The sequence below is a fragment of the Panthera uncia genome, chromosome B1 (genome assembly GCF_023721935.1).
Source record: "Panthera uncia isolate 11264 chromosome B1, Puncia_PCG_1.0, whole genome shotgun sequence".
Lineage (NCBI taxonomy): Eukaryota > Metazoa > Chordata > Mammalia > Carnivora > Felidae > Panthera > Panthera uncia.
In genome coordinates, this window is record NC_064811.1 from 142,904,059 (window position 1) to 143,480,774 (window position 576,716).

Here is a 576,716-nt window from a genome sequence, read left to right on the forward strand (position 1 = left end):
TCCCCAGTTCAGAATGTGTCCCCAAATGGGTATGTGACCTAGGCTGGAACTGAGAGTCCTTGTCTTGGAGATTATATAGGAGCATTTCAAAGAAACCACTCTTTCCTCCTCTAGAACTGCTGAGCAGGGATGATACTTTCCTTGAAGCAAAAGGCAGAGTGTACCCAACATAGAGGTTTCTTTCTCAACTCAGTCCATCAAAGATGTGGTTTCCCAGGTTTGGGCACACAGCTTTCAGTCGACAGTGCTGCCCGCCTAGGTCTCCCAGGGCTCTCTTCGAGCAACTGAATTGCAAAGCAAGGAAGGATGAATGGGGTGCTGTTCGTTGGCAATAGGGACAATGTGGAAACATCTAGGCAGGTACGTTTGACGGTGTGTTGGGGACTGGGGGCGGACCAGAGCCTTGGCAAGGAGGATGGTGGCCGGAGGCAGCTGGGAGGCAAAGATCCCAGTGAAGGGTGCTAAACCGAGGAAAGGAGTGGGTGGTAGCAGGGACGAGCTTCAACAGCCTGATGACTTTGCCTCCAGCCTGCCCTGACCAGCTTAGGCTTGTTAACTAAAACATTCTCCCTGTTCCCTTCTCGGCCCAGTTTTGAATGATGACAGGATTGTTGATAGGATGCATTTACAACATTTAGCCACAAATGGCACCAATTAGTCATTTCATAAAGTTCAACATGCAGCGATACAGTTGCTTATCTCCGCTCCCTGGGGCTGGGGGTGGGGTGGGGAGCCAGGAGTGGAATACACTGCCTCTTGCCTGAAGAAAAGTTGTCAACAAATCAGCTCTTCATCTAATTTGAGGTGACAAGGACGGATGATACATTCTAACTAAAGCACTCTTGACTTTGTATGACTTTGTAAAGATAATAAAACTGGCTCCTGTTCATCTGTTCGTCAACATCTCCTATCCTTGACTCAGCAGATTTTTGAAAGCAAAAATTTCCCTCTTCTTCACTCCTCTTTACTAACTGATGAAAATATAAAATGTTATACTAAATCAATCTCTTTAAAGATCATCTGCTTCTTTGACAAATAACGTTCACATAGTTTTAGAGAACTGTAGGGGGAGCGGAGAGAATTAAATTAGGCATTTATTGAGGGTGGGGACAGAGCTAACGTGATACTCACAGCCTAGTTGCAGAAGATCTAAGAATAATATCTATCAATAACTGTGAAGATGCTGAGAATTAACCTATATCCAAACTAACAAATTAACCTGCCAGTTTCCTGGATGCTGACAGAACATATGAAATGCCGGGACTGGGGACAGCTGACAATTTATTCCTCACAGTAACAGCAGTAACCAAAGTATCAGCATCTTGCACCAGCCCCCAGACTCCAACTCCCACAGGTGACACGAAGCAGCCAGGTGACACCTGAACACACAGTGGATTGCATCACAGGGGAGAAAGCCTGAGTTTAGGAACCCACGTTTTTCTATAAGGGCCAAATCACACCTGCCCTGTGCACTGAAGGGAGACACTAACTCTTTCTTCCAAGGCTATTCCTTAAAAAGAGAATCCAGAACAAAGAGCAGTCAGTGCCTTCCTTGCAAGATATACAGAAAAAAGAGATACTTACAGAAAAGTTTCTTCCAACAATATCCAACTCTCATTTCAACACAGCTGTATTAGTTTCCTGAGAGTACCCTAACAAATTGCCACAAAATGGGTGACTTAAAACAACATAAATGTATTCTTGTGCAGAGGCCAAAATCAAGCTGTTCGCACAGCCAGATTTCCTCCAAAGGCTCAAATCCTTCCTAGCCTCTTCCAGCTTCTGGTGGCCCCAGGTATACCTTAGCTGTAGATGTGTCACTCCAACATTGGCTTCCATCTTTACACAGCCTCCTCCTTTTAATGTCCTGTGTCTCTCCTCTGTGTGTCTCTTTTAAGGACACTTGACATTATATTTCGAGCCCATCTGGACAATCCAGGATGATTTCATCTCAACATCCTTAACCTAGTTAATCTGCAAAGACCCTTTTTCTAAAAAAGGTCACATCTACAGGTTCTAGGGGTTAAGACATAAAGATACTTTTTGGGGGGCCACAATTCAACCCAATTATATGAGTTTCTGGTATGTTTTTCCATGAATATGCCACTCCATCAGCTATACTCATCAATCTGACAGAGAATAAGACCAAATCCATTCAAGTTGTCTCATACAACATTTAGTTAAAGTTACTATTAACAGGACTCCAAGCACCAGGATGAGGCCAATTTAAAGTATCAATCTGAAGCATATTCCCCCAGAATCCGAGGCCCAAGTTGAACAAATCCTATAAACCATCAGGGTCTACCTCGGAAATGCAGGTGGCTTGCTCTTTCTGTTTTGACCTTTCCACCTGGCTGAAGGCACTACTCCAAGTACAGCAGTATGTATTACCAATTGCAAAAGAGGAAGTCTTGGACAATTCTGTGATCCATAACAATCATGGCCAGTGAGTTGACATTAACTAAATATCTTCAGGACTTTAGTTTTCTGTAAACACTTGAAGACCTTTCATGACTACTTCTGATGTGCAAGTCAGTATATTTCCAGGAGGGAGACAAGTTAATGCCTGGGTTCCACAGAAGAATTATAGTCTTTGGAATTCACATGATGGCCTAGAAAGAATTTATAATTATTGGTGCCACTCAAATGGGATCTACATCAGCCGGGGACCATGATCGACCATGCCTCAAACACGATCTCCTGGCTGGAGAGGCTTTTCTGGGCAGTAGACTAATTTAATCTAATCCTTTTTTTTTTTTTTTTTTTGAGAGAGACTGCCTTATAGCAGCCAGTTCAACCTGTCCTTTTGTCCACATCACCAGTTGAGTGGCAATGTTTGCTCCATGGAATAATTGAGTAACGCCTATGAGTGTGTGAAGACATCCAGAAGTGTTGACCAGTATGTTGCAAGAACTGGGGCTACCCCCTTACTGTTTCTGTTCAACTTTTTGGTAGGGTTAAAAAGGAGTGAGGTCAAATCCTGGTCTGAGTTGTCTGCAAGGGGATAGCAGACCCAGCAGCCAGTTAAAAGAAAGACAGTTAATGTTCTAGGGCACTTTTCTTTTGTGGGGAAGCTTCTGGGTGATTCTGAAAGATAAAGATCACTAGTATCCTTCCCTCCTTCATATTTTTACTTTTCAGGGTCTACAGTATTCATTTCCCAGTTTCCACCAATGCAAAATCAGTGTATCCATTCTGGTAGTTTTAACTTTTTTCTAATCATCTCCTACATGCACCCAGACTTTTTGCTTAGAAAGGTTGGGTACAAGAGGAACACATGCATTTTTATAAAACTTACAGAGACCCACTATATCCTCCGCTTTGGCCCATGTGAGCTACTGTAGGAAGATTCAATGAGCAGTGTACTTAACTGAGTAGTCATTATCCTGATGATCTAGGTCATGTCCATCCAACAAGAGAACCCAGGTATCTGAACAAGAATTAAGTTGGAATTCCCAAGGCCTCATTTTGGACAGGCTATCACCCAGAGAATGTACACATCAGGCCAGCCTAGGGTTTCTGTTAGGGGAGAGAAAGATGTACCATACCCAAGAATTGTCAGAGCAGAATCCTGAATTTCCAAAAAAGATCTCTCCACCATTTTTATCATGAAAGCAGCCAAGAGAAGAGGATCACTTTCTGGAGACAGACAATTCAGTTACCAAACTACTTAGACAAGTGTAGGAACTTGGATGAGTTAAGACAGGTTGAGTCAGAAATCTTTTTGAGTTACGTGTTGAGGAGGCCATTCCAGTGGTCAGTAATATCAGATGCCTGTGGGTTGTGGGGAGCATGGAAGGTCCATTGACTATCTTGACTATTATTACTCTACTGAACAGTTTTTGTGATAGAAAGTACATTATCATCAGACTTTAATCATCCAGAAAGCCAAATGTTGCCACAGATAAATTCCAAGGGCCACAGTGGTGTGGGTAGAATCAGCTGTTCAGACTATAAGAGCAATACTATTACCTAAAAAAGTGTCAGTAATGCTGAGGCATCACCAATAGCCCTTAGAAGGATCAACAGTTCAACTTCTTCTATCTGCCAGGAGTTTACGGAGGTAATGCAGAGTGGCCTTCCTCAACATAAGATAAATGGATCGACTTAGGGCAGAAATCCCAGGCCTGGCATGTAATGGTGGCCTCTGCATCAGGCACAGAATCCTCTGCTTTGTACCGAATGGTGGATGGGCTGCCATGTCCAATATGATGATGGATCCAGCAGCAATGGTGGCAGTCTGGGGAGTGCAGGCTAACTCGGCAGCTTGATTCCAGCTAGTCTCATCAGAGAATGGGCCCCTAGTGTTAGTACCTATGTGACTGACCCACACAGTTTAATCAAGAGCCATAATTTGTTTCCACAGTTCACAGCCACAAAGACAGGTGTCTTTAATCTGACAGGCTGTAGTTTTTAAAGCGGCATCCAGCCCAAGAGTCAGTAAAAATATAACTAGCTTCATCAAGATGAGTACTGGCCTAAGTTAGGAAAATGCTCTTGATTTCTGCCCCCCTAGTAGAACAACCACATCTGCCTCCGTTTCTGTAAAGCTGATGTGCTAAAATCGAACACACGCAGCAACCCAGTGGACGCTTTCAAGTATTGGCTTGGCTAAACCATCAGCGAGCCAGGCCCAGGCACTTAAAGGAAACCCTGTGAGTGAAAGACTCCACTGAGCCAGCAGCTGGCTTCAGGTGGTAGGATGAGGATAAAGTTTCCCCCAAAGAAATAGCTGCCACTCTTTCATGTAAAGCCAATATGTCATGAGAGCTGGGCCAGCTTGCCTTTGTATGTACCACTGCCACTTGACCAGTGAGGTGCATTGGACCCTTCCCACCTTGTTAGACATTGGGTCAAAGTTGATCCAACCCAAAATAGGAATACAGGATGGAGAGTCACAAGGCCTCCATGGGCCAGGCGTTCAGTTTCCAACAAGAACCCAGTAGCAAGCTAAGAGCTATTTTTCAAAATGGGTGTACCTGATCATCACGTCATGCAGATGACAAGTCTAAAACCCTAATGACTGATGGGATAAAGCCTTCTTCCCTTTGCCAGAGGCTGTGATCAGCATAATAACCAGTCGCAGGGACTTATAGCTCTAAGACTTATACCCCAAAGTAGAGAGTGTGTCAGTTTGCTGGGTAGCTTCTAATGCAGTCTGTTCGTTGGGGCCCCCAAAGTATCCTGATACAAAGGAACAAGTTGAGGGACACCTGGGTGGCTCAGTTAGTTAAGTGTTGGACTATTGATTGCAGGTCAGGTTACGATCTCACAGGTTGTGGGATTGAGCCCCACATCCAGCGCTGCACTGACAGCGTGGGGCCTGCTTGGGAGTCTGTCTCTCCCTCTCTGTCTCTCTTCCTCTGCCCCTCTCCCACTTGCTCTCTCTCTCTCTCTCTCAAAATAAATAAACATTAAATAAGCAAATGAATGGAACACTTTGAATTCCCAGTGAAGCGCATACTTTCTCCAGTACTTACAGAGTCCATGAAGGATCTGGGCATCTTTCGATGGTGGTGGTGGGAGAGCTGAAGACAGCCGTTTTTCCCTAAGTGCCGGGGTGGCTGAGCATTGCAAATCTGCCCACATAGTCTTAAGGCACTTGGTGAGCTGGCTCCTGAATTTTGTCAAGGTTTATCAGCTTCACCCGCTGCCAGAGATATAATAATACCACAGTTAAAGCCATTGCGACTGACGCGTCTTACTTGCCAACCGATAGGACATCATCCATGTAATGAAAACTCTGGACACCCTGGTGGAAACAATTGCACTAAACTCTGACATACCCACTAGTGGAAAGTGGCAGGGAAATTTAGGTACTGCTGAAGGAAGACTGCAAATGTATACTGGAGGCCCTGCAATGGGAATGGGAACTATTCTTGATTCGGAGGTGCCAGTGGTATGGCAAAGAAGGCACTAGCAATGTCCAAGACTGTGTGCCAAGTGCCACTGGTCTGTGCAATGGATTCAGTTACAGTCACAATGTTTGCAACAGCTGGGACTATGGGATCAACAACTGAATTCAGTTGGCAGTAATCTATTGTAAGCCTCCAGCTCCTGATAGTTTTTCTCAGTGGCAGCACTATTACATTGAGATACTGCATCTTTTATAATCACCGTTGCCTTTAAATTCTTTAGCCATGGCTGTTGTCTCCTGGAATTTTACACTCTTTCTGCTGAACCACCCAGGAGGGTCAGGGAGGTGGAGTGAGAAGCAATGTATATGCTCCACTAGTACTTCTGTAAATGTGGCTCTTTTCTATCAGCCGATTCCCCTCTGGACTTGATGAACATGTACAATACGAGTATGTAAAACATCAATAACAGGGATACATCTGGCAGTGGATCCACAGCAGCGCTATGCTGAATCGGCCCCAAGGACCCTAGCACAAGACCACTTTAGCTTCCCTTCCCCACTGCCCAGATTCCATCGGTTGAATTGGAGCCCCCTCCTTGCACAGGACCAGATAGGATATTAACTTGGACACCCATATCCAAGAGCCATAGCAATTTAAGTTCCTCCCTTTCCCCAAATCCCCAAATGGACTGGAGTGCATGGCCTCTTCTTTAATTTTATTAAAATATAGTTGACATACAATATTATATTAGTTTCAGGTGTACAACATAGTGGTTCAACAATCTATACATTACTCAGTGCTCATCACGATAAGCTACCGTCTGTCACATACAATGTTATTACAATACCATTGACTAAGTTCCCTATGCTGCAGTTATCACCTATGTGACTTATTTCTTTCATAACTAGACGTCTGTACCTCTTTTTTTTTTTAGTTTATTTATTTTGAGAGAGACAGAGAGCGAGTTGGAGGGGGGCAGAGAGAGAATATCAAGCAGGTTCTGCACTGCCAGTGCAAAGCCTAGTGTGGGCCCGAACCCATGAAGCCGTGAGATCGTGATCTGAGGTGAAATCAAGTCAGACGCCTATGCAACTGAGCCCCCCAGGCACCCCTAGAAGTTTCTACCTCTTGATCCCCTTCACTCATTTTGCCCATCTTCCCCACTTCCCACTTACAACCACCAGTTCATTCTCTGAATTTATGAGTCTGCTTTTGTATTTTCGTTCATTCGTTTGTTTTGGTTTTTAGATTCCACACAGAAGTGAAATATTTGTCTTTCTCTGTCTGACTTAATTCGCTAAGCGTAATACCCTGTAGGCCCGTCCATGTTGTTGTGAATGGCAAGATCTCATTCTTTTTTACGGCTGAGTAATATTCCATTATATGTAAATACAACTGCCACCTCTAGTTGTTTCTCTTCTTAAGGTGATTGAAGTGAAGGTACAGGAGGAAAAATCAGGGGGCATGCAGGTAGAGAGTGGCTATGATAGACTTAATGTTTGTGTCCCACCCACCCTGAAATTCTTAGCCTGAATTTCCAGTGTGAAGATATTTGGAAATAGGGCCTTTGGCAGGTGTTTAGATTTAGATGAAGTCATGAAGGACGAGCCCCCATGACAGCATTAGCGTCCTGAGAAGAAGAGGAAGAGAAACCAGAGCTCTGTTTCTTTCTCTGCCATGTAAGGACACAGTGAAAAAGCAATCATCTGCAAGTCAAGAAGAGAGCTCTTACCAGGAACCAAATGAGCCTTCACCTTGATCTTGGACTTCCCAGCCTCTGGAATTGTGAGAAATAAAATTTCTGATGTTTAAGCCACACAGTCTATGGCATTTTGTAATGCCAGCCCGAGCAGACGAATACAGTGGCTCCGTACATTAAACAAGGCTTTTCATTTACTTGTATTTTCAAACAATGTGGCAGTGTCTCATTGCTCAATTCAATGAACTTCATTGCTTTTGGCTTTCACAGTGCTCTATATTAGGTCGTGATACCCTCATGGCTGGTATCATTTATGACAGCCTTGGGAACCCTGGACTCTGTAGCCACAGCCACAACCACATTGCTTTCTGGATCATGGGGTTTGTATCCTCTTATTTTATTTTAATTTTATTTTGAGAAAGAGAGAGAGAGAGCAGCTGCTCAAGCAGGGGAGAGGAGCAGAGGGAGAGAGAGAAAATCCCAAGCAGGCTCCACACTCAGCACAGAGCCTGAGGTAGGGCTTGATCCCATGACCCTGGGATCATGACCTGAGCTGAAATCAAGAGTTGGAGGCTCAAATAATTGAGCCACCCAGGCACTCCTCGTATCCTCTTTTGACTTGAGCATAGCTCAAGGTCACACAACTGTGACCTTCTTTAAGGAGCTCACCTTAATCTGGGACAACCATTACCCCATTACTAAGACCACATCTCATGTTCTCGTTTTGTACTATGCCTCATTGCCTGATTAGCAAGGGAATCCCCCATCTGGAGGAGACTTAGCAACAAACAGGGCACTATTTGGGCAGCTGTCTTTGAACCTCTTATCTATAAGCCCCTTCCCAATTTCCCCTCATTATCAGGAAATAAAGTGGAAGATCACTCATTATTTTGTTGACCATAAAATTTAATCAGCATGCTTCCTGTCAATTCCTATGGGCTTTCTTCAAATCCCATTAACTAGTTACAAGGCCCTTATCATTCTTATTCCAGAAAGTCACATCTCTCAGTATCCCATCCTCATCACCAAAACTGTCAAGAACTCTTAAGGGTCTGAAATTTTAGCCTATTTGCAATCTAACAAGTTAACCTGGTACAGTTTCGTGGGTGCTGGCAGAAGACATGAAACTCTTGGATCAGAGGCAAAGGACAATGTATTACTTAGAGTAACCAAACATCCTGAGTGTTAGAATTTTTGCACTAGTTCCCTGAGCCCCAATTCCTACAAAGTGACACCAAGAGGCCCCCATGATACCCACTTACACAGTGGGCTGTGTACTGAGAGGAACTCTGAGCTTAAGGAACCTACATATTTTTTAAGGGGCAATAAGCATGCTTGTCCTTTGCACTGAAGGGAGACATTCTATCTGCCAAGGGTGTTCACTAAACAAACTTCCTTGAAGAAATCATCCAGAACAAAAACAATCAGTGCCTCGCTCATAAGACATGCAGAAACACAAGAGACCCATGGAGAGCTGGCTCTCAATAATACATGTTCTCTTTTGACAGAATATTTTTCCAGTTGTTCACAGTTATTTGAAAATGTATTTCTGTGGCCTAAAGTATTAAAAGACAATGAAACAAAAAATTTTATCATGAAAATCATGAGGAGATGATATAAAATATTCACTTCCAGAATGACTCTGAGAAGACTAATAATGATGAAGCTTTTTTGCCTTTAATGCATCTAAGATATAGTAGAGTAATACCTTTTAGGGACTTTTTAAAATTAAACTTTTAATTTTGAGATAGTTGTAGACTTACATGCAGCTGTAGCACATAATGCAGACAGATCTTGCATATCCTTATTCAATTTTCCTAATGATAACATCTTGCAAAAGTATTGTTCAATATCACAACTGGGATACTGACATGGATACAGTGAAGACAGAACATTTCCATCATCACAAGATCCCCCATGTTGCCTATTTTATAGCCAGAAGTATCTTTTTACCCTTCTCAGTTTTCTTGAAATATACTTAGCTAATTAATTCCTTCATTTTATCTGCGAAAAAATAGGATTTTAACTAACCCATCTCTTTGGTTTTAAGGTAAATTAGTGCTTTATCTAATTAGACTGTTTGCCACAGACCAAAGGGATAAGATGGTTTTCACTTAGCAAGAAAATATATGTTTTTAAAATGTTTTCTAACATTTATTTATTTTTGAGAGACAGAGAGAGACAGAGAATGAGGGGGGAGGGGCAGGGAGAGAGAGAGAGAGGGAGACACAGAATCAGAAGCAGGCTCCAGGTTCCAAGCTGTCAGCACAGAGCCTGACGCGGGGCTTGAACACATGGACCATGAGATCATGACCTGAGCTGAAGTCAGAAGTTTAACCAACTGAGTCACCCAGCCACCCCAACAGGAAAATATTTCATAGTTTATTTTTGTAAATATAAATAAAATAGCTCATCATGGAACATTTAGAAAGCACAGTAACAAAGAAGTGGGAAAAAACCATTTACGGCCCAGAGACAAAAAAGTGCTTACCAACTCACTGTATTTACTTTCAACCTTTTTTCGTTGTTGAGAGAGGGACAGACAGACACACACACAGTTGAGAGAGAGAGAGAGAAAGAGAGAGAGAGAGAGGACTATTGTTTATCTACATATTCATATATCTATGTATAAATACATTTTGTTATATTTGGAAATGAGTTATATCAGTGAAAGAGACAATTCTTATGCCCTTTTACTCTCACCTTTTCTACAGAAAGACAAGGAAGTGGGGTGGCTTCTTATGGGTAGTTTGTCAAATCTCCAAGACTAGGACCCACTACAGTTACCCTACACAGCAGGCCCAGGGACTGTCTATCAGCCAGGGGCTTCTGAAGGGGCTGAAAGAGGAAGAAGAAGCTCACTAGTTTTTGTGTTTGGCCAGAAATTGGAAGGGGACTGGAAAGCTGAGAAAGTGGTTGCCTGCCCAAAGTGGGCAATAATCATTAGGCTTATTTCAACAATCATTAGGCTTATGATTTTAGAAGATGTGAGGACAAATAGTGTGAAATATGTGACTGTCTCCTCTGAGATCAGGACTAGAGTCACTGTGAATTACACAGTCAAGGGTGGCCCTTTTTTGTGCACTCACTGCCCCCCATCAACCAAGGGTATTGTTCCCTTGTACCCCTCCCCACTTCGATGAGGGCCCTGGCCAGGATGGAGTGGTGAGAGGGGAATTCTGCCAACAGGATTCCAAATGCCAATGGGCTGATAGGTCAATGCTGACTCAGACAAGCCTTCCCAGTGAAACTATAATTACCTCCCACTCTCAGAACAGGATTTACAAATGCAGTTATTTATGTATGATATTTTTACCCATGATCTCATGCATTTTACTCATGTAATCCAATATTTCCCATTAGATTTATGTGTCTTATGAGATTTTCCTATAAGAAAAATCCTCTATGGATGTCATTACAAATAAATTATTGGCATTAAAAAGAAAAAACCTTGTTAGCCACACATCATGAGGGTAAAAGTGTTTATCCCTTCATACAATAGTACATTTCTTTTTTTAATTTTAAGAACATGCTTTTTTTCACTTAATTCATGAGTGAGGCTGGGAATCAATTAAGTTTTAAGTACTGAGACAAGGGACATCATTTCTAATAATAAAATAAAGTGAATGTACTTTAGAGGTAATTATAATAGGATTTTATTCAAGAGCTCTCATAGAGCCTAATATAACTCTGTGGGCTTATGAACATCTATTTGAACACCAATTTCATCATCTATAAAATGGGGGTAATTCATGCCCACCTCATAGAGATCTTGATCCAATAATGGAGGCTTGTTGTGTGTGTCCTTCCAGGAGCCCCAAGGGCAAGAGACTTCCCAGTGTCCTGACAGTCTCAAGGAGCACTCCTGGTGAAAATCTCAGGCTCTCTCACTGGCTGTGCTTCTTAGTCGGGAACACAGGGCTAAATTGAAGTTGTAAACTAACCATCATAACCGGCTGCTGATGAGCAAGTCTTCAACTCTCCATGTCTCACTTTATCTACAAAATGAACTCAGAGCTGGGGAGTAGTCAGACTACATCAGAGGTTCTTGGCTCCCCCCTGGTATATTAGGATCACCTGGGGATATTTTTCAACTCCTAAAGCCCAGGTCACACCTGGGACCAATCACATCAGAATCTGTGGGGTTGAAGAAGCATCCGTGATTTCTGAAGCTCCTCAGGTAATTCCACTATGTAGCCAAGATTGAGAATCACTAGCTAGTTGTCTAAGTCACCATTCAACTCAAAAGTTCAATAATTCTATTTTTTTAATGGTTATTTATGAGAGAGAGAGAGGGCATGAGCAGGGGAGGGGCAGAGAGAGAGGGAAAGAGAGAATCCCAAGCAGGTTCTGCGCTCTCAGCACAGAGCCCGATGCAGCGCTTAAACCCATGAACCGGGAGATCATGACCCAAGCTGAAACCAAGAGTCATCAAGAGTTGGACGCTTAACCAACTGAGCCACCCAGGCATCCCAGAAATTTGATGATTCTAAATGAAATATTTGATAATATTCTGAAAAACAAGATACTATCATTGTTATTGTTGTGGGCCCATAAAATTTTAATCCAAGGACCACAGTATTCTCTATTGGGTGGGGATGCCAAAAATGGGGGCTAGAGAATCTATGAGAGGAAGAAATTCATTGTAGAGGGATTGTGCCTCACATAGTCCTCAAACCCGCTTCAACCATTATCGTCTCCGACAAAGATTTCAACTGGAACTTCTCATAAATTCTGTAAGTAATGATGTCGAAGGTAGAGTGTGACCTTGGGAAATGAATCTTATCTTATTTGCCCTCATTCTCTTCTGTTACAGGAATGTGTTCAGATTATGTATCTCTGTGGTTTACTCCAGCTTTCACCTTTAAGGATTCCAGGGCACTGATTATTTACAGTAAGGAACTGAATATCTGTGACAGTAATAGTGCTCTAGAAGAAGACATAAAAATGTGTCTGGTAATTCTGGTGTTTTAAAAGGAAGTCAGCCCTATGCTAGTCAATTCTGGAGAGAATTTTTAAGAAGAAACTTTACTGTGCATACTTAGAAAGGAACGTTGACTATTTTATTCCAAGTAGGCAGACACCCTGGAGATCGATGTCATATATGTGGCTTTTATACTTTAAGCAGTTATTTATGGGATTTAGCCACAGCTTTTATGCTTCATTTTGAACCCCTGTGATGCTGGAAGTCCTGCTTTTTGAAATCTTGTATGCAAAATAAGCAACTATATAATTAAATCATCTACAAGAATAATGAGCTCATAAATCCCAATAAACATAACATTTTAACAACAGCAAACTACAGCTCTGAATTATGTTTCTGTTGGTAAGTTATAACCATATTTGAGTTATTACTCAAATATTAAACAGGAAATGAACAGTTTTGAAGTCTGTTTCTTTGTGTGTAAATTTTAAGAGAATACAAATATTCTATATTGATTAAAATTTATCCAGCTTCCTTGATAGTTTTTCTGTACAAAATGTACAGAAAATAGTACTACCTTTTTTTTTTACTAAATAAATATATGTTCATATTTTGTAGTTAAGTGGAAAGTTTCTTTCTCCCTTTTCTACATTGTTTTATATAGTGTGTGCCATTATTAGTGAAACTTAAATAGTTTAGACTATTGGGACAAGGTTGTGCCCAAACTAGAGGAGAATGAAGCTTTTTGTAGCGACTGATAAGGCTTTGGATACATTTTTTTCTGTGTCTCCTATTCTTTTCCCAGGATTTAAAACAGCATATAAAAAAATATGTAATATACCAAGATCACATTAATTAAATGTAATTAAAAATATGTTGCAAGGGAAAAAATTGATAGAGATATAAAATAGGAATGAAGTTAATGCAAGAATATACCCCATGAATTTCTATATACTTGCTAAATCTAAGCAACAAATTGGATTCTAAGCTTTCTTCTAGCCCACAGAGAGAAATTTGATCAATTACACAATTCGTAGTCAAGAAAAACACAAACTAGTTGCTTGTGAGAAATGTATCTATTTCTAATATTAATACTGAACCAGAAATTTCTCCAAGGGTCTTTAACTAGTAGGGTATATTGTAATGAGCATAAATCTCAACAACAAGTGGCTGTAGGGTATTTTTATTTGATATTTTATTTTTGAGCGTACTTTTAGTACAGTAAGTAGCTATATTTGGGGTGCCTGAGTTAGTGTTCTATTCTGCAACCATGTCACATGCACAATGGGAGTATTCAAGACACAATTTGAAAGGAGAAAAGAGGAAACTTAAATATATTGGGTTCTCACTGTGGGCCAGACACATTTTATAAGTCATTTCTTTTAAACTCAACAAGGTAGAGCACCTGGGTGGCTCAGTTGTTTAAGGGTCTGACTTCAGTTCACATCATGAGCTCGTGGTTCATGGGTTTGAACCCCGTGTCAGGCTCTGTGCTGACAGCTCAGAGCCTGGAGCCTGCTTCAGATTCTGTGTCTCTCTCTTTCTCTCTGCCCCTACCCGCGCCCCTCTCAAAAATAAATAAACATTACAAAAAAATTATAAACTCAACAAGGGATTTTACATGTTATTTCATTTAACCTCAATAACACTTCAAGGCAGTCCTATTTTACAGATGTGGAAACTGAGAGGTAACTTGAACTGTGTTACCATGCTAGAAATCACTTCTTTTGGGAGCAAATTTCATCAAGTCTGAGTCACTTCCTCAGAGTATATTACTATTTTGTGTAAAAGTCTGTAACCTAAAAAGGCCTCTTATTTGTATGAACTGCCTCAAGAATATTAATAAAACTTCAATTCAACAAATTTCTGAAGCTCCTTGTTGGACTCTCTTAGGCAAACCAGAGGGAACTTAATATAGTCCCTTTTCCAAATATGGAGCTCAACCTTAGTGAGTTATTCCTTGTGACATTTTGATTAGGTGAGTACATATTTCAAATAAATGTGAGAATTCTGTTACAAAGTTCTGTGCCCATAGTTCAAGGCTTTATTCTGTGTTTTATTCCTCACTTTAAAGACTATATTGTATTTTGTAATAGCCTTTGGCTAAAATCATGAATTAGTTGACCCTTTTTAAATGTTAAATCTCCAAAATTAGAAGTTCTGCATTGTAAATTCCTTCCCAGAAAAAGGAATGGGCAAGGAAATAAGATCTAAAATACTTATGCTGTGGGGCACCTTGGTGGCTCAGTCGGTTTGGCATTCGACTCTTAGTTTCAGCTCAGATCATGATCTCACGGTCCATGAGTTCAAGCCCCATGTCTGGCTCGGTGCTGACAGTGTAGGGCCTGCTTGGGATTCTCTCTCACCCTCTCTCTCCGCCCCTCCCTGCTTGCTCTCTCTCTCTTTCTCAAAATAAATAAATAAAATAATAAAATAAAATACTTATGCTATAATTCAGGGACCCCTTCTGAACAAATCTCCCCTCTTCTATGATGCTTCCCTTCTAGTCCGCAGTAGGGCATAAAATCCACACAGAATTTCCTCTTTGAGCAATTTTATTTTTTTATTTTTATTTTTACTTTTTTCAAGTAGGCTCCACGCCCAATGTGGGGCTTGAATTCAGGACCCTGAGATCAAGAGTCAGGTGATCTACCGACTGAGCCAGCCAGGCGCCCCTTCTTTGAGCAATTTTAATCTGAAAAGATTAAAAGGTTGACCATTCAGAGATTTACATAGATATAAGTGACAGATTACAAGCTGACTAAATATTTCCTTGGGAAACAAAGGCATAGTCTCCAGAAATAGAAAACAGGACGTGCAAGACCTGTGGATGGAGGGAGCAAGGGCTTGAGCAGGCAAGCAGCAGGGTGAATGTGCTGTCTATTCAGAGAAAAATGTTGAAGAGATGTAAGTCCAGGAGCCTAGAAGACAGATTCCAAGTCTGTGAGAAGAGGTAGTAAGTGATGTATGGAAGAATAGGAGATGTACGGTTGGCCATTAAACAACATGGGTTTGAACTGTGCAAGTCCACTTACATGTGGATTTTAAAAAATTTTTTTTCAATGTTTATTTTTTTTTGAGAGAGAGAGAGAGAGAGAGAGAGAGAGAGACAGAGCATGAGCGGGGGAGGGGCACACACACACACACACACACACACAGAATCTGAAGCAGGCTCCAAGCTCTGAGCTGTCAGCACAGGGCCAGACGAGGGGCTCGAACCCATGGACTGTGATATCATGACCCGAGCCTAAGTTGGACACTCAACTGACTGAGCCACCCAGGTGCCCTTTACATGTGGATTGTTAAAAATAAATAGAGGGGCGCCTGGGTGGCTCAGTCGGTTGAGTGGCTGACTTCGGCTCAGGTCATGATCTCGCGGTCCGTGAGTTCGAGCTCCACGTCGGGCTCTGTGCTGATAGCTCAGAGCCTGGAGCCTGCTTCAGATTCTGTGTCTCCTTCTCTCTCTGACCCTCCCCTGTTCATGCTCTGTCTCTCCCTGTCTCAAAAATAAATAAAATGTTAAAAAAAAATTTTTTTTAAATAAAGACAGTAGAATACTGTAAGTATGTTTACTCTTGCTTATGATTTTATTAATAACATTCTCTTTTCTCTAGCTTACTTTATTGTGAGAATACAGTATATAATACATATCACATACAAATTATGTGTTAATCAACTGTTTCTGTTATTGGTAAGCTCCTAGTCAACAGCAGACCAGTAGTAGTTAAGTTTTGGGGTAATCAAAAGTTATACATAGATTTTTTAACTAGAGTTGATGTCCCTAACTCCTACATTGTTCAGGGGTCAACGGTATTGTTGAAGGATGGGAGTTGACGAGGAAGAAGCTAAACTCTGAGAAACAGACATTTTTTTCCATGTCTGATCTGGAGTAAAATCCAAGAGTATTCATCCTATCCAACCAAATTTTTCTGCTCTCCTGAATATCTATAGGTCACCTTTAATCAGATACATTCCATTATAATTGTCCTAAGTTTCAGTGTTCTAAGAAGCATTTTTATGCTGTCAAGAAAAAAAAAATCAACTCGTTTTTTAAAAATCATTGTGATTCCATCAACTACACTGCTCCGAGTTTGGAAGCAATAATGGCGACCAGCTTAGTCAGCTAATTAGCTGATGACCTCTTCCAGAGTGACGTCAAGGAAGGGCATGACCAGCTACAAATACCGCATTTGGCAGTGCAAGGAGCCGTGACTGCCAAAAGGTGCAATTTGTTGAAGCGTGAAACCAAACCAGGGCAAGATAAAAGAAGCTTAGTCCTTATAGAAATAGTATTGTTTTTCATTAATGAGCTCTTTTTAATCAAGTGCTCTTAATCAAGAATGCTTTTCTCAACTGAAGTTTTAAGTTTCCATTTTCAGGTAAGAACCTTTCTGCACCAAATGTAAAAGTTATCTGATGAGGCTCAATAACTTTTATTGGCATGCTAGTGGTAGTTTATAATTTTAATTGCTTTTGTCTAATTAATACAAGAAACAAACCTTATACTGAGGATAAAATTTATTTTCTAGAGTTTCCACAGGCTATAAAGGATTTCTTTATTCATCCACTCAGCAAACATTTACTGAATACCTACAGTAAGCCAGGCATGGAGCCAGACATTAGAAATGCAAAGATGAGTAAGACATAGTCATTGCTCTAAGAACCTCACAAAGTCTTTAGGGAAGGAATATTAAATCAATAGTTTTTGTGCAATATAGGAAGTGCAAAATTTTCTGGTAATCATAGCGTTGAGGCATTGACAGAGGTAAGGAGAATTAGCATTGTCTTAGGAAAGTAAGAGGGCATGGAAAAAGTCAGAGAAGACTGAAGTGGCCACCACTGAGTGGAAAGTCAACTCCTGAATGTATCATATAAGTGAAAACAGGCAAGCCAGCCTATGCAACACTGCAGTCATCTTTATGCTGATCTAACAAATTTTAATTTATGTATCATTTATGCCACTATTTACTTGACATTATTCTTGCAAATGGCTCACTTTGAAAAATTAAATTCAGAGGTGCCTGGGTGCCTCAGTTGGTTAAGCATCCAACTTCGGCTTACATCATGATCTCGTTATTATTGAGTTCAAGCCCTGCATCAGGCCCAATGCTGCCAGTTCAAAGCCTAGAGCCTGCTTTGGATTCCGTGTCTCCCTCTTTCTCTGCCCTTCCCCTGCTTGTGCTCTGTCTCTGTCTCTGTCTCTGTCTCTCAAAAATAAAACAAAACATTTTAAAAAATTAAATTCAATTTTTGGGGTGCCTGGTTGGCTCAGTCGGTGGAGCATGCAGCTCTTTTTTTTTTTTAACAGAATTTTTTTTTTAAATATAATTTATTGTCAAGTTAGCTAACATACAGTGTATACAGTATGCTCCTGGCTTCTGGAGCAGATTCCCATGATTCGTTGCTTACATACAACACCCAGTGCTCATCCCAACAAGTGCCTTCCTCGATGCCAATCACCCATTTTACCCTCCTCCCTACCCCCCATCAACCCTCAGTTTGTTCTCTGTATTTAAGAGTTTCTTATGGTTTGATTCCCTCTCTGAAACTACTTTTTCCCCTTCCCTTCCCCCATGGTCTTCTGTTAAGTTTCTCAAATTCCACATATGAGTAAAAGATATGATATCTGTCTTTCTCTGACTTATTTCACTTAGCATAATACCCTCCAGCACTATCAACAATAGCCAAATTATGGAAAGAGCCCAAATGTCCATCAACTGATGAATGGATAAAGATGTGGTTTATACATACAATGGAATACTATTTGGCAATGAGAAAGAATGAAATTTTGCCATTTGCAACAACGGGGATGGAACTGGAGGGTATTACAGAATTTTTAAAAAATTAATTAATTTAATTTTTAAATTAAATTAAAGCACAGAGCTGGACATGGGGCTCAAATCCATGAACTGTGAGATCCAGATCCACTTTTCCCACACGTGCAGAGCCCCACTACCAGGGAATTGCCATCCCAGGGGTGTCATTCAACCAATGCCTGAGAGGTATGGGAGTATGAATGCTCTGTTTCCTTCCCTTGGATCTGGCAGTTTGTCAGAGTTCCCTGGGAGATCAGGTTGAAGCCACCCTTTGCAAAACTGCCTTAAACTATACCCTTGCCTGTCCTAACCCACCTTCCTTAGTACTAGCCTCCCACAGGGCCACTTCCTTAATAAATCTCCTGTACACAAATCCTTGTCTCAGGATAATGCTTCTGACAAACTTGATTTAAGACAATATGAACTCCTCTTCCCACAAAAAAGGAAAAGTGTTCATCCTTGTACCTAGAAAACATCTTGTCTACCTATCTCAGTGACATACACACCTCTTGAAACACTAATCTGACCCTGTTAACGTGTTAAATTCAGTTAAACAGAAAACTCAGGTAGTTGCGTGGCAGCTACTTTATATCCTTCTCCAAGAACAGGCTATTTAATGACCCTGATTCTCTTATTAGAAAAGTCCTGCTTTTTAGCTTTCTAAACTCTATTCATTTGCATATCCTTCAACTACCTGTTTCTGCCTTCTGATAGCCCTCTGTCCAGAGGTCCCGTCTGGTTCAGGCCACATCTTTTTGATTCTTGACACCACACACTGAATCCCATTTGCACATATTGACTGTCTTTAAATTGGAAAATGAATTCCCTTCTTAAAAATTCCCTTTCTCAAACTTTAATAATTCTTGTGAATTATAATTTATTCCTTGTCATTTTTAATGATACAGGTATCCCAAATCAGTAACATACATATTTGTATCTGTTTGCTCATTCTCTGTTGCCCTGAGCTCTAAAGGGTGGACTTTGCTAACCTTAATAGTTCTATGTCCCAATACCTAAAACAGGGCCCAGCACTTTTAAAAAGCATTAAGCTGAGTAAATTGTGTTGAATTTTTCAACGACATAATTCCAAATTAAATTCTCTGTTCTAAGTCCTTCTGTGTTCAGTGAATACACCAATATATGTCTATCGTGTTTGTGTAGGCTCCTGTGATCTTCCTTTAAATAAAAAATATGAGGAGGTAGACCACTCCTAATCCATCTTGGTCATCTCTGAGGATATAACATTTTTGGCAAATCAGCATTATACTCAAAATAGTTACTATCAATAATAGATCAGACCGTAGAATCAAGCTTGTCTGTACTACTAGCACAGATGATTTTTCTTTAGTGCATTGATATGAGTAGTCAGAGAGAGAAATAGAAAGTGCAGAGGATGACCTTACAAAAAAACTGAGTCTAGCTTTGCCTTGGTCTTGTGCACAGCACAGATGCACCGAGCATCACTTTCCTCTTTTATAAAATGAGGATAGTAATAAACTCCTTCAGTCTCATGGAATTGTTATAAACATTAAACCTGAAAATTTATGTAAAAATCAGTAGTGTAAGTTGTTAGGTATTATGCAATTATAAATAATTATGGTTTTTCCCCCTAAAATTTCAAATACAACCTACACACAAACTCTCTACTCATAGTTCATACACATCCTTAAACTTCCAAACGTATTTGAAACTGAAACTAAAATTAAAAACTATTTGCAACAGGGACACCTGGGTGGCTCAGTTGGTTAAGCGTCCAATTCTTCACTTTGGCTCAAGTGATGATCTCACAGCTTGTGGGTTCGATCCCTGCATCTGGCTCTGTGCTGACAGCCCAGAACCTGGAGCCTGCTTTGGATTCTCTGTCTCCCTTTCTCTCTGCCCCTCCCTGCCCACACTCTGTCTCTCTCTGTTCTTCAAAAATAATAAACGTTAAAAAAAATTTTTTTAAACTATTTGCCACCAAGATTTGGCAGGGATATGGATCAATCGGAATACATACAGTGATCTAGGAACTATGAATTGGTACAACCATTTTGGAAAACTGTTTATGCCTGTCTACTAAAACTGAACATATGCATATCTTATGACTCAAAATTTCCATTCCTAGGTATATAGTCAACAGAAATTCATATATATTTAACCAAAAGATATGTAGACAGATTGGCACTATAGTTCTTTTCTAGTCCATCGCCTTAACCACTCGGCCACGACTATTTTATAGTTCTATTCTAAATATCCAAACAGAAGAACAAATTAAAAAAATGTGGAATATTTTAATAGCAGAATACACCAATGGGAATGAACAAAGTCAACATGTGCAACAACACGGATGAGTTTTACAAACATAATGTTGGGCAAAGGTAAGGCCCAGAAGAGTAGTATATACCATAAGCCTCCATTTATATACAGTTCAAAAACATATTTGTGATGTTGGAAGAAAAGATAGAGGTTACCTGTGAAGGATAATAATAGAATGGAAATTCTGGGGTACTAGAAATGTTCTTTCTTTATCCACATGCAGGCTACAAGAGTAGATTCTATTTTTGAAATGTAATGGAGCTGAACAATTGTGACTGGGAACATTTCTATATGTATGTTTATATTTCAATAACAAGTTTACTTAAAGGAGAACAAATTCAATTTTTTAATGTTTAATTATTTATTTTGAGAGAGAGGGAGAGAGAGCACACACACATGTGAGCAGGGGCAGGGCAGAGAGAGAGAGAGAGGGAGAGAGAGAATCCCAAGCAGGCTCTGTGATGTCAGTGCAGAGCCCGACACAGTACTAGAACTCACAAACTGTGAGATCATGACCTGAGCTGAAATCAAGGGTTGGACACTTAACTAACTGAGCCACCCAGGTGCCCCTTAATGGAAGTTTTAAAGAGTAGATTAGACTCAATGGTATACTAAAATACTGGCACATATAATTTGTCATATCTGCCTATTTTATGGTGTAAACACTCTTACCATGTTTGATTTCAGATTATCAATGTTTTAACAACCAGCTCATAAAGGTCCTAAGTATTTAACAATCAGATCTCACAGGTTGGAATAAGCCATTCTAACACACCAAGGAGATCACACTGATGAGAGAATTGACTCTAGGAATGCTTTCTACTTTACAGTTAACTAATGTTCTTTAACTCTAAGCATGCTTTTGCCTTATAAGTCCCCAAAAGAAAATTATTATATTATCATAAAAGATTTGATTTATAAGAATGATATGTGCTGAGAAGATCAAAATATACAAAGCAAAATTAACAAAACTACAAGAAGAAATGCACAAAACTATCATCATAATAGGATATTTTAACACATCTTTCTCAGTAATTGATAGAAAATCAGTAAAAACCAATAGATAATAACAGATAAGTAAAACTGAATTAACAGTTCACCCACTGGGTATACAGAATGGATCTCACCTCTGCAGAATGCACATTCTTTTAGGCAAAAGTACATCTCAACAAATTTCAACTAATTGGCATCATATAGAAAAAAACTCAGTAAACTATGCTCTGTCAGCCAAATCCAGCCTACCACCTGCTTTTGTAAATAAAGTTTTATTGGAACAAGTCATGCTCATTTGTTTATGTCTGGCTGTTTGTGCACTACAGTGTCAGAGTTTAATTTTGCCAACTCCTGACAGACCTCATATTCTCTGACCATAATACAACAAAATAAAATATGCAAAAAAGTTTAGAAATTTAAAAACACAATTCTAAATAACTCATGGGTCAAAAAATAACTCATAAGTGGGGCCCCTAGGTGGCTTAGTCGGTTGGGTGTCCGACTTCGGCTCAGGTCATGATCTCATGGTTTGTGAGTTCAAGCCCCACATCGGGCTCTGTGCTGACAGCTCAGAGCCTGGAGCCTGCTTCAGATTCTGTGTCTCCCTTTCTCCGCCCCTCCCATGCTCATGCTCTGTCTCTCTCTGTCTCTTAATAATAAATAAAACGTTAAAAATTCAAAAATAAAAATAAAAAAAAATAACTCATAAGTGAAAATAATAGAAGTTGAACAATAGCAACAATAATATAAAAAGCAACTGAAGAAGTACTTGGAAATAAAAATAAAACAGGTTCATTTTATATTTTATGAAAAAGGGATCAAGTTATTAAGAGGATATAACGATCTTTAAATGTTTATGTACCTAACAATAGAACTTCAAGATACATGAAATTAAACCTGGTAAAACAACAGGGATAAACAGATGAATAGACAAATACTCAAATATGGTGTACTACCTTTTTATTGCTGCATAGCAAACTACTACAAATTTAGCAACTTGAAACGAAATCCATTTATTATCTCATAGATCTTCATGTCAGAAGTCTGGCATAGCATGACTGATTTTTCAGGTTAGGGTCTCCCAAGGCTGAAATCAAAGTGTTGGTACAACTGAGCTCCTATCTGGGGCCACTTCAAGTTCATTCAGGTTGTGGGCAGAATTCAATTCTTTGTACTTGAAAGTACTTTGTACTTGTACTTGAGGGAGTGAGGTCCCTATTTGCTTGTTGGCTGTCAGGTGGCACCACTTTCAACTTCTGAAGCCCACCAATATTTCTCTTCACATGGCTCTTTTCATCTTCAAGCACATCAAATCCTTCTCACTTGGGGTGCCTCAGTGGTTCACTTCTTTAAGGGTCCAACTTCAGCTCAGGTCATGATCTCACAGTTCATGAGTTCAAGCCCCACATCGGGCTCTGTGCTGTCATCTCAGAGCCTGGAGCCTGCTTCGGATTCTGTGTCTCTCTCTCACCATTCCCTGCTTGTTCTCTGTTTCTCTCTCTCAAAAATAAATAAACATTAAGGGTCCCTGGGTGGCTGAGTTGGTTGGGTGACCAACTTCTGCTCAGGTCATGATCTCACGGTTTGTGGGTTTGGGCCCCACCTTGGGCTCTGTGCTGACAGCTCAGAACCTGGAGCCTGCTTCTGATTCTGTGTCTCCCTCTCTCTCTGCTCCTCCCCCGCTCATGTTCTGTCTCTCAAAAGTAAATAAGCATCAAAAAAAAATTAAAATAAATAAACATTTAAAAAATCCTTCTCATGCTTTGAATCTCTGTGACTTCCTTTTCTGTGACCAAAGAAAACTGCTTTTAAAAGGCTCATACGATTAGATTAACCCTGCCTGGATAATCTCTCTTTTGCCATATAAGCTAAAATAACCATGAGAGTACTATTTCTTTATAGTCACAAGTTCTACCCATGCTCAAAGAGGAGGGGATTATATAAGGGTGAGATTTGTTCAGGGTCATTTTTAGAAGTCTGCCTACCATAGTCTGGCTCCCGATAATCCACCTCCATTCCACGTGTAAAATACACTAACTCCTATCGCAAGGTCCCCAAAATCCCATCCCATTATAGCAACAGCTCAAAAATCCAGTATCTTATCACCTAAATCATCTAAGTCAGATGTGGACGAAGCTCTGGGTATGTTCTGTTATGTATGATTCTTGGGACATAATTCCTCTCTCTGTGTGTGCACCCATGAAACTGAAGAGACAGGTTATCTGCTCCCAACACTCCCAACATGTAATGGTGTAACAAGCACAGGATATAGTTATATACTTTCCAGTTTGAAAGGGGGAGATTTCAAGGTTAAAAGGAGCTACAGGTCAAATGTAGTTTTGAAATTCAGGTGGGTAAATTCCACCTGATATTCCCCGCTTAGACTACAAAGACTAGGAATAATCTTCCATGTTGCTCAGCCCTGCCATCTGAGCTCTCAGCTCCCACCTCTGCACTCTTGGTCCCACTTTGAGTCTTTTTTTTATTCGCCAGATGAGTAGTTTTACAAGCCTGCTTTCCACCTGTAGAATTTTCAGGATCTACAGCCTTCTTTCATTTTGTACACATCTGCCTTTCAGTACAAGCTGAAAGTGTTTCTGCTGATACAAAATTCTTTTTTTATTATTATTATTTTTTAGTCTTTATTGTTGAGAGAGAGAGAGAGAGAGAGAGAGCAAGCAGAGGAGCAACAGAGAGAGAAGGAAACACAGGATCTGAGGCAGGCTCCAGGCTGTGAGCTGTTAGCGCAGAGCCCAATGTAGGGCTCAAACTCACCATCCATGAGTTCATGACCTGAGCCGAAGTCAGATGCTCTACCAACTGAGCCACCCAGGCGCCCCTGCTGATACAAAATTCTTAAGAACCCTGTGGATCTTGAGTAGATTCACAACACTGACAGAACTACATTCACAGATTTTTTTGAGATAATGCCTTCTCTGAAATTGGTTTCTATTAAGATGACTGAGAGACAATGCTCTTAAGCTTCCAAGAGGTACTCTGGCTTCACGGAGAAGACCTAGGAAGCACATCCTTAATCTCTTGTGAGTTAGTGCTCTGTACCTTTGATCATAATTTTTGTTGTTGTTGTTGTTGTTGTTGTTGTGCCACGCTTTCAGTAGCCATCTCTGAATTTTAGCATCCTTTGCCATCTAGATAGGATGAAAACTTCCTAAGCCAAGTCCTATACCCTTTTTCGCTCAATGATTTTTACCTAATTTGGTCTCTTTTTTCTGACATTTTACTATAAGCAGAAAGAAGAAGCCAGGAAACACCTTCAACACTTTGCTTGGAAATCTTCTCAGCTAAATACCCAAGTTCATTTCTCACGAGTTCTGTTTTTCACATCACTGTAAGACACAATTTTGCCAAATTTCGCTACTATGTTACATGGGCCTTTCTTCATCCAATTTCCAATAATATACACCTGGCCTTTTTGTCTGAACTGACACCAACAACATTCTTAACGTCCATATTTCTATTGTTTGTTCATGGTGATTTAGGCTCTTTCTCTAAAGCAATTTAGGATTTCTCTGTAAAGCTCCTCATTTCCTTCTGAATTCTCAGCAGTAGCATCTTTAACATCAATATTTCCATAAACAGTCTTTTCAAAGCATTGTAGCCTTTGCCACCATGCCCCTCAAAATTCTTTCAGCCTCTGTTCACTGCCTGATTTCAAATCACTCTCACATTTTTAGATATTTATTACGGTAGCACCCAACTTCCAGGTACTAAAATCTATACTAGGATCTTGGATTTTTTGTTTTTTGTTTGTTTGTTTGTTTGTTTTACGATGTAAAAGATTACCACAAAATTAGTGGCCCAAAACAACACTCATTTCATATCTCACAGTCATGCAGGTGAGAGATCTGAAATGGACTGGTCAGGGTGGGGGGCACCTAGGTGGCTCAGTAATTTCAGGTCTTGATTTCAGGGTTGTGAGTTCAAGCCCTGCATTAGGTTCCACACTGGACATGAAGCCTACTTAAAAAAAAAAAAATGGACTAGTAGGTCTGCACATAGGGGCCCTTTTATTGCCTTTTTCAGCTTCTGGAAGTTGCCACATTCCTTAGCTTTTGGCTCTGAATTGAATTAGATAATCATCTGGCAAAAAAACACCTTACTATAATAGACTTGTATATAGAAATGCAAATAAATATATAATATCTACAATAAAATAAAACAAAATCTTTAAAAAGTAAAATTAAGATAATCATCTGGCTTTTCTTTTCTTTATTGCTTTAAATTTTTTTATGTTTATTTATTTTTGAGAGAGAGAGAGGGAGAGACAGCATGAGCAGGGGAGGGGCAAAGAGAGAGGGAGACACAGAATTAGAAGCAGGCTCCAGGCTCTGAGCTGTCAGCACAGGGCCTGACGGCAGGGCTCAAACTCATGAACTGGGAGATCATAACCTGAGTAGACGTCAGATGCTTAACTGATTGAGCCACCCAGGTGCCCCCCCCCCTTTTTTTTGATTAAGATGGTTTATTATCATTTTTATATATTGCTGGATTTGATTTACAAAATAATATAAAAATAAAGTTTGTATTTCTATGGTGTCAGTTGTTACTTCTCTTTGATTTCTGATCCTGTTTATTTGAATTCTCTCTTTTTTCTTCATGAGGTCAGCTACATGTTTATCAATTTTATCTTTTCAAAGAAATAGCCTTTGGTTTCATTGATCTTTCCTATTGTTTGTCCATCTCTATTTCATTTATCCCCACTCTGATCTTTCTTATTTCCTACTTTCTGCTAACTTTGGGCTGTTTTTCTTTTCTAGTTGCTTTAAGTGTAAGATTAGATTGTTTATTTGAGATTTTTTTTGTTTCTTGACACAGGTCTGTATTGCTATAAACTTCCCTCATAGAACTGCTTTTGCTGCATCTCAAAGATTTTGGAGCATTGTGTTTTCATTTTTATTTGTCTCTGTGTATTTTTTATTTTCTCTTTGATTTCTTCATTGACCCATTGGTTGTTTAGGAGCATGTGGTTTTTGTGTTTTTTCCAGTTTTCTTCCTGTAGTTAGTTTCTAGTTTCATATTGTTGCGTTCATAAAAGATGCTTGAGATGATTTCAATCTTTTTAAATTTTCTGAGACTTATTTTGTGGCCTATTGCGATCTGTCCTGGAAAATGTTATATGTGTACTTGAAAATATGTGTATTCTACTGTTTTTGGATGGAATGTCTGAATATATTTAAGTCCATCTGGTCTAATGTATTATCCAAAGTCACTGTTTCCTTAGTGATTTTCTGTTGATGCCCTATCCATTGATATAAGTGAACTGTTAAAATCCCGTACTATCATTCTATTACTGTCAATTTTTCTCTTTATGTCTATTAATATTTATGTATGTAGGTGGCCCTATGTTGGTTGCATAGATATTTACAATTGTTGTATTCTCTTGTTGGATTGATCCCTTTATTATTATGTAATACCACTCTTTGTCTCTTGTTACCGTCTTTGTTTCATTCTTTTAAAGTTTTTATTTATTGGGGCGCCTGGGTGGCTTAGTCAGTTAAGCATCCAACTTCGGTTCAGGTCATGATCTCACAGTTCGTGGGTTCAAGACCCGCATTGGGCTCTGTGCTGACAGCTCAGAGCCTGGAGCCTGTTTCAGATTCCTGTGTCTCCCTCTCTCTCTGCCCCTCCCCTGCTCATGCTCTGTCTCTGTCTCAAAAATAAATAAACATTAAAAAAATTATTTTTAAGTTTTTATTTATTTATTTTAAGAGACAGAAAGAGAGAGAGAGCAAGCGGGAGAGGGGCAGAGAGAGTGAGAGAGAGAATCCCAAACAGGATCCACACTGTCAGCACAAAGTCCAACATGGGGCTCAATATCATGAACTATGAGATCATGACCTGAGCCCAAATCAGGAGTTGGACATTTAACCTACTGAGCCACACAGGCTCTCCACAGTCTTTGTTTCAAAGTCTATTTTGCTTGATATAAGTATTGCTACCCTGGATTTTTTTCCACTTCCATTTGCTTGGAATATCTTTTTCCAATCTTTCACTCTCAATTTGTAGTTGTCTTTATAGTCTTTATAGTCTTTTGTAGGCAGCATATGGATGGGTCTTATTTTTCTTGATCCATTCAACCACTTTCTTTTGATTGGGGCATTTAGACCACTTACATTTGGAAATTATTGATAGTTATGTGTTTATTGCCATTTTGTTAATTGTTTTCTGGGGTTTGTTATTGTGTTTTTTGTTTTTGTTTGTTTTTGTAGTTCTCTTCTGTTCCTTTCTTCTTCTCTTGCTCTCTTCCCTTATGATTGGTGACACTCTTCAGTGCTTGGATTACTTTCTCTTTATTTTTTGTGTATCTATTATAGGTTTTGGGTTTGCATTTGCCATGAGGTTCATACATAAAATCCTAAATACAGTTTATATTAAGTTGATGGTTGCTTAAGTTTGAACACATTATAAAAGCACTACATTTTTACTCCTCCTTCATGTTTCATGTATATGTCATGTTTTACATTTTTTATTTTGTAAGTCCCTTAATTAGTCCCTTAATTTTTTTAGATATAATTGATTATACTACTTTTGTCTTTTAACTTTCATAATAATTTTATACGTTATCGATATACTATCTGTATTATATGTTTGCTTTTACTTGTGAAATTTTTCCTTTCATATTTTTCTTTCTTGTAATATGACCTTTTCTTCTCTAAGAAGTCTTTTTAATATTTCTTGTTTAGTGGTGATAAACTTTTTAATCTTTTGTCTGGAAAACTCTTTATCTCTCCTTCAATGCTGAAATATATCCTTGCTGGGTAGATATTTTTGATTGTATGGGTTTTTTTCCTTTTTGATACTCTGATTATATCCTGCCACTCTCTTCTGGCCTGCACAGTTGCTGCTGAAAAATTAGCTGACAGCCTTAATAAGCTTCCCTGGCACCTTATTGGTTGCTTTTCTCTTGATGGCTTTAGGATTTTCTCTTTCTCTTAATCTTTGACATTTTAATTGTTATGTCTCTTGGTGTAGACATTTTTTGGATCAACTTGTTTGGAACTATCTGTGCTTCCTGGACCTAGAGGTCTGTTTGCTTACCCAGGATAGGGAAATTTTCAGGTATTTCTTTAAATAAGTTGTCTGTAACTTTATTTCTCTCTTCTCCTCCTGGGACTCCCATAATGCAAATGTTAGTAATCTTGATGTTATCCTAGATCCCTTAACCTATCCTCATATTTTTTAAATTCTTTTTCTTTTTTTATATTCACTTTGAGTGCTTTCTATTACCCTGTCTTCCAGATCATTTTTCTATTCTTCTGCATCCTTTATCCTGCTATTGATTTCCTCTAGTTGTATTTTTCATTTATGTTATTGTGTTCTTCAACTATGATTGGTTCTTTTTAAAATTTTCTCTTTGTTAAAGTTCTCACCGAGTTCATCTACTCTTCTTGTGAGTATGGTCAGTATCTTTATGGTTTACTCGAACTCTTTATTGTATAGATTGCTTGTGTTTCTTTCATTTAGTTCTTTTATTATTCTTTCATTTAGAGACTATTACTCTGTCTCATTTTATTTCATTTTCTGTGTTTGTTTTTTTGAGTTAGATAGAACTGCTATCTGTTCCAGTCTTGGAGACTAGGAAAGTTCCATGTGTTCCATTGCATGTGCCTAACAGCTTTGGTTGGCTTGCTGGAGATGTGGCAGGCATGAGAGTCCCAGAAAGACAGGATATGGCAGGGAAAAAAGTGGTAGAAAAAAGAAACAATGGCCAAAAATTTCAGACTGGGTAGACTGACAATAGTATTGATCATGTGGTGCAATAGGAAGTCATACCACTGGTAAATGTATGAATTCATATGAACACTTTGGAATGCAATGTAAACATTACCTTGTAAGTGTGAGTCATTCTGGGAACTCAGTAACTCTATTCCTATGGAACAGGAATTCTTGATACATGTATGTATCAGGAGACATGCATAAGAGCACCATTGCTTGTAATAGAAGGAAAAACTGGAAATATTCCAAATATCCATTGATAGAAAACTGAAAAATAAAATTGATATATTACATTTGGATACTTTTTAGCAGGTAAAATGGATCAACTTCAACCACTTTCATCAACATGGATGAATCTCATGAATACAATGTTAAAATTTAAAAGTAAATTATAGGGTAATATTACAATATGACATTATTTATATAACATTCAAAATAAGCAAAATTATATAATATATATTTTAGGTATTAGCATATAAGCAGCAAATCTGAAAGATGATAACACTCAGGAGGACGGTTATCTCTGGAGGAGAGATAGGCAATGTGAGGAGGGAAGGACAAAGTGGGTTTAATTATAATGACATAATTTGTTTCTGAAGCTGAGTATATAGGTGTTTATTTCATCTTTATGCTTTACAAATTATGTAAATTATATTTAGTCCTTATTTTTGAGTTATTTCATAAATTTTTAAAAGTTGAAGAAGGAAGGAAGAAAAAGAAATTGAAGGAGGAAGGAGGAGAAAGAAGGCAATCACAAGAAAAGAGAGAAGAAAATTGGGACCAATCAAAACATGAAATTAGGTCAAGAGTTGATCAGAGGAAATATATGTACCCTAGAAATCCCAGAAAGTGCATATTGGATTTCCCACAGTGCTTGGAATGAGGATTCAACCCATTTTTATTTAAGTATGAAAAGACAGGATTTATTGAGTACCTGTATATCTAAGTCCTATTCTCAATGTTAGCCTTTAAAAAAGTTTTTTTAGGGGAGCCTGGGTGGCTCAGTCGGTTAAGCATCCGACTTCAGCTCAGGTCATGATGTCATGGCTTATGTGTTCAAGCCCCGCATCAGGCTCTGTGCTGACAGCTCGGAGCCTGGAGGCTGGAGACTGGAGGCTGGAGCCTGCTTCTGATTCTGTCTATCTCTCTGCTCCTCCCCTGTTCATGATCTGTCTCTCCCTCTCTCTCAGAAATAAACATTAAAAAAAATTAAAAAAAATTTTTTTAATGTTTATTTGAGAGAGACAGACAGAGTGTGGGTGGGAAGGAGGACAGAAAGAGAGACCGACAGGGAGACACAGAATCTGAAACAGCCTCCAGGCTCTGAGCTGTCAGCACAGAGCCCGAGGGGTGCTGGAACTCGGGAATGGCAAGATCATGACCTAGGCCAAAGACAGATGCTTAACTGACTGAGCCACCCAGGTGCCCCTGTTTGCCTTTTTAAATATCAGTTCTACTTCAAAAATTATGTTACTGATTCCTATTAACTTATACATCCCTATTAATCTGTTTCTGATTTCACTTTAAAGACATGGTAATGATGAGAAGAGCAGAAACTTATCCTCTTGAAATACTGTGCCAGTGTGCAAATAAATAGATGATGATACCATTCTGTGTAAAACCATTTTGGATAGTACAGATCGGTAAAACACCAAATAGGAGAATTAACATCCATGAGGAGGTCCACATGTAACCTTAGAAAACAGGTTGTCCATCTCAGTTCTCTCCTGCCTGACATAAGTAAGAATGATAGGTAGGTTTATATTTACAGTTCACATCTCTTAAATGTGGAGTTCTACAAGTCTAATTTATTTGATATTGGTCTGGAGCCACAGATACCAGATGTGTCCATATTAGCAAGAAAATGCAATTATTTATCTGAAAGTAATATTGGTAATGGTTGTGAAATTTGAATGTTTAAAGCCATCTGGAAAATGGAAGATGATCTCCCTTCTAAATGAAATAAACTATTCCATGAGGGTCCTGCATTCCTTTCAAATGAGAAAAAAAATTCTAGTGCTAATTGTGAGGCTTTGATAAATGAAAGACTGTGTTGCTTGCTCTGCCTCTGTACATATTCAAGTTTAGAATTTCTACAAGAAACCAAGTGCGAAAGCAAATTTACCTTGAAAGCTAAGATATTCCATAATCTTGCCTAGAGTCATGATTCAGCACACAAAATCAACATTTTTTTGTTAATTCCCTAAAATGATTTCTTTTGAATAATTTACAAAATTACTATAATTATCAGAAAAAGCAACCCCATTATGCTAGATTTCCTTTCTAATTACTGGGGACCCTGATTTAAGTATAATTAAATAATTATAACTGAGTGTTTTTGACCCATTAAATATACATTTCAAAATCTTGATAGAATATCAGACACAATTTTAAGAAACTGTGTTTTGCACTAAATTTATTTTTACCAGGGAAATATAATCTATAATTTTTTCTTCTGGAGATAGAATCGTACATTTTTAAAACTCCGCACTTAAAAGGTGCAGTAAATCCTTCAATGTGTATGTCTTACCGTGTAACACTAATTTCTAACAGAATGTTTTTTGAAAGACAGTATTCCTCATCGCTCCTGGCTGACGGTAATGTTTCTCTAACTCCTCAAAATCTTGGTTTTATACTTAGAAAACAAAAGTTCAAATGGGAACAAAGCAAAGGTCTTTAGTGAATTTAAACAATTTTTTTATTTTTTAATGTTTATTTTGAGAGAGAGTGCGTGCGCGCGCGCGCGCACACACACGCACACACACATGTAAGTGGGGAAGGGGCAGAGAGAGGGAGAGAGAAAATCCCAAGCAGGCTTCACCCTGTCAGCCAGAGTCTGACACAGGGCTGTCTCATGAACTGTGAGATCATGACCCGAGGTGAAATCAAGAGCTGGGTGCTTAACTGACTGAGCCACCCAGGCGCCCCTAAACAATTTTTTTTAAGAGAGAGAAATTTGTTTGCTAACATTTTCACTGAGCTATAGCTTATGAAACATTCCACAGTTATTTTCTCTTTTGATAAAATCATCCTGGGACTCATTTGCAGTTGAGAACTCTGAATCCTAACCACTGGACCACCAGGGAGCATCTCAATTGGCACTTGAATAACAGAGTTAGGTCAACTGAGTTAATCAAGTGGCTGAAACAAGCCTGGGATTCAGGTCTTCTCACTACATGCCCAGCAAGAAAACATAATTAGCATATACAACCATTCATTTTCCATTTTGGTACATTATATTCCCAAGCATAAATATGTATACCCAAATCTGGTAGCCTGAACATGATTAATACTGTTGATTAAAGCAAGTTTTTGGTCCTAATTCTGTAATTTGCTTCTCTAGAGTCAGTTTATGTGATCATACACTTACATGTGACTGTCCCTGTAATCCTTTGAAAAAACCCAAGACCTAGGCTCACATTCAAGGCAGATTCCTATATATCTAACCACCAATATGACAATTTCACCTGGCTTTTTCAAATTTAATAAGCCAAAAATTGAACTTATGAGCTTGTTTATTTGGGTTTTTTTTTTTTTTTGAAAACCTGCTTTTACTAAAAATGTCTTTGTGAATCTGCTTTATCTCTTCTCTACTCACCCCTCTCCCCCAACCCTGTAATCCAACTGTCCCTGGCCATTGCCTCTGCAAATTATGTATGGCCATGTTATATTCCATATAATATAGCATTTCCTCATCATAGTTGCTTAGACAGGGATGGATACTATATCTAGGGCCACAGGATAGTATTCAACATCTTATACTTCTAGGCTCAAGGCCAATCTGATTCTTCCCGAGACAGAGTGAGTAGCAGTTGTTTGTGGGAAATAAAACTGAAGATCATGTAAAATTAGTCTAAGACAGCCTTTTTAGGGCCTATGGGTTACATTTGATGCCAGGGTCTCAGAAGCACCCAGATCCATCTAGGAAAGTTCTCAATGACATTGGAAGTGAGGTGCTACATATCAGGAGATGCCAAGAGACCACAAGAAGATCACTAGATAAGACTTCTGAGGCCAGATATCTCTGAAATTGGCATGTTTACTTTTCTTGTTTTTCTGACACAAGAATGTGACTTTATTGTTTTTCAAGGGAAATGGGTTGTTACAACAATAGTTAGGCCTATGGGCAGAGAGTATGTAACATTTTAATGAAATGGAATTATAAAAATACTGCAAAATGAGGTATTTTTAAACTAGTATAAAATAGGGTCAAAAGTCCTTTTCAGAGTAGAGTTTAGGATATTGCATTGCTTGCAGGAAGTCAATCAAGTTTCCCTACTATTTTGCAAACCAAACTTCTCTACAGGACTCTGGCAGGCCCATGGAAAATATATCTGGCAGGGACTATCGTCCTGCAAATGATAAGAAGTGTATAAAACTGCACTAATGTTGATAGGTACTGGCTTTTGTTAACACTCATGTAAACATCAGAATATTTATTTCAAGTTATCTTGAATTCTTTAGATATCTACTTATGTATACTAATTATCTAGGAGGATCATCTCAACAATCTTTATTGGTTAACAGTTTTTACCTTGTTTGGTTAATGGGATATACTTGGGTCCAAGACATTTTCTAAAGGTCTTATTATGACTCTCCCACTGTGAATGAATAATATTATAATATAAAATTGAGTAGAATTCTCTTTATAAAACGCTTTCTTCCAAAAAGTGCAGAAAACATATCTGTAAAACCGTATCTAATGGTTTTGAAGGAAATATCTGTCATCACCTCCTAGGCCACTTGCTTAGAACAGTTGAGGCAAGCAGGAACTATCACTCCATCACCGGCTCTGTGTCTCCTAATTGTAACACCTCTCCCCTTTTATGATAATTTATTTTCTTATTTTTCTCTATGATTTTACCCTTTATGATTGCATCCTTAAGCCTGTTTAAAACTTTATTTTTTCAAGTTTTATTTATTTATTTTGAAAGAAAAAGAGAGAGAGAGAGAGAGCATGAGCCAGGGAGTGGCAAACAGAGGGAGAGAGAGAGAAAGAATCCCAAGCAGGCTCTGCACTGTCAGTGCAGAGCCCAATGTGGGGCTCGAACTCACGAACTGTGTGTGAGATCATGACCTGAGCCGAAATCAGTAGTCGGCCAACTGAGCCACCCAGGCACCCCTAAAACTTTAAAGAAATTAAATCCTATTGGGTACATTCTTTGTTACTTTGCTTAATTCACTCAAAGCTCTTGACATAAGATTCATTCACATTTTTTACTGTTGTGTAATATTGCTTCATATGAACACAGTATAATTGAGCCATCCATTTTAATGTTGATGGATATTTGGGCTGCTTCCAACTTGGGGCTCCTAAGAACAATGATGAAATGAACATCCTTGGGCATGAATCCCAGTAAAAGTGTGCACACATTTCTGTGGTTATATTACCTAGGACTGGAATACTGGTCATAAGATATGCGTATCCTCAACATTCTTCAAGATAATGTCAAATTGTTTTTCAAAATGATTGTACCAATTTACATTCCTATCACAACATATAAGAATTTATTTTTCCCCCCCAAATTGCCAAGAATTGTATTTATCTAATTTTTGCTAATCTTATGGGTGATAGCTTTGCAATGTGGTTAATTTGCATTTCTTTGTTTACCATGAGATTGACCATCTTCATATCTCTATTGGTTATAAAGGAGCTTTTTATGTATTCTAAATGCCAGTCAAAAATCATTATGGCTTGTTTTTTCACTTCCATTATGGTATCTTTTGAAAAATGAAAATTCTCAATTTTGATATACTTGAATTTATCAATCTTTTCTTTATGATTAATGGTTTTGGACTTAAGAAATTCTGTACCCTGAGGTCCAGAAGATATTCACTTCTAAAAGTTTTAGTTTTAATCTAAATTAAATTAAGTCTAAATTAAATTAAATCTAAATTAAATTTAAATTCTATACCTAAAACTAAAGAAAAATTTTTTAATTAAAAAAATAAAATCTTTATTTTTATTTGTTACATTAATTTTTACCTGGAATTGATCTTTGCATGGAGTGAGTCTAGTGTTTCCTCCCTTCCTTCCCTCTCACTTTTCCTCTTCTTTTCTTTCTTTTGTCTTTATAGATACTCCATTGTCCCAGCACCATTTAAGAGCCTGTACTTCTCCACAGTCCAGAAGTGCTACTTCTGAGCCATATCAAGTATCTGTATATAGATTGAATCTGTTTCTGGGCTCTCTGCACTGTTCTATTGGTTGACTCATTTTCCTCTGCACTAATATCTCATATCTTTATCACTATAGTTTTATAATAATTCTTAATATCTGATACAGCAAACCCATCTACCCTTTTATTTCCAAAAGTGTCTTTGCTATATCTGGCCTTTTCTATTTTCATATAAATTTAAGAATGAGCTTAAGATTTAGATTGTGATTGCACTGAATCAATGTATCAATTTGGTAGAAACTGACATTTTTATAATGTTGAATCTTCTAATTCATGAATATGGTACTCCATTAACTTATGGTTTCTTTAATGGCTCAATAATATTTTACAATTTTCCTTTGTAGGTTTGAGCATATTTTGTTCCTTGATATTTTTGATGCTATTATAAATGGGACCATTCATTTTCTATGATCCTTGTTGATATACAAAAATACACTTGTTTATGCACTTGTGATGAGCACCAGGTATTGTATGGAAGTGTTGAATCACTATAAGGTACACCTGAAACTAATCTTACACTATATTTTGTTTGTTTGTTTGTTTGTTCATTTGTTTTTAAGTAAGCTTCACACCCAGCATGAAGCCCAACACAGAGCTTGAACTCAAGACCCTGAGATCAAGATCTGAGCTGAGATCAAGAATCGGATCCTCCACCAACTGAGCCACCCAGGTGCTCCTACACTGTATTTTAAATAAGGAATTTGAATAAAAACTTTATATGTAATTTGTTCTTGTATCCAGGAAACTGACTAAAATAATTTATTTATTCTAAAAATATATTTGAGATGTTTTGGGTTTTCTGTGCATAAGATGATTTTATCTGTGAATAATAATGATTTTATTCCTTTTCAAAACATAATTTTCTTACATTATTTCATCAAGACCTCCAGTACGATGTTGAGTAGAAATGAGAATAGTCTTCAGTGACAGTTTATATATTTGTTTAGGTCTTTTGAAATTTCTTTCAGCAACACTTTTTACTTTTCAGTGTATATTGTTGTTTCATATATCTTGTCAGACGTATCCTAAGTACTTCAAATAATTTATGCAATTTAAGTGGAAATTTAAAAAAATTCATTTCTGATTGTTGCTATAATGTAGGAATAGAGTTAATTTTTATATATTACCTTTTATCCTGCAACCTTTTAAAATTCATTTATTAATTCTAGGAACTATTCTGTAGATTCTGTCATGTTTTTTACATAGATAATCACCTTATCTTTTAAAAAAATTTTTTAGCGTTTATTTATTTTTGAGAGAGAGAGAGAGACAGAGTGCAAGCAGGGGAGGGCCAGAGAGAGAGAGGGAGACAAAGAATCTGAAGCAGGCTGCAGGCTCTGACCTGTCAGCATGGAGCCTGACGTGGGGCTTGAACCCATGAACCACGAGATCATCACCTGAGCTGAAGTCAGACACAACCGGCTGAGCCACCCAGGCACCCTGATAATCATGTTATCTTAAATAAAGACAGTTTTAGTTCTTCCTTCCAAACGGGATGAGTTCTATTTTCTTTCCTTTCTTAATTGTACTAAGTAGAACCTCCAGTACAATGTCAAAAGGGAAGAAATATTGAAATTTTCGTCAAATATAGTATTAGCTGTCGGGTTTTTCATAGATGTCTTTTTTTTTTTTTTTTTAACGTTTATTTATTTTTGAGACAGAGAGAGACAGAGCATGAACAGGGGAGGGGCAGAGAGAGAGGGAGACACAGAATCTGAAACAGGCTCCAGGCTCTGAGCTGTCAGCACAGAGCCCGATGCGGGGCTCGAACTCATGGGCTGTGAGATCATGACCTGAGCCGAAGTCGGACGCTTAACCGACCAAGCCGCCCAGGCGCCCCATAGATGTCTTTTATCAAGTTGAGAAAATTCCCTTGTATTCTTATTTGCTTAGAGTTTTTATTAGGAATTGGTGATGTATTTTCTCAAATGCTTTTTCTGTGATTATTCAATCATTTAATATTTCTTTTTTAGATTTTTGCCTTTATATGTGAGGAGCTTTCTTACAGGCAGCATATAGTTTTTATTACTTTTTTATCCAATCTGACAATCTCTGCTTTTAAATGGGGTATTTAGCTAATTTACCTTTAATGTTTTTTTAGTTTATTTCTTTATTTTGAGAGACACAGAGAGAGAGAACAAGCAGGGGAGGTGCAGAGAGAGAGGGAGAGAGAAAATCCCAAGCAGGCTCCCTGTGACAGGGCAGAGCCAAATACAGCGCTTGAACTCACAAATTGTGCGATCATGACCTGAACTGAAATCAAGAGTGAGATGCTTAACTGACTGAGTCACCCATGTGCCCCTTAGGTAATTTACATTTACTTTATTATTAGTATAGTTAGATTTAAAAATATCATCTTGTTATTAATTTTTATTTCTCTTAGGTGTTCTTTGGTCCCTTTATTTCTTTTAAAATTTTTTTCTAACTTCTTGTGGATTGAGTGCTTTTATGATTCCATTTACTGGCTGAGCAGCTAGAAATTACTTTTGTTATTTTAGTGGCTTCTCTAGAGTTTATATGTATATATTTAAATGTTTATTTACTTATTTTGAGAGAGAGAAAGAGAAAGAACAGGGGAGGAGCAGAGAGAGAGGGAGAGAATCCCAAGCAGGCTCCATGCTGTCAGCAAAGAGACAGATGCATGGCTCCATCTCAGCACCCATGAAATCATGGCCTGAGCTGAAATCAAGAATCAGACACTTAACCAACTGAGCCACCCTGGTGTCCCTAGAGTTTATATTACATACCATTAATTTATCATTGTCTACTTCAAGTGATATTCTCCCACTTGACATACAAGATGCTTACAGATCCTTATAATATTTTACTTCCATTTTCCCCCTTCCAAACATTTGTGTTATTGTGGGGTTTTGTTTTTTTTTTGCAGTTTCGTTTTTATTTAAATTTCAGTTAGTTAACATGCAGTGTAATATTAGTTTCAGACTAGATTTGAGTGATTCATCACTTACAAACACCTAGTGCTCATCATAAGTGTCCTCCCTAATACCCATTACCCATTTAACTCATTCCCTCACCCTCCTCCCTGCCATCAACCCTCAGTTTCTTCTCTATAGTTAAGAGTGTGTTTCATGGTTTGCCTCTTTCTTTTTTTCCCCTATGTTCATCTGTTAAATTTCTTAAATTATACATATGAGTAAAATCATAAGGTATTTGTCTTTCTCTGACTTATTTCACTTAGCATAATACTCTCTAGCTCCATGTTGTTGCAAATGGCAAGATTTTATTCTTTTTCATCACTAACCAATATCACATTGTATAAATATACCTTCTCTTTGTTACCCATTCATCAGCTGATGGACATTTGGGCTCTTTCCATAATTTGGCTATTGTTGATAATGCTGCTTTGATAGCATCAGGGTGCATGTATACTTTTGAATCAGTATTTTTGTACCCTTTGGGTAAATACCTAGTAGTACAATTGCTGGATCACGGGGTTGTTTTATTTTTAACTTTCTAGGGAACCTCCATAATGCTTTCCAGAGTGGCTGCACCAATTTGCATTCCTATCACCAGTATATGAGTGTTCCCTTTCTCCACATCCTTGTCAACATCCATTGTTTCCTGTACTGTTAATTTTAGCCATTCTGAAAATTGTGAGGTGATATCTCATTATAATTATGATTTGAATTTCCCTGATGATGAGTGATGTTGAGCATCTTTTCATGTGTCAGTTAGCCATCTGAATGTCTTCTTTGGAAAAACATCTATTCATGTCTTCTGCCCATTTCTTAATTGGATTATTTTGGTTTTTTGGTGTTGAGTTGTATAAAGTCTTTTTTTTATTTTTTAAAAATGTTTATTCATTTTTGAGAGAGAGAGTGAGCAGAGGAGGGGCATAGAGAGAAGGACACACAGAATCTGAAGGAGGCTTTAGGCTCTGAGCTGTCAGCACAGATCCCTACGTGGGGCTCCAACTCACAAATCGTGAGATCATGACCTGAGCTGAAGTCATATGCTTAACTGACTGAACCACCCAGGTGCCCCTTTCTTTTCTTTTTGATAAGTCTGACTAGGAGTTTACCAATTTTATTAATTTTTCAAAGAAACATCTCCTAGTTTCATTGATCTGTTCTACTGCAGGGTTTTTTTCTGTATCATTTATTTCTGCCCTAATTGTTACTATTTGCCTTCTTCTGCTGGCTTTAGCTTCATTGGTTGTTATTTTTCTAGCTCCTTTAGGTGTGAGGTCAGGTTGCATATTTGAGATTTTTCTTGCTTCTTGAGTAGGCCTGTATTGCTTTATACTTCCTATGTATGATTTCTTTTGCTGCATCCCAAGGGTTTTGGACTGTTGTATTTTCATTTTCATTTGTCTCCATGTATTTTTTATTGCTTCTTTAATTTCTTGGTTGACCCAATCATTCTTTAGAAGGATATTCTTTAACCTCTATGTTTTGGGGTTTTGCCAAACTTTTTCTTGTGGTCGACGTCAAGTTTCATAGTGTTGTGGTCTGAAAATATGCATGGTATGATCTCAATCTTTTTGTACTGGTTGAGGGCTGATTTGTGACCCAGTATGTGATCTATTCTGGAGAATGTCACATGTGCAATTGAGAAGAATGCATACTCTACTGCTTTAGGATGAAACGTTCTGAATGTATCTGTTAAGTCCATCTGGTCCAGTGTGTCATTCAAAGCCATTGTTTCCTTGTTGATTTTCTGCTTAGATGATGTGTCCATTGTTGTAAGTGGGGTGTTAAGTCCTGTACTGTTATTGTATTATTATCAATGGGTTCACGTTTGTGATTCATTGTTTTATGTATCTGGATGCTTTCAAGTTGGGGGCATAAATATTTATAATCATTCGATTTTCTGGTTGGATAAACCCCTTTATTATGATATAGTGTCCTTCTTCATCTTTTGTTACAATCTTTGGTTTTAAATCTAGTTTGTCTTGGGTTCCTGGCTGGTTCAGTCAGTTAAGCATCTGACTCTTGATTTCAGCTGTGATCCCAGGGTTGTGATCCCAGGGTCATGGAATTGAACTCTCTCTCCCCCTGCTCTTCTCCCCCACTGGCACATGCTCTCTTGCTGTCACACTCTCTCCTCTCTCTCTAAAAGCAAACAAAAATCAACCAGGCAGATTTTAAAAAATAAAATAAAATCTAGTTTGTCTGATATAAGTATTGCTACTCTGGCTTTCTTTTGATGTCCATTTGCATGAACCCCTCACGTTCAATGCAGGTGTCTTTAGGTCTAAAATGAGTCTCTTGTAGGGAACATATAGATGGGTCTTGATTTTTTAATCCATTCTGACACTTTATGTGTTTGATTGGAGCACTTAGTCCTTTTACATTCAGAGTACTTATTGATAGATATGAATTTAGTGCTATTTTGTTACTTGTCATTGTTTCTCGAGATTTTCTCCATTCCTTTCTAGGAATGTTGCATTTGTTGCTTTTGGTCTTTATCTCCCACTCAAAGAATACCCTTTAATATTTCTTGCAAGGCTGGTTTAGTGGTCACGAACTCCTTTAGTTTTTTTTTTTTTTTTTTCTGGAAAACTCTATGTCTATTCTAAATGATTGCCTTGCTGGATAGAGTATTCTTAGCTGCAGATTTTTGCCATTCAGCAAGTTGAATATATCTGACCCAGCAAATTTCTGTGGAGTGATTTGCTACTAACCTTATTGGTTTTCCCTTCTAAGTTAGGGACTTCTTTTGTCTTGCTTTTTAGGATTTTTTCTTTATCTCCATATTTTGCAAATTTAACTACAATATGTCTTAGTGTTGGCCTGCTTTGGTTGGTTTTGATGGGAGTTCCCTGTGCTTCCTGGATTTGGATGACTGCTTCCTCCCAAATTAAGGAAGTTTTCAGCTATAATATTCTTGAGTAAACCTTCTGCCCTCTTTGCCCTCTCTTCTTCTTCTGGACTATGATAGGAATGTCATTATGCCTTATGGAATAACTGAGTTCCCTAAGTCTACTTTCATGATCTAAGATTTTTCTTTCCCTCTTTTGTTCAGCTTCATTATTTTCCATAATTTTATCTTCTGTATCACTTATTCATTCCTCTGCTTGTTCCATCCTTGTGGTCACTACATCCAGTTAGTTTCAAATCTTGATTATTGCATTTTTCATTTCAGCCTGATTTTTAGCTCTTTTATCTCTATGGTAAGGGCCTCCCTCATGTCTTCTATGCTTTTCTCAAGCCCAGCTAGTATCCTTATGAGTTTTACTTTAAATTCTGGATCAGGCATATTACTTATATCTGTTTTGATGAGATGCCTGGTTGTGACGTTTTCTTATTCTTTCTTTTGGGATGAATACCTCTGTCGTGGCATTTTGTCTAGGTCTCTAACTTCTGTGTGTTAGGAAATCCAGTTATGTTTCCTGCTCCTGAGAGTAATAGCTTTATGCAGAAGAGGTCATATACTGTCCAGGGCTTAGTGCTTCAGGAAGTATCTCTGGCATATGCTGAGTGCACTCTGCTGCTGCGTTATGGCTGCTCTATCCTTCAGATTAGGCCTCTTCAGAGTTTCTCCTTGCCTGTAGTGGAAAGTGTTCGGACTTTGGCCAGAGTGTGGGGAGTTTCAACTAGGTGTGCTCTGGCATGCTTGTTAAGAGACTTGATACTATTTCCACTAGAGCTGAAGTGTTGCAGAACTCTGTGGCCAGAAGTGGCGTGTGCAGGATTTTATGCTGGTCTTCTTGGGGAGGGGCCCACTGCTCTGGTTCTCAGGCCTACTTGCCTGAGAAAAGCAGTACCAGCAAAGCACAGGGTGGTGGGACTTGGTGTAAGCAGTTTAGGTAGCCAGTGTTGGCACTGTGCTCTTTGGAGTTAGATTATGCTGAAGGGTAGGGGAGGAAAATGGTACCAGCCAGCTCCTTTGTGCCTAGAGAGGGGAGTTTGTATCAGTGCTGTCAGGGAAGCCCTCCCAGAAGAGCAAATCATTTCCCCTTGTGTGTCCTAGGTGATTTTCAGGTTGCTATTTTCACAGTCTGTGTCTGGGTTGCTTGCTTGGAGCTGTGCAGTGCACTTTAGGTTCTATCCCAGCTAGGTCAGCTGAGTTTTAAAACCCCAAACTTTAGGGACATGGTGTAGCAGGGACCTGCACTGGTCTTCTGGGAAGGGTCTTGCTGCACTGGGATTGAGTCAGGTTTGACCTAGAAAGGCAGTTACACCAGAGTGCAGAAGTATGAGATTTGGGGCAAAGCACACTAAATGGCCAGTGTCTGGGTTAGCCATCCTCAGCAGGTGAATATGTGTCTATGCTGGAGGGGTAGAGGAGGGAAATTGTGCCTACTGGCTCCTTTGTGCCCAGAGAAACAATGCCACCTCTCTCAGATGTGCTCCAAGAAAAGGGAGCCATCTCTCCCAGTGTTTCGCAGGCGATCCACAGATCGCACTGTCTGCCTCTGGGTTACCTACTTGTCTTCTCTACAGGATCACTGCAGTGCCCTCTGGACTCCACACCTGCCATGCCACAAACCTTTAAAACCCTAGTCTTTGAGCCCCGAGGGTTGCAAAACTAACAAAAATCAGCCCCTCTCATTTTGTCAGTGGCTTTGGGGAAAGTGTTTTCTTTGTGTGATCCCATATGCATTCTTCTCTCTCTTGCCTCTCTCTGTGACCAGAGCTCCCTCCCCTCCACAGCACTCATGATCCATTTCTTCCCCAAAATGTCTCTGCACTCCCTACCTTCCATGGTGTGATCTCTTCTCTCCCTCTAGTTGTGCAGTTTGTTCTGTCAGTGTTCAGATTTTCTTGGGTATTCAGAATGATTTGATATTTATCTAGCTGTGTTCAAGGGATGAGGCAAACCTAGGGTCCTCCTACTACACCACATCTTAACTACTCCCTGCTGTGTTATATTTTTAATGTATTTTCCTTTTACATGTGTTACAAACACAACAGAACATTGCTATTATTTTTGTGTAAATAATGTCTTTTATATGTGTGTGTGTGTATATATATATATATATATACACACACACACACACACATCACTATATATATATGTAGCAATGAATTTACCATATGTGGTGCTTTTTATTAATTTGTGCAGACCAATATTTCAATTTAGTATCCTTTTCCTTCTTCCTAATGGAATTCCTTTAACGCTTCTTTTAATATGTCTTCTAGTGATGAATTCTTTTAGCTTTTGTGTGTCTTAAATATTTTCATTTCACTTTTGCTTTGAGTATATTTTCATTACATAGAGAATCTTGGTTGATAGTTTGTTTTTTCAGTACTTCAAAAATGTTGCTTTACTATCTTCTTGATAATTTATTTCCAATAAGAACTCCCCAGTTACCATTATCTTTGTTCCTTTAGGCTCTTTACAGCTTTTGGCTACTACAAATAAAGCTGCTATCAACACTTCCGTACAGGTTTTTGTAACAATCTAAGTTTTGGGGGCACATGGATGGCTCAGTTGGTGAAGTGGGCCACACTGGGCTCTCCCATGCTGGCATGGACCCTGCTTGGGACTCTCTCTCTCCCTCTCTCTCTCTGCCTTTTCCCCACTCATGTGCCCTTTCTCAAAAAATAAACTTTTGAAAATGTAAGTTTTAATGGCTTTCTTGATAAATACATGAGATATTTGGGTAATATGTTAAGTTTTATAAGAATCTGACAAACTGTTTTCCAAAGTGTCTAACATTCTACATTCCCATCAACAATGTATGAGCAATCTAGTTTCTCTGAACCCTCATTAGTATTTGGTGTTCTTTTTTTAAATTTTAGCTATTCTGAAAGGTGTGTAGGGATATCTCATTACGGTTTTAATTTGCATTTCCCTGATGGCTAAAGATTTTAAACACATTTTAATGTGCATATTTGCTATCTGTACATTCTCTCTGGTGAAATATCTGTTCAGGTTTTTCACCAATTTCTAATTAGATTGACTTAATTTTTTTTTAATGTTTATTTATTTTTGAGAAAGACACAGCATGAGTGGGGAAGGGGCAGAGAGAGAGGGAGACAGAATTTGAAGCATGCACCAGGCTCTGAGCTGTCAGCACAGAGCCTGATGTAGGTTTTGAACTCATGAACCCTGAGACCATGACCTAAGCCAGTCAGCCGCTTAACCGACTGAGCCACCCAGGCGCTTCACATTGACTTTTTTTTAATGTTTGTTTTGAGAGAGAGAGAGAGAACACCACACAGGAGTGAGAAGGGGCAGACAGAGAGGGAGACAGAGGATCCAAAGCAGGTTGCGTGCTGATGGCAGACAGCCCAATGCAGGGCTCAAACCCATGAGCCGTGAGATGATGATCTGAGCTGAAGTTGGATGCTTAACCCACTGAGCTACCCAGGTGTCCCCAGTTTGACTTTTATGTTGAGTTTGAGAGTTCTTTATATATTATAGGTATTAATCCATTGTTGGATATATGGTTTGTAAATATTTTCCCCAGTCCCTGTCTTTTCATCCACTTCACATGGTATTTACAAAGCAAGATCAGTTTCAAGTCATTACATTTTTCTTTTATGGATCATTCTTTTGGAGTCAAGGCTAAGAACTATTTGCTTACACCTAAATTCCAAAGATTTTCTTTTGTTTTGTTCTAAAAGTTCTATAGTTTCATATTTTACATTTAAGTCCACAGTCCGTTTGAGTTAATTTTTTTTATAAGTTGTCAAGTTTAGGTTAAGTTTCATTATTTTCCCCTATAGATTTCCATTTTCTCCAGCATTTGTTGAAAGGCTATCCTTCCCCTATTGAATTGCTGTTGCATCTTTGTCAAAAATCAGTTGGACATTTACATGTGGCTCCAATCCTGGCTTCTCTGTTCTGTTTCATTGATCTATGTGTCTATCCCTTCATCAATACTACATTGTCTTAATTACTGTAGCTATATAGTAAACCTTCACTTGGGTAGACTTAATCCTCCCACTTTATTCTTGTCAAGATTGTATTAGCTATTCTAGGGCTGTGCTTTTCTATATAAACTTTATAATGAGCTCATCTGTCTCCAAAAATCCTTAGAGAGATTTTGATAAAAATCTCATTAAGCCTATAGATCCACTTAAGGAAAAATGACATAATCACCATTATATCTTTAAATCCACAAGATCAGTATGATTCTCCATTTATCCAAGTTTTCTTTGATTTCTATCATACACATTTTATAATTTTCATTATAGAAATGTCAATCCTGTATGTGGTTTGGGAAGTATTTAATTCACATTGGAGTGATCATAAATGGAATTATGCTTCTTCTACCTTTAGTTTCTGCAGGTTCATTGATCTATAGAAATGAGATTAATTTTTGTGTATTGATAGTGTATACTGCTTGTGTGCCAAACTCACTTATTAGTTACGGGAGTTTTGTTTCTGCATTTCTTCCTTTCCAATATTCATGCCTTTATTTTTTATTGTCTTATTCTAGTGGCTAGAATTTTCAGTTCTATGTTAAATAAGATTACTGAGAGCCTTATTCCAGATCTTAGAATAAAACCTGTAGTGGCTCACCATTAAGCATGATGTTAGTTGTAGGATTTTTGTAGATGTAGATTTTTGTAGGTGTAGGATTTTTTTTAGATTTTATCAAGATGAGGTAACTTGCTAAGAGGTTTTGTCATGAATGGGTAGTTTTCTTAGCCTGTTGACACTGATTTTTGAATTGTTGAACCAGCTTTGCATACCTGGAATAAATCCCATCTGGTCATGGTGTATAACTTTTTATACAGTGTTGGATTTGATATGCTAAAATCTTGTTAAGGATTTTTGCATCTAAGCTCATGAGACACATTGGTCTGTTGTTTTGTTTTCCTTTCTCCCTCCCTCCCTTCTTTTCAGTCTTTTTCTTTCTTCCTTTCCTCTCCACCTCTTTCCCACCCCACTGTTTGTCCGACTTTGGTGTCAGGGTAATATAGTCATAAAATAAGTTGGAAACCTATATCTGTAAAAATTTTATGCTTTTTCACTAGTTCCAATTGGATTTTCCTTCAAACCCTTGAACATATGTGTAATAACTGCTTTAGAGCCCTTGTTTCCCAATTGCATTTATCTAAAAAAATTGTTTACTATGGCCTTTTAAGCACAAGTTGCATTTTTGTGTTTTTTAGCATGTCAAATATATTTTCAAAAATCAACTTTTTTTAATTTTTAAGTAGGCTCCATGCCCAATGCAGAGTCCAATGCAGAGCTTGAACTCATGACCCTGAAACCAAGACCTGAACTGAGATCAAGAGATGGACACTTAACTGACTGAGCCACCCAGGCACCCAACTTGGCAGAGGTTTATTTACATATAAGGGAATAAGCCCATATAAGAATATAGTATAATAAATTTTGACAAATGTAAACATTTGTGTAACCAAATTCACAACAAAAACATAGAACACACCCAATACCCCCAAAAGTTCTATTTTATCTCTTCTCATTTATTCCTTACCCTACTTAGTCCCATGCAACAATTGGTCTGCTTCCTATCACTGAAGATCAGTCTATTCTAATTTCAAATCAATGGAATCATACAGTATGTGCTGTTTTTATTCTTTTACGCAGCCCATTTTTGTGATTCAAATATACTGTATCCATAGCTTATTCACTTTCATTGCCAAGTAGTATTCCATTTTGTAGACATGTCACAGTTTATACATTTATTGACTGTTGATTGGTATCTGGGTTTTTTACAGTTATTATTATGAATAAATTTGGTATGAACATTCACATACTTGGTTTTTCCAAAGTGATTATATTTTATATACCCACAGCAGTGTATGAATTCTGCTGCATGACATTCTCAACAATCTAATTTTAATCATTTTAGAGCATAGAGTGGCATCACATTGTGGTTTTCATTTGTATTTCCCTAATGAATAATGGTAACATCTCTTCATGAGCTTGTCATCTATTTGTCTTCTTTGATTGTGTCCAACTGGATTGTCTTATTGTTGAGTTATATGTGTCCTTTATATATTATAGATAGGATATTTTCAATAGATGTGCTTGGCAAACATCTCTGTGGCTAGCCTTTTCGTTTTCTTTTAATTTTTTTTAATATGAAATTTATTGTCAAATTGGTTTCCATACAACACCCAGTGCTCATCCCAACAGATGCCCTGCTCAATACCCACCTTCCCCTCCCTCCCACCCCCCATCAACCCTCAGTTTGTTCTCAGATTTTAAGAGTCTCCTATGGTTTGGCTCCCTCCCTAACCTTTTTTTTTTTTTCCTTCCCCTCCTCCATGGTCTTCTGTTAAGTTTCTCAGGATCCACATAAGAGTGAAAACATACAGTATCTGTCTTCCTCTATATGACTTATTTCACTTAGTGTAACACTCTCCAGTTCCATCCACGTTGCTACAAAAGGCCATATTTCATTCTTTCTCACTGCCACGTAGTATTCCATTGTGTATATAAACCACAATTTCTGCCTTTTCATTTTCTTAACAATGTCCTTTGAAAAGTAAAAGTTCATAATTTTAATGAAGTCAAATTTATTTTTTATTTTATAGTTAATATTTTAAAAGTCTGTTTAATGAACTTTTGCTAAACCCAAAGTAACTAAGGTTTCTCCTGTTTTCCTCTCCTCAATAATATTGCATTTTTTGATCCATGAACATGTTATATTTGCCCACTTAGGTCATCTTTAATTTTTCTCAGCAATGTTTTGTAGTTTCAGTGCACAGATCTTGCACATTTTTTAGTCCAATTTATCCTAAGTACTTCATAATTTTTAATGCTATTAAAAATGGTATCTTAGAATTTTCTATTTCTGATTGTTCGTTAGTAAAAATAATTGATTTTTAACATTGACCCTTGTAGCTTGCAATCTTGCTTAACCTTTTAGTTCCTGTAGCATTTGTGTGGCTTTCTTAGGATTTTACAATCACATCATTTGTGAACAAAGGCAGTTTTTACTTCTTTCTTTTCAATCTGTAGACATGTTTTGACTGCATTACTGCAATGGCTAGAACCTCCAGCACAAAATAAAATAGAAGTGATGACAGCAGAAATACTTGCTCTTTTTCCATTTAGGGAGAAAATTTTGTTTTCACAAGTTTGTTTAAGATAACCTTGATCAGATTGAGGCATTTCCCTTTTATTTCTAGTTTGTTGAGAACTTTTATGACAAATGGATGTTGAATTTTCTCAAATATTTTTTCTGCATCTACTGAGGTGAACATATAATTATTCTTTTTTAGTGTGATAATAAAATGAGTTAACACTGAGTTTTCAATGTTAAACCAGTCTTGCATTTCTGGCATATACTCCTCTGGTTATGATGCATTGTCCTTTTTAGATATTGTTTGGTTTGACTTGATAAAAATTTTAAGAATTTTTTCACCCATGTTCTCGAGGTTTAGGAGTATGTAGTTTTCATGTAATTCCTTTCCTATTTTGTTTTGAGATAAGGTAATGCTGTGCTCTTAGAATAAGTGGGATGTTATTCTACTCTATTGCTACATTTTGCAACAGCTTGTGTAGAACAAGTACTATTTCTTCCAGAAATGTTAGGTAGAATTCACCAATAAAGCCACCTAGGCCCGAAGTTCTGTTTGTGGGAAAATTTCAAGCTAAAATTAAATTTTATCATTAGATATAGTGCTATTCAGATTTTCATCTCTGCTTTCGCCTCTCTAAATTCTCTCTCCTCAATTTAAGAATACTGGGTTTTGTATGGGTTTCCTGGCTCACATGTTATTTCTATGCAGTAAGTTTGGGCAATCACAGGGCTTACCTCATTGTTTCTCTTCTTTCATGGACCTTTGTTGTCTGTTGCCCGCTCTCTGAAAAGTACTGGTCATTGTATGTTACCCAGTGTTTGAGTTGTTAAAAGTTGGAAGGCAAATCTCCTCTACTTCTTCATGGCCAGTTGTGGGAGTCAGAATTCATTTTTATTCATTCATGAAACATGTTTTTTGCTACATATATAATTCTGAATGATTATTATTTTCTCTGGCCAATGAAGATACTATCCCACTGTTCCATTACCTCTGTTGAAAAGACACTTGTTAAACTTTAACATTCCTTTGAAAGTAGTATGTTTTTAACTTCCAATTCTTTTAAGATTTTCTTTTTCTTTGATTTCTATAGTTTTACTCTGAAGACACTAAACTAATTTCTTTTACTTTACCTTGCTTGAAATTCACTGGGCTTCTTCAATCTGTGGATTGGTATCTTCCAATAGGTCAGAAAAATTCTCACCCTTTATCTCTCCAATTAACTTTAGCCCATTCTTCCTTTTTCTCTAGGACTCCAAAGATATATCAGACATTCTCATTGAATCTTACCTTCTTCTGTATTTTCCACAATTTTTTTCTCTGTGCTATATCATGGAAAATTTATTTTTTATTTCTTCCAAATTTTTATTTAAATTCTAGTTAGTTAACATATAGTACAATATTGGTTTCAGGAGTCGAATTTAGTGATTCATCACTTACATATAACACTCAGTGCTCATCATGACAAGTGCCCATTTTATCCCCATCAGCCATTCCCCCTCCCCACTACCTCTCCTCCCATAACCCTCAGTTTGTTCTCTATAGTTAAGAGTTTCTTATGGTTTGCTTCTCTTTTTCCCCCTTCCCAAATGTTCATCTGTTTTCTTTCCTAAATTCCACACAGGAGTGAAATCGCTTATCAAAGATAATTTCTTCCACTTCTTTCTCTTTTCTGCTATGCATAGTTAACTGCCAAACATGTCCACTGAGTTTTAAAACTTTGCTTGCTGTATTTTTCATGTAACTCTATTTAGTTCTTCAAATCTGTACCACTTTTTAGTTTTTCTTTCCCTGTAGGTATTTTCCAGTTTGTTGATCATTTTTTAAACCCCGTAAGTAAGTAGAGTGGTTTTTTTGAGTAATCTCTACACTCAATGTGGGACTAGAACTCACAACCTGAGATCAAGAGCCACATGCTCCACCAACTGAGCCAGCCAGGCACCCCCCAAACCCGTGTTTCCTTTTTTTTTTAAAGTAGGCTCCACACTCAATGTGGGGCTTGAATGCATGACCCTGAGATAAAAAATCATATGCTCTACTGATTGAGCCAGCAAGGTGAACCTCTTAAACCCAGTAAGTATAAAAACACATCTCTGATAATTTTTTTAAGTTTATATATTTTGAGGGGGCAGAGGGCAGAGCGAGAGGGAGAGAAAGAATCCCAAGCAGGCTCCATGCTGGACACAGGGCCTGACCTCACAACCATGAGATAGGACCTGAGCTAAAATCAAGAGCTGGACACCTAACTGACTGAGCCACGCAGACACCCCTGATAAATCCAAATCTAAAGTCTGTGCAAATTTTGTCCCTATCCCCCAACTTGTATTACCTTGTTTACTTTTTATCTTTGACTCTGTGTCCATGATTGCGCTTCAAAATTTACTTTTGGTGCTTTTCAAGACCCAAAATAAATGTCTTCCTTCAGAGAAGTATTGGGATGGCTTCTGCATGGTTCATGGGGGGAACTTCCAGTTGGGAACCACCTCAAATTATATTTGAGTGTAAAGTTACCTGGCTCACTCAGATTCTGGTGCTTTAGGTACAAAATCAGTTTAAGTCCTGTTTGAGGTCACAACTTCCTAAAAATTTTTTTGTCCTTTTCTTTTTCTATAGTCCCTGAATTTGGGGCTGGGTTTAGTTCTAGTTCTCTGTTATTGTGAAGATGTAAACTTTTGGAGTCCACCTTAATGTAGGATTTCCTATAAGATTCTCCAACCTGAATGGGCACTTGTCTTTGCCTTTTACCTCCTTTGCTCCATGAGCCACTGTATCAAAGTGGGAGGTGTCAGGCACTTTCAGGTCAAAACTGCCTGTTTCTCTCCATGTTCGCTCAGCTCTGGGTTAAGGTTTTCCACGAAAGTTTGGCCTTGCAATTCATCTTCTGTATTTTCAGATGTATATTAAAGACATGCACATGTAATCTTTCAAGATCCATCGGCAATGCAGTGATAAAAGGTAGAGTATTTTTTAACTTATGAGAAAAAAAACCCTTTATTTAGCAGTAAAAAATTTTCAGCAGGGAGGTTAATTATAATGGTGTGTGATATTCCTAAGAACAGGAAATCTCTGCCAAATTCTTAATGCATTAATGCTAAATATACTTTTCCTAATTGAATCTGTTCTTTTTCACTCTCCGGAGGAAATAAATTTTTAAAAGCCCAATGTGCTGCTAATAGCACAGTTTTAGGCCTGGAACTAATTTGACCCTGGCCTTTTATGCAAGTGACTTCATTCATGTTACAACTCAATGTCTTTGCCTGTTAAATGGAGATAATACTAAATTATCTTCATTGCTCTTTCTAGTTCTAAAATTTTTATGAATCTATAGATGCTTCCACATTTCACCTCAACACCTATAATAGACCTTATGAAACAATAATAGTCCTCTTCCCACTGGCACAATCCTTCCATAATAACAACCCAGAGCCACTTGCTACCAATTGACTGGAGATGGCACAAATCCTATTTGTCATCTCTGTTCTTATCTTCTGAAATATGGTTAGACAACATTTCTACTGTGTTATATCCTTAGTAGCTTTTCTAATAGTTCTAATAGGCAAAGAATTAGAAAACAACTCCCTAAAAGATCATTCTCATTTTTGGGGATTGTAGAAAATTCAAGTGTAGAATTCAAATTCTTCTTTGGAAAAAAAAAATAATGGAAATCATCAGGTAAACCAACACACAGAAGTATTCTCAGGTCATTATAAAAGCATTCTATTAAGTGCAAATAAGCATAAGACAACTGATAGTGTACTTCAGGTAGAGAATATAAATTTTAATAGTAATATCATAAAATAAACAAACATATAAAAATCAAGTATTTAGTTTTGGATGTTAGAAATAATATACATAATAAACTCAGCACAGTCCTGATAGTGCTGCAAGATAAGATTTTACTGTTCAAATTACAGATTATGCCAATTGGGCTGCTCTGTACTCTGGGTTTCAAAAATTATGCTTTTATTACTAAAAGCATCTGGACTTAAGACATCTCTAATGAAACCTGGCATATTGCAGTCGAAACTGTGTGACCATCATTTTAATGACCATAATGGAAATAAAATAGGCAAACATTTCCCCCCTTTGGAATATTAGTTACCCAAACTGTCACAGTATCAAAATAAAAATGATTCTTTTCTCCTTTTTCTGTACTGCCTTGGAAGCATATACACGAGAGGAAGTTAAAGCAAAAAGGGCAACTTTATGATATATGCTATGTCGATGTTAAAATTCACAGACTGATTTTTAGATATAATATTCCTGATTCTGGTCCTTAAAAAGAAACAAGTAATTAACCAACTTTTTTCAATATCAGGAAATAAAATTTTGCTATTTTTCCATAATCAAATTTTTCAATGATTTCTAAGACCATTTCTATAGCCTGTTCCACTGAACTAGTTCAGGAGACACACTGGTTGAAAAAGGACTGAGAATATAAACTTTAAGGCTAAAAATTCCATCTTTAAAATGTAAAAATTTAAATAGAGCCCTTGACAAGGTTATTATAATAACACCAAATTGCTGGCTATGAAAACATGTAGACAGAAAAAAAGGTCATGCTTAAATATTTAAATGAAAAACCAGAGGCAAGTCTTTCATAACTTAAGTAATTCTTTCAACCTAAACACACTTGCTGAAATTGAAAGTTACCTTACTGCACTGGTAAATCTTTTTCAAAACCATTAAGTCCAGTTCTGGATCAATGTCTCTTATGCTTTGGTTGGATAATTTAATAAATATTCTGTAAGAGGTAACTATAGAACTTAATGAACAAAATAAAATAGATAAAATACTAGAATCTTAATTGAAAAATGGCATGTTTCTCCATCTTTTTCATGCAGTCAGCATGCCCACCTTAAATCTGATATTTGTATAAAATTGCTATATTTCCCACTGCAGCTTGTTTTCCTGATGAGCCAAATGTAAATGCTTTCATACAGTTGAGGATTAAAGAATTTTCCAATAATTATTCATCATTATCTGTAGAAAAGAAAAAAAAACTAGTTCACTTCATTGCAAATCAAACAGTATAAATCTTCTTAGCAAAAAACTCATTCTTTTTCATGTTAAAAGAGCTTTAATGTTTAAATGTAGCTTTTATTTAATATCACTTAATATTATTTAATATCACATACTCAGTGTAAAATATGCAAACAATACAATGAAGAATAAAGTGGGAAATAAAAATCACCTATAAGACAGATAACCAATGTTAGTAATTCTATGTAAATCTTGTTATATTTCCTCCTTAAAGCACATAATGGATGGATGAATGGATAAGTAAGTGCTAAAGCAAGATTATAAAATGTTAAGGGCAGAATTTAGGTGTTAGATATGTGGGTGATAAATGTAAACTTTCAACTTTTATATATGATGAAAATTTAAAATATGTTGAGAAGGAATAAATCATGGATATACTCCATGTCAGTTTCAGTGTGTGCATATTATTTTATTTTATGGATAAGGCATAATTAAATTAGCCATTTCTACTTATAAACACTTTGGTTGCTTCCAATTTTTCTTTATTCTAAAAAAACACTGTTGAATGAATTAAACAGACTGCTTGGTTTAATCCTACACAATAATCACTATGTTCCACACTCTAGCAAAGGTGATCTTTTGTTAAAATCCAAGCATCAACTCAAATCGCTGCACTGCTTAAATCCCTTCACCAACTCCCCACCACCCCAGCATAGAACCCATGTTCCTTATGTGGATTGCAAAACCCTTCATGATATGACCTTTTAAATATTTCCAGCCTTATCTACTTTCATCACCCATCTTCTCCAATTGTCCATAGAATATATACTTTAGTAACACTGACTTGGTAATAGTTCCCCTAATAAATTTTGCATGGCTCTATGTGTAAGTACACATACTGATTTGGGGGTAAATTCCCATTCATATTTCAAAATCCAAATCTGATATCCTCTCCTCTAGGAGAACATTTATTCCAATGTTGCTGGATCATTACTTCAGGCAACACATGTTATTGCTTCCAATGGTATACTTATCACTCTGTACTATAATTTACTTTTTACCCTTTCAAAAGGTTTCAAATAGAAAATTACAGAGAGAAAATTAAGGAACACACATGTACATAATACCTAGAATTAATAAAATTTAATTTGGGGCCATATTGGTTTGGATTATTTATTAAGAAAAACAAATTACATACAGATAGAGAGTACCCTTTTCCAATCTTCTTGACCTTTCTTCTTGGCCAAGGTCATTATCAGTATCCCCAAAGTGATGTGTATCTTTTCCTCCCATGGTTTTTTACTTTTATTGCATATATGCACAGCTAAATAAAATTGCTTTTAAACATTATATAAATGGTACCCTTTCCTACGTATTTCATTCATCACATTTGTGGGGTTTACCCATACTGATAAAAACTTATTTCATTTGTTTTAACTGATATATAGAGCTTCATTACATCAACACAGCACAATATTCTAGCTAAAATGAATGTGGAAGAAAGGTATGTGTTTCCTTTTTAAGAAACTATATGCTCTGACTGCCAAGATTGATATTCTACATGAGGAGCTGGTGGCCTCTGCCCTTCTATGGCTGGCCACAGTTATACTCCCTTCCTTCTTACAGGAATTTTTTAGGAATAATATAAAATAGTTAACACATTTTACTAGTTCTATTAGACTTCTGACTCTGGATAGTACTTAGCAATGGCCTAAACAGCACTGATTTTACCAATAGTGGCAGATGTAGACGTTTACCAAACCTATACTCTAATAGTTTCAGGCAGCTGAAGACAGGCCATCTTTTGAGGACTCAGATCATTTCCGATGAAATAAAACAGAAATGTTTCAGACAATCTTCTTTTTAACTTATTTCTTAATGACACTGATACCACTTTTGGGTGAACTAGATATAATTTACCTATCCTCTCCCTTCATTAATCTCCCTCTCTCCTAAAACAGAAAATAAAAGTGTGTAAGCACCATATGCAGATGACACAATTTAATTACTATTTTCAAACTTTTTTTTAATGTTTATTTATTTTTGAGACAGAAAGACAGAGCTTGAGTGGGGGAGGGGCAGAGAGAGAGAGGGAGACACAGAATCTGAAGCAGGCTCCAGGCTCTGAGCTGTCAGCACAGAGCCTGACACGGGGCTCAAACACACGAACTGTGAGATCATGACCGGAGCCGAAGTCGGACGCTTAACTGACTGAGCCACCCAGGTGCCCCTAATTATTGTTTTCTAATGTGGCCTAAAAGAACAACTACATCGAGGGTCTAAGTATTTCCAATAAGAATGACTCTGAAATAGTTATTCTAAATCCATTTACTGCCTTTTAACTGTTTAATGATTAACAAAACAAAATAGCAAGTTAATTTATTCATATAGTTCCATATAATTTTATAACCAGCTTAGTGAGTTCATATATTAATAAGTTGTAATGTTTTAGGGGCTTCAGTAAGATATTTTTAGAAAGGTTTCCAGGGTAGGCATCTGACTTTATCTGCTTTATACTTTTTCTAAGCTAAAGGAATTACTGACAGGCTTTATGATACAGAACTTCAGGGTCCTCATTCCCTTTTCAACTGTGTAATACAGAAATTCTGAAATTGTTTCTTTTTCTTTTTTTAGATTGAAGACTAACTGATACACAACACTGTATTAATAGCAAGTGTACGACATACTGATTTGGTATTTATATATGCTGCAAAATGGTCACCACAATAAGTCTAGTTACCATCTGTCACCATATAAAGATGCTATAGTATTATTAACTATATTCCCTATGCTGTACATTATATCCCTTGTCATCTTTAATAACCGGAAGACTGTCCCTCTTAATCTGTTCACTTATTCCATCCATCCTCGCATCTTCCCACTCCTCCAGCAACCATATGTTTGTTCTCTGTATCTATGAGTCTGTTTTTGCTAGGATTTGTTTCTTTTGTTTCTCAGATTCCACAGGTAAATAAAGTCATATGGTATTTGTCTTTCTCTGATTTATTCCATACAGCACAATATGCACCCATGTTGTTGCAAATGGCAATAATTCACTCTTTCTATGGCTGAGCAGTATTCTACTGTGTACACCTGCCACATCTTCTTTATCCATTTATCTATGGACATTTACATTGCTTCCATATTTGGGCTCCTGTAAATATCACTGCAAAAACATATGAATGCATGTCTTATTAAATTAGCATTTTCCTTTTCTTTGGATAAATACCTGGAAATGGAATTGCTGGATTGTATGGTAGTTCAATTTTTAATATTTTGAGGAATGTCCTGATTTCCATAATGGCTGAACCAATTTATTCACACCAACAGTGCATGAGAGTTCCCTTTTCACTACTTCCTTGTCAACACTTGGTATTTCCTATCTTTTTGATAACACCCATTCTGACAGGCATAAGGTGGTATCTTATTGTGGTTTTGATTTGTATTTTGCTGATGATTAGTGATGTGGAGCATCTTTATGGGTGCCTGTTGGCTATCTTTACATCTTCTTTGGAAAAGTGGCCGTACAGTTTCTCAGTCTTGTTTTAATCTATTTTTTTCCATACTGATTTTTATGAAGAAAATATATAATTTAAAAAATATATAATTCTTTATATGTTTCAGATATTAATCCCTTATTGCATACATCCTTTGTGACTATCTTCTCCCATTCAGTAAGCTGCCTTTTCATTTTGTTGATTCATTTTGTTTTCTTCACTGTGCAAAAGCTTTTTAGTTTATGTGAAGCCACTTGTACATTTTTGCTTTTGTTGTCCTTGCCAGAGGAGACAGATCCAAAAACTACCTATGTTTTATTATTGCAGTTTTATGGTTTGAGGTATTATTTTGTCTTTAATCCATTTCTTAAAATTAAAAAAAAAATTAATGCCCATGTGGGAGGGGCAGAGAGAGAGAGGGAGACACAGCATCCAAAGCAGTCTCTGCACTGACAGCAGAGAGTCTGATGTGGGGCTTGAACTCATGAACCGCAAGATCATTAATGACATAGCCAAAGTTGGGGCTTAACCAAATGAGCCACCCAGGTGCCCCAGTCTTTAATCCATTTTAAGTATATTTTTATATATGGTATAAGAAAGTGGTCCATTCTCATTCTTTTACATGTACCTGTCCAGCCTTCCCAATTTCACTTATTTTTAAAAAATTTTTTTAAATGTTTATTTATTTTTGAGAGAGAGAGGATACAAGCAGGGGAGGAGCAGAGAAAGAGAGGGAGACACAGAATCCGAAGCAGTCTCCAGGCTCTGAGCTGTAGTACAGAGCCTGTCATGGTGCTTGAACCAATGCATCGTGAGATCATGACCTGAGCTGAAGTCAGATGCTCAACTGACTGAACCACCCAGGTGCCCTACCCAATTTCACTTATTGAAGAGATGGTCTTTGCCCTGTTAATTTCTTGCCTCTTTTGTTGTATGTTAATTGAAGATACAAGCATATAAGCATGGGTTCATTTCTGGGCTCTCTATTCTGTTCCACTGATATTTGTGTCTGTTTTTGTGCGAGTTTTGGTTACTACTGCTCTGTAGAATAGTTTAACATCAGGCAGTTTGATATTTTCAGGTCTGTTCTTCCCCCCCCCCCCCCCCATTTGCAAGCAATATCTTTTATATCCCTTAACTTTCAGCCTGTGTGCATTTTAAGATCTGAAGTGAGTTTCTGGACTTTTTCCTCTTTTTATTTTGTTTATTTATTTATTGAGAGACAGAGCATGAACAGAGAAAGGGGAGAGAGAGAAAAATTCCAAGCAGGCTCTGCACTGCCCCAATATGAGGCTCAAACTCATGAACCTGTGAGATCATGACCTCAGCTGAAATCAAGAGCTGGATGCTTAATTGAATGAGCCACCCAGGCATCCCACTTTTTCTTCTTTTTATATACATACCTATATATACATAGCCTATATATACATTATATATACATAGCCTACCTATGCCTTCTGATTGGAGCATTTAGGCTACTTACACTTAAAGCAATTATACGTAAGTATATATTTATTGTCATTCTGTTGTTTTCTGGCTGTTTCTGTAGTTCTTCTCTGTTCCTTTTTCTCTTGCTCTCTTCTTCATGATTTGATAATTTTCTTTAGAGTTAAGTTTGGATGCCTTTCTCTTTATTTTTTTGTGCATGCATCATTGGTTTTTGGTTTGTGGTTACTGTGAGGTTCATATATAACAACTCATTTTTACTTCCCCCACGTCATGTTGAAGTTTTTGATGTCATATTTTATTTTACATCTTTTTCTTTACTATCTCATAAGTAATTATTGTAAATTTAGTTGAGTGTTTTTGTCTTTAACCCTCATATTAGCTTTATAAGTCACTGATTCACTACCTTTTCTATATGTTTGCCTCAACTATTAAGATTTTTTTCTTTTACATAATTTTTTATTCCTAGTTATGGCCTTTTTTTTCCTGTTTAAATAAAGCCCTTTAATATTTCTCTTTGTAAAGCTGATTTAGTAGTGATGAATCCTTGTAGTTTTTGTCTGGGAAACTGTATCACCCCTTCAATTCTGAATGCTAACCTTGGCAGGGAGACTATTCCTGTTTGTTTGTTTGTTTGTTTGTTTTTTCCAACTCTCTTCTGGCCTTCGGAATTTCTGCTGAAAAATCAGCTGATAGTCTATAAGGGTTCCCTTACATGTAACTTTTTCTCTTGATGCTTTTAAGATTTTATCTTTAATTTTTGACATTTTAATTATTATGTGTCTTGCCGTGGATCTCTCTGGGTTCATCTTGTTTGGGACTCTCTGTGCTTCCTAGATCTGGATGTGTCTCCTTCTCTAGGCTACGGGAAGTTTTCAGCTATTATTTCTTCAAATAAATTTTTGACCCTTTCTCTCTCTCTTCTCCTATTGAGTCACCTATAATGGCCAATGTTAGTACGCTTGATGTTATTGTAGAGGTTCCTTAAAGGATCCTACTTTTCTTATTTCGTTCTGTTGTTCAGTTTGGGTGATTTCTAATATCTGTTTACAGTTCATTGATCTATTCTTCTGCATCATCTAATCTATTTATTCTCTCTAGTGTGTTTAGCATTTCTGTTAAAGTATTCTTCCTCTCTGATTGGTATTTTATTTTCTATCTCTGTTGAAATTCTCATTGTGTTCATCCATTCTCCTGAGTTTGGTCAGCATTTTCATGACCATTATGCTGTACTCTTTATCAGGTAGATTGCTTTTCTTCATTTTCTTTAGTTCTTTTTCTATGGTTTTGCCTTGTTCTTTTGTTGGCACATATCCCTCCAACTTCTCATTTTGCCTAACTCTCTGTATCTGTTTCTATGTATTAAGTGGATCAGATACATCTCTTGGTCTTGAAGTAGGGCCTATGTAGATGTCCTGTGGGGCCCAGAAGCATGATCTCACCCCCACCCCCGGCCACTAGAGCCAGGTGCTTCAGGGAGCACCTTTGAGGGCTGCATATGTCCTCCTGTTGTGGGATCTTCACTGCTGTGGATACACTGGTGGGTGGGGCTTGTCTCTGGTCCAGATGGCAGTGAAGCCCAGCCAAGAAACAGGGTTCTACAGAACTCTGAGTGGTGCATGGCCCCTGGCATTAGCTGTCCACAGGAAGGATTCCATAATGGCTCCTGCCAGTGCTGGCATTAGCATGGCAGAATAAGTAAAAATGGCTGCTGTGCGTGTCTGTTCCTGGAGAGAATCCAGCAATTGCTCTGAGATTAGTTAAGTATTCTCCTTCAATTGTGGTCTATGTGCTTTTTTATCTGGTGTTTTGTGTTGGTTTCCAGGTCTAATGAGTCTGCACTCAACACCTGTAAGACTGGGTTTTCCTTTCTGTATAGCTTTACGTTGATTTCCAAAGGCAGATGTTTTGGGGGCTTGTCTCTCTTATGCAGAATCTAAGGGCTGAGGTGCCTGATGTTGAGAATCACTCCTCATGAAAAAGTTCTTTACCTGTGAGATCCCTCCTGACCATGGAGTCCTGCAACTAGAGTGTGGTTTTTTTTCTGTAGTGAGACCCTATCTCTCCCTCTTCTATACATCTCAGTGCTGTCCCTTGTTGTGGAGGCTCCATTCTTCCACTTTCTAAGTCCCCTTCATCAGAGGGAATTATTTCAGAGTTGTGGATTTGTTGTGCCTGTGGGAGGAGGTGAGTTCAGGATCCTCATATGCTGCCACGTTGAACTCTCTCCCTGATAATCACTTCTTGAAAAGAGTATAAGCCTATCCTGATTTCTGGTGTTTTGCAGGAGAGACAGCCTTCTGTGTAGGCATATATCCTTTTGAAGCCACTCAATTATCCAACAACAACAAAAAAAGTGTCAATTTTACCTTGTGGCTTAGTCCACAGTTATAGTTCTCCACTTAAGGAGCAATACAAATAGGGGTGCCTGAGTGGCTTAGTCGGTTGGGTTTCCGACACTTAATTTCAGCTCAGGTCATGATCCCATGGGATTGGGATTCTCTTTCTCCCTTTCCCTCTGCCCCTCTTGTGCACACACTGTCTCTCAAGATAAATACTAAAAAAAAAAAACAAAGAAAAATTTTCCAAATATTTATCAAGCAAAGTTGAACCCCAAGTACATTGTTGATTACCTAAAAAAAGCAGTACTGAAATAATACCTATAGAGAACTGACCAAAGGATAAACAGTCTGAATATAACTAGTTTGGTACTATTCACAGATTTGCATAAATGGAGTCATTCTCTGGCTTATACCATGTCCCACTAAGAGAAAGAGGCCCATGAAATCCAAACATTGTAAAAATTACTGAAGATAACTTTTAGTTTATTATAGTACTATTTTATAAAATAGGGTCCAAGATCTCAATAAAATCAGAAATCTTCAAGTTCCAGATGTTTAATTTTTATATGTTAATTTTGATAGCAAAAATATTATTTCAATATTTAGAGGAAAATCATATTTTACAGTAATAACTATCAACTGACACATATTTGAAAGACTAACACTTGAGTTTTTCACTGAGGTCTATGGACTTAGATTCTTGAAGAAATTTTCCCCTTTAAAGGAATTCACAAGTTATTAAACTTTGAGGAACACTACTGTTGTGCCTTTTTTTCAAGAATCATGGGAAAATTGTTACTTTAATACCAAAAATAGCTGTCCTCTGAGTGACATGTTTTGTCTCAAGAATACTGTGACTCATGTAATTAACTAGGTTTCCTGCTTTGTGAGAAAGATAAGCACCAAATTTATGACATAGTCTCCACTAAATGTGGAGAACCTCTGAACATTAAGTTTGTATTCTCACCTCATTCTTGGCTTAATATTCATTGCTTATGCTAATTTGCCTGATAGGCTTTCCCAAGCATTTTTTAAAATTAATTTTATCTTGTACTGTATATATTTTTAAGTGGAGTGTTAAATTTTTTGAGACAAGATAGAATACAAATAAAACTTAGGAAAATCTATATTGTTAAAAATTAAGCATGAACATTTTAAACATTCTTTAAATCCTCATATCATTTTAGCATATAAAAATATCTTTAAAATAACAGGATTAACAGTAACAGATATTCTAGAATGGAATTCTTATTCAGAATACTCAGAATCAGTTAACAAATTCACTTAAAATATTAGGCTCGTTACTTCCTGATGAGATACCTAAAAACCAAAGACCACAAATTATTTATCTTGATCACCCACTTCAGTCACTAAACTTGGTTTCAGAAACTTTAAACTTCTTACAAAAAAAAAAAATGTGCCCAGAATAAAGATTCATACAAAAAAGTCAAAAGAACCCAGTAGATAAGCTGTCAGTGAAATTCCAGAACTATCAAGATATTTTGTGTCATAGAGCATCTTCATTAGATAAGTCTATACCTCTACTTTGAAGAAACTATTATTTATTTGGCTATCTAAATTTGGACACCCTCCCCCCCCAAACACACACACTCAAGGAGGAGAAAAGAATCAACAGTAGATTAGCAGATGCAGAACCCAGTGGCAATCTGGAAGACAGGGTAATAGAAAGCACCCAGGCTAAATAGCAAAAAGAGAAAAGGATTTTTAAAAATGAGGACAGGTTAAGGGATCTCTTGGACAACATCAAGTGAATAAACATTCATATTGTAGGGGTCCAAGAAGAAGAAGACAAAGGGGTAGAGAATTTATTTGAGGACATAACAGCTGAAAAATTCCCTAACCTGGGGAAGGAAGTAGAGATCCAGGTCCAAGAAGCACAGGGAACTCCATGGAGGTCTACACCAGGACACATAATAATTAAAATGTCAAACGTTAAGGATGAAGAGAGAATATTAAAGGCAACAAGAGAGAAACAATAAGTTACCTATATGGGAAAACCAAAACTACTAGCTAATTTATCAGCAGAAAATTTGCAAGCCAGAAGGGAGTAGCATAATATATTCAAAGTTCTGAATGGAAAAAAAAACCTATGAAAAAAGAATACTCTACTTGGCAATATTATCGTTTATATTTGAAGGAAAGAGTTTCCCAGACAAACAAAAAATAAAGGAATTTATTACTACTAAACCAGCCTTACAAGAAATGTTAAAGGGAATTCATTAAGCTGAAAAGAAATAGCTATAATTAGACATAAGAAAATCATGAGGGAGAAAAAAATAAGTTTTTTAAGAATGTATTTGGGGGCTTTTGGGTTGGTTAAGCATCCGACTCTTGCTTTTGGCTCAGGTCATGACCTCATAGTTTATGAGATCAAGCCACATATTGACAGCACAGAGCCTGCTTGGGATTCTCTCTCTCACCTCTCTCTCTGCCTCTACTCTCACATGCACATTGTCTTTAAACAAACAAACAAACAAACAAACATTAAAAAAAAATACTGGCTCTGCTCCAATCGCTTTTTAAAAAATAGGTAGACTAGTATGTGGACCCTGAGTTTGTCTTGTCCCTGAACCGCAGCTAGATCAGCATCAAACCATTTCAGACACCCAGGAAATTGATCTGAGGATTAACACAACAATCTGCATCATTAGAGCCAGAGAACTTAGCAGGTATGCAGAGAGATGAACTGAGGGAGAGAAAAGCCACAGGGGTAGGGAGCTGTTTTGAGAGAGAGAGGACAGAGAGAGAAAGAGAAAGGGGGAGAGTGCAGCACATTGGGATTGTGCAGAAAAGCACTCCCCCCGAAAGTACCTGGAGAGAAAGGGTGAAAACACTTGCAGGGGACTACACAAGAAATCTGTTTCCCAAAACCATTGATGGGGAGAAAGGAGAGATTTCAGTACCACCAGGATTCTATAAATGGTGGAGCAGAGTCTGAAGTTCCGGAGTTCAGTGTCTGGTGGTGTTCCAGTGAAGAAGCAGAGTGAATCCCTAGGAGCAGGCAGCAGGGTCTGAGGGATCCATGTGCCACATGGGGAGAAGCGGTTTCTCTGCTTGGAATGCATTTGGTAGAGGTCATATAGCTCCCTGCAGGCAAAAGTCCTGGCAGAATCCAGAGAGCTGCCATGTTCAGGGATACTGGAACAAAGATGCCAGAATGCAGCAAAATCTGGTACTGGCTATGTGCTGTGATTTACCATAAACTCCGAGCCTCTGCTGCTGCATGATCACATAAACGTTTTCTGGGACAAGCTGGCACCTGGCCATTACTCGGGGACAGCAAACCCTCCCCCAGAGAAACAGTGTGTGTCCAAGCCAAGGGGGTCTCTAAAGTGTTGGGTTTTAAAACACAGTCCCTCCTGAGATAAAACTCTGGAGGCACCACCTGGAAGGCAGCTTGGAGACATACAGGATAAAGGCAAGAAGCAGACAGAAGCCAGAGACAAAGAAAGGGTGCTTGACTGCATGTCAGTGAGAGAATATAATTACTGGGCCAGAAACTAGAGAGCCAGGTGAAGCCATGTTCACTTTCAGAGCAGGCCAACACGGATCAACCCCAGTGAACTAAACAGTGCCACCAAGTAGAGAACAGAGCTGTTACACCAAGCCCCACCCACCTGCACCCCTGGAAGACCAGCACAAATCCCTTCCATCCGCTTAGTCATTGACTACAGTGTGCTACAAAGTTTCAGTTATAGGGGAAACTGAATGTAACTTCATTCAAGTTTCATTCTGTTTGCTGGTGTATTTGTTCATTTTCTTTGCTTCTGCTTTTGTTTGTGTTTTCTTCTTTTTCTCTTTGATACAAAAGAACAAATTTTTTTATTCTATTGTATTTTATTTTATTCAATTTCATTATTTAAAAAATTTTTTAAAAATTTTAACGTTTATTTATTTTTGAGACAGAGAGAGACTGTGAGTGGGGAATCGGAAGAAAGAGAGGGAAGCACAGAATCGGAAGCAGGCTCCAGGCTCTGAGCTGTCAGCACAGAGGCTGACATGGGGCTCAAACTCACAAACCATGAGATCATGACCTGAGCCAAATTTGGACGCTTAACCAACTGAGCCACCCAGTTGCCCCTATTTAAACTTTTTTTAACTTTTTTTTTTCCTTTCTCTTTTTTCTCTTTTATATCAAGCTTCTCCCAACAAGAAGACTGAAAAACACCTAGGATCTAGCTTCCTTTATCTGATATTTTTTGTTTTGTTTTTATGTTTTTAATTTAATTATTTAATTAATTTTTTTCTTCCCCCAAAATTACAAGATGGAGGAATTCACCCCAAAAGAAAGAATAGGAAGAAATGATGGCCAGGGATTTAATCAACACATTTATAAGTAGGATATCTGAACTAGAATTTAAACCATTATTAATCAGGGCCCCTGGGTGGCTCAGTCACAGTTAAGCATCTGACTCTTGGTTTCAGCTCAGGTCATGATCTCATGGTTTGTGGGTTTGAGCTCCACACCAGGCTCCATGCTGTCAGTTAGGAGCCTGCTTGGGATTTGCTCTCTCTCCTTCTCTCTCGGGTCCTCCCCTGCTTGTACTCTCTCTCTCAAAATAAGTAAATAAACTTTAAAGCCATGATTACAGGGGCGCCTGGGTGGCTCAGTCGGTTGAGCGGCCGACTTCGGCTCAGGTCATGATCTCGCGGTCCGTGAGTTCAAGCCCCGCGTCGGGCTCTGTGCTGACAGCTCAGAGCCTGGAGCCTGTTTCAGATTCTGTGTCTCCCTCTCTCTGACCTTCCCCCGTTCATGCTCTGTCTCTCTCTGTCTCAAAAATAAATAAACATTAAAAAAAATTAAAAAAAAAAACATGATTACTAGAATACTAGCTGGGGTTGAAAAAAGCATAGAAGACACCAGAGAATCCCTTTGTACAGAAATAAAAGAATCTAGTCAGGATGAAATTAAAAATGCTATAACTGAGATGCAATTGCGAATGCAGGCCGTGACAGCAAGGATAGATGAAGCAGAGCAGTGAATCAGTCAAATAGAAGATAAAATTATGGAAAATAATGTAGCACAAAAAAAGAGGGAAAGAAAGACAAAAGAGCACGATACAAGACTTAGAGGACTCAGCGACTTATTAAAGAGGAATAACGTTTATATCATAGGAGTCCCAGAAGATAAAGAGAGAGAAAAAGGCACAGAAGGTTTATGTGAACAAAGTATAGCTGAAAACTTTCCTAACCTAGGGAAGGACACAGACATCAAAATCCAAGAAGCACAGAGAACTACCATTAGATTCAACAAAACCAACTATCATCAAGGTATATTATAGTCAAATTCACAAAATACACAGACAAGGAAACAATTATGAAAGCAGCAAGGGGGAAAAAAAAAGTCCTTAACCTATAAGGGAAAACAGATCAGGTTTGCAGCAGATCTGTTCACAGAAACTTGGCAGGTCACAAAGAAGTGGCAGGACATATTCAACGTGATGAATTGGAAAAATATGCAGCCAAGAATGTTTTATCCAGCAAGACCATCATTCAGAATAAAAAGAGAGATAAAGAGTTTCCTAGACAAACAAAAACTAAAGGAATTCATGACCACTAAACCAGCCCTGCAAGAAATTTTAAGGGGGACTCTTCAAGTGAAGAAAACAAAACAAAACAAAACAGAAAAGACCCACAGCAACAAAGACTAGAAAGGACCAGAGAACATCACCAGAAACATCAACTCTACAGGAAACACAATGGCACTAAATTCCTATCTTTCAATAATCATTCTAAATGTAAGTGGACTAAATGCTCCAATCAAAAGACATATGTATGGATTAAAAAACAAGACCCACCTATATGCTGCCTACAAGAGACTCATTAAGACCAAAAGACACCTGAAGAATGAAAATAAGGGGATGGAGAACCATCGATCATGCTAATGAATGTCAAAAGAAAGCCAGAGGCACCTGGTGGCTTAGTCTTTGAGCGTCTGACTTTGGCTCAGTTCATGACCTTGCGGTTCCCGAGTTAGAGCTCCACATCGGGCTTGCTGCTGTGAGCCTGTCAGCACAGAGCCCACTTTCCTTTCTCTGTCTCTCTCTTTGCTCCACCCCCACTTGTGCTCTCCTCCCCAAAAAGAGAAAGCCAGAATAGCCATACTTATATCAGACAAATTAGACTTTAAAACAAAGACTGTAACAGGAGATGAAGGGAATTATATCATAATTAAGGGGTCTATCTACCAAGAAGACCTAACAATTATAAATATTTATGCCCCCATCTTGAAAGCACCCAAATATATAAAACAATTAATTACAAACATAAAGAAACTCATTCATAATAATACAATAATAGTAGGGGACTTTAACACCCCACTTACAACAATGGACAGATCTAAGCAGAAAATCAACAAGAAAACAATGGCTTTGAATAACACACTGGACTGGATGGACTTAACAGATATAATCAGAACATTTCATCCTAAAGCAGCAGAGTATACATCTGTCTTGAGTGCGCATGGGACATTCTCCAGAATAGATCGTAGTCTGGGTTACAAATCAGCTCTCAACATGTACAAAAAGATTAAGATCATACCATGCACATTTTCAGACCACAACGCTATGAAACATGAAATCAACCACAAGAAAAAAATTTGGAAAGACCACAAATACTTGGAGATTAAAAAACATCCTACTAAAGAATGAATGGGTGAACCAAGAGGAAATTTAAAAGTACATGGAAATGAAAACAAGACAGTCCGAAATCTCTGGGATGCAGCAAAGGTGGTCATAAGAGGGAAGTATATCCAGGCCTTCTTAGAGAAGGAAGAAAGCTCTCAAATATACAACCCAACCTTACAACTAAAGAAGCTGGGAAAAGAACATCAAATGAAGCCCAAAACCAGCAGAGAAAGGGAAATAATAAAGATTAGAGCAGAAATCGGTAGAAACAGTAGAAACAGATCAATAAGACCAGGAACTAGTTCTTTGAAAGAATTAACAAAATGGATAAACGCATAGCCAACGTTATTTAAAAGGAAAGGACTGAAATACATAAAATCACAAATGAGAAAGGAGAGATGACAACCAACACTGCAGAAACACCAATAATAATAAGAGGATATTATGACAATTATATACTAACAAATTGGGCAATCTGGAAGAAATGGGCAAATTCCTAGAAACATATAAACTATCCAAAATGAAACAGGAGGAAATAGAAAATTTGAATAGACACAAAACCAGTAAAGAAATTGTATCAGTAATAAAAAAAATGTCCCAACAAGAGTCCAGGATCAGATGGCTTCCCAGGGGAATTCTACCAAACATTTAAAGAAGAGTTAATACCTGTTCTTTTGAAGATGTTAATTTAAAAAAAACAAAAAACAAAAAACAAAAAACAGAAATGGAAGGAAAACTTCCAAACTCACTCTGTGAAGCCAGCATTACCTTGATTCCAAAACCAGATAAAGAATTCACTAAAAAGGAGAATTACAGACCAATTTACCTGATGAACATGGATGCAAAAATTCTCAACAAGATACTAGAAAATCGAATCCAACAATACACTAAAAGAATTATTCCCCACAATCAAGTGTGATTTTTTTTCTGGGCTGCAGGAGTGGTTCAATGTCTGAAAATCAATCAACATGATACATCACATTAATAAAAGAAAGGATAAGAACCAAGATCCTCTCAACAAATGCAGAAAAAGCATTTGATGAAATACAGCATTCTTTCTTGACAAAAGCCCTCAAGAAAATAGGGATACAAGGATCACACCTCAAGATGATAAAGGTCATATACAAAAGACCCACAGCTAATATCACCCTGAATGGGGAAAAACTGAGAGCTTTCCCCCTAAGGTCAGGAACACAACAGGGATGTGTACTTTTATTATTGTTGTTCAACACAGTACTGGAAGTCCAAGCCTCAACAATCAAACAACAAAAAGAAATAAAAGGCATCCAAATTGGCAAGGAAAAAGTCAAACTTTCGCTCTTCGCAAATGCCACGATACTGTATGTGGAAAACCTGAAAGACTCCACCAAAAACTGCTAGAACTGGTACATGAACTCAGCAAAGTTGCAGGATATACAATCATGTACAGAAATCTGTGTCATTTCTATACACCAATAATGAAGCAGCAGAAAGAGAAATCAATGAAGTGATCCCATTTACAATTGCACCCAAAACCATAAAACACCTAGGAATAAACCCAACCAAAGAGGCAAAAGATCTGTATGCTGAAAACTATAGAAAGCTTATTGAAGAAGATGCAAGGAAATGGAAAAACACTCCATGCTCATGGACTGAAAGAACAAATCCTGTTAAAATGTCCACAGTACCTTTGGGGCACCTGGGTCGCTCAGTTAAGCATCTGACTTCAGCTCAGGTCATGATCTCACGGTTTGTGAGTTTGAGCCCCGCCTCGGGCTCTGTGCTACAGCTCAGAGACTGGAGCCTGCTTAGGATTCTGTGCTTCCCCTTCTCTCTGCCCCTCCCCTGCTCATGCTCTGTCTCTTTCTCTCAAAAAAAAAAAAAAAACTTTAACAAAAGTAAAAAGAAATGTCTACACTACCCAAAACAGTCTACAAATTCAATGCAATCCCTATCAAAATAACACCAGCATTCTTCACAGAGCTAGAACAAACAATTCTAGAATTCATATGGAACCAGAAAAGACCCAGAATAGCCAAAATAATCTTGAAAAAGCAAAGCAAAGCTGGAGGCATCACAATTCTGGATTTAAGCTGTATTACAAAGCTGTAATCAACAAGACAGACTGGTACTGAAACAAAAATAGACACAGACCAATGGAACAGAATAGAGAACCCAGAAATAAATCCACAAATGTATAGACAACTAACCTTTGACAAAGCAAGAAAGAACATTCAATAGGATATTCTTCAGCAAGTGGTGTTGGGAAAACTGGACAGCGACATGCACAAGAATGAACCTGGACCACTTTCTTACTCCATACACAAAAATAAATTCAAAAGGGATGAAAGACCTAAATGTAAGACAGGAAACCATCAAAATCCTAGAGGAGAACACAGGCAGCAACCTCTTTGACCTCAGCCACAGCAACTTCTTACTAGATGTGTCTCCTGAGGCAAGGGAAACAAAACAAAAACGAAGCACCAGGATCTCATGAAGACAAGAAGCTTCTGCACAGAGAAAGTAACTGTCAACAAAACTAAAAGGTAACCAATGGAATGGGAGAAGATATTTACAAATGACATATCAGACAGAAGGTTAGTATTCAAAATCTATAAAAAACTTATCAAACTGAATACCCAAAAAACAAATAATGCAATGAAAAAATGGGCAGAAGACATGAACAGACACTTTTCCATGCCTAATAGACACATGAAAAGATGCTCAGCATCACTCATTATCAGGGAAATACATATTGAACATAACAGACACCACCTCACAGCTGTTGGAATAAAATTAACAGCTCAGGAAACAACAAATGTTGGCAAGGATGTAGAGAAAGGGAAACATTTTTGCATTGTTGGTGGGAATGCAAACTGTTGCAGCCACTCTGGAAAACAGTATGGAGTTTCCTCCAAAAGTTAAAATAGAGTTACCCTATGACCCATCAATTACACTACTAAGTATTTACCCAAAGGATACAAAAATACAGATTCAAAGGGGTACATGCACCGCAATGTTTATAGTAATATTATTAACACTAGCCATACTAAGGAAAGAACCCAGATGTCCATCAACTGAAGAATGGACAAAGAAAATATGGTATACATATACAATGGAATATTACTCAGCAATCCAAAAGAATGAAAAATCTTGCCATTTGCAACAACATGGAAGGAACTAGAATGTATTATGCTAAGTGGAGTCAGTCATAGAAAGAGAAATATCATATAATTTCACTCATATATGGAATTTAAGAAATACAACAGACGAACATATGGGAAAAGAAAGAAAAATAAGATAAAAACAGAGTGAGGGAAACCAAAATGCACTCTTAAATACAGAGAAGAAACTGACGGTTGCTGGAGGAATGTTGGGTTGGGGGACAGACTAAATGGGTGATGGGCAAATGGAGGGCACTTATTGAGATGAGCACTGAGTGTGACATGTCAGTGATTAATCACTAAATTCTATTCCTAAAACCATTATTACACTATATGTTAACTAACTTGGATTTAAATAAAAATAAAAAATAAAAGATGTAGTACCTTAAAAAAATAAAAATAAAAGAATGTGTTTGAATTTAAATGATCATCAAATTAGTATAGACTGCTATACACTTAGATGTTATATATGATCCTCATATAACTACAAGCCCAAAACCTGTAACAGATTTACAGAAAATAAAGACCAAAAAAAAAAAAAAAAGCCAAACATAATACTACAGAAACTCATCAATCACAAAGAAAGAGAGCAGGGGCACCTGGGTGGTTCAGTCGGTTAAGTGTCCAACTTTGGCTCAGGTCATGCTCACAGTTGGTGAGTTCCAGCCCCACATGGGGCTTGCTGCTATCAGCACAGAGCCTGCTTCAAATCCTCTGTCCCCCTCTCTCTGCCCTCTCCTGCTCACATTCTCTCTCAAAAATAAACATTAAAAAAATAAAAATAAAATAAAAAACAAAGAGAGCAAGAGAAGAAGAAAGTAACAGAGAACTACAAAAATAATCAGAAAACAACGGAATGGCAATAAGTACGTATCTGTCAAATGATTACTTTAAATGGTCCAATCAAAGACATAAGGTGATGGAATGGATAGAAAACCAACGACCCATCTACATGCTGCTGACAAGAGATTCACTGCAGACCTAAAGACACATATAGACTAAAATTGAAGGGATGGAAAATCACTTACCAAGCAAATGGAAGTGGAAAAAAAAAAAAAAAAGGCCATGGTAGCAATACTTATATTAGACAAAACACACTTTAAAACAAAGACTGTTAACAAGAAACAAAAAGGGGATTACATAACGATAAAGGGATAAATCCAACAAGAGGCTATAACAATAGTAAACATCCATGCACCGAACACTGGAGCACCCTAAATACATAAAGCAAACATTAATGGAGAAATTAATGGTAATATAACAATGGTAAGAGACTTTAACACTCCACTTACATCAATAGCTAGATCACCCAGGCAGGAAACCAAAAGGAAAGAGCATCTTTGAAGGGCATTAAACCAAATGGACATAAAGATATATATAGAACATTTCATCCTAAAACAACAGAATACACATTCTTTTCAAATGCACATGGAACATTCTCCAGAATAGATTACATGTTTGGCCACAAAACAACCCTTAATAAATTTAAGAAAACTGAAATTATACCATGCATTTTTTCTGACCACAACAGTATGAAACTAGAAATAAATCAAAGATAAAAACTGGAAAAAAACCCAAACATGTGAAGGCTAATCACCATGATAGTAAAGAAACCAATGGGTTAAGGAAACAAAGAAACAAAAAAATACATGGAGACAAATGAAATGAAATGAAAATGAAAACACAATGGCCCAAAATCTCTGGGACACACAACCAAAGCAGTTCAAAGAAGAAAATAAACCAACAGAGGCCTACATCAAGAAACAAGAAAAAGCTTAAATAAACAATGTAACCTTGCCCCTAAAGGAATCAGAAAAAGAACAAATCCCAAGGTGAGCAGACAGAATGAAGATAATAAATTCAGAGCAGAAATAAATGACATGGAGACTAAAAAAACAATAGAAAAAAAATCAATAAAACCAAGAGCTGGTTCTTTGAAAAGATAAAGGAAATTGATCAACCCTTAACAAGACTCCTCAAGACAAAAAAAGAGAAAAGACCCAAATTCATAAAATCAGGTATGAGAGAGAAGTAACCCATGACACCATAGAAACACAAAGGATTATAAGAAAGCTACAAAAAATTATATGCCAACAAATTGGACAACTAGAACAAATGGATACATTCCTAGAAACATACCATCTTCCAAAATTGAATAAGAAATAGAAAATCTGAAGACAGATCATTGTTAATAAACTGAATTGATAATCAAAAAAATAGAAGTCCAGAATTAGATGGATTCACAGGTGAATTCTACCAAACATTTAAAGAAGAATTAATACCTATTCTCCTCAAACTATTCCAAAAATAGAAGGAGGAAAGCTTCCAAGTACATTCTGCAAAGCCAGCATTACTCTGACACCAAAACCAGACAAACACACCACAAAAAGAGAAAAGTACAGGTCAATATCCCTGATGAACACAGATGCAAAAATCATCAATAAAATATTAACAAACTGCATTCATCAATACATTGAAAGGATCATTTACCACAATCAAGTGGGATTTATCCTGGGGATGTAAGGATGGTTTGATATTCACAAGTCAATCAGTGTGATATACTACATTAACAAAACAAAGGATAAAAATCATATGATCATCAATAGATGGAGAAAATCATTTGATAAAATTCAATACCCATTTAAGATAAAAACTCCTAACAAAGTAGGTTTAGATGGAATATACCTCAACATAATAAAGAACATATATTAAAAACCCATAGCTACTATCATACTCAATGGTGAAAAACTGAGAGCCTTCTAATATCAGGAACAAGACAAGTTATGTCCATTCTTGCCTCTACTATTCAACATAATACTCAAAGTCCTAGCCACAACAATCAGATGAGAAAAAGAAGTAACAGGCATCCAAACTGGTGAAGAAGTTAGACTGTCACTATTTGCAGATGACATGATAGTATACACGGAAAATACACCAAACAACTACTAGATGAAATAAATAATTCAGTAAAGTTTCAGGATACAAAATTAATACCCAGAAATCAGTAGCATTTCTATACACCAAAAATGAGGTAGTAGAAAGGGAATTTAAGAAAATAATTTTCATTTACAATTGCACCAAAAATAATAAAATATCTAGGAATAAACCAAAGAAGTGAAAACTATAAAACACCAATGAAATAAATTGAAGATGACACAAGTGGAAAGATATTCCATGCTCATGGATTAGAAGAATTAATAATGCCAAAAGCTCTGTATTACCCAAAGCAATCTACATATTCAATGTAATCAATCCCTATCAAAATACCAACAGCATTTTCCGTAAAACTAGAATACTCAAATATGCAAACACAAAAGACCCCTTATAGCCAAAACAATCTTAAGAAAGAAAAGCAGAGCTGCAGGTATCATAATTCCAGATTTTAAGATATACTATAAAGTTGTAGTAATCAGAACAGTATGGTATTGGCACAAAAATAGACATAAAGATTAATAGAAGAATATAGAAAGTCTACAAATAAACCTATAATTATATGGTCAATTAATCTATGACAAAGGAGGCAAGAATATACAGTGGGAAAAAGACAGTTTCTTCAATAAATGGTGGAAAAATTAGAGAGCTACATATATGTAAATGAATGAAACTGGACCCATTCTAACATCATACACAAAAATAAATTCAAAATAGATTAAAGCCCTAACATGAGACCAGAAACCATAAAAATCCTTGAAGAGAACACCGAAAGGAATTACCCTGACATCAGCCATAGTAACATTTTTCTAGATGTGTCTCCTCAGGCAAGGGAAACAGAAGCAAAAATAAACTATTAGGACCACATCAAAATAACAAACTTTTGCATAGTAAACAACACAATCACCTAAACAAAAAGGCAACCTAATGAATAGAAGATATTTGCAAATGACATTTCTGTCATATGTTAACAACATATACGACCCCACATGAAAAAATCAAACAATCCAATTAAAAAATAGGCAAAGGACCTGAATGGACATTTTCCGAGGAAGACATACAGATGGCTGACAGGCACATGAAAAGATGCGCACCATCACTAGTCATCAGAGAAATGCAAATGAGAACCACAATGAGATATTACTTTACATACATCAGAATAGCTAGTATCAAAAAGAGAGGAAATAATAAGTGTTGGTGAGGGTATGGAGCAAAAGGAACCCTCATACATTGTTGGTGGAAAGTAAACTGGCATAGCTACTGTGGAAAACCATAATGGAGATTCCTCAAAAACTCACAAATAGAAATACCACACGATCCAGTAACTCCACTAATAGGTTTTATCCAAAGAAAAAGAATACACTAATTTGAAAATATATATGCACCACTATGTTTATTGCAGTATTATTACCAATAGCCAAGATACGGAAGCAACCTAAGTGTCTTTTGACATATGAATAGATAAGGAAGATGTGTGTATACATGAGTGCACACACATACACACACACTGGAATATCACATTGTCATAAAAAAGGATGAGATTGTACCCTCTGTGACAACATAGATGGACCTACAGGTATTCTGCTAAGTAAAATAAGTTAGACTGAGAAAAAGGAATACCATATGATTTCACTCATATGTAGAATCTAAAAAAAATGAATAAACAAAAAGCAGAAGCAGATTTATAAATATAGACAACTGATCATTGCCAGAGAAGGGGATGGGGTTGGGAGGATAGGCAAAAGGGTTAACGAGGAGTGGGAAATACAGGCTTCCAGTCATTAAATGAATAAATCATAGGAAGAAGGCACAGTATAAGGAATACAATCAATGATATTGCAGTAGTGTTGCCTGGTGACCAACGGTAGCTATACTTGAGGTAAGCACAGCATAAAGTATAAACTTGTCAAATAGTTACGTTGTACACCTGAAACTAATATGACCATGTGTGTGAACTATACTCAAGTAAAAAAAAAATTTGAAAAGAAAGGAGCTCCTTTAAGTTTCTATTGATAGATTTCATTGCACCACCACAAATAGGACGCATTGCTTTGTTTTTGCCTGTTTGTGATTATTAAGGGGGCTAAAGAAAATCATATTGAAGAATATATGCAGCACTATCTACCGGCTTATATTCAATCCATTACTTGTTGCTAATGGCCCTAACATTTTCTTGACAGTTATTATTTTGTTAAGAATACTAATGAAGACACAGTGGTTTCTGAAGCTATATGGTAAGAGTACTCACTGTACCTTAAGATTTTCTAGTTTTGATTTAATGATAACTATTATAATTTTTAAAAGATTTTTATTTAAAAAAAATTTTTTTTAATGTTTATTTATTTTTGAGACAGAGAGAGATAGAGCATGGACGGGGGAGGGTCAGAGAGAGAGGGAGACACAGAATCGGAAGCAGGCTCCAGGCTCTGAGCTGTCAGCACAGAGCCCGATGTGGGGCTCTAAATCACAGACCGTGAGATCATGACCTGAGCTGAAGTCAGACGCTTAACTGACTGAGCCACCCTGGCGCCCCTAAAAGATTTTTATTTTTATTAACAAATTTAAAAAACCATTTTTTTTTTTGGCTGAGCTTTTTGGTCAATATAAATAAGTTTATACCTTAAATAAGTGAAGCTGCTCCCAAAATAAAAAAAAATTCTTGAATTTGATTTTAGGAAACTAAAATATGAAATATTTTTATTAAAAGCCTGATTCTGAAATATCTGAGCTGAATATTGATGCTCCATTCCTATGAACACTAAATCCAGGTATTCACCCTCCCATGCCCAAACACATCTACAGTTTCAAAAAAGATCTTATTTGCAATCTCAGTACTCTCCAAGATATCCAGAATACTGCTGCTAGATTGAACTTTACAAAACATCTTCACTTTGTCAGTTTACAAATCTTCACTGATTTCCTCTATGTATTTTAAACATTTCATAGTATCTAATCACAAAGACTACTTTGGGTTTTTTTTAGTTTTTATTTAAATTTTAGTTAATATGCAGTGTAATATTAGTTTCAGATGTACAATATAGTGATTCAACACTTCCCTACAACAAAGACTATTTACAACAAGAAGCTTCTGATAGGGTGATTTCAACTCTAATACACATCAATTTGTTTTCACTCTGTTTTTTGACAAGTATGGCTCTACATTTCTTTCCATTTTTCACAATCCAAGCTTCCCTTCTCTAATTCCTACCGCACTGAAAAGTACTTTAGAATATGCATTTTTACATATAGTCTTACACTTTCATATACTTAGGTTTCATCTCCCAAGGGAACTGTAAACAACATGTAAATAAAACACTATGTCGTTTAATGTCAATTAGTAATAAAGTGCTAGGTTACAAGAAGCACTTAATAAGTATTTTGAAAACAGTTCACAGTACATTAGAATAGTGATCATCTTTTTATAGCAATGGAAACTGAAATTTCAAAGAAATTACTTAATGTCACATTACTAGCTTGTCACAGAGTTAGGACTATACTACTGGTCTTGTTCCATGTCTAAATTGACTAAATTTAAGGGGCAACACCATTTTTAACTTTAATAATTTTCCATAAAATTCAAATATATTTTGTGTCATTCTGTAGGTAAATATTTTCCAAACAGAAAAATGGTTTACATATAAACCACTATAAATGAACTCCACTTACTGTGAATGGAAGAGATTACATTTGGTATTAGGAGAAACTGTACATACTGCTGAAGCATGTATGTCTAAAACTTTACTAAAGCATTCTGATTTCTAGAACTGACCAATAAGGAGTCTTTCTAAAAAATCTCATTCAAATGTTACTTACAAATTAAGTAAAAACATGGACCTAAAGGACTTAAGTCAATGAAAATATGGTAGAATCAGTAACAGTATATGACATGGTTAATTTTATAATTGCTCATAAGTACTGGATATGATTCCAATATAGATTTCACCAAAATGCATGTGATAAAAGCTCAGTAATTTACATCCTGTTTTTTGCACATTTACTTAAAATAGACTGAGGAAATCTTACCTTCTTGATAGGCTCCATCTGCCATGACTAAATGAAGAATCTTGGCATAAAGATGTTCATGTTCATTTCCTAAAATATTCTGAACTATTGTTGAACAAATCTCAATATTTTCATCTTCATCTTCATGAATAGCCTATACCAAATTTCCAAATATAAATTAATGCTTGAATATTAACTTTCTCTAATTGGAAACTTTATTATTTATGATAAATCTATTGACCTATAAATATCACTGACATTTCACTAGTAATCCAAAAAGAGCATATTTCAAAGTTAAATTTTTTCTTAAATAGGCTCCATGCCCAACATGGGGCTTGCACTCATGACCCTGAGGTCAAGAGTCAGATGCTCTATCAACTGAGCCAGCCAGGTGACCCAAAGTTAAATGTTTTAATTGACATTTTACTTACCTTTATCTTCTCATAAACCTCAAAGAATTTTTCAAAGCCTATTTCCTGCTCCAGGTGAAGTCTCAGTTCCTCTAAATGATTAAAGACGCTATCATATTCACATTCACTAGTAATCTCACCATCACTGTTATCTAAAATGCAGAAATAAAAAGAAGATATTTTAAGACTAAAAAGAATGAATAAAATAATTCTTACCCTAACAGACTAAAATGCTTTTTCACAACTGAGTGAGGTCACTGAAACAGACTACTTGTACTTTCACTATAAAGATTTTATCATTATAATTATTGCCATTTATATAGGAAATCAGTGTATTTGTAAATCTGTCTTAACAAGAATGTTACTTTGGGTTGGGGCACCTGGGTGGCTCAGTCAGTCAGAGGTCCACTCTTGATCTCGACTCAGGTCATGATCTCACAGTTGGTACAATTGAGCCCTGCATCGAGCCTTGCACTGGGCTCTGTGCTGACAGCGTGGAGACTACTGGAGATTCCTTCTCTCCTTCTCTATCTGCCCCCTCCCCTGCTGGTGTGCACACATGGTCTCTCTCTCTCTCAAAAATAAATAAAAACAAACTTAAAAAAAAAAAAGGAATGTTACTTTGGGAATCTTTTATAGACATAAACAGTAAACTAGAATAAAAGCATTCTAATTGAGTAAAAAATGAAAAAAGCATACCCATATGTTCTGTACTGAGGCAACCAACCCTAACTACTGTTTTTAAAAAGTTGATATTAAACATGGGCCAAAGCATGAAAAAGCACACAGGAGGCAGATGACTTATGCTACATATCATAAAACTTTAGTAAAGCACTTAGAAAATACAAATGCTATCTATGTTTTATGTCATGTATATGTCCAAGACACTTGGAAAAGTCTAGTAAAAGACAAAATTACTGAAGAATTGTTCCTTTTCACATTAGCTCTTCTTCCCAAATAAACATAATATAGTTCTTGATTACACAGATTTTCTATGTATCTTGGGGGTAATGCTATCAACAAACAACAATTTAAAAAAAAAGTGTCAACGTTTTAAAAACTGTTTTTAGTATTAACCTTGCTGGTTAACCACTGTATGTGGAAGCTCTTTGTAAAATATAAAGTGCTAGGAAAACTAGGCTATTATCTTTAGTACTAGAAAAATAAGGAAGATAAGAAAACAATGAAAATCCTTCAAAAGCATTTCTTCTCTTTTAAAATTTATTTATTTTGAGAGAGACAAGAGAGTGCAAGCTGGGAAGAGGCAGAGAGAGGGAGAGACAAAATCCCAAGCAGGCTCTGCACCGTCAGCACAGAGCCCGATGTGGGGCTCGAACTCACGAACCCATGAGATCATGACCTGAGCCTAGATCAAGAGTCACACACTTAACCAACTGAGCCACCCAGGCACCCTGCTTCAAAAGCATTTCTAAAATTTAACGGGAAAGAAATGGAACAAATGTATATGGACATTTGTGTGAGAAGAAAAGGCATGAATAAAGTCAGAGACACAGAAGCATACTTCAGTTTTATTCAAAGTTGGAAATGGTTCGTATCAGATAACAGAAAAATATATTCTACTTGAAATAATTGTATACAATGAAAAAGAAAGGTCCATGATCATGACCACGTACCTGAATGCCATTCTTCATTTAGGGCACTTTCACTGCTGGGATTGTCATCCTCATCTGCTACATCTGTCCCATTTGCAGTCTGCTCTATGTCACTGTTTTTTAAGATGGATTCTTCCTCCTCACTGTATTCTTCTCCAGGTTGTTCCCTAAGTAACTGTTCCATAGAGGCCTGAAGCTCTTGTAAATCTGTGTCAGTTTCTTCAAATACACTGAAATTTTGAAAGATTAAAGTAAACGTTACCAAAATGTTACCTTATTTTGAAATTTTACTTCAATATACATGTGCTCCTTTCTACTTAAAAGTACTAATAGTGGATAAAAAGAAATCTGAAAAAACCTACATAGGTAAAAGTAAATGAGGACTGATACAATTATAAAATACAGCATATGGTACATATTCTGGAATACATAAGCCCGAAGATGACTTGTGTGATCTTGAGTGCCGAAAGAGAATTATAAAACAATCAATGCTATTCACTGCTTAAATTTTGAAAGAATGTTTCAGTGTTTTAAAAGGCCAGACTAAAGAGATTTTTCACTTGCTTTCAAAAAAAATACTTAATATTCAAATATTTTTCTTCTATGTAATTTTGAAAATTCAGCAGAATATTCACGTGGATATATAATGGTAGCATCCTATATGAAAGGCTTTTCATATAAACATTCATTGGGCATTTGAACTTTTAGAAATGAAAATACTTATGGAATTTTACATTCAGGTTCACAGGATGATCTAGTGAATAAAAATAGTCACCAGAAATCTTATCTTTACATGTTTATCCTTGAAAACATTTCTAAAATACATAGCAAATAAACTTTACCACATAATTAGAATATATTAACCATAATAATCTTTGCTAGATTATCTTATTTCCAAGGCATTGCTCAGGATATTAATTTTATTTTCATGGGATTAAAGATGCTGGAACTAATTAATTTAGGCCAATAATACCTTACATTTATATAGTACTTTAGTTTATTCTATTTAGTTTATTTATTCATTTTTATTCAATTACTAAAATTTTACCTACATATAACTCACTTTAGAGACATGGAAACTGAATCAAAGTGTTTATATGTCTTGCACAAGGCTATACACTCAATTGCACAGTCAATAAATAGCACAGAAAGGATTGAAATCTCACCACTTCTATAATACCCCCAAAACATACTCAATGACTTTATTTCTCTTATGATTTGCCTCTTAGATATATGAGATCTTCTGAAAGAGGTTATGTACCCACGCTGAGGATTTCATCCACTAGAAAAGCTGATTTAAGTTTAGATTCCAATCAAATAAACAAGTATTTACTGAAGAGCTAAAATATAAATGGTATTATGCAAGATCTTAAATAAATTTTCCATTAAAGGAAAAAGAAAATAATCTTTTAATGTAGAAATATCTTTAGTTTTTATTTATGTGTACAAACTTCTACACTTTGTAGCAGGTATAGAAAAGCATAGCACCTCATTAGAACGAGAAAGAGAGTATATCTAATCTTTTGGTTCATCCTACTATTAGCATTTAACTTAGTATTTAATTAAAAGACTAACATAGCATGCACATCCACTATGTACCATTGTAACAATGAGTAAACATTAATCTGTTGATTAAATCTTCTAGTGGCCAGCCTGGAGGAATTAGTGCCCTCCACAGATGGTATTAAAAGTCAGTGGGGCTGCTAAGTCTGCCATTATAAGAAAAGTATAAGACTAACATCTTTTTTGGAAGAAGCATTCAAAAATTTGTCTTATACATATTTTTAAATGTGGCCCTGAATTCACTTTTTAGATTTTCTTATTATATGACCTTGAGTGAAGTTTGAATAACAACAAAAAGAAATGTTTTTTTCCCAAGGAAAACATTAAGTGAAATTTCCTGGTATGCACTAACCTACTTTTAAAAATAGCTTAGTTCAGCACTCTCAACAATAGTCAAATTATGGAAACAGCCTAAATGTTCATCAACTGATGAATGGATAAAGAAATTGTGGTTTATATACACAATGGAGTACTACGTGGCAATGAGAAAGAATGAAATATGGCCCTTTGTAGCAACATGGATGGAACTGGAGAGTGTTACACTAAGTGAAATAATCCATACAGAGAAAGACAGATACCAGATGGTTTCACTCTTATGTGGATCCTGAGAAACTTAACAGAAACCCATGGGGGAGGGGAAGGAAAAAAAAAAAAAAAGAGGTTAGAGTGGAAGCGAGCCAAAGCATAAGAGACTCTTAAAAACTGAGAACAAACTGAGGGTTGATGGGGGGTGGGAGGGTGGGTGATGGGTATTGAGGAGGGCACCTTTTGGGATGAGCACTGGGTGTTGTATGGAAACCAATTTGACAATAAACTTCATATATTTAAAATAAATAAATAAATAAATAAATAAATAAATAAATAAATAAATATCTTAAATAAAAATAGCTTAGTTTTCAATTTTTTATTTTATTTTTTTAACTTGGTTTTCAAAATTTTAAATTAATATTAAAAGCTTCTAACTTAAATTTTAAAATTCTGTCATCAACTAGTAGTTAAAAGAACACAAGTCACAAACAAGCTATTGTGGCAGTCAGATTAAAACAATGGTGATTTTAGAGACACCTAGGTGGTTCAGTTGGTTGGGCAACCGACTCTTGGTTTCTGCTCAGGTCATATCATTCATGGTTTTTGAGATCAAGTCCTGCATCAAGCTCTGCGCTGACAGTGCAGAGTAACATAGGAGGGCTTACTTGTTGCAAAGAGGGTGGAAAAAGATTACTGTCTAAGGGGCTATCACTTCCCATAGTTCTCAGAAGTGTTGGTTAAATTTCTCTCGGATTCTAGATTCCCTGTGGATCATGAAGAAAGGAATTTTGGGAAAGCAATTAAATGTATGTTCACATACATATGCAAATAAAACAACTGGTCTACCTGCTAACTCTCCACTGCCATAGTTTTGAAATCATACATGGCAGGAGAGAGATATAGAGGCTTTCTGGTCTTTTCCCTGGTGAACTGTAGAATAGTACATATTTCACAATTTCCCACTTCAATCCCTGTATCATGTGGCATTAAACTGTTAAATAATCATCACCCTAATATTCATTCATTTAAGCAAAATTTATTACACATGTACCCCATGGCCAAGTCAAGGTCCTACATGTTCAGTAGTGAATAAGAGAGCACACATAGAAATCATTTTCTTATATTCTTCAAAGTGAGAGTAAGTCATTATATTACTTAGAGGCAACTATACATGTCAAAACTTGCATGACTGTACTTTAAAAATGCTGTATAAAGGTAAAGAAGTAGTGAAAAAATCAGTTATAGATCATTTTTTAAAACTGCCTAGGTGAGTCACATCTCTAGAACTCCTATAAACTCAAAAATTCTGTTAGTGCTAGTATTTGTTAATGACATCATGCTCACATGTCTTCAGAATCAGAAGGTCCTTCTTTAATATGCTCATCTTCAATTTCATCTATTTCAAGATTGTCTTGACAAACATCTCCTACAGTGGGAACATCCATCAGTGTTCTGAACAATTTTGAGAGATCTGGAAGTGAACATGTCCTCAACATCTAAAAAAGTTAACAGACTTCTTAGTAGGAGTGAGATCATTAGAAAATAAAAACGAGATAAAAAAATTAGAAAGTTAGAGCTAATACTAATTTTTTATTTTTATATCATATATTTAGAGCTAGAAGCTCCAGAGGTGACTTGTCCAAGGTTAGAACCTAATTCTCTTGAATTTCAGCTCTGTATTTTTTGCAGTGAGGAAACTAAATTTTCAAGTTATGCCTGGGTTTCAAGACACAAGGATTCACTTAAGTCATCGTTCAAAGGCAGGGAGAGGTGCTTACTTGGGGTATGCCCAGGGAATGGAATTAGAAATCTGTCAGAAATCAGGCAGTGCCAGAAACTGCTAATTTGCTCCTTCTCATTCAGGACCTATACTGTCACTCTTTTACTGTATCTCTGCTAACTCTTCCCCTCAAACTTTCCTATGGTCAATCCTCCCCGTATATCTTTCCCAAATCCTGGACTGAGTTAGTCTGAAGCTTGGCAAAGCACCATAACACATAAATTGGTGGCCCTTTGTATCATTTATCCTAGGAGCTGTTATCTGGGTCACATTGGTTAAGCAAGGAACTTCATATTAGTGCAAAACAAACAAACAAACAAAAAACAAAACAAACAAAAACCTAATATGGCTTCCCTGAACAATGCACTGTAAATAGAGCCTTTCCTACAAGAAGGCAAGGCTAGAAAGACAGGTACTTGATGTTCATACTGAAAATCATGTGAGATCAGGTGAGAAGAAACTGACTTAAGAAAAAATGCACAGTTGAGGTATTTAAAATTTGAACTTGTTTGCATAAGACCAGAAATAATAGAAATAGCCTCTGGCCACTAACCTAACAGCAGTTAGAATATGATGGATAGACAGAGCAATGAAACAAATATCTAAATATATAAGTCTCAGAGTTGGGTTAATAACCCTAAAGGAGTCTGTGAGATTTGAAACATAACTCCTAAGGCCCTGGTAAGAATCTACACCAGATTGGAGGCTGTGAAGAAAACACAATGTTTAGCATATTAATGAAAATTTATATTCGTCGCCAATTTTATTGGTACAATCTGTTTTTGAGAATAAAAAAAGGATAGATTTCCATTACTTGAACATAATTTACATATTACAGCACTTGAAAAAAATGGTTATGAACTACAAGATGGTAAGATACGTTGCTTGTCAAAGCACTTAATAATGGTACTGAAAGTATTTTTTTCTGAATCTCTCACTGTCAGCAGAATTTATGCTTGACTTGTTTATTATTTTAATGGTTTGAACCCTGTATATTATAAACCAGCAGTATGCAAAATATGCATACAGTAACAGTTTCTCTAGATAGATACAGCATATATGCATTATATATCTAAATTCAAGGGGACTCGACATAAAGATGCAGTATTTTTTAGGCTGAGATAAATTTTAACTCTGGTAAAATAGTCTCAATTCTAGTTTATTCCTTTCACTAGTTAAAATAATTTTCCTAATATGGGAGCCTGGGCGGCTCAATTGTTTAAGCATCTGACTTCAGCTCAGGTCATGATCTCCTGGTTCACAGGTTTGAGCCCCGCATCCAGCATTGTGCTGAAAGTTAAGAGCCCAGGGGCGCCTGGGTGGCTCAGTCGGTTAAGCCTCCGACTTCAGCTCAGGTCACGCTCTCACGGTCCATGAGTTCGAGCCCCATGTCGGCCTCTGTGCTGACAGTTCAGAGCCTGGAGCCTGTTTCAGATTCTGTGTCTCCCTCTGTCTCTGCCCCTCCCCCGTTCATGCTCTGTCTCTCTCTGTCTCAAAAATAAATAAACGTTAAAAAATTAAAAAAAAAAAAAAAGAAAGAAAGAAAGTTCAGAGACTGAAGCCTGCTTCGGATTCTGTGTCTCCCTCTCTCTGCCCCTCCCCCGTTCACACTGTCTCTCTCTCTCTCTCTCTCAAAAATAAACATTAAAAAAATAATTTTCCTAACTTAATGTAACATAGTACAGTTAGAAATTTTAAGAGGTATGTAATTTCACAACTTTCCTCCTGGAATAGATCTATGTACCCTCAATCCAACAGCTTATCTATCCTATATTGAAAACCCTTTATGTTCACAGTCTTCTTTGACCGATTTTTTTAGATGTTTTTGTTTGTTGGTTAAGTTCTTTTTCTCAAAAATGAAGAGAACCACATAAGATAGTGAATAAATTAAGTAGTAAGTATACTAATAATAGAACTCCACATATAACTCTACTTAAAAGAATTCTGTCAACTCACAGTTTCATCTGTAGTATTTTTCAAATAAAATTATGAATTAGCAATACTCTGGTTATAGTACAGAATGGATTATAATGAACATATTTAACTTCTGCTTACTAAAATTAAACTGTAACACTGTTTCTTAAAAATAGCTTCTACAAATATATCCTCACTTCAACCCATAAACCAGGTGAAAAGTGGATCTAAAACATTAAAAAAATTATGAACATTTAGCAAAGGCAAAAATTATAGACATTATATAATAATTGATATTTTAGCCAATTAAAACAAGACATTTAAGACATATATGCTATTGGTTAATTACACATCAATATCCTCCCCCCCACTCTCCATTTGCTATAATGAGTAAAGAAATTCTTAATATTTTTATAGAGATTAGTTTTCCACTCTACTCCGCAGATCAGAAAACTATTGGTGGAACACATCTGGTCTCTCTCCGCCCTGTATTCGCCATCCTCTAAAATGAGGGAGGTCTAAAGGGAAGGACAAGTAACTATTCTGTTTGGTAACCTAGACTGTGTTCTTATATAAGTGATAGCATGAGAAGATCACATCTTGAGATGATTTCATTTTGAACTATTACAAATTTACCTTACCTTACTTAATAAATCAAGTCACTCTATTACTACTACCTTATGAAAGCTACATAATTTACAGTGTTTGTTGTCAGAAATAATACAACTCAGACGATAATATAATTCTAGACCTACTAGAAATAGCTTTTCAAAATGAAAGTGTAACAAAAAGGTTTTTAAATAAACAAAAAGGAAAAAAAAGTCATCACCAACAGGGCTGCACAAGAATGTTAAAGGAAATTCTTAAAAGGTGCAGAAGTGATAGATACCAGATAGAAACCTGAATTCTACACAAAGTAATGAAGAATGTCCAAAATGGTAAATATATAGACTCTCAATTTTTACTTTCTGTAAAAGATAATGTTTAAAGCAAAAATGATAAAAATTTATTGTGGTGTTTATAACATATGGACATAATATATACGACAACAATACCAAAAGGACAGACAAGAGAGTGGAAATGGAAGTATATTGTTAAATATGTTAAATAAATACTGTGGTATATTAAATATGTTAAATATGTTAAATAAATATAGTGGTATATTAAAGAAAGATTGTAAAAAGCTAAAACTGTATGTTGAAAACTGAGAATTACAACTAAATATTTGAAAAGGTCTATCTTTAAAAGAAAACAGTAGAGATTAAATAAAATGCTAAAAATACTCAATCCAAAAGAAAGGAGAATTAAAGTAAATACAAGAAGAAAAAGTGATGAGACAAATAGAAAACAAATAGCAAAATGGTAGGTTTAAAATTAATCATATCAATAATATATAAAAAATTACATAACAAGTAAATTGTCTAATCACTTTGAATAAAAGAGATTGTCAGGCTGGTTAAAAAGACTTGACTAGATGATAGCTACAAAAAAATCCACTTTACATATAAAATCAGTGTGATTAAAAGTAAAGGATGTAAAATATATATACCTCATAGACATTAATCATCAGAAAGCTGGAATGGCTGTATTAAAATTGGACAAAACAGATTTCAAAACAAAGTGATATGACCAAGAATAAAGAGAGTCATTTCATAACGATTAAAGAGGTCAATTTTTTAAGACTATATAAAGATTATTAACATGCATTAAATTGACTGGAAATTTTAACACTCCTTTCTCAGTAATTAATAAATAAGTAGAAAGACAATTATCAAGGACACCACTATCAAACAAAAAGGGACACTTCATAACAATAAGCCTATCAATTCAATATCCAGAAGACAGCAATACTGAATTTTTATTCACTCAAGAGCAAAGTTTCAAAATACATGGAACAAAAATAGACACAAACGAAAAGACAATTATGCAAGTATAGTTTTTTCAATCTTTTCTCATCAAATGATACAACTAGACAAAATAGAAGATAAAGAAGACTTGAACAACACTAGCAACCAATTTGACTTAATTCTTGACATTTACAAAACATTCCACACAATGATAGAATACACATTCTTTTAAGGAGATCTGTTTGAGTAGAAGCCACCAGGAAAGGAGACTAAAGGGTGATTCATGAGCACCGAGGAAAAGGTGATATAAAGCAAGCCAAGATATAAAAATGATTTTACAAATAAAGTGTATATCAACTCTGTTGGAAGAAAAAAATCAAGAAAGATGAGAAAAAGGTACACGGAATTTGGCAATGTATTAGTAACTAATTTGACAAGAGCAGTTTTAATGGAGGAGTGGGATGAAAGTCATATTGGAATGTATTTGGAAGTGGAGACCGCAAAGATACAACATATTGAAGATGTTTGGTTGTAAAGGGAACAGAGAAAAGGGGTGGTAGCTGGAGAAGGACATGTTGTCAAGAGAAGAGAAGTTTGCTAATTACGATGGGACTTACAAGAACATGTATGTTGAGGAAATGACCTACTATAGAAAAGTTGATACAAGTGTGACCAAAGTAAAGGAGTTAATCCTTGAGGTGAGAGAGGTTAGGATTCAAAGTACAAGGAGAATTTCCTTTAATAATAATAAAAAAACCCCACAGGGTTGCCTGGGTAGCTCAGTCGGTTAAGCATCCAACTTGATCTTGGTTCAGGTCATAATCTCGTGATCATCAGACTGAACCCAGGGTCAGGCTCTTTGCTGAGTGTGGAGCCTGCTTGGGACTCTCTCTCTCTCTCTCTCTCTCTCTCTCTCACTCTCTCTCTCTCTCTCTGTGTCTCTCTCTCTCTCTGTCTCTCCCTGCCTTGTACACACTCGTGCACGCACTCTCTCTCCCTCTCAAAAATAAACATTAAAAAAAAGGTAAGTAGCACAATTAACATTTTTAAAAAAGACCTTTAACAAAAATCCTTGTTAAGAGCTCAAATTATTCCACTTAGTAGACAAATTATCTATATGTTTCAAAATAAATTTTACTTTTTCTTCACATTTCAAGGTGACCATTATGAACATCAAGTATTTACTATTTGGGCCCAGTGATGAACTTTCATGACCTCAAAGATTTAAGGAATAGGGAGGTATGGCCTTCTGTCCTTGCCTTAAATGGCTACAAACTGCTTTGGCTTTCTAGGGTTCTTTCTTGCCCTTCCTCTTACAGTCATTCCCCTACATGAAATCTATTTTGTTGTGCTTCCTTCCGAAGCAAGTACTTCTATAGAACTACTAAGGCTGAACTAAGGTCATGAAAGAAAATAAAAAATTAAAATGTATTATGCAAGGAATGTTAACATTTTTTCTTAAGTTTATTTCTTTATTTTGAGAGAGAGGCAGAGCATGCGAGTTGGGGAGAGGCAGAGAGATAAGGAAAGAGACAGAATCCCAAGCAGGTTCTGCACTGTCAGCATAGAGCCCGACATGGGGCTTGAAACTACGAACCATGAGATCATTACCTGAGCCAAAGTCAAGAGTCAGATGCTTAACTGACTGAGCACCCAAGCTCTCCAGGAATGTTAACTTTATACACAGAATAAATTATTAAAAATCTCTAGGCTAAAGACAATTAGCTACACACCTTTACTAGAAAGGAAAGTATATGAATTACATGATAATCCTTCTCTGTTCCACAAGTAGGCCTTATTCTCTAACTCTGAAGATCATAACATTTGTTTTCATAGTTTACATCTTTGAAAGTTTGAATGCTATTAGACAAGTAAGAGAATTTAGCAATCTCTACATTTAAAATAAGATTAAGACAACACTCCATAAAGTAAAAACATATCCAACTGGAAAACTAAATTGAAAATCAAAATGACATATTTAAAAAATAGCCAAGGATGAAAGAATTCAGGTAATTCATTCCTATACAGACCTAAACATATAAAAATGTCCAACATCAGTGGCAAACACAGAAACACAAATTTTAAAAATACCATCATCATTCATTAAATACACAATTTTTAAGTGAATAACAGTTGGTGCTCTTTAGAGTACAGACTCTCATATACTATTGAGGTATTATTAGCTACTTTTTAATCTTTATTTTATTTGTGTGTGTGTGTGTGTGTGTGTGTGTGTGTGTGTGTGTGTGAGAGAGAGAGAGAGAGAGAAAGTGAGCGAGCACAAGCAGCAGAGGGGTAGAAAGAAGACGACAGAGGATCCCATGCAGGCTCTGCACTGGCAGCAGAAAGCCCAATGTGGGGCTCAAACTCACGAACTGTGAGATCATGACCTGAGTCAAAGTCAGAGGCTTAACCAACTGAGCCACCCAGGCGACCCCATAATAAGCTATTTCTTAAAGGGGAAACAGGCGGTATACAATATAACCTTTTGAACTCTACATACAGAAATTTACTTTATGAAAATAACTGTGGCTATTGTCAAAGATACACATGTAGGTAGTTAAGGCCCAGCAATAAAAATATATTAGTTTAAAAAATTATATATAGCATAGCAGCACAATGGAATTTATGGTCATTATAGATGATATGAGAGATTATTTGACAATATGGCAAAATGTTATTTTTTAAAAATGCTTATTTATTTATTTTGAGAAAGAGAAAGAGCACACATGAGTGGTGAAGGGACAGAGAGACGGGGAGAGGGAGAACCCCAACCAGGCTTTGCACTGTCAGTAAAGAGCCCAACATGGGGCTCAATCTCATGAACCTTGAGATCATGACCTGAGCCAAAATTAACGGTTGGTCACTCAACAGACTCAGCAATTCAGGTGCCCATGACAAAATGCAATTTTTATAATAATATAGTTTTCAATAGTAACATTTGTAATAATTTTATAATTATTATTAAACAGAAAAGCAGGTTACAAAAAATATGCCTAATAATCCATTTTGGCAAAAAGTTTTATAAATGTAAAAATTACACATATAAAACCGTAGTATAACAAAATATGTGACTCCTTTATATTTTAAAATGTTCTATAGAGATACTATTGTAATTTCAAAATAAGAAAAAGATAGCAAGTGAGAAAAGATAAGAGGTTTGAAAATCTTCCGCCAGAAAGTGCATATGAATATCTTATCTATTAGTCTTTCTACATACAAATTAGGCAAATAGTACTTCTGTCCATTTAAGATATATTGCTTGGGATTCCTGGATGGCTTGGTTGGTTAAGTATCAACTCTTGATTATGGCTCAGGTCATGATCTCACTATCCAGCCCCACGTTGGGCTCTGGGCTGACAGCGTGGAGCCTGCTCAGGATTCTCTCTCTTCCTCTCTCTTCCCCTCCCCCATGTGTACACTTGCTCTCTCGCTCTCTCTCTCTCTCAAAATAAATAAACTTGAAAAAAGAAAGGATATATTACTTAAGTTTAGTCTCAGACTAAAAATGGAGGTAGGGTTGAGTAGTGAAGAGAGGAGATAATGTAAGAGGGTGTAAGAGAGATCTTCTGCTTAAATAAAAGTAGACCCTATAAAAAGAATCCTGAACAAGGAGCCAATGAAATAGGTTTTGTCCTAGTTGTACTCTCAATAGCAATTTCTTTTTAGAATCCCAGAAGAGAAGATGGAGGCTTTCTGTTGCGTGTATGTGTATAAGAGATTAAAACTCAACATTATGGTTTATCAAAGAAAATAAATAAGAAATGTTATTAAAATAGATATTTTCTATTTGAGGTGCATACTTGCCTTTGGGTTGTTTGCATCAAATAGACCAGTTGAAAGTCCAATCAGCAAGGAATTCTTGTTTTTATTTTTTGGTGGTGAATCAGAGCGAGATCGAAGTGGAAAGGATTCTTCTGGTGAACACAGAATTGATTGAATTTGAGAGACTACGTTGAAGTGTTTTGAAAGAACCACTCTTTGGAAAACTGGTTCTGGTTGCACAGATTTATCTACATCACATTTGGAGTGCTGAGAATCATCTATTTCAGTTCCTGTGGTATAAAGGAAAGATTTTGTGATAAGTCTATATAGTACTTAAATAGTTTTATGTGATATTGAAAAAGGCACAGTATTTAACATGGATTCTAGCAAAAACCTCCATGTCTATCAAGAAAACAAAACCAAAGTATTTATGTGATTATATTACCTTACAAATAATCTTTGGATATTAGGTTTTATTTTCAGAAAGCAGATTAATTGGCTATATACTTCCATTAAATGCAAAATATGTAGACACAAATGTAAGGAAATGTGAAAACACACTGTTTAGACACTCATATTTACCTCCAGTTTATCTTTGTTCCTATAGGTTAGATAGGAAAAATTCTATTTCTCATATTTTAATTAATACTATTAAAAACAAGACAATTTACTTAATGTTCTTAGTATACTGGCTTAATTTTAGCAAGCAGTTCTTTTTGTTTTGAACATTCAATAAAATAATCGGCCAAAAAGTTATTTATTTATTTATTTATTTATTTATTTATTTATTTATTTATTTTTGAGACAGAGAGAGACAGAGCACGAGCAGTGGCAGGGCAGAGAAAGAGGGAGACACAAAATCCAAAGTAGACTCCAGGTTCTGAGCTGTCATCAGCACAGAGACTGATTTGGGGCTCGAACTCACGAGTGGTGAGATCATGACCTAAGTTGAAGTTGGATGCTTAACCAACTGAGCCATTCAGACGCCCCTTGGCCAAAAAGTTTTACTGCTCATGTTGCCAAACAATCCAGGTTTATTAATGAGAACCTAATGCTCTATGACTACTACATTTTTTTAAATGAATGAGGTAACTGACAAGAAATGCTGTCTATTAATATGTTGTCCAAATAAAAGATTCACATTAACAACCTTCCAGAAAGTATTTAGTCTAGCACAACAAGGCTTACTTATATCAACTTCACTAAGGTGGTCCACATTCCTTGGGATTCCATCTTCAGTAACTTCATCTTGCTGAACAATGATCCTATCTTCCAACCTGCCCAGATGGATACATCAGTAAAAATACAATTTACTAGAAATAAAAGCACTCATAAATTAAAAAAGAAAAAAGAGTACAAGTTCACCAAAATTCTATGATCCCTCTTCCAAATATTTTCCTCATGTGTGTACAGATATACATATTTTTCTCTCATAAGCACATTGTATTTTTTACCCTATTAAAACCTTCACCAATCACAGTCAGTCACAAAAGCCAGCCTCACCACTTCTTGTAACAGTGGTTCCCAAAATGTGGCCTCTAGACATTAGGAACACACAGAAACTTGTTCAAAATGCAATTTCTCAGGGCCTACACTGGACCTATAAATCAAACCTTTGGAGATAGGCCCACCAATTGATTTTAATGAATACCAAAATAATTCTAATACTTGCTAATGTCTGAGAACCACTACTTTAAGCAATCAAAATGCCCCTTAAGAGTGGAGAATATAAAACAATCATGCTATACTAATACTGTAAAATATCATGCAGCTGTTAAAAAAAATGAAACAGAAATCTATGTGAAATTCTATATAGAATGATAGTTAATATATTATTAACTAAGCAAAGTAATCTGCAGATCAGTTAGTATTAAATGGTATTAAGTTTCAAAAATGGTGTGTAGCACAGTACAAAAAAAATAGAATGATATGCACAGAAATGCTTTAGTTCTTGAAGAGAGTGAATTAATTAAGGGAAAAAAGGTAAAGAAGAACTAACAATTTTTATTTCAATAGAGCTGGGAATTAAATTCATGTATTTTTTTTAACAAAAATTTAAAGATTGGAATAATACAGTCCAAAGATTTGAAACAAATCCAGAAAAAGATGCTCGATATCACTAACCATCAGACAATGCAAATCAAAACCAAATAAGATATCATCTCATAACAAAGATAGATATTAGCTGCATCTATTGTAATCCTTTTACAATATATACAAATTAAACCATCATGCTGTATGCATTAAACTTACAGTGACACAAGTCAATTATTTCTCAATAAAAATGGAAAAAAGGAATCATCTCAATAAATATGAACTGGTAACCACCTCCAAAAAGATGTCATCTTATACCTGTTACAACGTCTATTATCAAAAAGAACTAAGTGTTGGTAAGGATGTGGAAGAAAAGGAATCCTTGTGCACTGTTGGTAAGGATGCAAATGGTGCAGCCACTATGAAAAACAGTATGGAGATTCCTCAAAAAATTAAAACCAGAAATATAATACAATCCAGTAATTCCACTACTGAGTATCCAAAGAAAACAAAAACACTAATTCAAAAAGATCTATGCTTCCCTATGTTTATTGTAGCATTATTAATTAACAACAGCCAAGATTTGGAAGCAACCCAAGTGTCCTTTGACAGATGAATGTGTACACGCATGCACATACTGGAATATTACTTGGCCATAAAAAGGAGTGAAATCTTGCCACCTGCATAACACAGGTAGACATGGAGGGTATTTATGCTCAGTGAAATAAGTAAGACAGAGAAACACAAGTACCATATGATTTCACTTATATGTGAAATCTAATAAAAAAAAAATTAAAAAAAAAAAAGAACGCAGAAGGAAACATTAACCAGGAACAGACCTATAAATACAGAGAATAAACTGGTAGTTACCAGAGGGAAGGAAGGTGAGAAGATGGGAAAAAGGGATGAGGGTTAGTGGGAGGTCCAGCACTATTTACAACTGACAAAAGGCAGCAACAATCCTGGAAACGACCCACCATCATCTGCTGAATGCCCACCAATTGCTGAACGGATTAAAATATATGGTATATTCCACATAATGGATTTTCAGCCATAAAAAGGAATGAAGAAGTGTATATCCTACAAAATAAACTTTGAAAACATTATGTATGGTTAAGTGAAAGAAGCCAAATACAAAAAGCCACGTACTAAATGATTCCATATGAAATATCCAGAATAAGCAAATCCATAGACAGAAAGGAAATTAGCAGTTGACAAAGGCTGGGGGAAGGGGAAAATTGAAAGTGGCTGCTTAATGGGAGTCAGGGTTTCCTTTTGGGGAAATGAAAATGTTCTGGAACCACACAGTGGTAATGGCTACACAACACTGTGAATGTACTAAACGCTACTGAATTATACACGTTAAAATGGTTAAAATGGTAATTTTATGTTATATGAATTTCACCTCAACCAAAAAAAAAGTAATATTCCTTTTAGAATTCCCCTAACTGCTCAAATCCTAGTTGACTTTACTGTTATCAGTTTGGTATATATCTTACCATATTTTCCTTTAAATTTACATAAATATAATATAGTGTTAATATACAGAAATGCTTTTTTACCCAATATCATTTTATTTCATTAATTATTTGATATTTGGGGCATGTTTACATATTAATACATGAAGTAACATTTTACTAATTAAAGTGCTGTATACAAAACATAATGCAGCATACAGAAACTATTTTTGGCAACTTCCTTATTGATTATTTAGACTCTTTCAGATTATTTGTTGACTTTCCTACAATAAACATTCTTGCATATGCCTCTTTGTACCCATGTGTGAGTAATCTTAGATACCAAAAAATAAAAGATATATTTTATACAAAATGTACATTTTAAACTAACAAAACTGGGAAATGGATCTCCAAATTGGCTCTCCCAATTAATATTCATATTCATAATGTTTCAAAGCACCTAATTCCCAATCCCTCACCAATATTTGATGCTATTACTTCCCTTCCTCCTGGCTTCATATTATTTTATGAAGAAACTTTCACTGGATACACCTGAACTCTGACCTGCCTTTTATTTACTTCTCTCCTTTGAGGGAGAACAAGTATCTGACATTCATACATCCATAGTTCTTCACTGAGTAAAGTTAGTCAGAACTTAGGAGTGTGATGTCTTTTTTTCCTCAGTAGTATTGACTCTCTATAATCCATAAAATACCATACAATTGTATTTACTAACCACATAATATGGTTTTCTCCTTTGATAACAACTATATTCATATTATTTTCCCATTTTTTTCTCTTGGACTTTTTTCTTATTAATTTACATGAATTCTTTATGAATTCTGGATATTAATTATTAGGTTGCCTCCCATTTTTTGACATTTAGGTCTTTAATAAATTTGATATTGTTTTGTTGAATGGTGTTAGAAACAAAACATTTTTTTTTTCCAAATAGTGTTATTTTAAGTGCTGCATATGCTGTGTAGTATACAGAAACACAGTATTTTTAACAATTTCCTTATTAATGATTATTTAAACTATTTCATATTATTTGCTATGATAAGCATTCTTGCATACATTCCTTTTTGCCCATCTTCAAATCCAGCCCATCTCCTGTTTTTATAGATAAAGTTGTCTTGAAACAGCCACACTCATTTGTTTATGTATCATCTATGGCTGCTTTTGCAATACCTAGGCAGAGCTGAATAGCTGCATCACAGACCAAATTGTCTATCTGAGGCTAAAATATTTACTAACTGGTTCTTCTTTTTTTTTAAAATTTTTTATTTATTTTTGAGACAGAGAGAGACAGAGCATGAGCAGGGGAGGGGCAGACAGAGAGGGAGACACAGAATCCGAAGCAGGCTGCAGGCTCCAGGCTCTGAGTTGTTAGCACAGAGTCCGACGTGGGGCTCGAACTCACAAACGGAGATCATGACCTGAGTTGAAGTCGGATGCTTAACCGACTGAGCCACCCAGGCGCCCCTAACAGGTTCTTATAGAAAAAGATCGACTGTCCCTGCTATAGATCATGACAAAGGAAGAAACTTCTAATTACTTTTTATGAAGGAAGCATAACAAGAATAACAAAATCTAACAAAGATTTCTCATAACAAAAGGAACTGCAGATGATTCTTTGCAAATATTAATATAAAAATCATAAAATACATAAGTGCATTAAATAATATGTCATGACCAAGAAGAGTTTACTTAAGGTATGCAGAATGGTTTACATTAATATATTAATATAATTAATTATACAGTTAACCCTTAAACAACATGGGGGATGGGGTACTGATTCCCCCATGCAATCAAAAATGTGCATATAAAATTTGACTTCCCCCCTGGGGCACCTGGGTGGCTCAGTCAGTTAAGCGTCCGACTTCAGCTCAGGTCATGATCTCACAGCTCTTGAGTTCGAGCCCCGCGTTGGGCTCTGTGCTGACAGCTCAGAGCCTGGAGCCTGCTTCTGATTCTGTGATTCCCTCTCTATCTCTCTCTCTCGCTCTCTCTCTACCCCTCCCCTGCTTATGCTCTCTCTCAGTCTCTCAAAAAATAAACGTTAAAAATTTTTTTTTAAAAATTTGACTTCCCCAAAACTGAATTATTAATAGACTACTGTTGACCACAGTGTTAATGATAACATAAACAGTTGATAAATACATATTTTACATGTATTATATGTCATATTTTTAAAATAATACCTAACTTTTAATTATTTTTTCAGTGTTTCAAGCTACACAGTTCACCTACAACTTCTTTCAAATTAGCATGAGTCTTCAAAAATTTTCCAATATATTTGTTGAAAAAAATGTATATGAAGACCATGTATAAAAAGATCAATGCAGTTCAAAACAGTGTTGTTCAAAGGCTAACTGTACTAATAAATAAAGGAAAACATTTATATGAACGGTTCTATAGAAGCTGAAAAGTCATTCAATAAAATTCATTCCTGACTTTTTAAAAAATCAGTAAAATAGGGAGCCTGGGTGGCTCAGTCGGTTGAGCGTCCGACTTCAGGTCAGGTCATGATCTCACAGTCCGTGAGTTCGAGCCCCACATCAGGCTCTGTGCTGACAGCTCAGAGCCTGGAGCCTGCTTCTGATTCTGTGTCTCCCTCTCTCTCTGCCCCTCCCCTGCTCATGCTCTGTCTCTCTCTGTCTCAAAAATAAATAAAAACATTAAAAAAATTTTTTTAAATCAATAAAATATTGATACCTATCTCAGTTAAAAAGTATAGTTATGCCTAATGAGGATTCACAACAGAATCATCTTCACTAAAGTCAAGAAAAACACACAGATACCCCCTATTTCCAATATTTAATATTATATAAAAGATACAAAGACAATTACAGAAAAAAAAATAGTGTTAAAAAAATTGGAAAGACATAAAATCATCACTTTTTTCATATGATTATATATCTGAGAAAAGCAAAAGATTCAACTGAAAATCTATCATGAACAATAATGGGGTACAAAATCAATGTAAAGAAATCTACAACTTTCTAGTTACAAGATCTCATAGAAGAATAGGGACCATTTATAACACCAAACAAAAGATAATTTATCTAGTAACAAGCTTGCCAATAAAAGTGTAAAACCTAGATGAAGGAAACTATAAAAATACTCAAAACTTCTATCATGTTCTTCATGGACAGGAAGAAAACAACAGTTGATTTTCCCTACATTAATTTATGAATTTAACACCCCACTAAAATACCAAGTGGTATTTTTTCCTAGGGGAAAGTGGGTGAAATTTAGTAAATTCTAAATTCAAATGAAATATTACACAAGCAAGAATAGCCAAGAAAACCAAAAAAGAAAAACAATGGAAGGGAATTAGCCTTAAAGGATCTTAAAATATATTTTACATTTTAACTGAAATAGTGTGTACCAGCACACTGTATAAAGACCAATGGAGAAAAAATAAAGACAGATCAATGGAATAGGGGGAAAAAGCATAAGAACAGCTCAAATAATTAAGATAGTTCAGTACATATTAAAAGTGGCATTTTTAATCTGTGCAGGAAAGATGGACTTTTTAATAAATGGAATTGGACAACTGGGTAGCCATCTGGAAGAAAAACTAAATCCATACACCAGGATAAATTCCAAATAGATTAAAGATTTAAATGTAAAAAGTGCCCATGTAAAAGTACTAGAAAAAAAGATTGAAAAATTTCTTGAGAACCTTAGAAAGAACAAAGTATTTCTGAATGATTATTAAAATCCAGGTAAACATGACAACTAAAACAAACAAACAAACAAACAACAAACTTCTGCATGGCAAAAAAATATATACATAAATGGTCAACAGGGGGAAAAGTGTTGCAACTCATAATAACCACAGCAAATATTTCTGATATTTAATGAGTTCTTACTAGTTTATAAAAGACCAACAACCAAATGTTTAAAATGGGTTAAAGATATATACAGAGAACTCACGGAAAAGGAAATACACATGAAATTTAAACATTTGAAAAAATGTGCTCACTTTACCAATAATAAGAGATAAACTAAGATATTATTTCTTAACCTATTGGGTTGGCAAAAATAAAAAACTTTGATACTAAGTTTGGCAAGGCTAGGGGAAATGGGAAATGGGAGGTTTCATACATTCTTTCTGAGAATGTAAATTGGTACAAACCCTGGGAAAAACAATAAATGAATTACAAATGCAATTTATAAAAACACAATTGACCCAGCAATTATACTTCTATGTATCTATCCTACATGATATATACACACAAAATGACCTATGTAAAAGGTTATTCATTGCAACATCATTTGCAATATCAATTAGTGTAGAATAACAATTAATGTAGAAGACTTATTGAGTTGTGGTATATCCATACAAGGGAATACTAAGTAGCCATAAAATAAGAAAAAAAGATGAAGTTCTCTACGCATTAATATGAAAAAAATGCCCAGGTTACTGACTAAAAGTAAAAAAGGTGAAAGTACTGTATCCATTATACTAGCAACTTTATTTAAAAGGGAGGGAGACTATACACTTTTGCTTTGTATAGATTAAAAATATCTGGAAGGAGGAGACAATGGGAATTTGCTGGATGAGGACAGAGTAGAAAAACAGACTTTTTTCTCTATAACTTTATATACTTGATTTCTGAACCACTTGAGTGTAATACTTTTCCAAAAATTATATTATTTATAAGGTATTATAATAATAGGATACAAGGCAGTATTAGGTTATTACAGTATTTTAGATAAAGGTATTACAAAAGGGACCCACATTTTGAAATGGGGTAACATATAATGTGAAAAGAGGTAACATACTCAGTTTCCTTTGTATCTTTTATCTCACTAATCCATACATCAATAATCGTGCATGGCAAGCTACCATTTTTGTTTGCTCCATCTGGCTCTTGTAGAACTTCTGTTTCCAAGCCATCAGGTTCTGAAAAGCAAAAACATAACAATAAACATGTCTCAAAGCAAAATCCATATATAGAAATTTGAATAAATTTTCTACAAATGATCACTACCTAATTTTAGGCTAACATACTAATTATAACAAAAAATTAAATATTTTATCTGTAGATCTTTAATCTTGTTAACTCCTGATTGATATTTTCTTACAGTAAATACTAATGAGAAAAGTTACTGTCTTCATTTGTTGATTTCTCTTTTTCCTCTCCAATTCAGATTCTCAATGCTCTTGTTTAAGCCACCATCACCCTCTTTTTTCCTGGAATCCCGGTAATCTTTCATTCTCTATTTTTAAAGTTTCCAAATAGCTTGTCCTAAAAGATAATTGATACTGTGCCAATCCTTAAAGTTTTTATCCTTTATTCAAATGTTTTTTTTTTTTTTTTTTTTTTTTTTTTTTTGCTTACTTGTATGAGGTAAGCACTTGGGGAAAAAATCTTTTATTTTTCAGTGAATAATTATTTATTAGTACCTTAAGTCATACCAATATGACTTATTCTACAAACTAGATTTGTGATTGTATTGCCCTCAAAGTCTAAGGCTCTTTGTAGACAATGTTTGCCAACTTGCACTAAGCTGTATAGCCTCTATTATACGCCTAACAGGGTTTTGGTTGTTGTTTTTGTTTTTAATAAAAGGCATAAGGTACCTACTAACTATACTTCTATTAAGTAAAACTATTTAAGTTACTGTGGTGAGTTAAAGATGGTTACACATCTAGCAAGGTCTAACATTCCTCTCATCTAGAAGGGGCCTCTACCTCCCCTCCCCTTGAATTTGGTCTGGCACTGTGATTGTCTTAACCAATTGAGTATAGTTGAAATGTTGCTATGCCAGTTTCAGCTCTAGTCTTCAAGAAAACTGGCGGCTTCTGCACTGGACTCTGCAAGCCACCATGAAAGAAGTTTATTCTGGGAAGACCACATGGCAAGTTCCTGAGACTAAAATAAGGAGAGGGAACCACCTAAACAGGCCCAGGTGAGCTCTGCCAAGACACCATGCATGGGAATGACACCATCTTGCCCCTTCCTGCATAAGTCCAGCTGACAGGTGAATAGCATTGAGTGGTAATGATGCCACGTGGGAAAGAACTTTCCCAATTCCTAACCCACTAAAGCATGAGATAAAATTAGTTATTTTAAGCCATTAAGTCTGGGGAATAATTTGTTTTGCAGGAACAGATAACTGAAACAGAATTTCATATCTGACAATAGGGTGCTAACACAACAAAAGCTTAAAACATGTGCACTGGTTTTGGGACTTGGCAGCAGGCAGAAGTTAAAAGTGCTTCAAGAGGAGACTGTTGATGAGAGACTAGACAGTGAAAAAAATTTCTGGATGCTAGAGAAAAGGAGATTCTTGTTATACAGTGGCAGAAAATTTGGTACTTATAATAACAATGATGATAGAAAATATACCAAAGAGATTTAATGATCTAGCTATGGTGCTATCTAAGCAGAATATCAAAAATGTCAACTAGCTTCTTTAGTAGCCTCTGATAAAGCTCAAGAAGACAGAGATTAATTGAAGAAAGAACTATTTAGTTTATGGCAACAATTTAGAAGAGAAAGCCTAAGTTAATTCCTTCCAGGCAACAGGAGCTTACGGGAAAACATGGCCTCAAAACAAATACTGAATTCAGGGCAGTAAAATGCGGTCTCAGGGCAAAGATGAAGTCAAGTGTATAGACATAAGACCTTCTGTTATGGCACACAAAGATTTAAAGGCATGCTTCCCAGACTCTCTTTGTTAGACAAAAGGATTTTTAAGAATCTCAACAGCACTGTCTCATAGCTTCCTATGGACAACTTAAAGAAGAAAGGGGCCAAAGAAAAAGGAAAGAAGAAAAGAAAGGAAGGAAGAAGAAAATAAGGAAAGAAGGAGGAAAAAAAAAGAAGAGTGGTCAAATATAGTGAATGTCGATATCATTCATACAAAACCCACAAAATTACTAATTTTCAACTTGCAGAAACACCATCAGCTTGGATTGCAAAGAAAAGAAAGATAGTTTAGAAAAGCCCTTGAGGGCACCAACTTTGGTGCAAAGAAAGCAAGCTAAATTGCTACGCCTGGCTGCCTTTCAGAATTTCTATGGACCAATGATTGATATGTGTCCCCCATTTTCCTCGTTTGTGAAAGGTAGTCCCTATTTTTCTTTCAATACTGAATGTTAGATATATAGAAGGCAAGTAACTTCTCTTTTTTGCTTATAGGTCTTCAGATTAAGAGTAACTATACTCAAAGACTTATACCCAAGAAAACTCATCTCTATATAGGCCTGACTTGGATAACATCTTTAGGCTTTGAGCTCCCAACCTTTTTTTACAGTTTATTTCTTTATTTTGAGAAAAAGTGAGAGAGCACGGGGTGGGAGGAGAGAGAGAGAGAGAGAGAGAAAGAGAGAGAGAGAGAGAGAGAGAGAGAGAGAGAGAGAATCGCAAACAGGCTCTGCAGCATGGAGAATGACATCAGGCTCGATCTCACAAACTATGAGATCATGACCTGAGCCAAAATCCAGAGTTGGATGCTTAGTTGACTGAGCCACCCAGATGCCCTCTAGGCTTTAAGCCCTTTAAATAATAAGATGAGGCTTTAAGAAGGGGTGAGTGCATTGTGCATGTGAGGGAAAATGTAAACAATTTTTGGCTAGTGGCAGACTGTGGGATATTAACAGCTGCAAATTATTTAACACTCTTAATTTGGAGAGTGCTTCATCTCCGTGTGGCTTTAGGCTGGACTTGTGACTGCTCTGACCAATGAAGTGGCAGAAGTGATACTGTGCCAGTTGAGATTAGCTTTTAAAAGTTCAAATAGCTTTTGCCTAGGATCCGTGAGCCCTGGCCCACCATATAAAAAGTCAGACTACCTTGCTGGAAAGAGCATATGGAAAAGGTATGGAGACTACATGAAGAGCAGAGGGGGGGCAGTCTTAACACAGCCTTCCAGCCATATCTGCAAAGACAACAGTGAAGCCATCTTGAACCCATCAGACCATGTTGCCGACTTAATACCACTAAGTGATACCAGAGATAAAAGTACATGAATTACAAAAATTAGGTTAGTCAAGCCTTGACTCAACTCCTAATACACAAAATAATGAGATATAATAAAATCATTGTTGCTTTAACACTAAGTTTTGGGGTGATTTATTATGCAGCATTTAAAAATCCAGACCAGTTATTAAACATAGAAAAACATGAACCTAATTTGGGATGAATCACCCAAACATATACACATGTTTTGATGATTTGTTTATAAAGGCCTGTTTATATAGAAGAAATTAAGGTATTATTAAATTGAATACAGCTCATTTTGACCTATTAAAATACCATCCACATTTCCTTCTGGTTTCAGTGACGTCTGTGGAGATGCCTCATTAAACTCTGGACTGTTTGTTTCAACAGAAGAATCAACAGTAGCTGACGGATTCATTTCAAGTGAAATATATTTTACTTTTTCTTCTCCAGTAATTAAAGGTTTGTACTTCTCCATTTCAGGAGAAATCTCTGAAACAACAACAAAAAAGAAAAATCATGCTACATTCTCAAAATAACTTGAATTTTACCTGTAACAGCATTTATAGCAAAATTCAAAAATCTCATTCTTACAACAATTACTGAGTAAACGGTTATGTATAAAAATTGATAAATGATTAGGCATGTGATAGCTAAATTTCATTTTAATTATACCTAATGATGTTTAGGGTGAGTAACATATAGTTTACTTTCTTTCTCCTTTTGGTGAAACTAATATTTATGGGCCAAAATGTTGTATTTTAAATCATTAACGAATTGCTTTTATTTGTTTCTGGTAATTGCTAACTACTTCCAATTGCTCAGAAATTCCCCATACTTTTTTTTAAAACTTTTTTTAATGTTTTTATGTATTTTTGAGAAAGAAACAGTGCATAAGAGGGGGAGGAGCACAGAGAGAGGGAGATAAAGAATCTGAAGCAGGCTAAAGGCTCTGAGCTGTCAGCACAGAGCCGAATGTGGGGCTCGGACTTGTAAACCGCAAGTTCATGACCTGAGCTGAAGTCGAATACTTAACTGACTGAGCCACACAGGCGCCCCCCCCCCCATACTTTTAATTGATGCCAGGAGAGAATGGATTTACCTCAGAACAACTTATTGCAATTATCTATAAGACAAACAGGTCACTCTCATTCATTCCTTGAAGACGTTACTTTCTAGCTCATAGTCAGGAGATCTCCCCAACACTAATTCTTTCTTAACTAATTTAGTTGATTGCTGGAGTTCCATCAATAATCCTTCCAATCTGGGCCTCTCAATTCCTCTCTAATGAGGAATTTTCAGTGTTAAATATTCTACCTTCTAACATCCTATTTTTCCATTTATCTCCTCAAAATTTTCAGTGTTAAATATTCCACCCTCTAACATCCTATTTTTCCATTTATCTCCCTCTACTACCCCAACTTTAAAAATGTTACCCAACCGTACCTACAATGCCCTGATACTATAGAAACATATAGAAATGTCTATATATATATATATATATATATATATATATATATATTAGCATTTTAAGTTCTTTTCTTTTTTTTTTTAATATGCAATTTATTGTCAAACTGGTTTCCATACAACACCCAGGGCTCATCCCAACAGATGCCCTCTTCAATACCTATCACTCACCCTCCTCTCCCTCCCACCACGCCCCCTCCCCCCATCAACCCTCAGTTTGTGCTCAGGTTTTAAGAGTCTCTTATGGTAAAACCCACTTTCTGACATATATCTTCAACTCATTTTACCCACATGGAGAAATCCCAACCCCTTATATATTCAATTTTCTGTGTATTATGTTTGCACATACATGGCTGAAATAAGTGGGGGGAAAAAGTCTGGCTTACTGTTATCAATCTCAAATCATTATCACTAAAGTTAAGTGGACACTTTGTGTTGCTGGTAGTCCTACCATAACACCAGAATACCAGGAACTGTGCCTATTTCAGTTAACTTCCTTAGGAAAACAAGTTGTGTATGAGTGTATTTTAGTTATTTTACCTTGTATTTCTTCCTAGTCAATCAAGAACAAAACTACAGTGTTGCTCATGTTTTGAATATCTTCCCTATACCAATGCCTCATCAACAAATTGTGATAGAGGTCACATCTGTGTTTTTGCTCATTCAGTCTGCTATAAAATCATGTCTATTAAAATCAGGAACAAGGATGCCAGTTAGCACCATTATTAAAGATTGCTTTAGAATGCCTAATGAATGTAGTAAGAAGGAAAAGAAATAGAATATTGGATAAAAAACACTAGTTCTTATCAATGATGATATTACCCACACATTTGGAAGACCTAAAATGTCAAAGGAAATAACTTAATGTATTTAAAAAAATAATTCAGTGAGGTGTCTGCATATAAAATTTTACATTGATAGACACACAGAAAGAAAGAATCGCTTTATTTAAAATAGGGGCTCCTGGGTGGCTCAGTCGGTTAAGCATCTGACTTCGGCTCAGGTCATAATCTCATAGTTCATGGGTTTGAGTCCCCCTACCTCGGGCTCTGTGCTGACAGCTCAGAGCCTGGAGTCTGCTTTGGATTCTGTATCTCCCTCACTATTGGCCCCTCCCCAGTTCACACTCTGTCTCTGTCTCTCTCTCTCTCTCTCTCTCAAAAATAAACATTTAAAAATTTTAAAAAGATAAACTAGAAATAAAAACTTAGAAAGGGAAATAGGAAAAATGTCATCCATAATAAAGACAAAAATACACACATTGCACAAGAATCAATTTACTGAAAAAGCTGTAAGAACTTAAATGAAGAAAACAAAATGTTACTGACAAACACAAAACAAGATGGCGCAAAGATTAAGACATACTTAAATTCTTGAATAGCATAAAAATAACATTCCAAAAATCAATATATAGATTTAATATGATTCTTTTTTTAAAATGTTTATTTATTTATTTTGAAAGGGAGCACAAGCAGGGGAGGGGCAGAGAGAGAGAGAGAGAGAGAGAGAGAGAGAGAGAGAATCCTAAGCAGGCTCCGTGCTGTCAGCACAGAGCTGACATGGTGCTTGAACTCACGAACCATGAAGTCATGACCAGAGCCAAAACCAACAGTCAGAGGCTCAACTGACTGAGCCACCGAGGTGCCCCAAATTTAATTCTAATCAAAATACCCAATAAAATGAAATTCGTTTGAATAGTAACTATCAAAAAAATAATCCAGAAAAATGTTAGATTTCCAATTAGATTAAATGTCATGCATGTGTGTGAGTGCCAATGCATACTCACATGCATGCGTTGTCTATCTAAAGGATTTAAAAATTTGGAAACCTTTTGACCCATTAAAGAAAATTCAGATGATATAAAGAAAAAGACATATTTGCATGAAAATTAAAAAAAAAATCCTTATGGCCAAAAAAAGCATAAGTTAATTAGCAGCATGTGGGAAAAACCTGTGTTGATATACTAGATATAGATTATCTATCCCAGATAAAAATTCACACACAAAAAAACATGGGCAATGCCATATAAAAAGGGCAAAGAATATAAATATAATTTATAAAGAAGCAAATCAAAATGGCCAGAAGAATATGACAAGGGAATTAACTACAATCAGAAAATTACAATGAAATCCATTTATAAGACTGGTAACAATAAAAAAAGTGATTAATACTGACAAAACCTGTTTAATATTTGACAATCAATCAACGGTGTTTTCCACATTAATATAATAAAGAAGAAAAATCATACAATCATCTCAATTGATTCAGAAAAAGAGTTTAAGTTTAATGCTCTTCATAAAACAAGACTAGAAGAGAATTCCTTGATCTTATAATGGATTTTTAAAATTTTTTTTAATGTTTATTCATTTTTTGAGAGAGAGACAGAGAATGAGTGGGGGAAGAGCAGAGAGAGAGGGAGACACAGAGTCTGAAGCAGGCTCCAGGCTCTGAGCTGTCAGCACAGAGCCTGACGTGGGGCTCGAACTCACGAACCACAAGATCATGACCTCACCAAAGTCAGACGCTCAACCAACTGAGCTACCCAGGCACCCCAATACAATGGATATTTAAATAAAAGACTTTAGCTAATATGATATATTTACCTCCTTGAGTCAAGAACATGGCACTTCTCTATTCAGCATTCTATTGGAAGTCTTAGCATAAGAAGTGTAAGAATTGTAAAATATAAAATAACTGTTTTTTAAAATGTTTATTTACTTGTCAGAGAGAGAGACATGGGCAGGGGAGGGGCAGAGAGAGAGGGAGACACAGAATCTGAAGCAGACTCCCAGCTCCAAGCTGTCAGCACAGAGCCCAATGTGGGGCTCAAACTCAAGAGGTCATACAAGATCATGACCTGAGACCAAGTTGGGACACTTGACCGACTGATCCACCTAGGTGCCCCAAATAAAACATAATATTATGGGTTTACAAAAATAACAAGAGAATCTACCAATACATTATTAGAATTAATGAAGGAACTTAAGCAAAGTTGCTGAATATAAAGTCATATACAAAAGTAAATTATATTTCCGGTTTTATACATGAGCCACAGTTATAAAGTAAAATTTCAAAACAGATGAATAAAACAATGGCATCAAAAATTATATAATTTTTGGAATTATCTAACAAGATATATAAAATACCTCTATGGAGAAAACTATAACCTACTGTTGAGAGAAATAAAAGATTTAGATATATAGGAGGATATAAATAGTCATGGACTGGAAAAGTGAATATAGTAAAGATATCAATTTCTTCCAATGTGTATATTCAATATAATCCTAAAGAAACCAACATGATAAGCCTATGCATATGTTCAAGAAAACAGAGGAAGAGATGGGCCAAATAGCTAAATCTATGGGTATTTTCAACAGAGAACTGAAATCTATAAAAGAATATTAAATGGACATTCTAACATTGAAAAATGCAATATATGGGGCACTGGGTGGCTCAGTCGGTTAAACGTCTGACTTCAGCTCAGGTCATGCATGATTTTGTGGTTCGTGGCTTCAAGTCCCACACCGGCTCTGTGCTGACAGCTCAGAGCCCGGAGCCTGCTTCGGATTCTGTGTCTCTCTCTCTGCCCCTCCCCTGCTCAGGATTGGTCTCTCTCTCAATCTCTCAAAAATAAACAAACATTAAAAAATTTAAAAAAGAAAGAAAAATGCAATGTCTGATATTACAAACTCACTGGATTTACTGAGAAGACAGCAGAAGATTAGAGAACACAGAAGACAGATTTAGTGAAATGACAGATCAGTAGAAATACTGGCATAGCTTGTTTTACTGCACTTTGCAGATAACTGTATTTTCTTATAAACGGAAGGTTTATGGCAACCCTGCATGAGCAAGTCTGTCGGTGCCATTTTTCCAATAGCATGTGCTCACTTTGTGTCTTTGCTGCATTTTGGTAATGGCAATATTTCAAACTTTTTCATTATTATTATATTTGTTACAGTGATCTGTGATCAGTGATACCTCACTGAAAGCTCAGATGATAGCATTTTTTAGCAATAAAACACTTTTAAATTAAGGTATATACATTGCTTTTCTAGAATATGCTATTATGCACTTAATGGACCATAGTATAGTGTAAACATAATTTCTAGATGCATCAGGAAACCAAAAAACTCATCAGACTCGCTTTATTGTGTTATTTGCTTTTACTGTGGTTGTCTTGAATTGAACCCACGATATCTCAGAGGTATACCTGTATTCATACTAAAGCAAAAAGGAAGAAAATGTGTAAAACCAGAACAGAGCAATAACAAACATGATGAATTCAAAAGGTCTAATATTTGTGTAACTAAAGTCCAAAAAGGAAAAGAAAAAGAATTGGGAAGAAGCAATATAGAAAGATCTAATGCATACAGGCTCCCCCAAATTGAAATAACCCAAAGCATGTTAAAAACAAAGGACACTACATCTACACATATCATGGTAAAACTGTTGAAAATCAAAGACATAATATTTAAAAAGCTTGAAGAAAAACATAGGAACAAAAATAAGACACACAAATGACATATATTTATGGATGCCAAAAGAAAATATACTAACATCTTTAAAATGCAAAGAACAAAATAAAGCAAAAGCAATCCCCTTGCCCACCCTCCCCCTCCCCACAAAAAAACCAAAACCAACCAACGAAACAAAAAAAACCTTACCTACTTAGCATTTAGTATACACTGAAAATGATCCTTAAAGATAGAGGTGAAATAAAGATCTTTTCAGATAAACAAAAGCTGAGAGAATTTATACAGGGCATATCTGCACTACAGGAAATACTAAAGGCAGTTCAAAGGAAAAAGATATCAAATGGAAGTGTGTAACTTCAGGAAGGAATAAAGAACCCTGTAAAGAATAAAATATGGGTAAATGTAAATGAATATTGATTTCTTAGCATAATAATATTGCATTATGAGCTATATAAGATTATTAAAATATATGATGACAATAAGCAAAAGAGTTAGAAGGAATAAATAGAGTAATATTGTTAAAAGGCTCATACATGGTTTGAGAAACAATATAAATGCTAAATTAAGGTACATGTGAATTAGCATTACGGTAGAATTAAGGATAGAATTTGTCATCTAGGATCACAACAAAAGAGTAAATGAAAAATATATAATTAAAAACAGAAGAGAAAAATGAAATGCTTGGTTAGTCCAAAAAGGGGAATAAAAAATGAAATACAAGAATAAAGAAACAAAGTACAAATGAGACATATAAAAAACATTGTGAGATTGCTACACAGACTAAAAAGCAAACCATATCAGTAATTATATTACGCATGAATAAGTTAAACAATCAAGATTAAAAGACAAAGATGGGCAGCCTGGATTTGAGATACAAGACACAGAAAAACATAAGGAATCAGAGAAATTAGAAGAAGATACAGAAAAAACATAATGAGCAAACATTAACCAAAAAAATGCTGTAGCTATATAATGTGAGGTAGACTTTAAAAGAAGTAATGTTACTAGAGATAAAAAGAGAAGTCATAATAATAAAAATGGTCAATACAACAGAAGATGTATAAAAGAGTCAATGCAATCACCTAAACAATATAATGCAACAATCTAAACAATCACTGCAACAATTTAAATTGATATGCACTAAATAACAAGTAGCAAAAATGTATAGAATTAAAAGGAGAAAACAACAAATCCACAAATACACTTGGAGATTTTCACATTCTTCTCTAAGTAGCTGATACAACAACCAGATGAAAATAATCAGTAAAAATATAGAAGACTTTCATATAACAAACAACTTGACAAAGAACATACATACATACAACTATACTGAATAACTTTTCAAGTATATATGAAACATCAAAACAGATTGTCATTGGGTGATAAAGCAAGTCTCAAAAATTTCAAGATGAAAATTATGCACAGTATGATGTTCTGTAATCACAATACAATGAAACTAGAAAGCAATAACAAAAAGATAACTAGAAAGACTCCAAAATGTCAGCAAATTAAATGCAAAATATTTGCAAATAATCTAAATATTCAAAAGAAATTACAACACACATTAAATCCATAATTGAAATCTTTTCAGAGATAACTCCACAGTCTTATGGCTTCATAGTTGAATTCTTCCAAATACTCAAGGAAAAAGTAATAATTTTTTACAAAGTTTTCCAGAAAACAGGGAAAAAGGGAATATTCCCCAACTTGTTTTGTAAGGTCAGAAAAAACCTTGATACCCAAACACTACAAGCACCTTACCAAAAAGGGAAAATCATAAGTGAGAATCTCTTATGAATTATTTTCCCTGGCAGTGGTTGTAGGAAGGAACAGTCAAATGGGAGAAAAAGTTTTACAGCAACATCATACATGGATCAAGTATTTAAAGACAAATGCAGAAATCTGGGAAGAGAGCAAAGAATGCTGTTTTGTTTTATTTCCCTGAATTCCTGCACAAAACAGAAAAAATCAGGATAGCAAAACCATATATCCATGAATAACATCTAAACCAAATCTAGGTGACAAGGTATCCTCACAAACCCCCAAGTACATATGAATGGGGACAAATCATTGACAGCCTCCAGACTCAGTAAAAGCATCTGTTCAAAAGAGGAAAACAGTAGGGCACTTAACAGGCCCCAAGTCAGAAGAACCCCCAAAAGAGACAGCAGGTATTTACAAGCAAGCATGATGGGTCAATTTAAGAAAAGCAGCTGAAATGGGAATAATTTTTACACATTTTAATTTGCAAGTAAATGGAAAGGGTCAATGGGAAGGTCAGAAAGGGTGGGAGAAGTCTGGGTCCTAAGAATTCTGAAAACTAACCAACTAAAGCTCCCTCCTAGAACAAAGCCTCAGACTCTGAAGAAATTGCTGGAAGGAGAATCCAAATTGATCTGTGCAGGTATAAGAGAAACAAAGGAAAGAGAAAAGTGGGGGAAAGGAACAAAGACAGAAGAGCTCAGAAACTACAAGGCAACATTTTTATTTTAATTTTTTAAATTTATTTATTTATTCTGAGAGAGAGAGAGCATGCAGAAGGGGCAAAGGAAGGGAGAGAAAGAGAGAGAGAGAGAGAGAGAGAGAAAGAGAGAGAGAATCCCAAGCAGGCTCCAAACTGTAAGCACAGAGTCCAATGTGGGGCTCAAACTCATAAAATGTGAGATCATGACTTGAGCTGAAACCAAGAGTCAGAACACTTACCCAACTGAGCCACCCAGGGACCCCTACCTAGGCTTTAATTTTTAAACACTACATGAAAATAACCGAAAAGGAAGCCCTAACAGGCTATGAAGTTAGAAAAGCTATTTTGACTTCATGCGCCTAAAAGTTTAATAAATCTAATTTCACATAAAAATAAGTAACAGAGGATCATTGTTGAATTCTGTACAAGTTATCAGAAAAAAAAAAAGAGTATGAAGTAGAATAATGTCCTCAAAGACTGGTGTTTCCCAACTTTGGCATTACTGGATCAGATAATTATTTGTTTTGGAGAGCACCTGTTATAGTATGCACTGTAGAAGATTTACCAGCTTCCTTGGCCTCTACCCACTAGATATATAGTGCCCTTCCCAGTTAACGACCAAAAATGTCTCCCAACAATGCAAAATGTCTTCTGTGTGCAGAATCACCCTCATTTGAGAACCACTGCTATAGAAAATTAAAACCTACCAAAAAACTAAAATTATAACGTACTAAAAAATTTGTTAGTAAAATTAAGAACATCATGGAAGACATTAGAGAATATAAATTATAATGAGAAAGTAATCAGAAATGAGGCAGTTGATAGAGTTAGAGAAAAACTAGGGGAAAAAAAGAAAAGAAATCTTAAAAATAAATATCTTAGAATAAACACAAAATCATATAAACAAAACACATAATGTCGTTAAGAGATATAAAAGGAGAACAGGAGAGAAAAATTTCAATTGAAAAAAGTGATAGAAAGGATTTAAGAGAAAGTGGCAGATATTAGAGAAAGATGAAAAATATCAAAAATACAAACAGAAGTTCCTGAAATAGACTTAAGGAAGAGAAAACTAGAAAAACTATAATTCAATAACACTTTCCTAAAATTGGGGTGGGGGAAGGATTGGAAACCACATATTATAAAGATACACTACAATGAAAAAAACTATAAAACTCTCATTAAAAAAATCAAAGAAAAATTAAGTAAAGGGATATTCCATGTTCATGAATAGGAAGACTGAATATTGTCACAACGTCAGTCCTTCCCATTTTGATCTATAGATTCAATGCAATCCCAGTCAAAATCCTAGAAAGTTATTTTGCGGATATCAACACTGATATCTAAAAGTTGATTCAACATGATTCTAAAAGTTTATGTAGAGAGGCAAAAGATCCAGAGAAGCCAACATGATATTGAAGGAGAACATAGTTCAAGGAATGATACTACCCAGCTCCAAGACTCAGTATAAAGCTACAGTAATCAAGACAGTATGGTAATGGATAGATAAATGAAACAGAACATAGCTCAGAAATAGACTCATATAAATACAGTCAACTGATCTTCAATGAAAAAGCAAAGGCAATTCAATGGAGAAGGGATAGACTCTATAATAAATGGCACGGGAACATCTGGAGATCCCATTTCCCCTCTCCCCCAAAAAGTATCTAGATACAGACCTTACACTATTCACAAAAATGAACTCAAAACTGATCACAGTCCTAAATGTAAAATGCAAAATTATAAAACCCTTAGAAGATAACACAGAAGAAAATCCAGATGACTTCAAGTTTGGCAATGACATTTTAGATATACTACCAAAGGCACGATCCATGAAAAAGAGAATTAATAAGGTGGACTTCACTAAAATTTATTTTTCTTCTAAATGTTTATTTATTTATTTAGAGAGAAAAAGCATGTGCAAGTGTGTCAGGGGGGTGGCAAAGGGGGGGGGGGGGAAGAATCCTAAGCAGGCTCAGCGCTGTCAGCACAGAGCCCAGTGCAAGGCTCAATCCCATGAATGGTAAGATCATTACTTGAGCTGAAATCATGAGTTGGATATTCACCTGACTGAGCCACTCAGGCGACTCTGGACTTCACTAAAATTTAAAACTTTTGCTCTACAAAAGACACTGTCAAGAAAATGAGAAGACAAGCCACAGAGTGGATGAAAATATTCGCACAAGACATAAAGACTTAAAGCCCTGTTAACCAAAACATACAAGGAACTCTTAAAACTCAACAATTAAAAAAAAACAACACTAAACAGCCCAACTTAAAAATGGACTAAAGATCTGAACAGACACCTCAGCAAAGACATACATAGATGGCAAACAGGCATCTGAAAAAATGCTCCACATCACATGCCATTTGGGAATTGCAAATCAAAACAATGTGATACCGCTACACGTCTACTACAATGGCTACAATCCAAATCACCGACCACACTAAATGCTGCCGAGGAGGTGGAGCAATAAGAGCTCTCATTCGTTTCTCATGGGGGTGCAAGATGGTACAGCCACTTTGGAAGACAGCTTGGCAGAGTGTTGTAAAACTAAACAAACTGTTAACACATAAACCAGCATTCACATTGCTTGGTATTTACTCAAGAAGTAAAATCTTTTGTCTTAACAGAAACATGCACATAGATATTTATAGCAGTTTTATTCATAATTGCCAAAACTTGCAATCAATCAAAATGTCTTTCAATAGGTGAATAACCTACTGAATAACCTATATAAACAAACTGTGGCATATCCCTACAATGCAATATTATTTAGCACTAAAAAGAAATAAGGTATCATACCATGAAAAAACAGGGAGAAAACTTCAATGCCTATTACTAAAGAAGCCAGTATGAAAAGGCTACATATGGTATGATTCCAGCCATGACATTCTAGAAAAGGCAAAACTAATGAGACACTATAAAGACCAGTGGTTGCTAGGAGTTTGAGAGGAGGGAGGAATAAATAGGTAGAACACAGGGATTTTTTAGAGCAATAAAATATTTTGTATATTATAGTGTATGTGTATCACTTTATATTTGTCAAAATCCATGAATGGTATAAAACCAAGAGTGGGCTTTATACTATGGATTTGGGGTGATCATAATGTGTCAATGCTGGTTTGTCAATATTAACAAATGCACCACTCTGGAGAGAGGATGTTGTTGGTTGGAAAGGCCATGCATAGGTCAAAGAAGGGGATATACTGAAACTGTACTTTCTATTCAATATTGCCGTGAACCTCAAATTACTCTAAAACAAAACTATTAAAAAAACACAGAACCTACTGGAAAATAATGATAACACCAAATGTATTTTTTAAAAACTACTGGACTTTAAGGAAAAAGAAAGACATCCTTTGAGTATCCAAGCAAAATGACCAAATCATTTATAAGAGAAAATAAGACTGTCATCAGATTCTTGATAGCTTTGCTTTATGGCAGAAAACAATGGAGTTTCATAGAGTAAAGAAATTCAAGGAATGGAAATATAAACCAAAGATTTACATTCAGCCAAACTGACTTTCAAGAATAAAATCTTAAGACAAACTGCTATGAACATACAAAATCTCTCATATTGTTCACATGCCTTCTATTACAAAAAGGGCTTAAGACAAACAAATTGATGAGACACTTACATAAAAATTGGGAGACTAGAGAACACTGCAGGTCCTTTATGTTTGTCATTAAATCCACAAAACAATCCTTAATAACAGTGTTTCCATTCTACACATAGAGAAATCGAATGTCAAAGTCAGAGCAACTTGCCCATGGCTGCTGGGCAAGTGATCGGAACTAGAATTGGAACCAAAGCCTATTATCCTTCCACAGCATGAAGCTGATCCCACACACATATTAAATAAACTTTTTTTGTCCTTGCATATACTGGGATTGTGTATTGCCTGGAACTTCATTCTCCCCCCCTTATTTACCCAATGAGCTCTTTTTTATTTTTGGCCTAGCTCAAGGTCACTTCCTCTCTCTGTGGCTTTCTCTAACCCAAAAGGGCCTTACCATACTTAATGAAACTAGACGATATTGACAACATAAAGCCTCCTAATCTGTGGCTCCATACCATTACACACACACTTCCAACACAGATTTTGCCACATGGGATTTCCTAGTGGTAAGAAACTGTGACTTCTTTGTGTTAAAATCCTAGCACAGAGCATTAGGGAAAAATTAAAAAGAGGGCAGAGGACAACTCTGAGACGTCTTTTTTTTAACTATCCAAGATATGGTTAGTTATTTAAACATGTCTGCACTACCTCTTAACTTTGTGCCTACTTTTATCCTTGCCCTTTTCATGCAATATTATCATGTGTTTTTTTTTTCATTTGTGTCTGTCCTCTGAGAGTAAAGATGATCTTTTTACTCTTTGTAGCTTTCCTGCCTAACACGTAGTAGTAGGAACAGCTAATTAGTGTTCCATAAATAGTTGGTAAATTGAAGTTAAAAAAAAGGAAGACAAATCATAAATGACTTTTCAGTTCCAGTTCTCTGAAGATGGATTATATGAATATGGAGAAGGCCTGCTTCCACATTACCTAAGTATTATTGTACACCAAATTGTACACATTTAAGCAATAATGATCTTACATAAAAAGAATCTGAATCTGATGTTTTTAAAGTAATGGTTCTAATATAAACACATAAAGGATTTTTAGATTACAAAATAATATAAAATTTTTATCGTTATTTTTGAAAAGATTTTGGCCTGGAGACTTTTTTTTTCCTTAATAAAGCCTGAGGTATTCTGACAACAGGATCAGACTAAGATGTAAGAATACTAAATTACTAGCATTTTGTTTCTGATTAGTGTCTGGCATAAAATTATACAATTTTCAGATACAAGAATGGGAACAAATTAATTACAAATACATGCAGTTTGTATACCCTTTTTTCAAACAAGTAATTGTATATACTTCTCTCTTGAAATTGCTCTTTCTTTTAATATTAAAGAAAATGCTAGAATGATTAATGGCTAGGAGATTCACCCTTAAAAAGAAAATAATCTACTTTTTACACTTTAATAACGTGTATAGGTTCATCTCACTGGCAAAATAGCATCTGGCTAATTTCTTTATACACACTTCGAATAACTTTACCACCTATGTTGTGGGGTTTTTTTTTGTCAGTTTCAAATATGAGCATCACTCTAATTCAAATAATTCTCTAAATTCAATATTCTCCATATTCAAATAATCCATCTTCAAAGAACTGGAACTGAAAAGTCATTTATGATTTGTCTTACCTTTTTTTTAACTTCAATTTACCAACTATTTATGGAACACTAATTAGCTGTTCCTACTACTACGTGTTAGGCAGGAAAGCTACAAAGAGTAAAAAGATCATCCTTGCTCTCAGAGGACAGACACAAATGAAAAAAGTAAATGATGATATTGCATGAAAAAGGCAAGGATAAAAGTATGCACAAAGTTGTCAGAGACAAACTTAAGGAGAGAGGGAAAAAAGAGATAGATTGAGAGAGAACACAATAGTGACATACATTCATGTCTAGACACAGATTCTGAAAAAAGAAAAACCATATTCAGCCTCTCATTTGAATAAGCTTTTAAATGTGAAAACACCTGTTTTATACATGGACACTCTTCATATGCATAGCCGTATACCAAGATGCACAATACTCATGGAACATAAGTGTTTTCCTCTTGCCTCACAATTCACCCTCCCCAGTCCTAAAATAATGTTGTCATAACTACTACAGATATCTTTATTCAACCTAATTCCAGAATCCACATGCATTGTTCCTATCTCTCTCTTCATGTAAAACAACATTTTGACTGTTCTACTTTTCTGGCTCACCCTATGAACATTTCCTTTTCCTTTTAAGATCCCATCCAGGTTATGTCAGGTCAAAATTCAAGACTACAATGTTGAGACAACTCTTCAGAAAATATGACTAATGTCCATCTAACTAGAACAAAAAGATAACCTATTATAAACAATTCACTTAAAATAGACATATCTTTAAAAATACAATTTAATTCTTAATAACGTTACTACTAGTATGGAAAAACAATCTGTTTCTGCTTACCACGTCTAACGGTTGTGTTTTCTAGTGGTCCTGTCTGAAGCTGTAGTTCAGCTTCTCCAAGTATCTTCAGAACTGAATCTGTAGGGCTTCTCCCCCAGACTTTTCTTGGAGACCCACCAGGATCTAATTTGATAACCTCTCCCACTGTATGTTCTATAAGAAAAAGACACAAAAAAACAAATCTCACTGATAGAACATAACACTATTACTGTTTTATAAGGCACATTTAAGATCTATCCAACTGAACACACCAAAGGGAAAAAAGGTTGTATCACAAGGAACATAAGCTGATGCTTTAAAAGACTTTCAGAGAATGAATGATGAACAGGAAGAATGGATGATGAGTGATATTACTAACAGTAGTAATAAAACTATAGATCTACTAAAATACTTTTAAAATACTTAAGGGGGGGCAGGATCAAGATGGCAGAATGGGAAGATCAAGAACTCATCTCCTCTTAGGGACACACCAAAATCTATAACTACATGTAGAACAACTATCTCTGAGAACGGACTGAAGACTAGCTGAACAGATCACAAAGAACTAAAAATACAAAGAAAAAGACACATTGAGATGGGCAGAGGGGTGGAGATGCAATTTAGTCAGGACTCGCATCCCTGGCACGGTGACCCACAGTGAGTGATATCACAGCTGCAGAGGCCCTCCCTGGGGACTGAGGGGTCTGAGTTCCACATGAGGTTCCAGAGCCCAGGGGATCTGTACCAGAAAGACAAGCACCCATAATGTATGGCTTTGAAAACCAAGGCGGCTTGCTTATGTTTGGGAGAGCTAGAGAGCAGCAGGAAACTGCAACTCTACTCTTAAAGGGAGTATGCACAATGCCACTGACTCCAAGTCCCAGGCCAGTGTAGCACTAACTTCAGATATGTGCCCAAAGGGCAGGGATCTGTTGGAAAGTTTTCCAGGGATGAAAGTGCTGGGGTATAGTTTTTCTTATCCTCTTTCTACCTAGCTGACCCAGCTCCGGTGGGTGCCATTTCTGACACTTTCCACCTACTGTGCTAGCACCACTAGCTCCACCCTGGCATTCCCCTGTGGACTTGCCCTACCCAACATGCCCACCCGGGCCCAGAGTCCCTTCCTTAGTATACCCTGCAAGCAGCGTAGGTTGGTCAGGAGCCCTTTCCAAGCAATTCTGTTCCACCACTCCTGGAGGGGACCCTCAGCCAGCACCAGAGCCCTTCCTAAGTTAACCTGGTTGGAGGGGGGGCTAGTCCCAAATACTAAAACACCTACAAAAGTTGCAGCCAGCTATCACAACAAGCCACACTGAGGGCCAGCGTCATTCAACAGTACACCTGTATTAGTGAAAGTCAGACCTCACAGGCAGCTGTGTACACCAGCAAGTCTGCAAAATGTTGACCCAGCCACAACAGGAGGGTTCAGGCAGCCCACTCATGAGAACCTGGCTTAGGTGACTAGTAGGCCCCTTCGGCATAAAGCCACTCCTTCAAGACTTGAAGACATAATGATCTACCTAATACACAGAAACACAGTGAGGCAAAACAGAGAAATATGTTCCAAGTAAAAGAATAAGACAAAACCTTAGAAAAACAACTAAACAAAATGGAGAAAAGCAGTCTACCAGATAAAGAGTCCAAAGTATAATGGTCATAAAGATGCTTACTAAACTCAGAAGAAGAGAACAGAATGAGAACTTCAACAAAGAGATAGAACATATAAAACAATAACCAATCAGAGCTAAAGAATACAATAACTGATATGAAAAATACACTAGAGGGAATCAACAGCAGATCAGATGATGCAAAAGAAAGAATCAATAATCTGGAAGGCAGGGTAGTGGAAATTACTCAATCAAAACAATAATCAGAAAAAAGAAGTTTTAAAAATGAGAATCGTTTAAGGGACCTTTGGGACAACATTAAGTGTACTAACATTAGCATTATAGGGTCCAAGAAGGAAAAGAGAGAGAGGGACAGAAAACTTATTTGAAGAAACAACAGCTGAAAATATCCTAACCTGGTAAAGGTAGTATACATCTAAGTCCAGTAAGCACAGAGTCCCAAATAAGATGAACTCAAAGAGACCCACACCAAAACATTACAATCAAAGTATCAGCAGTTAAAGATAGAGAGTCTTGGGGTGCCTGGGTGGCTTAGCCAGTTGAGTGTCTGACTCTTGATTTCAGCTCAGGTCATGACCTCACAGTTCACGGGATTGAGCCCTGCATCAGCCTCTGGACTGCTTGGGGTTCTCTCTCTGCCCCTCCCCTGCTTGCACTCACTCTGTCTTCAAAATAAATAACTAAAACAAAAGAAAAAGAAAAAAGAAAAAGAAAAATAACTAAAACAAAAGAAAGAAGAGTCTTAAAAGCGGCAAGAGAAAAACAACTAGTTACTTACAAGGAACCCCCAAAACCTATCAGCTAATTTTTCAGCAGAACCTTGACAGGCCAGAAGGGTGTGGCATGATATATTCCAAGTAATGAAAGGAAAAAAAACAACAACTTATAAACAAGAATACTCTATCTGGCAAAGTTATCACTCAGAGTTGTTCCACCCACTCCTGGAGGGCACCCTCAGCAGGCACCACAGCCCCTCCTAAGTTAACCGGGACTGGGGTGGGAGGGCTAGTCCCAAAAACTAAAACACCTACAACAGTTGCAGCCAGATATCACAACAAGCCACACTGAGGGCCAGGCATAACCAAGTTTCCCAGACAAGCAAAAACTAAAGGAGTTCATCAATACCAAACTGGCCCTCCAAGAAATGTTGAAAGGATTTCATTAAACAAAAAAAGAAAAGATCAAAACCAAAAATTAGAAAATTAAGAACGAAAAAATCTTACTGGTAAAAGTAAGCATAAAACCAAAGCTGTGGATCAACTGCCCTCACATCTAACATAATGGTTAAAAGATAAAAATATTAAAATCATCTAGGCCTGCAATAATTAGTCAAGAGATACACAAAATAGTAAGATGTAAAACATGATATCAAAAACATAAAATGTTTGGGGGATGGTAAAAATGTAGTGCTTTTAGAAAGTGCTTGAACTTAGGGGCGCCTGGGTGGCTCAGTCGGTTGGGCACCTGACTTCGGCTCAGGTCATGACCTCACAGCTCATAAGTTCGAGCCTCGCATTGGGCTCTGTGCTGACAGCTTGGAGCTCGGAGCTCGGAGCCTGGAGCCTGCTTTGGATTCTGTGTCTCCCTCTTTCTCTGCCCCTCCCCCACTCGCATTCTGTCTCAGTCTCTCTCAAAAATAAATAAACATTAAAAAAAATTTTTTTTAAATAAAAAGAAAGTGCTTGAACTTAAATGGCCTTCAACTTAAAACAGACCACTAGATTCACAGGATGTTGTATGTGAACCTTATGGTAACCACATACCAAATACCTTTATTTACATGTATAAGTGAAGGTTTATGTAAATAAACTAAATGCTTCAATCAAAAGACATAGGGTCATGGAATAGATTTTAAAAAAAAGGCCATATATATGCTGCCTACAACAGACTCACTTCAGATCTAAAGACACACACAGACTAAAAGTGAAGGGTTAGAATAAGCTATTCTGTGCAAATGGAAACATAAAGAAAGTTGAGGTAGCAATACTTACAGCAGGAAAAATATATTTAAGTTTATTTATTTTTGAGACAGAGAGAGATAGAGCATGAATGGGGGAGGGGCAGAGAGCGAGGGAGACACAGAATCGGAAGCAGGCTCCAGGCTCTGAGCTGTCAGCACAGAGCCCAATGTGGGGCCCATACTCAAAGACTGCAAGAACATGACCTGAGCTGAAGTCAGACACTCAACCAACTGAGCCACCCAGGTGTCCCAGAAAAAATAGATTTTAAAAGAAAGACTGTAACAAGAGACAATAAAGGGCACTACACAATGAATACATACATCAAACAAGAGGACAGAACATCTATAAATATCAATGCATCCAACATAGGGGCACCTAAATACATAAAGCAAATATTAACAAACATAAAGAAAGAAACTGATGGTAATACAATAATAGTAGAGGACTTTAATATTCCATTCACATCGATGAATAGATCATGATGGATTTAATAGGTATATACAAAACATTACACCCCAAAATAGCAGAACAGACATTCTTTTCAAGTGTACGTGGGACATTCGCCGTGACAGATTACATATTAAGTCACAAAACAAATCTCAATTAATTTAAGAAAACTGAGATATCAAGCATCTTTTACAAATATAACAAAAGAGTATGAAACTAAAACTGAAGAAAACTGTAAAACACAAATATGTGAAGGCTAACAAAACCAATGGGTCAAAGAATAAATCAAAGAGGAAATCAAAAAATACCTTGAGACAAAAGAAAATAAAAATACAATGCTCCAAAATCTATGGGACACAGCAAAGACAATTCTAAGAAGGAAGTTTATAGTGATGCAAGCCCATCTCAAGAAACAAGAAAAATCTCACATAAACAATCTAATCCTACACCTAAAGGAGCTACTAAGAACAAAAAAGCCCAAAATTAATATTATGCATCCTTATGTTCACTGGAACATTATTTACAATAGCCAAGATATGGAGGAAATCTAAGTGTCCACCAATAGATGAATGGGTAAAGAGGATGTGGTATACATTTGACCCTTGAACAACACAGGTTTGAACAGCCTTGGGTCCACTTATGTGTTGATTTTTTTTTCAATAAATGCAGTACAGTACTGTAGGTATATTTTCCATTCTTTATGATTTTTCAAATAACATTTTCTTTTCTCTAGCTTACTTTACTATAAGAGTTCATTACCTAAAACATATAAACACAAAATATGTGTTAATCAACTACTTATGCTATTGGTAAGGCTTCCAGTCAACAGTAGGCTATTAGCAGTTAAATGTCTGGGGAATCAAAAGTAATATGCAGATTTCAGACCACACAGGGGTGGTCAGGGCGCTAACACCTGAATTGTTCAGGATCAACTATATATATATATATATATATATATATATATATATATATATACATACATATATATACACACACACACACACACACACACACACACACACAAATTACTCAGCCACAAAAAAAGAATGAAATCTTGCCATTTCCAACAACATGGATGCACACAGAGGGTATTATGCAAAATGAAGTAAGTCAGAGAAAGAAAAACAAATACTGTATGACTTCATTTATATGTGGAATCCAAAAAACTAAACAAATGAATAAAGCAAAACAGAAACAGGCTCATGGATACAGAGAATAATCTGCTGGTTGCTAGAGTGGAGGGAGTAGGGAAGATAGGGAAAATAGGGGAAGGGGATTGAAAGGTACAAACTTTTGGTTATAAAATAAATAAAACAAGGGGATACAATGTATAGCAAAGAAAATATAGTCAATTATATGTAACAACTTTGTATGGTGACAGATGGTAAGCTAGATAGATCTTGGTGGTTACTTCGTAATTTATATAAATGTTGAATCACCATGCTGCACACCTGAAAGTAATCTATTTCATGTCAACTATGTTTCAATAAAAAGTAAGTAAATAAAATAGTTACAAATTAAACTCTATAGTTTGAAGGAAAATAAAAACAGGGGCACCTGGGTGGCTCAGTTGGTTAAGCATCCAACTTCCGCTCAGGTCATGATCTGATGGTTCATAGGTTTGAACCCCCCTTCAAGCTCTGTGCTGACAGCTCAGAGCCTAGAGCCTGCTTCAGATTCTGTCTCCCTCTCTCTCTGCTCCTCCCCTGCTTGTGCTCTGTCTCTCTCTCTCTCAAAAATAAATAAACATTAAAAATTTTTTAAATAAAATTTAGCAGAGCAAAAAAATGGGAAATTAGCTATTGATGTTTGAGTCTTAGAAGCCTTTTGTAAGAATGCTCAAAGCATTAATAGACAAGATGCAATCTCACATATTACAGTATATATAAGTCATTTAAATTTTAATGGTAACCAAATACAAAATGTTGATACAAATTTGTATGTACTAGTTCCTTGAAAGAATCTACAAATTAGCAGGTAATAATCAGTTTTAGAAAGCAAAAATGATTCCCAGTAGGGGACTAACTTTTAAAAGGATAGTTATAAAGTAGAAAACCCATAAATAGGCCCATTACTTACAGCCATGTGCTATTTGACAGAGGTGCCAAAACAATATGGAGAAAGTAATAAACAAAATTGGACAAACTAAATGTCCATATGAAACAATATGAACTTTGTTCCCTTTGATGCAGGAAGGGAAAACCAGGTGGAGTTGATGGTCTGAGCTGAGGTAACAGAATTGTAAGTCTAGGAGGCAAAAGTGGCTCATGTTGGAAGGATAGAGTACTAAGGAATAGAAAGCTACACAAAGAGAACTCAGAACTTGAGCTCCCTGGAATTAGCACACACATGGTAAATTACTGTAGTCTAGGGAAAAGATCATCCAAATGGAGTATAGGGAATAATACTTGCAGTTCAAACAGGGTCAAAAATAGTCCCTCTTCTCACCAGCCAGAAAAAAATGTCTTCTTAATTCACAAGTCATCAGGTAGATTATTCACAAAGGTTTCAGACTTAGTAAAAGGAGATAGATTAGCTATAGATATTGCTCTAGTTCTACCTAATAAATACTAAAACCACAACCTAAAATGGTCAAGCTATTTATACATAACTGAACTGTATCCCAGAACAAAAGCCAAGAATATTTATAGGAATATAAAAATATACAGCCACCCATCTAGGTAAAATTCATGCTTTAGCTACCAAACGAAAAATGACCAAGCCATGCACAGAAGCAAAAGAATTCAACCTTCAATAAAGAAAAAATTTCAACCAATTAATATCAACCTAAAAATTATAGATGACCTAATTAGTAGAGAGGATGTTTATAATTTTCATAAATAAATTCTGTATGTTCATTAAGCTACAGAGACAAATGATGAAAACTAGAGAAAAAGAAAACATTAACAAGCTCCATATGAACTTCTAGAAAAGACAAAAAAACGCTAGAAAAAATAATGGCCAAAATTATCCAAATTTGATTAAAACCACTCACAAATCCAAGAAGCTCAACAAAACCCAAGCAAAAGAAACATGAAGAAAATGACATCAAGGCACATAATTATCAAATTTACTAAAACCAAGGCTTAGGGAAAAAAGCTAAAAACATCAAGGAGAAAAAAGACATATTACATACAGAGGAATAACAAGGATGATAGAAGATTCTCATCACAAGAAATGCAAACTGGAAGACATTGGAGCAATATCATGAAGTACTAAAAGAAAAAAATATCAAGGTAGAATTCTATCCCCCCAAAAAAATCTTTGCAAAAGAAAGGCAAAATAAACGCTTTTACAGACATACAAGAGCTGAAAGAACTCATCATCACCAGCAGGACTACACAACAAGAAAGTAAAGTCCTTCAGGCAGAAGAAAAATGGTAACACATGGAAATCTCATTTATACAAATATTATGAAGACTGTTGGAAACAGTAACTACACGGGTAGATACAAAAGACTGTTTCTATTATTATTTAAAATTCCTTCAAGGATAAATGACCATAATGTATTGTGGGTTTATCACATAAGGTAAACAAACAAACAAAAACACAGCATAAAGACTAGGAGGAAACAAATCTAAGTATACTGTTGGAAGGTTCTTACGCTATATGAGAAATGTAATCAATCTCTGGAAGATAGACTGTAACTTAAAGATGTGTGCTATAATGTCTAAAGCAAACACTAAAATAACAGTAAACTGAACAATAACAGAGATAAAATGAAATCATAAAAATACTCAATCCAAAAGAGAAACAAAAGGGCAAAGGAAACAAAGAATGGATAAGACAAACAAAAAACAAATGGCAAAATGTCATTTTTAGATCCAACCATCTTAACATCCACATTGAGTATAAATGGTCTAAACAACCGAGTTAAAGATTTTAAGAATGGATTTAAAAAGCAAACCTAACAACATGCTGGCTGCAAGAAACCTACTTTAGATATATAGACACAAAAAGACTAAAAGGGGAAGGGGGGACTGGATAAAGATATACCAGCTAATATTGAGTAAAAAAAAGTAAAAGTGACTTTATTAATAACAAAGTAAATTTAAAAAAAAGAATTTTCTAAAAACTGAACTATTGATAATCACAATGCAGATTAATCTCAAAAAGCATTATGCTGAATTTAACAAGCTAAACACAAAAGAATACAAACCGTTACAGTGTTTAAATGAAACTCTAGAATAGAGAAAGTTAGGGGCCCCTGAGTGGCTCAGTTGGTTGAGTGTCTGATTTTGGTTCAGGTCATGAACTCACATTTTATGGGTTCAAGCGCTGCATCAGGCTCTGTGCTGACAGCTCAGAGCCTGGAGCCTGCTTCAGATTCTGTGTCTCCCTCTGTCTCTGCCCCTCCCCTGCTAACACTCTGTCTCTTTATAAATAAATAAATAAATAAATAAATAAATAAATAAATAAAAATAATATATATATATATATATATTTTTAGAATAAAGAAAATTAATCTAAGAAAAAATTCAGAAAAATTCTCCTCTGGGACTTCTGCTAGAAGCAGAAACTGACCAGGAAGAGGTATGAAACTTTTTGTTTGGGAAGATGGTGATGTTCTAGAGGTTTGGGTTACATAGATATAGGCTTGTGTTAAAACTCAGCAAATGTTCATTTAAAATATTTGCATTACGGGGCACCTGGGTGGCGCAGTCGGTTAAGCGTCCGACTTCAGCCAGGTCACGATCTCGCGGTCCGTGAGTTCGGGCCCCGCGTCAGGCTCTGGGCTGATGGCTCGGAGCCTGGAGCCTGTTTCCGATTCTGTGTCTCCCTCTCTCTCTGCCCCTCCCCCGTTCATGCTCTGTCTCTCTCTGTCCCAAAAATAAATAAAAAACGTTGAAAAAAAAAATTAAAATATTTGCATTTCACTGTATGTAAATTTGACATTAAAAAGAAACAAACTTCTAAAAAAATATTGAACTCTGCTTAATGATATGTATGTTATGAAGTACTTGGGACAAAGTGTACCAATATCTGCAATGAACTTTAAATTGCATCAAAAAATAGGGGTGCCTGGGTGGCTCAGTCAGTTAAGCATCCGATTCCTTCTGGCTCAGGTCATGATCTCATGGTTGTGAGACTGAGCCCTACAGCGGGTTCCACATGGAGCCTGCTTAAGATTCTCTATCACTGCTGATGGCAATGCAAACTGGTATAGTCACTCTGGAAAACAATATGGAATTTCCTCAAAAAATTACAAATAGAACTGCCCTACAACCCAGCAATAGCACTACTACTTTATCCAAAGGAAACAAAAATGCTGATTTGAAGGGGCACATGCCCCCCAATGTTTATAGCAGCACTATCAACAAGAGCCAAATTATGGAAAGAGCCCAAATTTCCATCGACTGATGAACAGGTAAAGAAGATATAGTATGTATGTATGTATGTATGTATGTATGTATGTATGTATGTGTCTACACACACACACACACACACACACACACACACACACACCACTCACCCACACACATGCACATATGAAGGAGCTCAGAGGGATAAACAATAAACTGTATCTGTGGTTACCTGGTAACAGGGATGGAAATGGAGTATATGTTGAGGTGAAGAATAATTTTATACACTGTTTATACTATGTAAAAACTTACCACATGAAATACTTTGCCTACTCAAGTTAAACATGATTTTTGAACTCATGAGACAAAGTATTATTTATGTTACAGTATTCTCAATCTCATGCTATTTTCCATATAAAAGTGCTTTTAATAAGGTAATAAGGTATCTCATATGTCCTCATATATTTTTCTGAGATAGGGCTATCTGATCATTCAAGATTACCCAATTGTTGTATGGTCTGCATATGACCTTTTTTCCTACTTTTTAAGAAAACATGGCAGAGATTTCTTTTATCTTGTATAAGACTTGCTTGCATTCCTCTACCTTTGCCTCTATCCCAACCTGTCATACTGGTGATAGTTTATTGCCTCAGAAGTGCTCTAAATTATTTACAGCCTCATCACCTGAGAGATCTCACAACATCAGTTGCGTTTAACATCATATATATGTAATTAATGACTACTCTTCATTCATAAAGTCTGTGCTACATGATAGGAAACATAAAATATGCAATACAAGTCAGGCAAACGTATTTTAAAAGTTTATATTACAAAAAGGAACATAGGTAAAATATATTAAACAAATGAAGAAAATAATTACAGCATGTAATTAGTTCCTTAAAAATAATAATATTCTATGATTTAGAAAATAATCTTAGAAGAGGTCTACTTTTAATAGAGTGCTGAAAATTGAACAAAGGGTTTCAAGAAAAATGGGATAGAGAGAGTGGACAATAATCCAGTACATCAAATGCTACAGGTACATAAAATAAGGATAGCTAACTACCGACATGAGCATCTTTGGAAACACTTAGAAGGGTTTTGATGCATGCAGTAGAGAGGGAAAGTTCAGGGAGAATGGAAAGAAAGGAACTGGAGTTGTAAAAAGGTAATGCTTTGAAGAGCTCTGCTATAAAGAGGACTTCAGAAATGGGGTGAAAGTTGAACAACAGGGACAGAAAAAAAAAAGAAAAAGAAAAAGAAAAAGAAAGAGGCAGCCACGCAAAGAACTTAGAAGAGAGACAAGGGGAAGAGGATTGTGAAAAAGAGTTTGGCGTGTTTTAAGAAGTGAAAAGAAGTGAGTATAGGTAGAAAAAAATGGACAGAGTGAGGATACAGAGGGAACCACAGGAGAGCCTTGTAAATTATGAAAAGGGCTTCAGATTTTTATTCTAAGTGCAACAAAATCAATTAGATTTAAAAATTTTGCCCTTCTAATTAGCATAATTTTCAGGTCTCTAAGGTTACCGTGATTCTATATCCCAAGTAATAACACTTTACATCTTTCTTCTCCTTTACAGCTCCATAAATGCAGGTTTATTAATTGATAAACCTGTGCTGAGCTGTCAGCACAGAGCCTGATGTGGGGCTCAAACCCAGAAGCCATGAGATCATGACCTGAGCTGAAGTGAAACGCTCAACCAACTAAGCCACCCTAGCGCCCCCAAATCCTTGCTATTCGTAAGGTTGAATAGTTTTCTCCATTTTTCACATACAAAGAAATTTTCCAGCCTCTCTCAATCCCTCTAAGTGTTTGTTCTTTCAGAGTATTCAAGTTTACATGTGTGCTAAACCAAAACAGATTATTAAGATTTTATACATACTTTCAGTTGCAGAGAAGGATGTGTCCAATGTTAACTCATCCAGGGGAATCACAAGTTGCCCTCCCGCCTCCCATTTCTTGCGATCAGATGAAACCGATTTTTCCTTTTCGGGCTCTTTGGTGTCTTCACTAACGACCACTTCACATGTATCAGAGTGACATTGCTTTCCTTTTTCATCTTCTTGAGCTTTAAGATTTTGATTTAATCTACGGAGTATTTCTCGCTTACTCTGAAACAGTTAAAATGTTATACTTTAATATGTATACAATTAAGTAAAATGACTGAGAAAGTTTGAAAATTGTACCTACTGAAATAGCATTGTTAGTCTTCTGCATGTCTTCTGAGGTTTCCTGGATATCAGTTAAACTACTGTCCTATAAACACAGACAGTTACAGAGTAAGAAATAATGTTATTTAAAATGCCTACCTTAAAAACTTTCATATTTTTGTTACTTTTTGTTTTTTATTAAATTGTTCCTTGTGAATTGTTTATTCCTGTAAAATGTTAACACAGATTCCTTCATTATACTTAATAGCAGAAGGGACAATTCTCAATTATTTGTCTTATTTTTAGATTACTGATCACATATCTAACTAAATCCTCTTCCTTTTTGGCATCTGATTTTTGGTAATTTTATGTCAATGGTAGAAATAAAAAGAAAATTAACTGATGTACTCTCTTAATTGGAGCTAGGGAGTTTAGTGGATAGAGTAACTCAGGATAGGCTGTATTATTTTGAAATTGTCTTCATGTTTCATGTACATATATTCCTGCTCAGCCATACTACTAAACATAATTGAGAATTGGTTTCTCTCAGTAAACAAAGAGAGTAACAGTAATGAGTTCTGAGTCCTTTATACCAACAGTAATATAAATTCTGTCTTTGATTAGTATAATCATAGTGATCTAGACCAACTCGAATTTTTAAACACTCGCAAAGACGAAATTAGTAGTTATGAATGCTACGAGAGCAAAAATAATCTGAAAAATGCGGAGTAAGAAACAGCAGTTTTCAAAGTTTTAAGTAGCAATATTTACTAAGACAACACATAAAGAAAAACCATTTCATTACATAGATTACCTCAAATTTTGAAAGATTTGAGGAAAATACAAAAGAGTATAGTGGTCAGTTTTAAAGTAATACATGTAAATGAGACAAAGAGCATTTTACCCCATAAAGTAGTCAGGAATTAGCAGTTGCTATAACCAGAGAGATGAACAGCTACTTGAGATGTGAGACTGGGTACCAGGAAGGAAACCACACAGTGGTATCTAAAGTTGAAGTGAACAACGCAGCACACGCAAAGTCGTTATCAGAAAGCAAGAGACTAAACCTACTTAAAGAACAGTAATTTCTTACACAAAGTTCTTGAGAGTTACCAAGAAACTTGTATTTTCCTACTCAGTCTTATTTTCAAGATAAACACAAAGGCTATAAAAAAAAAATGGTGTATCAGTAACATTAGTGTTGTCTGCAAAAACTTAATGAAATTCAGCCAGAAATTAAAAGGCAGAGACATTAGTTAATGAGATAGGAGAGAATCAGGTTAATGTGTTACATGATTCAGTAGACTTCTCCCTTCTCTGTGTTGAATTCTGGGCTGAAATCCCATACCATGAGCCTATTTCCTTTACTCCAGAACAGAGTTTTCACATTTTAGATGAATACCTGACACATACTTCCAAGTTTAAGCTTTTTATTTGCCCATATTTCTTTGTTTCATTATCCATTTGGCATGACAGAGATTTATAAGTAGAAAGGAAAAGAAATAATTGATGGAGTAAGTGTAATTATAATGAATCTTCCAACATTTGTTATGCTAAAAATTTCCAAATAAATGTAAACATGCCTTGGATTTTATTCTTAGAGTTAATTTAAGTACCAAAGAGACATTATTTTTTAAAAAAATGAACCTTTCTTAAAAAAAATGAAACTGTTAATTGTGAGAGTGTTTGTTAATGTTTGTTCCATCACAAATGTTTGTTGCACTATTTTCTGTACATTTTTATATATAATTTATTTGTTCAATATTCTTCTAAAGTAAAAATGAGAGACAATCACTTAAATCTATTTTTATGTATTAAGTGGTCCTAGATATAAACCTATCAGCAATGAGGCTCCAATACTCAGAGTAAACTATACGCAAAAATCTTAACAAGTAATTCTTTTTAGAAAAAATTTAATGAAACACTAGGAATTAATGTAATTTCATTAAATTTAATCCTTCTAATAACTTTTTGCTTTGAGGAGTTCTAAATTTTAGGGAACTTACCATACCCACTTCTTTCAAAGCTGAAGTCACAGAAATAACAGATTTCATCTGTTGCTTTGATGGCGAGCCACCTGCTTCAGGGTGTCCCAGTGGCGGAGACATATCAGAACTCTTTACTCCTTTAGCCACCAACTATAATAAAAAATTTAAATATATTTGCAACTTTATATTTGTATGAAGAATAAAATGGTATTTATCAAATCACTGTTTATCTACTCTATCCAAAGTTACAGTTTTTTCATTTCTCAATTTTTATTGTGTAAGACAATGTGCTAGGTCTGAGGAAAGATCAGAAAAGACAGAAACATCTCTGGCCTGAGATGTAAACATAATCAAGTCTCATGTAGTACTAAATAACTCCTTTCCATTGCATTAACAATGTTTAATAATTTTTTTTTAAAAACCTGATTTCTAAAAGATTATGACATCAGTCCCTCCACTTTAATTTTAATTCATTACAACATCTGATGGGAAGAAAAAATATTTTACTTATTAATCTTAAACTTGAAAAAGAAATGCTTGCGTAATCTCTAAAAGTTTGAACATCAATCACCCAACATAAGAGCCCTCATTATAAAAATGTCAACAGAATGAAAGAATGGGGGAATGGAAGAAATGAAGGTACAGGTAATAAGATTTAATGTCATTAAAAATATCACAAGTTATATTCAAACATGTGTCTTTTCTTATCTTGCTGTTTAGACTTTAAACAATATGAAATAAGACATGTTAAACCATTGAACCATTCATCAATATAAGGAAATGGCATTTACAGGTATGCTCATGGTAACATGGCAGCAAGTCTGTTCTCTACTTTGTTCTCCTTCAAACCAGTAAACAAATATTTCTGGTGAGTATACGTTTCAAATGCAACACTTACTGAGCACTTGGAAATATAAGGTAGCAATTCAATTATATTATCTAGTCTTCTGAACTCTCATTTAACATAATACCTATGTTATTCAAAAGAAGATGGAAACAGCCATCACAATACTGAAGAACAAAGTTCAAGGAATGATAATACGTAATTTCTTCAAGTCTTACTATAAAACCACAGTAATTAAGACAGTGTAATACTGGTGAAAGAATAGACAAACAAATCAATGGAATAGAACATAACTCAGACCCAAACGAATAGAGCCAAATGAACTTTAACAAAGGAGCAAAGGCAACTCAATGGACAGGAGTTGCCAGGAGAAAGGACAAATGATACTACAACATCTGGACAACCCAGATGTTCCCCCCGCCCCCAGAAAAAGGATCTAAACAAACATCGACGATACACCCTTCACAAAAATTCACTCATTACAGACCCAAACATAAAATGCAAAGTTATAAAACTCCTGGAAGGTAACATAGGAGAAAATCCATATGATTTGGGGTTTGACAAGACTTTTTAGATACAACACCAAAGGCAAAGCCGGGAAAGACAGAATTGATAAGCTGGACACTTCACTAAAATTTAAACCTTTTGCTCCATGAAAGACACTGTCAAGAGAATAAGATAAACCACAGACTTAGATAAAGCATGTGCAAAAGACATGAAGACTTAAATCACTGTTAATTAAAATATACAAAGAGCTCTTAAAACTCAACAATAAAAAAAAAACCCCACCCAATTAAAAAAAATGTACTAAAGATCTGAACAGACACCTCACCAAAGAACATATACAGATGGCAAACAGGCAAATGAAAAAAATGCTCCACGTCCTAGGTCATTTGGGATTTGCAAATCAAAAATTTTTTAAATCTTTTAATTTATTTTTGAGAGACAGAGTGTGAGCAGGGGAGGAGCAGAGACAGAGGGAGACACAGAATCGGAAGCAGGCTCCAGGCCCTGAGCTGTCAGCATAGAGCCCGACGTGGGGCCCAAACTCACGAACCATGAGATAATGACCTGAGCCGAAGTCAGATGCTCAACCGACTGAACCACCCAGGCACCCCTGGGAATTGCAAATTAAAACAATAATGTGATACCACTACACATCTACAACATTGGTTAAAATCCAAACCACTGACCACACCAAATGCTGCTGAGGAGGTGGATCAACAGTTCTCATTCATTTCTGATGGGAATTCAAAATGGTACAATGGTTTGGAAAACACTTTGGCAATTTCCAACAAAACTAAACATACTCTTACCATGTGACCCAATAATCACAATCCTTGGTATTTACCTAAAGGGGTTTAAGACAGATGTCCACACAAAAACCTGTATACAGATGTTTACAGCAGTTTTATTCATAATTGCCAAAACTTGAAAGCAACCAAGATGTCCTTTAGTAAGTAGATTTTTTTTAAAAAAGCAAAAAACTGGTACATAATGGATTATTATTTAGTGCTAAAAAGAAATGAGCTATCAAACCATGCAAAGTCACAGAGGAAACTTAAATGCATATTATTAAATGAAAGAAGTCAATCTGAAAGGCTACATACTGTATGATTCCAACCATATGACATTCTGGAAAAGGCAAGACCATGGAGACAATACAAAGATGCATGGTCACCAGAGGTTCGCAGGGGAGTGGTAGGAGGAATGAATAGGCAGAGCACAGAGAACTTTTAGGGCAGTGAAAATACTCTGTATGATACTGTAATGATGGTTATATGTCATTATACATTTGTCCAAACCCACAGAATGTACACTACCAAGAGGGAACTGTAATATAAACCACAGACCTTGGGTGATGATACATAAATGCAGGTTTATCAATTGTAACAATGTACAACTCTGGAGGAGGATGTTGATTAATGGGAGAGGCTATACATGTGAGGGGACAGGGGATACACTGGAAATATGTATCTTCCTATCAATTTTCCTGTGAACCTAAAACTACTCTAAAAAAATTAAGTCTTTATTAAAAAAGGGCAGAAACATTGCTCTAATCCATAGTTCAGCACCGTTGAAAAGTATACTGATATTTAAGATGTTATAAATAATTTTAAAAATCTAAAGTTAACACAGCTGGGTATTATCTGGGTGTCATCTTGAAAGATGACATAGAAATATTTTGAAACTTTACCATGGTCTTCCTTCCATATGGTATATTCAAAAAAGGTAACAAATTCTGAGGAAATAGAAACAAGTTCCAATTGGTTCTGAAACACTAGCAGCATTTTTAGAGAAGTATGTTATTTCTCTAGATGATTATTTTGAAGGAAACACATTAATCTGGATGTACAAATTCTATCATATTTATTTAAATCAGTAATTACTTCTCTAATCACATATCATATTTATCCACTCTATAATCTTGTGAATGTTTAAATTCACTTAAAGAAATGATTTCTGCTATTTTAATAAATAAACTTGATGTGATTTTTGTGAGAAAACAAATATATAATATTTTATAAAATTTAATCAACATATTCAAAAATGTATTAAGTGTCAGGGTGCCTTGGTGGCCCAGTCCGTTAAGCATCCGACTCTTGATTTTAGCTCAGGTCATGATCTCACAGTTCAGTGGATTGAGCCCTGCACTGTGGGACTCTGCACTGACAGCATGGAGCCTACTTGGGATTCTCTCCCCTACTCTCTCTCTGCCCCTCCCTCACGTGCATGTGCATGTGCACACTCTCTCTCTCAAAATAAACAAAACAAAAAAATAATTTTAAAAAAGATGTATTAAGTGCCAAGCACAGTGCCAGATAACGGCTATCCAAACTGAAAGACACATGGTAACTATGTGAAGTGATTTGTTAACTAATCTTATTGTAGTAATCATTTCATAGTATATACCTATGTCAAATCATCACATTGTATATTGCATACTTAACACAATGTCACACAACTATACCTCAGAAAGTTGGGAAAAAAACCCAGTATGTTGTAGACCAGAACTAGCTGCAATAATTTTCAAACAAAAGACAAAAACAAAACAAAATTGATCATTTCTCTCAAAGGATTATAAACTATAAAAGAAAGGGAAACACATAAATCTATCAGTATGTTACAGAGAAATAAAATAAGAGAGATGTGTGCTAAATGGTCTGGGAGAAAAACAAACAAAATAAAACCAGAGAAGGAACTAACTAACTCCTGGGAGGGGAGAAGGTGAGAGTGACCTTCGTAGAGTAGCCAGTTTGAACAGCTATTCATTGTTTAAGAAGGTCATAAAATACAGTTCAAGTAGGACAGTTCTACACTCAAATCCCCAAATCTCACTGACTAGGGACCTGTGATTTTTCATTGTTTCTAATCCTCTCTCAACTTCAAACTTTTTCTCACTAAAATGGGAATGGTGTGTACTCATTGTCTCCTTACTGCAGGGATTAAATGTGATAATTTATGTAAAGTGCACAGTTGTGTGCCTAATAAATGGTAGTAACTATAGTTCAGCAAACATTTATTTAGTTTCTACTAAGTAACGTTATTTGGCTTAAACACTGAAACTATGATTTTAGACCCTAACAAAATGAAGAAACTGGCTTTGCCCAGAGCTAGTTTTTAATCTCCAGAATGCAGAATAAAAACAATAACTGCCCATCTATGCATAATCAGAGTTTAAAATTTTTGCATTGCATAAGGTTTTTTTTTTTTTTTAATTTACTGGTTTTGAGAGACAGAGAGAGCACACGTGAGAGAGTGTGCATGCACATGTGTGCACAATCAGGGGAGGGACAGAGAGAGAGAGAGAGTCATAAGCAGGCTCTACGCTGAGCACAGAGCCCATCGTGGGGTTCTATCTTACAATGGTGAGATCATTACCTGAGTAGAAATCAAGAGTCAGATGCTTAACCAACTGAGCTACCCAAGTGCTCCAACACTGCATAAAGTTTTATGACACAGAAGTTGGTAAGAAGCAAAACCCGAGGGGTGCCTGTGTGGCTCAGTTGGTTAAGCCTCTGACTCCCAGTTTCAGCTCAGATCATGATCTCATGGTTTGTGAGCTCGAGCCCCACATCAGGCTCTGCACTGATGGTGCAAAGCCTGCTTGGGATTCCTTCTCCCTCTGCCTTGTCCCCACTCATATTCATTCTCTCTCATTCTCTCTCTCTCTCAAAAATAAGTAAACTTTTAAAAATGTTTTAAAAAAAAGCAGAAATCTGAAAGACAAATAGTTGCCATCATAAATTCAAAAAAGCCTAAGATTTTTAAAGAATGATCGAAAGAGAATTTAATTGTATAAATAAACAGGAGAAATAACATGTATTTAACTAATTTTGCTAAAGAATAAAACCAACTGCCTTTCTCAGCCTATGACATAATTTTCATTTATGCTTTTAAAGATTATTGCAAAGTTATTTCCAAAATTACTATGCAGATGCTTAGACCTTAAGGAAACTCATAATAAAATTAAAAAGTCACCCATACCCTATAGCTCCAACTTACTGTATTTCATTTTTTATACTTTTTTAATGCTTATGCACATACACACATGATTCATATACAATTTAAACAGGGTACTGGCATAACTCTCTAAAACTGTAGACATATGGCCAAAGAAAAATTTTACAACCTCTAGGGAATACTTAGCAGATTTATCTTTAGTTAAGAATGGCAAAAGTCACATAAGGGAATTGAAACCCCTTTATCTTGACTTTCTATTCTTAAATTGTGAACATTCTTAAATATATTCTTAAATTTTTTATATGAAATAGAGATATTTCTGTATTAATCTCAACCTTAAGAGAAATCTAAAGTAACAGAGACAAAAGTGTTTACTGATAAAGTGCTATGAGTAAAACTGGTATGAGACCAAAAATAATCAAATTCAGTATAGTAGGGATTATGCTAAAACATGGAAAATCTCTACTAAATTCTCTTCACACTGTTCATTTTTGTACCTGCATAAGCACATCTTTTAACCAAGAGAATATATTTTTAATGAAGAGAATGACACATATTACTATTAAAAATGTGTTTTGTATTATATTAAAATTTGTTTGGCTGCCATATATATGGTTAATGACTGGTATATAGTCTATTACCTAAGATACCTGATTCAATGTGTAAGACAAACTTATTGGCACCTTTATAATAATGATCTTCACCAGCCTTCAGTAAATGCTTATTTTTCATAACCAAATATATACTAATCTCTCCCCTGGGTCAACTAAACTAAACAGATCATAAGAACTTGAAATAAAAAACACACAAAGAAACTCAGACATAATGAAATCTAAACCAAAGAATACAGACAAAAAGACTGCCTACTAACTCATCCAATTACTTAGTAACAAAACTATATCAGTTAACAAAAATGTAAAGGTAATTCTAGTAACTAGTGAGATGTCATTATAAGCCCAGGTAACACACACCACTAACTGATCAGTACAACAGGAGCTGGGCCTTCTATGTAAGTAAACATCATGAATATATTTTTTTATAACCTGGATGTTAAGGCTTTCAATGTGAACCAGATCCCGAGATTTTAAAAAAATAACATATTTTTAAATTGTTAAAAGAGAAAACACTAGACTGAGTTAATTCAGAAAGTTGATCCAATATGATAAACAACACTAAAATTAAAAAGAAAACAAAACAAAGTTTTACATAAGATAAAAAATTAAAACCTAAAAAAAAAATCCAAACAATTTTGTTAAAATTGGTCACCCAGTTACATGTAGTATATATATTTCATTCTAAACAGTTTTTCAAAATCCAAACTTAAAAAAATACTGCAACAGAAATAGAACAATGAGCTGAAAGTTTCATTGTGAAGTTAAAAAAATAAACTGCTTTAGGAGCTATTTTTCCTAGCCATTTTCTCACTAAGTTCATAAATTCAAGACTTTTCTACATTGCTTATATCTCCAAAAAATGTTTTTAACTATCACTGTAAAATTGCTTCTATTATATCTGCTAATTGTATGTGTTTAATTTTGCTAAAAAATTAATCAGCAGTGCCACCAAATGACAAAATGCAAAATTTTACCAAATAGTGAGGCCAGGTTTATAAACACATGAAACTGTTTACCTGTTCTTGAAACACATATAAATACAAATACTATTTCATCTCTATATGCTGAATGATTTAAGGATTTAACATATGTTAGGAAAATATTAAAAGGCCTGACTACATACATATTTTGACTATAGAGCAATTTCATACATAATTCTATATAGCTTGAAAATACATGGTCAAATTTTATCAAATTTACATTTAAGTTCTCAAAATATTACCTTTGAAGAACTAAAAATATATTTTTATCTGAAAAATTTTTCTGAGCTAGTACTGCTATACTCTATTTATAGGAATGTCTAAGAATAAGAACATTCCAATGTGGCCACCAGGAGGAAGTATGTCTCCACCCTTAAAGTAGCTATATAGAACTGTATGGCAGGTCCAAAGAAAAGAGCAAAGACATAAACAGAAATGAAATACACAAGAGCTAAACACAATGAAAAAGGAATTCCTCACACTCAAAAATAGTCTCTCACCAAGACAGAATTTCCCTAATTCTACTTTTCATTTAATTTTAATTATTAAATGCACTGCTACTCTTAAAAAACTCTATCTTTTTTATGTTTCACTCGCAATATGAGTCTATATGGTTGACTGAAAAAGGCAATACTGTATTATTTGGGGGAAAAAAACCCTATTACCACACATGAAAATTATTCTTCATATTAAAGTACTATGTTTTATTATAATTTTTACAATGAAATGTGTCAAAGACAAAATTTTTAAAAATGGGTCTTACATACTGAAGAATCAGAATAATTAAGGCAGTGATTTTTACCATTTGTTAGATCAAAGATACTTTGATAATCCGATGAAAGACATTTGGTCTTACTTTAGAAAAATGCATCAACATATATGCAATCAAACTAAATTAACATTTCAGGAAGTTAATAATGCTAATTCTAACTGTGAATAACATATTAACCACTCCTGAGTTAGAGTAACACTCAATAGGGAGGCCTGGGTGGCTCAGTCAGTTAAGCATTTGACTCTTAATTTTGGCTCAGGTCATGATCTCACGTTTGGTGAGTTCGAGCCCTGCACTGGACTCTATGCTGATCTGTGCGCAGACCACATGGAGCCTGCTTGGGATTCTCTCTCTCTCTCTCTCTCTCTCTCTCTCTCCCTCTCTCTCTGCCCACCCCTGCTTGCACTCTCTCTCAAAATAAATAAAACAAACATTAAGAGTAACAGTCAATAAATAAATACAGATATATGAAGTCCCCATACTGCATCTAGATTATGTTAAATTAGAACTTATTTTAAAATAATTAGTGGGTAAAATAACTTTAACTCATTTTCTAGAGATCAAACTGAACTTAAGTACTTATATTATGAAGACTTTTTCTAAGCAATTTAGATAGAACAATATTAGAGATCATGCCTTTCATTTGGGAGATAAGAAAATAAAGGCCCACAAACAGAAGTCAGCTCCCCAAGAAGGCAAATTCATTGGCAGAGACTAAAAATCAAGTATTTGGATTCCCAGGCTCATTTTTTTTTTCTCACTACACAACGATGCATTCAGTAAACCAATATTTGAACATTCCTCCATACATAATTCTGAACTGTCATGAGCCACAGATTTCCCAATTCATTTATTTGTGTTACTATTCGCCAGATACCATGCTAGCATTTTACAAGGTGAATCACGGTTCTTCGGTTGAAAGCAACAGAAACTAATTCTGGAGGAAAGGAGGAGGTGGGTAGGGGAAAGGAGAAAAGAGAAAAGAATGGTAAGTAAGATTATAAAAGCAAAGGGAAGCCCTCTAAAAAGAACAGACACCAGAGTAGCTGCATGGATCTAGGTAGCAGAAATGAATTCAATCTTTCATCAGGTTCTCTTATTGGATTAAGTAAACTTCAAATCCTGTGATATTCTGCTCAAGCTTCAAGCTCTGGGAGATAATTCAACTGATCTACATTCGATGACCTGCCTATCCTTCAGCTAGAAGAACCCAGAATACCTTGTTTGACAGTCTTACTGAAACAGCAAACAATAAAATAATTCCCCCAAATGGAAATGGGTTGCTTGCCTATTGGACCTCAAAAGTCAGACTCACTACCACAGTTTAATGCTGCCACTATAAAAACTCTTCTGAAAGAACCTGAGGAAATACAAAGTTGTACAATACTAGAAACTAGTATTCTCTATCATTAATAGAATCATAAAAGCTGTCATTTGTGTACACTTCAGAACTGTCTAAGACAGATCTACCATTAAAAAACAAAATACAGAGAAAAAACTGGGTATTTGTACTGGTTTACATGCCTTAAAAGAACAAGGACTCTTTGGGTTTTCTGGGACTGTATTTTAATTATATGAACGCTACTGAAAGTGTGTTGGATGGGTGTATGAGGTCTAATCAGCCTTCTGGAAGTAGAGAAACCTGGCTCCAGTTGGTTATCTGTGGAAACAGAACTATGCTATTATACAGCTGCCTAGTAATAAAAGCATTATATGAGAATGTAGAGCTCAAAGCTGAATCACTGTTGGGCATAATTTGTAAAATGTACTTGTTAACATATAAAACCTAACATGCTTCCAGAGATGCTCCCTGCTCCCCTCCCTCTGCCTCTTCTACCACCATTACCACTACCACCTGTGAAACTTCTGCTCCTTCTGCTTAGGGAAAGTTAGCTTAATGCTAGGAAGGTCATCAGAGGAGCAGCTTTGAAATAGGGGCTCTCAACCTAAGAGGCATCCTGATTCTCTTTGAATCATATCCTGCAGACCACTCTGAAACACTGTTTCAGTGTCTGGGACACTTCCAACAGGGAGCATGATTCCACGTTGATCTCATGATGTGTCTATTTAAATGGATGAGATTGTGTGGCAAGACTAAGGATAACAACATTCTGAGGTAGGCAGAGATGGGAAGTGTGTTCACCAGAAGGCATATAGGTCTATATGGCAGGTCCAAAGAATGAGACAATGATAGAAATGAAATACACAACAAAGAGTGAAATGCAAAGCAGGAGGAAAACATGATATGCAAACTATAGTCTCTTACCTAATCAAAGAACAGACTTCCACAGGTACGATGCCTGAATTGATGCTAAGAAATATGCAGATTGAGGACCCTGCTATGATAATTTAGATAAAAAATAAGGTAAAACAGCTCCATTTACAACTGTAGGACTGTAATCCAGAGACGTCAATGAAGTACTGAGCACCAATGAGAATAAGAAGGCAAAGAAATAAATGAAACAGTCAACCCAATAGGTAGATTTTATACACTGATGCTGAGTGATCAAGCAAATATTTATACTGACTCTTGGACAGTGGTTATGACCTTGATGAATGAGCAGGACATTTAAGAAATAATGCTATAAAGAGAAACTGGGCTTTTGAAAAACATTTATACAAGATGTACTTAAGACCACATTAAAATTTTTTCAAATTTACTTTTTTTGAGACAGAGACAGCATGAGTGGCGAAGGGGCAGAGAGGGAGAGGGAAAGAGAGAATCCCAAGCAGGCCCTGTGCTGCCTGTGCAGAGCCCGATGCAGGGCTTCAACTCTCGAAACATGAGATCATGACCTGAGCTGAAATCAACAGACACTTAACTGACTGAGCCACCCAGATGCCCCAAGACCACATTTTAAAGGTGTTTGTGGGCCGTTTTCAGCCCACCAAAAGCAGATTTCAGGAAAGAAATGTAATTACAAAGCTCATGCTATGTTTTCTCTGAGATATACTAACTTGAGCTGTTGGAAGTATAATATTCTGAATCACTAAAATGAGCAGTCCCTATATGACTGGGAGAAAAAGAAACATTTCCCATTGATAAATGTACTACTCGTATATCCCACATGCCAATCACAACGTGAGTTAAGACACAGACATTCACTTTACCTTGGGGGAAAAACACAAGGTTATACATAGTTGGTACAGTGGCAGGTGGCTATATAAGCCTGCTGCCAAGATAGGCCTATGCATGCATACTGACAGCAGTGGATATGGAGTAGCTGACTCATCTCTAAGACTAAAGGGAAATCACATAATCGAAGCCATGCAGACTGCTATTATAAAATACTCTGATGCCCCCATGTAATTTTGCATAGTGGATCACATTTTAAAAATAAGGCTGATTTGCACTAAGCATAAGCTTATCATATTTAATGGATATATTACTATGCCAATCACCTTCGGGTGCTATGTAGACTGCTAGAATAACTATTAAAGACTAAACTAAAAACTCTTAAGGTCAATTGCAACTGTGGTATCGTAGATGAACACAAGGATGATAGCAGCAGGTGTATCATGAGGAAAGCTGACTGAAAAAAGAACACACAGGGAGTTTCATACCAATTCATCTTGATATAATCTCCGCCCTACTGTGCAAATCAGCACGGGATGAAACATCCCTGTTTCTTGTGTTGAAGATACAAACCCAAGAGAAGAAAAGCAGATTGTTCCCAATTGCTATATATGTATGTCACCAAAAGTAGGCTCGTACTATTTTCCAGATGAGGGTAAGCTTGAAAGAGATTTGGGTAATAGAAGGAATCATTGGCTCTGACTATGAAGATGAGTTATTTCTACTTCTGACAAATTTGGCTGCCAATAAGTTAGCATGGTAATTATTTCATACTCTTGCCCTATTAATTCTGTATCTATAATAAAGGAAAGAAAAGAGGGAATTAAGGAACACCAGACATAAAACATTTAAAAAGCACTGCAATCTAAAGCCAGGTAAATTTTGTCAATGGTCCAGGAGATAATTACTAGATACTCTTGAGGAAGATGGAATACATTACCACAGTTACTGTTTCACACTCAAGCCTTGTCCAGGCTATGTCTATAGTCAGGGAAAAAAAGGGGGAATAAGATAAGATTTCCTGACTGGTGGACTTTTAAAACATATTTCTGATAAAAACTGTACAACCTAGAGATACAATTATATTCCTTATTATTTTTCCACACATAACAGAGAAATGATTAAACTATTTCCATTAAAAACAGGAATAAAATATTATCCACATTGTTATTTAATGTTGTCCTAGAAGATCTGGCCAATTTAATTAAAGTAAATAATAATATAAGGTACAATTTAAAGAAAGCAGGGGAAATTAAGGTGTAGTGCATAAGAATAATGACTTCAACACTGGGCGGACCCAGGTTCAATCCCTGTTCCATACTTACTGGAATTATGACCTCATCTAATTGTTTTATCCTTTCTACATCTGCTTCAGAAAGTTGTAAAGATTAAGCAAAGCAAAACATGTGCAGTGCTTATAATGTGCATGGCATACAATAAACTGTAAAGGGGCACGTGGATGGCTCAGTCAGTTAAGCATCCAACTTTGGCTCAGGTCATGATCTTGAGGTTCGTGAGTTTGAGACTGGCATTGGGCTCTGTACTGACAGCTCAGAGCCTGGAGCCTGCTTTGAATTCTGTGTCTCCCTCTCTCTCTGCCCCTCCCCCAATCATGCACATGCGTGTGCTTTGTCCCTCTCTCTCTCAAAAACAGACATTTAAAAAAATAATAAAATGTAGGAATAATTGTTATGATGTATATATCATGACTACCTGCAAATGACACAGCTGCATACTAAAAACCCAGAAAACTAAATGAGAATTGACGGAACAGGTAAACTCATTCTATAGCAAAAACCAATGATTTCTCCAAATATCAGCAATATTGTTAGAAAAAAAATAAAACCCTGTAAAACAGAAATTTAGAATTATGTACTATCAAGAAATCACCTTTACAAGAAAGGTAACAAGTTTGAGCTTAAAATGATCAAAATCGTGTAAGAGATATAAAAGAAGAAAATGAGTAAATGTAGAAAATGAGTAAATGTAGATGCCCCGGGATAAGTTAATTTGTAGGTTTAAGGTAATATTGATAAATGGGAATGCAAGCTGGTGCAGCCACTCTGGAACACAGTATGGAGGTTCCTCAAAAAAAACTAAAAATAGAACTACCCTACGACCCAGCAATTGCACTACTAGGCATTTATCCAAGGGATACAGGTGTGCTGTTTCGAAGGGACACATGCAACCCCATGTTTACAGCAGCACTATCAACAATAGCCAAAGTATGGAAAGAGCCCAAATGTCCATCGATGGATGAATGGAAAAGAAGATGTGGTGTGTGTGTGTGTGTGTGTGTGTGTGTGTGTGTGTGTATACACACACACACACACACACACACACACACACATACATACACAATAGAGTATTACTCGGCAATCAAAAAGAATGAAATCTTGCCATTTGCAACTACGTGGATGGAACTGGAGGGTATTATGCTAAGTGAAATTACTCAGAGAAAGACAAAAATCATATGACTTCACTCAAATGAGGACTTTAAGAGACAAAACAGATGAACATAAGGGAAGGAAAACAAAAATAATATAAAAACAGGGAGGGGGACAAAACAGAAGAGAGTCATAAATATGGAGAACAAACTGAGGGTTACTGGAGGGATTGTGGGAGGGGGGATGGGCTAAATGGGCAAGGGGCACTAAGGAATCTACTCCTGAAATCACTGTTGCACTATATGCTAACTAACTTGGATGCAAATTTTAAAAAATTAAAAATAAAATTTAAAAAAATGTAATATTGATAAAAATTCCAATAGAATTTAAAAAGAAAGAAAAAAGAACAAAAATTACCCAAAAATGTGTCTGGTAAGGAAAAAGAGAGCACGTAACTAAGGCAAACACTGTAAAAAGAAGAGTAAAAAGGAAATGAGGAAAGAACTCTATCAGAAATTTAAATATATTCTAAATCCATAATTATTAATACAATGAGGTGCTGGCAGACAGAGTAATGGAGCAGCAGAGAGAGCTTGATGCATGTATACTATAGATTCATTCTCTCGCATATATAAGAATTTAATATATACAGGTATTTATATTAATATATAAAAGTAGCTTTATAAATCAGTGGCAGAAGGAAAGTGTAGCCATTAAATGATGCTGGGTCTTTGATTAGGTACTTGGCAATAATAAAAATTAAAATGAATAAGTAAATTAGGTTTTCACCACAAATCAAATCCCAAAATTACTTCCATACTGATCATCCATAAATATGAGAGAGAGAGCAATAGTGAGGGAAAGTGGGGGAGGAGAGAAGAGAGGGAGAACGAATGAGAATAAAAAATGGGAAAAAATAGAATTACCAAGTTATAATGGTGATATACTATCCAGTAAGAGATATAAGAACATTAACATGAGTAGGATCAAGAATATGAGTTAAATCTTACATGCTCTTCCCATACTTTCTTTTCTCTCTCATATGCTTCCTTTCTCTTTCGCTCTAATTGTTCTTTTAGTACAGCAGCACGTGCACTTGCTTGGGCCTGAAAATAAAACCAATCAACAAAGTTAATTACCAGAAAGAAGGGCAGGGGTTTTTGTTTTTGTTTCCCCCCACCAAGTCTATAAAGATACTTATTAGCCAAAAAAGAAAAGTTTGGTGGGAGGGAGAATTTCCAGAGTAAAAATATAAGCTCACTTTATATCCCCAGCACCTAAACCAGGGCTCAACACACAGCAGCTCAATGAAAATAAATGCAGGCACATTCTAATGGAAATACAAATGTAAAAGTTTTAAACTATGGTTATTATGTACAGACTTTATTTATCTTCAGAGAAATGGACAATTATATTTTTCATTTTTAAGATTATCATTTATTCTTTTTAAAGTTACTTGTGTAATAGCTTCATACACTTATGTTATGATTTCACCAAATTGTTCTCCATAAATATAAGATATGAAGAGAAGACGACACTATTTTTCAGAAACCAAAGAGTGAGGGATAAATAGGAATGTAAAATTAAGGCAAGAGAATAACTATTCAAGATTTAACACAATTGTCTACCCCAGGTTCCAATTTTCTCAAAGAAAATCTGTTTATTTCTAGTCTATACCTTAAGTGCTTCAACTTTTTTACGCCTCACGTCAGCCTCCTCACTTCCTTCTTGTCCTTCAGAACAATCAGCTTCTTTCTACAAAGCAAGTAGATAAGCAAACCACTTAGGACAGAGCCTCGAATTGAGGGCAGAGCTCAGAAGATAATATGAACAGACTAACACCTAAAAATATAAAATGGTAAATTGTTCAACACTATTAATTTTCTCTCACAGCTGCAAGTGAACTCTCTACAACTATCAACTCTTATGAACAATGAAAAAAAGACAAAAATAGAATGATATAAAATGTCCATGGGTACTACCTATGTTTTCCTCTCAGAATTCCTCTGGAACAAATGGTCTTATCGATTGTAAATCCAACATATAAAATTTATTTTTTCTCTATGTATAGTTTTCTGATCTTTGACTTTCACTCTCTTCATCAGACTTTGTGTTAGTGTCATAGCATTTTTAATCTTCCTCTATTATAATGTCATTCAATTACTTTTTTTTTCCATTCAATTACTTTTTAAAAAGTTATTTTTCAACCTGCCTTTTCACCACGAAGTTTGGCTCTAATCTGCTGGCGCTCATTGAAATTCTGCAGTCTTATTTGTCTCAATCTTGCCAGATAAACCTACAAGGAGAGAAAAAGAACACACAATATTTTAATTAAAAAAAAAAAACATTTTTATTGCTAAAATTTTTTTTGTAATTTAAAGAAAAGTGTTAATCTGAATACAAGAAATAAAAGTTTTGAAATCTGGTTAATGGAAATGTAATATTAGCTTTCAAGTGTTTAATTTAGATCAACTTATTTCTGAAAAGAAATACATTATAAATTCTTAATTTTATCAAAAGAAAAGAAATTGAACTCAGAATACTGAATATCAGTTATGGGACAAAATTATGACACAGCAGGTCAGTCAAATTATATTAACAGGTCCCTCTAGACCTACAAAATCCTTAAATAATTGTTAAGAATTTAAACCATGCAAGAAAGGAAGGCAATAAACTCAAAAATGGCTATGTGACGGAGGTAGCGAACATGCGGGAAGCATACCTCTTCCTCTTTGTTTCTTGGCTTCCCTCCTCTTGAAGAGCTGGACCTGCCTCCATACATAGCTGCCAGGTTTTGCAGGATTCCCTGTTCATCATTTAATGTACTAAGTTTAAAGAATGACTAAGGCTACATCAGCATCTTACCTAGGAATATCCAGGTGCCACTTTATTTCTTTTGGCAAATACTGATCATTTCTAGCTGATAAACTTAGATAAACCCTGGCATTTTCCTCTATCGATTTAACCAATACATTCAGTGAGAACATTGAAGGAATCAATTAAACCCCAAACATAATTATTCAAAACAGAGATCAGGTATGTTTTTATTAGCCATTTAAGTGATCAGGTTTTTAAAGCTACTTTGGAGGTTAGCTAAACCCCAAATCAAAGTTTTGTTCTGTAAAAGTCCAATCATTTCTACAAATTTGTTTACATACTAAATATATAGTATTTACATAATATTAAATATTTGAACTCAAACTCTATACTCAGGAATGTCCTATTACTATACTGCAAATGATTATACTCAATCACAAACTGACATCATTTTTAAACATAGTTTATCATAAACATGGAATTATGTTCTTATCAGAAATTATTAGTATCCTTTAAAAAAGTATCAGATTGCCAAACTATCCATGTTCTCTTCCTTCAGCACACAACCACGCTATAAGATTTTTCCTTAAAAAAAAATCCTCAGTGTCTCACTTCCCTATCTAATGTCTTTTTATCAGCTTGCTGAAAGCATACTTTCTACATACATGACCATTCATGACTTCTATTTTCCTGCTTCCTACTTACTTTTTTTTTTTCCTATTTACTTTTTAACACACTACAATCTGGTTTCCAATCCCACCATGACTCTGAAAATTTTCTAGGGTTACCACTGACTTCCTAGTTAACATTGCAAATGGACTCTTTTGAGCAAATTTTGCAATTAACATTTCCACTGGAAATTAGTTTGAATCCACAGAAGTATTTTTTGTCTCATAAAAACATATATGTTCGCTGTAGAAAACTTATAAAATATAAATCACAGTTCTACCATCTGAAACACCTAAAGTCTGTTATTCCCTTCCAAATTTCTGTGCATATGTACAAATACTTAAGCATCTTATCTTTATAACACTTGAATCTTACTATAGTTTTTCTGATTTTACCTTAATATTAATTAGCGTATTAATTTTAACATTCTGAGTCTCTCCTCATGTTCAATATCCTTAAAAACATTATTAACTGACTATATGATATTCATAATACACCACCAAATAGTGTTCTCTAAATAACACTTTAAAAAAAAAATCTCTCTTCTCTTTCATATTTATATTAGCACTCTCTCTTGGGTTCTTCCAATCAATCTTCACTATTTTTCACAGGCTTTTCTTTTCCTTGGCTCATCACTAATGTCAATATTTTGTCAAGACGCATTCTCTGGTCTTCTTTTCTACTCATTCCCAGGCTGTAACATATGTTGCCAATTCCCGAATCTAAATCAACGTCGTCGCAGCCCTCTTCTCTTGAACTACTTGAACTGACGTCTGGACAACTCCACCCTTTATGTAGCAAAGCTACTTCAAACAATTTACAAACCTGACCTCATCATTCTTTTTACTATATGATCTTATTCCCATTTCAGTTACTGATCACAGTCAACCACCCAAGTCAGTGAGATGGGAGTTATCATTACTTCTTTCTCTTCTCTGCCAAATACAAATGACTGTCAAATTACCAATCTACCTCCTCCTAATTCTCTAATTATCCCCTTAGTTTCTGCCTTAGCTCATGCTCTTTTCTCTTGACTCCTGGATTTCCAAGACGTTTCTAATTTATCATTATGCCTCTTAATCTATTCTATACCCCAGTCTACTCGCTACACTGCAGAGTAACCTTTTTAACAGTCTCTTTCACATCAAAGCCCACCTAAATCTTTCAATTATTCCCATTATCTTCATAATATAATCCACATTCTGTTCTGATGCATAACAGATAAGGCTGTTTGTGACCTAACCATATCTATTCTCATCTCTGCCATGACCTAATCATAAAGCCTACATTCTAGCCACGACAACTATTTGTGGTTTGCAGACTATGCCATGATTTCACTCATCTTCTGAAAATGGCTAACTCTATTCCTCTTCCGAAATGCAAATCAAATATCTCACCCATGGAAAGCCTTGCTCATACCTCTTCCAGTCAGTTAAGTGTGACGTGCCATGCCATTTTTATATATACCTTCTGCAGCAGTACTCATCAGTGTATTATAATACAATATAATGGAGGATAGGCAGTCTCAATATAATGGTGGACAGGCAGTATACTCTGATGGTTAAGAATATGGACTATGGTAGACTCCAAATTCTGTCAGTTCACACATTTGTCAATGTCACCTACCATCGCTGACCTTCACCAAAATTACTTGCTGTAAGTTCGGACATAATAATACTGCCGACTCTGTGCATGTACTAGAACAAAAAGTATTATTATATGAATGTGCTCTTTCTCCTCTTCCAGTCTGACAAAAGACTACTGCCCCTCTTCAAAGCAATCTTGGCATTAGCTTATCAGATACTTGAGCTTTTGAGATAGAAGTAAGAGACTAGGAAGGTGAAAGAAAACAAGAAATAGGCAGGGCTGGGCAAATACGTGAAGTGAACTCTGAAAAGATGAATGAAATATCTACAGAGTTACAGGAGAGTGGGTGGAGAACTGAGCACTGCTATAGACTCTTATCTTCCTTTCATGGTATTTAAGAACTTTAAGTAAAAAAACCTGAGTTACTTTGAAGCAATTTTTTTTAACATTTTACTTTGAAATATCACAGATTCACAGAAAGGTAAAATATACAGGGAGCTTTCATGGACCCTTCATCCAGCCTCTCCCAATTTTATCATCTTGATAAGGACAGTACACTATCAAAGCCAGGAAATCGATTTCAGTAGTTATACATGCATAATTGTGTATCTGTGTCAATGTAATTTTATTATACATATAGATTTATGTAATCATCACCATAATCAAGATACTCAATTGTACCATTACTTTAACACTTCACAGACACATTCACTATTCCCATACCTAACACCCATTAACTAATACAAACAAAATTTACATATTAGAATCATACAGTACATATCTGTTTGAGATTCACTGTTTATAACAGTATTATTTTCTTGCAGTCCATTCAAGGTATTGGATGCATAAATCAATAGTTTGTTACATTTTACTGCTAAGTAGAATTCGATAGTATGAATATACCATAATTTGTTCATTCATTCACCCACTGAAGGACATTTGGGTAGTTTCAAGTTTTGGACTATTAGGAGTTAAAGTTGCTGAGGACATTCATGTACAAGTTTCTGAGTGAAAATATGCTCTTTTCTCTGAGACATACATGCAAGAATAGAATTACTTGTTCTTGGTATGGTAAATCCATTTTTAGTTTTAAAGGGCACTACCAAGCTATTTTGCAGAGTGGCTTTAAGTTCTTACTAGGAATGATTGATCCAGTTTCTCCACATCATCACCGGCACTTGGTTTGGACCACTTTTTAAAAAAAATATTTATTTATATTTGAGAGAGAAGGGGTGAGAGAGAGATAGTGCAGGAGCAAGGGAAGGGAGAAGGAGAGAGACAGAGACAGAATCTGAAGCAGGCTTCAGGCTCCGAGCTGTCAGTACAGAGCCTGACGTGGGGCTCAAACTTACGAGCCATGAGATCATGCCCAGAGACGAAGTCAGATGCTCAACTGACTGAGCCACCCAGGCGCCCCTGGTTTTTATCACCTTTTAATTTTAGTCATTCTGATAGGTGGGCAGTGATACATTAATGTGGTTTTAATTTGCATTTCTCACATAGCTAATGATGAATAACTGTCTTTCAACAGTTTATATGCTATCTGTATACTCTCTTCAACCAAATCTTTGGCTACTCTTTTGCAGGTTTTCTAATTGGATGCTCTGTGTTTTTAATGTTGAGTTTTGGTGATTCTTCATGTGTTCTAGATACAAGTCCTTTGTTGAATATGGGGTTTGCACATATTTCCTCCCAATCTGTAATTTGTATTTTCTTCCTCTCAACAAGGTCTTTTGCAGAACCAAAGTTTTTAATTCTGATGAAGTCCAGTTTATCAAGTTTTCTTTTTATGGACTGTGCTTTTGATGCCAAGTCTAAGAATTCTTTGTCTAGTCTGAGGTCTGAAATTTTCTCCTTCTTCTAAAATCTTTATAATTGTATGTTTTCCCTCAGAGTGCACGATCTCTTTTAATAAGAGGTGAGGTTTAGGTCAAGGTTCATTTTTTGCCTAGGGGTGGAAGTCCAATTTCTCCAGCACTAATACTAAAAAGGCAAACCCTCCTCCATGAATTGCTTTTGCTTCATTTTCAAGAATCAGTTGGGCATATTTGTATGGGTCTATTAGGGTGTTCTCCACACCGTTCCATGAATCTACCTATGTGTCTATCCCTCCACTAGTACTATACTGTTTTGATCCCCATAGTTAAGCCTTTTTAAAAAAAATTTTTTTTTAATGTTTATTTTTGAGAGAGCGAGAGACAGAGAGAGAGAGCAAGCATAAGCATGAGCAGGGGAGGAGTACAGAGAGGGAGACACAGAATCTGAAGCGGGCTCCAGGCTCCAAGCTGTCAGCACAAATCCTGTGCAGGGCTCCAACTCACAAACAGTGAGATCATGACCTAAGCCGAAGCCCAATGCTTAACTGACTGCGCCACCCAGGCGCCCCAGTAAGCCTTTTTTTTTTAAGGTTATTATTATTTTTTTTTTGAGAGACAGCACACGTATGAGCAGGGGAGGGGCAGAGAGAGAGAATCCACACCGGCAGTGTGGAGTCCAAAGCGGGGGGTTCAAACTCACAAACCTCTAGATCATGACATAAGCTGAAATCAAGAGCTGCTGCTCAACCAACTGAGCCAGCCAGGAGCCCCTGTAAGTAAGCCTTAATAAATGGAAGAGTATTTCTTCCCACTTAATTCTTCTCAAAACTGTTTTGGCTATTTTGGGGTGCCTGACTGCTTCATTGGGAAGAGCATGTGACTCCTGATCTCAGGGTCATAAGTTCAAGCACCATGTTGGGTGTAGAAATCACTTAGATAAAACAAACAAAAAACTATTTTGGCTGTTTTAAAATCCTTTTCTTTCCATATACATTTTATTTTTTAAACTTTTTTATTAAAACAATTTGTTTAATGTTTATTTATTTTTGAAGGAGAGAGATGTAGAGTGTGAGTGGGTGAGGGGCAGAAGAGAGGGAGACACAGAATCTGAAGCAGGCTCCAGGTTCTTAGCTGTCAGCACAGAGGCTGAGGCGGGGCTAAACTCACGAGCTGGGAGATCAGGACCTGAGCCAAAATCAGATGCCTAACTGACTGAGCCACCCAAATGCCCCTTTCCATACACATTTTAAAACAAGTCTGTCTACATCTATAAAAAAAAAAAATATTCCTGAGATTTTACTAGTAATTGCACTAAACATAGATCAATTTAGAACAACTTGCCATTTTTATTACATTGAGTCTTCCGATTCATGAACATGGTATGATTCTCCAAGTATTTAGGTCTTCTTTAATTTCAACAACATTTTGTCATTTTAAACACATAAATTAGCCTGCATATTTTATTAATTTTTTTCATTTTTATGGAGCAATTGTAAATGGTATTATATTTTTTTGTATTGGTTTCTACTTTTTCACTGTCAATTTATAGAAATTCAGGGGCACCTCAGTGGCTCAGTTGGTTAAGCATCCAATTCTTGATCTGACTCTTGATCTTGGCTCAGGTCATGATCTCACAGTTCAAGCCCCATGTTCGGCTCTACACTGATGGCACAGAGACTGCTTGGGATTCTCTCTCCCTGTCTCTTCCCCTCCCCTGCTTGTGATCTGTCTCTCTCTCTTTCTCTCTCTCTCTCAAAATAAATAAACTTTAAAAAACTTCAGTTGAGGGGCACCTGGGTGGCTCAGTTTCAGTTTCTGTTTCTGTTTCAGTTCAGGTCATGGTCTCACAGTTTGTGGGATCGAACCCTGCATTGGGCTCCATGCTGATAGTGCAGAGCTTGTTTAGGATTCTCTCTCCCTCTCTCTGCTCCTCCCCTGCTCTCTTTCAATAAATAAACGTTAGAAAAAATTCAGTTGATTTTTATGTATTGAATCTTGTATCCTGTTAACTATAATGAACTCATTTTTTTTAGTTTGAGGAGAGTTTTTGTAGAGTCCTTGGGATTTTCTAAGCAAATTAATCATGTCAACTGGAAATAGCAATCATTTTACTCCTTCCTTCTTTTCAAATCTATATACCTTTTCTTTTTCTTGCCTTACTGCAGTAACTGGAACATCCCGTACAATGTTGATTAGACTGGTGAGAGCAAACATTCTTCCCTTTTTTCCAACTGTAGAGGGAGAGCATTTAGTCTTCTATCCCATATGAAGTTAGATGTAGACTTTTTGGAGCTGAGGATGTTCCCCTCTATTTCTAGTATACTGATATTTCTTATTGTGCATGTTGAACTTAGTCAAAAGACTTTCTGCATCAATTGATATGATTATATTATTTTTCTTCTTTAACCTATTGATATGGTAGATCACACTCATTTTCTAATACTGAAACAAGACTAAATTCCATTTGGTCATGGTTGGGTTAGATTTCCTAAAATTTTGTTTTCCATCTAGGTTCATGAGATACATTAGTCTGTACTTTTCTTCTTTTGTGCTTTTCTAGCTTGACTATCAAGGTAATACAGGCCTCAAAATGAGTTGGGAAATATTCCTTCTGTTACTAATTCCTGCAAGAGATTGTATCATTGTATCAAACTGATGTTAATTCTTTGAATGTCTGGTAAAATTCTCCAGTGAAACAATCCAGGCCTAGAGATTTCTTTTTTTGACAGCTTTTAAATCACAAATTCCATTTTTAAAAGTTGTTGAATTTATGAGTGTTAAGTTGCTTATTATCTTTCTACTCACTATAAGATCTGTAGTGATATCCCTTGTTTCATTCCTGACACTCGTGATTTGTGTTATTCTTTTTATTCTTGTCAATCTAGAGATTATCAATTTCATTCATTATTTTCTAAGAACCAGCTTTTCACTTCATTAACTTTCTCAACAGTTTTCCCTTTTTCAATTTCATTGATTTCTGCTTTAATGATTTCCCTCATTCTGTTTGCTTTGGGTCTATTTTGCTCTTCTTCTTTTTCTTTTTCTTTTTTTTTGTTTTAGGATTGAGATAGGAACTTAGAGTGCTGATTTGAGACCTTTTTCTTTTCCAATTTATAAGCATCTAGTACTATAAATTTCCTTTATAGGAATAAATACAAATATATGTGCTTTAGTTGCATCTCACAAATGTTAATATGTTGTATGTCTATTTTCATTCAGTTCTATAATTTTTTTTAAGTTTATTTATTTATTTTGAGAAACAGAGGGAGAATCTGAGCAAGCATGAGAACAGAAGGGCAGAGAAGAAGGAGAGAGAGGATCCCAAGCAGGCTCAGCAACGTGGGGCTCAAACTCACAAAACCGTGAGACTGTGACTTGAGGCAAAATCAAGTCAGACACTTAACCAACTAAACCTCTCAGGTGCCCCTGGTTCTATGTATTTTTAAGTTTTCTTTTATATTTCCTATTTGATACCATATTAGTTAGAAGTGTTTTAATTTTCAATTGTAGATTTTCTTGTATCTTTCTATTATAGATTTCTAGTTTCATTCCATGATGTTCAAAAATTATACTCTGTAATTCCGAGTCTTCTGAATATAAGGTTTGTTTTATGATCTAGCATATAGTCTTTCTTGGTGAATGTATTATTGCATGTTAACTCATTTCCACTTGAAAAAAAAAGTGTATTGTGCTATTGTTGGGTAGAATGCTCTGTAAGTGTAAATTAGAACTTGTTAGCTTGTGATGGTGTTTAGCTATTCTGTATCATTGCTAATTTCTGTCTAGCAGTTCTATCAATCACTGAGAATGGGGTGCTAAAGTCCCTAACTATACTTGTGAATTTATCCTTTTAGCTGTTAGTTTCTGCTTTATATGTTTTGAAACTCCACTGTTTGTTGTACAGCCATTTACAACTGCAATAGTATTTTTAAAATATATATATATTATTTTTTAATTTTGAGAGAGAGTGCACTCATATGTATGAGCAAGGTAAGGGCAGAAAGAGAGGGGGAGAGAGAAAATCCCAAGCAGGCTCCATGCTGTCAGTATGGAGCTCAACGAGGAGCTCAAACTCACAACTGTGAGATCATGACCTGAGCCAAAATCAAGAGTTGGCCACTTAATTGACTGAGCCACCCAGGTGTTCCTGAAATGACTTATTGAACTGATCTTATTATATAATGTCTCTCTTTATCTCTCTCTTTGTCCTAAGCAATCTTATTTGCTCTGTTAACAGATTCTTTTAGCTTACTTTAAGAATATTTTTATTTCCCCTTCATTCCTGAAGGACAGTTTCATCAGATAAAGGATTCCGCATTGAGAGTTCTTTTCCTTTAGCACTTGAAAAATGTTATGTCGTTTCCTCCTATACTCCACAGTTTCAGATGAAAGATCTGATGTCATTCAATTTGGTGCTGCTTTATAGGTAATATAATATGTCATCTCTCTGTGTATATTTAAAGATTTGTTTCATCTTTTAATTCCAGAAATTTAATAATACTGCTTGATGAAGATTTCTTTGTTTATCCTAGCTGGGGATTTGCTCAGCTTCTTACATCTGTAGGTTATGTCCTTTGCCAAATGTAGAAAGTTTTCAAATACTTTTTTCAATCTCACATTCTTTCTCTTGTCCTTTGGGCTCCAATGATAAAAATGTTAAATCTTTTCTTATCGTTCCACAGATACTTAAGACTGAAATACTTTTTTCAGTCTTTTCTCTCTCTGTTGTACAAACTGAGTAAATTAAGTTGATCTTCAAGTTTAGTAATTCTATCTTCCGTCATTTCCACACTATCACTGGATCTATCCAGTGAATTTTCAACTTTGGTTATTATATTTTCCAATTATATAATTTCTATTTGCTTATTTTTTATAACTTCTCTTTCTTCACTGAGATTTTCCTTTTTTATTCACTCAAGAGAGTTTTATCTCATTGAAGCATTTGTTTGAAGCAGCTTTAAAATCTTTGTCTGAGAATTCCAGTATGTAATTCATCTTTTTTTTTTTTTTATTTTTTTTTTTTTCAACGTTTTTTATTTATTTTTGGGACAGAGAGAGACAGAGCATGAATGGGGGAGGGGCAGAGAGAGAGGGAGACACAGAATCGGAAACAGGCTCCAGGCTCCGAGCCATCAGCCCAGAGCCTGACGCGGGGCTCGAACTCACGGACCGCAAGATCGTGACCTGGCTGAAGTCGGACGCTTAACTGACTGCGCCACCCAGGCGCCCCCAGTATGTAATTCATCTTGATATGAGTGGCACCTCAGTGGCCTTACTCATTCAGGTTGTGGTTTTCCTGGTTCTTGGTATGACAAGTGATTTTTTTATTATGTTCTGAATATTTTAGTTATTATATTAGAAGACTCTTAATGTCTTCAATTTTAGCAGGCAGTAGGCCCATTTAGGATTAGCATTTACGTTCTGGCCTACTTTCGTGGGCTTTAGTACTGATAACAGTTTGCCTCTCTGAATCCTTGTAATATTATTCTAACCAGCTTCATTGTTCTGGTGCTGATGGCTCTCCTGCTCAATCCCTCCGGGTGCTATCTTGTGATGATGAAAGTTGTCTCCCTGATCCATGTGCTGTTACTGGAAGATCTCCTGAGGGTGGGAGGCAGGTGACACTGGGTCTGGGTCTTCTTACATCACTAAACAGAGGGTATGGAGACACAGGTCTTCACGGCTACTACTGCTGTGGTCAGATAAAATCACCTGCTAGTGCCCTAGATGTTGAGTAGAACCGGGAAGGTGCAAGGCTTTGCTGCCAATGTGGGTCAAAATGCTCTCCAAGTTACCTGCCCATGCTCTAGTTGTGGAATGAGGTTGGGGCAGCCTGAAACTTCATTGCTGCCCACAGCTTACAACAGGATCCTGCTGATATTCCTCTTTTCCATTAATTTGGCAAGTGAGATCAGGCTTTTGGTTTTTGTTTTTGCTTTTTTTCATCTACAGTGGATCTGGGATGCAGGCCCAGCCCACAAAAATGGGAAATAAAAAAAAACACCAGGGAGGATTGCCTGGGTGGCTCAGTTGGTTACATGTCCGACTCTTGATTTTGGCTCAAGTCATGATCTCATGGCTCTTAGGATTCTCTCTCTCCCTCTCTGTCCCTTGCCTGCTTGTGTGTGCATGTGTACGCTCTCTGTCTCTCTCTCTCTCAAATAAACTTAAAAAAAAAAAAAAGACAACAAAAAACAAAACAGGGAACCACATACCACACTGTTATTCCTAAGTCCTGAAGTCCCTAGTTAGCTCATCTTCTTCCTTCCACCATATAGAATTCTACCATAATTGTATGTTAACTAGTTTCCAGAGTATTTAACTATATTTAGAGGGGAGGAGCCAGGAAAAGTGGGTTTATGCCATCTTGTTCTGGAACTGTGTTTTACGTTACTTTTTAGTATCTAGGGTTTTTATAATGCAATATACTTTGTGATGGGACTACTATCATTAAGGTTCTAAAGAGTTACCTGGGACTGTTGTAAAGTTTAAAAGAGACTGTTATGGGCTGAACTTTGATCTTCCAAAATCTGTATGCTGAAGTACCAATGCCTACTACCCTACTATTTGGAAATAGCATCTTCATCAAGTTAAAATGAGATTGTTAGAGTAGGCCCTAATCCAATATGACTGATGACCTTATAAAAAGGGAATTTGGAGCAGATGCACATACAGGGAGAAAACTATATGAAGTGAAGGCAGAGATTAGGGTGAGGATTCTAATGTCAAGGAAGGCTAAAGACTGCCAGCCAACCAGCACAAGATAGGGAAGAGGCATGGGTGATTCTTCCTCACAGTCCTCAGAAGGAACCTACCCTGTAGACGTGTGGGTCCTGGACTTTTACCCTCCAGGACTGTGAGATAATAAATTCCTGTTGGTAAGCCACTTATTTTGTGACATTCTGTTACAGCAGCCCTAGTGGCCTAACACAGAGGTGGTGCATATAAAAGATCTAACATAAGGCCTGAAAGTAAGCTTTCGATAAACACCCACTGTTATTATTAAACTGCTGGTTTAACTATTTATCTACTCTATTGCTTATCTTACATTCTCTTGCTGGCACAAAACCTAACATACTATAGTCAATAAATGTTTATGTAATACTAAATAAATGAATGAAAGAATAAATGAAATGTTTAACACTTAACTGAACATTTTCAAGGCAGTTTTCCATTAGTATAAATAAATACAGAATTATTTAAGATCAGTTAATAAGAAAGTAACATTTCTCAAGGGAAATAATTCAGAAGTTTTTCTAAGTAATTCAACAGAAGAAAATTGATAACCAAGAAAAATTTTGCACATGTCTACCAGGAAACATGTTCAAGAATGTTCAAAGCAGAAATCAAACCAAACTAAATAAATACTGACTGTCAGGAGAATAATTGTGCTATATACACACTACTATCCAGTTATACTCAACTACTGAATGAATTTTAAAAAATAATGTTGAATGAAAAAAACAAGTCCTAGTCTATATATAATTTTCATAATGCTCAAAAACAAAAAAGAATAATATATTGTGTAATACACATACATAAGTGGAAAAAATTATTTTAAAACAACCACAGTAATGATAAATCCACAATTCAGGATAATGGCAACCTCTAGGAGAAGGCAGAAAAAAAAAAGGTTAGGACAGAGGATGACAAACAATGGCTCACAGGCTAAATCCAACCTACTACCTATTTCTGTATGGTCCATAACCTAAGAATGGTTTTTCATATTATTAAATGGTGGAAAAAAATGAAAAGAAGAATATTTCATGACCACACATAAATTACAAGAAATTCAAATTTCACTGTTCATAAATAAAGTTTTACTGGAGTTCAGCCACACTCATTCATTTACACAATGTTGACGGTTACTTTTGTGCTACAATGAAGAGTTTGTAGTTATGACAGAGACCTTATGGCTAATAAAGCCTGAAGTATTTATTATCTGGCCCTTTATAGAAAAACATTTGCCAATACCTAGATTAGAAAGCAGCATACGGACTGAAATTAGTGGTGCTGTACCTCCTAAGCATAGTATTTTGCTTCATAATTTACACACCTATTCTTTCCTATGTACCAAACATTATATTTTAGAAGGATAAAAAGAGAATAATTTTTAAAGAACTGAAAAAAATATTTTAAAATCAACAACTTAGTACTGAAGAACTAACCTGCTATTAGGATAGTGTTTAACAAGAATCAGCAAACTCTAATACCCAGGTTACATCTAAGTTGCTGCCTGATTTTGTAAATATAGTTTTACTGAAACAGCACCACACTCGTTTGTTTTGTAGGACACCATATGCACTGCAAAGCCCGAAGTATCTACTACCTGCCCTTTTACAGAAAACGTTTGCCTACCCTTGCTCTACAAAATTACCATGTCTAAAAGTTTACCTAAATTAAAGCAAATATTAATATGAGATTATAAAAAGGAGCAAAAAGCATAGTAAAAGAGCTGAAAGCACAATCTCCAAAGTCACAAGCACTGGGCTTATATCCTGCCTCTGAACATACTACATGATGTTAGGCAGAGTACTAAGGACTGTGAGCTGGTTTCAAAACCTGTAACTTGGTAGTGATAATTCCTACTCCAAAGAATTATTGTTCAGAATTAGATTCTCAGTTACTTTACTTTTTATTCATACTGTTTACATACAAGAAAACAAACCATTTGGCTGAAAGTCTTCCTTGTTAGTTTCCCTAACCTTTGAAAATTTCAGTTTTTGAAAATTTCAGTGACCTAAACAGGGAAAATTTTGAATACATACACAAGCATATAAAATTATTTTTAAATCCAGTTTCTTTAAATTTCAATTCAACCTAAAACTAATTTGTGTTCCAAAGGTTTATTCATAAGTCAGGAGACTTTAATTTCATTTTGCCATAGAAACAATGTTATAATTCATTATGATTTCCCAAAGCACTTAGTGAAATATACTCAGCAAATAATTTACAGTTTCCCAATTACAAAAGATTAATTTTTAAGACTCAGAACTTAATCCTGTTTAGATTTGTCTATTTATAATGTGATTTGTAAATGTATTACCTAATACATATCAGGTTTGAGACCTAAATCTGTTACAACCTCTTTAAAATTGCTTCTCTTCATCAGCAAAATGGAGACTTTTATGAGTGATTTTAAGGATAAACCACAATGTAAATGTATATACATTTTCAAACTATACAAATAATGAGCATTAATACTCATTAATAAATAATACTGCCTTAAATCACTGGTTAATTTTTTTTCCTGAAGAGTCAGTGATTATAAATATTCATTTTTGTACTATGTTCTAGGTATAGTTATATAAAGATCTCAGCAGTTACAATGTTGAATTGAGAAACAAAATGTTTCACCGTCCCCAAATATGCATTAATGACCACTATAAAGTTAGTCCCCACGTATTATTCCATCCTCACTTAACACCAGTTTCTATTCACATTCATCACATTAAGGTCCTTGCTGATCAATCTCTCCCTGACTGTTGGATGGTATACAAAGTGAATGACAAAGGAAATTGCAAATTTTGCCAAATATAAAGGATTTCATAAAGATGATGATAGTAATATTATAAAATTATTCAAATCAGATGCAAAATCATCTATAAATATGACAGGATTAGATAAGTTAAGTGAATAAAAGAAAACTGCAAAGAATTATAATGTTGATTCCTCAAAATATTTTGGGTATTAAAAAATTAAGAAATCATCTTTAGAAAACTGCCAGTCTCTGCCATTTCTGAAAAAATGGTTTTTATATTACAGTTATAAAAGTAGAACATGTAAAATTATGAAGTGAAGGTGTACCATCTTTCATCAATTCTAATAGGAATATTTTTAACATTCTAACATTTTTTAAATGGGGGTCATCTTACAGTCCATGGCATCTTACAATCTGTTATAAACTTACCAACTTTCGGCCAGACATCAGTTGTAACATAAATGTTATATCTGAGTGATGTCTAAATTTTGTTAGTTCTTTCTTGGCGTCATAATCGGACAACTATAATTCCTTGAAGTTTAGATATATCGCTTATGAGCTTGCTCAAGAGGAAACATGACCCCCACTAGTTGTTGAAAACCTCTCATTGATTCCTTTCGATAAGAGCAAGAAAATGCTAGCAATAAAACTGGTAGACTGGTGTTGACTTCTTGAGAGAAAATCCAAGAGATAAAACTGAAGTGCTCTTTTAAGAAATGCTGAAGTTTCAATGCACTTGGTGTTACAGAGATTAATATTATTTGAGAAAATATGAACATCAATGGCCCTGATTTAAGAAAGTAATGACTGGAAAGGCAAATTATGAATGTGAAGTAGATTTAGGAATGAATGTCTTTATCAATTTATTTCATTCATATTTTCCTTTTTATGGATTCACAAGAATGATATAATAAAAAATGTAAATTCAAAAGTTAATTCAGCAAACATAAAATAAAAAATGAAGTGACAAAAAAGCAATGTATCAGTTAAATTGGCAACAGTTTTTCTCTTTGAGTCAGATGTAAAATAAAAATATGACTTACAGTTGTATCTTGGATTTGATAAAATGCATACTGTATTCATCACACAATTCTGTCAAATATTATAATCCTCCTCAGATTAATTACTTTCAAATTAATACAGACTTGCAAATATAACCAAAATTCTGATAAAAATATAAAACAAAATAATTTTTAAACTGCATTTTTCAAGGTAAAACCCCCATCAAACCTCTTTTTCACTCTACTACAAAATGTGGATCTCTATTTTAGTTAGGTCTACTTTAAAGTGATCTTTTTCAATACCAACAATGCTGGGCTAAGGAGAGTCTCCTACAGGAGACAGGGTTGCTCAGAGACAGCACGTAACATTATGAATGAGTGTTCCCAAAGACTTTTGGTTGTGTTTTCAGAGTAGACTCTGAACTCCTTGAGTTATCTACCATACTCCTCTCCCACTCTCCTTCTCAATCCTAATTATTAGAGCTGATAAACTCTTCCCTATGGTGACAATACAATGTCTGTACTCTGAAGTTCCTAGGAAGATAAACGAAGGTCAAAAAATCAGCAAGTTTTTTGTAAGCTACATAACACGCTGTATATAATAATTATTATGTCTGTAGTTAATCACCATTCCCCTCACAGTAGGAAACCAACTTACTCTTCCCCACTGAATCTCTCCCTCATCCTCTGCAGTAGTGCCCAAGCAAACAAGGCAAAAAAAAAAAAAAAAAAGTACCATGAACTCTCTTGTCAAGAAGATAAGGGAAATGTGATTTCAGGCAAAAACTAGAGACAGCACTTTCTGAGAAATGCAAATAGTGCAGTATTGCTGAAGTTTAAGGGATGAAGAAAGTAACAGAGAGAGGAAAATCAAGAACAGTAAGAAAGCCTAAGGATGGAGGCTTTCAGCTAAGCTAAAGAGGTTTTAATCTACCCTCCAAGCAATAAAGAACCAGTGAATAACTTCAAGCAAATGAGCAATGCATTCAGTTTTGCTTTAGAAAGATTACTGGCAGCTCAAGTAAAAGATGCATTAGAAAGATCCAAGATTAGAAGTAAAGAGATGGAAAGAATAGCAAGTGACAAGAATTTCAACAAAGGCAGAAATAAAAATAGAAAAGAAGAGGACACAGATATTCAGAAGGTAGAAAACATGGGATTTGGTCACTGATTGGGTATGAGCTAGATGGGCAGTGACAGAGAGAAGATTCTGAAAGAGCACTTGAATTCCCAGCAATTCAAATCAAAACCTCAAAGTCAAACCATCTTTGATGGTGATTCTTTACAGTAAGACGGGTAATACAGAAAGGGAAGTACATGTGAAGATAAACAAGTTTAGTTTTGAAAATGTTAAGAAAGAGGGAATGGAAAGCCCAGTTCTGGGTAAGATGTTATAAACACATGCTACCCCTCTTCTCCCACTGAAAAGAACTATAAAATCTGGACACAACATTTGAGGACTCTGAAAAGTAAATAGAAGGAGGTAAATTAGAGAACACCAGAACTCAAAGTACCACCAAGCACATGGTGAGTTATCATTTTTTTAAAACAATCTTTCTTCTGGCTTAAATCTAACTTGGCCAAAAACCTGGAATTAAGCACTCTGGTAATGACAGGTAGAGAAGAAAATTTCTAGGTCTAGCTTATGAACTGCAGAGGGAACTCTTTGGTAAACTTGAGAAGGGAGGAAATCTCCCACTTTTTTTTTTTCTTTCTCTCTCCTTTTTTAAACTTTCTCATGTGCTGTAGCTCTCAGGAAAGCTCACCACTGTGGTGGCAGCTGAGACAGCAAAAGGAGCTTACAAGAAGCAAAACTCTAAGGGAAGGGAACCTTTGTCTCCTAAGACACTGACGTGCCAAAAAGGTAGAGCCTAGATAGGAAGGTTATACTAGGAAGACTGAAAAGTGGAGCCCCAGGGAAAGGAAAACATCAAGTTGATGGCAAACTGGGTGGAACTCAGGAAAATGACCTCTTAAGTTGTTTATAAAATCCTGGGCTCACTGGTAACCTGTGTATGTATGGATATAATCCTGTTCTATACACCAAAGACTTTGAAAATAGAGCTAACAGCTAGACCTCTACGCAGATCTCAGACAGACCACACTGGGCAGTATACATGCAGGACACATCTGAAGGGCACTATAAGACATTGAGAAAAAAAAGTCTAACTAGAACTGCAGAAAAGTAGGTACTTGTAGCCTGGGCCTTATAGGTCAACTGTCTGCTAAAACAAAAGCAATCAACAATCTCTGTATGATTTAAACAAAATTCAAAATCTAATACTATGACATCCCAAATGTTCAGATATAGTCCAAAATTAATCAGCGCATGAAGAACCACACAAAAAAATTTCAATTTACTTGGGAATATTCAGTTAACATATTAATTAAATGACATTAAACATTACTTATTATTATAATTATATCACTACTATGTTACATAATATAATTATATTATAATATTAATATAATTATCTGACAAAAACTTTAAAGACACTATTCTAAAAGTGCTTGAAAAATAATCATGAACAGTGGTGAAAAAAGATTAAAATAGGAAGTGTTAGCGAAGAATAAAATGATATAAAGAAATAAAGGAAACCAGGGGTGCCTGGGTGGCTCAGTCGGTTGAGCATCTGATTTTGGTTCAGGTCATGATCTTACAGTTCATGGGTTCAAGTCCCACATTGGGCTTGCTGCTGTCACAGAGCCCACTTTGGATCCTTGTCTCCCTCTTTCTCTGCTCCTTCCCCGCTCATTTTCTCTCTCTCTCTCTCTCTCTCTCTCTCTCTCTCTCTCTCAAAAATAAACATTAAAAAAAAGTTACAAAGAAAATCAAATGGAAACACAAGAAATGAAACATACAATCACCAAAATAAAACATTCAGTAGATGGATCAAATAAGCATAATGATGATGAAAGGGGCAAGAGTAAGAAAACCTGAAAAGGGAATAGAAATTATCCAATCTAAATAAAAGAAAAGAAACTGGAGGGGCCCCTGGGTAGCTCAGCTGGTTGAGGGCCCAAGTCTTGATTTCAGCTGAAGTCATGATCTCACAGTCATGATATCAAGCCCCATATAGGGCTCTCTGCTGAGCAAAGAGCCTGCTTGGGATTTGCTCTCTCCTTCTCCCTCTACTCCCCCCTCTCTAAAAAGAAAAAAAAAAAGAAAAGAAACTGGCAAAAATTGAACAGAGCTTCACAAACCCATGGAACTAGAACAAAGATCTAACATTCATGTGATCAGAGAACCAGAGAAGAGAAAGTTTCAGTACTAAAAAAAATGTCTGAAGAAATAATGGCTCCAAAATGGCATAAGGCATGAATCTTCAAGTCCAAGAAACCAAGCAAACTAACAACAGAATAAACCTAAAGAAATCCATGCCAGAGACAACTTAACTACAAAAGACAAGCAAAAACAAAACAAAACAAAAACAAAAAACAAACAAAAAACCACAAAATTTTGAAGCATCCAGAGAAAAATAAGACATTACTTACAGGAGGAAAATAATTTGAGTAGGTGAGGATTTCTCATTAAAAACTATGGAGGACCAAAAGAAGACAGGTGACATTTTTTTAAATGATAAAAGAAATGAAATGTCAACCCAAAATACTACATCCAGTGAAAATATTGCTTCCAAATAAAGATGAAATAGAAATGAGGATTTATAGCTAACAGGCCTGATCTAAAAGAACTGCTAAAGGAATTTCTAGAGACAAATGACTTAAGAAAAGCTGGAACATTACGAATGAAGGAACAGCAAAAGAAACAGTAAATATTTGTGTAAATGCAACAAAGTATTCCTGTCTGCTTGAGTTCTGAAATATATTTAAAGTTGCAAGCAAATGTTGCTTGGTAGGGATGTAAATGCACCTAAATATAACAGATAAGACAACTATAGCATAAAACGCAAAAGGGTAAAGGGACCTTTAGGGTGGAAGGATCTCTACATTCCAAGTAGTAGTAAAATGCTGTTTATTATGAAAAGTAAAGTATGATTTTAATTCCCTTTAGCAACCACTGAAAGGATAAATGAAAAATACAGCCGAAATCAGAACTAGAAATCAGAAGAGATTAACTGAAATGAAGTAATAAAAAGTGTTCAAATAACCTAAAGTTGGCAAAAATTTGGAAAGAGAAACAAAAAGAGAGAACAAACAGAAAATTAATAAAGTGTGGGGCACCTGGCTGGCTCAGTCAGATGAATGTCCGACTTTGGCTCAGGTGATGATCTCGCAGTTTGTGAATTCAAGTCCACTGGGCTTGCTCTTCTCAGCACATAGCCTACTTTGGATCTTCTGTCCCCCTCCCTCTGTCCCTTCCCCACTTGTGCTCTCTGTCTCAAAAATCAATAAAACATTTTTAAAAATTACAAAAAAAATGTCATGCATAAATCTAAACATATCAATAATTATATTAAATGCCATTAAACATAATAATATAATTCAATTACATTAAACACACTGATTAAAAATAGGAATTGTTAGAATGGACTTAAAAAAGTTCACAAACCAACTACAGATTCACTACAAAAATCTTACCAAGTCAGTCATTACAGGTAGTTTAAAAAGATGAAACTAGATGTACGATGCAAACGCTAATCAAAAGAAACTAGAATGGTTATACTAATATCAAAGAAAGTAAACTTCAGAGCAAAAATAATTAACAAGAATGTGGCACATGGACTCTAAGGTAGCCTCCATAAACCTTGCTTCATGAGGTTGACACCCCTGTGTAATCCCCTCCCTCTGAGTGTGGGGAGAATCTGTGATTTGCTTCCAACCAATAAAATATGACAAAAATATTCATAATTACCAAAAACTAGAAACGACCCAAATGCTCAATGGGTGAATAGACAAACAAATATAGCACATCCATATGATGGAATATTACTTACCAACAAAAAAGATAAAGCTAGATATAGGCAAAAACTTGGATGAATATCATTAAAATAAATGAAGCCAACTGCAAAGGCTATATGCTGTTATATATGTGTGTACACATCCATACAAAATAACATATTCTTAAAAAGACAAAACTATAGTAATGGAGAATAGATCAGTGGCTGCCAAGATGGGGGGTGCAGACTATATTAAGAAATAACACAAGAGAATTTCTGGGGTGAAAGAGTTGTTCTATGTTCTGACTGTGGTGGTAGTTACATGAATTTATACATGTAACATACATATTTATACATGTGTTATATATATATAATATATGTGATATATATAAAATATATATATATAAAACATACATATTTATACATGTAACATATATATTTATACATGTGTTAAAATTCAAACTAGTGGAAAAGAAAAATAAAGTTAATCGTACTGTAAGATAATTTTTAAAATAAAATAGTTCTTAAAAACAGGATGCTGATGCAACACCGAGGAAATGATTCCAGAAGCAGCTAGAAAGAAGTTAGGAGAGGTATCTGAATAACTGGTACAGATATTGAAATCATCAACCCCTGATTAAATAATATGTGGGAGCACCCCAGGATATTATTTACAGAAAGAAAATAACCAAGGAGAGAACCCCAGAGAATATCAGCATTTAAAGATTGAGAAGAATCCTATGGAAGACATTTAGAAATAGTAATCAGAGAAGTAATGGATAAATAAAGAGAATATGGTATCACAGAAGCCAAGGAGCAAATACCGAAGTAGTCATGAGATCAAACATTGCAGAATGGTCAAGTTTCAAGATGATTTTGTCATAATAAGCTGTGGACTTGAATGGAAAATTGAATAGTAGGTAAGCAGTAAGAGACAACAGGTTCTTCATTAATTTGAAGTGCCTGGCTATAAAGAGGAAGAGGAGGACAGGATGATGACTACGTAGAAATGTGAGGAACACAAATATATTTGTAGGCTAGGGAGGGTTACCAGTAAAGAAGGAACATTCAGAAAAGAGAGTCTGAAATAACTGATGGTTAGATAAGGAAGGTCCTTAAGTAAACAGATGAAAGTGTGAGCTCTAAAGTCAGACTACAGAAATTTAAATACTTATTCTATCATTTAGTAGCTATAAAACCTGAGCTAGTTAATTTTTCTTTATGCCTCAATAGGATATAAACTGGCAATGTAACAGGATCTACCCCAGAGCACTGTTGTGAGATTAGAGTTAATATAAGAACGTAGAACCACACCTAACATAAAGTACCCAATAAATGAGATATTAATAATTATTAGAATTAAAATTATCAAATAGGATGGAATGGGAAAGATGACTTTTGAACAGAGGAAATTCTATCCTTTCCTGAGACTAGAGAAAACAAAGAAAGATTTGGTACAATTACAAATAAATTTATAAGTTTGGAGGCAGAAAATATGAGGAAATGTGGGACTCTTAAGCCTAATTTTCTCTATGAAATAATGATTATCCTCATAGAAAGATAGATAAGGGACAAAAATATAGAGGAAAATTTCCACTGTGGACAATGGGAGAGGCTGCTGACCATGAAGATATAAAAGGATTGCTAGCAGGATTCAGCAGCTTGGCTGAAACCAGAGACCAAAAATTGACCTGACATTAATCACTGTAGCTTTAATTTCCTCCAGCAACGTTCAGAAGCTTGAATGTAAAATAGTCACTAGCTAAGTAACACATAATAAGGAGGGATATGTCAACTCAGAAAGGAGGGCTCCCTAAGGACAGGCCAGTCAATTATACAGGTATGCATAGAAGTCTGTGAACTTAATTTTCACATTATTCCAACAAGTTTAAAGGCATCTCTTTTGGAAACTACACAAATGTCCATCAACTGTGGTATAAATAAACAAATTATGGTACATCCACACAATGGAATATGACTCAACATGGAATAAAAAAAGAACAAACTACTGATACACATCAGCCTCAAAAAAAAACATATATAACTGATAATTTTGTATACAAGTTTTATTTTTAAAACTTTTTATTTAAGTAATCTCTACACCCAATGTGGAGCTCAAACTCCTGACCCTGAGATTGAGAGTGACATACTCTTGCCACTGAGCTAGCCAAGTGCCCCCTACATAAAATTTTTAAAAAGACAAAAGTATAGTGACAGGAGGTACATCAGTGGTTTCCTATAGCTTCTGGTAGATTGACTGCAAAGGGACACAAAAAAACCCTCCCCCAAGTTTTATTGAGATATAAGTGCCAATTAATATTGTACTAATTTAAGGTGTACAACATAATGACTTCATATATATACATACATATGAAAAATAATTATTACAGTAAGTTTAGTTAACGTGAATCATCTTACACAGTTACAAATTTTGTTTTTCTTATGGTGAGGTGATAAAACTTAAGTGATGCTGGAATACTGCTATACCATGATTGTGGCAGTAGTAATATGACTATATGCATTTCTCAATACTCACTGTGATATACATTCAACAGTGGTGAATTTCATTGTATTTAAATTATATCTTAATAAAACCTATTTTTAAAAAGTTCTTTATTTGAAGACCTGGGTATAAAGTTCTATCAAGGGGCGCCTGGGTGGCGCAGTCGGTTAAGCGTCCGACTTCAGCCAGGTCACGATCTCATGGTCCGTGAGTTCGAGCCCCGCGTCAGGCTCTGGGCTGGTGGCTCAGAGCCTGGAGCCTGTTTCCGATTCTGTGTCTCCCTCTCTCTCTGTCCCTCCCCCGTTCATGCTCTGTCTCTCTCTGTCCCAAAAATCAATAAACGTTGAAAAAAAAAAAAATTAAAAATAAATAAATAAATAAATAAAAAATAAATAAATAAAGTTCTATCAAGCATGTTGATAAAGACAGCTTTTAAAAGGAGCTTCCTTCACCTAGCCTAGTCTACTGTCCCAAGATGTAATCTCTAAAATAACAGGCAAAGAAGAGTATGGTAGGCAGAATTTTAAAAGCTCTAAAGTTTTTCTTTTCTTTTTTTTTTTTAATTAAGCTTTTATTATTTTTCAGGAAGGAAGGCAGGGAGGGAGGCAGAGAGAGAGAGAGAAGCTCCAAGGTTTCTTATTAATTCCTTGCTGCTCCACCAGACTCACAAATGCTACATAATCCCCAAGACTTTATATAGGATGGGTTCTATCTCCATGATTGGGTTATGTTAAATGAGATGACTGACATTAAAATAGAGACATTACGTTAAAAAACAAATTTTTTTTTAAAGTGGGGCGCCTGGGTGGCTGAGTCGGTTAAGCTCAGGTCATGACCTCACAGTCAGTGAGTTCGAGCCCTTCACTGGGCTCTGTACTGACAGCTCAGAGTCAGGAGCCTACTTCAGATTTTGTGCCTCCTCCTCTCTCTGCCTGTCCCTCACTCATGCTTTGTCTCTCAAAAATGAATAAACGTTATAAATAAATGAATAAATAAATAAATGACATTATGCAGTGAGCCTGACCAAATCACATGAGCCATTTATTTATTTATTTGTTTGTTTACATATTTATTCACTGACGGGAGATACTCGTGAGCTATTTATTTCTTTAAAATTCAACTATAGTTGACACACAATATTATATTAGTTTCAGGTGTATACAGAGTGATTCAGCATTTATGTGCATTACAAAATGATCCCACAGTAAGTCTAGTTATCATCTGTCACTATACAACTTATTACAACATAACTGACTATATTCCCTATGCTATACTTTACATCCCCATCACTTCTTATTTTATAACTGGAAGTCTATACCACTTAATCCCCTTCACCTATTTTGCCCATTCTCTCACTCTTTGCCCCTCTGGCAATCACCAATTTGTTTTCTGTATTTATGAGTCTGTTTCTATTTTGTTTTGTTTGTTCATGTATTTTGTTTTTTAGATTTCATAAGTGAAATCATACAGTATATTGTCGTTCTCTGACTTACTTCACTTAGCATAACATCTTCTAGGTTCACCCATGTTGCCCCATATGGGAAGATTCATTCTTTTTCATGGCTAATATTCTTGTGTGTGTGTGTGTGTGTGTGTGTGTGTGTGTGTGTGTGTGTGTATCAATGGACACTTAGGTTGCTTCAATATCTTGGGTATTGTAAATAATGCTGCAATGAACATAGGGGCATATATCTTCTTGAATTACTCTTTTTGTTTATTTTGGGTAAATAACTAGAAATGGAATTGCTAAGCCAGCTGGTATTTCTGTTTTTAATTTTATGAGGAACTTCCATACTATTTTCCACAGTGGCTGCACCAATTCACATTACAACAGTGCACAAGGGGCCCCTTTCCTCCACATCCTCACCAACACTTGCTATTTCATATCTTTTTGGTACTAGGCATTTTTCTTGACAGGTGTGAGGTGATATCACATGAACTCTTTAAAATCAAAATGTTCTCAAGCTGGCTGCAAAAGGGGCAGTCAGGAATTTGAAACATGAGAGGGGTTTGATGCACAAGAAGTCATCTGTTGCTGAGATGAAGGGGGCCACATGGCAAAGACCTGACAGTGGTCTCTTAGAATTATTGATCTCTTGTCAAAAGCTAGTCAAACAATGAAGATCTCAGTACTATAGCAGCAAGAAAGTGAATTCTACCAACACTCTAAGCAGTGAAGAAGGTCTTACCCTACTTGAGCCTCAGATGAGGACACAGCTGGCTGACACCATGATTTTAGCTTTACGAGACCATAAGCAGAGGATCCAGTTAAAATATGCCAGATTTTTTACCCACAGAAACTGTAATAAATCTGTGTTGCTTTAAGCCACTAAGTTTATGATAATTTCTTACACAGCAACAGAAAACTAACACAGAGAGACCAATTTTAAATAGTATCTCTATCTCATCATAAGAAAGTTCTAATTTCAAACTTAACATCTATGAAGACTCCCCACAGTTAATTTCAGCTCTCACTTCTACTCACTGCCTCACATTACTAGTGTATGTATTCTTATTCAATATTAAGATTATAAATTACTCTAGAGACAAACTGTGTCTGATGAAGCTTTAATTAAGCAACGTTTAATTAATTAACCTACTACCTCCAAAGTGTTTAACAAACTGCCTTGTTGTTAAATTAGCAGACAGAAAAAAAACTTAATATATACTGCACACACCCAACTAAAAAAAAATTTTTTTTACTCTTATCTGCATCTTTCTAAGGTAAAGTTTTATGTATACATTTAGCCATCAAGGGAATGAAGAAATTCTATATAGAGTAACAAAGTGAATCTTGAAAGATCATATAAAAATCCCTGTCAAAATGCACTGCTGATCTCTAAGTTTTTTTTAAGCTTTTTAAAAATTAAAACAAAAATACTAAATTCTGATTGCAAGATGGCAAAATGACTCTATAGCTTCCCTTCTTGCAAAATACTACAATAAAGTTGTTGTTTTAAGTGAATAGACATCAGTGCTCAAAAACCAGCAAAACTCTTAGTAGTCCCAAGAACAGAAGGAATCCAGAGATAAAGAAAAGTCCAGAAAATCAGTTTTAAGTGAGAAACTTCATTAGCAAAAGCATGTCAGAAAGAATACTACCACAGAAGGTGTGAGCAACATGAAGCATGCCCTAAGACTTTCTGGAAGCTAAGAATATGAAAAGGTCTAGGAAAAGACAGTGGTTACAGTAAGAGTATTACTTCCATCGTATTATTCATCTCCAAAAGCCAGAAAGCACAGTTAGTTACCTTCAGATAGGAGTGATCAGAGAGGGCTTAGAGGTAAAGGTCAGGCCAATCCTCTGGGTGGCTGGTTATAACGAAGAAGAATGAGAGTCTCCTAAGGCCAGAAAATAAACTGCCAAGGTATTTGTCTGCAGAATATCAATATGTCCCATCCATTCTCTACTCTCACTGAAAACTGCACAGAAGACAGTAGCACTCTCCCATCTCACCAGGGGGCCACTCAAAGGTAAGGAGCAATAAAAGATACTCCCAAATATGAACACAGTGTCGTGAACACCAAACATCTGATAAATGCTGACACTGTGAAATAGAGAAGTTAAAAACAGAAGAAACCAAGGTAAGAAGGCCAATAGCACACTAAGAAAAAAAAAAAAAAGACTAATCAATGACTATAGTATTATCAGAAAAATGAGAATATAATTAACGAGATTTAGGGGAAAACAAATTAGAATTCATGGACATGAAAACATAAGTTTCTAAATGAAAAGAAATTCATTAGATGGGCTGAACAGCAGAGTAGACAAAACAAAAGAATATGTTAGCTGAAATTTAAGCCTAGGAATACTTCTAAAACACAATAATAAGAGAGAAAGGGATAAAAAGGATAAAAAAGAAACACAGAAAAAGGGACCTTTGATGAAAGTTCCAAGCTAACCATCTAATATGAGTTCTCTTAAAGAGAAAAAGGAGAAGAAGCAGTATTTGAAGAAATGGGGCCAAATTAGTTCTAGACTTAAGGCTGTTCTGGACCTGCCTAGTAGATTTTAAAAGCAAGCCTTGAAAGACTCAAATCGTTTCTAAGTAGCTTAACTGCATCCTAGAATAAAGCCCCAACATATTTAAAATTTTTTTTTCCAACATTTTTTATTTATTTTTGGGACAGAGAGAGACAGAGCATGAACGGGGGAGGGGCAGAGAGAGAGGGAGACACAGAGTCGGAAACAGGCTCCAGGCTCCGAGCCATCAGCCCAGAGCCTGACGCGGGGCTCGAACTCACGGACCGTGAGATCGTGACCTGGCTGAAGTCGGACGCTTAACCGACTGCGCCACCCAGGCGCCCCAAGCCCCAACATATTTAAATACAAAGAAATCCAAGATAAAATACACAATGCTGGGCATCCAATCACAAATTACCGGGTGTATGAAAAAGCAGAAAAAGAAGACTCCAGTGAGGACAAAAATCAACCAAAAATGACAAAAATAACAGAATTATTACAAAAGGTCATTAAAACATCTATTATAACTATGTTCAAATTTTTATTTTTAATGTTTATTTTGAGAGAGAGAGCACAAGAGGGGAAGGGACAGAGAGAGAGGGAGATGCAGAATCCAAAGCAGGCTCCAGGCTCCAAGCTGTCGTGAACTCGTGAACTGTCGTGAACAGGTTCATGAACTCATGAACCTCAAGATCATGACTTGAGCCAAACTCGGACGCTCAACCAACTGAGTCACCCAGGTGCCTCTATGTTCAAATTTAAGAATGTAGAGAAAAGCATAAACACTATAGGGAGAGACGCAGAAAGTATAGAAATGACCCAAATAAACTGTAAATTAAAAAATACAAGATGAAAAAAATTTCTGAGATGAAAAAAATACAATGTCTGGATGAGATTAATAGATTAGACAAAGCAGAAGAAAATATTAATGAACCTGAAGGCTGAAGGTATAGAAAGAAAAACTATCCAAAACGAAAAGTAGAAAAAAGAGTGAAAAAAAATGAACAGAGGGATGTGGAGAGAACATCACACAGTCTAGTGGATGGGTAATGAGAATCCTGGAATCAAAGAGAGAGAACAGAAAAAAAGTTTTCAATAAATAATACATAAAATTTTTCCAAATTTGATGAAAATTATAAATTCGCAGATCCAAGAAGCTCAAACAATGCCAACAAAATAAACATGAAAAAAACTACACCAAACTACATTGTAATCAAAGTGCTTCTAGTGGGGATGCCTGGGTGGCTCAGTCGGTTAAGGGTCCTACTTTAGCTCAGGTCATGATCTTGTAGTTCATTGAGTTCGAGTCCCGCATTGGGCTCTCTGCTCTGAGCACAGAGCCCACTTCAGATCCTCTGTCCCTCTCCTTCTGCCCTTTCCCCACTCATGCTGTGTCTCTCAAAAATAAAAAAATAAACATTAAAAAAAATTGCTTCCAGTGATAAAATGTTAAAAGTCAGTGGAGAAAAAAGATACATTACATATACAGGAAAAAGATAAGAATGACAGCAAACTTCTTGTCAGAAACAGGCATGCCAGAAGATAACTGGAGAATCATCTTTAAAGTTCTGAAAGAAAAAATTTTCAACCTATATTATACTCACCAAAAATATTTCTCAAAAATGAAGGCAAAATATTTTTTTCAGACATACAAATGGTAATCAAATTCACCAAATAACCACCACTACAAATTATTCAAGCAAAAGGACAAAATAAAGACATTTCCCAAGAAATCTTGGGAAGTTTCTGTCCAAGAGAATTGCCAGAGAATATTCTCTACCATAAAGACAAAGTGAGAGCAGAATAGAATATAAGGAACAGTGATAAGGAAAGAAATATATAAATCTTGATAAGTCTAATAATTGTTTTAAAATATTTCAAATTAAAATCTGTAACTAAAATTCCAGATGCTATTAACTTTGGAGATATGGGGTAAGAGAAAACACAGGAGGTTCTCTTCTACTATCTACAGGAGGGATACAAGCACAAATTAATTCCAAAATCAAAAAACAAACTCACGTGTTAAAAATATAAAGGGTAACCATTAAAACATCTAAGTATCTTTCAATGACATTGCAAAGAAAAAAACTGCTAAAATTTGAAATAACTACATTAATTAACTCACATCGATACCAGTTAGGATCTACTCTAAGTTATAAATCTAATCAAAATATACTACCATATCACTGACTTATTTCCTAGGTTAGCAGGATGCCTCATGGTGTGGTGAGCTGATAGAAACAATCATCAGTTATTCTGTGGACAAAAGGTCAAAAGGCATTTGTATACCTCTACAAGTCAAAACTATTAAGTTTTAAGTACTAAAATAATTATCTAAAAACCATTAATATCTTCTTGGATATGTGACTTAATTTAGTTAGCTGGAATAATTGGAGGTTTTAATATACTTTTGCTTCTAATGTGCTTTTGAAAAGATATGTAGTTATATTTATCTGAAGGTTTCCCATTTTTCTTTTACAATTCTTTGCTACCTAAAAGTATTTAAAACCAAAAGCATGTATGAAAAACAAAGGCAGCAATGTAAAAACTCATTTGTTTTAATATAAATATCTGGGTTGCTATGTCTACTTCTACCCTTTTTAAACAAAGATAGAGCTGTAAACTTACTCCTAATTAAGCAAACCATCAACAGAATTTCACCTTGGTATAAAAGACAAGGCAGAAGAGAAGATATGTCACAACTTTTTATTCAGTAAATGTTTAAATGTTTGTAAAGAAACATAATTCATTTATACCTACCTTTTTCCAGAACTTCACTCTGAATATTAATATGCTCAAAATCTCAAAAAAAAAGAAAAATCATACCATATGCCCTTCGGCTCGAGCTTTATTTTGCCGTGCTTCCCGTTTTCGCTGTAGGAACTCTTCCACTTGTTTAGCTCTTTCCACAGCTAGTTGCCCTTTTTGCCTAAGTAATTCGGACAAATAACAAAATCAGAAATTCTGAACATTAAATATTTCAAAAAGTTAAAAATTAGACTTATTCAAAATGTTCTTTGTTGCAGAATATGAAGACTGATATGAAATAAAACCTTCTTAATGAAGAAATAGCTACATATATATTAGTATTCACTACCTAAATCACGTTCTTTACTATTCTTTTATTTGTTTTGTTTTTGAGTGCACGCATAACTGCGAATAAGTAAGGGGCAGAGAGAGAGGCAAAGAGAATCTTAAGTAGACTCCATGCCCACACAGAGCCTGACACGGGGCTCCATCTCACAACTATAAGATCATGACCTGAGCGGAAATCAAGAGTGGGATACTAAACCAACGGAGCAACCCAGGTGCCCCTTTCTTTACTACTTATTTTAAAATTGTTTTTTAAGATCATTTGAGAGAGAGGGCAAGTTGGCGAGGGGCAGAGAGGCAGGGAAGAGAGAATCCCAAAGAGGCTCCGTGCTGCCAACACAGAGTCCAATGTGGGACTCGAACTCACAAAACTGTGAAATCATGACTTGAGCAGAAACCAGGAGCAGCCAACTGAATAAGCCACCCAGGTGCCCCGTTCTTTACTATTTTAAATAAAAGTAAAATCTATTCTACTACTCCAAAGAGAAACCAAGGTTTCTCTTATATTTATTTATTCTACATATAAAATTATTTTAGATTATACTTCATTATAGAAGAATCTCAATATTTTCCAGTAGTTAAGTTTTTTCAGAATTCTGTATCAAATATACCTAAAAACCTTCTTTCAACAATATTGAAGTAAAATTAAAGCAGCATAGCAGCAATTTCAAAAATGAAAGGAATAAAAGTTTGTGTGAGCTTTCAAAGACAAAAAGCAATGTCTGAATTCCTTGAATATTAAAAAGTAAAATGGATAGGTTATATTACTGTACCTTTCTCTGACAATTATTAAAGAATGTAAACATGTTAAGCTTAGGCTACAAATAAAAACTACAAGTAACAACCATTTATTGAACATCTAATATACGTTGTGCCTGTTATTCTGTACCTAACATATACAGTGCCTTTTACATATTATGCCTGTTGTATATTTTGAGAGATAGAAAAATGAATAAAACCCAGCTCCAATAATCAGAGAACTCATAGCATAGTATCAATTGTAGTTAATTTTGGAGGTGAGTCAGAAAGATGAGCAAGTGGACTGGCTGTGCCTCTACTCAAATTTTGACTACTAAGGCACACAAACTTCCTACAGCCTTTCTTCAAGACCATAACTAAGTTATGCTCTGAAAAATACAGGAAATAATGCACTTTCTGTCTTCCAATAGGTTTAAACACTTTCTGATTCCCATCACTGGAATTTTATAGGATTAGATAATCTCCATAGCTGGTTAAGAGCCTTTTATTATGACTGTCAGGTATGTGTAGGTAGCTAACTCTTAATCTAGTGTCACATCATCAAATTCAGAAATGTACTTTACATAACCCCTGGTAGATTGAGTAGATTAAGAATAATCAATGAGAGAAGGGGGCCAAGATGGTGGAACAAAATGGAAGGGTTTTTTTGCATCTCTCTTCCCTGAAATGCAGCCAGACCAACACTAAACTATCTTGCACACCTAGAAAACTGATTGAGGATTAACACAACAAGCTGCACAACTTGAACCACAGAACTCAGCAGGTATGCAGCATGGAGAGGTGAACTGGGGGAGAGAGAAGCTGTGGAGGGCAGGGAGCTGTCTTTGCTTGTGGAGAGAGGACAGAGACGGGGGGAAGAGTACGGGAAAAGCATCCCCCCAACAAAAGCAGTTGGAGAGAAAGAGGAAGAGTGGAAACAGCTGCAAGGGACTGAACAAAACAGGGAGAAAGGAGAAAGGAGAAAGGAGAAAGGAGAAAGGAGAAAGGAGAAAGGAGAAAGGAGAGAGGAGAGGGTTTAAATTCCATTAACACTCTCTAAACAGGGGAGCACAGAGTCTAAAACACCACAGCTCGATACCTGGCAGTGCTCTGGTAGGAAGGGTGAATCCCCAGGAGCAAAGAGAGAAGTCCCAGGGGTCCTCAGGTAACACGGGGAGAGGTGGTTCCCCTGATGAAACATTTGGTAGAGGCTATGTGGACATCCGACAGGAAAGAGTCCCAACAGACCCCAGAGATCAGCCACATTCACTGATTTTGGAACAAGGACATTGGGGGTGAAGCCTGGCACCAGATGTGTGTTGTGATTTGCCATAATCCCTGAAATGCTGCTGCCACATGATCACAGGAACTTTTTCTGGGGCAGGCTAGTGCCCGGCTTCAGTCTCTGAATATTGGCAGTAGCACTGTTGCACGAATGTTCCTTGGTGCAGCTGGCATCTGGCCATTGCTGGGCAAGACCCACCCCCAGAGGGTCTGAGTAGGTCAAGGCCGCAGTCCCTCAGAAGTAAAGTGTTGGTAAACACAGCCCCATCTGAGATAAAACTCAGGAGGGAGGTGCCACCTGGCAGCCTGATGGTTTGGTCACGGACCGTGTAGAAATGGGGAGTGGACAGAAGCCAGAGACAAAGGAGGGATGCTGGTTGAGGGCAGCACAGACTTCTGAAACTAGAGACTGGGTACCTGGGTGACACCATTTTCACTCCTCCCACGCATGAACATACACACCTACATGCGCCACAACAATCCACCCCAGTAAGCTAAGCAGTGCCATCTAGTGGAGAATGGAGCCATTAAACTAAGCCTCCCCCCACCCCGAACTGGGCCAACCACAAGTCTTGAAGAACACCATAAGTCTCTCCACCTGCTTAGTTTATGGACTGTAAAGTGCTTCATAGTTTGACTCCTAGGGGAAACTGTATGTAATTTCAATCGTATCTCATTCTGTTCACCGGTCCATCTATTCAATTGTTGTTTCCTTTTTCTTTCTTTATTCTTGAATAAAGACAGAAAAAAAATTAATTCTTTTTTCCATTTTTACATAAAAAGATTGTTCTTTAAATATTTTCTGCTGTATTTTTCACTTTTTTGTAAATTTTTAAAACTATTTTATTGTCATCATCTCCTTTTATTCTATTTTACTGTATTCGTTTTCTCAAATTTTCTAATGTTTTCCTTTTTTCTCCTTTTTTTTCTTTTCATTCCCTTTTTTCTCTATTCTATCAAGTTTCTTTCAACAACCAGACCAAAACACACCTAGGATCTGGCATCCTTTATTTGATTTTTTGTGTGGTTTTTAATTTTTTAATTTTTATTTTTTTTACTCTATTAATTCCTTTTCTTCCTTCAAAACGACAAAACAAAGGAATTCACCCCAAAAGAAAGAAGAGGAAGAAATAACAGCCAGGTACTTAGTCAATACAGACACAAGCAAGATAGAATTTAGAATTTAGAATCTGAACAAGAATTTAGAATCACAATCGTAAGAATACTAGCTGGGGTTGAAGATAGATTAGAATCCCTTTCTGTGGAGGTAAAAGAAGTAAAAGTAGTCGGGATGAAATCAAAAATGCTATAACTGAGCTGTTCTCGAATGTATGCAGTGGCGGCAATAACGGATGAAGCAGAGCAGCAAATCAGCAATATAGAGGACAAACTTATGGAGAATAATGAAGCAGAAAAAAAGAGGGAGACTAAGGCAAAAGAGCAGGATATAAGAATTAGATAACTTAGTGACTCACTAAAAAGGAATTAACATCAGAATCATAGGGGTCTCAAAGCTTATGTGAGCAAATCAGAGCAGAAAATTTTCCTAACCTGGGAAAAGACACAGACATCAAAATCCAAGAAGCACAGAGGATTCCCAATAGATTCAACAAAAACCAACCATCAACAAGGCGTATCATAGTCAAATTCACCAAATACTCACTCAGGCAAGGAAAGATTCATGAAAGCAGCAAGGGGAAAAAAAAGTCCTTAACCTACAAGGGAAGACAGATCAGGTTTGCAGCAGACCTATCCATAGAAACTTGGCAGGCCAGAAAGGAGTGGCAGGATATATTATTCAGTGTGCTGAATTGGAAAAATATGCAGCCAAGAATTCTTTATCCAGCAAGACTGTCATTAAAAATAGGAGAGATAAAAAGTTTCCCAGACAAACAAAAACTAAAGGAGTTCATGACCACTAAACCAGCCCTGCAAGAAATTTTAAGGGGGACTCTCTGAGGGAAGAAAAGATTAAAAAACAGAAAAAATAGACCAAAGGCGACAAAGATGAGAAAGGACCAGAGAACAACAACAGAAACTCCAACCCTACAGGCAATATAATGGCAATAAATTTATATTTTTCAATACTCACTCAAAACATCAATGGACTAAACACTCCAATCAAAAGACACAGAGTAATAGAAATGGATAAGAAAACAAGATCCATCTAAATGCTGTTTACAAGAGACCCATTTTAAACTTAAAGACACCTTCAGATTAAAAGTAAGGGGATAGAGAACCATCCATCATGTTAATGGACATCAAGAGAAAGCCGGAGTAGCCATACTTATATCAGACAATATAGATTTTAAAATAAACACTATAACAAGAGATGAAGAAGGGCCGTATATCATAATTAAGGGGTCTATTCACCAAGAAGATCTAATAATTATAAACAATTATGCTCCAAACATGAAAGCACCCAAATATATAAATCATTTAATCACAAACATAAAGAAACTCATTGATAACACCATAATAGTAGGGGACTTCAACACCCCACTTACAACAATGGACAGATCATCTAAACAGAAAATCAACAAGGAAACAATAGCTTTGAATGACACACTGGACCAGATGGACTTAACAGATATATTCAGAACATTTCATCCTAAAGCAGCAGAATACACATTCTTCTCGAGTGCACATGGAACACTCTCCAGAATAGATCACATACTGGGACATAAATCAGCCCTCAACAAGTAAAAAAAGATCAAGATCATACCGTGCATATTTTCAGACCACAACACCATGAAACTCAAAATCAACCATAAAAAAAATTTGGAAAAATAACAAATACTTGGAGACTAAAGAACATTCTATTCAAGAATGAATGGGCTAACCAAGAAGTTAAAAAGGAAATTAAAAAGTACAAGGAAGCCAATGAAAATGATAAGACCGCAGCCCCAAACCTCTGGGATGCAGAAAAGGAGTCATAAGAGGGAAGAATATAGCAATCCAGGCCTTACTAAAGAAGGAAGAAAGGTCTCAGATACACAACCCAACCTTCCACCTTACAGAGATGGAAAATAGAAAAAATAAATTCCAAAACAAGCAGAAGACAGGAAATAATAAATATTACAGAAGAAATCAATGCTACTGAACCTCCCCCCCCAAAAAAAACCCCAAGTAAAACAGATCAATGAAACCAGGAGCTGTTTCTTTGAAAGAATTAACAAAATTGATAACCCCCTCACCAGTTTTATCAAAAAGAAAAAGGAAAGGACCCAAATACATAAAATCAAGAATGAAACAGGAGAGATTACAACCAACACAGCAGAAATACAAATAGTAAGAGAATATTATAAGCAATTATATGCCAATAAAATAGGCCATCTGGAAGAAATGGACAAATTCCTAGAAACATATACACTAGCGAAATAGAACATCTGAGCAGACCCATAACCAGTAAAGAAATAGAATTAGTAATCAAAAATCTCCCAAAAAACAAGAGTCCAAGGTCAGATGGCTTTCCAGGGGAATTCTACCAAACATTTAAGGAAGAGTTAACACCTATTCTCTTGAAGCTGTTCCAAAAAATAGAAATGGAAGGAAAACTTCCAAACTCTTTCCATGAAGCCAGCATTACCTTTATTCCAAAACCAGACGAAGACCCCACCCCACTAAAAGTGGGAACTACGGACAAATTTCCCTGATGAACACGGATGCAAAAAATCCTCAACAAGATACTAGTCAACCGATCCAACAATACATTAAAAAAATTATTTACCATGACCAAGTGGGATTTATACCTGGGATGCAGGACTGGCTCAATATCTGCAAAACAATCAATGTGACACATCATATCAATAAAAGAAACGACAAGAACCACATGATCCTCTCAACAGATGCAGAGACAGCATTTGACAAAATACAGCATCCTTTCTTGATAAAAACCCTCAAGAAAATAGGGATACAAGGATCATACCTCAAGATCATAAAAGCCATATATGAAAGACCCATCGCTAATATCATCCTCAATGGAGAAAAACTAAGAGCTTACCCCCTACAGTCAGGAACACGACAGGGATATCCACTCTCACCACTGTTATTCAACATAGTATTGGAAGTCTTAGCCTCAGCAGTCAGACAACACAAAGGAATTAAAGGCACCCAAATCGGCCAGGAAGAAATCAAACTTTCACACTTTGCAGAGGACATGATAGTCTATACGGAAAACCCAAAAGATTCTACCAAAAAACTGCTAGAACTGATCCATGAATTCAGCAAAGTCGCAGGATATAAAATCAATTCACAGAAATCAGTTGCATTCCTATATACCAATAATGAAGCAACAGAAAGAGAAATCAAGGAATCAATCCCATTTACAATTGCACCAAAACCCATAAAATACCTAGGAATAAACATATCCAAAAAGGTGAAAAACCTATTAAAAGCTTATGAAAGAATTTAAAGAACACAGGAAAAAAATGGAAAAATATTCCATGCTCCTGGATTGGAAGAACAAACATTGTTAAAATGCCAATACTACCCAAAGGAATCTATTAATTCAATGCAATCCCTATCAAAATAACACTAGCATTCTTCACAGAGCAGAACAAACAACACTAAAATTTGTATGGACCCAGAAAAGACCCCGAATAGCCAAAGCAATACTGAAAAAGAAAACCAAAGCTGGAGACATCATAGACTCGGACTTCAAGATGTATTACTAAGGTTTAATCATCAAGACAGTATGGTGCTGGCAAAAAACAAACACTCGGATCAGTGGAACAGAATAGAGAACCCAGAAACAGACCCACAAACTTATGGCCAACTAATCTTTGACAAAGCAGGGAAGAGTACCCAATGGAATAAAGACAGTCTCTTCAGCAAATGGTGCTGGGAAAACTAGACAGCAACATGCAGAAGAATGAACTTGGACCACTTTCTTATACCATACACAAAAATAAACTCAAAATGGATGAAAGACCTAAATGTAAGACAGAAAGCCACCGATATCCTAGAAAAGAAAGCAGGCAAAAACGTCTCTGACCTCGGCCGCAGTAACACTTGACATGTCTGTAGAGGCAAGGGAAACAAAAGCAAAAATGAACTATCAGGACCTCATCAAAATAAAAACCTTCTGCACAGTGAAGGAAACAATCAGCAAAACTAAAAGGCAACCAACAGAATGGGAGAAGATATTTGCAAATGACATATCAGATAAAGGGTTGGTATCCAAAATCTATAAAGAACTTACCAAACTCAACATCCAAAAAACAAATGATCCAGTGAAGAAATGGGCAACAGACATGAATAGACACTTCTCCAAAGAAGACATCCAGGTGGCTAATAGACAAATGAAAAAATGCTCAACGTCACTCATCATCAAGGAAGTATAAATCAAAACCACCATGAAATACCACCTCACACCTGTCAGATTGGACAACATTAACAACTCAGGCAATGACAGATGTTGGCGAGGATGCGAAGAAAGAGGATCTCTTTTGCACTGCCGATGGGAATGCAAACAGGTGCAGCCACTCTGGAAAACAGTATGGAGGTTCCTCAAAAAATTAAAAATAGAACTATCCTATGACCCAGCAACTGCACTACAAGGTATTTATCCAAGGGATACAGGTATGCTGTTTCGATGGGACACATGCACCCCAATATTTATAGTAGTGCTATCGACAGTAGCCGAAGTATGGAAAGAGTCTAAATGTCCATTGACGGATGAATGGATAAAAAGAAGATGTGGTGTATATATACAATGGAGTATTACTCGGCAATCAAAAAGAATGAAATCTTGCCATCTGCAACTATGTGGATAGAACTGGAGGGTATTATGCTAAGCAAAATTTATCAGAGAAACACAAATATCATATGACTTCACTCATATAAGGAACTTAAGATACAAAACAGATGAACATAAGGGAAGGGAAGCAAAAAATAATATAAAAACAGGGAGGGGACAAAACATAAAAGACTCTTAAATATAGAGAACAAACAGAGGGTTCCTGGAGGGGTTTTGGGAGGGGGAATGAGCTAAATGGATAAGGGGCATTAAGAAAGATACTTGCTTGAATGAGCACTGATCCCCTATACATAGGGGATCAATCACTGGAATCTACTCCTGAAATCATTATTGCAGTGTATGCCAATTTGGATGTAAATTAAAAAATAAAAATAAAAAATACTAAAAAAAAAGAATAATGAATGAGAAATTTGTATATGCCTCTGTAGTACACATGTGCTATACTCTAGCCGTCATATTATACACTGTATAATTATAAGATTATTATCTAGTCTGGATGCAACATATCTCCTGCATATGTCCAGGCAAGGCTTGATTCTAGTCGGCTACAGGCCCATTATACAAGGCTGGGTCCGACAAGGGAGGATAAACTTTAAGAGAATATGATACTCGGATGTGTGATATGAAACTGTATGTCTTCCAGGCTCTTTTGGGGAGTCCTAGAAGCTTACACAACCACTTGCAATTAAGTAAAATTGCTGATCTCACTGCTATGTATCCTGACCACATCTCAAACCTTTGTAGAAGTAAAACATGTTTGATTTCCCATCCTAAGATACCATGTTCAATGTGTGCCAGTCTAAACCTGCAAATGACATATATTAATACTTAGAATTATTTTACTAAAACCTGATCATATGTATAACAGTTTTGATTTACAGATTTTCATAGTACATATATAAAGTACTATCTGTTGTATTTATTTATATCATTTATAGGTTTTGCTTCTCGAATAATCTTTTCCTGAGCTGGTTTAAATAAGCAGGTTTACGTTACTCATTGCTTCCATCACAAACTTACAACGTGCAGTAATTTTTGTTTAACATTATTTCTTTTTCCCTCTCATTTATTAAACAAATACTTATTGTCAACTATTTGCCAATATTATGTCGATCTTTGAAGATGTAAAGCTGTATAAAACAGAATTCCAGAAATGCGAGGTTGATTCGATATATACAAATCAGAGCAATAAACCTTATTAAAAGAATAACAAAAGACAAAAATTAGTTTAATTGATTCTATAGCCCCTCATAATGCTTAAAAACCTACAAACTGTCTTAATTTTTCACATGCATTTCTGTTAACTACTTCATATACACTAAAAGAAAAATCCATACTCATATTCATATTCCTCTCTAAAATAATAAAACTATACTAAACTATGGACACAAACTATTTGTGCTAGACTCATGGAGATAAGTCAGAAATAGTCAATTTATTTAATAGTGATTTTGTTCATTAAACATTATTAAGAATTCAGAGACACTTACTGTTTTAGACAAATTAAATACTCTATCTTTTGAGTTCCAAAATTATACTGCCTAAAATAAGTAAAACAGTATTCTAGATTAACAGTATAGTAATGATAATATAAATACTGTATAAACCACAATTATATAGTAATAAACTAGGAATTTGGGAAAATGCAGAGACATTAAAATGGGTTCAAAGGAAGTAATTATTCTAAGGCAAACTCATTTTTTCCATCTTGAAAAGAGGGGAGGGAAAAAAGGAGTAAGTTTTTTCGTTTCCTTTTCTTATACATTCTTTTACATCCTTTTCTTATTCATACAAAGGCATGAATAAGTGCCAAGGTTACTTCACATCCACAGCTCAAATCTTTTACAGGTAAGAGGTATTTAAAATTTTTGAAGGATGATTATGAGTGATTATTTTAAGAGGCGATAATAACACAAAAACATGTAACAATCTAGGTAGAAGAAATAATCAGAGAAATAAAAAATGAGTCAGTGTGGTTTAAAGTAGAAGAGCTAGGATGGCACAGAGTTAATGAGATAGGAAAAGAATATATGGGGCTTATTCATTAAGTTATTCATTAAGTTCATTAAGAATATATGGGGCTTATTCATTAAGTCATTCATTAAGTTTCCTCCTCTGTTCCATGGCATAACGTCCATCTGATGGAACGGAATTGGTGTGAGCTTTACTCAAATTAAATGATACAATAGAGAGCAAAAGACTTGGAAAAGTAAAAGCATCTATAAAACACAAATGTTAAGAGGCGCTCAATAGTTTTATAAAATGGTCTTACATGGCTGAAGCTCTAATATTAAAAAGTTAATTGAATGGAAGTTCATCCTTTGCAACAAATGTACCACTCTGGTGGGGGATGGTGATAAGGGGGAAGGCTATGTATATGGGGGGACAGGGATAATATATAGGAAATCTCTGTACCTTCTCCCTCAGTTTTGCTGTGAACCTAAAATTGCTCTAAAATAAAGTCTTTTTTTAAAAAATCTAATTGAAGAGGTATGTTAAGACATAAGACACAGATATAAGCAAAGTCAGACTGGCCAGAGTTGCTGATAAGAAGGGAAGAGGAAAGATAAGTGAAGTCATAAAGGAGCAGGCAAATGTGGGCATTGCAAAATATAAGAAAAAGAATGTGAAAGAGTTAGTTGTGTATAAATTTCAGTTTGCTGATTCAGTTTGAATTAGGGAAAAGACCTGACCAGGAACAACAATGACATACAAATTTTAATAAAACCAGATGCTTTGACAATGTTCTTTAATGCCAATGACCACTAAAAAGTACAAGGCAAAAGAATCATAATATTTAAATTGGAGGATACCTTAAGTATTAACTAGTCTAACTTCTTGCTGAATAAACCATTCCTCTAGTCCCACCTGGATATACCTGGCACATGGCCATTCAAAGCTCTAGTTTAATAGTTTCAGCTTGAGGACATTCACTAAATCGCATGATGGTCCACCCATTGAACAGCCCTCATAATTAGCTAAAGTCTGTTTCTCTACTTCTCCTAGTCATAGTAATTCTACACTGTGGAAATATATAAATAAGTCTGATTCTTCTTCTACGTGAAAAGCCATCCAATTCTTCCAAGCTTCCTCCTTTAAGTATATTTTCTTTAATGGTGGCTGGATTCTCCCAGCTCCTTTAATTTTCCTAATAAATAATCCTCACTAGGGGCGCCTGGGTGGCGCAGTCGGTTAAGCGTCCGACTTCAGCCAGGTCACGATCTCGCGGTCTGTGAGTTCGAGCCCCGCGTCAGGCTCTGGGCTGATGGCTCGGAGCCTGGAGCCTGTTTCCGATTCTGTGTCTCCCTCTCTCTCTGCCCCTCCCCCGTTCATGCTCTGTCTCTCTCTGTCCCAAAAATAAATTAAAAACGTTGAAAAAAAAAAAAATTAAAAAAAAAAAAATAATCCTCACTAAAGTCAACATGGCACAACAGTTAAATGAGCGAACTCTGGAAACAAACTGTCCACTTTCAAATGCTACTTTTACTAATAAACAGTTATGTGGCCTCCAACATATTATTTGTTTATGCAGTGCCTCAATTTCTCCATCTGTAAAATAGGGAGAATAATAATACCTGCTCCATAGCATTGGTGATAAATAAATAACTAAATACCATAGGCACTTGCCATTATTCATAGTAGTTATGTTCTAAAAAGTCACCATGAGTACTGAAGTAGAGAATACTGAATCATTATCCCCTAGGAGAAACACAGGGTTATGTTCCTGCTAGCCTCTTATTACAACATCTTTGACAATGGATTGATATATAACATTGTTTTACGTGTGTTTCTATTTAAAGATACTTTATTCAATGTATATAGCCTGAATTCTCAGCCAATAACACTATAACTCACATTGGAGCAAAGCTCATTTGACACAAATAATTCCTCCACAAGGCACATCATAACCTTTCTGCACGTAGGAACACCAGACAACACTTCAACACTGTGTTTGAGGGCCATTTTAAACAGTGAAATCATCAAGAATATGCACACAAGTGTAAAAAAAAAATGTGAATACAACACAAAAAACACATTTGTGTATGAGTGCTGAAACAAGGAAGCAGAACATTGTCTTTTCAACCTCAGCTTGGAATACGTGCATTGGGTGCCTCAAATTTTTTGCTGCTCTGTGCGTGTCCATGAATGACCATGAAAGCACTGGGAGTATTGATTGTGGGGTTATGCATAAATTTTAGCAAGTAGTCTAATTCACAAACACACAATCAATAAGCAATAAGAATTCACTATATATGTAAATTACTTGAAAGTGGTCCTGGAAGGAAGTGTCCAATTAAATATTAGCTCCTATTTTTATTATCGTTATCCTTACAAATCACTATTTTTATAGGTATCTAGTGTGCCAATACCCTTTTGTGTAACCAGTATAGAATACAGTGAAAACTTCAACTCCTCTACTACTTTAATTTTATATATTTTAAAAACTTCTTGGCGTGCCTGGGTGGCTCAGTCAGTTGAGCGTCTGACTTCGTCTCAGGTCATGATCTCACGATTTGTGAGTTTGAGCCCAGCGTCAGGCTCTCTGCTGTCAGCACAGAGCATGCTTCTGATCCTCTGTCCCTCTATCTCTCTGTCCCTCCTCTCTTTGTGCGCTCTCTCTCTCTCTCTCTCAAAAGTAAACATTTAAAAAAGAAAACTTCTTGGGGCACTTGGGTGGCTCAGTTGGTTAAGCATCTGACTCTTGGTTTCGGCTCAGGTCATAATCTCAGTTCTTGAGTTCGAGTCCTGTGTTGGGCTCTGTGCTGCCAGCACAGAACCTGCTTGGGATTCTCTCTCTCCCTCTCGCTCTCTGCCCTCCCCCCCCCCACTGGCTCACTGGCGCTCCTCTTTCTCTCTTCCTCTCTCTAAAATAAATAAATAAACATTAAAAAACAAAACAAAAAAACACTTCAGCTCTTAAAAAGCTACTGGTACTGGAAGGGGCACTGTCATATACTGTTAGAATGAACATAAATTGGTAGTTTTTCCAGCCAGAAATTTAATAATATTTAGTTAATAAATGCATCTAGTTAAATAAATTTGATAAATGTATTAATGTTTATTTCTAGGATCTTTACCAAGAACATAACTGACCAACTCCTTTAACCCACTAACTGCCCTTCTAAGATTCCATTATACAGAAATGAGAAACATAAAGTTTGGCAAAAAATATTCCAAAAAAGTGAAAAATTACAAACGATGGATAAATTATGGTAATTCAGGCACTGGAATCTTACAGACATCAAAATTCCCTTGCAAATGATTTCAGCATGGGAAAATGTTATAGTAAAAAATGTTAGATTAAAAAAAAACCCCACCCCCACCAGATACAAATTTGTATACATGACTTGATCTCCAGTGACTAAGGAAAAATATATGAAGAAAAAGTGCAAGAAAAAAAGATCAAAGTCTTTACAGTAACTGCCTCTGTAGACAGGAGTAGTGATTTCCATTCCTGCTTCCTAAAACCCTCCTATACTTCAGTTTTTCCAAAACACCTGTATCACTTCGGCAAGCAGAAAGGCAAGACAAAAAAGCCACTTGTGACTTTCCTTTTCCCATGAGCAAACAGGGGAGAAAAGAGGGATGAATGTTTGGTTAAGAATCCTATAAAAGGGATGTGACAAGATGGTTAGCTTCTAGTATTTTTAAAACAGGAAATATGTGAGCAGCTCTGAACTAAGCAAAGGAAGCAGTATTAAAGGGGGACTTGAGGATAACAAGGACAAAAAGGAGCAAATGCCTTTGAGTAAAGCAAAACATTGAGGGGCAAAGACAACAGCTTAAGTATGAGGGAGGAGTAAAAGTTGTTGATCCATGTAATAGGATATATATGTAAATATGAGACACTGGGTATTAGTAAGCATGGAATTAGGAGAATATCACACACACAGTAGTTAAATCTTCTCCTTACCAATGATGACTAGCTATAAAAGATAAGGGCAAAGACAAGAAAAGAAAAGAAAAAAGAAAGAAAGAAAAAGAAAAAGAAAAAAGATAACGGCCTTTGTTTTTTTAAGTTTATTTATTTTGAAAGAGAGAGCACATGAGCAGGGGAGGGGAGAGAGAAAGGGAGAATCCCTAGTTCGATGCAAGCCTTGATCTCACAAACTGCAAGATCATGACCTGAGCTGAAATCAAGAGCCAGACACTCAACCAACTGAGCCACCCAGGTGTCCCCAAAAATAAGGGCATTTAAATTCTTATAGCACAATTATACCAGCTTGAAGGCTTTTCTATTATTTTTCTTTTTCATTTACAAGGAGTTTGCAAGAGAGAAGCAAATCTTTGAAACATGTTTAAACTTGCTTCTTTTCCCCTAATTTAACCTATTGTGAATATATCCTCTACAGGATCTGAAATTAAAAGAAATAAATTGGACAACTCAGTATTAAACTGTAAAATCAACACACTAAAAAAAGGGGGGGGAGCTGTAAAGCTACCCTATTGTGAGACAAAGGCAAGGTTTTGTTGAGACCCGATTGCATTAATATGTACAAATAAAAAAAAACTTGAGATGATAGTATTAGATGCAAAAGTAATGGTGAGAGAGATGAAGGATGCCCAAAAAGCTCCCCCTGCAACCATCCAAGCAATGACCAAGGGAGGAGATGCTCAACTCAGGCTCGAGACCTCTTCATAGAGGCCTATTTCTACTATACAGACGCATATGTCAAGATGTGAGAGCACCCCAAAGGACCAAGTAATTCAGGCTCAGAACAGCAGTTGTGACTAGCGAGTGTTCATTCTCTGAGCAGTGGTATTCTATCACTAATTTTTAATAGTTGTCAACAATATAAAGAAATGACTACATATTTTCTACAAATCCAAATTTATTTAATCCAAAAGGATAATCTATATTCTAAGATGGCATCAATCTACATTTTTCACATCAAAATGTCCATTCTTTTATCAAAGGATGGAATTAGGGCTGATAAATTTTTTAAAATGAACTTGGCAAAATTAAAAGGTAGTAGAATTCCTCAAGCAGGTCCTCTATTTATTTTATTTTATTTTATTATTTTATTTTATTTAGCTAGTAAATAAATGCCAATCTAAACGAAAGCCAGAATAATTAATAGGCATTAACCAGGCAAAATGGGCAGAGGCAAAGTCATGCTAGGCAGAGGAAGCAGGAGATGCAAAGGAACAAGGATGAGAAAACACATGTCTTTTACTTCTCCACCAGAAGTACAGAAAGAGGGAGCACAAAAATAAGGAGTACACAGGCCTCTATGAGACCTCGTAGGCCATTTAAAGGCTATTATTTGATCCAGGGGCCAAGGAAGGGTCACTAGCTCAATTTCTCTCAATGTGTGCTATTTATAAACCTTTTCTAGGTATAAATTTTTTTTTCTAGGTATAAATTTTTTGATCAGGTAATTTTTCAGACTCAAAAGTTTATCAAATTTATTCCTGTTAAATTATATCTAATTCAGGTTCATAGTAGCTATGGTCTACTGAGATTATTTTGTTTCCTGATCAATCGTACCACACATTTACTATTTCTTTCCACTTTACATCTTCTGGAAATGTGATGACTGTATCCTTTAAATGTTTTTTAATGCACCCCTTAAAAATGAAGATTAGTTTGAGGAGGACAAGCTTCTACATATTTTTATTTGGATGACATGAAAATACCAACCGGCAGCCTCTGCATATAATTCTTTAACCAGTTACTAATCCACCTAACAATCTTTATTTCTATTTCTTCACCTTATCTACATTGAGACACCCTGGCAACAATAAATTGCTTTGGTTTATCTACTCTACGAGGTATCTAATTTTTTCACAATGCTTCTAGACCAACAGAAATACCTAGTAGTTCTATTTACTAATTAATTACTACCAAACTGTTTGAGTAGTGGTCTGTGCTTTGTCCAACAGATGTAGTTGTGTTTCCCTTCAAAATTATAAAATATCCATGGCACTATGATGCTCCAGTTTGCCTCACCACACAGTTTGAGAACTAAAGTTCTAGCCTATAATTCTAAAAAACAAAACAAAACAAAAAAATTTGACATAATATATTCTGTGTGAATTTATACTTTGTCCAAGTGATTGCCACTTCCTCCTAAGATGTTTGCAGGCATCACTTTTAACCTTGCCAGGGATCAACACGAAGAAAACTGGTCTAGTATATAGACTATGTTTTTTGAAAATTATATGATACTTGATGATCTTTGGTTGTCTGCCAATTCTTCTGTTTTCCATATCTTCAAACACAACCAAAATAAATTCACTGAGTATATATGAAACTTCATGCAATCCTTGGCATCATCTTTAATGTTAACCCAATATTTTAAAATTTTATAACCAACCAAAGCAATAACTTTTTACCTTATTCACTAGTAGTATCTTGAGTAGTATCTTCATAACAGAGTGTTTAAGAAGAATTCTACAGTCAGATGGATTTAGTTTAAATCCGAACTCTACCACTTACTAGCTGCCTGACCATGCATAAGTTTTAAATCTCTATAAATTCTAATTTCTTCATTTTTACTAAAAGAATAATAACTAATCCATAGGGTTGCTGTAATGAATAAATACAAGTTGATATACAATAAGAGTTCAATAATACCTACCATCAATAATAACAATAAATTCATGCAACATAAGAAAATGCATACTATTTATTTGAATACCACTAAGCCAACAGAGTTGACACAAATGAAATAAAAATGATCTTATAACCACAAATTATTTAAAAACTGAAAATTAAAATAGTGAAAATATATCTAATGCAAAACAAAGATTGAATGGAAGATGTGGTATATTGGAAAAGGCAACTGAGAAACAGAGCCATTTAAGACAATTTGAAACTCAAATATATGCAAACATTTCAAGGTTATAATAGGAATTTGATGCAAATGGCCCAATATAGTGCAATTTGTCATTCCAAGTATGCAGAATCAAGAAACATTGTGGAAGATGAACAGTGTGAAGAAACATAACATAGTTTTCTCTATTTTCTTTATACTATCATGTGGGAAACAAAGGCAAATGAAAAATTAAATTTCCTTACAGCTTATAGTCCATTGACAAGTCCTTGAAACAGGCAGAGTAACATTCCTCTAGGAACTCAGCTGCCTTGATGATGACACTTTGCTAAGGGTGAAAGGCAATCTTAGCTTAACATTATCCTGACCTCCAGGATCCTGTAAGTCTACTTTAACATATAAAAATTCCTTTGGAAACTTTTTATCTCAACCACCCTCCCAACATATATGTTGGCAATCATACTCTAAGCTTATGGCCCCCTGATATAAATCTGAAAGGTCTCATGACTGAGTTTTTACTAAACACTAATAAATGACCTTTTCCTAACATCAGCTACCCCCCTCAAGGTGCTAGAAACCTTGTTTCCAAAATACCTTAGATTTACACTATTCCTAATCCCACTTGTCACAACCCCAGTGCAGATCTTTCTGCTCACAGGTCCTATTTCCGTATTTTAATAAAACCACCTTTTTACACTGAAGATGTCTCAAGAATTCTTTCTTAGCCATCAGCTCAGAACCCCAACATTTTCTATATCATACTATACATATTTATTTTAGATTTGATTAATATAAAACTAAATAAAGCCAAATTTTATACTATAAAGATAAATAACACCACAGGATAAAAGCCATGAACAAAATTTGCTTTCTCATTTCATAAAAAAAAAAAATGCATATTTGTGAGTCGGTAAGTAGCCTTCCTCTCTCAAAAACAGAATCTACAATTAGCTTAATACTTCAGGCTAGTGTATATAATTCATAAAATTAATTTATATTCACCTCAATTATTTACCTCTGCTCACCTACATTTAAATCATCTTCTATAATGGGGGGAGGGATCATAAAGGTTTTTATTACATTCGAAAGGATTCTCCTTAAGATGACAAGAAGAAGGCAATATAACTAAATTTTCACAAAATGGTATCTGCTTTTTTATATACGTGTTCTACTTTTTTTTTTTACATTTTTTAAAGTTTATTTATTTATTTTGAGAGACAGAGCAAGCACAAGCTGGGGAGGGGCACAGAGAGGGAGAGACAAAATCACAAGCAGGCTCCACAGCATTAGCACAAAGCCTGATGCAGCGCTCGAGCTCACAAACCATGAGATCATGACCTGAGTCGAGCCGAAGAGCTGATGCTTAACTGACTATGCCACCCAAGTGCCCCAGTATCTGCTCCTTTTTAACCAGACATTTTATAGAAGAAATGGGAATATCTAAGGAAACACATATGCATCTTTTTAAGTTTATTTATTTATTTTGGGAGGGAGAGAGAGTGAGAGAGAGAGAGAGATCCTTTGTGTATAAGCATGTGTAGGGGAAAAGCAGAGAGAGAGAGAGAGAGAGAGAGAGAGAATCCCAAACAGGCTCCATGCTGTCAGCACAGAGCTCAATATGGGGCTTGAACTCACAAACTGCGAGATCATGACCTGACCCGAAACCAAGGGCCAGATGCTTAACTGAGTGAACCACCAAGATGCCCCATAAACATGTGTGCATTCTTAAGACAAAAGGAATCATGCAAATTAAAATTACTGACTGCTATCATATTAAGTTAATTCAATGGATGAAAAAGAAAAATCTGATGAACAGGATCACAGAGAGCCATAAATCAGAGATGAATATAAAGAGAAAACAAGCACAAACAACAAAGAGAAAAAAGTGGGATTCTAAGTGATATGGGAAAAAAAAGACAAAAAAAGCATACTTTGGAATTTTGCATAAAGTGTGATTCCATTTAAATATATTCAGATTTATTTAAAGCAAGTGGGTGAAATTATTACAACCATATGTTGGCTCAAAGTTATCACATGTTCTTTTACATATGCTCAGACTATAACATATAAATAAGCTACAAAAATTAGGCTGAAATGAAAAAGCTGCATGTTTGCCACATGCAGTCAAAGGCCAAATTTGTACCTAAGAAAATTACTGCATCTAAAAGGCAAAGACATATTCTGTGTAATCAATACAGAAAACATATGAAAAGTATAAGTACTAAGCTATACATGACATAAAACAAAATTACACATGAGGATGAATTTATGGATCATCATAGTTCAGCCTGTTTGTATTGGCATGTTTAGATACAATCTTCAATCTTTTCAAAGATTTTCTAATAGCATCAGGATTTGGGAAATGGTGATGACCTATAGCCCCATTAGGAAATCCTAGATGTAGTCCAGGTGAAATTCCTCTGTAGATAAACATGCACAGTTGGTGTGGGAAACATAGGCAGAAGGAAATGATAGATAAAATTAAATTTCCTTATAACCTGCAGCCCACTGACAAATACTTGAGACAGGCAGAGTAGGACATTCCTCCATGAACTCCCAACTGACTTTTTTTTTATATGAAATTTATTGTCAAATTGGTTTCCATACAACACCCAGTGCTCATCCCAACAAGTGCCCTCCTCAATGCCCATCACTCACTTTCCCCTCTCTCCCACCCCCCATTAATGTTAATGCTTTGCTAGAGGGGAAAACAACTTTAGCTTCACAATAGCTAGGGCTTCAGTATTCTATAAGTCTTCCTTAACGTATGAAAATCCTTTTGGAAACCTCCCCTTGCCTTTACCTCCTCCAACTTCCAGGTATGTAATCAATCTCTCCTCACAATCCCAAGGGAGCTTTTTCTGCCCAGGGGTCCTATTCCCGTGCTTTAATAAAACCAACTCTTCTTACCGAAGACTTCTCAAGAATTCTTTCTTGGCCTTTGGCTCCAAACCCCAACAATTTTCCACATCACAATGACTTTTATTTTTTCTCTGAAGCAAAGCATAAGCAACTTCTGCAGAACATAGCCATACCTTTCTGGATGTCTTCGGCCATATATTTCTCCTTTCCATTTAGTTTGATTATCTTCTGCTCTTTGCTGTTGCATTTGATCAAAAATAGCATGATAATGTTCATACTGTCCTCTAGAAGAAAAAGGTGATGGAGCCACAGCCCCTCCACTGCCAAAAAAGGGAGCCTAGGAATTAAACAAACAGCTCTCACACGTTTATCTCATAAGACCCAAAAGATCTGTACTACCTTCAAAAGAAAAAAATTATTTCAACACTTGACTTTTAAAAAGCAATTACCTAATTTGAACATATTAGTAAACATACAGCTTAAAGCAAAATGTTTTCCTACTGTGTTATAACCATTGACAATCAAAAAGTAGCATACCTTGTTACTAAGAATAAAGCATAATTTAACAAACAAAAATATAAAAAGCCATTAAAGTTACATAAATATTGAAAAGTCTGGTCTTAATAAGTTTTGAAACAAGTTTCTAGTACACATTTTATGGTACCATTCTATTAAGTTTAAAATATGTATAGCTTATATGTAAGGTAGAGCCCACTTTTATAACACTCAAAAGTATACTTAACAAAAACATTTACATATGGCATTTAATAGATCTCAAATCCCTCAACAAACAGTAAAGACATAAACACCACTGAAACATAGTCTAGATGTAAAATACAGCAAAACATTTTATCTATCCTTAATCATTTTATAAACACGTTGGGAAACAAAGCACAAAACTAGAAAACGATTTCCTGCCTGTGGTAAATCAATGGTAGCAGGCACACTTTAAAGTAGTTAAGCACTGAAACTGACTTTCACAAAATAGAAAAAGCTTAGCAGAAGTAAAAATTCCTCAAAAAAAAAAAAAAATGGCACTGGAGAAAGATACTGTTCAATCCAGCCTTGAAAGCAATACAACAGAGAGATTAAATGATTCAATATGAGCCAGAGTACTAAAGTAAAAATGAGCTATGTATGTATAATATTTGAGTGTTGACAGCAGGAGGAGGAAGGAAGTATGCAAACAAATAGGATTAGAAGGCAGGCATCAGTCACAAGAGGCTGGTATCTCTAACTGCTATCAAGCCTGGGTGTTTGAGTTCATATAATAAACAACAACAGAAAGCATTTATAAATTTTCTGACAGGTGTAGAATACCAAAACTGTTTTTAAGAAGGTGAGTCATATTATGCATGATAAAGAGGAATGGGAGAGAGAAGAAGGTAGAGGAACTAATCAGAAGGCTTACTACACTGACACCAAGCCACAAACCTAGGAGCAAAGAAAGGCAATTAGTGAAAAAGGGGAGGGACTTGTGGATTCTCTACAGCAATAACACAGGGTAAGGGCAGATTTATAAGGCCACAACCACTGAGACATAAGAACTTAAGCATGTGGAAAACTCAGAAAACAGATGTCAGACAAGGATAAGAGTTAAAAGTAAATGTGTAATGCTGCATAAGTCATCGTGAAAAAATTTCACTACCAAGAGGAAATGCAGAGGTCAATACTGAAAATAAAACTCAAAGGACTAAAGCTGAGTGGTAGCATTTAAAAACCCATTTTGGGGGTGCCTCGGTGGCTCAGTCAGTTGAGCGTCAGACTTCAGCTCAGGTCATGATCTGATGGCTTGTGAGTTCGGGCCCCACGTCGGGCTCTGTGCTGACAGCTCAGAGCCTGGAGCCTGCTTCGGATTCTGTGTCTCCCTCTCTCTCTGCCCTGACCCACTCGCATTCTGTCTCTCTCAAAAATAAATAAACATTAAAAAAAATTTTTTTTAATAAATAAAAACCTGTTTTGGGGGCGCCTGGATGGCTCAGTCGGTTGAGTGACCGACTCTTGATTTAAGCTCAGGTCATGATCCCAGGGTCATGGGATGGAGCCGCCCCACACTGGTTAAGATTAAGATTCTCTCTCCGTCTCACCCTTCTCCGCTCAGGCGTGAGTGTGAGTGTACACATTCTCTCGCATTGAAAAAAAAAAAAAAAAAAAAAACAGTTAAAAAAATAAAAACCTTTCTTGTGTGTGAAGTGATGAGAATAGAAGTCAGAACACTGACAAGTAAAGTAAAAGAAGAACTTCTAAGCGATAATTTCTGAAGGAAGAAATCTGGCAAAGAAATGATGCAAAGAAAACTACTGGAATCAAATAACAAAAAATTTCAGTGTACCCACTGAGATAAAACTTGTGTCAACATTTTGACACGGTAAGTTGCATACATTATAAGAAATCATGATTTTTTTAAAAACCAGCTTAAGATGACTACAGATAAGATGTTTGAGTAGCAAGAGATGAAAGTTGTCAGAAATAGGAAGATAACTAATTAGGCAGGAAACTCCATTAAAGCAGTCCTTACACATATCTTCAAAAGTGCATCCCAAGGCAAGAATCAGAATCAGAATTCTGATAAAAGGCAGTTGTATCTCCTATGAGATTGGCTACTCTCTGAGTTTAGTCTAGTGCTAATATCACCTTGACCTGAATTTGAGTCTTCTAATGTTTCTCTTTAGCAAAAATGAAAAGTATGCTAACATCTCTGAAGATGTTTATATTGAAAACAATGCTGAAAATACTGTACTAGAATACTGATGCAATATTGTCTTTCAAAAATCACCTTCTTCCCTAATTATAAGCATATGTTAATGAGTTTTGACAAATATATACACTTGTATAACCACTACCACAATCAAAAGCATATCCGTCACCCTAAATGATCTTTGTTCCTTTGCAGTCAATGTCCCCTCATTCTAACAACCACTGATCTGCTCTCTGTTATAGACTAGACTGCCTTTTCTATAATTTCATATAAATGAAATCCTATAATATGTACTCTTCTGTCTGGCTTCTTTAGCTCATTATAATGTTTTTGATTGATCCATGTTGTTGCGTGTATTAACAGGCTATTCATTTTTATTGCTGAGTAATATTCCAATGTGTTTTTCCTGCAATATATTTTCAAACCACTGATATGCCTCTTACACATTATGATTACCATATGAAACTATGTATGTGGAACATTTCCTAATTAAAAAAAAAACACATTCATAAGAGATAAATCAGATATGGATGAAGCAGTAAGTCCCAGATTTTACAGATAGTAAATAATCAAAGACAACTGATTATTTATACTGTGAATAATGCCTTATTATTTAGCAGTTTATAATAATAGTATTAATTTTGAAATATACCCTTTAGTTTCTGTTTTATCTTTATTTAAGGGATCTCTTTAAGTTGACTGACATTATACTGAGCCTCCAGGTCCTTATCACCTGCGCAGGAATCAAACAGCCTAAGAAGTTAAATATTTAAAACCCCATGGGAAATAAGTACAGAAACTAACAGAATTTGCTTTAAGTCATGGGAAATAATTTTATTAATCCTTAATGAAAGCATCATAGAAATTTACAAAGTAAAGCAGAAACCTATTAAATACATACTATCTAATACTGTTAAAAAACTGTCTCAATCAGTTATCAAACAACATTGATAGGACTTTAGGATTAAATATTAAACATCACAGGAAAAAAGATATTTTATTGCATATCAGAAGATATATTCAAAAGGAAAAGAGAAAATAATCAAATTCTCAACACTAGTCATGGACTTGATATAAAATGCTTGACAAAATGTGAGGGCCCACACTTCAACTGTTAAGTTTTGCTTTCCAACTGGGTAAGATACAGAGTTAGTCATTTTAGAATGGGCTGAATTCGGAGTCATTCCTTATCATTCAGAAATTCTACTTCAGAGTAAAGTAGATAGTGCAGTACAAAAATGGTAAAGTATAATTTTAAAGATAAAATTATATTACTACAACCTGTAATATATTAATACAGAATTAGAAAAACTTATTGAATTAATACGTAATATGAAAAATCAAGAAAACCAGGACAGAACACACATATCTACATAAAACTTTTATTCAAATCATAACTTTTGGAGAAAAGAAGTAAAAATGGTAATCAAGTCAATTTGATAACTCTATTGGGCACCTAAATAACATCGTTAACTAAAAGTTGACTGGGTAACATATGTTAAAATTATAATACTGAGGAAAAAAAGTTTATCCGTTTTTCATTGCTGTGTAACAAATCACTACAAACTTAGTAGTTTCAGACAATACCCATTTATTATCTCACTGTTTCCCTGGCTCACGAGTCTGGACTTAGTTAGCTGGGTCCCCTGCTCAGGATCTCACAAGGAAGCAATCAAGGTGTCAGCCAGGACAATTCTCATCTGAAGCTCAGGATCCTCTTCCAAGTTCACTAGTTCCTGGCAGAATTCGCTTCCTTGTGGCTGTAATAGCTAAGGTCACCACTTTCTTGCTAGCTGTTAGCCAGAGGCCACTATCAACTCCTAAAGGCCACCTATACTTCCCTGCCATGTGAATGCTTTTTTTTCCAGGCCAGCAGAAGCATGTCTCTCAGACTTTCTTCTCCTCTCTAGTCTTCTATGAAGGAATCTCATCAAATGTCAATTTGATAGTCAAGGAGTGACTATCCTATTACCGTTTACCATGTAACATAACCTAATCAATGGAGCTATAACACCACAATATTCACAGGTTCCACCCACACGTAAGGGGAGGGAATACAAGGTATCTATCTACACTAGGAATCAGAAATTTGGAGGGCCATCTTAGAATCTGGCCTATCATAGATATGTAAAGAATGCTACAAGAGCAAAAGAGGAGATATAGGATTCAGATAAGCACAACAAAGAAAGAAACAAGAAGTTAACCTATGAATCCTTGCTAATCACACTCCAGGCATTATTCTTGAATTTTTTCTTTATTTTTAAATGAAGAAGTCTCAGAAAAGTAACTTGCCATTTGTTATATAGTATGGATCTACCCAAAAGAAATGTTTGAATTAACATACTTAGGTAACTGGCTAGCTAGGTAATTTGTTACCTAGGTAAATGGTTGGATGTTGGAGTGAGAGTGAGGAGGCAGGGAGGCATGCTATCAAGTAAAAAGAAACACAGTACAAAGACAGAAATCAGGCAGACTACACAGAATAAGGAAACTACAAAATATGGTCTTTAGTTCAGCCTCACTTGAGCACACAGTGTGTGGTAGGGAAGGGATGGAGATGAGCTTGGAAAGACTGGCACGGGCCAGAGTAACAAGGATCTTATGAAAACTTAATCCTTAAGGCTAGATGAAGCAACAGAAGGATTTAAGGCAGAGGTGTGACAAACTTTATTTGATTTAAAAAAGATTCTTCTGGAAAAAAAGGTATATCATAGCCTCCACACCAAACTTTTTAAGCAATTTTAACTGTGCCAGATATTAGTTATCAATACAAGTTATATATGAAGTACATGCAGGAAAACTAAGAATTCATAATAGAAGAAGAATTTTAGGTATGAAGTTAATCCTTTCCCCACGAAAAAAGCCGATTATATACATTTCAAAGAGCATGGTGAAACTGGAGAAAACACTGCAATAGTGTAACCATACTGATATCAAATGCCTACCTTTACTTCACCACTTCCACCAGCACTTAGCACGTTTCTCCATCCTTGCTCCCTGGCCCTATTTATTCTCTCCAACTTTTGGGGAAAAGAAACAAACAAAACACAATTTCAAGTATTTAATATAAAGTACATGAAATACATTTACTAATACAATGGAAATCAGTGTATTCCTTTGGAAAAAAAAGTAAGTGTGTGAGGAGGAGGTGGAACGTACCAAGAAAAATGGATTATTCTTACCCTTTCCTTTTCCTGTCTTTTCATCTGTTCAGCCTTCATTAAACTAATCTGTAACAATTTTAAAGACAAACGTCTTAGAGCTTTTAAAACTATTATCATCTACAACTTGGCAAGGGAAGAAAAATAAAAGCAAAAAAACTACCTGATCCTTTTGTTTCTTTTCTTTTTCAATAAATTCCAACCTTCTCTTTCTTGCTGCTTCCTTAAATAAAAAAAGAACAGTTTCATCAAAAATAATTGCTACTTTTTTCTGGTTTCATAAGGAAAGTTAGTGCACCAATAGTAGAGGTATGCCCAGAGAGATTAGGGAGAAAAAAAAAAAAAGAATTAAAGTTAAAGGTTTCTGTTTGAAAGAAATAAGGAGGAAAGGTTTGGAGGTTTTATAAGATTTTGTTTCTTTTCTTATAATTGTTTTTGCAAAGCTTTAAAATAAGCAGACAGATGTCTTTATACCTCAAACATTTTCCTCCTTTCTTCTCCAGGATTCACTTTCTTCACTGGAATTTGATGGGCCTGGACAAAAAGTAAAACTACAAATTAGATAAGGATTTTGAGGTACTCATTTGAAAAAACTCAAATTTAAGGAAATTCAAAATAAGAAAAAGGTAGTCAATACTGCCATGACTCTGTTTCAAAATATATTATCCCTATAGTAATACAACAGTAGGGAACTTCAACACTCATTTACATCAATGGATAGATAGATCATCCAGACAGAAAATCAACAAGGAAACGGTAGCTTTGAAAATCACATTAGACCAGATGGACCTAACAGATACACATAAAACATTCCAACCAAAAACTTCAGAATACACATCCTTTTCAAGTGCACATGGAACATTCTCCAGAATGTTAGGCAACAAAACAAGTTTCAATAAATTCAAAAAGATTAAAACCATGTCATGCATCCTTTCCAACCATAATGATATGAAATTAGAAATCAATCACAAGAAAAAATCTGGAAAGAACACAAACACATGGAGGCTAAGTAATAAGCTACTAAATAATGAAGGATCAACCAAGAATTCAAAGAGAAATTTAAAAATACATGGAAACAAATGAAAATGAAAACACAACAATCCAAAATCTTTGGGATAAAGCAAAAACTGTTCTAAAAGGGAAGTTTACAGCAATACAGGCGTACCTCAAGAAACAAGAAAAATCTCAAATAAACAACCTAACTTTATATATAAAGATGCCCTGTTGATTTTATTTATTTATTTATTTATTTATTTATATGTTTATTTTTGAGAGAGAAGGCTAGCAAGCAGGGGAGGGGCAGAGAGAGAGGGAGAGAGAGAATCTCAAGCAGGCTCCACATTGTCAGCACGGAGCCCGATGTGGGGATCGATCTCACAAACTGCGACATCATGACCTGAGCTGAAAGCAAGAGCCAGGCACTCAACTGACTACGCCACCCAAGACACCCCACCTAAAGATGCCCTGTTGATTTTAATTATAAAGGAAAGAAAATGTTATTTTAAAAAATTACTTCAAAAAAAATTACTTCAATGATCATTTACATTATCAAAATAATATTAAATTTTATTAATTTAACTTATTAAATCATGAAAAGTGTCTTTGGGTGGGGGCACCTGGGGGGTGCAGTCATTTAAGTATCCAACTCTTGATTTTGGCTCAGGTCATGATCTCAGTTTGTGGGATCAAGCCTTATGTCAGGCTCTGTGCTGACATCAAGGAGCCTGCTTGAGATTCTCTCTCTCTCTCCTTCTCTCTCTCTCTCTCTCTCTTTCCCTGCTCCTCCCCCCTCCCCTGCTCACACATGTGCTCTCACTCTCAAAAATAAATAAATAAACTTTTTTTTAAAAAGTGCTTTTGGTAACAATTCCATATCAATAGCGGCTGTCTTTTAGCAAAAGCCAATGCTATGAAATTACTTTTATATACCAATCATTATTTCAGTTTTCTAAATTTTATAAAATTATCCGGAGATAAGCACTAAAATTCTAAAAGGCAACTCAGAATAAATAAAATAAATGATTGTGAATTAATATGAAGTTAATAAAATTAATAAAAAAGAACCAGGAAGACACAAACTTTATTTATAGTAAGATTTCAGAAGATATTTGATTTCTTCTTCAGAAAGCAACATGATACAGAATTTCTCCTTATGAAATGCAACTAATTTATTTTAATGGATACGTTATTTAACACGAGCACAATAAAATAATGCTATTTAGTATATTACACTACCCAGCATATTGATAACCTGATAAAATATGAATGATTCTTTTTATAATGTGCTTTGCCAGTTTAATTCATGACCATCATAAACCAAATCCATTTTAATTTCTTCTTTTAAGCAAGCTCTATGCCCAATGTGGGGCATGAACTCACAACCCTGAGATCAAGAGTCACATGCTTACACACCATTGAGTCAGCTAGGTGCCCCTAAACCAAATCCATTTTATTGATACAGTCTAAGTTAGCTTAAAGCTGCAAAACAGTGCAGTAAGTGGTACTAAATCTCACACCATAAGTAACCAAACAGTGAGTTTACTACCTGAGAAGACCCAAGTGGTAGATTCCCAGAATCATCCCACCCCCTCACCATATTATTAGGTCCTAACTCCTAACTGCCAATTTTGGCTAGTTACTTCAAGTTTCACTTAAGTTAACCATGTATCTCAGCACTTAACTCCAGAAATGGCACTAGGGTCAATGAAATGACAATAATAGTGAAATATTTAAAGAAAAGTAACTTTTTAATTTTTTTCTGAAAGTAACCAAGAGTGAGAAATACAGTTCACATCCAGACCCTGTAAAGATACACAGTATGTATAGTTGGTTTTATTTCCATCTATTACTAAAAAAAGGACCCATTTTTTACCTCCAAAACAGACTTTTCCATCACTAAAAGCAACCCAAAATTTTAAAATAGTCAAGGGAGGGCACTGGGGCCACTGCTATTGACGTGTAAGAAAAAAATACAATTGGAGATAATGCTCTTCATAGTATTGTAAACACGCAGTTAGTATTTCAAAGCATGTTATGTATATAAAATTTAAACTAGTGGGGAATGTTACACAGAATTTTTGTAAAAATACATACTCCTTCCATTCCTTCCATAAGAAGGAATATTATTGGGCAATAAAGAGGAATGCAGTACTGATACATGCTACAACATGGATACATGCTACAACCTTGAAAACATTACCCTAAGTTAAAGAAGCCAGTAACAAAAGACCATGTGTTATATGATTTCATTTACATGAAATTTCCAGAATGAGAAAATCTACAGAGACAGAAGTAGATTAGTGGTTGCCTAGGGCAATGGGGTTAAGGGGAAGAATGGGCAGCGAAAGCTAATGGGAAAAGAATTTTTTTGATGATGAAAATGTTCTAAAACTGATTGTGGTGATAGCTGCACAACTCTGATCTCACTAAAAGTATTTAATTCTAAACTTTAAATGTATGGATTGTACAGTATGTGAAATAAATCTCAGTAAAGCTATTTTAAAAATATACATAACCCTAAGTGTTACAGAATCATAATTTCTGGACATAGAGCTCTGCGTTATATATTTTGAAAGGTTACACAGGTTAACTCAATCTATCAGGTCTAGCACTGGTTTCAACATCTGTGAACCACAACACCAAACAATTTAAAAATATTAACAAAGGGGACACCTGGGTGGATTAGCCGGGTAAGCATCTGACTCTTGATTTCAGTTCAGGTCATGATCTTATGGTGGTGAGATAGAGCCCCGCGTCGGGCTCTCTGCTGAGAGTGAAATCCGCTTGGGGTTCACTCTCTCCCTCTCTCTCTGCCCCTCCCCCGCTCATGGTCTCTCTCTCTCTCTCTCTCTCTCTCTCTCTCTCAAAATTAAAAAAGAAAACAACAACAACAACAACAAAACATTAAATGTATTAACACAAGTAACACAGATCTCACAAACAGCTTTTAAACAGATTACCCAATAGTGAGCAGTAAGAAGAGAATGTTTAATTAACACACCTACATACTCTTAGGTAAGTTAAATGAAGACACCGATTATATTCATCTTTTAATGCTCCATTACCACATATATAAGATACTCAAATATTTGTGAAATAAAAATATCAAGCTGGGGTCCCTAGGTGCCTCAGTCGGTTAAGTTTCTGACTCTGGGTTTCGGCTCAGGTCATGATCTCACAGTTTGTGAATTTGAACCCCGATTCAGGTTCTGTGCTAGCAGAGCCTGCTTGGGATTCTGTCTCTCCCTCTCTCTCTGCCCCTCCCCTGCTCTCATTCAAAATAAATAAGTAAACTTAAAAATATATATATCAAGCTGTTTCTTTGTCACACAGGTATTTTCAACTGTATCTATACAGAAGAGAAAAATATGGTAACATAAAACATCCATATTAAGACAAACGTTTTGTTCTGCATTTCTTTTTAAAAATCTGAACCAAAGCACTAAAACATATTCATGGAGCTCCCTCTGGTGGCACAATAACAGAATCTTTAAAAAAAAAATAACATTATTACAGGAACTGGAGCAAAGAAAGTTTCTATGAAAATATTCCCAAAATGTGTTGGGTAGTAATAACTTAATACATTATTAGCTTAAATTTTTACAACTGCAAATGATAGACAATATCATTAAGTGTTTATGGTTTTTCTTATAAACTTCTCGTTATGAAGCTTTCACCTCCTCCATGAACGCACCAAATGTATACCTATTATGTAGCAATTCCTCCTGAAGAACTGAGGGCTGACTGAACAGCTTCTGCACAGCAAAAGACAGAACAGCAAAAGAGACAAAGACATGGTAAAAAACAAAAACAAAAACAGGGAATCCCCACCCCAATGCTGAGAACTACAGTGGGGACGGATAGTACTGAGGAGCTAGGAGCAAATCGGTCTGCCCTGGAGTACACACAAAAAGCCACAGTTGCCTACTTGCCTCAGCATGCCCTGGGTCCCTACTCCACACCATCCCCCAGAGGCTCTGGGGCTTCAAAACAGCAACTAGCACATAGAAGAGCCAGCCCTAAAACTCTACCAAGGGCAGGAGAGCTGCTCGTATCCTTTCTGGGCCAAGACAGAGGGGCTAGTGAGCAACACAGTTTACACTCCCCCTCCACTTTAGTAAGCTGGCTTGCCGCCTGAGTGGGCCCTGGACGTCTAACCCACATCAACGCAGCCACCAGGCCGTGAACACAACACCCTTGGTCAGCACTTACTACAGCTCCAGCTTTTGTGTCAAGGTGACATAGGTGTGCAAAGCACCCTGGAACACTCCAGGCCCAGATCACTCTGGCTTCAGACAGCTTACTAGGGCACCCCTGGTGTACGGTATTATGGGGCCTCCCAGCTGATGCCTATTTCAACTCCAGCTGCCCCAAAACACCCCCGAGTGTACTGGTGCTGATGTGGCAAAAGGCAGAAGAAAATGTAGATAAAATTAAATTTACTGCCCAATGGCAAAAACTTGAGGCAGGGAGAGTAAAACATTTCTCTAGGAACTCCCTACAGTCTTAATGTTAATGTTTTGCTAGAGGGAAAAACAACCTTAGCTTGACAATAGCTAGGCCTCCAATATCTTAAGAGTCTTCTTTAGCATATGAAATTCCTTTTGGAAACCTCCCTTTTGGCTTTTCCTCCCCAACTCCACAGTATATAACCAGTCACTCCTTATAACCCCAGAGCAGTTCTTTCTGGCCATGGGTCCTGTCCCCGTGTTTTAATAAAGGGATTTCTTTCAATTGAAATGGCAATAATTAATAACATGAAGGCATAAAAAGTAAAAATCTCACTAGAAATGGCAAAGATAGGATTAATCACTTATAAAGATACTAAAAAGCTTGAAAGAAAAAAGTAAAATTAACTACAATAATTAGTTAAGGGATACATAAAATAAGAAAAACATAAGAGTGACTTAAAAATATAACATGTGGAGGGGAAAGAAAAATGTAGAGTTTTGGAAGGTGTTCAAATTTAAGTTGCTATCGACTTAAGTTCTCATACATGTAAAGATGATATAATGTGAATCTCACAATACCACAATGCAAGAGCTTATAGTAAATGCACAAAAGAAAATGAGAAAAAAACTACACATTACATTAAAGAAACTCATCAAATAATAGGCACATGAAAAGATGCTTAACATCACTATCATCAGGGAAATACAAATCAAAACCACAATGAGCTATCACTTCACACTAATCAGAAAGGACAGTATCAAAAAGACAAGAAATAAGTGTTGACAAGGATGTGGAAAAAAGGGAACCAACTCTCAGAGCACTACTGGTGGAAATGTAAATTTATGCAGCCACTACAGAAAACAGAATGGAGGTTCCTCAAAAAAACGGAACTAGAGCTACCATATGATCCCAGTAATTCTACTAGTAGGTATCTACCCAAAAGAAATGCAAACATTAATTGGAAACAATATATGTACTTCTATGTTCACTGCAGCATTATTTACAATGGTGAAGATATAGATATGACCCAAGTGTCCATGAGTAAATGAATGGATAAAGAAGAGGTGGTGTATATATACAATGGCATACTACTCAGCCATAAAAAAGGAATAAAATCTTACCATATATGACAACACAGATGGACCTAGAGGGTATGATGCTAAGTTAGAAAGTCAGAGAAAGACAAATACTGCATGGTTTTACTTATATGTGGAATCTAAAAAACAAAAAACAAAACTCAGATTCATAGCTAGAGAGAACAAGCTGATGGTTACCAGAAGGGAAGGGGGGGGGGTGGTAGGGGACAAACTAGGTGAAAAGAATTAAGAAGTACAAACTTCCAGTTATAAAATAATTAAGTCATGGGTTGGTAATGTGAACAAGGGGAATACAGTCAATAAACACTGCATGAACTTAGTAGGTGACAGACTAACTTATTATGGTAACCATTTCACAATGTACACAATTGTCAAATCAGTCTATGGTATACCTGACACCAGTATAGTATTATATGTCAATTATATCTCATTAAATCAAAACAAAGGAGACGTTTATAAGAATGTAATCAATCTGACTGACTTCATATCAGTGAATTATAATACAACCACTGATGGTAATAATAAAAATTTACATTAAGTATATATAATATTAAATTAAAACATAACAAGTTATCTATAAACTATCAGATACACATGAAAAATACAGGCAATGTATATTTGAATACAAATGTGGAGGGGCCCACCACAAAATTAAGTTAAATTAAATGCAGTGTTTGGATAATGGGAATGTTACTTTCCTTAACTCTCAAAACTATTCTAAAAGACTATAGCAAATTTATTAGAATACATACTTTGTAGGAAAAAAACTGCAGATCAAAGTTATACTACTTAAATTACTTTGAAGAACCAAAAACTGTAACAGAAATGAAGTTTCGATCTCAAGAATTACACATGTATATAAAAAAATTGATTTCAGGGCGCCTGGGTGGCCAGTCAGTTAAGCGTCCGACTTCGGCTCAGGTCGTGATGTCGCAGTCCGTGAGTTCGAGCCCCGCGTCGGGCTCTGTGCTGACAGCTCAGAGCCTGGAGCCTGTTTCAGATTCTGTGTCTCCCTCTCTCTGACCCTCCCCCATTAATGCTCTGTCTCTCTCTGTCTCAAAAATAAATAAACGTTAAAAAATAAATAAATAAATAAACAAGCAAGTAAATAAATAAATAAATTGATTTCAATGCTCTAAAGCTTTCTCTTCATGACCTCACACTGAAGTAGTCACCTTTAAGCACCGAGAATAAAAACTCAACAACACTGGCCTTATTTGTACCTAAAAGCAGACTTGTTATCTTGCCTTTAACCCTATTAAGTACTGTTAAAATATTAAAGAATATTACTTTCCTGATTTGGAATTCATTTTTTTTTTTCCTTTTCAGTACAAACTCATTTCCCTTTTATTAAAGTTCTAGTTACCATGACATCGTTTGGTACTCAATAGAGGAAAACTTGTTCAAATAAAGTAATATGTTATTATCAGTATTTTCTATAATCAGGCAGCATTATGAATAAATCCTTGAGAAGCCATCCATGGGGTTTACACTTTGTCAAGGCCCAGCTCCTCTGGAATGCAGATTTCCAGTTCATTTAAAGCTGGTCTAAGTTCCTGGATGACACAGAGGTAGATTTCCTTATGAGGTTCTGCTTTGTCCTAACCTCTAGGATGTGATATGCACAGCAAAATCCTTTAGCTGTCTGCATGCTTGCAAAGCAGCATCAATGATTTTGGGTTCTGGAACCAGGTCATAGCCCACAAGCATGTTCATCCCTTTACTCAATTCGCAAGCATCAGTATCTGGCTTGTTGAAGTAGGTTATCCAGTGGGCATCAAACTCCTCATTTGTCTCATGTGACTCAGGGGAGTAGCAGTGAACTGACTGGACAGTGGCCCGTGACAGTGCAGCTGGGAACCAGGGCCCAGATCCAGGTACAGGAGGCCTCAAGGGCTGGCATAGGAGACTGTGGCTGTTGCAACAGAGTGGCCCTCAGCATGACGGCAACGGTGGCACACAGCCTAAGCTGGAATTCATTTCATTTACTCATTTATTCACTGATTTTTTAAAAAGTCTTATTAAACACTCACTTTGTGCAAAATGTAAAACACAGCCCCTAACTTCAGAGAGATGACAGTCTAATAAAACAGCATTAAGAAGATACATATGAGGTACTAAAGGAGTTACTGTCCTGTTTCCTGTTTTTGAGAGGGTAAAAGGGACAACTGGGGAAGAAACAAGAAAAGCCTCTGGAAAAAAATGTATCCTAGTGTTCCTTACGTCCCTTAGAACAATCGAGAACTATAAACATCAATTCACACTGCCAGCATAGCAGTGTTCCAGGAAATAATGCCAATATTACATTCTTTAACCTACAAGCTAACAATGTGAACAGTTACCATACAAATTGCTCCTTTTGCCTTTTCTCAGGCCTACGACTCTAGTTAAACTGTAACATGTGAGGGCAAAAGAAATATAGTCTTTACTTTGTATTCTCCAAGTGCTCACATAATAATACAGTATCGATATCACATGTACCTACACAGGAAAGAGAGTCAAAGAAAAAAGAACATTTAAAAAGGAAGAAGGGGTATGTAATGAATAACGAAAAGAAAGAAAAAAGTACATACTAGTCATTAACTAATGCCAAGTCCAATTTAGATCAAACTTGCAATTTTGGAGCATTATTGACATTGGTGGATTGAATACAGGTTCTGGAAAGTGTTCAATACACAAACGTGAATATAACATTTATTTGGTAGGGCAGTACTTTGCCACTGAATGTTTGCTACATGAATATATTTTGGGTTTTTTTATGTCAATAAGCCTGGGTCTAATGATGCTTAGATTTGAATTCTTGGGTAGGACAGGTAAAGGAATTATATTAATTGTTAGTATCCTTAGTGCTATTATTGATAATAATCTTAGCAGACTATTTATATAACTAAAGAAAACAGTTATTAAAACTTTTTTTTTTCCAGTCTTCACCTCATGGAATAAAGACACACTCCAGTGTTCTCAAGAAAGTTGACCATTGTTTTCGTCTCTAGGTTTTATTTTTTTATTATTTATCAATTTCCTAAAAACAGTAACAAAAGGCTTTTGTAAATAGTTTTACTACAATTTTTTGTTGTTACTCATTCTTTTAAAGAATTAACATTTGACTGACTTGACAAAATCTAAGTTCCTATTCATTAATCTATTCACTTATGCAGTAAGTATTTATTGAGTGCCTACTCCTTGCCAAGAATCATTTGCCAGGAACCAGTACACATAACAACAAGCAAGAAATTCCTGCTTTCACGGAGCTTACACTGAAATAAAAAAAGAGTAGCGATAAACAAGTAAGAAATACACAGTGCATTAGATAGTTATAATGTGAAGAAAAATAAAGCACAATAAAGTAGATAAAACTGTGGGGGTAGGGTTGAGGGACAGTTAAATGACATAGAGTGATCAAGGATGAAAGCTCTATTCATAAATTGAGTTCTGAATACAAATCTGAAGGAAGTGAAGGAGAAAACTACGCAGTCTTCTTAAGGGACAGTCCTTTAGGAAAGGAGAATAGGAAGTAAAAACACATTTTCAGATAAGTGCTTGAAATGTTTGAAGGCAACAAAGTTAATTAGAATGCAGGCTGGGGTTGGGGGTAGGTAGGTAGCAAATGGGGGAGTAGAAAACAAGGCTTGGAGCGGTAATAAGGGCATCAGAGAGCTCTGTAGACCACTATAAGGACTCTGGCTTTTATTGAGTAAAATGAAAAGCCAATGCAAAGTTTCAAGCAGTAAAGTGCAATGATCTGACCTTCATGGTAAAAGAAGTATTAGCCTGCTCAAGTGAGAACAGACTGAAGTAATTTTAGAAGGTGTGAGATCAGCCAAAACATTATAACCAAGGTGAAAGGTGAGGGTGACTAGGACTAATTTGGTGACAGAAATAATGAGGAACAGTCAAGACCACTGCATATATTTTGAAGGCAGAGTCAACAGAACGTGATGTTGGAAGGGTAGTCAACGTTAACTCCAGAAGTCTTTGACGAGAACAAATGGAAGGATGAAGTTAGCATTTACTAAATTCAGAAGGGATGTGTGGAGGATGTGCAATCAGCAGTTCATTTTTACACATGTGAATTTTGAGATGCCTATTAGAAATTCAATTAAAGATGATAAGACAGATGTAAGTCTCAAGTTCAGGAAAGAAGTATTGGCTGCAGATAAAAATCTGGGTGTCAGTTTTCAGATGCTGTCAATTAGAAAGTGAGCATGGCACAAGAGGAAAGATACCCAAGGACTGAGTATTTAAGCATTTCAGCATGTAGAGAGGTCAGAAACATGAGGAGGAACTTACCAAGGAGGCTGAGAAAAGCAGTCAATCAGGTAGGAGGGGAATCAGAAAAGTGCAATACTTTGAACTCAAGTGAAGAAATATTTAAAGAAGGAGGGGGTAATCAAGTGAGTCAAAAACTGAGGCCGAGGAAGAAGAGAACTGACCCCTAGACTTAATAATACAAAGCTCACCGATGTCCTTGCCAAGAGCGTTTTTATAACAGCCATGACAAAGCCCTGAGTGGATGGGTTCAAGACAAAATGAGAAGAGAAGAACTGGAGACAGCATAAACAATGTTCTGGAAAAGTTATGCTGTTAAAGGAAGCAGAGATATAGGGAAGTAGCTGGAAAGAGATATGAGAGATAAGGAAAGGGTCTGGGGGTTTTTTTTGTTGTTGTTGTTGCTTTAAAGAAGGAAGACACAACATATTTGATTGCTAACAGAAATGATTCAGTAACAGGAAAAATATGATGCAGAAAAGAGTATGAGTTCTTTAGTAGGCAAAGAAATAATAAAAAATAGTATACAAATGGCAAGGATGAATTTAAGAAACAAAACAAATGAGCAAAGGAAAAGAGAGACAAACAGATTGTCTCTCTTTTATTTTAGAAACAGACTTCACTTTTAGAGAACTGATGGTTACTAGAGAGGAGGTGGGTGGAGGGATGAGTTAAATAGGTAATGGGGATTAAGGAGTATACTTGCTGTGATGAACACTGGGTGTTGTATGGAAGTGTTGAATCACTATATTGTACACCTGAAACTAATATGCATGTTAACTAACTGGAATTTAAATAAAAACCTTAAAAAAACGGAAGGTTTTGATGGGGGGTGGGAGGGAGGGGAGGGTGGGTGATGGGTATTGAGGTGGGAACCTTTTGGGATGAGCACTGGGTGTTGTATGGAAACCAATTTGACAATAAATTTCATATATTTAAAAAAAAAAAAAGGAAGGTTTGACTCAGATCATACCAGAGACAGATCACTCAAAGTAACAGATGAAAAGCAGATATTTATAAACAGGTATGACTGACTGCAAGTAGTGGTAGTGAGAGCCTGGGAAAATTTTCTTCCAATTGCTTCTATTTTCTCAGTAAAAGAGGAAGCAAGGTCATTTGCTTGAAGTGGAAAACAAGAAGGTAAGAAATAACCATCTAGAAAGTGGGAGAGTAATTAGACTGAGGAAATAGAATAGGATGGCCAGAAGGTGCTCACTTGACATTATTAGTTATAAGTGTAAAGTGAGACCAGTCAGAATAGTTGTATGCTTTCTCCAACCACATTCCACTGCCCAAGTTCAGGCACAAAAGAGATGGAGAGTTGGATTTCACAAAGTTAGTTTTTGCTAGGTAATTTGTCATAGTGAAAGACAAGGGCAAGAGAGGTGAGGCTTTGTAAATTATAATGAAAGAATATGGATTTTAAGCCAAAACAGGAAAATAAAAATGAAGAGAGGGACACTGAAAAAAAAACAACTAGTAAAACCCATATATCCAAATAGGACAAAGAAGTTGTGGAGGTAGAGTCCTTGAGGAATAAGCTGGAAAGACAGGAAGTAATGGTAAGTCATGGGATGCTTATAATTGAGACTATGGAAGAGTTGCTATTATCAACAATGATAAACGTGATGGTATGACTACAGGTGAGAGTTCTAAGGGTGGTGGACAAAATCACTGAAAGAGAACAAATAAAAGACTGTGTACTATTGGAAGGATCATTGTTTTGGATACTGAAATCACCAAGAATTAAGACAGTGTTGGGAAGAGTGACAGGGAGTCAAGTGTTAAACTTTTCAAAAAATGAGGGTCTACAGATGAACCTAACATAGAGGGTTAACAGGTGTATAGTCTGGCAGGAAAAGCCTCAGAAACCTTTGGGGGGTAGTTAGGGAGCAGGGGAGACTCTTGAAGTGAGAAGCAAGGAAAACACTTCCCTCATCCTAGTTCTAGACCCAGCGGTATTAAGGGATTAGAGAGAAAATAGTCACTATGTAAGAAAGTTGTACAATAGTGTGTGCAGGGACAAGCCAGGTTTTAGAGCAAAAAAGGTGAAGAGGTGTAGAACACAGGGATTTTGCTGATAATGTGCAACAGGAGGGCTTTCTGGAAGAGTTTAGGGAGGTATGCAGAGGGTGGGGGTCAGATTAGGTTATGACCAGAGGGAAAAGTCTGGAGTCCAGGGCTTCTGGTGATTATAGAAGAGGAATAAAAGATATGATGGAAATGGTCCATTAGGCCTAGATAAATGTTATACTGAAGGGCAGAAAGGAGGGAGGAAAGGAAGGAAGAGGGAAGGAAGAAAAAAAAACTGGTATGCCACTTATATTGCCCCCCAGCCACAAATTCGCCCTCCATTGTCCTCCTTGTGAGAAGAAAGTGGACAATATAAACACGTCTTCTCTGCTTGCTATCATGATGTTAAGCTTTGTCAGCAGACAATGTTGGAAGGACAATGCAGAAGAAAACAGCCTCTATTCCTGATTAGCATGCTTCCTTTCTTCTTGTTCCTGCTGCATGTGGGACACACAGTGACATTTACCCTGTGGGCAGCTGCCAGGATCATTCTGCTGGTGCCCCTGCCAGCTTCCCTGTGAACTTTAGCAGCAACCCCAAGGCCAGCTTCCCACCAAATTCTGCTGGTGACCCAACTGGCACCCCAGCCTACTACCCAAAGAGCTCAGCAACCTCTGGCAACTCCCACCCGCACTCCAAAAGGCTTCCCAGAAGATTCAACGATCCTTCAAGCAGCTCCCCAGTACATTCCACTGGCACTCTAGGCAGGTTCCCAGAAGCTTCATCAGCTCTACAGTGGACAGTTTCATGTCTGCCAGCCTCGGCCTGTGGCACGTCAGTGAACTCCACCATCCAGTGGTTTACAGCCATACCACAACCAATAAAATTTGGATCTCAGCCTTAAGGATGGGACTGGGGAGATCTTCCAAAGTCTATTCCTTCTTTGGGTACTCTGTCTCAGCCCTAGGAAGAGTGGCTGCTTCCTATGATCTCCTACTCCTATATTCTTTAGAGTTCTTTATCCCTTAAAGTTCATTCCCTAAAAATAGTTACTGATTATTTACATTAAACTTCCCTTGATAAAATTATTACGTTTTTTCTCCTGACTGGATGCTGACTTACACAAGTTATTTGAAGACTAACTTACAATAATCATTTGAACTACCTTATGACAGATTTTAACCAAAGTGACTGATGATTCCTACCATGAAGTTTATCTTACAGCAATGTGTTCACATGTGCCTAAACACATATATATGTAGGTATGCATACAGGTGCATATGTAGTCCAAAACAAAACAGGTTTCATATGCCAAAGCATGCAGCTATTGACATGAAGAAAAATGACAAATTCCTGCAACTAACACTGTGTTCTTAGGCATGTCACTAAATGCTATACGCCTTAATTTTTTCAGATGAAATATTACCAAGTAGGGGTGCCTGGTGGCTCAGTTGGTTAAGTGCCAACTCTTGATTTTGGTTCAGGTCATGATCTTACAGTCATGAAATCGAGCCTGCTTAAGATTCTCTTTCCCTTTCCCTCTGCCTCTCTCCCATGCACGTGGCGGCGGGGGGGGGAGGGGGCAGCATGTGCTCTCTCTTGCTCTCTCCCCCAGAAAAAAATATATATTTATAATTAAATACTACAAAGCAGACTATACAGTAACATTCCTTCCAGCTCTATGATTTTGATTTATTTATCTGATTGTGAATTCTCAAATACAAATTTTTCCCACATTTTCAACAAGTGTATTACATGTACTTGTTTTAGGCACAAAAACAAATGCTCTGCTCAGGTTGTTCAAAAGTGATTTCACAGATAACATCACTTTCTCTTTATTGCACCAACTACTTAATATATCTACTTCATGTTTCCTTGTGATTTTGGTAAGTCTTCCTAGTTTTAGAAGACTGATGAAGCAGGGAATAGCAATGTTCTTTAGTAACTTAATGAAAACAATCCTATAAGTATCAAGATAACTGAATTGAGCTGCAATAAAAAAAAAAGATCAAATTTAATTTGTTACTAACACAGTTTGTAATATGATCATACCTGTTTATGTTTTTGAAGTGGTTTCTTTTCATGTAATTTTTTATCTCCAAATTTCTTATATGTTAAAGGTACTCCGTATTTAGCGGCAGGCTTTGTAATTTTCTGAGCAGACACAACAGAAGCCAAGCTTTGTCCTGAAGCTGGTCTTTTAGCTACATGGAAAGATACAAAGAGTTTTTTCTAGAGTTCTTTATATCAAATCTTTACTTTCAAAATTCTTCAAGATAGCACTTTTTCATTTTTACCATCATTGACAACATTTGAGACTTTTCGTTAAACATCTTATTCACGCCTTAGCACATGTCAATGCCTTCATTATAAACTATTTGATTCTAAAGCCACTTTTTGGAAAAAAAAAATCAAAAGGCCACACATCTCTAAGATATTAAAAATTTCATATTAAAAAAAAAGCATATCCCTAAAATTGACTGTGAGTGATGACTGTATAAATCTGTGAATATACTAAAAAACACTGAATTGTATACTGTAAATAGGTAATTGAAAGGTACAGAATAATTAACAAAGCTGTTAAAAATGTTTTTAAAAGAACACTTACTGTTTTAGAAATTACTTTCAAAATTAGCACATAAACTTTAAGAGTAACTATTAAACACTAACACCATCATTTTGAGCAACATTAACACTTTCTTCATCTATATAACCTGAACAATACAGACCTACAGAAGAACAAAGACTTTAAAACAATTATTATAGCTCAGGGTCTAGTGGAATGGGTACCTTTATACACTAATGGTGGGAATATAAAATGGTGAAACTTTCTGGAGGGGAATCTGTATCAAGAATAAGGTTTATGGACTGCTTTTAAAGAAATAATCAGAAGAGATATATAAAAAGGGTAAGTACTACAGCAATAATGAATTCAATTACTACTGAAACCTAGACAAGGTGAAGTCAATCTTAGAACAATAATAAATTCAAGAAAAATGTTTAAATTGAAGAAATTTAGAGGAAAGTCTACTATTTATGTCTCTCAGAGACATTAGGAACTAAGAAAAGTGAAAGAAACAATTTCCCTCTGAGAGTTCAACGGTAAGATCAAATCAGAACACATATATACAACATCACAACACTGTAACTTGGCTAAATGTATTAACATAACCAAAGAAATACTATGTATACCAGTACACATACTGGCATACATACTGGCAAAGGAGATAAAGTCACAAAAGTGTAAAAATGAAGATTCCCAAGAGAAAAAAATTGAATAGTTCCCATTCACACCCAGAAAAGAGGGAGAATTACATCACTGATTTGGTGGTACTTTTCAGGCTCAGTGACAAGGCTACCAGCAGGATAAAGCTTAATATGGGGAGTTGGAGCCCACAAAGTATCTACAGGCCCATCAGCAATACAACTCCTGTTTGAGCCTCATGATATTAAACATTTCATTCATCCAACTGCTCTTACAACAAATTAACTTTCTAATTCCTATGTAGGCTTATCTACATGGAAAGAATGTGCTGACATGGAATATTTTGGTCTTTGTGACAATGAGGCTTTTTGATCAAGATGTGACTTCTCATGAGGCGTGACCTCCAGGAGAGACATGCTGATTCTGCTGTTTGTCTGTCTCTTGTGAATTTCGTTTAGAGTGAATTGATTTCCCAGGGACTGACAGTCTCTGCACCCTGAGAAGATGAGTCTAAGTGTCTTTAGTTAGAGGTAAATATTGCTGGCCTTCCTAAGAACACACTGCCATCCCACTTCCAGCTTCCATGGGCTCAGTTTTATAATACGGTATTTTTTTCTAGTAACTGACTCAAACTCAAAATGGAGACACACAAAGCATTATGTTTGAAAAACAATATACTCTTCAAATCTTACATAACTTCCACTGACTTTAGAAATCCATTCTGGTATCATTCTATGAAGAAGAAATACAGTGTCCTTTGCATACAAACATACGTACACATAGTACATAACCATACCCACAATCTTATAAATATTCTGCTGCTGTTGGCCACATTTAAAAGAAAATTATCCTTGGTAAGGTACCCAACTTCATATTAACTTACTTTTTAAAAATTTTAGAATATGAAGTATTTCTCAAAGAAACATATATTACATAAAGATGTACACCTAAGACATTTTACAACATTCTACAACAATCTTAGAACAGCAGCTAAGAAGGACAATTTCAAGATAGATTTCATTAAATAAGGCAGACAAGAAATGGAAATTTTGTTATTAATTCATCAGGAAGTGTTATATATTGTCCTCTCTCAAAAATAATTTAAAGATGCATTTCCCCTGAATTAAAGTTATCTACAATTATCCCAACTTATTATACCTACGTATATCTCTAATACAATTAGAGAGAATTACTAATTAGCATTAGTGTATTAATTACTGCAAACATACCTGTTTGGACTCACATTAATTTCACTTACCTGGTATAGGGTGCACTCCAAACTTGGAAAATGTTTTTAGACAAAATTCTTCTGCTATAAGCTTAGATTGAAAGAGGACAAAGAAAAAGTTAGAAAAGATGTCAAGTTGCCAAAACAAGAAACCTATCCATTAATCAGATTACATTTTCTCCCTTTTTCAGTCACAAATATGCTATCAGATAAACTATACTTACTAAACCTAAGTAACCCATTCACCAAATTCATCTCATGCTAATTCCCTTCCACTCTTACAAAATTCTTACATAATTCAACATATATCTCTTTTTACTATTACTAAAATACTCTAATACTTATTCCCTAGCATTCATGAGCATATTTTGAGAACCAAAAATCACATTTCCTGAAGTCATTTTCTCTCACTAAATTTTTTTTCCCTCTTTAAGTGGAAAACGATGATGTCAACAAAGATTTAACTCAATTTTCAGTCTGTTTTGTTTCTTACTGGGTGGGGTAGGGGAGAGCAAGTGAATAATTTTCTCTTTAAGAGAAATGAGGCCTTCTGGAGAAAACAGTCCCACAGTAGCAGTGGAACAGAAGCTCCAACAGGCAAAAAAACCACGACTGAGATGGTCATCTGTCCCATTAAGGATTCCCATATAGCAGTTTTCAATCTCATACTGGCAGAGATGGCACCACTGGGGACGTAGTCAATAGTGGAAATCCTCAGGCTCTCCCACCTCAGAATCACTAAAATAGAAATTGTAGCAATGGGACCTACCAATGTCTTCCAAATGATTTTTTATGTATGCTGAACCTTGAGAACCACTTCACCAAAAGATAAATTAAATTAAGTGAAGGTCTGGTTCATGGGCAATTCAGAGCAACTGTGTAAATATATATTCTCTTCTGAACATTTGCATTTTTTCCCTTCCTTTTTCATAGAAAAAAAATGGGTGACTTACGAACTCCAACTTGCCCCAAACTGGGCAAGTTTCTTTCACTGCTTGAATGTGGGTTTTACTTTTTTGTGTGAATGCAATATGAACTAAGAGATGTGGCATACATAATCTGAGAAGATTCTGAAATCTCTATGCTGTGCTATCCAACATAGTTGCCACCCATATGTAGTTATTTAGATTAACAATTTAAATAAATACATCTTAAAATTCAACCCGTTGGTCACACTAGGCACATCTTAACTCTTTAATAAACACATATGGCTGGTGGCTACAATAATGGACAATGTATATATAAAATACTCCATCACAGAAAGCACTGTTGGACAGCACCTATACTCCTAATGAAGTAGAGTTTAACCATGATTTGTCAAGCTTCTTCCAGGGTGTGCAAGATTGAGAATTAAGTCCTATTAAACCTTGGCTGATGGTAGATAGAGAAGTAAGAAGAGATTAAAAAAAAAAAAAAAACCCTACAGAATATTATTGTAGTTCATATAAAAAAAGCTCATAAATTGTTTTAAAGTTTAAGCCATAAAACATGTATTATAAACTTTCTCACTAGAATACTGAACTAGTGATATATAGCAGAAAAGAGACCTTAGGAATCAAAGAAGAGCTTTCATGAAAAATGAAATCTAAGTGATATCTAAATAGCAACAAAAAGCTATACATATACTAAACACATACTATCCAATATTCTACTTGTTAATAATCATAATCTGCTTTTTTTTTTCTTTCCATATTATAAATCTTGACATACTAGGCTTGAATATTTTCTTTCATTGCTGGCTAGTTGAATTCTAGTGCTTGACACTGTATGTCCTAACCACTGGTTTTGGGATAGGGTGGGGTGGGGGTGGGGGGAAACTGCAGCAAGATTCAATGAAGTAGTTGCAAAAAGCAATAGTATATTGCATCATAAATCATCCTTGAAATGTTGTTTATAACAAAGGAGTATTATTAGACACCTACATTTCAGAGATTCTTGCTATATCCTATATAAGTAACCTTCAATCTACATATTTTAACTGGCTTTCTTGATTAGTAATGTATTCTCCTTGTAGGAATAGTTAAATCCACACCTGTTTTCTGAAAATTATTTGTTCACACAGATGCTCTATTAAGCCAGAGAATATGGATAGTTATCTCATGAGTACATAAAAGTAATAAAACTAGGGGTGCCTGGGTGGCTCAGTCGGTTAAGCATCCGACTCTTGGTTTGGGCTGGGGTCATAATCTCATGGTTTGTGAGTTTGAGCCCCACCATCAGCCTCGTGTTCACAGTGTGGAGGCTGCTTGGGATTCTCTCTCTCCCTCTTTCTCTGCCCCTCTCTTGCTCTGTCTCAAAATAAATAAATAAACTTATTTAAAAAAAAGGCAATAAGGGGTGCCTGGGTGGTTCAGTTGGTTGAGCATCTGACTTCTGCTCAGGTCATGATCTCACAGCTTATGGGTTCAAGCCCCACATCAGGCCTTGGGCTAACAATGCAGGGCCTGCTTCAGATTCTCTGTCTCCCTCTCTCTCTTCTCCTCCCTTTCTCAGGCACACACATACTCTCTCTCTAAAATAAACTTAAAAATTTTTTTTAATTAAGAAAAATGTAATAAAACTATGACTTTGCTAGATATGTGATTTACAGAAGATTTTAACAGGCACCTGGGTGGCTCAGTCAGTTAAGCATCTCACTCAATTCAGCTCAGGTCATCTCACAGTTCATGATATCAAGCCCCACCATCTGGTTCTGCACTGAAAGTGTGGAGCCTGCTTGGGATTCTCTCTGCCACTCCCCCAGTTATGCACCCCCCCAAACAAATAAATAAGCATTAAAAAAAAAAAAGAGTTTAACAGTGGTCATTTATAACATAGGCCATACGAATACTTAATATAAAATAATTGCAGTTTCAGGAAATTATATCAATAACCTGTGCTAATTGATTTGATATAAATATTTAACAAATCCCATCAAATTAAAATTTTAGTTCAACTCAGAAAGTATTTATTACGCATCTATATGTGAGTAATAGAGAAAAAAATCATGAGTCCACAATCTATTATACATACAAATGCCCACAGAACGGTTTCCAAGAATTATTAAATAGAATATAATCATATAATTTGATACTAATATATTTATATTAGTATAATAAAACAATATATTGATGTTTTATATTGAATATATTGAGCACTTACTACATGCTAGACAGTAAGCAGTTTACATACATTATCATTTTTTTAATTCTTTAAAAAAATTAAAATTTTTTAAAATAACCACCTCATGATGCAGATATGTTTATAATCCCATTGTTTACAGGTCAGTAAAGTAAGGCACAGAAAGGTTTAATAATTTTACAGTTAGAGACGGTTACCAGAAAGGAGGTAGGTGGGGGTGGGTGAAATAGGTGAAGTGATTAAGAGTACACCCATCTTGATGAGCACTATTGTACAGAATCATTGAATCGCTGTATCATACACATAAAATTAATAACAACACTGTGTGTGTGTTAACTATACTGGATTTAAATTTTTTTTTAATAATAAGTTTACAGCTAGAAACCCAAGAAGACAGAGAGTAGACAGGCAGCTGCCAGGAGTTGTGGAAGAGGGGAACAGGAATTATTGGGCAATGAGTTTGTTCTACAAGGTGAAGAGCTGTGAAGATGAATGGTGGCACTAAAATCAAAGTGAAAGTCTATTTAATACCACTAAACAGGGCACTCAATGATGCATTTTATGTTATGCACATTGTACCATGATAAAATAATTGGAAAATACAATAACAGAAACCTGAGACAGAGGGATGGTTTTGTGATATGGTGATTTATATTAAGAAATAAATATTCGGTGTCCGGTTCCTGGCACACAGCTCCTAAAACTCTTAAAGTACCTAAGTGGTTAAGAATAAAGGTATCAAAATCCAAAAAGGATAAAGGTGTCTTTTGTTATGCCTAACAAGCCCCTTTCTCTTATTTTTAATATTGTACTGCATTTTTAAAAATTTTTTTTAAATTTATTAAATCCAAATTAGTTAGCATATAATGCAACAATCATTTCAGGAGTAGATTCCTTAGTGCCCCTTACCCATTTAGCCCATCCCCCTTCCCACAACCTCTCCAGTAGCCCTCAGTTTGGTCTCCATATTTATGAGTCTCTTCTGTTTTGTCCCCCTCCCTGTTTTTATATTATTTTTGTTTCCCTTCCCTTATGTTCACCTATTTTGTCTCTTAAAGTCCTCATACGAGTGAAGTCATATGATTTTTGTCTTTCTCTAATTTCACTTAGCATAATACCCTCCAGTTCCATCCACGTAGTTGTAAATGGCAAGATTTCATTCTTTTTGATTGCCGAGTAATACTCCATTGTATATATATACCACATCTTCTTTATCCATTCATCCATCGATGGACATTTGGGCTCTGTCCATACTTTGGCTATTGTTGATAGTGCTGCTATAAACATGGGGGTGCATGTGTCCCTTTGAAACAGCACACCTTGGATAAATGCCTAGTAGTGCAATTGCTAGGTCATAGGGTAGTTCTTTTTTTTTTTTTTCCCCTCATCACACTGTGCCACAAACACAAGAGACATTTATTTTATGCCACACTGGGGATTTTATGTTAACAAGGCATGTAGGATCCTACAGGGCAAACAGCATTGTAGAACATCATGAATGTGAAAGTACATGGAATGTTCACAGAACTTAAACATTGAATGGCTCATGAGTTTAATATAATACAGTTTCCTTTTTTTTTTTTTTTTTTTTTTTTTTTTTGCTGAAGCATAGGCTTCTGGTTTACAAATATAAATGTCACTGATCATATTACTTCAAGAAAATATCCTAAGTTTTCAATGAGGAGAAAGGGTAGTTCTATTTTTAGTCTATTTTAGTCTATTTTTAGTCTATTTTTTGAGGAACCTCCATACTGTTTTCCAGAGTGGCTGCACCAGCTTGCATTCCCACTAACAAGCCCCCCTTTTTTTTTTAAATGTATGAAATTTATTGTCAAATTGGTTTCCATACAATACCCAGTGCTCATCCCAAAAGATGCCCTCCTCAAAACCCATCACCACCCCTCCCTCCCTCCCACCCCCCATCAACCCTCAGTGTGTTCTCATTTTTTAAGAATCTCTTATGCTTTGGCTCTGTCCCACTCTAACCTCTCTTTTTTCTTTTTTTTTCCTTCCCCTCCCCCATGGGTTCCTGTTAAGTTTCTCAGGATCCACATAAGAGTGAAACCATATGGTATCTGTCTTTCTCTGTATGGCTTATTTCACTTAGCATAACACTCTCCAGTTCCGTCCACGTTGCTACAAAGGGCCATATTTCATTCTTTCTCATTGCGACATAGTACTCCATTGTGTATATAAACCACAATTTCTTTATCCATTCATCAGTTGATGGACATTTGGGCTCTTTCCATAATTTGGCTATTGTTGAGAGTGCTGCTATAAACATTGGGGTACAAGTGCCCCTATGCATCAGTACTCCTATATCCCTTAACAAGCCCCTTTCAAGTACACTTCAGAATTTATGTTAATGAGGTGACATCTAGAAAGCCCCTAAGAATGGAAGCTGATTGCCAGGGAAATCTGCCTCATGATTAGAGTGTTGGAACTCTCATTCCTACTCCTCTCCGGGGGAGGAAAGGGACTAGAGGTTGAATCAAACACTAAGGGGCAATGATTTAATCAATCATGTCTACATAATAAAGCCTCCATAAAAAATGTGAACGACAGGATTCAGATAGCTTCTGTGTTGGTGACCATGCCAGCAGGGTGACACATCTGTTTCACTGAACAGAAGCTCCTGCACTCAGGACACTTTCAGACCTTTCCCTATGTATCCCTTCACCTGGCTGTTCATCTGTATCCTTTATAGTTAGTATTCCTTTACAATAAACTGGTAAACTTAAGTAAATATTTCTCTGAATTCTGTGAACCACTCTAGTAACCAAACCAGAGGAGGGGGTTGTGGGAACCTCTGATTTATAGCTGGTCAGTCAAAAGCACAGGTGACAACGTGAACTTGCCATTGGCTTCAGAAGTGGGGCAGTCTTGGGGAACTGAGCCCTTAATCTGTGGGATATGATGATATACATCTCCAGGTAGACAGTACCAGACTGAACTAAATTGCAGGACACCCAGCTATGTTGCAGAATTGCTTGGTGTGGGAGAAACAACCACACATTTGGTGACTGGAAGTGTAAAAATTAACTGGTAAGAGGAACACAGGAGGAATGTTTTCTCTACCACAGATTCACAACTAGAAAACAAATACAAAGGGGAAGAACTGTATGAAAATGGAAAGAAAGGTGACTCCAGTATAATTTGAAAAAGCTACTTCGATCTTCCAGAATTGTGCTGTGCTCTCCACAAAACATAGGCCATGTCCTAATTAAGCACCATAATCTTACTATTTTAAAGTAAAAACAAAAACAAAAAACACATACCTGAGGTGAGAGAAACTTTTCAATGCGTTTGGCTATAAAACCTTTCTCCAATATGGAGTTGACTGATGGTCTATCCCTAGGATTTCTTTTAAATAACTGAGAGAGTAAATTGCGGAGATCATAAGAATAATGTAAAGACACAGGTGGAAAAGATCCAGATATTATCTTCAGTACCAGGTTTTTCATACTGCCAGCTTCAAACTAAAATCCAGAAAATAAATAAACATGTATGAAACATACTAAATTGAAAATAGGAATAAACAATGAGAAATAGTTCTTTTCCTAAAGAACAGAACTATAATCCTCTTAAAAATATTTTAATCAGAATACATATATGTATACATATATATATTAGCATATGTTATTCAGAACAAAGTTTACTTGGTTATTTATAAACATACTTAAAAGAGACTAATAGTCCTCATAAAACATCATAACTTGTTAAAAGATTAATTTTTACTTATTCAACACACTGAAAGATGGAATAAAGGTATTAAAGATTTTATAAAAACATAAGAATAATAATAAAGACAAAAACAAACAAACCTTGTAGTCTTCATTTAAGACCTGCCTATCTGTGCCTTGTTGCAGTAACTGGGAAAGGAAATTAACTACAAAACGACAAGTATCTGAGAAAAATATAATAAATAAAAATACTAATTACTTTCCTTTTAAACACTGCTCATTATTATGAACTGTGTGATACTTCCAAAAGCCATGTAAGGAGCAATGTGGCAAATATTCCAAAGAGGAATATAAGCCATATCAATGGGAATAGTATATATCTTAAGAGTAAACACAATAGGGGCCCCTGGGTGGGTCAGTCAGTTAAGCATCTGACTCTTGGGTTTTGGGTCAGGTCATGATCTGGTAGTTTCGTGGGTTCAGGCCCCACATCAGGTTCTGCACTGGCAGCATGCTTGGGACTGTCTCTCTCCATCTCTCTGCCCTTCCCCATCTGCACTGTCTCTGTCTCTCTCTAAATAAATAACTAAACTAAAAAAAAAGAGTAAACAGGGTTGCCTGGGTGGCTCAGTCAGTTAAGCATCTGACTTCAGCTCAGGTCATGATCTCACAGTTTGTGAGTTTGAGCCCCACGTCAGCCTCTTGTGCTGACATCTCAGAGCCTGGAGCCTGCGTCGGATTCTGTGTCTTCTCCTGTCTCTGTCCCTCCCATGCTCTATCTCTCAATAATAAACATTAAAAACAAAAAATTTAAAAAAAAAAGTAAACACACTATAAACCCTAACTGAAATTTAAAAAAAAAAAAAGGGGGGGCAGTTTAAAATCTAAAGATTTAATTTTCATTTTCAAAGTAAAATTAAGCTTTTGATATCTCTGCTAAAATAGTATAGAATAGTTACACACTGTAACATGTTCTTAACATACACATTAATAAAACAAAACTTGCTATAAATTAGGTATTGATAATTATACCAAGTATAAAAACGTTCTGTTAAATGTTGAATTCTCCTAGACAATTACAATATGATATTCAGGTTATTAAAATTTGAGTACAATTCAAATAGAAATTTAGAAATATCTATGTACCTAAGAAGGAATTCTAAATGCAGAATGATAAATTATTCCTTCCCTACAATCAATTTTCATTTATCTCTTAACTGACAAGCTTTTTTCATAAAGGTGAGTGAATTACTTAACTTCATGTGTCTACTTAAGTGTAAATAGCTCCAAAATACAGAAGCAACGGTGACAGAACAATGTAGATGAAAAATGAAAGAAAATGCACTGAGTTAGACCTAAAATGACTGTTATGTCAGAAAAACTGACCAATTCTTTGAAATACAGATCTGATAACTACCATTCCACATCACTTTGGCAGCCTATGCTTTTTTACCTTGAGAAAGAAAAATAACAGCTAAGACAATACAGTAGAAGAGTGTGCAATCATTAAAAAACACAACAACAACAAAAAATCCCCCAAATAATATCAGGAAATACAAACAAGGCTATAAAACTGCTTATACAATATAATCACACTTTAGACAGAGAGAAAAAAATCCTTTTAAAAATTAATGTAGAAGAAAGCCTGAAAGGAAACAACAAAATATTACAAGTACTTATTACCAATTACAGGAACTACTTTTGATATTCATTCACTTCTTTCTATTTTTATCTATTTTCTTAAGTTTTCTGTAATGAAAATACATTACTGTTTAATGGGGGGAGCATTTTTAAAGAGCAAAATTTTGAAATGGAAAGTGGCTAAAATTCAACTTATTTAAGACAAAAACTCCCCCTTTTGGGAGTATTATGTGCCATCTCAACAAAGTCTAAAAAATAAAAATTTTAATTAAAGAGCATTTGAATTGATAAAATCCCTCAATGAATATGGTAAAAAATTGTTCTTCAATTTCAATTCCAAACTCAAATAATTCGGGTGTTTTGAGAGAAATCACCAAGATGAAATAAATAAGCTAAAATACCAAATTCATATATGAATGTAACATTAAAAAGACAGCAAATTTGTTTTTCTCATTAGGAATAATTTCCTGTAAAAAAGTATGATATACTTATTATAATAATAAATATATAACATACATATGTAATATATGTATATATTAAAGGAAAATCTATTTAAATTTACACTTGAAAGATGAGAAACTTAAAAACTGACAGAGAAGAATTTCCAGTACAAGTGGGCCCCCTGAAAGATGGCATATGATTTTTAAAACATAGAAATATTATAGGTACATCAGGACATAATTTTTAAAATATTTCAGAAAGTTCTACTTACTGCATGTTTAAGTGTGCACATTTCATACAGGACACACCCCAGAGCCCAAATGTCACTAGAAAAGGGAAAAATGAGAAATTTTCTCTAAGTATCAGAGTTTACTTAAATTTTTTTTTATTTAAAGGAAACGAAAGCAAAATGAAAATGCTTTCCAAAAATATATGTTCCATAAAATATATCCTTTAAAACTCAAAATTTCAACCATATCCAAATGATAAAAGTAGCTATCCCAGATTAGAAGAAGCAGTTGCCCAAGCAATTATTTTAAAGTTTTATTAAAGAAATGTAATATTTAAAAGAACAAAATCAGTAAATTTCATGAATATTCTAGTTATTTTATTCAATTATTTATGAAATACCATGATTTAAAAAAAATATAAGGGGCACCTGGGAGGCTCAGTTGGGCATCCAACTCTTGATTTCATCCCAAGTCATGATTTTGAGGTTCATGGGATCGGGCCCCACCCCACATCAGGATAACGCTGACAATACAGGACCTACTCGGGATTCTCTTTCTCCCTCTCTCCTGCCCTACCTCCAGATGCACGTGTGTGCTCTCTCTCAAAATAAACATCTTTTAAAAATAATACAATTAAAAATCTATATATTATAAAAGCAAAATACTGTTTTCATGATAAACAAGAAAATATTAATTTACTCAAATTTATCTGAAACATAGGACAGCCAACTGAAATATTATATAAGGTAAATATATTTATTTAATCTTAACTTAAGGACTTAGTTATAATGTCTCCTTTATAGTTTCTTCCTCTTTTACACATATTTTTATAATTAAATGCTATCTTCCATTTTTAAAAAGAAAAAATAAAAATCTCATAGTTCAGAGCAACAGTTGCCCTTAGTAGTCAATAAAAACAAAAACCACTACTCCTGAAAGCTGAACTTATTGGAAAAAAAGAAAATCCAATACTGAAATCCCAAAGTTACCTTTAACTAAACTCACAAAAAGCTACAAATATAAATCTATAACCCCCAAAATTTATTTAGTTTCAAGATCAACTAGCAAAAAAATGTGAATAGTAATTAAGCCATTTAGTAACTTGTACATGTTAGTACATGTAACATGTATAATCAAAACCATTACACTAATGATCCTATTTTAAAAAATACTTTAAAACATATTTAGAAAAATATGAATTTTAAAGTATACTGACAATGCTCATCCATGACATTTTTAAACTATTTTCCCCACAAAATTAGTTTTATAGAAAATACTCAGGGGTGCCTGGGTGGCTTAGTCGGTTAAGTGTCCAACTTCAGCTCAAGTCATGATCTCACGGTTCCCTGAGTTGGAGCCTGTGTCGGGCTCTGTGCTGCAGCTGGGAGTCTAAAGCCTGCTTCAGATTCTCCCTCTTGCCCCTCCCCTGCTCACACTCTGTCACTCTCTCTCTCTCAAAAATAAAAATAAACATTACAATAAAAAATTCTCAGGCACCTGAGTGGCTCAGTCGGTTAAGCATCCGACTTCAGCTCAGGTCATGATCTTACACTCTGTGAGTTCAAGCCCCACGGCACGCTCTGTGCTGACAGCTCAGAGCCTGAAGTCTGCTTTGGATTCTGTGTCTCCCTCTCCCTCTGCCCCTCCCCTGCTCATGCTCTGCCTCTCTCTGTCTCAAAAATAAATAAAATAAAAAATTCTCAGGGCGCCCGGGTGGCTCAGTCGGTTAAGCCTCTGACTTCAGCTCGGGTCATGATCTCATGGTTGGTGGGTTCAAGCCCAGTGTCGGGCTCTGTGCTGACAGTGCTCTGTGCTCAGAGCCTGGAGCCTGCTTCAGATTCTGTGTCTCTGTCTCTCTCTCTCCCATTCCCATGCTCACACTCTGTCTCTCAAAAATAAATAAAGTGCTTAAAAAAAAAATTTTTTTTTAATTCACCAAAGGATTAAATACATTCCTAATTTAAAGATAAAGACTGAGGGGCGCCTGGGTGGCTCAGTCGGTTGAGCGTCCGACTTCGGCTCAGGTCATGATCTCACGGTCCGTGGGTTCGAGCCCCGCGTCAGGCTCTGTGCTGACAGCTCAGAGCCTGGAGCCTGTTTCGGATTCTGTGTCTCCTTCTCTCTGTGACCCTCCCCCGTTCATGCTCTGTCTCTCTCTGTCTCAAAAATAAATAAACGTTAAAAAAAAAAAATTAAAAAAAAAAGATAAAGACTGATATTTTTCACAGTTGACTTATTCATAAGATACAGAAATAGCATTAAAGTCTAAAATCACTTCAGTTCAGGGCACATGCGTGGGTCAGCTGGTTAAGTATCCAGCTTCTGATTTTGGCTCAGGTCATGATGTCACAGTTCATGAGTTCAAGCCCTGCTTTGGGCTCCATGCTGAGAGCAGAGGAGCCTGCTTGGGATTCTCTCTCTCCCCTACTCTCTGCCCCTCCCTCACTCTCTCTCTCTCAAAATAAATACATAAACTTTAAAAAATTACTTTAGCTCAAAGAAATGCTAGTATCATTAAGAATATACACTAAATAATACTTTCCATGAACTAGACTGATTATTGTAATTTAAATTCATTTAAAAAATACATTAATGTTCTCAGTCTCAAGCGCTCAGGTTTCAAACATAGCTTCCTTCCCACTCAAAAAAAGGAGCTATCGCTTTCTTCCTTTTAACTTCTGTGAGTGCTTTCAAAGTTTTTTTTAGTTTATTTACTTATTATTTTGAGAGAGAAAGAGCACGCATGCACACAAACAAGCATGGAGCTCAAAGCAGGACCTGAACTCACGAACTGTGACATCGTGACCTGAGCCAAAATCAGAAGTTGGATGCTTAACCAACTGAGCTGTGCCCTAAGCTCAAGTAATTTTAGATTTTAATGCTATTTCTGTCAGCGCAGAGCCCGAAGCCAGGCTCAAACTCATGAACCACGAAATCATGTCCCGAGCCAAAGTCAGTCACTTAAGTGACTGAGCCACCCAAGTACCCCTGCTTTCAAATTTAAGACCAATATTTCTTGGCTAGTATATTTCAGTTAGAAAGAAAATAAATGGTAAATAGAATTCAGCAGCAGCATTCTTCATCCCAGTCACATGTTCTACAATCTGTTAGCCACAGTACAACTCAATGATTAGGGATTTGGGCTTGGGAGCCAGATGCCTGGGACTTGCAAGTTGCTTTCCCTCTCTCCCTGCATTTGGCTTCCTTACAAGGAAAAGGAGGAATAATTAATGCTTACAACTCATTAGATTATTGTGAAGAGTAAAGGAGTCAATACATAGAAAGCATTCAAACCAGTGCCGGGCATATAATTTGTTCAATAAATATTAACTATTAGATATTTCAATAGGAAGTGCTATGACAAAGACCAAAGTAAATACTCTATTTCCAATTATAACTTAAACAATAAGGTGATACTTTCTATAGTTCCTTTAGAAAGACAGTGAAATAACTTATTTGCAATCCCCCCCTCATTGTATAGTAAAAAAATGGGTGTACGTATGTGTGTGTGTATATATATATATTTACATATACATTTTTATGAGCATTAATGATTTTGCAATAATATCCTGAGGTCAGTAAATACAGCACAAGAGAAAGATTTAAAGGGAATATGTCATGTAATGAATATCATTTTAAATACCTTTTATTATTGTAAGGTTTGTTTTCACAGATTTCAGGTGACAAGTAGTATGGGGTCCCTATGCAAGTTCGAGCCAGTTCCACAGTACTAGGACAAAAAAAGAATTATTGGAGAAGCTTAAGATACTAAAATATATTATAAATTAAAACATATACACCACCATGGACATTTTATCAAAACAAAGTTTAAAATTAGTATGTTACCTATTAAGTACTCTAGCGATTCCAAAATCTCCAAGTTGTATTGTCCCATCTTTGGTTAAAAATATGTTCTGTTTAAGAGATATAAAAAGCCAGAAATATTGTTACAGTCCAGTCCTGACAACTCTTTTCACAACAACAAATCTAGTTTAAAAAAAGCTGGGAGGTGCCTGGGTGGCTCAGTCGGTTAAGCATCCAAATTCAGCTCACGTCATGATCTCATGGTTTGTGAGTCTGAGCCCCACAATGGGCTCTCTGCTGTCAGCATGGAAGCCCACTCAGATCCTCTATCTCCCTCTCTCTGCCCCTCCCCTGCGCGCACATGCTCGCTCTCTCTCTCTCACAAAAATAAACATTTTTTAAAATTTTTTTAATGTTTACTTTTGAAGGAGAGAGAGACAGAGCGTGGGGGTGGGGGGGCAGAGAGAGAGACGCACACAGAATCCGAAACAGGCTCCAGGCTCTGAGCTGTCAGCACAAAGCCCAACGCAGGGCTCGAACTCATGAACAGTGAGATCATGATCTGAGCCAAAGTCGGACACAACCAACTGAGCCACCAATCAGGCGCCCCATAAACAAACATTTTTTAAAAGCTGGAATAACTGGATATCCACATACAAAAGAATGAATGTAGGTCCTCATACCATACACAAAAATTAACTCAAAATGGATTCCTAAATATAAGAACTGAAACTATACGACTGCTAGAGGAATATATGGGAGTACATCTTTGTGTTATTGGGTTGGGCAATGGTTTCTTAAATATAACACCAAAAGCACAAGCAAAGAAGAGAACATAAAGTGGACTTCACCAAAATTAAAAACTTTTGTTCAAAGAACACTATATCAAAAGTGAACAGACAACCCACAGAACTGGAGAAAATATTTGCAAATCATGTATCCAGAATAAAGAACTCTTACAATTCATTAGCAACAAAAGACAACCCACTTAAAATACACAAAGTCACATATTATGATTCCATTTACATAAAATGTCCAGAAACAGGCAATTCCATTGAGAAAGAAAGTAAATTAGTGGTTTCCAGAGTCTAAGTAGAGAGGGAATGGAAAGTGATTGCTAATGGTACAGGGTTTCTTTTTGGAGTTATAAAAAAATGTTCTAGAATTAGAGAATGGTAATGGTTTCAAAACTCTGTGAATATACTAAAAATCACTGAACAATACATTTCCAGTGGGTGAATATTAAGGTATTTGAAATATATCTCAATATAACTTCAAATAAATGAACTCAGACTCCCCCATTAAAAAAAATGCTTAAAAATTCCAATTAGCCTAAATATAACAAAAGAATCTTAAAATTTTCCAATAATTTACCCAATTAATTTGCATTCATAAATATATAACCCCAATGCTCTATCAAACAGTAAAGGCAGGAGTTTGTGGCACATAAATTAAACCCCACATCATTCAGGAGACTTGATTCAGACACATGTTCACAGGCAAAGATGACACAAAGCAGGGATGATGGGGATGGAGCAAAATGGGGTGAAATTGGGATTAGGTGGCAGAGTTGGGGGACAGGAAGGATGAGGTATGAAGCTCCCATCACAGATCCTTCTCTTCCTACTACACATCCGGAGGCAATCAGGCTATACGAGAGGTTACAGGTGTAAGAAGGTAAGACAAACACATGGCCTTGACACCAGGAGACAAATACCCTCTGATCTACCTAGTTTGAGGACTGAGAAAGCCCAGTGGGGCATCCATGAAAGAAACTCTACGCACAGATGAGTGAGCTATGGGGACAAAACATCTCCCACAAAGAGTTTCCAAAAAAAAAAAGCCAATAAAATAATCAGAACAAGAATTCACTCCAGACAGAATTAATTCTATAAAACAGAGACAAAAACTTTAAAATAAGTATGTTTAGCTAAGAGAGGGGTGCCTGGATGGCTCAGTCATTAGGGCACGTGACTCTTGATCTCAGGGTTGTAAGTTTGAGCCCCATGTTGGGTGTAGAGATTACTTAAAAATAAAATCTTTAAAAAACAAAAAGAAAGGAAATTGCAAAGAGATAAATGAAAGAAATCCGTTTAAAAAGAACAAGACATTATGAAATAAAAACCAATCAGATTAAGAACAGAGGTATATGAAAAACCATTTAGAAATCTTGGAGAAAAAACTAGTCATTATAAAAAACAAGTAAATAGATATGTATCAGTTTAGACAAAAGGATTAAAAAAGGATTTGGGTAACTTGAAAGTAGGCTGAGAAATTCACCTAGAAGGCAACTGAGAGACAAAGAAATAAAATGTGAAAGAAACAAATAAGGTACTCGGAAGAGTTAGATTAAGAAGCTACAACACAGGTCTAGAAACATAATTCAGAAGACCATGAAGGTAATGATAGAGGAAATAATATCTGAAAAAATACTGCTAAACATTTTCCAGAACATTTCTAGGTGAATATACATTCTCAGATCAAAAGTACACAACATAGGGGCGCCTGGGTGGCTCAGTCGGTTGAGCGGCCAACTTCGGCTCAGGTCATGATCTCGCGGTCCATGAATTCGAGCCACGCGTCGGGCTCTGTGCTGACAGCTCAGAGCCTGGAGCCTGTTTCAGATTCTGTGTCTCCCTCTCTCTGACCCTCCCCTGTTCATGCTCTGTCTCTCCCTGTCTCAAAAAATAAATAAAACGTTAAAAAAAAATTTTTTTTTAAAAAGTACACAACATAATAATAACTGAACTTCACCAATGCACAACCCTATGAAATTTCAGAACAATGGAGACATACAGAATATCGTATAGTCATCCAAAGAGAACAAACCGGATAAGAAACCACTGACTAAATTCCTAAATAGCAACACTAGAGGCCAAGAGACAAATGAGCAATATCTTCAAAATTCTTTAGGAAAACAAATTTCCAGCCTAGAAGTTCATATCCAAATTATCATTAAAGTAAGAGAATGGAAAAAAGTCATCTTCAGACATAAAATATCCCCCCAAAATATACCTTCCACGTATTTATTTTTTGGGTTTTTTCCCATCATTATGAGAGTAAACCCAGAAGGAGGATATAGGAAGGAGGCAGGAGCTATTAACACACAAGGCATATAAGAAGGATATCTAGTATTATAGTGAAGGGAGAACAGTGAAGAGAGAACCGATAATCCAATGCAGACTGGATCAGGTTCAAAAATTTTAGCCTAAGACAACACTGGCTCCATATCCATTTAGAAGTTATTAGTGACAGAATAATCATACCTGTGACTTTATGTCTCGATGAAGAATTTTTCGATCATGTACATGTTTCAAGGCCAAACAGATCTGCACAAACCAATCCAAAATCTAAGAGGGAAAATCAGATTTGTCATTTCTTTTAAAATTTACATCTCACAGTATTCTTTTCTTAACCAAAAAAAAAAAAAACATTCAGGAATATTTGGGGTTGAAGGGAACTAAGTCCTTAAAAAAAGAAATTTAGTCTACAATTTTTAACTTTACTGTAATTAATGTCACTAACATTAAGTAGATATTCAAGCTGATATATTATGTGCAAGGGTCCACACTGACTTTAAAATGTAAGAGACTGCTACTAAAGCATCTCTTATAAATCAGAATATAGAAACTTCCTGAAAAGAGTGAAAAATGAAAATACTATGAGGGTAAATGACTTTATATTTAAATACATCTTTTTTCTCCATAAATAAAAATCACGAGGGGAAAAATATCAGGCTGAAATTTGGAAGACATAGCTGAGTTTTATCTCTTTCCACATTCACCATATATAAACATACTCTCTGAAGTTGGCTACTTAAAAGTACAAGGGCTTATTTTCTATCTCGTTCCTAACACCAAAAGAATTCCAAGTAGATGGCTTTTTTAAACAGGCAAAAATTAAACTATAAGATGGTAAAAGAAAATAGAGGTTGATTTTCTATAATCTTTGATTGAAGGACTTTCAAAACTGACTTAAAACCCATAAGTTACAAGAATAAAGACTGACCATGTTCACTATATAAAATTTAAAACATCTGCAGGGCAAAATATATAATCGAGTATAATAATTATTTAAGAAAATACTTGCAACATAATTGATAGATTGCTAATTCTGTAATATGCAAAAGTTCATCCAAATCACTAAGAAAAATACTGGCAGTCAAAATAAGAAGTGGAGAAAAGACTAGAAAAGCAAATGATGGAGAAAAAATAAGCCAATAAATGTACACACAAAATACTAATAAAAATTTTTTTTAATAATAACACTAAATAAAACAAGGCACTTTTGTAACTTGAGAAAAATAAAATAACACACAAGTTTGGCCAGAATGTGAGGAAATAAGTCTTTGCATACCTTGTTTGTGAGAAAGTTAATTATAGTCATTTGGAAAAGTATGTAAAAATTTTAAATTCACATACCATTTGAAAGAACAATTGGAATTTCAAATTTGTCCTACAGATACAGTATCACAAATACAAAAGGATGTGTAAAAGGATGTTTATGCCAGCAACGTTCATCAAAGCAAAAAAATATAAACACCTAAATACACATTTAAATATATTGTGATATCACGGTACTAGATACACAGCCATTGAAAAGAATTAAGTACTTCCATGTTTCCTTAAAGGGAAAAAAAGAGAAATGAAGATGGGAAAAAGGGGGTGGGGACACTGGCCCTTTAAATACTATGGAAGTCACCTCAGCATGAAAGAGTGGGGCTTTCAATCAGGGGGGAGGTACAATAATGGCTGTCCACCTCCTTGTCTGCACCTCCAAGATCAGAAATTGCAATTAACAATCAGAGAACAGGGGTGCCTGGGTAGCTCAGTCAGCTGAGTGTCCAACTTTTGATTTAGGCTCTGGTCATGATCCAGGGTCATGGGACCGAACCCCACGTCAGGCTATGCACTGAGTATGGAACCTGCTTAAGATTCTTTCTCTCTCTCCCTCCGCCTCTTTCCCCGCTTGTGCACTCTCTCTCTCTCTCATTAAAATAAAATAATAATGATAATAATAATAAATAATCAGAGCACAGATCCCTGACATTTGGAGGACATAGACCTTTTTGCTCACCCTGGTTCCCACAACGTGCATTTACACTGCTTCTGGGAAGTATGCAGGGCTGAATGCCTGAGTGCTGGGAGGTGCAAAATGGGTGGCAGCCACTGTTACCTAGCTAAGACCTAAAATTGACTGAAAATAAACACATTTATTATTTAAGCTTTCACCTATAAGTTGCATGCCTACAATAGACTCCAGAGATCCAAAATAGTTTCACAGGATAGATTCTGCCACTGTAATTGTTGTGTAGATGGGGAGAGAGATTCTTCCTGCTTCCGACTCCACCATCTTCCCAGAATCCTCCCCATCTATATTTACTTTAAAATATTTTGTCCTTTGATTAAATAGGTAACCATATATTATTTTTCAGGTGCATACACTACTATTAGTAAATACACTATCAATATATTAATTAGCTCAACATTGTTGTAAGAGCAGCATGGTAAGACTTGCCAAATCAAAAAGAAGCTCAGCCTTTCCTGGGTTAAATTTGTACAGGAAATTATTATTAAACAAATATTTCAGAAAATGGGAAAGTTCTAGACATTTGCCAATGACTTTGCTATCCAGATTTACACTTAAGGAAAATATTCATCAAGCCCTTATTAAATATCCCTATAGAAAATTTTACTCTAGTATTGGTTACTATAATTAATTAACCAGACTTCCAGTCTAAATCATTTTGTTACACAGGCCTTTCTTTTCCTACTTCCAATCTAGAAATGAACAAAACCATCTCAGACTCAAGCCACCCTGCAGTCTAAAACAAAACATGGACTCTGGCCCCTATGTTTTTATGCTTCAAGGCCCAGAGCATGGCAGGATGTAGTAGGAATAAGATGTTTCTGTTTAACTAATTCCCATTTCAAACAGGCTAAAATATATAATGTTCTTATTTGTGCTAACAAAACATCATTCTGAAGGATAGAAAAATGCTATTAATTAAAAAAAAAAGACTTGCAAAATTCTTATTGTTTATTATGGAATAACTTCAGAGATGGACAAAAATACATAGAGTAGACCTCCATAATAATTTCTAGGATGACAAGATGCATAATATATAGTACACACACATACATCATTATGTACTAAGAACATTTATCCAAGTCCAGAACCAAATCCACAGACTATCAATGTATTTTATAGAATGTTACAAAACATAATAGCAAGCATTTTAAAGTTCAGTAAAGACAAATGATTAAAAATGAGCACAAGCAATGGAATGTATTAGGTACAATTCTAATAAAAAAAAATAGCACTCTATACATTAACATACATTACTATTTGACTTCACCACAACAGTGAAGTTGGCTATGTGGAATGAACATCCCTATTAATGAATGAGGAAATAAACTCAAAATAGTTAAGTCATTTGTTAACATAACAATTACCAAGCTGATAAGTAGAACAATGACTGAAACCCAAGTTTTCTTACTCCAAGTTCTGTGCCCTATTTAATACACTTAACTGTGGAAACAGGCGATAAGTAAGAAACAGGACATTACCTTATTTAATAGTACTTAACTAAAATACAACCCAAGATCTCACCTGATCATATTTTCAAGTTACTGCCAACAAACCATAAGTCCCCATCTACATGGTATTATCAAACAAATGATTAGTTGTGCCAATTTATAGACACAGCTTTCCTAAGTACCCTGAGAGGACATTAGTGAAAACTGTGATCTCTGTTTTACAGTAAATTACAACCTTGTTGAAGAAATAATTCTAATGTGAAATTATTCCGACTACATTAATTAAGGGTGCATGATGCAGTAAAAATAAGTGTAGAGTTGAGCGAATACCATGGAGCATTACATAGCAGGTAGAAGCAACAAATGCACAGATAGCAAAACAAATGGATCAGAAACAGTACTAGGGGAAAAACAGAACTAAATGAGGTATCACACAACAGGTATGCATTTAAAAATACAAGACAACGTGCAGAGAAAGCATTTGACAAAATACAGCATCCTTTCTTGATAAAAACCCTCAAGAAAGTAGGGATAGAAGGATCATACCTCAAGATCATAAAAGCCATGTATGAAAGACCCACTACTAATATCATCCTCAATGGGGAAAAACTGAGAGCTTACCCGCCAAGGTCAGGAACATGACAGGGATGTCCACTCTCACCACTGTTATTCAACATGGTATTGGAAGCCTTAGCCTCAGCAATCAGACAACACAAAGGAATAAAAGGCATCCAAATCGGCCAGGAAGAAGTCAAAATTTCACTCTCTGCAGATAAAATGATACTCTATATGGAAAACCCCAAATATTCTACCAAAAATCTGTTAGAACTGATCCATGAATTCAGCAAAGTCGCAGGATATAAAATCAATTCAAAGAAATTAGTTGCATTCTTATACACCAATAATGAAGCAACAGAAAGAGAAATCAAGAAATCAATCCCATTTACAATTGCACCAAAAACCATAAAATACCTAGGAATAAACATAAACAAAGAGGTGAAAAATCTATACACTGAAAACTACAGAAAGCTAATGAAAGAAACTGAAAAAGACACACACACAAAAAAAATGGGAAAACATTCCATGCTCCTAGATTGGAAGAACAAATATTGTTAAAATGTTGACACTAACCAAAGCAATCTATTAATTCAATGCAATCCCTATCAAAATAACACTAGCATTTTTCACAGAGCTAGAACAAACAATCCTAAATTTGTATGGAACCAGAAAAGATCCTGAATAGCCAAAGCAATCTTGAAAAAGAAAACCAAAGCAGGAGGCATCACAATCCCAGACTTCAAGACATATTACAAAACTGTAATCATCAAGACATTATGGTACTGGCACAAGAACAGACACTCGGATCAATGGAACAGAATACAGAACCCAGAAATGGACCCACAAACATAAGGCCAACTAATCTTTGACAAAGCAGGAAAGAATATCCAATGGAATAAGGACAGTCTCTTCAGCAAATGGTGCTTGGAAAACTGGACAGCAACATGCAGAAGAATGAACCTGGACCACTTCCTCACACCATACACAAAAAGACACTCAAAATGGATGAAAGACCTCAGTGTAAGACAGGAAGCCATAAAAATTCTCGATGAGAAAAAAGGCAAAAACTTCTTTGATCTTGGCCGCAGCAACATCTTACTCAACACATATCCGGAGGCAAGGGAAACAGAAGCAAAAATGAACCATTGGGACCTCATCAAAATAAAAAGCTTCTGCATAGTGAAGGAAACAGTCAGCAAAACTAAAAGGCAACCAACAGAATGGGAGAAGATATCGGCAAATGACATATGAGATAATGGGTTAGTACCCAAAATGTAAAAGAACTTATCAAACTCAACACCCAAAAAACAAATAATTCAGTGTAGATATGGGCAAAGGATATGAATAGACACTTCTCTAAAGAAGACATCTAGGTGGCCAACAGACGCATGAAAAAATGCTCAGCATCATTCATCATCAGGAAAATACTAATCAAAACCACAATGAGATCCCACCTTGTCAGAATGGCTAACATTAACAACTCAGGCAACAACAGATGTTGGTGAGGATGCAGAGAAAGAGGATCTCTTTTGCACTGCTGGTGAGAATGCAAACTGGTGCAGTCACTCTGGAAAACAGTATGGAGGCTCCTCAAAAAACTAAAAATAGAACCACCCTACGACCCAGAAACTACACTACTAGGTATTAACCCAAGGGATACAGGTGTGTTGTTTCAAAGGGGCACATGCACCCCAATGTTTATAGCAGCACTATCAACAATAGCCAAAGTATGGAAAGAGCCCAAATGTCCATCGGCAGATGAATGGATAAAGATTATGTGATACACACACACACACACACACACACACACACACACACAATGGAGTATTACACAGCAATCAAAAAGAATGAAATCTTGCCACTTCCAACTACGTGGATGGAACTAGAGGGTACTAGGATGGAACTAGGGGCTAAGTGAAGGCAAAGAAAGACAAATAAATGACTTCAGTCATACGAGGAATTTAAGATACTAAACAGATGAACATAAGGGAATGGAAGTAAAAATAATACAGAAACATGGAGGGGGACAAAACATAAGAGACTCTTAAATATACAGAACAGAGGGTTGCTGGAGGGCTTGTGGGAGGGAGAGATGGGCTAAATGGATAAGGGGCTTAAGGAATCTACTCCTGAAATCATTGTTGCACTATATGCAAACTAATGTGGATGTAAAATAAACAATAAATAAATTTTAAAAAATTAAAATTAAAAAATTAAAAATATAAGACCATGATATCCACTTTGAAAAAATACAGGGAGACATTCATTACAGATACTGAAAAAGCTGCCTAAAGAAACAAAAAAGCATAGGCTTTGCTGGAATGGGATATAACGTAGCTATTAAAACAAATATAATTGATCAACATGGACAAACATGTGACAATAATCAAGATAATTTTTTAACACAGCCTGTATTTTTTCCCTTGTATTATAAATAACATTTCCCTTGCTTTCTAAATATTTTTTTAATTTGAGTATAGTTGATACACACTGTTGCATTAGCTTCAGGTGTACAACATAGTGATTTGATAAGTTTGTATGTTTACAAACGTAGCTATCATCTATCTCCATACATTGCTATTACAATATCACTGACTATTCCTCATGCTGTGCCTTTTATTGCAGTAACTTATTCATTCTACAACTGGAAGCCCCTATCACCCACTGCTCTTTACCCATCTTGCCAAACATCCCTCCCCGTGCCACTGGTGCCACTGCTGGCAACCAGCAGTTTGTTCTATTTATAAGTTTGGGTTCTCAAGGTAATTGTTAAGTGACAAAAGCAAGATAGAGTATGCAATGTATAATATTCCATGTCTGAATATCTGTGTCTTGATGTATATATGTACATGTGCAAGTATGAAAAAGAAAATTTGGAAAAAGACACCTAAAAACGTAGTAATCTTCAGGGATGGAAGTGTGGGCAAAGAATTATTTCCATTTCTGAACCTTTTAATAATTTTACAATTTAAGCCTGTAAACAAATATTTAATAAACTCTGGAGTTAGATACTAGTAAGTTCAAACACTATACAATTTGGGACAAGCTACTTAACGTGTTAGATTTCTTATCTATTAAATAAACTACACTAATTCATGGGGGATTATAAAGTTTAAAAGAGACAAAAAATATAACATTCCTAGCACATGGCTCTCCCCATTCCCTTTTGTAAAAGCACATAATAAAAATTAAGAATGGGTGATAATGAGAACTGCAATAGAAATTTAGAGAAAGAAAAGATCACAGATTAGAGTGCTTGTGGAAAATCAAAGGAAAGGCTGGGACTTGAGCTGAACTGTAATTAAAAAAAAAAGGTAGAATATTAATAATAGAGAGTTGGCAAGAAAGTATTACCAAAATAAAAGAAATAATAAATACACAGGAAAAATGAGATATATAAACGTGTCCTTAACACAAATAGTGCCAAACAGGGAATAAATGATCAATAAATATTTGTTAAATGAGAAGGGGTGCATATTAGAGAATACTAGAAAAAAAAAATAAGATGGGGTGTCTGGATGGCTCAGTCAGTTAAGCGTCTGATTTCCCCTCAGGTCATGATCTCACAGTTTGTGGATTCGAGTCCCACGTCAGGCTCTGTGCTGACAGCTCAGAACCTGGAGCCTGCTTCCGATTCTGTGTCTCCCTCTCTCTCTCCTCCTTACCCACTTACGCTTTGTCTCTCAAAAATGAATAAACATTAGGAAAAAAAAAAGACTGCTCAGGTAGGATAGGGTCATATTTTAGAGATGTCTGAGGTCAAAACAGATATTAGATTGAATGTAGTTGCCAATGCAAGGCCTCCAGAGCTACAATTACTTAGGAAAGCCACATTGTAGGAAAATATGGTCTGGCAGCAGTAAGCCAAATTGACAGAATATAAAATAATTAGTCATAATGAATAAAGTTATATATATAAATATATGCATTTATACACACACACGCAAAGGATATAAATATATTACAAATATAATAATAATATTATAGACAAGAAATGAGATGGGGAACTAATAGAAACTAATTAGAACAGACAGGGAACTAATAGAAACTAGAACAGAAATGTGACTGAAATATTAGAATTTCGATACAAAACTGCCCTAATAATTACAATTAAGCATTTGTACTTACAAATAAACACACATATAAATAAACTTCGAATTGCTTCTCAATAATCAGGAGTAAGAGTCAATCTCCTACATGCTAACTCACCTGATCCTCTTGAAACAAAATGCCTTTCTGAGCATTAATTCGTTTAAACAGATCGCCTCCTTCACAGTAATCCATCACTATGTAGAGAGAACCATTTTCTACAAAATATAAACATTACATTTCATTTTTTAAAATGTATGTCAAAAGTATAGCTAAAGGTACTCAAGGGTTTACTAAAATGCAGCAATTAATTATGTTCTACTAAAAACCAGAACCATCTTCAAAAGAACTGGAGTGCAAAATCCGGTTATACAGATTGTATAATAACCTGGGTTAACAGGCAGCTCCATCATTAAAGATTGTCTACTAAGAATACAGCATCTTACTGAACAGCAGTATCCACGTTGGTCTAAACATCTCTGGAACACAGACAAAATGCAGACAAACATACTTGCTTTCATTTAATAGATATATTTTCTTAAGCATCTATAAAAACACGTTTTTCTACCAATTTGTCAAAGACGGATTATAACTTAGTTTCTAATTGACCATTACTTTTCAGCTTTGTTTCATCCACTTAATCAATTACTTACTAAATATCAGATGTTGCAATGAATTCTGAGGACGCAACAGTGAGTAAGACTGTACGCTCTTGGAGCTTTCTTTGATTTTATTGCTCTTTTTAAAAATTGTATATAATGTGTCAACATGAAAATAGGGCATTATCTTATTCCCCTTTATGACTCAGTCCACAGGAAAAGAAATTTCTGTGATTCTACCTACGTCTAGTCTAGACAGGACTAGAAGAACACTTCTCATCCTTCCCTCCATCTTTAGTCTTATGTAAGAGTATCACTATGCTTATTCTGCCCAGATTAGAGAGTAGCTGATATCACTTGTAACATTTACTAAGCTACTACTTACTAGTGAGACTACTGCAACTCAAAGAACAGTTTTCATTTCTTTTACTCTTCTGTGCTTATAGCCTTATTTCCATCAGTACTTGCATCTTGCACCTTGTGGTAGTGTTCTTGTTACCATACCTCCTTTTGATAAACTGTTTTTAACGTGCCATGGATTGGGAACCTATATGACTGAGCTAATTAAGAATCTGTAGGGGTGCCTGGGTGGCTCAGTCGGTTAAGCGTCCGACTTCAGCTCAGGTCACCATCTCGCGGTCCATGAGTTCGAGCCCCGCATCGGGCTCTGTACTGACTGCTCAGAGCCTGGAGCCTGTTTCAGATTCTGTGTTTCCCTCTCTCTCTGACCCTCCCCCATTCATGCTCTGTCTCAAAAATAAATAAATGTTAAAAAAAATAATTAAAAAAAAAAGAATCTGTATAATTCATGGGGACTTCTAAGAAATCCTGGCCTCACCTCTTCTCACGGATAGAAGTAGGTAACAGCCACATCAATGTAAATAATACAGAAAATGACTGGAAGACTGGCAGGACAGACTCTCCACAGCTAAATGTAGGGAAGAGGCCACATAGGAAGGTGAAGACGTGGTCAGGAGCTAAAAGGACCTGTGGGACTGACTAATGTGGGGAGTGGTGGGAGGACACCCATGGTTTGGAGAGGGGGAAGAAACGGACCCTTACACCAAGCACAGGGAACCCTCACGGGGAAGATGAATCCCCATAACATTTGGCATTGAAAACAATAGGGGCATAATTTCACACAATCTTACAATCAGTGGGGCTTAACACCGGAACATTAAAAATCAGCATGCTGGGCTCTAGGAAAGCAAGACAGCAATAGGATACTGTCACCACCCTTAAACAGAGACCACAACAAATAGCCCAGCAGAGATGAAAAACAGATGCAGCACTTTTAAAAATGTCTGGGGCATAAAGAAAAGTGCTTTATTAATCTCAGAGCTGTGCAAGCAGGGCAAGGATGCTGGGAGACTTCTCCAGGAGCAGAAGAATTGGCAGGCACCACAATACTGCCCTGTCCAGCAGTGTAGGCACATGGATACTTATAAGAAACCAGTATAGTGCCAATACTCTCCACCTAGCCTGCTAATGGTGCAACCTGCCCCACATTCCACAGGCATATCCTCTCCAGCCAGGCATTATTCCAGTTATCCTCCAACAGCAGACCCATGCTAACACCCTATACCCTGTACCCACATTCTCCTGTGGACCTTTACCTTTCAATATGCCTCTGGGAGAGCCCATCCAAAGAGATGCCATAAGACTGGCAGGCTGAAAGGACCCCCAAAAGGGGCTAGCACCCCTCCAAAGTGACTCATGCTCGAGGGGCAGACAGCCAGTCCAACTGCACCCCAGCAGTGGGCTGGGAGCACACACCTGGTCTGACTATAGGCCCTGCCCACCAATGAAAGCTTCTCAGGAGAAAACAAAGGGACAGCGCCTTGCATTTTGGTGTTACTGCATTGCTAGTAACAGCCGGGTCTGACTCAACCCAAGCCCAAGACAGCCCCAGACCAGCCCACCAACAACACAGAGTCCAAACCCTGCCTACGAGAGGCAAAGCGAGCCACTGCAGACAACTGAATTAAAGGTAAATGCCACTCAGCCACAATAGCAGAGCATATATATCAAACATAGGAGACACCCCTGAAGTGCCATGTTCTTTCTGGAGAACAGGGGACATTGAATTACAGGGCACTATAAGACCTCTTTTTCATAAAGCCACTACTTTCAAGAGCCAAAAATGCAGCTGACTTTCCTAAAAAAGAAATAGACACAGAATTAGAACATATGAGGAGACAGAGGAATATGTCTCAAATGAAAGAACAGGATGAAAATCATAGCAAGAGAACTAAGAGGCATGGAAATAAGTAATATACCTAACAGAGAATTTAAAGTAATGATCATAAGGATGGGGGCGCCTGGGTGGCTCAATTGGTTGAGCATCTGACTCTTGATTTCAGATCAGGTCATGATCCCAGGGTTGTAGGATCGAGCCCTGCATCGGGCTCCACACAGAGCGTACAGCGTGCTTAAGATTCTCTCTCTCTCAATGCCCCTCTCCCCAACTTGCACGTGCATGCTCTCTAAAATATAAATTAACAAGTAAATAATAACCATAAGGATATTATTCACTGGACTTGAGAAAACAGTGGACCTCAGTGAGACTCCTAACATCAAGATAAAAAACATAAAAAAAGAATGAATCAGAGATTAAGGACTCTATAACTGAAATAAAAAATGTACTCAATGTTATAAATAGTAGACTAAAGGAAGCAGAGGAATGGATCAGCAACCAGGACAGAGGAATGGAAAGCAATCAAGCCGAAGGGGAGAGAGGAAAAATAATAAAAAATTGACTTCAGGGCACCTGGGTGGCTCAGCTGGTTAAGCATCCAACTTCAGCTCAGGTAATGATCTCATGGCTTGTGGGTTCAATGCCATGGTCAGGCTCTGTGACAACAGCTCAGACCTGAAGCCCAGTTCAGATTCTTAACTCTGTCTCTCTCTGCCCCTCCCCCTGCTCACACTCCCTCTCAAAAATAAATAAACATAAAAAAAAATTTTTTTAAATAGACTTGGGAACTCAGTGACACCATCAAGGATAATTAATAATTCACATCATAGTGATCCCAGAAGAGAGGGAAAAGGAGTCAGAAAATGTATTTGAAGATAAAATAGCTGCAAACTTCCCTAATCTGGGAAAGGAAACAGAAATCCACATCCAGGAGACACAGCCCCCAACAAAATCAATGTAAGAAGGTCCACACCAAGGGGTGCCTGGGTGGCTCAGTCAGTTAAGCATCTGACTTCAGCTCAGGTCATGATCTCGCAGTTTGTGAGTTCGAGCTCCACGTCAGGCTCTGTGCTGACAGCTCGGAGCCTGGAGCCTGGAGCCTGCTTTGGATTCTGTTCCCCCCTCTTCCTGCCCTTCTCTTGCTGATGCTTGCGCTCTCTCCCTCTCTCTCAAAAATAAATAAACATTAAAAAAAAAGGTCCACACCAAGACAGTAATTAAAATGGCAAAAAGTAGTGATAAGAAGAGAATTTTAAAAACAGTAAGAGAAGATACTTAAGTACATAAGAAACCTCATAAGGCTATCAGTGCATTTTTTCAACAGAAACTTTACAGGCCAAAGGGAGTGGCATAATATATTCAAAGTGCTGAAAGAAAAATACCCGCAGCCAAGAATACTCCATGCAGTAAGGCTATCATCAGAATAGAAGGACAGGTGAAGAGCTTCTGAGACAAACAAAAATTAAAGAAAGTCTTAACCACTAAACCAGCTCTACAAAAAATGTTAGAAGGGACTCTTTGAGTAGAAAGAAAAGACCTTAACTGTGAGTAAGAAAAATGGGACACAAAAAAGCAGCAAAATAAGTATATGTGTAAAAATCAGTGAAAGGTTTCACAGAATGAAAGGATGTAAAATATGACACCATATACCTAAAACGTGGGGGAGAGGGAGAGTAAAGAATGTGTTCAAACTGAAGCAACCATCAAGTTAATATAGACTGCTATATGAACAGGATTTTATATACAAACATAATAGTAACCACAAATCAAAACCCAGTAGCAGATAAGCAAAATATAAAGAGAAAGGAATCCAAGTATATTACTAAGAAAGCCAACAAACCATGAGAGAAGAGAGCAAAAGAAGCAAGAAACACAGAAGAACTACAAAAACTATCATAAAACAAGTAACAAGATGGCAATAATTATATACCTATCAATAATTATTCTGATTGTAAATGGGCTAAACACTCCAATCAAAAGACACAGAGTCATGGAATGGATAAAAAAGTAAGAACCATCTATATGGTGTCTACCAGAGACTCATTTAAGACCTAAATGCACAAGCAGATTGAAAGTGAAAGGATGGAAAGCATTTATCATGCAAATGGAACTGAACAGAAAGTGGGGTAGCAATATTTCTAATCAGACAAACTACATTTTTAAAACAAAGAGTATAACAAGAGACAAAGGACACTACATAATCATAAAGGAAATAATCCAACAAGAAAATATAACAATTGTAAATATTTATGCACTCAACATGAAAGCAACCAAATACAAAAGCAGCTATAAAATATAAAACATAAAGGAAGTAATCAATAGTAATATAAGAATAGTAGGGGACTTTAACACTGCACTTAAATCAATGGACAGATCATCCAAAGAGAAAATAAAAATGGAAACAGTGGCTTTGAATGACACACTGGACCAGATGGATCTAATAGATATATTCAAAATATCCCATCCAAACAGCAGAATACACGTTCAAGTGCACATAGAACACACTCCAGAAAAGATCACATATTAGGCCACAAAACATGTCTCAACAAATTCAGAAAAATCAAAATCATACGATTTATATATTCTGACTACAAACCTAAGAAACAAGAAATCAACCACAAAGAAAATATCTGGCAAGAACACAACTACATGGAGATTAAATAACAAGCTACTAAACAACGAATGGGTTAACCAAGAAATCAAAGAGGAAATCAAAAAATACACAAAGACAAATGAAATTTAGTACACAATGGTCCAATATCTTTGGGATGCAGCAAAACACTGCTCTAAGAGAGAAGTTCAAACCAATATAGACCTACATCAAAAAGCAAAAATAATCTCAAATAAGCAACCTCACCCTATACCCAAAGGAGCTAGAAAAAAAGGAACAAAACCTAAATACAGTAGAATGAAAGAAATAATAAAGATTAGAGCAGAAATAAATGAAATAGAAACTAAAAAAACAGAACAGACTAATGAAACCAGATGTTGGTATTTTGAAAGTACCAACAAAATTGATAAACCTTTAGCCAGATTCATCGAAAAGAGAGAGGGCTCAAGTAGGCAAGATCAGAAATGAAAGAAGAGAAATTAACAACCAACACCACAGAAATACAAAGGATTGTAAAAGAATATTATGAAAAATTACATGCCAACATATGGACAATCCAGAAGAAACAGAAAAATTCCTAAAACCATATAACCTCCCAAAACTGAATCAGGAAGAAACAGAAAGTTTGAACAGACCAATTACCAGTAATGAAATTGAATCAGCAATATAAAAAAAAAAAAAAAAAAAAAAAAAAACTCCCAACAAACAAAAGTCCAGGACCAGACAGCTTCACAGGTGAATTCTACCAAACATTTAAGGAAGAGGGAATACCTATGCTTCCAAACTATTCCAAAATAGAAGAGGAAGGAAAATCCAGATTCATTCTATGAGGCCAGCTGACACCAAAACCAGATAAAGACACTACAGAGGAACCTGCATGGCTCAACTGGTTGAGCTTAGGCCATGACCCCATGCTTTGGGGGTTCGAGCCCTGCATTGGGCTTTCTGACGTCAGGGTGAAGCCTGCTTCAGATCCTCTGCCTGCCCCCCGCCCCTCCGCACCTCCCCTGCTCACTCTCTCAAAAATAAACCTCTTTTAAAAAAAAGACACTACAAAAAGAGAAAACTACAGGCCACTATCTCTGATGAACAAAGATACAAAAGTCCTCAACAAATATTAGCAAACTGAATCTAACAATACACTGAAAAATTATTCACCATGATCAAGTGGAATTTATCCCTAGGATGCAAGAGTGGTTCAACATTTGCAAATCAAGTAATGTGATATATCAACAAAGGAAAGTATAAAAACCATACGATTATTTCAATAGGTGCAAAAAAAGCATTTCATAAAGTACATCATCAATTTATGATAAAAACCCTCAACAAAGCAGGTCTAGAGGGAATATACTGCAACGTAGTAAAGGCCATATATGAAAGACCCACAGCTAATATAATACTCAGTGGTGAAAAATAGAGCTTTTCCCCCAAGGTCAAGAAGAAGACAAGGATGACTACTCTCACCACTTTTATTCAACATAGTATTGGAAGTCCTAGCCACAGCAATCACACAAAATAAAGGAATAAAAGGCATCCAAATTGGTAAGGAAAAAGTAAAACTCACTATTTGTAGATAGCAGGATCCTATACATAGAAAACCTAAAAGACCACCAAAAAACTACTAGAACTAATAAATGAATTCAAGAAGGTCATGGGATACAAAATCAATGTAGAGAAATCCATTGCATTTCTATACACTGATAATGAAATAGCAGAAAGAGAACTTAAGAAAACCATTCCACTTACAAATGCACCCAAAACAATAAAGTACCTAGGAATAAACTTAACCAAGAGGGTGAAAAACCTATACTCTGATAATTATAAAGCACTGATGAAAAAAACTTGAAGACACAAAAAAATGGAAAGATATTCCATGTTCACAGACTGGAAGAACAAAAATTGTTAAAATGTACATACTACCCAAAACAATCTACTGATTTAATGCAATCCCTATCAAAATACCAACAGCATTTTTCACAGAATTAGAACAATCCTAAAATTTTGTATGAAACCTCAAAACATGCCAAAGGGCAAAAGCAATCTTGAAAAAGAACAAAACTGGAAGTATCACAATCTCAGATTTTGAGATACTACAAAGATGTAGCAATCAAAACAGTATGGTACTGGCACAAAAACAGACACATACATTAGTAGAAAAGAAGAGAGGGGCGCCTGGGTGGCTCAGTCGGTTAAGCGTCCGACTTCAGCGCAGGTCATGATCTCACGGTCCGTGAGTTCGAGCCCCGCGTCGGGCTCTGGGCTGATGGCTCAGAGCCTGGAGCCTGCTTCCGGTTCTGTGTCTCCCTCTCTCTCTGCCCCTCCCCCATTCATGCTCTGTCTCTCTCTGTCTCATAAATAAATAAACGTTAAAAAAAATTAAAAAAAAAAAAAAAAGAAAAGAAGAGAGAGCCCAGGAATAAATCCATCATTATATGGTCAATTTATCTTTGACAAAAGAGGCAAGAATATGCAATTGGCAAAAGTCTCTTCAACAAAAGATGATGGGAAAACTGGACAGCTACATGAAAATGAATAAAACTGAACCACTTTCTTACATCATACACAAAAATACACTCAAAATGGCTTAAGGAACTAAATGTGAGACCTGAAACCATAAAAACCTTACAAGAGAGCACAGACAGTAATTTCTCTGATACCAGCTGTAGCAACATATTTCCAGATCTGTGTCCTGATCCAAGGGAAACAAAAGCAAAAATTAATGACTGGGACTACATCAAAATTGTATTTAATGCTGCAATAAACATAGGGGTGCACAGCAAAGGAAACAATCAACAAAACTAAAAGGCAACCTTCAGAATGGGAGAGGATATTTGCAAATGACATATCTGATAAACATTATCCAAAATATATAAAGAACTTACATAACTCACCACCAAAAAAACCAAATAATCCAATTCAAAATGGCAGAAGACATGAACAGGCCTTTCTTCAAAGAAGACATACAGATTGCCAACAGACACATGAAAAGATGCTCAACATCACTCATCATCAGAGAAATGAAAATCAAAACCACAATGAGATACCGCCTCACACCTGTCAGAATGGCTAGAATCAAAAACACAGGAACATCTGGGTGTCTCAGTCGGTTGAGCATCTGACTTCGGCTCAGGTCACAATCTCATGGCTCATGAGTTTGAGCCCCACATTGGGCTCTGTGCTGACTGCTCAGAGCCAGGAGCCTGCTTCAGATTCAGTGTCTCCTTCTCTCTCTGCCCCTCCTCTGCTCACGCTCTCTCTCTCCTTGAAAAATATTTAAAAAAATTTTTTTAAACACAATAAACAAGTGTTGGTGAGGATATAGAGAAAAGGGAACCCTCATGCACTGTTGGTGGGAATGAAAACTGGTACAGCCACTCAGGAAAACAGTATAGAAGTGCCTCAAAAAATTAAAATAGAACTACCATATGATTCAGTAAGTCCCCTACTGATTATTTACCCAAAAAATCAAAAACACTAATTTAAAAAGATGCATACACCCCTATGTTTATTGCAGCATTAAGTACAATAGGCCAAATTATGGAAGCAGCCCAAGTGTCCATCAATAGATGAATGGATAAAAAAGATGTGTGTATAAATAAATATATATATAGACACACACACATATATACACACATATACACATATACATACATCTATACACATATGTATGTATATCTGTATACACACATATACATATATATACATACACAAACATATATACATACACAAACATATAAACCTCTATATACACATACATACATAAATGTATATACATACACACACACACACACACACACACATATTCCATGTGATGGAATATTACTTAGGCATAAAAAAGAATAAGATTTTTGGGAGGCCTGGGTGGTTCAGTCAGTTAAGCATCCAACTCTTGATTTCAGCTCAGGTGTGATCTCAGGGTTCATGAGATCGAGCCCTGCATTGGGCTCTGCAATGGCAGCATGGAATCTGTTTGGGATTCTCTCTCTCCTTCTCTCTCTGCCCCTTCCCCACTTGCACACGTGAACTCTTTCTCTCAAAATAAATAAACTTAAAAAAAAAAAACAATAAGACCTTGCAATTCTCAACAATGTGGATGGATCTAGAGAGTATAATGCTAGTGAAATAAGTCACAGAAAAACAAATACCATATTTTCACTCATATGTGAAATTTAAGAAACAAAACAAAGAAAAGAAGGAGACAAACCAAAATACAGACTCTTAACTAGAGAACAAATTGATGGTTACCAGAAGGGAGGTGGGTGGGGTGATGGGTGAAACAGGTGAAGGGGAGCAAGAGTACATTTATCTTGATGAGCACTGAGTAATGTAGAGAATTGTTGAATCACTATACTGCACTCCTGAAACTAATATAACACTATATTAAACACTATATACACAGCAATTAAAATTAAAACTAAATAAATAAAAGAATCTGTATAACTCTTTATGAATGATATCAAATAAACATATAAGATACCACAATGTGAATAAAAAAACAAAATCCCCAAAAAATGTGCAATCCATTATTTGTAAAAAGATATGTATAGGATGTTAACATTTATATAGCATAAAAAGAGCAAAAAATCATGTACAGTATGCTATCACTTGTATATGCTTTATATTAATATTTCAAATATTTCTGAAATACAAGATAGTGGTAACAATGGTTAAACCCAAAGAAGTAAAACAGGTGGCTCAAAGATAGGAATAGAGGGCAAACTTTTTATTGTTACAGAACATGGGAATTTTGTGCCAGATGCATGTATCAAAAACCAAACTATCAAAAGAAAAAAAAAGGTGTAAATGTGTATGTATATATGTGTGTGAGAGACAGAGAAGGTTAAACAGGCCCTGAGAAAGGGATGGAGGAGAAGCGATTCTAAAATAAAATGTTTAGGGTGACCTGCGTGGCTCAGTCAGTTAAGCTTCTGACTTCGGCTCAGGTGGTGATCTCAGTTTGTGAGCTTGAGCCCTGCATCGGGCTCTGCACCGTCCAGAGCCTGCCTAGGATTCTCTCTCGCCCCCTCTCTGCCCCTCCTCCACTTTCCTTCTCTGTCTCTCTCTCTCTCTCCCCCCCCCACTTCAAATAAATAAATAAACTTAAAAGATACTTGCGAAGTAAAATGTTTAAGCTCTAGGACATAAACTGTAATATTTTCTGCTGCTTATAATACATCTATTATTAATTTTGGGATAAATACTACTTAAAATGTAAGGTCAACAGAAAAGCCTTTTTTCGACAAGGGACGTACTGATCTGTTCTGTATTTCTTCAAACATTCAAACATCCAAGTGTCCACTATATGCCAGGCACTTCGCACAAGATGCTAGGGATACAGAAATATAATTCCCACCATGATCGCCAATGGGCTCACACAATAATGGAGAAACATACTCTGAAACTCACAAAAACCACCAACACATAAAATGCTTGAAGTTGGGGCAAAAAGACTATAAGACAAGTGACTAAGCCTCAATGCATGTTAGAAAATGACTAAGAGTTTAACAAAAACATAGTAATGAGGATATGAACCACAACCAACGAGCAAAGCATGCACTTAGCTGACTAACTCAATAGCTAATTATAACCCTCTTCTCCTTCATTACTCCTCAACTGAGAAGCTGAAAAAAAATCCCAGATTTTCTCATTTCGAGTATCCCCTACAGCCAGAGTGGTCACTGACCCAGTTTTGGCCAATAAGACGTAAGAGGAAATCTGAACAATGGCTTCTAAAAAAGCATTTGTTTACCTTACTAAATGAACAGATTTAAGAAGACCTGCTGGTACTGCCTCCTTCTTTCAGCCTTAGATGAAAACATCTGCCTAAATTCCAAGAGCCATCTTGGGACAAGGTGAAAAGCATTAGGCTGAAAAACTTAGACTAAGAATGCAGAAGAGAAGAGCCTGAATCTTGGTAACACTCCTAAACTACCAGACATGCCCTGTTATAGGACTGCTTATGTTTGAGACTTCGTGTTAGGTGAGTTAAATATCTTTTCCACTTAAGCCAATACTGGTTAGATTCTCTATTACCTGCAGCAAAAAGTAATCCAAATTTAGCCTCAAAGAAAAGCTTTTTTCAAGTAGACACAGAAGTTAGATTTTGACAGCACCAATGAGGAACAAACTGAATGCTAACACCTATAACCAAGTATGATATTGAAAAGCTGCCATTAAAGATATAAAAATTACTTTCGAAACAGTAAGACATAAAACTTAAGAGGATAAAAATCACAGAATGTAGGAAAATAAAAATAACAAAATTAAAAGGTGATAGCTACAGACAAGCAAAAACACAGAGCAGTATATAAATACCTGAGTAAAATGTATAATCCAGATACCCAAATATACAGTAATACAAAATAATCCCGCACTTTCTCAATGATTAAAATTTTACTTTATAAATTTAGGGATGTAAAGTGTATACTTATGATATGTAGTATTATAATCCAGTTATATATTTATACGCCTGGAAATACTATTTTCTCCCCACTCACATGTCTTATAGAATAACTTTATCCAAACATTTCACATCTGTCTTCAATATAGGCGTCTTTTATTGATTCTTCTATAAGTTTTTCCAATACACATGGCCTTCATTTTTCCTTTTAACTTAAATTGAAGACAGCACTTTTTTTAAAGTTTATTTATTTTGAGAGAAAGAGAGAGCAGGGGAGGGGCAGAGAGGGAGGGAGAGAGAGAATCTCAAGCAGGCTCCACATTCTCAGCACAGAATCTGACTCCGGGCTAGATCTCAAGAACCATGAGATCATAACCTGAGCCAAAATCAAAGGTCAGACACTTAACTGACTGAGCCACGCAGGCACCCCAAAGACAGCAATTTTTAAAATCTGTTTATGTTGTCAATGCAATTTTTTCTGTGCCCTAAATTCCCATATGCATAATGTTGGGACTTAAAAAAAAAAATCACACTGGTGGTCTTATTTGTATGATTGTCACAACAGAACCATACTGCCTTTTAAGTGACTTTATAAGATTTACTTACAATGGTATCTAACAATGACATCAATATTTCATTTCTTTGATGCCTCTTTTGTTTTTAACATTTTTTATTTATTTTTGAGACAGAGAGAGAGAGAGAGAGAGAGAGCGAGAGTGCAAGTGAGGGAGGGGCAGAGAGAGAGGGAGACACAGAATCCAAAGCAGACTCCAGGCTCTGAGCTGTCAGCACAGAGCCTGATGCAGGGCCCAAACCCACAAACTGTGAGATAACCTGAGCCAAAGTCAGACGCTTAACCGACTGAGCCACCCAGGCGCCCCTAAAATTGACGGATTTTAAATGTTTGCATATATAAGTTATTTTTAATCATTTTAGAGAACATTTGTATTTTAGAGCTTCTAAAAGCTCTTACTGAAACTACAGAGGTTCAAAGAACTACATGGATTACAATGAGATCATTCAGGTAAGGTAGAAATATATATGAATTACCAGATAAAGTTGTATCATATAAATTATAGAATGAAGTATAAGCCAAGGTTGGAAAGTGAGAGAGACACAGGAACTCTTACTTCCTTTAGTCTAACAATTCCACTCCTACAGAAATACTATGATAGTACACAGACACCTGTACAAGGATATTCAGTGCAACATTATCTGCAATAGTGAAAAACTAAAAACAACCTAAGTGTCCCTAACAGAAAACTAGCTAAATAAACTGTGATAGAACCATACAATGCACACAATGGGATATGCTGCAGTTGTTATAAGAAAGTTATAAAGAATGTGGTGCATCAATACATAATGACATGGAAAGAAATCCATGAGATATAAAGTGAAAAGAGCAAGATGCAGAAATAGATAATGTCATCCCACTTGTTTTTAAATGTTAAAAACTGTATGTATATGTTTGTTCCAGAAACTACAATAAAGAAACACTGAATTCGTAACACTGACTATTTACCCCTAGGGGAACGGGAAAGAAGACGGAGTGAGAGGAACAGAGAATTTAGGCTCGTGCCAGCTGTACTTTTTGAATGTTTACCATGAGCATGTATTCCTTTAAAATTAAATAGCAGTATTAGGGATGCGTGGATGGCTCAGTCAGTAGAGCATCTGACTTCGGCTCAAGTCATGAATTCACAGATGGTGAGTTCGAGCCCCACGTCAGGCTCTGTACTAACAGCTCAGAGCCTGGAGCCTGCCTCGGATCCTGTGTTTCCTTCTCTCTCTGTTGCTCCTTTGTTTGCTCTCTCTCTCTCAAAAATAAATAAAGATTAAAAAATAATAATAAATAAAATTAAATAGCATTAAAAGAAAACAACCTTATTTAAAGAATGTGCTACCTCTTGACTCATTTAGATGTTTCTATGTGAAGCATTCTATACAACTACAAAACACCTGCTAGAATATTTGTTGACATATATTCAAACCTTTTATTTGAAATATTAAAATTTTGGTAATGAAAGAGAAATTAAACTAAAGGAGAAGCAAGGATAAAGATAAAGGAAATTCAGGGTCATGGGAAGGAGAAGATGGTTAACACTGTACCCTTTCACTTGTATAAATCCTCACTTCACTGCCATCATAAATAAATGAACTGAGTACCTTATGATATGTGTCAATTGATCCCTATCTTTTTAAGTATGTTCTCCTTTAGTACGTACCATGTTAATTTGGGAACAAGGATACTTTTGCTCTAATTCAGACTCTGAAACTGGTATGCGATTTGACCCTGAAACAAACATTTAAACTATCTACTACTTTCGATCTAAATTATTTTTCTGTTAAGAATCACTGTGCTGGCTGAAGTGCTGAATTGTGATTAGGGGAAACTGTGTTTCTGAAACACAATAAAGGCAAGGAAGGCTATTACTGGAACCCAATACATTTGTTAAGGTTCCTCTTTTCCTCTCTTGCCAAATAGCCATATTTAATGAAAAACTGCAAAAAATATAGGACTTTCAAACACTTAGATCCTGCAGTGATCATGGTTTGAGTTATTCCACTTGGCAAAACAGACCACACCCAGCCAAGATGCTGCAGAGGGCAAAGAAGGACAAGTAATTGGTTGAGGAAGGAGAAAAAAACTATGATTATAAATTTAGGACTCAAGCAACAGAAAATCAGGAGCTGAAGTAGCTTTTTTCGGTTTCTTTTTTTCTTCTTCTTTTCAACCCATTTCCTTAAATAAACAGTAGTGTTGTTAACTAAAAAATAAATACATACATATATACACAAATAATCTGTTTTATAATTTATAGGGATTTATGATAACAATGGGAAAGACTTCCAAAGGACTTCAACAAACCATCTTCACCTGCCTTTAGAGAAGCTTTGCTTTATCTTAGCTCCTGCACTACCAAATATATATTTCCAAAAACAGCATTATAGCTATGACATTTCAAGAACCTGAGAATATGGTCAACATACCTCAGTATCACAATAATGAGGTATACTAGAACACAAGTGATTAGGATACTTTCTAAAGACCACAACATTTTCTTAGTGGCAGTAGTGGTAGTGGTTAAAGGAAGCTTTGTTTAAAATGACATGTTACTGGGGCGCCTGGGTGGCTCAGTTGGTTAAGCGGCCAACTTCGGCTCAGGTCATGATTTCGCAGTCTGTGAGTTCGAGCCCCGCGTCGGGCTCTGTGCTGACAGCTCAGAGCCTGGAGCCTGTTTCAGATTCTGTGTCTCCCTCTCTCTGACCCTCCCCCATTCATGCTCTGTCTCTCTCTGTCTCAAAAATAAATAAACGTTAAAAAAAATTTTTTTTAATAAAAAATAAAATGACATGTTACTGTTTTTGCTTTGTCCAAATTCTTAAATTTAACCACATTGCTTCTTTTTAAGCAATTACAGTACCAGTGAGGCAATATAAAATTACACACAGACAATGTGGTGTTAGTGTTAGGTAGAAGAGACAGCAGCAGTGGAAGTAATGCCCTGAGACAGAGTCCCAAGTCCTTAAAGGAGAAAGACAAGGACAGTGACAGATAAGCCACACATTAAAAGCCCTGGGGCACAACAACCTCACCTTCAGGCTTCCAAGACCTTGGGGTGTTCTCCTCCTTTCCTCTACCACCTCTGCCCAGGGTAACCCCTAGAGTTATTACAATGCATTTGCATTGATGTACTGCCCTGCCCTGGAGAAGGGCTGCCTTGAGTTTCAGGTACAAATCCCAGTGGGGTCAAAAACTACCCCTCTCAATCCGTGGGAGGAGTTTCCTATTAAAGACCACCCCACTGTAAGTCACTGCGCCTCCCAAACCAGAGAGACCCAATAACATCCAATCCCAAAACAACCTATGGTAGATTCTACCAGCTCTCCCACCTGGTAGAGTGTACTTTTGCTTTAATAAACTGCTTTGTGCTTGTTACTTCCCTCCTGGCTGTCTTTATTCCAGCGAGTATCGCACGTGAATCTCCTTGTGGGGAATCCAAGGACCAAGACCTCCATTCACACAATGCAGACTCTCCCACTGGTAACATTAGTATTATCCTAGAATCAAGCTGATACTCATATACATATGTATGGAAGCAAAAATTATATGCTTTTCTTCCTGAAAATACGTTAGAAGGAAAATATCCAAAAGTTGTCACATGGCTTAGTTCTTTTGAACTCTTGCAAAATTTATCTGACCTTCAAATGATTCTCTATACTGGACAATATTTGGATGCTTCATGTTTGCCAACACTGCAACTTCTCTCCTTGACTCTTCCCTTTCTTTATTGGACATCTTAAATGGGAGAGAAAAAGAAAACATTAAATTAAACCATCAATAAACAATCTAAAAGTCCATCAGTAAGAGAGTGGTTAAAATATAACAGTACCAATAAAGCACAGTCCAAATAACAAAATAAAGACAGAAGTTAAAGAGAATGAGTTGAATCCACAAGTAAAAACATTTTAAGATGTTCAAACTAGATTAAGTTACACAACAGCAGGTGTTGTATTTTTTTAAACACTTAAACACATAAACACAAGCACACATCACAGAAAAAAATATGAAACGATATACACACTATTCTGAAATTAATGGTTCTCTTTGGGATTATGGCAGCCTTTCACTTTGGGTTATGCATTGTCATGTTTGTTTTTGTTCTCTAAGGGTGAGCCCTACTGAAACCAGACTATTAGTTGAATAACCAAAGAAAAAAAATACTTACTCTTGAGATGTTAATTTCCTTGATAACATATTGTCTGTCATCTTCTGTAGATTTAACAAGAATAGCTTTTCCAAATGAACCTTCTCCAATCTTCTGTAGTCTAATATACTTCTCCATGGTTCTTTTTCTAAGGCATCTTAACAGATATACTAGACATTAAAGAAAAGTAACAGTTAACAGAGATAAAGCATGTCTTCCATAACAATTATGTCAAATTCAATTCTAATTCCTTAGTGACTTGCTTACTTTAAAAAAAATACTTAAAATCTTAAAATTAGATTAACTTTATCTCAATTTTACTCATACAACTTAGTTATAGTTCAAAAGAGAAAAACAGTGACATTTCAATGTTATAAGAATGCTTTGCTACAACAGATAGGGGCACCTGGGTGGCTCAGTCGGTTAAGCGTCCGACTTCGGCTCAGGTCACGATCTCACGGTCTGTGAGTTCGAGCCCCGCGTCAGGCTCTGGGCTGACGGCTCAGAGCCTGGAGCCTGCTTCTGATTCTGTGTCTCCCTCTCTCTCTGCCCCTCCCCCGTTCATGCTCTGTTTCTCTCTGTCTCAAAAATAAATAAACGTTAAAAAAAAAAAAAAAGAATGCTTTGCAAAGTCAAATACTGTATATACTTAACGTACAGAGACAAAATTTTTCCTATGTGAGTTAATTAGCAGCATTATTTTATTATCTCCAATAAGAATGCATTTCCCAAAATTATTTCATTCTCTCTTATTAGACATTAAATTATTTACATTGTTTGTTATTATAGAAAAACTTTAAAATTTCTGTACATACATTTTTATGTACTTATTATAAGGATTTCCTTGGGATAAATTATTAGTTCAAAGAATATGCACATGTTAAAATTTTGAAACATAGAGCTTAAATGTTTTACAGACATGTTATTTTTTTTTTCCTAAGAAATAGAGAGCACACAAGTGCAGGAGATGGGTGGAAAGGGAGAGAGAATCTCAAGCAAGCTCCATGCCCAGCAGAGAGTATGACAGGGAACTTGATACCACAATCCTGAAGGCATGACTGGAGCCAAAACCAACAGCCGGATGTTCAAGACTGAGCCACTCAGGCACCCCTACTAATATTCTAACCAGCAGTGTACAAAAGTACCTCTTCCTAGATACCCTTTTAACACCGGTTATTATTTATTAAAATCTCTGAGAAGCCATAAAGGATAGTAGTTAATGAGCACTAAAACTTTAAGTTGGGGAGCCTGAATTTAAATCCTGACTTTATCACTTTTTTATTATGTGACACTGGACAAGTTACTCAGCTTTATGTGTCTCAGTTTGCTCATCTGTAAAATGTGGATAACAATTGTACATACTTACAGAACTACTGGGAGGATTAATTTCAGTATTCTATTGTAGAATAATGCCTGACACATAGTGAGCACTGTCACTGTTGTTACTGTTACTCATTACATTCAACATGGAAATGGTGTCTCATTTTTATTTGAATTTCTGCTGCTTATCAGTTAATTTGAAAAATTCTTCCACATTTATTGAACATTTGTATTTCTTCTTTTTTGAACTACTCATTCATGTTCTTTGTTCGTTTTCTACTGGAATAGTCTTTTTATTAATTTGTAAAAGTCCCTTTTTAATGAAGATGTTAGCCCTCTCCATCATAAATATTTTTTCCTTATATGCTATCTGCCTTTCTATTTTATTTACATATAAAAATTTATTTTGATATTATTTTGATATTAATTAAACATGTTATTAATCTTCATATTTCTGCCTTTGGTATCATAATTAGACCCTTACCATACCAAGGTACTTGACTAGGGTCATTAGTAACTTTAGTAATAGTAATTTCAGGAAAGTGATGGGTGGGATAGAAGCCAGAGTCCAATCCTAGTTGGCGAAAGCTTAAAAAAAGTCAAAGGGAAGGAAGAGGGAAAGAGAGTGAAATGGTCACAATCATTAGCACAGTCTATTGGCAAGATTACCCCAAATTATAGTAAATTAATTCACTGTATTAATTTAAAACTAATAAATACTTAATTTGTCTAACTTGTTCTTTTCTATGTCTATTCACATCAAGCAGGCCTTCAATGTAGGATTCCCTTCTAGGAGAAAATGGCCTTGTCATGAAGACCGCATAAATATTTCTGTGACAGTTTACCATATTTCTCATGATAAATTAACAAACCCATGTTCTCATTTCATCCATCAATACTAAATTTGTTTAATTTTACTTTGCCTCTAAAATATGATCCAATCTCCTTAAATGACAAAATTTATATTCAGGACCTGTAAGACTAAAGTCCAGAACCCAGCTTCTGGTAAAATCAATGGGATAATTATGCCTGAGGAACTTCCGTGGGAAAGAGCCTTCTTCTATCGTAGAAAACATTACAACCACATTACATTTCAAAATTTCTGTAAGATATGACAAGGCTTTTAGCAACTTTAAGAAAAATAGGAAATTAACTATTACAATAACTATATAGTATCATCAGTGAGTTAAAGAAGTCACTCCAAACATACTCTCAAGTCCAAGATGGTCAACTGGCATAATGTAATGGCTATCTGGGCACCAGCCAGAATATAATGATTTCTCCCAGACATGAATATATTATATTACCATGCTATTTAGGAAAAAATAGCAAGATAAACTCATCTTAGGAAACTAAATTTCACAAATCAAATTACATTAAATAATAACCATATAATAAGATTATTTCACAACCATCATTATTCTGTGACTGCTGCCAAGAAAGAGAAACAAAATTAGTCAATTTGGCTCTGCCTCAAAATTCAGTTTCAATTCCTTTCCAGGGACCACACTGATGAGACAGAAGTTCCAAGAGTCCCTAGTACCACACCCTACTGCCTACCACATTCCTGAGCACTGTGGTTCTGACAACTCAGTGTAGGAGAATCTGCTGCTCCTGGTAGTGAAGAACGATGATTCTAATTGCCAGCAAATATTGTCAAGTGCAGAAAGCTTTCTGAACAATAAAAGGCTTGTGGTCAATGGATTTCAGAGCAACTCACAAGTCCTTCTTTTCTGCAGAGTCTACACTAAACTACTGTTGTACACTGGAGGAAGGGGAAAACATGAAAAGATAGAATACTTTCGGTGCCTTACAACATATTTAACCAAGCTACTTATTTCCTAGTCATGAGACTTCTCGGCTGCCTTAAAATCCTAAAAGATTTTTCAAACTAAATGAAAAATAATAAAAAAAATGTACAATAGGCTTACACATCCAAAATCATCATATGTATAACTGAAAGACCATCACAATCCTGTTCTAATTTCATATTCGTAATAAACCAAAATTACAAATGTTTGTCCTTTCTGTGCTTCAGCTTCCAACATCAAATGAAAATCACAATACCAACTTGACACTATTCTTAAAGTCTCTAACAATTATATCAATGTAATCTCTATAATATATACCTGATATTAAAGATATTCAAAGCATAAAATCAAAGATGTTTTTGATATTTAAGCTTTCCAAAGAGTTATGTGATATAACAAATAAAATGATGGATTTAGAAAAACTATGTGACCAAAAGCAAACCACCTGATTTCTCTGCAACTTGTTTCCTTCATCTAAAAACACTAACAATTTAGGGCACCTGGTGTGGCTCAGTCAGTTGCATGTCTGAGTTTGGTTCAGGTCATGATCTCACGGCTCATGAGTTCAAGCCCTGCGTCAGGCTCTGTGCTGACACCTCAGAGCCTGGAGCCTGTTTCAGATTCTGTGCCTCCCTCTCTCTCTGCCCCTCCCCATCTCTGTCTATCTCTCTCTCAAAAATAAATAAACATTTTTAAAAACTAAAAAAAGATAAATAAAAACACTAACATTTTAAAGATAATACTACCTTAAGGGCCCTACCAACTTTACTAGTCTATAATTCAAAGAAAATTAAAAAGTTAGGTCACAAAACAGTACACTTCAACATTGTTTAGAATTGTACCATTAGCCACAAACAGTAGGAATGACAGAGAAATGCAGCCAAAGTCTTTCCTTCAGAGAAATCAAAAAACACAAGAGTAATTTCTTCAGCCTGTATCTTTAAAAAGTCAAAAAATAAATTGCAATTTGGAGTTAAACATATCAAACTGAACATACATATTTACCTCTACTTCTTTCCCAGACCTAACACAACTTTAAAGGGATCAAAATGGCAGAACAGGAGAGAAAATAACAGCAATAAATTTCTGGAAGCTGACAAACACATGAACAAGCAGCAACCAACTTAGGAAACTAGAAAAAGTTGTACTGTAACCCAGCAGGGGAAAAGAAGTCAATTTCCACTACAAATTAGCTCAGTAACAGGAAGAAAAAGGTGCCTCTGTGAGGGAGGATAATACCAGAACTAAAACAGGATTGGTTGAAAGGCTGTGTAATAGCATGAGACACACAGTTTGCCTCCTCCACCTCACCTAATCAGGTGGCCACCCCTCTCTCATGCCGGCAAAAGACTATAGATGTCTCTAGATTAGGGATACCAACACAGCTGAGAATGGTACCATCCATGATGTGGGAGATTAAGTGAAGGTCTACATAATAAATGGTACCAGCCATGATTCTGTAGCTTGTATCAGACCATCCTACCTCCAAAAACAACCAAAATACTGAGTAAAATAAATAAAACAACAGACAGGAATTGAGGGGCTATAATCATTGAGAGGTGGGAATATGCTAATAAGTTCCACATTCACCCCAGCCTTCTCCCTAGAGACATTTTCCAAACTGTGACGTAGCACCATGGAGCTTAAGTAGAAAGCACCAATCCTATTGAGCTAAGGAGAAGAGAGGTCAGAGTTTAAGGCTGCCAAAATCCTGGAGAGAAGGAAAAAGAACAGAAAAAGCCCCAAATTCTGCACATAAATTCCTCTACTGTCAGTTAGCCCATTCCCAAGTTGTGCATACTCAGAGCAAGACTAAAACAGACTAGTCCTAACAAAGCCTAACACCAATTTTGATAGGATAAAAGAGTAATCTGCTAATACTCCCATCAGCCTGTCAGAAAACATAACAAATTTTTTGGAAGATACATGTTCCAGAGCCTCTATGACTTTCATTCACAACATCCAGTATCCAGTCAAAAATCATGAGGCGTGGGGCACCTATGTGGCTTAGTGGGTTGAACAGCTGACTCTTGATTTCAGTTCAGCTCATGATCCCAGGGTTGTGGGATGGAGCTCCGCATCAGGCTCCATGCTTATGCAGAGCATGGAGCCTGCTTACGATTCTCTCTCTCTCTACCCCCCTCCCTCTCCTCCACTTGTGTTCTAGAAGGAAGGAAGGAAAGAAAGAAAGAAAGAAAAAGAAAGAAAGAAAGAAAGAAAGAAAGAAAGAAAGAAAATAAATTAAGGGAGCCTGGGTGGCTCAGTTGGGTTAAGTATCCAACTCTTGATTTCGGCTCAGGCCATGATTTCACACTCTTGGTATACAGTCCTGAGTTGGGCTCTGCGCTGACAGTGTGGAGCCTGCTTGGGATTCTCTCTCTCCCTCTCTCTCTCCGTACCCCCTCCCCACTCTCACTCCTGTTCTCTCCCTCTCAAACATTTTTAAAAACTTATGAGACCTATAAAAAAAAAACAACAAAAGAACCAAATAACCAAAACCAAAAGAAATAAACAATAGAAATAGAATTACAAATGACTCAAATATGGACATATCATAGAGGATTTTAAATAACCATGAATAGTATGTTCAAGAAAATAAGAGGAAGAGATGAACAAAAGTGATTTTTTTTAAAGATGGAGAATTTCAACAAAGAACTAAAATTTATTTTTTAAAAGTAAATGAACATTCCAGAACTAAAATAGAAGATATCTGAAATTAAGAAGGCATCACATGGTTTTTACACAGGATAGGATATAGAAGACAGGTTTTTAACCTGGAAAATGAATCAACAGAAAATATTCAAGAGGCACCTGGGTAGCTCAGTTGATTAAGTGTCTGACTCTTTATTTCGGCTCAGGTCATGAACTCACAGTTTGTGATTTCTGAGCCCCACGTCGGGCTCCGTGCTAAATGCAAGGAGCATGCTTGGAATCCTCTCTCTCCCTTTTTCTCCCTCTCAGCGCTGCACCCCCCTCCCCACTTACTGGATCTCTCTCCCCCAAAATAAATGAATAAAACTAAAAAAAAAAAAAAAGGAAAATAGAAAGAAAACACAAGCACACAAAAGAAAAATAGGGGGGAAGACTTAATATTAAAAAAGATTTGTTTTTTAATTTTTAAAGTTTGAGAGAGAGAGAGAATATGAATGGGGGGGGGCAGAGAGAGAGGGGGGACAGAGGATCCAAAGCAAGCTCTGCATTAACAGGAGAGAGCCTCATGCAGGGCTTGAACTCATGAAATGTGAGATCATGACCTGAGCTGAAGTTGGATGTTTAACCAACTGAGCTACTCAGGCACCCCAAATCAGAAAACTTTTAATTCTTAGTCTCTACATTTAATTCTGCCCTAATAAAAACACAAGCTTTATGGGTCACAGTGATTAGACAAGCTGATTTGAAGTCAATATGAGAAAAAAGCAAGAATAGCCAGAGAAATACTGAAAACAACAAAACAAAAAACACCAATGAAGGAAGACTTTTCTACTTGATATCAAGACACATTTTTAGGGGCATCTGAGTCGCTCAGTAGGTTAAGCATCCAACTCTTGATTTCGGCTCAGGTCATGATCTCACAGTTAATGAGATCAAGCCCTGGGTGAGGTTATGCACTGACAGTGCATATCCTGCTTGGGATTCTCTCTCCCTCACCTCTCTCTCTGCTCTTCACCTCTCTCTCTCTCTCTCTCTCTCTCAAAAAAAAACAAAAACAAAAACAAAACTTTTTTTAAAAAAAGGACACATTATATTACAATAACACACACATATATTACAGTAACTATGAAATTGACAGGCAAATCATAGAAAGTCCAGAAACCTATCAAAAACATTTTTTTTTTAACTTGGTGGATGAGCATGATGATCTTTCAACTCGGTGGTGAAAAATTAAATTTTGAAATAAATAATATTTAGACAGGTAGTAATGTGTGGAAAACACAAAGCTTACACTCATTTTCTTCACTTTACATCAATGCAAATGCCAGATGATAAACTACTCAAATGTTAAAAAAAAAAAAAATAGGATGACTTTTGATTGTTTGTTTTTTTAATTTTTTTCATCTTTATTTATTTTTGAGAGAGAGAGAGACAGAGCATGAGTAGGGGAGGAACAGAGAGAGAAGGAGACACAGAATCTGAAGCAGGCTCCAGGCTCTGAGCTGTCAGCAGAGAGCCTGATGCGGGGCTTGAACTCATGAACTGCGAGATCATGACCTGAGCCAAAGTCGGACGCTTAACCGACTGAGTCACCCAGGCACCCCTTTGTTTGTTTTTAAAGAGAGAACATGCAAGTACACACGGTGAGGAGCAGAGGAAGAAGGAGAAAGAGAATCTTAAGCAGCTCCAAACCCAGCATGGGAGCCTGAGGGGAGGCTCTATCCCAGGTAGGGTGAGATCATGACCTGAGGTGACTGAGCCACCCAGGTTCCCCACGTATCTGACTCTTGATCTCAGGTTAGGTCTAGATCTCAGGGTCATGAGTACAAGCCCCACCCTGGGCTCCATGCCCAGTGTGGAGCCTACCTAAAATAATAATAATAATAATAATAATAATAATAATACAAGAGATAAATTTTGTTATGTATATTTTACTTTAATTTTAAAAAGTATAAGACTTAGCATTTTTCATCCATCAGAATGGCAAAATTCAGGAAGTTTATTACCGTACTATGTTGGAGGGGAATATAAAAAAACAGAATATGGTGTGAATACAAATTGATACAAATACTAAGGAATATAAAATTCCACAATATCGCACTGCCTGGGTGGCTCAGTCGGTTAAGTGTCCGACTTTGGCTCAGGTCATGATCTCACGGTTTGTGAGTTTGAGCCCAGCATCGGGCTCTGGGCTGACAGCTCACAGCCTGGAGCCTGCTTGGGATGTCTCCCTCTCTCTCTGCCTCTCCCCTGCTCATGCTCTCTCTCTCTCCCAAAAATAAATAAAACATTAAAAAAATTAATAAAGAAAAATAAAATCCCACAATATCTACCAAAATTATTATCAGTGTTCACTTTGATCCAGAAATTCCATTTTTAGGAATCTACCCTACAAGTATTTCCAAATGTATGAGAATGACACATACACAAACTTATCCTCTGCAACACTGTTTGAAATGATAAAATGTAAATATCCACAAGCAAATCAAAAAGAAGCAAGGGGGCTCAATCTCAGGACCATGAGATCATGACCTGAGCCGAAATCAAGAGTCGGACATTTAACTGACTCAGCCACCCACATGCCCCGATAAGAATTAATTTCTAGGTACCAGAATCATAAATATGGCATACTACCATTTGTGTATTAAAAGGAAATATATGTATGTTTATACTTACTTATATATGTGAGTATACATATATATATAAAATCCTTACATGTATACACACACATAATTCCTTGCATGTGTAATACCTCTGAAGGGATACACAATGAACTGGTATACTATTGGCTGCCTTTAGGGAAAGGAACTGAGTAATTAAGAGGAAGATTTTTTTCAGTCTTTTGTACCTTCTAAATTTTAACCATATGAATATATTATTTATTCAAAACAATAAATAAAATTTAAAAACAATAAATGCCGACAGAAAGAAGAATGCTAGCTAAATCAATTTCTCCAGTTAAAATCCTTAAACAGTACCCATTTCCAAACATTTAACGTTGACATTCAAAGTTCTCCTACATGGCATACTTCTCAAGTATGTCAACTATGTTCCAAAAAAACATCTTAGCCTCTAGTCAAATTAGACACCTTTTCTCACATTTAACTAAGACTTTTTTAAGCCACAATAGGGAGTGTTTAACAAAATAAAATTTGTGCACCAAATATGAAAAATGCCAGAGTACATGAACGAAAACTATATCTTCACCAATCTGGAACTTTTAAATCTCTTCAGCTCTTTTTTAGCTATCTGATGGACAAATTTTCACTAAGAGAAACACTGGTAGAGGAATGTCAACAGAGTTCACGAAGTCCTTATGGTTCTGTCTGCAGCTACAATCCATACATATGGTTTTCCAAATATTAAATAACATTTTGAACAGTGGGAGAAGGACAATTTACCTTCTCAGTGAGTCAAGTCCCTGATCTATTTCCTATTAGTCAAAAAAGCAGACAGCAAAAATGGGATTCCATTAGACTTCTTTCAAAACATTTTTCTTCTCTGTAAGTCTATACAGACAACAATTACTGGCTTCCCTAATGGAAACCACCAACACGTAAGTAAAGAATTTATATTCATGAAATGGTGTCATGTCCACAACTTAAAGGGTAGAGATTGGAGTAAAATGTACGAGGAATACAATGTCACCGTATTAAAATTACCTCAACAGAATTTCTGTGGCCGAGTTCCATAACCCTTACTAAACTCCTAATGCTGACTCTTATTGTGCAAAAACCTGTTTTCCCACAAAAGATGCTCCTTACCTTTCACCTAGAACAAAGAGCAATCTGAAATGAAATAGATCTGTGGACTCTCTAATACCAAACAAATCTAAACTAGAAACAAAACACTACTTCTCTCCATATTTGGCTCCCCTCCATCATCCCTACAATACTGCTGCATCACATGAAAAGACTATTATTATATTGGATATTACTTTTAATCCTTCATAAATATTTCTATTACTCACCATGGCAAAAAAAAATTTCTGCTTCTTGTGGGTGGAGCTTAGAGAATAAAAATTAGGTCTGTATAAAAAAAAGTTATGATGAACTCCGAAAGTAGTATAACTTTTAATGCCTTACATAGGAGATTGTTTCAAATTACATAAATTGAAATAGAAAACTATAAGCTACCAGTTAATTCTCACGCATTTTTTATTAAAATATATAGGTGCTTTAAAATCGGAGGCAACATATACGCAATGTAAATGACTGTTTATCCATACCAAGATTTCTATTATTATTTTAACTCCGTTATCACTATAACTTTTTAACTAATGTCTGAGGACTGCTTTGTATTACATACTGTTCTTGAGAGAATTAAAATTTTAATGAAATGAAGATATTATTTTCCATGTACTTAGAGTTAGTATCCCTGCAAGCTCTACATAAGCAAGTCGAAGGAAGATCTCCTCATTCCCAGTACCATTTTACTATTTTGCATATCATTGCTTCCCCCAAGTGCAACTCACCTCAATGACACAGGGCGTTAGTCGAAATAACGGTGATGATCGACAAGCATCGGTCTAGGTGTAGCAACCTTCCTTTGGCAATTAATGAGGCAGAGGCATCATCCCGCATTTTGAAAATGACATCCTGAAAGAGAAACCAAGTCTGTCTAACCTGCAGCAGCTCACAGACCACTTGAAGGGGTGCACTGAGACTCCTACACCCGACACCAGACTTTGGCTGACCCCTCAGGCTTGCCTCCTTGCCGCCTCCGGCAACGCCCCATGAGACAGGTCCACACTACTCAGAGCAAACGGATTGGTTTCTGAGCCCCCTTGGAAACGGCGGGCGGCGGCAGGGGGAGTGCCCGGGTTACCGCCCCTGCAACTTCACAGAGGTGGTTGCTAGTGGCCTCGGCGGGATGGGGGTGGGGGGATGGCATCTGGGACAGGGAGGCTACCTGCCTGCCACGTCCTTCTGTTTCGCGACGCTTGTTCTGTACTCGGGCATACGCGGACAACTGCTTAGGACTCCAAGCGGACGACTATGCACCCTAGCGCCCCCAACCCCTAGCGCGAATGCAGAGGAAGGGGGAGCGGCCAGCGCGTCACTGGCGCTGGCGTGTGACGTCAGCACGCGGAAGCTGGCGCGCATTGGGGGTGGGGGGGAAGGAGTGGTGCGGCGTGGCGGGGCGGGGCAAAGGCACAGCAGGTGAGAGAGGATGAGAAAAGGAGGCAAAGGAGATGAAAGGGAAAGAGTGAGCCAGAGATGAGGGCTAGAACTCACAAATAGAAGCTGATTTTGATTAAAGCATATTATAAATTTTTCCCACAAATACTACACAGAGAATGGCACTTTTTTTTGTTGTTAACGTGAAGGTTGTTCCTTAGGGATACCGCATGTTTTAAAGTAATTTTGCTTTAGAAAGCAAGCTTGTTTCTAGTATATCTTGGATGATTACAGCAAGAAAGTATTTTTAAGCCTTGACTTTGTTTTTTAAAGGCTATAATGTAGTTTTCTACACATTTACATCTAATGTGTGTATAAATTACTTGCCGGTGTATTCAAAGGTGGTTGAAACACCATTCTTTATGGCAGGACTTTCAAAGACAGGAAGAGATTTTCTTGTAATAAGGGATCAAGTCTATCGTCGTCATGAGTAGCTCTATGGCTAAGTTGCCTTATCTAGAGTATTCCTGAGAGGCTGGAGAATCCAAACTTGAAGCCGAAGGAGGACGGTGGCTTGTCTACTACGTAAGCTACATTCCAGGTTGTATCTGTTGGACATGTGATGTATGTAGCCTGGTGGAAAGTTTACAGATTTTACCAGAGACCTCAGAGGTCAAAGATTCGGGTCAGTGCTTCAAAGAAATAGCCTTCCTTCTCTCTCATACTCTAATACATCAACACCCAAGACCCCTGTGAGTTTTCCCAATCTGTGGTTTAGCCAGGCTTATAAGAAATACTAAAAGGAAGAAAAGACAAGACAAGACTATTACTGGCAAGGAAATTGAAAGTTTTTGGCTTCTTTGCCAGAAGATGGCACTGCAAGTCATCCAAACTGGCAAATTGGAGAGAATCTGCTTTGGTTTATCTCCTCTTCAATCTCCATCCATTCAAAAGACTTGTTTTCCTCATTTTCTCATTTCTAGGCTAACCTCCTTTGGCCCCTCCCACCCTCAGTTAGCAGGAATTTTGGTGTCTGAATGCACAATAACGACAGTTCTACCCACGTACCTTTATACAGCAAAGCAGCATAAGAATGTTGCCAATTGCTAATCTAAGTAAATTCTCTTTTGCTGCATTCATGAAGAATGGCTAGTCGGATACCTCCTTAGGTAACTCTTCAGGCTCTTATCATAAACTGTTGGAATATAAACTGCTACTGTCTTTGTAGAAGCCATGCTAGCAATATGCATATCCTTTTGACTTATTTTGTGAAGTCTGTAAAATAACACCATACAACATGCCCCCCCCCCCCAATGGTAGAATTGCTGGCAGAAGGAAATGGTTTACACAACCTCCACTCGCTGATAAGCTCTACAATTTGTTTCTCTGTATCTGCCAGGGTAGCAGTTCTAGATCTGCTTTGAATAGATAAACTCTTACCACTGTGAGTAATTATATTTTCCCCTTTCCTGAGGGCTTAAAGATTTTATTGGCTGCTTACTGAGGAGGGAATAAAGCTAATGTGAGTATTGGTAGAGTTTTTGTTACTAATGCATCAACTCAGTTTTAATCAAAAGAAAATATGATTTCCAGTACAAGAAACTGATTTTACTCACATAACTTATTCTGCTATACCTCCTAATATTTCCTATATACTGAGGGCTTCTTATTAATTTTTGTTTGGGTTTTTTTTTCCAGTTTTATTAAGATATAAGTGACATACAGTACTATATAAATTTAAGGTGTACAGTCTAAACATTTAACTTATATATTATAAACTGATTATCATTAATAATTATTAGTTTAGCTGATACTCATTATCTCATATAAAGAAGAAAGAAAAAGTTGTTTTTCTCTTGTGAGAACTTTTATGGAAAAAATTAAAAAATAACAAGAACTTCTAAGATTTATTCTTTTACCAACTTTCAAATATACTATATAGCACTGTTAATATAGACATCATGTTGTACATTACATCCTCAGTCCTTAATTATAACTGAAAGTTTGTAGTTTTGACACCTTATCAAATCCCCCCCCCCCCCTGCCCACACACACTCCTACTAAGGGCTTTTTAAAATGGATACTAAGACCTGTAGTCAAAAGATAAATTAAACAACCTATCGTAGGCAGAATAAAGGCCACCCAGTGATTTCCCTGCCCCCCAATCCCTGGAATCTGTGAATATATTAGGTTACATGGCAAGGGGGAATTAAAGGTGCAGATGGAATTAAAATTACTAATCAGCTGACCTTAAAATAGGGAGATGAGCCTGGATTATCCACGTGGACCCAATGTAATCACAAGAGTCCTTAAAAGTGAAAGAGGAAGGCAAGAGAGTCAGAATCAGAAGGAAATGTTACTTTAGAGGAAGTTCAGAATGAGAACTTCTCTTTAGAGGAAGAACAGAATGAGAAAGATTCAAACCACTGCTGCTGGATTTGAACATGGAGGAGGGGGCAATTCAAGTGGTCTCTAGAAGCTGCAAAAGGCACAGAAATGGATTCTCCCCTAGAGCTTCTAGAAGCAAACACAACACTGCTACCATCTTAATTTTAACCAGTGAGATTTGTATCGGACTTCTAAGCTACAGAACTCTAAGATAATAAACCTGTGTTGTTTCAAGACACTAAATCTGTGGGAATCTGTTGTAATAGCATACTAATACAAACTCGTATTCTTTTAAGGTTCCAGGAGCAGAGTAGATCAGGCTGACTGGTAAATTCTTTTTATTGTGTACGAAAAGCCCACAGCTTCATAAAGTATCTGGTAAGAACTCCAACCAGACAGAATCCCTTCTGGAACACTTGCTGAGAAGGAATAAGATCAAGCTGGAAGTATTCACATTAGAACACATAAAGAAAATGTTCAAGGGATCTGGTTATAGTCCTTACCATGTAAAACACCCAAGTCTGTTGAAGAGGAGGTTTAACACCACTAGATTCTTCTAACACAAATACTAGAGGAATTACAGAAAAGGTTCTTCCCTGGATAGAATCTATCGTTCTATCACTAAAATATCACATAGCATATTGTTTAGATAGATTGCCCATGTTTAATGTAGTTCTTCTAACTTAATGCTGCTTATTAACAGAATAATTATGAATATGGATACTGAGGCCCAAACTTGGAATAATTAAAACAATTTCTGAGAGTGGATTCCAAGCAAGAGTATTTTTTTGAAGCTCCCTAGGTGGCTCTGATGCAGAGTGAAGGTTGAAAACTACTGACAAGATGGTTGTATGTCAGAAATGGATTTTAAAATAAACATGTTCTTGCAAAAAAGTAAGGTAGTGTGTAGTATAAACAATATTACAGAAAACCAAATGTGCAAATAGACTCATTGTTGCCCACTTACAAGAGATCCTTGGGATAATCCCCCATGTAGAAACTAATACACTACCATAAAAGGATTTAGGATTTATTTATAAAAGGATCATAGAAAGCAGATATGATTGATTAATAGCCTCTGACTATTCTCTACTATTCTCAGAGTCTATGTGCTTCTTCCCAAAATTAGGCTACATATCTCCATTGACAGAAGAAAACATCTAATGTCTGTAAATCTCTTGTAAGACTTGTCCAACAGTGTTCCAAGTTACATAAAAGTGTTCTTGGATATTATCACGGTGCCATGAATTTGACCTTGATAAAAGAAATGAAAGAGTCATGAGAAGTTTGACTGTATTGTGAGCACTCCCACTATCACCATGGGCACAATACCAATTGTAGCCATGAAATTGTGTAGCCCAGAATTGTATTATTTGAGAATATTCAATTCTGCCCTGGTAAAAAAAAAAAAAGAAATGGTATAAGAAATAACACTCACGTGTTAAGCAGATAAGTTACTAACCTGTGTTATATGGTGGACAGGTAAAGTTAACAGGACATATACTTTTGAACATAGGTAGAAAAGTCTGGAAAGACCAAGAGATGCCTAATATTAATGAGGCACTAAACATATGAGAGGCATCTAATCATTAAGCACTAATATGCTCATGACGTACTCAATATACACGAAACACTCAACATTCACAGGTCTTAATTCTGTGGCCCTGTGTGACGTTCACACTGTGTCCCACATGACCTGCTCCAAAAGTGCAAAACCTGTACCTGCTCGATGGGTTAACTGGCAAGCTACAGAGGTGCCCAGGTACTCTTGCCCCTGCATCTCTTTAAAATATCCAGAGTGTCATTGGCTTAGGCACCTTCCATCTTTGAACCCTTGCTCAAATATCAACTCTGGTCCTAATTACCTAACCATGAACAGAAAGGTTAATATGCCAAAAAGAGAGATAAGACATATTAGCATTGCATAACCACATGTTTCAAATCATGTGTCTTTCCTCTCGACTTGTACCTTATCTGAAGTGTGTTAATTTTTCCCTCTTGCTTCTCATGGTGTGTTAGCCTTTCTGTGACCTCTGAGATAGCTTATCTGGTAGTATATTTGGGGGGTATCATTGTATGAGTGTAATTTCCCACACAACACCAAGCAGGTACTATCTGGATATTACTTGGAATTGTATGTTATAAAGAATTTCAAAAGAGTGCAACTCTTTTGCCTAATATCCCATAATTTTTAACTCTGCACTCAAAAAAATTCCAGACTTTGCTGGCAACAAGGGAAGAATCCTTAATTTTGGTAGGTCCTAAGATATGTCCTTAGAATAATTTTTAATCTTTTAAATTTTCCAAATAAACCAGATTAACAATTTTTGGAATATTTATTTTAGTAGAGTTTATTTTAATTGGAGGAAGCTAAATTTCTTGATCCTACGAAGGTCACTCGAGTGGCCCACTGATTACTGCATATGCTGGGTGACTAGACCTCACTGTTCCAGGATTAGATAGCAAGAACTTTTGGAATTTTTTGCCTGTTTGTTTAAGTGGTATAGTCTGAAATTCAGACTTGTGGAAATATGTGTAATCTTTTAGCTATAACTTCATGTAAGACCTAGAGACAAGGGAAGGGCAAAGGGGGGTTTGAAAAGAAGTTACACTGAGAGAAATGTGATTTGTGGGTTGATGCCCACACTGAATCAGGAAGTCAATGTAAATAGTGATTTGAGTCTGTGAGGTTGTCAGCTGGTGCAAACAGATATATGAGCCAAAAAAGCTGGTGCTTAAGCCTATTAAGGCATAAAACCCTTTTGGGTGAGGGTTACACAAAGGATTTCCTTTTCTCAAAACAACAACAAAAAAATCAAACACAAGCAAAACAAACAAACAAAAACCCCAAACCTACTAGTGTATCAGGGAAGGAAGGAGCACTCTTTCACCACTTTTGGGTAGGTGGCTGTGCATTTGAGAATAGTGACTCCTATCTCTCTTTTTTGTTTTTGAACTGGAATGCCTACAACTATTATCTTATGCCCATCCCACCACAGTATTTTGGGAGTGTTGGGAGTGGATAACTTGCCTCTTTAGTTTCACAGGTCCACAGATGAAGAATTAATAGATTACAGGCAGGAACATCATCTTCATTTGATTTGGAAGAAATTTTGGACTTTGAGCTGATGATATATTTTTTTTTTTTTAACGTTTATTCATTTTTGAGACAAAGAGAGACAGAGCATGAACGGGGGAGGGTCACAGAGAGAAGGAGACACAGAATCTGAAACAGGCTCCAGGCTCTGAGCTGTCAGCACAGAGCCCAACGCGGGGCTCGAACCCACGGACCGTGAGATCATGACCTGAGCTGAAGTCAGACGCTTAACCGACTGAGCCACCCAGGCGCCCCTGAGCTGATGATATTTAGATTAAGAGGAAGTTTTGAACTTTAAGTTGATGCTATATTGGGATGAGCCCTTTCAGAACCTTGGAAAAGGGTGAATGTATTATATTTTATCTATAAATCATCAGGGGCTAGAGGGCAGACTGTGGGAGGTAAATTCTGAGATGGCCCCAAGATTCCCATGCCCTGAAGTACATGCAAAAATATCATTGCCTCTCCTTCACTGTGGGCCAGACTGTGAATATAGGGATTTCACTTCCATTATAAGGTTATTAATCAATTGACTGTGAATTAATTAAAAAATGAGATTATGATGGATGGGCTTGACTTAAGTGACCCCTAAAAAAGAAGTCAGAGAAATTCTCCTGCTGGTTTTGAAGAGGTAAATTACTATGTGGTGAGAAGGCCATGGAGTTAGGACTTGAGGATGGTCTCTAGGAGCAGAGAGCAATTTTGGTCAATAGTAAGAAAACAGAGACGTCTTGCAATAAAATAGGGACCTCAGTCCTAAAACCAGAAATGTACTGTCACAGGACCCTGATTAAAACGCTTTTCTGTTATATACAACTATCAAAAAGGTGTTGAAACTAGAATATTGGTGATATTAATGTTTATAGAGTGCTATGTACCTTGAAAATACAAAATATATATGTAAGTCAGATATTCATTACTCTCTTGTACTGGAGGGCCCAAGAAGTGTACAGTCAAAAGCTCTGGTATACAATTTACAGTTTAATAAAAATTTGGTAGGGAAGCAAAGAAGGTTCTCTAGCATATCCCACTTTTTTATATATGTATAATATCTTTGTATATGCCTAGAAAGTTCCTGGAAAGTTCCCCAAGACACTTAATTGTATTTTTTTGGGGGGGACAGTGACACTAAGATTGGTCAGGTTGTACAGGACACCAACTTTCAATTTGTATTTTCTGTATTCTTTCAAAATATTTTAATTCATTGTATTAGCTTCCTAAGGCTGCTGTAACAAAGCAACACAAACTGAGGAGCTTAAAAAAAAACAACCCAGAAATTTATTTTCTCAGTTCTGGAGTCTGGAAATTAGGGTGTCAGTAAGGTTATGCTCTCTTTAAGGGCTCCAGGGAAGAATCCCTTCCTTGTTTCTTCCAGTTTCTGGTAGCCTCAATTGTTCTTTAGCTTTTAACAGCGTAACTCCAGTCTCTGCCTCCATCTTCACAGAGTCATCTTCCTGTCTTTGTGTCTCTTCTCTTCTTATAAGGTCACTAATAATACTGAATTAGCCCATCCTGATGACCTTACCTTGATCACATTTGTAAAGAACATATTTCCAAATGAAGATATATTTAAGGGGGAGGGGAGGAATCTTTTGAGAGGATATGGTCAGCCTATAATAGCCATGGCTCGCTCTTAATTGAAAACAACTAATGTGCGACATGCTACAAGAGGTCCTTCGTCTCTTTAAAACATCAATATAATGAAAAATTGGGGGAGGAGCTCTTAGAGATTAAAAGAGATTTAAGAAACAACTGAAATGCAATGCTTGAAACTTGATAGGACACTGGTTTGAAAAAATAAACTGCAAAAGAATTTTTTGCTTAACAACTGGCAAAATTTAAATATGGACTGGTTATTAGATATCAGGGACTTACTGCTAATTTTCCTAGTTGTGATAATGGTATTGTTCTTGTGTTGGGGAAGTTGTTATTCTTAGGAGATGCATTTTTTTAAAACTTGTTTAATGTTTATTTTTGAGACAGAGAGAAAGAGAGAGGGAGAGGAAGGGGGGAGGGGCAGAGAGGGAGACACAGAATCCTAAACAGTCTCCAGGCTCTGAGGTGTCAGCACAGAGCCCAACAAGGGGCTCGAACTCAGGAGCTGCAGATCATCACCTGAGTTTAACCCAATGCCTTAACTGACTGAACCACCCAGGCGCCCCGCAATTGCACGTTGAAGTATCTAAGGGTAAAGTATAATGTCTGCATCCTAATTTTGACATGCTTCAGGGAAAAAAAAAAAATCCAAATATAAATGAAGCAACTATAGCAGAATTTTTGAATGTGACTGATCCTGTCATGCCCATGATTAAAAAGCCTTCAACTATTAAGTTGAATTTTTTCTTCACAAACGTTAAGTTTTTAGTATTTATCAAAGATGTTAAATGAACAACCATTGCGTATGAATGTGCAATGTACTATTCTATTAAGTTTTCTGGATGTTTGGACACTTATTTATTTTTGAGAGAGAGAACGTGAGCAGGGGAGGGGCAGTGAGAGAGGGAGACAGAGGATTTGAAGTGGGATTGGCGCTGACAACAGAGAGCCAGATGGGGGACTCAAACTCACCAATCCTGAGATCTTGACCTGAGCTTAAGTCAGACACTTAACCAACTGAGCCACCCAGGCGCCCCTGGACATTTTCCGAACAACTTGGAGAAAAAAACTACTTACAAACAAAACTTTCCAACCGTCCCTGATTATCTAAGATAAGGCATAAACTCTTTAGCGTAACTGCTGACTTCTGCATCATCGTCTCAAGTCATCTCTCCATTTTACATCTCGCACACTATATTCAACGCCAGGATAACACAGAACTTCCATTTCTTCCTCCCTTACGTGAAATTTCTACCAGATACTGTTTGTTTTCCCCACCCCAACTCCTGTCCCTCAACTTTTTTTTTTTTCAAAATCCAGGTATCAACTCTTCTGTAAAGATTTCTTTCCACATTACTCTCTCAGAAGGGTGCTCCTTTTCCTGAGCAGTCATTCTTTTTTTTTTTTTAATTTTTTTTTTCAACGTTTTTTATTTTTGGGACAGAGAGAGACAGAGCATGAACGGGGGAGGGGCAGAGAGAGAGGGAGACACAGAATCGGAAACAGGCTCCAGGCTCCGAGCCATCGGCCCAGAGCCTGACGCGGGGCTCGAACTCACGGACCGCGAGATCGTGACCTGGCTGATGTCGGACGCTTAACCGACTGCGCCACCCAGGCGCCCCAAGTGAGCAGTCATTCTTTATTGCACCGGAATATAAACCCCTTGAGCCCAGGTGTCAGGTTTACTGAATTTTGGCTGGTACACGTTACTTTAATAAACACTTACCAAACTAAAATACATTCAATTCGACCGTGTAGAAATTGAAATCGGATTACCCATTTTCTCCAAAATACTTTATTTCCAAGCATTATTTTTGAAACTGCGTAACGGCTAAATTTGGGTTATCAGTTTTCTCTGCATGTTTATCAGGCATATAACCCTCCCCCCCGCCCCGTCCCTCCACCACGACATATAAGGCGAGGTAAGGCCGCCGCTTTCCCTGCTTCCGACCTAGAAACACAGGCAACATTTGGTGCTTAAGGCCATTTCCCTCGTTCTGTTTTAGAAGTAGAGCTCGCGGACGGCTGCTTTTGCCTTTCGCTTTTGGCGCCGAAGCTTGCCGGGATTTCACGCGCTGCTCCGGGTCTTCTGCCGGCGTGGAATTGGGAGCTTCCGAGGATGCTGGGTACAGCGCGCGCCTGCGGCCTTCTGAGAAAGCTTCCCCCAAGGCGGCCACCTCCTGTCCTTTCGCGAGGTCACCAGAGGGGCAAATAGCAAAGCGTGAGTGACGTGAACTAATCGCCAGGGAAGGGTTTTCACACCCAGCGCGGCCCCTCAGGGCTGGCTAGCTCGCTTTGCTCCTCCTCCTGCCGCCCCTGCTTCGGCCCGCCCACCGTTTCCACATTGCCCAATGGGTGCCGACGCGCCTCCAACCGCGGCCGGTGGAGGAGGTATTCGGCGGCCGGACGCTGAGCGGCCGTTCACGTCAACGCGGTGACGTCACGCGTAGACGCACCTGTCGGGCTCCTGACTCCTGCTGTTTCCCTTCCCCTTCCGTGGCTTGGGGCCGGTGTGGTCCGGAACCCCAGCCCCTTTTTACAGTGCCAGTTCGCCTGCGGCCGGGGAGTTGGGCTGCGTAATGAGGCAGGAGGGTGTGGTGGGCTGAAAGGCATTCTACTTCATTTGCGAGTTGGAACATGGATTCAGTTTTAGTCTTTTAAGAGGGAAGTGAGGTTGGAGATTTTTATTTTTAATTTTAGGTGGAAGCAATTGACTTTAGGGCCCTCCAAAGGAAGCGGATTTAACTTAATGCTGCTCCCGTGTTTGGAGAGGACAAAAAAAAGGTCCTACCCGGCAAAATTTTCGTAACCTCTTCGGTAGAAAACCCAAGGTATCTTTTAAATCGCAATAGTTTTCGTTGTGTGTGAAGCTTTCTTCAGGTGGAGCTCCCAAGGTAGCTAGGTTTTTAGGTTTGAAACAGATGCAGAATCCAAAGGCAGCGCAAAAAACAGCCACCGATTTTGCTATGCCTCTGAGCTGCAAGGTGAGTTGCATTGTATGAGTGAAGATTTGTTAGCTGTTATGTTCACGGATTTTGGGTCAACTGTGATGCCAGGGCTCTCATCTTGGTTTATCTTATAACAGAACCCTACATGATGTTAAACCTTCCCTGATTAGGTATATTCCCTCGAACATTCTATAAGATTTCGCCGGTTTCCTTTGGGAACCGTCGAAGGACCTTTGAATAGAGTGGAAGTAGGTTCCAGGAAAAGATTAATATTGAACTCAGAGATTGCGTTTTGCTTGCTCTAAAATTGCCCAAATTTAAAGTTAATACTCAGTTTTTCTATCTTTGGTCTAAATTTATGTGTATATCAAGACATAGTTTGTGTGTATATATAACATTTGTGTTTTGATATTAAACTTGGATCAGAAACTACCTTAGAATCTCAATTTTGCATATAATATACACTTTATTTGTATAGCACGTTAAACTAGAGCACATAGAAAATTACCTATACATTATGCTTACGTTTAAGATTTGTGAGATTTCTGTTTCTTTTGGATAAAAAAAAAAAAGCCCTTGTTTATGAGAATTGAATCACCCTTTTCTTTTTTTTGGTAATTCAAAACTTCAGTTCTGCAGACTATACTATAAACTTTTTTGAGCCATGCGATTTAGTTATTGCAGCATCATTGTGGCTTTTGTCATTGATTGTTGAATCTTTTCAGAAATGCTTTGCTTTTCATCTCTAAACAGTTTAATTTACAAGATTCTTTTCTTGAGGTCGGTATGAAAATAATCTAACTGATGTCAGTCAATTTTACATGCCTTTGTGAGTCACTAGAAAATACTGTGTAGCTCGAGAGTACACAGAGGAGTTAAAATGCTAGTGTATGTATTGTTGATTTTCGTCTTAAAAGGTGCTGCTGCTGACTGTTGCTACATAGTATGACTTAAAAACCAGGTGTGTGACCTACAGATATTTGGCAGACCGAGTATGTTTTAATGACCTCTGGTTGATAGGAGCAGTCACTGTTGGCAGAATCCATGGCATCCCCTTCCCACACCCTACTTCCCATACTCTTCGAAGACTGATTGTTTGCTTGGAAATTGGGTCAAATTATTTTAAGAGATCAATAGAAATGTATAGTACTTACATCTTGGAAATTGTGTTTTAAGCATGTGATTTCAGTCATACAAAGTTCATTACAAATGAAAAAATCCAACTTGGTAATGGGTATATACAGTTCAGGGGAACAGAATTGCTGAGGTTATGGTTTTATATTAATAAATTGGCTGTTTTCCAGGTCATGTTGGCGATAGGCTTTCAATTTCCTGTCGTGTGACATGTTGGTAATAATTTTCAGACCACTCACGAAGCCAGATTTGATCTCTGTGGTGGGTCAGATATCAAAGCAGTATCCTGTGGCATTTGGCCACTCTCACTGCTTTGTAGAACCTTCATCTAAGTTTCTAGTCAGACTTGACAGCAGTGATCTAAAACATATAATATGATATAACAAGTGTTAATATTTATTGAGTGAATTCTGTGGTTCAGATTCATTCCTAAGTGTTTTTTTTGTGGATTATCTCAATTATGACACCAACCCCATGAAGTAAGTACTTTGTTTTTCCATTATACAGATAATGGAAACTGAGGAATAGAACAGTTATTTAACTTGCCCAAGGTCTCAGTTAAGTGTCACAACTGGCATGATTTCAGAGCTCTTGCTCTCAATGGCTGTACTGTATTTCAGGTAAGACTAGTCAAAATGCCAGAAGAAAAGTTAGGATGAGAGATACGGCACTATAGGTTCATTTATTTTTCAATTATAAAAGTAATGTGAGGGGCGCCTGGGTGGCTCAGTCGGTTAAGCGTCCGACTTCGGCTCAGGTCATGATCTCGCGGTCCGTGAGTTCGAGCCCCGCGTCAGGCTCTGTGCTGACAGCTCAGAGCCTGGAGCCTGTTTCAGATTCTGTGTCTCCCTCTCTCTCTGACCCTCCCCCATTCATGCTCTCTCTCTCTCTCTCTCTCTCTCAAAAATAAATAAACGTTAAAAAAAAAAAAAGTAATGTGAAATTACAGAAACTCTGGGAAATAAATTTTTGAAACTTTCATTCTATTATAATGAACTTTTTGTGTGTTTTTCATATGCACATTCACACGTGTATATATATTGTAGCTATGATTTATTTTGATTTTTAAAAATGAATGTTCTTCAGTTAAAGTACAAAATGTAGGACCAACACATGTTGAGAAACTGCCCATTTGTATTGCTGAAATACAGAGAGATTTGATCTGCAACTTTGACTGCAGCCAGTTAATATTTTTTGCCCTTTTGAGTAGTTGAACAGTTTCTGTCCTGTAAAATCATGAAAATTATTTAGTCTTCCACAGCATCTTTTTGTTGGATTATTGTTTACCTTTCTTTTTTTCTTATAGTCTAAGCCTTATATTTGTGTTTTTACTTTTAAAATCATCTAGTATTTAACTTTTGAATGACTAAAAATTTTTATGAATCTAGGAAACTTCAGAGTGTCTACTTCCTTTAGCAGGTTATTCATTTAATACTTCTTTTGAAGAAAAATGCAAGCACAGCAGTTTGGACATGCAGCTAACTTAATAGTAGAGAAAATAGCAAGTAATATTGCTTTGGGGAGAAATCAGTTTCATTGTTGTCATATCTTGTATGTGGTAACAATACGTATCAGAATAAATTCTGTGATGTTCTGACCTAAGTTTTATGATGTTATATGGGGCGGAGGGGTCATTCTTTGGTAAAATAAATTTGAGAAGCTTTTCACAGATTTAGTGTTTACTCCAGGTTTTCTCAAGAGCCATATGCTGTTAGCCATTACAATTCTAGAATGGGGTATGCTTTATTACCCAAACTTATTTGACCATGAAATCTTTTACTGGACTTGTATTCTGTATACATACTCATCTTCAAATATTTTAGTTGCCTTTTTGGCTCCATAGCATGATTCATGTCAGTAGTTTTGCTTCAGTTAACTTCTTCTCCCATCTCTGCCCCATAAAATCCCACTTATCTTTTAAGGTTGAACTCAGTTGTGTCTCTTCCAAAGGAGGCTTCTCACCTCAGTTACACTGAGATGAGCTCTTTTTTCCAAGCTCTTATAACACTACCGCTGTTTTCTGTGATATTTGTCATATATTGCCTTTTATTGTATACATTACTTTATAGGAAAGTATTTCAGCATTGCTTTCAAGGACAGTGTATAATGCAATTTATGCTGAACTTTACTGAAAGCTGTAAGGCCTATACAAATATGCCATTAATCAATAAAAATTGTCTATTTTTTTTTTTACAATGTCTGATACATTAGTAGGTATTCTGTAAACATTAGTAAATGAATGAGTGATTATATTGAAATTCATTGTCACATTTTGATTTTTGACCAGTACTTAAAAATACAGTTAAAATATTTATACAGTTATGGTATTTATATGAGATGCTTAAAGTATTTATATGAAAATGCTCCTTACACACAAATGGCTACATCACTCAGCGTTTTACCTCTGCTATTATGCTTGTGAAACTTTTGCCCATCTCTCTAGTTGCTAATATTTGGGATTTTCATTTCTTTTTTCAGTGATAGTGTACCTACTTTTCTATTTAGCTTACTAGCCAGCCAGGTAGCTGACTGATACACCTTTGAAACTTAGCCATGATCCTTAGCCCTACCCAGTCTCCTTTCTGAGAGAGGTAAAACTTGACTGGGAGCTATGGAAAATTGGTGTAACTACTTCAGGCTGTGGGTCCCTTAGCCACGAATTTGCAGTCTTCCTAGTTCTTCTTCCCACCCCCCAATTCAGGTGGCATACTACTTAGTGTTTGCAGTTTGGGTGCTAGATTGATGCACTGAATGAAGGGAGCCACTCCCCTCATTGTAGTCTGGCCTTGAATAGGACTTAAAGCTTACATATCTAATTCTATAGTTGGAAAGAACACTCTGATCTTGAGTCCCATAAGATGTAGAAGAATGAAATTTGTTCTTCCAGCTGTTTTGAATCAATTAGTCAAGTCAGAAACCTAGCAGATCTCTTAGATTTCTTCACTGTTCCCCACAGTTTATTGTTTACCGCATCCTCTTAAATATTTTTCAGAATTCTTTTCACTCCATATTGTGATGTCTTAGGTTAATTATGCCTTCAGTATCTCATATTTAGGATTATTCAGGGTTCTACTGGAATTAGGGTTACCTAACTCCTCTTTCAGCCTTTTGCTCTTCTAATCTGTCTTCCATACTGCTGCTACTGTTGCCTTGCTAAAATTCGTATTTGGTCATGTGGTTTATCTTTTAAAACTCTTAATGGTTTCTCTTGTGTATAAATGAGTAATTAAGTTCCTTAGCACAGCATATGAACTCCTCCCTTTCTGATCTGGCCTATGTCCACCTCTCCAGCTACTCTCCAGTCCCTTACCTCTTATTTAAGCTACCTAAGCAGGTTTTATTATTATGGTGCTGTGTTTTTGCATGTATTTTTTTTGTTTTTTTTGTTTTTTGTTGTTTGTTTTGCTTGTATTGACTTTCATCTCATAGTTAGCCCAGTTCACTCATCCTAATCCTTCAAGTACTCAGCTCAAACATTCCCTTTATTAAATGTTCACTTTTAAGGATGCCTGGGTGGCTCAGTCGGTGAAGCATCCGACTTCAGCTCAGGTCATGATCTCACAGTTTGTGGGTTTGAGCACCACGTCAGGCTCTGTGCTGACAGCTCAGAGCCTGGAGCCTGGTTTGGATTCTGTATCTCCCTCTCTCTCGGCCCCTCCCCCACATATGCTCTGTCTCTCTCTGTCTCTTAAAAAATAAGTAAACATTAAAAAATTCTTTTAAATAATTTAAAAAATGTTCACTTTTAAGACTTTTCCAGGTAGCATGCTTATTCCTTTTCAGTGTTATCAAATACCTCCTATATACCTTTCCTGTGATATTTATCATACCATACTGTAGTTATTTGTATGTCTTTTGCCTTCACTGCTTTGGGAATAGGGACCATATTTTACTCATTACCCCAGCACCTGTCTTGTGCCTGGTACATGATGGGTACTGAGTAAATGGTTGTCAAATACATTCACAAGTGACTCTGAAAACTAATTTTGGCTACAAGGGAGATGACAACTGAGATAGGGAATGTAGGAGAACAAGCAAGTTTGGGACAAATACTCAGTTTCGTTGAATTAGAGTTTGCGTAATATCCAAATAGAGATGTACCATCCAAATAGAGAAGTATTTGTTATTTACTCATAAGTATTAATTGACCCATCAAGATTTTGTAGATATAGATAAGATTATAAAATTTATATGGAAAGGTAGGGGCACCTGGGTGGCTCAGTGGGTTGAGCGTCAGACTTTGGCTCAGGTCATGATCTCACAGTTCATGGGTTCGAGCCCCGCATCAGGCTCTGTGCTGACCGCTTGCTCAGAGCCTGGAGCCTGTTTCAGATTCTGTGTCTCCTTCTCTCTCTGCCCCTCCCCCGCTCATGCTTTGTCTCACTCTGTTTCTCAAAAAGAAATAAATGTAAAAAAATTTTTTAAAAATTTATATGGAAAGGTAAAGTAACTAGAATAGCTAAAGTAATTTTGAAAAATAAGAATAAAGTGTGAGAAATTAATCTATCCAATTTCCAGCTTATTTCAGAGCTAGAGTAAGCAAGACTGTGTGGTATTGCTGAAGGTATAGACATATAGATCAGTGGAACAGAACACAGAACTCTGAAATAGATGCACACGAATATACCCGACTAATTTTTGACAAAGGCAAAAGAAAATAAAAACAAATCAGTGAAAGATAGCTTTTTTCAGCAAATACTCCTGGAACAAGTAGACATGCAAACATCCACAAAAAAAAAGAAAAAAGAAAAGAATACCCAAAAAACGAGGAACTTCAACCTATGTCTTAACACCTTATACAAAAAGTCACGCAAAATGGATCATGGACTTACATGTAAAATGTTAAACTTTAAAAATATAGGGATGCCTGGGTGGCACAGTCAGTTAAGCATCTGATTCTTGATTTTGGCTCAGGTCATGATCTTACTGTCATGAGATTAAGCCCCAGGTCAGGCTCTGTGTCGGGTGTGGAGCCTGCTTAAAATTCTCTCTCCCTCTCCCCCTGTCCCTCCCCTGCTTTCATGCTCTCTCTTTCTCAGAAAAAAAAAAAAGAAAAAGAAAAAATTTAGAAGAAAATCTTTGGGGGGTAGATTTCTTAGATGACACCAAAAGCATAATCAATAAAGGAAAAATTTATGAATTCAACTTCATCAAAATTAAATATTTTGCTCAGTGATAGACCCTGTTAAAAGGAAGAAAATCACAGGCACCCAGCTAGCTTAGTCAGTGGAGTATGTGACTCTTGGTTTCAGGGTTGTGAGTTTGAGCCCCACATCAGCGTAGAGAGTACTTAAAAAGTACTTAAAAAAGTCAAGCTATAGAATGTGAGAAAATGTTTGCAAACAACATATCTGACAAAGGACTGGTATCTAGAATACACTAAAGTATAAAACTCAGCAGTAGAAAAGCAATCCAATAAGAATATGGGCAAAATATATGAACTGTCATTCCACTAAAGAAGATAGGCAGATAGCAAAGAAGTACAAAAAAGATGTTCAACATGATTAGCTACCAGGGAAATGCAAACAAACTGCAGTGAGATATCACTACACACCTATCGGAATGGCTAAAATTAAAATTGGTGACAACGGGAAGTTCGGGTAAGGATGTGAAGAAACTGGATCACCCATGTATTTATTGTTGGTGGGAATGTAAAACGGACAGTTCCTTAAAAAACTAAACATGCAATTACCATATGACCCAATTAATGCACTCCTTGAGTTTTATCCCAGAGAAATGAAGACTTGACTGCATACAAAAACCTGTACATGGATATTTATAGCAGCTTTATTCATAATACCCAAAACCTAGAAAACCAGATATTCTTCAATGGGTGAATGGTTAGGTTATGGTACATCCATACCATGGACTACTACTCAGCAATCAAAAGGAAAGAACTATTGATACATAGAGCAACCTAGATGAATCTCTAGAGAATTATACTGAGATCATGACCTGATCCAAAATCAAGAGTTGGATGCCCATCTGATTAAGCCATCTAGGTGCCCCAACATGTTCTGTATCTTGATTGTACCATCAATGTCAGTATTTGGGTTGTGATTTTCTGTAGTTTTGCAAGATGTTACCATTAGCAGAAGCTGAGTAAAGGGTACACAAGGTATCTCTGTATGATATTTTACAACTGCATGTGAAATCAGAATTATTTCAAAAAGTTGAATAAAAAAATACTGAACACTTAATATGTGTTAGGTACTATGCTAATGACCATCGATTATGGAATATTGAACAGAAATGGACACTGTGCCAGATCTCACGATATATTGTAGTTGGGAAGACAGACATTAAATAATCATGTAAATAAGTATAATATTACAACTGTAGTAAATGATATAAAGGAGAGAATTAAGAGCTAACAGTGAAAATTTGACCTAGTTTAGGGAGATTTGCCCAGGTAGTAAGTAGGTCAGAGAGGCTTTCCTTATTAGTTGCATGACTTTGGGTAAGTTATTTAAACTCTGTGCCTCAGTTTCCTCATCTGTTAAATGAGGAAAATAATAGTACCTAACCTTTAGGGTGATTATATTTAATACAAGTATAAACAAGTTAATTTTTGTCATGTTAAGGTTAATGCTGAACATGTAATAAACTGTTTAAGAGGTTTTTTTGGGGGGTGGGGGGAGGGTGCCTGGGTGACTCAGCTGGTTAAGCATGTGGCTCTTGGTTTCAGCTTAGGTCATGATCTCATGGTTTTGTGGGTTTGAGCCATATGTCAGGCTCTGTGCTGGCAGCACGGAGCCTGCTTGGGATTCTTTTTCTCCCTTTCCCTCTGCCCCTCCCCCACTAGCACTGTCTCTTTCTCTCTCAAGATAAATAAACTTTAAAAAAAGTTGTTTTTTTTTAATGTTTATTTGTGAGAAAGTGTGCTCACATGCACAGGTGAGGGAGGTGATATGTAGCCTCTAACTAACGTTCATTGATGTGTGTTATCACATGTCTTAAGCCCTTCTAGTCTGATCATGAGGTAAAGTGATGAACAGAATGTTTGTATTCATTCCAAAATCTTAGCATACAGGCTTTGATACATCAAAATTAAAATGATTCATGCTTATTTTTTTTAAAAGGCTTTTGGCTATTTACTCAAGAGCCACAATATTTAATTTGATTGCCTTATGGACCCTGCAAAGTTCTTCGCATGAATAGTTATTTTCAAACTATTCTAACATTTACCTTAGATATAAAACTCTTGCTTTAATTAGTACACACAAATCTCAGTAAGTTATAACAGGCTGTCTTTGGTAGAGGTAACTATAAAACATTAATGAAGTTGCAAAGCGATAACTATGCAAGTTTTCTTTGTAATCCATGTGCTAAATCTTTGGTTATTCTCCCAGGACCAGATTAGTACTGTTGTAGAGAGCATTTGTTTATTGAAAACTGAATACATTTCAGTTTTTTACCTTTTTTACCTCATTGACTGAATAAACAATTTGACATTTTATATTTATTATTTATATATTATGTACCAATGACTATGCCAGATGCTGAGAATAGAGACATGCTCTTGAGTTCTCAAAACTTCACCTTCTCTAAAGTAGTCTTGAAGTTAGGAAACTTATAAATCTGTTAAAAATAGTTTTTTAGCAATGTTTTATTTTTCTCAAAAGAAGTGTACAATCTCTACAAATAATTTTAATTGTTATAACTCTTTGAGTTTATTTTTCCCTGTGCAGAAGGACGGTTTACTGAGGACAAGAGATTGTCTTAAAACACTTCAAGTCTTCAGTATTAAAATTCAACACTAAAGGGGCACCTGGCTGGCTCATTTAGTAGAGCATGTGACTCTTGGAGCCTACCTAAAAAAAGAAAGAATTCGGCACTAGGATTGGAGTATGCTTAGTGCCATTATCTTTTATTTTCATATGTACTTATTATGACATACCTATGAAGTTCTTGTTTTACAAGGCTTACTGGTTTGACTGCTTTTATGACTGTATCATTCAAGTCCCACACATGATCCTTTCAAGTTTATTGGTAATGTTTTGCACTCTCCATTTAGATATTGAGCAAGTAAGTAGATGTATTTTAAAAATCAAACAATTTAAGAGCAATACTGTTTTTAGAGTAAGAACAATGAAAACATAAGTATGTTTAGTATTATCTGCTTTGAAAAAATGAAAATTGTGATTTAAATTTGAAAATGATGAAAGGAGGGGGTGCCTGGATGGCTCAGTTGGTTGAGTGGATGACTTCAGCTAAGGTCATGATCTTGCAGTTCACGAGTTCAAGCCCCACATTGGGCTCTGGCTGACGGCTCAGAGCCTGGAACGGGCTTCAGATTCCGTATTTCCTCTGTCTGCCCCTAACCCACTTACACTGTGTGTCTCTCTCTCCCGAAAACTAAAAATAAAAACATTAAAAAATAAAATAATGAAAGGAGAATGAAATTAATATTAAAAAAATTTAAATTACAGCATTTTAGGGGCACCTGGGTGGCTCAGTCAGTTAAGCATCGGACTTTGGCTCAGGTTGTGATCTCATGGTTCATGAGTTCGAGCCCTGCATTGGTCTCTGTGCTGACAGCTCAGAGCCTGGAGCCTGTTTCAGATTCTGTATTTCCCTCTCTCTCTGTCCCTTCCCCACTCGCACTCTGTCTATCTGTCTCTCTCAAAATAAACATTAAAAACAATTACAGCATTTTTTTTTAATTTTAATTTTAATTTTTATTTATTTTTTTTTTTGAGAGCAAGAGAGTGCACAGGTATTCATCAGCATGAGCGGGAAAGGGGCAGAGAGCAAGGGGGACAGAGGATCCAAACAGGGCTTTGTGCTGACAGCAGAGAGCCTGATGCAGGGCTCAGACTCATGAACCATGAGATCGTGACCTGAGCCAAGGTCAGACGCTTAACTGACTGAGCCACCCAGGTGCCCCAAATTACACCATTTTAAAATTAGTATTTGGATTTAGTAAAATACTCAAAAGAGACAAAGAATTTGCCTTTTAGACCTGGTACTTTAGCCATTTTGTTCCTTTCTCCTGTAGGCAACTTTTCTTGGAAATCGCTCCAGTGATCATCTGTATTTACACAAGCCATTATGTACTGTTTTTCTTCCTCTTCCCCATACCCTCTCCCCTGCTTTTTTTGGATAACTGCCCCCCCCCCATATATATTGTGGTATACCTAAAACACTTTGTAATTTTTTAACTTAACAACTGATCTTGCGGTTTGTTTTGTATCACTACATGAAGAAATTCTTTGTTCTTTTTTGTAGCTGCATAGTGAGAATAGAATTAATAAATCATCCCAAAAGACTTAGTAGAGTGAGCTATTGTTACAGTGAATGAACTTAGTATTTTTTTAATACAGAGATCAGAAGTTTCTTTTTGTTATGTTAAACTAGGTGATTTTTATAATACGCTGGGAAAATGTTACAACTACTTTTTCCTCTTTTTTCAGATAATCAGAGAGCTAAATGGAGTCTGAGCAGCTGTTCCATAGAGGATACTATAGAAACAGCTACAACAGTATAACAAGTGCAAGTAGTGATGAGGAGCTTTTAGATGGAGTAGGTGTTATTATGGACTTTCAAACTTCTGAAGATGACAATTTGTTAGATGGTGACACAGCAGTTGGTAAGTTTGTCATTGTAACTTTTAATGTTTGTAGTAATGTCCACTAATAAATATATACATTATTTTATTGAGGTTGAGTTTTTGGGTAGCTTTTTTAATTTTTTAATTGAGTTCGTTCATATAACGTAACCATTTTAAAGCTTTCAGAGGCAGATGGATGGCTCATTTAAGTGTCCGATGCTTGGTTTCAGCTCATGTCATGATCTCAGTTTGTGAGTTCAAGCACTATGTCTGGCTCCAAGCTGAGAGTGTGGAGCCTGGGTGGGATTCTTTCTCTCCTCTCTCTCTGTCCTTCCCCTGCTTGCACACACTCTCTCTCTCTCTTTCAAATAAATAAACTTAAAAAAAGTATTCAGTTCATTGGCATTTAACACATTTACAGTGTTGTGCAATTACCACTTTTATCTAGTTCCAAAACATTTTCATTATCCCCAAAAGAAAACCTTGTATATGGGTAAACTTAAAAATTTAAATGTAACATAATATGGAGATGTATACAACTGTAATTGGAATCCTCAGACAAATAGAACGTAATAGGATAGATACCCAGAAAGCGATTTATTATGAAGGATTGCCTCTCATGTTTGTGGAGGCTGAGTTCTACAATCTGTCATCTGCAAATTGGGAGCCCAGGAAAGCTGGTGTATTTCTAGTCTAAACCCAGAGGCCTGAGAACCAGGGTAGCCAATGGTGTGTGCCAGGGCCCCACATCCAGAAGTGTTAATGTCCAAAGGCGGAAGATAGATGTCCCATGTCAAGCAATGAGCAATATCACCTTTCCTCTGCCTTTTTGTTCTATTCACATTCTCAACTGATTGCATGATGCCCACTTGGATTGTAGGGTACCTTTTTTAAGTCTACTGAATCAAACACTAATCTCTTCTGGAAAGACTCTCACAGGCGCACATAAAAATAATGTTTTACCAGCTATCTAGGCATCCCTTAGCTCTGTGAAGTTGACATATAAAATTAACCATTACAACAATCATCAGATTATAAGCGTGGAGATTTTACAAAGTGAATACACATATAACTATCCCTCATTAAAAAATAAAACATAACTGAGGCCTGGGTGGCTCAGTCTGTTAAGTGGCTGACTCTTAATTTCGGCTCAGGTCATGATCCCAGGGTTGTGGGATTGAGCCCTGGGTCAGGCTCTGTGCTGAGCACAGAGTCTGCTTGAGATATTCTCTCTCCCTCTGTTCCTCTCCTCTGTTTGCATTCTCTCTCTCTCTCTCTCTCAAACAAAATAAATAAAATAAATAAAACATTACCACTTCAGAATTCTCCCTTGTTCCTCCTTCCAGTTTCATAGGTGACTATTATTTTGACTTGTATCTATTAGTTTTACAGGTATTTAAATTTATATAAATGGAATTATACTGTTTATACTCTTTTGTGTCTGGTGTCATTAATTTATGTTTTGAGATTCATCTATGTTGCTGAATATAGCAGTAATTGATTATTTTCAGTGCCACATAGTATCATTGTGTACACATGCTGCAATTTGTTCTGTTCACCATATATTGTTGGTGGACATTTAAGGGTTTTTTTTCTTACAGATTTTGGCTCTCAGTAATAATGCTTTTATGAATGTTCATATACCTGTATTTTAGTGCACATTATATACACAGTTCTCTGGGATTTATACCTTGGAATGGAACTCTTAGTTGACAGAGTATGTGGATTTCAGTATTACTAGATACTGTGAAAGGTGGTTCCGAAGTAGTTGTAGCATATTCATTCTACCAGCAGTGTGTGAAAGTTCTAGTTGTTCCACATTTTCACCAATACTTGATATTCTCAGTTAAAAAAGAAAATTGGCTAGTCTAGTGTGGGTGCAGTATTCTCACATTTTGGTCTTATTTTACATTTATCTGAAGGCTTTTGAGTTTGTTTATTTGTTTATTTTTTTATTTAAAAAAATTAAAAAAATTTTTTTAATGTTATTTATTTATTTATTTAACATTTATTTATTTTTGAGACAGAGAGAGACAGAGCATGAACAGGGGAGGGTCAGAGAGAGGGGGACACAGAATCCGAAACAGGCTCCAGGCTCTGAGTGGTCAGCACAGAGCCCGATGCGGGGCTGGAACTCACGGGCCGCGAGATCATGACCTGAGCTGAAGTCGGACGCTTAACCGACTGAGCCACCCAGGCGCCCCTATTTATTTATTTTTGAGAGAGAAAGAGAGCACGAGCAGGGGAGGGGCAGAGAGAGAGAGAGAGAGAGAGAGAGATGCAGAATCCAAAGCAGGCTCCAGGCTCCAGGCTCCAGGCTCCAAGCTGTCAGCAGAGAGCCCGACACGGGGCTCGAACTCACCAACTGTGAGACCATGATCTGAGCCAAAGTCGGATGCTCAACTGACTGAGCCACCCAGGTGCCCCTGAAGGCTTATGAGTTAAATACATTTTTGCATGTTTATTGGTTTTTTAGACTGCCTCTTTTAAAGTGCCAGTTTGATATTTTTGCCCATTTTATGAATGCTTTATGCATTCTGATTAAAAGTCCTTTATCAGTGGGGCATCTGGGTGGCTCAGTTGGTTGGGCATCCGACTTCGGCTCAGGTCATGATCTCACGGTCCGTGAGTTAGAGCCCCGCCTCGGGCTCTGTGCTGACAGCTCAGAGCCTGGAGCCTGTTTCAGATTCTGTGTCTCCTTCTCTCTCTGACCCTCCCCCTTTCATGCTGTCTCTCCCTGTCTCAAAAATAGATAAACGTTAAAAAAAAAATTAAAAAAAAGTCCTTTATCAGATACATATATTGCAAATGTCCTCTCATTCTGGTATGCCTGTTCACATTCTTTTTTTTTTTTTTAACGTTTATTTATTTTTGAGACAGAGAGAGACAGAGCATGAGCAGGGGAGGGGCAGAGAGAGAGGGAGACACAGAATCTGAAACAGGCTCCAGGCTCTGAGCTGTCAGCACAGAGTCCGACGCAGGGCTCGAACTCACGGACCGCGAGATCATGACCTGAGCCGAAGTCGGACGCTTAACCGACCAAGCCACCCAGGCGCCCCTGCCTTTTCACATTCTTAATGGAATCTTTTGATGAAGATGCCATCAATTCTAAAGAAATCCAGTTAATCTTTTCCTTTATTCTTTGTCCTTTTTGTAATCTATTTTGTAATCTCTTCCCATACCTCAAGATCATGAATATATTCTCTGATATTCTTCTAGAAGTTTTATTTTTTTTCTGTCTTTCACATTTAGATTTATAATGTACCTTGCAACTAACTTTTATGTATGATGTAAGTTAAAGGTTTAGATGCATTTTTTCCATATGGATGAGTAGTTGATCCAGCACCATTTATTGAAAAAACCTTCCATTCTCCTGTATACTGCAGTGACATCTTTATCAAGTGGGTATGTTTCTGTAGGTCTGTTTTTGAACTTTATACTCCGTTACATTGAAATTCTTGTCTCTTCTTATGCCAAAACTCAGCTTATATATGAGTTTTGTTTTTCATACTGGTCTTTTATTGACTTGTGGTCCATATAGTTTACTCAAATTTAATGTAATCACTGATATATTTGAGTTCAAATCTGTTGTCTTTACTGTTTTCTGTTTGTCATAGTTGTTCTTTTTTCTCTATTTCTTTCCGTTCCTCCCAGTACTTTGTTAGTTACGTGCTGTCTTATTATTGTTTGGTGCATTACTCTAGAGATTATAACATGCACTCTTGACTTTTTAGTTCTATAAATAAGTACTTTTACCACTTTGTGGAAAATGCAAGGACTTTAGGGTATTTTACCTCATTTTATCCTCCTCCCACTTTTTGTTCTGTTGTTGTCTATTTTAATTCTTCATATATTTTATTTATTTGTTTTCTGTTTACTTATTTTTGAGAGAACAAGCAGGGAAGGGGCGGAGAGAGAGAGAGAGACAGAGAATCCCAAGCAGGCTGTGTGCTGTCATTGCAGAGCCGGCATGGGGTTCAAACCCAGTAACTGAACTGCGAGATCGTGACAGAGCCGAAATCAAGAGTCAGACATTCAACCGACTGAGCCACCCAGGCACCCCTCTTCATATATTTTGTTTTATTTAAAACAATTTTTTTAATGTTTATTTATTTTTGAGAGAGACAGACAGAGTATGAGAGGGGGAGGGGCAGAAAGAGAGGGAGACACAGAAGCCGAAGCAGGCTTCAGGCTCTGAGCTGTCAGCACAGAGCCCAACGCGGGGCTGGAACTCACAGACCACGAGATCATGACCTGGGCCTCAGTTGGATGCTTAACCGACTGAGCCACCCAGGCGCCCCCACTTCGTATATTTTAAACTTCACAAGACGTTATTATTGTTTTATGTCAGTATCTACTTAGATTTAGCTACGTCTTCACTTTTTCTATTGCTCTTCATTTTATACTGTATTTTCATATATCTGTCTGGGTTAGTTATCTTTCTTCCTGAAGAACTCTCATTGATATTTCCTTTCATTACTAACCTAGCGATAAATTTACTCAGTGTTTCAAAAGTTTTTGTTTCCTCTTTATTTTTGTAAGATATATTTGTGGTTCGGGGCTCCTGGGTGGCTCGTCGGTTAAGCGTCCGACTTCAGCTCAGGTCATGATCTTGCGGTTTGTGAGTTCGAGCCCTGCATTGGACTCTGTGCTGATGGCTCAGAGCCTGGAGCCTGCTTCAGATTCTGTGTCTCCCCGTCTCTCTGACCCTCCCATGCTCATGCTCTGTCTCCCTCTGTCTCTCAATAATAAAATAAAACGTTAAAAAATTTTTTAAAAAGATATATTTGTAGTTATATATTTCCAGATGTATAGTCATTTTCTTTGAACACTTAAAATGCTTAAGTGTTAAGTGAACACTTAAAATGTTTAAATGTTAATGTTAAGTTGAACACTTAAAATGTTTAATGTTTATTTATTTTTGAGAGACAGAGGGAGACAGAGCGTGAGTGATGGAAGGGCAGAGAGAGAGGGAGACACAGAATCTGAAGGAGGCTCCAGGTTCTGAGCTGTCAGCACAGAGCCCAATGCAGGGCTCCAACTCACGAACCATGAGATCATGACCTGAGCCAAAGCTGGAAGCTTAACTGACTGAGCCTCTTTGAACACTTTAGAGATATAATTCTGGTATCATTTGCCTTCTTTTATTTCTCTTGAAAGGTCAGCTATCAGTTTTATTCTTTTCCCCTTTTGGTTGCTTTTCTTCTAGTCTTTCAGAAGCTTAACCAAAGTTGCTTAAGTGTGGTTTTCTTTGTATTTATCCTGGCTGGGGTTATTAGAGCCCCCTGAATTGTGACTTGATTTTTCTTTTTCCTTTTTTTTTTTTTTTTTTTTTTTTATCTTTGGATAATTTTGACCAGTGTGTCCTCAAATGTAACTGCCATTCTCTCTCTCCTCTCCTTTCAGGACTCCAATTTAATGTGTTAGATCTTTTCTCTGAGATCCTTGCATCTCTTTATACTCTTCGCTTTACATCTTCTTTTTCTTTTTCATTTGGATATTTCAGCTCTTTTAAATACAGGCAAAACAATAACTAGATCATATGGTAAGAGTATATTTAGTTTTGTAAGAAACTGCCAAACTGTCTTTTAAAATGGCTGTACTGGGGCGCCTGAGTGGCTCAGTCAATTAAGCATCTGACTTTGACTCACATCATGACCTTGCGGTTCGTGGGTTTAAGCCCCGTGTCTGGCTCTGTGCTGACAGCTCGGAGCCTGGAGCTGCTTTGGATTCTGTGTCTCCTTCTCTCTCTGCCCCTCCACTGCTCATGCTCTGTCTCTGTCTCTGTCTCTCTCTCTCTCTCAAAAATAAAAACATTAACAAATATAAATTAAAAACAAAAAACGTGGCTATACCATTTGTATTCCCACCAGGAGTGAATGAGAGAGTTCCTGTTGCTCCACATACATGTCACCATTTGGTGTTGTCAATAGTTTAGATTTTAGCTGTTGTAACAGGTGTGTGTTGGTATCTCATTGTTTTCTATCAAGTTTTGAATATCAGTTATTTCTTAATCACTGCATTTCCATTAGATTAGTTTTTATAGATTTGTGTACTCTGGGAAAAATTCTCTTCTCTTTTGGAACATATTAATCATTTGTTTAAAGTCCATATCTGAATATTCTACACAGACCTTTGGGTCTGTTTCTATTGCCAGTTTTTTCCCTTGTTTTCTAGTCTTTTGGCTCTAGCTTCAGGTGTGCTTTGTAATTTTTGATTGAATGCTAGATATTGTATACATAAAATTATAGATGCTGGTGATATCTTCACCATAGTGTAATTTTTTTCTGGGCACACAGGTAGACTAGGAGCAAATTACATTGATCTCATCAAAGATCAAGAGAATTAGCAGTGTGGTTTCAGACTTTTTGTGAGTTAGTCTGTATTTTGACTTACTTTATTTTTAGGGCATAGCCCTTGAGGATTTTAGTGGAAAGCTTGGTGTGTTTACAAGACTCCTTCTCTTTGGTGGGTGCTGAAATTTAGTTTTTATCTCCCTGGCATTTTAAGACTACTGACAGCTTGGCTAATCGTTTTAGTTTCTTAACCACTTTTTGCTTAGATTCTCAGCCTCTTGCTTACAAAATCTAGGAACAAAAATATTTTTGGGGGAAAGTATTATAGAATGATCTGTTCTGACTCTTTTCTCCAAGATATTGGAACGTTCAAGGCCACGTTGGTGAATCTGAACTTCAAATTTTGTCTATTTTGTCTACTTGACCCCATAAGACTGGCAAGAGCTCCTCACTTTCATTTTCTGTTGGAGTTCTGAGTCTCTATACTTATAAATCAGGAAATGGCTCAAGAGCAAAAAGTGGTTGAGACTGTTGGGTTTACCTTTTTCACTTTTTTTTCCCAGAATTTTGGCACCTGTATGCTTTCTGGCTGTTTTGGGTGTTCTTTGATTTTTTTTTTTTTTTTTAAGTAAATACAGTATTTTGTTATTATTTATCATTTGCTGTCTTCATCACTAATGCGTTTTTTCCTAATTTTAATTATGGAGTTATAGGCCAGATAAACACCTATATTTGTAATTTGGAAAATCAAGTAAAATTTAATAGCATACCCATTTTTCTACGTTTAAGTAGCTTTTTGGCCCCTTTATGTGGGATAGAGGATTAACTCAGGGAAGTAAAATGACCTAGGAGGACCTAACTCTTTCCATCTTTCCACATTATCATCAAGTATTGATGATGTCTTTATTTGTAGTTTTCAATAGAAGAGAGTACCAAGTAAGAAGGAAGGGGTGAGGGTATAAAAAAAGATTTAAAAAAAAATTTTTTTTAATGTTTATTATTTGAGAGAAAGAGAGAGAGGGAGGGAAGGAGGGTAGAGCGGGGTAGGTGCAGAGAGAGAGGGAGACACAGAATCTGAAGTACGCACCAGGCTCTGAACTGTCAGCACAGAGCCCTATGCGGGGCTCGAACCCACGAACTGTGAGATCATGACCTGAGCCAAAGTCAGACGCTTAACTGACTGAGCCACCCAGACGCCCCATGTTCTCTTTTTTATTAGAGAAGATAACGTTCCTAGAACTCTATCAGTAGACTTCTTATATCACTGGCTACAATTGGCTCATATGCCAATACATATAGACCGATACTGATGAAGAGGAATGGGATTACTGACTGGTGTGAGCAATCATAATTTGTTCCTTGGAAGTAGACACATTGCCAACCAAACAAAATAAAAATTTTGTTAGCAAGGAAGAAACTGGGGTGCCGGGGTGGCTCAGTCGGTTAAGCCTCCGACTTCAGCTCAGGTCATGATCTCACGGTCCGTGGGTTTGAACCCTGCGTCAGGCTCTGTGCTGACAGCTCAGAGCCTGGAGCCTGCTTCGGATTCTGTGTCTCCCTCTCTCTCTGCCCCTCCCCTGCTCATACTCTGTCTCTCTGTCTCAAAAAAATAATAAATAAATAAAAACATTGAAATTGGAGTATTCTAGGGTAAGCAGTCATTGTTGTTTTCCATGTAGATTCTGTCCTCGAGGTTAGTCTAGTTGAAGGTACCAGATATGGAACAACAGTTGACAGCAACTAAGTGTTAAATTGGGTGGTACAGATTTTAGATGTTACACTTCAAAGAAAAAGGATATTATTTTGACACCCCTTTAGAATTGCATAGAGTGTTCTAGAAGGAGAGATAATACATGAAGTCTCAGCATTAAGAAAAGGTATTATGTTCTGAGATAGTGAATGTCCTTTGGTAAGGTAGTGATATCCTTTCTTTCAGCATAGCTAGCGTGGTCCTGTTAACAGTGGTTGGAGGGGGAACATCCTACAAGAGGTGGAAGCCATGATCTATTCTCAGGGGCTAGGGCAGATGTCAGAGGGAAGAGCTTATTTCTGTGTCTGCTCAGTATCTGGGCAGCATGGAAGTTGACAAGCAGTTGGTTATTAAATATTCTTTCATGACTTTTTAGTATACCAAAAAAATACTTAATCACTGGAGAGTACTGATGTTCTGGCATACGTGTTGAATAAAAATCTGTTATGTTCAGTGACTTTTAAGTTGTAGACCTGAATTTACATCCTGGCTCTGCCAGTTACTGTCTCTGCAAGTCACTTAGCCTCTCTATGCCTTTGTTTTTCCCTCTTGGAAGAACAGTAGTACTCACTAAATGATTGCTCTGAGAACTAAGTGTATGTGGAAACCTTAGCACATAAATAATGTATATAGGATCGTTAGCATAGTAAGTAGCTCATGGTAAGAACTCAGCGTATGGTAGCTATTTCTGTTTTCTTCTGTTTTCTTTTCCTTTGGATATATTGTATATTGGGCTTAATCTTCTGGGGCAGGTACAAAATATTTTCAGAAAAGATGCCCAATCTCCACTTTTCATTAAGAGGCATTCTAGTGCTTTCTGTTCAGTCTTAGGCTTTGTTTAGGTCCTTCAGTTTCTGAAGGAAGACTAGCTGAATGTAAATAAATAAATAGCTCTGTTACAATTCCAAAAGATAATTCTAAAATCATTGTTATCTAATGTATACGAAACCCTCAACAAAATAAATAATTAAAAGTAAATACACACACAGGTGCACACACACGCACACATGTTGATGACTTCTGGAACCTTCTATACAACCCATCTACCCAGGATACTCTAAAATTCCAGAATATCATAAATAATTGTCTATACTAATGGTGCCTCCAGAAGCTACATAGCTCAGCAGATCCTTGATTTTAGACTTCTGACTTTCAGACCTATAACAGAATAAAGTATTGCTTTAAACCACAAAGTTTGTGGTAATTTGTTACATTAGCAGTAGGAAAATGATACAAATGTTTCATTTAAATATTAATACATGTATTATTAGGAAAATGTTTCAACCTTATAAACCGCCTGAAAAAGATCTTGGGGATCTTCCTGGGTCTATAGAACACACTTGACTACACATTGAGAACTTTTAAGATAAGCCAGCTGTAAAACACACATTGAGTAACTGAATAAGGTAATTTGTTGTATTATATAAGCTATAAGAGTGGAAGGGCTTATATTAAAAGGGCAGAATCTATGTATAAAATGTGATGTCTTTTCTCTTAAAATATTATATACACATGTAGACACAAACTTTGGAGGGAAATACATCAAAATAATGAATTTTCTCTTGGTGATGGAATTTGGGTGCTTTTACTTTTTCTTCATGCTTTGCAGTGTTTTCCAATTGTCACTAGTTTGGCTGCAGATTTATAAAACTGAGCTGAAGTTTCCAGGTCATTATAAAGTGTACTTGTCTATGTAGGAGGATAGAACATACTTCTTTAATAGTTTGTTAGCTTGGTTTATGACTTTTAAATATTTAGTCATACAGCAAATGAGTCTTCCTTTGTACTCTTGCTCTGGGCCTTGTAAATGTTAGGGTTGGTCTTGTGCCTGGCTCTCATATCTCTAGGTCTTTGTAGATGTTTCCTTTGCCCATTTACCAATTATTACTTGTACTTTGGTTCTCACATTAGAACTCACTCCCTCTGGAAAGCCTTACCAGACTTCTCAGGTTTGGGCTAGGGGCCCCACCTATGTAGTAAATTGTATTGCTTATACTGTGTTTGCTTTCTTGACTTTCCTTGTCTTTTTCTTTATAGTCTCCTTTCCTCCTAGGTTAAGCTGTACTTTTTTCCAGTATAATTGTCCTAGTAAATCTTGTTGATTTTATCGTTTATTTTTCTGTCTGCATGGTTTTGTTTAGAGATGATTCATTATGTATTGATTACATATTTTAAGTTAAAAAAAATTTTTTTTGGAGGGAGAGAGAAAGAGCGTGTGTGTGCAGAACATGCCACGGGGCTCTATCTCATGACCCTGGGATCATGACCTGAGCCAAAATTGAGAGTTGGCTGCTCAACCACCTGAGCCACCCAGGTGCCCCTACATATTTTAACTCTTGATGAGCAATCATATTTTCCTTATTTCTAAATTTTTGTGAGGAGGGGATATTAGTATATCATGGGCAGCCACAGGTGCTGTTTATCTTATACTCTCTTCTTTTTAAAAAAATATTTTTAATGCTTATTTTTGAGAGAGAGCGAGCATGAAGTGGGGAGGTGCAGAGAGAGAAGGGGGAGAGAGAGGATCTCAAGCAGACTCTGTGCTGCCAGAGAACCTGATGCAAGGCTTAAACTCCTGAACTGTGAGATCATGACCTGAGCAGAAGTTGGACGCTCAACCAGGTGCCCTATTTTATCCTCCCTTCTTACAACACCTAATATATTGGCATGCACACAGCAGAAGCTCATTAAAAGGTTGCTGTTTTGGTTTTATTTTGTTTTTTAATGTTTATTTTTGAGAGAGAGAACAAGTGAGAATGGAGAGAAAGGGGAAGGTTGGGGGGGCACAGAGGATTGGAAGCGGGTTCTGCACTGTCAGTGTGGAGCCTGATGTGCGGCTAGAACCCATGAACTATGAGATAATGACCTCAGCCGAAATCAAGAGTCAGATGGTTAACTGACAAAGCCACCCAGGCACCTCTGTCATCACTTCTGTTTCTCGGTTTTCTTACTTGAAAAATGAATGTAAGACATTCTACCTACCCAACTCAGCTCAGTTTTGGAAACAAAAGAATATAGTAAAAGAAATGGCAGAAGTGTTGCTATTATGTATGAGAGTCCTTTGTGGCGATTTTGGCTTGGGTACTCAAAGTTTACACTTGCTTCTACTTCGTCAGCTATCAGATTGTATCATGACATGCAGATAGATTAGTCTGGGTTCATAAAAATCGTAAATGATTAACTTCAGGACTTAGTAATGGATTGCCTTGGAGAGATGCTGACCTAGAACTGAGCAGGGAATATACAAGATGAGCCCAGATCATGTGTAGTACCAGAAGTAAGGAAGTGCTCAAAAAACAAAGGGATGAGGAATTGTCCAGAGAACACAGGAACTAATTTGAAAGAACTCTAAATGGTTGAAACTGGAACAATTTGAGCAAGAAAATAATGTACAATTGGAATATAACCAAAGTGTAAAATAAATATAAATGAGCACATACATATGACACAAATGATGTAAACTGATATAAATGATAAATAAATGGAGGAAAAGAGACAAGTCTCCCTTGTAGAAGAATTCCAAATAGGGGCTCCTGGGTGGCTCAGTCAGTTGAGCATCGGACTCTTGGTTTTGGCTCAGGTCACGATCTCACGGTTTTGTGAGTATAAGTCCTGCATCGGGCTCTGTGCTGACGGTGCAGAGCCTGCTTGGGATTCTCCATCTCCCTCTCTCTCTGCCCTCCCTCAACTTGCATGGTCTCTGTCTCTCTCCAAACAAATGAAAATAAACTTAAAAAAAAAAGAATTTTAAATAATTTATGTAAATATTCTACCCTCATGGAGGAGGAGTTTATTTCCTACCTCCTTCTCCCTTAAGGGTGGGCTAGACTTAGTGACTTACTAAGAATAGAATAGGAAAGAAGGGAAAAATAGTAACTTCGCAGTGGAGAAACGTGGCAAACACTATTGTAACCAAGTGATGAAGGTTAATATCACTGATGATGTCATATGGATATTACATACCCCTAATATGTGATAGGAAGAGTACTTCACCTTTGTGATAATTCTTTTCAAAGACCTATAACTCTAACTACAAGAGAAACAATAGACAAATCTGGACTGAGGGGATATTTTGCAGGATACTTAACCAGTCAAGGTCATGAAAAATGAGGAAAGCCTGAGAAATAGTCATATACCAATTTAGGAAGATAAGTTAACATTAGGAAGATATGTTAACATACATTGTGGTATCCTGGTTTGAAACCTGGAATAGAAAGAGGACATTAATAGAAAAACTGGTAAAATTTAAATAAGGTCTGGAGTTCACTTAATAGTGATGTATCATTCATTGTCAGTTTCTTAGTTTAGATAAATGTATCATGAAAATAAGTATAAGATGTTAACAGTTGAGGAAGCTGAGTGGGAGGTATTTGGGACCTCTTGGTACTGATTTTTTGTAAATCTGAAATTAGTCCAAAAGAAGGTTTATTTTAAAAAGTGAATTGGGAAGAGTTAACTTTTAAATAATAAAAGCAAAATGTGATTATTATAGAAAATGTGAATGATGAAGATATAAGGTTGTAAATGAAATTCATTCATAATCCTACTACCCATAGATAACTGGTAATTTTAGTATTTTTTTTTCTGGACTCAATTCTGTGCATATTGCATTCAACAATAATTATTAGGCTCCTTTTGGGCCAGATACCATTCTAGGTGCTTGGGACAGAGCAGTGAACAAGAATGATGTGAGACTTTCATTTAAGGGGTTTGTACTCCAATGAGAGTACCATTGAAATAAACAATAATTGCAGAAGAAACAATTACAGTTGTGTTATGGTAAGTGCTGTAAAGAGGAGGTGTAGGTGTGAGAACACGTAAGTGAGGAAATCTAAGATGTATCACTTAAGGTAAGAACTGAAAAATGAGAAGTCTGACAGGTGAAGGGGAAGAGGTGATTTGTGGGTGCTGGCAGGTTGGCTACAGGGGACTGTTACAGGTAGAGGGAACTGCTTGTGAGAAAACCTTCAGGGAAGAAGGAGCCTGAGCTTGAGAATGCATGATGGTTGGAGTATGGAGAATAAGATCTGGAAAATAGCGGGATGTGCCTGATGGCGTAGTTAAGCAAGGTTGAAATCACGCATTTAAAGTTTTGGGACTTTTTCCTGAGAGTGATATGAAACCATTGAAGGGTTTTGAAGCAGAGGAGTAATATGATCTTTGTAATTTATTTTATTTTATTTTTTAAGTTTATTTATTTATTTTGAGAAGGAGAGAGAGGGTGCACAAGCAGGGGAGGGGCAGAGAGAGAGGGGAGAACTTTAAGCAGGCTCCGTGCTGTCAGTGCAGAGCCCAATGTGGGGCATGGAGCTCAGTCTCATGAAACGGGAGATCATGACCTGAGCCGAAATCCGGAGTAGGGTGCTCAGTCGACGGAGCCACCAAGGCACCCCGATCTTTGTATTTTTAAAATATCATTCAACAGCTGTGTGAGCAAATGGATTGGTAGGTATTGAGAGTAGGGAGGTAGAAGAGGGATCCCTCAGAAGAGGGATGACGGTGTCTGACTGGCATAGTGACAGATGGAGAGACTGATTCAAAGTAGATTTAGAAGTAAAATCAACAGACATACTGATTGTTGGGTGGTGGTTGGAGGTGGGTAAAAGGGAGGGTTAGAAATTTCTAGCATATGAAGCTAGTAATGTCATCTACTAGGTGGGAAGTTTTTCAGTTAATATTAAGTGCATTGCCTTATGGTGCAAAAGTTTATCTTAGTGATTTTTAACCATTGAATGATATTTGAATACACAAATGTATTCTAAATTCCTAGAAAAAAGTTACTGGGAGGAAGGTATTTATTTTATCTGTCAATGTGTAGTGAATACAAAGTTTTGAAAATTCGTGGGTACATTGTTCCTAAGATAAAAAGTCTGAATGCTGCTAAGCTAGAGTTGGTTGCTTTCTGTGAATAAGAATAATGAAATTCTTTGATGTCACCTGCAGGTAGAAAACATTATTAATAAAATAATCCAAGAGTAGTTTTTTAGTAAATATTGTATCCTTGTATGTGGATTTATAGGCAAAAAGAAATTACTGAGTGTAAAGTTGTGGTAGAACTCAGAAATCCAAGAAATGTGTGCTGAATTAGGATGATGTGACTTTGCTACAACGTTTCAAAGATTATGTTTGTGCATGTTGTCTTTAGTAGATACGTTGATTTTAGTCTTACTGTTTTCTCTGGCATGTACCTACTGATAACGTTGATGGCATTGTTCTAATAGTGAGGCACTTGGCTCTAAATTTGATTTGGCAACATTTAACTATTAAGCCTTTAAAAAGCATGAAATGGTTACATCGTGAATCTTCTTGGTAAAGATGTTTTAGAAATTCTTAAAATTAAGTTAATAAAATGCTGCCACTACCATTTAATAGCTGTCTATTGGAAAAAGGTAAAAAACTCTTTCAAATGGTCTACTGAGAATTAATTTCAGAAATAAATAATTCTGAGGTTCATATGATGCCTATTCAAGTAGTGTCATATTCTTAATAAATTTGACACTATGTTCTGTTGCCAACTACCTTGTAAACATTTTCTTCACCTCTATCTCCAGGTCACTTCAGTTAGAACCGTCTATTTCACCTAATGTGTGTGGACTAAGGGACTTCCCTAGTTTGTGTATTTGTGTAAAAGCAAGGTAGTGCATTTGGGGAAAACTAACCCATACTAAGTTTATGAAGTGCTATAATTCAAGATGTTACTAACGAACAGGGAAAAATAACTTGGTACTATAAAGTGATATTTTGATAAAAATAGTCTAAAATACCAATGGAAAGCTAGTCAAGCACTGACTTATCCCAAAGATCATTGGAAAGAAGTGAGCTTAGTTTTGATGATAATATAGAACCTGATGATATACCCCAGAAATCCCCTGCAATTACTGTCATTGCTCTGCAAAAACAAACAACATCAAAAAACAACAACCCCCCCCAAAAAACCACAAAACTATTTTTTTAAGAAGTTCACAGAAAGTTAACTGAAATTAAGTCAGTGAATAATTTTTTTTTAATTCTTTTTTAATGTTTATTTTTGAGAGAGACACAGAGTGTGAGTGGGGGAGGGGCAGAGAGAACAGGACACACAGAATCCGAGGCAGGCTCCAGGCTCCGAGCTGTCAGCACAGAGCCCAACTCGGGGCTCGAACTCACAGACCGTGAGATCATGACCTGAGCTGAAGTCGGACGCTCAACTGACTGAGCCACCCAGGCGCCCCGAATAATTTTTTTAAATGTTCATTTATTTTGAAAGAGAGAGCACGCACACACATGGGGGAAGGGCAGAGAGAGAGGGAGAGAGGATCCCAAGCAGGCTCTGTGCTGTCAGCGGAGAACCAGACATGGGGCCCCGCTCATAATCTCTCAAATGGTGAGATCATGGCCTGAGCCAAAATCAGGAGTCAGACGCTTAACTGACTGAGCCACCCAGGCTCCCCAAGTCAGTAAATAGTTTTTGTGTGTGTATTCTACCTCTCTCACAATGACATGATGTAATAAATTAACATTTCTCCTGTGCATGTAGAACGTTACCTACGAAGTGTTTTGGGGAGAATTGAGAAAATAGTTGGTTAAATCATATTTTGTGTCGTGGTTCCAATTAAGAATTCTATTTGAAAAAGCTTTCAGAAGTTATGAGCTAAGCCTGTAAGATCATACACAGAAGTAAATACATAAAATCATGGGGAGTCTATGAATCTGTTTAAACAGTTCCAAACTACTGTCATTTAGAGGAAATTCCTTGGGAGAACCTGTGCTTAGAACAAATAAAAGTCAGTGTAGACACTTCCAAACTTGTTTTCTGTAACTAATCGAGACTGTAAATAAGATTAGAGTGGCTTAGGGTAGGGAAGGAAAAAAGAATAATAAATCCATGTTAGATCATAATAGAATTAAAGGTAGGGTAAATTTCTAACTCAAAGACTTTTGAATTGTGAAATGTAACACATATCGGAACAATGCATAAAGGCATAATTACACAGCTTAATGAGTTATCACAAAGCAGGCACTTTTACAGCACAACCAGGTTAAGAAAATAAAGCATTACTATACTTCAGAAGCCTCCTGTGGGTACCTTCCCAATCACAACTCTTTTCCTTTCCTTAGAGATAAATGCCATTTTCTCTTTGCCTAGTCACTTTTTTTTTTTTTTTTTTTGCTTTACTTTGTGGCTTGATAATTTAAGTATGCATCCTTAAAATGACAATTTAGCATTGCCTGTTTTATTTTTTTTATTTTTTAATTTTTTATTAAAAAATTTTTTTTTACATTTATTTATTTTTGAGAAACGGAGTGAGACAAAGCATGAGCGGGGGAGGGGCAGAGAGAGAAGGAGACACAGAATCTGAAGCAGGCTCCAGGCTCTGAGCAAGCGGTCAGCACAGAGCCTGATGCGGGGCTTGAACCCACAAACTGTGAGATCATGACCTGAGCCGAAGTCGGACGCTCAACCGACTGAGCCACCCAGGTGCCCCTAGCGTTGTCTGTTTTAGAAAATTATAGATTATTTAAATTAATAAAATAAATCATACAGTATGTATTTCTTGCTTGTGTTTATTCAATGTGCTTTTCAAGATTCTTTTGTATTATATGCAGTAGGTGTTTGTGGCAGTGTTGCTCTAGACTATCTTATTCTTTTTTATGAATATTCCAGTTTACCTGTGTATTTTAATATTGATGGGTCTTTGAATTATCAGCAGTTTTTGGCAGGTGTAAGCAGTGCTACATTGAATATTTTGCATTCATCCTGGTGAATATGTGCATAAATTTCATTTGGAGTGAACCTTTTGGGGCGTAGGTTATGCTTTCCATAGTGGAGTTCCAGTTTACACTCAAGTTAAATGTGTATGAAAGCTTCCTTTGCTCCACATTCCTCAACCTCTTGATATTGTCACACTTTTAATTCTGTCCATCTGTCGGCTGTGTAATAGATTCTGATTGTGTGTGTGTTTTTTTTTATGTTTATTTATTTTGAGAGACAGAGTGCATGTGAGTAGGGGAGGGGCAGAGAGAAGGGGAGAGAGAGAATCCCAAGCAGGCTCCGTGCCATCAGTGCAGAGCCTGATACGGGGCTCAAACTCACAAACCATGAGATCATGGTCTGAGCTGAAATCAAGAGTTGGGCACTCAACCAACTGAGCCACCCAGGTGTCCCTCTGATTGTGGTTTTAATTTGTACTTCCTTGGTTGCCAAGGAGGTTGAGCAATTTTTCATGCTAATTGGCTATTTAAAATTTTGTTTGAAGACCTATTTAAGTCATTTGCCTGTTTTTCTATTGATGTGCCTGAGAGATTGTAAAAGTTATTTATTTTCTATATATAAGCTTTTTGTTGGTCATATTGTTAAAAATATCTCATATTCTGTGGGTCCTGTTGCATTTTCTGTTATAGTCTATTTGGGCTGCTATAACAAAAGTACTATAGATTGGGCGGCTTGAGCAACAAACGTGGTTTTCAGTTCTGTGTATTGCTCACAGTTTTGGAGGCTGGAAAGTCCAAGAGCAAGGACAGACAGACTGGATGTCTGTTGAGGAGGGGCTGCTTCTGGTTCACGGTCTGCCATCTTTTTGTTGTGTCCTTGAGGGAACTCTCTGGAGTCTCTTTGTGAGGGCACTAATTCCATTCCTGAATACCTTCATGATCTAATCACCTCCCAAAGGAGCTACCTCCAAATAACATCAACTGGGGATTAACCATCAACGTATAAATGTTGGTGGGATACAGACATTCAGTCTGTAGCATTATGATGGACAAATTAAGAGCAAATGTTCTTATAATGTCTTCTGTGTTGATCTTTTGCTTTATGGCTGATGCTTTTTGTGTCTTAAGAAAAATTTCCCTCCACTGAGGTCATGAATATATTTTCTTATATCATTTTGTAAGAGTTTTATTTGCCTTTCTCACTTGAGTCTATAATCACCTGAGTGGTGTGTGTGTGTGTGTGTGTGTGTGTGTGTGTGTGTGTGAATGAATGGATTAGGGTGTATTTAATTTTTTTTGTCCATATACACAACCAGTTGTCCTAATGCCAGTTACTAAGAAAATCATTTTTTATCTATTCTTCTGTAGGGCCACCCCTAAGAATATATTAAGGTTCATATATAGGAGGATCTATTTCTTGACTCTTTGTTCCGTGTGAGTGGCTTTGTTTTATTTTAGCTTTATGCCAAAAGCATTCTGTTTATAATGTTACTGTGATTAAAATGGTCTCAGTATCTGGTAAAGCATATACTCTCACTTTATTGTTAAGATTGTCTTGATTATTCTTGGGCCTTTTTATTTCCAGGTACATTTTAGCATGATTTGTCATTTAAAAAAAAAGCCTGTTGGGGCGCCTGGGTGGTGCAGTCGGTTAAGCATCCGACTTCAGCCAGGTCACGATCTCGCGGTCCGTGAGTTCGAGCCCCGCGTCGGGCTCTGGGCTGATGGCTCGGAGCCTGGAGCCTGTTTCCGATTCTGTGTCTCCCTCTCTCTCTGCCCCTCCCCCGTTCATGCTCTGTCTCTCTCTGTCCCAAAAATAAATAAACAACGTTGAAAAAAAAAATTAAAAAAAAAAAAAAAAAAAAGCCTGTTGGGTTTGTAACAGGGTGCAAGAGCACCTGGCTCCAGAGTTTCCAAACAGACCAGGTTTGGCCACTCACTGCTGAGATAATTCAGAGACAGACCAGTGATGGTGAAACAAGAAAGGAGTTTATTTCAGCGAGGCAACACTGGGAAGACAACGGACTAGCATTTCAAAGACTGTCTCCAAAGTGCTGAAAATACTTCTAGGTTTATATAAGGAAAATGTGGGGACAAAGGTTGGTGGGTATAAGCAGGTGGGCAGTAAAGGTCAGATCAGTCATTGCCTTCATGTCAATTATGAGGGGTCTTGCTGGTGTCAGGGCAGTTGTTATTCCTTGAGGGGTAGTTTCAGTTCCTATCACAGGATGGTTTGCCCTTTGGGTCTTTTGTCTGAGTTGAAAGGTAAGCTAGAAAGAAGAACTTGCTAGAAAGTATAGACTAAGGTAAAATGGAGGTAAATCCTCAGGTTTTTGATTGGCATTTAATTGAGTCTATAGATCAGTTTGAATCTAACTCATGAACATGGTATACTTCTCTGTATACTTGAGTCTTTTTAAATGTTTTCCAATGAGGTTTTAGTCATTCCTAGTAACTTTTGTCTTTATTTGTTACACTCGTTCCTGGATTTTCTTTTTTAATATTACTGCTATTTAATGCTGTTTTTATTTTAATATTCTATTTGCTGGGGGCACCTGGCTGGCTCAGTCGGTTGAGTGTCCAACTTCGGCTTAAGTCATGATCTCACAGTTTGAGTTTGAACCCCTCCCCACCTCAGTTGGGCTCAATGCTGTCAGCACAGAGCCTGCTTTGGATCCTCTGTCTCCTTTTCTCTCTGCCCCTCCCTTGCTCATGCTCTCTCAAAAATAAACATTTTAAAAAATATATTCTGTCTGCTGGTATATTTTGAAATTTAGTTTTTTGAATATTGATTTTTAACTCTAATTGTAATGATTTATTTGTCCAGCCTTCTTTTTAAGAGAGAGAGAGAGAGAGAGAGAATGAATCGAGGGGCAAAGAGAGGGAGAGAGAGAATCCCATGCAGGCTCCTTGCTGTCAGTGCAGAACCCAACATGGGACCTGATCTCACAAACTGTGAGATCATGACCTGAGCCAAAATTAAGAGTCGGACACTTAACCAGCCAAACCATCCAGGCACCCCTGTGATGTCTTTTAAGATTATAGTCATACCATTGGCAAATAATGACCATGTTGTTTCTTGCTAATCTTTATAGTGTTCTCCTTTCCTTTCCCCTTGCTTGACTGCACTGGCTAGGACCTCTAGTCTCTAGTAAACTGTTGTATGGAAATAGTGATTGCCAGTGTCTTTTGTCTTGTTTTGATCCTGAAGTTTCACCATTAAGTATTCACCTCCAAATTTAAGTATGATGCTAATTTGGATTTTTGTGTTATCTCTCATTAGATTAAACAGGTTAACATCTATTCCTAGTTGATTTAAGAGTACACAATGTAGGGGCGCCTGGGTGGCTCAGTCAGTTGAATGTCCGACTTTGGCTCAGGTCATGATCTTGCAGTTCGTGAGTTCAAGCCCCACGTCGGGCTCTGTGCTGACAGCTGAGTGCCTGGAGCCAGCTTCGGATTCTGTGTCTCCCTCTCTCTCCGCCCCTTCCCCACTCATGCTCTGTCTCTCAAAAATGAATAAACGTCAAAAACAAATTTTTTTAAAGAGTACACAATGTAAAATCATGATTGGTTGTTGAATTTGTCATTTTCCTTCCGTTTTTTGAGATGATCATTTGATTTATATCTCCTATTTATCTATTATAAACAGTTGATTTTCAGATGCTTAAATCAACTTGCATTCCTTGTATGGACTCAGTTAGATCATTGATACTTTAGTGTATTCTTTTGGGTTTTTTTTAATGTACAAATTGCTGGATTTGGTTTACTTTTGTTTAGGATTTTTGCATCTGTTCATAACAGATTGCTGGTAGCTTTCCTTTCTCATACTGTTCTCATTTTGGTATTAAGATTCTATTTCCCTTACAAAGTGAGTTGTAGATGATGGCCCCTTCTTCCAGTCTCTGAAGTGTTTATATAAGGCGGGCATTATTTCTTCCTAAATATTGGTAGAATTTGCCAAAGAAACTCTAGGCTTAGAATTTTCTTTATAGGAAGGTTTTAAATTAATATTTCAAATTCTTTAATAGTTAATAGCACTATTCTGATTTTGTTTCTTTCTAGATTAGTTTGGTAAGTTGTATTTTTTTTTCAAAATTTACCTTCTTTTTAAAAAATTTAAAAAGGCATAAAGTCATTTGATTGCCTGCAGTTTCCATAGTCTTGTCTTCTTTTTCTTCCTGATCATGGTTATTTGTGCTCTCATCGAGAGAGTTCTCCTTCCCTCCTTTCCCCTTCCTTATCCTCTTTCCCATTTCACCTTATTAATCATTGTCACTGCAGATTCATCAGTCATTAGTCTTTCCAATGAACTAGCTTTGCCTTTGTTGTGTTTTTCTATTTGTATTTTTCTGCTTTATTAATTTCTGATCATATTTTGTTCTACTTTCTTTGGGTTTATTTTGCTGTATTTTTTCCCCCTTGCTTCTTGAAATAAGGTTACCTTCTTAATTTTAAGCTTCCATTCAGGTGAATCATTTAAAGCTCTAAATGTCTCTCCCAATACAGTTTTTATCACCATGTCATATGCCTTCATTATCATTATCACAAATTAAAATTTTTTTTTTAACGTTTATTTATTTTTGAGATGGAGAGAGACAGAGCATGAACAGGGGAGGGGCAGAGAGAGAGGGAGACACAGAATCCGAAACAGGCTCCAGGCTCTGAGCTGTCAGCACAGAGCCTGACGCGGGGCTCGAACTCACGGAGTGTGAGATCATGACCTGAGCTGAAGTCAGACGCTTAACCGACCAAGCCACCCAGGCGCCCCTCATTATCACAAATTAAAAATCATTTCTAACTTCCACAGTGATACCTATTTTGATTTACAGGTTATTTAGAAATATAGTTCATGATTTCCAAACATAGGAATTTCTGGTTGTTTCAAATTGACTTAGAACATTGTTGTCAAAGAATATACATTGTCAAACAATGTACAAAGATATACATTGTTGTCTTATCAGTGTATTGAAATTTTTTGAGACTTGCATTGTGGCCTGGTAAAAAGTCTATTTTTGTCAGTGTTCCACCCATGCTATAGAAGAGTGTATAATGTGAAGTGTTTGGTTAATGTTTTTCTCTATGCGTCCATCAGGTAAAATTTGGTACTCTACCTTTGAAGTCACTAGTTTCCCTATTGATTTTTCTCCTTGTTTATTTCTATAGGTATTTGTCAGTGATGTATTAAAAATTTTCACTGTGTTTGTAGACTAATCTACCACTTGTCATTCTGTAAATTTTTGCTTTATATACTTTGATTTCATGTTAGTAAGTTACATCTTCCTGGTGAATTGAACCACCTTACTTTGAAGTGCCTCTATCTATTTCCAAATTTCTTTAAAATGTCCTTTGATATAATATAGCTCCCCGGATTTCATTAGGGATCACATGCTCTATTCTTTTAATCCTTTTACTTTCAGCCTTTCTGCATTGGTATGTTTTAGCTGATACTCTCATAATTATATACTTGGCTTTAAAAAATCCAATTAGATAGTGTTTATCTTTTTTTTTTAAGTTTATTTATTTATTTATTTATTTTTTTAATTTTTTTTTTTTTAATATTTATTTTTGAGACAGAGAGAGACAGAGCATGAATGGGGGAGGGGCAGAGAGAGAAGGAGACACAGAATTGGAAGCAGGCTCCAGGCTCTGATCCATCAGCCCAGAGCCTGACGCGGGGCTCGAACTCACGAACCGTGAGATCGTGACCTGAGCTGAAGTCGGACGCTCAACCGACTGAGCCACCCAGGCGCCCCTAAGTTTATTTATTTTGAGAGAGAGATAGAGAGAGAGAGAGAGCATGCACGAGTTGGGGAGGGGCAGAGAGAGAGGATCCCAAGCAGGCACTCCCAATGTAAGGTGTGGAGCCCAACTAGGGGTTTAAAATCGAGTTAGATGGTTAACTGACTGAGCCATCCAAGTGGCCCATGTTTATGTTTTAATTGGAGCATTTTAGTATATTTACACTTAATATAATATTGTTATATTTGCATTTCAGTATTTCTAAAACTTAGAACTCTTAAAATAGTCTTTTATTCAGTCTTTGTACCAGTTTGTGTACATGCATGAAAATATTTGACACATTTCTTGAAAAGGAATTGCTTAGGCATTAAAATTATTGGCTGTTTTTGGTTCCGATTTTGAAAAAGTGATCATTGTATGATGTTTTCATGTTTTTAATCTTATGATACATTATTTGAGTAATCAGACAGCCATGTTGAGAACTGAAACGTTTATGTTTGTGAGGTTGAATATTGCAAAACCATTTTGTGTTTTTTGTTTATTTTCTGGTGTGTCATTTCTGAAGAATTTCCAGGTCCTCTTTCTTTTGTGTTGCAGTAACTTTGCAGCTATCTGTATAGCTTGAATTGATTGTCTTTCTTCTTGAAAGCTTTGCTATCTCTCTCTCTCTCTCTCTTTTTTTTTTTCCCCCTTTGATATTTTTGCTCAGGGAGGACAATTGACAATACAAGTTAAAGTTGAATGCCAATAGTGTGTCAAATGTAAATGTATAGCAGCTATACGTAATAGAATATAAACTAAAGTTAATCTGACACTTCTGATAATAATAATTTAGTTTGAGGATTCAAGGAGGTAATTTTTTGTTAACGTTTATCTCATAAGTGATTTATAAGCATTTCATTAAAAAGCATCTTATAGAAAATTTAGAACATATACAAAGGTACAGAGAAGAGATTATGTGCTTTTTGTTCTCAAGACTTAAATAATTATGAATTCATGGCTAATTTTGCTTTTTTACTACTTTCTATAATTTTGAAATAAATTGGAAACCTTATATTATTTTAGATAGATACACTGTGATAGAGTCTCACCCTGATCAAACTTTAGTCAGGCTCATTTGAATTCTCTTCCCAACCAAGTCTCAACTGTTGGTCTTATGTTGTCTTGTTTTTGTATTGCTCAGTTTGGGCAGTAATCCTGTCAAGTTGGCTTAATCCTGTACCTGTTGTCAGAATCCTGTACCCTCAACACCCTGGAGTTCCACATCCCTCACTATCTTCCAGGTGATGTCCTATCACCCAGGGCTGCCTTCAGCCAGAATCCTGTTAGGTCTGCGTAGTGAGAATCTCTCTTACCCTAGGTGTTTCCTCTTAATAATTATTTTTCTATCCACTGAAAACCCCCACCCCTTCTCCTTGGTTGTGAATTCCTGCTTTTTCTTGTTATATTGGGAATTGAGCCAAATTCTGTATTGAGATCTCTTTTCCCCTTTTGCAGTAGTCTTGAATAAGATTTGTTTTTACCTGTTTTAACTATTACACAGTTAATGTATTTCCTTATGTATCTCTAAAAGATAAGAATTCTTTTATAGGCTATTGATGAGGTTTTGAGGGGATCTGTAGCTGACGGACAAGAAAGAATTCTTGAGATGTCTTAGGTGCAAAGAGGTTATTAAAGCATGAGGACAGGACCCTTGGGCAGGAAGAGCTGCACTGGGGTTGTGAGGAATGACTGATTATATATCTGGGAGTTGGGGCATTGGTAAAGGCCCCAAATCCCAAAAGGACTTTCATATGCTAAAGACACTGGAGGCTTTGCTATTGTTGAGCTCAAGTTATTTTTCCTTCTAGCAAAACATTAACATAAGGACAATAGGAAGTTCCTGGAGGAATGTTTTACTCTGCCTATCTCAAGTATTTGTCAATGGGCTATAGGTTATAAAGAATTTATTTTATCTACATTTTCTTCTTGTCTTTTTTCCCCACATCACTGTGGAGGGGAGGGTGATGTTAGGGCTGCAGGAAACTGAGTCTGTAGGCTTCTGGGTATTGCCTTTTTTTCTTGTAAATCATTAAAATCTTTGCAAACTGATGGAAACTTCTGTCCTGCTTGACTGTAATCTCTATCAGTTAACCATTTATTTTTCTTTTTCCTTTGTTCTTGGGCAGCCTGGAGTGCCTGAGGAATATCACATATATCCTACCTGGGGGTTGGGGCCCGGGTGGAAGGGTGGGGGGAAGGTGGTTAACTTGTGCTTTGCCCTCAGCTTCTTTGGCTCCCTCATCATTATTACATCTAAAATATAGTTGCTTAAAATCACATATCTTGCTTATTTCTCATTTCTTCTGTTGTTTCATAAAAATTTGTACTTTGAAATTGATTTATCTGTTAATACTTGTTTTTTTATTATTTAATTTTATTTTTTAAAAAATTTATTTATTTATTTCGAGGTGGGGGGGAGCGTTCAGGGGAGGGCCACAGAGAGAGAGGAGAGAGAATCCCAAGCAGACTCCATGCCATCAGTGCAGAGCCCTACATGGGGTCAGTCTCATAAGCCGTAGACCATGACCTGAGCCAAAATCAAGAGTTGGATGCTCACCTGACTGAGCCACCCATGCACCTGTATTTTTTTTTTTTTTTTTTTACTTCTAGAGAAAGAGAAAGAGAAGCATGCAAGGGAGGAGAGGGGCAGAAGGAGAGAGAGGAAGAGAATTTTAAGCAGGTTCCACACCCAACGTGGAGTCCGCTGCAGGGCTTGATCTCAGAACCCTGGGATCGTGACCTGAGCCAAAATCAAGTGTTGCCTTTTCAACCAACTGAGCCACCCAGGCACCTATTGTTTTAATTCTGTATAGGTCTCCCCACTTCCCTTTTTTTTTTTTTTTTTTTCCTGACTATATTTTTCCTGACTATAAATCTAATGTTGAAGATTTCTTGGATCATATATGTTAGAAGGGACTTAAAGATTGAACATTGTAGTACTATAGTCAAATATATATGTAGTTATATATGTATGGTTAGAATACCATAGTCATCTATTCTGCCTCCCTGATTTACACATCTCAGAGAGGTTGTGGTTTATCTAGAATCCCACATCAAGGCTGAGGTTAGAATTGAGGGTGCATTTGGGAGTAGAAATATCTTCCCCTTCTGAATTTTTAAGTTCATTTTTGTGCTACCATTTTAGTGTGTTTATTCTTCAGAGGTTCCATCTGGAGCATTGTCCCCTTATGGAACTCCCCCCCCCCCCCCCCCCACCCCAGTTGTGCCTTCGAATTCTTAAATTTGTCTTTTCTTCTCTTTCCACTTGAGCTCCATGCTAACTGTAATTCAGTTTCTTAAACTGACAATAACCGACTCTGTGTCAAAGTCCTCTTTTGCCACACCTTCCCATCTACTTTGTCCTTTTCTAAAGTACAGTTGAAAAGCACTTTAGCTTGAGTAGTCATTCTTTTAAGCAAAAGTGGCAGCCATGGGTCTCTTAAGCATGAGATTTGATTACTTTTGAAAATTTTTTCAGCTTTCAGATTTATTATTACAAAAGTAGTATAATTATTAAAAATTTCAGTAATAAGTAATATATTTGTCTAAAAAGTAAAACCGTGTGGAACTATATATAGTAAAAACCAAATGTACCATTAACCTCCCCCACTTCTGTCTCTTTCCTTCCTCAGTAATAACAATTACTAAGAGTTTGGCGTGTCTCATTCTAGACTTAACGCTATACAAATACAATTTCTCATTCTAGACTTCACTCTATACAAATACAGTTATGTGTTAGATATACATAAGTTTTGTTCTTTAAAAACAGTTGAGACTATATTTATGCTACAAAACTTTTACTTATGCAACATGGTCAATATATTTTATAGGGAAGGTATTCTTCCTCCTCTAGTTATTGCTAGCTAGTTATAATTTTCACTTTTCCTTTTAGACCAAGTTGTCAATCAGGAAAAACAAGTTAAGAGAGTGCCTACAAATACCAGGAAAACTTACAGATAAATTTTCATTTTCTCTGAAAGGTGTAGAAGAATATCATAAAAACTAAGTTATTCATAAATGCTGTATAGCATATATATATATATTTTTAAAGTCTTATAATAGTAGAATATACATACCAAAAGACCACGGAGGAAGAAACTTACATTGGTTAATTTAGTAAAGTCAGCTCTTTGTCAAAGCTTTCCTTGCTTAAAAAAAAATCTAGGAGAATTTGAAAAATACACAAAACAAAAAAAGACCCACAGTCTTATGATAAATGTTAATAGTTGTAATCAGAATTAGATAGATATTCCTAGTGTAGTCTTTATTCTAGACTATATGCCTTTCCCATATTCCTTTTTCCTAAATCTCAGGTAAGCTTTTATAAGAAGAGCTAGCTTTCTGAGGTTCATACTTTTTGAAATATAAAACTTTAACCTAATTTTAAAAAGGATCTTGAATAACTTAATGTACTGGACAAATAGAATTAGTCCCTTCTCTTTACTGCCATCTGAGTCGTTTTTTTCCTTCTCTAAACCCATTTCTCATATAAATGTCTTGACTAGGAGTGGACCTTAAAGGTTGGCTCATTCAATACTTAGGAAAATAAATTTTACAGAACCTCTTCGTTGTGTGGAATTGTTCTCATCGACAGCACATGTTTATTTAGGGGCACTGCAGCAACATAGCTACTTCAGGAGAATCTCTTAGTCTAGAGGAATCACCTCAGAGAGAGCTGTAAAAATGTAAACTCATATTAAACGAGCATCAGCTTTTTTATTTTGGAATGACAGTTTGAAACGAAGAGTTACTTTTATTTCTGAATCCCATGAAAATTTTTAGCAAAGAGACAATCGGAATACATTTTAGAGACACATTTTACTAAGCCTTTTTTTGAAGCACAAATCTTTGTGAGGTAGGAAAAGTAGGAAGAAAGAGAAAAATTCCTATCTAGTAAATCTTTTTGCGTAGTTTCCACAAATAATAGCTAAGTTATTTGGTATGTTTTCTACTCAAAAGCTAGAATGTCTTATTAGCTAGTTCCTTGAAGGAAGGAAACAAGAGGCTGCTGGAGGGGATTAGTGAGATAAAACACTTCAGCTGTTCAGTTACTAAATTTTTAATCCACAATAGAGGTCTGTAGTACAGTTTAGATAATTAAGAATAGACTTTTAAAACAAAGTCTCTTGAAGGCTTTGGTATGTACATAAAAATTAATACATTTATATTATAAAGTATTGCAATCTTACTAGTGTGTTTCTCTCATTTTTCTACATTAGAATTGAAAAGAGGCATTGTCTACATCCAGTATTTCCCTTTCACATCTCTATATTAAATATTTGGTTTCCCTTATATTTATTTTAAGATGAAAACGAAATAATGTTTCTATTGTTTTACTATAGTTGCCACTGATGTTCTAGAAGCTGCATGGTGAGAGCTTTAAAATTCTCAAACCAGTTTTGTCTGTTACACTTGGAGCTTAGTCATCATCATACGTAGCAGGACCTGATTAAGAAGGCTGTTCCGCCTCTAAGCCTTGCTAGATTGTAGCCACTAGCAACCAGGCTGCAATAATTTCCCTTTGATGACATCATCCACTGTGGAAGAACCCAGTTGCTTCAGCGAGTCGAACTACATACAGTTCTAACCCTCATCAAATATGGCATCTCCCTCGCCTGCTGGTGCAGGGGTGGAAAAAATGCCAGTGTTTTCTTAAGCTAGCGAGCTTTTCTTTTTCTTTTTCTTCTTCTTTATAAAAATTCTAATCATGGATGCTTCTTCCGATCCCTATTTGCCTTATGACGGGGGAGGAGACTGTATTCCCTTGAGGGAATTACATAAAAGAGGTAATACCATCCCCTTGCTGTGAATCCTCTGTTGGTATGTTTTGCATGTGGCTGGGTGGTTCTGTAGTTTAAACAGGTTTTGGAATGTCCTTTATATATTGTAGCGTGTTGTTTAGTTGCCCTGGAATGTTAGTGAGGAGCAAATGCAGCCTTCTGAATGGCTCTGTAGTCGTCCCTGATTGTTTTCTCTGTGCAGATTAGTACTGCTTCAGAGCACATCGGACTGGGACTCCGACTCCATCTTCTGTGTGAAAATCCTCTCTCTGTTTAACTGCGAAAATGCATTAATCCGCTTTTATAGCTAACTGGAGTCATGTTAGCACCTAAAAAGTAATGTTTTTCTTCCCTTTGGAAAACTTATGTGTTTCCTTTAATTTACACAGAGAAATCGAGTGTGTGTCTGTGCACCTGTATGTTTCAGCTGCTGCCAGTTACCATGTAGATTTTGCCACAACAAAGTAAATTTATAGTAAAAGCTCTCTCTGCATTTTAGAACACCTTAAGATGGCAATAAAGATGAACAAATTTTTATATACTAATATTTTTCATTTAATATATATTTCAGCTGATTAACATTAACTGCATTGTCGCCTACGGGTATTTTATAAAAATTGATATTATAAAAACATTTAGGGTATTGTTACACATCAGAAAATATAATAGTCACTAGTTTATAAAAACCAGAAAAGCACCCAGCATTCATGTAAATCTTTTGGCAGGCACTGCCTGGGTCTTCGTAAAACTGATTTACATGTTAATAAAACTGTCCTTTTAAATTTTTTCTTAAACTATTCTAAAATTAGACTGGTTGGTAGTAGTTCTAGAAAAGAATTGAACCTTAAGAAAAATCTCTTAGCTAGATGATTTCATTTATGAGTCACATTAATTGGAATTACTGTATGAGATATTATAAGCTCATTATGGGTTAATCCAAACTTTTATTTATGAAGCAAATAAGGAAGTTATGATTTTCCTGAGCTTATTTCACCTGTTTTAATTAAAATACAGTTTGTATTCTGGTAATACTTTCTTTTTTTTAGTAAGAAGTTCCATTAGGATTAGAAAATGTTAAGATAGTCAACAAATATTTATTGGTTGTATTGTGTCAACTAGACACTATTTTAGGCTCTGAACAGTTGTAACATTGAATATATTGTTGTATTCTGTTAGTAAAAGCTAACTTTTTAGATTTTGAGAAAAACTATATGAAGATCATGTTAACATATGGTATACTTTCTCTTACAAAGTTGTTTTCCATAAAATTGTATACATATATATGTATACATATTTTAATTTGGGGGGGAATATCTGAAAGCATAAAAAAGAAAATAAGAATTTCTCAATCCTACCACCCAGAAGTTCCCCCCCCCCCCCCCCCCCCAATTTTTAATGTGTTCATAAACTCTCCTTTTTCCTATGTTTTTGTCATCCCTCTTCTGGTAAGGATTTCTTTAAACAGGAAGCAATGTGAATGAATGGTGACTGTTCAAATGTCATGGTATTTGCTAATCAGTAATTAAACTGTAAAACAAGACAAACTGTGTTTTCTCTGAGCTATTACAACATCTGTTTGCTGATGATGATAAACCAGAAAACCTGGGCTTGGGAAATTTAAATTCCCAGTGTTAAGCTTGACAGTCTTTGACTGAACTTATGATGGACTTCATCTCTGTATGAGATATGCAAATAATAAGAAATTAGCCAAAGCTTATGTGAGAGTAAAGCATGGTTATTGATGTGGTTATTGCTAAAAACATAAGCTTTTTGTTTCTCTTCTATTTTCATATATAGTCTTTTAGGAATCTTGCTTAAGGTCTAAATCAGGCACCCTCTTGTCAGCCCAGATAGGTTCCTTATCCCTTGATGAGACTTGCTCTAATAAGCCAGTGTTGTTTGAAAGTAACATTGTTCAGTCAGTTATTAGGCTCACTTGACTATACTGTGGCATCCTGATATTTATGGATAAGAGGTTATTTGTTTTCCTATAATTTATGACCTATTGTAGCCATGGGTCAACACAAAGGAACTGGAGATGTAGAAACAGGCAGCTAGCATAAATGAAGAAAACTGAATTAGCTTTCCTGTGAAGACAAAATTACAATGACTAGAAATATGTCTTGGGGCGCCTGGGTGGCTCAGTCGGTTAAGCGTCCGACTTCATTCAGCTCAGGTCACGATCTCGCGCGCCGTGAGTTCGAGCCCCGCTTCGGGCTCTGGGCTGATGGCTCAGAGCCTGGAGCCTGCTTCCGATTCTGTGTCTCCCTCTCTCTCTGCCCCTCCCCCATTCATGTTCTGTCTCTGTCTCAAAAATAAATAAAACGTTAAAAAAAATTTTTTTTAAATAAAAAAAAAAATATCTCTTTAGGCTGGTAAAGAATGAAGAGGCAGATAATCAAAATATAACATTGTGAAGGATATTAATAAAGTAAACATGAATCTGTAACTGAATCTGAGTGCTAGAGTTAGGGATTACCTTTGTGGAGTAAATAAAATTCAGTTCTACTTTTCAAGGTGAGATGGTAACTGATGAAGCTTCCTTAGTTGGTAATATAGAGACTGGAAATGTAAGTAGATTAAACATAGAATTAACATATTGTTGATAGATTAGAAATTAAGATGGCATTTTAGAAATAGCCATTTTTAAGATAAATTTCCTATACAGAAAATTTCCTATACAAAAACTATCAAGTTTTTTCATAAAATGTCTCTTCTATTTTTATCAGGAAAAAAAAAATAAAAAACTTGGTTCATTTGAATTGTTAGTTTTTCAATACTTTGACCTTTTCTTTTTCTTTTAAAAAAATATTTATTTTCGAGAGGGGGGGTGAGAGGGTACAAGAGGGGAGGGGCAGAGAGAGAGAGAAAATCAAAAGCAGGCTCCCAGCTGTCAGCACAGAGCCCGTGGGGGGGGGGGGGGCTCGAACTCATGAACTGTGAGATCATGACCTGAGCCTGTCGGATGCTTCACTGTCTGAGCCCCCAGGCGCCCCAATACTTTGACTTTTTCTTAATTTGTTCATGAAGTCTAAGTAGTTTGGTGAGTTGAATTCTTCTCTGAAATCTACCAGGCCTTTCTTTTGGATTTTATCTTTTGGGCCTTGAGCCTCCTTTTACTCTATGAGGGACCTTTAAAACTTATTTGAATATTAATTGTTTCATTCAATTATTTATTGAGTTCTTGCGTGTATATATATAGCACTACCAGGTGCTGTGGAGAATGATGGTGGTAGTAATAGTAATATTAATAATAGCTAATACTTAGTATAGAATTTACTGTTTGCCAGATACTTTTGTAGGTGCTTTAGGTATATCAGTTCATTCACATGTAACAAATTCTTTAATCCTCATCACAGACTTGTCACTTGGGTACTGTTATAATCCCCATTTTCCTGTTGACAAGACTGAGGTAAAGAAATAAGAAAGAGAAGTCAGGATTCAATCCAGATGATTTGGTTCGTACTCTCAAATATGAGGAAATATTGCCTCTCACTATGTATATCTCTGTAATACTTGCCATTTGGAGCCTGGCATGGTCATAAGAAAACTTCCCAAGTTTAAAAACAAAGAAACAAACCCCAAGGAAATTAATGCATTTCTAGTGAATGGAATAAAGTACATGGTTTGTGGGATTTTAGGGGAGGAAGAGATCAGTCTGTTTTGACAAGTGCTATCAAAGTAGGCCAAGTTTTCAAGTACCCATGAGAATTTGATACGACATTCCTAGTAGAGAGGATAGAATGAATAAATGCTCTAATGGGTGTAAATTGCCTAGTATGTTGTTCCCTGATAAGTTTTGTTTTATCAGTGGGTCAGTAAAGGGGGTAGTATAGCTAGGCAGAAGAGTGCCAGAGCCTCGGAGAGCTTGAATGCCAGACTAATAATAATCTTAAAGCTCAAAGAGTGGGGCCTAAAATAAAAATTGGGGGTCTTAGTTTCTACCTGAAATTATTTCTTGATATTCATTAGCTCAGAAATGTATTTGAGTAAGGCTTTTTGTTACTTTTATATATACTATTATAATATATGAGTTTGATCATTTTTACTTCCTCCAAAAAGCATGATTAGTTAGCTGTTTTTACACATGATTTGGAATTCCAGGTGTTAGATGGTATTTTTTACTGCCCTGGGGCTCTTTGTAAAATGATTTTAGGATCCAGATCCTTACTATACTTCCATTACTTCTTTTAGCCAGCTAGAAAATTAAATCTCTTCCTACAAATTAATTCATCTAATAAGTGTAAATTAAAAGAACAAATATTCTTTATTTGATGTCAGAAACTCTTTGTATTCTAAAACAACAGTATAAAAACAAAGCCCATCTTTTTTTTTTCTTTTAAAGTCTATTTACTTATTTTGAGAGTGAGCACCCGAGCAGGGGAGAGGGGGAGGGGCAGAGAGAGAAGGGGAGAGAGAATGCCAAGCACTTTCCACGGGCTCAAACTCTTGAACTCCCCGAACCAGGAGATCATGACCTAAGCCAAAATCAAGAGTCAGACGCTTAACCAACTGAGCCACCCAGGTGCCCCAAAACAAAGCCTAATCTTTAAATTTATTTTGCTTACAGTATCTGAATTTAAAACCTTCAATAAAATCTGGTTCATATTACTATCTTTAGCTCTATTTTCTAAAAATAACTGACACTTTAATATCTCATGGCTTGTCATTAAGTCAGAAATGCTTTGTGTGTCAAGATTTCAAAATGTGAGCAGATCTCCTGCCACATAGATTAGGTTTATAATTTTGGCTATTTTCCTGGCATTGAGGTCTCTGCTTTGTGCCTACACAAAGCCACAGGAGACTGGTGGTTTAAGTTATATTAAAAAAATTTTTTTAAATAAACATGTTTAATTTGTAAGTTTTTGTAGTCCATTACAACCTTAATTAAATCAAAAAGATTAATTTTCTGTTTACTCGTCTTGCCATTTAAGAAAGCAGATTTCATAAATCTTTTTATTTATGTAATGTACAAATTATCTTACATTCATAGATAATAAATGAACATGGAATTTGTTTCCAATTATACATTTGTCTTAATATCCACTTTATCATCTCTATGTAAGGATGTGACTTTTTACTTTGGGATGACAATGGAACAGAGGAGAAAACAGTGAATTGGGTAATGGATTCAGCATTGCTGCTTACTTTGTTCAGCTTTAGAATTTTTTTTTTAATTTTTTTTTTTAATGTTTATTTATTTTTGAGACAGAGAGAGACAGAGCATGAACGGGGGAGGATCAGAGAGAGAGAGGGAGACACAGAATCCGAAACAGGCTCCAGGCTCTGAGCTGTCAGCACAGAGCCCGACACGGGCTCGAACTCACTGACCGCGAGATCATGACCTGAGCCGAAGTTGGACGCCTAACCGACTAAGTCACCCAGGCACCCCTAGAATTTGGTTTTAATTACCAAATCTTTGTAGTTTAAATAGATCACAAATAAATATGACCGTGGATGGCAGAACAAATATCAAGAGCATATACTTTATTCATTTATCTAGCAGGCATTTAATTGACCAACTACTAAGAACTTAGTACTGTGCTTGCCATTACCTTTTTAATCTTTCATGTGGGAGTCTGCTAACATTCTGGAACTTCCACTATCAACTTACATTTACTTTCCCCTCCCTCACCAGGATGACCATTTCTTATCAGTAGGGTCACAGAGGGAAGGAAAAAAAAGGCACAATGAGGACTAGACTTCCTGTACTTAATATACAGAAGAAACTGGATAGTCAGAATATGTAGAATTTTGGATTTCTGCTGCCTTCTTTCATAATTAATAAAAAGTGTGTATGTTTTGTTTGTATGATAGGACAGTAGTCTGCATTATGACTACAAATGCCAGGGATGACAGCTCCCACATCTTTGAGATTGACTCTAGAGATAATGATAATCTTAGTAAATAAATATATGCCTACTTTTTCATCCAAAACTATTATTTGGCTATTCCCCTTTGAGAAGAGACTTTAGGCTGCTGACCATATGTGACTGAAATTTACAATTAAGCTCAGTTTCAGGTGTAATTTTATTAACGTCTGTATTTTAGTTCAGTGTTTGTCAAATTGCACATTTTAATATGTGGTCATGAAATCAACTGTGTTGTGACCAGTAAAAGAAAAGGAAAATAGAAAGTAAAGTATGATTGTATTTGTTTTCCACAAAGTAAGTATACTAAACTTTGGTTTTACTTGGGAACACTTCTCATTATGTCAGTGAGAGATGTTTCTTGCTGTGGGCCACAGTCAAAAAAGTTTGAAGACCAGTTTCTAAGTATATACCGGGAGAGGCAGTTAGCTCTCCCTGGGGTAAAGGTAGGCTTCCTAAGGCCTTAAAATGAATCTGGAGCAACCTGACAATGAGAATGGGATGTGTTATTGTCGTAGACCCCTGCTAAAGCATAGGGACATGAGTGGTGGTAGCAGAGAAGTGCCCATGATTGCTATTGCAACAGTTTTTCATTTCAGCATTTTAAGTAATACAGGACAAGTTGTCTGTAACCAGAGACAAAGAGGGATAAAAATGGTGAAGGGTAGGATTGTATTGTCTGAAAGCAAAGTGCAACGTGCATAAGTGTTTTGGGAGAAGGCACTACCTAAGAGTCCTTAACCTCCTCAGAAGTGTGTCCACATTATCTTATACATATGCAGCCAAACTAACCATACAACTATTTTTAGGCAGTGTTACATAGTGGTAAGAAATGCCTTTGGAATCAAACTGCTTAAATTTGAATCCCTGTTAACTACTTAGTATGTGTTTGACCTGAGGTATATCCTTTAACTTTCTGTTTTGTTTTTTAATTTATGAAATGGAGTATTACCTATTTCATGGGGTTGTTGTGAGGATTAAATGAGCTAATATGTGTGAAGTGCCAAGAACAATGTCCAATGTGCCAAGAACAATGTAAATATTGTTTTGTTGTTGTTAGATACCAGATATATAACAGCGTCTCGCTTCTAGGTGGGAAGGATTTTTTTTAATTCTGATGTAGTCTAGTTTATCTGTTACTTCTTCTGTCACTTGGGCTTGGGTGTTTTATTTGCAAAGCCACTGATTGCCTAACCCGAGGTTACAAGCATTTACTTCTATGTTTTCTTTTAAGAGTTTTATAGTTTTAGCTCTTACATTTAGGCCTATGATCTGTTTTGAGTTAATTTTTATATATGGTGTGAGGGAACAGGTCCAGCTTTATTATTCTTTTGTATGTGGATAGCCAGTTGTCCTAGCATCATTTATTGAAAAAAGGCTAGTAACTTTTTTACTTAGATTTCAGATATTAGTTAATGAATTTTTGTTTACATAGGTATGTATGAATTTTTTTTATATAACTGTTTATAGAAGCATGTTTCATAATAACCAAAAGGAAGAAACAATCTAAAGGTCCATCAGTGGATTAATGGATAGATAAAATGAGGTATATCCATACGATGCAACACTAATAATAAGTAATGAAGTACAGATACATGCTGCAACATGGATGAACCTTGAAAACATTATGCTAAATGAAAGAACCCAAGTACAAAAGACTACATATTGTACGATTCCATTTATATGAAATGCCAAATAGGCAAATCCATGTAGACAAAGTATATTAGTGGTTGCTAGGGGCTTAGGGGTAGAAAAGATTGGAGAGGGACTGCTAATGGGGTATACAGAGGGATGTATGGATTTTAAAAAGTTCTGCATCTGGGGAAAAAATAAACAAGACAAGGAACTTCTCTTATCAATAAAGTTATTTTTGCAAGAAAACTGCAACCCAGTTAACAGTTTATCGATTGGAGAATCTTTCCTGTTTACTGAGGTGTTTAGTGCTGACCCATGAAATATTGTTGGTGATATTTGAATAACAAAATGCCCATTTCATGGAAAGATTGTTATTGACCATAGATTGATTTTAGAAATTTGTTTCTGTGTCCATACCAGCTGGGCATGGTGAATTAAGTTACCTATTAAATCTACAGGATTTTTGCCCAATATATAATTGTAGAAGAGCTTATTGTTGAAGTTTGTAAGACATTTTCCCCCCTTCTTTGTCATTTTGTCAATCTTTGGGTTAAGAATATCACCACATGAGTAATACAAATGAGTAATATAATGCAGCATGATGAAGTTTTAAATGCCAGAATATTTGAGCAGAAACAATAGCTCATGTTTATTGATTTTTTGTTTGTCAGATATATTATTAGCTATTTTACATGATTTATCTCCAGTTTACACATAGTACCCTAAAAGTGGGTGAAAAAACCGACCTCTAAGAGGTTAGTAAGCAAGTTGTGCAAGGTTATACAGCTAATAGGTGACGGAGCTAGACTATGACTGTAGGTCTTTGTGATCTACAAGTGCATTAAAGTCACAGTGCGTAAAGGTCATGGAATTTCTCTACTGGGTCACTCTGAAAAGCAGGCAGTCTTTTCTCCAGTCTTTTTGCTGTTGTTTTTCAGCCATTATGTAGTAGAAGGGTAATCATTGGTATCTGGTAGCCAGACCTCCAGAAAAGTTTTTCAATTTTTTTCTCAAATTTGGGAGCTACCACTTTCAGATTATACTTTCTTACAATACAAGTACCAGGAACTATCCTATATCCTTCTGAAGTTAAGTCATTGAAATTAATAGACTCCCAATGTTTTTGTAGCACTCTGCTCAAGATTTACATTTCCAGGAGATAGAGTTGATTAGTCTAACTTAGATCTAGGGAGGGGAAGACACCTTGACTGATGCTGTCACCAAGACTGCATGCAATGAGGAATAGAAGTTTCCTAAAAATAATTGGGTTCTGTTACAGAAAGAAAGGAAAGGGGTTTCTAGGTCAATAAGGGACCATTATACAAATAATAATCCTAATCTGAGGACAGCTACTGGTTAATGTGGTTATTTTAAGTTTGGAGACACAGCTGGTCATTGATTTGAATATCTGGGCATGCAGCTAGGGAAAAATGTTAAGAACAATAAAAAAGTTAAAAATTTAAAAATTAATTGGGAAAGAAGATGACTGATTAGGCTCACATGTTTACTGTATGTTCTGTTTGTAATGCAAACTAACCTGGAGGTTTAAATTACACTATGTCACAAGTATAGTAATTTGAAGTATATTAAAAATGATGTGCATATGCATTTAATGATATGAGATAGTTTTTGGTAAGTATGGTAAGTAATAAAGAGCTTATAAGTAAGTGTGGCTAGTATGATGTCATCTATATTTTTTCTTTATAGGAGAATGTTAAAAGGTTAAGAAAGTGGCCAGTTTAACTATTACAACTCTTGTTTACTCGACTTCCTCTCCTTGCTTCCCCAGCAAACCTCTGTAGTCATGTAGGATTGGTTCTTCATCTATTCTTTTCTCAGGCCATGTCTTATTGCAGAAACTCTAAGCCTTTAGAAACCCAGAAACCTATCATAACTCAAAGATACTTTAAAATTTTTTCCTTTTCTCTGGATTTTAAAAGCCTAAATTTGAAACTGAGAAGCCACAGTAGTGACTCTTGTTTTCTAAGCCCTGTTGTGTATTTCTTTTCCTGTGTATTTCTTTCCCTGTTGTGTATTTCTTTTCTTTTTCATTCTTTTCCAAATGTCTCACTGAGTTGGTAGAAGAAAAATATGTGGAGACGACAAGGAAATAGTGTTGGGTAAGGAACCTTGATTAGTGTTTTCAAAAGGTATTCTGGTGCACCCCTACTACAGTCTTCACAGGCAAGTAAATGCAAGCAGTCTATGCTTTGAGAAATGGGAAGTCCAGGGTAAATGATGTCATTTTGTGTTAATAAAATGCAACTCTAAGAAGAGCTTTTACTGAGTTCAAAGAAAGGCATTATCAGGGTAATGTGGCCTGACCACCTTTATTTCATCCCATAAATCTCTTTGTCTTATAGATTCCTTTTGAGATACCACTTCAGGAAAGCCATATAGTAATTTCCTAATTAGCCAACCCTGTAAGTATTATTTTAGGAAAGGGAGAGATGTAATTTATACACACACACACACACACACACACACACACACACATTATATTCATGTAAGTATGTACTTTAATTTGCACAAGATACATGCTTCATTCACGTGTAAGATGAAATTGAGAGGTAAAGCTGGGTCACATAAGCTGTTGCTTATAAAAATTTTATTAGCATACATAATTTATTTGTATTTGTCTCATTTTAATATATGTAAGTTAAACTTTATAAACAAATCTAGGTTGCAGTGAACTGTATAAAAAGAAATGCTGTGTTAGGAATATTTAGGAGCGTCTGGGTGGCTCAGTAAGTTAAGTGTCCACTCTTGATTTTGGCTCAGTGCTCTCACGGTTTGTAAGTTCAAGCCCCATCATATTGGGCTCTGTGATGACAGCATGGAACCTGCTGGGGTTCATTCTTTCTCTCCCTCTCTCCCTCCCTCCCTCCCTCCCTCCCCCCACCTCTCCCTCCCCCCCCAACCTGGTTAAAACAGGCATGTGCACTCTCTCTCTCAAAATAAACAAACTTGGGGCCCCCCTAGTGGTGCAGTTGGTTAAGCATACAATTTCGGCTCAGGTCATGATCTCACATTTATGAGTTTGAGCCCCACATTGGGCTCCATGCTGACCATGCAGAGCCTGCTTGAGATTCATTCATTCATTCATTTTCTCTCCCTCCCTCTTTCTCTCTCTCTCTCTCTCTCTCTCTCTGTCTTTCTCTCTCTCCCTCTCCCCCTGCCCCTCCCTCACTCATGCTTTCTCTCCCGAAATAAATTATAAATAAATAAATAAATAAATAAACAAACAAACTTAAAAAAAAGAGAAAGCAATCCCATTCACAAATACATCTTAAAAACAAAAAAACCCCAGGAATAAATTTAACCAAGGAGGTAAAAGACCTGTATTCTGAAAACTATAAGACACTAAAGAAAGAAATTGAAGAAACTCAAATACATGGAAAGATATGCAGTGCTCATGGATTCATGTGTTCATGGAAGACTTAATATTGTCAAAATGTCTATACTACCCAAAGCAATCTACAGATCCAATGCAATCCCTATCAAAATAACAATAGTATTTTTCACAGAAGTAGGACAAATAACCCTGAAATTAGTATGGAACCACAAAAGACCACTAATAAATAGCCAAAGCAATCTTGAGAAAGAGCAACAAAGCTAGAGGTTTGAAATCCCAGATTTCAAATTATCGTACAAAGCTTGTTCTTGATCTTGGTGGAAAAGCTTTCAGCTTTTCATCATTGAGTATGATGTTAGCTTTGGTTTTGTCCTATCTAGTCTTTATTAGATTGTAGTGTGTTCCCTCTGTACCCACTTTGTTGAGAGTTTTTATCATAAACAAATGTTGAATTTTGTGAAATGCTTTTTCTGCATTTGTTGAGATGATCATATCATTTTTATCAGTTTTGTTATTGTGGTATATTACTTTGATTTGTGGATATTGAACCATCTTTGCATCCCTGGAGTAAGGTCTACTTAATCATGGTGTGTCATGCTTTTAATATATGTTTGAATTTGGTTTGGTAATATTTTGTTGATTTTATGCATCTATGTTCACCAGGGACGTTGGTCTGTAATTTTCTTGCTTTGTAGTGTTTTTGCCTGGCTTTGATACCAGGATAATGCAGGCCTAACAGAATGGAAACACTGAAAGCTTTCCTTCCTTTTCTGTGTTTCAGAATAGTTTGAGAGGGATAGGCATTAACTCTTCTTTAAACTCTTATTTAACTTTTCTTGGATTTTATTTAGTAATCCTTTTGCAATTATAAACCTTTTTTTTTTTTAGTATTTAAAATATATTTTAATAAACACTTTCACACTATCTTTAAAAATAATTTTTTTTTATTTTATTTTAATTTATTTATTTTTTTTTTGAGAGAGAGTGTGAGCAGGGAAGGGACAAAGAGAGAGAGGGAGAAACAGAATCTGAAACAGGTTCCAGGCTCTGAGCTGTCAGCACAGAACCCGATGTAGGGCTCAAACTCACAAACCATGAGATCATGACAAACCATAAGTCAGACCCTTAACCAATGGAGCCACCCAGGCACCCCTTACACTTTCTTTAAGTAAAAATAATTTATGTTTTTAAAAATGAAATTGCTCTGGCATTAGGACTTGACTGCTTCCTGATCTATAGGGTTTAGATGCCACCACATTACTAATTCCCCAGTGTTCTTGAGGCATGTGTCATACATGTCCTCCTCTGCTGGAAGTCCTTGTGGCAACCTCGGGGACTTGATTCTTATCAAATGTTTAACCACTTTCAGTTTTGCATTACCTGAAGGGCTAGTGTTATGAACTTGAGGAATATGTGCTTTTTCTAACCCAAGCATCTTTATTATATCTTTTTCCCAATATGGACATCTTTTTCTACTTTTTAGTCTGGTAACAATATTTAGCTTATGAGGGTGCTATAGATTCCCGCCATATTTTTCATTATCTGAAGGTGAAGGCTGAAACACTTTATCTGGAATTCTTGACTTGGTACACGTGTGACGAATCCAGTCTGTACAAATGAGAGACTCCACACCCTTTGTCACAGTTTGTAGCTTGTCTGGGGGCCTCTGAACTATTGAGCTCAAAATCCCTGCCATGAATGTGATGACTGCTCTCCTCAGAGATATGAGAAATAGGGGACAGATCTGTGGGGCAAATGTGTCTTGGAAATGGAGACGACCCCACCTCTGTAGTTAAAAAATGAAGGGAAGCAGAGCAGAGGACAGACCACCAAGTGCAACACTCCACAATTACAAACTTTAAATTGAAAAAAAAAAAAATGCTGATTTCACATTCAGTGTGATGTCTTTCAATTTTCGGTAATAGCCCTGTGTAATGAGTAAGAGGACAAAAGGAGAGAAATTAAAGCCAGATTGAAATGTCTGCCTTTCTTTTCCTGGGGATTCCATTTAATTAACATGACCAGAGCCAAAGAAATATTCTAGTCATTGCTGTCTGAGCAAAAAGTTTTTATTTTACTTTCATACCAAAATCTATCTTTGTTACCATCTAAGCCAATTTGATAGCAGGAGTCACAAGAATGACCCAGACTTTTTTTAGAAATAATTCAGAGGGGAAACAGTGACTCTGTTTCTGTGGGCTCCCCCAAAACCAAAATACCAATCAGTACTTCTGCCTATAATCTGCTTTTTTCCAAACACCATTGCTCTGTTATGTAGAAGCAAATAGAGGTGAAGGGACAGACTGACCTACAAACAGCCTGTTGGGCACACAAACTGCTCTGGCTAATTCTCATGCTAACATGTTCTGTAGCAGCCTCAGTTCTAAGGGGCACTACCTAAAAACCCCAAAGCACAAAACTTTGGTTCACAAGGTCCCCTGGTTTAAAGTTTTATTTCTGGTTTTCAGACATTTTGAATTGCTACATAGTTTTGTAAATTAGATGTCAGAGTAGTTTCTGCAGATTGACTGTTTGAAAATCATTAAAGACAAGACCCAGAGAGTTAATGTAAATCTTTTTTATTGTGTTGCTGTACCTTTTGCTACCTCATAAAAAACGGGTGTCTGCTTTTCTACTTCCTGGCTTATGTCTGTTAGAGTACTACATGCTTCATTTGCTTATCATCTTTGTGGTACAAACAGCTTGACAATTCTTATCTTGCGGCTGGTGATGTATTGTGTGGATGTATGTTAAGTGATACAGAAATTTTGCCTTTTAGTTTTTGAATAGAAGAATACTAATTAAGATCAGCAGTCCGTGTTCTGGAACTCTGCATATAAGGGCAACATGGGGTGGGGGAGTTGGAAGTTTGCAAAATATTACATAGTAGAATTAAGAAAAAACATTTTCTTTTCATTTCAGAGATGTTGAAAAATAGTAAAAAGAGGGGCACCTGCGTAGCTCAGTCAGTTGCCATCAAGAACATCCAGCTCTTGACTGTGGCATAGGTCATAATCCCAGTATTGTGGGATTGAGCCCCGTGTTGGGCTGTGCACTGAGCCAAGATTCATTCTCTCTCTCTCTCTCTCTCTCTCTGCCCCTTTCCTCAGCTTGCACTCGCTCGCTCTCTAAAAAAAAAAACAAAAAACAAACAAAACACAGCATTTTTCTTGGTCTACATTCTACTAATCCAGCAGCACGTGTTCTGTTCAGGTGTCATGTCTTTTGAGTCTCCTTTAGTCTAGAACAGTTCCTTAGTCATTCTTTGTCTTTCATTACTGACATTTTTAAAGAATGTAACCCATTATTTTGTAGGATTTCGCTCAAATGGGGCTTATTTTATTTTTCCTTTGGCCGGAAATGATGTTGTCATATCAGAAGGCCACAGAGTCTTTTGACATGTCCCTCCAAAACCATCTTTTTAAATAACCAGTTATAATATTATATGGAAAGCAGAGTCAGAGATTCTCAAATTAGTCAAGGCATTATAAATATTCATTATATTCTCCAGTAGTTATTTCCCTAAGAAAATTTGTGGCCAGCCAGCTTTTACCAAGTGGAAACTGCGAGTAAAATCAGGGCAGAGAGAAGAAAGAGCTAGTGTACAAAAGTATAAGGTTGTTTTATGTAAATCAACATGGGCTCTTGCAGAGATTGGGTTTTTAAACCCTTAGCCACGAATGATAAATTATTTATTCCTGGAGTACTTCTGCCAAAACACTGAAATCAATATACTATTATTTTTTTTAGAAGTTTTACACATTCCAAGGCAAATATTCAAATATATTAAATAGGGAGGTAAGAGAGAACCCTCTTCTACTTGGTAGAAGTAAATAGACATTAAGTTTATTAGTTCAATATTCAGTATTACATTGAAGTCAGGGACAATATTTTTATTATCTTTGTATCTTCTATCTAGAAGAGTGCCATTAAGGAGAAGATTCTTTTTAATTTTTTTTTAGATTTCATTTTTTTTTTAAATTAAAAAAATTTTTTTTTGACGTTTATTTATTTTTGAGACAGAGAGAGCATGAACGGGGGAGGATCAGAGAGAGAGAGGGAGACACAGAATCCGAAACAGGCTTCAGGCTCCGAGCTGTCAGCACAGAGCCCGACGCGGGGCTTGAACTCACGAACCACGAGATCATGACCTGAGCCAAAGTCGGACGCTCAACCGACTAAGCCACCCAGGCGCCCCTAGATTTCATTTTTAAGTAATCTCTACACCTAACGTGGGGCTCGCATTTACAATCCCAAGATCAAGATCTACCGACTGAGCCAGATAGGTGCCCCAAGTAGAAAATTCTTTTTTTTTTTTTTAACTTTTTTTTTTAGTGTTTATTTATTATTGAGAGACAGAGAGAGCATGAGCATGGGAGGGGCAGAGAGAGGAGGAGACACAGAATCCCAAGGAGGCTCCAGGCTCTGAGCTGTCAGCACAGAGCCCGATGTGGGGCTCAAACTCACAAACCACGAGATCATGACCTGAGCCAAAGTTGGATGCTTAACCGACTGAGCCACCCAGGCGCCCCTGAAAATTCTTTTTTTTTAATTTTTTTAACGTTTATTTATTTTTGAGACAGAGAGAGACAGAGCATGAACGGGGGAGGGTCAGAGAGAGGGAGACACAGAATCCGAAACAGGCTCCAGGCTCTGAGCAGTCAGCACAGAGCCCGACGCGGGGCTCGAACTCCCATACCGCGAGATCGTGACCTGAGCCGAAGTCGGACGCTTAACCGACTGAGCCACCCAGGTGCCCCTGAAAATTCTTAATAAATGTCTTCAGTTGACTTTTGTTTGTAGTGTAGAGACTTTAGATTAAGGGTTGAGCCAAATGCTGCTCTTCACCTGTTTCATAAATAAAGTATTATTGAAACACAACCATACCCATTTATTCTAGATTGTCTGTGATTTCTTTTGTGCTACGATGGCAGAGTTGCATTGCTGTGACTATATGGCCTCCAAAGCCTAAAGTATTCACTCTCTGGCTCTTTTGCTGACCGTCCTTTTAGATTATGAGCACTTGTGCATTAATTTTTGTTTGTTTTCCTTCTAGAGCACACAGTAAGATGTTTTACCACACTGTGCATAACTTACGGATTTATGCAAGTGTAACTGCAAGAAAAATTTTTGGAAGTGGATAAGCTGGGTTTGAGAGTGTCTGCGTATTTTAAATCTCGGTAGCTTTGCCTTTCCAGAGGGGTTATACTAGTTTATACTTTAATAATTTTCTGGCAAGCCCTCTTTCCCCATAACTTTGCAACTCAGTGCATTAGCCAGCTTCTTCATCTTTACCAATCTGATAGAGGAAAATGATATTGTAGGTTTGATTTGCATTTTTCTTTTTTGGGTTGGATTGAACTTTTTAAATTTAAGAGCCATCTGTATTTCTTTTTTGTGTGTGTGTGAATTGTCGTTCACTGTCCTTCCTGGTACCTTTAAGTCTCTTACATTTATAAATATATAGTGAGCACATGTCAAAGATTTATTTAATACTAATGAGGAAACTAGCTTGGTGACAGATGACTTAGAGGAGGATACGTGAGACAAAATATCAGTGAATGAAATTTTCTTACAGGGAAAAAACAAAATACCCCAACACTACAACTCTAAGTATTATCTTTTCTACTAGATGAAATTCAGTTATGTTTTTTGCCAGACGAAAGCAGATGTTTTCAATTTATCAATCTTCTTTAAGTCATTATTCAACTTTACAGAGTCTGTGCCCTAATCAATAGAAAACAAAGTCCTTTTCCTCAGGCTTATTTTGATACTCTAGTATGGGTTTAAAGAGACCTGGTACGGTCTTTTTGCCTTATTTCTAAGTTTTGGATAACTTTTTTTGATGTTTTCCTTTTTCCGTTTTATTGCCTTTCAAGTGATCCTGTTTCTTTATGAATTACTAATGAATTTCTAAGAAGCTTATGTAGTTCATCATTGTCTCTCATAAAGCATATTCATTTTTCTTTTTTGCTTTGTAGGAACTCATTATACAATGACAAATGGAGGCAGCATTAACAGTTCTACACACTTGTTGGATCTTTTGGATGAACCAATTCCAGGTGTTGGTACATATGATGATTTCCATACTATTGATTGGGTGCGAGAGAAATGTAAAGACAGAGAAAGGCATAGACGGGTAAGTGTTTTCACTAATTGTTAATATAGTGCATAACTACATCATTTAATAATATTTTTGCCAGTGATCTCAAGCTGCCAAAATATATATTATGCATTAAAGTACATTTCGTTAAATTTCTACATTTTACAAGTATTATATATTTTTTCTCTATATATGTAATTAAAAACATTTTTTTAATGGTTATTTTTGACAGAGGGAGAGAGAGACAGAGCATGAGTGAGGGAGGGGCAGAGAGAGAGGGAGACACAGAATCTGAATCAGGCTCCAGGCTCTGAGAAGCTGTCAGCACAGAGCCCGACATGGGGCTCAAACCCACCAACTGTGAGATCATGACCTGAGCTGAAGTTGGATGCTTAACTGACTGAGCCACACAGGTGCCCCTCTGTATATGTTTTTTTTTTTTTTTTTTTTTTTTAATTTACTTCTGGGATCAATCCAGAAAGGATTTGAGGTAGCTTAAAATCAAGGAAGTGTAAGTACTTATAAGACAAAAAAAAAAGACAAAAAAAAAAAAAAAAGCAAGGACTGGGAAAATACAGCATGTGAGTTGGGGAGGAAGATCAAGGTATAGAAGTAAGCATAATTTTTCATTTTTGGTAGCACAGCAGCTACAGCAAAAGAGAAAACTTGTTGGGGCGCCTGGGTGGCTCAGTTGGTTGAGCATCCGACTTCGGCTCAGGTCATGATCTCATGGCTCGTGAGTTCGAGCCCTGCGTCAGGCTCTGTGCTGACAGCTTGGAACCTGTAGCCTGCTTCAGATTCTGTGCCTCCCTCTCTCTCTCTGCCCCAACACACTCACAGTCTGTCTCTGTCTCTCTCAAAAGTAAATAAACATAAAAAAAAAAATTAAAAAAAAAAAAAGAGGAAACTTGTTATATAATTCTTATTATTGCAAAAGAAGAAACATATTGGGAGATAATTTCATGGGATTTTGCTATTTTCTTTTATCCCCTTTCTCGGTTTCAAATTCTGAGATTCTCAAATTGAGTCCTGTAAAGGACATATTAAGTATTGTGATGAATACTAATCAAAAAAATACTATATTACAATAATATTTCCAATGGTTTTTATAGCAAGTGTATATTTCAGTTACATCTTGGGTAAAGAGTTTGGCTAAAATTTCTTTAGAAAAAACTATTCCAAAGGTGCCTGGGTGGCTCAGTTGGTTAAGCATCTGACTTCTGCTCAGGTCATGATCTCACAGTTCATGGGTTCAAGTCCCACATCGGGCTCTGTGCTGACAGCTCAGAGCCTGGAGCCTGCTTTGGATTCTGTCTCCCTCGCTCTCTGCTCCTTCCCTACTCACACTCTGTCTCCTTCTTTCTCCCTTTCTAAAAAATAAATAAACATTAAAAAAAAAAGAAGTAAACTATTCCATTTGTAACATCAAAAATCAAATAAATAGGGGCACCTGACTGGCTCTATCAGAAGAACATGTGACTCTTGATCTCAGAGTCATGAGTTTGAGCCCCATGTTGGGTATAGAGATTAATTAAATAAATAAATACACTTAAGAAGTTTTTTTTTAGGGGCAGGGTGCCGGGGTGGCTCAATCAGTTGAGCCTCAGACTTTGGCTCAGGTCATGATGTCACGATTCATGGGTTCGAGCCCTGCATCAGGCTCTGTGCTGACAGGTCATAGCCTGGAGCCTGCTTCTCATTCTGTGTCTCCCTCTCTCTCTGCCCCTCCCCCGCTTGCACTCTGTCTCTCTCTCAAAAATGAATAAACATTAAAAAATAAATTTTTTTAAATACCTAAATTTCTTCTAAATTAGAAAAAATTTATGAAGTTGTATCACTTAAAAAAATTTTTTTTAATGTTTATTTCTGAGACAGAGAAAGAGCATGAGTGGGGGAGGGGCAGAGAGAGAGGGAGACACAGAATCAGAAGCAGGCTCCTGCTCTGAGCTGTCAGCACAGAGCCCGATGTGGGGCTCGAACTCACAAACCGTGAGATCATGACCTAAGCCGAAGTTGGTCTCTCAACCAACTGAGCCACCCAGGTGCCCCTCACTGTTTTTATTCATTAAATAAAAAACATTCATAAAAAAAAGAATGCTGTTTACTAAAAAGTACAACTTGTGGATGGTAACTTATTGATACAATGTAGTCCAAAAATTAATTTAAAAGAAAATCTCTTTGAAAAGTAAAATTCGAAATTCTAACAGGCCCACTATAACTTTGAGGTCTGAAATTTACTTGTAAATGAAAATAACTGCTTGTACAAATTAGTTATAATCTTTCATATTAATGTATATTTGTATATTAAAGTTGAAATTAAAATTAGATTATATTGTTCATGACAAGTATAACCTCTGAGATTCATCACTCATTATTAATCTTTTCTGGAAGACCCAATACATTCCAGTGGTGATTTTCAAGGTTTTTCATCTCAGAACACTTCTCTTTTCTTTTCTTTTCTTTTCTTTTCTTTTCTTTTCTCTTTTCTTTTCCTTTCTTTTCTTTTCTTTTACTTTATTTTATTTTATTATTTTATTTTATCATCTCAGAACACTAGATTTTATTTTATTATTCTAATTTTTTTGAGAGCGAGAGAGAGGAGAGGGCACAAATGAGCAAGGGGCAGAGAGAAAAAGAATCCCCACAGGAGGATCAGAGGGAGAGAGAGAGAGAGGTGGGCTCATTTGAAGTGGGCTCAGGCTCAAGCTTACCACAAGTGGGGCTTGAACTCACGAACTGTGAGATCATGACCTGAGCTGAAGTCAGATGCTTAACAACTGAGCTACCCAGGCATACCTCATCTTGGAACACTGTTAAACTCTAAACTCTAAACACTTACTGAGGATAGTGAAGGAACTTAGTTTATGTTGTTATATTAATTGATATTTACCATGTTAGATACAAAAACTAAGAATTTTTTAAAATGCTAATTTATTTAAAAGTAGCCAAACCCCTGTTATACATTAACATCAAAGCATATATTTCTGAAAACACAACATTTTTATGAAAAATAACTGTATTTTCCAAAATAAAAATATTTAGTGAAGGAGTGACATTATATTTTCATAAGTCTCATTATTGTCTTATTTATTAAAGGCTGCTGGATTCTAATATCTGCTTCTGAATTCAGTCTGTTGTGATATTATTTGGGTTGAAATATATGAAGAAAGTCCAAACTCATATAGGTAGGTAGTTAGAAAAGCTAGGAGTATTTTAATAACCTTTTTGTATCATTGTGGATATTCTTTGATACTGTACCAAAGTGACAGGTGGTAGTTTCTTAAAGAATAGTTGCCAGTGTAATCTGAAACTATATCAGTGGACCCTTTGTCTTTGTTACATTGAAATCTGTTAGTTCACCTTCAATTCTAATGAATAATTTTGTAACATCATGTAGCGATCATTTGGAAAATATTCACTGATCTATGCTGTTATTTCTAGTGTTGACACTTTTCAGTTTCATTATACAATATCAAAAAAAATACATTTGTTGTATCAACCCTGATCTCTTTAGAAAAGTCTTTAAGTATTGGGAATCTGTCATGCTTATAGTGATAGATAACAAATTTCCCAAAATTCTCATTTTTACTTGAAAGTTCAAATTCTATCATTAGAAACAAATACACTCTTATTTCACTTGAAATGACAGGCTTACTTGGTTTGTTTTTGAGAAAATGCCTGTCAGATTCTCAAGTCTGAAAAACCATTCTTTGGTGTCCTTGTTTCAAGTAAAAATGGTGTTCCATGTGTAGGTGTCAAGTTTATTTTGCAACTCAAATAAGTCACTTAAATGCTTTTCCTCAAGACATAATTTCATACTTCAGTATGTATCAGAAGGCTTTATATATACTTAAGTCATCACACATACTATAAAAAAGACTCAATGATTGAGGCATAATAACTTTTACTACTTCATCAAAGGCATTCTTAAGTGAGACTGGTGTTTACTTACTTTTTTTTTTTTTTTTTTCCTTTTTTGCTGGGATACGTGGCAGTGAAGAATGTAATGACTACCAGTACATTTGGATGCCACTGCCTTGATTTGTGCTGAGGAGCAGCTGTTTTGCATTTGCTTTTGCATTATCAGTGAAAATGTCAAAACAGTGAAAAGGGCACATCAGTTTTAATATTACGATGAAAACAGTTTTGACCTTGAAGCCCTCTTGAGAAGGTCTCAGGGACCCTCAGAGTGTCCGTGGCAACATTATAAGATCCAGTGTTTTAATCCAGTATGCCTAATGCAGGCACACTATAACTCCTGCATCTCATATGATTGTTAGGTAAATCAGTTGTACTTAGAATTACGTATATTTACAAAGTCATTAACATACTGCAGTTGCAGTTAAAATGTGTTTTAAAGTGAGGTAGTATGAAAGTATCCTGAAGACATCATGTTCATAAGATTTTGAAGCAAATTAAGACTAAAAGAAACCACAATACAGTTTTTTCCCTCTGATTTTGAAGGTAGTCCATAGTTCTTGAAAACATTTAAAATAATATGACATTTAAAAAATAATATGAAGGGGCGTCTGGGTGGCCCAGTTGGTTAAGCGTCCTACTTTGGCTCAGGTCATGATCTCACAGTTCGTGAGTTCGAGCCCCGTGTTGGGCTCTGTGCTGACAGCTCAGAGCTGGAGCCTGCTTCAGATTCTGTGTCTCGCTCTCTCTCTGCCCCTTCCCCACTAGTGCTTGCCCCCCTCTCTCTCTCAAGGATGAATAAACATTAAAAAATAGTAATAATAATAATAATAATATGAAGTAGTCAGTGTCCTAGCTAATCTTACCAATCATTTCTTTCTAGATAGGTCAAGTATCATTTTCTGTGCTTTTGATCTATGGTTGTATAAACAACATTTTTTTAACCTGGGAAATTCTACACATAAATGTTCTCACTGTTGTTTTTAAAACATTACATTAAAAAAAACACCAACTTTCTGTGTCAGTGCATATATACCTACCCAATTCTCTTTTCCCCCTGAACTTTTTAAAAAAATTTGTTTTAAAGTTTATTTATTTGAGAGAGAAAGAGAGAGGGTGAGGAGGGGAGGGGCAGAGGGGGAGAGAGAGAGAGAGAGAGAGAGGGAGAGAGAGGGAGAGAATAGCCCTAGCTCTGCACTGTCCGCATGAAGCCCAATGTGGGGCTCGAACCACATTGAAACTGTGAGACCATGACCTGTGCCGAAATCAAGAGTCGGATGCTTAACCAACTGAGCCACCTATGTGTGCCTCCCCCTAAACTTTTTATACTTGTATAGCCCCCTACCTCAGATTTTGAAGCAAATCAACATTATATCATTTCAAATATTACTATTTCAGTATTTTGTAAAATGTCACTAATTGTCATTCTTTTTTTATTTATTAGCTTGAAATTTTCTATAAGGAGAACCTTCTTCATACCAATTATTTGGGTTCCCTGAAGTTCAGATTGTACAGAAAAGGGAGAAGGTTTGAAATTAAATGGTTCCCTAGAATCCTCAAAGTTGACCAATGAGATTTTTGTTCGCTTGTTCGGTTTTTGTTTCTGTATCTTCATGCACTCACAGATTTAAACATATTAGATGTGTTTTAATCATCACTGTTATTATCCTTATCGATGCATATGTTATTCCATTTTTGGCCAGTGGGAACTTCTTTAGGTTGATGCCTGTCTCCTCTGACACATGCTTAGTAGATTTTGGCATATTCTGGGAAAAGAAGATGATCCCACTTCATCTTACATATTTCCTGCCTGGAGTCAGCCGTTTTCCCCAGGGACCCTGCTTCCTTTGAAGGAAAATGGCTTATAGGCAGTGCAGGCACCAGAGGTACTTCGAGTGTCTGGGCTGGCCATTGTTTTCTTTTTTTTTTTTTTTTTTTAATTTTTTTTTAACGTTTATTTATTTTGGAGACAGAGAGAGACAGAGCATGAACGGGGGAGGGTCAGAGAGAGAGGGAGACACAGAATCTGAAACAGGCTCCGGGCTCTGAGCTGTCAGCACAGAGCCCGACGCGGGGCTCGAACTCACGGACCGCGAGATCATGACCTGAGCCGAAGTCAGCCGCTTAACCGACTGAGCCACCCAGGCGCCCCTGGCCATTGTTTTCTACCAGCTTCATAAGCTTATAGGAACCTTCTGATTTAAATTCAGTACTATTGAGCTTTTGTTTAACCTCCAGTTCTTAAATCTGTATCATCTTTCAGCCATTTCAAAAATCTCAATACCACATATATAAGCATATGGTTTACTTCACAATACACACACGCTAGGTTAAGAATATTACCAGCACTGTCACCAGCGATGTGCTTATTGAAAAGTTACAGTGTTTTCTTTCTTTTTTTTATAATATTTTTTGTTCTTAGTGTTTATCCCACTAGGGTTACACATACAAATTATTTGTTTTAAAGTCCCTGTCCCATTTAACCTGTTGCCTCCCTTCTGTTAAAATAATGATTTACTTTTAACATTTTATGGTTTGTCCCTTTATTTTTAAAAATACAGCATATATGGGGCACCTGGGTGGCTCAGTCGGTTAAAGCATCCAACCGGCTCAAGTCATGATCTTGCGGTTCGTGATTTCAAGCCCTGTGTCACGCTCTGTGTTGACAGCTCAGAGCCTGAGCCTGCTTCTGATTCTGTGTCTCTCTCTCCCTGCCCTGTCCCCACTCATGCTCTCTCTCTCTCTCTCAAAAATAAACATTAAAAAAATTTTTTTAATGCAAGCATATGTATTTATGTACTTATTTTTCTTAGGTAAATGGAAGCCTTCTGTACCCACATGTATCCACTTTGCTTTTCTCCCCTGCACAACACTGCATCTATCTCATTCTTTTTCAGTGAGTGCAGAATTTTCCATTACACAGATAAACTGCAATACCCTTAACCAATACTGTATTGATGAGCATTTAGATGATTTCCAAGGTTTTACCTCATATTGTATAAAACATTATAGTTACTCTCATTGAGAAAAAGCAACATGGGGTTTAATGGTTATTTTTGAAAGAGGGGAACCTAACTTCCACCTCTAAAGAATGCTTAGTATCTGTGATTAGTTGCTTATGGTATAGAAGGTGGAAAATTGCGCCTTATTCAACCCAGAACTTAACTGGAATCTTTTTAGTGAGGCCTTATGGCTTAAAGTAGACCAGAGGTTTAAAATAGACCAGATCATTGAATTCCAGCTGTTGCCATTCTGTGGGACAGTTTGAGCACTGAAGCCCTAGACTGAGAATATGGCTTTTTAAAGCAACAATCCTAGTAGAATAGAAGAGGTTTGGGCCAGTTAGGGATAATTCTTAAAAAGAGAAGGAAGACTTGCCTTCTTGTGTCTTAGTAGAGTGAGATCTGAAAATCAAATCTATTCCTATCCTGCTAATCTCCCTTCCTCTGCTATATTCAGTAGAGGACTCTTTTACCTTACACAGTGATAGAAGAGAGCCTCTGGACCCCACAGCTGGGATTAAAACTCTACATACCTGCATATTTACAGGCCTGCAACTTTTGGTAAACCTCTTTACTCACATGACTATTGTATACTATATTTATGGGTATGGTACTATTATTCACTGACCTTACCTTTTAAAGAATATTATAATCCTGCTAGGATTATTATTTAATTGTTAGGACCAAAAAATGGCCAGGGAATGACGGACATTTCAATCTATAATGTCTTATTTCTGTTAATATAAAAGATGTATATCTGCTAAATTTGATTCAATTTTAAACAGCCTAGGCAAGACTCTTTCTGGTTTGTGGATCCCTTGCTCTCATATCCTGAGGTTTTTGTTAAAAATGCAGATCTCTGGGTAAATGTTTAGCATCTGGTTTATGGGTATAACAACTGTCTGACATAGTGATTCTGCCCCAAACTCACCTTTCCCATTATTTAGTTTATCAACTACTGTCTCATGTAAAATAAGTGAGAAAAACTTTTGGATTCTAGAATTGTGTCTTCTATTCATAGTTTGAAAAATGAAGCATAAACATTTCTAATTTCAGATCAACAGCAAAAAGAAAGAATCAGCATGGGAAATGACAAAAAGCTTATATGATGCATGGTCAGGATGGTTAGTAGTAACACTTACAGGATTGGCATCAGGTAAAGAAAAATTTTAATGCAATCTTTTTTCATTAACAGAAAAAATAAATAGTTCTCCCCTCCTTCCTGCGGTTTTTTTTTTTTTTTTTTTCAGGTCCTGTTGGATTTTTAAAAGCATTTGTTTTGTTTCTTTCAAGAAACCTTAAGTATAAGACTAGGATGCAGGAAGCTTCAGAGTCTAGTCTTGGTTCTGTCACTTTAAGTGTTTATCCAGTTTGGTTGATCTTTCTGGGTTCAGTTTCTATATCTGTAAAATATGTGGTTTGGTCCAGATATACAATAAAGTATCTTTTAATGTTAAATCATTATAAGTAGCTAATATTTATTAAGTGCTTCCTGTAAGTGTCATGCACTGCCTTAAAATCTTTACATGTATGTAAACGACATGGCAGTCCTATGGAATAAGTGCTGTTATTGTCACCATTTTACATAAAGCACGAGAGGTTAAGTAACTTGACTAGGGTGATGTAGCCAGTAAGTGGCCAAGCAAAGATTTAAATTTAGGCAGTTTAGCTGAAGAGCCCACATTTTAACTACCATGCTATAGAGTGCCCACAGAGTCCCTCTGTGTGAGATTTTAAGAAATAGCAGTTGCAGATCTGGAAACAAACATTAAGGACTGTTTTAATGACTTTCAGTTTCCATCATGGAAGATTATGTCCAGAAGAACATGAGGCAAATTAAAATTTATGTGGAGAATAGAAGGAAGTACTGCTATCTCTAATTGGCATGCACAGGAATTTTGTGGCCACTGTGTTTGTGACCTGTTGATCTTTTCATACAATAAGAAGGATCTAGACTTTGACCATAAATTTGCTTATTTTGTATTTTATCAGTAACATGATCTTGGTACATTTGATGTTCTATTATTTAAGAAAAAACTGAAAATCTGTCAGGGTAATTCATTAATGCTATGAGTTTCACTACTAATGGACATTAAATTTTAATGATACTGAGATCATTCGTAATTTTATTAAGTTTCAGATTGAAACATTAAAAACTCTGCTTTTAATAACCTGATTTGTGAACCTCCTGCCAGATAGCTGTCTTTTAAAGATCTTTTTAGTGTGTTTTAAACACCTTTATTACAAATCACAGTGAATTTTAATGATGTAACTACTTTTAATTTCAAACAAAGAATAGCCATTTTATTTTAAAGGGTGGCTATTTACAGCTAAAAATGTTAATTATATAATATTTCCTATGTGACCCTTTATTTATAGGGAGTCCCCAGTTTTCTTGGACTCTTTTAACTTGATAGTTCTAAATGCCTCCCAAAAATTCACTTTTTTTGTTCTTTTTTTTTTTTTTTTTTTTTTTTTTTTTGCCACCTCCAACATGTTTTTACAGGGGCATTGGCTGGATTAATAGACATTGCTGCTGACTGGATGACTGACCTAAAGGAGGGCATTTGCCTTAGTGCATTGTGGTACAACCATGAACAGTGTTGTTGGGGATCTAATGAAACAACATTTGAAGAGAGGGATAAATGTCCACAGTGGAAAACATGGGCAGAATTAATCATAGGTCAAGCAGAAGTAAGTCTTGCTGTGTCTAAAGATGAATTAAAAATTGATACAGTGAAATGAGTCTCTAATTCACTTAATTAACAGAATTATTCACAGATTCTTGCAGCTGCATTAAAAGAAAAAAAATGTAATAGGATAGATTGGAAAATATGAGAATACATTGCAGCAAGTAAAATGTAAAGCTTCAAGAAGCTTTTGTATTAGTTAACTACATAGTCACATTCAAGTCTATTCAATTATGACATTGAATGTCTTATTGTAGAAAAGAAGTGTGATGGGATCTGTTTAATCACAGAAAGTTAATATGAAGTCAGGTTATTAAAACTGCTTAACATATCACAATTGTCAGGAAGTATGAATTATCAAAAAATTTAGTAAAATAAGCCTTGTAACTGGAGATATCTCGAAGAAATCTATAGATTTTTCTTTGTGATATTATAGTATTTAAATGATTATTTTACTGTTCTTGATGTTCTATATTGAAGAACATTGTAGAAGTTAGAATGTTATATAATATATGTAGTTGTGTGGTCATATGCGGATATATTTTTAAAGTTTTGTTATAGCTGAATTTTCAAGCTATAAAAAGAGAATATATTTGCTGGTAACATGGGCAGTATGCTGTTTCTCATTTGATCCTCAGGAAAATTGCAGCAGAATGAGATCTAAGTGGGAATGCAAGTTTGTCTTCACAACTGTTTCCAAAATGTGGTTTGTGGGTAGGCAGAGATTAAAGTGTAGCAGATTTTTGACATTTAGACTTTAGGGATCAAGAAAAAGCTAGGAAAAACATTCAATAGATTAAGGCCCCTTATATATATATATATATATATATGAGTATGTCTTTTTGATTGTACTTAAATATTTTGTTCATATAAAGCTTTTACTAATGTGGAAGTAAATCCAGGAAACTTTCGAGTTTTACCCAAATTTCTTATGTGGCAAGCACTTGCATTAGGGGTACACTGTAAATTAAATTTATACTATTAAATGCTTTGCCTTTTAGGGCCCTGGTTCTTACATCATGAATTACATAATGTACATCTTCTGGGCCTTGAGTTTTGCCTTTCTTGCCGTTTCCCTGGTAAAGGTATTTGCTCCATATGCCTGTGGCTCTGGAATTCCAGAGGTAAGCCATGCAATATTTAATATCATTAATCATTAAGTGATTGTTACAGTGTTTATCTTTTGCCTTTGGGGGAAAAAGTAGTCTTTCTGGGGAAATGGTTTGTAACATGAGAAAGAAAATTAGAAAAAGAGAATCTTAAAAATGTAAGCTGATTATAGATATCACTGAAAGAAATTCTTCCCCATAGACATTTTATCATTAACTGTGAGGGTTGATTTTTCTTTTTCCACCACTAATTTAGCACGTGACTAAACAAATATCAGAAGACTCAGTTATAAACCTGGAAAATTATTATGTGGCCTAAAGTTCTGTGATAGATTAGTTGATGTTTTGGCTGCTATGAACCTGACTTGAATACATTAATTCTCTTTTTATGACTATCTTTTTTTTTAAATTTGTTTTTAATGTTTATTTTTGAGAGAGAAAGAGAGTAGGGGAGGGGCAAAGAGAGAAGGACACACAGGATCTGAACCAGGCTCCAGGCTCTGATCTATAAGCACAGGGCCCAGTGTGGGGCTCGAACTCAACAAACCACAGCATCATGACCTGAGCTTAACCGACTAAGCCACCCAGGCGCCCCTATGACTGTCTTTTAACTAGATAAGTTAATAATTCTTGAATTTGGTAGATAATATTTATAACCATTTTATACTTGAAAATAAACATTTGATTATAGTGGGTCAGTAGTACAAACTTTTGGATTTTTTAAGTCAGCATTAATTAATTAACTAATTTAAGGTTTGTTTTGAGAGAGACAGAGAGCATGAGTGGGGGAGGGGCAGAGAGAGGATCCCAAGCAGGCCCCATGCGGTCAGCACAGAGCCTGACATGGAGTTCAAACTAATGAACCGTGAGATCATGACCTTGGCCGAAATCAAGATTTGGATGCTCACCTGACTGTGACCCACCCAGGCGCCCCTATCAACAGTATTTAAAGAATATATTGAATAATGTGATGGGAACTCATTTCTTTCCCTTTTTAATTTTTATGTCTTAAGTAAGTTATCAGCTTTTTCTAGCACATTTCCTTTTGAAATGTAGTGATTTTTAAAATTTTGTTAGTTAAGAATGTCTTGGGGTGCCTGGGTGGCTCAGTTGGTTGAACGTCTACCTTTGGGTTTCAGCAGTGGTCGTGGTCCCAGGGTTGTGGGATCAAACTCCGCATCGGGCTCCACACTCAGCATGGAGCCTGCTTGGGGTTCTCTCTCTCTCCCTCTGCCCTCTCCCCTGCTGGTGTGGGCACGATCTCTCTTTCTCTCTCTAAAAAAGGAAGGAAGGAAGGAGAATAAAAGTCTTTAATAAGGGGCAGTATCATGCAGCATTTAGCTGTTGCCACTTACCGTTATTAATATACAGGAAAATAACATACGTGATGACAGTACTATGAGAAGACATAATTCCCTATTTCTGACAGAATGTCTGAAATGTATCTATGTTTCTACAACAGAAATACTCATATTTGCCTTTTCCTGGTTATGTAATTACAACCCTTGTATTAAGGTATGTATTTCCTTTAACATGGCCTTGTATTTTAGTTTTGTTCATGAGATAAGGTTGCCTTCAATCCTTGCTTGAGAAGATAATTAGAATATGATACAGATTTATTATATGTAGCATAACAGTTAAGGCTTTTGAAAAATTGTGAATTGTTCCTTGGTCCACCTAAAAATTTTTGCAAGATGGTTTTGTGAGTAAAACAAGAGAGTAACTTAAGTTCTCCTGTTTCTTAAAGAAAATTAAACTGTCTTATTCTTTCCTTTGTAGATTAAAACTATTTTAAGTGGATTCATCATCAGAGGTTACTTGGGAAAATGGACTTTAATGATCAAAACCATCACATTAGTATTGGCTGTGGCATCAGGTTTGAGTTTAGGAAAAGAAGGTCCTCTGGTACATGTTGCCTGTTGCTGTGGAAATATTTTTTCCTACCTCTTTCCAAAGTATAGCACAAATGAAGCTAAAAAAAGGGAGGTAAGTGTCTTTTGTAGTTTATTTGACAGATACATATCTATGACGTAGACTTACATCAGTGAGAATTTCCTAGTATAAAGATCACGTTTTTACTCTACTCTTTGGATAAGTTCTGTGTTCAAATTCAAGTGTGAGAATTGTTTGCTTCTTTTTCCCTTTGTGAGTACCTCTGATGTGTTTTAGACCCCATCCCCAGTGCTGCTCAGTTACCCCTATATTTTAGAGAGGTTTTGATGGACTACCATTGGTTTCAGTTGAATTTCACACAGGTCTTTCCATTTGTTTTTGCTTTGCCTTACACCTTTCTTCCTCGGAAGTTTTCCCCAAATGTAACATTATTTTCTCCTCTGGAGAAAGTGTCTAATGCCCTCGAGATGTGTGTCATCTGCAGAGAGCTATGTGGCATCGTGAAGATGTTCTGAGGGCTTTTAGGACCCCTCAAGATTTAAATCAGGGATTCACACTAGAGGGAGTATAGGAATTCCTCTTTATTGAGCTGCTCAGGAGCATTTTTTTCCTTTATCATTTATTTTAGGCCAGCCTGAGATCTCCTAGGAGGTCTTTAAACTTTATAGAGTTTCCTAATGATTCTAGATTGCTGTGGATATTTTCTAGAAGGAAAATGGGCCCCTGAGACCTTTTGTATTGGCTCTATACTTTGGGGGCCCAATCCTTCCTGTTTTCCCAATCTAATCTGTAGGCCAAGATGGTATGGTGCATCTTGGGGGTTTTTAAGGTATGATATTTTTATATGGTTAAATAGAGAACTCAGAGGTCTGTGGCCCTAGCACAAGCCTTTCATCCTGTTGTTTTTAATAATATAAGAAAAGAGTAGAATATTTTTATCAAACGATTTAATTCTTGAGTTGATACAATTCTAGTTCAGTTTAGTACTAACACATTGTTCATGCATTGGCAGCAGGTAGTCTAAAAGTGGAACACTTCAGATCATTATAGTTCCGTCTCTGAATAATAATTGTGATTCCAATATTACCCTCTAACAATAATAGCTGACATTACTGATTGGTTACTATGTATCTGCCTCTAAGTCCTTTACTTGTATTTTAAAATTTAAATCCACAATAATCCTATTAACTTGGCACTGGTATCCCCATTTATAGATAGGAAATTAGGCGTAAAGCTGCTAAACTTGCCCAAGATTGTATAGCAGAATGTCAGACTATGGATTAAAATTTATTTTTCTGACTCAAGTCTATACTCCTTACCACTACTACTACTATGACTGTGTGGATCTGTATGTATGTTCAAAACAAAACATAACCTAAAACTATTATAACAAATCAGTGGCTAAAATGAAGCTATAGCATTTGTCCCTCCAGTGCAGTTCCTTTACTTGCTATTGTACCTTGATATTTTGGGGGGTAAATTTTATTTTTATTTATTCATTTTAAGTGCAAAATGTAATTTGTTAGGAAAATGTTACAGAAATTAAAATCACTTAAAATTTTAAGATACACACTGTAGATGGTTAGTAATGTACATGACATTAACTTGGTTCACCCTTAGCATATAAATGCCTAGAGTTTGTTAGTTGTGAAAGCATTAAGGTCTCATATTGGCTTTCTTCCTAGTTCACTTCCTTGACATTTTTAAATTAAATGATTCCTTTATACTTACAATAAAATGTGAGTTATGACTACTTGGGTGTTTTGCCAGACAGCAGCTTGACAATGGAGATCATGTTCTTAACTGTATATAATTTAATTTTTATTATTTCCAGTTTCTTTTTCAGAAATGTAAAACTTGACCATTTGTGAAAATGTTTTGATAGCCTCAGATATTTACTGGAATGAAACAGTGAAAGGAATAATTAGACTCTTAGGAAAATAATTACAACATGAAATGTTTAGTGAACTTATTTGTGTAGTTGACTTCGTACTGGTGGAAAGTGGGCAATGTCCAAGTGATAGTCTGGGGGAGCTGAAGAGAGGATCTGTAAGAGCTTTTGTGGATATTTTTGTCTTCTTTAACTTTATTGTTAGGCTTCTAGTTGGAAAGACTGTGTCATAAAGGGTAGCCATTGTGCTTTAGATGATGTTTTCCATATTGGCAGTTGTAGTATTGTCACAGGATTTAGAGTAGTGAAAATAAGGAAACTCAATAGGTTTTAAGTTCTCTGGATATTTTAGTAGGATTTAGAAAACAGTAGTTATCTCACATCAATGTTTTTTGACTGAATATTGAATATATGAATGACCTTTCAACTAAAGCAGAAGAGAAAAAAATACCTTTTTAGAGGAAATAAATATTTGCCTCTGTTTGGGGCGGTGGGTGGACATGCAAGTTAAATTCAGAAGAGGCATTTCAAAAATTCAAGCAACATAAAGAATTTTTATTTGATATGTTTGAATTTATAAGACTATATGAAATAAGCCAAATCCTCTTTTTAGGTGCTATCAGCTGCCTCAGCTGCAGGTGTTTCTGTAGCTTTTGGTGCACCAATTGGAGGAGTTCTTTTTAGCCTGGAAGAGGTAGGTAAAAAAATACAGCAATTAAAATTATGTATAATTACCATTACAAATGTATTTTGGCACACATTTCAGTTTTGTAACTAGTGTAAGAGATGCAGACTTTGTTTTAAAAACAAAGATTTAATTTCATAAAGTTATTTTTCACGTATTCTTACATAAAGAGTAATACATTACACATGTTCTTTACCTTGAGAAAAGTCTTAAAAATATTATTCTTGTATAAATATTAGTGGTCATTTAAAATTTAACTTTGTTGACATATTTAAAAGTAAGCAGAAGTGAATTTGACTTAACAGAAAATATTTAACCACTATTTGTTAAATTATAGCCCATGTTTTTATTTTAAAAATACTTAATCAATTCCTAATGTGTTTTTGTGAGTTTTTGTTGTATGATTATTTCTGTGGCAGTGATTGATATTTAAGAAGATGATTTTAGTTGTGTCACTGGTGTAGTTTGTTTTTGTTCTCTCAAGACTTTTTACATGTTTACACAAAAATGTGACTGGGAATGTTTTAAAATTTACTTTTCCCATTGTTTGCATTCTTTTATTTTTAATATAGAAGAGGCAAATACTTCTTTTTGAGCTCATAGGAATTGGTGGTGATGTATTTATTCACTCTACATGATTGAATTGGAGGTGAAACTCATTTTGAAAATAAAAAAAATGATGTGTCTGAAGTAATTATTAGACATTTTTTGACCAGTTGATATTGTGAATTTATAATGATGTGATAGCCAAAGTTATTAAACATCAATCTTTTTCTTACCACAGTAAAATCTATTATATGTAAATTCTAGCTGCAACAAAAATTAGACTATGATATTCGCCATTCAAGTTATACCATATTGGAAACATCTTAAAATTCTAGCATTAATTTTTCTTTTCCTTTTTTTTTTTTTTTTTTTTAGGTTAGCTATTATTTTCCTCTTAAAACTTTATGGAGATCCTTTTTTGCTGCTTTAGTGGCTGCATTTGTTTTAAGATCCATCAATCCATTTGGTAATAGCCGTCTGGTCCTTTTTTATGTGGAGTATCATACACCGTGGTACCTTTTTGAACTGTTTCCTTTTATTCTCCTCGGGGTATTTGGCGGGCTTTGGGGAGCCTTCTTCATTAGGGCAAATATTGCCTGGTGTCGTCGACGCAAATCCACCAAATTTGGAAAGTATCCTGTTCTTGAAGTCATTGTTGTTGCTGCCATTACTGCGGTGATAGCCTTCCCTAATCCATATACCAGGCTCAACACCAGTGAGCTGATCAAAGAGCTTTTTACAGACTGTGGTCCTCTGGAATCCTCTTCTCTTTGTGACTACAGAAATGACATGAATGCCAGTAAAATTGTTGATGATATTCCTGATCGTCCAGCAGGCCTGGGAGTATATTCAGCTATATGGCAGTTATGCTTAGCACTCATATTTAAAATTATAATGACAGTATTCACTTTTGGTATCAAGGTAAGTACTGATGTGAGGTGCTATTTAAGTAATCTTGGCATGTTCAAAACTTTTATGTGAAATGAGCAGTGAATGTTTATCTAAAAGTGGTTATTTCATAAATGTAGGCTGAAAAAAGTTCTTATCTTTTGGGTTTCATTTTAAATAATGGGAAACAAAAGAATTCCTTTGGATATATTGCTGAGCATGGTTATTTGTTGCTGTGTAACACATCACCCCAAAACCTGGCAATTTAAGAGAACTATTTTGCTCTTGATATTAGGTCAGCAATTTGGGAAGGACTCAACTTGGGCATGTTTTGTTTGTGGCCTATCATACATGTCATCAGACATGGCTAAGGCTAGGTCATCTACCACCCAAGCTAGGAAGATTCAGAACGTCTGGCTCTTGAAACATTTCTCTCTCTCTCTCTCTCTCTCTCTCTCTCTCTCTCTCTCTCTGGTTTTTCCAGCATGGTGCCTTCAGAGCATTTGGATTTCTTACATGGTTGCTCAAGATTCTAAAAGCAAGTGTCCCAAGGGGACCATTTCTTACCTAGCCAAAGAAGTCATGCAGCATGCCTCTGTTGCATTCTGTTTGTCCAGACTGTCACAGAGGCCTACCTACCTCTTAATTGGAGCAGTGTTAGGGAATTTATGATCATGTTTTATTTTTTTATTGTTTAATGTGTGCCTTTTTTGTTTTGTTTTGCTTTTGTTTTTTTGAGAGAGAGACAGAGTGTGAGCACGGGGGAGGGACAGAGAGAGAGAGGGAGACACAGAATCCGACACAGGCTCCAGGCTCTGAGCTGTCAGCACGGAGCCCGACATGGGGCTTGAACCCATGAACTGTGAAATCATGACCAAGCCGAAGTCAGGTGCCTAACCGATTGAGCCATTTAGGTGCTCCCATGATTGTTTTAAACTACCACAAACTTAATGGCTTAAAATTACACAAGTTTATTTTAGTTTTGGAGATCAGAAGTGCAAAATGGGTCTCACTGGGCTAAAATCAAGGTGTTCACATGGATTTATGGAGTCTAGCTTTTTTTTTTTTTTTTTTTTTTTTTTTTTGCCTTTTCCAGCCTTCTAGAGGCTTCCCACATTCCCTGGCTCATGGCCCCCTTCTCCCATCTTCAAAGCCAGGAATGGGTGGTTAAGTCTTTTTTTATCTTCATTTTTCTGATGCTATTCTAAATCTTTCTTCCACATTTAAAAAAACATTTGTAATTACTTTGAGCCCACTTAAGTAATCCAGGATAATCTCCTGTTTAAAAAAAATTTTTTAAGTTTATTTATTTATTTTGAGAGAGAGGCAGTATGAGTAGGGGAGGGGCAGAGAGAATCCCAAGCAAGCTCTGCACCGTCATTGCAAAGCCCCATGTGGAGCTTGAACTCACAAAACTGTGAGGTCATGACCTGAACCAAAACTGAGAGTCAGACACTTAACCAACTGAGCTACTCAGGCACCCATGATAATTTCCTGTTTTAAGGTCAGCTGATTAACAACCTTAATTTTACTGGCACCCTTAATTCTTCCTTACTGTATAACATGACACATTCACAGGAATTAGGATAGGGATATCTTTGGGGAGCCATTATTCCACCTATCATATTACTACAGGGTGTTAGCTTGAAAGGACACTGCAGACTCAGAGTTAAATTACTAGCCTATGAATACCATGTCTTTTTCCATCAAGGATTTAAGGGAGCTAGGCCTAATGCCCTGGGATGTTGCTTCATTTGAATTTATAAAAGAATAATATTTATTAATTAGTGATTTGCCAGTAAATATAATTCTCTTATATGGCTGTCAGTGCTGTATGTAGGGAATCCGATGTCAGCTAATCCTTGTTCCTTAAGTTAACATTCACTAGTGATTATATGCTTTCACAGATGTAGATTATGTGGAATAACAGCTTAATTTCAACAAAATTGTAATGATGGTTTTTGAAATGTGGTCTCTGTCTCTTCTGTTGTTCTCTATTTAGTCCACTGGTTATAACAGTTAAATAATAGAAAAACCTTGAAGTTTAAAATGTTTAATCATAGTGAATCAAGTTAAAGCAGCTGTTAAAGCTCCTGTTTCTACAGTAAGTTGATTTTCTGCAAATCCCAACTTTCTCATCTTTAGTTGAGCTACAGGAAGCTGGAGACAGTTGTCAGGTCTTTGTTAAGTCCCACCTCGCTCTGTGCTCTGGCTGAAGGATCCTAATCAACAGGAGATTGTAAAACATATTTTGATCTCTTCTATTTGGATAACCTTTTAATGATCCTAATGCAGTGTTCAACATGCCATTATTTTGTGCTCAGCTTATTTCATTTCTGTAACATTTTAGAGCTATTAGTATTTTAATCCTTAAATGATCTCGCTTAAGGTATCTACTATTCCTATTTTTTTCATTACATTTAATTGATACATACTCTTCTCCATATATATGTGTGTGTGTGTGTGTGTGTGTGTGTGTGTGTGTGTGTGTGTATATATATATATATATGTATGTATATATCGTTAAACAAATATTGAAGGACCTGATAAGCTTGTCCTCTTTACATTGTACTACTTGAGGAATAGCATCTAATATTTTTTTCATTTGGTAAACAACAAATATGTAGGGAGGATAGAATCATGGAGTAAAGGACAGTACTTCACATTAAATTGATTCAGTTTAATGAAAAATGCTTCATATTGTCCTTTTTTTTCCTTTCCCCGTTTCACCATGAATTAATGAAAATCGTGTTAGGGACTGGCATTAAGGAGCTAAAGGATGAATAACCCTTAGGTTGGTTTAGAGAATGTTATTTGTTACTTTGTAACTGAAATCACAGAATTACTAAGGTACCATTAGAACAGTATTTTGCTGTAGTTTTATTTGTACTAGGATTTTGCTATATAAATAAAACGTGAAAAGAATCTAAAGTGTTAGTTAGAAATCCATAATTTAGGTTCCGAGCATATAAGCAGAGGATCTCTGTCCCCTTAAGCATTGTGGTTTTGTTACAGGTTCCGTCTGGCTTGTTCATTCCAAGCATGGCCATTGGTGCGATTGCCGGAAGGATTGTGGGGATTGCAGTGGAACAGCTTGCGTATTTTCACCATGACTGGTTTATCTTTAAGGAATGGTGTGAGGTTGGAGCTGATTGCATTACACCTGGCCTTTATGCCATGGTTGGTGCTGCTGCGTGCTTAGGTAACGTAACTGTGTCTGTGTATGGATGTTTGTGAATCTGAGAGAGAAGAGAGCGAGTGTGGGAGCACATTTATGCTTAATTGGTGAGGGGGGTGAGGGCGGTCGGTACAGGATGGAGGAAGAGAATGTTTTAACAGAAATGAAACCACTATTATATAGTATTTATGTAGTAATAGTTTTCATTTTGCCTGCTCTAAATATTTGTTAATACAAAAACTTAATGGTAGTTAGCATCTTTTAAACATCATGTAATGCTTTGTGACAGAAAACATCTCAGTACAACATAGGCTTAGTTTGAATCCTGTCAGGGAGATTTTTGGTTTTTTCATTGTCAGGGATCTTGGCTTACCTATAACAACTATAGCATGGTTCCTGAGATTAACATTTTAGCAAAGCTGAAGATTTGGTTCTGCAGTGATTTATAGTTAGCTGTAAAGAAAGAGTTCTTTACCAGCCCTCTTTGATTTAAGGTGCATTTATAGGAAAATTAAAAAAGACAACTACTGGTTTAACGAAAAGCAAAACAAAGTAACTGCATTAAATACTTAAGAGTCTGTTGTCCTCTTGGATATGAAAAATTGTTATTTTAAAATTTAAATGTCGAATTTTGGTTATGATATTAAATAGTTGGTATTTTGACTTACTTTTGTTCAGTGAATCACAAATCTGTAATTATTGATCTCCAAAAGAATGCTGTCAAGTTAAAGTGAAGGACAGGACATTTTCACCACAGTAGCGGTGATTTAGTAGTTGTCCACTTTCTGTAAAGTGCTGTGCTAGGTGCAGTGAGTGATACACAAAGAAGTGTAAAACATGGGCCCACACTTCAACGACAGTCAGAACTGAGAAACAGTAGTAAGAAATATACAATAATTATATATAGTACTGAGTCTATGACAGTGTAGGAAACTAGAGGAAAAGAGAGCTGAAGTAGTTCAGGTAAGGGTAGAACAGGAGCTTTATTTCAGAAAACTAGTAGGATTTAAAGAAGAGGATTTTGTTGAGGAATATAATCGTGTGAAATTGAAGGAATTGCAATAAATTTGAGGATACTGATACTATTGAAGCAGAGAGTGCATTTTGGATACTTTTGGGAAATGAAGTTGGATTAGTGAGAAAGAGCCAGGTTATGAAAAGGCAATCATCTGTGTCAGGATGAATTTGTGTTTGGAATAGGTCGTATCTGTGGCAGAATCGTGGCTTTGGCAGTTGTAACTTGACAACTTTGGGAATGTTCCTTTACTTTGATTTTTTATTTTCTTATCTTTAAAATAGAAATAATAACCACTAATCTCCTACAGTTGTTTTGAGCATTATATGAGATAAAATGCATGTAAAGCTGTTAGCACAGTGCCAGGTAAAATAAGTTACTTGAGTTCAAAACAAAATTCTCTGTGAACTGATTAGGACATGCCTGGCATAGTGTAGATGTGTAATACGTAGTAGGTTCTTTCTCCCTTCTATTTTTAGGTTAAAAAGCAAAAAGGAAGAGTTTAAGCTTAATTATACAGTATGAACTGGCGAATCCTGGTAGGTTTTTGAGCAAAGGAGCAACATGATGAAAGTAGTACTTAGGAAAGATTAACCTGGGAACATGGCTTATAAAGTGGATTAAAGGTAATGGGGCTTGGAGTCAAGGAGGTAAGATAAAATAGTATTAAAATTAAGGAACAAAGTCTTGAGAGTCTGGACTAGTTTGGTAATAGTGACAATATTGAGAAGGGACCAATAGATGGATATTTTGCAAAGCAAATCAGAAAAGACTAGGTGAGAGTCTAGGTATTGGATTCAAGTAAAGGATGAACCCGGAATAACTATCTAGGTTGTCAAGAAGAACATGGTGCTGTGCTGGCTGGAAGGGGTAGCTCTTTGGGGAAGAAGAGGAGTTTGGTTTTAAATGTGTGGTATTTTTTGTGACAGTGGGTCATCCCAAGTCTTTTTACAGTTGGAAAACAAGACAAGCACAGCAATAAGGTATGCATAGTTGGAGACATGGGACAATGGCAACAGGAAGGAGAAAGATGTGGATTAGGAGGCATGAGCATAGAGGTGATAGTTCAAAATGATGATTTGGGAGGCACCTGGGTGGCTCAGTCGGTTAAGCATCCAACTTCGGCTCAGGTCATGATTTTGCAGTTCCTGAGTTTGAGCCCCTTGTGGGGCTCTGTGCTAACAACTCAGCACCTGGATCCTGCTTCAGATTCTGTGTCTCCCTCTCTCTCTGCTCCTCCCTTGCTCACTCTCTGTCTCTCAAAAATAAAAATGAAAAAAAAAAAAAAAAAAAAAGAATGATGGTTTGGGTAAATGAATAGATGAGTTTTCTAAGGGAGAGGATATTACACTGTTAACATAAATCACAAAGCACCAAAATATTTTACTCATTTTGAAAAGATTTAGGGGAGAGAAATGTATTAATATTCTACCCACATAGGAGCTTTATTTGTAATGTGGTAGTAAGCAAGATAGCTATGATGAGCTTCACCAAATTCTTTAATTAATAATCAGCTTTTATAAGAGTGGAATTATATCTTTGCTATAGCAATAAACCAAAATGGCAAATTCGTTTCAGTTGGCTGTTTACTGTGAAGTAAACAGGTTTTGAAATGTTATTTTAATAGTCTTGTGTTTAACAAAGAAAATTGGTGTTTCTCTAGATCTTATTAAAACAGTGATAATTGTCCTAAAAGAGGAGGAGTAGTTTTCGATGATTATCCTTTTCACTGAGTTCTTTTTACAATTTGTGTTCAACTGCCTAGTAGAACAGTTCCACTGACCTGTCCTGTCCTCCTTGACCCGTGGTGCTTATTGTTTTTCAGGTGGCGTGACAAGGATGACTGTCTCCCTGGTGGTTATTGTTTTTGAGCTCACTGGAGGCTTGGAATATATTGTTCCCCTTATGGCTGCAGTAATGACCAGTAAATGGGTTGGTGATGCTTTTGGTAGGGAAGGCATTTATGAAGCACACATCCGGTTAAATGGATACCCTTTCTTGGATGCAAAAGAAGAATTCACTCATACCACCCTGGCTGCTGACGTCATGAGACCTCGAAGGAACGATCCTCCCTTAGCTGTCCTGACACAGGACAATATGACAGTGGATGATATAGAAAACATGATTAATGAAACCAGCTACAATGGCTTTCCTGTCATAATGTCAAAAGAATCTCAACGATTAGTGGGATTTGCCCTCAGAAGAGACCTGACAATTGCAATAGGTACCCTTTTTTAAGAATACAGACACACATATACATCTGTCTGTATCTATATCGTGTATCTGTGGAATCTATATATCTAGATAGATAAAGACATATAATGGATTTCTGGAGGAAAGGAAAACAATAATATTTAATTGGTTGGGTGTGTTGGGGTAAAGAGTATATTTTATTTATGTCCCTGAAAGTCTTATGTTCTTTAGGAAAGGAATTTGTGAATTGTCTTCTCACTAAATACAGTTTTATCTTTTGATTTGGCATTGTTATCAGAGATTGGAGTCAGATTCTTTTCCCACTCAGATAAGCCTTGTTAATATTGTTTGTAGTAGCATGTAATATATGGCCTAGCAAGTGCCAGGGCATCCCAGTAAATACATTCTTATATTAACTTAATATTGGCTTATTTGAATGCAAACTTTGAAAAATTTCATCTTTGGTCTGTTTCATATCAGATTCACAATATTTTCCTTTTTCAGTTTTTGGATTTAAGTTTACAATAGTAACATGTAATATAGCAACTTTGTTATTTTTTTAGTCTTTAAAAAAATTTTTTTTTAAACGTATTTACTTTGAGAGAGAGAAAGAGAGAGCGACAGGGGAAAGGGCAGAGAGAGGGAGAGAGAATCCCAAGCAGACTCCTCGCTGCCAGCACAGAACCCAATACGGGGCTTGAACTGATGAACCATGAGATCATGACTTGAGCCGGAACCAAGTGTCTGATGCTTAACCAACTGAGCCACACAGGCTCCCCTATTTGTTTATTTTATTTTTTTAATTTTTTTTTTTAATGTTTGTTTATTTTTGAGACAAAGAGAGACAGATCATGAATGGGGGAGGGCCAGAGAGAGAGAGAGACACAGAATCCGAAGCAGGCTCCAGGCTCTGAGCTGTCAGCAGAGCCCGATGCAGGGCTCGAACTCAGGGACCGCGAGATCATGACCTGAGCTGAAGTTGGGCGCTTAACCGACTGAGCCACCCAGGCGCCCCTGTTTTTTTATTTTAAATATTTATTTTTGAGAGAGAGAGCAAGAGTGAGGGGGGTAGGGGCAGAGAGATTGGGGGACAGAGGATCCAAAGCAGGCTCTGCACTGCCAGCAGCAAGCCCAGTATGGGGCTTGAACCTAGGGACTGCCAGATCATGACCTGAGCCGAAGTCAGACTCTCAATCTACTGAGCCACCTAGGCGCCTCTGTAATACCTACGTTAAAGTGAAAAATCATTGAGATTTTATTTTTGGTGAAATACTGTGTTGAAAAGTATATAAGTCCTATTGTATTATGTGCTGATATTCCTACAAATAATGTTTAAAGGCATTAGCCATAGTATGCTATTTCTTGGGGATAAAGTAAGCTGTTGTTTTGGTTTTGTTTTTACTTATTTTTTAAATTTTATTTAAATCCAAATTAGTTAACATATAGTGTAGTAATGTTTTCAGTAGAATGTAGTGATTCATCACTTATGTATAACACCCAGTGCTCATCCCAACAAATGTCTTCCTTAATGCCCATCACCCACTTAGCCCATCCCCCCACTTACCTCCCCTCCAACAACCCTGTTTGTTTTCTGTATTCAAGAGTCTCTTATGGTTTGCCTCCCTCTCTCTTTTTGTCTTATTTTTTCTTCTCTTCCCCTATGTTCATCTGTTTTGTTTCTTAAATTCCACATATGGAGATAAACTTTTTATGAGGAGTAAACAATTGTTTTCCTCCAAAATTTATTTTTCTCCTTATCTTATAGTCCTGCAGTATTGATGAGGAGGGTAGTAAGACCATTTCTATTCAATCCGATTCCTTTCCCTCTCTTCTCCCAACCCCCAAAAGTGATAAATGATATTTTCATGAAGCTGTTGCTTTCATACTCCCCAGTTTTTAGTAAAGGACCCTAAGCTGCAAATGTCATGCCTTTGTTCCTTTGAGTCCTCTACAGCTTATCTCTTGGCCACTGCAAAAGGATTGTGAAAGATTTTAATTCTTGTGCCATTTGAAGAGGGAAGATATCTAGTCTAGGATTATTTCTTAAATCAGAATGGAAATGCAAATGCTCAGTTTATAAGAGTTATCAAAACAAAGGAGCCTACAGAAAATATCCTTACAGTTAAGGAAAAGCCTACAGCTTTGTAAGAGTTTTTTAAAGAATAGCAATCTCATCATTCCAAGTTTTGCTGTAGGCAATAGAATATTTGCCAGAATGGGCGAAGTATGTGGTCACACTTGGCTCTTGTATTTAAGTGTTTCAGCTTCTAATCTAGTACCATGGCCAAACCTACAATCACAGAAGAATTTCATTGTTCAGATTCCTATTCTTTAGGTTTTAATGGTAGCCAGCCAAAGAAAAGAAGAAGGTCAGAATTCTGGAATTTATATAAGAAATTTAAAGGAAAACAAGGTTTTTAAAAGATAAAGTGGTCAAAGTTAAGAATTACTCATATTCCCACTGATTCTGTGGATATGTTTTTCAAAATATTGTTACTGTCTTGAAACAGAATATTGTGATAGTAGATAATGTCAGTTTAAGGGAATAGATGTACTTTAGACATGCCATCAGAAACGTTTCACATGATGACTTTTAGAACATACCTTACATGTTTACCCATGTACATTTTCATAGAGTTTACAGTTTTGAATGAGAAATATAGACCTGTCCGTGAGGCTTTGTATATATGTATAATACATAAGATAGGGGGTGCCTGGGTGGCTCAGTCAGTTGAGTGTCCGACTTTGGCTCAGGTCATGATCTCACAGTTCATGAGTTCAGGCTCCACATCGGGCTCTATGCTGATAGCTCAGAGCCTGGAGCCTGCTTCAGATTCTGTGTCTCCCAATCTCTCTGCCCCTGCTACGCTCATGCTGTCTCTCTCAAATAAATAAACATAAAAAAACTAAAAAATTATACTATACTATACTATACTATACTATACTATACTATACTATACTATAACATAATGTGGAGGCTTGGTTAAGTTTCTGACTCTTGATTTCAGATCAGGTCATGATCTCACTGTTCGTGGGATCAAGCCCCGCATTAGGCTCTGCGCTGACAGCACAGAGCCTGCCTTGGGATTCTCTCTGCCTCTCCCTGTCTCTCTCTCCCTGTCTCTCTCTCTCTCAAAATAAATGAACATTTAAATATATACATATATTAAATTTAATTAATCAAATATATATAAATTAATTAAATATATATAATATGTAATTTATATGTATTTATATGACACACTTTATGTGTCTTTATATGAAAGACAAAAAAAGAATGCTTGAGTAAGTGGTAAGCTATATACTATATCCAGGATTGGGAAAGACCAAGGTTTTTTTTTTTTTTATGTTTATTTATTTTTGAGAGAGAGGGCAAGTGGGGGAAGGGTGACAGAAGGGGACAGAGAGCCTGAAGCAGGCTCAGCCCAATGTGGAGCTTGGAACTCATGAACCGTGAGATCATGACCTGAGCCAAAGTTGAACAGTTAACCAGTTGAGCCACCCAGCACCCCAGGAAAACTCAAGATTTTGAAAGAACAATTTTCCCATAATTTATTTATAAACTATACTTTTGTGTCATTTCATCATTTTAAAATGTTTATAGGTAGTATATTCACATAGTTCAAATTCAAGAAGATTAAAAAGTATACAGTGAAAAATCTCACTCACCCTTGACCTCATAGTTATCCATTTAACTCTCTGTAGGCAGCCATCTCTTTGGTTTCTTATGTACTCTGTAGATATTATTCTATACTTATATATATATCTTTTTAAACGAACTGTGTCATGCTATCCAATACATGTGTACTTTGTTTTTTTGTTTTTTGTTTTCACTAAGCAATGTTTTCTTAGACATCTACCCAAATGAGTATGTAAAGTTTCTTCATTCTATTCTTTTAAGCTACATAGTATTTCTTGAAGTAGATGTACCATGGGATACATCATGATTTCTAAAATCAGTTCCTCATTGATGGACATTTAAGACGTTTACAATTTTCTGCTATGATAGAAATTGCTCCCTCATATATTTGATAATCTCCTATTTTTGACTCTGTGCCTATGTGCAAATGGACAAAAATTACTAGAAGTAGAAAGTTGGATCAGAGAGTTAGGTGCATTTGTAATGTCATAAGATATTTTCCTATTGCACCAAGTAGTGATTATGCCATGTACTCCCACCAGCAGTGAATGACAGTTTGCTGTGTTAAAGTTTAGTTCAAATGGAGAGATTTCTTCCTGCATTTTTGTGTCAAGATTAAGTGAGGCTGGATGTTTTATAGATTTGTTTAAAATGAAGCATATTTAACATTTATGGTGTGAATAGTCTTTCCTATTTTCCAACTTGAGTCATAAAAATACACTTTTTCATTTCTATTTATGTAATAGGAGCTGTAAGTTTTACAGGGAGATTCTCAGTGTATGAAAGCCTAAATATCATTGACATCTTGAACACAGTAGTATGGTACGTGACACAGTGACAGACTCTTCCCTTAATTATACTCTCCTGTCCCCTCAAGATTTTTTCTGTGGAATAAAGCTTTGGTTTGCATACCTAGGAGAACTAATTCATTAAAGGTTTCCCCTTCCATAGCAATATTATCAACCTTAGAAACCTTAAAATACAGTTTACTCAACAATGTGCATTGCAAGCAAGCTTTTTGTTTATCTCTTTATAGTAGTTAAAATAAACTTTATACCTGCTTGGTTAGTTGAAATACCATTTTGTGGATTTAGAGACCTTTTTGCTTTCTACAGTCAATACAAGTGATGTAAGAATTCTAGATCCCTGGGGAGTGTTTTTGGACTCTATCACTACCAGGTTTCACATTGTCAAAAATGAAGGGGACAGCTCATGTACCTTTCTTTTTTGAGAAGTTTTGAGAAGTCAAGCCCTTGAGAGTATATTAACATGAATGGGAAAAATAAGACATAAAATTTGTGGGGAAAAAGGTGATTACTTACATTTGGACATTTTGTTAGAAAAGAACCATTTCCATTCTCCTGGAAGTGTAACTCTTTCCTGCATGCACACTTTAAGAAACTGTCTGAATCATATCAGAAAATGAAAACTATGATGATATTTTCTGCTTCAAAAGCCTTTGGATGGCATTCAAAAAATTGTTTTTTTCAAACAAAGGAAAACAAACCTAGCAGATGTCCTGACACTTTGTAAGTATTCAGTAAATGATGCTTGTTAAAATAGTTACTGTATTCACTTAAATGACAAATTTAAGTCAGGCTGAATGTTCACTAGCCTGTGCCTTGTTATTTCAAAGGAACATTCCAATAAATTAAAAAATAAATTAGGTTAATGACTTTTTCTAAAATTTTCTGAAACTTTTGTCATTAAATGATTTATTTAAACAGTCTATAGCATATTTTCATGCTATATTCATGATAGAATATTTGTTATTTTAAGGTATTTAAGTTTGATGAGTGGGCTTGGTTTTAACTCAGAATATCTGTCATATATGATAATAGTATTTATACTCCACCATTCACAGGTCATTAGTCAGAGGCTTCTATGGGTTAAGAGCAACCTAAAGAGCATTTTTCAAAAATCATTTACATCATTTGCAAATGGGATTTCTTCTTTTCCATGCCTTTATCATGTTTTTAAGGTGGGTTAGTAAGTATTAGCCATTAGAACTTCAGTTAGCGCCTTCCTACCTGAATGTGTCACAACACAGTTAAATAAGGCTTTAGAGGTCAGAAGGAGTAAAAAGAATTGTAGTATTTGTTTATGAATTCTGTATCTGCTTCTTAACTTGGGACTGATGCTTCTTATTTTGGCTTAAGTATTTTTGTAGCAAAATTCATGTTCAAAATATGTTTAGTATAGCAAATAGCATATTTGTGAACGTTTTGAATACATACTACAAATAGAAACATAAAGCTCTTTATTTCTGTATTCTCCATTTCATGAGTTTCCTTTTTCCTCCTGTGATCTCTGTTGTGCAGTTTTCTGTATCTTTACCCCTTCTTGTCTGGCACTTTCAAAAGTAGGAGTGGGAGTGGCAGCAAACAGAAGCACTTGAAGCAGAGCCACACTAGAGAGAGAAATGAGCAGAGCCCTTATAAATAAAACCAAAAAAAAAAAAAAATAAGTGCGTCCATTATGTGCATAATTGTAGTTTAAACCCACCTATTGATGTTCATACTCACCCAGAAAATGAAACTTTAACATTAGAAAAGAGAAAGAACTAGCTGATTCACAGAGGTTGGAGTATATGCAACATAGTCAGAATTAAGAGTGAAACTCACTTTAGCCCCACTTCTGCAGGATGAGTGACATTTTAACACAGGCAGGTGTTATTTGATGATGGCTTCCTTTTTTTTTTCCTTTTTTTTATATATGAAATTTATTGTCAAATTGGTTTCCATACAACACCCAGTGCTTGATGATGGCTTCCTATGATAAACTATGCTCTCATAATTTGTGCAGGTTTTAAAAACCATATTTCAAACATGCTTCCTTGTCCCCCAAAGTTAGAAAACGGCTTCAGCCCCAGTGAAGAAAATTGATGTACTAAAAATATTTTATTTACATGAAGATGATTTGTTATTGGTGTATTCTAATTCTGTCAAATATAAGAAATTACTAAATCAGTTTTCAGCTGATTCCTTTCTTGGGGTAGAAGATAGGAAAAAATGAAGGGACCAAAAGTCATGGGATACATTTATTTATTCTTTAAAGTCTCCCAGAAAGATTACCCCTAAACAAATTAAGTTTTGGTCTTCTCTATCTCTTTTCAGAAAGTGCTAGAAAAAAACAAGAAGGCATTGTGGGCAGTTCTCGTGTGTGTTTTGCGCAGCACACCCCATCTCTTCCGGCAGAAAGTCCTCGGCCATTGAAGCTTCGGAGCATTCTTGACATGAGCCCTTTCACAGTGACAGATCACACCCCAATGGAGATAGTGGTGGATATTTTCCGAAAGCTGGGTCTGAGGCAATGCCTTGTAACTCACAATGGGTAAGTTTGGTGAAAGAAATCAGTTCGCTTACTGGAATTTATGATACTGTTTAGTGGAATTCAAATTCAGTTATTAGGAAGGACTGTAAGTCAGCTTCCGAGTGGGAAGGTCTATTTTTTTAGTGTGGTTATTATAAGTACAGGATCAGTATTGATCAAATTGACACTTACCAAGAATAAAAACATTGTCAACTGCCAGATCTTTGCCAAAACATAAAGTAGTATTTGTCAGGAACACTTCAGAGTTGGCAAAGAGGTTCTGAAACACCTCCAACATGCACACTGAGCTTAGAGTATTTCCTCTATTAGAGGAGGAGTGGACCTAACCTGTACGGAGTAGAGAAAAACCTGTTTTCTTTTTGTAAGTATTTCATTTTTTAATATAACTTTCTAGTTCAATAGAAACTTTCTAGATACTTTGCTGCTCGCTATTTTAGCCATTATTTTACTTACCATATAATGAGGGAAATAATATATAATAAATTTGTAAATTAGCTTAAATCCTCCTTTGGCAAATATTTGTTTCCTCTTCTCTACCTTTTCCGTCCAGAAATCTTTTATATAAACTGCTAATGACAAACACTCATGTATTTAAAATGTGTAAGTTGATTAATTTATTTGTCCTTTCCACATGAACTACCAGTGTTTCTCCAGGGTAGGATATTGACAAGTTTTGCTTGGCAGATATCAAAGGGACACAGTGGGGATGGTATCTTCGGGCTGCTCAGCGGACGCACTCCAGCTTCACCGCCTCTGCTCCCCTCTCCCCCTGCACCTGGGGTCTCTTTCCCCGCCTGCTCCCTCTCTCTAGTCCCCTTTGCTTCCATCACATTACTGTTCCTAGTTGAAATACTTAAGAACGTTGTTTTATCTGAAGGCTGATAACGGGAAGGCTAGAAGTGAGAAACAAAGGTACTCTTGATTATGCATAAGCCTGCACAGCCTGAAACTGGTTGAAATAGTAAACACTTTAGAGAATCACAGCAGGTTTTTTTAAAAAGAAAAATGGTTTGTACAAAATATGTGAGTGGCAAAACACATGACCCCTTTCTAAAGAAAGGAGGAAAAAAGAAAAAAAGGGAAGGAAATTTGTGTATCGAGCACCTTCTTTGTGTTTCTCATTTAACTTTGTATATCTCTGAAAAGTGGGCGGCAGCCTCCCTGACTTAAAGTGTAGTCACTGAAGCTCAGAGGTTTCATAATATGCCCAGTCATGTGGGTGGTAAGTCATGGTTCAGGGAATCGAGTATCTTTCCAATTTTAGAACCCGATCTCTTGCTGCTGCTTTTACACTGTTAATGACCAGTAGAGTGTATCTTCTTTCTTTGTGATTTCTTAAACTACTACAATTTTCTTGAACAATACATTAGGCCATACTAGGTTAGGAATAGAAATATAAAGGTAGAGAATTAGATCCAAGTTCAGTGTTTTCACTATGCTAACCAATTAAAATCACTCTAAATAGTGGCTCAGTCGGCTAAGCATTTGACTCTTGATTTCAGCTCCGGTCACGATCTCACAGCTGTGAGACTGAGCCCCACATTGGGCTCTGCGCTGGGTGTGGCGCCTGCTTGGGATTCTCTCTCTCCTTCTCCCTCTGCCTCTTCCCTGCTTGTGCTCTCTCTCTCCCTCCCTCAAAAAAATCAAATCAAATCAAATCACTCTAAATAGTGTGAAATAAATTATATTGAAGGTACAAAACTCTTGATTAAAGGCAGGAAGTTTCAAATTATTAAATATCACAGATACTGATTGGAGAAGAGATATATGATAACTTTTAATGTTTAATAAAAAAATAATAGTACCAGGGCACCTGGGTGGCTCAGTCGGTTGGCTGTCCGACTTCGGCTCAGGTCATGATCTCACAGTTTGTGAGTTCGAGCCCCGCATCGGGCTCTGTGCTCAGAGCCTGGAGCCTGCTTTGAATTCTGTGTCTCATTCTCTCTCTGCCCCTACCCCACTTGTGCTGTCTCTCTGTGTCTCTCAAAAATAAATACAAAAATATAAAATAATAATAATAATAGTAGTACCAAACTTCATTGTTTAAAAACTTAATAAATACATGTTAAATGGGGTAGCTGTTTATGAATTTGTACTGCTTTGGGGACCCTTTTAATTATAAATGGCTCAGTTAGAAACTAAGCTGAGTTGTTACAATTTTTACTTGCTTCCAGTTATTCTCTTTGCCTGGCATGGTGTGTCCTTTTATGTGCTAACACATATAAATGTCATTCTCTAGTCATGATTACCTGTGATCACCAAGCTGGATGGGTCAGTTACCATATTTCCCTTTGCTGCTTAATTTCCAGATTTTTGGCAGCAGAAATATTACAAAGGAAAATACTTACAGTGTAAAACTTAAAAAATGGGGGTGGGGGAGGACAGCTAATTAAAATCTTACCTGATATTGCCTGTTTATAAGAAAGCTTTGGTGAGGGGGTAGCTTTTTCTAAAAGAATATGTTTAATTGCCTTGATTATAATTCCTTATTTCTGTACTTCAAGGAAAATAAGTCGATATATAGAGAGAGAAAGAAAGAGATCATTAGGAGTGGTAGCTCTTGGGTCTTTATTTTCTTTGCAGCATGTAAGGAAGGTAGAGCATTTTATTCTCACTTGAAGTTAAATGATTTAAACCTAGAAAAGAAACCATACCTTCTGTATTTTAGTGGATAGTGTGAAGATCCGGATAACTGTCCGCATCTTATAGTTCATATTGGGTCCACAGAGGTAGAAAGTAACTGTTTGGGGAAAGAGGTGCAACAAGTCCAGACTCGTAGATGCAAGTAGAAAATGAGAATAGAGAGATGAGGGGGAAGTGTGTCTGTGAATTTTAAAGATGTCAGTTACATATTTCCCGTATTTTATATTTTAATTAGCAGAATTTCTCAAAATCTTTTTAGTGTTGGTGGAACTAGCAGGATGTTAAATAAGCATTGCTTAGAAAGAGTTTTGTGACCATATAGGTTTGGAAGTTACTGGATTAAATACAGTTGAGGTTTCTTTATTGTGGAATACCTCAAAACTTATAATGTTGATATTATTTGAATCTCAGGGATAATAGGAAATATAGTTTTCCAAACTTGTTTGAACATGCAGTTTTTGGTTGTTTTTTTTCTTTTTTTCTTTTTTAATGGAGGAAAGAGGGCCAAACTCCTTGGACTGGTGCTTTTTGGAACATATTTTGGGAAAATGTTGGGTCATGCTCTGTTATACTTACGTCATTGCTTATTAGCCCCACAGGGAAATAGCAAATTATGTAAGTTATATTTTGCATTGAGTTTCTTTATACTTCCGGAAATTAATAAAGTAGCAGTGAACCTGGCCTTATTCTCAAATCACTCTTCTTCATTGGAAAGGAAATACACGTTTGTCCTCCTTTTTTAGGGCCGTTACTTTGTAATATAGAGATTACTTTGTAAATCTCTAAATTTACCATTTGGTCCTTCATAAATTTGTAACTTTCCTCATTTTGTATCTTGTGATTTGGTGGAGCTTACTAATATACTAACTGAAATTAATCACTGTATATAATTGGATAGAAAAGAATGAGTAAGAATTAAACTGAAACTATTTAATTGTCAACTATTTATTTCCTGACTCCAGCTATAAATTAAAATGAATTGATGTGTTTTTTTGTTTTTTATTTTCCCTCACACACTTAGAGAAGAACATCTATTGAGTGATTAAGTGCTTCTTTTATGTATCCATTTTTTATTTCATGAGTGCATTTTCTAAGCCTTTTTGGAGGGAGAATTTGTTCCCATGCTCGGAGAACTTTGCAATTTATCTTTGTTCTTAAGTCAGTACATTATTTTAAATAATGAGAAAGCATTAGCAGAAACTCTATTTCTGCCTTTCCCAATCTCTGCTCTTCCTGCTTACCCACCCCCACACCCAGGCATCATCTTTAATAACTGTTTCATAACTGACACATCTCTAGTCCCAGACTACTTTGACTAAGTGAAATACCCTGGTGACATTCTTGAAGAAGTCAGAATGTTCAAGGGCAGTTGAATAGTAAAGTTGACTTAACTAGATCCTCAGGGAAATGTCTAATTACCCTGAAGGGCATTCTGGATGGGCTTCCAGAATTTCATGACTAAAGCTTTCTAAGGTTTTTGACATTCATTATCTATGTTGCCATATATTGTAGTAGAATTCATTGGCTTCCACTCTAAAACCAGTAACCAGGATTTTGTTCTAATAAATTGAATTATTTACAAGTATCCTTGTGAGAATTTATGTCCATCATTTTGCTTGTAGGTTAACTGAGAAATAATCATTTAGAAAATGAAGTGCATGATGTAAAAGTCATCTTGACCCCTAATCATAAACACATCTTACTAGTTTATTTTAGGAAGTGGCTTTCAGCAGGTCCTGAAAATTGTTTTTTTTTAAATATTGGTTGGCATTTTTTAAGTGCACAATGCCATCAATTTTAATATGAAATAATAGTAAGATCCAAGCGATTTCTTAGTTCTTCATAGACAATTAAGGCTAAGCCTCTACCTTTTCACTGCTGAGGTAGATCCAAATCATAGCTGCCGCATTGTTAACTTTTTAGCAATTAGAAAAATACTTTCCTCTAAAGAAGGAACACTGAAAATGAAACTAAATTTTAGAGGTTTATAGCTGTATATTATTACTGTTTCTTTTTTGCTTTTCTTTATAGTCGTCTTCATTGTGAACTTTTATAGGGTTGCTTTTTAATTTAAAAAGGAAAACAACCCACCAATATTTAAAAATAGTATCATGTCTCTTATGAAAGTCAGAATTTGTGCAAATGGGACCTGGGATTTCAAATCATTTTTGTTTTTATTTTTCTAAAGTTCATTAAAAGCATTCTTATGGTTCATGTTTTTATTTTTTCTCTCATTCTTTATCATTATGATTGGAACCTTTTTTACTTTGATTTCTCACAGTTATTAGCATAACATGATCTGTTTCAGGATTGTCTTGGGGATCATCACAAAGAAGAACATATTAGAGCATCTCGAGCAACTAAAGCAGCACGTCGAACCCTTGGTGATTAGATATATCAGATCTCCTCATTAGATACCTTAGAAGTCAGGAAGCATGAAACTTGTGAACTGTTCAGTTCTCTCTTTCCCAGATACCTGCTGAACTAAAAAAATCCTACATGCTGCCAGTTAACATTTCTATCTCGTAAACTATGTCTGTAAGATAAATTTAGATATTTGTAAAATTCCATTCACAGGAAGTAAGCAAAAGTTACCATCTCTCATCAAAATCATTGGTTGCAATTTAAGAACTGTAAACAGTTTGGTAGTTAAATGAGTAAATGTCATTGGACATTCTTAAACACAAGTCTGTCTACCTTAGTGGATACACCGGTCTCAGAAGATGCCTGACTGGTTAAAAATGTCTGCCCCACCAAACCCACCGAACCCTTTTTCTTTTTTTATGTTTCCTAATCTTGTGGTAGTCTTGTGGTAAATCTAAGCTCGTAAATGATTGTTAATGGAGCTTAGCAATGTTACAATTGCTGAATGTTAAACAGATTTTTTTTATGGGCACACTAACTAGAGTGTAATGTTGTATATATTTGTGATCTTGGCATTAATTCTTCTTCTGCTACACCTTGCATACCCTCACAATCAAGAATGTGTGTCCTGCCATTTCATTAGTAACCTGTACCTAGTTTATGTGTGTGCCCCTTTTGTATGTTTCCAGAATGCTGTGAGCAGCTCTTGGGGTCAAATGCATTTGTTTTAACCGGGTTTATGTCCTAGTGGTTTCATGACTAAAGATAAAGTTTGAATTATCTTAATCATATAACCTAAAAAATCGTCTGGCTTTAGCTATTAATGCCTGAAATTATTTTGCCCTGCAATTGTCATACCTATATAAAACCTGTCCCAGTTTGCTTAAGTACACAACTGATTATGTATTCCTGTTGTATGCTAATATTTCACAAGTGTTTCATGCATCCTTTTTTAAAAAACTACTAACCAGAATAATAAATAGCTACTCATTCATTCTGCTTTCTGCTTCACCTATAATAATCTTTTAGGACTGCTTCTTGATTTTTCACCTATCTTTTAATGTGAGCATTAACAACCAAGACTTTCATAAAAGCACTGTATCTTAACTTTTTTGGCCAAAATCAAAAGAGGAAAACATTGACGTGTGTACTAGAAACTTGGGTTGTCTTATAGATTTATTCTTGGGGCTCTGAAGTTTGGGATTAGAGTTCTTTGTTGACCATTTTATATGCATTTTATCTCAATTGTATGTGCTTTCATGAAGATTCTGCATACAACTGGGCAATCTTTACATTATTTTTTAAAGTTGATTAAGTTTGGTTTTAAAACCGTGGAATATTGAGATTTGGTCATCAGACATTTTACTGCTTTCTTGATGTCATGGGAATTAATTTTCCTTCTCAAATGGGATCAGTGTCATCTCTTATTTTATACGTCCTCCCATTTTTTTGTTACTTTTTTGTTGGCATACATTAATCAGAATACCTCTACTTCAGTGAGGCATGCAGTCCTCAGAGTCTCAGTGGAAAGGACATTGTCTTATTAGTGACCATAATACTTTTATATCAAAGGATGGTTGCTGGCTAATTTAATTATCTTTACCAGTAAAACACTTTCTGAAAATTCAAAATCACGATGCTTGCTTTGCTCTGTTCCTGTCAATAAAAAGTGTTAGCTATAGATTTAGCTCTTCTTTTCTTTTCCCTTTTATTTAAATAGCACTCTTCTGCTTATTCCTTTCAGGCGCCTCCTTGGCATTATAACAAAAAAAGATATCCTCCGTCATATGGCCCAGACGGCAAACCAAGACCCCGCTTCAATAATGTTCAACTGAATTCTATAGATGAGGAGAGAGAGGAAACAGAAGAGGAAGTTCATTTGTTGAATAGCACAACTCTTTAACCTGAAGGAGTCGTCTACTTTTTTTTCCTCCTTTAAAAAAAAAAAAAAAAAAAAAGGAAAATGTAAAACCCAGGCTTTTGCAACATGGTTTGCAAATAATGCTGGTGGCATGGAGGAGTTGTTTGGGGAGGGAAAGGAGAGAGAGAAGGAGACGAGTGAGGTATTTCCCCATCTAACCAAGAGCAGCAAATCATCTCCTGTGGTTCTGCACTGGATGCATTCAGCTGAGGACGTGCCGTGATAGTGCAGGCTTGAGCCTCAACGGAGAGGACGCCGCAGTCCTGGAGCACCTGGCCGGTTACTCCAACATTTTGCAAAGACGCATTATCAGTCCCTATTCTGGAGGGATTATTTGAATTGAGCCATCTATAAGACTGCAGGGTCTTGCCCTTTTGTATCAAAACTGTTCTGTTTAATTCATGACTTATATAGTTAAGCATTATCTTTCTACATTCCAGAAGAGCTTTTATTTCTCTCTCTGTCTCTCTCTCTCTCCCTCTCTCTTTCTCTCTTGAGCTGCAACAAAACCTCTTTAAATTGGTGTACCCTTTTGAAACAGTCCTTTCTCATATTGAGATGTACTGTGATTTTACTGAAGTTTCATCGCAAGAAGGGAGTGTTTCTTGTGCCATTAACCATGTAGTGTGTACCATCGCTGAATGCTTGGAGCTGTCTCATGTACCACAACAAAGGCTAATCAAACAGGTAAAATCTCGAATGAAGTGTGAACAAAAGCTCTCCGCTTGTGTGCATTGTGGTTCAGAATCAACAACAATGAAACTTGACTTGTTAAGGATAAACAGTTTTCTTTTTGTTTTTTTTCCTGCTCAGACTTTATGGATAATGTGACCTGGTCTTATGCAAATTTTCTATTCTAAAACTACTATAATATACAAGTACTGTTCAGCATAAAGAAACAAAATGCTGCTGCTTTGACAGTAAAGAGAAGGAAGTATTCTGTTTAGCTGTATCTGGAATTAATTGCATGTTTAAACACTGGAATTTTTTTTTTTCTTGAAATTAGATCATTTTTCTTTCCTCAAGATATTTTATTGCTGACACTGAAGAAGAAATGTAATTCATAACTTGCACTAAATGTATATTTCTTTTCTTAAAAATTTACCATTCTTATTTATATTTTTATGGATTAAAATTTATAAAATACAGATCAGTTAATATCGCGCTTAAATAATTTTACCTTTTTAATGTGATTTTTATAGACTAATTCAGACTTACAAATATGGAGTTATGAACAAAGTTTACAATGGGAACAAGGGTTTAAAAAGAGGTTGTGGTTATTTGTCTATGATTCAATGTGTACATAAACCTTTTTCTGATCTTTCACTGCCATCCTCTGGATTATGTCTTCTGACCTGTATACATTTTGACTCATTAACTAGAAAGTTAAAATATGACAAATCACTTTGCAGATTAAAACCAAAAGTTAAATGGTATTAACCTTTTTTAAGAAAAAAAAATTGAAAACCACTGCAAAGGTAGCAGTTAAAATTTTAATATGAACATAACCTTTGAGTCTTTGGGTTTGTCACATCCATCAGGGAGTATTGTTTTGAATATCCACAGTGCAGAGTTTTGCAGGATGCGTTGAAAATGTCCTAGGGTGTGTCTGGGATTTTTGTTTTTGGAAATGTCTGTCTTGATCATGGTCTTAATTCACTATCAGCAAAGGAGGTTTACTTGTAGGACTGGCCTAAATATTCTGGGCTTACGCATTTTTGGTAGGAAATGAATTTTTGCAGACAGACATTTTCTGAAACATAACTGGCAATAAGCCGTTTTTACATTTTGGAAGTGATTCTTCACTTCCTAGTTCTTAAAAATAATGTATCTATAAGATCTTGAAGCTTTATTAGATCATGAAGCCATATTAGAATGACAGTTGAAAGTTGAGCAACATTTTAGGAATTTCATGGAATATTCTTAGTTTTGCTATCTGCCTAAAATCAGTATTTTGAATTTTAGTTTATTTCCTCCCTTTGGCAAACTTCAAGCTTTCTTAATGATCCCTTCATTTGGCCATCCAGAGTGAAATCTTTTCTAAACAATACTTCTGTGTATCTTACCCGTGTATCTTGTCCTAAGTGTATCTGCAGTGTGAACTCCTCAGTATTGGCTATTGAATAGGTTCTCTTGAGTTATAAGCCTTCAAAGGAGAAACTAGTTTCTTTGCAGATAGCTTCATAACATCAGACCTCACATGGATTTTATTTTCCATGAGTCCTTTTTGATTTCAGGTCCTTCTTTCATTGCCCATCCTGCTTCACAGACTGACATTTCAGGGTGGATATTCAAGGTGGATATTAATTTTCTTCTCGGTATATTTCTATCCCTTGATGTGTCTTACTGCTAAAATACAGGAAAAGTGTTATATCTTTAATGCATTCAGTGGTTTTCTTGGGTAATACTATCTATTCCACTTTTCTTTTTGATACGTTGAGGTGTGTCTGCTTTTCAACCAAATGATGCAATACTAGAGACCATGAAATATATGTGCCTGGCTAATTGGCAAATTAATTGACCAATATAATCAGTGGAGCGCCTTATTGGAGTACCCTTTTTCAGAAGGTATGATGAGAATGGGCAAGGGTGTCAGCATCTCTTATTAATAATTGTTTTCAGTTTTGGTTCATGAAGAATGCTTAGTTTGTTAATCTGTGATGTTGCCTAGAGCTGTATTTATCTGTTTTTATTTATACTAGTGTAGTAAAGCTGCATATCATTACAGTAAAAATGATTACTGTGATGAGTTAATCAGAAAAATCTATTAAAATCTATATGACAATGTGTGGTTTGGCCTTTAATTATATCTCTAACAGTCCTCGCACTTGACTGCTGCTCTATGCAGTGCAGGCCAATATGCCTGGGGCACGCAGCCTCCGAGGGGTGGTAAATAAGGTGTGTCTCTCAGGTTACAAAGCCACTTCTATACTTTGCAGGCAAGGAGCAACGAGAGAATAGATGTTGCCTTGAGTAACAGGATGTACATACTTCCAGCAATAGAATAGAGCCTCCGCTTGTCAGCGAGAAGTCACAGGTTTACCACAAGGTTTCACTTCAGTTTATTTTCAAAAAGAAAAATTATGCTGTTAGCATATAGATAAAACATGTAAATGATTTAAATGTTTTGAAAATATTACTCTGTAAATTTGCTAAGAGAACTGCCTGAAAGGAGGTGGTAACATTTGAATTCCTAAAAGATTTTAGTAGTCCAATATGAAACTCTTAGTAAAAAGTCAAACACTTGCTAAAAAGTCCAGGATAGATTTTTTTTATCATTCATTTTATTTGATCATTCGCTACTTTTTTTTTTAATGTTCATTTATTTTTGAGAGAGAGAGAATACGAGTTGGGGTGGGGGCAGAGAAAGAGGGAGACACGGAATCTGAAGCAGGCTCCAGGCTCTGAGCTGTCAGCACAGAGCGTGATGCAGAGCTCAAACTCAAGAGCCATGAGATCATGACCTGAGCCGAAATCAGACACTTAACCAACTGAGCCACACAGACACCCCCCTCCCCTGCCCACTGCTTTTTTAAAAAGTACTTACTGTATGATAGATGCTGTGCTATCATTCATTGAAGCTTACATTCCATTAGGGGAAGAAACATATATGGTATGTCAGATGGTGATAAATATCACAAGTTAATTAGTTCAGCAATTTTTTTTTTTTTTTTTTGGTGTGCCCCTCACCATTATAGGCATACATAAATCAGGCAAAAATTCCCATTCTAATGGAGAAAAGTAATGGGGAAGATGCTATTTTTATAGAGGGCCTCAGGGATAAGGTGACATTTGAGCAGAATCCTAAAGAAAGTGAGGGAATGATAGTTATCTGTAAGAAAAATGTTCCAAAAAGAAGAAATAGTATATGCAAACATCCTGAGGTAGGGTATGCATGACAGTTATAGGGAATACCAAGTAGGTCGCTGGCTGGAGTGGGGAGTGGGGTGGGAAATGAGGAAAGAGGTTGGGGGTGTAGGAATTTGACTTAATTATGAATAAAATGGTAAGTCAGCGAGGCAGAAAAGTGACATGATCTGACTTAACATGATCTCTGGCTGCTTGTTGGGGATAGACTATATTGGGTAGGGGTGGGAGCAGGAAGACCAATTAGAAGGCTCTCGGAATAATCAAGGTAAGATACAGAGGCTTGAACCTGACTGGAACTGGTGAAGGTCATTGAAGTGGCTGGTTTCTAGACATTTTGGAGGTGGGCTAGACAGGATTTGCTAATGGATTGAGTGTGGAGTGATACATGAGGAGTAAAGGGTGTCTCCAAGGCTTTTGGCCTGAGTAACTACAGAAGAATGACCACTGACTGAATTGGTAAGGACGTTAGGAAGAATAGATTTGAGGTTGTAAGGAATTTTGGTTTTAGACATGAAATTTTAAGTCTTTTTGACTTCCAAGTGGGGATGTCAAATAGGCAGTTGTATATATGAGATTCAAGTTCTGGAAGAAAGGTCCAGCCTGAGAGACCTAAGAAAGTGTGGGAGGTATCATCATCCTGAGTCAGGATGAAATCACATGGGATTAAGTGGCCAGGGAGGGACTGAGCATTGACGTATGTGTATATTTAGATTTGAGGACATGAGGGGCCAGCAAAAGAGGGAGCAGCCAATGAGGTAGGGTGAAGAGGGGTGCCTTTAAGAGAAAGGTATTCCCCTTAAGGCAAGTGAGTAATAGTTTCAAGGAGAATCAAGTTTTTGGTTGTTGCTGATCAGTGAAGTAAATGGGGACTGATAGTTGCCCAGTGTGGAGATAATGGACAACTTTTACCAAAGCAGGTTCAGTGAGATCAGGCAATAGTCTGATGGGAATGGGTTTAACAGAATTGAAAGCAATTGAAGGCAGCTTCTCCCAACTCTTCTGGAGTTTTTGAAAAACAGGATGTGTGATAATAGAGTTTTTAAGATGCAGGATATTATGACTTGTGTTGTTTATGGGAATGTTTGGGAGGGAAAATTGATTAAGGAGAGGTCCTTGAGTAGGCAGGAGGGGATGGCATCTTGTGCACATAGTGGGGACATTGAGCACCATTCGTAGCAATGTGGAAAAGGCAGAGTATATCAGGTAGTTGGTAGTGTGGTGAGATTTTGTGGAAGTTTGTTTTTTCTCAAATAAACCGAGGGCTGGGAGGTGGTGTGTGTTTGAGAGAAGATGCAAAAGTAGGGGTATCAATGGGCAGCAGCATGACCAACTTGAGGTTAAAAGGAGGCCCATTATCATGGTTGTATTTTTTCCCCTAACCCCCGGATACTGAGCAGAAGTAGGAGTAGGCGGCTTTTTATCAAGCTTAAGTTCGGAACATAAGTACAACTAAAGAGAGAGGGGGCAGTGGAGTAGATGTGGGAGTATGATAATGGAGAGTGGAATATAAGGGCTGGGTGAAGAGGGAAGCAAGAATGTGAACAGTGAAAAAGGCTGTTAGATCGGTGAATTGTTGTAGGTTGTGGTGGGGTTGGAAAATGGTTGGAGCTGGGGACTGGAGGAAGAGATGAAAAGATGGGTGCTGATGTCTTGGACAGTAGGATGCTTGAGGTTGATTATGGGGGGTTTGTTGGTGCTGACAAGGGCTAGGGTGTGACTTTAGAGTTGATGGCTAAAGTGGGGCCCTGTCTAGATCAGGGGTCAGCAAATTTTCTTATGTGAAGTGCCAGATAGTAAATATTTTAGGCTCTGGGTCTTACAGTCTCTCTGCTGCAACCACTCTGCCATTGTAGGCCCACATAATATGCAAATGAGCGGGTGTGGCTGTTTCTCCATAAAATTTTATTTACAAAAATGAGTGGGCCAGATTTGGCCCTCAGCCCCGGTTTGTTGACCCCTGTTCTAGGTCACCGAATAAACTATGAGATTTAGGTTATCGGAAGGATCATCTGCATAGATATTGGGTATTTGTCATTGTGAGCACACGGTTTGTAGCACTACCTTGGATAAAGTTTTAGAGCTTTTATTGATTTCCTTGGGTGTATCTTTCTACATATATTTGAGAGGTCATCTAGAAAGTTATTAATAAGCTCCAGGAGCGAACTTAGCTAAATTTGAGTTGGATAGTGATTTTCTGTTAAATTCTTACTGGGTCAAGGGGCTTCATTCATGAGTAAAGGCACTTAGAATGTATGGGTTCTCAGAGAAAAGTAGGCAGCATTTAGAAGCTACCAGAGCTGTTGGCCACATCCCAGGAGGATAAAAATATTTAGCAAACTAGGTTTCAGCGGACTGTGCTCCAGTGAGAGAAAAAGGTTCAGTATTGTAAGGAGCTTACTCTTCAATGAAAAATTGTTCCATAGTTGGAAGGTCAGTACCTCCTGAAATGTTTCCAGCCCTCTGATACAAGTTGGGAATTTGAGACTATAAATCCACAACTATAGTATCCAAATTATAACGGCCATATTCTTGGCATTGGTTTCCAATTCAATCTTGGCTGTTGCACCCAGCTTTCTGAAAATACACATTCATGTTAGGTCTGTGTAAGGAATGGATGAAAAGCTGATCTTTTTTTTGTCCCCCTTCATTCTAATTTGTTCCTTGATAAGAAATCCTGTTTGAATCCGTATTATTGATCACAAGAACGCATATTTTTAAAAAGCTAAACTGTATGAAACTATAGGATCAAGAAATGGCAAAATTTAAGGAATCTAGTATTTCAAGCCAGGCAGATTGGTTTGATATAAGGTATTTGAATTTATTTGAATAATCAGTATTTAAAAGATTTAACTATTTTTAAATACTGTCCCCAATATTAAGTATCTTAGAAACTAAAGAAATCTGAAGGAAAAAGCTCAAGAGCTTCTAAAATGTTCGATTAAGACCAAATGTGATTCGGTCACCTTTTCTAATCAAAGTATGTGTGAGCTAATGTAATCTTTTTAATATAAACCAGCTAACAGTTTAGATGGGTCCAGGACCTACAGATTCTTATGAAGCTGAAATGTGGCCGTTCTTTAAAACCTCTTGATACTTCCCCATCAGAACTATATAAAAGTTCTGGTACAGTAATGTAAGGGAAGATAAAAAGATCTTTCCAGTTTGGCGAAGTAAGCTGTTACATAAAATGTCTCTAAGAAAGCATCTTAATAGCCTACAAAGGCAGCATGTGGGCCATGGGAAGAGCAGATACTAGGTATAGGCTGTAGTAGAGATTTTTGACCGAAGACATTCTGTTGTCTGAGAATTCTTAAGGGCATCTCAAAGTAGTTTCCCAAGTCTTGCTAGTGTGATTTTTATCTGGCATCCAGCAGTATGGAATAAGGTCATTTTATTCAACAAATACATATATATTCAAAGGTTTGCATTACTGAGGGAAATATATACTGATAAAATGTATGTTCTTAAAAAGCTTATAGCCTAAATGGGAAGATGAGACAAGCTACTCATATTAAAAATCCTGGCTGAAAGTGCTTATAATTATCTCATGCTTCAGATGAAAAAGAGTTAAGGATCTCAAGTTATTTTAAGGAGGCAGCTGACAGAGTAAGTGAATTTGGAGACTGGCTGTTCAACAAAAGTTCTTTGGGTAAGTCAAGTCAATCTTCTGCAAAATGTGGGGGTTATTTGAGGACCTAAGGGCTTTCTTACCTTTAACTTCCTAAGAAGGGGGAAAAGTTTATGCTCTTCAGCTCAATCCCCGGTTTGCTATTTTACATTTCATGGTTTGCTATTTTTAAGGTGAAGGACATTTTTTCAGGTTTAAAGAGGATGTGAATCTGATAAAACACAGTTGTATCCAGATTTGTACTAGAAATCCACTGACAGAATTTGTAGAAAACCTTAAAATCTAAATTAATGGTCTAGTGATTAGTATACTATACTGTATATCAATATTCTCTGCTATATTGATTAGTAAATACAGTGAGTCCAAGAACCGCTTTACAGAATATACCTAATAGGTACCCAGACTACATATGAATCACTTGGATGAATCACTGTTAAAATGCAGCTGTGGTACGTCTGGGGTCAGGTACCTTCCAAGTTTGCTTTTCCTGTGTCCTCCCCACCACCCCACCCTCCTTTTTTTTAAGAAAGAGGGAGGAAGGGAGGAAGACAGAATCTTAAGCAGTGCTGAGCCTGATGCACGGCTTGATCCCACAATCCTGGGATCATGACCTGAGCTGAAATCAAGAGTTGGATGCTCGACTGAGCCACCCAGGCACCCCCATAAATGCAGTACTTAAAGCTATGGCTATTAATTCTAGTCTGAGAAATAAATTTTTAGTGCCCACATGTTAAAGGCAGTAGACAGTGACTTCCTGTGACATGTCAGAGGACAACCTTGGTTGCCTTTCACATGTAATTAGGGCATCACCATTTAGATGACTGACCGTCTTACAGCACAAGAAAGAAACCAGCTAGAACTTTATACAAGTTTTTAGTAAATATTTCCATCAATTTATTTTCTGTATTCCTTAAAAACAAAAAATTCACAAGTTTAACACTTATGCTTTAAAATATTGTACACCAAAAGAAAGCCAATTCTCATTCATGCTGCAAGTTGGTCTATGTTCTCTTTACTTCTGTTTGCCAGATGATCTTCAATAATTTCTGCAAAGAGATTCCTCTTCAACAGATTATATGCAAGAGGTAAAAGCTGGCCAGCAACTTTATGAAAATACTGAAAAACAAAAGAACATAACATTAAGCAAGAATATAGCAGATGCCCTACTGAGTAGCAAAACAAGCCCTGCAAAAGCTCGTTTAACAAAGCATACTCTCCCGTTGTTTTAGCTACTTTCTCAGTTGACTAGGAACAGTAAAATGACACAGGCACTTAGCATTCTGTCCAAGAGGCAGTCTTGTAGTTCTAAAAGACTGATGGCACATCTTGAAGACAATTCAGAAGAAATCTAAAAATTGTAAGTTTCCTTATTCCCTTAGATAAACCTTAGATAAGGTTTATCATCCTTTTTACTTCCCCCAACTATAAGCTCAAATGCTTTTCCCTGCTGTAGTGTATCCCGACCAGTTAAGATTTTAAATCATTATTTTCCCTTAGTTGATACTATAAGAATAGGTATGCTGGATTTGAGTTTTCAAATCTCACTTATTCCCTCCCTTTTATCTTCAAATTCTCTCTCCTCCACACACCATGGAACCCTGCTCCACCCCTTACGTCACTGCCTTAGGTTTATCAAGTGACTTGACTACTGCTATTACATATACACACACTTGAAGAGAAACTGGCACTGCTTTTATTAACATTTAACACTTACTCTATGCTAAGTACTGTGCCAAACCTGTTCACATGTTCTTCAGTTCTCACAACCATTTTCAATTACAGTGATTCATGCTTGTTGGGAGGCCTGGCATTATTGTGATTGGCTAATGACTATGATTCTGGCTGTTAAACATTTTATTTTTACTAATAACCATATGTAAGGTAGGCAGAGAAATACAGTAATATGGTTTAGAGCAGAGTTCTCAAAATAGACTCCCTTGCCCAGTGGATCAGCTTAACCTGGTAACTGGTCAGAAGTCCAAATTCAGAAGACTCACCCAATAACTCAATCAAAACTGGTGGGGGAGGAGGAGGGCAGTACACCCATCTGTGTTTGAACAGGCCCTCCAGGTGGTTGTGATATGTGAAGTTACAGAGCTGCTCGTTTAGTCTTGGTCTTTACAGCTGTCTACAGAACAGCTTGGTAGGTGACACGGCAGGTTAAATGAGGAAGGTCTGTGCATGTGTGCAGGCATTTTATAGCTAAGGGACACAGATACGACAGTGTTGGAAAAACTGCCCAGTCTTACACAGCTACTAGGTGGGGAAGATGTGATTTAAAACCAAACAGTTTAGCCCCAGAAATAGGTTACAGCCTCTACACCTTTAGGCAGCTATGGCGAATAAACACTGTGTTAACTGTTAAGTAGGTTTTTCCTATTGAATAAGCAAAGTTCATGATTAAAAAAAAAAAGCAAAAAACAAAAAACCCCTCCTGTTTTAAATAATTTCATTTAAAGCCTATTTTAAGACACAGTAGCCCCCCACCCTGCCCCCGTTATTCACAAGGGTTAGGTTTCAAGACCCCCAGTGGATGCCTAAAACTATAAACCCTATATATTCTATGTTTTTCCATAAATTAGGCATGGTAAGAGATTAACAAGAATAAAATAGCTTCTATTAGGATATATGGTTATAATTCTATATGAATCTGGTAACTTTCAAAATACTGTACTAATCCTCCTTATGATGATGTGACATGATAAAATGCCAACATAAGATGCAGTGAGGTGAATGATGTAGGCATTGTGATGTGATATGTATCACTATATAGTGATATAGTGTTAGGCTACTACTGCCCTTCTGATAATATCTCAGGAGGATCATCTGCTTCTGGTCCACAGTTGACTGTGGGTAACTGAAACTGCCAAAAGTGAAACCGGGGATAAGGCGGGGTGGGGGTTGGCGGGGGGGGGGGGGGGGGACTACTGCAGTATCTATTCTTCATCTAGGAATTCAAGTGTAGCAACAAGTACCCCCCCACCATGACGGAAAAACAAACGGAGCCCCAGGAAAGATGTGTGTACATACCCACACACATACCCAACTAAAGGGCATATATAAGTAAATACATATATAAGCATCTAATAAGTAAATTCACTTAAATGTAAACCTGAAGGCAAATAATCTTGGTATCCACCTTTGGCAGAATACAAGATGAATTTGAAATAAATGTTTTCAGACATCTGCTTATCCCAAAGTTCATTCTGAAACATAAGCTGTATTTACATCCTACCCATGCTCATACTTGAGTATGCCCGTATGTGGGCCAGGGTGGGGAAAGGAAGGAAGGTCTGGTGATGGTTGGGAGGTAGAGTTTTTACTCACGTGTGAGCCATAACAAAAGAGATCCATTCCCAGCTCAAGCCCCATCCCATAATCACATTCATCGTTAGCAAACTGCACAAAAGTCATCATCTCCTGAATGGGAGCAAAAGCTTTTAGTCTGTCCTCATCACTTGGTGCCTCAACAATTGTCTTGCAAATTTTCTTGAGGTTGGCTGTAAGAAACCAAGGATATAAAAAGATGATCACCCATCATCAAAGGTAAAAAGATACTAAGTTGGGTTTTTCCTGATCAGTTTTTGTACAACAGATACCACTTTGGGTGGCACTATAATTTAGAATGGCAATCTTATAATTTCTCTTAAGATAAAAATGGCCTAACGAAAAAGATTTTTAGCAAACTGAGACTATTTTACCGTGGATCTAGTTGTGACCATGATATATAAGCTTTCAAAGATTTTCAGTAGCTTTAGTCCATGGATCAGCAAACTGGACAAACCTGACCCACCCTGTTTTAACTGCCCTCACACGAAGAATCTTTTTCCATCTTAACTTGTTGGAAAAAACCAAAATATATGGCACAAACAGAGACCTTATGTAGCCCACCTCCAGGCTAGTTCATATTAGGAATTGGATTAAAACAACAAAAAATCAAAACAGACCATAAAGTTTACTCCTTTTTGCCCTGTCCTATGTATTCTACTAAAAAGATACATGCATAGAAAAAGACAACAATATAAGAAATCCTTGCCAAGGGGCACCTGGTTGGCTCGGTCTGTTAAGCATCTGACTCTTGATTTGGCTCAGGTCATGATCTCACGGTTCATGGGTTTAAGCCCGATGCCAGGCTCAGCGCTGACAGTTCAGAGCCTTCTTGGGATTCTCTCTCTGCCCCTCTCACAGACGAGTGTGCACACACTCACTCTCAAAATAAATAAACTTAAAAAAAAAAATCATTGCCGAATTAAACCTTTCCCAAACTGTAATTTGATATAAGAACATAGATAAACGTTAGAAATTTTCTCTAAAAAGTCAGTGGTTTAACATTTTTGGGAGAGCTTTCAACTTTTTTTTTTTTTTTTTTTTTTTTTTTTTCCACTTTCTGGATGCCAGTGTGCATCAGATCTCAGGATACATATGAGAATGAAGGTACTGAACAGTATCTAATTAACTTCCTTCTTGACAGACTATACCTTTTTGATAAACTACTTCCATGAGGATAATCCAATAATGAAAATAATGGATGTTACTTAAACCAACAAAGACACATTTCTAAACCAAGTGGCTCCTATATTGGGGGGAGAGGAAAATTCGTTAGAACATGAACAGTCACACCTAAGCATGGTACATGATTTTAAGTTATATGTATAAGGCACAATATTCTATTCATACTACCTATTATTAAGAGTGGTAAAGAAATACTAGGGTTTCTAACCTCTGAATATGAATATGTTTGACTCAGTTGCACCAACTGTACAGAACGTATGCTGTATGTGAGATCACAAAATGTACTTTTGTTCCTTTTCCCACATTTGGTAGATCCGTATCACACTGACCAAAATTACACTCACCACCTATGTTCCCGGCTATAAATAGGTGACATATTTATTGGTTTGAAACTTTTAAAAAGATTTTATATAAACTTCATAAGCTTCCTTTTCTTGAGAAAAAAATCAGTGCCAGTCATTTCCAGGAAACAGATTAGGTCTCCATCAAAAACCTTCTTAAGGATGGAAAACAAGGGGTTCCTTCCTGCACCCAGGGAAGATGTAGCTGAGACCTTAGAATCTCACCACAGTGCTCCAGGCAGCCACTACAACTCAATTAGAGTTGGCGTGGAAGCGAAGACCTTCATATTTAAAGTTTATCCCTTTTCTGATGTCTTCTACTTTCACTTCAGGCAAGTCATAAATGGACTACAAAAGAATAAGCAATTTATAACAATTACTGAGCTACTAAAATACTAAAGAACAGAGATGTAAATACTCAGCTCTCCACCAGTGTGAAGAAAAATATGTTCTTCCACCAATAAAAACTTCCACAAAATTTCACTTAACAGAAGCCCAAACTTAATACCTAAATGAAGTCTTAAATTAACTACTCAAAAATGTCTTAAATGTTACTATTCAAAACAATGATTTAGGAGCTTCAATACTTATTTTATCCTTTTTAAAAAAAATTTTTTTTTAATGTTTATTTTTGAGAGACAAGAGATCAAGTGCGAGCGGGGGAGGCACAGAAAGGGAGGCACAGAATCCCAAGCAGGCTCCAGGCTCCAGGCTCCGAGCTGTCAGCACAGAGCCGGATGCGGGGCTTAAACCCACAAACCGTGAGATCATGCCCTGAGCTGAAGTCAGATGTTTATCCGACTGAGCCACCCAGGCGCCCCTTATTTTACCCTTCTATTACCACCAACTGGAATACCACCACTTGAGCCAAGCCACAGTGGCTGTGCCAAAGTAAAAGACAACTAGCTAAGCAGTTATTCTTTAATAATTTTTAAAATAAAAATTTTTGAGAGGGAGAGAGCACATGTGTGTGTGAGCAGGGAAAGAGCAGAGAGAGAGGGAGAGATTAAGAAAGAGATATTGAGAGAGAGCGAATCGTAAGCAGGCTGCACCCCAGTGCAGAGCCCAATGCAGGACTAGATCCTACCACTATGAGATCAGGACCTGAGCGGAAACCAAGAGTTGGACGCTAAACTGGCTGAGCCACCCAGGTGCCCCTAGCTAAGTAATTATTCTTTAGTTAGCAGCAAGCACTTTACAGTCAGCAAGACCCAAGTCTGAAATCCAGTTTCCACGTGAAAATGGAAATAAGACCTACTTTAAAGAGTGGAGTGAGGGTTACTATATATACATCAATTGATACAGTCTATATTTATGAATTGCTCAATAAATGGTTATCTTTATTTTTTTTAATTTTTTTAATGTTTATTTTTGAGAGAAAGCACAAGCAGGGGAGGGGCAGAGAGGGAGGGAGACACAGAATCCGAAACAGGCTCCAGTCTCTGAGCTGTCAGCACAGAACCCGACGCAGGGCTTGAACTCAAACACTGTGAGATCATGACCTGAGCCAAAGTTGGATGCTTAACCAACTGAGCCACCCAGGCACCCCAATAAATGGTTATCTTAATTGTCAGGTTAGAATGTTATGTTTAAGCAGCTTCAAAAGGGAAACCGTTTGGAACAGACTACACTGTCATCTCCTGAACACTGTCACACATTAACATACTGCCAGTCAACTATACTTCCTGCCACGGTTACCTAGGAAAAAGAAAGATGATATTGGGCCCAAAAAAAAAAAAAAAAAAAAGGAGAAGGAAAAAAATATGTATTAGGTCCCTAACTTTATGCCTTGCTGCACTTCTCAATCAAAAATCATTAAACCACAGAAGGATCTAATGTCTAGAATGGTAGAAAAAAGTAGAGATAAATAAAAATAATCTTGGACATAATATAGAACCACAACCAGGGGAGGGTAATAAGGTTTACTCCAGGGTACTACAATTTAATACTTACCACGCCTTAAGTTTTAGTGACTCCTGTATCTACAACATTCTCAGCCTTTCCCAAACAAGACCATGATTCTACTTTATAAAGCTGCAAATGCACTAGCACACAGGTAGGCAGAAGATTAGAGCATAAGCAGAAGACTGAACGGTAAGCAGCTAGAGCCTATATGCCTTCCCCATTACAGATGGATCACCTCTGACTTCAAAGAGGACAGGGACAGAGTAGCCTGTCCAACAAATAAAGCGTGGGTTACCTATGTAATTAAATTTTTTCTAGTATCCATATTAAAGAAATATGTGAAACTAACATTAAGATATTTAACCCATCATATCCAAATAGTAGCATTTCAACATATAATCAGTATAAAAAATTTTCAGTTTTTAAAGTTAAATGAATTAAAATCAAGCAAAATTACAAATCTAGCTCCTCAACTGCGCTAGCCACATACAAAGTGCTCAGTAGCCATGGTGGCTGGTGCTTATATTTATTATACAGCTCAGCCATATTCATTTTCCCCACAGAAGTCCCTGAAAGTGGTAGGGGCATGGCAAAAACAGTTACACATGAATAGTTGTGATAGATGACATTCTAATCTTGGCTGGAGACTGCACAACAAGGTTTGAGAACAGCTGCTTTAGAGAACTGATTAAAAATGCAAATTTCCAAGTGCCAACCCCAGAGACTATAAACCAAGGTGCTTAGTTCTGTTCTGAGAAATGAATGACCAATATTATATGCGTTGGGCAGGAATACTTGGTTCTTTCTTGAGGAAGTGCTAATTCTGCTTTCTCTCTAAATATTATCCCTCTAAGAAAAGGATGGTAAATAAAGGAATGCCAACAAGGCTCTTCAAAGTAAGGGAATGGAGGAGAGGAGAAAGTTGAGAAGTGATTTTTTCCCCCTTTATTCAAAATAGCAATAAATAGATTTTGTGTATAAACAGTCCATTTTCAAAGAGTTTTTGTACTTATAAACAAAGTAGTTCAGGATCTCGGGCTTCTGAAAGCTAAACAGTCTTATATACAGATGAAAATTTTTTCAGACAGGACTAAATTTTGGGCAAGCACTATGCTAATAAGCACCTTACACATGCTTTACACTTCAAACATCCCTATACATGAATGGTATTCACCATTATTAACCATTTTACAGATGAAAAGACAAGGTTTAGTGAGGTTAAATAATTTGCTTAAGGTTACACAGCTATAAACCCATTTTTAATTCAGACGTGACACTAAAACCTGAGCTTGTTCTTTATCCCTAAGATTTAGTGACTGTCCCACAAAAGGCATACTTACCTACTTCTCAATAGAAGGAAAACCTTCCTCATATGTTTACATAAGAAATACATTACCATCTGTTTCAGGGAGTTCTCTGTACCCAACATCATTTTTATCTACTGGGACAACCAAGCCTGCACCGTGGAAGGTCTTTGTCACAACCTAAATTTAGAAAAACATAAAATCAATTGGTAAACAGACAAAATAGACATGGTAGATAACGACAAACTCGCCAAAATAAATGCATACATACAAACCCTCAACACTTTACAAAAATTTTTTTTTTTAATTTTTTTTTTTTCAACGTTTTTTTTTTTATTTATTTTTGGGACAGAGAGAGACAGAGCATGAACGGGGGAGGGGCAGAGAGAGAGGGAGACACAGAATCGGAAACAGGCTCCAGGCTCCGAGCCATCAGCCCAGAGCCTGACGCGGGGCTCGAACTCACAGACCGCAAGATCGTGACCTGGCTGAAGTCGGACGCCCAACCGACTGCGCCACCCAGGCGCCCCAAAAATTTTTAATGTTTGTTTATATTTTGAGAGAGAGACAGAGCACAAGTGGGGGAGGGGCAGAGAGAGAGGGAGACGCAGGATCTGAAGCAGGCTCCAGCTTCTCAGCTGTCAGCACAGAGCCCTGAGCTGAAGTAGGATACTTAACCCGACTGAGCCACCCAGGCACCCCAAACCCTCAACACTTGTGTCCAAATGTAACACTGAATGACATTTTATTTCAGTAAATTTGGAGTCCACAGCAAAAATTTCTTCAAAATTAGCTAAAAGTCAAATCCACGAAGAAATGACAGAGCAATGAAACTGGCTTTTACTAATCGTGGCATCCACACAGAAGTCTGTAGCCTGATTTGATAAGGAGGAATGCCAATGCATCCTATCCAGAAGAGGCAAGCCAGAATATTAAGTTTCCTCTTAAGTCCATGTATTTTCTAGGTAAGAAGCATAAGGAACTGAGCCTAAGAGGACAAGGAATAGTTTCTCTTAGCAGGAAAATGTGGTGGAACAGAATTCCTCTTGTCCATCTTGCCAAGTTCAGGTCCCCCATTTTCACCTGGAAAATTCAAGCTTGTTTTTGCAAACTTCCCCCAAATAGAGCAGTTTCCAGTTTTGTGGTGCCCTTTCCAGAAGCACAAACATAACTAGTGATCTTTTATTAAGCAGTAATCTTCAAAGACAAGAACAGGCCCAACCACAACTACCACCGTAACCCTTCCCATCGATATTCTTCTTTTTATTCACAACAGTGGCCTTATTAGGTCTTTCCTCAACAAAACAACCACTTCAAATGTCACACTTATTTGTGCAGGCCAGTGAAAATCCCCAAGGCAGAAGGACACAAGCCCAAAACTTGTTCATTTTAAAGTCTTCTCACCTAAGTCTCTATATCTTAAAACCTATTTCATATTTCACTCAGATGACCCCACTCTCTTGCACCTTTCATTATCTTTCTTGTTAAAAATTTTTTTTAATGTTTATTCATTTTTGAGAGAGAGAGAGAGAGCGCGCACGCGCCTGCAAGTGGGGGAGGGGCAGAGAGAAAGGGAGACACAGAACCTGAATTAGGCTCAGGCTCTGAGCTACCAGCACAGAGCCTGACTCTGGGCTCAAATTCACGAACCATGAAATCACGACCTGAGCTGAAGTCGGACACTTAACCGACTGAGTCACCCAGGCACCCCTCATTATCTTTCTTAAGTAACAGAAGGTACAGATTATTCAAAAGAAGTTCTCAGGAAACAGCTCACCATTTGGAAAAAAAGTCATATTTATATCTTACTCTTTATACCAAAATAATCTGCAGTTGGATTTCAGGATTAAATGTAAAAATAAAACCATAAATCTACTAGAAGAAAAGGCAAATATTTTTAATAATTTTAGAGATTTATTTATAGATTTAACTACATAAAATTTAAAAAGTCATGTAAAAATCAAGAATAAAAGATACTCATAAAAAATACCTGCAATATATATAATAAAAATAAGATTAATGTGGGGTGCCTGGGTGACTCAGTTAAGCATCCGACTTCAGCTCATGTTATGATCTCACGGTTTATGAGTTCAAGCCCCACGTTGGGTTCTGTGCTTAGAGCTCAGAGCCTGGAGCCTGCTTTGGATTCTGTGTCTTCCTCTCTCTCTGCCCCTCCCTACTCATGCGCTTGCTTGCTCTTTCTCTCTCAAAAATAAACAAACATTACAACAAAATAAGAGTAATGTCTTCAAACTATAAAGGAGTCTTAAAAGGAAAAGACTAACATCCAAATTAAAACACAAGAAAATGTAAATTCTAACCCTGACAGAAAAATGGCCAAAGTTCAAGCAGTTCACCAAAGAAATACAAATGGCCAGTAGATAAGTGAAAAGTATTTAATGTCCTTTATAATCAAAGAAATGCTTATAAACGACATATCATTTTACGCTCATGCAAATGGAAAAGGCTAATAGGGTCTGCTAACACACAGCAGTGGCAAAAGTATAGGGAGAACAGGCACTCCTACATTGCTTGGTGGGAATGTATGTACCCTAGCTTAACTTGTAGTGGGTAGTTTCGCAAACAAAGAAAATAAAAACTCCACAAAATGAAAAGCCAGCAAAGAAAAACAATACACACGCAGCCACTTTAAACGACTATGGACCCGGCAATACTACATCTAGTAATTTCTGAGGAAATAACCAAATGAGTGTGCAAAGAAAGGTGTAATAGTTATATATGGCCAGGTGTGTCCTATTTGTGAAAAGTTTTAAGCAACCTAAACTATGAACATAGCACAGTGATCTACAGTCACTCAAATATTTATGAAATGGATCTTCAATTTAGCAATATGAAATGATAATCAATTTTAAGTATAAAAAAGGTCATAAAACAGTATTGATAATGAAAGAAAAAGAAAGCGATATAGCTACTAGCTTCATCTTCTACTCAGGCTAATGCAAAACAAAACCATGGGATGGATATATTTTCACATTTTTCATAGATGATTAACTGCACTAATTCTCCATAAAGAGGTATCAATTATTAGCAAAGCACCAGAATCCCAATTTTATTATGAAGACTAGGGCTACAAATTTAGGAAAATCTTGGGCAAGGGTGGGGGATATTCTGAGGCATCAGAATCAGAGGATGGAATGACAGAATGATGTACTCTCATTTTACAGCAACATTAAATCAGTATTCATTTTAAAAAATGAAATCTAGGTATAAACGTAAAATGGCATATGGCCAATCAGTAAGATGGTGTGGAAAGAAAGCTAAATATGAAAGACGTGAATTTGGGCTTCGGGTCACTTAAGATTTTCAACAGGGAATAAAGCCTCTGTAAACCTCGATTTACTGATCTATAACACAGGATGAGAATTCCTTTGCTGATTTGTTGCAGAGGTCGAATGAGGTAACTCCTAAAGGCTTTGTATTCCAAAGCACCATAAAGTACCATTAAGAATAAAAACAATGATTTCTAGTGTAGCATATAGTGCACTATTATGCCAGGATGGATATATTACTCTCATACAGAAGGACAAAATCACTAACTCACATATATAAGTGGAATTGAATTTTTTGAAACTAGAAATATATTAATTAAATGAATATCTGACAGTAGAAGTTCTTTTTAATAGACAAGGAACCAAAAAGCAGAATCATCAACCTATTGTATTTGGGAGGATAAAATAATGGTTGTTTTTTAAGTTCTGTTTTTACCAGCTAATGTTATGGAAAGAAAAAACATGTACTAAAAAGAAACCTCATGGGGAAGGGAGCCAGGATAAACATACCTATGAAATTTAAACTCCAATTATATCTTACAGTTATGGAGAAGAATTAAATCTCATTTGAAATAAATTACAGTTGATGGTAGAAAAATAAAATAAGGCTCTGATGAAAGAATTTATTATAAGCTCTTCTGTCCACAAATATGCAATATTTAGTCAAGCAGATTAGGAATACATAATTACAAGGCAAGAAATACTACCATTCCTGGGGTGCCTGGATGGCTTACTCAGTTAGGCGTGGGACTCTTGGCTTGGGCTCAGGTCATGATCTCACAGTTTGTGAGTTTAAGCCCCCATCAGTCTCCTCTCTGATAGCGCAGAGCCGGCTTGGGATTCTATCTCTCCCCCCACCCTCTCTGCCCCTCCCTTGTTCACTCTCTCTCAAAATGAATAAACTTAAAAAATTTTAAGGAGTGCCTGGGTGGCTCAGTGGGTTAAGCGTCCGACCCTTGATTTCAGCTCAGGTCACGATCTTAACAGTTTGTGAGTCTGAGCCTGGCACTGGGCTCTGCATTGACAGTGCGGAGCCTGCTTGGGATTCTCTCTCACCCCCACTCCTCGTCTCTCTGCCCCTGCCCCGCTTGCTCTCTCAAAATAAATAAATAAACTTAAAAAAAAAAATACTACTGCTCCTTTTACTCATCAGGTAGGAGAGGCTCTGTAAACTAGGAAGGGAAAATGGCAACATAACATCTTGAAGTAATTTAAAAATACCTCCATTGCAATGACTTTCATTCAAATGTACATTTTTAGAAATTATTTCTGGTCTCTAGGATTAAAGGAAGAATTGCTGAGACTGCAGTTTAGTGAGTGTAACTTATCTGAGTATCACCCCTGCTGCAGAAGATTTTCAATGACCAAATAAATACATTTAACTACTTAGTTACCAGTACTAGTTTATCCAGAAATAACTAGAACTAAATTTGGCCTAGAACTTTCAGATGAACCGGCCACAGTAGATAATGCTGGGAGACGGGGGTGCCCTCATTCCACAGTGGTAAATGTCCTTCTTCACCCGAGGTTATAAGAACAAAATCCTACAGAATTCTCATTTACCCCAAAGCAGAATTCTTCTATCTTGTCCATTAACTTACTCTGAAATTTGTTAAGTGAAAAACCAAAAGGATTCAAAACCCAGAAATCTTTGCCATTTACAAAACACTCCACTCACACTGCAGGTGTTAGAAGTGATGCAAAAGGAAATGCTAATGGGGTCAGTAAGGAAAAAGGAGATAGGACTGCTTATACACACATTTGCTGCAGAAAATGAACAAATCTTAATACACATTGTCTCTCAAAAGGAAGTACCTTTGAACCCTTAACTAAACCACTCTAAGGCAGACCTTTACAAAACTACTCCCCAGAAACACCTTGTACTAAAGCAACCGCCGTTAGCTATTAAAGAAATTTAAGTAAACACAGTACACAAAGCTGCTTTCACTCAACTGTATGAAATGAGTAACTGGTAAAACAAGATGAAAAGAGTGAGAGGTACTGGCATGAGCTGGTAACCAGAGCAGCACTAGCCCATCCTGGGAAGCAACTTCTGAGAACCACCCAAGCAGCCCTGCTCATGGGCTGTCCTCTCTCTAATGACCCAGACAGGGCAGCCCCACAGGAGCCCCTGAGGAGGTATCCAGCTCTTCTTAGGGTGGGGCAGGAGAAGAGAAGGCTAATGTGCAGGTGGGAAGGAATCAGGACAGGAAAATCTCTATTAAAAAGCAAAACAGTCTGAGACTGACAGATTTAAACCATACTTTCTTATCTCTCTGTTTCATCTTCATGGTTCTCTGTTCCAGTGAGTACCCCAGTTCTCTGGCTGCTTCTGTGAGTTTTTCATCTATGTTTTTCAAGAGACTAGTTTTCTTTTTATCTGTTACTTCCTTAAGTTTTTTCATCAGAAATAATCTGAAAAAGAAGTAAAAGCCCTCATTATTATTCAGGCCACTGTACTAAGTATACAGATCTTGGGAAGTTAAGGGAGTATGTTAGAGACATCCAATTCCATGCAAGAAAAAGACTGCAGATTACCAACAGTTCTCTCAAATGTCTAATAGATTTCTTCAAGAGAAAAAACAATTATTAATAAAAAGCTACCAGTCACAGAAACAGCAAGCATGATTCCAGTCTGCATTGTCTCTATAATGTATTGTCTCTATATAATAAAGATAGAAGACTAGGGTGCCTGGGTGGCTCAGTCGGTTAAGTGTCTGATTCTCAATTTCAGCTCAGGTCATGACCTCATAGTTTGGGAGTCTGAGTCCCGCATCACTGCTTGAGTCAGTCTGTCTGTCTGTCTCTCTCTCTCTTGCTCTCTCTCTCTCTCCCCTCTTCCCCTGCTTGTGCTCTCTCTCAACAATAAATAAATATACATTTAAAAAAAGATATGAGGTATTTAAAAAATTGAGATTAGGGGGGCCTGGGTGGCTCAGTCGGTTAAGCGTCAGACTACAGCTCAGGTCATGATCTCATGGTTCGTGAGTTCGAGCCCTGCGTCAGGCTCTGTGCTGACAGCTCAGAGCCTGGAGCCTGCTTCGGATTCTGTGTCTCCCTCTCTCTCTGCTCCTCCCCTGCTCATGCTCGCTTGCGCGCTCTCTCTCTCTCTCCTTCAAAAATAAATAAAAACATTAAAAATAAATAAATACATTAAAAGGTGAGATTAAACCAAATTTAAGCCATATTATTGATAATAACATACAGCATACTGCCTTGGAGAAGTGTGGTAGGACACAAGAAAATAGTATATGGATACCAAAAAGGATTTTTTAAAAGGAGCCAGAAGATACTTGCAATACTTAGGATCAGCAGACTTTTTCAAACTGTTATCTACAAATTTGTGTTAAGATAAATTTAGAAAATGTAAAAGGAAATAAAAGCTATTTTATAAGCTTATACAAAAGCACAATTCAAAATAATTTTAAATTATGTGAAAAATATCATACATCAATGCCAGTTAGGGAAATAGTTACATTTTATCATAAGCAGGTTAAGATTTTGCCAGCAGAGCAGAAGGTTCAGGGTAAAATGCAGCAGGAAGCAGCACTCGGCTGGACACACAACTCAACCCCCTTCCTCTATAGCTACCTCCAGACTCTCAGAAGGAAACTTCCTTCTGTTTACTACTAACATCTGACAGTTTGCTATGGCTGTAAAGAGTTTGGAACATTTAGAGTGGGCATTCTTATCCCCATTTTACAAATAAGGAAACAAGCACATAGGATAATCAACTTACCTAAATTCATAGAATTAGTATGAGTGGACTGAAGTGCAGAGAAGCCAAGACCACCAAAATCATTGTCTTCTGATTACAGCACACATATTACACCTAATGTTACCTTCAATCTTAACCAGCTGTGTATCAAGAGAATGTATTTACATTAACCATTATAAGCAAACTGATCATGTCAGTTCTAGGTAAATCAATCTTTATAGCCTTCCCTACCCTGTCTGGCATATGGGCATACAGGCCTTCAAGTACTCTGTGCCACTTGCTTTCATACTTCCATGCACATACTGTCCCCTTGCCTAGAACACTCTTCTTCCTGTTCTCTGTAGTAAGTTCTTATGCATTCATCAAGGTCTAGGTAAAATATCCTCTCGATGAAGACTTCCACCACTACTTAAGGTACTTACTATCTGTCTTCTCATACTTAATCACATTATTATGACTATTTCTATATCAGTTTATTAGGCTTTGGTCTCTCAGCTTCAAACCTACTCTCCAATACTTTGCTTTGTGATGCCTAAAGTTGCAATATGCAAACAAACCGTAAACATTTGTACTCTGTTACGTTAAATCCAATGGGATACCTTGAACCCTGAATGAATCCTTCAGTGGTCTTTGCAAAATACTGGTTCACTAAGTTATGCAGATCTTACAAATATTGAAATTTTTCATTTTATCAAATTCTCTCCATTACAGAAATTGAAGACGACACAAACAAATGGAAAGATATTCTATGCTCATGGATTGTAAGAACAAATATTGTTAAAATGTCCATACTACCCAAAGCAATCTACAGATTTAATGCAATCCCTATCAAAATATGAACAGTATTTTTCACAGAATTAGAACAATCCTAAAATTTGTATATAACCACAAAAGACCATAAATAGCCAAAGCGATCTTGAAAAAGAAAAACGAGGCTGGAGGTATCCCAATTCCAAATTTCAAGTTGTATTACAAAGCTGTAGTGATCAAAACAGCACAGTACTGGCACAAAAACAGACACAAATCAATGGAACAGAACCGAAATCCCAGAAATAAACCAATTATGTGGTCAATTATCTTCAACAAAGGAAGCAAAAATATGCAGTGGGAAAAAGACAGTCTCCCAACAAATTCTTTTACATGCAAAAGAATGATACTGGACCATTTTCTTAGGCCATATACAAAAATAAACTCAAAATGGCTTAAGGACCCAAACATGAGACCCTGAACCATAAAATTCCTAGAAAACAGGACAGGCAGTAATTTTTCAGACATTGGCTATAACAGCAGCTTTCGAGAGGTCTTCTGAGGACAAGGGGGAACAAAAGCAAAAATGAACTATTGGAACTCCATCAAAATAAAAAGCTTCAGCACAGCAAAAGAAACAACCAACAAAACTAAAAGACAACCGACAGAATGAGAGAAGGTATTTGCAAATGACATATCTGATACAGGGTTGGTATCCAAAATACATAAAGAACTTATAGAACTCAACACCGAAAACACAAATAATCCAATTAAAAAATAGGCAGAAGACATGAACAGACCTTTCCCCAAGGAAGACACAGAGATGACCAACAGACACATGAAAAGATGCTCAACATCACTCGCCGTCATGGAAATACAAATCAAAACTACAAGGAAGGGTGCCTGGCTGGCTCATTCGAAAGGGCATGTAACTCCTGATGCCAGGGTCTTGAGCTTGAGCCCCATGTCGGGTGTAGAGAATACTTAAATAATTTTTAAAAACCTACAATGAGATATCGCTGCACGCTGCACAGAATGGCTAAAATAATACAAGAAACAGTGTTGGTGAGGATGTGGATAAACAAGAACTCTCATGCACTGTTGATGGGTATGCAAACTGGTGTGGCCACTGTGGAAAACAGTATGGAGGTTCCTCAAAAAAATTAAAAATAGAATTACCACATGATCCAGTAATTGCACTGCTTGGTATTTACCCAAAGAATACTAATTTGAAGGGATATATGCACCTGTATGTTTGTTGCAGCATTATTTACAACAGTCAAATTATGGAACCAGCCCAAGTCTCCACTGATAGATGAATAAAGATGTGGTGTGTGTGTGTGTGTGTGTGTGTGTGTGTGTGTGTGTGTATGTGTATACATATATATAATAAAATACTATTTGGCCATAAAAAAGAATGAAATCCTACCATTTATAACAACAACATGGATGGATCTAGTGGGTATAATGCTAAGCGAAATAAGCCAGGCAAAGAAAGATAAATACCATATGATTCCACTCATATGTGGAATTTAAGAAACAAATGAACAAAGCGGGGAGGGGGAAGCCAAAAAAACCTCCCGACTCAACTATAGAGAATAAACAGATGGTCACTGCAGGGGAGGTGTGGGGGAGGAGGGGAATATGCGAAGGGGATTAAGAATATACTTGATGAAACTGAGTAATATATGGAATTGCCAAATCACTGTTGTACACCTGAAACTAATATAACGCTGTATGTTAACTACACTGGAATTAAAATTAAAAAAAATTAAAAATTCTCTCCATTACATCACAATGTGAAAAAAATCACGTTCATTAATATTACCACCATCTCACTAAAAAGTCTTCAGGTAGCGAGAAGCAATTAAGCTCACAACGGTGGTTACGAGCTTCCTTAATTCTAATTTTTGCTTTTGAAATCTCAAATTTTATCACTGACAACAAATACAGTCAGTTGTTTTCTTTGGCTCATTTGAGAAAATGTCTGCCAAATACCCACGTCAGACTATCCAGACTTTGTCAGTCACTCTCTCAAATAAACAAGAAAAGTTCAGCTCCCAACTGTATCTCTTAAGACCGTTTTCCTGGAGATAAACGTTAACATTTGAGGATGCAGAAGTGCTTTCCACGTGCTTCCCATCACATTACACAAAATGTTAAACAGATTGTGTACTCGATGGTAGAGATCTAATATCTTTACTGCTTCATCACTGACATTCTTAGATGACATTCGCATTATATTACTGCTGTGAATGACAACTGTAAATCTGGTGTCATTACCTTGATTCCTGTCAAGGTATCATCAGTATTACCCACCATTACCTTTGTGCCACTGATGCAAAAATGACGTATTATCACAAATAGTTTTGACCTCAGAGTCCTCCTAAAAAAGCGTCAGGCACCCCTGGGAGTCTACATACCACAGTTTGATAACTGCTTTTCAGGTTCAAACCTGAATATACATCAGAACCTCCTGGGTTAAGGGTTAAAAGTACTTGGAGCTAGTGTTTGAAAAATCATTGCCTACAGTAACAAATCCATATGACCCTGTATAGAAAGGCAGGGTGGCAGAGACCATGGGGGCAGCAGGCAAGAAGAAAAAAGATTATTTAACAAGTTGACCCATGATCTATTGGCCACATTTATTCTTTTACTAAGTACCAAATGTTTTACATAGTATTTGTGCCTGCACAAAGTAAGCATTCATCAAATGAATGTTCATTCATTTCTAATGCCCATTTACACTTAATTAAAATTACAGAAGTATAATTACAGATTACATTTAGATATACTTATAACATGTATTTAAAAAAAAATATTCCTGGAGTGCCTGGGTAGCTTAGTTCGTTGTGGGTCCAACTCTTGGTTCTGGCTCAAGATATGATCCCACAGTTTCCTGGGTTTGAGCCCCATATCGGGCTCCATGCTGACAGTGTGGAATCTGCTTGGGATTCTTTTTCTCTCCCTCTCTTTCTGCTCCCCACCCCCCTACACTGTCTCTGTCTCTCTCAAATACATAAACTTAAAAATAAAAAAAAGTTAAAAAAAATTTCCTGAATGTTATTCGAGATGTACTGAAGTGGCATCTCTAGAAGTAAGACCTACAGAGCTTAAGGTGAAGTACTCTTAACCATAACTCATGAGGTCCTGATATGCAGTCAGGTTTAAAACCATTAACTAGCAGTTATCAAAGAATGGTCTGAGGACACTATGGGGTCCCTGAAACCTTGCAGGAGGTCTTTGAGGTCAAAACTATTGCTATAATTATTTTATTTTATTTATTTTTTTTTTTTTCTCCATTTCTTTTTTTTTTTTTTTTTAATTTTTTTTTTTTAACGTTTATTTATTTTTGAGACAGAGAGAGACAGAGCATGAACGGGGGAGGGCCAGAGAGAGAGGGAGACACAGAATCTGAGGCAGTCCCCGGGCTCTGAGCTGTCAGCACAGAGCCCGACGTGGGGCTCGAACTCACGGACCGTGAGATCATGACCCGAGCTGAAGTTGGACGCTCAACCGACTGAGCCACCCAGGCGCCCCTAATTATTTTAGAGAAAAACAAAAAAGAGAGAGAGAGAGAAAAAAATCATTCTTTTTTTTAAGTTTGAGAGAGAGAGAGAGAGACAGAGAGAGACAGAGAGAGAGGAGAGAGCACATGCATGGAGGGCAGGGGCAGAGAGAGGGAGAGAGAGAATCTCAAGCAGGCTCCTTGCTGTCTGCACAAAGCCCAGTGTGGGGCTCCAACTCATGAACAGTGAGATCATGATCTGAGCCAAGATCAAGAGTCAGTCGCTTAACCAACTGAGCCACCCAGGCACCCCAGTATTAAAATTCTTTAATCTTTACTAATGTTTGGTGGCTGAATTTGCATCTCTTTGGTATTAAATTCTGCACAAAGAGAACTAGTTTCCCTGAGCATAAAAATAATGTTTATTACAAATAGTCTTCCTTAAAAAGATCTTACTCAGGCTGATAAAGAAATAAACTAAGTGCACTGACTGATTAGTTGATTTAAGTAAAGGAAGGTGCCAAAAAACTAAAACAGTTATAATACCTGAAAAGTATTCTAACCTTTTACTTCTAAACTGAGATAAATTATTGAAGGTAGAAACATTCTTTGTGTGAAATAACATTAGGTACTCAAAGAGTTCCTGGTCTTCACCTAAATTATACAATTGTCACCAATTTTTGTTTCCTTTTTGGTGTTCTCCAATAAGCTAAAACAAAACAAAACAAAAAACAAAACAAAAAACCCCACAAAAACCAGAACAGTCTTGGATTATTTTACCACTGTATCTTTCTTTTTTAAAAAAGAATTTTAGGTGATGGGGCACCTGGAGGGCTCAGTTGGTTAATGTCCAACTCTTGATTTTGGCTCAGGTCTTGCTCTCATAATTTGTGAGTCTGAGCCCCGCATTAGGATGTGTGCTGACAGCACAGAGCCTGCTTGGGACTCTTTCTCTCCCTCTCTCTCTGCCCCTACCCCATTCACACCATCTCTCAAAATAAACAGACTTTAAAAAAAGATTTTTACTAAGACTAATGAAAAGTCCTGCATTTTTGCGTGCCAAATTATTTGTAGAATGAATAAATTATTTATGCAGCATCTACTGTGGGGCAGGTACTGTGCATAAGGAAAAGCCTCCACCCTCATGGAACTTGTATGTTAATGCAAGAGACAGGTAATAAGTAAATGGCTACAGTTTCTACTAAAGATACCACCAATTTAAATTGAATAATCTGAAGAGTTTAAAAGAATATATAAATTGTAAACAACAAGAAACACTGTGGAAAAAACTGGGAGGTATCAGAAAGACAAACAGCTTTTTTCTGACATCCACCATATAGTTGCTCTTTCAGATATACCAGTATGCACGCAGCAGTCTAGAGAGGGCACCTGTTGACTTAGTTTGAATTGTTTACTGGAAATTTGCACTACTGAGTCACAGGGAATAGAAGTCTTTTCAAGTAGGGTATGAAAAGAGATCACACAAAACATGACCTATTTATATGGAAGGTGACAAAGATTGCTTTCTTCATTTTATTACAATGTAAACTGCACAGCTGCTGCCAGACAGCTTCAAATCGAGTCTGTGGCTGGCACAGTATATGGACTGGCTCACGCAGCTCCATTCAAAGCCCCTTTCCCACAACAGCTTGCTACATTTCCCACACTACTCTTCAGCTCCGGCTCCACAGGAGGCCTAGCTCCTCTCAAACAGATACAATTCCTTGAAATCTGAAAGGCAGAACAGATACCAGGTGGAGGCTGTGCGTCTGTTTCCAGCAGTGACTCGTTAGAGGCATCAGACTATTCAGGAGCAGCTACAGCTGAGATGTCGGTGCCTGGTCTTCAGCTTCTATCTGGGCTGAGAGGCGGAGGCAGGGCAGCCCTTTTACTCCCACAGGTTCAATCACAGACAGTGACTGACGAGAACGACCTGTGGCAGCAGTTCTTGACCGCTCCCCAACAGCGGCACAGCTATAAACTCCATTGCCGAGCCAGCTCTGCCACACAACTGGCACGTCTGGAGGCTCCACTGGCCCTTCCAAAAATTTTATGAGCGCCCGACTTTCTTTTAATTCCAGTATAGTTAACGTATGGTGTTATATTAGTTTCAGGTGTACAATATAGTGAGTCAGCAATTTATGAGCACCTGCTTTTACCGTATTAAATCTTTGAACTGTACACAATGGGTTCTTTTAATGGACTCTTAGTGATGGTGTTTAAAATAAAATGCCTAAAAATCTTTTGATTTTGCCATGGGACTAATGAAGTCAAGATTAGATAATATTTTTCTTAAAGTAATTTGTTTTATAAGATGGGTACTTTTTTGGTGAAAAGTAGCCAAAGAGAAGTGTGGATACATGTCTGACTTCGGCTCAGGTCGTGATCTCACGGTTCGTGGGTTTAAGCCCCACATTGGACTCTGTGCTGACAGCTCAGAGCCTGAAGCCTGCTTGGGATTCTGTGTCTCCCACTCTCTGCCCCTCCACTGCTCACACTCTGTCTCTCAAAAATAAACATTAAAAAAAAAAAAAAAAAAAAAAGTGTGGATAAGAATATCTGCAAACATCATGGAAGTGACCTCTTGAAATCTAAAATTTTGTAGTTACCTCAATGTGCCTCAGTGATGGACTGAGACAGTACAAAAAGTATAAACAAATATTATAAATAGGAGAAGGATTAAAAAATTTTCTTACTTGACCGCAGCAAACACATTATCTCCACTTTGAACAATTATGCAGTTTTTCTTTGCTTCATTTGTACCAACATATACAGGAAGTTCATCAGGAGAATCCCTGTGTAAGCAAAAGATATTAAAAATTCAGTTGTCCATCATTTATCAGGCAAATAGAATTTTAGACCTATAGACAATTTATGTCTGCAGGTTTTTAAGAAATTGGGACAAATTTGCCACGTTTAAGCTCTAAGTTTCTTAGGAATATCTCCAATAAATCTTGCTTATATAACAGATCTAAAATTAAAATTCTTAGGACCTAGTTACTTTTATATCTAAATACAAAGAAAGGGGGAATAAGGCCTGCCTGTCAAAAGTAGGGGAAATTACACACAATCCTCTCTACCTTAGTTTTATAGCCTGTGAAAAAAGGTAGAGAAACAAAAAGAAATAGGACAAACAGAATTGTAAAACATGAGAAGGAAAGGGATACAATTCATACATATAATCAAATCATTTTACTTTACAATAAAGGATACCAATACACAGCAATGAAGTGACTCAGCCAAGGTCCTAGTAAATTAATGGCAAAGCCAGAAGCAGCATCTATGTAACCCAATTCCCAGCCCTTTGTGCATTCTACAGTACCACACTTCTCACTAGGCAGGTTTCCTCTACTTCCTGTATTATCCCACAGTGAATCTTCAAAGAGCGTCTCTACTGATAGAAGTGGCCAAGGTATTTTTTCTCTCTCAAGGTACTTCTATTTCTTTTTTTTTTTTTTTTAATTTTTTAACATTTATTTATTTTTGAGACAGAGAGAGACAGAGCATGAACAGGGGAGGGTCAGAGAGAGGGAGACACAGAATCTGAAACAGGCTCCAGGCTCTGAGCTGTCAGCACAGAGCCCGATGCGGGGCTCGAACTCACAGCCCTCACGGACCGTGAGATCATGACCTGAGCTGAAGTCGGCCGCCCAACCGACTGAGCCACCCAGGCGCCCCAAGGTACTTCTATTTCTTAATAGTCTAAGCATTTTGCATATCCATTTAATCCTTTTAACATTCCCATTATGTTAAATTATGTACAGATTATTATCTGTATGTACAATTATTATCCTCATCTTACTAGAGGAAACTGGGTAAACAGAAACTGAGTCATAGAAAATCACAATCATTAAAGATGGCTGGCACATGGTCACTCAGATAATAGAACCAGTCTGACTCCATAGCACATTCTTATTTCTATGGCCCCTGGAAGCACAGGGCTAATTTAAGCCATGGCAGCTGCTCTAAATTAACTTTCTTGGGCCACAGAGTGTTTCTGAACCCAAAAGGTAAAAAAGTTTATAACCACAAAGGAAAAACCAGTGAGGTTCAACCCTGAAGAATTCACTCATCTTAGGGTAGGCTACAATGATATTATCAAGAACATTAAATGCCTATGTATCCACCAAAAAGAGGAAAACATGCCCTTCACCTTGAGTCCAGTGAATGTCTACTTATATTCTTATATTATGTATACAACCCAGTAGCTGTATTTGACAGAAGAAAAGATCCTTTACCTGAAATACCCCATGTGGAACTGAGTTTTATTATCTCCAATAATAATGGTCTGGAACTCAGGAGGATCATAGTAAAATCTCCAGTGAAGGTTAAAATTCAGGTTTGCTGACTTTTTCTTCATTTTATGTTTTCCGGCAAGGATATCATAAGGACCCACTAATCGAAGTCCAAGGCTTGTGGAAAGTGAATCTATAAAGTAAGTTTATTGAGACAATAACTTTCTGAAGGCAGACAGGAAAGGCCTTTCATTCGTAAACTATTTCTAAGAAATTTTCTTAAAAAAAAAAAAAAGAGCTTCTAAAATCAAAGAACTTCAGTTACATTTGAAGACATAATGAAAAATCAGAGCAATGAAAATGTGGCACTCACATTTAAGATTCTCTCTTAAATTTACAACTGATTACATTTCAAACATTTCTGCTGTCTCTTATTTTAGACAAAGCCAGACTGTTTTGTATTCTCATGGGCATATTAGAGCTTCAAGTACTTACATTGTCTCATTACTATGTTGTTATTAGCCTCAAATGTTTGTAGCACACCCATATTAAGGAAGAAATAAGATGGACAGTAAGTGAATGTGCATGGAGGGTAAATAATTTATTTAATAAAAAATATATTTAATGAAAACATTTCCTTTCCCTTCCTCCTACACCTCAGCCAACTATCACTCTCAATTCCCTTGCCTTTGGCCAACCCTAAATCTGGATGATTGCATCTCTTCTCCAACCACAGATCACAAAGGGAGAATGCTAAATAAAACCAGTCAGTGTGCATGTCAAACATATCTTTTTGTATCAGATGGGTCCTTGTTGCTGCTTTAAGAGAGATTAAGCACTCCAGGCAGGACCTGGATATGTAAGGAGATGGGGATTGAGAGAGGAAGAAAATTCTTGGAAGAGGTGACAATACAAATAAAGGCATAGAAACAGTTTATTCAGAGGGGAAAAATAGTTCAGCTTATTTGGAACTTAGGGTAGCATACACTGATTTTTTTTTAAGTTTATTTATTTTGAGAGGGGAAGAGGAGGGGCAGAGAGAAAGAGATGGAGAGAGAGACAGAATCCCAAGCAGGTTCCATGCTGACAGCTCAGAGTCCAATGCGGGGCTCGAACTCAAACTGCAAGATCATGACCTAAGCTGAAATCAAGAATGGGACACTTAACCAACTGGGCCACCCAGGTGTCCCTACGCTCATTTTTAAAGTAACAAAAAACTAAAGTCATCCATCTTATTAGCCAGTTATAACAAGGTTAATAGTCTGATATACAATAACAAGGTTTTCCTCCTTCTATGAACATATAGATATTTTAAAGACAATCATGCTGTTTTATAATGGTTGTTTTCCATTCTGCCCTCAAACTTTCTGAATATTTTTCCATGCTATCAAAAATTTTTTCCTAATCTTTAATAGCTGTATGATATCCCATTATTGAGACATTAACCATTTCTAATTTTTTTTACTCCTCTACACAATGTTTCAGTGAACATCTTTGCTAATACACGTTGTACAATCATATTTTTAGAAAAGTTGCTGCACACTTTAAGTGTTTTGCTATATCGCCAAAATTGTTATCTACCAATACACATTTCCATCAGTAGTATACGGGAGTGCTTCTCTCCCACCTGTTAAAACATGTAAACAGCACAAAATGGTGAAAAGTAACTCTGTCACGATTACCAGTTTTTTGTGCATTCTTTCACAGACAGTACATAAGCACAGAGAAAGTACGTAGGAATACGTGTGTCCTTGACTTCTAAAAAATATATATGAACGGGATGGGGGTAGTCACCTGGGTGGCTCAATAGGTTAAGCGTCCGACTGTTGATCATGATATCACGTCATGATCTCACAATTTGTGAGTTTGAGCCCCGTGTCTGGCTCTGTGCTGGCTGTGTGGAGCCCGCTTGGAATTCCCCCTCTCTTTCTGCCCTTTCCCTGCTTGTGCTCTCTCAACATAAACTTAAAAAAAAAAAAAAATACAAACGGTAGCATACTCTACACATTTTTTTTTCACTTGACATATTTTAGGCACAATACTTTATTATATAAAATCTACCTTGTTCTTTTAAAACTATGAATATCCACCGATAGATGTGTTACTGTTTAAGCCATTTCCCACTTTTGTTTCAATAAATTTGATTGAAATGAACATTTTTAGTTCATCTAGCCGCCAAGTTCCTAGAACTGCTAAGTCATACTAAAACTCCTGCAACAAATCAAAGTACTTGTTTTCCTTTAAACCCTCATCAAAGCATGTTGTGAAATTGTTTACCTTTGCCAGTATAACAGGGGATAGTCACATATTATAGCATTATTTTTCTATTTCTCTTAGAAATATCTTTGAAAAAGTTCCTTTTCAATGAACTGTTTAGATCCTTGCTCCAGTTTCCTACTGTCTTTTCCACTCGGAGAAGCAGAATGATTCTGGAGCAACTCACCAGCTGGCTTTTCAGGATCAAGCTCTTCACAGAACTTCCAGAAGTGATAGAAATCTTCAGGCAGAGAAAGCTTATAATGATTTTCTACTTCTTGTCGAAGGTCACTGGAGACATCAGCTTCACAGGATTTACTCTTCTTCACATCAACTGTGTTTTCACACTGAAAGTCAGTATACAAAACTTTGTTTCTCCAAAAGTAATTTTGGCAGCTTTCCTTGCATAACAATATTGCTCATTTCTGTTCACCCAACTCTGAGATATACATTTTCCTTAAAACTCTACAAATGGTATTTCTGAATAAAATCTAGAGATTCTTTTGGGCAAAGAAAAAAGGAAAACAGTTTATAATATACAGCGGTCAAGAAGGATACACACAGTAAGTCTTTAAGTATATTTCTCTAAGATAATGGAAATACAGAAAATAAAAAAAAACAAGTATAAAAGGTAAAGAACAGGAAGGGGAATAAGGAATAGGAAGGTTTTGCCTTCTTTGGGTAAATAGGTCATCATGCCCTTTAAAGTAGATTCAGTGATCACACCGGAAGCCAACTGCAGAAATAATTAGATAAAAGGGGATTTACTAGTTAAAACATTTCAGAAAAAGGTCTTTAATACCAGGACTAAGTTATGACACTCATCTTTTAATATCCCTGCAATATGGTCATTATGTAAGTATGGTAGGTTTTATAATGTCTACTTGATGAATTTCCATAAAGGTTATGGTTAGTTGGAGGTTATGCTTAGTTGAAGGTTACGTATCTTTAGTTTTCTCAGTAGCAGTTTTTTTCTTTCTAGGAACCTCGATCCTTTCTTTTTAGATTAAGTTTCTTTTTATTCTTCCTTTCCACCTGTATCAGTGCTTTTCAATTAGGAGCGATTTTGCCTCCCAGGGGACACACTTAGTCATAAATTTAGGATAGGGTGCCACTGACATTCAGTGGAATAGAGGCCAGGGATGCTGTTAAGCATTCTACAATGCACAGGGTCAGCTCCCTTAACAAACACTTACCAGGTTTAAAATCTTCATAGTGCAAGGCTGAGAAATTCTAACCTAGACATTTCTCAGATTTTATTTTCCCAGTAGGCTCAAGTTTATTGATGTTACTTTATGTATCAAAGTCTATAAAATTTATTTATGAATCAGTTGACACACACAAGAATGTTCTTGGGCCGGCTCAGTCGGTTACGTGTCCAACTCTTGATTTCAACTCAGGTCATGATCTTACAGTTTGTGAGTTCCAGTCCTGATGGGGCTGCGTGCAGCCTGCTTGGAATTCTCTCTCTCTCTGCCCCTCCCCTGCTCATGCACAGACACGTACTTGCTCTCTCAAAATAAACATTTAAAAAAAAGTTCTTGATAGTGCTGTTTCTAAGAGTAGGAAATGCAACAAATGAAAATGCCTATTGACATGAGGATGTAAGGTTATAGGATTCAAACAGTGGAATATTCTGCTTAGTGAAAAGAAAAATATAGCCACACAGAATATAGATCAGTCTTAATACAATGTTGAATGAAAGAAAAAAGTCCTTGAAGTTTATATGCAGCATGATAGCCTTTTTATGACACTCAAAAACAATAAATAAGTTTGAGATAAAGCTATAAAAAGAAGGCAAGACAAAACATAAAATTGAGGATGGTAGCTACATAAATGGGGGTGACAGGAAGCCAGGCAGAAAAGATAGATGATGAACACAAGTATAGCTATTGTGTTTTAGTTCTTGGGTAGGGCATAGGGTTCACAGATATTTTTTATATTATTATTAAATAAGATAAAGAGGACCATGCATTGACCAATAATTTTTTTTTAACGTTTATTTATTTTTGAGACAGGGAGAGACAGCATGAATGGGGGAGGGTCAGAGAGAGAAGGAGACACAGAATCTGCAACAGGCTCTGAGCAGTCAGCACAGAGCCTGATGTGGGGCTCGAACTCACGGACCGCGAGATCATGACCTGAGCCGAAGTCGGATGCTTAACCGACTGAGCCACCCAGGGGCCCCGGTCATAAAACAATTTAAATTGAAGAAAAAGGCTATTGAAATATGCATCAAGGAGCACCTGGGTGGCTCAGCTGGTTAAGCATCCGATTTCAGCTCAGGTCATTATCTCATGGTTCATGAGTTCTAACCCCACACTTGGCCTCTCTGCTGTCAGTGCAGAGCTCGATTTGGATCCTTTGTCCCCCCTGTCGGCTCCCCCTTGCTCCTGCACTCTCTCAAAAATGAATAAACGTTTAGGGGTGCCTGGGTGACTCAGTCGATTAAGAGTCTGTCTGACTCTTGATCTTGGCTCAGGTCATGATCTCATGGTTCATGAGCTGGAGCTCCACACTGGGCTCTGCACTGGTCAGCGTGTAGCCTGCTTGGAACTCTGTCTCCTTTTCTCTGCCCCTCCCCCGCAAGTGCATGCTCTCTCAAAAGCAAAATTTTTTTTTAACGAGTAAACATTAAAAAAGAAAAGAAGGGGTGCCTGGGTGGCCCAGTTGGTTGAATGTTCGACTCTTGATTTTGGCTTGGGTCATGGTCTTGCAGTTCCTGAGTTCGGGCCCCACATCGGGCTCCATGCTGACAGTGTGGAGCCTGCTTGGGAATCTCTCCTCCTCTCTCTGCCCCTCCCCTGCTTGCTATATCTCTACATAAATAAACATTTAAATACGTTAGAAAAGAAATATGGATGCAGAAATGAATGTTGATAATAATAGTAAAGATAACAGTAAAAATAATAAATAATAAACGAAACTTATCATGCACTTACCATGTGCCAAGTCACTGTTCTAAGCACTTTCTATAAAGTAACTCATTCAATCCTCACAATTGCCTTATGAGCTAGATACTATTATCCACATTTTACAAATGAGAAAAATGAAGTAACTTCCCTTATATCCCTAACTGAAAGTAGAACGGTTAAACCCAGATCAGCTGGCTCCAGAGCACAGATTCATCCACTTTATGCTGCTTCTCCAATTACATACAAAAGAGTAAGAACATATGGGCACCTGGGTGGCTCAGTCAGTTAAGCGTTGGACTCTGGCTCAGGTCATGATCTGGCAGTTCGTGAGTTCAAGCCCTGCCTGGTCTTTGTGCTGACAGCTCAGAACCTGGAGCCTGCTTCAGATTCTGTGTCTGCTTCTCCCTCTGCTCCTCCCTTGCTCAAGCTCTGTCTCTCTCTCACTTAATAAATAAATAAATAAATAAATAAATAAGGAACATATCAAGTCCTGACCTATCCTCCCTTATGTTTTCACAGCAGTCTTTGGTTATGCTTTCAAAGACTGGCTCAAACTTAAGATGTTAGAAAGAAAAGCCCTAATCTACCTTGCTGAAAGACAGTTTTGCCTAATGGTTAGGTTGCCTGGGTTGACTCTGGACTCTTCTGCTTTCCAGCTCTGTCACCTTAGGGAAGTCATTTAACCTGTGCCTTATTTTCTTATCTACAAAAAGGGCATGTAATACCTATATTACAGGTTTGTTAGGAGGAATAAGCTGTTTGTGAAAATACACAGTAGTTGTAGCAGATAATAAATACTAGCTATTACTGTTAATTATGGTCTCTATAAATTCATTTTCATCTTTGTTTTATTTCTAATACTATCACTCAAAGCAGTTTATAGCACCTTCAATGGGAGATAAAGATTTTTTCAGCTTTGTCTTACCTCACACACTAATTTAGTAACCTCAAATCCCCAATAACTAGAATTTAGTGCAGCTGTCGTCTTCATTGGCTACACTCATCCTTTACCCCTGTGTTCCTAGAAAGCATGACGCAATATAAATAATGCTCAGGCTCTCTAACAATTAAGCGAACACTGTCCTGCTTTATCCAGTTTATAATCCAGAGGGAGTCATTTTTCTGAAAACTTTCCTTATCACAATGACATTTCTTTCCTGCCTGAGTCTCCTAATTGCTACAGCAGTAAGGAACTTCTGAAATCGTAGAACAGGATGAGAATTTGCATTTAATTTATGCCCCGCCCCCATTAGTGCCTTTATAATCAGGTCCCTCTTTCCCATCTACCAGACTCCAGTCAGGCAAAATTCCGCTGTGCCCAAACATCCTCTACACTTATTTCTCTTTTATTTCTTATCCCTTTTTTCTCTCTCTGCCTTAAAAAGCCATTTCCAGCTTAAGTTGCCCTAAAAGATTTCCTTAACAACCTCCTGGGACTCAGATCCTCCTTCGATGTTTCCCCAGCACTTTCTACGCAGCAGCGTTACAATACCAAACAACAAAAAAAGTTAAAAATGTTCATTTGTGCCAAGTTGGGGGCCATACATGGGGGCAGTGGCAGCATGATTCATCCTGAAACCGCGGCGCCCGGGCAGAGCCTGGCATATAATCAGTTTCCAATCAACATGTTGCTGACTGAACGACTGAACCACTGGTTGTCTTACGCTGCTTCCCCAGGAACCGCAGCACCGGGAGGAGCGCACAAGAGGAGAAAGGACTACTTCTCTGGTCCAAACCCCAGCAGAGCGGGAAATAGCAGCCAGGGGCAGACAGTCGTTCCCAGGCACACAGCAACCACTCAATGACCACTGGATAAATGCAATGTGCTGCCCCTTGGTGCCCTAGCTATTACCCAGAGAGCTCGGCAGAGCTCACACACCCACTGTGGCAGTACCTGCTGCCCCTCCCCGCCGGCTCTGCGTTTCCCGCCGCCGCCGGCCATTCTGTAGTCGCAGTGCCTGTGGGGTCCCGCGTCCCGCCGTTGCTTCCGAGCGCCGCCAACTGCTTCCGGTTCAAGAGACACCAATCAGAAACCCTGCACTGCCAGGGCCACGCCAGAGGGAAAAGCCTCAGCCGTTGCCCCGCCCCGCCCCGCCCCGCGAGGCCCCAGAGGAGGATGGCAGAGGCCCCGCCCACTTTCCCACCGGGCGCGGGGGGCGGTGCCGCTTATATCCACCCTTATTGCCTCACCGCGCAAGCTGCTGTCGCGCAGACTAGCTGCAGGGATGCTCCTGAGACTCCAGTGTACCGAATTTGGATCCGTTAAGGTGATCCGGACTTCCTCTTTAGGTGTTTACTAGTGTCAAGGCTGGATGTATGACACTGCCATCACCCAAACCCTCGTTTTTCCTTGATTTATATTTATTTAAAGCATTAAATGTTGTCTTCCTCTTTTCCATCTCTCTACCTTCTCCACTATACTATTGCTACCTAACAGTAACTCTTATTCTCAATTATCTCTCGGAAGGAAATCAGTTTCTCTCATTCTTTCTTACAATTTGGATTGTGTTCTCTACACCCTGCTATGCAAAGTGTACCCCCAGGAGCATCAACATTAGCATTTTGAGGAGAGCTTGTTAAAAATTCGGGACCTAGGGTGCCTGAGTGGCTGAGTCAATTAAGCCTTTGACTCTTGGTTTTGGCTCAGGTCATAATCTCACGGTTTGTGGGATCCAGGTCCATGCTGACAGGCCACAGCCTGCTTGAGATTCTCTCCCACTCTCTCTGCTCCTCCCCTGCTCCCAGGTGTGCATTTCCTCTCTCTCTCTCTCTCTCTCTCTCTCTCTCTCTCTCTCAAAAATAAATGAACTTTAAAAAAATTCAGAATCGCACACTTACTTTCTCTAAAAGATAAATGAACTTAAATTCAGAATCCCACACCTACCGAATCAGAATCCGCATTTCATCAAGATCCCCCATTGATGCGTGTGCACATCAAAGTTTGAGAGGCACTGCATTCAAATGATCTCCTGGTGCCTCCTCCAGTGCTGCCATTCTGGCAGGTCTTCTGCCTCATTCCTGAAAGGATTATCTATTTCCTGACTGTCTATCTTCCCTTTTCTTGATTTTATACCACAGCTTTGTGGAACCTATCCTCCGTGAGTGATTCCCTCCCCCTTTTCATTAGACCTCGCATGTCTGTACTGTCTTTATTCTGGCTGAGTATAGAATTCTCTGTTGAAAATAATTTTTAGTCAGAATATTAGAGGCCTTGCTTCACGATGTTTGTTATTACCTGATGATTCCTATTCTTTATAGGTAACTTTCTTTCATTTTTTAAAAACACAAATTTATTGTCTTATAATTCTGGAAGTCACAGTGTAAAATCAGTCTCACTGTGCTAAAATCAAAGAATAGGGAGACATTTACCTACTTCATCCTCAAGTAATTTCTTTATGTGTAACCTGTTTCTGTTTTGTTTCATCTCAAGAAGTTTTAGGATTTTCTCTTTATTCCCAATGTTCTCAGACACCATCATGTATCTTGGTTATAGGTGTTTCCTCATTTTTATGGAGCTGGTATTTGGTAGGTTGTATTTGATCTTGAGACATATGTCTCGGTTCTGGAGATTTTTCTGGTGTTATCTATGGCTAATTTTCTCTATCGTCCCCCTCCCTCATTGTACGTCTTCTTTTTCGGAAATTCGTTATTCAGATGTTTGACCTTCTTGAATGATGTTTTTTCTTATTTGTCTGTTCTATTTTCTATCTCCTTTTTCTTCTTGTTCTACTTTCCGGATAATTTTCTGGATTTAATTAGACAAATATATCAAATTATTATTTTGGTTTTTTTTAATGTTTGAGAGAGAGAGAGAGAGAGAGAGAAAGTGTGTGTGTGCAATTGTGGGAGGGAGACAGAGCATCCAAAGCAAGCTCTATGCTGAGAACAGAGAGCCCAATGCAGGCCTCAAACTCATGAACCCAGGAGATCATGACCTGAGCTGAAGTCAGACTCTTAACTGAGCCACCCAGAAACCCTGATATCAAATTATTATTATTCTTTTATTATATAGGCATGCCTTGGCGATACTTTGGGTTTGGTACCAGACCACGGCAATAAAGCAAATATCACAATAAAGTGACTCAAATGAATTTTCCGGTTTTCCAGTGCATATAAAGTTAGGTTTATACCATACTATAATCTACTAAATATGGAATAGTATGATGTCAAAAAAAATGTACACCCCTTCATTTAAAATATTTTATTACTAAAAAAATGCTAATTATCATCTGAGCTTTGAGTGGAATCTTTTTGCTGGTGGAGGGTCTTGCCTCAATGTTAATGGTGGCTGATGGATCAGGGTAGTGGCTGTTGAAGGTTGGGGTGGCTGTGACAATTCCTTAAAATAAGACAACAATGAAGTTTGCTGCATCAATATGTTGCTGGGTGAACTGGGGAGATCTCTGGGCCCTGAGGCCTCTGCCTAGCCCATGCCCAGGATGTTGCTGGAAGCTCTTGGTCTCATTGCAGGAAAAGAATTCAAGGATGGACCAGACACATTGGTTGAGTGGCACAAGTGAAGAGTCTATAAAAGAGACAGTACACTCTGGAGATGTGAGGGTGGGCAGCCTCAGGGAGAGCTGCCTCCCCAAGACTGGTCTCTATCCTTTATTGACAGTTGTTAACTAAGGCGTGGAATATTTATTACCTGGGTAGGGGATTTTTGGGGAGCAGGGTTTCATGTCTTTTCTCCCTTACTTGGTCAGGGTCTCTGGCCTTCTTTATCTTGGGTCTGTCTGGTTTGATCTAGCTCCTTGTGGCTTTGTTTGTGGAATGCTACCAGGACAGGTTGCTAACTTTTCTGATAAAGGGCCTTGACTTCTCCTTTGCTGGCCTCCAGGCATCCTGGGAAAGTCTAACTACCTGCCTACTCTGGAATTCCCCCCTCAAGGGCCCTCTGGGCCCTCAAAATCTTTCAAGGGAAAATGGGTGACAATCCATCTTATGTAACTACTTCATGCTGGTATGGGGCATTGACCCTGCCAGAGGGCTCCAGAAGTCCTTGCTATCTAGGTTTTAGGAAACCTGGAAGGACAGTGGAGTAGAAGGAAGCTGTAGATTGTTCAAGGGGGTGCTGGTAGGCTTCATCTTCATGGGGAATATAGGTTGGAATGCCTGGTACATCATCATCTGGAGATGAGATTGTTGGAGTCTGGAAAAGACAAATATGACAAGAAAGTTAAACAAACAAGGTCCAAGAAATAAAAGTGACAATATAGCCACTAGTGGGCCTAAAAAGGGCAAGAACCAGGGTATAGATGGAAGCACCTCACATACAGCATTCCAAATACCACTAGAAGTATCAGCTGCTTTGGTCATTTGATGGAGCCTTTTGGCTTGGTCATATAATTTTCAGATGTTGTCTTCCATCTGTCCAGTGCTGTTGGCGTAAGTGCGACATATTCTGTTAATGACAACACATACCACGCCTTGTTCAGCCGGTAAGTAATCCAAAACCAGCCTGTTGTCCAGAACCACACTGGCCAAAGATTGGTGTGGCTTGGAGAGATCTGAGCAAGTGGTTGCAGTGGTGAAAGTGAGTTTATCTAACATTGCTGTCAGATTTCGAAGAGTGGTTTCATGGTATACAAATCTCCCGCAAGGGGGGGCGCCTGGGTGGCTCAGTCAGTTAAGCAGCCGACTTCGGCTCAGGTCATGATCTCACGGTCCGTGAGTTCGAGCCCCGTGTCGGGCTCTGTGCTGACAGCTCAGAGCCTGGAGCCTGTTTCGGATTCTGTGTCTCCCTCTCTCTGACCCTCCCCCGTTCATGCTCTGCCTCTCTCTGTCTCAAAAATAAATAAACGTTAAAAAAAAAAAATTAAAAAATTAAAAAAAAAAAACAAACCAAAACAAACAAAAAAAACCAAATCTCCCACAAGGGGCTAGCACCAAGGGTACCTGCTATTCCAGCCAATACAAGGCCTATTGCCCTTCAGGCTTTAATGTGGGATCAGGTAGAATTACATATGCAGATTCCTGGGGGAACCACATACCCCGGTGTGTAACTGCCCCAGTGTTTGAGGTTATCAATGCAAAGAAATCCTCAGGCCAATACAGGTTGGGTAAAGATTGGCTCCTGTGGGTTGTGAGAAGGATGTCCACAGATAAGCAGATAATTGGGAGGGGCATGTAAGGTTATTGGATAACTCACTATTTCCAGATTCTGGAGCTGCAGGACCCACCTGGAATAGTTATTGTGTATGCAGTGGGGGGTGGAGAAGTTCTCCTTTTATTCTAGGGAACATATAAACGTAATTGAGAAGGGTAAAATTGGAATCGTCGTCAATGTGGAATGGTGTCCACGTGGGCCATGATCTAAAACATGGGTATAATATTGGGGTTTCGTGTGGATAGCCGGATCTGGCACAAGTCCACTGGGTGGTATCACAATCTGCATTATTTTAATTTTCTTAGCAAGCATACTACGTTTTGTACTCAGCACATTAAACTGAGATATTGGAAATGATTTGATGGTCCAAGAATCTTGAGTTATCCTGTGAGGAGGTGGTGTTATTTGCAGGTGACCTATCTTTTGGATTTGTCTGTGATGTTATTTGGCAGCATGGACTCAGAACTTAAGTAAAATCAGGGACTAATTCCTGAGATGTCTCAAGTAATGAGAGTGGATAAGTCCACACATGTTCCAATTTGGGTCAACAAGCATCTCTTCTAGGGGAAGAGAACTAGGCCCAGTATAGTTTTTTTTGGAGGAGAGTTATACTGGGAGAATGAATGAGATAAAACAAGGTGTAAGAAGTGTCTTCTTGAGAATGTAAATGGCAGATCTAACAGCTGGAAAGGTTATTCCCCTGGGAGATGATTATGTTGGAAAGATTTATGAGAGAGTTTTCCCTCTACCCCTGTGAACCTGTGCAAGTTAGAGCGGTGGTGAGAATAAGATAAAATGTGATTTTTAGGACTATGTCTGAGGATTAACAAGGAAATCAATTTAAAGGTCCATGTAGGCAAAGGTTTGCAATGAGGAGAAGCAGTAAAAGAAAAATCAAGGCAATAGCTAACAATACAAAACAAATATTCATAGTTAAGATGTCAACCACTTACCTTTTTGAAGATGTCATGTAGATCTTCCACAGGCTTAGGATAGGATGGAATTTCTTTAGTCTTTGGTTGTGGGGAGCCTGGAGCCACTGGTTTTATTCTATACAAACTAACTCAGCTAGTTACACCTTGAAGCTTCACTGCTGTTAGCGTGTGAAAAAGTCCTTAGCATTGGGACCTGGCAGAGCCCCTTTCATTTGGGGTCTAAATGATCTGAAAGTGAGCACTTCCACCAACTTTTTAATAAAATCATGTCCCTTGTCCCCTGGCCTGGTCTGGGCAAGGACAGGCTCTTTCTTAGGCATGAGCAAAACTTTGTTGCTATAGTTTATGATACCCTGCTGTATCTGTCCTAGATCGATTAAATGTTTTATAAGTCCATGCGTTTCTGAATCAAGCAGCAGATCTGCTGTAAAGAAAGCTCTCCCATACAGCATTTCAAAGGCGTTAAGTTGGAGGACTCTTTTTGAGGCCATTCTCATTCTCAAGAAGGCTATGGGCATGAGTTTTGTCCAGGATTCTGAGGTTTCCTGGCAGTTTGGCCAAGATTGTTTTAAGGGGTTTGATTAAATCAGCCAACCTTTCCTGAGGATTGGAATCTCCAGGCAGCATGGAGGTGGTAATGAATTCTCAAAGCAAAAAACTGTTGAGTAAGATTTGCAATAAAGGATGGGCTATTATCACTCTATGGAGACTTTGGAAGCCCAAAGCACAGGATAATTTCCTTTAATAGGACTTTTAATACCTCTTGGACTTTTTCTGTTCTAGTAGGATAAGCCTTTATCCAACCAGTGAGGGTGTCCACAAAGACCAGTAGGTATTTATATCCCTGAGATGGGAGCATTTGTGTGAAGTCTATCTTCCAGCCCTCTTTGGGGTGTGTGCCTCGCCTTTGGATGGGCTGGAGAAGTGGGAGGCGGTCTAAGCCCTCCTCCAGAGGTGTTCTTATAACATAGATCACAGGCCCTGGTGATAACTCTTCCTTGATAACCTGTGACATGCCAATTCCTAAAAAGACTCTATCAACTAAGGAGGTTAATGCATCTCTTCCGAAATGAAAGAAGTTGTGTGTTCCCTTGATAATTTTCCATTGTGATGCCTAGGGAAGCATTACCTTTTGGCCTTGTGTCCACCATCCCTTAGGATCTAGTTGGTAGCCTTTCTGCTGAGCCCAGTTATTTTCCTTTCTGTACATTGGGGCCTTTGTTGGAGGATTGGCCCGTGAGGGAGTAAGGCTGCCTGTATTGGGAGTGCTGCCAGGACTCCATTTTTAGCCTCATTGTCTGCTCAGTTGTTTCCTGCAGTAATATCAGTGTTTCCCTTTTGATGATCCCTGCATTGGATTATGGCCACTTCTGGAGGCTCCTGTACTGCTTAAGAGATCAAGGATCACTTGGTGATGTTGTACGGGGGGAGTATTTGGCAGTTAAAAGCCCCTTTTCTTTCCAAATGGTAACACAAACATGGAGAACAAGAAAGGCATACTTACAGTCAGTGTAGATGTTAGCTCTTTTGTCCTTTCCTAGTTGTAAGGCTCTAGTGAAGGCAATAAGTTCAGCCTTTTGTGCCAATGTATTGGGGACAGATCTCCTGCTTCTATGACCTGGTGAAAGTCTACCTGGTAAAGGTCTGGCTCCTTTAATCCCTTTTAAAAAACTGCTGCCATCAATAAATCATATATTGTCTACGTTATCAAAGGTTGGTGTTTTAAATCTGGCTTACTGGAGTAGACCTGTTCTGTGGTTTCCACACAGGAGTAAGTTTTCATCTCCTTTGCGTGGCAGGAGAGTAGCCAGGTTAAGAATTTGACATAGTTTAAAGGTCACCTCTCGAGTAAAGCCAGATACTAAAGTAAGGTGCCCTCCTGTTAGCCAATATTTCTTTTAATATCTAGGGCTCCCTGTAACTGGTGTGGAGTTTATACTTCCAGAGACTGACCTAAGGTTAACTGGGTGGCTTCCTCTACCAGAAGTGCAGTGGGCAGTGACTGCCCTCAGGTACCCCGGCCATCTGGCTGCCACTGTGTCCAGTTGTTAGAAAAATAGGCCACTGGTTGTGGGGTTGGTCCTAAGTTTTGAATAAGTACACCCAGGGCCACCCCTTGCCTTTCAGCCACAAACAATGTGAAGGGCTTTTTAAGGTTAGGAATTTTCTGTGCAAGGGCTGTTGTGAGCAGGCTTTTATTTTTTGAAAAGCCTCTTGTGTTTTCTTGTACATTTAAGCAGGTCAGCGTCTGGCCCCTTTAAACCCTTATACAAGGGCTTGGCTATCCGTCCAAACCTTGGAATCCAGATTTGGCACAAGCCTGCCATCCCCAGAAACATTCTAAGCTGCTTTTTTGTTTGTGGTGGGCCTACATGCAATATAATTTCATTGTACTTTACAGAAAGTACCCACCTTCCCAGCGTCAGAACATCCCCCAAATAAGATACTCCTCTTTGGAAATAATGGGCCTTTGTCGGGGCAACTTTATACCCTCGTTCTCCTAGGAAGTTTAGAACTTAGATGGTATTTTATCTGATTCTTCCTTAGAGGGGCTACAGATGAGTTCATCATCTGTGTATTGCAAGAGAGCTCAGTGGCTAGAGTGAGCTGACTGCTCTGACAAGAGCATTGTCAAATGGGTGGGGACTGTCCCTAAAGCCCTGTTGCCGGACTGTGCGGGTATATTTCTGAGTTACATGGGTAGATAGAGTAGTCTATTTAAAAGCAAACAAATACTGAGATTTCAATGTAAATGTATGCAAAAGAAAGCATCTTTAAGATCCAGGACTGTGAACCAAGTGGTGTCTTTAGATATCTGGGTTAAGAGTGTAGGGATTAGGCCCAATAGGGTGGAGAGGAAAGACAGGCTTATTTATTGCCTAGAGGTCCTGGACCATCCAGTATTCCCTGTTTGGTTTTAAAATTGGGAGAATTGCAGGGAGACTGGCAAGGGACTAGAAGGCCATGTTTTAGGAACTTGTTTATTAAGGGCTAGAGGTCTCACTGGGCTTTAGGTTTAATGGGGTACTGGCATTTGCAGGGGTAAGTATTTTTGTCCTTTAAGGTGATTTTTGCAGGTATTGTAAATATTGTTTTCTTGGAATTTCTTTGTTCCACATCTGGGGATTAACTTGGTCCCAGATTTGTGGGTAATATTATCAGGAGGGTCTTCCTTGAGTGGGAGCAGAGGGGGATGCAAGCTAACTGGGAAGAGGGCCCTTGTTTCTGGGAGGTTGAGAGTAGCTCCAAGGGTGAATAAGAAATCCCTTCCCAGGGGCACCTGGGTGGCTCAGTCGGTTAAGTGTCTGACTTTGGCTCAGGTCATGATCTCAGGGTCCGTGAGTTCAGGCCCCGTGTCGGGCTCTGTCTGACAGCTCAGAGCCTGGAACCTGTTTCGGATTCTGTGTCTCCCTCTCTCTCTGACCCTCCCCCATTCATGCTCTGTCTCTCTCTGTCTCAAAAGTAAATAAACGTTAAAAAAAAAAATTAAAAAAAAAAAAAAGAAATCCCTTCCCAGATACATGCACCCCGATGTTTATAGCAGCACTATCAACAATAGCCAAATTATGAAAGAGCCCAAAGCCCAAATGTCCATTGACTGATGAATGGGTAAAGAAGATATGGTATATATATATATATATATATATATATATATATATATATATATATACACACATATATATATATACACACACACACACACAATGGAAGGTTAGTCATTAAAAAGAATGAAATCTTGCCATTTACAACAACGTGGACTGACAATAAGTCAGTCAGAGAAAGACAAATAACATACGATTTCATTCATATGTGGAATTTAAGAAACAAAATAAATATAGTGGGGGAAAATGAGAGGCAAACCAAGAAATAGATTCTTAACTGTAGAGAACAAACTGATTGCTACAGTGGGGGGTGGGGATGGGTTGACTAGGTGATGGGAATTAAGGAGTGCAATTATTGTGATGAGCACCCGGTGTTGTATATAAGCGTTGAGTCATTAATTTCTACACCTGAAACTAATAGTACATTGTATGTTAACTATTTGGAATTTAAATAAAACTTGAAAAAGAAAGAAAGAATTAAATCCCTTCCCAATAGAGCTTGAGCATTCTGGCATGACCAGGAACTTATTATGAGTTACAAGATAATTTCCCCATGAACAAAGTAGGGGTTGGGTGAGGTATTTTGATTTTTGCTTTCCCTCTAACCCAATAATAGACTGTGCTTTGGAGGTCAGGGGTCCTGAATGGGAAATGACTGAATATGTGGTTCCTGAGTACATCAGAAATCTGACAGGCTTACCTGCCACTTCAAGAGTTACCCATGGTTCTTCCCTTGGAATATTGATGGTCTTTGTTGGGACCTCTAGGAAACTTGGGCCTCATCAGTCACTTAGAGCCATAACTGGTGAGGGATCAGATCTTGGCTCCCTTCGGACCCCAGGGCAGTCCCTCTTTCAGTGCCCTTTGCATCCATATAGGGGGTAGAGCACCTTTGGGGGCATTCTTGTTTCCACTAGTCCAGGCACCCACAGGAGAAACAAGCTTCTTTATCTTGTGGTCCTTTTGGGGGTTGGTTTGGGTGGCCCTGAGGTGTATCAGGTCCCCTAATGGCGACAGCTAAAAGCCTAGCCTGCTTTTGTCCTTGTTTCTTCCTTTCCTTCTCAGCCTGATTTCAATTGTTGAAGACAGAGAAGGCCCCATCTATAAGCTGGTTAAAGGGAATTTGGGGCCTAAAGTGATCTTTTGGAGCTTTCTGTGATTATCTGCAGCTGATTGGCTTATGAAGTGGGTGCCCAGGATTAATTGCCCTTCTAGAGTGTCTGGGTCTACATTAGTGAATTTTCTCAGCCCTTCCACTAAGCGAAATTGGAAGAGGGCAGGATTTCTGCCTGGCTTTTGGGTCATTTCCCTGATATTGTCATAATTCACTGGCTTGATGATACATCTTTTCATGTCCCCCAAAAGACATGGTACCATGTGGTCCCTAAAGGCTAGTCCGTGCTGCCTTAGCTGAAAATTCCAACAGGGGTCTATCTGAGGTACTACTGTCATTCCTACCAGATATCTCTTAGGCTGGACAGCATGAAGGGCATCTGCATGAGTTTGCACTTCCGCCCAGATGCAGAATGTCTCCTTCATGGTGCAGCAGAGACAGAAGGACCTTAAGGTCCTAACAGGTTAGGTCAAAAGACGGAGTCAGGCTCCAGAAGGCCTCAGTAAATCTGCTGGTATCCTCAGAAAACTGACCTAAGTGTTTAGGGCACTACCTGAGATCTGACTTTGAAAAGGAAACATGTACTCTTGTGGTCCCCTGAGGCCCACCTTCACTTCCTGAAGGGGGCACAGCTGCTCATTCTCTTGACCTGACTCTGGTAAAGGAGGATAGATTGGTTGGTAGGGGGTGGGTGGTGGAAGTGGGGTTGGGGGGGGGGTGGTGGATAGTTGCTCAGATAGAGCTGACAGCATTAGGGTGTTACTCTCCTGTCTTGAGTTGTTGCCCAAAGGGAGCTACTGTGAGAGTTTTTTCCTTAGAGTCAAGTCTAAAAGGCCCTTCCTCACTGTGCATGTTCTATATTTGTTCAGGTCATCCCTGAGGGCTGTAAAGGCCTGGACATATAGGATCTCTGCCCATTTTTTCTGGCCTCTTACAGAAGAAATTAAGTAGAAATATAGTGTTATAGTTAAGACTTCCATTTTCTGGTCAGTCTTCCCCATCCTTTAGCCTATACTGAGGCCAAATACTGTTACAAAAGAGGATAAGCCTTTTCCTCTTTCTGGTTTTTTAACGGAGGTTGATCCCAGTGTCTCAGAATACATCTCAGAGGGGAGTCTTTGGGGATGGAGGTGGAACATCTTATTGCCTTCAGGGAGAAGGCTGACTCCTGTGATGAAATAAGGAGCAACAAAGTAAGGGCTCCCATTATTAGAAACCTAGAGTCCTATTTTCCTGGGGAAGGTTAGCTCCCTCCTTCTTGGGAACCTGATAGGATCTCAGATGTGAACTCTCCTGGAGAGTTCTGATGGCAAATGGACCAACCTGCTACTTCCTTTTTTTTTTTTTTTTAATTCTTTACAGAGCACAAGCAGGGGTGGGGCAGAGAGAGAGGGAGACACAGAATCTGAAGCAGGCCCCAGGCTCCAAGCTGTCAGCACAGAGCCAGATGTGGGGCTTGAACTTACGAACCGCGAGATCATGACCTGAGCCTAAGTCGGACACTCAACCGACCGAGCCACCCAGGCACCCCTCAACCTGCTACTTTTGATGGCATCCCCAACCTGCTGTCTGCTTGTCATTCTGTCATCACAGCTGTGGCCAGCATGTTGTGTGGCAACTGTGCTGGCCCTGGCATCCCAGAGCCCATGCTTGGTGCTGGCATCTGCAGTCCTTGAAGCGGAAGCCTTCCCAAAGACCCGATAATTTAGCTCTGATGTCCCAGGGTGGATACTTTGGGAATAGGCATCATCATCATGACTCCAAGTTCTCTGAATATCCCACTGTCTTTGTTCTGATAGGCCTCTCAAACAGTTGGTGACCAAAAATGGCTACCAGGGTTGGAAGTCCCTTTCATTGAATATTTCTTGTCTGACCCATAGATATCTGTTGATCTGTCCCACTTTGCTGTCAGTTCCTGTGAAACTAACCTTCCCCCCCCCCAAATCTCTGTATCCCTGAATTATTTGGGTTGAGTCACATTTAATTAAGTGGTGAATAAGGCAGACTCACAGGGGGAAATCTCAATAGCTGGGGTCCTTTGCCAGGGAGTAAACTGGTTTATAGCCTATTTTATGGTATCTTGCACAGATACAACAGTCTGAGCGGGCGGGCAATCGTCCAGGACCTTTGCAATAGCCGGCAAAACTTCTCACGGGACCTAGCGCCCCCTCTAGGGGCAACATCTCAACAAAGAATATTTCGGAAATAAGAATGAGAGGAAGCAGCTGAAGCTAGACAGAGGTGAAGGTCAGGTCAGAATGTCCCATGCCTAAGAAACAGATTTTGCAGAGCTAGAGACAGCTTGGGAATATTAGTCACCTAGGGATTGATGTAATGGATCTTGGTGTACTGTTGGTGAGTTGGTGGCCATGAATCACTCTTCTATGTATCTCAGTTTCTCCCAGCAGCTGTGTGAAACTGCCACAGGGGCTCAGATCCCTGGATGATCGATCAATCCTTATGTGTGCATCCCTGGGTGAGCCAGAAATTAATTACCATGAGAGGGGGTTCCCCATAGGACTGCTCCACATCTCCAGGAATGACCTCAGACACTTCCCCTAGGTTCTTAGTTGCCTAAGAACACCTTTCTATGGGATGGAGCAAGTGTGCCTTTCTTCTTTGGAGCTGAAAATCAGTCTCTCATAAATGCTCCCAGACTGTCTCCTTCCCAGGTAGATTGGAAAGAAAGAGTAGGGGCGCCTGGGTGGCGCAGTCGGTTAAGCGTCCGACTTCAGCCAGGTCACGATCTCGCGGTCCGTGAGTTCGAGCCCCGCATCAGGCTCTGGGCTGATGGCTCGGAGCCTGGAGCCTGTTTCCGATTCTGTGTCTCCCTCTCTCTCTGCCCCTCCCCCGTTCATGCTCTGTCTCTCTCTGTCCCAAAAATAAAAAAAAAAAAACAAAAACAAACAAACAAAAAAAAAACGTTGGAAAGAAAGAGTAGAACAAAGGAGGTATGGTTCCTTCTTCTTTTTAAAAAATGTTTATTTATTTTGGAGAGAGAGAGAGGGCACACAAGTGCGTGCTGGGGGTGGGGCTGTGGGGGGAGGGTGGGAGGGTGAAGGAAGGGGCAGAAGGAGAGGGGGACAGAGGATCCAAATTGGGGTTTGTGCTGACAACAGAGAGCCTAATGCGGGGCTCAAACCCACGAACCATGAGATCATGACATGAGCTAAAGTTAGAGGCTTAACCAACTGAGCAACCCAGGTGCCCCAAGGAAGTATGGTTCTTGACCAACTTTCCAGCACAAGGGAGGTAAGAGTTGGAAACTCACTGATGAAGAGTGTCACTCAACATGTCTTTTTGTGGTCACAAAAATATGTTGCTGGGTGAACTGGGGAGATCTCTGGGCCCTGAGGCCTTTGCCCAGCCCATGCCCGGGATGTTGCTGGAGGCTCTTGGTGTCATCGCAAGAAAAGAAATCAAGGATGGACCAGACACATTGGTTGAGTGGCACAAGTGAAGAGTCTATAAAAGAGAGAGTACACTCTGTAGATGTGAGGGTGGGCAACCTCTAGGGAGAGCTGCCTCCAGGATTGGTCTCTATCCTGTATTGACTGTTGTTAACTAAGGTGTGGAATATTTATTACTCAGGTAGGGAATTTTTGGGAGAACAAGGTTTCATGTCTTTTCTCCCCTACTTGGTCAGGGTCTCTGGCCTTCTTTATCTTGGGTCTGTCTGGTTTGATCTGGCTCCTGTGGCCTTGTTTATGGAATGCTACCAGGACAGGTTGCTAACTTTTCTGATAAAGGGCCTTGACTTCCCCTTTGCTGACCTCCAGGCATCATGGGAAAGCCTAACTACCTGCCTACCCTAACAGATAGACTCTCCCTTTCATTTGAACTCTTAGAGACCATTGTAGGGTTATTAACTGACTTGATTTCAATATTGTGTCTCGGGAAATAGGGAGGCTTGAGGAGAGGGAGAGAGATGGGAACAACAAGTCAGTGGGACAATCACAACACACACAACATTGGTTAAGTTTGCTGTCATATGGGTTTGGTTCCTGGCACCTCAAAACAATTACAATAGTAACATCAAAGATCACTGATCAGGGGCGCCTGGGTGGCTCAGTCGGTTGAGCGTCCGACTTCGGCTCAGGTCATGATCTCACAGTCTGTGGGTTCGAGCCCCGCATCAGGCTCTGTGCTGACCACTTGCTCAGAGCCTGGAGCCTGCTTCAGATTCTGTGTGTCCTCTCTCTGCCCCTCCCCCGCTCATGCTTTGTCTCACTCTGTTTCTCAAAAATAAATAAATGTAAAAAAAAAAAAATTAAAAAAAAAAGATCACTGATCACAGATCACCATAGCACATATAATAATAACAACAAAGTTTTAGATGTTCTGAGAATTACTAAAATGTGACACAGAAACACAAAGTGAGCAAATGCTGTAGGGAAAATGGCGCAGATGGCCTTGCTAAATGCTGGGCTGTCACAAACTTTCAATTTGTTAAAAAAAAAAAAATGCAGTATCTGCAAGTGCAATAAAGCAAAGGGCAATAAAATGAGGTAAGCTTGTACTTTAATTTCTAAGTGCTCTTTTTATTTTCTGTTCTTTTTATAGCATCATGTTCTTTTTTTTTTTTTTAATGGATGTAGTGCCTCTTAAGTCTGAAGACATAAATTATAGAGTTTTTAAAATGTTTTCTACATAACCCTGCATTGATGTTGATTCTTTTCAGTCTTTTTTCGGTTGGTTGTTTATATGTGGCTTCTCTGTCCTTTATGCAAGAGACGTTTCTCAGCTGTGTGGTGGTCCTTGGTGTCAATTCATATATAAAAGCCCTGCTCTACAAAGGTGCTTTGGGGACACGGGCAAGGGCTTGTCATCTGCTGAGCAAATTGTAAGATGATGGGGCAAGGGCCCACTTATTTGTCTTCTTCCTGAGAGTAACTTGCTTGGGGGATTTACCAGTTTTCTTGGAGCCCAAAGGGGAAAGGAGGCTGGAAATCTTGATAATTTCTGTATATATACCTTCACCTAAACCTCTATTCCATATGGTATCTTTGTTTTCAGCTGTGGCTGGTATCCCTGAATCATGGTCCTTCAGGTTTGATATCTCAGAAAAGAAATAATTCTGCAGGTTCCAGGTTGGGAATGCGCAAGTGGAGAATGTTTCCCTGACCTTGTCTGGTGTGGTGGGGAATCTAGGAATCTAATTGCCTCCAGGACTTTTAACCTTCTCTTTTCAGCTCACACCATCTGGGATATCTGCTGCTTTCAATTCCTGAGCCTTTGTGAGGTTTTGCAGTGTCAATTAGGTTGCTTCCAGGCCTTGCCTCTGAAAACACTTGGGTTTCATTTTCCTCTGGGCTGTATGAGTCTTCATCAGTCCATCTGTTTAGTGCTGTATTAATTTCCTAGGGCTGTCATAATAAATTACCACAAACTGGGTGGCTTAAACCAATGGAAATTTATTCTCTCACAGTTTTGGATGCTAGAGATCTGAAATCAAGGTACCAGAAGGGCACCTGGAGGGCTCAGTCGGTTAAGCCTCCAACTTTGGCTCAGGTCATGATCTCATGGTTTGTGAGTTCAAGCCCACCTTGGGCACTGTGCTGACAGCTCAGAGCCTGGAGCCTGCTTCAGATTATGTGTCTCCCTCTCTCTTTGCCCCTCTCCTGCTCATATTCTGTCTGTCTGTCTGTCTGTCTCTCTCTCTCTCTCTCTCAAAAATAAAAAAACATTAAAAAAAGGGGGGGTATCAGAAGGTTGGTTTCTCCTGGGGACTCTGTGGGCTCCATGACTCCCTCTCAGCTTCTGGTGGTTGCTGCCAGTACTGGGCATTCCTTGGCTTGTACATGCATCACCCCAGTCTCTGCCTCCATCAGCACATGGTGTTCTCCCAGGGCCCAAATATCCCTCTTTTTAATAAGGACACGTTATTACATTAGGGTCCACTCTAATGGGTGCCTAAATGGGATGTCTCCCTATCAGATGGGTGCCCCAAATGTAGGGCAACGATCGATTGGGTGGAAGCCAGTGGTGGGGGAGGTGAAAGAATTCACCCAAGGCAGAACAAAGGAGGAGGTAGAAGTTTATTTGAATATACCACAAGGGAGTGACAGGCAGGACAGCAGGGGAGAGACTGTTGCAACAACAGCAGGGGAGAGACAACAGTGGGAGGGGGCTACTTTAAAACACACACACACCTTTTTTTTTTTTTTTTTTTTTAGAGGAGAGAGAGAGAGAGAGCACGAGAGTAACATGGGTCAATCCCATGACCCTGGGATCATGACCTGAGCTGAAATCAAGAGTTGGATGCTCAACCGACTGAGACACCCAAGAGCCCTTTAAGGAGAGAGGGTGAGGAGGTATGGCCATGTATGGAATAGTCCCTTTTTTGGTAACTGTGCCTAGTTGTCAATAGCCCATTGGTCAGTTGGGACCTATGGATATTTCAGGTTGGGTCCCCTGATGGGCCTGTCTGTATTTAGCCAGGTGGTCACCATAGCCCTTTCTGTATTCCATTGCTCAAGTCTGTTTGCCTAAAAGTGTCTCCCACAATTATAACCTCATTCTATCTTGATCGTATCCGCACAGACCCTATTTCCATATAAGGTCACCTTCAATGTATGTTTTGTGGGGACACAACTGACACATGTCATTCAGTTTCTAGATTAAAAAAATTTTTTTTAATGTTTATTTTTGAGAGAGACACAGCACAAGTGGGGGAGGGGCAGAGAGCGAGGGAGACAGAATCCGAAGTAGGCTCCAGGCTCTGAGCTGTCAGCACACAGCCTGACATAGAGCTTGAACCCACAAACTGCAAGGTCATGACCTGAGCCAAAGTCAGACGCTTGACCGACTGAGCCACACAGGCATCCCCAGTTTCTAGATGTTTGTGGGCATTTTTCTGTTGTCTCTTTTTCTCTTATCTTTGTTCTTGTGGGTCTATACCTCCTAACTTTTTTTTTTCTTTACCTCCTCAGTTTTTTAAGTTTATTTATTTATTTTGGGAGAGACAGAGACAGCACGAGTGGTGGAGGAGTAGAGAGAGAGTGGGAAAGAGACAGAATCCCAAGCTGGCTCCGCACTGTCAGCACAGGGACTGACATGGGGCTCAAACTCACAAACTGAAATCATGACCTGAGCTGAAATCAAGAGTTAGACACTTAACTGAGTGAGCCACTCAGGTACCCTAGTTTATTTATTTATTTTGAGAGAGAGAGCACACATGAGCAGGAGAGAGGCAGAGAGAGAAGAGGGATAGAATCACAAGCTCATAGTGCAGAGCCTGACATGGGGTTTGAACCCAAGAACCTCTAGATCATGACCTGAGCTGAAATCAAGAGTTGGAGGCCGAACCCACTGAGCCACCCTGGCGCCCCTCCTCAGTTTTTGTTTTAGTGAGGTATCATACAAAGAGGAGGAAAGTGGATATTTTTAATATGCTGTGTTAACTGGAGGGTTTATTACTGCTATTTTTAGTTGAATCCTACCAGATTGGCAACTGAAACCCATAAAAATCCACTTACTATGCATACTTTCAAGTTCACAACCAAAACTTTGCCCTGAATAATAGTTCATGTAGGGGCGCCTGGGTGGCTCAGTCGGTTAAGCATCCGACTTCAGCTCAGGTCGCGATCTCGCGGTCCGTGAGTTCGAGCCCCGCGTCGGGCTCTGGGGTGATGGCTTGGAGCCTGCTTCCGATTCTGTGTCTCCCTCTCTCTGTGCCCCTCCCCTGTTCATGCTCTGTCTCTCTCTGTCTCAAAAATAAATAAAAACGTTAAAAAAATAGTTCATGTAATTTTGGTTTTTTTTTAATGGTTAAGATAATTTTGCAACCATTTTTGATAGAATGTAAATGAAGTTTCTATTTTAATTCAACGTTTGAAATTTAGTGTCTTTCATTCAGTTTGCACATTTATTCCACAATAATTTTATGGAACTGATTTTACCAAATTTGGTGTACTTCTTTAAAGTATCAGTGTCCACCATCCTGAAACAAAGCAATTATTGATAAAAGTTTTCAATTATCATTAAGTATTTTATTTATACAGGCACAGATATAGCAATTTTTGACTTTTTGACAGAATTCAGTGAGATTTAGCGTATCAAATTGTTATATAATAATGTAGTATTTACCATACACTGGTACTTTTCTTTGTGTTTTACATGTATTGACTGATTTAATCTTCATGTCAATCCTTGCTAAGACAGCTAAGACTCAGAGAGGTCAAATGGGTTGTTCAAGTTCACACAGCAAGCATGGAGGTGGAATTCAAAGCCAAGTAGTTTTGACAGTCCAGAGTACTCTCAACACTATGTAATATTGGCTCTGTAGCAATCAGTGGGATTTAGACAGCTACGTAATTGCACTGAATGAGATCTATAGTTCAGAGAAACACTTGTGTTTTTAAAAATTCTATATGAATTAACATAGGAAATTCATATGTAAAGGATGCATCTTTTTGGATATAGCCTTTGAACATCCCCTTATCAGGAAGGTGAACAGAGCTTTGGGTCCCTTTTTTTCCAAAAAAGAGGAAATGAGGCTATACAACAATTAATTATTTTCAGCTGCCTTCTTTAAGTTGGTTGACAGATTTCTTTGTCACTACTTGGGGGAAAATAACTTTCTTGCTTCCCAGGATGTGGGAGGAGGTCCTGAAAGGACGTGACCTCTGTTTGACTCTCAGGCTAGAGCTGGGCAATCAGAGGCTCCTCATCCTTTCCTCTGTCCTTGGAGTGTGCATTATGCTTGCCTTTCCACACTAGCAGCTGCACCAAGGACATAGCCTTAAGATAGTAATGTGGTGTTGAGACCATCTGGATGTGTATGTGACTAAGCCCATATGAGGTTTCTCTATAAACTTCAAGATTCTGGCAAGCAGTTGCAGAGATCTGCTTGTCTTGCAGCCATCCAAGACAAGCCTCATATGTGAGTTCCCTTGCTTATTAAACCTGCCACCTACCAATTGAGTGGTTGTGGTGCACTCTGACTGGATGGGGGCTCGGGGCACGGGTGGTGAAAAGATCTGCCTGAGGCAGAACAAAAGAGACAGAAGTTTATCGAATACACGGCAAGGGAGCAGTGGGCAGGACAGCAAAGGAGAGACTGCCATGAGGCAATGGTGAGGGTCTATAGTTATAGGGTGGAGTGAGGAAGTATGGGAAGCTATGGAATTTTCCCTTCTTTTGGTAATCTTGGGAACTGTGCCTGGGTGTAAGTAGCCCATTGGTTAGAGCCTATGGACATTTCCAGGTGGGTCACTTACTAAGTCTGTTTGCATTCAGCTTGGTGGTCACTGTGGGTCCTTTTGCCTGGCTCAAGTTTCCATTGCTCAAGCCTGTTGCCTAAAAGCAGCCTCTACAGTAGTCTGTCTCTTATTATTTTTAAAAATGTTTTTAAATTTATTTGGGGGGAGGGGCAGGGAGAGAGAGGGAGAGAGAGAATCCCAAGAAGGCACCATGCTGTCAGCACAGAGCCTGACATAGGGCTGTATCTCACAACTGTGAGATCATGACCTGAGCCGAAATCAAGAATCGGATGCTCAACCGACTAAGCCTTCCAGCTGCCCCTGCCTCTTATTTTTAAGAAATAAAAGTGTGTTAGTGAGACAAAGCCAAGTTTCCCTCAAATTAAGCTACAATATGTCCATAGATTTGTATAAGATTGCTGACCTTGCTGGGGGAGAAAATTATATCTATTTGGATTATTTTTCTTTTTTTGCCAAATCGGGGTGATGTAATTATCATCACCATACTTTAAAACAGATGTTTTATTGTTGGTGTTGGTGCTGGTGGGCTTCTGTAGAAAAATCCTCTATATGAAGAAAGAAGTGATTGGTGATTGCTAGTGATGTGGAAAATGCTGGGGTTTGGAGCCTATGCCCAGGAAAGAATTCTTGAGACATATTTGGTGCAAAAAGGTGGTTTTATTAAAGCATGGGGAAAGGACCTGTGGGCAGAAAGAGCTGCCCTGAGATTGTGAGATTGCAAGGAGTGACTGATTACTCACTTGGGAGTTGGGGAGGTAAAGGCCAGGGGGGAAGTTTCAAAAAGGACTTTCATATGCTGAAGAAGATTCACAGGAACCTGGAGGCTTAGCTATTGTCAAGCTAAGGTTGTTTTTCCTTCTAGCAAAAAGCATTAAGACAGTAGAGAGTTTCTGGAGGAATGAATATATATATTTACATATACTCTGCCAGCCTCAAGTATTTGTCATTGGGCTGCAGGTTATAAGTAAATTTAATTTTATGTACATTTCCTTCTGCCTTTGTTTCCCACATCAGGCAGGACCTTTGATTTTCCCTTAAATAACTCATACGCATACACACACACACACACACACACACACACACACACATATATATTTAGTGAGAAATGTTTGTAAAAGAAGGTACATGGACATGGCTCTGTAGAATTCTAAAGAATGACAATTCAATACGGGCTACCAGAATTATAGAGTGACAAGTAAAATAAATGTCAAGATGACATAGTTCCAGGTTCTAAAACCAAATAAAATGATAAAAAAAAGACAAGGATCCTAACTACAATACAGTTTGAGAAAACACACACACACTGCTGCAGTAGTCACAATGAAATGTAGAACTCTTTTACAGCCAGAAGTTGCTGGGTTTAGGTTGTAGGCTATTAGTGATGAGGTTTTGGGGTGATGGTGGGGGTTCATGAGGTTTGGGGCTGATGGCCAAGAAAGAATTCTTGAAGATGTCTTTGATGCAAAAAAGGTGATTTTATTAAAGCACAGGGACAGGACCAGTGGGCAGAAAGAGCTGTGCTGGGGTTGTGAAGAATGACTGGTTATATAACGTGGAGTTGGGGAGGTAAAGACAAAAGGAAGGCCTCCAAAAGGACTTTGATATGCCAAAGACGATTCCTAGGATACCTGAGGTCTTGCTGTTGTCAAGCTAAGGTTGTTTTCCCTCTAGTAAGGAATTAACATTAAGACAGTAGGGGTTTCCTGAAGAAATGTTATACTCCACATTTGCCTCAAGTATTTGTCTATGGGATGCAGGTTATAAGGAAATTTATTTCTACCTGCCATTTCCTTCTTGCCTTTGGTCACTATGGAGGGGTGATGATGTTGGGGCTCTAGGAAACTGAATCTACAGGTTTCTGAAGATTAGGCTATTGATAAGATTGCCTTTTCTTGTAACTTACTAAGATATTTGTAAACTGATGGATATTCGTGTACTGTAGGACTGTGATCTGTATCACTTAACCATTTGTTTTCTTTCCTTTCCTTTGTTCTTGGGCAGCCAGGAGGGCCTGAGGGATATCACACACATCCCACAAGGGAGTGGGGTGGTGTGAGGTGCAGGGGCATGGGGGGGAGGAGTGGTAATACTAGCTTGTATTTTGTGCTCAGCCTGCCTTATGGTCCCTCGTCATTAGTGAAACATGGATTAATAAAAGAATATGTAATCAAGCCTTCCCATGTATTCTTTAAAAGAGTGACTGATGCTATTATTCAGCTAACTTTAAGCTCCTGATGAAAGAAATCTTTAAAAAGTATTAAATAATAAATTTTTACATGCTTTCAAGACCACAGATGTCATCTAGCTTCTTAAATAAACACTTCTTGCTGCATTTGTTATGAGAGCTGCTGCAAATTAAAGACAAGACAGGATGCCACTTGGATCACAGGTCTTGGGACACAGCCATAGTCGGCACTGAAGCAGTATTCAGGGCATGACAACCACATAAAGTGGCACAGATGTAAGAATTACATCCTTAGACAAATCAATTCATAGGGCTCCGAATGGGGGAAATCATTCATCCTAGCAATCAAGGATGAGATGAATCCTGGTGACTAAGGCCATTGCCCACCTCTGGAGAATGACACCAGCTTTGAGAAGGCCCGGAGCCCGTAGGGCATTCAGATACTCAGCCTATCCTATAAAAAGGACTCCTTTCAGGAACTATTGATCATTGAAGACCCAGTTAGGGACATCCAGATCTGGAGGAAATGGAGAGATGGGAAAGGATAATTTTTGTCTAAATTGCCAGATTACAACGCAGCAGAAGCTTCAGGCAGAGCTGATCCCAGGCGGCTGCTACACTGATGGGCTGCAGATGAGCTGTTACATTAACCTTTGACACCACACACAATCCTCTCTGTGACCACTTGACCCTGGCAAACTACCTGACTAATCAGTAACCAAACTCTGGTCTGCCTGACTATGCTTAATGGACATCAGTAGCCCTGAGACTGTGTAGCCTTTAGTTAGCACTAGGTGGATGATCCAAACACATCTTAAAAAGCCTTCAAAGGGTCCCAGATCTTCACATATACACTGGATGAAACTGATTCACCAATCCAATTTTTATATCTTGGAATCTAGTTCCTAGAACAAACAAGCACTCAATATTTGCTCACTAAATATTAGTTGAGTGGCTCATCTGCATTAGTGTTCAGAATAGCAATCACCATTATTAGTTACTCATCCTTCCTTTCCTCCTTTCCTCATTTATTTGTTTGAAACATTTATTAAGCAGCAGTTATGTGTCAGGGCTATGTTAGGCACTGGGGAAACCAAGATAATGCAATTGCTCTGTTCCAGGAGCTCACAGTCTACTGAAGAGTCCTGTAGACATCATGTAGTCAGCATTCCTGATATTCACATCAAAGAGGTATAAAAAATATGTAAGTCATTATCATACCCCAGTCTTCCAGACACCCTGCTCCAGATCAGTCTCCTTAAAATAATGACTCCAACCATTTTATTCTTTGAGTATCACAGAGTTGATCAGACCTAAAATTCTGAGCAACTATTGTTACCGTCAGGAAATAGTAAATGACACAACAACAAAGGGCAGTGTTGGAAAAAACAAACTCAGTTGATACAAGTTTACTAGTTGATGTTACAGGGAACTTCACAAGCAGCGGCCAAGATCAAGAATAGGGAAAACTTCGGCGCCTGGGTGGCACAGTCGGTTAAGCGTCCGACTTCAGCCAGGTCACGATCTCGCGGTCTGTGAGTTCGAGCCCCGCGTCAGGCTCTGGGCTGATGGCTCAGAGCCTGGAGCCTGTTTCTGATTCTGTGTCTCCCTCTCTCTCTGCCCCTCCCCCGTTCATGCTCTGTCTCTCTCTGTCCCAAAAATAAATAAAAAACGTTGAAAAAAAAATTAAAAAAAAAAAAAAAGAATAGGGAAAACAGCCTGGAAATAGGAGGTGGAGCAGTTACTAGAAGGATCCAATCAAATTCTGCCAATAATATCTATCTTGTATAAGGCTGTTCTCTCCTCACCCTCTAAGTTAGTTTTTTCTGAATATAAATTTATAATATACATTAGTTTTAGAAAATTTGAATAGTGTGAAAAAATAAAAAGATAATTACTATATCCCACCTCTTAGGAGCAAACTCAGCAAACATTTAGTATATTCAGTGTTTTCCTACATGTTTCTTATATTTTTTTACATAATTAAGATATACTACACATACAATTTTGTAACTGCTTAAAAAATTAAGCTTTATAACAAATACTGTTAAAATGATTCATAAATATTTCAATGACTGCATAAATATGCCATTTGACAACATAACTATTCTCTTAGTAGTATGTTTTCATTATTCTAATTTTTCATTACTCTAAATAACTATGGTCAACATCTCAATACATAAAGCTTTAAAATATTTTGGAATATTATCTTTTAAAAATTTTTTTCTTTTTAAAAATTTTTTTAAAATTTATTTATTTATTTTGAGAGAGAGAGAAAACACGAGTGGGGGAGGGGCAGAAAGAGATGGGGACAGAGGATCCGAAGCAGGCTCTGTGCTGACAGAAGCAGTATATGAGAGTGCTCTTTTGAAAATAGCATTGAATATTTTCATTAAAAATAATTTTTGCTAGGGGTGCCTGGGTAGCTCAGTTGGTTGAGCATCCAACTCTTGATTTCAGCTCAGCTCAGGATCTCACCATTGTGGGATTGAGCCCTGTGTCGGGCTCAGCACTGAGTTTTGAGCCTGCTGGGGATTCTCTCCCCACCCCCACCCCCTGCCCTTCCCCTGCTTTCACTCACTGTCTCTCTCCCAAAATAAATAAATAAACATTAAAAAAAATCTTTGTTAATAGTTTTGTATTTCTTTTGAAGTTGAACAGAGATAGGTAGGTATTCACCAAAAGTTTGTGCCCACATTTCCTTACCACTAATGTGTCCTAGGTAGGCGGCAGATATCCAGGCAGGCACTTTACTAACACTGCATCTGGGTATGGCCAGGTGTTTAACCGTTGCTGATCGAATGTGAATAAAAGAGATGTATGTCATCCAGGCCAGATTTTTTCAAGAAGTGTGTGTGCTTTCTCCACTTTTTCTTCCCCCTCGGATAACTGGATAATGAGGCCCTCGGGGATATAACAGAGCCACGATGTAGAAGAAACCTGGATCTGTCAATCATTGCGGGGAGGAAAACCACCTGACAGGGACAGCTAACTTGACTGCACTGCTTCATGAGCAAGAAATAAACTTTTATAATATTGACCCATTAAAATGTCAGCATTGGGGCGACTGGGTGGCTCAGTTGGTTAGGTGACCGACTTTGGCTCAGGTCATGATCTCGCAGTTTGTGAGTTCGAGCCCTGCGTCAGGCTCTGTGCTGACAGCTCAGAGCCTGGAGCCTGCTTTAGATTCTGTGTCTCCCCCTCTCTCTACCCCTCCCCTTCTCACACTTTGTGTCTGTCTCTCAATAATAAATAAACATTAAAAAAAATTAAAATGTCTGCATTAATTTGTTATGATAGCTAGCATTGTCCTCTCTTATATGGGTATCCACATAAAAGATTATCAGATATAGAAGGCACCAAGCTCTCCTTTTTATTATTTATTTATTTATTTATTTATTTTTAAATGTTTATTTATTTTGAGTGGGGGAGGCTAGTGGTGGAGGAGCAGAGAGAGAGGGACAGAGAGAATCTGAAGCAGACTCTGCACTGTCAGCACAGAGCCTGACACAGGGCTTGAACTCACAACATGTGAGATCATGACCTGAGCCAAAACCAAGAGTTGGACACTTAACCAGCTGAGCCACACAGGCACCCCTCTTCTTTTTTATTTTTTTTAACTGTAGAAGCCATATATATATATATATATATATATACACATATATATATGTATATATATGTATATGTATATACATATGTACATACATATATATATGTCATAATGAACATAATGTTTTACTTAAAAATTAAGAATAAAGGGGTGCCTGGGTGGCTCAGTCAGTTAAGCATCCGACTCTTGATCTCAGCTCAGGTCTTAATTTTGGGGTCGCAAGTTCAGGCCCTGTGTTGAGCTCCACACTGGGCATGAAACCTACTTAAAAAAAAATGAAGAATAAAATTGATGTTGAGGCACCTCAGTGGCTCATTTGGTTAAGTGTTGGACTCTTGGTTTCCACTCAGGTCATGATCTTACGGTTCATGGATTTGAGCTCTGCGTCAGGTTCAGGGCTGAGTGTGGTGCCTGTTTAGGCTTCTTTCTCTCCCTCTCTCTCTGCCTCTCCCCTGCTAGTGCTCTCTCTCTCTCTCTCTCTCTCTCTCAAAATAAGTAAATAAACTTTAAAAAAATTGAATAAGAGGGGCGGCTGGGTGGCTCAGTCAAACTTCCGACTTCAGTCTAGGTCATGATGTTTCAATTTGTGGGTTCAGGCCCCACAAAGAGAGTTCTGTGTCTCCCTCTCTCTGCCCCTCCCCAGCTCGCACTCTGTCTCTCTGTCTCTCTCTCTCTCAAAAGTAAATAAACATTAAAAAAATTTTTTTAATAAAAAAGTAAAAAAATATTTGAAAAAGAATAAAATTGATGTCTCACACCCATTGCATTTTTGTATACCCATCTATCCACCCATCAGTCTGTTAAAATATCATTTAACAGATATTCACTGGGTGTGAGATACTGTGTGAGATACTGTGAATCGGTCTCTGTAAGTTCCTAGACATATCCACAAAACCCCAAAATGATTTAGCCACTGTATACCACCCTACCTAGAATCAGTGGAAGTTCACCCAAGCAGACTTACCAGGAGCTCTTTCCTCAGGAAGGAAGTGAATTTTCATAATTATTCAGTTCATGCACTTTGGTATAGGTTACATCAGGGTTGGAAAGAGGGCGGCCATTGCACATGAGGGCAGTTTATGGGAAGAGGGTTCCACAGGCCGGAATGAACCAGTAATGTACCGGTTATCAGAGTGGTCCATGGAAGCTTTGAGGCAAGAGAGATAAGAAAGCATCATTAGAGAGGTAGCCAAGACTGTGAGATGTGTGCGGAAATTAGATGAGAAGTAGGTCTTGCAGTTGTGTTTCAGGTCCTCAGATACTCAACAGGCAACATAAAAGAAACCTTCTCTGGTCCGTAACAAGGAACACCAGTAAATAAGTCAAGTTTAGAACAATATGTTTGTTTTCTTTTCTATTACTTTCTGGTTTTGAGTTTGTATCTTAATAAATTGAGGTCTGCTGTCTTAGTCTGTTCGGGTTGCTATAACAGAATTTTGCCCTTACCCTGCACCCCCCTCCCCCCACCAACTTATGTCTTTATCATGTGTCATCAACTCAAAAGTCTAAGTCCAAAGTCTCATCTAAATATCTAAATCAGATATGGGTGACACTCAAGATATGACTGATTCATCTTTGAGGCAAATTCCTCTCCAGCTGTGACCTGTGAAGTCAAATGTGTTATGCGCTTCCAAAATACAATTAATTACAGGACAGGAATAGGATAAACACTCACATTCCAAAAGGGAGAAATAGGAAAGAAAAGGCTTGAGCAAGTCCAAACTTCAAATGTGAAATTGTTATAACTTAAGGTTTGAAAATAATCTTTGACTCGATGTTCAGCCCTATAGGACCTTTGGGTTGGAGGTTCTGCCCTCCAGACACACAGGAGTGTGGAATTTGCCACGTGGAATTTGAGTCCCCAAAGCTCTGGGTGACCCTGCCTCTATGGTTTGCTTGGCACAGCTTATGTTGTGGTTCTTGTGGATTGGTGCTGTGTGCCTGTGGCTCTCTTGATTGGGACCGCACAGTGGTGACTACCAGTCTGGGGTAATGAGGTAGTATTCACCCTCATGGTTCTGCTGGGCATTGCCCTAGTTTGGGCTCTCTGTGGTGTCTCCACTTCCATTGTGGTTCTTTGCCTGGACCCTGAGGTTCTTGGAGGCATCCTTAGAAATCTAGGAGGAGGCAACCATGTCCCCTAGGCTTTGGTGAGCCCAGTTTATGCTTCACCAGGGCCTGCTGGACCCCAGCCTGGGGTGCAGAGGAATAGGGTGTTGGAGTGGGGGGAAGCAGTGCCTATGCTGTAAGACGGCACCTGGCGGTGGTGGCCCTTCTTTTGAAAATGTTCTGCCCCAATGTACTCTGAGTCTGTACAGGAGGGGCAGTTCTGATGACCTCTAATGCCTTTCCATTGTCTTGGATGTTGGTCTTGGCCTAAAAGAATAACAGAAGATAACAGAAGTAACAGAAAATATAAATATTAGGTCTTTGACTCTGGTTCCTGCACAGGGCTCCTGAAACCCTTGTAAATTGCTAAGTAATAAGAGCACCATGAGCATTTTTTGTTCTAATGTGGTGACTCTGGGTGGGCTCCTAGATGTGAGCTGATCACCAGAAAGACCAAGCCATGGTTAGAAGCTTGGAACTTTCAGCTGAGCTGGAAAAAGAGTTAATAACTGATCATGCCTAATGTTAAAGAACAGGAATTCAAGTGAGTAAATTTGAATATCTAATTGGCTTTATTAAGTGATTTATGAATCATGGTAGCATCCCTTCTAGCAAGTAGAGGGGAGCTCTGAGGAGTTGAACAAAATGGAAAGTTTTTATGGGAAGTAGGATAGGGCACTAAAGTCATTAATAAAAGAAAAGGAAGGATTGTTCCAAGCAAGATCATCTTTCCTTAGGGGGAAGTCTTATGCAGATTACTTTATATTCCTTAGGGAATTGAGAGGGCCCTGGCGACAGATTACTTCATTGGTGCTTATCAGAAAATTCCCGACTGACCACTTAAGATTTACTTTTCTGGGAGAGGTTGAAACTGCAGTTAGGTTAGGTGTTAAGCTCTGGTTTAGTGACATGGCCTGAGTGATGCCATTTTGGGCCTGTGGTTTTATTTTTAACATTATGTAAGGAGACCTCCATAAAATTCTAGTAGTAGGGGCTTCCGAGAGCTTCCAGGTTGGTGAATGCGTACATACTGGGAGGGTGGCACACCCCAACTCCACAGGGACAGAAGCTTCTGTACTCAGGACCCTCTCAGACCTCACCCAATTCATCTCTTCATCTGGCAGTTCTTCTGTATCTTTTATCATTTCTTTTAATAAACAGGTAAATGGTAAATAAGTGTTTCCCTGAGTTCTGTGAGATGTCAAATTAATTGAATCTGAGGAGAGGATTGTGGGAACCTCAGGTTTATAGCCTGTTAGTCAGAAGCAAGGGTGACAGTGGGGACTTGTGATTGACATCTGAAGTGGGGTGGGAACAGTCTTGTGGGAATGAGCCTTTAATCTGTGGGATCATATGCTATCTCCGGGTAGTGTCAGAATTGAGTTAAGTTATAGGACACCCAGCTGGTGTCTAGAGAACTGCTTGGTAGGAGAAATCCCCCCCACATTTGGTGTCACAAGTGTTGTGAGTGTGGCAGTAGTGTTAGAGTAAGGTAGACACACAGGAAGGAAGACTGGGTGTTTTCCCATACAACTTGTGTTTAGATGGCTGACTAATCTCCCCATTATCTGGAAGAATAGCTCCAAGCCTCTGTGGAGATAGCTGATTCATATTAATCTCTTTATCAAATTTGGCCATGCATTATGTGTTTTCTCCTGAATAGGCTTTTTCCCATTTTTTCCAATATAGATGGGGTGATCATTTTCCAAATCTTTAAGTTCTGCTCCTCTTTTAATTAATAATTCCATTTTTAAGTCATTTCTTTCTTCTTGCATTTTACTATAAAGCAGTCCAAGAGGGATCAGGCCATTTCTTCTATACTTTGCTTAGATATTTCCTTAGCCAAATACCCAATTTTATCATCACTTTCCAGTCTACCTTCCATAAAACATATGAACACAATTCAGCCAAGTCCTTTGCCACTTTATAACAAGCAAGGTCTTTGTTCCACTAATATGTTCCTCATTTCCATCTGTAATCTCATCAGAATGGCTTTTCTTGTCCATATTTCTACCAATGTTTGTTCAGGATTATGTAGGTATTCTCTTAAAAGACTGTGGGTTTCTCTTCTTTTCTTTCTGGATTCATACCAGAATCAACCTTAATGGTCTGTTCTTGGCAATGTAGACTTTTTCTAGCATGCACCCCAAAATTCTTCCAGCTTCTACCCAATACTTGGTCCCAAAGCTGCTTCCACATTTTTTATGTGTTTGTTAAGGACATTACACTCTTGTTGTCAATTTCTGTCTTACTCTGTTTGGGCTGCTATAATAAAATATCACAAGTTGATGACTTATAAACAGTGTAAATTAATTTCTTTTAGTTCTGGAGGCTGGGAAGTCCAAGATCAGGGTGCTGATAGATTTGATGCCTGGTGAGAATACACTTCCTCATTGATAGCCATCTCTCATTATAATCTCACATGGGAGAAGAGGCAAGGGAGCTTTCTTATGCCTGTTTTATAAGGTACTAATTCCTAATCACCATCCAAATACCCCCCTCCCACCTCTAATACCATCACACTGGGCATTTAGATTTGCAACATATGAATTTTAGGAGGACACTGATACTCAGTCTACAGTATCTGCCAGATAAATTGTTTCTGGATAAATGGAAACTTCTTTTCTCATTTAACATTTGGGAAATTTGAGTCATGGAAATAGGTGGTTTTCCTTTTTTTAAGGTACACATATTTTCTCACTGCTGCAATAGCTCCTAAATTCCAGGCCTTTCCTTCTGGTAAACTACGGCCATGAAATTGATAAAAATGACTTCAGACACTGTCTGCAAAATAAAGAGGTGAATTCTTTTCCTTCTATCCTTAGGCTTTATTTTCTCTTTCTAAGGGAATATATATTTGTCATAGAGCTGTTTATTCCCAGGGCTCTTAGACTCAAGGCACATTGCCATGGCTATAGCTGCAGTAAAACTGCTTCTTTATATGCTTTTCTGCTTAGATCAGGGAAATTTTGTTGGATTAAATTAGCCACAGGAGGGCTCTATTGCAGTTTCTGGGAAAAAAAAAATCTACAGTTGTATTTCTCTGGCACATAATTGTATCTCTGTAGTTTTCAGTGGGTCAGACCTATTTATAAAGGTGGAATAAGAAGCCAGGCTATGTAGCCCAGGTACATTTAGAATGTTCATTAAAAATTTCAAGGAAATTTCTAGAAAACGAGAGTATACTTCTGTTGGATATAGCATAAAAATGAGACTTGAAACGATAAACTCTGATTTATTTATTTTATTTTTATCTTGGGCATTTAAAATTCCATCATAATAGTTCATATTTAGGATATGTAATTTATAGATGTTTGATGCATGAAAAATACACTTGCAGTTATGCATTTTTCTTTCTGTCAACCCAAAAGACTTTTATTATAATCCAGTCTGACAGGCCAGATGTTGCATGTCTTTATTTTCATCTATAACAGTGCTTCCTAACATGTGTCTACAGGACGATAATAGCTATTACAAGAAGAAAAGTATGGGGACTTCCAGGTGAAATAAAACTGAAGGCAATTCCTTACTGCAGAACTTACTAGTACCTCTGAATCTCCCAAGGAGGCATTTCATGTATATTTGCTGCTCTTCTTTAGTGACTGAAAGCAAGGTTTCAAACATTACTATATCAGAAAAAAAATGCCTGAAAAGAGAACCCCAAATCTGAGACCATACCTAGAGAAATGGGGAGAACCCCATGGGAAATATAAATTATTCTATGCCTGATGCTTTTGGAATTTCCTCCTGTACCTCAGTCACAGGAAAAGACCTACCAACCCCTATAGGAGTTACAGTATAGGGCCAGACCCAGTAACAATCTAGACACTCCGAGTTTTGAAGTTCTAACTCATTCTGCAGCTGTTAATGGCTGCACTTACCATTTCATTTCTTTCCTTAAAATTAAAAAAAAAATTAATGTTTATTTATTTTTGAGAGAGAGAGAGAGACAGACAGACAGACAGAACAGGAGTGGGAGAGGAGCAAAGAGAGAGGGAGACACAGAATCCAAAATAGGCTCCAGGCTCTGAGCTGTCTGTACAGAGCCCAATGACGAGCTTGAACTCGTGAACCGCAAGATCATGACCTGAGCCGAAGTTTCACATTTAACCAACTGAGCCACCCAGGCGCTGCACCCCTCCTATTTTTTAATGTTTATTTATTTTTGAGAGAGAGAGAGAGAGAGAGAGAGAGAGAGCGCAAGTGGGGGATGGGCAGAGAGGGAGACACAGAATCCGAAACACGCTCCAGGCTCTGAGCTATCAGTACAGAACCCAATGCAGAGCTTGAACTCATGAACCCCAAGATCCTGAGCCAAAGTCACACGCTTAACCAACTGAGCCACCTAGGCGCATCTCATTTGTTTCTTTTTAATTTGGAAAAAGAAAAAAAGATAGTAGCTGGGTAGTCTAGTAAATGCAAAATCTCAGTGATATGACTATGAGGATTAAAAGTACATTAGGTCTAGGGCGAAAATGGTCATGTAGGAAAGAGTTGAAGGAGCAGCACAATTGTTGTGTTTTGAAGAAAACTCACTAGACCCCCTCATTTCACAAGGATATCACTCTCTATAAGTCAAACATAACGATAGATAATTACACCTAAAAAAAATAAAAAGACTTTTTTATTGGTTAAATGGCAGCTTATATCACACTTCCTAAGACCTCACTGAAAATCATAATTGACTGTTTTTCTCTGAGCAGATAAATGAGTTTTTCTTAGTTGTGATAGATCTTTCCTCTAGGTCACCTCACTGTTATTCTCTAGTATTTCCCCTCTCTCACATGTCTCCCTGCTCACACTCTTACCCTCTAAACACACTACAAGATTAAAAAAGCAGCCTGCCCTACTGAAGACTTTTGATTGGCATTTTTATTTATTTGGGTTGTGGAAAAGGAGAGTCATGTCATGAGGATGAGCTGTCCAGACACCTGAATGCAGGACTGTGTAAATAGAAACTCTCCTCATATAGGAGTTGTCAGATCAATTCCTAGGGGCATAAGAAAGAAAGAGGTGAAATAAACACAGGCTTGAATTCAAGACAAACTTGTTGTGGTCAGCACTAGGGGAGATGGTAGACACAAATGGGACAAATAGCTGCCAGACGTGCTCTTCTGTTAGAGGTTCTTCCTAAAAGCTACTCACGTTTGGAGATAATTGAGTCCACTGTTCCACCAAACATTTCTGTCATCTTCCAATACCTCATGCTGAGCTTATTCCCTCCTGTCAAAATGGGATGTCCTGTTAGCCCATTCTTTGATCACCCTTTACCTTTCCTCACTTTGTTTTCTTATTTGTATTGTTCTCCACCTCCACCTCCCATTTTGGAAAGTACTCTCCAAGGTTCTAAAGTAGACAATGTTTGAGTCCCTGATCTTCTCTTCTCAGCTATGGGAACTTGAATGAAATTACTTGATATCACTAGCTTTTAGGTTTCTCATATGTAACTACAGATAATAATAGTACCTATTTTGTAAGGTTGTTGTAGGGTTTAATAGAAATATGTGCATAAAACACCATATTGAGCTATTATTATTATATGGCCTTCAAGTTTCAAATTCACATTCTATGTCCTCATGAAGTCTTCTCCAATCCATGTTGGAAAAGATAGTTTCCTTTACTAATTTCCTGCAGCATTTACTATTCTCATGACCATAGGGTCATAGTATACACGGTGTTGTGGTCTACTTATTTGTGTGCATGTTTTCTCATCTGAACTAGATGGAAAATTTCTGAATGGCAGAGAGCTGTCTTTTGCAGTATCCTTAGCACAGTGCTCTGTAAATAGAAAACATACCATAAATTGTAATTAAATCAAAAGACCAAATGGATATTTTATTTTATTTTTATTTATTTTAAAAATTTATTTATTGTTTAATTTACATCCAAGTTAGTTAGCATATGGTGCAACACTGATTTCAGGAGTAGATTCCTTAATGCCCCTTGCCCATTTAGACCATCCCCCCTCCCACAACCTCTCCAGCAACTCTCTGTTCTCTATATTTAAGAGTCATTTATGTTTTGTCCCCCTCCCTGTTTTTATATTATTTTTGCTTTCCTTCCCTTATGTTCATCTGTTTAGTATCTTAAATTCCTCATATGAGTGAAGTCATATGATATTTGTCTTTCTCTGACTGACTAATTGCACTTAGGATAATACCCTCAAGTTCTAGCCACGTAGTTGCAATTGGCAAGATTTCATTCTTTTTGATTGCAGAGTAATACTCTGTTGTATGTATGTATATATATATACCACATCTTCTTTATCCATTCATCCATCGATGGACATTTGGGCTGTTTCCATATTTTGGCTATTGTCAACAGTGCTGCTATAAACGTTGGGGTACTTGTGCCCCTTCAAAACAGCACACCTGAGGGGCGCCTGGGTGGCGCAGTCGGTTAAGCGTCCGACTTCAGCCAGGTCACGATCTCGCGGTCCGTGAGTTCGAGCCCCGCATCAGGCTCTGGGCTGATGGCTCGGAGCCTGGAGCCTGTTTCCGATTCTGTGTCTCCCTCTCTCTCTGCCCCTCCCCCGTTCATGCTCTGTCTCTCTCTGTCCCAAAAATAAATAAAAAAACGTTGAAAAAAAAATTAAAAAAAAAAAATCAAAACAGCACACCTGAATCCCTTGGATAAATACCTAGTAGTGCAATTGCTGGGTTATAGGGTACTTCTATTTTTAATTTTTTGAGGAACCTCCATACTGTTTTCCAGAGTGGCTGCACCAGTTTGCATTTCCACCAGCAGTGCAAAAGAGATCCTCTTTCTCCTCATCCTCACCAACATCTGTTGTTGCCTGAGTTGTTAATGTTAGCCATTCTGACGGGTGTGAGGTGTGGTTTTGATTTGTATTTCCCTGAGGGTGAGTGATACAGAGTATTTTTTTCATGTGTCAGTTGGCCATCTGGATGTCTTCTTTGGAGAAGTGTCTATTGATATCTTTTGCCCATTCTTCACTGGATTATTTGTCTTTTGGATGTTGAGTTTGATAAGTTCTTTATAGATTTTGGATACTAACCCTTTATCAGATATGTCATTTGCAAATATCTTCTCCCATTCCATTGGTTGCCTTTTAGTTTTGTTCATTGTTTCCTCCACTGTTCAGAAGCTTTTTATTTTGATGAAGTCCCAATAGTTTATTTTTGCTTTTGTTTCCCTTGCCTCTGGAGACGTGTTGAGTAAGAAGTTGCTGCAGCCGAGGTCAAAGAGGTTTTTTCCTGCTCTCTCCTCTAGGATTTTGATGACTTCCTGTCTTACATTTAGGTCTTTCATTCATTTTTGAGTTTATTTTTGTGTATGGTGTAAGAAAGTGGCCCAGGTTCATTTTTCTGAATGTCGCTGTCCAGTTTTCCCAGCACCGTTTTCTGAAGAGACTGTCTTTATTCCATTGGATATTCTTTCCTGCTTTGTCAAAGATTAGTTAGCCATATGTTTGTGGGTCCATTTCTTGGTTCTCTATTCTGTTCCATTGATCTGAGTGTCTGTTTTTATGCCAGTACCATACTGTCTTGATGATTACAGCTTTGTAATACATCTGGAAATCCAGGAGTGTGATGCCTCTGGCTTTGTTTTTGTTTTTTTCTCTCTCAAGATTGCTTTGGCTATTTGGGGTCTTTTCTGGTTCCATACAAATTTTAGGATTGCTTGTTCTAGCTCTGTGAAGAATGCTGGTGTTATTTTGATATTGCATATTCATATTGCATTGAATATGTTAATTGCTTTGGGTGGTATCGACATTTTAACAATGTTTGTCCTTCCAATCCAGGAGCATGGAATATTTTTCTATTTCTTTTGTGTATTCTTCAACTTCTTTCATAACCTTTCTATAGTTTTCAGTGTAAAGATTTTTCACCTCTTTGGTTATGTTTATTCCTAGGTATGTCATGGTTTTTGGTGCAATTGTAAATGGAATCAAATTGATTTCTCTTTCTGTTGCTTCATTATTGGTGTATAGGAATGCAACCGATTTCTCTGCATTGATTTTATATCCTGTGACTTTGCTGGATTCCTGGGTCAGATATAGTAGTTTTTTTGGTGGAATCTTTTGGGTTTTCTACATAGAGTATCATGTCACTGCAAAGAGTGAAAGATTGACTTTCTCCTGGCTGATTTGGATGCCTTTTATTCCTTTGTGTTGTCTGATTGCTGAGTCTAAGATTTCTAATGCTATGTTGAATAACAGTGGTGAGAATGGACATCCCTGTCATGTTCCTGATCTTAGGGGGTAAGCTCTCAGTTTTTCCCCACTGAGGATGATATTAGCAGTGGGTCTTTCATATATGGCTTTTATGATCTTGAGGTATGATCCTTCTACCCCTACTTTCTTGAGGGTTTTTATCAAGAAAGGATGCTGTAGTTTGTCAAATGATTTCTCTGCATCTATTGAGAGGATCATGTGGTTCTTGTCCTTTCTTTTATTGATGTGATGTACTATATTGATTATTTTGCAGATATTGAATGAGCTCTGCATCTCAGGTGTAAATTCCACTTGGTCGTGGCGAATAATTCTTTTAATCTGTTGTTGGATCTGGTTGGGTCTGGCTAGTATCTTGTTGAGGATTTTTGCATCTATGTTCATTAGGGAAATTGGTCTGTAGTTCTCCTTTTTAATGGAGTCTTTGTCTGATTTTGGAATCAAGGTAATGATGGCTTCATAGAAAGAGTTTGGAAGTTTTCCTTCCATTTCTATTTTTTGGAACAGATTCAAGAGAATAGGTGTTAACTCTTCCTTAAATGTTTGGTAGAATTCCCCTGGAAAGCCATCTGGCCCTGGACTCTTGTTTTTTGGGAGATTTTTGATTACTAATTCGATTTCTTTACTAGTTATGGGCCTGTTCAATTTTTCTATTCTGTTCAAATTTTCTATTTCTTCCTGTTCAGTTTTGGTAGTTTATATGTTTCTAGGAATTTGTCCATTTCTTCCAGATTGCCCATTTTATTGGTGTATAATTGCTCATAATATTCTCTTATTGTTTGTATTTCTGTAGTGTTGGTTGTGATCTCCCCTCTTTCACTCTGAATTTTATTTATTTGGGTCCTTTCCTTTTCCTTTTTGAACAAACTGGCTAGGGGTTTATCAATTTTGTTAATTCTTTCAAAGAACCAGCTTCTGGTTTCATTGATCTGTTCTACTGTTTTTTTGGTTTTGATAGCATTGATTTCTGCTCTAATCTTTAATTATTTCCTGTCTTCTGCTGGTTTTGGGTTTTGTTTGCTGTTCTTTTTCTAGATCTTTAAGTGTAAAGTAAGGTTGAGGTATCTGAGACCTATCTTCCTTCTTTAGGAAGGCCTGGATTGCTATATACTTTCCTCTCATGACTGCCTTTGCTGCATCCCAGAGGCTTTGGGCTGTGGTGTTATCATTTTCATTGGCTTCCATGTACTTTTTAATTTCCTCTTTAATTTCTTGGTTAGCCCATTCATTCTTTAGTAGGATGGTCTTCAGTCTCCAAGTATTTGTTACCTTTCCGTACAACAGCCAGTGTTCATCTCAACAAGTGCCCTCCTCAATGCCCACCACCCACTTTCCCCTCTCCCCCAACCCCCAAAATGGTTTAGTGTTGATCTGGCTACATTTCAGGGATGAGAGATGCAAAAAAATCTTCCATGTTGTTCCACCATCTTGGCCCCTGCCAAATGGATATTTTAATGAATTGGTTGAATGGATCATGATTTAGGTAGTCAAAAACCAGTTTGGCTGCTCTTAATCCATCACTCACGTGGAAGAATAAAAGTGTTGGAGCAGTAAAAAGGATTTTTGGAGAATTCAGCTCCTGGGGACCCAAAGATATCTAATGAGCGAATGCTTAGGTGTGGTAGTGGGTGTCCAGAAAGGAGAGAGCAGCAACAAGCCCAGCATGCCTTATCCAAGATGCAAGACTGTAACCTTTTAATTAAGATTGAAATTTTAACTTATTGCACCATCCTGTACATATTCATTACTGAATAAAGAATAATTTTTAATGACTTGACATTGCTGGAAGACTTTTTTAATTTGAGAGTGATTAAAAGAGTTTTTATCCAAATGCAAGGGGAAGAGCTTGCCCCAAGAGTGAATTTGAATGGTCATGTAGGAAAACAAAGTTGTTTTCTGATTTTACCCCAGGGGTCCCACTGCTAACGTAATGGTTTTGAGAAGTGGACTTAGTGTCAACCTTGGTTTGTAGAACAGCAACTAGAGGTAGAAGAACTTGCAGAAAAAGGTACAAAAGCTGTTAGAGGGAAGTAGAGGTCATGAAAGGGTGACCTACTCGTTGCAGAAAGGGAAAGAAATGCTGTTGCACGGCCATCAACTCAATTCCATCCAATGGCCTTGATTGATGTAGAGGATGTGGATGGTTACATATATGCGTATCTTTTACTTCTCTCTCTTCACCCCACACTGAGGGATAGATCTCGCTCATCTCCTCCTACAGTTGCCACCTTGAGTCACTGCCCAGCTTTTGCTTCTTGGGCCCTATGGCACAAAGCAGGAGCAAGCACTCTAATTTACCAGACCAATTTATCAGGAAAGTTCTGATTCTCCCAAATCTTGATTAGACTGCTTAAAGAAAAAAAAGTTTCTATTGAGATGTAATTGTCAGTTGCTATGGTATTCTGTGCAAATACAAGTTCTTTTATTCTGTGGAAAGCTTTCAGAGAAGTCATCACACAGTGTCTGTCACAGAATGAATTGCTATTAAAACCAGTTTGTTTATAGGTTACACCTCCAGCTGGCAAGCCCTTGATAGTTTATCATTTATATTAGCTGCACCTGAGATCCATTTGAGACCAGCACTCACAAATTATCACATGTGAAATTGTCAACTCTCAGTTAAGTGTTTATTGGGATGGGCTTGGGGAGGAAAAGATGCATTTTTGGGAACTGGCAAAGATAGGAACTAGGTAAACTTGTTTTCTTTCCATGCCAAGGGATTTGAGTTATAATTACAGGAACAAGGTTTGATTATAGATAGCATCTGAATAAGTGGCCAAAGGTAGTAACTAAGTTGATATGTTTTTTTTCATCTCTTTGACTTCCTTTTTTTTTTTTTTGGTTCCTTATTATTGCCTCTCCAGTCCCCACTGGCTCCTATTATTTCCTATTTTAGAGCCTTGGCAGAATTTGTAATTTCTGGGTTGTGGCCCCTATTCCAGATTTTCTGTCCTTCTATGGTAATTTACCATTGCCAAAAGAACAGCTAGGGAAGATATAAATCCAGCTCAGGCTATTGAAGAGTGTTAATGGCCAAATGCATGACATTTGGGGCTTGAGAGAACTGTTTTTTAATTGTGATGGGAAAAATAAACTTTGGAAGATAGTAGTGTGGCATAGGTCTGTCTCAGCTTGAGCCAGCGCCTACGGCATTAATTCTCACTAGGGATTTGGCTTGGGGGAGAGGGGTATCTGTGGTGAGGGAAAGATAGGAATGCCAAAGACAGCCTGATATTTGTTAAGCAGTAACATTTCAGAGCACAGATTCTATAGACAGAAGGCACGGGGTCAGGTCCCAGTTTTAGCATTTAGTGCTTAATCTCCTATACTCCATTTGCAAAATGTGGGTGTTAGTAGTAAGTCTCTTTCAGGGGTGTTTCGAGTTAAGCTGCATAAAAGACTTCAAGTGGTGCGTGACACATTATGTCCTTTGTAAGTGCCAGCTAATAATATTATTATGTTTCTTTAGTCCTCTGCAGTGGACTCCTTTCTGAGCCAGGTAGGGAGAGGGACTGTAGGAGGGATTCTGGGAGACCCAGGGACTCAGGCAGCACTGTGTTTATTTCCAATCAAAAAAGTGTACCCCAGAGAGGGAAAAAGAACTCTTTGCCTGACACTTTGAGGAAATACCAAACATGATTCTTTTTTTTTTTTTTTTTTAATGGAATGCTTCACGAATTTGCATGTGATCCTTGCACAGGGGCCATGCTAATCTTCTCTGTATCATTCCAGTTTTAGTATATGTGCTGCTGAAGCGAGCACCCAAACATGATTTTTGATTCAGTGACAACCCTGGGCTTTAGAACCTTCAGGGTTTCCTTTGGGAACATCAGGAGACAGTACAGCTTTCATGGAGGGACCAGCACCAATGTCCTTTTTGGTAAGGCAACCAGTGCTGGTGAGGGCAGTTGAAAGGGAAGAACTGGAGAGGCCTGTTTGTGCACACAGAAGTCAAGCCCTAATGCTCTCAGAGATCCAATAAGGGGCACTTTCAGGTGGTGAAAGTCCTGTATGCAAAAGCTGGCAAAGTCTTGGGAAACTCCAGTTACACAAATAAAAGAGATCTCACCAAATACACTGATTCTCAGGAAGAGTGTCTGGAAGACTTTTACATCTTTTCTTGCTGTCTTATGTTTTTTTTTTTAATTACAAGGAAAAATTGATTAGAAAATTGTCTTCTTTTTAATGGTTCAGGTGAAGTGTCATATGAAAATAGCATTTTTTTTTCTATCAAATGTGATCTCTTGATATTTTATCTTTACCTGCTACCTAAACCACATGATTGTTTCCACAATATCTGGGATTTAAACATATTATTAGTTCTGCCTATGGGAACTGGAAAACAGGCTGAGAAGGTATTTACTTACTGCCTGTACTCAGGGTTTCGAGCTCATTCTTGTGGATGCTGCCTCAAATTTACCATCCTTGCTCTCCATCTTTAAAATTTTTTTTAATGTTTATTTATTTTTGAAGGAGAGAGAGACAGAGCATGAGCAGAGGAGGGGCAGAGAGAGAGGGAGACACAGAATCCCAAGCAGCTTCCGGGTTCTGAGCTGTCAGCACAGAGCCGGACGTGGGGCTCAAACTCACGAACTGTGCCTGAGCCGAAGTTAGTTGCTTCACTGACAGAGCCCCCCAGGCGCCCCTTGCCCTCCATCTTTAATATTACTCAATTAATAGTGTCATTGGAAATGCTGACACAAATATTGTTAGCAAAGCCAAGATAATCATTGGAGCAATGATTGATACCTCTGTGCTTGCTGATGATATAATTTACTTAGCAGGTTTCATCTCAGTGCTAGGTAAACATAAAGCTGGTATGAACATGAGCCTGGCTACGCGTCTGTCATGTGTTCCTTGTTGAATGAATGAACTGGCTGTTGGTGCTTGAGGATTGATCTTGTCTTTGCTGTCCTAGTCAGGCAAGATCTGTGATCAGTGTCTTAGAGTTTAGCATGTAATTGCTCTCTAAACAATTGCTTCATACATTCTAGTATTCTCTTTCCAGATAGACGATCATTTCTTGGAAGCAAGAGTCTTTTTACACTTCATAGTTATTTCTGCAGTATTTAGCAGAGTCCAGAACATATAAAGGCTTAATAAACATTTAATTGCTTCTGAAAAAAAAAAAGTGCAGCAAAGGAAAAAAAAGAGTGCAACCAAGCAAACATTTTCTCCTTTCAGTTCAGGTAGCATTTATATTCCTCTTGCTCATATGCTATTTCTGCTGTAAGAAGGGATTAGCCTTATCTATTTTCCCTTACTTCTCCACACCTGCCATCAGAATGTGGCTGATGTGGACTTTTTCCACACTAGAGAAGATACTGCTGCCATGTCGATAATATTGAAAGAAGGAGTGAGGATTTATAGGAAAGTTGGTTGTAAGAAAGAAACACCCTTTGCATTGTGAAACTCAGATCTATTGTGAGTCAACAGTGATGGTAAAAATACACAGAATGCAATGGTAGTCTAATGGGTCTGAATAACATCAGACTGATGCGTAAAATGAACATGTGGTGGAACAGAATGCAGAAATGAGAAACAAGTTTCTACAGATGGATCCTTATTAATTTATACAATAAGTGTACCTCTTTGTGTCCCCATTTCGTTGGAGCAAAGTTTTGCTAACCATGCAAATATTAGACATTTACTTGCATAATTTCCCTTGTGTATTTTTACATACACTACATTTTGAAAATGCAATTGAGAATTGGATTTTTCTCACAATTGCTCTCTTTTACTGTTTTGACACAGAAATTATTGTTAATAGACTTCTCCATGAGGATTATGCCTTTCTTTCCAAATGTTGAACACAATGTTAAATGAAATGAGCAGGCCACGCAATTCGTTAAACACAAAAGCTATTCAGCCCTCCTACTCTTCTACTTCTGTGCAAGTGCTCCCTCTCAATCCTTTTCTTTTTCCTTCTGACTTTTACCAGTTCTGGGCAGGAGATCTAGGTCTGTTGATACCTCTCAACTCCCATCTGGGGGTGTGTTTTAGTTTCTGTCTGCCATAATAAAATACCACAGACTGAGTGACTTAAACAACAGAAATTTATTTTCTCACTGTTTTGGAGGCTGCAAGTCCAAGATCAGGTGCCCACAGTGTTAGTTTCTCCTGAGGCCTCTCTTGTTGGCTTGCATTTGGCTGCCTTTTCACTATTTCCTCATATGGTTGTCCTGCCTGTGTTTTCTGTGTCATGATCTTCTCTTCTTCTTTTTTTTAATGGTTACTTATTTTTTGGGTGCCTGGGTGGTTCAGTCGGTTAAGCGTCTGACTTCAGCTCAGGTCATGATCTCACAGTTTGTGAGTTCGAGCCCCACGTTGGGCTCTGTGCTAACAGCTCAGAGCCTGGAGCCTGCTTCAGATTCTGTGTCTTCCTCTCTCTCTCTCCCCCTCTCCCATTCATGCTCTGTCTCTCTCTCAGAAATAAATAAACATTAAAAAAATTATTAATGTTTACTTATTTTTGAGAGAGAGAAAGAGGGGCGGGAGGCGGGGAGGATCCAAAGGGGGCTCTACACTGACAGCAGAGAGCCTGAGTAAGGGGCTCAAACTCATGAACCATGAGATCATGACCTGAGCCAAAGTCAGACACAACCAACTGAGCCACCCAGGCCTCCCATGATCTTCTTTTCTTATAAGGACGCTAGTTATATTGGATTATGGCCCACCATTATGACCTCACTTTAACTTAATTATCTTTTTAGAGGCACTATCTCCAAATGCAGTCACAATCTAAGGTACAGGAGTTAGGGCTTCAACATTTGAATTTTTCGGGGACACATTCAGCTCATAACATGGTATTACTCGAAAATGTTGTGCCTGTCTAGTCTTGTTCTATTTAGAATAAAGATACATAAGGTCCATGCCTTATTTTTGAAGTATTAGAATTAGATGCCATCTTTCAAATACATAGAAATTATTTTGTTCTCTTAAATGATTAAACTAGTAATTTTCAGTGAAGGCAGGACAGCTCCTGGTAGCATTTTAGAAATTTTTTGGAAGTTTTTGGTTGTCACAATGATTGAGGGTGCTACTATGTAAGGCATAGCATCTGATTATTTTTGTAGCAGCTGTGTATCAAACTACATTTTAAAAATTACAACTTGTGGCACACCTGGGTGGCTCAGTCGGTTAAGCGTCTGACTTGTCTCAGGTCATGATCTTGCAGTTGATGAGTTCAAGGCACACGTTGAGCTTTGTGCTGTCGGCTTAGAGCCTGGAGCCTGCTTCAGATTCTGTCTCTCCCTCTCTCTCTGCCCCTCCCTTGCTCTCACTCTGTCTTTCTCTCTCTCTCAAAAAGAAATAAACATTAAAAAAAAGACTTTAAAAAATTACAGTTTGCTTTCTTTTTGTTTATATTTTGTCATTGTAAAATAAATTACATTTTATAATTTATATTATAATTAGGGCATTATATTAATTCGTAGGTAAGTTACCTATGAATTTTATATCAATATCATAATGGTGGTATTATAAAATATTTGTTTTAAAAAAGAGGTGTTGGATGGGGTGCCTGGGTGGCTTAGTGGGTTGACCATCAGACTTCGGCTCAGGTCATGATCTCACAGTTTGTGAGATCGAGCCCCATGTTGGGCTTTGCCCTGATAGAGTGGAGCCTGCTTGGGATTCTCTCTCTCTCTCTCTCTCTCTCTCTCTCTCTCTCGCTTGCTCTCTCTCTCTCTCTCTCTCTCTGTCATTCTCCTGCTCTCTCCCTGTCTCTCAAAAATAAATAAACATTAAAAAAATTTTAAAAAAGAGGTGTTGGGTTTGATAGGGTTGAGACTCTCTAACTAGATGTTAACTTTCTTAAGGGCAGGGATATCTCTTACTCATTTTTGTTTCCCAAATTCTAAACCATCTATGGTACACAGAAAGTGTTCAATATATAGTTGTTAACTAAGTGAATGCTTTATTCAGATATTCTTTTATTGTTACCATTGTGGAAATGTTGAAAAAGGAGACATTTTAATATCTATCACAATTAATGTTTTCACTGATTTTTGAATACCTCTGGGTAATTTACTATTCATTAATAAATGAGAATAAAAGGCACACGAGATTGGTCATAGTGGTAGAAGGGGAGGCAGAAACTTACATGTCTTAGTGGCCAGAGGACAAGAGAATTTCCAGAAGGAGGGCAGTATTATACAACTCAATTCGTTGTTTTTGTGGAGATTAATTTATAGACTGAGAATTGCCTTGGTTTGCAATCAAATGAAGTTGATTTTGAATGTTTCCCTAAGTGGAACTTCTTGTAATCCCCATCCTTTGAATTCTCCAAAGAAAGGAAAGAGGAAAGATGATTAGGAGTCAGGCTTAAGAACCTCCTATTCCTTACTCCTTAGTAGGAAAAGAAGCAAACAAATAAAAAAACACCAGTTTCGTAATTCCAGTGTCACAGTTGTGTTCCCTGGTTAGTCGACTTTGAGTTCAGCAGGTAGAAAGTTGATCAGGGAGTACTCTCAAGATTTACACCTGTAGATGAGAAGGAAGGGTAGCAGGATTGTGCAAAGGAAGAAGCTGAACTGTAATGGAATCTTGACAAAAGTCTCAGTTGACCCCGGAGGGAGCACTGAAACCAAAGCTGTTTTGTTTTTTATTTTTTTTTAAACTTTTAAATTTTTAAATTTTTTACTTTTTATTTTTGTTTTGAAATTTATTGTCAAATTGGTTTCCATACAACACCCAGTGCTCATCCCAAAAGGTGCCCTCCTCAATACCCATCACCCACCCTCCCTCCCACCCCCCATCAGCCCTCAGTTTGTTCTCAGTTTTTAAGAGTCTCTTATGCTTTGGCTCTCTCCCACTCTAACCTCTTTTTTTTTTTTTTTTCTGTTTATTTTGTTTTTATTTTTATTTATTTATTTATTTTTTTGAAATTTATTGAACCAAAGCTGTTTTGAATTTTTCTAGGTTTCAGGGGTAGAGGTTGGAGTTTTATTATTTTTTTTTTATTTTTAGTTTTTTAATATTTATTTATTTTTGAGAGAGAGACAGAGACAGAATGCGAGCAGGGAGGGGTAGAGAGAGAGGGAGACATAGAATCCAAAGCAGGCTCCAGGCTCCGAGGTGTCAGGACAGAGCCTGATGTGGGGCTCGAACCCACAAGCTGTGAGATCGTGACCTAAGCTGAAGTCAGATGCTTAACTGACTGAGCCACCCAGGTGCCCCGAGGTTGGACTTTTAGATGCCATACTGACTGGTCACTGGGAGCAGGCTGCCCCAGGAAGAGAGTATGACCTTGAGTGGGCTGACTTTTCTCAGTTGAGAGTGATCTGCAGAGAGGGACTCAAATGAGATCAGTGAGCCGCCAGCCCTCCCAGCAGTCGGGGGTCTGGGGACTGCAGTCCTGAAGGAGCATCAGGCAGGCTCATCACAGTGTCCACTTCACCTCAGATCTGCTTTCCCAGAATTCTGCTTAAAACTGGCAAGTGCACAAGAGATTCAAGCTTGCAATGTTCAATGTTATAAGTAAAATGGGGTCGTGATACGGTTAGTCTCTCTCTGACTTGTGAAATCTTCCTATCTTCTCTACGGTCTTGGTCTTTCTTTCTTTCTTTCTTTCCTTCTTCCTTCCTTCCTTCCTTCCTTCCTTCCTTCCTTTGTCCCTTTCTTTCTTTCTTTCTTTCTTTCTTTCTTTCTTTTCTTCAAGACCAATATGAAGAATGAGACATATACTAACATCTAAAAATGGTCAGTTTAATGCCCCATCTAAAGCAGATGGAAGAACATTTCTTTCCTGTCCTAACAAAGGTAATTTCTTTCCTTTATAGAATTGAGGTGATAACGATGTATGATTCAGTGTGGGAATTGTCAGGACAATGAAACAATTTTGCTTAAACACTTTCCTCCAATCTGAGTTTGAAATGAATTACCAAGTTAAGCCACCAAACTGCATACTCAACTCCTTGTTCTCTTCATATTTTGTTTTCTGTTTCAACCGGAAGTTTTGTTTTCTCCTCTCTTCTTGTCAGATACTGTTAGGGAAATCCTCATGTAATGTCCTTAGATGATCTCCCACATTCAAATATGTTTTCCTCAGCTGAAAGACTTAGGCTCCTCATTCAAACTAATTCCAGCTCTCAGACAATTTAGAAGGCTGGTGTTTGTTTTCCTGACTAGAAGCTTTCTGCTTTGGGGCCAGAAAATCTATTTTGATTTCAATCCCAGCAGCTGAACAATTTGTGATACAATGGGCATAAAATAAGCAGGAAATTCAAAGTAATATTTCTCATGGTTTCGTTTGGCATAGGGGGCTTTCATTCTCTCTTCACACTAAGCATTTCTATCTATACAGAAAAACATATGAATTCTCTTTTCACTTCCCTTCATTTGTAGACCAGAATTATGGTCTACAGATTATGTTATATTGAAGATAATGTTCAAAAAGACATGTCCCATTTGTGTCCTGCTCAGGGCTTAAGCTGTTTCTTGAACATCCAATGTGTTAAACATAAATGTCTTTATTGGTTGGTTGTCTCTATCTATTCAAACCTTAGGCTTTGGTTTTTCCATGTCAGTTCTCTTGGTGTGACTTTGGAAGGCAGACAACCTTAGGGTCGTAAAATGACACAAAATAGGACCTGGCAGGGCACCCAGCAGCTTCAGAGAGAGGAGGTGGCGGAAGACGCAGATAGGTATTTTTCTGTTTGGCTGTTTCTCTGACTCTTTAATTCAGCAGCATTTGTGAGATTCACCCAGAGTTTTGCATATAGGTGTAGATTTTTCAGTCTTTGCCATGTTGGGGGTCATTTTAAGCCTTCTTTTCCCCTACCTCTAGCTTCTGTTTCATTAGCAAATGCTGGTCAATGTAATCTTCCAGTATATTTCTAAAATCTTTCTCCCTCCAGCCATCTCCTCAGACCCCACCCAGGCTCTAGCCAACAGTACTTGCTGGACTGCGACAGTTGTATTTTGATGAGTATCCTCACTTCCTCTCTTGCTTCCCTCCAATCCTGTCTACACATGCAGCCAGTAGGAACCACCCCCCCCAAAAAAAAGCAGATTGTAGCGTGTCATGTTAGTCATGAACTTGAAACTTGAAACATTTCATGGATTCCCAGTGTGTATCCCAGTGGGGATAACGCTCAAAGCCCGTAAGTATGTAGTCTGCGAGGCCCTGCAGGACTGGCTTCTGCCTAATACTGCCCCTCTACACTCTCCTGCCACTTTCTCCAGCCCCATTATGTGTGTCCAGTTCCTCAAAAGTAAAACACTTCCCTGTTCTCAACTTTGATGTATGCTATTTGGGGCGGAGGGGGGGATATCTTTTCCTACTTGAAATAGTTTCCCACCCTTCCTTAATCTGGCCAATTTCTACTCAGTCATTTTTCAGAGAGGCTGCCTTCCCTGATGTACCTGGTTCCATTAAATCTCCTTGTCATTTTCACTGACAGTGGTTGCCACGTCCGACATATTACCGTATGATTGCTTAACGCTTCTCTTCCCAACGAGGTTGTGGGCATTTATGGGGGCAAGTCTGTTTTGGTTTTGTATCTGCAGTGTCTAGCACAGTGCCCAGTACGTAATGGCAGCCCCCAAATATTTTTGGAATGAACAACTAGTTAAAATGGAGTTTCAGGGAGTATGACAAAGTTTACCAGAAAATGTATTAAGAGGGACTTTTCATTCACACCCTTTGATCTGAGACTTCTTTATCTGAAAATAGATAAATTTGGTATCAGGATTTCTGAGCACATTGTACCACAACAAGTCAATGTAGGCAACCATTTGCTTAATGAGCTGCTTGGCCAAAGCTCAACCTTTCATTTTAGAGAAATATAGCCCTTAAATTAGAAGCAGCATGAACACTAAGCCAGAGTTCCAGTCTGAAACTTTAAAGCTGACTACATCCGTATGAATCACATCTATAGGCAACAACACTCATCCCAGCCCCCTGTTTATGCTCTCTTTCTCCACCACTATAGCAGATAGACAATCTATAATTTAGTAAGTAAATGCGCAGCGAATAAAATGACAGGTTAAGAAGCTGACCAAACTCTGGATTGCCGATGGCTTCTTAGGCCACAAGAGGGAGCTGTTTAAATTCTTGTTAAACACGAACAATTGAAAGAAGGGATTTGGCAATCACGAGGTTGGCCAGATGGACACCTATTTATATGATATTGACTCTGGAATTCCACTTATTTTTAAACTATAAAAATTTCAATTCTTTTTATCTGCAATGTAATTTGCATTTTAAATGGTGTTGTTAAAGGCAGAGAATTGTTTTTGCTTTAAAATCTAAGTTTAATTTAACTAGTGTGGAAAGTATAAGTATTCAACTAAGTGACCAAGAGATGCAAATACCTTTCAAAGTTAATCTTATTTTCTAAATACTTAATAAACAGCCTTAGGAAGGAAATAAGCTTTTCTTTAAAAAGTTGTGGTTTGGGGCGCCTGGGTGGCTCGGTCGGTTGAGTGTCTGACTTCGGCTCAGGTCATGATCTCACGGTCTGTGAGTTCGAGCCCCGCGTCGGGCTCTGTGCTGACAGCTCAGAGCCTGGAGCCTGTTTCAGATTCTGTGTCTCCCTCTCTCTGTGACCCTCCCCCGTTCATGCTCTGTCTCTCTCTGTCTCAAGAATAAATTAAAAAAAAAAAAAAAGTTAAAAAAAAAATAAGAAGTTGTGGTTTGTTTCAGGAATTAGTCTAGAGTCTATTTAAATATGTAAATATCTGTGCAAATTATCAGATTTTTAAAGAAAATTTTTTTATGTTTGTTTATTTTTGAGAGAGAGAGACAGAGAATGAGCAGGGGAGGGGCCGAGAGAGAAGCAAGCTCTAGGTTCTGAGCTGTCAGGGGCTTAAACTCACGGTGAGATCATGACCTGAGCTGAAGTCAGATGCTTAATTGACTGAGCCACCCAGGTGCCCCAGTCATCACATTTTTAAAAGAAATGTACAAATTGTGGCTTGAGAACTTATTTCTTAAGAACACTAGAGTCTAATTATAGACATATTTACATACCATGGATTCAATTATACGGTAGCTATAGACGTGCCAACATCCTGTTCACCCAGAGAATGCAGTTGAACTGCCAAAAGGGACAGGACCCATGGGCAGAAGTATCTTTTTCTAGTGAGAAGCTAGTCAGGGGGCCATACGTGCATTGTTCGGCATCAAATGATGAATCGTAATAGTAACACCACCAGTAACATTCACTGGGTGTTTACATAGGCTGCCGGGCACTCTGCTATAGCCTAGTTCATTAATTCCACACAACCTTGTGAAGTAGCCACTAATACTATTTTTATTTTAGAAATGAGAAAACTTGAGGCTTAGAGAAACAGTGACATCACAAAGCTATTGAGTGGAGGAGCCATGACCTGAATCCCCTTTCAGGGTTAGTTTCCCTAAATGAATTCTACTCAGTTGGCAAATCTGACTGTGGGTCAAATCATTGGTCCTTTGGGTAGAATGCTTCTCACCCCATAATGGGTTAAACCTGTAAGTCATTATCCTTATTTTGAACACCAAGATTCTGGCAAGATTCTCTTCTTCCCCTAAAATGTTTTGTCCTAGGATGGGAGAGGAAAGCTTTTATAGTTGTATAAAGGACAGCTCTATCTGCAATGATTGTCAGTAAATAGAAAATGTGTTGAAGATGCTGGTTTTCTGCTGATTCACCCATGTGATTTCAAGCTACGTGGAAACACAAACTTACCTGAATCATGAAGAACACACACCATTTAATGCTAAAAAAGAAGTCATCAAAAATACTCTAAGCACATGACTTTTTAAAAAAATTCCTATATTTTCCTGTAGTTGTCGAGAGCCTGAGTGTGTGTTTTGAGTAAATATTCAAGCATGTCTGTTAGCAGAAATCTAAATATCATCTTTCTAGCTCAAGGTGGGGCTGTGGCTCATAAAGTACAGGGGGAGTAGGAAGGTCTGAATCCTTTTGTTAATGATTGTCTGTCATCTGCCTGATTTTCTCTTTACTCCTACTCTCAACCCTATTCCTAGCTGGGCTCTTTAAACACTTGAAAAGTACTGCTGATTTTTCTTATGAGAGTATGAGAAAATGGCATTCCTGAATATAAAAATAAATGACCCATTCTCATTCCTTAATTTTTTGGTAATGTCTCCTTAGGTCTCTATTTAAGTTTTCCTTAAGAACTAGGCACGGAATTTGAATGAGTTTTTAAGAAGGTCTGAAAATCATAGTGCCTAAAGATCTCTGTATTTTCTATTGTTAATATAGGGTCAAGCTTGCTTGCTTTTTAATTTCAGTGGTTGACCAAAAGTCGGCACCAGGACTGAGACTGGGACATAATTTAGACCTCAGAAACGTGTTCAAATATGGTAGCAGATATGAGAAAGCTCTCTGGAAACAGGCTGAGGGTCACATTTTAGGCATCTATTCCCCACAGGATTGCCAGTTTAAAAACAGGCTGGTTAATTAAATTTGAATTTCGGATATGCAATGAATAGGTTTTTTTTTCAGTATAAGTATGTCCCAAGTACTACATGGAAGATATTTTTGTTCAAAATTATTCATTATTTAGGGGCGCCTGGGCGGCTCAGTCAGTTAAGTGTCTGACTCTTGATTTCGGCTCAGGTCATGATCTCACAGTTTGTGGGTTTGAGCCTTGTGTTGGGCTCTGTGCTGACAGTGTGGAGCCTGGTTGGGATTCTCTGTCTTCCTCTCTCACTGCAATCTCTCTCCCTCAAAATAAATAAATAAACTTAAAAAATTATTTATTATCTTAAATTCATATTTAACTGGGCATCTTATATTTTTATTTGCCAAATCTGGCAGTTCTGCTTTTCCTCTCCCTGCCGCAATAATTAGTGGAGCTTAGTGGTTCAGAGCATAGGCCTTGGAACCAGAGTGCTGGGATGACTTGCTAGCTGTGTGACCTTCAGCAGATTACTTAGCTTCTCTGTGCTGAGTTTTTCTTATCTGTGAAATGGGGATAAGAATAGAATGCCTCCCCTCCCCCACCTCAGAGTTCTGTCAGCAGCATTTGGCACAGAGCACAACTTCCTTTACCAAAATAGTTACACTTCTTTTATGAAGGTTTCTATGTCATCAGAACTCTTTCATTCACCTATTTTAAAGGATTGTAGATGATTGAAGATACAGCATTTTGTCCTATAACTGCTGAGGAGAGGTCTTTGAAAGGTCCTCAGAAACAGGGGGTGGGAATGTTTATCTTTCTTCTTAATACTCTGATCACATACACTTTTGGTTGAGCTTATAAATTTATTCAAAGATCCTGAGCCTAGAGAAAGTGAGTGACTTGGTCAAGGTCAAGCCTCAGCGGTATATCAAAATGAAGGACCTATTCCTTGGGTAGGTGGGGCTTGAAAGCTGGAGGTAAGGATGTATGTGATGTATGGAGGTAAGAAGCCTCTTGTCATCTGTGTGCATGTGGTTGCACCACTCTCTAGGAGGCCAGAAGCTCTCACTTACCCACAGGTAATGGCAGGGAAGGCATAAAGAACTCCCTCACTGGGGTGTGAGTATGGCAGCAGGCCCAACAGCCCCCCAGAGGCACCTGCAGGAGTTAATGAATCTTCCCAAGAGTTTTCGTTCACCCCCAGGGGAGAGATTTGAGTACCAGGGAGAATAGTTATTCATGTAGAGCCCCAAATATGTCAGAGGGACTGTTGAATATAAATTCAAGGTCTAATAATTTTTATTGTCTATTAATGGCTGATATATTGAAGGTTTGTGAACACTGAATATTGAGAGCTATGTGTCTCCAATATTGATGAGGCTTTCATGCTGTCATCAGTTTTCAACTTGGAGATCATTGAAAACAGAACAACAAGAAATAGAACTTTTCTTTCCATCCTGTTATTTACACTAAAGATTGCTCTGTGGGGCCATCAGAATAGCATGCTACAATTCTGTTTCAAGCAAAGCCTAGAAAAGAGAAAGGAAAGCTCAGCCTATTCTTTGGGCTTAGCTTTGTCCAGAGAGGAAGAGGAGGGTGAAGACCAAGGCCAGATGTGAAAGTCTGTCTGCCCTTTAGACATGGAAGAGTCTAGAACAAAGGCTAGAACCAGAAGATATTAGAAGTGGAGTGAGGCAGAGCTGTAATATTCTACCACCACCTGTCAGCTCACAGGCAAGGAAACCCAAGCCCAGGACAGTCTGGAGACTTCCACAAGGTCATATATCTGATTAGTGGAACCTTATTCTCTTCTTTCTCTGGTTGGTGTTGATTTGTGACTGTGGCTACTCTCCACAAATGCCAAGCTGATATTCGCTGAGCACTTTGAACCTGCTAGAGGAGAGGAGCTGGAGGAAGGATGCAGCACCCTCACAGGGCTGTGTGTACCTTCAGAAAATGGGGAAATGGGTGGGATTGTTAGAGTCCGGGTGGTTTTACAATCAATTTATCTCTTCTATGAACTGTGCATGAGTGGGTGATGGGCATAGTAGGAGGAAGTTGGGACAGGGAGAGTTTCAGTGGACACCATACAAGAGAACAAACTGGTGGTTATCAGAGAGCAGGTGGGTAGGGGATTGGTTAAAATAGGTGATGGGGATTAAGGAGGGCACTTGTGATGAACATGGGGTGTTGTATGGAAGTGTTGAATCCCTATATTGTACACCTGAAACTAATATTACACTGAATGTTAACTAACCGGAATTTAAATACAAACAAAAAAAAGAAGAAGCCTAAGATGGTATTCTTGCCCATGCAGTCTTTATAACTGCTTGAGGGAGGCAGAACAACCACACGTGGAACCATGAGAGGGTGATGACTCACTGTGTTACAGGCAACCAACTCTTAAGTGATGTTTAGAAGCTAAAATGTAGCCCATTTTCTGATCCTCAGGTGAAACAGCTTCTGTGAGTCACTCCAGTGAGGAGAGCTGTTTTGTCTCAGTAAAATGGCATGATGTGGCTTGTAAGGAGACTAGGAGTCTTAAATACACAGGACTCCTATTTAACTGTAGTCCACAAATTTTTATAAGCTTAAACGTTTTGTTTGTAAATTGCTTTCCTACAGTTATATGAGGAATATGCTGTAAAATATTTTTCCAGTGGAATTATCATCATGCTTACCATTTTTTTTCTTTTTCATTTTTTTTCTTTTTCAATCAGTTTTTAGATGTCTACTCTTTCCTCTCTTGTGTCTTCTAGGGCCAGACATTTGTTTGTAATAGGGTCCTTTAGTATCACTTAAATGCTAGTTGAAGATCCTGTGCTGGATGCTGAAGGTTTTACAAAGATGAGAAAGACATGCCTTTCCCTGATGGCACAAGATGCCATGGGGAAGGAGAGGGCAGCAGAGAGGAAGGAAGAAGGAGGGGATAAGACAGGTATATAGATTCCTTTACCTCAAGGCAGGGCGTCAATAATGCCATAAGAAAGGTATCCAAATATGCCATGTGAACCAGAGATTAAATCCACTTTGGGGCAACCTCAAGATAGAAAGAGAGGAATTGGGAAAGACCATGTGTCAAAGGTGGCGTTTGAAGAATGAGTAAGCACAATGTTGTGAAGTGATGAATGGATTAGGAGTGAATGAATAGCCCAGTCTGGCTGGAAAGTGGGTTATTTGAGGGGGTTGGTGGAGATAAGACTGAAAAAATGCTCTGAGAGTACTTTGGTTGAGGAAGCGTTTGGACTTAAGCTGATAGGCAACAGCAAAGCCTTGAAAATCCCTGAGTAAAGGAGTGATATGCAGTAAATTAACTACCACTGCTTTTCTGCATAATGCTTTTATTAGAAGTAAACAAATGGCAAACAAGCTAGCTGATATGGAGATCTTACTCACCTAAAGAAAGGCTAAGTTGTGTTATAGAACTAAGTGTATCTCTTATACTTTCTACATGTTTGTAACTTTATATATAAATGTTCATATTAATGGCATGAGGGCTATAAAATACTATTTATGGAATCATTGAAGGAAGATGCATCAAGGTAGATGAATCAAGGAATTGTGCTAAGTGAAAGATGTCAGATTCAAAAGATTATACACTGCATTAATCCATTTATATGGCATTTCTTTTTAAAAGTCTATTTATTTATTTTGAGAGAGAGAGAAAGCAGGAGTGGGGAAGGGGTGGGGGGGTGAGAGAGAGAGAAAGAGAGAGAGAGAGAGAGAGAGAGAGAATCCCAAGCAGGCTGTCAGCACAGAGCCTGATGTGGGGCTCAATCTCATGAACCATAAGATCATGACCTGAGCCAAAATCAAGAGTCAGATGCTTAATCAACTGAACCACCCAGGTACCCCCATTTATAATGACATTCTGAAAAAGGCAAGACTATAGAGATGTAGAACAGATCAGTGGTTACCAGGAGTTAAAAGTGGGCAGAGGGTATGAGATCATGACCCGAACCAAAGTCAGCTGCCCAACTGACTGAGCCACCCAGGTGCCCCTATGTTAATTCATATTTAATTAATGAGAATATTAATTATCTAACTATGGTTGTAAGAAAAAACTTGCTACATATTCTCAAACACTCAGGAATTTTATAGAGATCACATTAGCCCCATTATGTAAATAGATGACACTCATGAATAGCATATTAATTGCTTTTACAGTGATTGCTCTTGAACTCTTGCATTTTGATATTTTTAACACATTCTTCTTCCAATCTTGTTTATGTTAGAAATTTGCTTAGTAAACTTTTTCATTATAATCATATTAAATATAAGCCTCAGATCAGATTGGATGTCACAGAGTTTGATTTAGTGGTATTCAAATTAGTGAAGTGTGTTTTTGAAATCTGGTTGTTTTAAGTACTTTTCTATCACTAGGGAATCTCAATGATAGTTGACCATTTTTTCAAGGTATAATGACTACAGCATGTAATTGAAATCAAAATTTGAAGTCACATTATCAGTGTGCTGAGGACGGAAAGTAAAGGGCTTTGTTGTTTATTATAGACCAGGATAAAAAGGACTGACCTATTATAGTTTAGAAGTTCCAAAATGATTTCATTCTGTTTCCTTTGAAACTCCTTCCTAGTTACTCTCACTGTTTTTGACTAAAATAGTGGTTGATGACTCTTTTAAAATAACACATTGCCTTTTGACTTAAACCTGCATTTACTTTGTAGAATCATAGGTTTTAGAATCTGAAATCTGAGGTGCTGTGCTCTTCAAGTCCATCATGATTACAGTTTGCATGTTAATAGGGGTGGTACTCCCAGTCAGACAGGGGCCCCCAACCAAATCTAACTTCTTTGAGGGTCAAAGGGTGGTAGCCACAAAACACATAACGTCCCATGGCCTGGGATGGAATGACCAGTTTGGATGTCCATTGATGTTTTCACTTTTGTTCTCGTGAATGACTGTCACTGTTATAAAGGGCAAATATATGTTAGAGCTATTTTAAAATTAGTAAAATTAGGTTGTGGAGATTTTAAGGTCCTTATAATGTTCCAGGACACTGTCTTCATCAGACATAATTTGAACACCTTCACTTGTAAGCTTGGTTTCCTATGTCATAGTTTCTATGTCTGCCCCATTGTCATTGGGAAAAACCCTGCTTGAGCCTTCATTGTATTCTGGCTGCCCCAGCCCCCCACTCTGTGTTCATTCCTTCATTTACAAGCTGCAGAGCTCACTGAAAACACATGTGTATTTAAAACTCTCCAATGGATTCTTACTGTTTTCAGGATAAAATCCAAAATCCTCAACAGGACTCAGAAGGCTGGAATGATCTGGCCCTTGGCTGCTCTAACAGGTGCATTCTTACTGCTTTAATTCTTCACTGCGTTAGTTCTTCCTTCTGCAGAGCGTTGGCACAAGTTGCCTCCATCTGGAATGTGCTTTCTAGACTGCTCTTTATATCCTTGATTGAGTGTGCCTTCCCAAAGGCAACCTCCCTGAACTCCCAGGCTGAGTCAGTTTCCTTTGGTATTAGTATCTTTTATTTCTCCTTATCAGCACCTGTCAAAATTGCAATTGAGCAATTATGAAATTATTTGTTGATTGTCTTCCCTGATAGAATTAGCCCCACACTCCTAGGGAACATTTCTGTCTTGTGTACTGGTGTTTCTCCAGAGCCCAATCAAGTGCCTTGCTTATAATGTTTGTGCAATGAATATTTGTTGAGCAAATAACTGAAAAACCAAGGCAACTGTAACTTTAAGTAAAATTAATTTTTTTTAAGTTGGTGCTATTGAATGAGTCTGGTGATTAAATGAGAAGTGGCACAAGTTGATTTCAGCCTGTATGTCTGTGGGTCTCAAATATATTGTGTACATGCATCACCCGGGAACCTTTATAGACATGTAGCTTCTTAGACACCATTCTCAGAAACACCAATTTCTATATTTGGTACAGTGGCCAGGAGTCTGCATGTGTAATGAGAATCCTGGGTGATTTTGATGCAGGTGTTTGAGAACCACTTTTTGAGAAGCACTGCTGTGAGGCAATGCTTTTCACATAAAACCATTCCAAGGGTTTGGATATGGTGATCAAATCCACTATGGCCACCTTAGAAACAGGTTTGCAATCTTAAAGAAAATCTAAAAATAAACCTCTTATAATTGAGCAATAATTAAGAAGTGGAGATAATTGAAAGTCATTCATCATAAAGTTGGGTTAGAATGCTGAATCTAAGTAATGAATCAAAGGGCCTGTTACTGTTAAAATTAGTAAACCAATGAATGTTGATATATGTAATAAATATGTAAATCATTTATGATGACAAAATACTAATCTTTCCAAATTGATCCTTTACAGAAAACCCAAGTCTTTCTCCCACTTGCCCATAACAGCACCGGCAACAGGGATACATAGCTCTCCTCGACAACTATCAGTCCACTGTCTCTACTCTCATCTCTGGCACATACACCAGTGTGTGTGTTTTAGGCGGGGTGGCGATGGTTTTATCCATCTTCTAGTATTATCACCCATTTCCATGCCGGGTGATGGTGATTCAAGTATCAATGGCAAGAGAAAAAAATCCAGAGGAAAAGATTATGGTTTTTACTCTTTATTTAAGGTTGTTCTGCCTAGGGCAAATACCAGGGCTGATTGGATCTTCTGGGCTTTTGTTTTAAAGGGATAATGGAAGAGGAATAATACGAAGGGTACAATTAAAGGAACATGCTGCTTCTGATGGGTCTGTTTCTTCATTACATGTTTTGTTAGAGGTCCCATAAATACACTGTCTCTCATGTGTTTTCAAGGACTTTTAACATGGTAATTATCTGGGCAAATTACCATCCTATTTAAATTAAGCATTCTTAAAGAGATCAATTCACTGTCTCCAAGTTAAATTCCATGTAACAATTATCGCCTGAGAGATTTCATGAGAGCTCCCAGGTTTGTCAGTGCTTTGTACTAATGATCTGATTCCAGGACTCGGCATTCAATTTGTATCACATAGCCTGCTGGTTGCAGTTTGAGTTAAAAGAAGAAAGATGACATCAAAGGTCGTGTTTGAACCGTCACTGTGAATATCTCTGTTCTACGATGCATTTGTATTTAAGCCTTTGGATCCTGAGATAACACATTTGTTGAGAAAACCATTGTTTATTCTTGGACTTCTCTATCAATGCCTCTCTAAAACAGTAATTTTGTGTGTGTGTGTGTGTGTGTGTGTGAGAGAGAGAGAGAGAGAGAGAGAGAGAGAATATAGTGAAATAGCCTTTATATTTCATTAAGTCTTTTCAATGAGATGATCTCTTTCATTTAGTTGGAGGCCTGCCTCTGAAATGAAGATGTCATTGGACATGATTCATCATTATCCTTAAATTTATCCATAATAATCTTTCAGTTAGCTGGTGTTTTCAGACTATTAAATGTCATGGGGTGCTTGGATGGCTCAGTTGGTTAAGCGTCCAATTTTGGCTCGGATCATGATCTCACAGTTCGTGATTTCAGGCCCTGCATTGGGCTCTGCTGACAGCTCGGAGCCTGGAGCCTGCTTCAGATTCTGTGTCTCCCTCTCTCTCTGCCCCTCCCTTGCTCTCCCTCTCTCTCTCAAAAATAAATAAACATTAAAAAAAGAAAAGTCATTGGAGGGACAATATGGCAGGATCTGGTGTTCAGCTAGGAAAGAAACAACCCTGGGAAAATAAATTTCCCATGTACTTTTCCATTCAAACTAACCTCTTTAATCTTCGAGGGGCATGGCCACCCTGCTGGAATCCTAAGTCCTTTCTATTTGATAGAGATCAAAAGCTGGGGCAGTGATAATGGTGGTGGGAATAAGCATATAATAACTATAGCATAGGTGTGAACAGGCCTTTTACAAGCAAACAGGCCTCCTGTGGGGTAGAGAGCCTATTTCATAAATTTGGGTTTCTGAGGAAAAAAGATCTCAGGCTTGCTTGTATCAGTTTTGCCAATGAGGAGCTATCCAAGGTGCTAGACTCTTCCATGGGAGCTTGCTGACCATTTAGATCTGACCCTCTACAGCTGTTTTGCTGCTCTGCTTGCCCTGACACTTGCCATTTTGTCAAAAAGGAGTCAATGCCTACTGCCTGAACCAAATTCTTTCCTGCTTGACCTGGTTTGACCTATGCCTGACCTGGCCTTACTTAACCTCTGCCTCACCTGACCTGTGCCTGTTATAGCTGTGACACTATCTGCTGTGACAAACACCCTTGTTATACCCTAAGTCAATGGTTCCCAAACCTGGCTGTGCATCAGGGTCATGAGTAACATGAATCAGAATCTCTGGGAGTGGGTTCTGGGAATTTGAGGATCACTATGCTAGATTAATTTCTTGGTTTTCTTACCATGTTTCCTTTAAAAAATTTTTTTTAAGTTTATTTATTTATTTTTAGAGAGACAGAGACAACGTGAGTGAGGGAGGGGCAGAGAGAGAGGGAGACAGAGAATCCCAAGCAGGCTCTGCACTGTCAGCACGGAGCCCATTGTGGGACTCAAAGTCATGAAACTGTGAGATCATGACTTGAGCAGAAACCAAGAGTTGGGTGCTTCACCAGCTGAGCCACCCAGGCACCCCACCATGTTTCCTTTTTTTTAATGTTTACTTATTTTTGAGAGAGAGAGACAGAATGAGAACGGGGGCAGGGCAGAGATAGAGGAGGGCATAGAATCCCAAGCAGGCTTCAGCCTCTGAGCTGTCAGCACAGAGCCTGACTGGGGGCTCGAACCCATGAACCACAAGATCATGACCTGAGCTGAAGTCGGGGGCTTAACTGACTGAGCCATACAGGCATACCCTGCCCCCTGCCACCATGTTTCCTTTAAAAATTTTTTTTCAATGTTTTTTATTTATTTTTGGGACAGAGAAAGACAGAGCATGAACGGGGGAGGGGCAGAGAGAGAGGGAGACACAGAATCGGAAACAGGCTCCAGGCTCTGAGCCATCAGCCCAGAGCCCGACGCGGGGCTCGAACTCACGGACCGCGAGATCGTGACCTGGCTGAAGTCGGAGGCTTAACCAACTGCGCCACCCAGGCGCCCCACCATGTTTCCTTTTAAAGATGAGTCTAATTTGTCTGATTTTTCTCTTTCATTGAATGGAAAATATAGTATCTAAATTTTTTCAGAGGAAACAGGTTTGCAACGTTAAAGAACATTTGTTTCTTCCCAATACCATTTGTTCCTACTGTTATTTATATTACAAATATTGGCATAGTAAATGGCCATGGTCATAAATTATTATCTCCATCCCTTATTATTTATTTGCCTAGCATAAATTCCTAGGCATGTGCTAAATGGAACAAAGAATATTGATGTCAAGATAGCTGTAGATAGTACCTACTTGCTCTTAAAAATGGTATCAATTTAAACAAAAATTTCACCATAACCTCAACTGCACTGAAGATTGTTATTAAAATTTCCAGAAATTTTTAAGTAAAAATCATTTTATTTTAATTAATTCGTCTTTGATTATTAGGGAGGTTTGATTTTCTTGATCCAAGCCTTCAAGTAAAGCTAGGCTCTGCCCCTATGTGCATATGACTTGGTTCCACTTGCTGGCTTTCCTTCTGACCAGGATTATGCAGAACTCTCCCCTTGTCAATAGAGTAGTTCACCTGGTTTCCCTCACAGCCTACCCCTCTTGGATGATTCTCTTTCAGTCTCTTCCCATAACCGTACTTTTCCTGTTCATTGACCTCAGTCTTTGCAAGATTATACCCTTTGGTGTATTGAAATTCTTTCCTTCAGTCAATAGATTTTTACTGCATGCTTCTGTGCCATATATTGTTCTAGACTGAGAGAAAACAGCAAACAAAGCAACAAAAATCTCTGCTTTATGGAGGGGGGCAATAAAAAAATTAACATAGTAGCTTAGATGGCTGTAGGAAAGGGGTGATAGGAAAGTTAAGGTGGAGGGTACACTGTGTTAAATACAGCAATCAGGGAAATCTTTCCTGAGAAGATAATGTTTGAGTAGATTTCAAGCTTTCTTTATGTTTAGAAGGAGCAAATTGTGTCATTGTCTGGGGAAATGATCTTCTAAAGTGATGGAACACCAAGTACAAAGGCCCTGGGGCAAAAATGTGCTGGTATCTTCAAGCAAAAGGAAGTAAGACAGCATTTATACTTGAAAGTCCTGTTTTGGAAAGATTTGCCTGGCTTGGGGTGGAGGACAGATTAGAAAAGAGGATAAGACAGAAATTTCTAGTGGTCGCCAATGTCTGTTATTTACTCCAAAGAATACAGATAAATTTCATTTCCCTGGCTCCTTTGAAGTTAGGTGCAGCCATGTGGCTGAGTTCAGGTCAATGGAATGCTAGTGCAAATGATAGGATTCACTCCAGGCCTGGCCTACAGAGACCATGTGCACTCCTCTGTCTCTCTTCCTTTCTGCAGCAACTCTAGGGATGGTACACTGATGATAGGCAGAGCTGCAAGGTGAAGGATATGTTGGGTCCCTGACACTCCATGTGGAAGGTCACCTGTAGAAAACTTTCCTTAGACAGTTGGTATGTGATTGAAAAATACACTTTTTTTTCTTTTTATTAACTATAGTCATCATGCTATATATTATATTTCTGGGAGTTATTTATTTTATGACTGGAAGTTTATGCCTTTCGACCTCCTTCACTCATTTCTCCACTCTACACTCTCTATCTCGGGCAAACACCAATCTTTTCTCCATAGCCATGAATTTTTGTTTGTTTGTTTGTTTGTTTTGAGATCATATGGTATCTTTCTCTATCTGAATTATTTCACTTAGCATAATGTCTTCAAGATCCATCCATATTGTCTCCAATGGTAAGATCTTATTTTTTATGATGGAATAATATTCCATTGTATATGTATACACCGTATTTTTTTTATCCATTCATCCTCCAATGGATATTTAAGTTGCTTCCATGTCTTGGCTATTATAATAATGCTGCAGTGAACATGGGGTACATATAGCTTTCTGAGTTATTGTTTTCATTTCCTTCAGATAAATTCCCAGAAGTAGAATTGCTGGAACATATGGTATTTCTATTTTTAACTTTTTGATGAACCTTCATACAGTTTTCCATAATTTCTGCACCAATGTACATTCCCACCAACAGTGCCCCATGGTTTCCTTTTCTACATGTCTTTGTCTTTGCCAACACCTGTTATTTCTTGTGTTTTTGATAATAGCCATTTTGGCAGGTATGAGGTGATATTTCATTGTGGTTTTAATTTGCATTTCCCTGATGCCTAATGATGTTGAGCACCTTTTCATGTACTTGTTGGTCATTTGTATGTCTTCTTTGGAAAGTCTATTCAGATTCTCTGCCCATTTTTTAATTTGATTTTTTTTACTACTGAGTTTATGAGTTCTTAATATATTTTGGATATTAGCCCCTTCTCAGATACATGATTTGCAAATATTTTCTTTCTCAGTAGGTTGCCTTTTTTATTTTGTTGATGGTTTCCTTTCCTGTGCAGAAGCTTTTTAGTTTGATGTAGTCCCAGTTGTTTATTTTTGCTTTTGGTCAAATCCAAGAAATCACTACCAAGCCAGATATCAAAGAGTTTACCTCTTATTTCTTCTAGGAATTTATGGTCAGGTCTTACAGTCAGGTCTTAATCCTTTTGAGTTAATTTTTGTGTATAGTATAAGATAGCGCATCAGTTTCTTTCTTTTACTTGTGCCTCTGTTCAGTTTTTTCAGCACCATTTATTGAGGAGACTCTTCTTTCCCCATTGAATATTATTGGGTTCTTGTTCATAAATTAATTGACCATATATATGGGTTTATTTCTTGGCTTTCTAGTCTATTCTATTGATCTGTGTGTCTATATGCCTACACCATATTCCCAATTACTATAGCTTTGTAATATAGTTTGAAATCAGGGAACCTTATGCCCCCAGCTTTGTTCTTCTTTCTCAAGATTGCTTTGGCTATTCGAAGTCTTTTGTGGTTTCCTACAAATTCTAGGATAATTTGTTCTATTTCTGTGAAAAATGCCATTGGAATTTTGACAGGGATTGCATTGAATCTGTGGTTGTTTTGCAGTATGGATATATTAACAATATTAGTTCTTTCCATCCATGAGCATGTAATGTCTTTCTATTTATTTGTGTCTTCTTTGATTTCTTTTATTAATACATTCTAGTTTTCACTGTACAGGCCTTTCACCTCCTTGGTTAAATGTTTTTATAGCTATTTTATTCTTTTTGATGTAATTGTAAGTTTTCTTAGTTTCTCTTTCTGATAGTTTGTTATTACTATAAAGAGATCCAACAGATTTTTGTATATTGGTTTTGTATCCTGCAATTTTACTGGATTTTTTTTTTTGTTCTAACAGTTTTTTTGGTGGAGTCTTTAGGGTTTTCTGGATATAATATCATGTCATCTGCAAACAGTGACAGTTTTACTTCTTCCTTCCCAATTTGGATGGCTTTTATTTCTTTTTCTTGCCTAACTGCTCTGGCTAGGATTTCTGATGCTACACTGAATAAAAGTGGTAAGAGTGGGCATCCTTATCTTGTCCCTGATCTTAGAGAAAAAGCTTTTGGTTTTTCACCATTAAGTATGATGTTAGCTATGGGCTTGTCAAAGGTGGCCTATATTATGTGGAGGTACATTCCCTCCATACCACTTTGTTGAGAATTTTTATGACAAATGGATGTTGAATTTTGTCAAATCCATTTTCTGCATCTATTGAGATGATCATTTGATTTTTATCCTTTATTTGGTTAATTTGGTTTATCACATTGGTTAGTTTTGTGGATGTTGAACCATTTTTGCATCTCTGGTATAACTCCCACTTGATCATGGTGTATTATCATTTAATGTAGTGTTGGATTTGATTTGCTAATATTTTCTTAAGCATTTTTGCACCTATGTTCATTAGGGATATTGGCCTGTTTTCTTTTCCTGTGGTATTTTTGTCTGGTTTTGTTATTAGGGTAATGCTGGCTGAAAAACAAACCTGTATTGTGTTAAATCATGAAAATATGTTTTTTTTCCTAACAATTTTTGCAAATAAAGTAGGAAACCACAGACAAGATGATTAGCTAGAAGTTTCTTAAGGGAGAATTATCGCTCTTTCTTTGAAGAAACTCACAAATACTTAAGGGATGTAGTAAGATAAAATCACTTAAAAATAAGTAAGAAAGAGTAGAGAAAAAAACAAGGTAGGAAAGTAAGATAGAATAAATGTAGTATCCAAAAGATTAGGTAATAGGGGCAGATAGAGTGGTTGCAGTAGGAACGGAGAAGAAAGAAATGGAGTGAATTCATGGCTATTCATAAGAAAGAATGGAAGAATGAGTGGTGTCTTATATACGTAAGTCAAAGATGACACCATGGTTCTAGGTTGGAGTGTGAGCAGTTTTAGTGGGATATATGCAGTGAAATAGATGTTTTTAGCATATACTCCACTCAGACTGCTTTGGTGGAGTGAATCAAGTTCTCTTTTTGGTTAAATCCTATTTAAACTATTGGACACTATTTAAAATCTTTTGGCAAAATTTACATGCTGTTTCTATCTTAATTCTCTCTTGATACCACTTTTTTCTGTTTTAATTTTTAATCCTACCCTGCTCAGCATCCTTCAGAGGTTCCTCTTTCTCTACTGCTACTTAACTGTGGGTGTTTTCCCAGATTTGGACTTTGGTCCATTTCTTATTATTCCATCCCACAAGGGGTTGTGTGCGTGTATGTGTATATGTGTGTGTATGTAAGTATATATATATATATATATATATATATATATATATATTTTTTTTTTTTTTTTGTAAAGGACCAGATGGTAAATATCTTAGGCTTTGTGGGCCATATGGTCTCTGTTTCAATAACTCAACTTTGCTGTTGTAGTGTGAAAGCAGCCATAGATACTATGTAAACAAATGATCATGACTATATTTTTACAAAAATGTATTTACAAAATAGGCAGTGGGCCAGATTTGATCCAAGAATCCAAATTTGATAACCCCAAATTTATACTGTCTTGTTGGTAAGATGTCAACTCCTATAACTTCAAATACCATCCATGTGATAATGGCTCCCATATATATTTCCTTAGCACAAATTTATCTCCTAAACCCCAGAATACTATGTTCTACTTCTTCCTAGACACCTGAATCTGGAAACCCTTATTTTTAGTTTGGAACACATACCTGTTTCCCTCACACTCCTCAATGAAGCAATATGTATTCTTTTTCCTGAATTCAGAATCACAATGAATCATTCCCTCACCAGCTAGTCCAAACAGAGACCTGTGATTTATCCATCATTTCTTCTCAGTCTAATTCAACAACTTCCTCTTTTTTTTTTTTTTTTTTTTACTTGAGAGTGAGAGACAGCAGGGAAGAGGGGCAGAGGGGGAGAGAGAGAGAGAGAGAGAGAGAGAGAGAGAGAGAGAGAGAATCTTAAGCAGGCTCCACAACCAGCATGGAGCCCAACTCTGGGATCATGACATGAGCTGAAATCAAGCGTTGGATGCTCAACTGATTGAGCCAAATTCCCTCAACAACTTCCTCTTTGACCTCAACCCTGCTCTCCATTCTTGCTCCTTGAAACCTATTCTTCAGTCTGCTTCCAGAGTCATCTAACACATAATATGATTAAGTTCCTCCAATATTTAAAATTTTCAGTGAAGTGGGGCACCTGGTTGGCTCAGTTGGTTGTGTTCAACTTCTGCTCAGGTCATAATCTCATGCTCTGTGGGTTTGAGCCCCGTGTTAGGCTCTGTGCTGACAGCTTGGAGCCTGGAGTCTGCTTCAGATTTTGTTTCTTCCTCTGTCTCTGCCCCTCCCCTACTCTCTCCCTGTCAAAAATAAATAAACATTAAAAAAAATTTTTCAGTGAAACCTTAGAATAAACTCCAAACTCCTTAGCATGGCTTTCAAGACCCTCCATCATCCAGCCCCTGCTTACTTTTGTAGCCTTACTTCAAGTTGTCATCTTGCAGCCCACACTATAGCCACAGTGAAATATGGGGAAGATCTCAAATCTTTCAACTATACGTTGTGCTATCATGTTTAGGCCTTTGCACATGCTGCCTTCTGTGCCAGGAACACCTGCCTTCATATGCCAATGACCCAGACTAATTTTCCTGTAACCACTCCCACTCCTTTCTCTGGTATCCATTCTCATCAATATCCAGCCTTGAGTTTTTTTCTGGAAGATTTCTATGGACCCTTAAGGGCAGATCCAGGTTTTATGGGGCATGAAACTTACACAATGTCAGGATTCCTCTTTATGATCAAGAATACAAAAACATCTTTTTTTTTCTTTTCAAAATTTACAAAAATGTATGACCATATGAATATATTAGCATGTGAGTATATTGCCTTTACCTCTCCTGCTATGGGCTTCACCTATATGTTCTCATCAATGCCCTGGACATGTCACCTTCACAACTCCTGTCAGACAGCACTGAATACACGGTCTGTTCATTTCTCTGTGCTCCATGCTAAACTAAAAACTCCTCAAGAACTAGTATGATGTGCCCAGCACATAATAGGTTTTTAATAATTGTTAGTATAGTAAGTGAAAGTGTCAATGAATGCATGCAGGGTATACAAAGATAGGTGGAATCCTGCCTTGACTTCCAAGTTGTTTATAATGCAGTAGTGAAGAGAAGGTCATTATCAAGGAGATGAGTTGTAGAATACATAGTTGTTCAGAGTTTAATGTAAAATCCTTTGCCTATTAAAAAATACTGAAAGTGTATTGAATTCACATTCTAAGTTTCCTTTTGATTACCACAGACATTCAAGAAAATGCTCTAGTTACTGTAAGTCTGATTTATTTTATTGCATCAATATACTCAAAATATCATGCTTTTTCATGATTACATCTGAATATGGAGAAAGAGGTGAGAAGTGCTAACATCTGGCCAGGAGACCTAGTCACAAAATGTAAATATAGCATATATTAAAAGACAAAGACAATATGTTTGATGGATTATAAACTGACGGGCTTGAAAAGGGAAAGTGAAGAGAAAAACTTTCAGCTATGAGTCTTACTTTTTCTCAACCAATATGACATTATAAAATAAATGATTTAAATGTGAAATGCTGATAACACGCAATTATAATTAAATTATGTACTGTATATTATTGGATCAGGAAATGTCTCTAATGTCAAATGACAAATGGCATGCTCTGTGGCTTTCAGATATGAAGTGCATTTTATAAATCAGGAATTATTAGAAATTCTTTGGGTAAGTTAGTAAACCTAATAAAACCTGGGATTCTTGAGCTGAATCTCTCATCTCTTCCCTATATACATACTCTCAAGAGAGCTTATGGTTTTAAAACCTATTAATATGCTAACAACTCACATACTAATACTTCTTGGCCTGACTTCTTTACTGGATTCCCAATTGTCTTTAGACTATGGATACCCAATGGTCTACTTAACATGTCCACTTGCATAGCTAAGAGGCATTTCAAACTTAATATATCCTATACAGAACCTCTGATTTCCCCCCACTCTACCGCTTTTCAGGAGATGGCACCACTTCCATCGATTACACTAGCACCAAACCAAGGAAGAGATCCTTTGTTTCTTTCATTCTCTCATTCCCCAAAGTCAATCCATCATAAAATCCTATTAGTTCTGTCTTCAAAATATACCTCATATCTTCATGCAATCAACTCCTGATTAGATTTTTGCAACAACTTACTAACTGATGTTTTCACTCTTGTTCCTATAATTCATTCTCTATATAACAGAATAATCTGTTTTAAAAATTAAAGTATAGTTGACACACAATGTTACATTATTTTCAGGTGTACAACATAATGATTCAATATGTTATGTATTATGCTATGTTCTCCACAAGTGTAGCTACCATGTGCCACCATACAACACTATTAAAATACCATTGACTATATTCGCTATGCTGTACCTTTAATCCCTACAATTTATCCATTCGATAACTGGAAGCCTGTACCTCCCACTCCCCTTTACCCATTTTGTCTATCTCCCTATTCCACTTCCCTCAGGAAACCATCAGCTTTTTCAGAGTAATCTTTTTGTTTAACTTTATTTAGCTTTTAAAAAACATTTCAAATATTTATTTATTTACTTATTTATATTTAAATCCAAGTTATTTAACATACAGTGTAGTTTTGGTTTCAGGAGTAGAACTCAGGGACTCATTACTTAGATATAACACCCACTGCTCATCCCAAGTGCCCTCCTTAATGGCCATCACTCATTTAGCCTATCTCCCCATGCACCTCCCCTCCAGTAACCCTCAGTTTGTTCTCTGTATTGAAGAGTCTCTTATGGTTTGCCTCCCTCTCTGTTTTTATCTTATTTTTCCTTCCCTTCCCGTATGTTCATCTGTTTTGTTTCTTAAATTCCATATCTGAGTGAAATCATATGGTATTCATCTTTCTCTGAATGATGTAGTTGGCTTAGTATAATACACTCTAGCTCCATCCATTGCAAATGGCAAGATTTCATTCTTTTTGATGGATGAGTAATATTCCATTGTATATATATACCACTTCTTTGTGCATTCATTAGTCGATGGACATTTGGGCTCTCTACATAATTTGGCTATTGTTGATAATGCTGCTATAAACATTGGGGTGCATGTGCCCCTTTAAATCAGTATTTTGATATCCTTTGGGTAAAAATGCCTAGTAGTGCAATTGCTGGATCGTAGGGTAATTCTATTTTTAATTTTTTGAGGAGGCTCCATACTGTTTTCCATAGTGGCTGCACTCACCACAGTTCCACAGTTTGCATTCCCACCAGCAGCATAAGAGGGTTCCCCTTTTTCCACATCCTCACCAACATCTGTTGGTTCCTGTGTTAATTTTAGCCATTCTGACAGGTGTGAGGTGGTATCTCACTGTGGTTTTGATATGTATTTCCCTGATGATAAGTGATATCGAGTATCTTTTCATGTGTCTGTTAGCTACCTGTATGTCATCTTTAGAAAAATGTCTATTCATGTCTTCTGCCCATTTCTTCACTGGATTATCTGTTTTTTTTGGGGGGGGGGTTGAGCTTGATAAATTCTTTATGTATATTGGATATTAACCTTTTATCAGATATGTCATTGGCATATATCTTCTCCCATTCCATAGGTTGCCTTTTGGTTTGGTGATTGTTTTCTCTGCTGTGCAGAAGATTTTTATCTTGATGAGGTCCCAATAGTTCATTTTTGCTTTTTGTTTCCCTTGCCTCTGGAGACGTGTCTGATAAGAAGTTGCTATGGCTGGTGTCAAAGGGGTTACTGCCTGTGTTCTCTAGGATTTTGATAGTTTCCTGTCTCACATTTAGGTCTTTCATCCATTTTGAGTTTGTTTTTGTGTATGATGTAAGAAACTGGTCCAGTTTCATTCTTCTACACATTGCTTTCCAGTTTTCCCAATACCATTTGTTGAAGACACCGTCTTTTTTCCACATTGGATATTCTTTCCTACTTTGTTGAAGATCAATTGACCACAGAGTAATCTTTTAAAAGTTTAAATCATATCATGTCCCTTCTCTCCTGATAAAAATTTTCCAATGGCTTCCCATCACAAACTTCCTACATGAGCTGGCTCTCGCCCACCTCTCTGACTACATCTCCTTCCTCTCTCCCCTGCCCTTTTTCACTACATTCCCACCACATGAGTCACACCAAGCCATCTCAGCCTTAAGGCTTTTGCTTTTGCAGTGTTCTATTCTCCATATCTTCACATTTTTGGCTCTTATTCTTTAATAAATAATAAGAACAAAATGAATGTCACCATGTCAGAAAGGTCTTTCCTTGTTATCCTAAGTAATTTCAACCATATCATCTCTTTTTGTTTTTTGCAAGCATTTACCACTAATTGAAATTATTATGTTCATTTATTTGTTTCCTAGTTTAATGCCTAACAATCCCCACTGAACTGTAAGCTCCAGAGGATAAGATCTTTGCCTATAGCCAATGCCTGAAATAGTGCTTGGCTTGCAGTAGGCTCTCATTAAAATTATTTGTTGAGTGAATAAATGAATGCCTGAAGAACAAATGAATGAATGAATGAAGTGCCTAGCCTATGCATAATCTTTGTACCAGGGTTTGGCTTTTTATTCAAATGGATAGAATGATCATTTATGCCATCTGTGTGTCTGTGGGAGGAGCAGCTTGGTAGAGTGGGGAAGAAAGGAGCTCTGGAAGACAGACCTGGGTTCTGAGATTTGGTTCTGTCTCTCTCTCTCTCTCTCTATCTCTATCTCTATCTTATCTATCTCCGTGTGTGTGTGTGTGTGTGTGTACACACATTGTGCAGAATAATGATTAATTCCTTAAAGGATAACTTTCTAGCATGAAACAGAGTCCTTAACAGTTTTATTTTATTGATATTAATTAGTATTAATAGGGTAGATTTATAGAGCTCACATAAAAAAATGATCTCCTCTTAGAGATTTAACCCTGGGGGATAAGAACCAACAAGCTTGCCATTCAAGAAGTCCCTGAAGTTTGTGATTAACAAATAGGTCAAGGAGGAAGGCATCGAGGGACACTTTCAAAGCACTCTTAAATCCCTCAAATGTCAATCAATAAATGGAATCCTCCAAATGAGGCCATTTCCACTTAGAAGCCTGTTGTACATTTGCAATATTTTTCTTTCCCTTTTCTCCTAGAAGAGCTAATGAGATGTATTTCTTCAGCAGCAGCTCTCAGGCAAGCCTGTTAGTGACTTTTAATTAAGATCAGTTTATTCTGCTCCATATTTTGAGAGTTTTTCTTTTGGCATTTGATAGGTAGGCTAAATTACAAAATTAGAATTTTACTTTGTAAGGTATCTTGATATTATTTAGTTCAAGCTCCCTTGTGCATCTTTCTCATAGATATGAAAATTATACTGTCAATTTTTAATACCATTTTCAAGTCTTAGAAGGATTATATAATTTGCATACTTATATGCCTTGCCTACCAACATTGTAGACTGTGAGCTCTTTGAGGGCAGGGACTGTCTCATTTATTTTATATGCTCAGTATCTGGCATGGCACTCACAATAAATGTTTGAAAAATGAATCATTCCTGGGGCGCCTGGGTGGCGCAGTCAGTTAAGCGTCCGACTTCAGCCAGGTCACGATCTCGCGGTCCGTGAGTTCGAGCCCCGCGTCAGGCTCTGGGCTGATGGCTCAGAGCCTGGAGCCTGTTTCCGATTCTGTGTCTCCCTCTCTCTCTGCCCCTCCCCCGTTCATGCTCTGTCTCTCTCTGTCCCAAAAATAAATAAAAAACGTTGAAAAAAAAAATTAAAAAAAAAAAAAAAAAGAAAAATGAATCATTCCTAATATAGTAACTTTGGTAATTAGACAAGTTATTGAACACATAATTGTTTACAATAAAAAATGTATAAAGTCATAGATAACCAAAAATAACAGGCAACTAAAAATGGTTTTATCAGGTTTGGGGAATTAATAGAGGCCAATATAAGTATATGCTTTTTCACAGAACTTCAGGTTTCCTATACTATATTACTAACTTAATATTTCTATTGGTGACCCCTGTTTAATTGCACAGTAAGAATACTTCTAAATTTCCTCAGCTAATACACAGAGCAGAAAATCAATTTTATGACTAACATTTGACTGAAAAGAGAAATCAGAGTATAAATAATTATTACCATATAATTCACTTCACCTTCTAAAGAATTCAGTTTGGAAGATATTGTTATATCTCCTTATTCTATACCTGGAGACTTCCATTATATATTTCCATATTATGTATAATATGGTTATGTACCACCATATTATTTGTGATGAAACTAATGGTACAGAGAGGTTTAATAACTTGCACAAAGCCACACAACTAGGTAATTGGCAAAGACAGAACTCCAAACTAGATCTGACTTTCTGCACTAAACTTTGGTGGTTCTGCCCAGTCAGAGAGCTGAAAGGGATTTGAAGATGACTTAGTCATATGACTTCATGAGGACCCTGGGGCTAGAGAGACTGTGACATAGCTCTCAGTCACACACAGCTGGTTGGTGGCAGAATTGGAGCCAGAGCTGGCCGTCTTCTGACCATGGAGCGTTAATGCCTCATGAGGTTGAATGAGGCCAGAAATAAGGAAATGGGAATGTAGGACCCAGAAATGATGTGGGAAAATCGTCCATACTTTATTAGCAGTATTAGCAGCAAAGGAGATGCAATCAGATTTGCATTTTATTTTATTTTAGTTTTTAGATTTGCATTTTGGAAACATCTCTCTAGCATGGCATAAAGAATGGATTGAAAGGAGCAAACAGGTGAGAAATGATAGGGCATATCCTAAGACAGTGTCATGGGGGCAAAGCTAAAAGGGATGGATTAATGAGGTATTTTAATATATTCTTTCAACGAGTGGAGAACAGAATTGGTGGCTTAAGGCAGACCTGGGATTAAAAATTGGATTTTCCTAGCCTGTGAATAGCAGCAATTTCAGTGGCACTTTTTTACACTTTACTGCTATGTTTTATTTAATTTTGTCTTCTCAGATGGATGGGAAGCTCCATCCATCTTGCTCATGATTATAGCTTTTGTGCTTAACACAATCCTTGACACACAGTAAGCACTTAAATACTGTTCAGTGAATTAAACGAATATTTCAGCCTTCTGAGATGTTTCAGGAATGAGGCAGTGTCTTAATGGATATTTAACAATTTAGTGGTAAAGCTTTATCCTTCAGCTTGATGGTACCTAAAAATATAATATTCAAGTTCAGTGTCACAAACAGTAAAGTGAGTATAAATTTTCTTTTTCCATGATGATTCTTACATATTCAGTTGCTCGGTCACTTTCATTTTCATGGGTTATTAGATCCTTGAGAGTAGCAAAATGCTGTATTTGTCAGATAACAAGGTAATGCCACTCCACCAAGACTATTCCCAACCTCCCAGTTAAGAATGGGAAATCATGGGGGAACCTGGGTGGCTCAGTCATTTAGGCATCTAACTTCGGCTCAGGTCATGATCACATGGTTCATGAGTTTGAGCCCCAGGTCGGGCTCTGTGCTAACAGCTCAGAGCCTGGAACCTGCTTTGGTTTCTGTGTCTCCCTCGCTTTCTGCCCCTCCCCCACTCAAGCTCTGTCTGTCTGTCTGTCTCTCAAAAATAAACATTAAAAAAATAAAAAAAACCACATTTAAATAATAAAAAAAGAATTGGAGGTCCTATAATCCCACTAGTCATGGAAGATGTAAAGAAATGTTTTTGCAGCCTGCAGACTTAAGCCTTATTTTTAGAATAATTCTAAGGAGCAGAGAGTTAAACCTTTAGGTTTCATAGAAAGTATTCAGCAATTCTGGGCAATGCAAAAGAAGTATAGAGGAAGAAATGGTCCTTGTTCTCAGGTATAATATTAATAGGTTCTTATCTGGAATATATTTTTTGCTATTAGGAGATCTGTGTTCTGAAAACAGATCAAATGATGCTGGCAAGAATAATTTAGTAGATGAAAATAAGGGAAAGAGCAAGAAGTATTGATCAAAGAGAAAGTGTTACAAATAAAAGGCTTTTTCCCTGAACGATAATAATAAAAAAAGATGGCATTTGACTGAGCAACTAACTGATAATCTGGACTACTAGCAAACCTCTGATTTTTCCAGCGCATTAGATACTTAAATTGATCGTGGGAAAACGTTTTTATTTGCACACTTATGATAACTGTTCTTTATTACATGCTCAAAAATATTTTAGACATTGCAGCTATTACAGAAAATTTATTATACCTCTTTGATTCAAGGCAAGAACAGGCATATTTTATTTTTTGAGACATTACAAAGAGCAGTAAAAGTAATATAAATATACTGCAGTGAATCAGAAGAATGGAAGTAAGTATAGAATTAGGGAATCTACTTTGTGTCCCTAACATTAATTAGGACTGACTGCATCCATACTGTCTCAGATTGAAGAGCACCAGTATTATGTTTAAAGACTTTAAAGGGAAAAGACTGCCCTGTTTCCACAGTGTTTTCAGTTTAAATAAAATTGAGGGAATTATATGAACCAGTTAGAGCTCACATGGCTAAAGTATGAGGTATCCTCAGGCTTTATCATGGTACCTCCCTGTCTTAGTCCAGTTGGGCTGCTGTAACATTTTCATACACTGGGTGGTTTATAAACAATAGAAATTAATTTCTCACAATTCTGGAGGCTGGGAAGTTCAAGATCAAAGTGCCAGTAGATTCAGTGTCTGGTGAGAGCTCGCTGTGTTCTAACATGGTAGAGAGAGGTGGAAAGCTCTCTGGGGCCTCTTCTACAACGGCACTAATCTCATTCATGAGGGCTCTGTTTCGTGACTCAGTCACCTCCTGAAGGTTCTACTTCCAAATACCATTATACTGGGAATTAGGTTTTAACATATGAAATTTGAGGGGACTCAAACGTTCAGTTTGTGGCAGTCCCGTAATGAAGAAGGATGTGTGTGACTCTGCATGTGTGCGTGTATGTGTGTGTCTGAAGAGTATGCGTGCGTGTTTAACTGAGACCAATGCTCCTGTACAGGAACATGAGTAACTGAGAGCTGACTATATTATGATTACTAGCATTACATCATTACATTATGATTACCATTAACAAAGGCTGAAATCATAACAAGGACTTGGGATTCTCTAAAGTGACTAAATTCAAATTGCCCATATGGTGAGGATGCATAAATATCTTTTATAGGCAGAATAGCTGGCTGTCTCTATGGGTTTGATACCATTCGGTGCAGTTAACGTGTGGTATCCCATGCAGATCTTACAAGAGCCCTAATGAAGTTGCTATCACCTGCCTATTGCAAATTAAAAAAAAGAAAACTGAGGGAAGGGTAAGTTAAATCCCTTGCCTGAAACACACTATTTGTTAGAGTCAAGCCAGGTTTGAACCAGGATGGACTTGCCTTAGAGTTTTAAGGTTTTGAAACACTATTATTCTCTACCTCCTAGGAACTTTTTGATGAATTACACCAAAGAACATTTGTGTAACAATGGTGTGTAGAGCACTGGAAAGGCGTCATGATAATTTGGTTAGTGTCCTAGGATCCAGCAATAACTCTCGAAGGCTAGCTAGGGGGGTACTTCACTGATTTTGAGCACATTCCTAGAACTGACAGCACATGAGGAAGACGTCAGCCATGAGGAAGCCTATAGAGTTTGAGGAGAGGCATAGAGCCACTTTCAGTGTCTTTATTGGTAATGAGATACAATATGTTTTTTTTTTAATTTTTTTAACATTTATTTATTTTTGAGACAGAGAGAGAGAGAGAGAGCATGAACAGGGGAGGGTGAGAGAAAGAGGGAGACACAGAATCTGAAACAGGCTTCTGGCTCTGCACAGAGCCCGATGCGGGGCTCGAACCCACAGACTGTGAGATCATGACCTGAGCTGAAGTCGGACACTTAACCGACTGAGACACCCAGGCGCTCCAACAATATGTTTTAATAATCATGAACACGGTAGGGGAACAAGACTTCACCAAAACAACTGTTTATATTTTTTTTCTTAGTTTAGAAAATGTATTTTATAACATGAAAGATTTAGTTGACTTTGCTAATTTAGCTGTAAATTTTCTCCTTTTTAATTTTATTTTTAATTTTTTAAAATTTACATCCAAATTAGTTAGCATATAGTGCAACAATGATTTCAGGAGTAGATTCCTTAGTGTCCCTTACCCATTTAGCCCATCCCCCCCTCCCACAGCCCCTCCCATAACCCTCAAAACGTTTGTTCTCCATATTTATGAGTCTCTTCTGTTTTGTCCCCCTTTCTGTTTTTATATTATTTTTGTTTCCCTCCCCTTATGTTCATCTGTTTTGTCTCTTAAAGTCCTCATATGAGTGAAGTCATATGATTTTTGTCTTTCTCTAACTTCACTTAGCATAATACCCTCCAGTTCCATCCACATAGTTGCAAATGGCAGGATTTCATTCTTTTTGATTGTCAATAATACTCCATTGTATATATATATATATATATACACCACATCTTCTTTATCCATTCATCCATCGATGGACATTTGGGCTCTTTCCATACTTGGCTATTGATGATAGTGCTGCTATAAACATGGGGGTGCATGTGTCCCTTCGAAACAGCACACCTGTATCCCGTGGATAAATGCCTAGTAGTGCAATTGCTGGGTCGTAGGGTAGTTCTATTATTAGTTTTTTGAGGCACCTCCATACTGTTTTCCAGAGTGGCTGCACCAGCTTGCATTCCCATAGCTGTAAATTTTCAATATGATCACTATGTCATTTATGTTGTATCTCGACTAAGGAAGGTGTTTTTCTAGTTTTTAGTTTTGTAAAAACAACATATTTAATTCATCATTTTAGATACTTTGGCATTTTTACTCCTCTTTTCTGTTCTTTAAACTTTTTGAGATTGGTCTTAAAGAAAGGTAATTTATGTCTTAAAATTATCATTTGAATAATCAATATCTCAGTTGTGAAGTAATAGCCAAGCTGGAGTTCTCCATTTACCTAGCCACCAGGTTTCCACAGGTGTAGTTGAGCCCTACAACTCCATCCCCACTACCCACACCATCCTGGAGCACTCTGATCGTGCCTTCACAGTAGACAATGAGGCCATCTATGACATCTGTTGTAGAAATATTGACCACCCAACCTATACTAACCTGAATAGGTTGATAGGTCAAATTGTGCCCTCTATCACTGCTTCCCTCAGATTTGATGGAGCCCTGAATGTTGATCTGACAGGATTTCAGATAAATCTGGTACCCTATTCTCACATCCAGTTTCCTCTGGCCACATATGCCCTACTATCTCTGCTGAGAAAGCCTACCATGAACAACTTTCTGTAATAGAGATCAATGCATTCTTTGAGGCAGCCAACCGGATGGTGAAGTATGACCCTCACCATGGTAAATACTTGGTTTGCTCCCTGTTGTACTGTGGTGATGTGGTTCCTAAATATGTCAATGCTGGCATTGCCACTATCAAGACCAAGTGTACCCTCCAGTTTGTGGACTGGTGCCCCACTGGCTTCAGTGTTGGCATTAATTACCAGCCTCCCACTGTGGTACCTGGTGGAGACCTTGCCACAGTACAGTGAGCTGTGTGCGTTGCTGAGCAACACCACAGCCATTTCTGAGGTCTGGGCTCTCATGGACCACAAGTTTGACCTGATATATGCCAAGCGTGCCTTCGTTCACTGGTATGTGGGTGAGGGCATGGAGGAAGGAGAGTTTTCTGAGGCCTGTGAGGACATGGCTGCCCTTGTGAAGGATTATGAGGACGTTGGTGTGGATTCTGTTGAAGGAGAGGGCAAGGAAGAAGGAGAGGAATACTAAAGTTAATAAAAGGACAAAGGTGTTACTTTTACAGAGAAGCTTATTCTGTTTTAAACATTGAAAAGTTGTGATCTGACCAGTTAATTTGTATGTAGCAATGTATATTCTCACATACAATTACTGACCTGTGCTTTAAACACAGTACTTTGTTATAGACCCAAGCTGTCCATTTCTCTGATGAGTTTGAATACAGTATTCCCTGTCATAAATGAGAGAAAAAAAAAGAGAGAGATGCCCTTTTTGTAAGCTATCTTCTGGGTCTGACATCTAAAGCACTTTGCAAAAATAACAAATATCTTACCATTTATGGTCCCTGAAAATGGTTTTCAATTAGTTAACAACATATTCTGGCTAATATTTACTCCATGTTTTAAGTATGGTATAATATTTCTAACTGTAACAATACTAATAGAGTATTAGCTAATATTTTATTGATAGTTTATATTTCTGTTCAAGGAATCTTACCTTTTCTGATGTTTCCTTCTATGTGGAGGAAACTCCACTCATTATAAAACTTCTAGCTCTTTCCATCCTCTCATTAGTGTCTCCCCAGGGAAGAAGAATGATTTAATCTGTTTGGTGAGTTTAGAAGGAGAAATTGGGCACATGTAACTCAGCTTCTTCCTCTCCCCCTTCCTCAGGGGAGAAAGCTGCCTGCTGGGAGCCAACATTCTCCTCAGCTTTTCCATGCCATCAGGACAGGCTTGAGGTGATGTAGTTTTGTCTGTGATTGGACTGGTGAGTGTCTCACTCTAGGATTTGGTATTAGGAAGTCTGTCTGCCTGCAGATGTAATCTTTGTCCATCAACCTAGGCTCTGTCAGTAAAACATGGAATATTTTGACAAAAGCTGACTCTTTGCCTCATTTCTCAATTGGTTCAGAACTCAGGGTGATAGAGAGGTCCCAGTTGTCGGACCACCTCACAGCCCCAAACATCTCTGTGTCGGTGGGCCAAATCTTAGGACATTAACAAGAAGTGCAGTTTGTGAGAACAAACTATATGTGAGGATTGAGGTTTCTAGCTTGGTGTGTGCCTTTAGCCTTGGTGACTCTGTAGGTGCTGAACATGTTTGATTTTCACCATGGTGAGTCGCTGAAACTTGACGCAGCTTTGTCCCCCGTCAAGAGGCCACTTACACAGGTGATCATGTTTCTGTAGAGGTAGCGGTGTAGGCGCCAGGGTTTACGCTGAGGCATGGGCCTTTGGCAAATGTGTGAAGATCTTCGAAGACAGACTGCTGAGGGTGCAGGTTTTATTTTAAGCAGGCAAGGCTGAGGCAAGCATTTGATTACAGTGAAGAGTCTTTCCCCTGGGACTTTAGCTGTTAGGGAGCAGGATGATATTTACCATTTGAAAAATGCAATGCAGCTGACATTTGTATGAGCCAAAGAACAATAGTGAGGGTCTACCTTGGCGCTAACGTGCCAGATCTCAGTAGGCAGTGTGTATCAGCTGCCCTAATTTCTGTTCTTGTGTTGTTTTGACTAACTTCACAGCCAAGGAAGGGAACGACTGATCTTGAATTCATGTGGTTTTTTCACAGCAAAGGAAGCCAGCCAGAAAAGACTATAGACTGGTTCTACTGGTATGATGTTCAAAAGCCAGGCGTAACTGATTGATAATGACAGATACCAGAATACCTGGTTTCTTTAGGGGGCTATCAACTGAATGGGAGCTCAGAGGAGCCTTCTGGGTTGTTGGAAATGTTCAATACCTTGATCTAGATATTGGCTACTCAGTTATATATATATAGATAAAAATTGATTGAAGTGTGTACTTAAGGGGCACCTGTGTGGCTCCATCAGTTAAGCATCTGACTTTGGCTCAGGTCATGATCTCACGGTTCATGAGTTTGAGCCTTGTATTGGGCTCTGCACTGACAGTGCGGAGCCTGCCTGGGATTCTGTCTCTCTCCCTGTCTCTCTCTGTCCCTCCCCAACGTGCACTTGCACGCACACTTACTCTCTCTCTCTCTCTCAAAATAAATAAACTTTAAAAAAGGTGTACTTAAAAGTTGTGTACTTTATTATTTTTCAATTTTAAAAGAAAGAATTTATCTGGATATAGATGCGCACGGAGGACTTCTCAGTGAAAACTTATCAGCATGTCCCCAGTCTAAACTATGTGCCTCTTTTGGTCCCTTAGGTTCCATAGACTATACAGCCTACTGGGGGAAAGATCTTATCAGATTCTATAATTTCTTACCATTTCCAAGTTTACTTTTAAATTTAAATTTATTTATATTTGATGCCTTCTTGGTTCCTTTTGGCTATTCTGGAGACTCAGCTGGTGTAAGTGGTGTAAGAGACTCATCAGGTGTAGGGTGCTGACCCTAACATATCCGTGAGTGTTTCCCCATGAGTAGGTCATGTGTATGGTGTAGGGTGCTGACCCTAATATGTTACTGAGTGTTTCCCACATGATTAGGTCAATCCAAGGTTGGTGTTTTAAGTGTCCCATCTTCTAGTAGGTTGAATCCTCTGCCCCTGGGTCTGCACCAAACAAAATATATACGCTACATTGCAAATTCCTGCACATATCAACACTCATCTAAACCAGAGGCTGGCAAACTTCTTTATAGCACCAGATAGTCAATATTTTATGCTTTGTGGGCCATATGGTCTTAACTTTTCATGAAAGCAGCCATAGACAACACATAAATAGATGAATGTGGCTGTGTTCCAATAAAACTGTATTTCCAAAATCAGGTGATGGGCTAGATTTGGCCCATGGGCCAGATTAGGTGGACTAATGCCTGGTCTAAACCATGAAATCATCCTGAAAAATTGACAGGGAAGAAATTATTCCGTATTTTTTGTTTTGTTTTTGCAAATAAGGAGACTGAGGCTTGGCAGACTGCATGAGCTTCCTGGTTTATTCATAGACTAGTGAGTGATTTCCAATGAGAGCTCAGATGAAGAATTATATTCGTGGCACTGACATGGGCTGTGTTTAAAGCCCTGTAGGGTGAGGGGCATGTCAGATAGTGCTTAACATTCAGTTATTAATATTCAATAACTATTTTATTATTTGAACAATTTTGTGTGATTTTGGGTCTTGAAATGGCTTCCTAATCAGGCTTCTTCATGAGGTTATAATCAGGCAATAGGCAGTGTGTTGATAAATAGCAAATCAGAAATCAAAGCTAAGATTCTGGGCTTTTCCAAGCTAGCTGTGTAACTCTAAGCCACTTAACCACTCCGGATGAAGCTTCATGTAGAACTCATTCCTAGGTGTCTAAATTTTAAAAGAGGTCACCCAAAGAAGGCAGCATTCTAACTTCAGTGGAGCCAAATGATACACAGATGAAGGAGGTGATTCAGGAAAGCATCTCAGATCAAACCATATCACTATCTTTACCTTGTTAATTAAGAGGTCCATGTAATGTAAAAGTCCCTGTCAATTACATCCCATCCTTCTGAAGCCAATAACAAGGCAGAGAGAGTTTTTTTCAGATCAAGAAATAAGATTAGAGGAGACTGGGTGGCTCAGTTGGTTGAATGTCAGGCTCTTGATTTTGGCTCAGGTCGTGATCTCATGGTTCATGGGATCAAGCCCTGAGCTGGGTTTTGCACTGACAATGTGGAGCCTGCCTGGGATTCTTTCTCTCTCTCTCTCTCCTTCTCTCTCTGCCCCTCATCCACTTGTGCTCACATACTCTCTCAAAATAAATAAATGAAATTCAAAATAAAAGAAATAAGATTTGTCATTGTTAAATACTCTCCTCATCAAAGGATGTAAATATACATTTCCTTCTCCTTAGTGCTTCTGAGCTTGGCCCAAGAATTAATAGACACTCATTTGTTCCATAGTTATGTAAAGGAACTGACAGGAAATTGTTTGAACTGTTGCTTTATTGTCTTTGCTTAGATTTTATCCATTAAACCAGAATTCACAAAAAATGTATGCTATACCATGGTGACCCCAGGGGCTGCATGTGAACTGTTCATGGTTATTACTTTGTTCTTGGGATGCCTCTTAACTTTCAGAGGATGTTAAATGTAGCAAAGATACTTAGGAAAAAGGAAGGAGAAAATTATGTTTTTGTTGTCTAAATTATCTGTTTCCTTGCTGCAAAAAATATTTCAAGGGGGAAATATTTGCTATTACATTATTCTTCATTATAAAAGAAATGCAATGCCATGTTTTTTCAAAGAAGCTCAGCCAGTCTGAACATCACAGTGTCACTGGGGACCTCCATGGGGAAGTGAGATATAAGGAAAGAGAATGACAAAGGAGTGATGAAAATTCACTTCCTTCATGAGTTCTTTTAGGGCCTTGTAACTCACTTAGGGCCAGCCCTGCAAGACATAAATACTCTTCATTTGCCTACTCTAAGAGCATCTAGATGGAAACATATTCACTATTTTTGTTCTCCTCCAAACTATTCCTTATCTGAGGAATCTTGCTCATGTATTAATCTGATTATGTCCCTCAGTTACTTTAAAATCCTTCAAGTGTTCCTCATTGCCTAGAGGAAAAGGTATATACTCCTTAGCTTGGAACATAGTCCTTTCATGATCTGGCTCTCATCAATGTTTTAAATATTCTATTTCCACATGCATCTTGAACTGCAGCCATTCAAAATGGACTGTAGCTCAACCTGCCAAACTATTTCCAGACTCAGTGCCTCTGCCCATGCTCTGACTTCTTAGAATACCATTTCTCTAAGTATCTCCCTAAATCCACAACCATTCTGGCTCAGATATCACTATTGGGAGAGCTTTTTGACTTTCATAGCCAGAGATAGGAATTTTCCCCCTATGTCTGCAAAAGGATAGATTTTCCTTGAGTGTCAACCTCTCTCACGAGAGTTAGTGTCCTCTAGCAAGGTCTATTCACTTTTGTATACTTAGTGCCTTACATAGTGTAGAACTTTTTAAATTAAGTTTATTTATTTATTTTGAGAGATGGAGAGAGAGAGAGAGAGAGAGAGAGAGAGAGAGCACAAGTCGGGTAGAGGCAGAGAGAGAAGGAAAGACAGAATTCCAAGCAGGCTCCGCACTGTCAGCACAGAGCTCAACTCAGAGCTCGAACTCATGAACCATGAGATCATAGTTACAAAAATTTTTTCTTGTGATGAGAACTTTTAAGATCTACTCTTTTAGCAACTTTCAAATATGCAGTGCAGTATTGTTAACTACAGTCGCTATTCTGCCCATTACATCACATGACATTTATTTTACAACTGGAAGTTTTTACCTTTGACTCCCTTCACCCATTTTGGTCTCCCACCCCCACTTCTGGCAACCACCAATCTGTTCTCTGTATACACATAGGAGTTTTTAGAGTATAGAGACTAGTCTCATTCATCTTTGTGTTTCTTTTTTTTTAAATTTTTTTAACGTTTATTTATTTTTGAGACAGAGAGAGACAGAACATGAACAGGGGAGGGGCAGAGAGAGAGAGAGGGAGACACAGAATCTGAAACAGGCTCCAGGCTCTGAGCGGTCAGCACAGAGCCCGACGTGGGGCTCGAACTCACGGACCGTGAGATTATGACCTGAGCCGAAGTCGGACGCTTAACCCACCGAGCCACCCAGGCGCCCCCATCTTTGTGTTTCTTATACTAGCCTAGTGTCTGGTGGTAACACTTAATAAATATTTGGTGGATGAATGGAAGAAAGAGTGGTTAAATGGATGATGTGGTAAAACGATCCAATGGATACCCAGGGCTCAACCTCCATTCATCACTGTATATGACAAAAGAAGTCCTGAAGCCTGTCTGCAATGCCAAAGTCTCAGAGCTCCTCTCTCTTTGGGTGAACGTCTAATGAGATGACAAAGGAGATCAGAGCTATTGCTTAAAAGCTGGCCTGGGGTTAACATAGTAAAACATGCACTTGTGAAGGTCTTAGTTCATTTATTTATTTAACAAATATTTGTGGAACCATGAATTCTAATCTGAAGCTTATGAGGCCAGATGTATATCACAATTCAGATTTTTTCAGATTTTAGAATAGTAATGTATCACGTAGCATGTAAAATGGGGTGTAGGGCAGCACCGTGTAATAAAGTCCATTAATATTTCTGCAGAAAAGTGTATTTACTTTTGCAGTACATTGTAGGATAACTGAAAACTGTAAATAGGCTTATGCCAGCTCAGGTCAGGTTTTGACTTCAAATGAGTTTGGGTCAAATCCATTTTTGCTGCCAACTGTGTTATGAAACACTTTCCAATTTCAGAGCTTTTTGGGTTTTGGAATTGTGGGTAAGGGATTGTAGAGCTGTAACAATGTTCCTTTGAAAAAAAATTTCCTTCAGAAGAAGAAATTTAGAAAAGTATCCAACAAATATATACTCCATCAGCGATTCCCAGTATGGTTTATTAAATAAAAGTCATCTCAAGAAATATTATTAACATCCAAAGAAACAATGAATTTAAGTGTATTTTTTATTAAAAGATAAACCTTGATATCTCATGTGTTATTCTTAAGCAGTAGGAAAGTAGATTAGTGGGATAGAGGGTTTCTAATTCCAGAACAGCTGTTTCTTGCAGTATTTACTATGGGAAAATAAAATCATTGAAGGGCAGGGCCAGGGGGCAGCAGTCAAGGAACAAAAGGAAATAGCTGCAATTAGAGGTTGTGCTGTTCCAGGGTCTGGTAATTAAATTTTCACTGTACCTGTGAATGCTCCAGAATTATAACATTTTCCTGTCATTTAACACTGGACACTCATTTATCTATGCAGGGTCCATTCCTTCACAGCCTAAATAAATAAATAAGCAAGTAAGTAAGTAAGTAAATAGAAGCAGATACAAGGAACAACTATATTGTGTAAATGACAGAGAACAATATTTTCTCAAAAAATTTAAGCCTCATTGTCCCCCTCCAGGTAGTGTCTAGAATCTTACCACTAGGTGAAGCCCTCATTAAAAGCTGTTAAGAAAGGGACGCCTGGGTGGCTCAGTTGGTTAAGAGTTCAATTTTGCCTCAGGTCATGATCTTACGGTTTGTGAGTTTGAGCCCCTAGTCAGGCTCTCTGCCATCAGTGCAGAGCCTGCTTGGGATCCTCTGTCCACCCCCACCCCCCAGCTCTCTGCCCCTCCCCCTCTCACACTCTCCCTCTCTCACAAAAATAAATAAACATTGAAAAAAAATTTTTTTAAAGCTGTTAAGAAAAATACCCAATATTTCCTTCAATTGTTTTGGTTCCTAAAACTCTTTAAACTGTTCATCTCTAGTCTCCAATTCTCTTGGCTTTTGTGGGGAAATGAAGACTCTGTAGCTGAGCTCCTTTTTCAAGGAGCTTCTTCAGACCTTACCAAGGCATCCTGTTTCACAGAGAGGAGCTTGACGCACATGTAAATCGTGCGTCCTCACATGGATTGGGATTTTGTGACAGTTGAATGGTGCAGAGATCATTGGATCTCAGCAGTCTCTCCCTCCTGTTTCTTCTTGTCCTTGTTTCCTCTGTCCCTGCTCACCCCACCCTGCCTGGCCTGCCCTGGCCTGCTCACTCCATCCTGTCAGCCTCACGCTCTTTCTTCATTTAGCCTCTGCTTTGATCAATGACAGTTCATTAACTGAAATCGTCAGGGTTGACCTGGAGAATATCTTGAGTCTTTTACCAAAACAATATTTTTCTCCTTGCACCATCTTCATGGAATTGTCAGTCAGTCTCTGTTCTGAGTTTTCACGTAAGACCAGACACAGCTGATTCTCCTTGTTTATGTTGATAGGAGGTTAACCATGACAAAGGGAAGAGAAGGAACTTTTCCCACCATACTTACACTTAGAAGGGGCAACAGGGAAGATAGATGCAACCATTTTTGTCTAAATATTCAGACAAATAAGAATGCACAGCATACAATCTGCCCCTCCCCCATCCTGCCTTGGGCTTCTATCTCTTCATTTGCAATGATGATACTGAGACTACTTTTAGGAGGAAAGAAAGGATCATCTGTGTTCAGGGCATGTATAGAAAGGGAATTTTTTAGAATTTAAGCATTGTCTCCAGTAAGAGATGAAGGGCTTTGCCCTCGTATACAGATTTCAGGGGTCAAAATAGGTGGAAGACTGACTTTCACAGAGTTGGGTGATCTTGATAGAACTAAAGACATTCATCTATGTGTGAGGCTGGCCCTCACAGAGAGCATATCTCTCTGGGCTCCCAGCAAGAGCTGGTAGTAGAAAGTGTCAATTGCACTGGAAACAAGCTTGTACTCAAACTGTTTCATAGAAGGTGTCACTTATTATTGAGCATTTGTTAAAATTTGAGCACGACTCCCAGGTACTGAGCTAAGCAGTTCACATGGATTCTTTAATCTCATTCTCACGATGCTTCTATGAGAGGGAGACTGTTAATATTTCCCATTGGGCAAATGGGGCCCCGGCGGCCTAGAAGAGTTCAATAGCTCCTACAAGGTCACATGGCTGCTCAGTAGAGACCAGGCAGGCTGTCCACAGAGCCCCACACTCAGCCCTGTCATGTGTGTGGTGCAGGAAAGCTCTGAATCATAACCTTTTGCTGATCCTGTGCCAGTTGGAAGACAGAAGAGGGCAGAGGATAGTGGCAGCTGAAAGAGAAGATGACCTTGGTCTTTTGACACATTGAGCTGGAAAGGCAGTGTCTGTGTTCTTAGTCTGTGTAAACAACTGTCTGATAATAAAAATGCACAGATCAGTGAAAGCAAACATTTTAAATAACCCTGCAGAGTGGAAAGAGAAGCAAAGCAAATGGGTGACTCTTTAGGCTTTGTCAATCACTGTAGGCTGAGTTACTTGTTTTCTAGACAATACAGAAAACTGGTGCCAGGGTGGGGCCTGAAGTCTGCCACCTAAACTTTGACCTCGTTTTCTTTCCACATCTTAACAAGTTTGACAATGTAAATAGTTGAACAAGAAAAACAGGATCCAGGTCCAGGTGGAGGGTAGGAAGCAGCAAGTGAAGGAAGTGGAGCAGAGATGAGAGTGCGGCCCTCCCAGGAAGGAGGTCTGGGGGCTCTTAACCTTCCTTGCGGGTACAGACAATTATGCTTTTTCTGTTTTATTTAAAGTGCTATAATACTAGAGGTTCAGTTGTCTCTTTCATTTAAGGTTGCTGCTCCTAAGCCCTTTAAGAATGGAAATTCTGCCCCAGACATGGGTTGAGAAAATTCTGGAGAGAATGAGGTCTAGCAGAAGCTGAGTGGAATGGGTTCTATGAAGGCAGCTGGTCAACCTGAATTGGAGACTTTTCTGCGGCCAGAGGGGAGGAAGGGATGGAAGAGGACTGGGAAGGAAATCAAGTTATTGTCCCGATTCTGCTAGAGAAAGAACAGCACAAGAAAACCAGTTCCTTGGTTCCCATTCTTTCCAAGTTTTATGTATTTCACAAATGCAGTCTATTTAGGATTTTCTTGTACGATTTATAATTTAAGACTGAAATCTCTTTTGAGGGGGAGTCAGTGTATAGCTGATAGTCACTAATATGTTGCGTGTGTCCTGTCAGGAAGTCAGCATCACTCTGTTGCCGTAAAGCAATACTGAGAAACATTTCGGTGGCTTATGGCTGCGTTGAAAGTGGGTACACTTTGGCATCAACAGCCTGGGGCTTGAATCTTGGCTCTACAAGTTACTACTTTTTTGTGTCCAGTCACTTTCCAAATCTCTCAGAGGAAAATGATTTCCTCATTTGTAATTGAATTGAATTGAATTGAATTTAGTTTAATTTAATATTTAATTTAATTTTTTATTTAAAATTTTTCCTGATTAAAGAAATTTTTTTTAAGTTCATTTTTTTATTTTGAGAGAGAGATACACACATATACTTCTGGGAAGGGGCAGAAAGGGAGGAAGAGAGAATCCCAAGCAGGCTCCATGCTGTCAGCATGGGGGGTAATGTGGGGCTGATCCCACAAACCGTGAGATCATGACCTCAGCTGAAACCAAGAGCTGGACGCTTAACCAACTGATCCACCCAGGTGCCCCATAATTTTTTCCCCATTTTAAATGGACATAAAACCCACCTTGAGTGATTGGGATGGAGATGAAATGAGGTGAATAAAAGTGCCAAGGTGTTCAAGCACTAGTAGGTATTAGTATTGGTGAGCAGATCTCTGACAAAAACAATATTTAGATCCAAATTGTAAGCTCCAACTTAAAGCTAGCAAAAGGAAACAGAGCATGAATATTGTAAAAATCATTTATGTTTGATGTAGAATGCATTGTATATCTTTCCTCAAGCTGATTTAGCTTGCTCATTACCTGCCACTCTGGCTAGTATGGGACTAGCTTCTTTCTCAGCCACTGCTGATAGCTTGTTTGGTAGGGACCGTGGCCTGGAAAGTATTTTGAATAGTTTGGGAATAAATGTGTTCAGAGAATTCAGCTACAGTGAGAGTGAGCCCCAAATTGATTATCTATAAAGAAGAAATCTTTTGGAAGGTTTTTTTTTTTTTTTCTTCTTTAGATGTTCATTGCTTACTCTTAGTCTTTTTCTCACTTGTCTTGTGCTCTGTAATCTTGTCAGGACTAAAACAAGTTTTCTTCCCCTGACTGCTCACAAATTGCAATACAATTGTGTCTCTTTGATGTTATACAGCAGGTTGTATCCTCTCCCATAGGCACCGGCAGATTCTGTTTTCTCAAATTTCACTTTATCTCTTCTATAATATCCAGGAGAAAAATGAAACCACAGCAAAGTGTTCTCATTGATCAAGAATCCTTTTAATGACTACCCTTTTGCTTCTTGGCAGTGTGATCTCTTGGCTCTGTGACCCTTAGGGTTTAGATCATCATTGTCCAAACCAAAGTAACACTCTGCAGTGCTATAGAAATTGAAAGGCGCCTCATTTGTTTTGGTTCTACAAAATGCCCTTTCATATTAATAAGCAACAAACAAACAAATAGAACCTGGAAGGTTGCCTTCAGCACCCATTGCTTGCTTCCTACCCTATAATCCTGGGGTTGTAAATTCTGTACAATACACTTGAGACACCCTATAAACCGCAGTGATTACGATAGAACACCTCTCCTCTATCACTGGATTGGTAAACAGCTACACCCCCAAATAAATTAGTTTTAAGTCTGTGTAGCCCTTCAAGCTCATGTTGAATAAGTAATTCACACAAAAATGGCAAGCAGTGGCTGTTACATCATCTTAGAATGCAAATAAGTGGCTTGTGTGAATGTGAACGGGAACAATTACTGCCACCTTATGTGGTAACATACTTCCAGCTGAAGGGAGCCAGGGAACTTGTGCTACCACCTCCCTGTGACCAGATACTGATACCCTTTTTCAAGCATCATCCTCAAGAGAGCCTTGTGGAGAAAAATGTAAGGCCTTTCATCGATCGAGTCTTTGAATTCTCTCTGTGATGAGGCCACTACCTTCTATTTTATAGTAGTTATTTAGAAAGAAAAGTCTTGTTTTTAAAGTAGATCTAGAAAAGGAGCATCCTGTTTAAAATTCAGATGCCCTGTTTGTAAACTATCTTGTCTACACCAGAGTGTGGAGAGAATGGCTTTCCCCCCTTAGGCCTGCCAGGCAAAGCCTTGTTAATGGCTCATAGTTGGGCCTGGATCTCACATAGATAGGATTTTGACCTGGAGTCGGACTCATCAGTTACTACGTGGTTTACAAAGAAGAAGTCATCTGCTGTAATGGATATGTCTTTAGCCCTTTACAGGAAAAATTAAATGCCTTAGTTCTTACAGAAGGTATATTATTTCTATTACATGTCATTTCATTCTCCTATGAAGTAGGTATCATCTCTGTTTTCACAGATGAAGAAATGGAGGCCAAAAGTCAATAACCTCTCCAGTTTCACACAGCTGATCAGTGGAAAGACTGGGGTTTGAATTCTGATCTGTTTGACAGGTAAAAGCCCACGTTCTTTCCTCTGGGAAAGGTCGTTTGTGTGAAGTTCAGGGCGAATAGGAAATTAATAAATTATTGTCTCCATCATCAAAAAAAACTTACACTCTCGTTGGTGAAATAAGACGTACAAACAAGTTACAGAGAGAAGAGATTAAATAAGTTTAATTGCATGCAAAAATGTCAGTCAACCGCTTTAAACTACGTACTTCACTTGGCAGGCCATCCTGTCCTGCCATGCAATATAGTTTGTCCTGTAGAGCAGAGAACTGGCAAACTACAGCCTGGGGCCAGATCTAGCCATGCCCATTTGTTTATGTACCATCCATGGCTGCTTTCTTGTTACACTGGAGGGGTGCGTCACTGCACCCAAGATCGTATGGCTCGTAAAGTGGAAAATATTTACTATCTGGCCCTTTACAGAAAACATTTACCAATCTCTGGTGTAAAGTACAAAAATGCACAAATAGCAGTAATGAACACATAACAAATGAATATAGCAGAATAAGCCATCTGCTAGAATGAATGTCTTCAGTTTACACCTTTACAGGAAGAATTAAATGCCTTAGTTTTTACAAAAGATATATTATTTACATTACATGTTATTAAAATGATAAATAAATAGATATTTTAAGACTGGCAAAAATATATGGGTTCTGGATTGGTTTACTGATTGATTGATTCATTCATTTATAGCTATTTCAAGTAGTAAGTTTTGTTGAAAAACTAAAACCAAAAATGAACAGGAGAAATGATAGCATGCCTCACTCAAAACATGTGTAATTTTGATGAAACTAGTAGCCAAGTGCAAAATGAAGCAGGATGTTAACCCTGATGACTGGAGTTCACATCTATTTATTTTACATATGGGGAAATATTTTACATATAGATTGCATTCTCTTGGCTCTATAAACAACATCCTTAATTACCTGAAGGCTTTGCATTCTTCAGCCTGGTGACTGTTTTTCAAATTTCATGTAATGATTAGTCAGAGTGGAAAAACAGGAAATAAGGCAACAGTGTGACACAGAGGAAGTGGCTCAGGGAGCCTGGAGTTCTAATATTGGCTATGCAACTCACTGGCTAAACCAGACATTTAATCTCTCTCTGCCCTTATTTCCTAAAACCTGCACATGGAGACACACAGCTTGTGTGTATGGGAGTAGGGCCTCCAAACGTTATTCCTACCAACCATCTGTCTGAAAACCTATTGTACCCCTCCCCATATCCTTGGGATCCTTAAGAGCAGAATGAACCCAAGTGAGTTATTAATTTCAGTATCTGTTTAGAGACTGTTCTAAAAGCATTCCAGCTTCTTCCTGGCTGTAAAGGGAGGTATTTTAGGGGGTTGGTTGGGATGAACCAGGAAAGAGGGAGGCCATGGGGTGTTAAGAACTAAACTCTTCACTGTGTGAACATCTGTTGTTCCCTGTAAGCCTGGTTAGGGAAGAAATGGGAAGGGAACCTTCACTCTGATCTAGACAACTTCTAAACTCTCCATTTCCAGAAGTGTCTGCTCCATTCAGATGACCAATCAGGGCCTGGCTTGAGTATCCAAATCACTCAGTATGGCCTAATCCAACTTCTACCAGATATGACTGGTCAACCTGAGGCCCTTGGTCTTCACCTGTAAGCTGCCTGCTCCAATGAGTTTGGAAACTTAGTTCCTTGGAATCTGTGAATACCTAGCTCGAGAACTCCCTTCTTAAGTACCATGGTCACTGTTCTTTGTCTCTAGTGTTGAGCTGGGCTCTTAGATTTCCTTTTAGGGTTGTTTTCTAAACCCCCAACAGGGTTTCTGGTCCTGACTTTTTCTTAGCACTAGGGGAAACTGGCCTCATTTGGCTAGTCCTTGTGAAGTCTGGTGGGCTTTCAGTTCTCTTTCAGGACAATTCTTCATATGAGAGAGAGAAAACCTAGTGTATTTTCCATAAGGGATTATTTGGGAGTTGTTAGTTTAATGTTTTTCAGTTCGTATATATCATAGACTTTATTAACTGCTTATATTATCTGTTGCTGAGGGAGGTATAAAATTTCTATGAGACTGTAGATATGTCAATTTCTCTTTGTAATTCTGTCAACATTTTGCTTTGAAAAAATTGAAGGTACAATTTGGATGCACACAGGTTCGGGATTGTTATATCTCCTTGGTGAAATTTTCCTTTTTATTAATCTTTTGTTTCCTACCATTTGTTTTGGCCCCAAAGTCATGTTGCTTAACACTTGCCTGGTATATCTACTTTTTACCCCCCACTTAGTCGTGATTCACTTTATTTTGCTGGTATAAAAAACATGGGCTTTGCCACAGCAAAATTTGGAGTTCTCTGCAATGACACTAAGTGTGGATTTTAATTTAATTTTAAATTTAATTTTAATTTTTTTAACATTTATTTATTATTGAGAAACAGAGCATGGGAGGGGCAGAGAGAAGGGGAGACACAGAATCTGAGGCAGGCTCCAGGCTCTGAGCTGTCAGCACAGAGCCCAACGCAGGGCTCGAACCCACAGACCGTGAGATCATGACCCAAACCGAAGTTGGACACCCAATCTACTGAGCTACCCAGGTGCCCCAACACTAAGTGTAGGTTTTAAAGATGATCAGGGAACTGATCAGAAGGCTGATCTTCCAGAGGTCAGAGTGAGAAAGCTGTGTCCTGGAGATGGCATTAAATGTGGCTTCAGCCAAGCTACCCAGGGTGGTGGCAAAATACCTTGGATTAGTAGCAGCCTGGTGGGCAAAGGAACAGAGACATTGTCATAATGGAAAGAAAGGATCAGATGCACAAGCACAGAGTTACAGTGCCTAGCCACCTTGCAAGGAGAGAATAGGATTTGCTGATTTGTTTCCCTAGTGGTCTTGTCTCAGGTAATGGATGCCTTGTCCAGATGATGACACTGTGTAAAGCAGTTGCTACCTCCTTGGAGCATTTGACATCTATATCAATGAGTCATTATGGTTCCCAGTAGCCAAGGATACCTTGGAATTGGGCTTACGTGTCACCCTTTATGTCTCTGAAAGAGTGCTATCTTTAGTATCTCATTCTCCAGAAATGACCCCAGAAGGAAGTCAAGGAAGGAAAAGAAAGAGATCTGCTCCAAGAACTTCATCATGTCCTCAACCAGATGGCCCAGTTTGTTGTCCAAGACCAGTTCCTGTCCCTATCCTTTTCCTCTCTGCCCATCCTAAGCACCAGTATCATCTGCAGTCTTTAGCCTTTAGTCATTTCTCAGAGAAGCCATAGTGTACCTTTTCTATTCATTTATTTCCACTTTTCTGTATTCATATGTTTCCAATGTGTTTTAGCTTATAGCTGATTTTAAAAGTGTGATATAAAAATATCCTCTTCTGAACTATCAAACTTATCCATTCATATTTATTATGACTATTAATACACATGATTTTATTTATTCTACCTCCTGTTTGTTTTTATTTTACCATTCCTTTCTTTTTGGCTGCTTTTTATTTCTCCTTCCTTACTTCTCTTTATCACTTCTTTTCCCTATTACAGTTTTGATATATGTTTTATCTCTATTTTTGTGTTAAACTTTAGAAGTTTAACACGTGTGTGATTGACTTAACAAAGACCAAAATGATATCTCTACCTTTTATGAGAACTTTAATTCTACTTTCCCCACTTCATTTTCAATATTATTACCCCCCCCCCCCAGTATTTTAGGTCTACCTTACTTGTAACCCATCTTTAATGTTGTTTTTCTGTTTTTTGTTTTTTGTTTGTTTGTTTTTAAAGAATATACTTATCTAAATTTACCTTATGTTTACCAGTGACATGGCTCACTTTTCCTTCAGCTTATTCCTTCCTTCTTGGTCCAATTTTCTTTATCTTTTAATTCTTTCCATAAAGATCTGTAAATGATAATTTTTTTGAAATTTGTTTTTCGGAGTTGCACTCTAATTCTTCAATCATAGCTTAGCTGGGACTAGAACTTTAGGACTTTGAAGACATTAGGAATGTTGCTATTGGGAAGTAAATGTCATAGCTTTGCGGGTAATTTGTCTTTCACTCTGTTTTTGTTACTTTTATGGTTTGCTCTATCTGTGATATACTGCGGTGTCACTACCATTTTTCCAAGTGTGGGTTTACTTCTATTTATCCTGTTCTGTGCCCAGAGAGCCCTTTAAATCTGAGAATTTAACATCTTTCTTCCATCTTGAGTCCTGTTTCTTCTGAAACTCAAAGTTAAAAATCTCTCTCTCCCTGTCTCTCTTTGTATACGTGGGTGGGTGTGCCTTTCAGTTGTATAGTCTACAGTTATTAAACTCTTTTCATACTTTTTATAATTTCATTTTTCGTGTTGAATTCTAGTGTTTCTTCAGATCTGTCTGAGCTGCTTAACCTCTCCATTAATGTCAGCGATTATATTTTTGCAAATCAAGCACTAAATAAATGTTAGCTATTTTTATCCTTCCTTTATTAACTTCTAACATACTTATTGTGTAGTGTGTCAGTTGTTCTAATGTCTTGGGTTCTTGGATGTGTTCATTTTCCTGTGGTTGCATTGGCTGACTTTCCCGTAGGGTGGATTGTTTCTTTGTGAAGTTTGTAATTTTTTAATGATTGGCTCATTTTTAGCTGTTTGTTTTTAAAGTGGGAAACTCAAGTGTTTTTTTGGGTTCGTGTCTATTGGTTCTGCTCAGGTTATCACTGGTTTGAGGTAGATTTTTACATTAAATTCTCAACTCTGGAATTTAGACCTGCCCATGGTGCAAGGCTGAAGTTTTTTCCAGGACCCTTTTTTGTATGTATGTATGTATGTATGTATGTATGTATGTATGTATGTGTTTATTTCGCATGTGTGTGTGTACCCAGAATTAAAGATTTTGTGGGATTTGGAGTCCTTTACTCTCTATGTCTGCATGGTAAACTTTCAGTTTGCGGCCAACTGTTCATTTGGCCTTTTCTCACAATTCAAACAAACAAAACTCATTCCTTATCTTATTTATCCTGAGGATGGTAATGAATTGGCCCAGGAGCTATTGAAAAAATAAAAACCAAACCAAACCAAAGCAAAACACAAACTGACTGCTATAGGACTGATGTAAATAATAGACTTTCTTGTAGGAGATACTTAGCTAAGCCTTATATTTATTAACAGTGACAATGGAGTTAAATTTTTATTTATATAAATTTGGAGCTTTGAGGTAGTGAGAATAATCTGAAATGATAGGCTTGCTAAAAATACCTGGCATTGTGATTTATTTAGATTTTTTTTTCTTACTGCTGTCAATAATTAGGTGGCTGTTTCTTAACCTTTCTTAGCGACAGAAAAGTACACTTACATGCAAAGATTTCTATAAATTTTCAGGGAGTCCATGGACCTCTTGGAGCGCACACAAAGACAACAGGTAAAGACTCTTTGAATCATGTGGCATTTGAGTTAGAGTTAAAATAAATTCATCATATTTGAACACCCTTAGAGTTTCTGAGGGGCTTCCATTCAGGGCACCCATCTTCTCCACCCAGTTTCCCAATGATTTCATAATAAAAAAATAATGTGTAAAGTCTAAGGGCACCTGGGTGGCTCAGTCAGTTAAGCATCTGACTTTGGCTCAGATCATGATCTCATGGTTTGTGGGTTTGAGCCCTGTATTGGGCTCTGCACTGACAGCTTGGAGTCTGAAGCCTGCTTCAGATCCTCTCTCTCTGTGCCCCTCCCCTGCTTGTGCTGTCTTCTCTATCTCTCTCAAGAATGAGTTATCAATAAAAAAATGTGTAAAGTCTAAAATAATCCTTATTTTTAATAAAGGTTAGGTTGGAAGATATGGACTAATAGGGTGCCGAGTGTTTGTCCTAACTGAACACCAGGATTAGCCTGATTTACCCACCTGTACCCTGGCAGTCTGGACAGGGCTGATGTCTCTGCCTGGGAAGTACTAAGTACCAAGTACTTAGGGTAAGTATTAAGGCAGGGAAGCACTAATAAGTAGGAAGGCAGGGAAGATCAGAAGAATAGTCCTGTTTTCAGAGAAGGAAAGGAGTGGAGCTCAGCTATAGATCAGGTATATTTTCCAAATTTACCAATGGCAGAGAAAATAAATGATAGAGAGAACCTTGGGGAGAATCCTTCCAGGTGGAGACCAGGAGAGGGCATATTATTTCCCCTCAGCAGCGCTGACTGTAGATGACAGGTGCTAAAGTATATGTAAGGGGGACTATACAGCTTAAAAATCTGCTATGAAAAATCCTCAACAGGAGTGATTTATACTCCATTTTGCCTCCCCAAAATGGATGGTGCTGGCTGTGCAGCTCTTCAGTCCAACAGGCACATGGGGAGGCTGATTATGAAAGGCATGTCCCTGAAGTCACTTTGTCTCCTTGGCAATACGTTCTGCGGCCACAGCTCAGAACACAAACTTCCCAGGTCCGTTGTCCTTATGATGAGAAATTGCATGCAATTTACCGAATACCTTGAAGGGATACTCTTCTTTATTCCCCAAGTTTACATTTTTAAGGAGTTTACAGTAGGATTCCAGGGGCTGATAAAAATCACAGAAAGGTCAAATCTGTCTATCTTAGCGCATTATCCTTTTAGTTGGATGCTAATGAGGTGAATCCATTGCTTTCTAAATTTTATTTTATTTTAGATTTTTTCAAGTTTATTTATTTTTTGAGGTGGGGGGGGGGGAGAAGGGGAGGGACAGAAAGAGAGGGAGAGGGAGAGAATCCCAAGAGTCTCTGCATGGTCAGCACGGAGCCCGATGTGGGGCTTGAACTCACCAACTGTGAGATCATGACCTGAGCCAAAATCAAGAGTCGAACACTTAACCAAGTGAGCCTCCCAGGTGGCCCATAAAAATTTATTAATTAAAAAAAACTTCTTCTTATTCACTTCCCTGAAATTTTAATTTTTTCCTCATCATATTTGGCTTATACTCCTTTAAGCCACAAACCTGTGACCACTTTACACTACTTCTCACTGTCCCCTGCCTTAGGTCCTTTATAAACTTCAGTCCCTTTCTCCTCTTTGATCCTCTCTCTTTCTCATTTAGTGACGCATTTCATTATGTCCCTAAAGCCCTGTGAAAGAGGTCATGTATCTATTAAGAACCCTTTAACACATGGTGTGGCTGGTGTGGATCTGAAATCTTTGGCTCTGATGTCACTTAGGTTAGCATTACTGGGGCCCAAACAGCTCCGCTACCTTTGGAAGGACTCAGTGCTTTTACAAACCAGGACCACAGAGCACAGCCTTGAGTCCCTCTGTCAGGACCCCTTCCACTTATGGTCAGTAGTAAGCACTGAGTTGTTAGGGTTAATACTTGTTTAGAAGGAAACTGAAATGGTGTTTCCTGGATTCCAAGTCCCTCTTTTGGTTTCATTCCTGACAGAACTCCAATTTTTTCAGACTTCTAGCTTGCTCCCTAAAGCAATATAGGAACTTGGTACAAGAGGCAAATGTGAAGTGTAAGTTTTTAGGTATTTCACTCTATAGTTTTCAGTTGAGTCTTAACTTTATTTTATAGATGAGGAACCTGAGGCTTAAGAAAAGTGGAGGAGCCTGGATTTGAATCTAGAACTATCCAACACTGAAGCCAGTTCTTTGCACTGTTCTATGCTGCCCTCTTATTTTAATCTTTCATGATTTTTTGAGGTTGGGTCTCTTGTTTATCTTCACATCATGTCAGTCAAGACAGGTTGTAAGAACTGCACTACATCATACCCATATATATTTTTTTAAGTTTACTTATTTTGACAGAGAGAGGGAGAAAGAGAGAGAGAGTGCACATAAGTGGGGGAGGGGCAGAGAGAGAGAGGGAGAGAGACCATCCCAAGCAGTCTCTGCACTGCTGGCATGGAGCCCCTGATGCAGATCTCGAACCCACAAACTGCGAGATCATGACCTGAGCCAAAGTCAAGAGTTGGATGCTCAACCAACTGAACCACCGAGGCACATAAAAATATGTACCCATATTTTTATCTAAATAAACCATGCGGGAACTATTTCCTACCTAATTTCAAGTCTGTTCAACCCATCTCACAAAGACTTGTTCACTGGCTTTCAGAATCTGGAGAGGAAGCACCATTTTTGGTTTTGATTTTGTAGAAAGGACAGATTTATGTTTATTTACTTTCCATAATCCTATATCCTATTTGGGCAATTACAATATAAAAATTATATATATATATATATATATATATATATATATATATATAAAATGATTTATCATATATTCTCAATGTAAAGAATTGAAACAGCATGAGACATTTAGAGTAAAATATCAAAGTGTCCATTTATCATCAGTGCATTAGGTTTTATACCTATTTCCAGATGTAACCACTGAAAGCAGTAAGGTATTTATTGTTCCATAGGGCACCTGGGTGGCTCAGTCGGTTAAACTCTGACTTTGGCTCAGGTCATAAACTCCGGGTTCATGAGTTTGAGCCACACGTCTGGCTCTGTGCTGATAGCTCGGATCCTGGAGCCTGCTTCAGATTCTGTGTCTTTCTCTCTCTCTGCCCCTCCCCTGCTTGTACTCTCTCTCTCTCTCTCTCAAAAGTAAATAAACAACAACAACAAAAAGGTATTTACTGTTCAGCACTTTATATTAGCTTTATGTGCATATACACACATATACACTGTATTTATTCATTGTTTAAGGTGAAGTTAGATTATGCTTATTGTTTTGGATTTGCTTTTTTCACTTAATAATAAGTCTTGAAGATGTTTACATGTCAATTCAAATAGATCTACCTCATTCTTTAAAAAAAATTTTGTTTTAAGTTTATTTATGTATTTTGAAAGAGACAGAGACAGTGTGAGCGGGGGAGGGGTAGAGAGAGAGGGAGAGAGAGAGAATCCCAAGCAGACTCTTCACTTGCAGTGAGTTCGATATGGGGCTCAAACTCATGAAACTGGGAGATCATGACCTGAGCTGAAGCTGAGAGTCAGATGTTTAACAGATTGAGCCAAACAGGCACCCCTACCTCATTCTTCTTAATGGCAAAATAGTATCCCATTCCTTATTAATACTAAAATTTCCTAAGGTGTGTTCTATGGTAAAAAATAATTGGGAAATACAAGATCAAATGCAGTTAACTAGAGTTCTTTACTATAGGCTACCAGAACCTTAAGTATGGTAATGTGCATGGTAAATCTCCAAGAGGGTTTATCTGGATGGAGTGTTTATCAAACTTAATTTGTTTGTCAAACTTTAATTTATTTGCTTTAAAAGCTTCTTCAGGGTAGATACTGCTTGCATGGATGAGGCAAATCTAGGAGGTTAGGCTAATACTTAAGATGCCAGATTTTAGCTGACTGGACCCCAGGGGTGCAGTCAACAGGATATAATTTAACAGGAATTAAATGTTGCACACTAGTTTCAAATATCAGCAGCATAAGTATAAAATGAGGATTAATGATTTTTAGAAAAAGGAAAGCCTTTACAATTGTATATGAATGCAAGTTCAATATGAACTATCGAGGTGATGTGACTGCTTAAAAAGCTAATGAAAATTTAAGGTGCATAACTGGAATTATGGTGTTCAGATCAGCCAACGTAATTATTTCACCATACTCCTGTTGGTCCAGCTTTGACACCTCAGCTTCTCATAGGGAAAGCTCCACCTCTTAGCACCAAGAGCCAATAAAATACCCTTGCCCTTAACTATGAATCATCCTTGGAGAAGGAAAGAAGAGGGCAGAAAGAACAGATAGGAGCCTGCAGATAACTTAGAAGCCCAAAACCATACTTTACATAGACATTTTAGTTTGAAAGCGTTTTCTCTTCTCTTAATTCAATGCTGTAGATATTATTTCCTTCATTTTACAGATGAAGAAATGAGCTTCAGCCACAGCTAAGTCTTTTTTTTTTTAAGTTTATTTATTTATTTTGAAAGAGAGAGAGAGAAGGGGAGGGGCAGAGAGAGAGGGAGAAAGAATCCCAAACAGGCTCCCATTGCTGTCAGCTCAGAGCCCAACATGGGGTTGGATCCCACAAATGGTGAGATCATGACCTGAGCGGAAATTGAGAGTCTGATGTTCAACCGACTGAGCCCCCCCAGGTGCCCCAGCCAGAGCAAGCTCTTGACCTTACTTCCTTTGATGCCAAGTTTAGGTTTTTTTCAACTATACCCCCATCATGTTTGTATATGTGTATCTTTAAGCTTTCCTTCCTGATTATCAAATGCTTCCCAATTTCACTGTCTGAATTTTTGCCACTCTCCCAGAATACTCTGGATAACAATTATGTTCATTCAAACAGAGCTAATCTGATTTCTGACTACTCACCCGCTCTACACACTTTTTTTTAATGTAAATGATGAACTGGTCACTGACAACTGGATTTGAATCTACTTTTCTAATTTATTCTTCCACTTCAACTTGGTCTCAGCTCTTTGCCCCTCAGATGGGGATTTGTTGCTGTCCATTATTTCCAGACCTTGCCTTCAGAAATCATCCTTATCACTTAACAAAAAGTCACTCAATTACTTAGTTGAGGTGGCTGAATGCTTATTTTTCTGTATCTTGCTAGCTAAGAGTAGTCAACATTAAATTTTCTGGAGTGGTCTTTGGTGGTATCCACTAAATCATTAATGGCATAAACAAAAAAAATAATAACACTAAAAATTAAATATCAAAGTAATGATGAGTAAATTTGAAAACATTCTACTGCCAGTAGATAAAACCTGTTTCTCCACAAGATACTGCTGTTTTATGATTATTAAAATGTTGGTACAATCCCAAGATTGTTCTTCTTCCCTTTTTGAAATCAGTTTAATGGAAAACACACAAATTTATGGTTCATAAAAATTACAAAAAAAATAATTTCTGAAAGTAGATAAAAAATTTTCTTTTATTTTCCTGCATCAACAATTTACATTTTTTAAAGCAAAGTTTACAATATATGTTCTAAATAGATATACTGGTTCTTCAACTGTGCAAAAACATTTTATTCCACATATCACCTGAAAGAAGTGTTAATAATTGAACTTTTTTGTAAACTTCATGGAACTGAAGTTTAAACCTCAGAAACATATAGAAGATTTTTTTGAGAAACATTTAATTATATTGAAAAAAAAGAATATTTGAAGATCATGGAAACAGATTGAAAACTGACTTCTTTCTTCTTTTACAAAGTGTCCATATAGCTCTAGTGCTTGTGACTGGCATTGACATAACTGATGTACCAAATCACCTTTAAAATATTTACCCAAACATTTTGGGTACCTTACATAAAATCTCTCAGTCAAACAATGTAAGCCCATAATTTGCTATTAAATGTAACTGTATGCTAGGTGCTGTGGGGGAAGCAGGAAGCTTAAGGTGATGTCCCAGAGCATGAGAAACTTCTAATCTAGTTGAAGAGATAAGGCCATGCCTGGCAACAAAGTTGGAACTCATTACATAATTGTTAATCAAACCAAAGAATTTTTCCCCATCCATCAAGGAAGCGACTCATGTAGTGCAGACATTAAATGAGAAGGAAAAGTAAGTTTGTGTAGAAGGTGAATTTTGAGCAGGGCTTTGAAGAATGGGGAGGGTGGCAACAGCTAGAGAAGATTATGGAAGTCCTAACAAGGAAGTGAGAATGGCCAGAAGAAGAAAAGGGAAAGAAAGAGATACTACATATTTGTAATATCCTGGACTCTGTTTATTGTCTCATTTAATCCATACAGCAGCCTATGAAAGGAATAATGTTTTGCCCATTTTTCATTTTCAAAATGAAAGAGCCATTTTGGGTCACCATCAGTTTGTCCTATTTGCTAAGCAGCACACCTTCCTCATCTATATAAATCTTTTTCATATTTCATAAATGTCATTGAGTTTGGCCCTTTGTTAACTTGACTTATGAGGTCTTGGTTTCCTCATGGCAATTATTTCCAAATTTATGAATGAACAGTCTTGTCAATGTGGACCTGTGCCTAAGTAATTACAAAAATGTGGTTTTTTGGCCTCTGCTGGAAACCCTTGCCTTCCTATGACTTGGCACATGCCCTCTTCCTGAAAAGAGAGATATTTCACCAGTCCTCAAATCAGCTCTGGCATTAATGGAAGTGCAGAATAGCTTTCAGTAATTAGTTAGAACCATAAATTTTGTTTAGCTCACATAGGTAACTCTGAATTGGCTATATTATATAGAGATGGATGCCACAGAAATTTGCACGATATAGGTAGACTTCATTGAGAGAGTAGAGTCCTAATGTCGCTTCTTTACTGTCTATCTTAACCACCTTCATTTTGTTTCAAGCTTACTTAATGACTCCTGCTATGGGAACCAAAGGCCTCTAATGGGAATTCAGGTTATACTCTGCTCTAAATTTCTTTTCTTTTAATGACTTCTCTATGAGCCTTTCAAAAATTCATCTTCATTATTACCAGGAGGGGCATTCTCCATTAGTTGATGATTATTTGTCTATCTTCAGAGTTCATACACTTTTAGCTACATTTTAAAAAATTACCTAATTTTATGCTGTGGCATAAAAATCTGTGCTGTCAAATAATTCTTTGAAGTGATATTTTTATAAATTTATTTTAGAAAATTTTAATGTTTATTTATTTATTTTTTCCAATATATGAAATTTATTGTCAAATTGGTTTCCATACAACACCCAGTGCTCATCCCAAAAGGTGCCCTCCTCAATACCCATCACCCACCCTCCCCTCCCTCCCACCCCCCATCAACCCTCAGTTTGTTCTCAGTTTTTAACAGTCTCTTATGCTTTGGCTCTCTCCCACTCTAACCTCTTTTTTTTTTTTTCCTTCCCCTCCCCCATGGGTTTCTGTTAAGTTTCTCAGGATCCACATAAGAGTGAAACCATATGGTATCTGTCTTTCTCTGTATGGCTCATTTCACTTAGCATCACAGTCTCCAGTTCCATCCACGTTGCTACAAAAGGCCATATTTCATTCTTTCTCATTGCCACGTAGTATTCCATTGTGTATATAAACCACAATTTCTTTATCCATTCATCAGTTGATGGACATTTAGGCTCTTTCCATAATTTGGCGATTGTTGAGAGTGCTGCTATATAATGTTTATTTATTTTTGAAAGGGAGGGTAGGTGCAGAGAAAGGGAGACACAGAATCTAAAGCAGGCTCCAAGCTGTCAGCACCGAGCCTGACATGGGGCTTGAACCCACGAAACATGGGATCATGACCTGACCCGAAGTCGGACACTTAACCGAAGTGATTCTTTTAAACGATAATAATATAATTAATTTCATTTCAGAAAAAAACTTCTGTTGACAATTTATTACTATAAAAATATTGTGGATAGAACAGAGAAAGTAAAAAAGACCCTGAAATCTGGTGCATATTCTTTCATAATTTTTCATGCAAATAACAAAAATGTACACATAAATGGGATTATATTTTCTGTAATTTGCATGTGGTCTCTCAATAAGCCATCATAGACATATTTCTGTAACAATACATAATGATTTATTTTATGCATTTGAATGCTGCATAATATTTTATTGTATGTATCACAATTTAATCCTATTGACAGAAAAGTTGGTTGTTTCTAAGTTTTCACTTTTTAAAAAAATTTTTAATGTTTTGTTTATTTTTGAGAGAGAAACAGTGCGAGTTGGGGAGGGGCAGAGAGAGAGGCGGACACAGAATCCTAAGCAGGATTCTCTCTGAGTTGTCAGCACAGAGCCCAAAGTGGGCCTCGAACCCACAGACCATGAGATCATGACCTGAGCTGAAGTTGGACACTTAACCGACTGAGCCACCCAGGTCCCCCTAAGTTTTCACTTTTTTAAAAAAAGGTGTCATAAATATTATTTTATATACACATGTTTCATCTATTTCTTTACACTTATCTTTCAGATAAATTCCCAGAAATTGAGTTTATGGATTTAAGGATATTCAAATTAACATTTTGATAGTGCTAATTTGCTCTCTAGAAATTTTATGCCAATTTATATTCTAACATTATGTAAGTGTATCTATTTCCAAACACTCTTTAGCACTTGACATTAAAGTTTGTCAAAATAATTGGCAAAAACTTATACCTTGGTTTTGTTTTCATTTGTATTTGGTTCTTATTGATGTTGGGCATATTTTTGTTTGATTGATGTCCATTTGTATTTCTTTTATGAATTGTATATCTACATTTCCCCCCACTGCTTTAACAGAAGTGTTTACCGTTTTCTTATTTTTAAGACCTCATTGTATATTATGTCTCTTAAGTCATTGCCATAATGTTGCAAATATTTTCTTTACATTTTCATTTGTCAATTTTGTTATTAAAATATGGCAATTTTTACATTTAATTTTCAATATATGTGGGATTTATTTTGATGCAATAAAAGAATCTAACCTATTCCCCCCCCCCCCCCCCCCCAAATGGCTCAGTTTCCCAGTATCATTTATTGAATGATTCATTATGGTGGATTGATTGCAATAATGGCCCCAATTTTTTCACTCCTCCTTGATTCAAGCATTTTTTAAAAGTTTATTTATTTTGAGAGAGCAAGAGAGAAAGTGTGTGCAAGTAGGAGAGGGGAAGAGAGAGAGGGAGAGAGACAATCCCAAGCAGGCTCCATGCTATCAGGGCAGAGCCTGACATGGAGCTTGACCTCATGAACCATGAGATCATGACCTGAGCCAAAATCAAGAGTCTGATGCTTAAGGGACTGAGCCACCCAGGCACCCCTCCCTGTATCCAAGCCCTCCTCTACTGACTTCGAGCTTAGACATATGACTTGCTTTGCCCAATGAAACAATAGCAATGCAAGCTGAGACTTGAAAAATGCTTGTGTATTGAGGCTTACTTGTTTGCTGTTCTTAGAACTCTTATGTTATATAAAGCAGCCCAGGTTAGCTTGCTGGATGATAAGAGATATGTGGCCTGATCTCCCCTGTCACTCTCATCGAATCATAAGATATATGAATGAGACCAGTCAAAACCAGTCATCTCCATCTAGCCCATCAGCTGACCACAGACCCAGGAGCAAGCTCAGCTAAGATCAGCCAAGCCTGGCCTAGACCTAAAGAACCACTTAGCTTACTCCAGCACAAACTGCCAAACTACAAAATTATGAAGTAAATAAATGGTTCCTATTTTAATCTGTTGCACTTTTGGGTGATGTGTTTCTCAGTGAAAGGTAACTGGTACATACATCCGTCTTCCCCATACTGATTTAAATACCACACCTTTCATGCTCTAAATTCCCATTTCCATACGTGTTTGTTTCTGAGCTCCTATTCTGTTTCTTTGATCTATTTGCTTCTTCCCCTGATAATTTCACACTTTAAAACTTATTGTAGCTTTGGGGCACCTGGGTGGCTCAGTTGGTTAAGCGTCCGACTTCGGCTCAGGTCATGATCTCGCTGTCCATGAGTTCGGGACTCACATCGGGCTCTGTGCTGACAGTTCAGAGCCTGGAGCCTGTTTCAGATTCTGTGTCTCCCTCTCTCTCTGCCCCTACCCTGCTCATGCTCTGTCTCTCTGTCTCTGAAAAATGAATAAACCTTAAAAAAATTTTTTTTAATTATTGTAGCTTTATGGCATATTTTACTATTTGGTGGGTTTATTTATCACCCACTACCATGATTATTCCTTTTTATTTAGAGGAAACTTGTCAAATTATAAAAAAAAAAAAAAAGTCTTGTTAGGATTTTATTTTAATTGCTTTAATTTTTTTGGAATATTTTGAATTTTAGTGCAGAAATTTGTGAAGTTTCTTACCCACTTTTATGTTCTTTAGCAACATTTAACATTTTTCTTCATAATACTGTATCAGTCAGGGTTTAACCTGAGTAGTAGAGCCAGGAGGAAGTATATATTAAAAGATTTATTGCAAAAAGTTGGTTTATGCAATTGTGAAGCCTAGCTAGTCCAGTCCAAATCTGTCAGGCCATCAAGAGGGGCAGGACAGGCTGGGACTCCGGGGCCTAGGCTGAAACAGCTATCCACAGATAGAGTTCCTTCTTTGGCAAGACTCAGCTCTGCCTTTTAAGGCCTTAAATGGATTAAATGAACCCACTCGGGTTATCTAAAATAATCTCCTTTACTTAAAAGTCAGCTGAATATGGACTTTTAGTCATGTTTACAAATGCCTTCAAAGTAACACCTAGATTAGTGTTTGATTCAATACTAGGGATATTAATTTAGTCAGGATGACACATAAGAAACACCATAACATTTATATTTTGTGTTTTCTCATTTTAGGCTTTTCATTATATTTTCTGTTCATTTTCAACAGAAAGACAAGTTATTTAAAAAATGTTTTTCTTCTGCCTTATACCCATAAGATTTTTATTGTGTTTACTAGTTTTTTTCTGTTTTCAAACACAAATATTTTCACTTGCAATATTTTTGTTTTTACAATATTTTCCTGCTTTACTTCATTGGTTAGAACTTTGAGAAAAGTCTTTTTTTTAAGTTTATTTATTTATTTTGAGAGATAGAAGAGAGAGAGAGAGAGTCAGCAGTGGAGGAGCAGAGAGAGAGGGAGAAAGAATCCCTCCCTAAGGTAAATGTTCTGAGCATGTCCAAGGTAATCTAGGTTAACCTATGATGTTCAGTAGGTTAGGTGTATTAAATGCATTTTGATTTAAGATTGTTTTCAATTTACGATAAGTTCATTGGGATGTAACCCCATCATAAGTCGAGAAAGGTTTTATCTCAATAATACTGGGGGAAAAAAAGAAAAATGACTAGTGACCACTGTTCCTGATAGAATGACCCAAGGGACAGTACTATCAAGTAAATTTGAATTTTTTAGTTCAATAAAAGGCTCTGACCGTAGAATAAGGGTGGGGTGGGGGGTGGGGGGAAGACTCTGCTTTTAGGAGTTTCAGACTAGGTCATTTAGATTAATCCTTTTTTTTGGAGCCAGATAACAAAATTTTTATAAAATGTAAAAAACTTCTTAAAAGACTCGAACAGCTAAGAAGATGGTAAGGAATTACAGGAAAAGAAGCTAGAATTTGAGCCAGGTGTTCAGGTCCACTTTTGCCCAGAGAGTGTTTCCTGCTCAGGAAGAGACAGCAGAGATGAGCTGTTTTTCAGGAGCTCCATAGGGTTGCAGTTGTAATCCAGGGCCTCCCAAGAGTAGATGCCTTGGTAATGCATTCTTCAGTTGGGGCTGGCCTCTCAAATACTGGCCTGTTGGAGTAAAGAGAATCAGAATCTAGTTCTTGCATAGACATCGACCCAGATATCAGCAATCTTAGTGGCCACTAAAATTCCAAGCCTATATATATATATATATATACATATATATACACATATATATATCTCACATCTTCCTTATCCATTAAACAGTTGATGGACAGTTAGGTTCTTTCCATAATTTGGCTATTGTTGGTAATTCTGCTATAAACATGGGGGTACATGTGCTCCTTTGAATCTGTATTTTGATATCCTTTGGGTAAATACCTAGTAGTGCAATTGCTGGGTTATAGGGTAGTTCTATTTTTAACTTTTTGAGGAACCTCCATACTGTTTTCCACAGTGGTTGCACCAGTTTGCGTTCTCACCAACAGCATAAGAGGGTTCCCCTTTCTCCATATCCTCACCAACATCTGTTGTTTCCTGCATTGTTAATTTTAGCCATTCTGACAGGTGTGGGGTGGTACCTCATCATGGTTTTGATTTGTATTTCCCTGCTGATGAGTAATGTTGAGCATCTTTTCATATGTCTGTTAGCTATCTGTATGTCTTCTTTGGAAAAATGTTTATTCATGTCTTCTGCCCATTTCTTAACTGGATTGTTTATTTTAGGGTGCTGAATTTGAGAAGTTCTTTATAGATTTTGTGTACTAATCCTTTCTTAGGTATGCTATTTAGAAATATCTTCTCCCATTCCATAGGTTGCCTTTTAGTTTTGTTGATTATTTCCTTCACTGTGCAGAAGGTTTTTTATCTTGGCAAAGTTCTAATTGTTCATTTTTGCTTTTGTTTCCCTTGCCTCTGGAGACACGTCTAGTAAAAGTTGCTGATGGCCAATGTCAAGAGGTTGCTGCCTGTGTTCTCCTCTGGGATTTTGATGGTTTTCTGTCTCACCCTTAGGTCTTTTGTCTGTTTTGAATTTATTTTTGTGTATGGTGTAAGAAAATGGTCCAATTTCATTCTTCTGCATGTTGCTTTCCAGTTTTCCCATTATCATTTGTTGAAGAGACTGTCTTTTTCCCATTGAATATTCTTTCCTGCTTTGTTGAAGATTACTTGACTATATAGTTGTGGGTCCATTTCTGGGTTTTCTGCTCTGTTCCGTTGATCTATGTGTCTGTTTTTGTGCCAGTACTGTACTGTCTTGATGATTACAACTTTGTAATACAGCTTAAAGTCAGGAATTGTGATGCCTCCAGCTTTGCTTTTCTTTTTTTCAAGATTGCTTTGGCTGGTTGAGGTCTTTTGTGGTTCCATACACATTTGGGGATGGTTTGTTCTAACACTGTGAAAAAGGCTGTTAGTATTTTGATAAGGATTGCATTTAAATGTGTAGATTGCTTTGGTTAGTAGAGACACTTTAGCAATATTTGTTCTTCCAATCCATGAGCATGGAATGTTTCCATTTCTTTGTATCATCTTCAATTTCTTTCATAAGTTTTCTACAATTTTCAGAGTACAGATCTTTTACCACTTTGGTTAGTGTCATTCCTAGGTATCATGGTTTTGGTATAATTGTAAATGGGATTGATTCCTTGATTTTTTTCTTCTGCTGCTTCATGATTGGTATTAGAAATGCAACAGATTTCTATACATTGATTTTATATCCTGCAACTTTGCTGAATTCATGTATTAGATCTAGCAACTTTTTGGTGGAGTTTTGGGTTTTCTGTATAGAGTATCATGTCATCTGTGAATAGTGAAAATTTGACTTCTTCCTTGCTGATTTGGATGATTTTATTTCTTTTTGTTGTATGATTGCTGAAGCTAGGACTGCCAATATTATGTGAAGCTAGGACTTCCAGTGGTGAGAGTGGACATCCCTGTTCCTGACCATAGAGGAAAAACTCTCAGTTTTTCCTCATTGAGGAGGCTATTAGCTATGGGTCTTTCATATACAGCCTTTATGATATTGAGGTATGTTCCATTAATCCCTACTTTGTTGAAGGTTTTTATCAAGAATGGATACTGCATTTTGTCAAATACTTTTTCTGCAACTATTGAGAGGATATGATTCTTATTCTTTCTTTTATTAATGTGGTGTATCATGTTGATTGATTTGCCAATATTGAACCAGCCCTGTAGCTCAGGAATAAATCCCATTTGATTATGGTGAATAATTCTTTTATTGTAGTGCTGAATTTGATTTGCTACTATCTTGTTGAGAATTTTGCATCCATGTTCATCAGGAATATTGGCCTTTAATTCTTCTTTTTAGTGGAGTCTTTGGTTTTAAATCAAGGTAATTCTGTCCTCATAGAATGAGTTTGGAAGTTTTCCTTCAATTTCTATTTTTTGGAACAGTTTAAGAAGAAGAGGTATTAACTCTTCTTTAAAGGTTTGGTAGAATTTCCTTGGGAAGCCATCTGGCCCTGGACTTTAGTTTGTTGGGAGATTTGTGACTACTGATTCGATTTCTTTTTTTTTAATTAATTAAGTTTTTCATTTACATCCATGTTAGTTAGCATATGGTGCAACAATGATTTCAGGAGTAGGTTCCTAATGCCCCTTACCCATTTAGCCCATCCCCCCTCCCACAATCCCTCCAGCAACCCTCTCTCTGTTTATTCTTTATATTTAAGAGTCTCTTATGTTTTGTCCCCCTCCCTGTTTTTATATTATTTTTGCTTCCCTTCCCTTATGTTCATCTGTTTTGTATCTTAACATCCTCATATGGGTGAAGTTTTATGATATTTGTCTTTCTCTGACTGACTGATTTTGCTTAGCATAATATGCTCTAGTTCCATCCACGTAATGGCAAATGGCAAGATTTCATTCTTTTTGGTTGCTGAGTAATACTTCATTGTATATATATACCACATCTTCTTTACCCATTCATCCATTGATGGACATTTGGGCTCTTTCCATACTTTGACTATTGTTGATAGTGCCTCTATAAACATTGGGGTGCACCAATCTATCCCTTGGATAAATACCTAGTAGTGCAATTGCTGGGTCATAGGGTAGTTATATTTTTAATTTTTTGAGGAACCATCATACTGTTTTCCAGAGTGGCTGCACCAGTTTGCATTCCCACCAGCAGTGCAAAAGAGATCCTCTTTCTCTACATCCTCACCAACATCTGTTGTTGCCTGAGTTGTTAATGTTAGCCATTGTGACAGGTGTGAGGTGGTATCTCATTGTGGTTTTGATTTGTATTTCCCTGATGAGTGATGTGGAGCGTTTTTTCATGTGTCGGATGTCCACTGGAGATGGAGAAGTGTCTATTCTTGTCTTTTGCTCATTTCTTCACTGGATGATTTGTTTTTTGGGTGTTGAGTTTAATAAGTTCTCTATAGATTTTGGATACTAACCCTTTGTATTTGGATATAACCCTTTATCGTTATACTAATGATATGTCGTTTGCAAATGTCTTCCTTCACTGTGTAGAAGGTTTATATTTTGATGAGGGACAATATTTTTGCTTTTGTTTCCCTTGCCTCTGGAGACATGTTGAGTAATAAGTTGGTGTGGCTGAGGTCAAAGAGGTTTTTGCCTGCTTTCTCCTCTAGGATTTTGATGGCTTCTCATCTTATGTCTTTGATCTATATTGAGTTTATTTTTGTGTATGGTGTAAGAAAGTGGTCCATGTTCATTTTTCTGCATGTTGCTGTTCAGTTTTCCCAACACCATTTGCTGAAGAGACTGTCTTTATTCCATTGGATATTCTTTCCTTCTTTGTCAAAGATTAGTTGGCCATACATTTGTGAGTCCATTTCTGGGTTCTCTATTCTATTCTATTGATATGAATGTCTGTTTTTATCCCAGTACCATACTGTCTTGATGATTAGAGCTTTGTGGTACAGCTTGAAGTCCGACTGATTCGATTTCTTTGCAGGTTATTGTTCTATGTCCTTGTTGATTTTCTACTTAGATGATCTGTCAATTGATGTAAGTGGGATGTGAAAGTCCCCTACTATTATTGTATTGTTATCAATGAGTTTCTTTGTGTTCATTATTAATGGATTTATATATTTGGGTGTTTCAAGTTGGGTGCATAAATATTTCAATTGTTAGATCTTCTTTTGGATAGACTCCTTTATTATTATAGTACCCTTTTTCATCTGTTGTTACAGTCTTTGGTTTAAAATCTAGTTTGTCTGATATAAGAATGGCTACTCCAGCTTCCTTTTGATGTTCATCAGCATGATAGGTAGTTCTCCATCTCCTCACTTTCAATCTGCAGGTGTCTTTAGGTCTAAAATGAGTCTCCTGTAAGCAGCATATAGATGGATCTTGTTCTTTTTATCCATTCTGATACCTCTGTATTTTGATTGGAGCATTTAGTCCATTTACATTCAGAGTGGGGTTATTCATAGATATTAATTTAGTGCCATTGTATTACCTATACAGCCATTGTTTCTGGAGATTTTCTCTGTTCCATTCTAGTCTTTGTTGTTTTAGATCTTTCTTTTCGACAAAAAGAGTCCCCTTTAATGTTTCTTTCAAAACTGATTTAATGGCCATGAACTCCTTTAGTTTTTACTTGTCTGGGAAACTACTTCTATTCTGGATGAAAGCCATGCTGGATAAAGTATTCTTGGCATATTTTTCTCATTTAGCACATTGAATATATCTTGCCACTCCCTTCTGGCCTGCCCAGTTTCTGTGATGAGGTCTACTGCTAACCTTATTTGTCTTTTCTTGTAAGTTAGGGATTTTTTCCCCCTTACTGCATTCAGAATTCTTTTCTTATGTCTGTATTTTGCAAATTTTACTACGATATGTCTTTGTATTGGCCTGGTTTTGTTGATTTTTATTTATTTATTTATTTATTTATTTATTTATTTATTTTTAGAGATTTTTAAAAATGTTATTTATTTATTTATTTATTTATTTATTTATTTATTTAGAGAGGGAGAGAAGGAGAGAGAGAAAGCAGGGGAAGGGTAAAGAGAGAGGGGGAGAGAGAGAATCCTAAGCAGGCTTCACGCTGTCAACACAGAGCCTGATGTGGAGCTTGAACCCACAAACTGTGAGATGATGACCTAAGCTGAAATCAAGAGTCAGACCCTTAACCGACTAAGCCACCCAGGCACCCCTGTTTTGTTGATTTTGCTGAGAGTTCTCTGTGCCTCCTGGACTTGGATGTCTGTCCCCAGATTAGGGAAGTTTTCAACTATAATTTGGTCAAATAAACCTTCTGTCCCCCTTTCCCTCACTTCTTCTGGGGCTCCTATGATACAAACGTTATTGTGCTTTATGGAATTTCTGATTTCCCTAAGTCTACATTCATGATCCAATTATTTTTCCTGGTTTCTTCTTTTCAGCTTCATTATTTTCCAGAATTATGTCTTCTATATCACTGATTCATTCCACTACTTCTTCCATCCTTGTGGTCATTACATCTAGTTAATCTCACATCTCAGTTATAGCATTTTTTAGTTCAGCCTGATTAATTCTGAGGTCTTTTATCTCTGCATTAAGGAACTCCCTGGTGTCTTCTATGCTTTTCTCAAGCCCATCTAGTATACTTAATATTGTTGTTTTAAGTTCTGGATCAGGCATATTACTTATATCTGTTTCAGTTGGATCTCTGGCTGTGACCTTTTCTTGTTCTTTCTTTTGGGATGAATTCCTCCTTGGCATTTTTTCTAGGTCTCTGTCTTCTGTGTGTTAGGAAAGCCTGTTATATTTCCTGCTCCTGGGTGGAATGGCTTTATTAATAAGAGGTCATACACTGTTCAGAGCCTGGCACCACAGGAACTGCTTCTGGTATATGCTGTGTGCACTCTGCTCTTATGTTTTGGCTGCCCTTTCCCTCAGGTCAGTACTGTGCAGAGTTTCTCCTTGCCTGCAGTGGGGAGTGTTTGGACCTAGTCCAGTGCATGTGCACTGGTCTGCTTGTTAAAATAAGCCTGATCCGGGTGGGAGGGAGGGCAGGGTGGGTGATGGGTATTGAGGAGGGCACCTTTTGGGATGAGCACTGGGTGTTGTATGGAAACCAATTTGACAGTAAATTTCATATATTAAAAAATAAAAAAAAATAATAATAAAAATAAAATAAAATAAAATAAAATAAGCCTGATCCAATTTCCCCTAAGCTGAAGCTTTGCAGCACTCTATGGTCTATATATTTGGTGCATGTGGGGGATTGTGCTGGTCTTCTGAGGGAGAGATCCTCTGCTCTTGTTCTCAGGCACACTTGCTGTAGTTCAGAAGCACCTGTAGAGTGCAGGGGGGCAGGGCTTGATGTAAGCAGCTCAAGCGTCCCCTGTGGGTGCTGTGTTGTTCACTGAAATCTATTGGTACCAATGGGCAGGGGAGAAAAATGATGCCATCCCACTCCCTCATTCCCAGAGAAGGGAGTTTGTGCCCACCACTGTCCAGTAATCCCTCAAAGAAGAGCGAGAAATTTTCCCTCATTTGTACCAGGCATCCATCAGATCCCTGCCTTCACTGTCAGGCTGTCTGCCTGCTCGGCAGTGCAGTGCCCTTGTGTTTTATATCAGCTACACTGGCTAAATTTCAAAACTCCAAATTTTAGGGACCTGGCATGGCATGGACCTTCACTAATCCTCTGGGGGAGGGTCTCACTGCATGTGGTTCATGCCAGTTTTTTCCAGAAGGGCAGTTGCACAAATGTGCACAGCTGCTTGGAATTTATAGTAGAGCACAGCAAGAAGTTGGCATCCAGGTTAGCTGCCTTCAGCATGTGTCTGCCCTTTGCTAAGGAAATGGGCATTGCATGGTTCCCTCTGGCTCTTTTGTTCCCTGAGTTACAGTGCCACCGCTCCCAAGTGCATTCCAAGAAGGGGAACTACCTTTCCCAGTGCAACCCAGAGGGTCCTCAAACCACACTTTCACTCCCATGCATCTGCTCTACTCCACAGGAGCACCACTACACCTGCCAGGCTCCACACCTGCCACAGTGCAGACATCTACAACTTTAGTCTGTGAGCTCCACTGGTTGTAAAAACTCATGATAATCCGCCCCTTTTGTTTTGCCAGTCAAGTGTTTTTCTTGTGCAATCCCCTGTATACTGCCTGCTCTCTCCCTCTCACTCTCCTCCAGCTCCCCTCTATAGCACCCACCATTCTTTTTTCCCCTAGATCACGTCTCCACACCTTCTACCTTCTACCTTCCATGATGTGGCCTCTTTTCTGCCTCTAGTTATGTAGTTTGTTCTCTCAGACCTCAGATGGATTTCTTGGGTGTTCAGGATGATTTGATATTTATCCAGTTGTGTTAGAGGGACAAGACTCCACACCTTCCTTCCTCCCTTCCTATCCTAAGATTATTTTTTAAAATCCCTATTATCCTCTTTTGTCATTTCATTTTTTGATGTTTTAAGTTGATAGTCTGTTTAGAATTTATTTTGAAGTAAAGAGGAAGTAATCTAATTATTTCCCCAAGATCGCTATAATAACTTGTAAAACATGACTTAATGAATCTTTTATCTCAACTGATTTGAAATACTGCTTTTTATTCCCATTTTTATTTTGATCTATGTCTTGACTTTCTGATGTATTCTGTTGATCTATCTTTTCATTGCCAAAATCAAACACTTTGGATTTCTCTAGATTTATAACACATTTGAATATCTATATTTTCTATTAGTTTATGATCCTGACATTATTATTAAGTTTATTTCTACTTCATTTCATTATGGTTTCATACTGTTTTTCTTTCAGAATTACTGTGATTATCTTTGCTTAGTGCACAGTAAACTTTTATAAATGTTACATGTGTAGTTGCAATAGAAAGCATGTTTGCTGATGAAAATTTTCATGTACAGCTTTGAGGTCAAGAATGAGAACTGGATTGTTTCTATCTTCTGAATTCTTATTTGTGTGTTTATTTTCTGAAAGCTCATTCATATTCTGAGAGAGGTATGTTAAAATCTCAGAATATGATTCTGGATATATCACACTTCAGCATTTTTCCAGCTTTTCAATTTTTTAAAAAGTTTATTTATTTATTTATTTTGCGAGAGACAGAGACATGAGAACTGGGGTGGGGGGATGGAGGGGTGGGTGCAAAGAGAGAGGAAGAGAGAGGGAATCCCAATCAGGCTCTGCACTATCACTGAAGAGCCCATTGTGGGGCTCAGACCCACAAACCGCAAGATCACGACTTGAGCTGAATCCAAGTGTCGGACGCTTAACCAACTGAGCCACCCAGGCGTCCCACCAGCTTTTCAATTTAATGCAATGTCACTTGGTGCAAAAATATTTCTGATCATTATGCTACTTTGGTGGGTTGTAACTGTTATCAATAACTGTCCTTTCAATCCAATTAAATTCTTTTTTGCTTCAGGTCACTTCTGTTTTCTTCCTTCTTGCCTTAGTTTGGTTATATTCTAATCTATTCCCTTATGTTAATGTATTTATGTCATTTGACTTAGGTGTCTTTTATAAACATATAGCTGGACTTTGTTGCTTCTATTAATATAGGCCTTTAACTGATCCTTATTTGTTTTGACTACTGGCATGATTGGTCTTACTTCTGCCATCATATTTTAGGCTTTTTGTTTTGTGTTTATAATGCTTTCTTGAATTTTTCCCTCGACTCTTCCTGGATTTATTACATCTTCTTTCTTTCTTTTGTAGTAGACTTTACTTTTTAGAACACTCTTAAAGTTCATAGAAAATTGAGCAGAAAGCACAGAGAACTTCCGTATACTCCTTCTCCTCCACCCCTCCACCCCTTCCCCAATGTTAACACCTTGTACTGGTGTGGTACATTTGTTATAATTTGTGAGTGAATATCAATACACTATTATTAACTAAGGTCCATAGTTTACATCAGAGTTCACTCAGTGTTGTATACTTCTATGGACTTTGGCCAGTGCATGATGGCCTATATTCTCCATTATAGTACCCTACAGAATGGTTTTGCTGACCTGAAAATCTACTGTGCTCCATCTGTTCTTCTCTCCCCCCTTCCCCCCATCTCAAGACCCCAACAACCACTGATCTTTTTATTATCCTTATAGTTCGCCTTTTCCACATTGTTATATAATTGGAATCATACATTGTGCTTTCTTTTTATTTTTCTTTTTAAATTTTTTTTTAACGTTTATTTATTTTTGAGACAGAGAGAGACAGAGCATGAACAGGGGAGGGGCAGAGAGAGAGGGAGACACAGAATCTGAAACAGGCTTCAGGCTCTGAGCTGTCAGCACAGAGCCCGACATGGGGCTTGAACTCACGGACCGTGAGATCATGACCTGAGCCAAAGTCGGACACTTAACCAATCAAGCCACCCAGGCGCCCCTGTACTTTCTTTTTAAAAGATTTATTTTTTCTTCCATTAAAAAATTAAGACTATATATTTTTAGAGCAATTTTAAGTTTACAGCAAAATTGAAGGGAAGGTACAGAGATTTCCCATATACCTGCTGCTCCCACACATGCCTAGCATCCCCTTTCTATTCTTTCTTTATTCCTCTTTTCCCTACTCTAGAGGTCTGGAAATTATATATCCTGAATCTATTCTACTAGTAGATGTGCCAACATTTTATTAATCATTTTGTAACTATGCTTCTCAAGCAAAATAAAAATTTAAACTATATCTGAAAACTCCCCCATAACTGGATGAAAAGTTAAACATCCCTTACTTATTCCTTCTTTTTCTCTTTTCTCAATGTCCAAATTTAGTTAAAATAATCTGAATTTTTACTTCCAGTTTGAAATGCAAATGTTTAAATATAGTCTGTTCTAGTCAAGAATCCTTTCTTAACAATTGCTTTAAATATTACAAGTACTTTATCACATCTACTTAACAGTAAGTTTTACTGGGTTCGCAGCTCACTGCTTTTTCTTTTATACCACATCTTTCTATTTCTTGAGGTTTTTATTCTGATTCATTGTTATTTCACCAGACTACTTCTTTGAGTAATTTTTTTAAATAAAGGAGGTATAAAAGAGAAGCTTTCTGGGTCTCCCTGTGCTGAAACTGACTTTCCTTTGTCTTCATGGAGGAGTGATCCTTTTACTTCAGAGTGCTGTCAATGTCACCCCACTATCTCTTAGCATTTATGTAGCAAATGAGAACTTCGGTGTCAGCCCTAGTGTCTTTCCTATGAGATAATTGTTTATTCTGAAGCTTATAAGATTTTCTATTTATCCTTTGAATTTCACATTTTTCATCAGGATATAACTAGGTATGAGTTTTCTTCCATCAGAATTTACTTTAATATGCCAAACTCATCCCCGCCTTAGAGGCTTTACACCAGCTCTTCCTTCTCATTGGAATGATCTTCCACTCATTGCAAAATTGCCTCCTTCCCATCATTAGGCCTCAATTTAAACCCCTCAAATCCTTCACTGATCACCATATCTAAAACATCTTCTAATCATAGTCATTCTTGGCCATATTTATTATTCTGTTTTATTTCTTCATAGTAGTTATCATGGTCTGATATTCTTGTATTTATTTATATGTGCTGATCCTGCACCCCCCCCCCCCCCCCCCAAGAAAACTGGAATATAAATTCCATGAGAGCAGAGACCTTTCCTATTTTATTTACTGTGTAGCTTTGGCTCTTATAATAATAGTGCCTTGTACACAGGAAGTGCTGGATGAATGACAGAGAAAAATATGAAATAGCAGAAGTTGATTTTCCTCTTTCTAGGATTTTCCACAAGATTTTCCATGTAATCAATTCTCTTTCCTCTATTTAATTCTCCAGTCTCCTAAAACTTCATCCATTCTTCTGGTCTACTTCAAGGCTTTTGGTGAGAAGTAACTACACACACACACACACACACACACACACACACACACACACCTGCAAGAGGGCAAATATATATACACAGAATGAAACTTCAGGGGAGAACTGAATTATTCAGTTGATTTAATAAAGTTCACAAAATCTCTGGAGTGTGTGGTAGAACTCCCATCCTCTGTTACACATTATTTAAATTATCTGAAATATGATCCAGTTTTTATTCTTGTTTACTGCCTAGTCACAGTCAAAGAGTATTGAATGGTGCTTTTGTTGTGTCTTGCAACTATGATTCAACAGATATCAGGGTTATATTGTAAACTGATCTGCTTTGTTAGAGATTTAGTTTAATATGGTTTGGTTCGACCAATGTAATTAGACTTTGGCAATGGAAATTACTCTCAGAAATCTAATGTTAATATTAGAGCCATTTTCCTCAGCTATTATATCTGGAACAAGTGGTTATGACTAAAAATTTGTATTTCTTACACTAGTGTTTTTTGTTTACCACATCACTATGTTGTTGAAAGGACCAGAGTTGAAGTTAAAGCTGTTTTGGGTAAAGTTTTGCAATGAGAAAGTTCTATTCTATTGGTAGATACTAGGTGTGCTATAAATATGTTGCAAGTATGAATATAGGTAAATAGTAAAAAGGGTTCAAACAAATGATTAGTTATTCTTTACTTTTTGTTATTAAATCTTTCTGGGATGATTAGGGATCTCACTGAGGACACAGAAGGAAGAAAGGTGAACATGATGGGAAGAGAAGAAAGTGCTTATGCTTGGATAAATATGAGCAATGACTTTATGTTGAATTTCTGCAAAATTCTCAAGATTTGTTGTTACTCTATAAAGCCAATTTGTTATAGGGATTGCTGAACAGGAAATGTAATAACTGTATCAAAACTAGTAGTCATTAGAACTATTCACTAAATATACCAGTTCTCTGTCTGCCAGGCATGTGGTAGAATCATATTTCCTGGTGCCCTTGTGATTGTGTGGGCTTTGAGACCACTTGTGGACGATGAATTCAAAGCAGAAATGATGATGAGAAATGTCATGGTTAAGTTAGAGCATTTCATTAGTGAGGTGAGACCTTCTAGAACTCTCTTTTCTTGGGGTGCCTAAGTAGCTCAGTTGGTTAAGTGGCTGACTTCAGCTCAGGTCATGGTCTTGCAGTTTGTGGGTTCAAGCCCCACATCGGGCTCTGTGCTGACAGCTCAGAGCCTGGAGCCTGCTTCAGATTCTGTTTTTCCATCTCTGCCCCTCCCCTGCTCACACTCTGTCTCTGTCAAAAATCAGTTGAAAAAAAAACATTAAAAAAAATTGTTTTAGAACATCTTTTCTTCTGGCATGGTTATTAGCAGGGGTCCTGATAATTCCTTCTCCATTAGTCTGGGTCCTGGAGTGAGGGTGATAGTGTTCTCAGCTGAGTACCAAGAATCACTGATCATATATTGACCATATATTGTGAATTAGAAATAAATATTTCTTGTTTAAGACACTGTGTATTGGGGTAGTTTGTTAGTGCAGCATAGCCAGCCTAGCCCATCTGACCAATACACAGAACATAAATAACCTACTCCAAGGGAAAGTTTTACTTAATCTCTTATTTTAAATTCTATTTCTGAACCCCACTCTCTTACTCCCAATTCTCTGTTTTATTTCTTATGACCTTCCAACAGCTTTTGGATTTTACTTCAGCATTCAATCTTGAATTTTACTGACTTGCCCAACCTGATGGACACAGATAAAACACATATAACTTTCTTATAACTTTAACAGTTGAGGCATGTATTCTGTCTTCATCTTACATTTCTATCATTTACTCATTTCTTCATTCATAAAACAAAATACTGAGCATTTTCTATGAGCCAGTTTTAACCACCAGGATAAATGGCAAACAAAAAGTCAGAAATTACATTCTATTTGGAATGCTAACAATTAATCAAATAATTATACAAATAAATGTAAAATTACAACAGTGCTAAGTGCTATGAAAACGCGATATACACATTATCTGCCATCTGTCTATTGATAATAATGAAACAAATGAGACAAAATGTTTATAATTAGATCATGTCCATATATAGGAATGATGGTATACAGAAAATTTTGTACTATTTCCACAACTTTTCTGGAAGTGTGAAATTCTGTCAAAATTAAAAAGGCTTTTTTCAGGGTACTAATTGGTGTGATAGGATGTACCTTTACTGGCCACAATCATCTGGGTTGGTAATCTCAGTTTAGTATTTGATTCAAACTCTTGACCAAATTGTATTGTTTGGAATTGCAGTCCCTATTTCTATATCTGTGCTAATCATTGTCCCTGCAAAACCTGTAGCACACACATGATAATAAAATGAAAGAAAATCCATTTTAAATTGCACTTTGTGTTAAAGTCAAAAGCTTTTCCCTTTTTATTGTTTTTAAAAAAGTGATATATAATAAATGTAGGCAATCAGGCAAATATACAGGAGACCTAATAAAAAATGAAAATTACTCATCAGTAATCAGTCACTGATAATTACTATTAACATTTTGGTCAATTTCCTATCATATACTTTGGTTTTCATTGAGCAGTATTAACTATTTGTTGTATCACAAACCCTGAAACTTAGTTGCTTAAAATGATAAACACTGGGGTGCCTGGGTGGTTTAGTTGGGTAAGCATCTGACTTGATTTTGGCTCAGGTCATCTCACAGTTCATAAGTTCAAACCCAGTGCAGGGCTCTGTGCTGACGGCACATAGCCTACTTGGGATTCTTTATCTCTCTGCCCCGTCCCCCACATGGTGCTCTCTCTCAAAAATAAACTTTAAAAAATAAACAAACAAAAAATAATAAACACTATTTCACAATAATCTTAGCTGAGTGGTTGTGGATCAGAGTTTCTAATGAGATTGTAGTCCAGTTGTCAACTGGGATTGTAGTCATTTATAGGGCTGGAGAATCCATTGGCTCCCAACCACGTTCATGTGGCTATTGGCAAGAAGGCTCCCGTTTCTCACCAGGTAGGCTTCTCCATAGAGCTAGTGACATGGCATGGAAGCTGGCCACCCACAGTGAGTTCTAAGAAAGAGAGAGAGAGAACAAAACAGAAGCTATAGTATTTTATAACCTAATCTGGAGAGTGACATATCATTTCTGCTGTATTCTACTGGTCATACAGGCTAACCCTAGTACAGTGTGGGAGACAAGGGTGTGAACATAGTACAAGGGTGTGAATACCAGTGGGTGGGAAACAGTGATGGACCATCTTCGAGACTGGCTACCATATCACATTGTATCCCAAGCATTTTTACCACATTATAGAATATTTCCTATGCCCTTGTTTTAATGAAAATAATATTTAATTTATCAATAATTCAATCTAATTACTGTATTAATAATAATTAATAATATTTAATTGTATTATATTGCTGTAGGCCTTCAAAATCATATATAAAGGGACATTACAAGCTATGAGGCTGTTATTTTTTTTAAATTACATGAGGGGCACCTGGGTGGCTCAGTTGGTTAAGTGATTCTTGAATTTGGCTCTGGTCATGATCTCACAGTCATGAGATCAAGCCCTGTGCTGGACTCTATGATGAGTGTGGAGCCTGCCTGAGATTCTCTCTCTCCATCTCCCTCTGCCCCTCCTCCACTTGCTTGGATGCACACACTCTTTCTCTCAAAATGAAATGAAATGAAATGAAATAAAACAAAATAAAATAAAAATGACACGGAATTTATTCATTGAATCCAATCAGTGCTGGCCTTTAAAGAGCTCACCTTGGGGAGTTTTGAACTTACTTCAGTGGTGTTAGGTTATTGTCACAAACATGCTTGGGATTCTTTTGAAATTACAGTTGGATTCTTGCAGCATATTACCTTCAATCAACTCAAAGGTGATATGAGACAGTTATGTTAACAAGCAGAACATATGTTGAATTTATTCTTGTTCTTCTGCTGTTCAGTTGCAATACTGAACCAGATGTATTAGTAAAAAAAATGTGTTTCTAACACTTAACTACAGCTTAACAAGATGATATTTCTTTGCAAAATAAATCACATTTGAATGAATTATGTATGGGAAGCACATGCTGATTCAGAGACTTCAGCTCTGTGGGCTCTGAATGTGCCCTACCCTCTGACCTTAACTTTCATGTACACCCACCTGCCCAGTGAGTATCCTGAACTTTTTTCCCTTTAAGTATAGTTCTTGGAGGGGCACCTAAGTGGCTCAGTCAGTTAAGCGTCCGACTTCGGCTCAGGTCATGATTTCGTGGTCCGAGAGTTTGAGCCACGCGTCAGGGCTCTGTGCTGACAGCTCAGAGCCTGGAGCCTGTTTCAGATTCTGTGTCTCCCTGTCTCTCTGACCCTCCCCCATTCATGCTCTGTCTCTCTCTCTCTGTCTCAAGAAAATAAATAAACCTTAAGTATAGTTATTGGAATAAGTACTATATTTACAGAATTTGTATTTATATAAACTTATATCTTCCAAAGTGTAATATTGTATTCACATTAGAAATCAATTTTTTTTTGCCAAAAGGAAATCATGGATTATGAAAGCAACATTAGGACAGAATCAAATCTTATTTGACTTTGTTTCCACGTGGTGCCTAGCACACAGTAGGTACTTAGTACATGTTTGTTGAATTAATGACACATTAAATCTTGTGCCATAAAAAAATGATGCTTAAGTTAATGATGCTTAGCTAGCAATCTAAATCTTAAAAGCAATCATGCTGATACTTGGTGCCACTGTTTCCTTTTTTTCAATTCTATGTTGTAACATTATAGAATTTATTCATTTTTTAAAGACTTTTTAAAGACTTTTTAAGGCATTATTTGGGCTAAACGTTTATTCATTTTTCAGAGACAGAGACAGGGTGCAAGTGAGGGAGGGGCAGAGAGAGAGAGACAATCCGAAGCAGGCCCCAGGCTCTGAGCTGTAAGCACAGAGCCTGACGTGGTGCTCAAACTCACAAACCATGAGATCATGACCTGAGCCAAAGTTGGATGCCCAACAAGTTGAGCCACCCAGGTACCCCAAAAGCTGGAATCATATTGTAACTTTCCCTGAATTTGTATAGCTTTAGTTGTGCCTTTCCCACCCTAAAAACTATTGCAGTTATTGGTTTTCTCCACAACACCCAGAAAGATGCATGTGTGTACCGTATATGTAATCATAGTCTTTCAAACAACTACTCAGGGGGTAGGATGAGGCAGTGGGGAAATAAGCAAATTGCTACCATTCTCCAAGAAAGCCAATGTTATATTAGCAGTTCTATTTTGGAGGAGGAAAATAATCCAATTTCAAGGCTGGCATAAGTATTAGGCTCATCACTCACTCACTTCCTTACATAGGTGGCAGAAAATTCTGTGATTTCATGCCAAGCCCTCCAACAAAGACACAGCATGGCTTTTTGCCTTACTTGGTTTCTTCCTATTTTAAAGTGAAAATTTATACTTCCAAAAAGAATTACAGGCAGCTTCCAATACTGAAACATTGAGACCAGACCATTAAAAATAAAAACAGTTCAAATCCTAATGAAAGGAATGGAAATTCCCTATAGGAGTTCTATAATGAGAAAAGTCATTGGTGCCCAGAAACATTCTGAGTATTATGCATTTAATGAGGCTCTACTGAAACCTTGGGGAACTAGCCATTCTCTCAATGTAAATGAGCAGTTCTGTGAGCATCATCCTCAATCATTGGTTACCTCTCTCTCTTTCTTTTAAAATTTAACTTTGCACTTATAGAAAAGTTGGCAGAGTAGAACAAGAACTCTTGAATACCCTTTACCAAAATCTATCAAATTGTTTACATGCTCCCCTATTTCCTTGCTTGATCATTCTCTCTCTCTCTCTCTCCTTACCCCCGCCCTAACTCTACACACACACACACACACACACACACACACACACACACCTTTGGGGGGAACTATTTGAGTGTAAGTTTGAGACATCATGCCCTTTAACATGAAATACTTTAGTGCTAAGAAAAGGACATTATCTTATGTAATCAGTACAATTATCAAAATCAGAAAAAATTCACAATGATATTATACTTACCTAGCTTATGGCTCTTACTCAAATTTTGTCAATTTTTTGGCTTATGTCCTTTAGAGTAAAAGAAAATAAAAGTTTTCTGGCCCAGGATTCAATCCATGAAGACATGTTGCATGTTGTTTTAATATCTCTTTAGTCTCTTTGAATGTGGTACACTTTCTCTGTCATTCTTTGTGTCTTTCATGACCTTAAAAATTTTGAAGAATATTTTGTATAATGCCCCTCAAGTTGAGTCTGTGTGGTCAGATTTAGGTTATGATTTTTGGTGAGGATATCAGAGATGTGATGCTGTGTCCTCCTTCATGCAGCATGTCAGGAGGCACGTGATGTTGGTTTGTTCCAATGTCGACTACTTTTTTGAAAGTCTACCTTCTATTCTATGATGTGAGGCAAAATGGTAACTTCTGAGACTTTTGGACTGATAAGTTAAAGGTGGCCCTGTACTAGTTATTCTCCATTTGTCTCCATCCTCAATCCATTCTCTCCCCTTCATTGCTTTACTCCATACCCTGGAGGCTGATTCCTGGGGACTGTATCACCTGGGCTTGTCTGCTTCTGGCTTCTTAACAGACTCAACCAATGGAGAATGCTAACAGGAGATCAAAGTATGAGGTCAAGGAATTTATTACCCTGGAATCTTCACTGCTTTGCTTTAGCTGCATATCTTTGGCAGTAGCTACCCCCTTCCATAGTTTCTGCTCTACTTCAACTCCATTTGTCCTCTCAGCCTAACAGTGGTAGTGGCTTCCTGTTGATATTAGTCTCTAGGTGCCTCAACATGCCTCGCTGGCTCTCTTAACTGTCTATAGGTCTAAAAGTAGTCCTTTGATGAAGATTCTTCATTTTTTTAAGATCTGAGTTGAATTCTGTTTTCTGCTAGTTGATGAAAATATCCTGAATAAAATGATCTGCCATTTTTGCAGCATTTACTTAGAACAATAAAAGCTTAGAAGAGAAATAGTTAAATGTTTTATCAGCACATATCCCAAGTTTATAACAGATTAAAATTTAGTCCAAAGGTTATGTCCAATAATTATTTATTTGATTATATAAACCATGAGTATTTAGATTTACATGGCATCTTTCCTCCAGAGAGTTAAAGGCTGGCAACCAAAGACAGGTAAGATAATTCTAAGTGACAGAGCAAGGGCCAGTCGTAGAATCAAATACAATTAAACCAATACAGATATAGCATTTTGCAATTCAAAGTGCTTAAAATACTCATTATCACATTGCTTCTTCACAGGGATTCTGTAAGACAAGTGTTGTTAATATTGTCACCAGTTTATAGTTGTCCAGCTCTGAGTTACTACTACTCATCAAATGGGCAGAATGTGTCTCCCATGCCCTGTGTTAGGGCCTGTTGTCTCCTCTAGGAGCCTTCACTCTCCTCCAAGTTACTTTCTCCACTTTCTAACACCTTTTACTTTGTCATAGTCTCTTACTTTTAGTTATCTTTCCCTGCTGATGTGTTAACTGATATTTAAGGTAATAGCGGATAATAATTTAAGATGTCACCTATCTTAGGGGGGCTCTAAGTTTTAATGGAAAACTCTGAAAGAGTTCTCTACTCAAAGGAAGGAAGATTTAATGGTGCAATCACATTTGGTAATTTGATATCACATTCTGGAATAATGAAATCCTACATACCACCTATTTATAAGGAGAGTCTGGGTGTGGCCACCAGAAGTACAGGGAATATGGTGTATACCTACCATGAGGTACAGCAGATAGAGAGGAAGTACTTTGGGTTTGCTTCTTTCTTTTTTCCTGAAGACCTATTTGCTTTCTTGTGAGGATGTAAGGGATTTGGAGATGAGGTCCCTGAGGCATCTGAGCCTGGTTGTGTGATAGTCTAGGCTCTAGCATCCTATATTCTTTTAATTTTTAAGGGAACAACAGGAAGGGTGACAAATGGATGGCTCCCATCATCAGAACATTAGAATGGAGAACCATTACTCTGCTTACTGTTCTCAAAGAGTGATGTATAAATGAAAACTTGGAAAGCCACTCCAAAATCCTGCTGGCATCTTACTCTCCCACAAAACTGTCATAAAGAAGAAAAATTTGGGTTTTGTAAAGCATTCCTTTTATAATGTGTAGCTGTCTTCTTGGTTACAATAGGTAATTTCTCCTAGGTTAGGAGTATAATGTTTATTGGGTTTAGCGTAAAATTCCTGGAATGGACAGAGAAAAAGTTTGAAATGTTAGGTTTTCTTTTCTTCCTTATTTGTTAGGAACAGCACCTAAAGGGCTTAGGAATAATGATGGTATTTCTCCTATCCTGTTTTTTGCAGACCCAAACAAATGGAGGCAGTGTAGAACCAATCTCTGTCCTTAGCTCCCAAGAACCTTAAACTATGTGTCATTCCCAAACAGTGCATGAGGCAAAAAGCCATGTCTGTGGAAGGAAAGCAGGTCATAACAGAAGGGAGATCTACGCTGTGCCTGGGGAGAGTGGGAAAGACTAGTTATCAATGAGCAACTCCTTGTACTCCTACCCTGGACCCGATCAGAATATTCGAAACTGATACCTTGCCAGATGATCTGAGCCATATCATCCCAGCACTTTCGAGAAATATCTCTTTTTCACACAAGGGAGAATTAGCTACCTTTCTTTCACCCAATGGTGGTAAACGCATAAATAACTTCCCTTGGGATTTGCAGATAGGATCAATAGTTTGTTTCTTTTCCCCTTACTTGACATGAAGGTAAGTTTCTAAAACAATTTTATTCCTTACTGCTGACATCTTAGTATATGTTGCTTTCATCCTTCATTTTTCAGCATCATGAGTGAGCACTCATTCTTTTGACATTGGTCAATCCAGTCTCAATTCCAACCCCAAGCAGTCTGCATTCCCAATCAATGTTTCTACATCATTTATTCAGCAGTGACCCAGAAACTGCTGTATTCTAAATTAAGCCTCTGCAAAGTTTTAGTCGTTTCTTTCCATGTAAAAGTTAAAATTTAAAAAACAGTGAATGGTAAGAAAAGATTAATTTAATATAAACCTAACCCAGAGACAATACTGCTCATAGCTTTGCCATCTGGGGTTTTCGTAAATTAGATTTAGATTATCTTTTACAAACTGTAGTTCACCTTCAAAGAGGCCAAATGCTATTTCCTGTCAGTTTTCTTAATTACCTGTCAAGCATAATTCCCCCTTTCTGAGCCTAGAACTGATTACAGTGAGGGAGGCATAAGCCACAGCTGATCCTGCCATCATTTACTAGCAAAACAAAGTGGCTAAAATCAATGTATTGCTGCTGTCAGCCAAATTTTAGAATAAAATATTTAAGGGGCAACTGTTCTCTTCTTCAGAAAACTATACAGATGTAGAGGTTCCTTATTGTCTGGGGTTTCCAGATCCACCCCCCCACCCCCCCACCCCCCCCCCCCCCCCCGCTTAAGAAATCCCTTACATATGAAAAAAACTCCCTGTCCGGATGCAAGGACTGGTGAGTCATGGAGCCCAGAGAAGCACAATAGTCCATTATTAGAGTTAGAAGATGTAGGTGTTAAAAAGGATTGCAAAAAAACCCCAGTCCTCACTTTCAGCCAGCCTACACATATCCTGGCTGTGAATCTCCATGGCACATTCAAGTTCTCGGAATGGTGCTCATTTTAGTCTTATGATTCAGAGTTTATGCATATTCTTTGAAATCCTATAGGGGTAGATGGTATACAAAAGCAGAAAGCAAGAGCTGAAAGAGCAAACATCTCCAGTGAAGGTAGGGGAAAGAGAGGAGAGAAGAAGAAATAATAGCATCTTGAGATTTTCCTCTTGTTGCTTTGTGGGTGGAGTGACATCTACTTCTGGTTCCATTTATTTCTCACTTTGAGGAGTGTCTGTGATTTTTCTCTGGGGGAGTGATAATATTGATTTGGGATATCTCCCTATATTGAATTATGCCAGCTTCTCCTTGAGAAGTTATGAATCATTCCGCATTGTGTGCTTCCATTCACCTACCCTTGAGAGAGAGGAGGAAAGAAGAAGAATATGCAGGTATTACAAATTGGACATATCCACACATGAATGTTCATGCTGTTACCTCTGATGGAATCCGACAGGTCTGTTCACTGACCTTCCCACTCCTCTTGTGCATGCCCCACCCTTGCCTCACTGGGAATGGTCCGTGAGCCACTCCTGTGTACAAATGCCATTCACCCTTCCAAGTTCAGCTTAGGTCTCTATCGTCCACAGTGCCTTCCACCGACACTTCTGGACTCTTTTAAGTCATTATTGCACAGCTTCTGTATATGTTTCTTTCTTGTTTTTATTTTCCACCTGGAATGTAAGCAATTCCAGGACCATATTGTTGATAAATGTCTTTTATAGTCACACAGCAGCAAGCACAGAGCACATTGTGGGCTCCTCAGTAAATACTGGTAGAAAGTGTGAGTTGTAAAGAACACTTAGGGCTAGGAATTTACTGCCAGAAAGAAGAGAAGGGACAAGAAGGGATGCAGAAGGGGTGGGAAACTCAGCCTAAAGCCACCCAGCTGACCATTTGCTTATGAAATACCTTCACCTGTTCTTGGAGAGAGTGGAATGTGTATTTGTTTTCCATATCCAACAGCTGAAGGATAAAAATGTCCCAGTTTAAATCTCTTTCTCGGGCATCAATCTGGTCTCTAACTGGGTTGCTTTTCTCTCGGGTTTAGTTCTCCAGGGAGCAGGCTGGGGGACACTTGTGCTCCAGGGAGTCCTGGTGGGGGAAGCATTGAGAAGGCAGTGTCTGTGTCAGCAGGGGGAGGGTGGGGTCAGAGGCTCCCCCTTCACCTTCTCCACCTCAACTCCCTCCAGGGATTTTAGAGACTGGGAAATTTTCCTTGATAATGTTTAGTTTCTGAAAGGATGTAAGAAAGAAACATTGGGGACCAATGTCCAGAAAATACTTTGCCCATCCTAGACAAACTCTGGAAGGTGCTTGCCCTGGAAGGTGTAGCTATGACTGTGATTCTGAGTTAATCTTGCTCCATGAGGAAAAAAAAAAATCAAGGCCCAAAATCTGTTGGGATAATGGCCATGAGCAATGTTATAAGCTAAAAGATATATTGATATAGATGTACACACACAAATATAATATGTACATATTCACATATACATGTATAATTGATATATTATATGATATATCACACATATAGGCCTACAGGCAGTTGACAAGTAGGAGATGAGGAAATGAATTGACCAATAACTTTGAGGTCTCTGGTATGTGACCTGCACTGTGCTGTGTGCTCTGAAGGATAAGTATAACAAAGCAAGCTGTCTAGATTGCCCTGCCCTTAAAATTAGTTTTTTAATAAAGAAAAAAGGCAAAATATAGCTTCATGGGAATATCTAATGATTTTGGCCAGAGAAGTACCTCAAAGCAGCACCAGTAAGAACAGAAGATGTAAACCACTGAGTCAGGGATGCACAAAGTCCTATGTTTGAATGGGGTCAGACCCTGTGCATGAGGAGGAATTAGTGGGTGATCTGAGAAGATTCTTCTTGCCCTCAAGTCGTCTCCCTAGTGGGTTTCATGACAGTTCCCCTGTTTTATCATTTGAAATTCCTGCTTTAGTTACTATCTCAGTTTCCATAACAAAAATAAAGCACTTACTACTGAAGCTCTCCATTCCACTGTTTTCAGCCTTTTAAAGCCTGTTTTCTCCTGGCATGCACAAAGCATGCTCTCCTTTAAAGTTATTTCATATCTTAAAATAAACAAAATAGGGGCGCCTGGGTGGCTCTGTTGGTTAAGCGTCCGACTTCACCTTACGTCATGATCTCATGGTTTGTGAGTTCAAGCTCCACATCAGGCTCTGTGCTGACAGCTCACAGCCTGGAGCCTGCTTTGGATTCTGTGTCTCCCTCTTTCTCTGCCCCTCCCCTGCTTGCTCTTTCTCCCCCCCCCCTCAAAAATAAACACTAAAAAAATAAACAAAGTAGTGTGACTAAAAACAAAGCAAATATTTTATTTCAATCACTTTTTCAAGCTACAAGGCCTTCTCACGCTTTCCTGGTTGAGAATCACTACATAGATGCACATAGACTGTAAACTCGGTGTGGAGATGGACTTTTATCTTTTTCCCTGCTGTTTCCCCAGCTCCTAGGTGTATCCAGAGCACTATAGGGGCTCCATGATGAAGAAGATCAAGGCACAAAATTGGTGGGGATGTTGTATTTACAGAGTAGCGGCAGCCATGGGGATGTGTCCTGGAAAGTCTGTTCTAGTCTTCTTTAGTCAACTTGGGGTGGTGATTTCCAGGGAAGACTCAGAAAGCTGCCCTTAGCAGAGGAGGTACAGGCTTATAAATTTCCATAGGGGAGAAGGAAGGACAGCAGTAAAAAGCCACCGATGGCTATGTAGCTATAAGATTGTCATCAGGGAAACAGACTGTGAGTCCTAGGGCAGAGGCAGGTTCTGAGCAAGTGAGAGGGGAAATTGCCTCCTCTGGGGACAGAGGTGAAGCAGGGACTGGTAGGTGGCTTTGGAGTGAAACAGATGATCTCATCCACTGCTCCCAACTCCTCAGCTTCTTCTCATGTATTTACAGTAGGATCCAGGGTTCTTTCCATCGCCTGTACCTCCAGCCTCATCTCCTGTCCTGCTCCCTCTTGCTGATTGTTTAACCCCACATCTCTGCGATTGTTAACTCCGGCATGCTACACCCACCGCCACCCCCTCAGCCTTCAGTCACACTCTTCCCTCTGCTTGGAAGTCTGCTTCCCCTGAAAGAGGAAGGGGCCTTCATTCTGGCCTGCTTGGGCGTTATCTTCCCTGAGAAGCCTTCCCAGGGCACCTCATCCAAAATGGCGCCCCTTGTTCTGTCACTGTCCTCTCAATCTGCTTCATTTACCTTTGTGATAATCCTCATTCCCTGACTACACAACTGGATCTAGATCTATTTGTATATACACACATACACATATATTTGTCTATTGTCTTTTTCCCCTACCCGAATGTAAGCTTCCTGCTATATTACCAGGTCCTAGAACAGTGCCTGGGTCATAGAAGGCGTTTATCAAATATTTGTGGATTAAAGGGCTGAAGAGATAGGACTTTGAATCTAGGTCTGGTTATTTATTGGTTGTGTTATCTTGGGAAAATTACTTGACTTCTTTAGCCTGGCTTTTGTGTTCTGTAAACCATGTGGATTACACCCATTTTACTAGATTATTGTCCAATTATAACATATATAAGCCCCTAGTACAAAGCCTGGTACATAGCAAATGCCCAGTAAATGATGAATATGATTGTCAGCTTGGTTTAGGATTTTAAATAATCTATGCTTTCCCATTTACAACTCAGAAGTGCTTTCTAGCTTGCATCCTGTTCTGTGACTTTTCTTGAACTAAGAGTGCAAAGTGGTGCTGAAGCTCCTGTTAAGAAGTATAATGGAAATGCCAATTTTAGTGAGATGCTCAAAGGGGAAAAAAATCACAAACTTTAGTTTTTCTTAAAAATGACATACCATCTTTTCCCAGTGGAGGAGAGATGTTTTGACCTTCTTCTTTATTGTTTCAGTTTATGGGAAGAACATATGAGTGAGCGTATGTGTATGTGTCTTGTAAGCTCATTTCTAATCAGCCCCCTGGGAATGCTGGATCTGAGAAACACTTTGTCCTTCTGAGGAACAAAACCCTTCCCAGGTAAATGCCCTTGGAACATGTGTTTATTTGTTTTGATTCTTGGGTATATTGAGGGATGGCAACAGTCAGGAAGTATAAAAAAAAAAAAAAGAAATCTAACAATAGAACCAGCTCAGTCTTTGTCAGCGCATTTTTTCTAAAGAGACAGATGATACTTGAAAGTGTGGATGTGAAGACCTGGTTTATTTATTTAAGCCACTATGTATCTATTTAAACAAAAAGACCCATGAAGAAAATCTAATGGATGAGAAAAGCAGAATTTATTGCCAAAAATATATTAGGATGTGCCAGATAAGATTAATATTTTCTTTCCAGAAAAATGTTTTCTATCATGCAGTGTTGCATAGTTTGTGTTTGTTTATTTGAGAGTTTGTATCTTGGGACATTAGTCACAAGAGTTACTACTTTCTTTTACCATGAAAGATAAAAAGAAAATATTAGAGATATGGTCATGGGAAAAATAAGGTAAAGAGGGGCTTGCTTGCTGTAGAAAACATTGCTTTATAAATAATTGATGTACAAAATTTCTTGAAACTGGAAAAATATTGTATATGGAATTTCTCGTTTTATGAAAAATCAGTGAGAACATTATTTGCTAAAAGGGAGCATAAAACTATAATGGTTTTCTGGCTTTGATGATTAAAATTTTTACTTATTTCACATAATTCTCACTTCTCCGATTATTTAATTTAACATTTATTGTCTTTTTTCCTCTACTTTCCTATCTCCCAAAAGATGGGATTGGCTTATCTTTTGTTTATGAAAACAATATCTGATGGAGTCCTGGATTGAAACTCAAGGTCTCACTGAATATCTACCAATTAATTGTACTAGCTGTCATGTTGGTATATGGTCAATGGGGATGCTGATTAACTGAGTGACACTGGTACGCTTCTGTTCTTCTCCATGCTTCTCTTATTTATTCTATAGGAATAAGATTTTAGCTAATGAAATTATTCATTAAAAAGAATTTAAGTAGCCAAAAAAGAAGTAATGTTTATGCAGCATATTTCTGAAGAGATAATTCCTTGATTCTGTACTTGCTTTATGGAAAGAAGGACAAAAGAAAGACTTGGCAATTGGATTGTGTCCTGTAATATAAGGGCAGCTGTCAGGCTAATCCCTGGTGACCTCAGAAGATAAAAATGGGGTGCCAGCAACAATGGTTCTTTCTGACAGAGGGCTTTAGCCCCCTCTTGTCCCTCACTCTGCTGACCCTTTGGGGTTGTGTCTGATTCTCAGAACCTCAGGCCCAGGTCCTGGGAGTCGTGGGATAGAGGAAGGTGGTATGATGTAATAATTTTCAATTTTCTTTTTTTAAATTTATTTAAAAGTTTTATTTTATTTTATTTTTTAATTTAAATTCAAGTTAGTTAACATACAGTGTAATAATGGTTTCAGGAGTAGAATTTAGTGATTCATCACTTACATACAACACCCAGTGCTCATCCCAACAAGTGCCCTCCTTAATGCTCATCACCCATTTAGCCCATCCCCCCACCCACCTCCCCTCCAGCAACCCTCAGTTTATTCTCTGTGTTTTAAAGTCTCTTGTGGTTTGCCTCCCTCCCAGTTTTTATCTTATATTATTTTTCCTTCCCTTCCCCTATGTTCATCTGTTTTGCTTCTTAAATTCCACATATGAGTGAAATCATATGATATTTGTCTTTCTCTGACTGACTTATTTCGCTTGGCATAATACACTCTAGGTCCATTCACATTGTTGCAAATGGCAAGATTTCATTCTTTTTGATGGCTGAGTAATATTCCATTGTGTGTGTGTGTGTGTGTGTGTGTGTGTGTGTGTGTGTGTGTACTTACCCATTCATCAGTCGATGGACATTTGGGCTCTCTCCATAATAATTTTCAATTTTCAATACTGACTTTTGGTCTAGGGTAATCATTATTGTGGAAAGTAAAACAATTCTTGATTATGAAGTTCAAGATAAATTAATAGCTGACATTTGCTCATATGTTTCTGTCTGACATCTGGAAACCAAGTGTTTATGCCCATGCAATGAACATCACTTAAAAAAATTTTTTTTAAACGTTTATTTATTTTTGAGAGACAGAGAACGAGCAAGGGAGGGGCAGAGAGAGAGGGAGACACAGAATCCGGAAGCAGGCTCCAGGCTCTGAGCTGTCAGCACAGAGCCCAACATGGGGCTTCAACTCACAAGGTCTGAGACCATGACCTGAGCCGAAGTTGGACGCATAACCAACTGAGCCACCCAGGCACTCCACTTTTGATGCACACAAGTCACATGTTATGAGAATAAAATAAAAAGCAGGTAATTACTGAATGTAGTATTTTGGAGGTTTGATGACCATGGAAGATCATTTGGCACAATTTCTACAGTCGTTGCTTTGGTTTTGTCATTTTTATTTCTTGTCTGGATAACTGAATTAGCTTTGCACTTGGACCTCTTCCTCAACAGCCACTCCCAGCTGTCCTCCATACTGCTGCTAGAGTGAACTTCTCAAAACACAAACTCGATCAAGTCACACTTTATTTAAAATTCTGCACTGGGTCCTTATCACTATTAGACTGAAGTCCAAAATTCCTTAACAAGGTGTTCAGTGAAATCAGGTTTTTAAAAATTTGTTTGAATTTGAAAATTCTGTTGGGAGGGTTACCAGCAGACAGAGAGAGAGAGAGAGAGAGAGAGAGAGAGAGAGAGTCTGTGTGCACGCATATGTTTATTTTTGCCTTCTGGGGATGGAGGTTGGAATTTATCTTTGGGAGATTCCCTTTGTTTAGAGATACCATTCTGATAGTCACTTTTGGTTATGCAGAATAATAGAAGTAGTAACGATGTAAATATTATTCTTGTGAATGGCTGAAACTGATGAGATATTCCAAGTGAAAGTGCTGCAGAGTGAGATATTATATGCCCTATTTAATAATATAATACTTATAATGAATATTTATGGAGCCATATCCTATGTGCCAGATACTCTTCTAGGCTTTTTCTGTATGTTGATTTAACATTCATACTAACTCTTTTACAATCCCTTACTATTGACAAAATAGATGCACAGAAAGGTTCAATAACATCACCAAGGTCCCATAGACAAGTAACTGGTAGAATTGGGATTTCAACCCAAGTAGTGTAATTCCAAAGCTCACATTCTAAAGCTCTATGCTCTATAGCTTCCATTATGTTAGCAGGGCTAGGCTCCTGCAGAGTTTAAGACATTCTTCCCACCAGCAAATCTGGATATATGGTGGATTATTTTTCTAAATATTTGTGTATGGGAAGTAAGATCTTCAGCTAGATCATGAATGGAGAAATATGCTGTTTTAATCTCTTCAAGCCACTCTGGAGGAAAGACTGTAAAAGTACAGTGCAGCCAGAACCAAGATGTCAATGTCCCATGTTGATATTATTTAAGAATGAATCACTCAGGGGCGCCTGAGTGGCTCAGTCGGGTAAACATGGGACTCATGATTTCAGCTCAGGTCATGGTCTCTTGGTTCACTGTCAGCATGGAGCCTGCTTGGGATTCTCTCTCTCTCTTTCCCCTCACTCTCTTTCCCCTCCCCCTCTGGTGTGTATTCTCTCTCTCAAAATAAAGAAATAAATAAACATTAGAAAAGAAGAATGAATTGCTCAGATATTAGATATTGAGAACTATCCTGTGGATACTTCTTTTTATCTTATTTGATCCATCTTATTTTACACTTTTGAGAGTAAAAGGTGGTGTTTTATTTGGAGAGGTTGACTGTTCCTACTGTCAGTCATTCTGGGGAAGATAAACCAAAGATAGGCACTTGAGAAATTTTTTTTTGAAGGTGCTCACTGAATTGGACCTAGACTGATAATGTGGGGTTTTGGTGAAACAGGGTATCCCTTAGGTAAAGATTGAACTATCCTGAGTACTCAGTAGGGATTTAAGGATTGGTTTGGGCCTCTGGCTCTAAGATCAGTCCCTTCTATTAACAGTTGTAAGTAAATCTGTTTGTTACACTTTCCCCTGAACATCCCAACCTTTCGTTAAAGTTTTGTTAAGGGTCATAATGAGGTATGGTGACTCTTTTCAAAACCAGAGAAGAATTGGCAAGGGCCCCATCTGTCAATTCTACCCTTTTCTTGTTCTCCATGTGGAACAATTAGATTTCTACCCAACATTGCCCATTCTTTTAGGCCTCCATGATTGTCCACATGCTAGACTTGGAGGCTGTAATGGCAAATTTTGTGTATCAGTTTGGCTAAGTCACAGTACCCAGGTATTTGGTCAAATGCCAGTCTAGATGTTGCTGTAATGGTATTTTTAAAAATGATATTAATATTTAAATGAGTATACTTTGAGGAAAGCAGATGATCTTCATACCTTGAGTAAAGGCAGTGGGCCTCATCTAATCAATTGAAGCCCTTAAGAGAAAAGACTAAGGTCCCAATAGGAAGAGGGAATTCTGCCTTCAGATTGCTTCCAGACTGGAGCTGCAATACCAACTCTTCCCTGGGTCTCTAGTCTGCCAGCCTTCTCTGCAAATTCTGACCTGTCAACTTCCACAATCACGTGAGACAATTTCTTAAAATAAACCTCTCTATATGTGTATATAGAGAGATTCTCTAGAGAATCCAGAGAACTCTGGAGAACTCTGAGTAACACAAAGGCCCTTTTGCCCATCTCCCAATCCAGTTCTCTTTCTATTACACCTTGCTTCCAATAGCTGAAGCTTACAAATTATTAAAAGTGTAAAGAATCATGGCAGTGTTCATTACAATAGAACTAACTCAAAGAAATTATATTTTCAGGTAGTCTTTCCTCATAAAGAGTACTTGGAGATGTGCCTCTAATGAAGTGATTTCAGAAGAATATTTAGGTTATCCTGCTAGCAACTCATTCCTAGGGGTTGTGGGGATTTGATTGTTTTGTTCTTTGGACATTTTTTAAATTAACATTCATTGATTACTTTTTATGTGCCAGGCATTGTTTAAGGTGATAGGGCTACAACAATGAACAAGACACAAAAATTCATGCCTTTACAAATATTGAACTTTATTGAGGGAACAGACAATAAACAATATAAGTAAATAAAAGTATAATATGCCAATAATCAAGGAATCTTGTACACTTATGCATGTTGAGTGCAGTACAAGCATGCCACGTCTAAGGGAGGGCCATGACATTGTACACATCATGGCTTTATATATTTATTTCTACAGTGTTCTGGCAGATGGAAATCCATGTCTTGGAGAAAGATATTTTTTTTTTCTAATTTACACAAAGGTACTGTATGGGCTAGTGATATCCCTGTTAGTAAGAGTGAGCGTGTTATGAGGCTCCTCCAGACATTCAGGTAAGATTTGATGGTGGCATGAATTAGGAAGGTGGCGGTAGATGTGGTGAAAATCCTGAGGTCAAATTCTGTAAATATTGAAAGTAAAGCCAAAAGGATTTGCTACACGTTGGATGTGGGGTGTGAAGGAGGGAGTAGAGTTAAGATTGTCACCAGGGTTTTTGGTCTAAGCCTCTCAAAGAATTGAGCTGTCCTTAACTGGGGTGGGGGCAACTTCAGGAGGAGTTGGTGTGGGGACAAAGACCAGCAGCTGGTCTTTGGACCTGTAAGGTTGGAATGTCTATTAGACACCATATGGAATGTTATATAGACAGTTGAATAGATGGATACAAGATAGGGCTGGAGTACAAGAAAGAGGCCCAGACTAAAGATATAAATTATGTTTTTATGAGAGCTACTGTGAATCATTATTTGCCTTTTATTTTTATTTATTTTTTGTTTGTTTTTTCATTATTTGCCTTTTAATGGTTTATATGGTGTTAGTAAATATATGACTTCCACCGAACATGAGTAACAAGTTCCTTCCTACTTCACACTTCTCTACCTTTAAATATGAACTGAATAAATAACATTTGTTTTAGTTTGCAATTCTGCCCCTGAAAAGCTTGCAAAATACCTTGAACAAATTATTATTGGGAGTATCTGCTTTTATAAACTTGTGAAATTAAAACTGTTAACTTTAGAGAGAAGAGTAGATAGTCACTGAATTTTCCTATAGGGAATTTGAATTTGACCATATATGATAACTCATTTGGAAGTATTTTGTATGGCAAGAGTAAGAGTCACTGTGGTTAGTATGTGCTGTTATCAGTTACCACAAGAATCTCTCGAAGACTAATTTTAGGAGCTTATAAAATTGGCAAAACGAGACTATATAACGCAAAAAAGCTGGGATGTTTTACAACACAAAGGAAATTGGCCATCTATGTCAGTAAAACAATTTGTGAGGAATGGAGGGCAATTTATAGGAATCAGCTATAAATATGCATGCTGCCAAAACTCTTCACTATCCCCAAGTAGATTATCTATTTGCAGATTTTCTGCAGTTTCATGACCTGTGACTTGTGTTCGTGGGCAGAAGAGAATTGTAGTCCTGGCACACACAAGTTGAGTATCTGTATGTATCAAAGTGCTTCCTAGGGGCCATTTTTATTGATTTCAGGACTGTTTATGGTTTTGAAATGTTTTCACCTCTGGCCCACTACCTTGCACAATCAAGTGCAGTTCGGAGAGCAGATCACTGCAGGCAACTTGATGTGTTCCAGACTAACTAACTCCATGGAGGTCATACTTTCAGCTTAATAAGTAAGAAATCCAAACTAAATCTTTTGTAACAAAAGATATCCTGTTGGTTTTCATTTTGATAAATCCAAGTGTTCATACCTTGACATTATTAGTCTTTGATTTTTTAAAATATTTTTTTAATGTTTATTTATTTTTGAGATAGAGTGAGAGAGAGAGTGCAACCGGGGAGGGGCAGAGAGAGGGAGACACAAAATCCAAGGCAGATTCCAGAGACTGACGGGGTGGGGGTGGGGTGGGGGGCTCAAACTCACGAACTGTGAGATCATGACCTGAGCCAAAGTCCGACACCTAACCAACTGAGCCACCCAGGTGCCCCTATTAGTCTTTGATTTTAAATGTCAGTTAATCTAATTGAATTACAATACAATAGTTAAGTAGCCTTTTATAATTCCACAGTCTAAAAAATTCAATGGTTAAAGTGTAAAATTCAATGGTTTTTAATATATCAGAGGATTATGCAACTATCACAACTATTTAATCTTCAAACATTTTTATGCCTCCTAAAAGAAACTCAATACCCACTAGCATTCACTCCCCATCTGCCTTCCTTCAACCAGCCCTAGGCAACCACTAATCTCCTTTTTGTTTCTATGAATTTGTCTATTATGGGCATTTTATAGAAATGGAACCGTATTTTATGTGATTTGTTGTCACTAGCTTTTATCAGTTAGTATAGTGCATTCAAGGTTCATCCATGTTGTAGCATTTCTCAGTACTTTATTTCATGTTAGTGACTAATTACAGTCCACTGCACGAATATACCACATTTTATTCATCTCTTCATCACTTGAGGGACAATTGGGTTGTTTTTTATTTTTGGCTACTATGAGTAATATTACTATAAACATTTGTGTACAAGTTTTATGTGGTTGTGTATTTTCATTTCTTTTTGGGTATATACCTAGGAGTAGAAGTGCTGGATTATATGGTAACTAACTTTTTGAGGAACTGCCAAATTGTTTTCAAAAGTATAACTTGACTTTCAAAATGCTGCCTGTACTTCCATTCTCTGTTAGACTAAATTTTTTCATTAATTTATACATTTTCTAGGTATTGTTGTTACATGTATACACATACTTTGCAAAGTTGTCACCATACTTGTGTCTTGAAAATATTGGAATGGCAAACTGCCATGCTTTCCCAGTCAAATGAATTTTTAGGGAACTCTTTCATTTTTCTGGATCTGCACACAATGAATGCAGTTAAAAAATTTCCATTTGAGTTTAATTTTATTTACTTGCTTTTTGAATAGGTACTAGAGCCACATGGTTCAAAAACCTGGAGGTACAGTAAGATATGTGGCATATCGTCTCCCTCCTACCTCTGTGCTACAGACCTCTAGTTTCCCTCCCTGGAGGCAACAGTGTTATTTATTTCTTATGTAGCCTTCCAAGGAAGGCATTTTAATGCAATTTTAATCTGAAAAGAAGAAACTTAAAAATGAGTACGTGGGAATATAAGAATTTTGTTCTAAACTTAGTTTGGTTAATGAAAGAACAGCATATGCCTCAGTGATGACTTTATTTCAAGGTTGAATAGCAATAAAGAACTTACAAGTTTAATAATTGTCTTAAATAGCTTGAGGACATAATCAAAGCAGTCTACTTCTCCTTAACTTTGAGTTTTGCCCCAGGAACCAATCCTTGACCCATGACCTTCTGGTTATTATTTCACTTTGCCTACATTCCCAAGACTTACAGCCTGCTGATTTTATCAGCTCTAACTGCTCTAACTGCTTCAAATGCTTTACTTTATCAAAATCATTTTCAAAAATCTCCAAAGCTGACTCCTGCCAGACTCCCAAACCACATCTCATACCTTGCTCTTTTCTTGCTCACAAGTTCCAGGCACAAACTTCTTTCAGTCCTTGAACGAGTAGGCTCTTTCCACCTGAGACTTTCCACCATCTACTTACAAGCCTTTCTCTTTGCGGGGAAGGTTTTCCTTTGCTACTCTGTGACTGACTCCTTTCTGCTCTTCAGATCTCAGCCTAAACATGGCCTTCTCTGACCATCTTAGCCGAAATTGACCTCTTCTTTTTTACTGTCCATTGCATTTGACAATTGATTTCATTAATAGTAATCATAGTGCTTGTTTATTTTCTACTTAATTGTCTGGAATCATCTATTCTAGAATAGCTTGCGGTCTAAAACAGGGTAGGCAAACTATAGTCCAACTCCTGCTTTTGTATGGCCCTGGAGCTAATAATTGCTTTGTATTTTTAAAACACTGTCTAATATTTTAAACAATGCAACAGAGACTTTGCATGGTCTGCAAACCTTAAATATTTACTATCTGGACCTTTCCAGAAAAGTTTGCTGACTCTTGGTATAAAACAATGGGTTTCAAAATGACCTATGTACTTCCAAGAGTCTACAAGATAATCCAGTGGGTCTTAATTGTTTATTCTTTTGTTCTTTTGAAGTTATATATTATGTATATTTTATAAAGTGCATAATTTTTGGTATAGTAGTATGTGCATGTAATTTATAAAGTAATATATATCTTTATATATTGGGGCTGTTACTCAGAAATTTTTTCGTAATGAGCTTATGTTACAAATTATAGAGACAGTTTACTAAAGTATATTATTTATGAGGACAGGAATCACATTCTCTTTTCCAATATTCCCATCATCCAAAACACAATATATTTTTTGAAAGAATCATGGCGGCAGACTTACCATTTATTGAGCACATATTAAATTCTAGGCATTAACTAAGCTCTTGGTATACAATATCTTCTCTGATGATCACAACCACCCCATGACCCAAGGCCTGTTACCCATATTTTGCAAATAAGGAAATTGAAGCCCAGAGAGGTTGAACAACTTCCTGAAGATCTTAATTGCTAATAAAAGGTGGAAGTCAAGTTTAGCTGCCTGTCTGACTCTAAAGCCAGTGCTTTTCTCAAATTTCATCCCTTTGGATTCTTTGTCTTAGAATGTTGTCACATTTTCAAACCCTTGAGGCCTTGAATATTAGCCTAGAAGGATTAACCAAGTTTCCCACAACAGTCAGTAGACATGAAGGGGCGTGTATATTTCTAGTAGGATAATCACCTTCAATGGTGTGTTGTAAGCTCTTTAAGTGAGAATTGGGGTATCTGAATTTACGTATGATTCTGCAACTTACTAGATAATTCATTTAACTTCTATGAGCTGATTTTTCATCTATGAATTGGGGGCTTAATAATAATATTTACCCCAGAGGTAGTTTTAAGAATTAAATGCATGTGAAAATGGTTGCATATTAAGGTCTATAAAATAATTAGTCCTTCTTATTTAGTCATATAGGGGTATACTTTTTATACTATCATAGTTTTGACTATAAAATGTTTTCCTTAACAAATCACCAGGGTAGCTGTTCAAAGGAAGAGGCACCACTCTGGCATAGGAACGCATCAAAGTGCCGGTTAAGTTTGGCATTCCGTTTCTAGGCTTTTTATAAATCCAAATTTATTTGATCTAATCGAAAGTACACATGGCTGCTATCTGAGGTACAAATTTAAAAGAGAAAACTGTAGTATTATTAATCAGCATCTCCTTTGCCCACATATTGGAACTTGGAAGAACATAAGGCTTTAATTGTCTCACTGATAAACATTAGAATTAAATTGGAAGTTATTTAATTTAGATTTTTTCCAGAGTGCTCCCATTTATCAGTTTTAAATTTAAAATTCTTCAAGATTTCTTTTTAAAAACCACAGCTCTTTCAGGTAATTTTATATTAACTTATAAAATAAAACCCAAAGAATATACCACGTTTTCACTTCAAATAATCTCTTTCACACATTTTAAATACTGAGCTCCCCAGGCCTTAAGCTAAATCTGAAATAAAAACTTTCAAAAGGAAAACGAATCACATCCAATCATTCTCACAGAGTTCTGAAAGTTTTGCCATGGACCCTTTATCTTCTGTGTCTTCTGGCTTTTCTTCCCCAAGGTCCTTTTGCAGTAGAAACAAGGACATATTTTTCTCTTAAATAACTGCTTTTGTCCTGCCTCTAGTTTTAGAGAATTGTGTAGAAACTCTCAATATGTGGATTATGTTTACCAAAGCTTGTAAATATTTATAGATCCCTCTTTCCTCTAAATGGTTGTACCAATTATTGCCTGATGGTCCGTTTAGCGATTAATCGTGTTCTGCTTGTGACAGATTTTCTTTTTTGACTTAAACCATTATTTCATTGCTATTTAATTTTACATGAATCTGTCTTATTTTCTCTAATTGCATTTCAGAGTCCTTAAAGACCAGATCCACTTGCTTATTTTTGAATTCCCATAATGTGGAGCAGAATGCCTAACAATAGCATGCCATTTGGTATCAGACCTGAACTGAGCTTTATTTATTTTTGGGGGAGAGGGGGGGAGGGAGGGAGGGAGGGAGGGAGAGAGAGAGAGAGAGAGAGAGAGAGAGAGAGAGAGAGAATGGAAACAGGATAGCAGGGGGAGGGGCAGAGGGAGAGAAAGAATCTTAAACAGGCTCCACACCCAATGTGGAGCCCCATCTCACTACCATGAGATCATGACCAGAGCCCAAACCAAGAGGTGGACACTTAACTGACTGAGCCGCCCAGGTGCTCCCTGCCACTCTTTTTTTTTTTTTTTTTTTCTTTTTCTTGAACTGAGCTTTAAACCCAGCTCTTTCTTTATTACTTATGTGGCTCTGGTCAATTCTGTTACCTTGATGAGCCAGTGTTGTCATCTGTAAATGGGAACGATAATACTACCTTGTGTGGTTATTAATAGGATTGAATCGTATGATTGTGTGATGGGGTAGGCTGCAAGACTGGATGCTCCAGGGCAGCCATCCATGTGGACTGTGATGTGCATGGCACTGTCCGGTTAGAGGGCCTAATACATATTAGATACCCAACACATGCCAGTTATTATTGCTATCACTAAATCCCATCCACTAGATTTTTAAAGTATAAAGAAAACAATACCAGCAGACACAAAGTTGAGCTGTGTAAGTTGGCAGTGAAAGAGCAGCCTTTGTCTAGGCATTCAAGGCTTCATACAGATTTTAATTCTGTAGGGATAAATCAACCGTTTTGTGAGGCTGCACTTACTGTTTCAGTAAGTTCCCTATAAATAATCAGTTCTATCTCTCTTTCATATGATATGAGATTGGGAGGTGGACAAGAAAGGAACTACTGAGTCAACCTGATCCTCTGACCATGATCTCTTGTCTAGTCTGTCTTCATAGGTTTGGTGATATCAGCCTGTGCTACTGAGGAAAGATGGACAAAGGCTTACAGTGAGGTTTGGAAATTTTCAGACATTTGGAATGTGATGACACTCAGATTCTTGATCCAGTTTATATGGCCAGCAATTGATTTCGTTCATCACAGCAAAGAGAATAAAATTTGGATAGGATTTAAGACCTGGTGAATGAAATATCTGAAACTACAGGTAGATTTTTAGTAAGTATTGAGGATATAATAGATATTGGTGTAAAGTCCTAAGGATAGTCTTTGTTTAGTTGAGGAAAAGGAAAGAAGGTGTCCTTGAATAATTCTTCAGAGTTGCAGAGTAAGTGACTTTGGTGGCGCGGGCAGAGGGGTTACATAGTATTAGATTAATGTCACATCAGTGCATCGTATGAAAGAAACTGTAATGCTATTAAGCAGTTGCTAAGAGCAAATTACAGGAAAATATTAACTGGTTAATAGAATCATAGGGTAATGGAGCTAAAGGCACTTCCAAAGATGATCTGGCCCAGCCTCTATCTTCAAGCCAGGGAATGTCTAAACCATACAAGACAAAAACGAAAACACAAACAAGCTCATCCTTATCCAACCTAAAATTTGGATGATTAATTTAGATTTGTATTTTCTTTGCCACAACCACAGACTGATGCTTGCAGTAATGGTGTCATGTAGGTGGATGACAAAAAGCAAGGCCAACTTCCCACCTCTCACTATGCATGTTCTTTGTCTAGGAGAAGCAGTGAGGTTCATTCATTCAACAGATATTGAGCATGAAGCTCTGTGACAAGAGCTGAGGATGCAACAATGAGTAAAATGGAATCCCTGCTCTTATTCCATGTGCTGCCTACTGGGATGGGAGCAGACAAATAGAGAGGTGTTATTTACTAGGTGGTGTGGCAAGTGCAGTAATATTTATTAAAAACATGTGAGTATATCACATACTGGGAATTGTGCTAAATGCTGCAGGCACCTCGATTCATCCATTCTCACCACTACTGACTGCGTCATAAACTTACACTTGTAAAACAACACTTGAAGGGCAAACTTTTCTTTCTGGCTGCAACCTTCTTTATGGCAAATCCTAAGTTCTTCTGGCTGATGGCTTAGCGTATATTTATGATCAGTCCTGCAGGTTTTATATCTTGTGAGATATAAAGGAGGTATTTCAGGCTTTTGAAATTTTTTTCCCCTCTCTCCTGCTTTTAGATTTTCAAGACTATTATGTTTCTGTGGGTTTCAAAAATCCTTTTCTGAGCTCTTTCTCTTTGCATTTTTACAGTAACAGTTCTAATTCTCCCTAAGGCAGATGGAACCTTCTGGTTGAAGAAGTGAAATGTCATATGCAAGAAAGTGGGGAAGAAAAAGGAATAAGAACATGTTTCAACATGTCATGTTTCTTTTACAGTATATATGGAAATACATGCCTACTTAGATAGTTATTGACTTCAGGATTCAATGAACATCCTCATCTAAAGATATTTATATTTTAACTGCAGATAATTTTTTTTTTCGAGAGAGGGTACAAGTGAGCAAAGGGTAAAGAGAGAGGGAGAGGGAGAGAGAGAATCCCATGAGGGACAGAAAAAGGGAGGGAAAGAGAGAGAGAGAGAGAAAAAGAGAGAAGCAGGGCTCACCGGAAGCAGGGTTTGTGCTCACTGGAAGCTGGGCTTGTGTTCACCCAACTTGGTACTTGAACTCACAAACCATGAGATCATGACCTGAGCCGAAGTCAGATACTTAACCGACTGAGCCACGCAGGTGCCCTAACTGCAGATAATTCTTAAACCTACATAACTCTTATACCATAGTTTAATTATAAGTATGGAATTTCAAGCATCAATGTACTAAGTAGATTTTTAAATTTTTTAAATCAGTTTTTCTCCTTTGCAGAATCCACTGAGCTAGTGATAGCCTATATAAAATTGTTCCTTTATGTAAATTAGTTAATTTTCAACATTTATTACAGCTTCTATAAAATGTTCACAGGCACTGCTTGCTCTTCTACATTTCTACATTTGACTCTCCGCATATCCTACTACACATACGTATGATTATGGTTCTCTAAAGTAATCATTATACTGATGATAATGATCCAGAATGGTCATAAAGATAGTCTCTGATTACATTTAACAGCAAATATAAAGACACACTTCTTCCTGCTTGAGCATATTTAATGGTAAATGGTATGGTAATGAAGTAGACAGCCATGATGGCCAATTTGGTCAGTCTGGTACCTGAGTAGAATAGAAATTGGCCAATGGGAAAAGAAACACCTTCCCATTGCCTTTATTGTATTACTGGTCCATCATATACTGCTCAGGCTCCTAAACTGAGCACTTATTAATCAAAAGAATGAGTTTGGATCCTGAGGCTCACATTTGTTATAAATGCAAATGCATTTTCAGGTATCCTAATTAGCAAGATGTCTGTCTGGTGGGACCCCTGAATCCTGTGCTTTCTCCTCTCCTCTCACCATGGCTTTGAGTGGACTGCATTGTGCTGGTTGTTAAAATCCTTGATTGAATACATTCTGTTCCAGAACTTGGACAGACTGGGTGAAGAGGGCCTGAATGAAAGTATATTCTTATCTGTTCTTTGGATCTTTACTCATTGATCTCTCTCAGTCTTTGGTAGGATTGTCTTCCTTCCTGGATGAACAGGAACAAATTTGGGAACCACTTGAAGTGACACAATATGAAGATCATGGAAGCTGCATGTGTGGCTGGGCACTTTAGAGAATGTGCTAGGGAGAGCATGGTTAGGTAGTATCTGTCTTCTTCCTGAAGTCCAGGTTATATCTGTAAACACACATTGCTCTGCTTCTCTTCTCCTTTCTATCTTCCTGTTTGTGTTTCTTCCCCTCTCTCGTCCCCTTCTCCATCATCCCATAACCATGTTACAGGATGGAGTGAATTTGTGTTTGCTCTCCAGACAGCATGAGAAAGAGCAGATGTGCTGCAGGATCGGCGGGGAGAGGTATAGTGCTCACTGCACTGTACCAAGAATAAACAGGGAAATTTAATTACCATTATTACTATCATTTTATTTTAATTCCAGTTAGTTAACATACAGTGTTATAGTAGTTTCAGGTGTTCAATCCAGTGATTCAGTAATTCCGTACATCACCTGATGTTGATCATGAAAAGTGCACTCCTTCATCCCCATCACCTATTTCACCCACCCCCCACCCAATTCTGCTCTGGTGACCATCAGTTTGTTCTCTAGTTAAGAGTCTATTTCTTGCTTTCTCTCTCTCTTTTTCCCCCTTTGCTCATTTTATTTCTTAAATTCCACATATGAGTGAAATCAAGTGGTATTTGTCTTTTTCTGACTGACTTATTTCGCTTAGCACAATACTCTCAAGGTCCATCCATGTCATTGCAAATGGCAAGATTTCATTTTTTATGGCTGAGTAATATTCCATTGTGAGTGTGTGTGTGTGTGTGTGTGTGTGTGTGTGTGTGTGTATACAGTACAATAATACTATAAGTAATGCTGCTATAAACATAGGGGTGCATGTATCTTTTTTGTTTTATTTTTTTTAATTTTTAGAGAGCCTGCACATGTGTATGTGGGGAGGGACAGAGGGAGAGGGAAAGAGGAATCTTAAGCCAGCTTCACACCCAGCTTGGAGCCTGAGGTGGGGCTTAATCCCATGACCCTGGGATCATGACCTGAGTCAAAATCAAGAGTCGGATGTTTAACTGGCTGAGCCACCCAGGTGCCTCAAGGTAGCTCTGTTTTTAGGTTTTTGAGGAACTTCCATTCTGTTTTCCACAGTGGCTGCACCAGTTTGAATTCCCTCCAACAGTGCACGAGGGCTCCCCTTTCTCTATATTCTCACCAACACCTGTTGTTTCTTGTGTTGTTGATTTTAGCCATTCTGACAGGTATGAGGTGATATCTCTCGTTGTAGTTTTGATTTGCAATTCTGTGATGGGAAGTGATGATGAACATCTTTTCATATGTCTGTTGCCCATCTCTATGTCTTCTTTGGAGAGATGTCTATTCATGTCTTCTGCCCATTTTTTAATTGAATTATTTGTTTTTTGGGTGTTCAGTTTTAGAAATTCTTTATATATTTTGAGATACTAACCCTTTATCAGATATGTCATTTGCAAATCTCTTCTCCCATTCCTTAGGTTACCTTTTAGTTATATTGATTGTTTCCTTTGCTGTGCAGAAGATTTTTATTTTGGTTTAGTCCCAATAGTTTAGTTTTCTTTTGTTTCTCTTGCTTCATGAGACATATCTAGAAAAAAGTTGTTATGGCTGATGTCAAAGAGGTTACTGCTTGTGTTCTCTTCTAGGGTTTGTAATGGTTTTAGGTCTGACATTAGGTCTTTGCTATTTTGAATTTATTTTTGTGTATCGTGTAAGAAAATGGTCCAGTTTCTTTCTTTTGCATGTTGCTGTCCAGTTTTCCCAACACTCTTTGTTGAAGAGACTGTCCTTATCCCATTGGGTATTCCTTCCTGCTTTGTCAAAGATTAATTAACCATATAGTTGTGACTTTATTTCTGGATTTTCCATTATGTTCCATTGAACTGTGTGTCTGTTTTTGTGCCAGTACCACATGGTTTTGATTACTACAGCTTTGTAATATAACTTGAAGCCTGGAATTGTGATGCTTCCAGCTTTGCTTTGCTTTTTCAAGGTCACTTTGGCTATTTGGGGACTATTGTGGCTCCATACAAATTTTAGGATTGTTTGTTCTAGCTCTGTGAAAAGTCCTCTTCTTATTTTGATAGGGAATGCATTAAATGTATAGATTGCTTTGGTTAGTATAGACGTTTAACAATATTTGTTCTTCTAATCCATGAGCATGGAATGTTTTTCCATTTCTTTGCATGTCTTCAATTTCTTTCATCAGTGTTTTGTAGTTTTCAGAGTACAGGTGTTCCACCTCTTTGGTTAGGTTTATTTCAAGACACTTTACTTTGGGTGCAATTGTAAATGGGATTATTTTCTTAATTGCTCTTTCTGCTGCTTCACTATTGGTGTATAGAAATGCCTCAGACTTCTGTACATTGATTTTGCATCCTGCAACTTTACTGAATTTGTGTATCAGTTCTAGCAGTGTTTTGGTGGCGTCTTTTCCTGGTTTTCATATATAATATCATGTCATCTGCAAGTGCTGAAAGTTGCATTTCTTCCTTACCATTTGGATGTCTTCTCTTTCTTTTTGTTGTCTGATTTCTGTGACTATGACTTCCAATACTATGTAAAATAAAAGTGATGAGAGTGGACTCCTTGTCTTGTTCCTGACCTTAGGGGAAAAGCTCTGTTTTTCCCCATTGAGGATGATGTTAGCTCTAAGTTTTTCATATATGGCCTTTATTATGTTGAGGAATGTATCCTCTAAGCCTACTTTGTTGAGGGTTTTTATAATGAATGGATGTTGTACTTTGTCAAATGCTTTTTCTGTGTCTACTGAAATGATCATACAGGTCTTATCCTTCCTCTTATAAATGTGATGTATCACGCTGATTGATTTGTGAATATTGAACCACGCTTGCAACCCAGGTGTAAATCATGGTGAATTTTTTAAATGTATTGTTGGATTTGATTTGCTAGCATTTTATTATGGATTTTTGCAACTATGGCTTTCAGGGTTATTGCCCTATAGTTCTCTTTTTTAATGGTGTCTTTATCTGTGGTGTCTTTATCAGTTTTAGTATCAGGATAATGCTAGCCTCATAGAATGAATTTTAAAGTTTTCCCTCCTATTCTGGTTTTTTTTTTTTTTTTGAATTATGTAGAATAGGACATCAAAGCATGGGAAGCCAAAAACTGATAGAACTCCAAGGAGAAATAGGTGACTCCACAATTAGAGTTGGAAATTTCAACCTTTCTGTCAGTAATTGAGGCAGAAAATCAGTGAAGACATAACTGAATTGAACAGCACCATCAACCATCTGTATCTAATTAACATCTGTAGAACACTTCATCCAACAACAGCAGAATACACCTTATTTTCAAGCCCACATGGAACAAACACCATGATCAACCACATTCTGGGACATACAGTACACCTGAATAAATTTACAAGAATAGGAATCATGAAAAGTATGCTGTCAGACCACAAATAAATTATACTAGAAATCAATAACAAAAAATAGCTGGAAACTGCCAAAATACTTAGAGACTAAACAGCACATTTATGAATGACACATGGGTCAAAGAGGAATTCTTATGAGAAGTTAAATAAATCTGATTAAATAAATTTAATAATAATAGGTATTAACTCAACTTTAAATGTTTGCTAGGGGTGCCTGAGTGGCTCAGTTGATTAAGTGGCTGACTCTTGATTTCATCGCAGTCATGATCTCACAGTTCATGAGTTGGAGCCCTGCATCAGGTTCTGTGTGGACAGTGTGGAGCCTGCTTGGGACTCTCTCTCTCCCTCTCTCTCTGCCCGCCCTGCTTGTGTTCTCTTGTCTCTCTCTGAAAAATAAATAAATAAACATTTAAATGTTTGGTAGAATTCATATGTGAAGCCATCTGGTCCTATACTTTGTTGGGAGTTTTTGATTACTGATTCTATTTCTTTGCTGGTTATCAGTTTATTCCTAGGTATCAAATTTTCTATTTCTTCATCTTTCAGTTTTTGTAGTTTATATGTTTGTATGAATTTATTATATTGTCCAATTGGTTGGCATATAGTTTTTCATAATAATCTCTGATAATTATTTATATTTCTGTGGTGTTTATTGTTATTTCTCATCTCTCATTTGTGATTTTATTTATTTGAGTCCTTCCTTTTATTTTCTTGGTAAGTCTGGCTAGCAGTTTATCAGTTTTATTGATTTTTTTATTACTTATGATTATTTATTTTATTATTTTATTTTAAATTATTTTTTAATATGGAATTTATTGTCAAATTGGTTTCCATATAACACCCAGTGCTCATCCCAACAGGTGCCCTCCTCAATGCCCATCACCCACTTTCCCCTCCCTCCCACCCCCCATCAACCTTGGTTCCCTCCCTCTCTAACTTTTTTTTTCCCTTTCCCCTCCCCCATGGTCTTCTGTTAAGTTTCTCAGGATCCACATAAGAGTGAAAACATACGGTTTCTGTCTTTCTCTGTATGACTTATTTCATTTAGGAGAGTGTTATGCTAAGTTTTATTGATTTTTAAAAATAACCAGTCCTAGTTTCATTGATCTGTTCTATTGTTCTTTTAATTTCTATTTCATTTATTTCTGCTCTAAACTATATTATTTCCTTCCTTCTGCTGGCTTTAGGTTTTGTTTTTTTCTAGCTCCTTTAGTTATAAGGTGAGGTTGTTTCAGATACTTTTTGCTACTTGAGGTAGGTCTATATTGCTATAACCTTCCCTCTTAGAACTGCTTTTGCCACATCCCAATTTTGGACCACTGTTCTCATTTTCATTTGTTTCCATGTACTTTTTTATTTCTTCTTTTATTTCCTGGTTGACCCATTCAGTGTTTAGTAGCATGTTATTTAACTGCCACATATTTGTGATCTTTCTGAATTTTTTCTTGTGGTTGACTTCTACTTTCATAGTGCTGTGGTCAGAAAAGATGAATGATATTACTTTGATCTTGAATTTGTTGAGATTTGTTTTATGGTATAATATGTGATCTATTCTGGAAACTGTTCCATGTGCCCTTGAAAAGAATGTGTATTCTGTTGTGTGCTGAAGTAACTGTTAAGTCCATCTGGTTCAGTGTTTCATTCAAAGCCATTGTTTCCTTGTTGATTTTCTGTTTAGATGATCTGTCCTTTGATATAACTGTGGTGTTAATGTCCCTTGCTATTATTGTATTATTATTGATTACTTCATTTATATTATTATTAACTGTTTTATGTATTTGGGTGCTTTCATAGTGAGTGCATAAATATTTACAATTGTTATATCTTCTTGTTGGATTGTTCCCTTTATTATTGTATAGCCTTCCTTACTCTTATTATAGTTTTTGCTTTAAGGTCAATTTGTCCAATATAAGTATTGCTACTCTGGCTTTCTTTTTACATCCATTTGCATGATAGATATTTCTCCATACCCTCACTTTTAATCTACAGGTGTCTTTATGTCTAGAATGAGTCTCTTAGAGGCAGCATGTAGATGGGTCTTGTTTTCTTATCCATTCTGTCACCCTATGGCTTTCAACTGGAGCATTTAGTCCATTGCATTCAAAGTACTTTTGATAGATACATATTTTTTTGTCATTTTATTTCTTGTTTTGTGGTTGTTTCTGAAGATTTTCTCTCATCCTTTCTTGTCTTTCTCTCCTGCTTGGTTTACTAAAATTCTTTAGTGATATATTTAGATTTCTTTTCTTTGCATGTTTATTGGTGGTTTTTGATATATGGTTATTATTAGGTTTGTATAGAACCTCTTCTGCATATGTTAGTCTATTTTAAGTTAATGGTCAGTTAAGGTTGAATGGGTTCAACCCGTTTCTCCTCAGCTCCCCATGTTTTAGGTATATGTCATTATATTTCATTTCTTTTTTTGTGAGTTTCTTGACTCATTTTTCACAGATATATTCATTTTCACTCCTTTTGTGTTTCCTACCTTTATACTGTGATTTTTTGGTCTTTCCTTTCCACTCAAAGAGTCTCCTTTAATATTTCTTGCAGGGCTGATTTTGTTGTCACGAATTCCTTTAGTTTTTGTTTGTCTGTTTTTGTTTGTCTTGATCTCTTCTTGTATTTTAAATGATAGCTTTGCTAGATAGAATATTCTTGGCTGCAGGTTTTTCCCATCCGGTACTTTGTAAATTTTTTTTTAACAGTTATTCATTTTTGAGACAGAGTGGGAGCAGGGGAGGGGCAGACAGATAGGGAGATGCAGAATCAGAAGCAGGCTCCAGGCTCTAAACTGTCAGCACAAAGCCCGATGTAGGGCTCGAACTCGTGAACCAAGAGATCATGACCTGAGTCCAAGTCAGATGCTTAACCAACTGAAACACCCGGGTGCCCCCACATCCAGTGCTTTGAATATATCATGCTACTCCCTTCTGGCTTGCAAAGTTTCTGTTGAAAAATCTGCTAGGCTTATGGGTTTTCCCTTGTAAATAAATGACTGACTTCTTTTGTCTTGCTGCGTTTTTCTGTAGCACCATATTTTGCAAATTTAATTACAACGTGGGTCTCCTTTTGTTGATTTTGATGGGAGTTCTCTGTGCCTCCTGGATCTGGATATCTGTTTCCTTCCCCAGATTAGGGAAGTTTTCAGCTATTATTTCTTCAAATATATTATCTGCCCCCTGTTCTCTTTCTTCTTCTTCTGGGCCTCCTATAATATGAATGTCATTATGTTTGATGGAGTCACTAAGTTCCCTAAGTCTTGTTTTGTGTAATTCTTTTTTTCCTCTCTTTTGTTCAGCTTGATCACTTTCCATTACTCTGTCTTCTTGGTCAGTAATTCATTCCTCTGTGTTTCTCATTTCACTTATTGAGCCCTCTATCTTTGCTATATTATTCCTTATCTCTGTATTAAGGGTCTTACTCATGTCTTCCACTCTTTTCTCAAGTCCAGTGAGTATCCTTATGATCACTGCTTTATATTCTCTATCATTCATGTTACTTATATCTGTTTGGCTTAAATCTCTGGTCATGGCCTTGTTCTATTTTTCATTTGGGACACATTTCTCTGTCTCCTCATTTTGTCTGCCTCTCTGTGTCTGTTTCTCTGTGTTTAGAAAGCTGCTGTGCTTTCTGCTCTTGAATATAGTGACTTTATGAAGAGGGCGTCCTGTAGTGCCTTGCACTGCAGCGTCCCCTGTTCAACAGCACTTCAGGAGAATATCCTCTGTGTGTTGCTTGTGTCCTGCTGTTGTGTCTGAATCACTTTTCATTTCAGTGCAGTCATCTGCACTGACTCTCAGCCCCTTGTGGGCTGTGCTTGGTCTCTGTGGTGTTAGTGGGACCCGGGCAGGCCAGCTCTAAGGGGGCATGCCCTCTGGGCACTTGGGAGCAGAGCAGTAGTGTTAGCAAAATTTGTGTTGGGCCACTAGTTCTATTGCCAGATCCCCTGAAACGCTGCTGTGGCTGGGTGCCCTGGGGTGGCTGAGTGCTGTGCCCCAGCAGCTGTGCACTGAGTGGCTGGGCGCCTTGCACAATGGTGGCTGGGCTCTGCGATCTGGCTGGGCAGCACTCTCACGCAGCTTTAACAAAATTTGTCCTGAGGCTGAAGCTACAAGTGTCTGTGTAGCCCCACTTTCCACAGGTGGCTCTGTGTTTATACTGGGGTACTGGGCGGGGGGAGGAAAATGGTGCCTGCCAGCTCCCTCATTTTCAAAAATATCTCCCAACCCATCCCGAAATCAGTATGAACACATCTGTCTCCCATCTGCCTCCCTACCCTGCACTGTATAAACTGCCATTTTTACCTTGCCTCTCCACAAGCTGCTTGCTGTCTCTTTAAGGGCGACAATGCAGCTATCCCTCTCCCTTTAGTCTCACCCAGTGCTGAGTCAACTGACGTTTAAAGCTCCACATCCAAGTCCCACTGGTTTTACAAACTCACAGAATTTAGCCCCTCTGGATTTTAAGCCAAACATTTTGGGGATTAGTCTTCCCCATGTGAGTTCCCTGGTATGATGGCCCGCTTCCCTGCCCTCTCTGCCCATGCAGCTCCTTCGCTCCTGCCAGAGGCTCCCTCCACTTTCGGACCTTCCTAACCTTTCAGCTACAGTTTCTTCTTTATATTTAGTTGTGGAATTTATTCTGCCAGTCTTTGGCTTGCTCTCTGGTTTATTGACTTGGATGTGGATGATATCTGGTTGAAAACGTAGGACAGGGTGAGCTCAGGGTCCTCCTACTCTGCCACCCTCCCAAACTCAAAAAACACCACCTACCATCATTATTATTTATTACAGTGTGTCCTACCTATGTTGTCATTGGTCTAGTGACATTTCTTTTTTTTTAATTTTTTAAAATTTGTATTATTTTTTTAATATTTATTTTGAGAGAGAGAGAGAGAGAGACAGACAGACAGACAGAATGAGAAGCAGGCTCCAGGCTCTGAGCTGTCAGCTCAGAACCCAATGTGGGGCTCAAACTCATAGGCTGTGAGATCATGACCTGAGCTGAAGTCAGAGGCTTACCTGACTGAGCCACTCAGGCGCCCCTCTGGTGACTTATTTCAGTGGGACAGGCAAGACATCTTAGACCTAAAATATCAAGCACCCAAGATGGTTATGATTTAGATACTATTCAGAACCATAGGGTAAAAACAAAAACAAAAGCCTTTTAATTTCGCCTCCAAATGTTCCTGAATGTCTTCTTTTTTCTTTGGTGAGAAATGGTGGTGCTGCATAAGTCTGGTTGACTCTAAGTGGTGCTTCAAGACTTTTAGCTATTTACTTGGATTCTTGAGGTCCAGGCAGTCTGCAGTCCTGTTGTGAATTGCATTAGGAAGAGAGAGGAGACAGAGATAGAGATGGAGAGAGATGGAGAGAGGGAGGGAGACAGGTGGAGAGAGGGAGAAAGGGAGAGAGAGGGGGAGGGAGGTACTGCAGAGCATAGGGTGATGGGAAGGAAAGTAGTGAAGGAACTGAAATCAGAGTCTGGAATCAGAATGTACGTCTTATCAGTCTATAGCATGATTCCACTTTGGCCAGGTGATCACCATGCTGATGCTTGCTATAATTTCTCTTTTAAAGCACAAAAAGAAATAAAGTCTTTAATAGCATTGTAAGGCTGTGAGTTAGAAAACAGGAAACAAGATGCTCCTGCTGCTCTTGGGGCCTCAAGTTGTTCCTGCAATATAGTTGTGACATCCCTGAGGACATGGTGTGCTACAGAATACCACAGTCCAGGTGCTGGTATTTCAGTTGGCAAAGCTCCTGCCTCTGCCTCAGACTCTTTCTCCTGCCACCCAGGCTCCAGACGGTGACAACAAAACATTGCTCTGCATGGTCATTTGTTTGAAAAATATAGCTTTAGAACTGTACCTGCTTTATGGTTCAGCCATTGTCTAGCCATCAAGAGACCAACTAGAGTCTAGCTAGTCAAAAGTCTTAGCAAGATCAAATTTCAAGCCAGCATCATTCCCCATAAGGAAAACCACGAATTCGGCAAAAGGGAAGGCAAAGCGGAAATTCACCTTCAAAGCTAAATATTGTACCCTGGGCCAATTGTAACTCTAACTCATTGCGAGTTTAATAATCTCCTTTATGTCTCATTAAATCTGAAGTTAAGTGGTTAGCAAAAGATCTTGACTTGTTAGATTTTTCTTTCCTTACAGATTAAATTCTTTTTTTTTTTTTTTTTTTTTTTTTTTTTTAGCGTTTATTTATTTTTGAGACAGAGAGAAACAGAGCATGAACGGGGGAGGGTCAGAGAGAGGGAGACACAGAATCCGAAACAGGCTCCAGGCTCTGAGCTGTCAGCACAGAGCCTGACGCGGAGCTCGAACTCACAGACCGCGAGATCATGACCTGGGCCGAAGTCAGCCGCTTAACCGACTGAGTCACCCAGGCGCCCCTTTTTAAAAAATTTTTTTTTAGCGTTTATTTATTTTTGAGACAGAGCAGATTAAATTCTTATAAAGAGAGATGAGTTACTGCTTTAAATGTTTCCCGCAGTTGGATTCAGAAAGCCACTGTTTTATTAGTCCTAGACTGGGAAAACTAAGTTCTTGTGAGGGGGTGGAGGAAGCCAGCCTCACAGCCGGCGGGGAGAGGGATGAGTGGTAGAAGGGCGTGGCTCAGAGCGGGAGCAAAGCAGCCAGATTGCCTCAACCCCAATGCGGGGCCCAAGCAGAGGCGTGGGAAGAAAGAACCCAGCCAGACTTTGAATCTCCCGGATGGTTCCGCCTAACAATTTCATTTTGCCTCAGGGGGGTACAAACTTTCAGAAACAAATATTTGCTGAGCACTTCCTGGGTGCAAAATAGAGAGACAAAGAGAGGCAACAAAAATAAGAGAGAAAATATTTGTGTAATGACAGTGACCCCTCAGAAGATCATGTTTGTCACAGGAATGGGACAGACCAAAGTGCTTCCCAACTTTTTTGAGCTCAGCCACTCTTTTTTATTTCGATTGAATTTAACTTCATTACATTGATAAATTAACTTTAGTTAATATAGTTAAACTCTCTATGTAAATGTGAATATTTAACAAGCCATTAATTTGAACATAGCTTTTATGTGATGTAATTTCATATATCGTAGAGTGCAGTTATTATCAAAATTAGTTCTGGAGTCAACTTCAAATTAATCCTTACTAAGCCATAGCCAGGTGTTGCTAAGAAAATCACATTTGTCAGGGTGCCCTTTGGGTCCCCTATTATTTTTGTCCAGCTGGCACCACAATATTTGCTGATCTTCTGTATTATTCACTGTCGTCTATATTATTCACTGTCTTCTATATTATTCACAGGCACACGACAGTAGTTCCTTTTCAATATTAAACATTTGGGAGGATCTCCACATGTAATACTTAATTGAATTATTTGTTGACTGAGGAAATATATATATTTATATAAAGCTATTGTGAAATCAGAATGCTTTTCTTGGGGCGCCTGGGTGGCGCAGTCGGTTAAGCGTCCGACTTCAGCCAGGTCACGATCTCGCGGTCCGTGAGTTCGAGCCCCGCGTCAGGCTCTGGGCTGATGGCTCGGAGCCTGTTTCCGATTCTGTGTCTCCCTCTCTCTGCCCCTCCCCCGTTCATGCTCTGTCTCTCTCTGTCCCAGAAATAAATAAAAAACGTTGAAAAAAAATTAAAAAAAAATGCTTTTCTTTTTTTTTAACATTTATTTATTTATTTATTTATTTATTTATTTAGAGATACGAGAGAGAGAGTGGGCGTGAGCACGCACACACATGTGAGCAGGAGAGGGGCAGAGGCAGAGGGAGAGAGGAAATCCCAAACTGGCTCCATGCTATCAGCACAGAGCACAATCTGGGGCTTGATCTAATGATGGGGAGATCGTGACTTGAGCCAAAATCAAAAGTCTGGATGCTTAACTGACTGAGCCACCCAGGCTCCCTCAGAATGCTTTTCTTGATCACAATAATGACATATATTTGAAAGTGGTAGAAAATATATGGGTGAGACGTATTATTCATGTGGCTTAATGATAAGATTGGGGGGCATGTAGATTCACAGACCACTTTACAGTAATGTCAGGCCCCAGGGGCAACCACTGCAGGGTTTTGACATAGAGAGTACCTTTAGCTGGCTGCCTGGGGAACACGTCACTGGTGAGACTGCAATTGAACATTGTGCTGCCAGGCCTCCCTGTTCCTAAACTTTGCCCCATAAGAATGTGGTGTCACATTGTCAGATTGCTGAGCATGATCTAGAAGCTGTTGCTACTCTCTCTATAATGGCATTTGGGGAAAGGATGGCTGTTCTACTGGCCAAATGTGACCTTAGCTGGCTTTGGAAGTTGAGTGACTTGAGCAGTTTCTCCCTCTGGAACCCTGGAATGCTTATAGTAATCTCTTTCTAAACAGAATTTGCACCTAATATTGGCTTCCTACTCTTTAAAGCAGGACCCCCCACCCCCATCATATTCAAAGTTAGCCTGCTAGAAAGGTCTAGTAAAAAGAATCCGGTATAAAACGTGTTGCTTAGGATATGATGGAGCTCTTTCCCTTGAGGCAGAAAGTAGTAGATACCTTGGGGTCATTGTCTAGCTCACACTGAGGACCTCCCAGCATCGGTGGAAGTTCCGTGTGACACTGTCCCCTGCCACAAGCTGGTTGGTACACGGTACATGCTTGACCCCAAGTGAACCTAAGTTTTTTACCTGGAAATTTAAAATTTGGACCCGAGAGACAGAGTCGGGGAGTTTTCAGAGCTGAGTCATGTCGATGACAGCTTTCTAAAGAGGAGGCCATGGACTTTAACTCATCCTTCAGTTCCATGGGCTACTCCAGTATCTTCCCAATAATTCCCTAACTTAAATTTTTTTTTTTTCTTAAGCTAAGCAGAAGTGGGTTCTGTTATTTGCAACCTGAAAAACTTTAATTATGTAAGTGTTTTGGGTCAGGGAAGTGGATTATCCTGTTTGGGACTCTATGTTAAGTCAATTGAAAATGTTAAAGATTCTTAAAATTGAGAACTGCAGCCCACATATGCATCATGAAGTTGTGGGATTTAGCCTAACCCAGTGGGAATCTGAATAAATAATAATTTATGACCAACCTTGTGGTTTTTTTAAGAGGTGGATGGGGAATAGCTGTTTTTCCTTTTGACCATTCCCAGCTACATGAGACTTTCCCATGTGCAGAAAGTTTTTTTCACTGACCCCATGGAAAGCTCATCTAATGGTTTGGCATCATTAGACTTGACCACGTTTGTCTGGCTTATACCACTTCTACTTGTTTATTAATTAAAAAAAATTATTTAGAGAGAGAGAGAGTGGGGGAGAGGCAGAGAGAAGGAGAGAGAGAGAATCCCAAGCAGGCTCCAAGCTATCAAACCAGAGCCTGAGGTAGGGCTCAAACCCACAAACCATGAGATCATTACCTGAGCCAAAGTTGGAGACTTAGCTGACTGAGCCACCTGAGCCCCTGGCTTAAAACCACTTTTAAAGGGGCAGTGCTTCTTATCTCCTTCCCTAGCAATCAGGACTGTTTTTAGAAGGAACGAGTAAAAAAGGTACCTTATTTAAAGCACTAATTTTATCTTGGTAAGTGTAAAAAATAGAAACGTTATTTTTTAAAAAGGAGTATACATTTATGTGCTGTAATTATACCAATAAGGTAAAAATAAAAACAAGTATTTATGTTAGAAGATTTAAGAGGAAATAGAGCAGGTGCTGGTAGCTATTTGAAGCAAAATTACTCCCTTCCCCATCATTTTCTCCAGTTCTCCAGACTTCCCATAATGTGGTGTCATTGCATCTGTAATAATATGTAATGTGTTTTGAAAACATAGAACATAGAATAAACAAACACACCTAGTCCACTCTAAGATTAAAAAACTAAAGGGAGAGAGGGAAGAAAAGAGGGAGGAAGGGAGGCAAGAAGACAGGGGGAGAGAAAGAGAAGGGGGGGGGAAGAGGAAAGGAGTGAAATTGGACATTCCCAAGTATTGTCAGATTGTCAGAAAAAAAGAACCTGGTAAAAAAATAGTCTTGAAAAACTTTATTTTATTTATTTATTTTATAAAAATATTAAAAAATAAATATTTTTAAGTGTTTATTTATTTATTTATTTATTTATTTATTTATTTAGAGAAAGCTGGGGAAGGCAGAGAGAGAGAAAGAGAGAGAATCCCAAGGAGGCTCCACACCATCAGCAGCTCACAGACAAACATGGGGCTTGAACTCAGGAACCGTGAGATAATGACCTGAGCCAAAACTGAGAGATGCTTAACTGACTGAGCTACCCAGGTGCCCCTGTCTTGAAAAACTTTAAACTTTGACTTTTGGTCTTGAAGTACTAGGGAATTTTTGCGTTTATTTTCAGTTTATGAATGACTGAGTTGTATTTGTGTCAACATTAAAAAAAATGGAATAGAAACTAATGCACGTTTTTCTTCAATGTAACTGTTTGCAATGCTTGAGTCTCCTGGGATTGAAGCAGCTGCTGTTCAGAGAACTGCCACAGGTTTTAGATTACAAGGTCATTTGAAGAGTTGTCCACTTTATCTATTTGTCTAAAATAGAATTACATTACATGAACAACAAAGATACATGAGAGAAACCCCTTCTAGATTAGGAAAAATGGTATTAATAAGGAACCTTTTTTAAAAAGTATAGTTGACACACAATGCTATGTTAGTTTCAGCACAGTTTACAACCTAGTAATTCAAGTTTATAGGTTATGCTATCCTTACCACAAGTGCAGCAATCATCTGTCACCATACAACACTATTACAATACCACTGGCTATATTCCCTACGCTGTACCTTTAATCCCTGTGACTTATTCATTTCATCACTGGAAGCCTGTATCTCCCACTCCCCTTCACCCATTTTGCCCTTCCCCGAGCCCCTCCAGCAACCATCCCTTTGTTGAAAACAGCAAAAGAAAAGTTATCATTCAAATCCATAGATTTCCTCCCTAATGGTCAGCCCTAGTATTGGAGAAGAATACCAAAATCGTGTAGCTCTTACATATAAAATAGGGGAGAGTTGAAGACCAGTATTTAAAGTTAAAATGGAATGCACATGAACCTGTGGCTCTATCTGGTGAGAAGAAATGCATAACATTAGGAAACTATAAAAACACCATCCAGGGAGGTCAATCTCTGGTTTGTAATATGGGTGAGCATAAATCATCCCAATTCCATTAATTACCATCCTTTTAAGAGCACTCCAAGTCAGCACATCCTCTCCTGTGGATGATTCGAATGTGCAGGATGGTTGTAAAACACTTCTTTGGCTCATATGGATGATGACAAGAGGAGGGTGTAGTACCATTAGGGTCCTGATCTCTACAGAACATAACAAATACTTAATAAATACTGTGATCAGTGGAGTGCCATGTGTCTCCATGCTCATCAGAGCTCATGTTTGTTTTTGTTAAAAATTTATGTCATAGCAAGAGTGTGAAAGATACCTATAAAGCTCTTTTAGCAGTTGAAAAAAATATTCTGATTTAAGCATGGTGCTATTATAATCAAGATCACAATTTTGATCTCCACATAGTCCAATTAAATAAAACAATCTAGTTCACATTTATAAACTGAACCCCCAAGTGGGACTGGCCTTTTAAGCAATGTGCATCACTAAACATAAGATGACTGGGCTATAGAATGTTTATGACATGTTTGCCTGTCACAATTACTGGAAAAAGCAACATGAAGACCTTGGTCTTATGTTTCAAGGACAGCACATTATTGACAATACAGTGAGAAAGTGCTAGACCTAGGTGCAATCCCAGGCCACTTACCAGCCATATAACCTTGGGCTCTCGAACTGTGGTTGTTCCATCTGGAAAATATATATAATAGCCTTATTCCTTTATCACAAGGGTGTTGTGGAGAATAAATGAAACAATGAATAAGAAATATCTTTGTAACTCTAAAGTGTTTATACAAGTGGAAGATATTATTAATATTTATAGCCTAAATGCTCAGAGATTTGTTAAGAGTTGCTGTTATATGTTTGTTTGGTTTTCCCCGGGGGTAGCTTTAAAAAATGTGGCCTGCATTTCTGTGATGATGGCATTTAGACCTCTGCTTCATCAAAGTCAGGGACAAACTTTCATAAATCCTTCTTCTTTATTGAAACAGAAACCCCAGTGTCTCCAGTGGCACATTATCAATAACAAATACTCAGTTATTATGAATAAGCATGAGGCAAAGTTGATGGCCACTGCATAATTATCCTTCCACATAAATTACATTAAAAACAACATTGTGTAACACCTGCAAGACAATGCTGGCTTTTAGGGAAGTCATTCTTAGTTAAGAGGTTGGAGAGTAGAAGAGATGGGCAGGGCACATGCAACTGCCTTCCAATGAGCTGTAGAATACAAAGGAAAAGTAGGGGTGAGCATTGCCTTGATTTCCATTCTATACCCACCCCTTCATTCTGCACAGCGGTGTCATAAATATTAAAGCCACCAACAGAGAAGCTTTTAATTCTTTTCCTTCCACTGAAGTAGGCTTCATCTTGAAAGTCACACAAGATCTCTGAAATTATCTCTTTAAAAAATTAACTTGGTGCAGAGAGAAGCACTTCTGACCTGAAGGTGGGAGGGAGCAAGGTGTATCTTCTTATATCCACACTTTAAACTTTGACACTGTTGAATAAATTGCCTAACAATTTAAATACTGAGGGGGAAATGCCATGGTTAGTGAGAAATAAAGCATATAAAAGTTTGACTGTGGTGCCTGAGTGGCTCAGTTGGTTGAGCATCCAACTTCAGCTCAGGTCATAATCTCGCGGTTTGTGAGTTTGAGCCCCACATCCAGATCACTGCTGTCAGCGCAGAGCCTGCTTCAGATGCTCTGTCCCCCCCTCTCTCTGCCCCTCCCCCACTTGTGCTCACTCTCTCAAATAAGTAAACAGAAAAAAAAAAGTTTGGCCAATGACTGATAATATAAAAAGGAGAAAAATCCCCGTGAACTGGGAAAGGTAGTTCAAAATCAGGCTGGGTTAAGGCTAAGCCACAAAGGCCAGCCTTCAAAGCCCTTAAATCTTTGCAGAGCCTCTGGGTACTAGGTTGGGATATCAGCATCCAGATCACAAGAAAAGTGCTGCCTTGTGTTCTGAAATATGTCAGGAGGAGGGGAAGCAGATAAGCTCCGCCAGGCAGAAAGACAGCTTCTCATTCCTTTTTAAAATAATCAATTATTAATTAATTAATTAATTAATTAATTTTTAAATTTACATTCAATTAGTTAGCATATAGTGCAATAATGATTTTAGGAGTAGAATCCAGTGATTCATACCCTACATATAATATCCATTACTCATCCCAACCAGTGAGCTTCTCATTCCTATAAGGACTCATGCCAAGTATATTTTCCTCAGGCTTTTAAATAGAAAACTCTAGTTTCTTGAGATACAATGCAGAGTTGCTGCAACTGTTAATGTGAGGAAAAGAATGGGGTTCTTGCTGAGGGAGGCATTGGGCCTCCTTTGAGGATGGCTTCAATTTTGATGCATTTCTCATGAGAGGGAGAAGGGGATCCTTCCCTTTTTTTTTTTTTTTTTTTTTTCTGGATACTATGCTCATTAAATCATCTTGTAGACTTGACTCAAATACAGCCTTAGCCCCTACAGTTGGGGAAAGATAAAGAGAGTTTCCATGTATTTTGAATAAGGTCTTTTGCTTGAAGTGGGTATTAACAATATTGATGTAGGTGCTTATTTAAGGGTATACATGTATGAGATCCATGAGAATGCTTGCCAACACCTAATGTCCATCAATAACCAAGAAAGTATGGCATATGCTTGCTTTGACATTTCTATTCTCAGTTTTTTATATTAATGAATTAATGGTTGATTTTTACAGATAGTTGTTAGGATATCTCACAATGATAATTATGCTTGTGGTTATTTTCCACAACCTAGATTAATTGCTAGGTCATTTAAAAAATCATAAAGCTCAGGGCGCCTGGGTGGCTCAGTCGGTTAAGCATCCACCTTCAGCCCAGGTCATGATCTCACGGTTTGTGGGTTTGGGCCCCATGTGGCACTCTGTGCTGACAGAGCTTGGAACCTACTTCAGATTCTGTGTCTCCCTCCCTCTCTCTCTCTCTGCCCCTCCCCTGCTCATGCGCTTGCTCTCGCTCTCTCTCTCTCTCTCAAAAATAAATAAATATTTAAAAACAATTTTTTTAAATCATAAAGCTTCTGGGGATGCCTGGGTGGCTCATTTGGCTGAACGTCCAACAAGGCTCAGGTCATGATCTCATGGTTTGTGCGTTCAAGCCCCACGTTGGGCTCTACACTGACAGCACAGAACTTACTTCAGGTCCTCTGTCCCCATCTCTCTCTGCGCCTGTCCCACTCATGCTGTCTCTCTCTCTCAAAAATAAGCATTAAAATTTTTTTAAAAATTCATAAAGCTCCTTTAAGACTATTTTGCAAATAATTCCACTATAAGTTCAATTTAATACCTCATTTTCTGATGACTTTTGGCTATGATATATACTATGAAAATAGTGCAATTTTATATGAAAGCAGTATCAGCTTTTTTCTAGGATGAGGTTAGGAACTGGATATTATTTGATGGTATTTAGCTAGAGGAAGCCTCCTCCTGTGTGGTTTTCAAGGGAATCATTCACACAAAGGATAATGTTAAATAAGAAATGGTGTATTTGCCTCTTAAAAATGTTTTTTTTTTTTTTTAATTTTTTTTTTCAACGTTTTTAATTTATTTTTGGGACAGAGAGAGACAGAGCATGAACGGGGGAGGGGCAGAGAGAGAGGGAGACACAGAATCGGAAGCAGGCTCCGGGCTCCGAGCCATCAGCCCAGAGCCTGACGCGGGGCTCGAACTCACGGACCGCAAGATCGTGACCTGGCTGAAGTAGGACACTTAACCGACTGCGCCACCCAGGCGCCCCTTAAAAATGTTTTTGAGTCTGATCTAAGCATGATACTAGCACCTACTCTCGACATGAATAGTTTCAGGGAAAAGAGGTTTAGCAGTGCATTATAAAGGATGCAGGTAACTTCAGAGATTCTAATAAAAGAAACAGTTTATTACTGGCAGCTCCCAAGGTCATGGTCTCAGAGAGTTCAATATTAAAACAAGCCTTGAGAGAGAGAGTTGTGTGACCAATGGGTACTCTCTAGCTTCTTCCTATGTATATTGTATACAGGTAGGGACACAAAAATACATGCAACAATTTGTATAGGGGTAAAATCCTGGACTCTAGGATCATATGCTTTTGGTCCTAATCAAAGTAACATTCCTTGTTATGTGATGTCCATGCTATTAAGATGGTGTATGTGGCTTACACCAGAGGCCAATGTGGAGCTTTTACATCTTCAGAATCCTAAAAATTGAACTTCTGCCCCCTTCACCTTGGGATAGCTATGTGATACAGGAACCTCTGACTGCATCATTGAAGCAATGATTAGCCAGCCTGCATGCAAAAATAAAGAAATGGCCATGGTGACTTAATTGATCCTTCTATGTGGGCCTAACTGAATGTCTAAAAGTTACCTTAAAATTAACGTGTTCAAAACAGGAGTCTCCATATCCAACCTCTATTTTATTTTCTTAATAAAAAAAACCTGTTTATTTTTGAGAGAGATACTGAGTGGGGGACGGCTAGAGGAAGGGGGACAGAGGATCTGAAGCAGGCTCTGTGCTGATAGCAGAGAGCCTGATGCAGGGCTTGAACTCATGAGCTGTGAGATCATGACCTAAGTGCCTCCTAAGCTCTATTTTAAACCTGCATATTGGGGCGCCTGGGTAGCTCAGTTGGTTAAGTGTCCAACTCCTGCTCAGGTCATGATCTCACAGTTTGTGGGTTCGAGCCCCACATCAGGCGCTGTCTGACAGCTCAGAGCCTGGAGCCTGTTTTGGATTCTGTGTCTCCCTCTTTCTCTGCCCTTCTCCAGCTAGTGGTCTGTCTCTTTCTCTCAAAGATTAAAAACAAAAAAAAAGTTAAACCTGCATACCCTCAAGTTCTTCCTGTATAGTTAATAGTACCCAGTTGCTTGGGCTAAAAATCTGATTCACCCTAATTTCCTCCTTTTTCCTACTTGCATCCACAGTGCCTGGTACATCAAGAAGTCCTCTCGATTTTACCACCAAAATGTCTTCTGAATCCATACCCTTCTCACTGTTTTTACACTACTATACGATTCCAAGCCTCTATAATTTCTGCCTGGATTATTGGGACAGTGTTGTAACTTTGGCCCTGCTTCCATTCTTGCCTTCTTGCAGTCATTCCCAGCACCAGAACCAGAGCTGGGGTTTGAAATGTAAGTCAATTCATATCCTTTCTTGTGTAAAATCTTCTTGGGGCTTCCCACTGCATTTAGAATAAAATCTCAACCTCTTAGCCAACCTGGCCATCATGGTCCTTATGGTTCTTCATGGTCTAGTGTCTGTCTGCTTCTTGCACCTCCTCTTGACCATTCTCCATGCCACCCTCAAGTCTCTGTGGCCTTGCTTCATCTGATCTTTGATTCGTTTTTATTTAGGCTAAATTAATGCCTCCTTAAAGAGGCCTTCTCTGACACCTTAAACTAAATAAGCCACCTGTACCCCAGGACTATTACTTAATTCTATTTTATTCTTAGTATTCTTTAATATAAGATGATCCCACCTGTTGATGTACATATTGTTATCTCCTCTTGCAATGGAAGTTCCAAGTCTATTCATTGCCACATCCCCAGGGACTAAAACGGTGTTTGGCTTGCTCTATAAAACAAGCATTATTTATTGAGGTTTTCAGTAAATAATGGTTTAATAAGTGAGTAATCTTAAAAAGTCATCCCACCAAAGTAAATGTTGCCCACTCAGTGTTCTGCAGTACTTTGGACCAGTGGATTTGGCATCCTTGCCTTTTGGGAAGAATCAAGACAGAAAGTGAGAGAGATGTGAGCACACGGATGAATATTTTCCTATCACTTTAGACAAAGTAGTTAATAAGGAAGCACTGAGTTCCTGTTGTGTATTAAGTAGCATGTGTTAGGTGCTGTTAAAGACATATATAAGTTATGGAACATGTTGGGTAGTGGGATGTGTGTGTGAGCAACACAAATGAACAAAACGAGCATTATTTGCTAATAAGTACAATAGGAATTTAGAGGGAAAGATCACTGTGAGATGCAATAGTTGGACTAGGCTTGATTGGAAAAAAGGAGGATCATTCTGTGGCACATGTGCACAAAGAATCTGAAAAGGCAGAGAAGAGGAGAAGGTCTTCCCAGGTAGAGTACGGGTCATAAAGGAAGGAAAGGAGAAGGAAACAAATATTGCTTTGGGCCAGATTTTGCTGTTAGAAAGCCAAGAAGAGACTGGATTAGCTTCTGCTCAAACTATGCATATTTAGAATGCTCAAATATTTAGAGTCCAAAAGGATTCAGACTGGGCCTATAGAAATAAGTCAGTGGGATGGAAGGTGATTTATTAGAGCATTCTTTTCCTCTCTAAGTCTCTGGTGGTATTTTTCTTGGGGACTGGATTTCATTCATTAAACAAATATTTATTACCTGCCTCCTCTGTAGCAGGCACTGTGCTTGTTACTGGGGTTCAACAGTAAACAAGAGATCACAGTCCTTGTGCCCAGGAGCTTAGAATCTCCCCAAGGAGATAAATAATATGTGAATAAATTCATAATAATGGTTTGAGCATAATTTAAAAATTGTACATTTCAGGAAAATCTTTTATACCAGTAATTTGGGAAGAGGTAGAGGAAGAGGATGGGTTAGAGAGGAGAGGATGCTATTAAGAGGTCATTTGCGAGGCTCTTTGCGGCAGTGTGTTACGAAGGATAGTAGCCTTGCTGCCCCCTTTGGTAGTCTGTGATAAAACAAAACTGCAGCTGCGGAAGGTGCAGTGACAGTGGTCCCAGGTGAAGGCTCTTCTCTCTCTTTTTGTCTTTCATTCCCTCCCTCTCACCTTTAGACATTGCTGTCAATTTAATCACAGTGGTGGAAAAAGTACAGAAGCAATGAACAATGCATGATAAACATATGCCTGATAGCAATGTATGCTATTGGGAAGAAACTGGTGAACATGATTATAAACATTTGGAGGGCAAATGTCAGGTGGGAGCTCTTCATTCATGGTCTGGAGAGGTACGGAGAAGCTGTTCACTAATTTTCATTGTTAGAATAATGGAGCCCTCCTCACAGGAATATCCATAGCCTCCTCCAAGACATTGCCAATCATGGGCAGTTAATAAATGATCAATGATCTGGTTCTAACAGAAAGAGATTCCTCAGAGAATTGTGGAATGTTTCAGCTTTACCTTAGTCCTTTCTCTTGCATTTTGGATTAGAATTCAATAACAGTTGCTTCTGCAAAGAGAGTGATTCAAACACTCCGTGGTTATGTAGATTCATGTTTTATCCTGGAGTATTACCCTAACATTTTCATGGTAGGCTTTGAAGGTCTATTTTCATAATATACACAATATGTTAAAAAGGTAAGTTCTCAAATGTAAAACCAACTCTAAACAAAGCCAAATACACTTTGTCATGATTGAACAATTACCAATGATCAGATGTCTGTCACACCATTTTATTCTTCCTGTATTAGTCTGCTAGGATTGCCATTACAAAATACCATGACTGTGTGACTTAAACAACAGAATTGTATCTCTCACAGTTCTGGAGGCTAGAAATCCAAGATCAAGGTGTTGGCAGGTTTGCTGTCTTCTAAGACCTCTCTCCTTGCAGATGGTTGTCTTCTTTCTGTGAAGACATGGCCTCTTCTGTGCATGCTTCCTGATGTCTCTTTGTGTGTCTAAATTTCTTCTTCTTACAAGAACACCAGTCAGATTGGATTAGGGCCAACCCTAATGGCCTCATTTTACATATATTTTTAAAATGTTTTATTTATTTATTTTGAGACACACACACACACACACACACACACACACACAGAGAGAGAGAGAGAGAGAGAGAGAGAGAGAGAGAGAGAGAAAGCAGGGGAAGAGCAGAGAGATGGAGAGAATCCCAAGCAGGCCCCACACTGTCAGTGCAGAGCCCAATGTGGGGATCGAATCCAATGAACTGTGAGATCATGACCTGAGCCTAAATCAAGAGTTGGATGCTTAACCAACCAGGTGCCACCAATAATGGCTTCTTCATTTTAATTAGTCATCACTTTATAGACCCTGTCTTCAAATGCAGCCCCATTCTGAGGTACTGGAGGTTAGGGATTTGACATTTGAATTTTGAGGGAACACAGTTCAGTCCATAACAATCCTTACCAATCCTAATAAGTACTTTTGGTCCTGCGAGACAAAGTGTGGGGTTCAGAGAATCTATAGAATACTTCCTCTGGGGCAGTGGGTGGCATCTCACCCATGCTCCTGGAGCTCAGTGATGAAATGAAAGAGTGCTAATGGGAACTTTTAAAGTTCTGCATTTCTTTTCTGTTATTTCCTGAGATTCTACAGAAAGAAGAGGCCCAAGCTCTAATTTTGTTCTGGTCTGAGAAATCAAGTTGGTATCCTGCAAGATTTAATTCAAGGAGAAGGATACTACTTCTAGTTGGTGGCTGATGAAAGCTTTGCATGACAGGTGAAATTCCAGCAGGGCCTTGGAGAATGGACAGCAGTTAGATGTGAAAAA

The 576,716-nt window shown here is 37.4% G+C and overlaps 3 protein-coding genes, 1 long non-coding RNA gene, 1 other non-coding gene and 1 pseudogene across 18 annotated transcripts in view; 2 read left to right on the top strand and 4 right to left on the bottom strand.

The window, feature by feature from the left end:
- Nucleotides 1-52,175: 52,175 nt before the first annotated feature.
- On the bottom strand, nucleotides 52,176-269,135 carry NEK1 (NIMA related kinase 1). Of its 9 annotated transcripts, XM_049631313.1 has the most exons (36): nucleotides 268,988-269,135; nucleotides 268,551-268,674; nucleotides 258,315-258,463; nucleotides 257,788-257,884; nucleotides 241,898-241,995; nucleotides 233,858-233,941; nucleotides 230,634-230,701; nucleotides 230,431-230,517; nucleotides 226,829-226,883; nucleotides 224,071-224,271; nucleotides 217,703-217,763; nucleotides 215,292-215,443; nucleotides 200,884-200,943; nucleotides 200,573-200,632; nucleotides 200,431-200,478; nucleotides 200,194-200,268; nucleotides 194,724-194,887; nucleotides 193,977-194,108; nucleotides 174,859-174,961; nucleotides 146,078-146,161; nucleotides 145,568-145,651; nucleotides 145,033-145,110; nucleotides 144,366-144,461; nucleotides 130,237-130,368; nucleotides 128,271-128,336; nucleotides 127,963-128,191; nucleotides 116,762-116,914; nucleotides 102,606-102,782; nucleotides 99,124-99,244; nucleotides 92,024-92,112; nucleotides 90,878-91,125; nucleotides 82,874-83,025; nucleotides 79,460-79,668; nucleotides 77,847-77,977; nucleotides 77,437-77,569; nucleotides 52,176-53,407 (listed from the first exon to the last, which is right to left on the bottom strand). In XM_049631313.1, the coding sequence occupies exons 3-36, from the start codon at nucleotides 258,429-258,431 to the stop codon at nucleotides 53,394-53,396; spliced, it is 3,858 nt and encodes a 1,285-aa protein (XP_049487270.1). In that variant the 5' UTR covers nucleotides 258,432-258,463; nucleotides 268,551-268,674; nucleotides 268,988-269,135; the 3' UTR covers nucleotides 52,176-53,393. The 9 variants fall into 9 exon arrangements, with proteins under 9 accessions (XP_049487270.1, XP_049487262.1, XP_049487263.1 ...); XM_049631305.1 differs by lacking the exon at nucleotides 193,977-194,108 and having other exon boundaries at nucleotides 102,594-102,782; nucleotides 268,988-269,134; XM_049631306.1 differs by lacking the exon at nucleotides 193,977-194,108 and having other exon boundaries at nucleotides 102,594-102,782; nucleotides 145,033-145,106; nucleotides 145,564-145,651; nucleotides 268,988-269,134.
- Nucleotides 269,136-278,409: 9,274 nt separating this feature from the next.
- On the top strand, nucleotides 278,410-372,884 carry CLCN3 (chloride voltage-gated channel 3). 6 transcript variants are annotated; one of them, XM_049631317.1, is made up of 14 exons: nucleotides 278,410-278,498; nucleotides 289,776-289,951; nucleotides 335,055-335,212; nucleotides 343,153-343,252; nucleotides 344,603-344,790; nucleotides 345,788-345,910; nucleotides 347,675-347,881; nucleotides 350,293-350,373; nucleotides 351,286-351,831; nucleotides 354,814-355,000; nucleotides 357,817-358,215; nucleotides 364,941-365,157; nucleotides 370,109-370,184; nucleotides 371,909-372,884. In XM_049631317.1, the coding sequence occupies exons 2-14, from the start codon at nucleotides 289,792-289,794 to the stop codon at nucleotides 372,065-372,067; spliced, it is 2,601 nt and encodes an 866-aa protein (XP_049487274.1). In that variant the 5' UTR covers nucleotides 278,410-278,498; nucleotides 289,776-289,791; the 3' UTR covers nucleotides 372,068-372,884. The 6 variants fall into 6 exon arrangements, with proteins under 6 accessions (XP_049487274.1, XP_049487272.1, XP_049487276.1 ...); XM_049631315.1 differs by lacking the exon at nucleotides 278,410-278,498 and adding an exon at nucleotides 278,704-279,261; XM_049631319.1 differs by lacking the exons at nucleotides 278,410-278,498; nucleotides 370,109-370,184 and adding an exon at nucleotides 278,721-279,261.
- On the bottom strand, nucleotides 330,068-330,769 carry LOC125923201 (39S ribosomal protein L30, mitochondrial-like; annotated as a pseudogene).
- Nucleotides 372,885-380,443: 7,559 nt separating the features above from the next.
- On the bottom strand, nucleotides 380,444-410,315 carry LOC125923200 (histone PARylation factor 1). Its single transcript, XM_049631328.1, has 8 exons — nucleotides 410,209-410,315; nucleotides 405,587-405,746; nucleotides 403,147-403,336; nucleotides 401,605-401,703; nucleotides 393,200-393,350; nucleotides 387,738-387,825; nucleotides 382,911-383,083; nucleotides 380,444-380,699 (listed from the first exon to the last, which is right to left on the bottom strand). The coding sequence occupies exons 1-8, from the start codon at nucleotides 410,254-410,256 to the stop codon at nucleotides 380,568-380,570; spliced, it is 1,041 nt and encodes a 346-aa protein (XP_049487285.1). The 5' UTR covers nucleotides 410,257-410,315; the 3' UTR covers nucleotides 380,444-380,567.
- A 38,736-nt stretch (nucleotides 410,316-449,051) lies between these two features.
- On the bottom strand, nucleotides 449,052-449,158 carry LOC125924079 (U6 spliceosomal RNA). The gene has a single exon (XR_007458264.1). It is a non-coding gene; the product is annotated as a U6 spliceosomal RNA (small nuclear RNA).
- A 31,385-nt stretch (nucleotides 449,159-480,543) lies between these two features.
- The window catches only part of LOC125923202 (uncharacterized), a 148,397-nt gene continuing 52,224 nt past the window's right edge, over nucleotides 480,544-576,716 (top strand). The window contains exons 1-2 of the long non-coding RNA XR_007457933.1: nucleotides 480,544-480,947; nucleotides 483,417-483,489. This is a non-coding gene — a long non-coding RNA (uncharacterized LOC125923202). The remainder of the gene's footprint in view (nucleotides 480,948-483,416; nucleotides 483,490-576,716) is intronic.

Bases quoted from the DNA above. Each gene is read 5' to 3' on its own strand.
- CLCN3 (XM_049631317.1), top strand. From the start codon at position 289,792: ATGGAGTCTGAGCAGCTGTTCCATAGAGGATACTATAGAAACAGCTAC. The intron at 347,882-350,292 runs GTAAGTGTCTTT...TCCTCTTTTTAG, and splicing joins ATGAAGCTAAAAAAAGGGAG to GTGCTATCAGCTGCCTCAGC. The intron at 365,158-370,108 runs GTAAGTTTGGTG...GATCTGTTTCAG, and splicing joins TGCCTTGTAACTCACAATGG to GATTGTCTTGGGGATCATCA.
- LOC125923200 (XM_049631328.1), bottom strand. From the start codon at position 410,256: ATGGCCGGCGGCGGCGGGAAACGCAGAGCCGGCGGGGAGGGGCAGCAG. The intron at 387,826-393,199 runs GTATGGTTTAAA...TTCTAAATTTAG, and splicing joins TGAAACAGAGAGATAAGAAA to GTTGTGACAAAGACCTTCCA. The intron at 380,700-382,910 runs GTGAGTAAAAAC...TTTGTTTTTCAG, and splicing joins TCTTTTGTTATGGCTCACAC to TATTTTCATAAAGTTGCTGG.
- NEK1 (XM_049631313.1), bottom strand. From the start codon at position 258,431: ATGGAGAAGTATATTAGACTACAGAAGATTGGAGAAGGTTCATTTGGA. The intron at 241,996-257,787 runs GTCAGATAAATT...TATATTTTGTAG, and splicing joins GTATAGAGAATCATTTGAAG to AAAATGGTTCTCTCTACATA. The intron at 77,570-77,846 runs GTAAGTAAAATG...AATTTGGTATAG, and splicing joins AGGTTTATGAGAAGATAAAG to GCTATTCATGAAGATGAAGA.